Below are 576,716 nucleotides of genomic sequence, written 5' to 3' on the forward strand. Positions count from 1 at the left end.
CGTGGGTTTCTCGTGTGTGCCTTCCACTGGTGTGAGCCTTTGCTTTAGCAGGGGCTCCTTTTAGGAGTGGTACGTGCGGGTGCACACGTGCTAGTGTTTTCAAATGCAGGGCCATCCCCCTGTTACCTTGCACTCATTTGTGTAGGGTCACTTAGTTTCCTCTCCTGCCGACTTCCAGTCTGATCCGTTCTCTCTGATATGCTGGGTGGTTCTTAGGGCCTTGTTTCCCTGTGACCTGCCCTCAAAACGTAACTAAGGCGTTACTGCACTTGCCGTGGTCACTGTAAACCTTACCGATGTGTGCATGTTCAGTATGTGCCTTCAGATAGCTTCCAATGTTAGCACAAGGAGCCCTTTAGAACGGGGAGTTCTGCAGGACTCTTAGAGGGGTTCTAGAGTTTCGGTGGGCTGGATAATCCTCTTGTTGCCTTTGCACCTTTATCTGTAGGGCTGTCGGGTGCTCCCCTCGTTGGTTTCAACTGGGACACTCACTGTGACACGGAGGGTAGTACGTAGCTCTGTGTATCGCTGTGTTTGGCACCAGAAAAATACGTGGCTAATGTGCGGCCTTGCGTATTTCAGTCGGGACAGGCTATGGAGGTCCCTCACGTCGTGCTCTTGTTTGCTTTGCTCTTCCAGATGGCTTCTCAGTTTTCAGCGCAGTGTGCCCCCTTCAAGAGTGCGTCACGGCGCTAAGAAGTTAAAGCTTCCGTGTTTCTATCCCATAGCGATTAACTGCTAGGGTCTGAAGGAGCAAGGTGGGGGGGAGGGGTGGGGTCGGTCGGTGTGTCCGCCTCTGGTCGTGCAATGGGTCTATTTAGCATGCTGATGTAAAGGGTCCAATTGCCTAGGGGGCCTCGCAATCCATACAACTGTCCTGCACAGCTGTGAGGTGTTGTCCACCCTTTTTGCTGTCAGTGCCCCCGTTCTGATGTTATTAATACATGGCTTGTGGTTGTTTTGTGGAGGCAGCGGGTTGATGAGTGTACAGCCGCCAGGGAGGATGTGTAGGTGTTACACTATTCATGTCTGCACACGTTGGCCCGGTGTGTCCCTCCCCAGTTCCCAGATTACCGTGTCTACGACTCTGCAGCGATCCCGTGGATGTTGTGTACTCTCGAGGTGAGACCAGCAGAGGTTGCTTCGGCTCCCGATGTCCTGTGTAAGCAGGATATCTGTATTCTTGATCAGCTAGCCCCTGTTGCTCCGAGCGTGGTCGAGGTGCCAAGGAGTCCAGAGTGTCTCTAGGTTCCCGTGATGTCCCACGTTCCTCGTTGCTTCAGCCGGGTGGTGGATCTGCGTGATGATCTCACCGCTTCTGCTCGGCTCGCTGCCTCGAGGATGGCTTTACCCGTGATGGGCAGTTGCAACGCCCTGGTTTCTGGAGCAAGGTTTCAGGTTGCGTTGACTGTACTCCGCCTGGGCATTCACACCGGCCTCCAGTGGGAGGGGCCTGCGAGGTCGCAGAGTACACACTCTGGTGGGCACCCAGGACGCACGCCAAAGTTTCGCTATAACTCAGAATTCACCGGACCAATTTTTATGATTTTTTTTTAAGATGCGCATGGACGGCATCCTCATCCTCCTCCATTTGCAATTTCGCCAGAAACCGGGTGATTTTCTGCTAGCGTTACGCCCCGGACGCAGGCATGCTAGTGGAGCTAACATGTAAGGCTGCATCCAGCTACGTGCGCAACAGCACCCCCCCCCAGTATACTAGAATTTTTAAAAAATGTGTATATCGTTATAAAATAAACCTTTACAAATACATTTTATTCCGTAAAATTTCCATGAAATAAATGTTAAAATACAAAACATGATATTCCTTACCAATCAATACAACTTAAAACGAAAAGACTTGTTCAGTAAAACAATTTTCAAAGTACAAATTATCATCAACAAATATAATCTACATTCAATCCCATTTCAAGGCATTTTACAATATAATCATAATTATCTCATAATCAATGATATCTCTGCTTCAATCTTTTTTTAGCAATTGTACCAATGCAAACATTAGGGCTTTTTGATTACCTAGCATCATCCTGTTCCATAATGAATCCAGGAGATCCTCATCATCTATATTAATAAATCACATCAACAAAGATACTCTTCGTATTTGGACATGTGGACATACCAAAACCAAATGTTTGAGAGTTTCTAAGGATTTGCTACAATTTGGGAACCTACAATTCATATCCTTGTCCTCACCATTTTCTTTTCCCCAATGCCTAGTTCTTTCCAACGTATGGAATTGGTTCAATTTGAATCGCATATAAAACATTCGAGTGACATCACATGGGAATATAGTTAAATAAGAACCACCACCATCTCTTTCTCACGCCAAGTCAACAACATTTCAAAGTCCTGCTACTACCACCTTAAAACTCTTAGATGCATTTTTCCATACCTCTCCTTCCCCAACAGACTCTCCGCGGTCCAATCAATTGTTATATCAAGACTGTACTACGCTAACCACCTCTACCTCGGAATCCACGCATACCAACTGACTAAACTTCAAAGAGCACAAAACGCAGCAGCCAAACTGCTACTAGCGCTTGGCCCGAGAGACCACATCTCCCCAGCCCTCAAAACTCTGCACCGGCTTCCAGTTGCCCGAAGGGTGACATTCAAAACCTTATGCATTTCTCACCGAGCACTGCATAAAACCGGACCTCAATATCTTCAAGACAAACTAAAACCCTATCACCCTGCACGTACTCTAAGATCAAGTTCAGCCGGCCTCCTAGTCATACCAAAAACAAACTCAGTCAGGTTAGGCGGATCGTCCTCCTCAGCCTTAGCTCCCACACTGTGGAACGCACTCCCAACCACAACCGACTCACTGAAGACCTCATGTCTTTCCACAAATTACTGAAAACTCGGCACTTCCCCTAAAACCGACCCCAAACTCAAACTAACTCAAACTTGATAACAGCATCAAACTGACTTTGCCAAATGCTAGATAATAAATAGCAATGTTGCATTATGATCCGAGCGAGACATCGAAAACTAATAACCTCTACTGGTTGGCCAAAAAGGACAAACAAATCAGAAAGAAAAGAAAAAAAAGAGGAAACAAAAAAAGTAAGGGTCAAACAACAAAGTGAGTGGAACGGATGAAGTCGGTGAAGTGGATGAAGCGCGTAGAGCAGATGAGTGCGCAGAGCAGATGAATGCTTAGAGCGGATGAATGCTTAGGTTGTGGTGCGGATATAGATTGCGGTGCGGATATAGGGTGTGAGTGGATAATAGAGTGGAGCAGATGTAGGATGTTGAGCAGATGTAGGGTGTTGAGTGGATTTAGGGTATTAAGCATATGTAAAGTGCGGTGGTGTGGAGCCGATGTGGGGTGTTGAGCAGACGTAGGATATGGTGGGGGTGCAGAGCGGGTGTAGAGTGCAGTTGTAGGGTGTTAGTGGACCCTACAACTGTGGAGCGGATGTAGGATGTTGAGCAGATTTAGGGTGTTGAGTGGATGTAGAGCTTGATGGTGCTGAGCAGATGTAGGGTGTCGAGCGGACTTAGGGTATTGACCAGATGTAAGATGCGGTGGTGCTGAGCCGATGTGGGGTGTTAAGCGGAAGTAGGGTATGGTGCGGAGCGGCTGTAGATTGAGGAGCGAGGAACGGGTGTAGAATGCGGAGCGAGGAGCGGGTGTAGAATGCAGAGCGGGTGTAGAGTGCAGAGCAAACTGATGATGTATTTAGATGGAACAGGTGAAGTGGTTGGTAGAAACGGAGGATGGACCTGGAAGAACTGGTGATGTTTATGGACGATATGGGTAAAGTATGAGGAAGGAACTGGTGAAGTATGTGGACAAAATGGGCCAAATATACTGAATAGGACGATTGAAGTATGTCGATGAAACGGGTGAAGTGGATGGATAAAATGAAAAATATGGTTGGAACGAAGGAAGTATGAGTTGAAAGGATGAACTGAGTGGAGCAGATGCAATGGGTGAAACGGATGAACCGGACGGAACGGATGATATATATAGATCGAAAAGATGAAGTATGTAGATGGATCGCGTGAAGCATGTGGATGGAACGGGTGAAGCATGTGGATGGAACGCGTGAAGCATGTGGACGGAACGGGTGAACAGATGGAAAATGGGTGAAGTGGGTGGAACGGGTGAAATGGTAGAACGGATGAAGTAGATGGATGAACATGTGAAGAAGGTGGAACCGGTGAAGTGGCTGGAACGTGTGAAATGGGTGGAACCAATTAAGTGGACGAAACGTGTGAGGATGACGTATGTGGATGGATGATGCAGGGTGAAAGGTTAACATAGGGCAGAACGAATGAAAGCAGCAGTGCACAAAATGGTTGGAGCGCATAAATTGGTTGAAGTGCTTGGAACAGACTGGAGTGCTTGGAACGGACTGGAGTGCATTGAAAGAAGTGGAGTGCATTGAACGGATGTGAATGCACGGAACAGTCGCCAGTGCATGGACCAGACTGAAGTACATTAAACCGGTAGGAGTGCATGGAACGGATTGAAACGCATAGAATGGCGTGACGTACATGTAATGGTTTGGAGGGCATTGAACTTTCGAAAGAGCATTGAAACGAACGGTTTTGGGTGCTCGACACAGTCGTAATCCATGGAACAGTCAGAATACATGGAACGGATGGAGTACATGGAACTATTGGAATGGGCTCGTCTCAAGCACCTAAGGTAAACCACCATATTCACATCTCCACGCTTACTCTCTTCTTTACACCACCACTCAAATAGAACACAGCGATACTATGACACCATTCGGTATAGCTGTTCTCATACCATCATTTGCCTCTTACTCCCCATCACCCTAACTAAACACTGCTGGTACACACCCCCTCCAGCCTAGGCGTTTCTCTTCAGGCCTAACACAGCCAAATCGAGCCAACGTCACTAGATGTTATAAGTAGGACGCACAACGCCCGTAGCCTCAGTTGTAGTTTTTTCCCCAGAATGTGCAGCACTAAACCACTGCCAGTATGACCACAGAAAGCCTTGCGGAAAAGTACGCTGCAATCGCATAAGAAATTCTGTAGCGGGGCAGGTAGGGAGGGAGCGATATAGAATACATCCTCGGACCATCCCATCGAAAGAACGTTACCAGGTAAGAGAGTAACTTGTTCTTTGAAGGGATTGGGTCCTCCGACCTATTCCAGATCTAGGACAGACTTCCAAAGCAGTACCAATGTATGGAGGAGGGAAAAGGAATTTAGAATATAGAAATTTAGAATGCCCAATCAAATTGCAGAGTAAAGGACCGCCTTGTCAAAGGCCAGATCCTGCCCATGGATAGAATCTAGGGAGTAGTGTCGTACAAAAGTATGGACCGAAGCCCATGTGGCTGCTTCACAGATGTTACGAATAGGAACACCCCTCTGCAGGGTAGTAGAGGCAGCCATACCCCTAGTAGAATGGGCCTGTAAGCCTACCGGAGGGTCCTTACTCGCCAAGCGGTAACATTCAGAAATTGCCAAGATAATTCATCTAGACAAAGTCTGCTTAGTAACAGCTTGTCCTAAACGCCTTCCAGCGTAACCAATAAAGAGCTGATCGTCCACTCTGACCCGGGACATGCATGAAATGTAGAAACTTAAAGCTCTCCTAGGATCCAACCTATGGAGCCTCTCCTCTTCCTTACCAGAATGTGGAGGAGGATAAAATGCCGGAAGATTAACCTTCTGGCTTAAATGAAATTCCGACAACACCTTAGGAAGAAAGGAAGGACGAACTCTAAGGACAACCCTGTCCTTATGAAACACAGTGAAGGGTGGCTTAACTGAAAGCGCCTGCAACTCACTCATTCTGCGAGCGGAAGTGACCGCAACTAAAAGTTTTAAGGGTTAACAGCCTCAAAGGACAAGAATGTAAAGGCTCAAACGGAGCACCCATAAGGAATTTCAGTACAAGGTTCAAATCCCAACCAGGCACCTGGAAAGGTGACGGCGGAAACACATTAGTGAGACCTTTGAGAAACTGGGAAATTAAAGGAATTTTGAAATAGGAACACTCCTCAGACAAGCGCTTAAATATAGACTGCGCCGCCAGGTAACCTTTAACAGTACCCACTTGCAGGCCCCTGTGGGCCAACAAAAGCAAAAAAGACAGAACCACAGGAATGTCACATGAAAAAGGATCCACATTCTTAACCCTGCACCAGTCGCAGAACTTTCTCCAACGGCAACAGTACAGGGACATTGTTGCCGGCCGTCTGGCCGAAAGCAACACCTCCATCACGTCTTCAAGGAACTCCCAATCCTTATACCTCAACCTTTCAGAAGCCAAGCGTGAAGGTTGAGGGATCTGACCTCTGGATGGAGAACCTGACCCCCCCCCCCTCCCATGAGAGCAGATCGTCTCGGTAGGGAAGACGACGTGGAGGGCAGATGGACAAGTCAAGAAGGTCCGGGTACCACGTCTTCCGGGCCCAAGCCTGAACAATGAGGATCATCCGGGAACCAAACCCCCGTAACCTCCGCAGCACTTGTGGGATGACGGGGACTGGAGGAAACGCATACAGCAGTGGGAAGGACAACCTCCACCACAAAGGGGTCTTCTAAGGCTCCTTTTGGAGGAAATTCCCGCAAGCACAATCTTTCGCACTTTCCGTTGACACTAGAGGTGAAGAGATCCACTTGAGGGGTCCCCCAACGGCTGAAGATCTCCATGAGAATCTCCTGAGCCAGCTCCTACTCGTGCAAGATCGCGCTGTGCCTGCTCAAGAGCGTCCGCCGTCTTGTTTTCACCCCACTGCCAGATGAACCACCGAGATCAAAACTTCCTGCTGGATGGCCCAGAACCAGAGCTGCATCGCCTCCCTGCACAGAGGAAGTGACCCTGCCCCCCCTTTTTGTTGAGGTAGTGCATGGCCACTGTGTTGTCTGTCAGAATCAGGACATTCTTCCCTCGCACAGTCAGCAGAAGAGCCTTCAGGGCAAGCCTGATGGCCCTCAGCTCCAAAAGATTGATATGGAGTCTGGACTCTGATGGAGACCAACGACCGCTGACTGTCCACTCATTAGCATGCGCTCCCCATCCCGTGAGGGATGCATCCGTCATGATCGTTACCTCTGGCCAGGGTAACCAAAATGGAGCCCCCTTCATCAGATTGCCTTCGACGGCCCACCACAGAAGGTCCTGGGTGACCGAGGGCGGCACCTGAACGGGATCCGACGTCGTGCCGGAGGCCTGTGACCACTGTATCTTGAGGGCCCATTGCAGAGATCTCATCCACAACTTGGCCTCTGGCACCAGAAGAATGCAGGATGCCATGAGGCCGAGCAACCTCAAGAACTCGAACGCCGGGAGACTCTGGGCATGTTGAAACTTGTGCACCATCTGCTGAATGTGATGAGCCCTCACCTGGGGAGGAAAACACTGCCCCAGGGATGTGTCGGGCACTGCTCCAATGTACTGGAGCCGCTGGGTTGGCATCAAATGGGACTTCTTTAAGTTAAGGGAGAAGCCCTGCTTGTGAAGGGAGTGGCAGGTGACGGACAGATGATCCAGGACTTGCTCGGGAGAGCGCGCCCTGATCAACCAATCGTCCAGGTAGGGGTAGACGTGAATCCCCCCTTTCCTGAGATACGCTGCCACCACCACCACCATGAGTTTGGTGAAGACCCTCAGGGCGGAGATCATTCCGACGGCAGGACCCGAAACTGAAAGTGCGAGTCTCCAACCGCGAATCTCAGGTACTTCTTGTGCTTGGGATGGATCGGCACATGAAAGTAAGCGTCCTTGAGGTTGAGAGACACCAACCAGTCCTGAAGTTGAAGGGCCTGGAGGACTTGAGAAAGAGTAAACATCTTGAACTTGTCCTTCCTGAGGAGCTTGTTCAAACCACGCAAGTCCATGATGGGTCTCAAGCCACCGTCTTTCTTTGAAATAAAAAAATAAGGGGAATACCATCCCTTGTTCCTCTCCGCTACAGGCACCAGTTCTATGGCGCCTTTCTCCAGCAGGGACTGAATTTCCTGCGCAAGGAGCGGATCCGGAAACTTCAAAGAGAGATTCCCAGGTGGATTGTCGTGAGGCCTCTGCCTGAAAGGAAGACAGTAGCCGTGGGCTATGATCTCCATAACCCACACATCTGAAGTAATGGCACACCACTCTACAAGATGCTGCGCCAGCCTTCCACCAACCGGCGAACCATGGGACATGGCCTCATGACTGAGCTGAATGGCTGCGGCAGTGCCTGAGGGCAAAGAGGCAACTGCCCGAGCGGCCTTGGCACCTAGAGTACCCCGTTTTCCACCTCTGGCACTCCTACTGTGGCCCCTTTGACTTGCAGCTCCTCTCGATTTACTAAAGGATGAGTAATATCGAAAGGAACCTTCCCTCCATTGCTGTCCCCTAGGACAAAAAGGCGGAGGTTGGCGAACTGCAGCGCTCAATGACTTTGCTGCAGCTTTTGAAGTCTGCAACCTCTCAAGGCTCTCGTCAGCCTTGCTGCCAAAAAGATGTTCACTATCAAAGGGCATGTTGAGGGCCGGGCTTGCACATCAGGAGCAAACCCCGACTTCCACAACCACGCAAACCTGCGTATTACGGTGCTCGCTGCCATGGACCGGCTGACACAATCCGCCATGTCCAGACCCGACTGAACAGACTCACACATAGCATCCTTGCCATCCTGTACAATAGCAAGAAAACCATCCTGTTCCTCCCCTTTCGGGAGTATGTTCAGCCGCCAATGAAATACAGTTCCACAGAGTGTGCGTGACACGTGCCAAGGCACAAACGGAGTTGGCTGCCTGTAAAGTCATACCCCCTGAAGAAAACACTTTCTTCGCCCAGCCATCAAAACGCTTGTCGTCCCTATCAGGAGGGATGGTAGGGTATGACGCCTGCTTTGCTGGGGCCGTAGCCGCCTGCACCTCCAAACTCTCCTGAGTGGGGTGCGTGGTCAAGTAACAGGGGTCGCTACTGGCTGGGCGGTATTTTCGTGGCAAAGACTTGCTCACTGCCGGGAGACTCTCCGGGGCAGTCCAAGCCGCCGCCACCCTTCTTTGCAAAGCCATATGGAAACGCAGTATCGGGTCAGTTGGAGGACCTTGGTCGAGGATGTCCGTTAGGTCATCCTGCAAAAAAATCCACAGGTGGCGCAGACCACCCCAAGTATTCCGTGACCATCGACATAAGGTGCCTGTACGAGGACTCGGCATGGGTGCCAGGCTCAGGCCTACAGAACTACACCTCGGGAGAGGTGTCCAGATCACTGGTGTCGTGCAGCGACTGACGCAGGTCTTCAATCTGGCTATGACCAGACAAAATGTCATCAGGCACCATACCTTCCTCAGATCCCTCAACCCCCTCAGAAATATAATCCAGAGGTTGGAAGGAGGGCACAGAAAAAGGGACAAAGACATTTTTTGCCTTGGCCAGAGCCTTTCTGGGGCGATCCACCGTGCCACGGGGTACCTCCGACAAAGCAGCCTCGAAAGGCGTCAAGGGCGTCGACGGAATCGGCGTCGACAACTTCGATGGCATCGACACAGTCCTTGAGGGCGGAGCCCCAAGCGTGTCCTTCGACAGCCTGGGCGCCGATGGCGTCGACGGCTTCCTCGGAGGCGGACCCTCGAGAGAGTCCCTCGACGATCTTGGCGCCGTAGGCGTCGATGTCTTCCTCAAAGACTTCATAGGCTCCGAGGGTCTCGAGGGCGTTGAGGACCGGGACCTGGAACAGGCATGCCTAGAGCAACCAGCCTTGTCCGACTGGGACCTCGAAGGCACCCGGTGGTCGCGACGATCGCTCGAGCGCGAAGGCGTATGAGAGGCGTCTCTAGCACGGGACAAGCAACCCGCCGACGGGCGAAGTCCTCAGATGAGGACGGGGAAGGCGACCGGTGACGGCGCTTCCTTGAGTGCCTCGAGGAGGCAGAGGAATGGCGAGGCCGACTCCTGGACAGAGACCCCCGGACTCACAATGACGATGCAGGGAGTCGCCCCTCGAATCGTCCGTCGAAAGTCCAGTGGATCGCGACTTCCGGGGCTTGGCCACCTTACCCACCGACAGCTTCTTCTTACACTCCGGCAAGGCCTTTGATGTAAGCAACTGGCAGTCGACACAGTCATCCGTATCGTGGCCCTCCCCGAGGCACCAGAGGCAAGCGTTGTGTGTGTCCGTCAACGACATCTTGGACTCGCAAACCCGACACTTCTTAAAACCCGACCGCTGGGTGGAAGAAGCCTAAGACATCATTGTTAATACACAAACGAACAGGTTCGAAGAACCGAAAGAACAGGATTCAGTAGAACTGAGGCGCGCCGAGATCTCCGAAGCGAACACATTTGCGGAAAAAACGGAACTGAGGCTACGGGCGTCGTGCGCCCTACTTATAACATCCGGTGACATCAGCTCAATGGAGGCCCTCGAGGACAGCATATCGACGTCATCGACGCAGACGTCGAAAATGTTCCAAAGCAACACAGCTGTGGTGATTACTGTCAGATATGGAATACGTCTGAGGACCCAATCCCCTCGAAACATATTTATGTCAAACAAACACATATCTAAAGCATACAAAAGGATTGATTCCACTTTCAGACACAAATTCTAATAACGGGACCAGCGAGAATCTGCAATATATTCGAAATATTATCCTCATTTGACTAAGTAGAGGTCTTGCTTTTTCTTGAAGGTGATCTGGCCAAAGTTTCATAGACGAGTCATTACTTAGATGATACCCAAGCTATATGATTTCTGTTGACGCTCCAGTGCAATTTACCTGACAATACTTTTGGTATCTGGACTGGTACATTAGAATCTCTGCAAGATTGTTTCATATATCGCAACACTATTGATCATTGCATCTAATTCACCCATGAAAGCTTGACTTCAGATATACACTTCCTGGATGTCTCCATTCATGTGCATGAAGAAAGATATCAGACCAGCATATTTAGAAAAGAGACGGACCGTAACAACTTGCTCCATCGACTTAGCTTTCATCAACCGTGCTCGATTAAAAATCTGCCATGAAGTCAGATGATGAGGGTAAAAGGAATAGTGAACAATCCAGTAACCTATGAAAAAGAAATTGAGAACATGGGGAAGAGATTTGAGGCACGCAGGTACAAGCCGGTGGAAATATCAGCAGACAAGGAACCATTAGAGACAACCCCAGACAGAAGAATTGGTGCTACTACTAAATCACCTATGGTTTTTGTCTCATGTTATTCGATACAAAGCAACCGAATCGTCGGTGATAAAGAAGAACTGGTGCACCCTAACTACGATTCTAGAGTAGAACATCTCTTTAAGGACATCCCCATATTTACATACAAAAGGAGCCCAAATCTGAGGGATATGCTCGTCAAAACCTGACCACCTACACGGACACTAACAACTTCTAGGGAAGGAACTTTCCCATGTCTATACTGCAGAAACTGCAGCCTTATAACGAAAGGTGACAGTATTTATCATCCTCGTACAGGGGAAAATATACAGCTGAAAGGTTATGCTACCTGCAACACACCGAATATCATATCCCATCAAGTGCCCTTGCGGCATATATTACGTTGGCCAGTCCAAAAGGCTGGGTAAATTGTGCTGGAGCAAACACAGGTTGTGTATTCGCACTAACAATCTGAATTCTGCTGTTGCCAGACATTGGAATGCTTTAATAGACATTAGCACCCGGCACGCGCGGCGCAACAGGAATACTGCGTGGTGATTGGCTCATTTGCGAGCCATACCACACGGTATTCCCTTTTACGCCGTGCGTGCCGGCTACTCTGTTCCCGGCGAGGGGCGTGGCAGCCCCTCAGCCAATGAGGAGGCTCAAAACGGGGCAATCACCGCTCCGAGCCTCCCCATGGCTGGAGGCTTCCTTCGTCCCCCGCCGGGGACTCAATGTAAGAATTAAATTTTTTTCCTCCCACCTCCCACCCCACCCGACTTACCTTCTATCCTGCGATCTGTGGCGGGGGGCGATGGAAACCTCCAGCCGTGTGGAGCCCCGCTCCGAGTCTCCACACGTCTGGAGGCTTCCATCGCCCCCCGCCTGAGACAACAGTACTTTTTTTTTTCTTCCCCGTCCCCCTCCCCGTCGGCCTCCCAACCCCACTTAGCTTCTTTTTTCTTCTGGTCTTGGGAGCGAACACGCTGGGAACATTTATGTTCCCAGCGCGTCCGCTCCCGAAGGCCGCCATGGAAAGGGAATACGGATTATGTTTTCCCTTTCCCGGCGGCCATTTTTTTTTAATTTTTATTTTTTTAATTTTTTTTCTGTTTCGAAACAAGCGAAACAGAAAAAAAAATGCCATTAGCACCCCAGTCTAACGGGCTGGGGTGCTAATGGCAATAAGACCCGAGGCGGCGGTGGCATTACCTGGGGCGGTATTGGCCCGCCGCCTTGGGTCCTATTGCCACAATATAAGCCAGATACGGATCCAAGTTCTGGAAGTAATTAGACAATATAATGCACATGAAGACCTGGGCAGGCGCCTCAATCAACAAGAGACATATTGGATTGAACAGTTGGACTCCCTAAAACCAGGTGGGTTCAACGAAGAAATCAACTACATATGCTTCCTTTAAGTGACTCAATACCTCTCCAAGTAGCTATGGTTACGAGAAAAGGGACCAGAGACATCATGAAGAGATGTAATGCTGTATTTTTTACATGCGCAAACCACACACAATTAATACACGTGACATTGGGGACCTGATACATAGTTGGACAGTTACTTAATGCTGCTTTTAATAACTCTGTGATTTATTATACAAACTCACAGTAGGGACCTACTGAATTCAAGAAGGTCCCATGAACATTTATTTGTTTGTTTATTACCACTCCTCTATTATTTTTCTTTTACATGCACATGAGCTTAATACCGAGGTATTGTCCACATAGCATGTGCCTGCACCTCCCATGACACGTCCTATAGATAGAGGTCGAAAATAGGTTGTAAACATGGACACCCTATTTGGTTTTACAATTCATGGACATATATTAATTTTATAGGAAGTCACGTAAATTCACGTGCAGAATGTCTGCCACAATTGAGCCCTTCTGGGCACTGTGGGACACTACTTCTGCATGCAGTACATATGTTAGCATCTAGGTGCTCAGCATCTTTATTGTTGAGAACAGAACACAGATGAGTTAATACTGCGCATGCGCAATAGTATAGCCCTCCAATACGAAATAAGTCAATCATTTACTTTTCATTTCTCATAAACACAACAATTAACAGGTTCTTGTACATATATCTATTTGCAGTCATGCGCTCGTTGCTTAGATACCACAACAAACAAGTAAATTAGCACTCAGTTGGTTCAACGCCGGCTCCTTAGAGCAGCATGCACTGAACCAGTTAGAGGAATAATTCAGGCAAACAGGCACCATTGCTATACGTGCGTGCACTAACGTAGCAATAGGGATACATTCTACATGTAAGGTGAGCAAATAAGTGACACCAGCCATAACGCATTTTGTGTTTTACAGAGCCTGAACCTTAGCTCATACAAGACCCCACATGCCTCGCAGGTAGGCACCAGTTTGGTACATGAATTCACAAAGATGATTGGAGGTACGCATACATAACGCACGTTATTTCTGATAAACCTCAGGTGCATGACGCTCCAAGGATGAGGCACTAAGGTCACACATAGTGACAAACAATTCAGGTACCGCCTTTAATACTACTATCTAGAACGATTGAGAATGAACATTCAGAGGTTAGAATTACATGATAATGATGTGCTTATTTTGTCCTGTTTTATTTTTTATCTTTGTTTATCTACGTTTTGGTTTTCGGCACTTATTCTTCATAACACCTTCATGATCGATGGACTAATGGTACATGCAACTGTTTTGTATCATTATATGCATTGTGATCCAATTACGCATGGAAACTGATTGTTAAATGGTTGGTGACTTTCCTTATATTACTATGATTACAAATATGAACATGTGGATGATGATTTTGATGATTGTTAAATAGTGCCTTAAAGCCCTGACGATGGACTCAGTCCGAAATGCATTGGCATTCTACATTTTGGCACTGAACAGTCAGGCACACTTCATGCCTCATTAATTAAAGTTAAGAATGTGGATTTACCACAATACAGATTGAATTGTGACTTCATTTATCTATGATTATCTAACTATTGACTTGAATCTACAAGCAACTCCGGAAGGAGAGCAGGGAGTGAACACACTCAGAAGCAGATTTAGGTCGGTTTTCTTTCTCTGGTTCACCATTGTGGGTCCTCACTGTTGCTGTTGTCTACACCAGCTCTTTGTGGGACCTCTCGTGAAGGTTTTCCAACTTTGTGGACACCATTTTCTTCAAAAAACCATTCCTGGGATTCTGGTTGCAGACCTCGATACAGCAACCTGCAATACAACCAAAACTCAACCCTGAAACCACAACCGACCTCTGCACCCATGATTTCCGAACTTCCTTTACCTCTTTCAGATGCCGGATGAAGATTCTGGGCGTCTTATTTCCATCCGGTCACGCTTTCACATCTTCCATACTTGGGGACTGTAGCTGCAAACCTCCCAGCACCCTCTTACAGCGACTTCTACTGAATCTCACACATGGCTCCCCACTATGAAATCTTAAGAGTGAAAGCCCTCTGGTCTCTAAACCTGGGTCGGATCTCCTCTGATGGGTTCCTCCATTGGCACCAGCCTGATGGTTGCCTCTTTTGTAGTTCCCCCTGGATTTTAGTAATGTGTACTACCTTTTATCTGTAGCCACGAGCTGCCTGCAGACTTTGTCTCACTCATGCCTATGGACATTTTATTCGAAACTTACTAAACTGTCCTTAAATAATTAATACACTTACTTGCAAACCTGACTTGAATCTTGTGGTTTAGGATTTTCTTGGGTAAATGTACTGTTTTCATATATCTCCTTTCTATTTTTAAAGTACTTACCTGCGTTTGAAGATATTTCTTGATAGCCAACATAAAGAGTTAATTTTCATGAATACACTGGGTGACTCTGCACTAATGATGAAGGTGAACTTCAGTGCCAAGCCTCTATACCATGCAAAGAGCAAAGCTAGATTTCTTTCATAGCTATCGCTTTGAGAGCTAAGATTATCACAAGGGAAAGGTTTAAGTTACTTACCTGCAACTCTTGTTCTCTAGCATGGGTCCGATATGGATTCACATGCTCATGAATATTCCCCGTCAGGCTGGGACTCCATCGTTTGAAAACAATTTCTCCTCTAAACCAATCACTGTCCTCTGGGTCATACTGCACCCATCCAATGACATTCCTCTCCCTAAACTCCACTCCTGGTGGCCAGCTTCAGATTTTGTAAGCACTTAAAGTGGCAGTATGAACCAAGAAGAGCCACAGAGGGGAAGGAGGGAGGGTTTGCATGTGAATCCACGCAGACCCATGCTGGAGCATACACAAAATTGCAAATGTCCGTAGACAGGTGCACACCCTCCAACCATTTTCAATACAATTTGCATATTCAAACGCCACTCAATCCCTTCCAATGAATAACTTGCTTAAAAAAGGTTTGATTTCTAGACAAAGGACCTTGTTTTTGTTAAATTTCTTTTTATTTTGTTTGTAAACTGATTATCATGAAAATATATCTACAATATACAATAAGATTTATTAATTGTCCATGCTTAAAAACCAACTATATATAGCATACATATATCACACCAACCAGTGAACGCATATCACACTTCATTAATCCCATCTACTTTCATCCCCATTCATACCCAAAACCTTTTATACTTGTGCAAAAAAAGCAATGTGATCTATTCTAAAAACAGTATATCTATATTGTAGATATTTCACTGCTGGATATTTGTTTGTTTTCGAATAAAGTCCATCAACCTCAATCCTAGACGTGGAATATGTAATCAAGCTTGTTTACAACATATAATAATTGCCACACATTTCTTTCTATAGACCCATGCAGAAGAACAAGAGTTACAGGTAAGGAAGTTAAACCTTCTGCAGCATGGTGTTTGGCATGGATTCACAAGCTCATGAATAAAGATTACACAGCAGTACAAATATACAACCACAGGAGATGGCAAGACTCAACAGAAGCAACAACATTTACCCCTGTAACAGACTAAACTGAACAGGTTGTGTAGCACTGTTTGGCCGACCCGGGACTCCTCCCAGGAATCCCTGTACACGCAGTAAAATCTCATGAAGGTGTGCGTGGACCTCCACGTAGCAGCTCTGCAGAAATCGAGCAGGGACAAACCAGAGAGAAACATCATTGTTGCAGCAATGGCTCTGGTAGAGTGGGCTCTTGGCCGGCAAGAGGTTGGTTAGCCAAGCGATGACCGTGCATGATGCAGCCAGAGAGCCACTTGGAGATGGAAGCCTTGGACACAGCCTTTCCGTGATTCACAGGTCCAAAGTTGACGAACAACTGAGAAGTCTTCCGAAAACTCTTCGTGCATGCCACGTAAAACTTACGGCACAAGCAACGTCCAGCAAATGCAAGGTCCTTTCCGCTGGCGATGACTGAATCAGGAGGAAGACTGGCAACACAAAAGGCTTGTTGAGGTGGAACTCCAGTGTCACCTTAGGCATGGAGGTGGGGTGTGTATGCAGTACCCCCCTAGAAGCAGGGAAGGACAAGTACGGCAGTTTTTAGAACAGCGGCTGGATCTTCCTGACCCGCCTGGCTGAAGCGACTGCCACGAGAAACTTGTTCTTCCACGAGAGAAACTTGAGCAGGGCCTGATGCATCGGCTTAAAGGAAGGCCCTATGAGCTTAGCCAAGACCACATTAAGTTCCCAAGCCGGGCAGGAGCCTTCACTGGAGGCAAAGTCCTGAAGAGGCCCTTGAGGAACTCCTTGACAAGCCTGTTCGACCACAGCGAAGGCCTACCAGGAGTCCTGGTGTAACGGGAAATGACAGCCAAATGAACTTTGATGGATGCGTGAGCCAAACCAGCCTTGGCCAAGGAACACAGGTATGGTAGGAGCTGTAACGCACAGATGATCATCTTCTAAACCCAGCACCACACAGAGAAACGCTTCCACTTATGGCCGTAGCAAGTCAACATTGAAGAGGCTCTGGCCTTGGCCAGGATGTCCTTACATTCCGCAGGTAAAGAGTAACGTCCAAATTCTAGAGCTGCAGGAGCCAAACCCTGAGGTTCAGCCAGGTTGCGAAGTAGAATCACCCCTCCCTCTGGCAAGATCATGCTGTATTGGCAGTTGAAGGACGGGCCGTTGACAAGACGCAGCAGGTCTGGGTACTATATTTGTTGCGGCCACGCCAGAGCGATATGTATCATCTTGTAGTGACATAGTCTGAGTGCATTGATCACTCATAGGAGACATGGGAGAGGAAGGAAAGCAAACAGGAAAAGTCCCTCCCACGAGAACGAGAAAGCATCCCCTGTGCTCCTCGGCTGCGGGAACCTGCTGGCGAACCTCTGGCACTTGGAGTTCCCTGCCGTTTCGAAGAGGCCGATCTGCGGTTGACCCCATTCATGGAATAGAAGATCCATCTGGTCCTGGCAAAGTTTCTGCTTGTGGCAAGAATGTAGCTCCCAGCTGAGCGGTTTGCAATGGTGTTCTTGGTGCCGGCCAGATGAAACCGGAGAAACATGTCTTGACGAATGGCCCAGTGCCCCAGATCCTGGGCCTCCCTGGAGAGCGCGTCCTGCCGTGTTCCCGGATGTAGAACATGGTGGTGGTGTTGTCCATGAAGATCCTCACCACCTTGCCCCCCCAGTGATGGCAAGAAAAACTTGAGGGCCCAGAAGACGGCCAGGAGCTCCAGGACGTTGATGTGAAGTGCCTTTTCTTCTGGCAGCCAGAGGCCTCTGGCGTGCATCTGTCCAGTGTGAGCTCTCCAATCTTCCAGAGAAGCATCCGTGGTGACGGTCTCCTCGTAAGGAGGGACTTGGAATGGGGCCCCATGCGTGAGATTAGAGCGCATACCCCACCAATGTATTGCTCGTCGGAACTTCTCGTTGAGGGCGATCTTGTCCATCCGTTGCAGCCACCTTGCACCCAGAAGCTCATGGAGAGGCATTATCTGTAGTCTGCAAAGGAGGGCGAGGTTGATGCAGGAGAACATCATGCCCAACAGCGACTTGGCGGCTCACACAGTAGCCGACCACACCGACGACAGGTCCTGCACCTTACCTAGGATGGCTATGACCCTAGATGCCAGTCATTGGGTTGAGTCGGACTACCAGAAACAGAGTTCTGCGATGGATCCAAGTAGGACTTTGCATAATTTACGGAGAAGCCCAGATCTGTCAGATGCACAGTCCTTGCTGTGTGCTGGCTTGCCAGAGCACGGGAGCAGAATCGAACTAGCCAGTCATGCAGGTAAGGGTAGACGCGGATGCCTTCCAGACGAAGATGCACCGCCACCGGAGCCAAACACTTTGTGAAGACCTTCAGAGCAGATTTCAGGCTGAAGGGGCATGCCTTGAACCGATAGTGTCACCCCTGTACCACGAACGCAGGAGCTTGCAGTGCTTCCGATGGATGGGGATGTGGAAGTAGGCGTCCTCCAGATCCAGAGACGCCAGGAAGTCGCCTTCCTCCAATTGGCTGAGCACGTGCTGCAACTTGACCATCCTGAACTACTGGGACTTCAAATACTTGTTGAGGCGTCGCAGGTCCAGGATCGGTCTCCACCCTCCCGTTTTCTTTTGGATCAGAAAGTATCTGGAGTACACTCCGGAGCCCCAGAGGTGCTGGGGAACAGGTTTGATCACTCCTTTTTTTAATATGGCAGGGAAATCCTGCAGCAGCTGTGCCACGTGCTGCTCTTGACGAGCCACAGGGGGAATACAAGGACACCTGCGTTGGAACTCCAAGGTGTGCACCTGTCCAAGAGCGCCCAGCACCCATCTCTCAGTGATGGTCTTCCACACGCTGATGAACCTCGCCAGTCAGCCTCCCACTGGGTTGCACAAGTGGGGGCCCAGAGTCCACAGCTGGTTCAGGCCTGTTTCGGTGTCAGGCTCTGCCTTGTGGGCAGCACCAACATTGGTCTTCTGCTGTTGTATGCCTGTGAGTGGCCTCTGTACACCTCGTGCGCCGTGGAGCAGGAGGGCTGCCGATAAGCGGTGGTGTAGCCCTTAGGAGGATCTGCTGGGCTTTCCCCTTGAGGAATGAAAGGACTACCAATGTTGCTGCAGGGTACCCAGCGAACGCGCCGTCTCTGTGTCAGTCTTGATTTGAAGCTACGCCTTGCCAAACAGGTTTTCCCTGTCGAATGGCATGTCCAACACCTTAGACTGAAAGTCCGGCTTGAATTTGGTGGCTTTGATCCATCCCTGTTGACGAAGAGACACTCCATTTCCCATTTGACAGAATCCAGTGTCTGCGAAGTCCACCACCACTGTGGTGGCGTGGTCGGAGGCCCCTTGCCCTTTTGAAACAGGTTGAGAGCTTTTGCCTTCTTGTCGTCAGGAAGGAAATCCAATATAGACCTCAGCTTGTACCATAGTTCCCCGTCGTAGCAGGCTAAAATGGCCAGGGCATTTGCAGTTTTAATGGTGCCGATAGCCGTATATATAATCCTTTCTCCCATAGCTTCCAGCTTCTTCCCTTCTGGGTCCGGGGGCACCAGCCGCAGACGACTGGTTTGCCCTTGCCGCGGCGGAGACTGTTAGGGAGAATTCTCCTTCTAGGGCTAATTTCCCTCACCTAGTGAGTCCCCTAGCAGCTTTGCTGGATTTCAGGAGTTTATTTTTTCCACCTGGTAAGAGTGTACATCTTTTTCCACTCTTACATGTGTTTTGACCTATGTTTTTTACTCATTGTGTGATTTTGGGCACTGGAGCACACCACTCCAGGTGCCCCTGTTCTTGTGCAGGTTACACAGCACCTTTAGTGTAGTAGCCCAGGGTTGTCTTTTAGACTTCCCTCTGACTCCATTTCGCTGGGGCGGACTACTGTCCCCCAGAGAAAGGTAAAGTTGCCATTTACTTTACATAGTCATTTTTACCACAGACCCAGTACACCCCATCTTACATGGAGTACTGGAAAGGGCTAATCGGTACCCCTTTTCTGTCTGTACCTCCCTGAGTATTGTTTTGCTCTTTTAATATTTAGACTTGGCTGGTGGCAGTGGTATCTACCCTAACTTTTCTACCGTGATTATATTAGATAAACGTGGTACTGTTCATGGCTATTATATTAGCCTCGAACATAAACACGTTTGACCAAATCATCTTTCTTTTGGCTCCGGTTGGGTTTATTCGCCATTTCTTTTTGTTAAAGTCCTTCTTGTGTTTTACTTTGCACGGCAAACTAGGTTCGCCTTCTTTGTTCACCATCTTTTTGGTGGGCTTCTGCAGAGAAGCCCTCCTCAAGGCGCCTGGGTGTCTAGGTGGGCTGAATGTGAGGGAGGGGTGTAGTCACCCCCTGCACACGGTATCCTAAGAAACCCAAGTCGCACTTTGCCACTATTGGCTGAGGTGGTTGTCCCAGCTGGACAACCCCCCTGCTGTGTGATTGACAGCCAGGCTGTGTGAATGGGGGTTTTGCGCATAAAAGGCAGGTCTCTTGGGCTAGAAGTCAGAGTTGCCTCTGGAACTACAAGGAACCGAAGAGAAGCGGAGAGAACGACGGCTGCTGAAACTACCCCGTCCTGGTGAAGCCCTGCTGCAGTCCTGAGCCATCTACCCTTCGACGACTAAGAGGAGATCCAGTCCGGAGTCTTCTTCCCTTGAGCCTGGTGGGGATAGCCAGCTCATCTTCAGCCAGAGATCTCCGCCGTGGTCGAAATCGCTGCACACTGCTGTAGTGGTCCGGATAGCCACCTGCTGAGCCTCTCCTGTTTTTAAGGAGCACACCTTTTCGTTGTTGCTGCTGCCGGCTTCATCCCTGTGTGGTGCAGACCCCATTCAGACGTCGTCCTTCACAATGAAGCTCCAGGACTCGTGGGTCTGCAGGAAACCAACAGGAACAACTGCCAGGGCTCCAGCTGCATCGTGGAAATAAGGTACTGTGCTCTACTTGAGGAAACTGGGTGAACCCCTTTTCTTCATCTCCAAGGCTCGTCCTTGTCTTCCCTCCTTCTTATAACTTTTGCTTCCGAACACTGACAATATTCAAGTACTCTTGGGCTATACGGAATCATGAACTGTCTAACGGTGTGATCTTCGGCACAGGCCTCCGGTGTCATCTAAACCTGGCTCCGACCCTTTGACTTTTGAACTCCTGTTTCTGAGTGTTTCTCGATACTGTCTACCTAACCTAAATATTGCCTGTGATTTTTGCCTCCAACTCCCTCTGGGTATCTCAGGTGCTAAGTGTGTTTTTGCCCCAATAGCATTTCATGTCACGGATACGCATTTATTTAGTAGACTGAACTGTCAAAAAGTGATTGCAACCGTATCCGCGGTATTGTGTTTTGTTCATAACACCGGCTCATTCAACCACAGGGTACTTACCTTGAGACTTACTGTACACAAAGTGAATTGGTTAGTTGTAGTATATTTAACGTGTGGTTTTGTTTACAGTTTAATAGAGGTGTTGTGTTTATAACTGATGGTTTAAAAATAAATGTACTTCTATTTTTTACCTGAAACCTTCAGTCAGTGTTTGCTTGAGTCACAGTAATTGTGGTCCCTTTGTGTAATCTCTGCTACTGCTCATATACTCTTGAGATAAGCCTGGCTGCTCTGCTACTGCTACCACTATAACTTAGTAGTACAGGCTTGTACCAAAGGTAAAACTTGTACTGCCACCTGTAGTCTTAATTGTGTGTAGTGGTCCCTAAGGGCACTGGACAGGATTCTACCTAACAGAGAACACGGAATCTGGTGAAGGATGGGACCGAAGGCCCTTGGGGGCTAAGCCTGGGACTGTATTTTTTTTTTCCCTCAAGCCTGTCCCGCTTTGGTTGGGCGGTGGTCAGATTCTTCAGCAGCGCTAGTCCTTCATCCCAGATATCGTCCAACAAGGGTACAGACATGATGGTCTTCCTCCTGGACGTGCAATGTTGATAAAGGAACCCTTCCATTTTCATCTCCTCAGGCATCAGCTGAACAAGCTTGGAGACCCTGGATATCATAGAATGGAAGGAACTGACATCATCCGGAAGAGAGGCCCTGTGTGGGTCATCCACACCTGCTGGTTCTCCATCTGCTGCCACAAAATCATCAGCCTCATCAGTGTCCGTCGCTGTGTCTGTGTTTGTGGCATGATCACCCGTTGGGGTTAGTTCCCGTGGTGGGGGCGGCAGAGGAGGTGCTAGTGGTGGTGTTGGCTGGTGCCTTGGAGCAGCAGTGGCTTCCGGGAAGTGGCATTGGAGGACTTTTCGTTGGAGCAGGGGCTGGTGTAGATGCCAATCTCTGCTGGATTTCTGATACTAGCGTGGTCAGAATGTTCAACGACACATCCATAGGCTGGGGCATTGGAGAGGTGAGAAACGAAGGCTCCGTGGCAGGAACGCCTCATCTGGAGATACAGATGATGGAGTTCACTTCGCGGTGAATCACCTTTCGATAAGTGTCCCTGTCCTCCTTTGTGGTCTGAATAGTAGCCCTCGACTAGGTCCTCATACCCCTCAGAGCTAGCATAATCGTACACCGTTACACTTCGCTCAGCTTCTTGTTCTGCACCCCTGCTAGGGGCTGCATAAACCTCACTTCTACTATACTGAGGCTGCTGTCCCCTTTTCAGGGCCACCCACGGAGTAGTCGTTGCTGCAACTGTAGGCATCACATTCGTGGTCTGCCCCCCTCCCCCATCATAATAGTGGTTGTTGACGAGGCCGTCAACGGAGTCGTCGACGGGATGGTAACAATAGTCATCAGTGTGGACGTTGCCTTTGATAAAGATGTTGAAGGTACCTTCTTGGCTGTTCGAGACACTGATGCCGTCGCTGAGGGACGCAGTAAAGGGCTGACCTTGGATCTCTCCTTTGTCTTGTCCGTCAATGGCAAGCAGAGCCTTGAATGGGTCAAAGACTTTCTCTTAGAGGGAGCGCCCCCCACCGGCAGGATCCCTGTGGATGTTGCCGGTGATGGCGACCTTGCCCTTCCCGCCTCGGGACCCGCAGCAGCAGTGTACACAGTGGGATCTGATGCGAGTGGCTTCACCCTCTTTTCTCCTCAACCTCTTCTTTGAGGGAGTTTGCTCGTGGGACCAGCTGGTCCTTGAAGAAGCATGACCATGCCCAGAGGCTGAGTCAGAGGCCTTACCCGATTTTAGCCATGCCGCCAGCCTGCTGTAGCAATCCTCCTTGGTCTTTTTCAAAAAACCACGGCAGACCTCGCATCCGTCTTCATCGTGGTCCGGGTGCAGACAATATAGGCATTTATGGTGACGATCTTCAACGAATACATCGAGTAGTCCACATTTTTGGCCATGTTAGAAAGGTGCAAAGTAGGCATGCCCGGGCCTTGTCGAAACTTCGATGAAAGATCCGATCTAGGTTATCTCCGCCGACAGCGGCTCCTTGATGCAAGTAATCGAATTTCGGTCGAACGATTAAGCAAAAAAATCGGACAAATGTCAAAATTCTATCGAAAATACAAAAATAGCTTGGATAGAAAAAAAAAAAAAAGGATTCTCAACACTGAAACATGCAGTAAAAATCTGAAGCCACCAAGGGTGGAGCTTAGGGAGGGGCCGTCTTTGGATGGGAGCAGCATGACCCAGAGGACAGTGGTAGGTAGGTTTAGAGGAGAAATACAGTTTTCAAGTGAAAGTTAAACTGTTTTTTCCTTTACCAAGGATTCCCTTGCTGACCGGGACTATTCATGAGCATGTGAATCCATGCCAGACCGCATGCTGGAGAATTGATAGCTTTCTCAAGCCCTCACTAGAAGTCTTGTAGAAAATCCCCTAACAGATGCTGCACAGCAGCACTGGGAATGGTGTACGAGGGTTAATATACACACCAAAAACATTCTATACTAATTGAAAAGATTGTTCAGGCTCGGCACCCGCCCACTTGCAGATCCAGAGGATGGGGGCTCGACCTGCCAATCTTGGGTTCTTGCCCTATAAAGGCAGAGTGCTTGACCAGCAGTAACCATAGCAGCCGGGCAGTGAACCTGCAGCAATAGTAGAGGCCACGTGCGGCAACTACACTGGGTATCCCCATCACAGCACCGCAGGAAGAGAGTCCTACCCAGCCAAGGTATGTTGCTTCAACAGGTGGAGGCGGTGGGGAAAGCGGAGGTCCACTGGTAGAGACGAAAGGATAATCTTGAATCCGTAAAGACAGCATGCACCCAGTATGCAGCCACACAGAATACTGACAGCGTCAGACGCCAGCAGAGGTCATTAATACTCCACATCATAATCATGCTCCTAAAGAGGCCACCGTCCAAACCCTTACCAGCGCAGTCCGCCCACTTTTCATGCTCAAACAGGAGCCTTCCGTTGCGCAGTGGTCGACTTCTCCGCTTTCTCCACATATGCGTTAATTAGGAGGGACAAGAGTGCAGGTTTGGCGACGGTACGGTACTGATCTGAAACAGGCTGGGCCCTGTGCCTATACAGCCAACAGAGGCCGCCCCTCCCCCTCCCCCCCGAACCAAGAGCAAAAGAAGCCGTGACCCTAAACCGAGAACAACACGCATGCACGGCCCTATACTGGTTATCTTGAGTGATTACATAACATGACATTCATTCTACAGGACCTGAATGACCCACTTGAGCTGAAGCCATTTTTTGTCATTCATATGTTGGCTCGGGTTTTTCTCACTGTAAGAAGTGTCAAATGCATGCAAAAGGGAGCTTGGAAACCCAGAGATTTTACATCTATGACGGGACACCGAGTGAAGGAAACACAGTTACTTGCTACCCTCTAGTGGCGGCATCGATATCGAGAGGTTTGAGATGAAATAATTGATTCCCCCCAGAAGAAGAAAAACACGAATGGTTGGTTACCTGTAGGTTACCCATGACAATGAGGATTATACTTTTGAACCTCTGATCATGGATCGAGTTGTGCATTACATTTTTTGGTAGAATGAAAAATCAACTAACAGCAGTGTATTCTGTGTCCATACTTGTAAATCTTCTTAAATCATTGCACTAAGTATCGTGAGGATTACTATTAGTTCCAAGACCAACAGATGCCAGCTAGCTAGCAAATAGAGCAGCAGATGCAGCACCGGCAGTGGTAGCGGCTGGGCACAGAACCTCCGGCAGTAGAGGCTGACAGCTGAATCTTCAGCGGCAGGAGCTACATTCAGACGCGCAACCGCGGGAGGGGGAGACGGGTAGAATTTTAAAGGCAGCAGCAGATTTGACATCTGGACACTGCAAAAGCAGAGGCCGCAAGCTGACCTTGCCCAATGAGGGGCTTTGAGATTAACCTGTACCAGTAGAGGTCATGTACTGTCCAAACCCAATTCTTGCATCAACAGCACATCCATCAGCACAAGCCGGGCGCTGAACATGCACTACCGCAGGTCTCACGCAGACTATACACCTGCCTGGGGACACATGTTCAGGAAGGAGCTCAAGACCCTCCTCTTCAAAGAACAGATCCTCCATTAACACCTAGGTTCATTTGATCCTCCACTGTTTCCTCAGTTCTATGTCATATTTCCGCATTTTAAAGTCCGAACACAAAAAACTGATTTTTTTCCAGCCGTTTTTGTGTCTGCTTTAAAACGCGGAAATAGGGCATCCCCTTACCCTTCGCAAGGTGAGCCCTTCACCACCCCCACTAGTTTTCTAAATGAGGAAGGCCGGGGGTTTAAACCCCAAAATCACCTCTTTTCCCCACCCACCACCCCCTTACCAGCATAACACACACTGACCAATCACGCACGCCCGCACACACACATTCACTTACCCGACACTCACGTGCCGGTCAGGCCCTGCGCGCACTCGGCTGCGGCAGGGGCGTGACAGACTGTGCGGTCTTTCTAATTCGATTTAAAAAAAATATTTTTAAAAAAAAGGTCTTTTGGCACAACACCGTTTCCTTTCCTGGTTACCAATTGCCCTACCTCCCCTGTTATTAGATCCCACATTTTCTGTTTCTCTGCTCTTCCCACTGTGATTTGAAAGCGCCCTGTTGCTTCCCGAAGCTAGGCCCGTGCTCATAAAACACCCTAATAATAACTGGTAGGACCTGCATCAGCACAGCAGAAAATACTGTTTTTGCTCAACTAAAAGTAGCCCACAGTGCTCAATAAACCTTACAGAGTTCAACGGACTCAAATATGAAGTAGTAAAGAGGTGTGATGATTACACACGCACACTTAACCTAAACCAGTGCTGCTCTTAGACGCCTGGGTAGCAGATGTTACTCAAATCAGGCCACACATCTCACTCAAAGCGAAAACGACCAGCTCAGTGAACATGAGGCTACTTTATCTACAAAGATTTATTCCAGGGAGAGGCGCCACAGGAAACGAACAAACTATTTCAAAGTGCTTTCCAACCAAGGTCTAGCCTTGCCATCTGCTTTCTGCTTTCAGAAAATCGTCTGCTTTTTAGCATCAGATGCATGCCAGGCAGGGAAAACACATTTCTTTTCAAACTATCGTTGGTTGCCTTAGTTTCAAGGTCCTAATGAAAGAACGAGTGAATGGTAGTCCAAACTCGTACAGCCAATTCCCTATACACAATCATTTCATCACAGCAAAGGGATGAAGGGAACTACTCTACTTATATTTTGATTTCTTATATACAATAAGTTATAGCTTTTCTAGAACGGAATGAAAACCGTCTTATTATTGAAAAAATAAAATGGAGGTTTACTCAGTCCAGATTACTCCTCCTCATCACTGCTCTTAGACCAAATTCAGAGCTATTGAGTGTTACTAGTGTGTGCATACAAAGAGACAAGTCATTCCAGCGCATCCAGCTACAGAGCCAGCGTGTCCTTGATAAGCCGCCTCATGGTGGTGGTAACAGAAGTGCCCAGAGAATCAGTAATCTGGTAAGAAATTTTGTACAGATAAGGCTGGACGTCCTTCAGGCCTGTGTCGAAAACATTGTCCACCTCAGACTGAGTGGGCATCTTGGGAAGGTACTCGTGCCTGTTCATCACCTCCACTACGTTAATGATCTTTTCGCCAAGCTTTTCCCCCACCTTTTCACGGCATATCTGGCGCTCCTGCTCATTGGCCAGGCTGACCACATTGACCTTAATTGTCCACACTTCCCAAGGGATGCACTCGTCGGAGAAGGGCCAGCGCGACTTCTTCTTCTGGTAGAACTCGAGGGAAATCTGACCCATGCCATCACTTCCAGAATTCCGCAGGGCATCCTAGGAAAGAAGAAAGTTTAATTTAAAAAAAAAAAATAATTGGCCTTTTTGCAATATACATTAAACCATTAGGGCTCATTCCGCAGTTACATTCAACCCATCCGATATCACACCGCTAGCCTGTTATTCTGGCCTAGAATATTCTGTAGACCTCAATCATTACCCTTTCCGATGCTTCACTATGGATTACAGTGCAAGAACAAGTAAGACCAAACTCTACCAACTGCTCTTTAATCCAGATACTATTTTTCTCAGCCCTTAATAAGCAGACTTAGCTGGTTTTCAGGGAATAGACAGCCCCCTCTTGGCCTTGTGAGAGTTGTGTATCCACGAACAATGCATGCCGCAATTAAACACTTTTAGACAAAATGTAAATCAAAGTTTCGTTCACACCACATAACCTTTTGCAGCTGATCCAGTTCATTGCCCTGCACTCCCCTTAAAGCTGAAGGCCGATTGCATTCTTATATTAAATGGCTTCTATCAGAAACTTTGCTTTATAGAGTTTTCACAACTGTGTTGTTGTGCAGTTTATTCAACTCTAGCCCTCAATAAAGTGATCTTACAGCCCTAACAGAGGACTGCTGTTACACACTGTTCCTAGAAGGCCACTAGTGTATACACCACCCGGCTGCTTTGTGGCAGAACTCACAAAAGGTCCACTCTATTCTGAAGGATCTCTACAGCAGTACTTGTGGGGGTGAGCAGTGTGATCTGCGACAAGGTCACATCAGAGGCCAGAGGAAGGAGTTTGAGAGACCCTGGGGTACAGAGACCACATCCAATGCTCGAGATGGTACAAAACGATTGGAAATTGAGGGGACCTGGGAGCTATTTAGATCCTGCTTGTAGCCTAAAAGAGCCTGGTTAGCTTCATAGCAACAGCTATCAGGAGCTACTTTTGGCTTACAAGGCCAATTGATGCCAAACAAACACACCTATGTGAATTTAACTCTGTGCATTTGGGACAATCTATAAATAAACTTTTGGAAATTTAAAGCCTAAGAGGTAATAAATAATGGATACAATTTATGTTTCCGTCTTATATGGAAGTTAGATTTGCGGAACACTATATACTAGCTCCTTGTTCCCCAGTGGAAGCTCCTGATGGATACCTATCCTGAATGTGGCAAAACCATACAATCTTTTGGGTCAATACCAGTACTGATCACTGGTTAATGCTGGATACCAGGAGCTGCTTTTACCTCGTGCTTATGTAATCTGAACTTCGAGTCCTGTACAATGAGGATCCCCCATACCTAGCCTCCTTTTTCTTTCAAATGGAAGACTGAACATACAGATACCAACCAAGGTCCATAAAATGGATATGCCTACAGGAAGAGAGAATAAGTTGGAAGAGGCCTGCTTCTTAGCCAATGTTCAGAGACTCCACGAGCAGCAGGACCACATTTATGGAAAACAGCATGAGAAAAGCAAACACACCTGGTACCTTGGAGGTGTGAAAGCACCTGGTACCTTGGAGGTGCGAGAGCTGGTCCCCAATGGGCGGGTGGACGCTTGTAGTCTTTACAATAAATATACAGAACATACAGAGCAAATGTTGAAGCAACTGTGTGCTGCACTGCCACTCCCAAGTCTAGCAAACAGGAAGACGACACTATCTGACTCCAGCGGGGAGGAAGGCCTCTTTCTTGGTATGTGGAGGCCCACAGCAGATGGTTTCACATGGGGAAACTACAGAGTAGAGGTGGCCAAACAGCAAAGAGAGAGAGAGAAGAGTAGAGTGGTGGGAGAGGTCCGAATGGAGTGAGGGAGGTGAAAGATCTAGTGCGGAAGTGAAACATCTAAATAGAAAGAAGAGATTTTTACTGGGAGAAGGAGAAGTGAAACAGAGACGGAAGAGCAGAAACAGCTAAAGATAGTGCAAAATGAAAGGATGGAAGGATGAGTTTGAGGAAGGAGAAAAGGTGGAGGAAGAGAAAATAGAGGTCGGGAAAGGAGGAGACCGAGAAAAACCAAAATAAATTAAAGGGGGGGAACCACAAAGAGGAGAGGACAGAGGGAGAAGAAAGACTGTCAAAAAGTGCACCAACATCCAATAAGAGAGGTCAAGATTAGAAGGAGAGCGTGTGTTGGCCCTGGATAGCAACGCCCCACACATTCCCTGCAGTAGTCGCCAGACATGCACCCTGAGAGCATGGTTACAGTTTAGGATTGCACAACAATTATTTAGGTTATTGGAATTGCTGCTTGCTTAGAGTAATTTCCTGGGTTATTTGCTATTTGCTGAGCGGGTGCCTCATGGAATCAGCCCACAAGATTTGACCTGCCACTAATCACTGGCAGTTATAATTCACCTCTTTGCTAACAAGACATGGCATGCTGTGTGCAGTGGAGACCTGTTATGCGTTCTGTTGGGGGAGTGGCTTTTTTGCCTGGCTAGTGGCATTCAACTTGCCATTTTCATCACTCATAAAATCATACAATATATGTAATAGGCTTCATTTATTCAGCACAACTTTAATGAATGGAAAAAGACAAAGGGCCACATTCTAAGTTTACCGGTATCCGTAGGTACCGTTTCCAGCAGATTCTGACTGTCGGAATGACGGTGTAAATCCCCATTCATGGAGTCGAATGACGGTGTAAATCCCCATTCATGGAGTCGCATAAGACTCCATGAGGGGATTTGCCGTCATTACCGTAATAGGGCTTTTTTGTCGATAGGGCGCCTTACTAACCCACGTGCCCAACCAGCAAACGCCTAGTCAGTTGATGCGGGTTAAGTGCCGGTATCCACGAATGCCAGCACTTTTTTACCAGACGGGCCGACTCAGAATTATGCCCAATGTACCAAAGGACTGAAATAAATGTCCACAAATAGTGTTCCCGTGCAATATGCACTGCCAACATAAGAAGGGTGTGCTTTCCAGGATTAACCGGGTTAATTGACGATCTAATACATTGTGGGACCCATTTCATGCTTGGCAACTTTAAATCATGGAGACTTTATTCTGCACTAGATTTTTATGTGAAAGAATAACATGGCAGGTAAGCAACAGAAGCACAGATAGATATTTATTGTGGCTAAGTGGGAATTGAAGATTAGGATCCAGATATTCAGGTTTCAAACACAGCAATGTGTCACTTTTAAGCACGTGCTCTTCCTTTCCTCGCCATGCCCATCTTTTTGATTTAACATGCCACTTTACTCTAGCGATCAATTTATGCCTATGTATTCTCCTCTTTGAAAACTGAAAGGTAACAATTTCAGGCAAGTGGGGAAACTGGAATTAGAACCAGTGGGTAATGTTATTTAATAGCGCTTTTATCCAAAGAGGTTTACAAAGAACATGTTTACATACATAAGACGTGACATCACACAACCCTTTACCCTCTCCTGCCCCAAAGATATCACAAGAAAGAGCAGTGAATGAATCACAATCCTGATTATCCATTAAAGGCTTTTAAACAATATTTATCAATCCAACTACGGATTGAGAACAGGTTTAATAATACAACTCCCAAAAGTAAAGTCATAACAACTTAACAGATCTGTAGATTGGTTAAATCCCGGGGCTGCAAGCAGTCAACAGTGGTTACAAATTGCAAAAAATGCATAGGGATTGCTGCTCTGAATGATGCCATGACTATAATCCGGGCCTTTCTGATTCCAGAGCCCATAATGTTGCCACTGTAACACACCTCTTCCACACCAGTCGTGTTGGTGTAATATGCTGCTGTATACTGGTGAAAACTTTCCACGCACTCTCCAATTTAAAAGAGAATGGAAAACTAGAAAGATTAAGTAATTTGGCCAGGATCAAACCGTTTTGGTCAAATGGCGCAGCAAGGAACGAAGCTATGACCATCTGGTTCCAAATTTGGAAACTTCTTCCTTTATGAACCCCTCAAGTCCTTGGATTTATGTCTACGACACTTACAGATTTGGCAGATAAGGAAATTGCTGTACGGAGAGGTATGTATCTAAAAAAAAAAAAAAAAAAAAAAAAAAAAAAAAAAATCAATTCTAAACGACTGGAGAGGACAGGATTACAATCCATACTATTGTGTTCTGAAAGCTGAAGTTTAGAAAAAGGCTGCATCCTTTCACTCTTAGCCTCTCTTTTTGGTTTAATGAAGCGCTTTGTACTGGTGTTCATTTAATTTCTAATCACTCCCATAATTGGCAAAACAGAAGCACAGGCGAAAAGAGTAATTTGCTCAAGAAAATACAGTTTTAGTCAAGTGGGAAAGCAGAGGTTAGACGCAAGACCTGCCATACAAAGCTGTTAGTTTATCCACTTTTCTTAAATGCTCTTTTTAGTGTGATTTTATTACAGAACAAGGGCAAAGCTCTCAACACGAGGCAAACCTACCACCTTCATGAGCAAGCAAATATTACATTGTTTGGGGTTTCCCTGGACAGCCACTGTAGTTTGGGCAGTATAGTTGCATAGACAGCATTATAAACGGACAACATAGATCGCAGTGATGCCCGCACCCCCAAATGGGGACACAAAAACAAATGATCTCCCTTGGAAGAAACAGAGATAAGCGTTACATTGCTACTAAACCATAGTCCCCAGAACATTTCAAACCCCATATTTCCATACCTCAAACGCAGCCCTTCTGCCCATAAAACCAGTAAAACCATGCAGCACCCATTCTAACTTGTATCAATCAAGAACACCGCCTACCGCTCAAATTACTTCTCAACTTGCTCTTCCACCATGACAACCTTCTCACGTATCAACTTTAATAACTTTTCAGCCTGTTCCGAGTCCCAGAAAATATAGTGACCTTCAGACCGGTGAAGTTGAGCAACCCAGCCTTTGCACCCCAGGCAAGGAAAACTTTCTTAAGCATAGTTAACTTCTTCCTCCTCCTCCTCCTTTCTGTCCCCAGCGCAAGGGCTGGAAAAATATGAATTCAGTGTTCCAGATATTTAAGATCGCCCTTCGTTGCTGCAGCAGTCAGGATTCTCTCCTAGTCTCACACATCTGACAATCTCACAATAAGTGTCGAACCCTTTGGGGAGTCTGAAGGCCTCACGAGGGGACGCCTTTGATTCTGTAACACTTGTTAACGTAGATAGGATCTACTTCTAACTCAACAGCTCTGGGAGCCAAGTTGACACAAATGCGATTGGGTCATCTCCTTCCACACCTGCAGGAATCCCAATAATTCTCATTTGCTTTGTCCGCACCACGTTTTCCAAGTACTCCAACCTGGCTTCCATCATTTTGTTCCCCTTAATTGAACCCTGCATCTCTTTCCTCAGTTGTTGCCCCACTGGAGTTAGCCGAGCACACTGCTGGTCCAGATGTTCTTTGTTCGAGGGTGGCAGTTTTGGAGTCCAATTGTGCCACCTTTTCGCTCATTTTGTCAAACGTATTCTCCAGTCTAAACACTGACCTTTCGAAGCGCTGCAGGGCAGCTAAGACAGGGTCTCGAGATGGGGACGTGAGTTGGTCTGGTTTGGCTGTTTATCCTGTTGTGCAAAAAAGTCTGTTTCCGCCACTGTATCCGTTTTCCTGGTCTTTCCGGTTGCCATTCCCCCCCTCCTGATAAGCCCACAATTTGGAACACCTAGTTGTCAGAGTAGAGAGGGACACCAAATTATCGTAGAGCGAGCCATTGCCAGGCCCCAGTGCGACGTCTACCACCCTGTACTACTGAGTTCAGACCACAAGAAATTGGGGTTAAATGTGCCATTAATGTTCACCACATCTGCCAAGAAATATAAGAACTGGCAGTGACTCAGAGCACTCACTGAATTCCTGTCCCTCTAAAGATAAACTGGCAAATGATATAATGACAGGGCAGTAGAGTCTTGAAGTATTCACTTACGGCTTTAGAATACTTGTGGTTAAAAGGATTGCCCACAACAAATATGGCCGCTGCCATGGCAGCTTCAGATGCGCACAAGTGTCTGGGATTTTGCCATCACCAGAAAATGGCTGACCGCCACAAGTCAGCGGCTCTGGAACATCATCCACAGGGCACCCAGTCTCCCCTCATCACCCAGGCCTGTGATCTTCATAAAGGTAAGCTGGGGAGGGGCATTCGAACGCAAAGTATTTGCTGTCCTCCACCAATCACTTGTTGCTGCTGCAGGTGCTCACTCGCTCAAGTACTCCAGCACGGAGTGCTGCGCCCAGCACACACAGATCAATGGCCCCGGTACGGACGGCTGCCACCTGAGTCCAGGACCAGCACAGCATCCCCCCCCCCCCATCTCTGCTAGTTCTAAGTTCCGAACCGCAGGCAGAAACCAGCGTTTCCAGCCCCCTTGACAGAGAACTCAACGGGAATGCGCCTGCATTGCTGTCATCTTGGCCACACACCCTTTTTGATTTCAATCTTCTTCCTTTGCCATCCACTCTGTCCTTATCTCAGTCACTCCTTTGATAATTGGCACCTTCAACTTCCGCTCTCTCTTTATTCCTATCAGCAGTTAGGTGGTGTTTGGTTTGAGGGGGCATGTGCCTGTAGGGGTTTAGGTAGAAGGCAGTGCAGGTTCAGTACGTATATAAGATGGAGATGTGATTTGAAGTGGCGGGTGGAGGCTTGTATTTGTGGATGGGACTGGGGTGTGTGTGGCTGGATGGTGGTGTGAAAACTATTTGGAGAATGGGGTGAATGGAGAGTGAGGTACTGGATTGTGAAGGGCGAGTGAAATGCTGCAATGGGTATGTGGGGTGGATAGTTGGGTAGTATGAAGAGATATGCCAGTTGAAATGAGGATATAGGGTGAGAATATGCCTGCAAATGCATTCTATAGCTGTGAAAGAGTTGGGGACCTGAGGAATAGAATGGGTGAGCTGCCCGATTTGTAATGATCGTTAATCCTGCATGAGAAATGTTAAGATCAGTTTTCAGAACCAGCCTTACGGGAGGGTTCTGAGAGGACACTTTAGTTGAAGACCAGGGTAATTGACACTTCGCTCTAGCCAAACTCTATCAAAGTAAGTGTGGCCTGAGTGGGAAGGCAGACTTCACGAGCTACGGGGTGGTGTAAATAGTACAGTTAACCACACAGAGCACTCAAATAAATCGAGCAACACATTTGTACAAAAATATACTAATTTATTAGATCACACACACAATTGATGATGTCAAAGTGGGTTCTATGTTTATTTTTAGACACCCATTTGTATGAAATTTTTGCACTTTTTGTCAAATTGAATTGTACCAAAATGGGGGGTTCCCCACATTCCCCTCTAGCCCACTCCCAAACCCCACACCCACACATATAAATATATACGCACAGGTGTATGTGATAAATGCACTTACAAAGTGCCTGGTGGTGATCAAAAGACACATTACGGTTAACGTGAGATCACCTACACTTAACACTAGAAACAGAAAAAAAAATAATGCAATACAATATTTAAGTAATATTGTAATATTACCTGAGCGGGGGTGGGGGGGCATTACCGGGCACGGTAATGCCCCCCCCCCGACCCCCACACCCTCTGGTTCAGGAAATATTGCTATTAGTATCGGGTACGTCGTACGGGGATACTAATGGTGTTTTTTTTATTCAATGTTATTACGTTTTTATACATACAAGTCACAAAAAGAGTGCAAACAAGAAAGCACAAAACAGAGTTGGAGATATTTCCAATTGTCACTGAAACGTGAATCCCTCATATTCTAACAACTTCGAACTGTAGATCTACAAAAATGACTTTTCCCCCCCATCTCCCACCCTCACACCCTCAAGATGGAGCAATCTTCATAAGAGTCATGTGTGCATTAGCCTTGAAATAGTCACGTTTTGAACCTCATGGGACTCCCTTAATAGAGAAATCTCTTTTTACAATCCTTCGTAGTCTTTCCAGTTTCATTTTATACAACATCCTCCAGTATACAGGCCAGCCCAGCTCTGCACAAACGGCGGGATATTCCCCCCGTCACCACTTCCACTCATTAGTTTAGTACTCCCGGCATGTATTTGTCCACAAAATCCATCCGTAGCACGTCACATTGCGTACATCCCCCATGTAGAGACGAAGTTATTTTTTCCATAATGCATATATTTGAGGCAGCATTGACCCATTCACTCTTACTCGGCACCGTCTTGGATTGCCACTTCATCACCAACAGGGCACATGCAGCTAAGAATAACTATGGGACCAGGCCTTTGATCATTCTTCATTCATCCTCGCATTTCTCAAAACCAAACAAAATGAGATAGGAGTCCGAAATTCTGTGGACACCGTCGAGGTCTTTAATCCACCCCAGGACCTTGTCCCAATACACCCTAATCTGGGGACACCCCCACCACATATGCCAGTAATCCGCAATCCCACCACATTCACACCAACATCGTGGGCTAGTTGACTGGAACATCTTAAAGAGCCTATGGGGATCATACTGCCACCGATGCAATAATTTGATAGCGTGCAGTTTATATTGGCTCGATATCGATGTTTGGGAGGCAGCTTTGCATATTCTCCACCACATACCTGGTTCAATGTGTCGCCAAGATCTCTCTCCCATCTACCTTTTAGTGGCTCAGTGGTCCCTTTCCCTGCTCCTATCAATTCCTTGTACATGGCGGATAGATCCCTTATTTCCGTTCTAGAGTTTAATAACATTTCAAAGGGGGTAAGGTCTCTCTTGAGCTTATCCTTCCACTCTGCTCTCGACAAAATGCCCTTAATCTGCAGAAATTGAAAGGTAGATAAATTGCCCATTCCCAGAGCCTCCACCAACTCCGGGAGTGTAATGAAGGAGTCACCTTTCAATAGTTGACCCACCCTCTCCAGTCCCGCCTCATACCATAATTGAAATCGCGCTACATTGGGGATGTATTCTCCAATACCTGGGGACCGTAGGTGGCTCAATGGAGACGGCCGTGAGGAGACCTTCTGCATACCTTTACTCTCCTTTCAAATCTCCCAAATGGTTCCGAATATCGGGTGATTTTTCAGTCTATTTAAGAGTTTATTCCTTGGCACCCACAACCACTCTGAAACTGTTGCTGGGGATAAATTATGGTTTTCCATGGCAATCCATTGGAGTTCCTTGTGATTATGTAAGTGGGGAATTAAAACTCGTAATTGAGCAGCTTCATAGTATTTCCTAAGGTCCGGGAGACCTACTCCTCCCTTATCCTTAGGCAATGTCAGGGTGTTGTATGCAACACTAGCCTTTTTCCACTGCCAAAGGAATCTAACGATAGCCTTCTTGACTTCATTGAAGAAGCTTCCTGGCATCTTCATATGGAGCATTTGAAAGGGATACAGAAATCGGGGAAGACGAACCATTTTGATTGCATCGAGTCGCCCTAACCAGGATATCGTCAATTTATCCCACTTGGTAAGATCTGCATGGAACCTCTGGAGAAGAGGGGGGTAAGTTGGCTTCATATAGATCATTTAGATCCCTTGTGATTTGTATGCCCAAATATTTCAATTTACAATGTTCAATCATCAGACCCAGTGGGGCAAATTTGACTTCATTGATCTGTATGGCATCTTGCAAAGGGAACAAAATGGACTTGGCCTCATTTACCTTAAAGCCAGAGAATTCGCCATAGTCCTCAATGAGGTCAAGGGCTCTGGGGATTGATGTTATCGAGTTGGCCAAATGAAGGAGTACGTCGTTGGCATACAGTGCCACCTTGTATTCAACCCCACCCAACCGCAATCCTTTTACCTGGGGGTCTTCTCTCCGTTTTTGGGCAAGGGGTTCCAATGAGAGAGCAAAGAGAATAGCCGAGAGAGGGCATCCCTGTCTAGTACCCCGTCCTAGCTGGAACCCCCTCGAGTATTCTCCATTTTCAAATAAAGATGCTTTGGGAGATGTATACACCACCTGTATTCTCCTCCTAAACTTTGGGCCTATTCCCACCTTTCACAGAACCGCCATTAACAAGCCCCATTCAACCCTTCCGAAACTCTTCTCTGCGTCGAATGAAAGCAGGACACGGTCGCTGGTCAAGGTACGGGATGCATTGATAAGACGTAAAGTCTTTTGCATTGTGTCGGCACCTTGTCTTCCCAGTATAAAGCCCACTTGGTCATCATGGTTGAGATGGGGCATGAGTGTCTCTAACCTGGAGGCCAGGACTAGAGTGTACATTTTGGCATCTATATTAAGCAGAGATATGGGATGATATGAACCGCACTGTTTGGGATCTCTTCCCTCCTTGGGAATCACCGTGACAAGGGCCCTAACAAAGGAATCTGGGGTCTTCCCTGAGTCTAGAATTTCATTAAAGAGTTCGGCCATGAAGGGCAAGAGAGGGGCGCTGAAGGATTTATAGAATCCGGCAGTATAGCCGTCCTCGACCCGGGATTTGCCTAAAGCCAACCTTTTAACTGCATTCAGGACTTCCCATTCCGTTATGGGCGACTCCAAGAACTGTGAGTCCGATGATATCTTTGGTATATTAACACGGGCCAGATAACTTTCAGTGCCGGTAGGTCCGAGTCCACCTCCGAGCTGTAGAGATTCTCATAGAAGGTGGCGAAAGCCTCCGGAATGGTCGGGGGAGTTGTGACCGGGGAGTCCGCTTCCTCCACTATTTCCAACACTTTTAATTCTGCCCTTTGTCCCCCAAGTCTGGCAGCCAACAATGCATCTGCTTGGTCTCCTTTTTCATAACATTTCTACTTCAGGAGTCGCAGATTTCGCACCATTTGGTCATGTGCCAATAGGCGGAGTACCTCTTGTTTCTTTTTCGCGTCATTAATTTTATTAAGGTTTACTCTATCTTCCCTCCTAGCCTCCTCATCCAGTTGACAAATCTCCTTTCCAGGTCTATTTTCAATTAGCTTTCTTTCCCTTTTTTTGCAGGACCCTTCTCTCATCAGGACGCCTCTCCATGTTGCCTTACCTGCTTCCCACACTATCTGCTTTGGAATCTCCCCGGTATTGGTCACCTTAAAGTATTCGCTAATCTCAGTCTCCATCTCTGCCTTAAAGACAGGGTCCTTCCAGAGCGCCTCGTTACATCTCCACTTACCCTCTGTGACAGGTAAGGTTTCCCACTGGGAGTCTGCAACAACGATATCGTGATCAGACCATGTGACCGGGACAATCTCAGATCCCCTTGTAACATCATAAAGTTCTTTGGAAAGGTCTATCAGTAACCCCGCTCATCCGGATGCATCCCCCCCTCCACACATCCCTCATGCCATACAGATCCATCATAGCTGCAAATTCATTGCGTTCACTCCCGGCTCGATTTCCAATATCAGGGTTGCGAGGCTTCCAGGCCATGGTAGGGTCGGCCCACAGAATGAAATTTCCTCCCAGAATAGGATCCGTAGCCTCAAGCATGATTTAAGGATCGTTTTGGCAAGAAATCGGACCTGGCCCGAGTTGGGGGAATATATTGCGGCGATTGTTACATTAACTTTCCCAATAGATCCCATCACCAAGAGAGCCCGGCCTTCTACATCTGACCATGTTTTGGCAACCGTAAACTCTAATCCTTTCCTAATGAGTATCCCAACACCCCCTCTCCTCAGCGGCCCAGAACCCCAGAACTATTTTCCTGTACGTCTCCCAAAGATTTGTCGTTCTTCCCATTTCACATATTTAGTCTCCTGCAAGAGGAGAATGTCAATCTTTGCCCTACAATATTCTCTGCCTAGGATCTCTTAGTTGGCGAGTTGAGACCCCCTTAAGCGAGTCCCTCCCCTGTGAGTCAGTAATCATCACCATTGTGTAGCATTGTAAGAGAAGGCCTTTCAACCGCGACCAGCATGTCGTCAGCTCATTGTGCATCACATCACATCTCACCTTCTGAACCATTGAGGATGTTGCTTTCATCCTTTCACCCTCCCCAACCTCTTCCCCCACACCCTCTCCCTTTTCCCAATTGATGGCATCCGATCTAGCCCAGTTGAAGATACCGGCTCTTCATCAGACCACCAGTGGAGACCATTACTTCACTGTCCCATACAAAAAAAAAAAACACAATGTCAAGTGAGCCCCCATTGTCTCCCCCCCAACCCACACATCAATCTCAAAACAAAACCAACTGGACTGATCAGTTGGTCAAGCATCGCACTTTGCAATAGGATAACCAGGAATCTACTGAGTTTGACCAGGATTAGTCCCCGTCAGGAGAGATATTGCCTCTTCAGAACTTTCTCGAGCCTTTCACCCGCTTTTTCCTGCGGCCATGGATGCACCATTCCCTTCCATCTTGTCTCTGTACCTCTCGGTCTCCCCTTTCCCCTTGCGGTTCAGTGAGCTCAGAAGTACATGCTCCGATTTCTTTTTCAGATCTCAGCCGTATTTTTGTTCCTCCGTGTTCAAAGGACAGAGAGAAACCGTAGCCCCATCTGTACTGGATGTCACATTCTTTCAGCCATTTCATGAAGGGGGCCGCACATCTGCCTCAGAGACAGCGTCAAAGAAGATAAGTCCTGATAGATCGTTATCTGCGCGCCTCCAAGAGTAATCGGGCCACTGCTCCTTGCCTTTTCCAGCAACTTGGCCTTGTGCTGGTAATTATGAAAACGGGCAAGGACCGATCTCGGACCTCCAGGCGGTCCTCCCGCTCTATGGATCCGTTAGGTTTTGGGTTCATCAATCTCATCGTTAGCGACCAGGAGCTCAATGCTATCACTGAACTTTTTTCTGAGGTCACCCTCCGTTTCCCCATCTTGTTCCGGGATACCAAAGAAGCGCAGGTTATTCCACCTTTCCCTGTTTTCCAAATCATCCATCTTGAGCTTGATGTCCTCCTCCCTCTGCTCCAAATCAGCTATCCTGTGCTCAAGTTGTACCTCAAGGGTGTCTATCGATGCTTGGTTCTCCACTCCGCCAAGCCTCTCTGTAATGTTATCTATGCGCTGTGTAATTTTGTCTATCTTTCCGCCTATGCTGGCCCCCATATTCTTGATTTCACTTGAGAGCCACAATGTCTCTTTTTGTGGCGGCTGATTCAGTTTCTTTTGTTTCCATTGTTACCATGTAAGGGTTGTCAATACGGGGAGGTACTGGGGAGAAGGCGAAGTTGGCTAGCTTTTGCTTTATGCTCATGTAGTCCTTAGTGGAATCTGCTGTGACTTATAGAAACTTTAGGTAATGCCAAGAGGACGGGGGGAGCTAATAGTACCCAGGGGGCCACCACAGTGGGAATCCAGCGCCTCACATGATTCAGGGTATTGCGAAACGGATGGTTTCAGAATGGTTCCAGGAATCCACCTGCACCCATATAATGTACTGGTCACACTGTTTTTTCGGGATTCAAATCACCTCGCCCCTTTGTTCTAATCTGAGGATACAGAGGTCATGTAGGATGTGTGATGCTGTCCGAAACCTGGAATATTGACCTCAGTGAGCCAGTCCTATAGAGGATCACCTCCTTCGGTCTCCCAGTTGCTCGGAGCATCAGTAACAAGCCCAGTATGCTCAGGCAGCGGGCAATCTCTTCCTCCAGGCTACTCCTCGGCTGTCAAGCATTCAGGTCCTCCAGAAGTGCGGCCATCAGAGAGAGGCAGAGGATGGCACCCCTTATCTGCGCAATCTACTAATCTCCCGCAAAGTCCAGAAATCAAGTGACAAATGTAAACTCTGTTTCCCAGTTCAGTTGTTCTTAGGCCTTGGTAAAATGTTTCTGTGGGAGCTATTTTATTGTGAGGGGGCTGTGGGACATTGTATGTGCAGAGTGTACAAAATACGGATGCAGTGCCTTGGGTTTATTGCACAGCGATTCTAATATTGTAGATTTCTGGCGAGGCGTTTCACTCTAATACAACGTGGAAAGCTGCTAGTTATCGCCCTTCACCCACCTGCAACGAGAGCGTGGCACACCTTCTTCTTCTCACTTCAAAACAATCTTTTCTGGGCCTTTAAAAGGCACTCGCGCAGGTCCGGAGGCGCCGCACATTATTTGAATATGTTGTCTTCAGTCTGCTTCATGGTCCGGGCGTGCCCTCCTGTTAATGTAACCTTGGGCTTTTTTTTTTACATGGATAGCCCAGGCATGGCCTGTGTCACTTTAGGGGGCTCCGGCAGTGCACTTTCCTGCCCTGGTGTTCCCCTCTCTCTCGCCGCGTGTTTCGCTGGATCGGGCTGCTCCCTCTATGCGCCCAGTGGCAGTCCGTGGAGCTCTCACGCACAGATAGGGCTGTCGTGGTTCAGACTGTGCCTCAGAGTTTCAGGGACGTTGTTGGCGGGGCCGGAACGCACGGGTTGTAGAAGCGGTCTAGCATTGAACTAGGGTGCCCGCCAGGGTGCCTCGGTTCTGCTCATAGCCGAGTTCATTGACTGTCATTCGTCTAAGGGTCCGCTTTGCCAGGGGGCCGCTCCCTGGGCAGACGGAGCCCACTCAAAGGCAGGTCCGCTCAGTGGATGGCGGAGAGTGAGGGTTTCCTCTAGGGTGTGGGGGGAGCTGGCGCCAAGGGGTATCAGCCCTCCAGGTGAATGCGGCAGGGCACAGAGACGCCGTCGCTTATTCCTTCACCTCTCCGGTTCAGGGAAGCAGGAGAGCAGGGCCTATCTTGCCTTCAATACTGCATGTGTGTGTCCACCGCCTGCAAGGTATCGCCACTGCAGTGGGGGACTTCTCGTCGATATGGGGGCTGGAGCTCTCTAGGGCATAACGAACAGGGCTCTGCTTGTACTGCGTATTAGGCCCTCATATGGCAAGTAGGGAGTTTCTCGGTGAGGCCTTGCCCGATTATTTCACCTGCTAGTGGGGGCCACCCAAACACCACGTTCCGTCTTTCTGTCAGGTGCGGGGGGCCCTCAGCGGGGGCTCAAACCACTATCCGGGACCACAGAACGGAGCTCATACGGAGAGCACGTTCATCCGGGTGCCCCCTGGTGGCCAGTCTCCAATGGTGGGTTTTTTTAAGCTGAAAAAGGATCCGTAAGCCGTTTCTCAACTCAAAAATACATAAAAAGATGGCCACCATGTTTAAGTGGATAAGGGGCTACACGTAGCCTTTTCGCGCCAGGAACATTCATTTCCGGCGCTGGCGTGGGACATGGAAGTGGAAGGTAAGTGGAGCGGGGATGGGAGGGGGCAAAATGTGTGGAAAAGAAGGGAGAGGTGGGGGATGGGGACGTGCGGGTGCACTTACCTCATTATCCAGCGGGGGGCGGGGTGGAGATGGTGGCCTCCAGCTCTGAGGAGGCTCAGGCTTTATTGTGTGGTAAAGCCCTCATTCTGAGCTTCCTCATTGGCTGGGAGGCCAAGACCACGCCCCGCCAGGTACAAATAAACCATATACTCTGCCGATAAAATATAATGATCCGATATGCTTAAGAAGTCCTTCCCTACCAGGTAAGGCAGCATAGTACCTTCAATGGGTCAATGTTCCAGGTCGGTACCTGAATAGGGAGCAGAACATCTAAAAAGTCCCCTATGAAAAAGCTTTTGCAAGGCAAAAAGGCGAGTTCCATTCAAGGTAAAAAGCACCAAGGGATTGTGCAGGCGAGTAGGATTAAGGGCTACTCTCTCAATCCCAACACACTAGGGGTTACCCTGGTAGCGGGACCTTGGCCAGAACACCAAAGATCAAGGCAAGGCAAGGGAGAGTTAGGGAGTGAAATTCGCCAATCTCTATGGCGGGAGGGGAGCGAGGAATCAGTTATGCAAGCTCTTGCCCTAAACTCAGATCTTCTAAGCAGGAACCCACATGGAATCCATAATCGCCAGGACCATATCCTTCCGACATTGATCTGGTTGCAGGGGACACAGGTGCAGAGTCTGAAGGCAGTGTCGGATTGGTTCCAGCTAGACAGAGGTTCTACACTCCGATGGGATGGTTCCACAGTTCTGCCAGAAGGACAACCCAGGCACCTCAGGACAGCAGCCAGCACAGGTACCGTGACAAGAGGAGAACTCCAGGATATGGCACAGACAGGTCACAGCAAAGTTCAACCCAATCAGGGGGTGGAAGGCGAGACGTAGCAGCGAAGAAGACAGTTCCAGAACAGCGCCTCTTCATGAAGAATAACAGCCAGAGAGAGAGGGATGTTCTTAGGCCACACAACGATATGACGAGTCCGAAGCTCTGGCAACCGATGCACTGGGAAGGCCTTGTGTGAAGCTGGACAGCCATGGGATGGTTCTGAGACACTTCCAATTACTGTGTCACAAGAAGGGGTGTGTGTGCGTCTCTGTGTCTCCCCCCCACCCCAGAAGTGACCTGGGACTTTCTAGCCCCAGTCCACATGCCTGGTGCCCGAAAGTCTACTGCAGGGGCAGATGTGAAACCACTGCTGGCTGTTTGAATGATGCAGATCCTTTCCATTGATGGGCTTGGACTTGCTCTCAGCTCCAGTTTTGGATAAGAGGAGGACTTCTGCAGTCATTCTTCAGATCTCCATTGGAGCCAAGAATCCTTTGAAGAACAGCAACCTGTTGATGACCAGAGCATGACTTCTGCAGTGGATCAGCATCCCCTCCAGTGATGCCTAGGGAAGCCCTGCTCCTCTGCCTGATCTCAGAAGACCTGGGTTGGTTGCATGCCCCAAGATCCTTCTTAAGTGTCCCTGTACTTTCCGGTGGACGGACCAATTCACTCGTGGGCTACTTCGCCAACATTGTTGCTGTTCTGCATTCAAGACTGGAACTTCAGCGGTCACCAGCTTGCGCCATAAGTCGCCTCCTGCTGAATTTCCAGCCTTCGAGCATTTAGGAAACCGGTCCTGGATCTGCTTCTTCAACCGTGACTGGAAGGATGCCTCTCATCACCTGAAAATGGTGATCATCGCTGAAACTCGCCTTCCTCCATCCTGTGAAGTGTACTGAAGAGGTCTGCATCGCAAAAGTCTGAATTTCTTCATCTACTGGGCTTGCATCGTGCAGTTGCCCGGAACAGAAGAGCACTCGAACCTGCAACCCTCGCCACCACTCACCTGAACAAAGGACGGAAGATTGTGCTCCCATCGACCCCCAGACGATCCATCGTGACAACTGGGAAAATCGTAGTCAGGGAGGTAAGTAAATATATCTTGCCTGTCCCTGCCCCCATCCTCCATCAGTTAACATTGTCTGCAAAGCCATTGGTCTCCCAACTCCCTCTTATTTACCTCTGGTCATCGAACCTGGGTCAAGTATCCTGCCCCAGGGTCCGCTTTGGGTCTGGAGGAGAGGAGAATTTACTGGTCTTCTGACAAATTGTTGCTGAACTTTGAAATAGTTTGGAACCGTTTTGAATCACAACCACATGCCCATTGCCTTCATGTAGAGAATGCTTTTCGGAGAGAAAGCTTGTATTGGAACATGTGATTGGTCACTAGGCCCCATATATTTTAGGGCTGGACTTCTGAAGCAAAGGGAATTGCGCTATGACTGATACTAATAATTTTACCTACATCAGAGTACTTACCCGTTTCACCTGGTTAGTTATTTAGTTATGTATTGCAAGTGATCCTACTGGTGAATTTATAGATTTGTGTTATATGATTTTGTGTGATATTGCTACATGCTAGTTCCATTTCTTAGTGTGTTCCAAAGGCCTAAATAAATGACTCTTTTTTAATAACTGACTGTCTAAGCTGAATTATTGTGTGTTATTCTGTGTGGACTCATCGGGGTCCCTGACCATGCTCACATTCTCCTGAGACTAAGCCTTGACTGCTTTTCCACACTACCTGGATGGGGTGTCGGCTAGATTCTCAGAGTCCCCCTGTTCACATAGCTAGCGTGGCCTCCTAAAATCTGCCCACAGGGATGATTTTAGAAATCCATCTCAACACCACAAGCCCAAGAGTGAAAGCACTAACGCGGGCCTTCTTGGATCGTTCCAACAGAGGCATAGGATCACTTGGACATGACTTTGGAAATGCTGGTTATCTTCAGCCGCAGTCTTCCAGATCTTCATTATGGTGCTTCTCTTCTTCAGGTTCTTGCCTCAAGCGGACCATCAGGGGGAAAGGCTGCAGGGCTCTTCTTTGTGTCCCAAATCCGGGCTGGAAGTTTCCCTAGCCCACCAATGGTAAGGATCTGCACCATTCTAACTGACATGGGCTGTCCAATATTGGACAGCCTTGCCCCCACACCTGCCAGCAAGAGATATCCCGCAGGAATGTGGATCGGGACAAGACCATCTCATTTCCCCATATCTGGCTAGACTACACACACTCTCTGGAAACGCCAAACTGGAGCCCGTGAAAGTGCATGCCTTAGATGGCATTTGAAGACCTAAAAAGACAGGAAATAGACTGAGGAACAAAATGGCCAAAGGACAGGGTGAAAACGACATAGCACAACCATTTTGAATACATGGGGCTGAAAAGACATTATGCAGTAAAAAATGCATCCTGGAGATCAAAAAGGTAACAATAATGTTACTATCAAGAAGAAAAAAAGAGGGGAGCATAGTACCCCTGCAGAACTGTAAGGCGACGTGTACTACATTAAAACCATACAGGAATCTCACACAGAGGATAGAGTCAATCTGCACCAGTAACCATATGGATTGCCCAGGGCACCCAAAATAAGTGAGCTGAGCATTTGAAATGAAGCAAAATAACTTTACTTACCACCAAACGTTAGTACAGGGTTCAGCCATAGCAAATAGCAGAGGGTTACATTTTTTGCAGGGCAGTGTCACTTGCAATGGAAAGAGAGATGGCCCCTTTCTTTCCACAGTCACTGGGACGGAAGGATAGGTTGTGTCGTGCATTCACCATTTACAATTATACCTTTAATCAGAGGGGTATAAGAGAGCCCATATAAATATTTTATTACAGTAATTGTTATCTGTTTCAGAAGATAACTGTGGTTCGAAACAGTGAACATTCTTTTTGGCCTGAATTCACTTTGATGTTTTTGTGATTGTAATGGGCGGACAAAGCAATTACCCACAACCAGCGCTTAATTTGTAAAAAAATAAACGCCCGAGCTCAAAGTTCTTTCAACACCCCTTTGACACAGTGGGGCGGGCAGCTTCCTACCTACGGCTGCCAGCACACATGGCTGCTCCACACAGCGTCAACATACTTGGGGTAAAAGCTGCAACTCCCACCAGCTCATTGAGCATGATGGATGCATTGTCTGGCATCTGTAAATTGAGCATCTGCCCCAATCAACCATGCTAGTTGTGTCTTGAAATAAGAGAAATGTTTTACTTCAAACACATCATCATTAACATTTTGCTCCAATTCTGTCAGTGGAAAGTCGAACATTTTGACCATCTTCCCACTGAAAAACAGAGCAAATGAGATTTCTTCCCATTTTAAAATTATGAACAAATGCAGGCACAATCATTACTAAACTGGTGAACTTGCCAGTGTCAAAAACTGCAGCAAGATCTTCTTGTATAGGTTGGCGTTCATAAAAAGCGCTCCTCTTTGGCAGTACGTGGCCCCCACAAATTAAGCACTGCCAGCAAAGCTTCAGTTTGCAAAAGCACTAGTAAGGTAACCAGGTTTTTGTATACTTTACAAGTTGTTTAGACCACTGACGTTAAAGAAAATCTTCTGCCAAGCAATGATCTGTTCTCCTGATCTTTCATGACGCAGATGTTATTAGAGCCACCCTTAACATTAAATCGGCCTCCCCTGAAGATCAGATTCTGCTCAGCCTCCTCAAAACTATTATCCCGCTTTGCACCCTTTGTCTCCAATGTGGTTAACTTGTCCTTTGGTAATAACTCACATTCCTGTTCCACTTAAACAGGTTCCACATGATATTAACCAATAAAAAAATAACGAAAGCTTTTATAACAAATTTAAAATAACTAAACTATTCCCTTTTTTCATCTATTTGGGGGGTTCCCCCGTTTCCCAGCTTTATTACCCCACTCCAACACCGCCCCCACATACACTTAACAAAAAATAGACATTTATTTTTTGTTATAAAAGTAATTTGTTAATTCGGTAATATCACTGTATACCCTTAAGCATGCTTTGATGATCTCCCTTCTTAAAAAGCCTAAATCTTCATCCTTCTACTTCAAATTTTCATCCCATTTCTCCGCTTTCCTATCATATGAAGCTTCTGGGAGCTCTGGTTACCCCTCTTCTTTGTTCCTTTCTTGAAGATTCTGATTTCCTGGACCCCTAGTTCGGCGTTCAACCGGGCCTGGGAACTGAATCTGTCCTGGTGTCTGTGATGCTGGAAATGCATCGGAGGGACAGGGCCTCCGTATCCTTGTCCTTTACTGCTTTTTATCGTGTGTTCTGTCGTGTTTTCCGCGCAGGAGTTCATGTGGGATTCCTGGCGGTGCAGCTCTCTCCTTTTGGTTTGGTGAACAGACCCATGGGATACCCTTATGGCAACCATGGGTAGGGGTGCAACCCTGTGCCCCTAGTGTATGTTTTTGGGCACCTGTGTGTGACCCACAGAGCAGGGTATGGGCTGGTGGCAGCTCTGTGCTGAATTGACTGGTGCCCTGAGCGTCCTCCATTTTGGGATGCCCAGGCCCTGTCATTGGAATCGGTAGATTCCTGATGGAGACAAAATGGCCCCCATGGCCTCTTGTCTTCCATCTCCTGTTACCTTGATCTTCCCCGAAGTCCCGGAAAGCCCTGACTCTGTCCCTTCCCCCTGACTGACTGTTGGGTGGAAGTTCCATATATGGTAGTGTGGGGGGGAAGTGCTGACCAGACTGGCTGGAGCCTTCTCAACGACCGTATGTTGTGGGTACGCCTGTGGGTGGGACCTGGGTGAATGGAGTGTGTGACGAATACACATTCTATGTGATGGGTTTCTAGTATCTGGTGGTTGACGCAATGACTGAGACAGCCCTGCCCGAAACCGGTTTGAATTCAGTAGAGTGTTGAATGGCTCGGTACTTGTCACAATACACATAACTTGTTGTGAGTGTCTGGAGAGAAGTGAATGGCCTGAATGCACCGTGTGCCTGATTAGCTGCCTGCCTGCATGAATGCCCCAAGTCATGATTGGATGCTTGAGTGTGACCCAGCGGAATGAATGGGAGATCAACAGTATATCTGGGGACCTCTCACTGCTAGGAATCGTGTTCAGAAGCTGAAGTCCACTACGACGAGTAACTGAAGTTTGACCATAAAGCCCTGCTGGGCGAGAAGAATTACTGTTGCTCGCCTTCACAATCTTCACGGACTGACCCAGAGAGGACCTGGTAAGACACCCCCTCTTCCCGAGCTACGAGGGACCACCGTGATTCTTGCCAAAGCTCCCTGGTAGACAGACCTTCGACAGGCTGCCGACCCGATATGGGTACTGCTGCGGAACTCCAACGAGGAGAAGCGCCCAGGCTGTTGTCCGCCGCTGTCGACGACCACCGTCGCCGACTGGAGCCACCGTGCTCCCGTTTTGCCTAAGAACTTTCAAATCCAAGGACGCTCTCGTCCGCATCGTCACCGCTGTATCCTGCTGGAGAAGGCCTGACCGTCGACACGCCGAGGAGCATCCACCGGTGGGTTTCCCACCACTCAACGACCACAGAGACGCCGACGACTTGACGCCCTTGCTGGGCCACAGTTCTTCCAACTTTTTGCGGTCCAGAACTATCGACTCCGAGGTGCCCTGCATGCCTCTTGCTGGCAGGATGTTTGCGCTTCCCCAGCCAACAAGCACCGCTCGGAACGACACAGCCACTTCACTGTCGTAGCTCGACCCGTTCTCCATCGGACGTTCGACGACCCGTGACTCCTGCCTTAAAGGGAGGGCACTCAAGAAGGTGTGTCGATTACCCGACGAGGAACGCTACAATGCCAGGTACTTTGGGGTTGCAGAACTATTGGGAAGTCTAGTGTGAACAATATATGGACTGGGCTTGTATCTTTATCCAACAAGTTGCCCAGGTGGGGGGGGGATCTCCACACAGAACTGTGTTTAATGGTAGTGACCAGTATTCTATCAGTTGTTCAACCATCTTACTTTCCTTCCTCTCTCTCTACTGTTGGTTTCCTTTATTTGATCTGTGTGTCATTCTGACCGTATGCACTTTAATGAGATCTAATAACGTTTGTGGTACCACTTTAGAACTGTAAATATTTACCATTGTTGATTTTCCGAGTACAAAGTGAGTTATCGTGATGCTGTAAATAACTTTGAATATTAATTATATAAAGACTGTTTTAACCGATCCAGTGCGCGGACATTCCTTTATGGGTGCTTGGGGACTACACTGTACTTAAGAACCAGCCCGCATCACCCCCTGAGAAGCTAGGCCTTGATTGCTCGACCACAGCTACCAAATAGAGAATCTTGGCAGGGGAAGTACAGACACCCCCCCCACCAGTGCGGTCCTTTACAGTATCAGCAGTGGACGATCTGGCTCAGATAGTGGATCAGGGTGGTACTGGTGCCTTGATCCTACTTGATCTCTCTGTCGCTTTCGACACTGTGGACCATGGCATCCTCCTCGAGAGGCTGTCCATGGCAGGTATCTCCGGCTCAGTCCTGGAATGGTTTCGGTCCATCCTCTCTGAAGGTTCTCAATCTCTTTTCATCACATCTCCTAGGCCATTATTTCGTATTCTTGTTCCACGCTTCAAGTACTCTCGGGTGGGTGGCTGCTCTTTCATTGTGGCCGCTGCCCAGTTATGGAACTCTTCCCCCTCTGCCCCTCCATGGCTGACCATCTAGCCTCTCGGAGGTCTCTGAAGACTTTACTTTTCTCAGCCGGAGCCCTTTTTGATGCTTTTTTTCCCCCTTTCCGTCCCCATCTCCCCTCCCCCTTTACAACTCACCTCCACAGTGCCACGATGCCCTAGCTGGTGTAGGCCGCGCTATAGAAGTACTTATAACATAACAATGCTCTAGGAGAACTTTGGTTTTTAGATGTTCTGCACTGCTGCAAAGATAGTCCTCGAACCTGGTTATGATACATCTTTTTTTACATAGTGGAACTCGAACCTTGTTATCGTATAGAAACTATCCAGAATGAGCTCAAATGATCAACATCGTAGCAGTGAAGGAATTAGCTTCACAGAAAGAACCAATGTATTTAACCCACACATGACAGTGTGGGTGCAAAGTGCGGATGCCGTAATTAAACGAACCACAAATCACAGATAAGTAACATGTGTACGTTCTAAGTGGATCATAGGCAAATAATCAAGGCCGTAATCAGGCCAGTATATTAATGGAGTTGTTAATGTTAAGTTCCATATTACAAGCTGTGTTAGAGCAGAGAATATAGGTTGATAAGGCAGCATGGAGAAACAAAGTATTGATCTTGAAAACTGCAAACTCCTTGTTTACACACCCACAGAACTCAAAATATCTCCTAGCAATAAATCAATATTTAGGTCAACGTTGGGGGCTTTGGTGTGGGGGCCAGTATAGTTGTGGCAACAGCCTACTGATTCTCGTCTGAATAAGCTTTGTGTGTTTTAAGAATGCTAGCTGTAAAATCTCAATTCATGATATTTTGTAAAACATGTGTAGCCATGTCTACATATGTGTTTTTAATCATCACCTTGTGTAATGTGGACTCTGGCAAAGGCCGTTTTCTGGTGCAGGCAGATTTTTTACAGTGTGTGGTCGTTTTTAGAACTCGCCCTCGGCTTCTGGCCAAGATGCGCACAGAAGGAGAAGTTGCACTCATAGAAAAATAACAGCTGCAAGTAAACAGCTCCTTTAACTCCTAACCCCACACGGAGGTGGATGAGTACCAGTGAAGGGGGTCACTATTGACCTCCCATCAATGCAATGCATTACGCATAAGGGCGGCTGGAATCAATAAATGCCTGGATCTGAAAGAATGTACTTCTGGAAACAGACATGAGCAGCACCTGTTAAAGGTTATACAGGCTTCAAATCACTTTTTGGCTCTGGAGGAAGACTCCGTAAGTTAATTAAAATTAAAGAAAAAGGTGCCTTCGTGCTCCAAAAAATGAAACATATGATGCAAGAGAAATGCATAGGAAATTCATTGCGCTTCCCCATTTCATCGGTGGTTCATTGTGTCCCCTGCCACACAAAGGCGGTCAGACAACTGCTATTGTGTAGTCCTTACAACAAATTCGGATATGGAGTCCGCCGGTAGGGGCTAATATACCGTGTTAATCGGTAGTCAGCGCAGCAGAGTGCATACTGGGGCATGGAGTACCAAGTGGGAATTTGTACCGTGTGTTGCCAAATGCTCCGATTACAGTACTTGCCTAATGAGGCCCCTGCCTCTGACACAGGACCTTCTTCTATTTCTTTTATTGCCTATAACTCCTCCACTTAACCCACAGCATCCAGTTTATCATATCCAAGTCGAAGCATGGGACCTTCCCCGCAGGGAGGGAGAGAAGGGTCGTCAGTACTGTGACAAGGAAGAGTAGGACTAGGAGTAATGAAGATTACCGGTAAGTAATCAGAGCATTACCTCCACGTCCACTCTTCCTCGTCCCTGTACTTACCTCATGAGGCATACCATAGCAGCAACGGTGAGAGGTCCCAATGAGACACAGCAAAGTGCAGAACAAAAACACACCATTAAGAACTCCAAACTCACATCCCAACAGACAAAATCCCAACCCCGAAGGAACCATCCCCAGAGAGTGAGACATTGAAAAAGGGTGCCGAAAATGCTCTGATCCGCCTAGGTGGCCGCCCCACAAATCTCCTGCAGAGAAAACCCCCTAGCAAGAGCAACCGTGCATGGGCAGGCACAGACCGGCCAGAAAAACCACAGAAGCCATGGAGACAACAACACGGAGCCAACGGCTAATGGAAAACCACATAGGCCTTCCGATACCAAGCCACCCTTTCCCGCGACTGTGGGACCCGAAAGCGCAGGGACAACCAGATCCTGAAAGGTGCGAAACCGAGACACAACCCTAGGCAGTAACCTTGGAGCACACCCCAAAACCAGAGAGTCTAGGAGAACCAGAAGAAAAAAGGGCGGGTGGGGCAACACAGCCCCCAATAACCCCCAGCCTACGGGCAGATGTGATAGCAATCAGTAAACAGCCTGCAGAGTAAGGAGCTCGATGACCAATCACACAGGGGTGCCAAAGGAGGCCCCGAAGGAACCTCAAGACCAAAAGGAGATCCCAAGGGGAAGGCCCCTACAAGTACAAGGACAGGAAGAAGAGAGACCCCGAAACAACCCCCCCCACCTGAAAAAAACCCTGAAGTACAACAGGCCCCAGAGAATGGCACACAATCTCACCAAGCGGACGAACGACGGACCTCCTCTGGACCCCACAACCCCTGGGCCGATAGGACGCCCAACGTGGCCCTTCCCCCTCTGCTGGCGCCTGGAGAAAGAGGGGTCAAAGGAGGACAGACCAGGGACAGCCCCGCCTGGAGATATGGAACCTGCAAGCACCACAGGAACGAGGCCCACAGAGCTTGAGACACCAGGATCAAGGCCTCGTAAGCCAGAGAAGCCAGGAGCCAGTGGGAAAGTAGGTAAGACACCAGAGGATGCAGATTAAGACGAGCCCACAGAACCAGAAAGAAGACGCCATGGGCCCCTCAAACATGATCCACAGGTGAGCTGTACCACACCGCCTCCAGAGAACCCTGCCCAGAACAGACCGCAGTCGCTGGACCCTCCCCAGGACAGAAAAATCCACCCCATCCATGAGCAAATCTGAGCCCCGACAAAAACCAGATCCTGAGAGGGCTCCACAAGAGACAAACGCCAGCACACCAGAAAACCCCCAGTCCCGCAATGCCTTGTAAACCAGCCAGAGACGAATCAGGATCGACTGCCGCAGGGCCACTTCGACCAACCAGGCATCCATGTAGGAAAACTGAAGGTCCATCAGGCTAAGAGGCGCCACCAGCGGGGGAACACTCTGGGGGCCGAGCACAAGTGTCTTGAACCTAAGAATCCAAGAACCACTGGGCCCATATCGGAAAAACACTGCAAGCAAATCACCTAAAAGTTTTGAACCGTCAAAAGGAAGGTAAAGGGCAGCCGCTCACCGAGACCCATCCGTTTTTCAATCCTGCAGATGCACATGCCTGCGGGCCGACACACCAAGGCCGAGCCACGCACTCCATCAAATGCCAGCAGATCGGACAAAAAGGGCAACCTGCCGCAGCATGTCAGCCAGCAGCGGGGCACAGTCAGAGCCACCGTCAATAACCACCTGAACCACTCAGCACGTCCTCCGCAGTGTAGGAGCCATAGGAGCCATAGAAATTCACCCCGAGGGCCAGAGGTGCACCAGTATGAACCTACTTTAGGCTGCAATCCACCCTACGGTCCACTGGGTCCCGGAGAGCCACCTCCCCGGCCGACTCAAAGGAGCGACCCACCATACTAGCGATGACATCATAGATATTAAAGTACCAAAAAAGGAGTGGAACTCTGACCCCGGAGGGGGAACAGAGTAGGACGGAAGGGAGCAACATGCAACACAGTATTCCAGGGCTGCAGCCATGCCTGTAGACAGCCAATCGAGTTGAAAATAGATATCCGATGGGAAAAGGAGAAGTGTGCTCTAATTTCACAAAAACAGGTTTGGAATGGTGAAAATGGTTGCAAAATGTAGAGGAGCTGTGAACAGCGAAAAACAAAGCAGCGGAACACCAGCACCTGACCGTGTCCGCTCACTTCGACAACTGCACCCCCCTTTCCATGTCCTTCACAGACAAGGAACATATAGCCGACATTTTCTCCCACCTCTTGCGAAGTTCAGGAGAGGAGGAAGATGAGGAAGAGGACAATGGCAAGGATCCTGAGCTGAGCAGTTCGCTGGCCCATGGCGCAAGCAGCACTAAACACAGCAAAAACAGAAATGCCAGCAACACATGTACGTCCATTACACTCCAGGAGAGAATAATCACCCAATTCCCCCGGCAATGGGCCGCCAGTGCCGATATTCAACTCCAGAGCCACCCGAGCACTAAACAACAACCCCCCCACCCCTTCCCCTGGAAGAGGGGCCAACCCGCCCTTGGAAGGCACAAACACCAGCTGTAGTCCACCGGGTCCTGCAGCGTTCCGGAGAGCATGGGTCGTCACTTCTTCATACATAAGGAAAAAGGACAGGGCATGGTGCCCTAGTGCAGCAGAGGGCTCACCCAAGGTGTGCAGTAACAAACCGGCACGCCATTAGCTGATTTTAAAATATTTACTTGCACCTCAATCATCCATTTTACTTTCACATGCTTGAGAGGTGGCCTGAACCCTGCATGTTGTAGCTGGGGGACCCACGTGCCACCGTTGAGCTACCGGGATCCCCTCATAAACATCAACTGCAGGCCAGGAGAAAACCCACCAACAGGGGAAACAAACAATCCAACCCCATGGGAACAGACCATTACATTCAGCGTTCTCCTCAAGACACGGAGAAACAGGAACAGGAAAACTCCCCTCCGCCCTGGAGGAGGAGCCCCCGCACCCGGAAGGGTCACCAAACAGTCGTAATGCCGCAACAAACGTAATGCTGAGTCCCGCGGGTCTTATCAGAATGAAAAAGGTGTGCAAATATTCCCCAATCAGCCCCCACCGGGGCATACATGGGTCTAACAACCCTCACCCCCCATTTCCTTACCGCAGGACCCGGGCATCAATGCCTCCATGTTGGCTTTGGGTCAGGCAAAAAACTGGGAGAGGATTCCTGCTCAACCGGGACCCACGCCCCACAGGGGGACCGGGAGCACGCCGCACCTGGAGGAAACCGAGGCCCCGCCACACAGCCCCACCAGGGGGACAGTAACTGTAGCTCCCCAGAGTCCCGAGCCGGGAACAGACCAACCTGCCGGAGGCAGGAAAAATTTAATTGGATGCTGTGGGTTAAGGGGAGGAGTTACAGGCAATAAAAGAAATAGAAGAAGGTCCTCAGTCGGAGGCAGGGGCCCCATGAGGTAAGTACTGGGACGAGGAAGAGTGGACGTGGAGGTAATGCACTAAGTAACATACCTGGGAAGCCTAGTCCCGGAGCTCGAGATCGGGTTTAGAAGTAAGAGTAATGAACTCCCTATTTTTTAGGGTGTAAAAAAAAAAATAAAAAAATAAAAAAAGATACATATATATATGTATATACACACATTTATTTCAAATGAGAACGGCATCAGAAGACACTGTTCAGGCGAGCAGCACTCCACATACAAAAGTGTTCCAAATGGCAAGTAGTAATCACGGACAGCCAGCAGCAAACACTGCAACGCCGGTTGTACGTTATAAAACAACCTTTATTTTTCATTTGCAGCAGTTTAAAAAGTCCATTAAATTCTCCCAGTGAGAGTTTTCTTGCCAGACGGCAGCCTGATGCATTTCGCCACTACCCAGTGGCTTGTTCACAGTCACTCATCACCCACAGGAAGTTCTTTTTTATAAAAAAAAAAAAAAACACACCTCAGTGAAAAACATAGAAAAGGTGACTTACAGAATCAACATGATGGCCGTTAGCCATTTTGGCTTGGGCTACTAGTTTCCTTTACTAATAACGTGGAGTAACTCCCAATTTAACCTGTTTAGTTTGTATTACACAGACAAAACCTGTCTTTTAAACCGGAGCAATGCAAACACAATTTGTAGCCTTTAAAAGTTAAAGTTATTAAACTAAACAATTACATATGACTCGGTCCGTGATCAAAAAGGCGGTGCCTAATCGTGCGTACTACAATATTGTTGGCATAGTGTTATGGACATATTTTTTTTTTTTAAAAAAGGAGTTTGACATATTACTCCAATTTGGAGACCAAGAATATGTTCACCAAGTCACTTATAATGAATGAATTCATCATCATTAATGCCTTTTAAGAAAGAATGTTTGCCTAATGCATAGGCATGGAACGATCTCTACCCTTAGCCATAGCAGAAATAATGTAATGCATTAAAGTCTGCAAAAGATGTTTGCAGACCAAGATCTTCATTATATTCATGTATCACCATAACAATGGAGATGTTTGTGATTCGAATTAGTATCTCAGTTAGTAAGCAGTGTTGTAAAAATATAAAGTGCATAGTGCATATCTAATGTATTCAGGGATATTTCAATATACATTGATATTTTTATGTGCAAAAAATGCATTCCTATGATAGGGATAGTATAACCTTAAAAAGAACAATATTGTCATAGTATAAAGTGCATAGTGCAAACTACTGACGTTCTCTAAACTGCTTTGATACATTAAACATTTTTGCATATATATATATATGATCCATTACTCACCGTAATCGTATTTCTGATGCTTGTATCTGCTTAGATTCACATGCTGTGCATAGGCCGACATCTAGTGGAAGCTGCGGAGTATTACAGTTTGTTTTTCGAAACTCGAAAATGGGCGTCGACACAGGGCGTGCCAGTAATACTATCCCTAGTGTGACGTCCACTGTACCAAAGATCCCTCACTCGTCTAGGATCCTCAGATTGTATTTTTTCTGACATGAGGTAGCATGAGGAGTAGCGCGAGTACAGATAATCCAAGCAGATAGATAGAAAGGTAAGACTACAAGCAACCATGCGCCTTCTCTCAGAGGGGAGGAAGGGTGGGTCGCATGTGAATTTAAGCAGATACAAGCATCAGAAACACGATTACGGTGAGTAATGTATCCCTTCTGAGGCTTGTGGAATCTGCTTAGATCACATGCTGTGCATAGATTAGCGAGCAGTCCCTGAAGAAGGAGGTGGGATGTGAGAAGGGTCATGAGCAAATAAGTGTCTTAGAACCGCTTGTCCCACTTGTGTATCTGCCTTGGAATGGGTGTCAATGCAGTAATGCTGAGTAAAAGTGTGAATAGAGCTCTAAGTAGCTGCTTTGCAAATGGTGTCAAGGGGTACATTTGCAATGAAAGCCAGAGTGGCCCCAATGCCTCTAGTAGAGTGGGCTCTTGGCGTGAAAGGCAGAGTTCTTTCAGAGAGTGAGTAACACAGCTGGATACAGTTAATAATCCACTTCGAGATGGCACCTTTAGAGACGCGATCCCCCTTTCTGCCTGTAGCTATGGAGGCAAACAGTTGATCTGTTTTTCTTAGCGGTCTGGTTATATTTACATAGTAGAGGACCGCCCTACGCACATCTAGGATGTGTAGTTTCACCTCAGCCGAGCTTTGAGGGTCCTGAAAGAAAGCCGGAAGCTCGATGGACTGGTTTACATGGAATTTTGATATAAACTTAGGTGAGAACCTAGGGTGTGTGCGTAAAACCAGTTTGTCTTTATGGACAGTAAAGAAGGGATCCTGCACTGACAGAGCCTGAATTTCACTGACCCTTCTTATAGAAGTAATAGCTACTAAGAAGGCCGTTTTATAAGTCAGGTGTTTGAGACTGCTTTTATGCATGGGCTCGAAAGGGGGTCCCATGAGCTTGGCTAGCACCACATTAAGGTCCCACCCTGGTGGTGGGTTTGAAATAGGAGGGTGAAGTCTCTTTACTCCTTCCATGAAGGCTTTAACTACTGGTACTTTCCACCACGAGACCTTGCTATGGGAAGTGGTGTATGCCGACAGGGCTGCCAGGTGTACTTTCAGTGAGTTAAAAACCAATCCTGCATCTAGCAGGTGGAGCATGTATGTAACAATAGTGGAAGGAGTGCAATCAACAGGGTTGATTTGTCTACTATGGCACCAGATAACGAACCTCTTCCACTTGTCAAAGTAACAGTACCTTGTGTTTGGTTTCCTAGATTCCTTTAGGATGTCCATACACCTCTATGGCAAATTGAAATGTCCAAACTCTATGACCTCATGAGCCATGCTGCCAGGTTCATTGAGTTGGGTTGCTGGTGTACTGTTTGACCTTGGTGCTGGGACAGTAGGTTGTACCAGGCTGGAAGTTTGATGGGCTCGCACACCGCCATCCTGCGTAGGTGTGGGAACCACGATTGTCTTGCCCACATGGGAGCAACTAGGATGACCGTCATCGACTCTCTGCTCATCTTGTTCACCACTTTCCTGATGAGAGGAGTTGGTGGAAAAGCATACGCAAACATCCCTGACCAGTTCATCCACAGGGCGTTCCCCTGGGAGTCTGGTTGGGGGAACCTGGATGCAAATCCTGGGTATTGTCTGTTTTCGCTTGTGGCGAATAAGTCTATAGTGGGGAAACCCCACTGAGAGAAGATATCTTCTACGACCTCTCTGTTTAGAACCCATTTGTGTTCCTCTGGGAGGGAGTCTCTGCTCAGAGCATCCGCTAGGGAATTGAGCTCCCCTGGAACATGTTGTGATGACAGGAAGATGTTCCGTCTGAGTGCCCATATCCAGATTTTCTGGGCAAGCTTGGACAGATTTGGCGAACGAGTCCCTCCTTGCTTGTTCAGGTAGAACATGGCTGTTGTGCTGTCCGTCCGGATTTGCACTGATAGGTTTAGTAGGTGGGGCTCGAACGCTTGAAGCGCTCTGAATACTGCCAGAAGCTCTAGCAGGTTGATGTGGTTCTTGGCCACTGAGGGAGACCAGAGACCCTGAGCTGTGTGGTGGAGATGGTGAGCTCCCCACCCTGTCAGACATGCATTGGTAGTGACTACTGCCTGTACTTCGGGATCGTAAAAGGGTTTCCCTGTGCGAGATTCTCTCTTGTCCACCAGTGAAGGCTTTGTACTAGTGTTGGCGAAACTACCACTAGATCGTCCCACTGACCACTTACCTGAGACCACTGTTTCGCCAACCAGTCCTGCATGCGACGCATGCGCAGGCGCGCGTGGGGGACCAGGTAAATACATGACGCCATCATGCCCAGTAAACGCATTGCTTTGCGTACCGTTATTTGGTGACCGGACTGATAATGCGGAATTTGCAGTAGTATATTCCGAATTCTTTCCTCTGAAGGAAAGGTCAACCCCTCTTGAGTATCTAGGATTGCTCCTAGGAACTGTTTGGAGGTGCTTGGCACCAGGCTTGACTTTTTCTCGTTGATTGAGAAGCCTAACTCGTGGAGGAGGTCTATAGTCCTTTGAATGTTTGTCCTGCAAATTACTGGGGTTTCCCCCGTTATGAGCCAGTCGTCCAGATAAGGGTACACCGGGATTGCCTCCCTGCGTAGGTGTGCAGCCGCCACCACCAGTACCTTGGTGAATACCCTTGGTGCTGAAGCTATCCCGAAGGGCAGTACCTTGAATTGGTAGTGTCGACTGTCCACCTTAAAGCGCAAGTACCTTCTGTGCGCTGGGAACATGGAAATATGAAAATAAGCATCTTTCATATCCAAGGTTGCCATGTAATCCCCCTTTTTTAGAAGGGGGATTACCTCTTGTAGCGTAGTCATACAAAACTTTTGGGGCTTGACATACTTGTTGGCAGGCCGTAAGTCCAATACTGGGCGCATTGTCAAATCTTTCTTTGGCACAAGGAAGTAAGTTGAATAAATACCCTTGTTTACCTGGTGTCCCGGGACGAGTTCTATCGCGTCCTTTTCTAGCAGAATGGCGATCTCCTCGAGGAGAATCTTCTGAAGTTCTAAAGAGTGTACTCTTTGTCGTGGAGGATGGTTCCGGGGACGCTGCAGTAGTTCTATACAGTACCCTGTGGATACTGTTGACAGCACCCATCTGTCTGATGTGATCCCTTCCCAAGCCTGGGTGAAGTTGGAAATGCGTCCCCCCTACTGGGGTTGCGTGAAAAGGGACCCTGAACTGAGCGTCACTGCTTCGGTTGAGGCGTGCCGCCTCCCTTGCTGGGGCTGCCTCTGTCTTTACCACGACCTCTCCTATTACCCCTGCCGTAACCCTGGGTAGACTGTTGGCTGTTGTTCCACTGTGTACCCTGCCCCTGGGAATAGTTAGATCCTCTCTGGGAATTTTGGCCGCGTGGGCGACAAAAATTACTATTCCCTCTCTGGTTAGGGGTTTTATTGGGTAACTGGCCAAGGGACTTGAGTGTCTCATATTCGTCCTTGGCATTCTTCAGTGCGTCTTCGACCGCCTTACCAAACAACAGATCGACTTCCACCGGTTTGTCCAAAAATGATGCCTGGGTTTCTGCCTTAAAACCAGACTGCCGTAACCACGCATGTCTCTTGATAACAGTGCCTTCTGCTATCAATCTGCCTGCGTTGTCCGCGGTGTCAAAGGTTGCTTTCAAAATGCAACCAGACACGGCTCTGCCCTCTGCGGAAATCCGAGCTAACTGGCCCTTTAAAGGTTCAGAAGCAGAGGCTATGAGTGCCGCGACTTCTTCCCACTGATGGCAGTTGTAGCTGGCCAACAGGGTAGTGGAGTTTGCAATCCTTGCTTGATAGGTGGACGTTGAGGCTACTTTCCTGCCGAAACCATATAGTTTTTTGCTCTCCTTGTCGGGAGGAGCTTCGGACGATGACAAGGGTGTTCCAGCCCTCTTACGAGTGTTAGTGACAACTAGGGAGTCTGGCTTCAGATGTCCTCTTATATATATAGAGAGGGTCAGACTGGGCTGCCCTGAAAAGTTTTTCAACCCTGGGATTGACTGCTCTGGTGAGGTTCGGGTTCACCAGGGACGGGTCTATTCTTCGCTGAATGGACTTAAGGATAGGGATGGTCTGGGAAACAGGCCTCCTTTCTCCCACTAACTCCTCTGCGAAGTCCCTCTCCTCCTGGACACCGTGGGTGTCAATATGGAAATGTTCTGCTGCACGTGCGAGAACCTCGTTTAGGAGGGGTTGGTTATCGACAGGGGAGTCGGTAACCGGGGCTTCGTTTTCTACCGGGGAATTTACTCTGTAGGTTTCAGGGTCTTCCCCTTCCTGGTCCTCATCATCCCCATAGTAGCCCGTCCCGGTTTGCTCTTCTACCATGCCAAATTCTTGGTCCTCACCAAAGGAAGCCTCTCCTTGATACCGTGAGTATGGTGTTGAGTATGGTTGTACCTCGAAGGGGTCTGTAGACCACATCGATGTTTCAAACCGGGGCTTCTTACTCGGGGGGATAGATCATTAGAGCCTGAGGGTGTCGCCCCTTGTGGATCATACGAAAGGAAATGTTCTGGATTTTTATCGTAAAAATCAGCCAAAGAAGACATCCTTGACATGACCCTATCTATGTCTTCACTCGACCATTTTTTGGAACTGGGAATGACTCTCTCAGCAAGTCTCGGGGATTTATCTTGAGTAGATTTGCTGGTTTTAGACATATCAGCAGACCTGGTTTTGTCTGTCTGTTTAGGGGGAGTGGTGTGTTTCACAGGTGTGGAAGAGTGCAAAGGCTGCTTCTTCTGCTGTTTTCCCCCCTCCCCGTGAGTGGAAAAATGTTTTCCCTGTCCTTTTGTGGCTCCGGAGGTTTTCGACGCCTGGCGTCGAGGATCGGGGGTAGGGTCCCTGTCTTTCGAGCGTGGGGCCTCGCTGATCTTGACTGCGTGCTCCGACTCCTGGAGCGCGGCCTGGGGGTGGAAGTCGTCTTCGTCCTCCGACGATCGAACTTCTGTTAGCCTAGGTAGCGAGGCACTCTTGGCAAGAGTGGATGATTGCCTGGAGTCATGCGGCGATCTCGATCGAGAACGCCCAGAGGACACCGAATCGGACCGGTCTGTTTGTGCCTCTTTCCGAGAACTCGACGTCGTCGAGTCTCGGTTGGACTTCGTGTGTTTAGTGTGTGTGGTGTGTGACGCGCTTGTGTCGCCAGGGGTCTTCCCCATAGCCGCCCTGCCGGACGAACTTCCGAGGTCGGGGACTTGCGCTCGGCTGTCTTTCGACGCCGTAATGCCCTTGCTGTCCGAAAGTACGGCGTCGCTGCCGGCGCTGAAGGCGCCCTCCGCTGCCATGGCCGCCTGCCTGGCGTGGTGGGCCCAACGCTTCGTCGAACGGTCCTTAAGTGTCTTAGGTTTAAACCTACTACACGCTCTGCCGTTTGCTTCGGGGTGGTCCCTCGGCAAGCAGAGATTGCACGTGGCGTGCCTGTCGACCCAAGGGTATTTGCGATTGCACTTGGGGCAGAATTGAAAAGGGGTACCCTCCATACGCACCTTGAGGCAGCGGGCTAAGTGTAGGAAATGTATAAGGTGTACCTATAGACCAAGAGTGTAGAGTATGTACAACCCCCCACTCTCCCTACTTGCAGGGCCGAGGCCAGAGGCCTTCCAAGGCCCGGGCGGAGGCCAGAGGCCTTCTGAGGCCCAAATCCGTCGTGCAGCAGCCGACGGTCGATTTCTTCTCCAGCCGGCGTCGAGTGTCGAAGTTCAACGTTGGGATGGGGAAGGATGTAAATAAATTAATATTTTAGCAAAAGTATGGCTAAGGCCAGGGGACTCCGCAAAATGCTTCCGACCAGTATGGCGGAAAAAACAATCTGAGGATCCTAGACGCGTGAGGGATCTTGGGTACAGTGGACATCACACTAGGGATAGTATTACTGGCACGCCCTGTGTCGACGCCCATTTTTGAGTTTCGAAAAACAAACTGTAATACTCTGCAGCTTCCACTAGATGTCGGCCTATGCACAGCATGTGATCTAAGCAGATTCCACAAGCCTCAGAAATTATATATATATATATTTTCCATTCCCAATAGTATTCAATTAAGTAGAAATATATTTAATTCTCAAACGTCGGTTTTTTGTAAGCCATATGTCTTTGCACCTCATGCAAATGAAAATAAGCCTTTCAGCTTAAAGTTCCTCTTCAGATCAGATGGTAATAATATTGGAGCTACTTCTGTGATGCTGCTCGGCTGGTACCACTGATCCAAACATACCCACAGGGCTGTGCGGGTGGAAACTGGGAGCAGCACCCTCTGAATCAGTTAGTCCCTACTTTTCTTTTTAAAAAACAATTTTTATTATTTTTAAACAACCAAGTTAGTTCCTACTTTTATTCCCCATTTATTTTTGGAGCACTTGTGTACTTTTGGGGAATAAAAGTGGCTGGTACACAGCTTATTTGTAGGGCTGCCAATTCCTATGGAAACATTCGGTACCAGCCCAACTCTCAGGGTGCCAATTTGTCGCTGCCGTTTTGCCACTATAAAAACGCTGCAAAAAGTCCAGGGAAACGACCGCCACAAGTTCGCTTCATGCGAGTTGTATCAGATCCAAACTTACTTGATGATGAAGGTAAAATCACCTGTGCTAAGAAACACAAAATTAATTCTGCGACATGGCCTTTTCACTGCATTGGCACAGCGTGACGCAAGTACAGCATTTCAACTCACAAAGTCAGATATGCACCACACACAAACCCTGCACATACAAATTTGCAGAGCTGTGTGTAGTGCTAACATAGGCAGTGCTGTGGTCTCAGACCATGCTTATGTCAAACTAGCTGTAGAGAGATCAACGGGGCCGGGGGACTGGGAGGAAGCAGACAATGGAGATTTAAAACACTTATTATCGGATCCTGATTTTGTTAAAGGAATAAGGCGCTCAAAAATGTTATTGTCCCAAGCATTCGGGCATGTGGTTTTAAGCAAACTGTGATCGATCGTAAAAACATTTCCTATGCACCGTTTTCCTCACTTTTACACATCTTGTACCAATCTTATCCATTGCTGCATCGCCCCAAGTTCAAGTGGGCGATGAAGATGATTATCTCCCTCCCCTCCCCTCCCCCCTCCACCCCATTCTCACACTTTTACCCCTTCCGTTTCCCTCCTCCTGCTCCTCACCCCTCCCTCTCCGTTCTACTGCACTACTCTCCCTCTTCCCTTCAGTTTAATTGCTCAACTTACTGTTTTGTTGGACTGACTCATAATTGTAAATTGCTTCTACTGTTATAATGTTATATGTATCAAGTTTTTAAAATGTACAGCGTTTTGGAGTAAAGCGCTATATAAACAAAATAAATACAAAATACAAAAGTGCCCTTGCAGCACCAACTCATATCACCCGCCCCTGAAGTGGACATCACTAGATGCGTACGCCCTTTGTCACAATGCGAATGCACGTCTCGTGTCAACATTCTCTATCCTCAATAAGTATAAACAGACGGCTTCTCATCAGACGACAACATCAGAGTTGCTTTTTCAATCGTTTCACTGTCTTTTTTTGTATAGCCTGTGACTTGTTTCTGCTCTGTTCAGCTATCTTCAATGCACGGAGCCCCTGCAAACAGATACTTATACTAGCATTATTATTGACTTCAATTTTGGCGTATAATGGCAACAATACAGCCCTACCAGTACGAGCCGGAGTATTCAAAGGCGGAATTAATTGACAGAGAAAGATGCAGAAATGATGGGGCATCGGACGACAGTTGGGAAGACGAATCACTGGATCCTGAGCCTAGTGTCATGGAAGACATTTACACCTGGTATACCGGCAATCGGTGCAAGGTCATGCCAACCGAGGAGGAGAACTGCTGCTGCCGAGAAAACTCTAGATGCTTGGCCTACATAATCGAAGAAGACATCACTGCTATGCGTTACTGAGCTGCATGACTTCAAGGCAGCCTGCCTCACAAGGTCTGTGTTGAGGATTAGGATGGTGCTTATGCACAAACTTCGCGCAACAGTTCGCCCTTGCAATCCAGTAACGAGTACGTGTACTTTAAATGCGATGTCATTTTGACCACTGAGGCCACTAACATTTCATGTTTGTCTCCTATATTGTCGTAACTTTGATCTATCACTGCCAAATGAATGTAGTCTGCCTATTGAATACATTTCTCGCGCTTCTGGGGAAATCAGAGTTCATTTTATGTGTCCTTTCACGTTCAACTAAGAAACAATATTTATCTGTGCCCCAAACGTTATGGATTGCATGGGTGTTCACTTTTGTAATCTGTGTACAATTCAAAGCCCAAGTTTATTGATCCATGAAGTAACTTTTGTACGGGCAACTATGCCATAGGATACAGGGTGCATTTTCAAGTAAGGTCTTTACACTTATCAGGTTAATTTAAATACAGTATGTATGCTTCTCTTCCACAGGTAGTACAGGCTGGTGGGCTACCATTCATTTACATGGTGGCTTAATGGTAGTCTTGCATTCCGCGTTCGACGAGTAATACCCGCCTGTGTCGTTGGAGCCATTCACGTCAAATTCCCCAGTAACAGCGGACAGTACAGGGGATTTTCCCACACTGTGCTGCAACCCGAAGTATACAATTTGTAGTATATTTGTGCCATGAATATCAGCAACAAAATAAAATACAAATGAGCTTTTATGAATAGTTGTTTCAATTTTTCAGTTAATCAAGGACACACTCCCTTGCCTATAACGGACATGAAAGAATGGTTGGTACCCTTTAACGCTCACCTCCTCCGCAACAACCCATCCCCTCTCTATTATAACCCACTCCAGTACTGGGTGGGTGCAAACTGCCAAGGTGCCAAACACCATGTACACTTCTAAGGTATCTTCCGCACAGGGGCTATTGTTCACATGGCCTCCCCAGACCCAGTGTCTCCAGGCTCCCCTCTTGCAGACCCCGCTTGAAACATGTCACACATTCACATATACACCCACTTTTCTAATCCTTTATAAACCCCTTGATATTTTGCTGGAGAACATCTCTGAGCACTGGAAGGCAACTTTTATCGTGCTAGCTGTTCTCCTGCTACTAGCTCCCCTGCTTGCTGAATCTAATTGTTTGTTATTCAAGGTAAGGGTAGGTCACCTATTAACCTCTCTATATTCATCCATTTCGGATCTCAAATTTTCTATCTATTTTGACCGAATGTTCCCAGTAGTGTAATGTTCATTCACCTCCAATGACTTTACAATTGTCTAATGTTTCAAGTGTTTTGATCTCAATATATAGCACATTTCATCAATGTCCATTGTAATAGAAAGTAATCTTTCTTGGACCATGTCTATAAGCAGGTTTCCTTTTGATGCATGAAAGTACATTCAACGGAGTAGTAACACGTTACGATTTGTGTTATATCAATCAATTCTGTATGAAAGCTATCCCAGTGTATATTCGACTACGCTACACAGGTTTTGCTACTTTGACCAAAACAAACATTGCATAGAAAGCTGTGATATAATTCCATCAATCTCATGCATACAGTACCATTGTTTTGTAATTTCTTTTTTTTATACAGGTCTTATAGATTTTTCAAGAATGCCTGCCAAGTATGGTTCTCAGTTGCCCTTCTAGGAGCCATGTCAAAAGTCAAGGCACAGTTCTGCATACATTTCCGCAGAACATTGATCTAATGAGAAGATGGGTTAGATATTGTGGTCTTGCGGTGGACGAGATTAAAGGTAGAGCACAGAATGTCTTGAAGGACGCGAGGCCCAATCGATTCCACATCTGCAGCATGCAGTTTACAGACGATATGTACAATCAATCGAAGTACACAAAAAAGCATTGAAACCAGAATTTTCCGTAAATTGCTTCCAAATGCAATTCCAACTCTATTGATGCACACGCTGCCTCAGGTGAGTTGCGGATGATGAATTAGCTGTAGGCGGTGTGGTACTGAAAAGGTAACTTCATGAACGGATTGGTGCTTTCTGTGTAAATGTGTCTTACTAAAGTTTGCATATTTACCAGATTGTATTACATTTTATATTAACTATACTACCGTTTACTATACATCTGTCCCTGGTTTATGGAGCCTCAAATGAAGTAATTATGACCACAGAAAACAATGCCATAGTGCCCTTCAAAAGAAGCATAGAGTTTTCGTAATCGGTTGCTTGACATGTCCACTTTTTTAGGAGAGCGTACTGATGGAAGCACAGACCCTCGCAAGTGACAAAACCACCGACACATCCATTATACCAATAGTCAGCCCTACAGACATGCAGAAGTTCATATGGTCGACATTTGGATCTTCCCACATATCTAATGCAAATCTATTTTCCCTTGTACCACTTTATGACAATACACTGAAAATGAAGGAGCAAGATTTTGCATCCATTTCTTTTCCGGAGTCAACAACAATTTCAAGCGCCTATTAGGTAATTTTATTTCACTTTTCCTTTAAGAGAATGTATTATGCTTGGAATTCCGAATAATATGAAAATGTTTATGTATCCTTTCGGTTGTTTACACTAGGTGGCATTTATAGGTTTCTCTTTATATGTACCATTATCTGCATCCCATTGACTCAGTTCCATTTCGCTGTTTTCATCCGTACTAAAACAAGTACTGTGTTACAGGGGGATGCTCATACTTGGACTACAATTACATCGTCCTTTGCAGCTGGACCAAAGTATAAGGTATGCATACTTACAGTTTCCATGAATGAAAGAAAGTAAATCTTACATAGGATACTATTAGACAGTGACATGCATATAAGCGTGCAGTGTTTCAAACTTTTCTGATTTCAGTTCTAACGTTACACTTCCTCCCTAATGCAGAATACATTGCAAAATGTTTGAGGGCAACAATACAATCAGTAGGTTTTGCACAGTGATCTCTGATCAAGTACACTTGCCATCTCAGATGGCTATCGGGTGAAATTTGAAATGGATATCTTGACTAAATGACATACACTGTTTGCAAGGGTATGTGTGCAAGCACAGTGTGCGATGAAAGATATAGCATTTGTAATACATTTTTGTGTTGTTGTCATTTTTTTAATTCAATCAGTTTGGTTCTGTTTGTAGATATTTTATATTTAAAGTGCCATCTGCTATACATTGAACATGTTTTTACAACACATCTCCTAGAGACACAGAAGGAAAAGAAGTATAAAGACACAGACAACAAATGAAACCAAAGACGTTGCTTGCCAAAAAGATTTTACCATGGAGCAACTACTATTTGAGGCGCAGCGTGGTCCAGTCAATAAGCAGACTTGTGATGCTTATGCCCAATGGCCTGAAACTGAATTGAATGTGACCCGCGAAGCCAGCAAAGTGTCCTTGAACCATTGCTACCATGTGACAACTCGACAAGATGAAACTGAATATAATGAAGATGCATTGGAATTCCTTGCAGACCACTTGACACAATCTACACCCGCAAGAAAAATTACACCCAATAAACATTTCGGTGTTGACTGTTTCTCCAATTCGTGTGCAAATAACACAAGCTGAACTAACAGACTGAAGCTTCAACACAATTGACCGAGGAACTAGCCAAAGATCTCGACTACAGTTTGGACGATTTGTCCACCAGAGTTGAGTCACAAACCACATTCAAGCAGGACGATTGGCTAATAAAGGAGCACAAATACATTGTATTCGGTAGCTGCCTGGTAGAGATTATACTGATGCTGAAATGTGTCCATCCATTGAGGGGGAAAATATGCGGGGATCCATTGGTGAATGTGTCTCGTGTATTGCAAGGCACTAACCTGAAAATACAAGCCAGCTGTGTCCAACACCATGATACATTTTCATGGTCCACTCAACCGATGCTGGGCAAGGAAATCCAGATTGCCAGCTGGAAATCTACTATGTTCAGCAGCTTTACTTTTCAGTGGCTCGATTTATGGGGGTTCACTTCCTTGCTAAAACCCAGTACTACAAATATCAAAAGGGAATTCTTATTCCTTGCTATTAGTCAAGCCTGGAAAATTGATCAGATCCCAATTGAAAGCACATTCTCCGGCAAACGGTTCATGCTAGCTGGCGACGGACAGTGTCACAGCCCTGGATTTTCAGCAAAGTACTGCACATACTACTTTCAAGACATGGAAAGTAAAATAATTATGAGTTTAGAGATTGTGCAGGTGTCCCAATGTATATCCTCTGTGGCCACGAAGAAATATGGTTTCATCAAATCTCTCGAACATCTTCAATCGAGGGGAATGCAAATAGACATCATAGCCACCGACAGACATATTTCATACGGGTCTGTGCCGTTGATGGCCTATGGTGGGTAAGATTTTCATAGCAATGATCAATCGCCTGACCTGTGTCAACCCCATAACTAACAGAACGGATTGCTTTAGCTGTGTATTATTTTGCCAAACCCCCTTGGCGAGTGGGCACCTTTTTACACACTCATAGTATTTTGGCCTTTTGATGTGTGTGATTTTTTGGGATTCTCCAGAGCTCGGCATAGGTCACCATAGCATCCAAATTGTCTTTTCAAATGTATCCTCTTTGTCAACTTTTTGGCAAGAAGTGCCTGTTCTAGGATGCCATACAGTGTAACTCTGGGTTTTGCTTTTCATGAGCCCCTCCCTGTGTCCTTCCCTTGTGTTCCCTCTGCCCCCTCCACCACCCTTCCTCTTCTCTCCTCAACCTACCTACTATATGGTGCTGTCTGTCTATCCTATCATTTTTAAATGCTTCTCCGTCGACTATTCTGCTCTCCTCGCTAAATCAGGTAGGAAGAAGTTTAAAAAAGGACATCCTGTTCTCCAATCCTGGCCTCCCTATCGCCGATACCTATACCAGTGCTTCCTCCAGGCTAACCCCCACCGACACCCTTTTTGTCGTTCCCTCGCCAGAACTATGAAATCTACATATGGTATCTGTGCTCTCTCCTTTCTCTTTTTCTCCCATTATTGGTGGCACCCGGCGGGAGGCCCTCTTGCCCTAACTGCCCCCTCCTGCTTTCGCTCCGCACTCCCCCCACCCCAACTGGATTTGCACAATCTCAAGGTCTCTCTGTAGCTCTTTTGCACACGTGGATCAGCTGGGCTCATCTACGCAGTGTGATGTTCAGGGCAAGGGAGCAATGCATCTATATAACTAAACTAAACAACAGAAACTGAAAATACATAAATAATGGCACACATACAATCTTGCATGAATAGGGGAACCAGTAACATGGGATAATATATTGGCATTCTAACCTCTAGCCTTTGGAATATATTTGATATCACAAACTCTGTACCTAGGTGCACACCTTAAAGGTTTGATCTGCCATCTGCCCTGCTTGGGTCCTCGGGTCCTCAGGATATAGGTAGATGTGTGTTGCTTTTTGGGAGAATATATTACTACAAAGGATTAGGGCTCGCGTAGAGGTGGCAATGGGGAGGCAGTGGTGTGGGCTGGCTGAGCGAGGTGCTGGGGGAGAGCTGCATTTGTACAGAGAGATGGATTTTCGGGCCTAGTAGAAAGATGTCATTCAGGCTATTTTAAAATGGTTTCCGAATGCTGGGCAAGAAACTAGTGTAAGTTATTTGCAATGGGGTGTGGTGTAACAGAATGTCGCGGGGGTTGGCTACGCCTCCCCACACTTGGTTATTACATATGTTATGTTTAGAGAGGGACTTGTATTATCTTCTTTACTTACCTTCAGTGTAACTGTTGTTCGAAAAGAACTAAATCACTAGCACTATTGATAGGTAAAAAAGTATTCATGATCGCGCTGCATTGGTGGATGCCAGCAAACAATTTGTTTATTTTTCGGGCATACTTCAAATGCCACGTTGGTCTGCCGGGCTCATCGCTCCCATGGAGTGAAGGTCACTTTGTGTGATGTTGCTTGTGGGGAGTTCACACCCAAGTGTCTTGTACGATATGTTTTAGCTTTTGTGGCTTTCCTTCACAAAAACGAAAGCTACCAGGCATACACTCTCTAAAGAGGGTTCAATTGTTATTTGACCTTGGACGAAAGGGAGGAATCGCTATGGCTTGAAGGACAGAAGGTATCGAATACCCGCGGAAATGATAACATTCACTATTTTGAAACTGGACATTGCAACATTTACTTTCAATCTATGCAAACCGTTGTTCTGAGCGGGCACTCTGCGTTACGCCAAGAGAATGATAGAACTACCAAATATAATGTAAGTTGAACTATTCAATTTTTTTTTGCAATTCGAAACAGCATTTGGGCTGTATGCATATGGAACAATTCAACGATGTGCGAATATGCCATTTGACGAAGAAACTGTACACAACAATTTATTCCGTAGATTAAATTCATACCGTAACATAGTTAAAAAAACAATTGCTTAACTCGCGGGCTGTTTATAAGTCTAATCATTTATATTTGTGTACAGTTTAAAAGATGAATGAGTAAGGGTTTCATTTTCTGACCGGTATTGTTATGGGTTGTTAGTTGGGGCATATTGTGACGAATATTCATCAACGACCCACAAACACAACCTCTATGCTAGTGATATGTAAACCACTTCGTCCCATGACATCAGGGTGTGCTATCAACGTTGTATTATTGGATGTGCCGGGTGCAGAACATTTTCCAAGCGCACTTGGTTCGCTTGGTGAAATTTAATGTTGCCAGTTCCGTTACATTTTTTAAAAAGGTAGTAGCAGGTGCCCCTCTCTAGAAAGAACGTGGCATGATAACCTGTTATGTGTTTTTTCACACTGAGTTTCCGCAGCCATCGCCTTTTGCTCAATGTACCTTTCACAGATGGGAAATATCCATTTGTATATCAGTCCAGCACCAAAATGCTATGGCAATTCCCTTCTGAATAAGAGTACCTACCGCAACCCCATACATGTGTTTCAGCCTTGCTGGGCCTCACAAGTTTGTTGCAAATATTCCGTTATAATGCAGTCTAGCTGTTGTTCCATTTTTCCGTCAACTTCTGCATCCCATTGGGAGCTATACATACTCCACAGCACTAACCTCTCAAGCAGATCGTAGTCTCAATCTCTCTCCGTTGTTTTCTGTGTGTTTCCATTGTTTGTGGGTTGTGTTCGTTATTAGGTTTCATCCGGTGCAGAATTACAGGGTAAATGGATACATTTGAATGAAGAACGGCTACTAAAATATATTTTTATTATGATTTCTACACAGCTATATTTTACCGTTCTTTGAATGCCATAGTTTTGGACTCCCCGTCTTTCGTCTGGCCCCTCTAAAATCCATCTACCACTCCTCTATCCGTACTCTGTCTCCTCGGTCCTCGCAATTCTATTTCCACCTCACTCTCTCAGCTTGGCTGGCTCCCCTTCCTCTCACAACTAAAATTTAAATTCCTCTGTCTAGTCTTCAAATCCCTCCATGAACTCGCCCCCCCATCTCTCTTCTCTCCTCTCATTCTACACTCCCTCCCCCTATCTCCGCTCGGCTGACCTCTTCTAACTCACTGTACCCCTGTGCACATGTGCCTCCTCACGCTTCCGTTCCTTTCAGCTCTTGGCACCCCTACATTGGAACTCCTTACCTCTCTCTATCCGCTCCATCCCCACCTACTCATCCTTCCGCACCTCTTTGAAAGCCCTTCTCCTCCACTCCCCTCCCTGAGTTCTTCCCTACCTTCTCCCCTCTGCAACTCCCCTGTCCTATCTCCTTTCCCTCCCTTCCCCTTGCACCCATTGATCTTAAATCAGTTATTTGTAACCATCCCTACCTACCTCCTATCCCTTTCCCTTCTCTCTCCCCCGCCACCTAAGTAAATCGTTCTACATATTGCTTCACTGGTTTGCTTCATGATTTTATATATGCTTCTTTCTTTATTGTACCTTGTTGTTATACTGTAAAGCGCTTTGGATTAAAGCGCTATTTAAACCTAATAAACATGAACATACCGACTGATGGTTTCTTCAGCCAGCAGTGGCAGATACGCCTAAACGGATGGATTTCCATTATGCTGATGTGGGCCGATCGCCTGCGACAGATATGCCCTTTAGGGGGTACCAGTGACAAGGAGTAACCTTTCATCATTTACGGTCTAGCAAGAAGCGGATGCCGAAGCCTTGCGATTCAGGGTGCATCGAATGCGCATCTTCTCCCAAAAGGAACACTGTGTGCGTCATGATAAAGTTTTGATGCTGTAACCCAAGGACATTTAAAAAATTGGTTGTTAATCGAAATCAGCAGATTTCTCAGAGTGTTTTTTGTGAAAGAAAATCACATTATAAATTGCAGAGTATTGATGTTTCCTTTAAAAATAGTGTTTTCTATTCTGATTTGGGACGCGCTGTGCTGTGAGACGATGTGTGTGTTGATATTCCGGGTTCTGCGTCAACTGACGTTAAGACGTAGGTGATGAATGGGCGCGTTTGGCTACGCTGGCCACCAACGTCATGAAAATAGGTGGAGAATATCGATAGGAATAGTGATGTCAGATTCAGGGGCGGGTGATGTGATTTAGTGCCGGGAGGACACTTGAATTTAGGGTGATGCAGCAACAGATCAGATTGGCACAAGGTGGCCACGCCCCGCTCGTTGATTTCACATGTGTAGAAGTGAGGAAAACTAAGGTAAGGTGGATATGAAATGTTTTTACGATCGATCACAGTTTGCTTAAAACCACATGCCCGAACGCTCGGGACAATAACATTTCTGAACGCACTATTCCTTTAAGCATATTGAATGTGAAATGTCGCTGTTTTTTTTTGCAGGAAAATTTGGGATCTTTTGAAAATGTATCTGTTGTCTGGGATGCTTTAAAAGCATGGTTATGAGGGAGAATCATTAGCTTTGCATCTTAGAAGAAGAAACAGAGGGTGCAGAGCTTGTTAAACTGGAGAGTGCATAGTAACTATCTGAAGAACGATACAATCGCTCTACTTCTGCAGCCAACATATCCACTATGCGGAGTGCTAAATGCTCTCTTGATGGCGAACGGCACTCTAAGGCAGAAAGGGATTTGTTCTACACTACGCAGGCTTTTTGGAAGAGGCGAGAAATCTGGTACGTTGTTGGCTAGCCGGTTAAAAGTTAAGGAGGAGAGGCAAGTACTTTTTATTGCGAGTGAAGGTGGAACTTTTTTGCAAAGAAATTAGGATATTTGTGACGTTTTTATGTGTTTTTGCGCTTTGTTGTATAGTGATGACGGGCACATCATGGAGTTGGATGCGTCCGGCTACTTGAGCCAGGTCGATATGTCTAATTTGGATGATTATGATAGATTTTGCCTTGATGCGAAATGAACTCCTCAAGATGTTGCGGGCTCTATGAGGTTATGTCTGCTGTGAAATGTCCAGGGCCAGTTGGATGCCCGATTGAATTCTACAAAGCCTTCAGTCCCACTATTGCCTCTTTTTTTAACACAGTATGCGGAAATGATAATCGTACTCTCTCTTGGATTTCATGGCAAAGGGGGGGCATTTGGACACGTCTATGATAGCCAGTCCAAGCTGGATGTTGAGTTTTTGTGGTTTAAGTATAAGCTGTGGTTATCGGAAACCCATCATCTGGTTTTGAGAAATCTTTCACCCCCCAATGCTACCTTGCATGGCTCACCTATGATTCTACATTTAGCTAAAAGTATGCCGCTTTCTGACACCTTGCTCTATAAACTTCTTTCGCTGGTAGTGCTCACAGAAGCGTCTCAACAACGATGTCTGATACTGAATGGAATCGTAAATGTGCAGGCCACAGTAGGTTCAAGATTGATTTAGAGTTGCAGTATACTCCGAGGATCTCTCATATTTACTGGTCCCCATGGAAAATGTGGCCTACTGTTGATGACTGGCTGCATGACTTGTCGATTCTCTCTGGCAGAGAGAAAATGTCCTTTCAAATTAAAAAGACGCTACATAGATACTCTTCTGTTTGGAGTGCTTTTAATTAACTATACATCTAACTAATTGTCTCCCATTCACCCCTCCTTTTTTCCCCTCTCCTCTTTCTCCCCCTTTTCATATATGGCAACTAATTTGATCTTACCAATATGTATTTATTGTGCTCTTCTATAGTTGCTGGTTGTTAGTGTCATTGATGTCTTTTTTTTTTAATTATGAAATCAATAAAAAGAATTTCCAAATACATTGCCAGATAATTCAAATAAAAAAAGATAAATTTAAGGGATAGCCAGCTCGGCTGATGCAATTATATTTCATGTTGTAATGTATAGGTAACTTGTTATGAAATGTTAAACTATAGTATATTGGATACATACAGCCATTTGGCAATGCAGTCACAGAGAACCCACAGAGCTACAAGGCAATACCAATGACACTTAAATTTCTTTTTTATTGTGGTTTTATATACAGGCGCCAGATTGCATGAGTGCTTCAAGGTGCCCAAGTCACCCTGTTGCATCCGGGATGTAAAGCATGTATCTTTAATTAGGGTTGGAAAGAAAATACTTTCAAGGGAAAAGAGTGCATTTCCAGAATTGCTAAGGAGACAAAGGGTGGAGAGGAGAGTAGGTGGGCAGAGAGAGGAACGACGAAGGAAGGGTAGGACTGAAATGAAAGTAAGTGCAGTTTTCTGAAGACGTAAAAGTGCTATGGGGTCGGAAAGAACAGTTCAGTTAAGGGTTATGGTGGAAAATGTAGGAGAGAAGAAGTGGCCTGACAAGTGTTCACTAAGGTGCAGGCAGTTTAGGTACCTGGGGTGTCTAACTGCTTATATAGTTGAAAAAGGATGTGATAAAGGAGGAAGTGGAGTCGTTCAGGTTAGGTAGTTGAAGCAGGTGGTGTGATAGGTTTGTAATTAAAGTGAGGCAGTCTTAGTGTGGCAGTCTTTGGATAGTTCTTTTTATAAAGTGTTGAATTTGGGTTCTTGCTAAATGTAATCTGGTAGTTTGTTCCATGGGGTGGGGGGCAATGGAAGAGAAGATTTGTCTTCATGTTTTTACACCGAAAATTGAGAGGTGCTAATTTAGTCTTATTTGATGGCCGTGTGAGATGGCAAGATTAAGAAATGATTGGTCGTAGGAGGAGCTAGAAGAGTGCATGGTCTTGTGGGTAATGTTTAGGATTTTGAGTTCTATTTTAGTTTTGATGGGTAAGGAGTTGAGTGTTTTTAGAGTTGGAGTGATATGGCCATAAAGCTTGAGGTTTAGTATACATTTTGCAGTTTGATTTTGGATAATTTGGAGCGATTGTAGGTTTTCTGAGGAACAACCCATAGAGAGAGTATTGCAGTATAGTTTGGAGAGTATTAGGGCATTGGTGCTGATCTTTTGTTTCCTGGGGATGTGTAGGAGGTAGCATGTTTTTTGGTAAGGTCTTTTATATGTAGTTTAAGGGATAGGTTAAGGTCCATTGGGAATCCCAGGTTCTGTGCTTTTGAATTAGGTGAAGGGAGCAGCAGACCATATAAAAAAGGCAGCATGCAAATGTGTTGGGTGCCCACGACAATGGCCTCTGTGGTGCTAGGGTTGAGGCAGAAGTTGTTCTGGGGCAGTCATTTTCGTATGGCATTGGTTGATGTAGCTATTGGATTGGATGTTTGGGGTAATGGAGAAGTTAAGGTGTGTGTCGTCTGCGTATCCTTGAAACGTGGGTTCTAATTGTTCTATAATGTATGTTGCATGCTCGATCTAGTCATTGAATAGCCAAGGGGATAAGATGCATCCTGAGACACTCCTCGAGTAACTACCCTAGGGTTTAATAGAACAATCTGTGACTTTTACTGTGTGGTGTGGTTTAGTTTTAGCTCTCTAAAACTGCCAAAAACATGTAGTATTCAGCAGTTAGACAGGGTGCAAGTCAAAACAGAGACTTCAATAACCAATCACAGCAGCCCACATTACACTCTTTGTTGTACAAGTGTTTATCGAACAGAGATGTGCATTGGACACAACAACACTTTTTAAAATTTCAGGGGATTGTCCATTGAAAAGAATTGTGTCTAAAGGTGCCTGAATTATCCTCTCATGGGCTACTATGTGTGTACGTTCCTGTATTCTCTTGGAAACAGGATGCTGGTTTCTTATCAAGAATTTCAAAGGGGGTTGCTTGGTTCCTTTTAGATCTTCAGATTACAGTACTGATTGGTGTACTCAATGATAGAACGCCTCCTTTTTCCGATCAATAGCCATTTGGTAGCATCGGAATTCATTTTACTGCTAATGAATCATTGGAAAGCTTTATTTTCCATGAAGGTTGCTCAGCTTTCCTGCCATGATGCTTTAAAAAGGCCAGTTTACAACCAGGTAATATGTTTGCATTTTTGGTGTGTGGGGGTTTTAGGTTCTGGATATCAAAGAGGCCAAGATTTACAGCACTCCCTCGGACTCAAGATAGAGGATGTTCAGAAAGACCTCTGGATTTGTTTAGGTTCTGGGGAAATGTAGTAGTAGATTCAATAGCATAGATGGCTGCACTCACCTGGGTATATGATAGTTGTATATTGGCACACAAGGCTGCACTGTGTATAGGATTCCACTGGAATCCTACTGTAAATGTCCCTTTCCAGTCCGCCATTCGTATTGTCTCTAGTTCAAGTTCTACCACACCATTTCCACCATCTGGTTAATTTTCCATTGTAGAAATTCTATTTTAAAATACTGTAGGATTGCTGTGGCTACTGTTTGTACCTATATATTTGTTTGCTGAAATACCATGTTCTCAATAAAAACAGAAAAAGATAACAGTGCCTGAGCGATTCGGTGATTCAGTGAACCGTTCCATTTCATTAATTTTAAAGTTTTTTTATACTGCGCACAGGTGCCACCTGCGTGCTCTCTCGGGGCTCTGGCGGCTCTCTGATAAGACAAGGAAGGGGGAGGGTAAGGTTAGTGGGAGTAGTGGGAAAAGAGTAAGGGTGCTGTGATGCGCTGTTGGAAGCTTAAATTCTGATACACCGTTATCTGAATCTGGGAGCGAGATTCAGAGGTGGCTGTCATGTGGTGTGCAAGGTTGTGTGTGCTATGTCTTGTGGTTGAAGTGTTGTGAAGTATGTGCGGTTTGCTGTGTTGAGGAATTCTGGTGGTCTTTAGTGCATTATGGGTGCATGCAGAGGGTTGAGTGTTAGTATTAGTTCATCAAAATGCAAGAGATGGCTAAGCAACACAGTTCATCCAGATATGAGAAGTGGCTAAGCAACACAGTTCATCTAGATGTGACATAGGGCTAACTAACGTAGTTCAACTAGATGTGACAAATGGGTAACTAACACAGTTCACCTGTATGTTAGAGATGGGTAAGGAGCACGGTTTACCTGGATGTGGGCAGTGGCTAACATAGGTCCCATAGATGTGACAAATGGCTAACTAACATAGTTCACCTGGATGTGACACATGGCTAACAGTTCACTTGGATGTTAGAGATGGCTAAGGAGCACGTTTACCTGGACGTGGGTAGTGGCTAACTAACACAGTTCCCCTAGATGTGACAAATGGCTAACTAACACAGTTCGCCTAGGTGTGACAGGTGGCTCAGTCGCGCCGTTCACCTGGATGTGAGGAGTGCCAAAGCAACACAATTTGACTGGGTGTGGGAAACTAACACAGTTAGTTACTATGGTTGCTATATGACAGAGTACATGCAGCACAATAAGGTCTTAGGTTGGTAGGGGAATAAGAGGGTGGGTGAGTTTAGTGGGGTGCAGTGATGGCTGTGGCCCCTGACCGCAACACCCTTAACTTGCCTTGTCGCTGCTGGTTGACAGCTGCAGGCTTCCTGCTTCCCCGGCTAACACCCTCTGGAGCTGCTTCTGCAGGAGCTGCCCTTTGCCTCGGGGGCTGCAACAGGCAGTGGGGCTGCCCTACCGGGTTCACATGAGAGGGCATAGCACCCAATCAGGGGTGGGGGAGGGGTGGAAGGCGGGCAAGTACAGAGAAGGGGAATGGAAGGAAAACTGCCGCGATGCAGTAAGGTCAACTTACTGCTCCATTACATTAATGTAATTGCAAAAGGTGTTTTGTATAGTGCACCGCTGTCACTTGTACAGCATTGCAGTGGTTGATTGCATCCACTGCTCTAAAGGCCTCAAATGGCAGAGTGGGGGCTTGGCTGGAGGGCTGCAGCATATATTATTGTGGTAGTACACAGTCTGGACATGAGGAAAGCGCATTATGTAGAGTGTAGACATATGGTTGGTGTGGGATTGGGGAAATGGAGCGGTCCATAGGGTGTGGTAGAATAAAGAATGCAACTCAAGTACTGTGGGGCACTTAAATAAACAAAGGATTGTGTGTTAAGGCATGTGGTGGATGTACCTGGGCGCACTTTAACAAATCAGCACATTTATGCCTGGAAATTGACATTTTCTGCATGTAACTGTATGTATGGCATTACTTGATCTTTTGCTTGTGCCTGGGATAACAATGGCTATAGCTGATCACAATGGGCTTCAGATAAAGCAACACCCATTGACCTTGTCAATGCTTTTCCCCCAAGTCTTTAAAGTTTTTTGGGTCACTTTTATTCGTAGCAGTAGGCAGTGAAATCGCTTCTCAATCAGGTGGTAATTTGGCCAACAACTTTCAAACCCTTGTGGTCAAAACAAATCTGACTTAGAATATAGTTTTCCTGAGTTGCAAGCAGACTCAGTATGAGAGCCCCCCAAACCCATGAGAATAAATCCCTTTGATGCTCACCTTGAAGTCCCCCACCGCCTTTCTCAGTGCTCTGTCCAGCTCTTCAGAGGAGACACGCACGTAGGTGAACTCGATGAAGTCACAGTCGGTGTCCTGCATGCCGACGGTGCCGATGGAGTAAGTTCCTTCCTTCTTGTAATGGAACTTGCCAGTGCTGCGGTGCAGGAGAATGGTATGTAGCACTGCTAGCATGGCCTCCTCGATCTGTCGGCCTTCCACAGACACCTCCAACACCTCAGACCTGCAGTTCATCCTGAGGGATTACCAAGTGAGCTGCTTCTGAAAGGAAACATTAGCAGAGTTTCAGAATCAGAGCAGAAGCAACAGAAGCTTCCTCACAAAGCTAGCTATCCGACCAGAAGGTACGACATTAAAGTGGAGCACCAGAATCACAGACACAAATTGTCACCAGTTAAGCGTTCCAGGGTGCTGGTCGCCAGGTTCCTGGCTTTCTGTGTTAGAAGTAGACCGTATCATAAGAGCAGACTACCATGCCTGTAGCCAGGAGTATATATGTTTGGTGGGGCACGGCGCAGAGCAACATAAAAAGGTGTGATATACAGCTCAACGGGTATAAAACCAAGGTTTCATTGTAAAACACATTTTTTACTAGAAAGTGACACTGGTATAAAAATGCTGCTCGCAAAGCCAATACTTATTTACCGCTGCTATACCAATAACATATTCCACTGCAACAGAAAATACAGTTAGGTGTCCATCAGGTACTTTTCATTAAGTAACGCCCATAATACTCCAAGCACCAGAAAATGATGTCCATCAGAATTCCTTTGCCAGAGAATGTAACAAGGGTAATGTCTGTACATCAGAGTTATTGTGTGCAAGAACAACACAGGCGACACAGCTTTCTGGTACTGGATTTATATGTGAATATCTTATATGCATATCTAATTTATTCTCTTTTTATTGGCATTTAAACTCATACATTGATACATGTGCATATTCAAGCGTAAGTTTATTGCATACTCCACTTACATTTAGGGCCATCAGCTTACATAAGAACAAAATAAACATAACTAAACAACAAAACCAGTAACAGAAACTTCCATGTGTATAAGTAGGGTAGCATCAATACAAGAAACCAGTCTGGGTCAGAATATCATCTGCGGACTGCACAGATACCCAAGGACCATAGTGTTCATGTTCTGACTCTGGACAGGGGCATTGTGAAGCCAACCAGATGCAGGGGCAAGAGAGAGACCCGTTAACAGAATAACATCATAAGAAACGGCATGCTGTTCAAGGCGGCTTGTCATCCGATGGATGGAACATGTCCCAGATCAATAGTTTCCAGGAATCAAAGGATGTCCCGGTGGTTATATCAGGGGTTCTCGCTGTCTTGTACCACACCATGGTCTCAGCCTCAGCCCAAGCCTCAAAATCCCTATACCATCGTGAATACAGCGGTCCCCCCTTGGATTTCCAGGCCATGGCTATACACCGTTTACCCAAAATGCAGGCCATGCCCATAAACTTTATCACGTTTGTGTTTACTATTTCTAAGGTATGCACCCAGCAGGCATTGCCTTGGGTTCCAGTTGAACCTGGCAATCCCAGCTGTTCTGCATGCTTGTTCAATGCAAGACCTGAAGCCCTGCACCTTTATGCAGCCCCAAAACATATGGATGAGGTCTGCACCCATACCACCACATCAGGGACATGCTGACTGCTTGCTCACACTAAATTTGGCCACCCTACTGGGTGTCATATGTACGATACAGCACATTCATTTGAACCAACCTAAAGTGGGGATTCCTAGACACCTCCCGGGAGAAGCCCAATATGCGTTCCCATTCTCTCTCTCATGTCCACACCTAAGTCGGCCTCCCAGCATTTCTTTAATCTGGAGTTGGGTCTATTGGCCAAGCCCATTTATAGCCTAGACAAAGGCCGCCATCCATCCTCCAATGAGAACATCGGTGTCAATATCGGAGTTGCCTCCGGTTCGTCAGGCCACCCAGGCCATTCCCTTCTAGCCACCCCCGCTATCCTCATGCATCGCAGGAATTGGCCTTTGGGCAACCCGGTTTGTTCAGTTATAGTGGCCAGCTCTTTAAATTTACCGCTTTCGTACATGCCCCCCCTCCCCCATGTAGAGACACCCCAACCCTCCAAGCGTCATGTCACCTCCAGGTCTTCCACATTTCTGCACACATCCGCCACTATTGGGACCTCAGGTGAGTACGGGGAGTTAATCTTCAGTATTCTCCGCGTGCAAAGCCACACCTTTCTACCCGGTCTAACTAGAGCGGACGTGGTATTCAGACAGCCCAGAGGCAACCACAGCACTTCAAGGTGGGCAGAAGCCACCATCTTTTGTAGTAATTGCGATTCAGATGTGCCCTCATCCGATAGCCACTTCATGACAAAACTAAGTTGCGCCACCAGATCACGCGGAAGGAGGAGACATTAATGTAGTGATGGACAATGATAAAAGTATACAAATCTAGGCAAAATAATCATTTTCGTAGTCGCCACCTTTCCATCAGTGACAAAGGGAGTTTAGCCCAAAACGTCATTGACTTCTTCACGCCTTTCAAAACCCCAGCTGTGTTGCGTGTGTGCATACCTTCAGGCGTGTGCATGATATTAACCCTGAAAGATTCCACTTGCCACATAAAGCCCCCACCTCCAGTAAATCCACAACCGCCATCCCTCAAAGCCCCGCCAATGGGAATACACAAGATTTTTCTCTGCTGAAAGATATGCCAGACAATGTAGCAAAGTTATTTAGTACCTCCAGAATTGAAGGCAAGTTGTGTTGTGGCTCCCCTATGTATAATAAAACATCGTCTGCATACAATGATATTAGGTGTTCAGTGTCACCAACCCTTATACCTGCCTCTAGGAACTACTGTTGCAGGTACACCGCTACAGGCTCAAGTGCCAGTACATACAGCATGGGGGACAGTGGACAACCCAGTCGCGTTCTCCTCAATATATCCCACGCCACTGACACCTGTCTCCCAGATTTAACCGGGAATGAATATAGGATCTTCACCCTGCGCATGAACTGCTCCCTGAACCCAAATTCTTGCAACACTGCGAACAGCCATTCCGAATATAGTGACTCAAAAGCTTTAATCGCGTCTAATGATACCGCTGCACACTGCTTGGAGCTCTCGGTAGTCTGTGCAATGATGTGTTGTAGGCGGCGTAAGTTCAAGGACGTGCTTCGACCGGGATCAATCCAGTCTGGTCGCCATGTATCAGTTTCACTATCACTCTGGGCCGCTCCCTTTTGCAGAGCCATGACAAGACAATAACCTACCCGGTCTGTCCCCCTCTGCATGTGCTCTAGTAGTGCTGACAGTGTGATCAAATTTGGCTAATCGCCCCCACGCCTCGAGGCAGCAATGCCTGACTTCAGCCAACCTCTCTTTGCTCATCTGCTGGCCCGCCTCCCGGGTCTCTAAGTCCTGGATCTCCTCTTCTAATTTTTCCAGCTCTGCCTTCAGTGTTTTGCGGATGCCCCCAGTGCTAGCTATATCCTCCCCTCTTACCACCACTTTCATAGTTTCCCCACACAGCGCCCCACTCCTGCACACTGCCCACATTGTGCTCCAAAAACTCCCCCAGCGTTTTCTGAAGTTTTTCCCTGAAGATTTGATCAGTCAGGGCGTCCACTGGCATACGCCACAATGGGATGGGGGGTCCTTATGTTCCATGTTACCAATAAAAGGGAGTGATCAGATATTGTTTGACCTAGATATTGTGCATCACTTATATCAGCCATTTGTGTCCGCCCAACAAAGATGTAATCTATCCTGGTGAACAGTGTGTGGGGCGTTGAATAAAAGGATTAACCCCCACCCCCGGATTCAGTTCCCTCCAGACATCTACCAAGTCTCGATTGGTCAGGGTCACATTGAGAGCCCCAGCTGCTGGTGACACACCCCTCTCAGATGGGGAGGTCCGGTCCAGCAAGGGATCCCTGGTGCAATTAAATGGCCACCCCATATGAAAACGTACAACAAGAGGGGTTTGTCCTGACTGGGGAAGTCTAAGCTGACTACAATATATTTTTTGCAGTATAAGTTTAAAGACAGTATCCTATCTTTGGGTGTCGCAATTTATATAGTTACCAAAGATAGCAGTACATGAAAAACAACAGTAATCATCCACATGTACAAGATCATTAGTTTATGCAAGACAAGCTTTTATTAAGTGGCTTGTCCTTATTTCTTTAAACATTTTATGAAAAACTTGTAAATATCATACAAAACAGGGGGGGGTTTGCACATATTTCACCCCCAATAGACAATAAAGTGTAAAACAATAAAGATGCAAGGCATGAAACAGAAAGTAAAGTCAGTTCATACAAGCATGTGCTGTATATTGACATTAATCCAAAATATGACAGTAGTATGAAGGCATCATGTTGCCACTAATACATTCTGCTTTTATATTATTCTGATTGTAACATAGCCAGGCTAAAGGGTGACCAAAAAATGGTATTTGATCGACGTCTCTGAAATAGATCTTAACTAAGATTCAAGGGGGATCCCTGCCCACCAGGGTGGTGGGGGGGTCCCAGGACGTTTCGGCTTTGATGGGTCACAGCCTTCTTCATGGAGCCACGGAGTGGAGTACCCTGTCTTTCTCTTTCTTCCAAATTATTTTCATAATAAATCCAGATCGATATTTATTTCCGGATTGTGTGAACAGGGATTGGATATTTTCCAAAGTTTTTTCCTGTGGTTTCACTTTGTGCTCTCTAATCGTTGTGGTGGTCTTGCCGGTTACACCTTTGCATTTGGTAACTTCCTGCGTGTCCCATCTGTAGGGCTGGAATCCTTCCTGACAGGCTATGTGGATGCTTTATCCGGGTCCTGGAGTCTGCGTAGCATCCAGTCCTCTTCGTGTTCTGGTTTAGAGTACAGCTTAAACGCTCGGTTTCCTCTCTCCACGGGTTGCTTCCAAAATGACGAATGATCGATCTGGATTTATTATGAAAATAATTTGGAAGAAAGAGAAAGACAGGGTACTCCACTCCGTGGCTCCATGAAGAAGGCTGTGACCCATCAAAGCCGAAACGTCCTGGGACCCCCCCCACCACCCTGGTGGGCAGGGATCCCCCTTGAATCTTAGTTAAGATCTATTTCAGAGACGTCGATCCAATACCATTTTTTGGTCACCCTTTAGCCTGGCTATGTTACAATCAGAATAATATAAAAGCAGAATGTATTAGTGGCAACATGATGCCTTCATACTACTGTCATATTTTGGATTAATGTCAATATACAGCACATGCTTGTATGAACTGACTTTACTTTCTGTTTCATGCCTTGCATCTTTTTAGTTTTACACTTTATTGTCTATTGGGGGTGAAATATGTGCAAACCCCCCCCCCTGTTTTGTATGATATTTACAAGTTTTTCATAAAATGTTTAAAGAAATAAGGACAAGCCACTTAATAAAAGCTTGTCTTGCATAAACTAATGATCTTGTACATGTGGATGATTACTGTTGTTTTTCATGTACTGCTATCTTTGGTAACTATATAAATTGCGACACCCAAAGATAGGATACTGTCTTTAAACTTATACTGCAAAAAATATATTGTAGTCAGCTTAGACTTCCCCAGTCAGGACAAACCCCTCTTGTTGTACGCATTTGTTTCCAGCCCTCAGTCCTGAATCTGGTTTGGGCTTTCCCTCCAGTATACACCCCATATGAAAACAACACTCACTGTGATGGGCAACCCAGGCACAGATTGCATGAACATGGGACAGGATGCCATGATTTGGGAAATAGGAGTGGACTATACACACTTCAACATAATCTATGTAACCCCTCAGGATAAGATACCTCCCCTCCCAGTCCTCATCTACCTCTTTTAGCCAGAATGGTACAGAGTCACTTATCCACGTGAACACCCCTCTAGCATATTTGGAGTATGCCACCCCGTATCCCTGCCCACCCCATCGTTATTTGACACATTCCAACGCCTCTGCTGTCAAGTGGGTCTCTTGCAGCAAGACAATGGCCACCTTCCTCCGATTTAAGGAGGATTTCACCCTGTTGCTGTGTAGATACGTCCCCAACCCCCACACATTCCAGGTCAGCACCTTAATAGAGGTCATTTTGCAGATGATTACAGTTCAGTCTGTGGGCCAATTCAAACCACCCACTCCAGTTCCCCATAATGGATCTCAAACTCCCAGTCCCCCGCCACCCACCCAGCCAGTAATTACTTGTATGTGACAAATGTACCCAAGACCTCAAAAATAGCATACTAACCCAAATACGTGGCAAACGCGAAACTAGTAACACAATAAACCAAACAGTAGTAATTCGCCCAGCTATTGCACAGAGTGTGCAATGCTCAGATGTACCCGAACCATTAGGGCCCATCCGGGCCACCATGTATCGAGTGATGGAGGCTAGCAACAGGCCAGCCCCCCCTTAAGCGTAGGACGTTCCAACAAGACCATTGGTGGGCGATCAAACGTTGCCCCCATCACAAATAGGAATAATGTTCAGACAATTATTTGGGTTTTCATACCAAACACTGCACTACCAGCAACTTAGCAATGGTTACATCAAGTGCGCTGTTCTATAGCACAAACAGCAGAACATAGTCACATAGTCACAAACCTCACATCCCAACCTTCCTTTGCAACCCTGAACAGCAAATAACATAATATGGGATGCATAGTTATTACGACCTCCAACCCCACCCAGCCAGCCAGCTTCCCTGCTGACGCACCCTGGTTAAGGATTAGGCTCATCTCCATCAGCCAAATTGTTGTGTTCCAGCCACATGCTAGCAGCCGCAGGAGTTTCAAGGAAGTGCACCGTGCCTTTGTAAATAATCGTGAGTCTGGGTGGGTATATGAGCATATATTTAATATTGAGATGTCGAAGTCTCGCCTTGATCGGCACAAATTAGTTCCTGGCCCTTTGGACCGCCGGTGTGTAATCTGGGTAGATGGCAACTTTGGAGTTCTCTCTCTGGATCTCACCACCCTCTCTGGAATATTTCAAAATCACCTCCCTGTCGCGGAAGTCAATATTTTTGCGATGTCATCCCTAGGGTGAGAGCCCGGAGGCGGCCATTTCTGTAGTGAGCAATGGGCACACTCAATCGTGAAACCCTGTGACAGGATCCCAGCCCCCATTTCCTGTATTAGTAGGTTCTCCAAGTACTGGGTGGTTTCCGGGCCCTGCAGGCCCTCCGGCAGCCCGAGCAAACGTACATTGTTCCTTTCAAACCCTCCCCTCAGCATCTTCCATCCATAGCTCCAAAGCGTTGTTCCTCCTCTCAAGCTCCTCTGTGGAGTCTCTCGTGTCTTTAAGCTCCCTTTCTGCCATCGTGACCCTTTCGGCCAGTTGTAGCACGTCCTTTCGCGGCAGCTGGACATCCACTTTTAACTTCATCGATTTTCGTCTCCAAGGAGGATCTCAGTGCGGCTACCGCAGCCAGGACCAAATCCTCCCGAGAGGCTGCACCCGCCACATCTGCCTCCTTCTGTGTTCCTGCTGCATTCTGTGAGGGTTCACGTGTCTTACCAGAACCAGTGAAGGAGTCCATAATCGTATTTTTACCTTTGGTCTGGGCCATAGTCTCAAACGTGGCCATCAATGACAGCCTCAGATACCACAGTGATCCAGGTGTATCGCCCACCGCAGTAGTAGCTAGAGAGGCAACAAGACAGGGAGGCGCCCGGCACAGGCCCAGCCCCTGTAGGAGTTGTGATGAGTGCACCCACTGAATCAATGTTTTAGCGCAATTGCAAGTGGCCACCAACCGCCAGCCTTGCCCAGGCTCCTTCAGCACTGACTCAGTTCTTTGGCTGGCTTGCCAACTGAATTGTGTACCTCCACCCTATCCCACCATTTATTCCCAAACCAGAGAGACCTCACTATACGTTCCAGTGGGGCAATGATCAGGCAATCACTGTCAGTGGTCTGTCTCACAGCGCACCTTCACTGCCACTGGGTCTTCTCCTTGCAGGAACCAGGGTGCTAGTAGTTGCGTGCGCCCGACTCGCATTGCCCCAGTCACCAGTGACAGCCAGAAGGGCAATGAAGCCTGCACAGCCGATCCAGTCCTTCTGTTTCCCAGCTCCAGCAGAAATCTACACCTCTAGCCTTTTTTATTCCCTCAGGCGTGTGCACTTCAGAGCCTCTTGATACTGGGGGGTGGAGCATGTAGGGGGGGGCGGGGTCCTCGCCCAACACCAGGAAGACAAAACACCACAGCTTCTGGGGATCCACCATACAGCCTCTGAGTGGCAGCTCACCACCTCCACGTTCCAATAGTTCTGCTCCTCCACCCCACCTCACCTCACCTCACCTCCAGCGTAGCCAGCAATTGTCCATCAAATGTCACGGGACCAGCAGAGGCCCAAGCAATCAGACTGGGGTATGGTTGACTGCTGCCTGGCCCCCAAGGACACAAGGACACAAAAGTGCTCCAGCAGCTCTAATCCTGTCATGTAGGTAGTGGGAGTACCAGTACAGGAGGAGGAACACAAGCCCAGTAGCGGTCACGTACTTAATCCAGTCACCCGGCTCTTACCGTCGTCTTGCGTGCATCAGCGTTGCAGGCCAGCCATCCGTGGGAGCTGGTTGATTCACGACCACTCACGGGCCATTTCGGTGCACTGAACGCACGCAGAATAACCAGTTTCTGCTCCGGGCCGCCTTCGAGACGGGAGCCTGCCCATGTATTTTTGCCTACTTCTGGGCTCAGTCCGATTTCTGCGTCCCTCGCAGCTGCCAGGTGTCGCCTTCGCCCGGGAGTCTACAGAGTTCTCTTCCCAACCACACACGCAGGGCTGTTCCCGGACACCAGCACTCTGTGCACTATATGCGGGCACTCTGACTCCGGGTGCCCGTTGGGCTGCAATTTGGTGTTCTCTGGCAGCGGAGGCACTGAAAACACACACGGTGCACCGGGCGTGCTAGGGAGCAAGGATGAGGCTCCTCCCCTTCTCCTCTCCCTCATTGCATTGCGGCTTCGGCCGCCATCTTTCTACTCACAGGGCAGAGTTCTACGGCACTCGTTCCGACATGTAGCCACTCCGATTTTGTTTGGGGCAACGCTTCCCAACAGCGCACCAGTTCCCTGCCTGCAGATGTCCTTGAGTACTGTTACCAATCTCTCAAAGCGCCATAAAACAGATCTAATTAGGATCCCGACGGGAGCTTCACAAGATCAAAGCCTCACACCATGGGCTCAGGCCACGCCCCCTTACATGCATATCTAAAATGAACGTGCACATACTGTACACACCATGTGACAGAATGTCTGCCCATCAAATAGAGTACCACAAAATGCATGACTATCAGTTACTTTGCTACATTTTCCCAGAGTCACCATCTGTCCCACAGAAGGTATAGCGATCAGTCACTTGGCCATAGAATGGCGATCTGCTACCCTACTCCCTAATGCCTGACTGACTGACTGACCATCATACTTGCCAACTGTTAGGCAGAATCCTGTGCAGTGCCCTTAGGGACCACTACACACGATTAAGACTACAGGTGGCAATACAAGGTTTACCTTTGGTACAAGCCCGTACTACTAAGTCAGAGTGGTAGCAGTGGCGGAGCAGCCAGGCTTATCTCAAGAGTATATGAGCAGTAGCAGAGATTACACAAAGGAACCACAATTACTGTGACTCAAGCAAACACTGACTCAAGGTTTCAGGTAGAAAAATATAAGTACATTTATTTTTAAACCATTTGTTATAAACAAGACAATTCTATTAAACTCAAATAAAAACCACATGTTAAATATACCACAACTAACCAATTCACGTTGTACAGTAAGTCTCAAGGTAAGTACCCTGTGTTTGAATGAACCGGTGTTACGAACAAAACACGTTACCGCGAATAAGATTGCGATCACTTTTTGACAGTTCGGTCTACTGAACAAACATGTATCCGTGACATGAAATGCTACCGGGGCAAAAACACACTTAGCACCTGAGATACCCAGAGGGATTTGGAGGCAAAAATCACAGACAATATTTTGGTTAGGCAGGCAGAATCAAGAAACATTCAGAGACAGGAGTTCAAAAGTCAAAGGGCCCAAGCCAGGGTCGAAAGACACCAGGGCCAGTTGCCGAAGATCACACGGTCAGTCAGTTCACGATTCGACGTAGCCAAAAAGTACTTTGATATTGTCAATGTTTGGAAGCAAAAGTTATAAGAAGGAGGGAAGACAAGGTCAAGCCTTGGAAATGAAGAAAATGGGATTCACCCAGTTTCCTCAACAGAACACAGTACCTTGTTCCAATGGTGCAGCTGGTGCCCTGGCAGTTGTTCCTGTTTGTTTCCCGCAGACCCACGATTCCTGGAGCTTTGTCGTGAAGGAGGAAGTCTGAAGGGGGTCTGCACCACACAGGGATGAGGCCGGCAGCAGCGACAAGGAATAAAAGGTGCGCTCCTTAAAAACAGGAGAGGCTCTTCAGGTGGCTATCCGGACCACTACAGCAGTGTGCAGCGATTTCGACCACGGAAGAGGATCCTCTGGCTGTAGAATAGGAGCTGTTTATCCCCACCAAGCTCAAGGGAAGAAGACTCTGGACTGGATCTTCTCTGAGTCGTTGAAGGGCAGATAGCTCAGGACTGCAGCAGGGCTTTACAGTGATGGGATAGTTGCAGCAGCCGCCGTTCTCTCCGCTTCTCTTTGGTTCCTTGTAGTTCCAGTGGCGACTCTCTGACTTCTAGCCCAAGAGACCTGCCTTTTATGCGAAAGACCCCCATTCACACAGCTTGGCTGTCAATCACCCAGCAGGGGGGTGTGTCCAGCCCGGACAACTACCCTGGCCAATCATGATAAAGGGCGACTTGGGTTTCCTAGGATACCCTGTGCAGGGGGTGACTACACCCCTCCCTCACATTCAGCCTACCTAGAGACCCAGGCGCCCGGTGGAGGGCTTCTGAACAGAAAGCCCACCAAAAGACAGTGCACAAAGAAGGCGAACCTAGTTTGCCGCGCCAAGTAAAACACAAGAAGGTCTTTAACAAAAAGAAATGGCGAATAAACCAAACCGGAGCCAAAAGAAAGACGATTTGGTCAAGCGGGTTTATGTTCGAGGCTAATATAATAGCCAAGAACAGTACCACGTTTATCGAATATAAATCGCAGTAGAAAAGTTAGGATAGATACCACTGCCACCTGCCAAGTCTAAATGTTAAAAGAGCGAAACAATGCTCTAGGAGGTACAGATAAAAAGGGATACGAGTTAACCCTTTCCAGTACTCCATGGAAGATGGGGTGTACTGGATCTGTGGTAGATTGACCAAGTAAAGTTAATGGTAACTTTACCCTTTTCTGGGGGACAGTAGTCGCCTCCGAAATGAAGTCGAGGGAAGTCTCAAAGACAACCCTGTGCCACGGCACTGAAGGTGCTGTGCGACGCACAAAAAGAAGGGGGCTACTGAAGTGGTGTACTTCAGAGTCCACAATCATAAAAACAGGTAGAAACACATAGCAAAACATAGGGAAGAGTGGGGGAAAAGTTCTCACTCTTACCAAGTGGAAAAAATAAACTCTAGAGATCCAGCAAAGCTACTGGGGGAATCACTAGGTCAGGGAAATTAGCCATAAATGAGAATTCTCCCTAACAATCGCCCCCACAGACTAAGGGACAAGAGGATTTAATCCACTCCTGGATGGATCTCATACCTCTAGTCGGTTACAAACATCCTAGAGAGACCATCAGCATTTTGGTGGTGACTTCCTGCTCTGTGCTCAATGGAAAAATCAAATCCTTGTAGGCAGATTGACCATCTGAGTAACTTTGGGGTTTCCCCTTTCATTTGCATCAGCCATCTCAAGGGTTGGTGGTCAGTCTGAATAGTGAAGGTAGATCCATACAAGTATGGTCTAAACCTCTTCAGTGCCCACACAATAGCAAAACATTCTCTTTCTATGGTTGCCCACCTTGTCTCAGGACCCTTTAACTTCCTGCTGATGAAACAAATGGGGTGTTCCCTACCTTTCTCATCCAGTTGACTAAGGAATGCACCTATACCTACATTAGAAGCATCAGTTTGTACAATGATGGGTTGGTGATAGCCAGGAGCTCTTAGGACTGGAGCTTGACAAAGGGCTTTCTTTAGGCCTTCAAAGGCTTGATTGCACTCCTCATTCCACCTGACCTTTTTAGGAAATTTGGGAGAGGAGATGACATTCAAGGGAGAAGCTATGGTTCCATAGTTCTCTATGAAGTTCCTATAATACCGCGTGAGACCTAGGAAGGCTCTCACTTGGGTTTGAGTAGTAGGGGTGGCCCAGTTTTCTGCAGCTTGTACTTTGCTAGGCAGTGGCCTCATTTCACCTCCTCCTACCTCATGTCCAAGGTAGACCACTGAAATCTGACCAATTTGACATTTGCTTGCCTTTATGGTCAGATGGGCCTGTTCAAGAGCCTGCAATACATAACCTAGGTGTTCAACATGTTCTTTCCATGTAGGGCTGAACACTGCAATGGCATCCAAGTATGCCATGCAGAAGTCCTCCATCCCATTCAGAACTTGATTGACCATCCTCTGAAATGTAGCAGGTGCATTCTTTAATCCAAAAAGGCATTACCTTGAATTGGTAGAGGCCAGCTGGGGTGGAGAATGCAGTTTTCTCCTTGGCATGGTCCGTCAGGGCTATTTGCCAATAGCATGACGTTAGGTCAAATGTGCTGAGGTACTTGGCTGCACCAAGTTTGTCCACCAGCTCATCTGTCCTAGGCAAAGGATGGGCATCAGTCATAGTGACTGCATTTAGAGCTCTATAGTCCACGCAGAATCTCAACTCCTTGGATCCTGCCTTTGGTACAAGCACAACTCGGCTAGACCATGGGCTAGTAGAGGGTTCTATTACCCCGAGTTCAAGCATCTTGTTGACCTCATTCCTTATGTGGGGTCTGACATTATGTACCCCCTGCTTTTGACAGGAAAACAGTCACCAGTGTGTATGTCATGCTGGCCCCACGGGTTCAAGCCTGGTGAAGGTGAGAACAGGGAGGCAAACTGATTCAACAGTAACTTGCACTCATCCTGCTGGTCAGATGTGAGACTGGAAGAGAGATTAACTCCTTCCACTTGCTCATCTAAAGGTAAGCCTCTGAGGAGGTCAGGTAGAGGTTCACTCTCCCCCCCTCCTGCTGAGCTGAAGCTAGAAGCAAAGCTACTATGCCAGGTCTGGGGACATAAGCCTTTAAACGGTTGGTGTGAAAGACTCTGGGAGCCTCCTTAGGATTGCCTAAGTCCGCCAGATAGTTAGTTCACCTCTCCAGTTTACCCACAACCTTGAAGGGTCCTATCCATTATTCCTGCAAGGCCCTCTGCCTTGTGGGGACCATAACAAGAACAAGCTGGTCTTGAGTAAAAACAACCATGTTAGCCTTCTGGTCATGCCAATGTTTGACCAGAGCTTGACCAGCCTTCAAGTTATCACTTGCCTCTGCCATCATGTGTGACATTCTCCTCCGGAGACCTATCACATAGTCAGTCACTCTGACTGGCTTGGGGGAAGGAGCACTCTCCAACCCCTCCTTAATCAGGGCCAATGGATCTCTGGCTGGATGGCCATAGAGAAGTTTGAAGGGACTGAATCCTACTCCCTCCAGAGGGACTTCTCTATTTGCAAAGAGAAGGCATGGCAGTAGAAGGTCCCACTTTCTTCTAAGGGGTTCTTCTAAAGCACCTATCATGCTCTTCATAGTTCTGTTAAACCTCTCTACCAACCCATTGGTTTGAGGGTGGTAGGCAGTTGAGAACTTTTAAGTGTCTCCACAGGTTTTCCACATGGTTTGCATGTAGTGGGACATAAAATGTGATCCCCCGTCAGATATCGCCTCCTTAGGAAAACCTACTCTGGTAAAAACACCAAGTAGGGCCTTAGCTACAGCCGGAGCCGTAACAGTCCTCATAGGTATGGCTTCTGGAAATCCAGTGGCATGGTCCACTACATCCAGGATAAACCTGTTGCCCAAAGTTGTGGGAGGGTCAAGAGGACCAACAATGTCAATCCCACCCCTCTCAAAAGGAATTCCCACCACTGGGAGAGGCACTAAGGGTGCCACATTCTTGGATCCACTCTTGCCAGAGGTTTGGCAAGTGTGGCAGCTTCTGCAAACTTGTCTACTTCTGTACCCATCTTAGGCCAGTAGAAGTGCAGAGATAGCCATTCTTTGGTCTTCTTAAAACTTAAGTGACCAGCCAAAGGTACCTCGTGGGCTAACTGCAGAAACTGGAGTTGGTTCACTAGAAGTACTACAAGTCTTCTGTAGTCTCCAGGGGTTGACTCAGTTGGTTCACTGTAGAAGAGGCCATCTTCCCAGTGAAACCTATACTTCCCAGGCTCAGTCCCATTGAGCTGAGAAGCTGCCTGATGGAGAAGACCTTCCAAGGTAGGACACTCTCTTTGTCCCTTACTGAAATCTCTGTTGGGTCCACCTTCTGCCAGTAAAGACTGCAGCTCAGGATGGTCAACAGGGTCAAGATCTCCTACCAAGGTAAGATCTTCTTCTAGATCTGATTCCTCAGTATCTAGTTTGACCATACAGGGTTGAACCTCACACTCCGCCTCAGCTGGTGTGGGAGTCACAGGTGTGACTTCGGACAGTCTTGGAGATGTCCTTCTGGGCACAGGAGTGCTTGCTGGTTTCTTGCTGGCAGACTTAGGTTTCCCTGTTGTCTTTTCTTGTCCTGCAATGGCAGTAAATCCTGTGGACTTGGGGTGATAGCTTCCTCTATCATGTCCCCAGGAGAGCCTCTTAAGGTTCTCTCCCTTGCAGACCTTGTGAGCTCCTGCTTCCTTCTGCTGGGGGGCCCTGGGGTGCTGGACACAACACCAAGAGCTTTAAGGTCATTACCCAACAGGACCCTCCCAGGTACATTATTTTGCACACTTACAGGTATTCTGACAGTTATGTCATTACACTGGATGAGAGCTGGTAACTGGGGAACCATTTGCACAGGGCCTCGAGCTAATTTGGTTAAGTGTTTGGGTGCCTTAGCAACATCCTCCACTTTGAAAAAACATTAATCAACCACAGTTATGCTGGCTCCAGTGTCTCGGATGGCAGGGGTCTCCTGACCATTCACAAGAACACTATCTTTATAATACTCTTTAGTATTATCTGGGATCGAGTTATAGACATCTAAGTTCTTTTGTTCCCAAATACCCAAGGACACTAAAGAAACACTAGCTGAGACTCTCATGGGCTCATCAGCTAGTAGCTGAAAGTTTCCACTGGTCATAGGTACTTCATCCACATGGGAGAAGGCCAAGGAGACAGTGTTGATCCCTGAAGATTTACCCTTACACTTGGGATCTCCTTTCACATGACCAGGCAACCCACAAACAAAGCATTTTCCAAATGCTCTCTGGAATGGGGGTTTGCCCGGGCCTCCATCTGGTGTGGAACCAGGTGGTACACTAGCCCGATTCGGTTTACCTTGTGGCTTACCCTGGTTATGTTTGGGGCCCTCTTTTGGATTGGAATTATTGGAATTCTCTTTGTTGTCTTTCTTTGGCTGCTTCCCCTCATCCTTCTTCTGAGTAGCCCCAGAATCCTTGCGAGTGGCCCTGTTGGCAACCCACAAGTCAGCAGCCTTAGCTAGCTTCTTAGGATCTATCTCCTTTGAATCAGCCAAGTGCCGTCTAAGCTCAGGAGAGCAGACATCAAAAATAGACTCCAACATTACAAGATTCCTCAAACCTTCATAAGTGTTCAGTTTATAACCCTTAAGCCAACCATCTAAGTTTTTCAAACATTCACACGCCCAGGTAGCCCAACGGGTCCCATCATGCTTTTTGAGGGTTTTAAACCTCTTAAGATCCCGGGAAGGGGTCTTCCCAAACCTAGCTATTAATGCTAGTTTCACACATTCATAATCCTGTTCATCCTCCTCCCCCAACTCCGTTACAGCATCACTTGCAACAGGGGGAGGCCTAGAGAATACCTTGAATCCCATGATTGTACTCAAACATTGCTAACCAATCCAAAATATCAAGTTTAGTCTCATACATACCAATAATTTCCTTTGACATACGGGGTCTCTCAGGGCTTGAAGACCTAGAGGACTCTGGGAGAGAAGCATTTTCTAGAGACAGTTTCTTCATTTCTAGTTCATGATTCAGCTCCATTTCTCTGAGCCTTAACTCTTGATGTTTCATGGCAGTTTGTGCATCAATACGTTTCACTTCTAATTCAAGTCTCATTTTCTCCAGTGCAATAAACTCAGGAGTAAGTGTAGGACCTGTGGGGGTCCCTATGGACAGAGGTTGTGCATTCTGAGCAGGCATGGGAGTTGTAGGGTTTCCTAGCAAGGACTCATCTACTTCTTCACAATTAACACTCTCAGAATCAGAAACATAAAAAAATCCACATTTGCTGGAGTGGTAGGTCCTTCTGACCCACTCTCCAGGTTTTTTCCCATTAACTTTGCAACCAGTTCAGATTTCTTTCCTTTACCAGAGATATTCTTATCCCTACACATGTTTCTCAGAACCTCAGCAGTATAGAGTAAAAGACTCTCTTCAGTGTAGTTTTCCATATTTGACATGATTCCTTAGTTAAATAGAATTAGTGGTGTTAGCATTGTGGTTAGTTGAACCCAAGCAATAGCAGCACTCTAAGCGTAATCACTCTACTTCCAAATCCTCACTGCTGTACACCAGTGTTAGGCAGAATCCTGTGCAGTGCCCTTAGGGACCACTCCACACGATTAAGACTACAGGTGGCAATACAAGTTTTACCTTTGGTACAAGCCCGTACTACTAAGTCAGAGTGGTAGCAGTGGCGGAGCAGCCAGGCTTATCTCAAGAGTATATGAGCAGAGATTACACAAAGGGACCACAATTACTGTGACTCAAGCAAACACTGACTCAAGGTTTCAGGTAGAAAAATATAAGTACATTTATTTTTAAACCATTCGTTATAAAGACGACACTTCTATTAAACTCAAATAAAAACCACACGTTAAATATACTACAACTAACCAATTCACTTCGTACAGTTAAGTCTTGAGGTAAGTACCCTGTGTTTGAATGAACCGGTGTTACGAACAAAACACGTTACCGCGAATACGATTGCGATCACTTTTTGACAATTCAGTCTACTAAACAAACGCGTATCCGTGACATGACATGCTACCGGGGCAAACACACACTTAGCACCTGAGATACCCAGAAGGAGTTGGAGGCAAAAATCACAGGCAATATTTTGGTTAGGCAGGCAGAATCAAGAAACAATCAGAGACAGGAGTTCAAAAGTCAAAGGGCCCGAGCCAGGGTCGAAAGACACCGGGGCCAATTGCCAAAGATCACATGGTCAGTCAGTTCACGATTCGACATAGCCAAAAAGTACTTCGATATTGTCAATGTTCGGAAGCAAAAGTTATAAGAAGGAGGGAAGACAAGGTCAAGCCTTGGAAATGAAGAAAAAGGGATTCACCCAGTTTCCTCAACAGAACACAGTACCTTGTTCCAATGGTGCAGCTGGTGCCTTGGCAGTTGTTCCTGTTCGTTTCCCGCAGACCCACAATTCCTGGAGCTTCGTCGTGAAGGAGAACGTCTGAAGGGGGTCTGCACCACACAGGGATGAGGCCGGCAGCAGCGACAAGGAATAAAAGGTGTGCTCCTTAAAAACAAGAGAGGCTCTTCAGGTGGCTATCTGGACCACTACAGCAGTGTGCAGCGATTTAAACCACGGAAGAGGATCCTCTGGCTGTAGAAGATGAGCTGGTTATCCCCACCAAGCTCAAGGGAAGAAGACTCCGGACTGGATCTTCTCTGAGTCGTTGAAGGGCAGATAGCTCAGGGCTTCACCGGGACGGGGTAGTTGCAGCAGCCGTCGTTCTCTCTGCTTCTCTTTGGTTCCTTGTAGTTCCAGTGGAGACTCTCTGACTTCTAGCCCAAGAGACCTGCCTTTTATGCGAAAAAACCCCATTCACACATCCTGGCTGCCAATCACCCAAAAGGGGGGTTGTCCAGCCCGGACAACTACCCTGGCCAATCATGACAAAGTGCGACTTGGGTTTCCCAGGATACCCTGTGCAGGGGGTGACTACACCCCTCCCTCACATTCAGCCCACCTAGAGATCCAGGTGCCTGGTGGAGGGCTTCTGAACAGAAAGCCCGCCAAAAGACGGTGAACAAAGAAGGCGCACCTAGTTTGCCGCGCAAAGTAAAACCCAAGAAGGACTTTAACAAAAAGAAATGGCGAATAAAACCAACAGGAGCCAAAAGAAAGACGATTTGGTCAAGCGGGTTTATGTGCGAAGCTAATATAAGGAACAAGTTACTTACCTGTAACTGTTGTTCTCCAGCATGGGTCTGGCATGGATTCACATGGTCATGAATATTCCCCGTCGTCAGGCTGGGAATCCTCGGTAAAGAAAAAATCAGTATCAGTTTCGTTTCTGATCTGTCTTTCGTAGTAGTAACCAATCACTGATCTCTGCGTCATACTGACCACAGCCAATGACTGCCCTCTCCCTAAGCCTCGCCTCTGGCAGCCATCTTCAGATTTGGTAGCACGTGAAGTGGCAGTATGACCAAGTGAAGAGCCGCAGAGGGGTAGGCGGGAGGGTTCGCATGTGAATCCATGCCAGACCCATGCTGGAGAACAACAGTTACAGGTAAGTAACTTGTTCCTTCTCCAGCATGGGGTGTGGCATAGATTCACATGCTCATGAATGAATACATAGCAGTACACACATGCACAACCACGGGAGGTGGCAAAGGCTCAACATTAAGCATTACATCAAACTCAACATTAAGCAATTCTTACCTCCTCACCAGGCTCACCTTAGGCGAACAGGTTGCGCAGCACTGCTTGGCCGACCCTGGACTCCTCCCTGGAATCCCGATCAACGCAGTAGAATTTCGTGAAGGTGTGCGTCGACCTCCACGTAGCAGCCCTACAGATGTCCAGCAAGGGCACACCAGATAGGAACGCCGTGGTAGCTGCGATCGCTCTGGTGGAATGGGCTCTCGGACGGCCAGGCAGCGGTCGGTTTGCCAACCGATGACAGTACATGATACAGCCGGAGAGCCATCTGGAAATGGAGGCCTTCGAGAGAGCCTTCCCCTGATTGACAGGTCTAAAGTTCACAAAAAGTTGTGACGTCTTCCGAAAACACTTCGTGCGGTCCACGTAGAATTTCAGCGCTCTAGCCACATCCAGCGAGTGCAAAGTCCTTTCGGCCGGCGACAAAGGCGACGGGAAGAAAACAGGCAACAACAAGGGTTCGTTGAGGTGGAAGTCCGACGGCACCTTGGGCATGAAGGAGGGGTGCGTCCTGAGCACTATCCTCGTGTCATGAAAAGTCAAGTACGGGGGCTTGCAGGAAAGGGCCTGGATCTCTCCCACTCTTCGTGCGGAGGTGATGGCCACAAGAAACGCTGTTTTCCACGACAAGAACTTCAACGGAGCCGAGTGCAGAGGCTCGAACGGAGGCCCCATAAGCTTGGTCAGCAACACGTTGAGCTCCCACGCCGGGGCCGGAGCCTTCACCGGCGGGAACGATCTGAACAGTCCCTTCATGAATTCTTTCACCAGACGATGAGACCACAAAGACATCCGCCCCGTGGTTCTGGTGTATCGGGAGATCGCAGCAAGATGAATCTTGATGGACGCGTGCGCCAGTCCAGCCTTGGCCAGCGTCAGAAGGTACGGCAGTACCTGGAGAGCCGTAATCCGTAGAGGGTTAATCTTCTGTGCGTGGCACCAGACAGAGAACCTCTTCCATTTGTGTCCATAGCATTTAAGAGTTGAGGACGCCTTGGCCTTTGCAAGAACCTCTCTGCAGTCGGCCGGTATGTCGTAGCCTCCAAACTCTAACGCTGCAGGAGCCAGGCCTGCAAGTTCAGCGACTTCGGGTCGTGATGGAGGATGGCGCCTCCTTCCCTGGAGAGAAGATCCGCGTCCACTGGCAGCTTGATTGACGGGGACGCTGACAAGTCCAGAAGGTCCGGGAACCATATCTGCCTCGGCCACGCAGGTGCGACGAGGATCATCCTGCACCGTGACCTCTTAAGCTGGTTGATGAGCCGGATCAGCAACGGCAATGGAGGGAACGCGTATAGAAACAGGCCCTCCCAGGGGAACGAGAAAGCATCGCCCATGCTCCTCGGCTGGGGAAACCTGCTGGCGAACCTCCGGCACTTGGAGTTCGTCGCCGTCGCGAACAGATCGATCTGGGGTGTGCCCCACCGTCAGAAGAGGCGGTCCACTAGATCCTGTCGTAGTTCCCACTCGTGGCACGAGCGCAGCTCTCTGCTGAGCGAGTCGGCGATGGTGTTTTTTTTCCCTGCCAGATGAAACGGCACCAGAAACATCCCCTGGGCGACGGCCCAATGCCACAGATCCTGCACCTCCTTGGACAGGGCTGGGGATCTGGTACCGCCCTGCTTCCTGATGTAGAACATGGTGGTGGTGTTGTCGGTGAAGATCCTCACCACCTTGCCCTTGAGGGACGGAAGAAAGGACCTGAGGGCCCAAAACACTGCACGGAGCTCCAGGACGTTGATATGGAGGGACTTCTCCGTCGGAAGCCAAAGGCCTCTCGCGTGCAGATTTTCGGTGTGCGCTCCCCAGCCTTCCAGGGAGGCATCCGTGGTCACTGTCTCCTGGTGGTCGGGGGTCTGGAAGTCCATGCCCGCCGTCAGATGCGCGCGGGTGCCCCACCACCGGATCGCTGATCGGAAACTCTCGTCGAGTGTGATCCTCTCCTCGAAGCTGCCCGTCGTCTGGATCCAGCGCGCGTCCAGGAACTCCTGCAATGGGCGCATCCAGAGCCTGCACAGGCAGATGAGATAAATGCAAGAAGACATCATTCCGAGGAGGGACTTGATGGACCTCACCCTGGCCGCGTCCGCAACCAGCATCCGCTGCACCTTGCCCGAGATGGCCCTCGTCCTTTCCTCCGACGGAGAGGCCAGAAGCGACACTGTGTCGAGCTTCGCTCCCAGAAACAGTGCGTCTTGCACGGGCACCAGGTGGGACTTGGCGTAGTTTATGGAGAATCCCAGGTCCGTGAGTAGTTGGACGGTCCTTGCCGTGTGCTCCACGGCGAGCTCCTTCGTCTTTGCTCGGATGAGCCAGTCGTCCAGGTAGGGGTAGACGTGGATCCCCTCTCGGCGCAACTGCGCCGCCACCGGTGCAAGGCACTTGGTGAACACCCTGGGTGCCGACCTCAATCCGAAGGGAAGGGCTCTGAACTGGTAGGGACGCCCTTGGACCACGAACCTGAGAAACTTTTGTGTCCCTTTAGGATGGGGATATGGAAGTAGGCATCCTCCAAATCCAACGACGACAGGAAATCGCCCTCCTCCAGTTGACCCAGGACGTGCTGGAGGGTGACCATCCGGAACTTCTGTGCCTTGATGAATTTGTTCAGTCGTCGTAGGTCCAGGGTGGGACGCCATCCTCCCGTCTTCTTCTTCACGAGGAAGTATCTTGAGTAAACTCCGGAGCCCCGAAGCCTCTTTGGGACGAGCTCGATGGCGCCCTTCTTGAGCATCGCCTTTACCTCCAAGAGAAGTTGAGGGACGTGATGTTCTTTCCTGGCCACGGGGGGGACGCGCGGGCACCTCTTTAGAAACTGGAGCGTATGACCCTGAGCTAGGGCGTCCAGCACCCAACGGTCGGTGGAGATGGACTCCCACACGCTGACGAAGCTCGCCAGCCGGCCTCCCACCGGGGTGCTTCGGTGGGGGCCCGACCCCACGGCCGTTTCAGTCCTGCTTCGACGAGGCTTTGCTGCCTTGTCCTCCTTGGCGACGACGGCGGGGACCGCCTGACTTGCCTCGTCCCCTGTAAGCTTCCTGTGACGACGAACGGGCCGCTTGACGGTAGGTGGAAAATCCGCCGCTGGAACCTTTGGAGGCACCCTGTTTGCCTCCGCCGCTCCGAAAGGGCGGCCGCCGTTGCTGGAGAACCCCAAGAGCCCGGGCCGTCTCCGTGTCCGCCTTGATGGCTTGAAGGGAATCGTCCACTGTTTTCCCAAACAGGTTGTTTCCGTCGAACGGCAGGTCCAAGACTCTGGTCTGCACGTCCTGACGGAAGTCAGTAGCCTTGAGCCATCCACGCCGCCTAAGGCACACGCCGTTGCCCAAATGGCGAAATCCAGTGTCAGCGATGTCCGTCGCAATCGTAATGGCGTGGTCCGATGCCACCTCTCCTTCCTGCAAGATCTCTAGGGCTTCCGCCCTCTTGTCGTCTGGTAGGAAGTCCAGCAGGGGGGCCAGTTTGTACCACAACTCCCTTCCGTAGCGGGCTACGATAGCCAAGGCGTTGGCCGCCTTAATCGTCGTCGCTGCCGACGAGATGACTCTGCGTCCCATCGTGTCTAATTTCTTTCCCTCGCCGTCCGGCGGGGAGGTTGACGTAGAGGCCACGCCCCACCCCCCCGCTTTCTTCCTGGCCGCCGCGGAGACGACCGAGTCCGGGGTCGGCTGTGCCCGAAGGCACAAGGGGGCTGCGTCCGGGACCCAGTACTTCTTCTCATACCGATCCCTTCTAGCCGGCGTCGTGGATGGGTTCTTGAGGAGGGCGAGGCCCTCATCCCAAATATCGTCTAGTAGAGGTACAGCGAGGACCGTCTTCCTCTTGGTCTCGCGCCGTTCATAAAGGAAACCTTCCTTCTTCTTCTCTTCCGGGCAGAGCTGGAAAAGCTCGGATGCCCTGGCGATCATGGAGTGAAACGATCCAATCTCGTCGGGCGGGGAAGCCCGGGTGGGAGGTGACAACGGGAGATCCTCGTCGTTAACCTCGTCGTCTGTACCCGTCGCGGCCGTGTCAGTCCCCGTATCATCCCCACGTGTCGTGGACGGGGAGGAGGGCTGAGCAGGGCGCGATGGCTGAAAAGGAGGTGGAGGATGAATCCTCCTTCTCTTAGGGGGAGGGCTCCCAGAAGGGCCTGGCTCCGGGTCCCCCCTCGGGAGCGGTTCCTCCGTTGGTGGTAAGGCAGTCTCGTCCTTATCTCCGAGCATAAGGACTGTATAGCCAACAAAATGGCCGCCGAGTTGTCTTGCGGCACTGGTTGAGGGAGTTCCGACGGGCGATCAGGAGCCCCATCAGCACCCTCGACGCCCTCGTCGTCTTCCACGTCGGGGTCCCTCCCGACAGGATGGCCTTCTTCCACGCCAGAGCCGTGGCCTAAGACTTCGATCAGCTCCTCCTCAGAGGTTGAGGCCGAGTCCACGACGACCTCCTGCCCCCCCTTTTTCTTCTCCGTCGGAGGTTTCACGGGGGTCCTGTCGATGGGCATGAAAGAGGACTCCCTCCGCGGTGGCAGGGAGATTCTGGGCCCCGGGGTCGCCACCACTGGTGTAGCCTTCACAGGCTGAGCCAGGGCCGCCGCGACTGTCTCGATAGAGGCCTTGGCCGGATGGATCAAGGCTTTCACCACCTTAGGTGCGCTCACCGCCTTCTCCTTGGGGGGAGGGTCACCACCTCGCTCCCCCTCCGATGGGGCCTTAGGGCACGACCGGGGTCTCTCCAGGAGCTTTGCCAGGTGCTCGGCCTTCCTCTTACCCGAGCCAGAGCGTTGGCTCGTGGTTGATGGCGCCGGGGAGGATGCGCCCTGCCTGGCGCCCGTAGAGCCCGACCGTTCGGCGCTCCCGGTGCCAGCGACTCGCGGTGCTTGGCCTTCTGTTGGACCCCCGTCGCCGGGGCGCCCTCAAAGGTCTTAGAAGACCGCTCGGACTTCTTCTTCTTCTCGCCTGACGGGCTCTTTCCTTCCAGCCAGTTGGTGAGACGTTGATGGCGGTCCTTCATAGTCCGCTCCGACATATTGCCGCAATACGCACAGTCCTTCTCCACGTGCGTCTTGTCCTCATGTAGGCAGTAAAGGCAAAGGGAGTTTTCGTCCTCCTTAAAGACATTCTGAAGCTGGCATCCAGGGCAGAACCTGAACAGCTTTCCGGGCGTCGAGCTTCCCTTCTCTTGGGCCATGTCCGAGATGGGCCTGAGAAACTTCTGCAGTCCTCCAAAAGCGTGGCTCGACGAAATCTTCACCCTTGAGGGGCGTAGACGAATCCGACACGGGTCCCCGTTGATCGGATGAAGGAACGGTGGAGCTTCAGGCTCTTTTGACGGAAAAAAGAGAAATTTTTCTGAGAAAAAACGCAAAAAAAAGCACTAACGCTCGAGAGCAATAGCACGAGGATCCCAACACTTGAACGTGTGGTAAAAATCTGAAGATGGCTGCCAGAGGCGTGGCTTAGGGAGAGGGCAGTCATTGGCTGTGGTCAGTATGACGCAGAGATCAGTGATTGGTTACTACTACGAAAGACAGATCAGAAACGAAACTGATACTGATTTTTTCTTTACCGAGGATTCCCAGCCTGACGACGGGGAATATTCATGAGCATGTGAATTCATGCCAGACCCCATGCTGGAGAATAGCCAAGAACAGTACCACGTTTATCTAATATAATCGTGGTAGAAAAGTTAGGGTAGATACCACTGCCACCAGCCAAGTCTAAATGTTAAAAGAGCGCAACAATGCTCTAGGAGGTACAGATAAAAAGGGATACAGGTTAACCCTTTCCAGTACTCCATGGAAGATGGGGGTGTACTGAATCTGTGGTAGATTGACTAAGTAAAGTTAATGGTAACTTACCCTTTTCTGGGGGACAGCAGTCGCCTCAGAAATGGAGTCGGGGGAAGTCTCAAAGACAACCCTGTGCCACAGCACTGAAGGTGCTGTGCGACACACAAAAAGAAGGACTTCAGAGTCCACAATCATAAAACCAGGTAGAAACACATAGCAAAACATAGGGAAGAGTGGGGAAAAGTTCTCACTCTTACCAAGTGGAAAAAATAAACTCCAGAGATCCAGCAAAGCTGCTGGGGGACTCACTAGGTGAGGGAAATTAGCCATAAATGAGAATTCTCCCTAACACCAACCAATTCATGCAGCATAAAAGGCTTACCGATTAGTTATTCTGCTTCCAAATACCTGGCCTTCATTTAATATGCACATATCACAGTCTTATATAGGACTTAATATCACTCCCTCTTCTAAGTGCTGTAGTATGAGTAGGTGTTATTCTTAACCAATGTAACAGCACACAAACGGACCTTGGAAGGATGAAAGCCCGAGATTGTCCTGCCAGAATTTGGGCTGGTGACCTACAAGCTGAACACAGATTTCTGAGGCAAGCCCTTAACTCACTGAGCTATCCTACCCACCAGTTACTATGCACATACATCTTCTCAATCAGTTATTGCAATATAGAAGACCTGTTGACCATTTATTGTGCTTGCCTTGTAGGTATTGTCTCATCATAGGCATATCCATGAATTACTGTGTGCATAATGCCTGTCCACCCGTGACTGCAAATTGACTAAAATGCCGTCAGTTACAGTGTCCCACGTGCCTATCAGTGCTGTGCATGTAATGTTTGCTCACCTGTTACTCTGCACGCAATGCTACCCAATGTATTACTCTGTCCCAGAATCACTGCTCACCAGTTAGTTCCGATGGGAAGTCTATACATCATGCTTTCCATCTGTTACAGTGCCACAGAATGTTTGCGCATCAGTGTCCGTGAACGTAATGCTCACTCTCATATGTAGCAAACAATGCCTTTGAGTAAATAAGGTTGTTGACAAGGTGAGTAAACAACAATAATATGGGCAGTCAATGAGGAACGGCATACATGTGTATCACACGTGAAAGCACAGTCTCGCTCAATGGACGTAAAGCAGACTCTTGCGAGTGCAATCCCATCGCGTGGGAGGCTACCAAAACATAGCAGTGAAACCCACCGAGTGGGATTTCCCACATTGAAGAACAGGATAATTCACTGGATTCGAGTAACTAACAATAGAGCGGTGCTACTTATGGGTTTCATCTCAAACCTCACAGTACAGGGCCACACACTGGGTATTACTCTGATTGAGGGAGTACTCAAATATTAGATGTGAGTCACAAGTTTGGCAGTACAGACTCCTTCAAGGAAAATCTCATAATGTAAGAAACAGTTACACCCAGTGAATATCCATCACCCGCCTCCACAGTTTCTCTCTCTTTGGGCCTCCACAGTTTCTCTCTCTTTGGGCGCTTCCAGCCACTAGGCACAGTGTCCTGTATAAAGTATTGTTCATACTTAAAAGGCACCTTGGGTACAAGACTCGCCCATCAGAGCATAGTTTCCACCCATTGAACGCAGGGGCTCTGGGGCCGGGCAACCCCCGGCAGAATGAAGTCGGGGCTGAGGACCCCACCAACGGGCCGCAGAGAAGAGACGCAGTATGGATAGCCCTTTGTTCCATCCATACTGTGTCTCTCTCTGACGGCCCGGGTGAAAGCCGGGTAAAAAACGATGTTTAAAAATTGAGAAACAGATGCAAAGCAAAAGCCTCTTCCTTTGCATCTGTCCCTCAATTTCTAAAAAGCGTTTTGGGTTGGGTATACTTCTATACCCGGGTGCACGGATGTAGAGGTACACCCAACCCAAAGCGATTTTTAGAAATGAAGGCACAGATGCAATGCAAGCCTGTCCCTCAATTTCTAAAAATCGTTTTGGTTTGGGTGTATTTGTACATCTGTGTACCCCTCTTCACAAGAGGGGTGTACAGATGTAGAGGTACACCCAACCCAAAACGATTTTTAGAAATTGAGGCTGGGAGCGTATTTAAATCATTTGGTGCAAGTCTGTCACTTGGAGAATGGTCTAAATCATTACGCTGGATTTTCACGCCTTTAAGCACAGTTTCACTGACTGTGCAGGACACTCACACCTTGGAGAACCGTCTCACCTTGTGAATCTCACAACTGGGTCCACTGTATTAATCATTGGGAACATCTGTGGTTGGATATTATTTGCAAAGTCTTAGGATTCTTGATGAGAGCAATGCAATTTGCCTTATAGCCCATAAATTAGAGCTCTAGTAGATGGATCATTTTAATCAGACTATTTTGCGGCATGCCATCACATATTTTTGTGGTACTCGGACATATCTTCTAGCCAGAAATTGCCCTGACGAAGGACCAGATAGGTCCGAAATGCATTGGCCATTTTCTGTCTGCTTCAACGAAATTTAAGATATTCTGTTCACATTAAACTGATGTCTGATATACCACGAACCTGATGTGTGAATTTACGTTTACTGATGTTTATGAACATTTTGCTGAATTATTCACTACTAAGTTGCGACTATCTTCAGCATATAACTTGATCACGTGTTGCGCCCCGTGCCATTAGAAACACAGTAGTCCTGCTGAGTAAGGCGCGCACTGCCCCAGTGAATCAAATATTAGGAGTCCAGCTGAGAAAGTCAGATAGTAACACACGAATAGTATGGCAACATCGCAGCTGTGGAGTGACAGCAATGTCATGTTATAAGTATAGCAGACTTTCTGAGGAGATTACAGTGCTGTTTCAGTAAAAGAATAACTGCCGCAATGAGGTGCATTGATTACTTTTCCATTCAAAGTAATGACGCACCGGTAAGTGCTGCCACTCTCCCAGTAATTGCATCACAGATCTGCTAAAACAGTAACAGTAGTTTTCTCCAAGAACTTCAATTAGGGGTCGCCAGAGGTAACAGCTGCTAACTCTCCCACTTACGCTCCGATCTCTGGTCACACAGGACATGCCAGTGGCCAATGAAATGGCTCATTAACTAAAGCTGTGAAAAAGTGATTTATTTGCGCCCAACGTACTTTGCTTTGTGAAACACCTACTGGCCTGAAATCAATCACTGTGGTTTTGAAACTCTAAATACTTTATTTAACAAATACTAATGCGTGCACTACTACCACAAGAACCTCAGACAGGTCCAATGAAATCAGTATCCCTTGACATAAGGAATGTGAACATTTTGCACATTAGTACTTGGGCGGGATTTTAGGAATCATTAAGTGTGTAAGGAGCTATCTACGTGTGCCTATTTATGTAAAACCCTTAAGATTTTCCTCTTCTCCTCTGCCTTTTCTCTGCCTCTACCCCCCCACCTTCTACTCCTGCTCAGCTAGCTGACAGGTTGCCTGGATCACATCAGAACCCTACAGGTCCCAGGCACCCACACCAGTCCCTGCACTTGCCTCCAGGCCCACGCACCACTTGCTACACTATGCACTTCTCCAATGAGATTACCCTCTGCACTTAACCTAGCCTTCCTGGACTCAGCGCACTTATCCCTTACTCCATCACTCGCACTTCCTGTCTGCGCAATTAATCAAGCACTTACACAAACTTCACACAACCCAGTAAGTTCGTTGCCCGTCTCCCCATTTGTCTCCCCTTGCCTCCCCTGCATTGTAAACCAGTATTACTTATGTTAGCGGCACACCTTAAACTGCCCTACGAACTTAACCATTCCCCCTCCCCTGATCCATTCCCCTTATGTCAATGTCCACTTGTGTACATTCTAGCACGAAATGTTCCCTAGAATGACTGTTGAGTTGTTACATGCCTCCACCTCTCCCCCCCTACCCTCAAGTCACGCACTAGCAGCCTGTCACTTTGTTATTCATGTACCCCCTCTGTCCAGCCCCCCCTCTATCCACTCCCCCACTACCTGTTAACGCACTTGGATTAGCAGAAATGTCATCAGGCTTATTATTATAGTATATCATTCGGAATTCTCCAAGGCCTTATGAATGATTGTATCCCATGCGCCCCTCCCCCACCCGTCTTGCAGCACTTTGAAGCACTCGTTTTGTGTCCAAGCGCTTTATAATTAAACAATACAATGTGTTTGTGTGACATTTCTTTCTTTGCAAACTGTGGAAAACATTTAAAGCTCTGTATTCAGTGAGTTTAAGAGCCTGCTGTTAGTAACTTTTCATCCTATAGTCTGTCACATGTTTTCCACCAAGACTGACTTGGGCTTTGCATCCTGTTGAAGTTTAGAAACAAAGGACCACCAAGTTGAATCACAGTACGGCGTATTACTTAAATTTAAAAAAAGAAAATGTTGGCATGCGCCAAACAGAAAACAATACAATCAATCGTACGCCCTTTACCCAATGCTTTTCTTTACAGACATCATTTATATTGTCAGGTTGGTTTGCTGCATTGCAAAATCAGCTTTATTAAATACAGACAACTGGATCTGCTATTGACAAGACTGCAAAGTAGAAATCCTTCTAGGTGGGTGTATAACTAAATATGATATGGAAGGAAAGGTGGTCTTCTGGCTCCACTGGAGCCTGTCCAACCCTTGTTTTAAAAGTCCTACTGCTGGTGGGCCTAGTGATACAAGGCTATGCCTTGGAAAATACATATGATGGGGCATGTGAGGCTGTATCTTACATATGACTATACCTGGCATTCCTGGCTTTACATGGCTTACAATGGCAGCACTTCAGCATCTGAGGCTGTATCATAAGTAGAAGTTTAACGTGGTACACAATTGAACAATTTAGCTAAATGAAGCTGCACTCAGCACATTATTTCTGTGTGTGGCCATGTGAAGCAGTGGGCATGTAGCAGCTATATCTGGGAGGGCTAACTGACTTTTCCCTTAATGCAATTGGCTGTAACAGTTTGCATGGGCATATGTTATGGGTATTTGTAGCGCGAACTGAAAATATAAACCCCAACAGTAACCCTAAAACAGCAAAGTTTTCAATGCTTATCTGACTTGGAGATAGTTTGCCATGTCTCTAAGACCCACGGGCAGCCAATTTCACAATCTACTGGCAGCATACGAGAATGCCCCTCCGTCCACACGAATCTGGCGAACCTTTGGGACAACCCCAAGTTGGCTTTTCCGGAGCGCAACCGCCTAACAGGAACATAGCAGGGGAATTTATCCTGCAGATTATCTGGTCCCTGCTTGAAAAAGGCACGATGTACCAGGCATAAAGCCTTAAATTGAATCCTCTGTGCCAACGCAAGCCAATGAAGCGCCTGAAGCACAGGAATTATGTGGACTCGGTATACAAGCAATGTTTCGAATATATAGTTTCGAATGCCAAAGTTTGGAAAAAATGCATCAAAAAATGCATTGAAAAAATGCTTTTTTTGTAGGTAAAGTTTTTTTTTAAACTAAAATCGGCGTTGAGGGGTAACAAAAACAGGGGTTGGGGGGACCACCCATTAAAAAAATAAAAAGAAAAAAATGCATTTTTCGAAACTTTGCCATTCGAAACAATCACTAGGAACCTGTGGACTGCATAAGGGGAGGCAGTAGCCACCAGAGCAGCCAAGTTTCGCAGTAATTGTAGACGATGCACCAGCCCGAGAGGTTGAGCCAAATATAGCGCATTACAATAATCGATCCTGCTGGTAATCACAGAGGACACTACAGGAGGCCGGCAGAAAAGGCAGAACTCTGCGCAGAACCCTGAGAACAAAGTGACTGGTCTTACAGACCACACTAACCTGAGATGCCATTGAGAGGTCCGATGAGAGAAGGACCCTTAGATTCCCAACCACCTTCACCGTAATGGGACAGTCACCCAAAGTTGAAGGCCAAAAAACATCAGACCATACCAGCAGAGGTCAGAGAAGAACCCACCACCAAGATTTCACACTTGTCCCCCTTCAGCTTCAGCCAATTCACACTCATCCAATTTCCCACTGCCGACAGACATTAACTGAATTTTAGGGCCATCATGCCCTGATCCTAACGGACCAGTATCTGTGTGTCGTCGGCATTGAAATAACAACGTAAACCCTAAGAACGGATGAGGCGAATTAGCGGCTGAATATAGATGTTAAAAACCATAGGGGACAAGGCCGACCACTGAGGAACACCACACAATAGAACCCAAGAAGGCGAGAGAAAAGGAGGCAGAGATATAGATTGGCCCCTATCAGCGAGGAAAGCCGCAAACCAACCCAGGACGGGCCCTAGAGGCCAGCCGTCTGTAGGCGGGATAGCAGGACGGCGTGGTTGACTGTGTCGAAAGCTGCTGACAGATCTAATAAAATCAGGGCTCCCACTCCGCCCTGATCAGAGTTCATGGTAAGATCATCAACCACAGACACTAAGACACTCTCGGTGCCTCGCCCCGGGCGGAATCCCGACTGAAAGGGGTAAAAAAAAAAAAAAAAGAAAACTCCAAAAAGGAGGAAAGAAGGGGGGCTCTTAGAGAGTCCAATAGCTTCATAGAAAAGGGAAGCAAAGAAATAGGACGGAAATTGGCTAGCACAGTCATATCCAGTGAGGTTTTTTTTTTAAAGAAGCGGGATCACCATGGCCTGCTTCAATTCAGGTGGCACCTAGCCGGACTGACAGGAGGAATTTACAGCCTCCACTACCCAGGGGATCATATCCGGCAGAATCTTTTCCAAAATGGCCAGCGGAATAGGGTCAGATGGAGCGGCTGACTTCAGGCACTCTGCTGCCTGGGAGACTTCAATGGCCGAAAAATGCATATTCTTGAGCCAATCCACTTGGAGCTGCAGCAGAGAAGTGACCCTGGATTAGGTTTCCATTTTTACCTGGTATTCCCTTCCGAGCTTTTCCTGGTCTTTGCACTTTAAAGTGTGGTAATGTATACCCCACACACTAGTCCTGGTTACTGAATGCCTTATTGTACCAGATGCTAACGAAGACTGTCCTGAAGAAAGGGGCCATATCAACACCTGTTGCACTGAAACCGTTAGACAGTGGTTGCTACATTGAGGAGGCCAAAATAAGCCTACCTAAGCTCTGAGAGACCTTTTTACTCACCACACTTCCCGTTTAGAAAAAGTACTCACAGAGAATGTGGAGTTGTGTTTTGTGTTCTTTGTTTTCCCAATTGGTGTGGTCACTCTCTTTGACACACCATCTTTTGATTGGGTTTTTCTTCTTCGTTTTTTACCTAAGTAACCCTAGGGAAACACAGTTAGTCTATGGGCTATTAAAATATTATGTACCCACAATAGTACTGCTGACAATACGCATAGGTGTTCCTTTTAACACTTTTTCTATACATGGATGATTGTGGCCTAGGATGGACAGGGTTGAAATATTAACCTAGAGTTTTAACATCTCTTGAAAATAGTACGAGACCATAGGTGATAAGTGTTTTTCACTTTCTTATCCTGTCCCTATTTGATTAAGCGGCCTACCAGCACACTCTAGTACTAGGAAAGGGGTAGGCAGTCGTAGTAAGAAAATTGCTCTATCCTTCAGTCTTTTCCTACAACCTTGTCCTCCAAAAGCCACTAGTAGACTGTGAAAACTCTTGTGCTGCAGATAAATTACACACAGTTGTTTTTTGCCCCCGTTTCGTGCTCTGGTCTACAGCTTTACGGCACATCACACTGCCGCTTTTGCACACAATTACCACGGCTCACTGTCTTACATTGTAAACTCTTTCCTCTTCTGTCCAGTTCCCAGCAGCGCGTCTCTCTGCAGCATGTGCATCTCCATGGCAACGCATTGACGCTGTTCCAATGGCGCTGCAGGCTGCTTAACTGCTCTCTCTCACACAGTGTTTCCCTGACATCCAGACCTGGCACCTCCGCTATGAAGGGCTTCACGACCACCTATGCGAAGTCCCTTGGGTTCGACATCAACAGATGCCTTTCCTTCAAGGAGCACATAGCAAGGAAGGCACAAATGGCTTGGTACCAACTTTCCTTTCTACAGAAAATAAATCTAGTTTTATATAGCGCTACAAGCCCGCAGGCATCTGAGCGCTGAGATAGCAGATGATATTATCCCATAGCGTGGTACTCAATTTATCGACCTCGGAAGGATGAAAGGTTGAGTTGTCCCTGCCGGGATTTGAACCTGCATCAGCAGGCTGCACACAGATGTCAGGAACGTGCACTCAGCTCGTTGTGCTATCTGACCGTCTAAACAACCTTTTGACATGCACACTTTTCAAAACTATGTTCAAAGCACATTGTCCTGGTCACACCAACTATTACAAGGTTTCCGCTTCTGTTCTACAAACAAAAAAAACAAAAAATAAATCCTTGTTTATCCGGGCCACAGAAGGGTTGCACATTAATCTCATACTCTTGCCTTCAACTCGCACTCCTTGACATCCCCCCTCCATTTTAATCAAATCTTAGCCATCACCATGTCTCCCATTCCTGTTCCCTCTCTTGGTTTCCCTTACCAATTCATTTATCCGAGACTACATTTCTCTCCCCTCCCTATCCCTTCTTTTCAGTCTCTCAGATTCTCCTCTACATCTGTCTCCCCCTCATTCCTTTGTCTCCCTTGCCCTCCCTTTTGCACAATGTTCTTGGTGTCCTTACTCCATTGTCTCCACTTCCCTCTGCCTCTACTCTCTTGCAATGTACACTGTGCATCTTCTGTACATTTTGTTATTTGAGTTAGCTATTAATCTACCTCTGCGTGTCCTATTATTTTTATTTGTTTTAGCTGATTACAATCAATATTTCAAATTATTTCATTATCACTACAATATAATAGTTAACATAAAATACAAAATCAAGATCAAGATATTACATTTTGCCATTTAACACTTGAGCAGAGTACTTAAAACAATTGAAAAGACAATTAAAAGATGAAAGATAAAACCCTTGAACTTAAGTCTGAGATGATACATAAACATCTTTATCAAAAAAGAACAGAGAAAAATAAAATCTCACCTCTAGCGTGTGTGCATAATAGATATAATACATGCTCTCCAAAACTGAAGGCGGGCACTTTATCATTTCCATTTTATATAAACGGATAGTATAAGAAGTCACATTCCTCAAGACTTTAAACATCACATATGATAATGCAAATTTGACAAGGATATTCATAGATTTTACACTTTGATTCAGTCAATGGCTGGTGTACTTGACGATTCAGAGACTGCTGTACTGCTGCCAATCAACTCCCTACAATGTTAGACTAACAGCTGCTATGTTAATCATTATATAGTGAGAGTAGAATATGACTTCCCACAATATATCTGACGTAATAATGCAGTAATCAGATAAGAACAGGTAGAAATACTTTTCCGTTCCTGAAGTAAAGCAGGACATTCAGAGATCAAATGTTTGATAGTTTCACATTGATCCATTTTCAAGCAAAACCTTATATATTTTAAATTACATTGATTTGTTTACGTCTGGCAAGGACATCTTTCGTCTTCCACAGATCAAGCCAAAATCTCAAACTGGTTTCTCAAATCAGAAGCTGGAAATGTCTTTATACAGGGTTCTGATTTATTAAAAGTTTTTTATCGAGAAGTGGTGCGTCTTTAAACATTTTTCTCTCGTCACTATCCAGTCATGCAACCAAAGTTTTGTCTTTGCTCTTTCTGGATTACTAAGGGGTATGGATTCAGGGATTCCTAAATTCCATGGTTGCATGTATTTTCTCTCTCCAACTTCGCATTTGGGAGGAGATATGATATGATAAGGCATTTATAATGCACCTATACACAAGTGTATCAAGGCGGGACGAGGCAAGAGAGGGGGAACAGAGGGAAGACAGGCAACGATCTTACTAGGCCAGGTGTCATTCAGATCACGCAAGTGCAAGGGAAGGGGGAAAGGGAAAAGTGCAGGGAGTGAGGGGGAGGGGAAAGTGCAGTACATGGGATAATAAAATAACAAGATGAATACAAAAAAAACAGTCAGCTGGTGGCAAGTGCAGACATAAGTGCTGGTGGGGGGTCAGGTGGGGGGCTTACTGTAGGGATACAGAAAACAGTCCCCGGGTGCAGGGGTTGCCAGGGAGGCAGTGCAGGTGTGCAATAGGCAGGGTGGGGCCTGAGAGCAGAAGGGTGGCCAGGTAACCAGTGCAGTCTCAGTATCAGCCAGGAATTCAGCAGGGGAGAGGGGGACAGAAAGCAGAAGCAAAGAGGAAGGTTTTAAGGTGCTTCCGGAACCGGAGATGGTTATCCTCAAGTTTCAGGGAGGCGTGGAGGCTGTTCCAGATGGGAGGCCCCAGCTGAAGAGAGAGATCTACCACCAACTTGTTGCTTGGAGAAGCGACTGACCCCGAGGGAGTTGGAGGTGGATGAGCGAAGAGCTCGAGAAGGAAGATATTTAGGAAGAGAGTTGAAGGTATTGAGGCCCCAGAAGGTCTTGTGGATGATGCAGAGGGTTTTGAACTTAATCCTCACAGCCACTGGGAGCCAGTGCAGAGATTTCAGTCCTGGAGAGATACGATCCCTGGGCTTGAGGCCAATGACAAGTCTCGCACATAATTTGACATGGTGCTCATGAGGGAGTTAAGAAAGATATTTCCTATATGAGGATAAAAGTTTCCACATATAAATGGCGTACAATGAAGCAATTCCCAACTCATGCCTAATATTACACATCGGAGTGGAATTTGGTAGTTTTAAGACTGTCCTCCAAAAGAGGCCCTCCATTCTGAAACAAAATATTTCAGGGCTAAGGGTTCGTGTTTCAGCACCATAAACCAGAACCGGCGTGACCTTCTGCTTAAAGAAGGTAATTACAGGTTTTAATGTAAAATTTTCCATATTTTGCTTGAAGAATTTTGGCTTGAGCGGTAGCAGTTTTACGTTTGGTCCGGAGATCTTGTACATAAGGCAAATCATAAGCATGGTTGCTAATGAATAGCCCAAGATATTTATACTCATTAACAGTTTCCAGTGGTCTCTGGTGTAATGACCATTTAGGTTTGTAAAGAGTCCTATACCGTTTAGGACTATCTATCATGATCTTGCTTTTGGTCTGATTGATGGTCAAAAGATTTGTGTTTACATATTGACCCAGTTGGGTCAGGAGCGCTTGCAAACCCCTGGGTGTTCAAGCAAGAAGCACAAGATCAGCAGCATAAAACAGTCAGGGGATGCATTGCCCCCCCCCCCCCAACTTCGGAGGATCAGAAATAACCTCGCCCAATCAGCCTCATATCTGCAATAAAGAAGCTTAATAAGGAGGATGAAAGGTTGCATCCTTGCTTAAGTCCTCTAGGCGTTGCAATGGAAGCAAGCCGATAGATTACCGTCGGGAGATAGCCGTATCTGTATATAAGTGTTAGAATGAAATTGTTTGATGCAATATATCAAGTGGCAGGGACATGGCGCTCCATGAAGGCATTTATCCCTGGCTTGAAATTACATCCATGCAGATAAAAATCAAAAGTAGCCTGCTCTAAACTTGTGTGTAAACTGTACACAGGAAAATAATAATGCTGTCGTAGTTACAAGATTTTCATGCATAAAAATGCCTCGTAGGCACCTTATCTGGAGGGCTGATCGGCCTATTGCCTTGATTGATGCAGACTGCAAAATCTGCTCTGCCTTAATTCTGTCACACCTTAAAGATTGGGAAAAAAGATGCCATCCGCTAAGCCCATTTCAGACAGGCTTTCTTAAAGCCCACTCTACTTATATCAATGGCATTGTGGTCAAATGTATTCAGGATGTGGCTTTGAGTAGGGACAAGGTCATACTTTTATGGCCTCAGTTGAACTCTCAGCAGCTTTTGATTGTGTCGATCGCCAAAAGTTGTGGCTTAAGCTTGCATTATGGGTCTACCAAGGGGCTTACAGAGCTTGCTGGAAGGGGTCTATAAAAATGCTGGTAGAAAAGTCCGCCTTAGTCAGAAGGGAGATATGTGAACTATCGTTCAGACGTATAGTGGGGTGAGACAGGGGTGCGTTTTGGCCCCTTGGGTCTTTAACCAGTATGTGTCTGACACAGCTAACACCTGTATAAAGAGGGATTGCTAGCTCCAAGAGTGGCCCGCAGTAAAGTCGTCTAGCTAGCCTATGCGAAAGACTTCCTGTTGTTTGACTCTTCTTATAAGCGCCTTTTGCAAATACAAGAACTCGAGACATTCGTGGAACTTGGAGGGGTTGAAGGTGGGCATTTCTAGCAGCCTTGCCTATTTAGGTTATCATGTTGGTGCGTATAGGGGTACCAGAGGGCAGCTTGATGTGCTTTCTAATAAAGCAAAACTATTGGAAAATCAGATCCTAAAAATCAATCGTAAATATGTGAGATTCTCCATAAAACCAGCTCTCCTTTTCTTTGAAGGGAAATAAGCTCCAAAATTGATTTATGGTTTGGAACTGTATGGAGCAAATTGTGTCTAAATTGAATGTAATTGAGGGTGGAATTTGAAGACGGATCCTCGGCCTACCGAACGCGGTACCCCTGACTGCAATCTGATATGAATTGGGATATACCTCTTTAGTGGCACGTGTGCATTGGAGGAGGCTTCCGCTATATGCAAAAATTAAGGCTCCATCAGTAAACACCCTATATGAGTTAGTAGGAAGCAACATTGATGTCTCAGTTTTTTAAATTAAATTCTGTAACTCTTGTGAAAAGATTCTCCAAAGTATTGATTCTGACCTGGGGAAAACTAACTACTAACCCGATGAAAATTAAAAAGAAGTTGCTGGACTACGATTGGTCTGTTACTGTAGAAAGTATTCACTCGTAAATCGATGAGCCACTTATCACACGAATATAAGAAAAGAGGCTCCACCTCCAAGATTCTCACTATGTTCCCTAATAGAATGTTTCTGGCTTTTTTGTTAAGATTACGTTGGAATATTCTCCCCACTCTGGATATTATGTTGAGAAGAAATCAAATCAAGGTGGAGGATTTGCCTATGTAGATTTTGTCATCTAGTACCTGAAATGGCTAAACATCTTATCCTTCATTGTACTCAAATAAATAGCTTACGAGACTCTTGTTTAGGCTTATTGAAGTATCTGTACTTTGGCCAATCTACTGACTGTTTGGCAACATTGTTCATTTGTGAAAAACACGCGAGAAGGATTGGCTCTTTCTGGATTTATTTGGAGTCTTCATTTAGATCATCCCAGATAACTTTGGGGAACTTGCTTGCTGTAAATTGCATTTATCATTTATCTGACTGCTTGTTTGCTTTTGTTTTAACATATGCTCAAGTTTTAATGATGTAAATCTGCTGGTAATTCTTTAGGAATTGTATTCACTCTGCGAGTGTTTTGTTGATGTCTTTTTGCTTTGTTTATTATTACTTTATTTATTGTGAATTATTATTGGGAATTTTCTGTTAAGATTTTTCTTTTTGTAAAGGTTTTGTAAAGGTTTAATAAACCTGGATACAATAAAAAAAAATAAAAAAAAGAAAGGTTGGTTATTTTGACGTTTGTGCATCTTGATGGAATGAAGAACGTGAAGGTTTACTGTGGTGCCCAGACCGGAAACAAACCCTGTTTGATTGGGATCCGAATAATCCATGGTGATGAGCCAAGAATGAGTCTCTGAGGATGAGCCTGGCAAAAATCTTGCCATGCACATCCAACAGAGCTATAGGTCTATAGTTCTCCGGGGCTGAGCGATTTCCTTTTTTGTAAATATAAAACGATAATGGATTTCCTCCAAGATGCAGGTATCTGATGGGACTGAATGGTTTGAAGAAATATGAGAATTTTAGCCCACGTATTAGGATGAGATTTTATCATATAATTTGATGCTCCCGGTCCAGACGGACTGCGAGCTCGAGGTTAGCTAAGTTTCATGATAAAATGAAGAATATCCTCTATGTCAAAGCTTATAGAGACAGAACCAGTCCAAGAGGATTCATCAGAATAGCAAGATGGCAGGATACTGGCATATAGAGTTTTATAATAGATGATCCAAACCTCTTCCTGCACAGCATTGATTTGTGCTTGCAACTGCGACCGCCCCAGATGCATTATTTAGGAGACAGCATATTAGGGCAGAGTTTTTGGATGCTATAGCATTAATCATATGTTCAGTATCTTGTTGGTACATCACTGCCCTTCTTGATTTGATCCAATTTCTATACTCGCATATAAGGGTTTTAAGTTTTTGTTCTCTCAATGATAGTGAGCATGACTGTAATGCTCATCGATCAGCTCGATATTTAGATTTTCTGGCTACAAGATCAGGATCATACACGTGAGATTTGGAATTATATGACTTAGCATAGCACAAGAAGGTGTTTTAAAGATCTGCAGAATAGGGACATACAAATTATTGCATATGTTCATGTCTGGATATAATGCATGTGCTGGATACATATAATGCATGTTCCGGATATGTAAGAAGCCGATTGAGATCTTCCAATAGACTAGGAAGGTTCCCTCTAATTATTTTTCTCTATGTGCGGAACTTGTTTGCTGTTGTGCGCACATTATTTTCCACGTGCGCTACTGACTAATGAGGTAAGCCACTTTGTGAGCATGCATATTTAGTGAACTACTGTTGCAGAAGAGAGTTTGGAAAGGAATTTCCTCTTCCCAGCCACTGCAATTCTTGATAAATCTTAAAACACTTTTTCCAAACACAGACTAAAATGGAATATGTCATATGTGATTAAACAGAAAACTCATCAACTGGTCGAAGACTGCAACATCTGCCACAGTACCTTGCAAACATTTTATGCCACTGGAAAATCACTCATGTCTACTACAAAACACAAGTATCGCTTGTCATAAACTGATATGGCTGTCAGGAAATTCAGACAATACACATTTGCAGATGGTTAATGCCAATTAAAGGCAATGGGCCTCATTACGCGGTAGGTGGTAAGGGATTACTGGCACCAGTAAAGTCACTGGTGCAGGTAATCCCTTACCACCCTATTCCGAGGTCCCTTAGCGGGTCCCTTCCTCAATGCCTGGTTTTACCAGGCGTTATGGATGGGACCCTTTAAGGGACTTCATAGCTAATAACGGTACTGCAAATTGCAGTACCGTTATTAGCTCCATCCCCATTCCCATTGAGCCCTATGGGGGCTTGAATGGGAATGGGGAATGGTTCCCGGGATGGGGACTTACCGGGTCCTCCAAGGTTGGAATGACTCGGTAAGTCCCTATTTCGGGTACCCGTACCCGGAATGCGGTAAGGGGGTAGCCATGGTGCTATTAGCCATGCTAGCCATGCTAATAGCACCATGGCTACCTCCTACCGCGTAATGAGGCCCAATGTGTCAGAAAACATGCTGATAGGAGTTCAAGTGCCACTTTAATGAAGCAATTCAAGTGCCAGGAGAACATGCTTCTAATAATTTGTGGAAGGGTGATAATTGCATCAGAATAACTGCACCTCAGAATATGATGATCAAATATGTCTATGCCTCTGCTTACTAACCACATTACATTGTCCCTTGGGGAGTGATAATGCCAGCTTTACAGCTAAGAGACACCATCCACCTTTACTCCCTAAAAAATAAAAAAGTGCTCAACAAAAACGAGAAACAATGAACGTTTTGTTGCTTCAACCCATAAAGCTCCACTGAAATGTTTACGAATTAGTGACCAGTAGAGCAGTGGCATAGGAAGGAACTCAACATTAATGCCTGATCGCAACAGGAATTTTAAGGGGAAGAACATCTTTTAATAAGCAGCATTAATTCATCAGATACACAACTGATTGAGTGCCTTCTTCAGTAACTATGAATCCCTCATCTGAAATTCTTTGTCATCAGTTAAATAAGATGCAGGGGGATGATAGAGACGATACACACAGAAAACATGGTTATCTTGAAAAGCCCTCAGCAGCTGAGCATCGAAAGAAAAAGAAGGTGCTGTTGTCTAGACGTGTACTGGAATTTCCTATCCTTTATCAAACAAAAAACACATTTCCTTCAGTGTACTGCTAAAACGTCTGACTTGGTTTTTTAAATTTGCTGCTTTGTTTATCACCTGCAAGAAGTGATGACCTGTGCTCTTCCACCCATACCCTTCCCCGGCCCCTGTGCTAGCCTCAAATACTAGTTGATCGAGCACTGTAAAAAGAGAGGGATTGTAGCATTAAACACGGACTGGGATATTTGCAGACCCACAATACTTTGCAAGCAAGGCATATTTAATGCCTCAACATATTATGTGTATTTTAAGAATGTCATGACACTGCTTGTACACAATTCTTTTGCAGTGCATACAAGATTGTTTGCAACATACCCCACCCTTATATCATTGTGCAGAATTACACAGTGCTCAGTGAAACCTTTTTTGCACAGCAGCGAGTTACCATATGATCTGTGAAGGTCTATGCCCAAAGGAACTCGGAAACAAGATAGATTGTGTGAAAAGCATTATCCTGTCTGAATATCCGGTGCCCTGATACTATGGACGAGTAATCCCAGGCATAATCCATACCCATTATCCCTTGTAGGCAAAGTAAATGATATTACAATGTTGCTCTCCACTTATAGGGTAATGTTAGTAATGCTAAAGTAGGAGATGCTGAATATCACAATCGTCTTCTCAAAATCCTTACAGGGCAAATTAATATTTTAGTTTTATAATGCGTTAACTTGCAAGGGGGCTGCACATGTGCGTGACAATGTACAAAGAAGAGGAATTATGGGATAAGGTTGCACATCCAGGTAGCCTCGTTACTTACAGTCCGTATACAATATTTTAGCTGGTAGTTCGATTGTATCGTGTGGGTGACGCTTTTGTTAAGGCACAATCAGTAACAGAAATTCTGGCACGTGAACTATATTCATATTACAACAAACATAAAACAAGTGGATGTAGGTACATGTCTGCTAACCTTTCGCAGAGCAAACAGAGGAAGAGTTAAGTTTGTCCAGTAATATCTTAATGTGTTCTGGCGCAGAAGTTAGAGTCAAAAGGGAAAAGTGTGGTAGAATCAAGCTTAGGAGTCATGGGCGGGGAGGGAACATTATTTGGTTAATATGTGCAGACATATCTTGGTTAAATGCTTCTGTTCATGCAGCCAGTTTTCCATATTAGTTTTTAACCTCTTATTTGTGTATTTTGTTGTTAGGGATTTTAGGTGTTTACGGTCACCCTTGCATAGTAGTGTAATGCAAATTAATAGAATATCAAGTCTATTTGCTTATTTTAAGAGAAAGCAAATTTCAATGAATTGCTGTGGCTTGTGCCTTATTAAATATTTTAAAATAGGTCAGAATGGTCTGTGTGCGCTGCTAAAAGTCTTTTGAGCGGCACCCAGAAGTAGGCCGGGCAAGCGCACATGCGCACAGTTTAGAGGGAACACCGACTAGGAGTCATGTACATCTGTTATTGGCATTAGAGATGGTGGGATTAGATGCTAGCGAAGTCGTAGGAGTGAAACGTATGTTATTCCAATGCCATGTCAATCACAGAAGGTTATGATCACTAGAAGACTGCAGGATAATGTGAAAATTATCAGAGAGAGCAAACAGAGTCCTATCCATATAGATGTAATCCATTAGCGCTGTTTGACTGCCTCTGTGCCAAGTCGAGGCAGAAGATAGATCACCTGCTATAGAACCATTAGCTTTGAGAAGCAAGCGCTCCTCCATTAGGTCATTCCAACGGATAGCTGCAGAAGTAAGGCTAGCAGAAGAATGTTGAATGCACCTGATATTTAAGTCTCCTTCTAAGATAGTGTGATCAATAGTGGTATCCATGGTAATGAGATCTAAAAGAATGTCCAGAAAATTGAAGTAATGGATGGAAACATGGTTCCAGTATGTATTGGTCAATGTGATATTGCGGCAAAGAGTTTAATTTTGACCAGCTGTAGAAACATGTTGGGAGAAGCCCAAGGAGAGATAGAAAAAGCCGACTTGGAATTCACAGCCACCAATAGTCCAGCCATGGGCCGGCCTCTGATGTGGAGTTTAGTAGGGATTAGGGCAAGAAGATGGTTCTCCCAAACAGGAGGAGAAGTCAACCATACTTCTTGAAGCACAATGAAATCAAAGCTCAAGAGAGGATTGGCTTTGTCAGAAGTAAGATGTTTATAGCCCCTTGTGTTCCAGGATGCAAGGGAGCATGAGAGCCTGGTGAACGGAACAGGTTAATTATTGTCTCTAGATTGCCACAGATCAGAGATTGATTGCACTTGCGAGCACAAGTTCAAAGATTCTTGTCTACATGTCAAGGTAAATGGTCTCCCATCATAAATGGAGAAAAATGTAAGCAGTATTTCTAGATTACAGTTTAAGGTAGGTATATCTATTTTGGAATATAACGGAGTGCTGGGCATGTCTGTGGAAGATTCTTTGATAAGAAGAAATCCAAGATCAAACAATTGAGATCTGGCTTGCCCTATCATATTCATGACCATGCCAGACCTTATCCAGATCCTGACTGGGAGATCATAGTCGTTGGTAAATACAGGTCTTCCAGTGAAGGAATATCGCCTAAAATGTTCAGAACACTGGTTCTATTCAAAATCGTATGTTGGAAATGGATGGCTGCTACACTGCAAAGTGAGATGGTGCAAAAGAGAACATTTGTTTTTTAAATTACTGTTTCGCTCAGGACCCTTTTTGTCTTTATTAATGGGTTTAGCTGCAAGATTAGGTTTAAGTGGTCTTGTATTATCACTTTTTACACCATATTGTTGATATCCCTCTGATGTTGAGGGATTAGAGAGATTCAGAGATAAGTTGATAGTAGGGTTTTGGCTTGTTCCAACTAGTGTGGGTAGGTTTATGGTAACAGATTTTTCACGGTGTTGTTGTCCCTCAGTTGTTGAGGGATGAGAAAGAAAAGGAATGGTGCTTTGTTGTTCGCTTAATTCAAATCAAAGAGTCTAAAGGCTCATAGTCGAAATCTTGAGTATTAGAGTTTGAAGGGAAAACGGATGTATTTTTTTGCTGATGAATCTTGATGTATTTCTTGGTGACCGCAGCACTTGCCAAATTAAACCTTTAATTTCAAATTTCGTAAAAATTTACGAGAGCCAAGGTTCTTAATATGTGCTTGTTGATTCATGTTTTTAGTTTTTTTATTGATAGAGGATTTTCGGGCCGAATTGCCAACTCTTTTAAACATATCGTAATTTGTTTTGGTAATAGCAGTCAGGAGATTGTGATGCTACAACAATCGGGGTAAGAGTTTGCGTTTGAGGAGATTGTGCAATGTTATTATTATTAAGTAACCTCTTCTTTTTCTTAATGCAAAGTCTATCGAAGCGACAAGGTGATTGATTTGTTCATTATTGGACAGGGAGTATCGTGGATATTGTCTAGACGCTTTACTGGGGTCAATATTTTGGGTGTATAAGGGTGCTTATGAATATTTTGTTCATCCGCCTGAGTCCGGTTAGAAGAGTCACCATTGTTTTTACGGACGAGAAGCTGAAGCAGAACAGTCTGCTCATTCAGCTTCATATCCAATGTTTCATATAACTTAGTAAGCAAAAACAACGCAAGATATGAGTCAACTCCCACCGAGATGGGACCTGCAACATGGTCACCAATATGAGCGCGAGAGAGGTTTTTTTCCCGCCTCGGATGATGGAGGGATCAACAGGGTCCCGCTGTTCCTACGCAACGATTTGGCCAGGGGAGCGGTTAGAGCAGTGTGCAAGAGTCTCATCCAATAAGGGTCCACATAACACATTAGGAATGTTAGAGATGCACATTACTGGAATCAAGTAGCATTAGTGAATGACGGTGCGCGTCATCTGATAGCACTCCATTCCTCCATTCCTAGCGGCTAGAACAAAACCAGCGTCAACCAATGAGTCAGGAGGAGTAAATAGGTTGACATTGTCCTTGTTACTCAAGTCGCATTCATCAACTACAATGGGAGGTGTAGCTCGTTTGTCATTGGATGTTTTGTTAAGGTTGCAGGGCGTATTTTCTACAGAGCAGTACTTCCTTATATCTGATGAAAAAGAAATTGTACACAGAGGTGGGGGTCACTTTAAGACTACGTGTCAAGCTGATAGTATGTGAAGTTAATTTAGGAGTGTGTTGTACATCAGCAACACGTGTCAGCAACAGGTGGCATATCGGTAACCAGACAGTATAGACCAGGCATGCTGATTTAACGTAAATGTGCCAACAATCAAAAAGTCAGTCAGCTAGGTATTCACAAAAGGATCAAAGTCAAACACAAGTTATGAAGAGATCACTTTACCATATTCCAGTCAGACAGCAAACATATGCCTTATGAACACACTTGCTGAATGCTGCGCGTGCCCTCCGGATTTAAAGGATGCTGGGAAGGGGGCGTGGCCAGATGCAGTTAATACCGAGAACAAGGAAAACCAGAGTAATATTACTCTTTTTTCATAAGCAAAATGATGTTGAGCTTCAGTATAGAAGTATAGTCCTTATATAAGTCTTCAAAGACAGACCATAACACAGCACAAGTAATACAAATATGGGTAGCGGGAGAGGCAGCAGGACCGACAGCAAGACAGACAGCACACTTATGAACACACTTGCTGAATAAGCGCACACAAATGCGCGTGCCCTCCGGATTTAAAGGATGCTGGGAAGGGGCGTGGCCAGATGAAGTTAATGGACTGAATGCCTATGTAGCTGGGAGCACACCTCAAATTGCGCTATTGGTTAAACAAATGTTTTAAGATCAGTAGTGGGGTGCAGGGGAGAAACCAACCCTGATACTGGGTGGTCGACAATAGTAAAGAACAACAGATGTCCACAGTCTTGTGGAACACTCCCTTCCCTTGCACACACTATATATGTTGAATAAACAACCACATTTTTATAAGATCATTAAATAAAATCAAGTAATATTCACCACCTGTTGCTTATGTGATATTTTTTATAAATATGTATAATAACAGTAATTGTTATACAGAAATTCATCAAAACCAGTGTGTGTGCAAACAATTTAAACAATAATTGAAAATATCCTTCTCACATAAACTGTCCAAAGGTTATCTAGACATATTTCAAAGGCTAGAAACAATTCTCATCCTTGTATAGTTTATGTCCAATATCCAGTGTTTAGGTGACAAGTATTAGCTCAACGCGTTTCGGGAATTCTTTCCCTTCTTCAGGAGCTGCTAATTCCTTCCTGTTGTGTTTCTTTCATCTCTATAATTAAACCAAAAATGATATCTCAGTTACTTAAATCATTCTATACTCTCAAATCATACATTTGTCTTTCATGGGTCTTATTGAGGCTGATAATCACCTGGATGATGCTCCATGGATTGGTATCTTTGTTCAAATAGTTAAAGCGCTGTTCCATGATCTATGGTCAAATTCTGCAGTCATCTTCCTTTGGCATTAGCCTATGGGCATGACAATACATCATTTGTCTTCGTAAGAGGAGGTAAATTATGGCATAAATAAGCTATTTACAAATAAAAAGGTCGTATTCAGAGGAAAGCGTGCCAAACTCTAATTTATACCTAGCAGTCCTGATCAAGGAGCCTCTCTTGGAAACAGAAAAACTGCATTTTAGGCGATGCTTGAAGCTCTGTTCTTTTCCTCTTCTCTGAAAAAGGTTACTGGGTCACAGCCCTCTGCAATGTCCTGAACGTTGACAGATGAGATCCGTTCTTCCTGCGCAGGGTACCTGCTGCTTGTGCGTCCTGTGCACCTTCTCATCCAGATCGTCGCTGAAATGTTTAGCCCCCTGAAAGGGTAGATGTAACACTAAATGCTTTTGAGCACAGTCCATGGCCCAGTCCCAGACATGCACCTGCTTTCTGGCTATTATGGTGGTACTCTTTGTTAAAGCAGCTGATCATACGCTATTGTATGATAAATTAGACATGACCTTAGCCTGCAGTTACATTTTTTCCAATGACTACTACAGTCCTTACCTGAATTTATCACCTGTACAAGATCCTGGAAGTCGTCTAAGAGTACCCGAGTGGTATAACAACCATACATATTGCTCCTTATTGCCCGATGTGTACTTGTGCAATTTTTACCGGGGCAGCATCGGCCTGCTTGTTTCAGGATCGTTAACTGTCACCTCCTCTGGGGCAGGTTTAGGTCTACTTGATCGAAAATATTTGACTTTTTCCAATTTGACCTATTCTTTTTTGTCCGAAAATGCAGGGGGAATCCCCCCTCCACCCCCCACCCCCCACCCCCACCTTAACCTATTCCCTTACCCCTCCTCATATATTTATTTTATTTTATTTGAACAAATAAACGAGAAGTCGCTCAGATTGAAAAGGTAAAATGTTTTTCGATCAAGTATGCATTAGCCTGGGGCTATGGCCAGCAACCCGCCATAGCCGCATGATGAGTAGGAGCCATTTTTGTTGCCAAATTTTGAACTGCGGCGCAGTAAGGCTATCAACCTTATTAGGCTCTGGCTTGTGAAATTGCATTTTATTGAACCTATTGGAAAACGCCACCTCCATAGCATCAGTATCCAAGTATTTCCCTGTAAGTCGCTCCCTGTGCCTTTAGAGGCCGACTCAGTGGTCAAGGATGAAGATGAGGAAGAAATCCACTCACACACTTTCTTAACTGTAGGCTTAGATTTCTTGTTTTCTGCAAGACACCTTCTTAGCAGAGATTTTGTATGTTTCACTGCCTTTCTTCTCTTCTAAGGAGGGTAAAAGATGAAGACAAAGAGCTCCCTGTGCTTCCTCTTCTCAGGATGTTTCCCATAACTTTCTTAGTAAGGCAGTGTTTTACAGGCACCTGAGAGGACACAACATCCAGATAACGCTTGCCCCGACCCTTTTCAGTGGGAGCACTGCATGCCCTGCCCACCCCCAGGGGCAATCCACCCAGGAATTTTAGTCCAGAAAGGATCCATAGACCCCCTGATATATGATATGATAGGTTATTTATAACGCGCTTAATACCCAGAGGTTTCTAAGCGCGGACCCAGGGATCAAAACTGTGGTGCTCTGTGTTATCTTGCTTCCAAGGCGAGCAGGTTGCCCCCGACCTATCCTCCCGAGACAAGGCGAGTATCCTCCCCTGCCCCCATAGGTTCTGGCCCAGCAACACACAACTTCATTCTGTCCGAATAGACAGAAAACAAGATAGGACATGTGGGGTTCTCTGCAGCATATTTTATACCTAGTTGGAGGCAGGGCCAAGATGAACGAAAGATGCTAAAGCAGAAGAATTGGGAGAAGCGTCCAGGAAGACAGGAATTTTTCTGATAATTAGGTACTGGAATGGGGAAGAGTGGTATGGGGTAATGGACTGTATTGATTATTACATTTTGGAAGTAGGGCATAAATGAATATGAGAAACATTGAATGGGCGCTTTCATAAACCTAGGAAGAATAAGGGTATCACTTGAGATCAAGTGCCACCAGAGGGCAGCACACAATGCTGGCGTCTTCCTACATGCTAGGTATGAGTAGCCATCTAAGTGACACTCTGTATGAAAGACTTCTTAGGTCCTTTGTCAGAGCGTGGGAGTTGAGCAGAGCACTCATCGGCATACCCGTCTTTAGCTGCTACAGAGTATAGTCACCCACCTTGGAATTAATTAATTCACCCACCAAGCCTCCTATCCATCCATTCATTTCAATGGGTTCTCACCTGCACAAAACAAAATTCTCCTTTTTCGCCTAAGCTGGGGAATTAAAAGGTTGAGAGGTATGTCATATGTGTGCCAAGAACTTCATATCTTGGAATGCAAGTAAAGACATTTTAAGACCTGTGTGCAATTAGAATTATTAAAGCTGGGCCCTGCTACAAGTGTGATGTCCACTGGTGGCTGCATCAACATAGGTCATAATTGAAAACACACTCCCCTCTTTATTTTCATCGTGTGCCACACACTTCACCACCAAGGGCAAGTCCCTAATGTGAGAAGCCTAATGCTTGGTTTTATGGGCGATTGCTGATCATACAGGCAGTGCTGGAATTAGGTTGGATTGTCCCAGATCCAGCAACAACAACAAGAAACAAAAAATTAAAATGAAGAGTAAAACAAAGGTATTCTCGGATCTGCTAAAATCTCCTGTCCTAGCTGCCAGTGAGCACTGTGTGGTGATAGCGATGGGGAAAAAGACACCAGAGACAATTAAGTGTCAACATGGCACACCGGAGGCAAGTATCAACGTGGCTCCCCATGATTTACTGACATAGTAACAGTCTGCATTGACCCATCTCTAATGTAAACATTCTAACAAACACCATACATGGCGCAGACGGGCCCACCTGAGATTACCACACACGTCCCCTCCTTACTTTCACCCCGACTATAAACACAAACAAAGAAGAAACAACAGGAAGGGACAAACAGAGGAAAGAAACAGGGAAAGAGGAAAACGCAGGAAAGAGAATGAACAACATTGATACCCCCAAAACAAAACCCAAAGCCATACACAACACAGCTGCCACTCACCCACAAACGTAATCATCCAACTTTTTAGGAACAAGCCTGATCCTACCCAAAGATATGTGCTGCCTAACTGGTCGGAATCACAACAGAGCTTGAACCCACTTCAGCAGAGAACGCTGAACCACCAACCACAACACCAGAAACACCATCCACCTGTACACCACCCATGGGGAATGCCTCAAAACTCAATACACCGTCACCCCAGTGATCAGGAAAACCATCATCTGTCCACCACGCACCTGACACATCCTGCAACACAATCCTCCATTTACTCCAGAAAGTACCATCAGACAACCTGACATAATCTTGACCAATCTCTACAACCTTCTTCGGTGGTAGAAACACAGGTAACCCCTTCCTCACAAACCGAGGACTCCCGACTCTAACCACATCCAACATGCAAACACCACTTTCACCACATCCCTTGTGGAGCCTATCAGCAGTGACCTTCTGCCTCTCCCTCGCCAACATCACCACCTGTCCCAAATCTACCTTACCCTGGGCAATACCACCCAGCCAAACAGGCCAGAGTCTACCAGCAGGATGTCCACCCCGCATGAGCTCAAAAGGGGAACAACCCGTCAAACTGCTGGTAGTGTCCCTGTGCGCTGCCATTAAAACAAACCTCCAATCCAGCCCATTTGCCAAAGACAACTGAACTGCCTCCTTTACAAATTTGTTGGCACATTCCACTAACCCACTGGCGCTGGGATTGTACAACGCAGTTCTGTGATGCACTCCTTTCCCTCAAAAAGTTTGCAATTTCCCCTTGAAACAAACTGAACCCCATTATCGGTGACCATGCTATCCGTCACACCTGCTCTGTCAAAAATCTCCTTCAAAAATCCTACCACCTTCTTCGTAGTCACAGTCCGCACTGGGGCCAATTCCATACACCTAGAGGTGTAGTCAATCAAAACAAGGATGCATTTGTCACCCTCACCCAAAACTTCAAAAGCTCTCATAATATCCAGAGCTACCTTGCGCCAAACACTATCCAGAACAGGTACAGGATGCACTGGCAGCGCCCAACCACCTGGCTTTTTGTCACTAACTCTGCACAGAATGCAATATGCAATCTCTCCCTGCCCGTTCAGCATCATCATCCATAGTGGGCCACCAATAAGACTTTCTCAATCTTCTTTTAGTCAAAGTCCACCCAAGATGCCCCTCAAGGGCCAAAGCTACAAGAGTCCCCCGCACACTGGCGGGAGGAACCAATGTGTCACCCCTTGCTATACCCCAATGTCCATCGGCAAGTTCACTGGCAACCAGAGCATACCTATTGCTCACTCCCTAATCACTGTTCGCAGACCACCCCTCCTTAGCGATGACAGATCCACATCTTTCTCAACCTTTTCCCACTACGCTTTCCTGTCTATAGCCAGAATCATGCACGCCACTTCTGCCCGACCATCCCCAACCTCACCTACCATGCTGTCATCAACTCCAGCATGCAAAGGCAGGCGAGATAGGCAATACGCCACTGCATTCTGCTGATCTGGAACAAGCTACACCACAAAATTGTATTCCCGCAGTCCCACCATCCAACGCGCTATTCTGGGTGAGACAGGGGCCTGGTAGTCAGAACATGCACCAAAGGCTTGTGGTCTGTCCTGACAACATAAGGTAGACCCCACAGCAATGTCCGAAAGTGCTTCGACGCACAGCATGTGGCTAATGCCTCCCTCTCAATCCCCGAGTATCTGGTTTCCAGATCACCCAATACTCTGGAGGAGAAATGGACCTCTACTTGTCCTGACCCCATTGTGCCAACATGGCACCCAGGCCAATCAGACTTACATCCCCAGTCAGCATCGTCCTAGCTCTCGCATCAAAAGTCACCAATGAAGGTGCCTCCTCAACACATTTCCTCATTTTCAAACTCCGTCTGACACTCTGTAGTCCAAGCACCACATGCTTCTTCAGCAAACCCCTCATGTTAAATGTTTTCTTTGCATGGTTGGTGATAAACTTTACATAATACTCTGCCATCCCCAAAAATGATTGCAGCTGTTCCTTGGACACGGGAACAGGCATTTCCTTAAGCACATTCACCAACCCCTCTCTGGGCCTGATGCCCTTCTCATCAATAGTGTGTCCCAGATAACTGACACTACAAACCTTTGACACTTTGACATCTTCCCTGTTCACCCCTTCTCAAGCAGCACTCTCAACACTGCATGCACCCTTTGATCATGCTCGTCCTCACTCCTCCCCCAAACAAAATGTCATCTTGGAAACAATTCACCCCTACCAATCCACCAAACAACTCCTGCATCAAACGTTGAAAGACAGCAGCTGTAGATGCCAACCCAAACTGCATCCCACGGAACATGTAAGCCCCAAAAGGCACGACAAAAGATGTTAAATGGCACAATGACTCGTGTAGCTCGATTTACTGATAAGCTGAAGACAAAATCAAAAGTCAAAAACCATGACGCCTTCCCCATCGTGGTCAACAGCTCATTGATTTTGGGAAGGGGATGCCGGTCCACCCAGATGTTGGCATTAAAGTCGCAGAGGTCTAGACACATCCTTAGACTGCCTTTCTGTTTCCTTGCCAAAACCACCAGCGATAGCCATTCCGGTGCTTCGATGGCCACTATTACAACTTTCTCTTGCAGCCTGGCCTACTCCAACTTACGGCCCCTGACGAGCTAGCACAGGAACATTCAGAACTATCTTATGGACAAAGTCCTTCAGCTTCCCCAACTTGTCACAGAACACATCAGGATGTGATTCTTTGAGACCGTCACCCAATATATGCCTTTCTGTGTCCGTGCACAAAATGGGAACACTCCTTCCAGGGCAAATCTGAATTTCCAACGCTGCTGCTCATCCCACCCCAGGGCACTGGCTCCTTTGTGCGTAACAAAGCTTGACTCTAGTGCACCTGCCCTTGAACTCAATATCGGCCCATTCGTACCCCAAGACTTTGATGGCAGCTTTTCCATAGGCACTTGGATTTATATCGGGAGGTGAAAGTGCCTCCACAGATTTCTTGAAGGTGTGCTCATATAGTTCTAGAGAGTCAGGTGCAATTTTCTCTCCATTTATGGACCCCCCCAAACATTTTGCTCGGCTTGCCTAACCTGACTTTTCCAGTGGAGCACAGCCTTCAGCTGCGCGCTCCTTTGGGCTTTTGCCTTGTCAGGTTTCTGCCTTTTGGGGATGGCGATACTATAATTATTTGGTATATTTAATTTTTACTACAATTCAGGCTGGTTGCCCTTGACTCCTATTGTTTCAGAGGGAGAGTTCCCCACACCATCATTGTGCTGGGGAGGCTGGGAGTTGATTGGACGTGAAGATTCCGCAAGCTGATTGGAGGTGGAGGCTGCTAGGGAAAAGAAAGGGAATTCTAAACTGCCTTGCACTGTCCTCACCTTAACAGGAAGGTCCCGTTTTATGATTCTCTCCCCCCCCCCCCCCCCCCCCCCCCCCCCCCCCCCCCCCCGAGTTAGGCCCATTTTGAACCCTAGTTATTGAACCCAGGTTGGATAAGACAAAGTGCTCTGCATCCATTCCAGGTCGATCACCTGAAGTTCACACCGAACTACAGAAGGAGCCAAGTATCCTGAAATGAGAGCTGAGAAAAGGCTACTGTCCCACCACAGACCATCATCCCACCACACAGCCGCTGAGAAGGATTGGGGTTGGTTAACCGCGGTGGAAAGGTCTGCCACAGAAATGACCGCATGAGAAATGTAAGATATACATAAATGTTCATACATTTCTCATGCGGACATTCCTCTTAAAACAACCCCAAAACTTAACCCCGGCCTACACCCCCACCCTCCTACTTACCTTTCAACTTGACGCGCTGTGTCCCTCCAATGCTGGTTCCCTTTCACTTCCTTTATTTTTTTTTTTATTTTCGGGCAGTTGCAACCCCTGTTCACTATATTGTATTGTATGGTGAGCGTGGTGTTGCCTTGGACACCCCGCAGCCTTTTCTTTTATTTTTATTTTTTTAAAACTTACCCCACCAAAATATACATACCACAAAAGGTTAAAAAACGTTTTACCTTTTCGTGGTGTATTTTAGGTCTTTCAGTGGGGTAGGTAAAATGGATTCAGTAATTTCATCCGATTCCGCTGAGAGCCAGAGCGGTGTATACTGTAGGGATTGACCCTACAAGCGACCACGCCTTTTCAACGCACCACTGTGCTTTTGAGCACAAGGCTCCTCACTTCGTAGGGCTGGACTGCTTAAGTTAGGATCGACTCTGTAAAGAGCTGCCTAATGCTATATTTGTGTTAACTTACCTTTCTGTTGCAGGTTGTGCTTGCGTTTCCCCTTTACAGCATCAGGCAAAATGTAATTGTATATGTGGTAAATAGTGAAAGGCGTGTGTGTTAAGTGTTTGATATTACTTTGGTGTATTCGTGTTTAAGTATGAAGGCCTGTAATAAATGTATATGTATTTTTTATATACACTGGTCGAAGAGTATTCTGGGGAGTTTTACTGTGTGTGCTCATTGTGGGCTTCCGATAACTCTCACCCTCTCCTGAGACTTAGCCCACCAGGTCAGAGTTTAGAAATCCATTTTAACAAATTAGTGTACAGCGGTGGGATGTGATTGGAGGTACCCAGTGTTGCGCACTGGTGAAATACCCAGGTTACACTTAAATGCAAACCAAGGTCACTGTATTTCTTGCTCAACTGTAAGCCACCTGCCTCACCTATATCATGGAAGCAATTGCGAATGTAACTAAGTGCTTCAAAGTCTGAGACGCTAAGGAAGAACAGTGCGGAGAGAGTTTAGAAATCCATCTTAACATAGGGCCACCATGGCATAAGGCGACCCCACATCCACCATCATTTAAATATCAGCACCGTTGACCTTTACCATGCCCCATGGCCCATTCTTCTTTCCCCCTGCCCATTAAGTATAACTCTCTCTTCCAATGGCGGGCTCCTTGTACTCAAGATCCTCCACCATGTGCACACTCCCTTTTTGCATGCAGGAACCTTCCTTGTTCGTTCTGCATTGCCTCGCAAATGCCCCTTCAAGTCGCAGAAGGACACTCCTTGGCATCTGTAGTGTGACTGTTCCATCTGCACTGGTTACATTCCCCCCTTATTTCGCTAATACTGGCGTTCATGCCTGCTTGCCCTTATGCTCTGAACGTATTGACCCTCCTACCCCCTGGCAGGATACACGGCCTGTCAAGTGTCCCTACTCCACTGCTCGGTGCCCCCATCCTGGAGGGCGATTGCTCGATTGTACCTGGCAGACTCTTCTATCGCTGTGGCACGCTCTAAAGCCTTCTCTAAAAGCGGGTCCTTTTCAATCCAGAGTCGCTCCCTTATTTTAGCAATACATGTCTCCATCATTATGCGGTTCTTTATGTACTCATCTGAGCTTCCAGTGAAATGACATGTAGCGATAACTGTCCTCAGGACAGTAACGTAACTGTCCATAGAGTCCTCCACGTCTTGCGCCCTTGAATAAAAATTATGTTCCAGCACTACAAGTTGCTTGCCAAAACGCTTTGCAAGTTTAAGGGCAGTCTCATACGTACTGATGACGTTCTCACCACCGTCTGCCCCGGCTTACACCATGACATCATTGCCTGGCTAATGCCTGAAAATGCATAGGCCCTCCCTCCCCAGGCAGTTTAACAGTGCTGCCTCTTTCTGATCATCACTTTAATTAGCCCCACTAGCCGCCCCAAGTACACTTTAAAGAAATCCAGCGACAAATTATTAGGATATGGGTGGCTCACCTGGGGTTGACAGAAAGCTCAGAGGTGCCCTGGCTTGGGTACTAGTCCAACATGAAACACCAACACGAAACGTCAGGCACACTGGACTACAACGATTACAGTACCCCGTTGAACCTGCTGATGGCAGCATGGCAATGCCAAACAGAACCAGAAAGTGGCAAGCTAAACAGCGTTGAGATGACGCTCGAGTCACTCTCCTGAAACTCCTCTCACTTCGGATGTTGGCACAACGGGGCTCAGCCAAATCTTGGTGTAGCCTCCGATGCTGCGACCACTAAAGCAGGTCCCGCAGACCAGAGAACCTGCTTTGCCTGCTCCAGGAAGCGGTGTGCAGCCCTCTGCTGCCGCCAGCCCAGGCCATGTATAGCTCAATCGACAGACCGCCAGCTGCTGCCCTTGCTGGATCCGTCGCCTTAGAGTGCCGCAGAACCTTGTCTCCAATAATGTGGTGATGGTGAATAAAAGACAACGGAGCTAAGTAAGTGTCAATGTGGCTCCCCACAGTTTACTGACATAGTAAACCAAGGACTTGCAGGGGGCACCCAGCCGACATCAAGGGACAGGGTCACCCTGTCATCCGTGGTCTCACGGATTTAGACCACAGTCGTGGTCACATGACTGGACCATGGCCTGGGGGCACCCAGGCCACCACAGCAGGAGTTGCTCAGCAGGGGCACAGGCACACTGTTGCAGAGTTGCCCGGCAGGGGGCTCTGGCACACTGTTGCAGAGTTGCCCAGCAGGGGGCTCTGCTAGATATGGGTAGTATCAGGCACAGCGTTGCCCAGCAGGTGCACTGTCCTGTTGGAGGGCCCTGCAGGGCAGGCCCTCTGCCTGCTACACAGCGCTGGCATCGCGCTGCAAAGAACACCACAACAGGCAGGAGTCAGTTGGTCTGTACTGGTGAGCGGGAAACCGCTCATCCCTTTTATTGATCTGGTCACATTTTCACTGACAAGTGACATGGGCACGAGCCCTGAGAGATACCATGCTCCCAGGAGGGGTGACACACCACACTCCCCCTTTTCCAAAAATGAACAAACAAATTACAAGCATCATTGCACATCAAACAAATTAAATCACAAACAGCAACACTTGCGATTACACACATAAAACATACGTTTAGCATGTAAACATATTTGAGGGCGACAGTCGGAGTTAGTGGCACGTTGATGGTTTCACCACATTGTACAAAGTCCCTTTATTGACCTGGGTGACTGGAACTTGGAACCACTGAAAGACACCTTTGTTAGCTCCTGGCAACATTTAAGGCATGCCGACAATGTGCAGGAGTACGGCTTCACATAACATTTCAACTGGGACCACCTTGAGCACATACATGACATGCAGGAGCACAGCATTAGAAATGCATGCTACGGAGTCCACTTTAAGCACTTGCGGAGCTGCGGGTAACCAGCTCATCTTGCACAAGTATCAGTACAGGACACTCAAACACTACAGTTTAGGGGCCGGCAAAGCCGCACCTGGGGGCACCAGGGGCCACATTGGCCTAGTCCATGGATGGTGGGGGCAGGCAGCAGAGCCGGCCTTAGGGGGGGGTGAGCCGGACGATTGCCTGGGGCGCCACGCCCCCCAGGGAGCCTTTTGCCCCTGCCACGCCAGCTCGGGGAGTCTTTCAAGGGCTCCCCGAGTTGGCGTTGTGGGACAAGGCGCAGCAGGCGGCCTTTTACTGTAAAAGGTGCCCGCGATGGCGGGCTCATTCAATGGGAATGGGGTGCTAACGGGCACCTATTTAACCTCCTCGCCAGAGCGAGGGGGTTTAACAATAAATAAATAAATAAATAAATAAATAAAAAGTTGCCCATCCTGGCCCTGCCCCCTGTTAACCGGGGGAGCGCCAGTTCGCCCAGGGCGCTGCTGCCCTTAAGGCCGGCCCTGGCAGGCAGCACTACTTGTGGTAGGGTGCTGGCCACTCATTTCACTCCCCCTTCCAGGCAGCGGCTGTTGGCACAAAAGGCGCATAAGCACTCATGGGAGCTGCAACCCTCGTTTGCCATTCCCCTTCCGTAGCGGGGGCATCCTAACGCCATTCACCTCCCCCCACTGCACGCCCACCACCCAACCCACCAGTAGCCCCGGTATTGTGTAGGCCGGCACCTCCCCCCAGCCGCCCCTCCCCGGTCCCGCCCCCCACCCTCTCTCCCGTGCCGGCCTACCCTCCTTCACATTCCCTGTGCACTCAATAATAGGCGGAGACAAGTTGTACAATTGGAAATGTTAATGCCACGGCAGCTTTATTTTGCATAAAGTCTTGGAGTTATCTTACATGTGATCCGTAATTCACCACACCACAGGTTCTTCTACTCCGTGTGAGGTTACCTAGGGTCGCCCCCCACCCCCTCCCCGTCGGCGTCGTGCAGTCGCCTCTGGGGTACCCCGGCCCTGTCTATCTTCTCTCTACCCCGTGTTCATCTGTCGTTGATTGCCGCTTGCCCCCATCCATATTGTTTGTTTCTCCTCTTAACTTTGGTCCATTGACCCAAACTGCAGCTCTGCCCGCCCCCTCCCCTCTCTGCGTCCCCCAGTTCCCCTTCTATCTAACGCAGGCCGCACCTTGGCGCCTGGCAAGTTCCTATACAGACACCACCGACAGTGTCCCCACATCACATACATACACCGGGCCGGCCCCGCCCTCCGGTGCCGACCCACCACCACTTTCTCCCTGCCTAAAAAGTCATCGTCCTGCGATGTCCATATGTACTAGTGTCCCATACTACTGAGACTCACAGTCCCAACTTCTTCTCTAACACAGCCTCTACTCGAGACCCTCATCCCCCAATTCCTTCCCCCCGGGGGGCTTCCCCTTGTATACCTTTGTTGTATTTTGAGCTTTGTTCTTTTGATCCCCCCCCGGCCCTCTCTTTTGGGTTCGGAATAGTTTCCAAGACCCCTATCTCCCTCCCCTTTTCCCAGGGCCTCCCCTGAGTCTAGTACTCCTGGGGCGCCGTAAGGTCTAATCTGTTGGCTGTGCATTCCCCTATGGGCCTGACAGCGCTTTGCTACAGGGATCGCAATGTAACTCCGCCGGGCGACCTGAAAAGGAAGCAGATTCATTACAACACATTTCTTCATAAAGGGAGGGCGGGTGGGAAAATACTTCTGGTGCTACACGTGGGAGGGGGGCAGGAAGCCGGAGGAAGAGATCGTTCCTACGACGATCCTACCCTTTTGTAGGGTCTTCCCCCCCGGCTTCCTGTCCCCCCCCCAAACAATCCCCGGTACCCCCAGCCACTTCCGGGGCGGCCCCCTCCCCCTCGGCCCCCCCCCTCCCTGCCTTCGTGAATTGGCCCCTCCCCCCCTCGCCCCCGTGGGCCACCAGGAAGCTGAGGCTCGGGGGGGGGGGGGGGGGGGGGGGCAGGTCTCTGGCCCGGCAGCCCCCACTAAGGGGCGGCGCCTGCCATGCCGCGTCCCGCGGCGCATTCGCCCGCCGTAGCGGGGGCATCCTAACGCCATTCACCTCCCCCCACTGCACGCCCACCACCCAACCCACCAGTAGCCCCGGTATTGTGTAGGCCGGCACCTCCCCCCAGCCGCCCCTCCCCGGTCCCGCCCCCCACCCTCTCTCCCGTGCCGGCCTACCCTCCTTCACATTCCCTGTGCACTCAATAATAGGCGGAGACAAGTTGTACAATTGGAAATGTTAATGCCACGGCAGCTTTATTTTGCATAAAGTCTTGGAGTTATCTTACATGTGATCCGTAATTCACCACACCACAGGTTCTTCTACTCCGTGTGAGGTTACCTAGGGTCGCCCCCCACCCCCTCCCCGTCGGCGTCGTGCAGTCGCCTCTGGGGTACCCCGGCCCTGTCTATCTTCTCTCTACCCCGTGTTCATCTGTCGTTGATTGCCGCTTGCCCCCATCCATATTGTTTGTTTCTCCTCTTAACTTTGGTCCATTGACCCAAACTGCAGCTCTGCCCGCCCCCTCCCCTCTCTGCGTCCCCCAGTTCCCCTTCTATCTAACGCAGGCCGCACCTTGGCGCCTGGCAAGTTCCTATACAGACACCACCGACAGTGTCCCCACATCACATACATACACCGGGCCGGCCCCGCCCTCCGGTGCCGACCCACCACCACTTTCTCCCTGCCTAAAAAGTCATCGTCCTGCGATGTCCATATGTACTAGTGTCCCATACTACTGAGACTCACAGTCCCAACTTCTTCTCTAACACAGCCTCTACTCGAGACCCTCATCCCCCAATTCCTTCCCCCCGGGGGGCTTCCCCTTGTATACCTTTGTTGTATTTTGAGCTTTGTTCTTTTGATCCCCCCCCGGCCCTCTCTTTTGGGTTCGGAATAGTTTCCAAGACCCCTATCTCCCTCCCCTTTTCCCAGGGCCTCCCCTGAGTCTAGTACTCCTGGGGCGCCGTAAGGTATGGCCCACTTACCCCTTTGTCGTGCAGTTCAATCCTCCACCATAAACCTGCATCGTGACCCATGCCATTACTGTGCCAACTGATAAGGACTGTCCTAGCAAGAAGGAGTACTCCACGCTACCCCGCCTCCACACCCCCTTCTCTCGCGCTTCTCGTGGGGACCTGTGCCCCATTCCAATAAAGTAACCAGACTGGGGCGGAGGCCCGTCCTATTGAAGCAACAACCTTGCACGTTTAAAATATATTTGGCCATGTCCACTTGCACCAAGAATTCAGCAAAACGTTGCTACATCCAAACCCATGCATGGGAGCTATCCCATCCACCTTCCACCATGTGTTCCGCTCATAATTCCCACTATGCAATTTTGTAGTTCCCCAAAATTACGCTCCACTACCATGGACCCAGATGCCATTACTGTCTGCTATGTCGTTTACTCGCGACTATTCGACATGTAAAACACCCCTCCGTATCCCGAACAATCGGCGCCCGCAGCCACGTGTTTGCTCGAGCAGCGTTTTTCCGCCCTTCTCTCGCTGCGAACAACCAATCTATAACGCAGCGTCCCTCCCCCAGCGTTCCAAAAACTCCTAAAATGTGGCATCAATTTACCCAGTGACCGACCGACCTCATTTGCTGCGACCTCGTGTCAAGCCCCCACCTCGCCTGCCCCCCGCAAATTAACCTGCCCATAGCCCAAAACCTCCCTCTCTAAGCCATTTACCTCCTTTTATGCAAACTCCCAAAGTTGCCACTCCTGCTCACTCGAACGGGCACCCTCCTTCACGGGAACCACTTGAACCGGACCTCTTCCTTCACCAGCCCGAACCAGCAACACCACAGGAAGGCAGGCAGCGACGACGACGGTTTCTTCTCTACTTCTGGTGCTACACGTGGGAGGGGGGCAGGAAGCCGGAGGAAGAGATCGTTCCTACGACGATCCTACCCTTTTGTAGGGTCTTCCCCCCCGGCTTCCTGTCCCCCCCCCAAACAATCCCCGGTACCCCCAGCCACTTCCGGGGCGGCCCCCTCCCCCTCGGCCCCCCCCCTCCCTGCCTTCGTGAATTGGCCCCTCCCCCCCTCGCCCCCGTGGGCCACCAGGAAGCTGAGGCTCGGGGGGGGGGGGGGGGCAGGTCTCTGGCCCGGCAGCCCCCACTAAGGGGCGGCGCCTGCCATGCCGCGTCCCGCGGCGCATTCGCCCGCCGTTTCCTCTTGACAGTCACCGCCATTTGGGCCCAGATCTTTCATGGGGCCCATAAAGTTAATTTTGCAGGAGCTGCCTGCTCTTTTCCTTTTCCTAGTTACCGTAATTTCCCTTTCGAAGCATCCCTTGCAGAGTGCACACACAGCCAGCACCTTCATGAGCTCCGTTTATGAAGCGCGTGTTATTGACCCCCTGCAGCCACTGGGGTTGGGCCTGCATGTTGTTAAATGAGCACGGGGAGACACACAACTTTGTTTCTTCCCCCAGGGAGGAGTTCTTCTTCAATCATTTAAGCTGCAGTGACGTGGGATGCTCTTTTTTTTGCTCCACCAGCTCCGACACCAGAGAGCAGTTCTTCAAACACACGCGGCTAGTTGTTGTCAGATTGTGTTAGGGCTCATTGTTGGGCCTTCCCACATCGTTATGAGATGGAGATGATAGAGATGAAGACAATGATGAAAGAAAATTGCAGGATGAACCTTATTTAGGTGATAGTGAGGCTTCAGAAGAAGAGGACAACAGGATGCAATATGAAGAAACTGATGGCACTCCCCGGAATGTGGGACGACCACAAAAAAGTCGAATGAAACCTCACAGACTTATTGAAGAGATGGAGTGAAAAATAAAAGACCAGGACCTTTAATGTTAAAAAGGGGGGAGATGTTAGGGCTCATTGTTGGGCCTTCCCACATTGTTATGTGGGTTGTTCACAGTTGCGGTTATTTCCGCATGTACGGGATGACGTTGGGCGAGGGAGGGGGTAGGGGGATGTTTTGACAGTTACTGCCTAAGTTCAATAAAGACAGTTGAACGGCTCCACTGGCTCCCGCTTCTATATTGCAGATGACGGTTTGAAGGTCCGTGTAAAACTTCACAGTTGTGCAAATATTTTCTTTCTTTCATCTTGTGACCTTTGAAACCTCCACGGAGTAGATCAGAGACTCACCACCTCCATGGACCGGATCGGCTCCAACGCCCACCAGGGGTTCGCTGTTACAGCACCTCCTCCTCTTTCCTGCCATCATTTTTTTTCTCCCTCTGCTCAGACACGGAGTGCTTTTAAAAAAAAAAAAAAAAAAAAAAAAAAAAAAAAAACTGCTGATGCGGCCCCAGAATGCCGCTTCTCTTCCTCCACACATCTCCTTTCGCCCAGCAGGGCATACCCATCACAAGCCACAGCGGGAGACTGCAGACGCGGCACTGCACCCTGCAGGAACGGACCACTCATCGCCATTGTTGTGACTGGACTTGCAGTCACGCAGGCCAGTCGGACCACGTTGGCCTGAACAGGTACGGGTTGGTGCACAAGCTCACAGGGCAGCCCGAGGACTTGTTAGGGGCACCCAGCTGACATCCAGGGATAGGGGTCACCCAGTCCTCCACGGAATTACACCACAGTCGTGGTCACACGACTGGACCATGGCCTGGGGGAACCCAGGCCACCACAGCAGGAGGTGCCCAGCAGGGGGCACAGGCACACCATTGCAGAGTTGCCCAGCGGGGGACTCTGCTAGATGTGGTGAGTATCAGGGACAGCGTTGCCCAGCAGGGGCACTGTCCTGTTGGACAGCCCTGCAGGGCAGGATCGCTGCCTGCTGTGCAGCGCCAGCATCACGCTGCAAAGAACGACAGCAGACGGGAGTCAGTTGGTCTGGACTGGTGAGCGGGAAACCACTCATCCCTTTTATTGATCTGGTCACATGGTCACTGACATGTGACATCGCATGAACCCTGGGAGAAAGCATGCTCCCAGGAGGGGGTGACACACCACAAGTCCTAGCAAAACCCCGATGTCAGAAAGAAGTATTTAAATACAGCTTTTTATAAAATGAGTGCGCTTTTTACACTTATGAGGCAACATTATAGAAATCGATCCACTAGTGGGTTACTTTGCAGGTGTTTATGATTACTCTTCTGAGAGCTCCCCTCTCGCTACCCTTCTCTAAAAGGATGACTTTAAAGACCTTCCTGGGGTCATCTGATGATCATTGAACTACACTAGAAGTAATTCCCACATCATCAGACGTCATCATGCTGTTAAAGTCATCAGCAAATATCTCAAGAATGGTGGGCGATGAGCTTAGGATAACTTAATGAATATGCTAACATCATCCATATTTTAGAAAACTCTTTGTTTCTGATGCTTTAAGCAGGACTTCCTGATCACTTCAAGAGATTGCACATTTGTCCGTGATGATTTGGGGATTATTCTGGGATGACCTGCTGAATACTTCAAGAGCATTGCCACGAAACATGTTTGTTCTTGATGATTTGGGGATGACTTACTGATTACTTCAGAACATCAGAGTTTGTAGGATGATATGCGGACCAATACAGATTGTTATTCCACTTTTACTTAGTTGCACTTATGCTGAATGACCCCCCACTGTGTCAAGGATAAAGCTTGAGACTATGTTGGGCCAAAGTGGAAGCCAGAGGCCTAAACATAGCATGCACCCCCTGTGTCAGATTCATTTGCCCTCCAAGTCAAAAGCAGGCACCCAATACCCTCAGACCTCCCAATGTGGCATGGGTAAAGCTTGAGACTATGTTGGGCCAAAGTGGAAGAAGGGGGCCTAAACATAGCATGCACCCGCCTGGGTGAGAAACCTTTGCCATCCCAGTCAAAAGTAGGAACCCAGTACCCTCACAATCAATACATTTCCATGCTGACTTGTTAGGTAGGAATTGGTGTAGTCCCACTGTGTGAGACTACACAACACATATCTGCTCGGTATTAGGTAACCCACATTTTGGTATAGGTCTGCACTACACAGGCTGGTAGTGTGACGGAGTAGCCAGGCCCATCTCAAGAGGGATAATTGTGAGCTGTAGAGTTGTACAAATGAAATCTGTAAATACAAGTAGCCAAGTAACACTTACACTCAAGGTTTCAGTTAGAACTAGTTATTTATTTAATTAACATCAATTTTTAAATAAGCGTTCTTGAGAAAGGCAATTAATGAAACAATGTAAATATACTTTTAAATTACTTTTCAGAATCAGAGCAAGTTAGTCGATAATCTTTGGCTATGCTTCTTACGCAATTCCTACACCCTGGGGTGACTTCAATCACAAGGACAATAATGAAATTTATCACACTAGTTATACTCGCAGATTCTGCGGTTGCAGAAAGGAAAGGTTTAAGGAAGGAAAAAGGTTAAACAGGTTCTCAGTATAGGTGAGGACAACTAAATCTTACAAAGAAATCTAGACATGCCTTTCCCAGCAGTAGTAGTCTAAAACAAGTTACCACCTATGAGGGACGAACAATATCAAAGTCAATGGACTAGAAGGGTCTGAAGGGAGCTAGAACAGCCAAAGTCAATTTGAAATAGTATATGGAGCTGAGGCACTTAGAATCATAAATCTTGCACAAAGTTAGAGAGTTTGTTAGAAAATCACTTGTAGGACCACAAGCCTGTGAAAACAAGGAGTTGGAATCAATTATAAAAGTAAGCCACTGTAATTCCCAACTGAGAAAAGCACGGCTACAAGACAGTGAAGTACGTACCCCAAGTCTAAACAGTACCTCTAGTTTGAAGACGAGTGGTCCAGCTGGTTTCTGTTCTGCTACGGCGATGCAGACCCAGTGTTCCTTGGCCTCAGCCATTGGGACAAGAGTGATGCCATCTGTAGGGCTCCTGCAGCGGTACTTGGGAGGTCGTCGGCAGCTACGGGCTCTTTGTTCAGCAGCACTTTGCGGTTTCTGCGCTTTGTAAACAGCACCGTTGTGGATCTCGTATACCGGTTGGGCTTCCTTCACTCCTTGGGTCCTGCACTCTGGTGAGGAGACTCGAGCTCTACTCGTCCTGCTTCTGGAGGGTCCTTAGGAGACTCCTGGAGCTTCTAGTTGGATTTCAGACGTTTCACTCGACTAAGGGATTACTGAACCACTCGGATTTTGCAGCAATTAAGAAGTACAGCCAGACAGGGAAGATGGTCCAATGGAGTTGGTCTCTGGGTTAGTTGGTCCCACTAACCCAAGGGGAGAAGTCATCCATTACCGAGATTCACTGTCGAATTGAAAAGAGTTTCAGTTGAGCAGCAGGGCTTCACTGGCAATTCAAAGGTCCAGTAGGATGTAGGAAGCTTCGTAGGTGTTTTTTTCATCCAGTGTTTCTCTCTCGCAGTGGTCGACTCTGCCTCTAGTCCCAAAACCCTCGCCTTTTAAGCAGGTTTCTCCCATTCATGCACAGCCCAGGCTGTCAATCACACAGCAGGGTGGCTGTCCTGAAAGGACAACCAGCTAGCCAATCGGGATTGGTTGCATTCAGGCATTCCTAGAGACAAAGGGAGTTTCGGGACCCTCCCTCACATCCTGTCCTTCCAGACTCACTATAGCCAGAGGAGGGCTTCAGTGCTGAAGCCCGCCAAAGGCAAGACAAACAAAGGGCTCCAATCTGTTTCGATGCACAGAGTAAAACCCAAGGGAGACCACACAAACAGAAAAAGGCAAAAAAAGAAGACAGGGGCCATTTTAATAAAATGGTCGCCCATGGGTGCTATACTGCAGTTAAGGGTTCAGCCTGCGGTAGAAAAGCACAATGGTAGGAAACATGAAACCACTGGCAGCCATTTAAAGTAGGGAGGGTCACATAAAAATGTTATATGAGAATGGAGGATACGGGGCTAGTAGGTAATGCCTCAGCACTCCACATACGATGGTGTGTGCTGGACCCACAAAGAGAAAAAGTAAAGTCAATTTTACTTTACTATTCTTGGGACCAGTAGTTCCCATAAGAAAAGGTATTTTAAACCGTATGAGAAATCTAAATGATTTCTCAGTGACGTCGAACTGAAGGTGCGGTGTGTCGCCATACAAAAGTAGTTGCTTATGGAGTTTGTCAGACTCCCAAAACAGTTATAACACAATCCAATTCAGGTCAAAACACATGAGGGAGGGGGAAAAGGTCTCACTCACTCCAGGGTTATAAAGTCCAGCAAAAGAGCTGGGGGTCTCTAAGGTTGGAGGGAATTAGCACAGAAATTTAGAATTCTCCCTAACATGACTGCACCAACATATGCCAGTATTCACATGTACTCCTTCACACAGTATTCATGTTTGCTTTGCGCAAAATCCAATTATCAACAACCATAACCAAAAGTATCTCCAGGATAAAAATAACAAAAGAAAAACACATAGGATCCGAAAAAGAAAGAAGCAGTAAACAAATGGAACCACAAAGTCTCAACTACCCACAACCTACCAAATACAAGCAACAACAAACCACAAATGGCAAAGACTAAACCCAAAAGACCAGGAAAAACACCAATCGAAAGAGGACTCCCACTAAGGAACACAACCCACACATCATGCCTCGCCACAAGAAAGAGACAGAAGCCAGAAAAGACAACAGAAATAATAAGAAGTCCCAAACCACTCGGGAAGGCACCAACCAGCATGATCCCACAATCCCAAAAAACTCGACAAACATCGGAGTTGGCCCAAGGAGATCTACAAATAACAGAACAAAGACAGACTGCAATGCTCGCTACCTGCCCACATACAACGTGGTAAACAAAAATGGCACACCAACAATGAACCGACAGCCAACAAGCGCCGCGAATACAGACCCAACAACTAATAAACCATGCCAACCCGGTCTCCACCTTGGACAATACCCCAACCAGAACAAGAAACAAATGGGAATCCATCACACTCAACACTCCTTCTAATTGCTGTGGCTGGGGATAAGGTCAGAGCACCTGGAGACTTAAATTGGCATCGATCCATGGTGTGAGCATGGTGCGAGGAGCAGCTGGTACTGTGCCGATGACGAGTGCTGCGTAGCACTGGAGGCCCAACGGTTTCTACATGCATCCTGACTGAATCAGCTTGGCGGACGGAGTTGGGGGAGGTGCCTGGAACCTGTCCCTCAGTGAGTACGCTGCAACAGAAAAAAAAGAAAAATCGGTGGCTACCTACAAATTGCCCTGCGGGTGACGGCTTGGACCTGTGGCGTATAGTGGACACATGCGGACATGCCCGCAGGCTCCCCGACGAGAGACGAGTAGCGAGGGCCGCGTTGCTGCCGGCCCAGAGTTACCAGCCATGATGTTGCTGGGAGGCACAGAGTACCACAGAGGGCTCGTATGGTGCTGCACCCCTGTTGAGAAGCTACTAGCGACCCGGAATCAACCATCAAACATCTGAGTCGCATGGGCTCCTGGCTGTGTCCGGGGACACAGGAGAGGTGTCAGGAGTGGATGCAGCGGGGGCGCGCAGACTAACATGATCACACTCTGGCAAGGCGGCTGGAGTATCAGAGGTGCTGTTAATTGTGCAGACTGTGCCTCGGATGTATATTGCTGCCCGCTGCGGTCGGCTGCACAACTATGGGTAAATACTATGCATTGCGCTTGGGCATTGGACTCGGGGTGCTGGCCTGAGAGGTGCGGCGGCACATTTACAATCATCGACAAGTTGGGCCTTGAATCCTGCTACAAACCCTACTTCAAATGGTGTGATACTCGTCAGCTGGACCCGCAAAGTACCCTACTTCACACTGTGAGATACTTGTCAGCTAGACTCACTGATGCCTACCACTCGCGAACGCACATGCCGCCACCCATGATCCACTGGACACTGCGAGGCCATATACAGAACAGCTTGAGGCTGCCGCTGAATCGTCTCTCCTGCTGTATTGTTACCTGGACATTGGGGGTGCGCGCCCGCTGTCTCGAGGTCAGGACCTGGGATGAGGTTGTGGCCTTGCCTCCCTCCCAACCGCGGAGACCTGCTGTCTTGCTGCACTGTGCGGCGGGGGCCATGGAGTGGAGGCGAGTTGGGCCCCTGTGAGCCATTGTCCTTTACATCGCACCCCTGAATCTGGCATACATACAACACTATATAGGTTTTAATGCATTTTGAGATTTACATTTGGAGCCATACCAGTTGTACCACTGTGAATATACAACCACTTGTGTATGCTATGTAGAATTGTGGTTCGATTTATGTGTACATAATTATTTAATGTATTCTCTTTATTTAATGTGTTTAGTTTGTCCAAACTTTTAATGATATGTGAGATGTCCTCTAATTGTATATATATCTATACTTGCAGATATTTTTGCTCCTGAAGAAGGGGATAGTCCCCGAAACGCGTAGAGCTTGAAGCTGCAGTTCAAAATTGGGAGCTTATTTCTTTGTCTGGTTTGATTTGTTTTTCATGCTGGCCATATTGGAAGTCAGTTGATAGCTTTTTTCTGTACTTTTATGAAGATATTTTGTTACCTATGTTCTAAATTGACAATTCTTTCTATATATAAAAGTGCAAATGTTATGAAATTTGACTGATTTATTTCAGCTTGTAAGGTGTGCAGGGGACGGGAGTGTCTTTAAGTTTAGACACTTTTTGTTTTATGTTTAACACATGCTCCAGTGTCAGGGCGTGTATTCCTCCCCAGCACCCAGAATTGTAATAAAATCTCTCTAAATAGTTATTTAGTTTTTGAGTAATTAGGTGTGCTCTGATAGATACTTCTTTTTGTAATTTGGTAGTTGCCCTTTATGTGTGACACTGATCATTGGTAGCACCCACTATATTATGTCATTTTCGAAAATCAATGAGATTACTGATAAACATGCCACTACTTTGGCATTTACTAACGAGGAAGCCAAGCAGATCTTGGCTCAAATTGGTCAAACTGAAAAACTTACAGACACACAGGACAGTCCGGATCGTTTGATTTCTAGATTAGAACGCGTCATTAGACGTGAGATTTCTCAGAAGCTTCATGCTTCAACTTTGGTTGAATATCATAAATCTCAACGAATTCCTAGAGGCCTCAGAGTATATCTGAGGCCAACTTTATGTAAGGAGAACAAGGAGTTCATTATTAAATGGGACCAGATATTGAATAAATGTTCATTGGACCTCATCCTCTTGACCATACAGGAACTCGCTAATTCCTTAGATTCTATTCAGAAAGAAATTACTGATCTGACTAATCAACTTTTAAAGTTGAAGACTGAACAAGACCTTAAGTGCATTTTGGAGGATATCAATCTGAAGCTCGCTTCATACAAACAAGATATTGAACAGCGTAAATTGCGTAAATTTAGGAGAGACACTTTTGACTATTACAACGATATTGTATACTCGTGGCAGGAATTTTATGCTCAAAGAAATAGGAGTAGGTTTCCTAAACCACCATCTAAATCATCAGGCTCAGATAACACTAGTGAGGGGAGTATTGGTGACCCCATACCAGGTAGAAGCTTGCCAACTCGTATTCTGGCTGACAGTGCAGATTCAGGCGAACCTGCTTTAACTGTACCGATATTGCCACGTTCTCCGCAGAGGGTTCCTTTTTTAGAAAAAAGACCCGACGTGGGAACAAGGTCCAAAAAGAAAACCAAGTGAGAGAATCCATAGTAGTGAATATTTCAAGTAAAACTCTCACGTTAATCAGTTGGATATTTTGAATAAGGGACTGTCATTTGTTCCAGCAAGTAATTCTAGTCTGTTTGAAGAAAAAATTAATTTACATCTGTTGTTGCGGAAAATCAAACTGAAATTGTTTTTCTCTAAGCAAACTTTTGACAGAACAGTTGATGAAATGGAGGATGTTTTGGAAATTAAACCTAAGAGTACGTTTGACCCTCCTATAGAAAATCCAGTGATCAATATGTTTAAATTCAAGGTGGAAAATGATTTGAAGAAAATTAAATTCAATTCAAAAACTCCAGTTAATCTTAAAGAGTCTCAACTTAAAGATATTGAGGCCTTGGCTAAAGATTTAGATCTAACGATAAAACCAGCAGATAAGGGTGGGGCAGTAGTAGTCATGGACTCTGCTTTCTATCACACCCAATGTCAAATGATGCTTAATGACAATTCCACGTATCTGCGATTGGATCGTGATCCTACTATACAGATTAAATCAGTGATTGAAGCCTGTGTGAACAGAGCTTTGGATAATGAATGGATCTCGATTAAAACAAGGTCTTTTCTCCTCAATAAACATCCAATCATACCAGTACTATATGGTCTTCCAAAGATACACAAAAGCACAACGCATCCTCCCTTGAGACCCATAGTAGCAGGAACAGACAGTATTTTAGATCCACTGTCTAAATATGTTGATAAGATCTTACAACCCTTGGTGAAGTTGATACCTACCTACTTAAGGGATACAACTGATTTTTTATTGAACATAAATGAAATTGTTTGTCTATCCTCAGAATGTATTTTGTTTTCTATGGATGTATGTAGCCTGTACACCTCGATTCCCCACCAGGAGGGAATTGAGGCAGTAGAGTGGTTACTATTACAGTCTGTGAATGTAGAATGTGATCCACAGTTGGTGATTGAGTTGATTACGATTATTTTACACAACAGTTACTTTAGGTACCAAGACTCATATTTTGCACACATTTCTGGAACATCAATGGGGTCAGCGATGGCCCCTGCATATGCTAATATCTACATGTACTGGTTTGAAAAACAATTTGTACTAGACAATGTTGAATGGTCCAGTAAGATAATTGTTTGGAAAAGGTACATCGATGACATTTTTGGTGTGTGGTGTGGCTCCAAAGGTGAACTCAAAGTGTTTCTTGAGTATTTAAATACTGTTCATTCACGGATAAAATTTACTTTGGAAATTGGTGACCCCAAGTTACACTTTTTGGACGTTCAGTTAGAAATTGTTAATAATCAGGTCAAAAAATCACTCTTTCATAAACCAACTGATGTTAATAATTTATTGCATTTTGCGAGTTTTCATCCAAAGCCAATGATTGCTAGTCTGCCATATAGTCAGATATTGCGAATTAAGAGAATTGTTATGGATACTGATGAATTTAAAGTTGAATGTGAGTCGCTCTCTAAAAAATTCTCTGAAAGAGGGTATCCAGTACAACTTTTGAATGAGGCCCAGAACAGAGCGCTCCCGATTACAAGGGAGCAATTGCTTACACCTAAGGTGAAGAAGGAGTCTGATTCAATTTTGCATATTTCCAAATTCTCTCGACAAAGTTGGCATGTTAAAAGAATCATACATAAACACTGGTCGATTCTCCATCATGATCCTATACTTCTGGGATTGTTTCCATCTCCACCAATGATGGTGTACAGAAGAGGTAGGAACCTGAGAGATAGGGTTGTGAGAGCCGAAAGAGGCCCGAAGGAAATTCAGATGACATTGGTGATTAAAAAAAAGGGAACATTTCCTTGTTTGTCGTGTAGTCATTGTAACAATGTGGCTAAAGGAGAATACATTCTTCACCCGCAGACGGGCAAAAAAATCACTCTTAGAGATTTTGCCACATGTAGATCCACAGGGGTGATTTACAGCATTAAGTGCCCTTGTGGATTAATGTATATTGGACAGACAGCCAGATCCGCACGTGAAAGATGGACTGAACATAAATCTCAAATACGGTGTAAAAATGAGAAATCTTCAGTTGCTAGGCATTTTAATATGTCTAGACATACTATTGCACAATTGAGGTTTAATGTTTTGGAAGTGGTGAAGAAACCACCCAGAGGAGGTGACTTTTTGAGAATATTAGCTCAGAGAGAGATGTTTTGGATTGACCTCTTGGGGACTTTATCTCCAAGAGGGCTCAATGAAGAGTTCTCTTTGAATTGTTTTGTGTAGGTGTCGAGGTATGGTTGGTGAATGGTTTAAGTCGTTCATAATGCATAAATTCATATGTGTTTGAGGTCACATGGAGTGATTTGTGTTTTCCGGGTGTTACATACTGGTTGTTCCATTAGAGGTGTATGGAAGAGTAGTTATTGGATTTGTGTAATGAGTACATAACTAGGTTACTTGGTTATCTCTGAATTTGCCGCGTAGTTCATAATGCATAAATTGATATGAGTTTGAGGTCACATGGAGGGATTTGTGTTTTCCGGGTGTTACATACTGGTTGTTCCATTAGAGGTGTATGGAATAGTAGTTATTGGGTTTGGGTAATTAGTACATAACTAGTTTACTTGGTTATTTCTGAACTTGCTGCGTAGTTAGGTATGGTTGATGGACAGCAATTGTTTTAAGGCACTTATTTATTATTTTTTTATTTTTTCAAAAATGCAGTCTTTCTTCTATGTCTATCTCCTTTTTAACTACACACACATTTATCTTTGGTGTCTTTTTTATTTTGTTTGATTTACTCACTCAGTACCTGTGTGCTTAGTTAGCATTAGCTGTGTATTTGGCAGGTTGCAGGGAGTTTTGTGCATTCTTTTAGTATTCAGTGCCGGCGGGTCACGTGACTTTATCATGTGACTACCAGGAAACAGTATAAAATGAGCCAGGAAGTGTGTTGTGGGTTGGGATCTGTTACGTGTAAATTGGAGAGGAGCCGTTGAATCTGAGGTGAAGAGGTGCGCTTCTGGAAGTAAGTTTAAGCTGTGTGGATGTGTTTATATTTATTTATGTTTGTATTGGAAAGGTGGTGTTAGTTTGTAAATGGTATATTTTGTGTTTGTTTTTTAGTTGCATTATACATATCTATAATCAGCAGGATGCTTTACATTGGATGCGGAGTACTGGAAGTCCTGAATTTGGATTGGATTGGCTATTGATTTGCCTTAGGTAAATAATATATGTTGGAAGAGTTGCACATTTTAAATTTTGGGTTTTCTTTGAGGATTTGGGCTTTTTAACTTTCTGTGTTAAGTTGATGTGTTGGCACAAAGATGAGGTGGTGGCACAAGGTTGTGGATTTTGGTGATCGTTGAGCTGCACAGATTCGTTGCCAATGAGTAATAGGTGTTTTTTGAACTAGTTGTTTAGTCATTAAGGTTTGGTGATTTAATTATGTGTAATTGGAGCTGATAGATATACTTTGGTATTCCAGAGTTCGGCAATCACATTTCACTTGTTGAGGACGACAGGAGTATTCGCAGGGATCCTGGTTATGTGTACGTCGTGCACAGACAGATGCACAGACAGAGACTCTATTTTCTTTGACAACATTCCCACTGTGAGGTACATACGAATAAGTGTTTTAGGTTTTAATGCATTTTGAGATTTACATTTGGAGCCATACCAGTTGTACCACTGTGAATATACAACCACTTGTGTATGCTATGTAGAATTGTGGTTCGATTTATGTGTACATAATTATTTAATGTATTCTCTTTATTTAATGTGTTTAGTTTGTCCAAACTTTTAATGATATGTGAGATGTCCTCTAATTGTATATATATCTATACTTGCAGATATTTTTGCTCCTGAAGAAGGGGATAGTCCCCGAAACGCGTAGAGCTTGAAGCTGCAGTTCAAAATTGGGAGCTTATTTCTTTGTCTGGTTTGATTTGTTTTTCATGCTAGCCATATTGGAAGTCAGTTGATAGCTTTTTTCTGTACTTTTATGAAGATATTTTGTTACCTATGTTCTAAATTGACAATTCTTTCTATATATAAAAGTGCAAATGTTATGAAATTTGACTGATTTATTTCAGCTTGTAAGGTGTGCAGGGGACGAGAGTGTCTTTAAGTTTAGACACTTTTTGTTTTATACATACAACACTGGGCATAGGGGTATACTAGTGAACCTCCTGGGCAGTTGTAAATTGTGCGGGCATTGGAGTGCCACAAAGTCCTTGTACAAAACACCAGACCCTCTTCCAAAGTTGGGCTTAACGACACCTTAACCCTTGCATAATCCTCTGGAGTCTGCAGAGATCAGGCGGACAGACATTTCTAATGAGAGTGCTGAGGTGGCGCTGGTGTCTTTTCTAAATCTTAAGGATTGTAGAGTGTAGGTGCTCTGGGGTGACTGCGGGCCTGGCCCTTGGGCTGATCCTTATTGCGACGAGCTGGTGAAAGCGCTGGGGGTGTGCGGGGGGGCACGTCTTGGGGAGCCTGTGTTGGACTGATAATACTAGGCTGATGTCTAGATGAAGATCGAGGAAACACCCTGAGATTCTGGATGCTTGCCTGGCAGAGAGACACTTTATACAGTGGTGTCAAGTCACCTTATTGAGCCTAGAGAAACATCTGCCTCTGGCAGGTGCGACTTATGGACTGAGCCCATAAGACCTCTTTTCCGCTACTGTGGTGTCAAAAACGCAGTTAGGTGGATCTGCTACTGGTTGATAACTGGTGTGTTGTCCCTCCGAGCTAGGATCCTACAGTAGGATAACTGGAGCCCTGTTGTCATTTTATTTTTTTTTTTTTAAATAGGGTGCCCCACAGGTACTCTGTGGGGAGGCAGTATGACGAAGGGCTCAGGAGCCAAGAAACAGGGACTCCTATACCAATACCCCTGCTAAAACCCCAGGACCTACAGAGCCGCCAGCCGATGAACAGCCTTCGGCTTCCAACACCACCAGAGAGGACCACCTTCTTGCAGCGATGCAGAATGGCTTCATGGCAGTGAACATGAAACTGGATGACATTGTTTCGACCATAGGATCTTAGAAGTCCAAACTGGATAAGGAGGGTGCCCGTATCACGGAGGCGTAGACGAGGATTAGCGAGAAGGAAGATACAGCTGCTAAACACGACCGTGATATAGCGCACTTGCAGCAGATGGTCAGCAAGATCCGCAATAAATGTGACAACCTCTAATCACGTTCCCGACGAAATAACATCCGTATCATTGGGATTCCGGAAGCAGCCTATAAAGGTCCGATGGAACAGTTAGTTGCGAATCTGTTGAGAACAATGTTTGATACATCTGAATTCTCACAACACTTCCTGGTGCAGAGGGTGCACCGCGTTCGGTCTGGCTCCTGTCCCCAGGCCTGGCGCTCCTCCCTGTACCACCCTTGCTAAGCCCCTAAACTACAGAGACAGGGAACTAATTCTGCACATGGCCAGGGAAAAAGGGGCTCTGCGGTATGAATCCTCAGATATCCACATATATTCTGAATTCTCCGCCAATGTACAGGCTAAGCGCAAGTTGTACGACGCAGTTAAAAAGTTACTGCGCATGAGGCAGGTCCAATATGCGCTACTATACCCGGCAAAATTGCGCATACAGCATGGTGGGTGGGCACATTTCTTTGAAAATCCGACAGAAGCAACAGCCTTCATCGAATCCTCCATTCCCATACCGCTCCTGAAAGAGGGACAGAGGTGGCAGAGGCAGTCCCTCCACATTCAATAATGAGCCCGATATGGACAACGACTGATTTTCACATATGGTACTATGTCATTCCCCAAAATTAACTATGGGTACACAAATTCCGCTAACTGGGGCGGGCTGCTGTAGGGTGGCCATCTGAAAAGTACAGTTCACTGCCCATGGTGCTCCCAAGGGGATATCCAATTGTGTTCTATTGTTTTATGTGTTCCATCTTCGAGTTGGGGGTGATGATGAGGGTAGGTGGGAGGGAAAGTGTCTTGGGGCTGATGACACACAAGTAAGGCATAGATTTACGGGTTTCACGAGTTTTGCTTTGATGTTGTTAAATATAGTGTTGGAAAACACTGCAGACTGCTCCTGGACTACAGGTTACAATCTTGTCCTAGGTTTTGTCCATCTATACTTGGGCCCGAATTTGTCACAAGACATAACAGAACATTGCATTCATGTCATGGAATATCCGAGGGCTCAATCACCCTATTAAGTCACGAAAGGTGGTGGCGTACATGAACCGCCAAGCCCCAAGGGTGGTGATGCTACAAGAGACGCACGCCCTGGGGGTCCTTACCGAAGGGTTTGCTACAGCGTGGGGGCCTCAGTGAGGCTACACCAATTATTAATCGCAATCCCGTCGGGTCATGACGTTGATACAGCACTCTATCCCTTTTCAAGAAACTAAACACTGCACAGATCCACTAGGCAGATGTGTTATTTTATGGGGTGAATTGGTAGGTATCACCACAACCTTAGTGGACACGTAGGGCCCAAATGTTGATGACCCCGAGTTCTGTGGTCAGGTGCTAGACGGCATATTAAGGGGTGCCCACACACACATTATTTGGAGAGGGGACTTCCATCTAATATCATACTGTGTGTTGGGCAGATCCACAACAGGAATTAATCAATGCAGGCCGCACAGTTTTGAACATAATGCAACACCTTGATCTTATAGACCAGGGGTGAACAACTGATTTTGACAGAGGGCCGAAAGTACCTTACATGAGGGCTATAGTGGGCCGAAAAGTAAAAGTGGGCGGGGCAGTAGGCGGGACATGTCAGGAGGCTTTTTCAACGCCCAATTTGTATTAAATACATGGAAAAAGAATATGTTTTTGAGGGGTAACGATTTTTATTGCATTTCAAACTTACAATTTGTACTACACATTTTCCATTGTTAACATTTATTTCGATTTAGTTATTGTATATCGTCTGTTTAATTAAATTATATATATTTTATTGAGCCTTGATTGGACATTCCGTTATTTTGGACTGCTATAGTTTGCTGTTTGGGTTGCCCAAGAGGAGTATGGCCTTCGTTGAGTCAGGTTTCCTCAAAAAAGCAAAAGATGTACATCTCCTAACTGTGCCTGTTTTAGCTTTGTTATTGAGTTCACTCTTGGAGTGCAACACTATGCCCCATGGCTCCCACCCCCAACCAAACACTATGCCCCATGGCCACCTCACCCCCAACCAAACACTATGCCCCATGGACCCCTCACCCCCAACCAAACACTATGCCCCCTGTCCCTCACCCCAAGCAAACACTATGCCCCCTGTCCCTCACCCCCAACCAAACACTATGCCCCATGGCTCCCACCCCCAACCAAACACTATGCCCCATGGCTCCCACCCCCAACCAAACACTATGCCCCATGGCCCCCTCACCCCCAACCAAACACTATGCCCCATGGCTCCCACCCCCAACCAAACACTATGCCCCCTGTCCCTCACCCCCAAGCAGACACTATGCCCCATGGCCCCCTCACCCCCAACCAAACACTATGCCCCATGGCCCCCACCCCCAACCAAACACTATGCCCCATGGCCCCCACCCCCAACCAAACACTATGCCCCATGGCTCCCTCACCCCCAAACACTATGCCCCATGGCCCCCTCACCCCCAACCAAACGCTATGCCCCATGGCTCCCACCCCCAACCAAACGCTATGCCCCATGGCTCCCACCCCCAACCAAACACTATGCCCCCTGTCCCTCACCCCCAAGCAGACACTATGGCCCATGGCCCCCCTCACCCCCAACCAAACACTATGCCCCATGGCCCCCTCACCCCCAACCAAACTCTATGCCCCATGGCTCCCACCCCCAACCAAACACTATGCCCCCTGTCCCTCACCCCCCCCAAGCAAACACTATGCCCCCTGTCCCTCACCCCCAACCAAACACTATGCCCCATGGCCCCCTCACCCCCAACCAAACACTATGCCCCATGGCTCCCACCCCCAACCAAACACTATGCCCCATGGCTCCCACCCCCAACCAAATACTATGCCCCCTGTCCCTCACCCCCAACCAAACACTATGCCCCATGGCCCCCTCACACCCAACCAAACACTATGCCCCATGGCCCCCTCACGCCCAACCAAACACTGTGCCCCATGGCTCCCACCCCCAACCAAACACTGTGCCCCCTGTCCCTCACCCCCAACCACACACTATGCCCCATGTCCCCCTCACCCACAACCAAACACTATGCCCCAAACACACTCAGGCATGCACCCATACAGACCCGAACCCCCCAAATCAGCACACTCTCAAACATGCACCCATACAGACCCAAACCCCCCCAACTCAGCACACAAACTCTGAAGCATGTACCCATAAATGCATCTCAACATACACAACACAAACATACAAAAACAAACATTCACACACACCCGAACTCCCCAGCCCCCCCAACTCAGCACACACACTCTCAAGCATTCACCATGTACCCATAAAGACCCGAACCCCCCAACTCAGCACACACACTCTCAAACATGCAGCCATACAGACCCAAACCCCCAACTCAGCACACAAACTCTGAAGCATGCACCAATACATGCATCTCAACATACACAACACGAACATTCAAAAACAAACATTCATGCACATCCGACACCCCCACCCCCATCTCAACATACAACACAAACACTCAAAAACAAACATTCATACACATCCCCCCACCCCCCATCTCAACATACAACACAAACACTCAAAAACAAACCGACACGACACGCTCCCCCACTCCCCATCTCAACATACACAACACAAACACTCAAAAACAAACATTCATACACATCAGACACACCCCCCACACCCTCCATCTCAACATACAGCAGAACAGACCCGACACACAAACACAAACACACAGACCACTTACCGGAGACGTGCAGGAAGGCAGGTAAGCTGGAACGCTGGTGAGGTAAGTGGAATCATACTACGGCTGGCGTGGCAAGCAAGGCTGAAATGCCTTCCGGCATCAAGCCTTACGGGCCACGCCAGCCGTAGTGCTGGCACTCCATTGGTGCAGCACACACGCATTACGTGGCTCGTAGGAGTGACGTGATGCGTGTGTGTGCTGAGCCAATGACGGCCAGTGTTTTGTCCGGCCCTGAAGACAACAAAGACTTTCCTAATGGAGGGAGGCTGATGCTGCTTGCTGGCCGCCCTCCATTAGGAAAAAGTCTTTGTGCCTCGCAGGCTGGAAAAAATAGCATGGCGGGCCACAACTGGCCCGCGGGCCGTATGTTGTGCACCCATGTTATAGACGTATGGAGAGGCTGCAACCCTGATATACAAGATTACACATACTATTCATCAGTCCACTAGGCCGATTCAAGAATTGATTATTGGCCGATTCCTGCTGTACAGATGACACAGGTAAATATAGTATGATTCTCCCTCGCACAGTTTCCGACCACTCCCCTATCACTAAGGCGTTGATGTGGGATGGACATGCCACTCCCCGTCCCCCATGGCGCATGCCCCCCGCATGCCCGTCAGACTCGGTCTTTCTGAAGACGCTTCCTAGTGGAGTGGTAGAGTTTTCCCAAAGAAATGACAGAACGGTACAGCATCACAGCACGGTCTGGGAGCCCTTGAAGGTGTGGGTCAGGGGGAAGATGATCTCAATTTCTTCGGATGCTTTGAAGGACACTAGACGGGAGCTGGGAAGAGAAGAAACAGACCTCAAGAAGCTAGAGGACGAATATGGCAACACACAAGATTGTGCATTGTTGGGTTGTATTAAGGGTAATCTCTTGAAGTTCAGGGAAAAGGCGGATAGGGAGGTCCATTTGTTGTATTATCCTATTCGAGTGCGCAGATACGGAGAGGCCGATACTGGTCCGACTTCTTGCTAATGCGGTTAGATCTGTGAAAGGGGTGAAGCTTATTACAGGGATAAAGGGATCCACTGGACTCACTCTTACTACCCCAAAGGTGATTAATGTGAATTCCATAGGTTCTATGAATCTCTCTATTCAAGATACGATGGCTGTTCGGTTACACAGCTGGACAGCTATTTAGACAAGATACTGCTTTCAGTATTGCCATTAGCGGTGCGACTGACAAATCAGCCAATGACCCCCGAGGAGATCACTGATGCCATTATGTCACTTCCGTCGGCCAACGCACCTGGCCCGGACGGTCTGGGCATTGAATTATACAAGGAGCTTCATATATCCCTTGTTCCTAACCTGCTACGTGCGTGGGAGGAATTGCCTCGGCTTGGCCGACTTCTCCAATCCCTTTCTGAAGCAGTGATTACAGTGCTGCTAAAGACGAACAGACCCGCCGCTGATCATACAGGCCGTTATCCCTGATCAATTCTGACACAAAAATGTTTACTAAATATCTGTCCTCACGGCTCCTCCCATACATGTCGAAGATGGTTAATCCGGATCAATCAGGATTTATCCCCGGACATTCTACTTCGTTTAATCTGCGAAGACTATTCAGTATTATTTCACATCTTAGCCCGCAAGTACAAGCGGTTGCTGCCTCATTGGATGCCAAGAAAGCTTTTGATTCAGTCTCCTGGCAGTTTCTGTTCTCGGTGCTGCGTCAGATGGGATTGGTGGATTCTGTCATTCAATATGGCCGCTTACTATATGTATTCCCGGCTGCCAGGGATCGCACTGGGGTGTCACACTCTCCCACATTTTTGTTGGGGCGCGGCACGAGGCAGGGCTGTCTGCTGTCCCCTTTACTATTTGCGCTCACTGTAGAGCCTCTCGCGTGCATAATGCGTCTCAAACACATTCACTGCGGTCTGTATATAGTTGGCTCGCCACAAATAATCTCTTTATGCCGACGATATGTTGCTGTACATACGAAATCTAGCTTTAAATCTGGCCCTGATACCGGAGGAGGTGCAGAAGTTCTCCACCTACTCAGGATATTGTATCAACCAATGTAACTCTTAGCTATTTCCGATGAACAATATTCCTACCGCCCGCCTGATCTGGCTGGATTCAGATGGCTCCCGGACAAATTTAAATATCTAGGCATAGCGGTTTCACGCACTCATCGCTCCCTAATGGCCAAAAATCATGAGAAGTATCTCCAAACGTTGGCGGACAAGCTGAGTCTCTGGGCCAGACTTCCCATCACTTTGTACGGCAGGATCTCCTTATAAAAAATGTTAGCGGTGCCCAAATTGCTATATTACTTCACTAATATTCCGGTATGGCCTGGCAGCGTGTTTTTTGATAGACTACGATCCCTCCATGGCAATCGCCTTTACATGGGGCACGGAAACCCCACAGATGAGATGGGAGTGTATGACCAGGCCATTTGAATAGGGTGGCTAGCAGGCCCCAGTCTTCAAACAAAACTATGAGGTCTCACAAGCACAATTTGCCGGTTACTGGTATTCACCACAAGAACGGCCGATGTAAGCAGCCCTGGAGTGGTATAGCATTTGCGCTTCGAGTTTGAGCACTATTGTCCTTGCTAACCAACACGCGGATACATGCTCATTCGACCCTGTCCGCACAACTGTGAACGCTTGGGCCAGAATAGTCAAGAGGCTTGGGGCATCTTCCCCCTACTTCGGTTCAATCCCACTCTGGAATTGCCTGGGACTCTCACCAACATACGACAAGGACATAGAGAGGGTGGGACCCCGAAGGGAACACTGACACTACATGATCTTTTTCCTGATGGTTCCTTTGTCACTCACACAGACTTCTCAGAAAAACTGGGTAATAATCCAAATAAATCACTACAATATTAGAGGATGAGAGCAGCCACCAGAAGGTGCTGGCCGTCGTTCCCGGCCGAACCCAATGAATGTCAAATACTAGGGACTGTGGTTACTGACGGAAATCCTAGAGGGTTCGTACCTAGGTTGTATAGGAAATGTCAAGGTGCTCAGACTCTTGCTCATAGTGCCAAGGAAAAGTGGGAGAAAGATGAATAAGTCGGTGGATGATGTTCAGTAGCTCCGCTGGCGTTGCTTAACAAAGGAAGTATCTCTTAACGCTAGACACAGGCTGATACAATTCAAAATACTAAACAGGTTGCATTATACCCTGCAAAAAAATCGCTAGGTTCGCACCCATGGCTTAAAAGCGGTTGTGTAATATGTGGCAGTGACGTGGCCGATCACATGTTCTGGAGCTGCCCCTGGGTAGCTCAGTTCTGGCAGCAAACTGTTTAGATGACTTTATAGATGTCTCTCACACGCTTTCACCCCTCAAATACTTGTTCAGTGAGATTGGCATGGTATCGGTTAAAAAGCGCGGTCTCTTCAATCTGGTTTGTTTGATTGCCAAAAAGTGTATACTGTATCATTGGAAATCGAAGGTTGCCGCGGATATTCAAATGTGGATTAAGAGAGATGATCTATGTTAATGAGAGGGAGGAGGGCTATGTTTCCCTGGTGACACCAAGTTGCAGGCCTAAGGACATTTGGGAACCTTTCCGTGACGACCAGCGAAAGCAGAGATCAACTCAGTAAATGTGTTGCGACTTAATGTTAAAAACAATGTATGTTAAGCTTAATAATTTCTGATTATATGTCTACAATTGTGCTCAAAGTTGATGGCAACCTACTGTTGTGTAAAGGTGTTTTGGAGGATGTATGTCTTGTACTAAACGTTTTTTTTAAAAACACATCGAAACAAACGAAATACTCGACCAATCACAAGTTGGCTTCAGACTGATGAGAGGAACAGAATCACCACTTCTATCGATATGGGACGACCTGAAAATAAACGCAGACGACACCCAATCGGCCCTCCTATTGGACATTTCAGCAGCCTTTGACACAATCAGCCACGCAACACTAATAAAAAGATTGATGGAACGTGGCATGCAGGAATCCGCACTAAAGTGGATTACCTTATTCCTAGTGAACCGAACCGAAAGAACCTACCTACCACAGTTCACCTCAACCACCAAAAGTATATCCTGCAGAGTCCAACAGGGTTCCAGCCTCTCCCCTCCACATGTGCCCACTGATGAAAATTATTCGATCCTATGGACTTAGCGCCTACAACTACACAGACGACAACTGATTGTTTCACAAACAGAACACAAGAACAAAATAACAACCCTCAACAATTGCCTCACAGACATATACAACTGGATGACAACGAAAAACCTCAAACAGAACCCAGGAAAAACAGAAATAATGCTCTCACCCGCAGGTTTCGACAGAGGGAACCCACAATTGGACTGGCCAATCAGCATGGGAACGCACCAGAGACTACGAATGTAGTAAACAACCTAGGAATACTCATGGACAACAGACTACCACACGAACCGCAAATCAACGCAATCACCAAAAAATACTTCTTCCTCCTACAACTACTCAGATCCCTGATACTCACAAGAATTACCTACGCAAACAGCCTCTACCTAGGAATGCCAGAAAGACTCACCAAGAAACCCCAAAGGGTGTAAAATACAGCAGCCAGGGTCCTACTAAGACTAAACAGAAGAGACCACATCACTCCAGTACTGAAAACCCTACACTGGTTACCAGTAAAAAAGCACATCAAATTCAAAGCACTCTGCATCGACCACAAAGCATTGCACAGACATGGAGTGGAATTCCTCCAAGACAAGATTAGCCGGTATCGCCCAGGAAGGGAACTAAGGTACAGCAACGGCCTACAAATAAAAGCAAAACACAACGAAAAAAGGAAATTTGTCGGAACAGCGTTCTCACACCTAATTGCTAACACCTGGAACAACATGCCCAAAGTAATTGGAACCACAGAAGACCACATCACCTTGAGGAAACTGCTCAAAACCTGGCTATTCAGCAGACAATGACAACCTACAAGGGCCACCAGCAACAACAACTCAGCAGACAAACAACTAGAGAGGAGACGAGAGGGCCAAAGAACCACAAATAAAAACCTGGCTAGATACCGTCAAGCGGCATCCAAAGGGCCGCTCCAGAGAGACCACAATGAACTGACCGACTTTACTAACACTCTTCCCTTCCTGCACTTCCTACATAACTGACGCCTCTACACCAGATTTTGGACAAGCCACACAAACATACAGAAAACCATTACTATGCCGACATCCAGAGTGAACCACCCACATAGCCCAATACCATCTAAAATGCAACAACACATCAGGCAACCTTCCAGCTACGACCACCTGTGACTCTGAATCCCTTATGGGCACTATCTAAACAGTGCACACAACCAACCCATCATAACCACACATCACTAACACCAACATAAAACACTACCACACACCCAAGGCACGGAATCTTACCCATACGGTTACAATGAGTGAGGCAGCTCACAAGTGACCACATGCAAAACACTCACAGACGCCAGTTCCTCCTGGTTCTGAACCTATCCTCTCACCCTTTTCCCCACTAACCACCCCACCACGCTTTTTTGCAGAGCCACGCGAGGGCCTGGAGACTGCCCCTAGGTGGTAGCGGTGCGGTACAAATCAACTGAACAACTTAATGCAAGTAATGATACTATATACCCATCATGGATCTGCCTCACACTCCCGTTGGCTTTGCCTTTAAAAATGTCTGGTCTGAAAAAGAAAATCTGTCCAAACTGGCTGCACAGTGCAGGCGAGTCTAGATGCATAATAATGCTTATCATGTATGCTTTATCCTTGATGCCCAATAATAAAAGCCACGACTCACTAAGAAATGGCTTGACTGGCTGCCCTAAATGCCAGTCTAGATACATAATAACACTCATCATGCTTGCTTTGTCATAGAATCCCAGAAAAAAAACAACATTTTAAAAAAAAAGAATATATATCTCATGCCACAGCAAAGAATGGCTAGACTGGGTGCCCCAAAAACGCCAGTGCAGCCACATATCCTTTCTAAAAAATAAAATTAAAAAAAATGTATTTTGTACTGGCATCTATGATGGATACCCATTAAAAAGTGCATTGTGATTGGGATTCTAAGATGGCCACCGAGGGGATAGCAGAGTGATCGTGGTGCTCTCACCCCCCCCCCCCCCGGGCGAAAGACAATAAAGATAGATTAAAAGAGCCTTCCTCAGGCGAGCATGTATCAATGTAGGCTCTGGTGGTGGAGTGCAACAGCCCGGATCGCTGGGGGACTTTGGCAGAGGCAGCTGTGCGTCCTTCGTCTCTGCAGTGTCTGAGATGTGGGGGCACTCCGCCCGTGGCCAGTGCAGGCCAAACTGAGAGGCACGCTCACAGACCGCGAGCAAGAAGAACCACTCGGGGAGGCTGCGAGTTGGGGTGGCGGAAAGCAGCCGCTGTCAGACAGCGGAGGAGCCCGTCAGAAAGGAGCTGCCTGCAATATTGGAGGCCCACCGGGGCTGAATTCGTGGAGCAGTGGCTCCCCTGCTGACGAGAACCAGCAGGAAGATCGAGGAGGGACCGAGCCGCCCCCGTGCCGGCGAAGCAGCATCTCATCGGAGAGATCAGGAGGATCCGGAGGGGCCATACCAGTAGCCCACCGCTTAGAGCTGCGCAGCATAGAAGAGCACACGGAGCGTCCAAGAGGCTTGGGAGGGGCTGCACAGCGAAGAGGCAGAAAGGCGGCAACCCTGAGGGGCTCAACTCCCCCTTAGGGGAGAACCATCACAGGTCAGCATGCACCCTGGCCCAAGGAAGGGGTGCAAGCAGGCAGAGGCTGGCCAGTGCAGGCAGTGAACCGCAGGAAGTGATCACCAGCTTTGAGCAGAGTGACGTTGAGGAGTGGGAGTGCCCAAGCTTTGAAGCCAGCACTTTGCAGAGAAGACCAGGAAAGGATCGATGGTGTTATAGCCAGGGCAGCTGGAGGCCTATTTGAGGTAAATTTTGGAACTGCATATAGTGCCTCAGCCAGCACACCCCCATCCAGAAGCACAGCAAGGGAGACAAGGGAGCAAGAGGCGCACCACACCTAGGAGACAGTGACCGGTGGAGCCCTAGCCTCCCTGGGCCAATCCTGAGTCCGAACAGAGGGCTAAAGAGTCCATCTACATCCGTGGTGGACAAGGAAGAATAAGGGAGAGGCCATTTGGTCGGGCTCAGGGTAGAGCGATCCTGGCACCAAGGCCAGGAGGAGGGTTATTTGGGTTATTTGAAACTCGAAGAGGACAAACAGTGGCTCAACTGTGCACAGTTAGAGGAGAGTTCCAACTCCCCCGCACAGTCAAGGACAGACCCACAAAGCGACAGAGGGAGGAGGTTCCTACCAGGGACCCCAGAGGTCTCCTTTGCTACCCCTTTAGTCTCCATGGCTACCCCTAACAAAATAAAAATATAAACCATGGGCTGTGACCAGAGCCACGTGGCTCTTTATTTGTGGAGTGCTACCTTTCTTGTTCAGGCCTCTAAAAAAAACAGGGGATCCCGAAAGTGCAACACTTTGAGCAGTGACCCTATATAAGAAAGAATAGGAATAACAAATAATTTGTATTTTTAGAATTCTATACAGTAATTGCTAGACTCATTCAAAGTTTATTTCAGGCACACTTAAAGGGGCGAGTCACTGATTAGTCTGTTCTTAAACACCCCAACTCAGCCTTTCATCCTTCTGAGGTCGATAGTGCCAACACAGGTTGGGTGATATTGTATGTATGTATGTATGTATGTATTTATTTTTTGTATAGCGCCGATAGCCCGTGGGCATCAGGGCGCTTAGGCAAACAACGAAAAACAAAACAATAGGAACGTCTGCGCTAAGCCATGAGGTGGTCATAATCCCCCGTATCCCAGTTCATCATCTGAAAAGATGAGTCTTCAACCCTTTTCTAAAAACAGTAAGGTTGGTAATGGTTCTGAGTGTTTCTGGAACACTGTTCCACAAGCTGGGGGCCTGCACCAAAAAGGAACTGCCCAGCCCAGATTTCAATTTAAACTTGGGGACGATGAACAGACATTTACCCTTTGAACGAAGATTCCTACTGGGGGTATGAAGCACTAAGCCCTTTTTCAGATACTCAGGAGCAGAGCCGTACAGGCATTTATGCACCAGGCAGAGAGCTTTGAATTTAATACGCTCCTCCACTCTGAGCAAATGCAAGGCTATTCTCTCTGCAGTAACATGATCTCTTTTCTTCATATTTTTTACCAGCCTAACTGCGTTGTTCTGAAGCACCTGACAACTAGAAACATCCTTAGAGGAGGCCCCTAATAACAGGGCATTGCCATAGTCAAGCCTTGATAGTATAATGGCCCTTGCTACGGTGGCCATATTACCCTCATTAAGAAACGGCCTAATGGCTTTCATGAGCCTTAAGTAATATGCCATATTTTTTTGTAGGTAGCTAGTCTGGGCATGAGAATCCACCTGTGAGTTGACCATTATTCCCAGGGTCTTCACATTCTGGACCACCTGGATAGTGGCATTCTTGATTTTAAACGATTTATACTCAGCCCCCAAGTTCGCTAGCTGATGACTTGATCCAAACAGCAGCAGCTCGGTTTTAGAGTCGTTCAGACACATCCAGTTTGTCTGCATCCAATCGTCGATTATCTTATAAACCCTGGCTATTATTTCACTGTCTGAATCATAGTGGCTGCCACCCAGTTCCAGAATGAGTTGGGTGTCGTCTGCGTAATTAGTAAACGACACCCCTGCATTCACCAGTAGACTGCACAATGTGCGCATGTATATGTTAAACAACATGGGGGACAGACTGGCCCCTTGTGGGACTCCGAATAAGCAGACTTGGCTCTGGGGGCACCCAGGCCGGGGCTGCAACAATGGCTGTGATCGCACGGCAGAATAATAACAGTGGGACGGTGTTGCCCAGCAGGGGCACCGTCCGGATGCAGGGCCACGCTGTTAGGCCCTCTGCATAATGCGCGTCTCCCACATGGTGGAGACAATGAGGACGCAAGAGTCAGTTCTTGATCGACTGATGAGCCGGAACTGTCTCGTCCCTTTTATTAGGTAGGTCACATGGTTACCACCAGTGCTTTAAGTGGGCCGGGGCCCACCGCAACATTGGCGGGACACATTATCCCGCCGCGGCCGTAACGGCAGATGCGTCGGCCATGAAGGCTGACAGAAGTAGCAGCCAGCCACAGCGGCTGGTTGCCACTACTGTCAGTCATAATAACTGCCTCCGTTTCCCCAGGTCGCCTCTCACTTTGTGCTTCATGACATCAGACCAGGTCATGTGTGTAGGCAGCCCTGCACCTGTTCATTTATTTATTTTTTTCTCTGCCGGGCCCCGGATCGATGCATGGGGCTCTGGGGGGCTGCGCAGTCGTTGCCCGGCATAGGCGGATGCCGCTTCCTCTTTCTTCTGCCTGTCCTTCGGGAGACCGCCGCCAACAGCTGCCCGGGCCACCGCACACCTGCAGTGTTCCTTCTTCCGGAGCTTTGTTTGCTCTCTGGAACGAACACACGATGACCCTGCTGCACGCACCTCCCTGCTTCCTCTCCGGAGACCGCGGGGAATCGCCAGCTGGCGTGAGCACTCCACTCTCACCACGGTGTGCCTGAGATCTTCCAGGCCACGCCCCTTCTGTTTGGGGCTGCCACAGGCCTCAGTGAACCTTTATTTCACTGCCTCAGGCCCAGGTGTTCATAGGCCACGTTCCCTCTTCACAGGGCCGCTGCAGGCCTCAGTGCTCCTTTGTCCCCTCATTTCACAGCCACTGCCACCTCTTTTCCTCGCAGGCACGAAGCATCCCGCACTTAAAGCACAGGCCCTGGACCACCTGCAGCTCCTGCGGACGATGCCGCTTCTTAGGCAACAAAATGAAAAGTAAAAAAAAAAAATAACAGGGGCCACCAGCTCGCACAAACATGTGCACAGGTCCAGACCACCCCTCACCGCCAATGTGGCGGCCTGCCCATTGGCTCACCTGGCATACAATAACTGCGAGCACGCAGAGGACGGACCGCAGGGGGCGCTCTGCAGATTCCGGATCACCTGACTAAGACACCGTGGCTGGGGGCACCCAACAAACGCTGCTCTTGGGGCACCCAGGCTGCGGCCACAATAATGGCCATGATCATACGGCAGAACAATAACAGTGGGACGGTGTTGCCCAGCAGGGGCAGAGTCGGATGCAGGATCACGCTGGTATGCCCTCTGCATACTGCGCGGCTCCCAAATGGTGCAGACAACGAGGACGCACGAGTCAGTTCTTGATCAACTGACGAGGCGGAACTGGCTTGTCCCTTTTATTAGGTAGGTCACATGGTTACCACCAGTGCTTTAAGTGGGCCGGGGCCTGCTGGGACAGGGCCCCGGCAGTCTCCAAAAAGTGAAGCTGAGGAGTCCCCTGGTCCCACCGCAACATTGGCGGGACACATTATCCCGCCGCGGCTGCAGCCGCGATGGCAGATGGGTCCGCCATGAAGGCATTCAAGCTGACAGAAATAGCAGCCAGCCACAGCAACGCTATGACTGGCTGCTACTTCCGTCAGTCATAATAACTGCCTCCCCCCAAGCCGCGGAGGCGTCTTTAAAACTAGGTAAACCTGGGGATTCCTCGACATATTTCGAGGTTTATAAAAGATGGCTTGAATTATGTACTTTTCAAGCCATCTTTTATAAACCCAGAAATGTTTTAAAAGATGGCCTGAAAAATACGCAAACCGTAAGGTATCCACACAAATATATATTAATGTGTGCATACCTTACGGTTTGCGTACTTTTGTAGGCCACGCCCCTCGCACAAGCCCCCCCACCCCCCGGATTTCTTACCCCACTTAAAGCCCTGGTTACCACCAAGTGACCATGATGGCACCAGTCCTGGGAGTACCATGCTCCCAGGAGGGGTGACATGCAACAGGTAGTTGGTGTACACAAAAGCCTCTCTGCGGGAGTGCTTATGACGTAACACATTGTATTTGGCCCCCCTCTGTAACCCTTCTAAATGTGATTCCTGGTGACGCCACTGCTGCACTGCAGTTACTGCGTCTGCGAGCCTTCCAGAGCCAGAACCGTACCGTAAATGAGCTTTGGAGCAGCTACTGTGTCTACTATACCAACAACAGGCTGTCCTGTGTAATTTCAAAACCAGATAAATACGCATATGAAATTCACTACAAGAGAAGGATCGCATTCACTCACCTGATGCTGCCTGGAATCAGGATATGAGCGTTTCGTAAATAGTGTCTAGTTCAGACCCAGAAACGTACCATAGCAAAGCTCCGCCTCCATTTCATCACGTGGGCTGCTCTGCATCACGTGGATTTCAACGTTCATTCGTCATCTTTTTTGCAGGCGCGTGAAAGCAAGGCTTGATGATGGGTAGCGACTAGTTCCCATCCGAGAAACGGACCATAGCAATGGCCCGCCCACTCTTCTTCAGCTGACGTGACCTGACTTCCTACGTCATTATTGTGATTTTTCCGGAGCAATGAAGTGGTGCTGGAGTAGTTTCAGCGAGCGGTGACCGAGAATTGTAAGGCTGTGCCTGCCGGTAAAAGTGGGCATTTTCTTCAGGATACAGGGAACATTTTTGTAAAACCCTCGATCGTCCCTCGTCATTTTTCTGAGGAGAACCGGGAAGGCACTCGTGTGCGCTCGGCTGGCTGATAATACAATTTGCATTTTTTTCGGGATACCGTGAACGTTCCATGAACGTTCCTGCAAGACAGCAGGTTGAGACGGGGAGAGGAAATTCACATTTACTTTAAAAATCATGTTCAGCTTGGGTCTGGAGGGAGGGACAGGGACACAGTGGTGTGGGTCTGGATGGATGGATATTGTCACAGTGGTGTGGGTTTGGAGGAAGCGATGGGGCACATGGGTGTGGGTCTGGAGGGATGGGGACATTGTTGTGGGTTTGAAAGGAGGCATAGGAAGACACATTGGTGTGGGTCTAGAGGGAGGCATAGGACACATTGGTGTGGGTCTGGAGGGAGAGATGGGTGCTCATTGGTCGGGGGAGGGATGAGGCATCTGGCTGTGTGGGGGGAGGATGGGCCATCATGGTATGGGTCTTGAGGAAGGGATTGGGTCTGAGTGAGAGATGGAGCACTCGGAAGGGGGCATCTGGGTGTGAATGGAGGGATGGGGTATGTATGTCTAGAGAAAAGGATGTTGGTTTATGGGAGCAGGTTGTCGAAGGGATGGAGTAATCAGGTGTGGGTATAGAGAGAGGGCGGATGGTGCCATCTGAGTGTGAGTCTGGAGGTAGAGGTGAAGCATATGTATGTGGCTCCGAGAGGTGGAGCTTCTTGGTGTAGGTATGGAGGGACGGATGTTGGTGTCTTTGTGTGGGTTCGGAGGGATGGATGGTGGCATGTGGGTCGGGAGGGAGGTGGCATTTGAATCTGCAACATGTGTTTGGAAGGAGAAATGGGGCATTTGAGTGTGAATTGGGACATGTAGGGCTGGGGTATCTGCTTGTGAGTGGGGACATGAAGGATCATTAACAGCGGAGGAGAACTGAGGGCCAGACGTGCACACCCACAGCCTGGGGCACCTCTCGCAGAGCGGTCTGCGGTGCATGGGCAACCAGGCACCGCGGAGCAGAGATTCCCTTCTACCGTAGGGGGGGTTCACGACCCAGCAGATGGCTGGGGACGCCTGGCAGGGTTGGGTTAACCTGCTGGGGATGTCCCCAACCACGCATTCGAAAGGGAGACCTGCTCTCCCCCTTTCCTCACCGAGCTGGCTGGTGCGCTGGAAACTCCTCTCTCTGACTCGCCAGAAGGTGGCCATTGCTGGGCGCACCCCAGTCAGCAGGGAAGCCCTGAGTGGCAGCAGCCGAGAGATGAGGGAAACCTAACTGCACTCGAGGGGCGCCCCCCCAGGCAGACGGGGGTCCGGCATGCCAGGCCTGAGCCATGGCGCAGCAGGCTTACTTGACGGGGACGTTGAGGTTCCAGCCACCCACATCTGTGGGCGAGCGATGGCCAGGTCCGCTGGCGCAGCGGGTGACCTTCCCTCGTGCCCAGGTACCTGGAGCTTGGCCCTATGTGGCCAGGCTAGGCTTTGAAGACTCTAGCGGTCCCACCCGACCTCCTGCCTGTGCTGTCTCTGGCCCGCCTCGCCATCTGTCCCTAGCCTCCCCCCACACCCCTCAAAGGGGAGCAGAGAGGTTCAGGGAAGGATGAGTAGATTGGGCTGGGTGGGCCGGTGGCAGAGCGGCCTGCCTCCATCCCCCTGGGGAGCGCTGTGCTGCTAAAGCGGCGGGCAGGTTTCCCAAGCTGAGCACCTGGATTTTTAAATTTGTTTTTAAAATTATTATTATTTTTTTTTTAAACCAAAATGGTCTCAGCCGAGCTAGAGAGGGCGCTGGGCTGTCTCGCCACAGATCGCGCTACCTCCCTCCGCCTAACCTAACCTACACTGGCAGGGCCAGGCTGATGTCTGGAACAAAATAAAAGTTGCTTGTGACTCTTGACGGTGGACCATTCGGCTCGCGTGTCGAAGAACGCACCTAGCTGTGAGAATTAGTGTGAATTGCAAGACACATTGATCAACACTTCGAACGCACCATGCGGCCAAAGGTTCCTCCCAGGGCTACGCCTGTCTGAGGGTTGCTTGTACATCAATCGCCCCAGGGTTCCCTCCCAGGGGCGTGGCTGGGGCTGTCGCAGGGACCCTGTTTCCTTCGTCCCCCTAAGGTCTGGCTCCGCTCAGCACCGTTGCAGGATCCCTGGATTTGGCGCGCAAGCTCATTGCCGGCGCGTCCAGGCCTCCCCAGTTTCCCCGCATCGTGCAGGTTTCGGGGGGCTGGGTGGCCGGCGCACCCTGGATGTGGTGGCGATGGTAGCAGGCCTTAAAAAAGCCTGTCACACCTTCACCCTACCCCGGGGCACCTGGCCATGCTGTGTGTGGCTGTCTGTGATGCCGCGTGGCTGCCGGCGCAGGATGGCCATGGAGCGCAGGCCTCACGACCATGTGGGCTTCGGCTGCAGATCGGGAGAGCCACACTCTTCTGCGCCAGAGGCACAGGGCTGGGGCAACCCCCCCCGTACGGGCCTGCGGCCGGCTTCCCCGAGCTTTGTGCTCCCCCCCCCCTCCGACTACGGCCTCAGATTAGAAGTGGCGACCCGCTGAATGTAAGCATATTACTAAACGGAGGAAAAGAAACTAACCAGGATTCCCTCAGTAACGGCCAGTGAAGAGGGAAGAGCCCAGCGCTGAATCCCCGTTCAGCGGCAGGCATGGGAAATGTGGTGTACAGAAGACTGACTCCCCGGCATCTCTCATGGGGGTCAAGTCGTTATGATCGAGTCTCACTCCGCGAACGCTGTTAGGCCGGTAGCAGCCTCTGGCACACCGGGATCAGGTTTTCTTGGAGTCAGGTTGCTTGGGAATGCCTCCCAAATCATGTGGTAAACTCCATCTAAGGCTAAATACGGGCGTGAGAAGGATGTTTAACAAGTACCGTAAGGGAACGTTGAAAAGAACTTTGAAGAGAGAGTTCAAGAGGGCATGAAACCATTGAGAGGTAAACTGGTGGGGCCCGTGCAGTCCTCCCCAGGATTCAGCACGGCAGGCAGGGCAATCTGATTGACACCTGGCCTAGTAGGATCGTTGTCTGTCTTCCCTCTGTTCCCCCTCCCTTGCCTCGTCGCGCCTCGAAACACTTGTGTGCAGAGGCACGTTATAAATATCATATCGTACTACGGCCCCTTAGGCACAGGTCCTACCTGCACCACCAGACACGAACACTTGCAGCTTCATTGGATGTGGTGTAAGCACCACACACACTCTACGACAACATGACAGCATCTTCCCGATCACTATATCAAATTACGCCCCATTTCGTCAATCACCATCAGTCGCATTTAGCTGTGATCTAAATGCATCTGCCTGAAACTGAGATGAAAATATCCCCCTGCTCACCTGACGCCTCACTGGTACTGCCGAGTTCCTTCCAGCACCACAACAACTGTCATCATCAGGCTGTACAATTGGAAGCAGAGGTAGCGTGTGTGCATCTGGACTCTACTAAACAGCGTTTTGTCAGTTGTACATGCAGGTTCCGGCAGGCACACATCGGGGTTACACTTATCCTCTTAAAACACTGCTCTCGCTGTCCCTACCTTACCGGGAGTGGAGGGCGGTGTTATATAATATTTGGTATCCCACACCGATCCGTTATCCCCTGTTCTTCGACTGTGTTCGACTCATTTCTGCTTGGCTGTATTAAGCCTTAGCACCACCTCTGTGAGCCTGAGCACCGGCCCCTCTTCCGAACTGTCACAGACAAAAGCAGAAGAGGAGCTCGGGGAAAGAACACCAACATTTCGGAGATTCCCCGAGACCCGGAGAGAATAGTGTCTGGGGAGGAGCAGGAAAAAGATGGCGAGCACCAGTAACGGTCGCGGTGGACGGGAAAGAGGCACGTCGGAAGGAGTGTGAGGAAATAAACGCTTTGACTCTGGAAGTGGGCAGACCCAGGCAGGGCGGAGCGGTGTCTGGGAGGAGGGAGCTGGGATTAAGGAAATAGAGCAGACTCTCTAGGAGTGTGCAGGGGGAGAGTGTGCTCGGAGGAAGTGGTAAGAATGGGAAAGGGGGGTGGGAAGGCTGAAAGTAAGGGAGGGGTGGAGGAAGGGGAGAAAAGGGGGAGGACACTGACTGTGAAGTCTACATCTGTGGAGGGGGGGAAGCGGGGAAATGAGGGGCAGCATCGCAGCAGGTCTCCACAAAAGAATGATGGTGGGGGGACGGTTAAGGATATCTCGGGGTTAGGGACCCAGGAAAAGTGTATTTTGGAGGGGCTGGGGGCCTCAGGAAGCGGTGTGCCTGGGGAGGAGCAGATGCAGTATGACAGTGTGTGGAAGGTGGTGTTGAAGCCAGATAGTCGTGGGAAAACGTTTCAGGGGGAGAATCCGATGGTGATTGCTGGGTGGTTGAAAGATGCTGTGGGGAATGTCACTCGGGTGCAAGTGGTGTCTGGGGATCGGTTGTTGGTGGAGGGGATGGGTGCTGATAGTAAGGCTAAAATACTGGAGGTGGGTTGTCTGGTTAGGCGCGCAGTGCGAGTGTCAGAGTGGTGTGTTGTGTAAGGGGGTGTTGTAAGGGGTACTGTTGACTGTGAATATGTCTGAGGTGGAGGAGCAGCTGGCAGAGGTGGGGGTAGTGGAGGCGTGGAGGCTGGGGAGGAGAGATACACATGGGAATGTGGTGTCTACAACTGTGGCAGTGAGGTTTGCGAGAGCGGAGGGTCCGGAGGTGGTGAATTTGGGATATCAGAGGTTTCGTGTGAAAGCTTATGTAGCATTGCCTTTGAGATGTTATAAGTGTCAGCAGTTTGGACATGTGGCAAGAGTATTTAGGAATGAGAGGCACTGTGGGAGGTGTGGTGGAGATCATGATATTAAAGAATGTAAGGTGGAAACTCCGGAGAAGTGTGTGAATTGTGGGGAGGGGCACTCTACTTCGTTTAGGGGGTGTGAGAGTCAAAGAGTGGCAAGAGAGGTGGTGCAGGTGAGGGCTGCGGAAGGTTTATGTTATGCGGAGGCTGTGGCTAAGGTGAAACCGGTTCGAGTAGTGAGTGAAATGTGTAGGAGAGAGCCGGTGGTGGATGAGGCTGCGGGAAGGAAGGGAGTGGTGAGAGAGGTGAAAGGCGTAGAAATGGTGGTTGTCCCGAAAACTGAGTTTATGTGTTTTATAATAAATGTGCTGGAGCTGGTTCAGGGGAATTCGTCAGTCAGTGTGTCGAATCTTACAAAAGGAGTGGTGGAAGTAGGGAGGAGGTTTTTGAATGTTGTAGATGTGTCGGAAGAAGATGTGTTCAAGAAGGTTACTAACGTGCAGAAACAGAGTGGGGCGTCGGCCTGAGCATTTTGCAGTGGAATGCGAGGAGCTTGTTGAGGAATGGGCAGGAGTTGAAAGCGGTGTTGTGTGGGGAATTGAATGTTGATGTGGTTTGTATTCAGGAAACGTGGTTAAGGGGTGATCTGAGGTTTGTTATTCCGGGTTTTGAGTTGTTTTGTAAGGATAGGACGGAAGGGAGAGGAGGGGGGTGTATCTGAGGCAGTTCGGAAGGGGTTGGTTGCAAGGGAGATTGTGGTAGATGGAGCAGTGGAGGTTATCGGGGCGGGGATTCGGGTAGGAGGATCAGAAGTCTTAGTGTTGAATTATTATAATCCGTGTGAGGTGGTGGAGGTGGATGTGCTGTCTGAAGTGATAAGGGGACATGTAGGACCTTGTGTTTTATGTGGTGATTTCAACAGTGCCAATACGTTGTGGGGCAGTGATCGGACGGATGCAAATGGGGAACTGTTGGAGGGTATGGCGGAGGATTTGAGTCTGTTTTTGCTGAATGATGGTTCGGGCACACGATTGGATGTGAGGACTGGGAAGTTGTCGTGTTTGGATCTGACCTGGGTGTCTGCTGCGATTGCGGGTGAATGTGACTGGATGGTGCGTGAGGATGGGGATATAGGGAGTGATCACTCTGGCATTTTAGTGACTGTGAGGGGTGAGGTAGGGGTCAGGTCCCGGATGCTTGGAAGTCGGTTGAATTTTAGGAAGGCTGATTGGGAGTTGTATAAGAAATTGTGTCAGGAATTGATTGTTTCTAGGGATAGGGATGGGGGGGGGTGGATGAATGGAATGAGCATTTGGTGCAAGGAATGAGAGCGGCGTCGGTAGCAGCAGTTCCGGAGGTAGAGAAGGGGAAAAGGGGGAAGGTTGAGGTTCCTTGGTGGTCGGTGGAATGTTCACGGGCTGTGGCAGCGCGTAAGAAGGTGAGGGCCAGGGCGGTGGGAACGGGAATGTTGGAGGATTTGTTGGCATACAAGAAGGCGAAGGCGGTGGTGCAGAGGGTGATTAGGGAAAGAAAGCATGGATATTGGAGGAGCTATTGTGGATCTCTGGGGAGTAATTCTGATGTGGGTGAGGTTTGGAAGCAGTTCAAGCGGATGTCCGGGTTAATGAAGTCGCAGGGTGGCATGTCTGTGTTGTTGAAAGGGGTGGAGGTGGTCAGTGAAGATGGGGAGAAGGCGAATTTGTTGGGGGAACATTTTGCGGGATTGCACAGTTCAGAGATCTTCCCGGAGGCAGTGAGACTAAGTATGGGAGTGGTTGAGGAGGAAATGTGGGAGTTGTTGGCGAATGTTGGGCCTTGGGAAGAGCAGTATGAGGCTCTGGTTTCTATGGCAGAGTTGGATAGGGCGATTCGGAAGGGGAAGTGGTCAAGTCCAGGGGTGGATGGAGTCATGTATGTATTTTTGGAGAAGTTGTCGGTGGAATGTAAATTGGAGGTGTTAGCATTGTTCAATGAGATCTGGAAGAGTGGAGTTTTACCGAGATTATGGAAGAGAGCGATTGTGGTAGCAATTTTGAAAAGTGGCAAGGTCCCGACGGAGTGTAAGTCATATAGGCCGATTGCGCTGACTGTGGTGATGTGTAAGGTTATGGAACGGATGATAGTTGAGCGCTTGGGGTTCTATTTGGAGTCGAATGGGTGTCTGAGCGATTTTTCAGAGTGGGTTCAGGAAGAATCGGTCAGTGGCAGATCAGTTAGTGAGGTTGGTGACTGGAGTGGAGGAGGCTTTGTGTGATGGGGAGATGCTGGGGGCGTTCCTTTTGGATTTGGAGAAGGCGTATGATATGGTGTGGAAGAATGGGTTGCTGGTGAGACTGTTGGAGATGGGTGTGAAGGGGAGGATGTTTCGGTGGATTAAGGCGTTTTTGGCTGAGAGGACCTTTCAGGTGAGAGTGAGGGGGGTGTTGTCTGAGGTTTGGAAGATGGAGAATGGGACACCGCAGGGGAGTGTGATTAGTGCGATGCTGTTTAATGTGATGGTGGACGGTTGATTCGAGCTTTGGAGGGTTTCGGGTGTCAGGTGGATTTCTTTGCAGATGATGGTGTATGGGTAAGAGGGCGAAGTTTTTTGTTGATGCAGAATCGGTTGCAAGCTGCGATAGTGCGTATGGAGGAGTGGTGTGGGAAATGGGGCTTTTCGATGTCTGTGGATAAAAGCGTGAGTATGGTTTTCTCAAGGAGAAGAGTGCAGCAAGGGTTGGACTTGGTTTTGAAAGGTGAAAAGCGTGGAAGAGTTTCGGTATTTGGGGGTGATTTTGGATAGGAAGTTAAACTGGAATTTGCAGGTGAATGGAATGGTGGATAAGAGCAAACGAAGGTTGAATTTGTTGCGGGTGGTGACTGAGAAAGAGTCGGGTGCTCAACAGAAGTGTCTACGAATGTTGTATAAGGGGTTAATTTTGAGTGTGATGGATTTCGGATGTCAAGTGTCAGTGGGTTTCACAGCAAGTCAGAAGTTGCGGTTGGACAGGGTTCAGGCAAGGGCTTTGAGGGTGTGTTCGGGTGTGAAGAGGTCCTCTCCAGCAAATGCAGTTCATGTGCTTGTGGGGGAGATGCCGTTGGGGTTGAGGAGAGATGCGTTGAATATGAGATGGTGGGTGAAGTGCAGTGCGAAGAGTGTGGCTCATCCGGTGCGTGAATGTTTGAAGTATAATTGGAGGTTTGATTATTATAGAGACCGATGGAGGAGGAAAGGGGGCACTTTTGGGTTTCACATGTGGGATAAGGGAGTGCAGTGGGGTGTGGGCGATTTGATGACTGTAACAGATACGGATTTGGAGAGATGGCCGAGGTGGATGATGGGGTCTCCAAAGGTGTGTTTGGAGTTAGCGAATGTGGTGTGGAAGAAAAGGGGATTGCGGAGCGAGATCAAAGCTTTGGGCCAGGCGTATGTGGCAGGAAAGGAAGGATGCAAGATGTTTACAGATGGTTCGAAGGATCCTGTGTCTGGGAGAGTGGGTATGGCGTATTATCTGGAAAGCACTGGGGAGTATAAAGTGGGACGATTGACGAATGATGTGTCAATTTGTACGGCTGAGTTGGTGGCGATTGCGTTGGCGATCGATAGGGTGTGCGAGTTGGGGTTGGATAAGGTGGTGATATTTTCAGATTCATTGAGTGGGTTGCAGGCGATTATGGCGGGGGATCGTGATAGGAAGGACATGATCATGGACATCAGGAGGAAGATTGATCTGTGCGTACAAGGGGGAATGGATTTGCAGTTGGCGTGGGTCCCCAGTCACAGTGGTATTTTGGGTAATGAGTTAGTGGATCTGGCAGCGGGTCAGGGTATGAGAAGGGGAGCGGTTGATGTGAGATTACCTTTGAGTGTGGATGAGGTGAAGGCGGTGGTGGTGAGACGGGTCATAGATAAGTGGCAGGAGAGGTGGGTGTGTGGGGTGAAGGGCAGGTGGATGTTTGGTGTTCGTGGGAAAGTGTCGGTGAAGGTGGATGAGGGGAGTCTGGAATGGAGGAGGGGGGAGGAGGTGATGCTGAATCGGTTGAGGATAGGACATGCGGGACTGAATGATTGTCTGTCTGTTTCAAGTGGGGAAACGTGAGTCGAGAGATTGTGCGGTGTGTGGTGTGCCTGAGACTGTGGGACATTTTCTGCTTGGGTGTGAGAGACATGTTGAGGAGAGAGAATTGATGAGGGTTCGATTGTCTGCGCTGGGTGTGGCTGAGCTGAGTGGGAAGACTTTGCTGGGAGGTGAAGGGGAGAGAGGCAGGAGGAGGAATAGTGTGATGTTGGATTTTGTGAGGCAAACGGGGCGGTGGGAGGAGTTGTGAGTTTATGTAAGCTAAGTATTGATTGGTGGGTCTGGTGCACATCATCCTTTAGGATGGGGAAGCGCCTGCGTGGGTCCGCCCATGCATCCGATAATTAAGAAGAAGAAAAAAAAAAGCAGAAGAGTACCAAGCTGCTGCCTTTGAGGAAGCCGTTGATGTAAAGCTTTCTCTCAGAATAATCTAGACCCACAACGAAACGAAGCTCGGCCTTTCATAAACTTTAACTTGTCATTAAAATACGAGGCTTCGACTGATGAGGCCATTAATGACTCGTTACAGTTCATGAAATGTTGAGCTGCGCTCCGTTGTGGTAATAACAAGACAGTTACACAGTGCTTACGTCCTGCTGCTTTCCCCTCAAATACAGTGCCCGCATGTCCATATGATCTCATTCGCGCCCACAAACTGCCCACCCCTGCCTCAATCTACTTTTTTGGTAACATTACTAGTGGCATATGGCATGTTAACACACAAAAAAGTTTAACTGCAGAATCATTACAGGTGCAGGGAACTCATCTATTAGAGCTCTGTTCAGGCGCTCTGGGGCAAAATACATACAAACCTAATTTGCATATGGATTGCACCAACAGAAATTACTTCACAGAAAAACACATAGCAAGGAGCATCATCAGTCTTTGATACTTGGAGGCACATTGGAAGTGACTTTAGAATAAGTTGTCATAAGTAAGCCAGGTGGCAAAAAAAGTTGTGGTGCAAAATTCCTAAATTGCACTGTTATATATAGAGCAACTGTATAGTCAGGCTTTTTTTAAAATAACAGCATGATGAATTAACACATACTCTTTGAAGTGAATCACTTACAGAGCTGCAGATAGGACACACTGCCTCATCACGAGTTTGGCGTTAACCCTTAAATACAGTGGTAATGCTATTGCCGACGCATTTAAGGGTCCGCCAAATCACGGGTTTGGCAGGAATTACCCCCAGCTGTGAGCTGGGGTAAATCCACTGCAATTTTGATGATTTTCTGTGCTATTACCGCTCGCTAATACCGCCGATGGTCGTAGCGGTGAAAATTCCCCATTAGGCCCAATGGGGAATTATCGTTCCGACAAACACGTGATCCGGCGCTAATAGCGCCGGGGGGTTTGGCGGTAACGCTAATAGCCCAAGCGGTATACCGCCCAACCCGTGATGAGGCCTCCAGTCTGATTACATGATCTGCCCAGGATCACACACTTTGGTTAAATCGTGATACCGGGATGTGGACAATTTAAGCAACTGAGCACATCTTCACAGGTTTAGTTTATATAGATATTTATTAAGGTTTCCCTTTGCATTTCATGTGCTGAAATAATACTGTATTTATAGCAGTGCCTTGGACGGAAAGCACATTATATAAGAAAGTAACCTTTCATTATTAACTTTACACTATACATCATTATAGAAATATGTTGAGCAATAAGAGGATGGCTTTAGTTTTATTCTCCCCATCCTGCATGCAAAGTCACAATAGCATCATGCAGATTAATATGAGCCTAACATATCCTCCTTGGGTAAAACCATAGTCATTAATTCATAAAGCCTGCAGCATTATGCAACCTTCTCCCTGCTGATCACATCTCCCATGCACATTTCTAAAGGGACAAACATCTCTGCTAATAGTCCCCACCCCCTCCCATCAGTGCCTAATGGCTCACATTGAAATGCTCTGTTGACACAGAGCAACTTCAGAGCCCCTCTGCTTCTGCCCGGAGCTCCTTGGGACATTGTCCTGGCAGAGGTTTCGGAAAGGGTAAGGTGTCCTGCTGCCAGGACAATGACCGTGCTGAGCAGGAATTGCTCAGCACACATTGTCACCTTTCCCGTTGGGCACCTCATTGAGGTGCCGAAAGGGAGAGGTGGCCCATTGACAAAAGTCCTGGTAAGGCTCTCAAAAGAGCCTGTGTGGGGTATATAGTGTGCCCCTCCCGACCCCTACCCCGCTTGGTACACCACTGTGTCCAGGTGTTCTCCAGCAGGTCAAAATAAGAAGCTTTACAGTCCCTAGTGCCACATCTGAGTTTATGACCCACCCTTGTGCATTTCACCCATCCTCCTGATTGAGGGGCTTTAACACCACATAAGACTTCCTCCATTAGGTTTTACGCTTTTTTTGTCAAAATGTTATATTCAAGAAAGAGCGTGTACAGTAATTTCAACAAAGTGATGCATCCTCGTCATATGCCGCCACAGATGCCTTACATAAATCAAGAAATGCAACCTTTCAAATACAATTTTACATCAAAGAAGCAAAAATAGAAACAACCACAAAGAGCAATACACAAGGAAAGTCAGTGGGTATAAGGTGTGTCTGTGACAGACAGCAACGGGAACATCCACAAGATGGAGCACACTGATACAACAAGCATTAGCAAAGCAAACAGTTTGGGCTTCTGTTTAGGCATGGCAAAGGCACTTGCCAGGCACAGTGCTATTGGTATTAACTGCCCATTGATAGTTGCAGGTGCAAAATGGTACAAGTACCTGGGCATCTAAGCAGTGCCCGGCAAGTGCCTAATATTATACACAAGCCAAAACTGTCGGCATTGCCAATGCTTGTGCTTAACAGGACTTCAATTAAATAAACACAGAGTGCTTATAAATCAACAGGCTGAATGCAGACCTGGCTTCGGCATTTTTATTACACCAGTAGCATGTTTACAGCACCAGTTAAGTTTGCAAGCTGTGTGCCAAACATCTACAAGCTGTGTGGCTATCCTCATATGTCGACACCTAAAGGTATTCTATCAAAGAGGCTGATACCTTAAAAGTATGTACTGGAACAAGGAGGAGGAACATGGAGGTAATGTGCCTGAGAGATATGTGTAGAAATGAGCATTCCTACACAAAAAGTTGACTTCTTTAAATAAAGCATGTTATTGTTAACAAGATACTGTATTATTCTTCATAAAGCATCTATGCTGCTATCACGCCCGGCTGGTGTGCATAGTGTAGTTCTCTCCACAAGCAGGAGAGCCCCATGGGAGCAACCTATCTGCCTGCCGCTCCGTGCTTTTCTGTGCAGCGCCCTGCTAAACCCCCACACTCCTCCCTGCACCACGAGTGACGTCCCTTGTGGCGTGTGACTGAGCGATGCGGGCAACACAGAGCGTGGCACTACAGTATGCTGTGCAGAAACATTGACACAGTAGGCATAAATGTTGCGCTTCTCACCCCTTACAGCATCTGCAGGCAAGAAGCCCTCAATTCCGAACACAAGTGGGATACTGCTTTGGTGCTGCAGGCATGCATTATGTTGCCTCCCTTTTACAATGGACTGGAATCACAGATCCTGAGTCAGGAGATAAGTGAGATGTGCTGCTGCAAAGTGCCACTCTTCTCTCCTGCATGTCCTTTGGTCTCACGTCCTTAGTTCAGAAAAGGTGCATGAGTGGAGTACTGTACTGATGTATTCCTCTTTTGTGCAGCTCAATACAGAAGCCCTACAAGATTATTTGTCAGTGAGTAGGATTGATACAACCTTCCCTTTAAAGCCCCACTGCCACAAGCTTGTTAAAGCATATTAGCTGCTTCTAGTGCATTTCTTGGTGTAGTCCCCTGGTTTAGCAAAGTCTGCCATACCAGGTGATACTCTTAGAAAATGGAACAGTTCCTGTTTCATCAACCTCACAGCTGTGGAATCTGTCAATGTTTTCAACGCTGTGAGGCCTCATTAGAATATGTTTCACCATGAAAATATTTGAAATAAATAAAATAAAAATGGTACCTACTCCTGCTCACATGCAGATCACGGTAGCAAGTGTATTAATCCTCTCCACAGCAATATTAGCAGTCTAGCTCATGTATAGGCTGTATATATCATACATTTGTCAAGAAGGAGATGCATACAGTAGGCACAGACAGTATGTAAAAACAGATTAATTTGCATTCATATTAATACCGTTCAAGGGCGCCCCAGTGATTGGTGGTGTTCCAGAGGTGGGGATTATACTTATAACGTGTGTATCCCTTCCATGTTGATTTTCAGGATGCCACATTGGGTGCTGGAATGGTAAGTGTTTGTCTTTGTATCTCTCTACCTGTCTCTCTCACGTAATCTTTGACAAAACACCCTCCATTAACTAAATGTACTCTTGCCATTTTAATAATACACTTTGACCATTAGCCTCATATAATTTCAAGGTCTTTGATGGACCCTGAAAGTATAAAAGGCTAATTCTAGAGGTGATCCTCAGATCTCTGTGGTGGCGACTCAACCGACAGAACAACCTTACTGGCTCAACAGATGGCTATAGTTGCCTATGGTCCACAAACGCAGTCCATGATCGGTAAAACTTGACCATGATTGCCGATGTTTGGCAATGGGTGGCTATGATTGGGGATGGTGGGCCATGGTTGGCAATGATTAACTTGGGGATAGGCAACCGTGGTTGGTTTGAAAGTAAGCAAGGGCCGATTGTGTTTGGCAATGGTCGCCTGTTGTCTGATCCTAAAAAACGCTTGCTAATATGAATAATGCAAAATGCAAAACCTTTTAACTGCAGATAACCAAGACAAAAGACAGTTCAGCCAAACAAAAGCCAGACTCTATATCTGCCTTCGCCAACCCTTATCTCCTAGTCATCATTTACGGCATTCATTTTGGCTCACATGCAGAGGGGAACTAAACCACCACCGCGTGCAGCCAAAACTTAGATATTCAACTATTAATCAGTACTCACATAATTCTACTAAAATAAAAAGTCAAATAAAAAATGAATCAAATAGGAGATAAAAAGCCTGGGTTGTTAATGTCTCTATTACACTGAGATATACTTGTATTTACTTGAATTTCCCATTCCCAGTTAGATTGCACAAAGGGTTAATATGCCTGATCTGATTTGTCTGTTACATGCACTGCACATACCTACCTTTCTAAACAACAGAAAAGCTGTGGCCCCTGCAGCCCACCCCCGAAAAACTGAAAAATATATCACGATTTGCTCCTCATAAAAACAAATGTCTCTTCTTCTGGGTGCTCCAGCATGGGAGCAGGGCTTTTTTCATTTAACGAGGGCGTTGCTGCTACACCAGAATGGGACAGCCTTTGAAAAACTGCTCATGATGGTGTAGCCACGGTGCACTATTTAAGTGATAAGCTCTCCGCTCCAACACAGCAGCTTGGAGCTTTTCATTTAAATAGGATGTTGCTGGTACACCAGCAAGGGGCAGCTTTTTAAAGGCATCCCTGAGCGGGTGTGGCAGCGGTGCCCTATCACTCACCAGCTTACAGCTGCCCTTCTGCCTCATGGGGTAGGGCTTGCTGAGGTGGCATGTTGCAAGGTTCTTGCCTGTACTTCAGGAATCAGAAGACACTGCTCTAGTATTTGTGTGAGTGAGTGGGGGCTGTGCATGGGGGATTCAACCGCTTCACTCGTGTACTGAAGAGGGACACATTGAAACAATCAGCGAGGGATACTAGCATTCTCAGAGTCCCAAAAATGAGTCTGTTTGGGCTGTAGCTGAAGACTGTGACGGGAGGCAGACCTATTTCTCAGCTGTCAAACCCTCAGAGGAAGCCACTCCCCAGGGTTATGATCAAGCTCAGTGAGACAACTTGCCAACTAACTGTCAACTCACCCTAGTTTTGGCAGAGCCTACGTTTTCTGTGATTTCCCAGATACAATTCCGTTTCACACTTTCTCTTCAACATAAAAAACATACAGTAGTCACTCAGTGGCCAATTAAAGCTTGCACCCTATGGCTGTTTACCCGCTGTGAGAAACCTGAAGGTGTCTCCCTGAATGAACCCTGTGGATCTGTCATTCAGGTGGCTAGGACACAGCCATTGCTATTGGATACAGTTCCTGGGGGTGGACTAGTGAGGGAGGATCACCTGGATGGGGTGTCCTCAGGGAGTGGGAGTGGGACACTGACGAATGAGATGCGGTGTCCCCCTTCCTTCAACACCTTTTCCCCATCCTCTTCTGTAGGACATTCAAAAACACTGCCACCCCCCTTTCCGGCACAAACACTTTGGCTCAACATGAAAGACAATGGACTAACACCAGAGTCGTTTACCTGACTTGTCCCAATACCAGGGACAGGCAAAATCAGGCAATTGATCACAGACACCTGACTGCCCTTTCCCTTCCCCACAGGGATAAAAGGCAAAGCAAGAGGACACAGTACGAGCAAGGCAGACCGCACGATGAGCCAGCTATCCCGACCATGCAGTTCAAGAAGAGGAGAAAGGCGGCAAACACTGAGAGGCTGTCGAGGAGAGACACGACCTTGCCCTTCTCGACAAAATCCAGCAAAACCTCTGCAGAAGGAAATGTACAACCGAGGACAATAGCCCAAGTGTCCCACAGCAGATGTACACGGAGCGTATCGACCCTTATAAGCTGGAACAAGGGCGACTCCTGCTACTATGGTACAGGCCTTGATTCCAGTTGCGAGGAAAACCAAGTGGTTCATCACAGCCGGTGAGTTGAAGGGGAACCGTTAAGAACCAGGCTGTGGGGAATGAAAGTCGCAAAGTGGCAAAGTAAAAGAAGTTCAAAGAACTGTAAAATTGTAAAGGGGAGACCAGCTGCAGAAGGGGATCGGCACCACGTGGGTGCTGCTTCGAGAAACTCTGATGGATCCCTGTCTGAGTGAAACTACAGATACCAGAAGGCCATAGGAGAGCCGCCGAGATAGCTCAAAATGGTCATAAATGAGGTCAAGCAAAATCCCCATACAGTCGAAAGCCTTTAACCTAAGAACTATAAGAAAGCAAAGGAAGTGAATCCTGCAAACATTGGAAGTAAATGTGAATGTGAATTTAGCAAGAGTGAACCCAGAAGAGGGATGCTGACGAAGAGGGGGCAAAGTCTAAATTCCAAAGAAACAGTGCTTTGACAAACGTGAACCCGATAGAAACTGTTTTAGGATTGAAGCCCCGAAGAGGGTGGTCCCGGTGTGGAAGTCATCACCCAAGACCCACTGAAAGAGGACTGCATATTTGATTTGTGGAAAGCGATTGAGACCTGAAAAGGAACTTTGTGTTTGTTTGTTATTTTGCTCACATTCGAAGGCAAGAGTCTTTTTGAAGGTAAAAGAGACTTGGCCATCGAGGTTCCTGATAAGCTAAAACAGATCTGTCGTCTCATGCTGAGAGAGCTCGAGACTTTGCTGTGCTCCAAGATCCCACTTTTCCCCCTGTGCTCAAAACGTGGGGAAGAAAGACCCATGCTACCATATTCTGACATATTATTTGTGAACACTTCTTTCTTTTCTTGTAAACTATCCCACACCCTTTTTGTATTAGTTGTAAGGTTTGGCAATAGGTTTCTAGCATAGGCTATTTTTCATTTGACACAACGCCCCTAGGACTGCCTTATTTTCAGTTGATGGTTGCCGGTTGCTCCTATCGTAGATTTAGGTTTAGATTAGGTGTTTTTCCAATCTGCATACAGTTTAATAAACACCCTTGAATTGTGATAACTTGTGTCTGTCTTTACTGTTGCCACCATGAGTTCCTTACACTGCCCTCCCCCTTTTTCCATCTGCCCCCTCATCTACAGAACTTCCTGACAAGAGTTTATATCTGCCAACTCTATATGTGCCACCCCACGTAGGTAATATTGCTATGGGTCTACAGGAGGCCCAATTAGTGGGGACTTTCCTGGGCTTCGGGATTAGCGTAATCATGACTTCACCATAGAAGGAGGGAGGGAGCCTTGCTGTAAAGCTTCTTGCCAGACTTTCAACAAGTGCTGGGACACTTTAGGACCAAATTCATAAAAAAATACAGCTATTAGACCATCAAATACCAGGACTTTTGCCGTGATTGGGGCATTTAGGAGTATAGGGTGCTCTGATTTAACTTGCACATTGGTATATCACATAAGTTTGCTTTGAGTTCCATAGGGAATTGTGTATTCTTCCTAAGAGAACAGTGTCTTGCAATAAGTGTGAAACATATTCACTATGTCACTCAGATCTGACATGAGTGTCCCTTCATCGTTCAATATGGTCGCTATGTTTGTATTTGCCCATTCAAAATGCAAAATAAAAGTGGTGATGGCTGGAAGGTTTAGAATTAATCTTAAACTCTGGCATTGCTCTGGGCAACCCCCCAGGCCATTGTTCTTCACCTGCCAAGCCATTACAAAAGGGGAAAGACCATATGCAAATCAGGCTTGGTCCCACCCCAAAAGTGGCAATCCAGCACACACTACTAGGTAACATCCCTTCTGCACGAGACCACAAGCATCCCCAAACATGTTTTGGCCTTGTTGGGCCTCATCAGTGAGGAGTAGCTTGTGTCTCTCAGCCCAGCAGTCATGGGACCCATACCCGGCCAACTCGGGGTGACTACAGAAAAACAAAAGAGGTGATGGCTCTTTCAGAACACAACAGTAAGGCTAGGAAGTGGCAGGTCTTCCATCCTCTCCATATTTCAGGTCTGTATCTGGGCAAAAACTAATTTCAACTCCTGATCTGCCAATCATCAGAATTGGTCCAGTTTAACTTTCATGGATGGAAGCAGGATGTTATTTCTGGACCTGATCTATTTCAATCTCAAGTTGTCTGATCTCTACCTCGAGTTCCGTCAAACTCCTCCTTATGGCCTTATGGACTCCATTCTCTATGCCTATGCAGCACATAAACCTTGAATGCCTCCCAGATAGACATTCAGGGAGACCAAGTCGATATTAGTTTAAAAAAAGGTGTTAATGACCACGTTAATGTCACTTTTAAATGATACATTCGACAGTGCATGAAATTTAAAATGCGAGAGAAGTTGCTCAATTAAATTCTCCTCAAGAAAAAATGTGAAAAATAAAGTGTGGTGTTCTGATAGAGTCCTAAGGAGCAGAGTACACTCGCGAGACCTATGTAACAGTCCCGTCCCGATTAAGTTACATAGTGTGACTGCATATCATGGACTGAAGAGTAATATGAATATTTGCCATCACTTGGATGGCGTGTCCTCCACAGGTCTAAAAGCTCAAAATCATCCATGCCCTTGTGAATTTCCTGTGCAGACAATGAAAGAGCTCTAAGCACCTCTCTAGGTATCTCGGGAGGTGCTTAAAATGGTGCTGAAATATAAACTGGGTATGAAGATGTTTAACACATTTACTGCTGTTTTTGCTCCCTATGGTCCTGTGAGGTGGAGAAGGAGGAGCATTTAACCCTAACACAAGCGCAGAGCGCGGTGCGCAGGTGAAGTTGAGGCACAAGTGATTATTGATGGGGTACTGCCAGCCTTTGCAGTCTGTTTTTGCAGCCTATATTCATGTGAGGTGGAGTTGGAGGAGCATTTAACCCTAACACTAGCGCAGAGCTTGGCGCAGAGGTGAAGTGGAGGGACAAGTGGTTATTGGTGGTTCGTGGTGGAGCAGCATGGAGGAGGTTACTTCACCAAAATCTTCAAGTAAGTTATCGGCTGACCTTCGTTGGTAACCCGGGTTTCCTCACCCCTCTGCACTTTGGTACTTCCGCATGATAGTGAACTCAGAGTGTTGAAAACCTGCAAACACGAAAGCGGGAAAGTGAAAGCTGGACTGTTGTAAAACTGTACGTGAATATATTTGCACTCCCCTCCACTTTTGCCTGCTACTCTAAGTCCAGCCAACTGATTGGCTATTTACATATTCCGGTAATTGGATAAGGAGGAGTGTGCCAAGCTAGAATCACTCCCGAGAGCCGTGCTACTGGTTGACTATTGATTTGCCATTGAAATCTATCACTCTCCAATGCCGCTGACTGTTTCAAGTTTTGTGTTTATGAGAGGGGGATCAGTGAGGTGAGAGACAGACTAAGGCTGCTCCTTGAGCCGTCGGGCATTCCCTGTCCCCCCTCCTCTTTGTCTCTGGAGGTTTTTCCTGAGGACTGGCTGCCGGTGGCCATCTGTGACCATGGGTGTTGTGGCTGCCTGTGGACCCAAACAGTCCTTACTAAGTTATCAATCCAGGGCGGCGGGTGGTTGTATTTGTCCTGTGGATCGTTGTGGTCCTTGTGGCCAGTGGCCCATTACCATTTGTTTCTTATGCATTGGTACATGCCGGAAGGTATTGCTGTATAGTCACCATTTAGACATTGACGTTTTAGCTGTCTGTCATTTACTCTTTTTAACCAATTTTATAACTGCTCAATTTTACTGTTCTTGGGTGCATTTCCAGTACAAACATTGGAAAGTGGTAAAGCATACCTAAATTAAGAACTTGTATTAAATGCTTCAGGTATTTCGAGCTATGGAGTAGCTCATAAGGATTTCTGTTAAGTGAAGGGGGCGAGGAAGAAATAACTGACTCTGGTAACACAAGTCAATGACATGAGAAACAAACAAAGTGCTCATATTTCATGGACACTCCCATCCCTTGCACACCTATGATTACTGAAACAAATTTTCAGTCAACATGTAAGAGAGTATGTGTCTTTATTCACAATTTTAAAATCAGAGTGAGTGACGTTACTTGATAAGAAGGCAATCTTTGACAATATTTGTAGTTTATCGTATGAAAAAGGTTTACTGAGAATGTCTAAACTTTAGACATATATTTATATAGTAGAGTACTCAAGTGTGTATTACATAAAATCACTGAATACATTAACAATTTCTTGCATTGTTTTGTATAACATTCATTCCATCAATACCAACATTCTTTAAGACTATTTTATACAAATAATAAACATAATAAACATAATAAAAAGAAGCTTGATGCATTTCGAGAGCGAACTCTTCTTCAGGAGCAAGATTATCTTTTGTCTTCAATTTTCGTATTAACATCTCATTTCTATGACGCAAATTACAAAGATTCACATGTTAATCTTGATTATCTATTGCTAATTGTTAATTAGCTATTGTTAGTGTTAATTTGACATCATGGGTACTGCACCTTAAGTGGTTCATCTTGGGTATCGCTGGCACAATTTTGCAATATGAATGTTAGAGGTAACCTGTGGAACACACATTTTTATGGCACATTACTGACAGAGTCTCTTACTCATGTATGTTATATAAATCAATTTGGTTACAGAAAGTTTATTACCTTATTGGTTTCCTTAGATTTGTTAAGGGTGACATTCCTATTCAGTGTACATCCACTGTCTTTGGGTATTTAAGAGACTTCAATTGATTGTTTGAGGTACGTGCGGTTACCTATAATACAGGCTTTATGATGTAGATTTATCCAGGCCAAATTAAAGTCTGAGTTAAGTACTTACCGACATACCGTGATGTCTTGGTGGTAAGTTGTTGGATGGACAAATGGAAATCTCTTATTCTGATTCAGATGAGTTGAATCCTGTTGGCAAGACGAATGCATGATGAGTAATGAATGCGTTCTGGTTTCTTAACATTTTCTTCTCTACAGATCATTTACAATCTGTGTATTTACAACAAATCTATACTCACCCTCTAGGGATTGGGCGAGGAACTTTGGTGAAAAGAAAAGCGAGGGATAATGGGAGACCAGGGGCACTGGCAAAAAGTGAAAAAACAAAACAAATGAAAATATCCCAGTAGCTTGCCAATGTTAAGCCCCATCTTTTGCAACGCTCCCTCGATTTGTATTTGGAAGACATGGCCAGAAAATAGTGAATCGCATCACCGTTACTGGAAAAGCCACATGGGATGCTATTTCAGGTTCAGGAGGGAATCCCAAAGTTAGCACCACTGAAAAAAATGGTCGTATTGAGGGGATGGGGGATTTAGGGGGCCCAGTGGTTCAGGCAATGGCTCTACAGGAGCAGGTGCTTGGGGTGCGTATGCCTCAGGATACTCTGCACCCTGGTACAAAGGCAGAAAAGGAAGTAGAAGGGGAGGGGGTGCGCTAGGGATGGGAGAGCGGGTGGTGAGGAGGGTAGTAATGGATAAATTGGTGAGTAGCCATATGGGTGGGAGCCCGGAGAGGGAACCGAGTCAGGATCCAAATTCCTCCTCCGGGAGGTCAGGGGGGGAGGATAAGCTCTGGCTGGAATCACTTCTAGATGTAAAGCTCAAGCCCCTTCAGACCATCCTGGAGTCATTGCAGATGTTTAAGTCTGGGGTTAATCAGAGTTCTAACAAAAAGAGTGGCAGAAATAAGTATGGTTGGGGTTGGGGCAAAGCCAAATGGTAAGATACTATCGGGGCGGGGGGTGGAGGGGCGTGAGTGGGTACTGTACTGGCCCGGTCACTGATGTTGGCGGGCTGGTGATGACAGAAAAGGATAAGGAAGTAACCACACAGTTAAGCTCAGTAACTGTTAATTCTAATTTTTACGGGGACTAGGAGGTCCGACTTAAGCTTTAGGACTTTGATAGGGGACACTGGGGCTGACGTGCATAAAGGTGTGCCAGAGAAGAGCATTTTGAATTTGCCGCCTGCAGCAGCCCATCTTGTGGGGATTATCATGGGTGCACCAGGACTTCCATAGTGTGGATTTGAATCAACTATTTCACTAATGAATAAAACGACCCATTGGATCAACACCAACCTGATTGGACCGAGCATTGACTCAAGCCTTACATTTATGGCAAGAAGGGTAGGCCAAAAACCCAAATGTATGGAGGGGGACCGCATAGTGGTTTCCTTCTCAGATGCAACAATGGTTAGTTATTTGGTCAACTCTACTTTATCCAGAGGCCTAAAACCAAACAGCTACAGTCTCCATAGTAGGGTGGTCTCTCTGGATTTTTTCTACGGTTGTACAGGAAGGGTGGCTGCTACAGGGAACGGCTTGAGCGAATGTGTTAGGAGGAGGGAAGCACTGAGTGACCCCATGCACGGGGGCCTTTGTATCCACCTCTTGGCCACAGATTCCCCTTGGGTTGGAGTTCCAACCCTAAATCAGAAAGATTGACCCCACAGAAGGGAGGGGCGCATACTTTTGGGGTTGAGCTAGCTAATCGGTATCAGGCCCTAACCTCCTGTGAAGATCTGGTCTGACGTACGTGTGACCGGCCCTACCCCAGTCGACCGGGAGATTTGTAAGGGGAGCGGAGGCCCACGGGTCCTGAGATTGTGGCAGAACAAATGTTATCTAAAGCAGCCCATATGGTGGCTAGCTTGTTATCCTGGAATATAGCCGGGGCCAAGGGGGAATTCAAAGGGGAAGCCACTGTGGAGTTAAAAAAAAACACGTCATTCTCCTGTAACCTGGGTCTTGGAGACCCCACAATTAGATGGCTACACATCGTAGGTGATGGCAGCGGAAAAAAATGCTAGAGGAAGAGGTTATGGGGTTCTGGCCATTTTGATTAAGGCCTCCCTAACCTGTAGGGAAAGGGTAGTGGAGACTAACATGGACTACCTACAGGTGCTCTGTTTTTCACCCTCCACGGGGGACCCGTTAATAATTTTGAACCTCTATAACAGCCCCCATAAGGCTGAGGCCAAGGTCAAGGTGTTTATTGATGAGTTATTTCTAAACAGGAGGAATCTGAGGTAGTTGAACTGTTCACGAAGCTACAGGGGGCTTTGGCCAAGGGCTTTACGATACATTGTAAACAGAATGTGAAGCCACATAAAAGAGAGTGGTCTGATGAGGCATGTACCAATGCCAAGAAAGCACTCCTAAGGGCCTTGAAAGTACTGATTGGCATGAAGGGGAGATTGCTCAGGCCAGTGTGCACTATCGTGGGGAGTTAAAGAGAAGAAAAACTGAAATTGAAGAGGAAGCTTGGGAGGGCTTCTTGGATGCCTCAAGGCGCAATGACTAGAAAGCGTTTTGGGAATTTGTGAAAGGGTGCCCTTCCACTGTTAAAATGGAGAGGTCTAGCGGTACCATGTGGAAGAAGCAGCATGGGTGGGGTATTTCAGCAATCTGTTTGATGGTGGGGTTCAAGCGGAAAGCTTTGTGAGAAGATATCCTCCACTACAGTTTAGGCTAAAGGATGTGTCTCAGGCCATCACTCAACAGGCTCGTTATCGAGCACCGGGCCCTGATGCGATCAACTCAGACCTTTTTCAGGATCATTTGGATATTTGGGCCCCTTTCTTGACCAAGGTGTTCAATGCTTGCATGGATACAGGCTCATATCCACCCTCATGGAAATCGGCTATTATTTTTCCCATCTTTAAGAAAGGGGACCCAGCGAGTCCTATGTCCTACAAACCCATCTTGTTACTTGACACACCTTTTAAAATCTTCAGAAGGGTTCTGCTGGGGTATATTGAGTCCTGGTTATCGGAGAGGGTGGTCCATGCGGAATTCTGTGCAGACCAATGGGCCCTGGCACCAATGACCTTCTGGATTTGGCTATGGGCGAATGAATACTCTACCTTATGCCACTCCATCATTAGGTCTTTAATGGTTTATTTTAAAGTGTTTTTATTGGCATGTCTCAACATGGCATCGAATCTTTAGTACATTTTATCGCCTTATCCAGTCTTACAATTCAGTTTCAAAACAGAACAAAAACAAAGTGCAAATAACAAACCAAACAACAACCAACTATGGTGGCCGCCTTTCACATTTTGACTTATCAGTTGGCGTCATCAGAGATATTTGGGTTGGGGTAATTGTAAAAACTAGCGGTTCCTTGCATCATGGTGCCTAGGCTGACATTTTTCTCTTGCCCAACATTCTCAGGTAGATTCTGGTGAGGCTCAATTGTTCAAGGGGGTTTATAATCCGAGGTATGAAGCATGTCCCACACCAGTGACTTCCATGCCTCAAATGGTACACTGTTCTCCTCGTCTGATCTGGACACCCCCCGCCCCTCATGCCTTGGTCTCAACTTCAGTCCATCACTTCAGTTCTCTGTGCCATGCTTCATATTGTGGGCCTCGTGTTTGTTTCCATGCCATCGCTATAGTTCTCTTGGCCAGTATACTTGCCATGTCAATCAGTTCCACCACATGTTTTATTTTGGCCAGCCTGGAGTATTCTTTGGGGGACCACTCATATCGTGTGATGCCTGTCTTTCTGCAGGCTGATTCCACTTTAGCCCAAAGGGATTGGGTTTTGTGCATTCCCAGAAAATGTGGAAGGTCCCTGCTCTTTCCACTCCACACCAGGGACATTGGGAGTTTGCCTGCTTGTTAACGTTGCCCATCCTGTTTGGGCTCATCTAAGTACGATATAGTACATTTAGTTGTATCTGCCGGAACCTGGTGTTCCTGGAGACTTCCTGAGGAAACGCCAATGCCCTTTCCCATTCCTTCTCAGAGATGTCCATCCCCAGACCTTTCACCCATCTCGCCTTCAAGTCAGGCCCCCTGGGGTTGGGCGTGTCGACCAGTTGGCTGTAAATTCTGGATACCGGTTTCCAGCCATCCCCCAGGTTGTACAACAGTGTAACCAATGGGCACACTGCCGGTTCCTCTGGCCACGCCTCCCATTTTCCCTTAGCCACCTGTCTAGCCCTTTGGTACCACAGGAATTGTCCCGCTGGTAGTCCTTCTTTGTCTACCAGTGAGTCAAAGTCTCTAAACATGCCTTCATCATATAGATCTACCCATGTGTATACGCCTCATCTTTCCCAGTGTCTTGCAGTCACCAGGTCAGTACCCATTTTGCATACATCAGCAGCCATCTGGATTTCTGGGGAATAAGGGTGCTTTGATCATAGTTGAGTTTTGGTTCTGTTCCATATTCGTCTCCTCAGGCTAATCAGCATGGGGGGCCGCCAGGCTGCTCAAGGGACCCAGATCAGTTATTTCAGGTACGCTGGGGCCACAGACTGTCTTAGCAAACTGGTTTCAGCGGTTATGTCATCAGAGAGCCACTGGGCGACAAAGCTCAGTTGTGCCGACAAATAGTATTTCTCTAAGTGAGGTAGTTGTACGCCTCCTTCTTTGTAGGGTAGGGTTAGTGTGGTTAGGGACAGCTTGTGTCTCGTGCCGCTCCACAAGAATTTGCAGATCAGCATATCAAGTAGGCAGAAGAAGGAGGCTTTAATGTAATAGCATATGTTTTGAAAGTGATATAGGAATCTTGGAAGAATAATCATTTTTACAATAGACGCTCTGCCTACCATTGATAATGGTAATTACGACCAAAACTTAATAGATTTACGCAGTCCCTTGGCCACCGCTGTGGTGTTGTTTTCATGCATCTGTTCCAGTGTGTGTCGTATATTGACCCCCAAGTACCTGAATGAATACAGTTGCCAATGAATACCCACATCTGGTAACTCCTCTCTGCATTTACCCCTCATGCCCGCCAGCGGGAACAAACAAGATGTTTTCTTGCTAAAGCATATTCCTGATACCGCCGCATAATTCTCCAGTACCTCTAGCATAGTTCGGACGTCTAGGGCTGGGTCCCTCACATACAGGAGGATGACGTCTGCATATAGCAAGATAACCTGGTACGCTCCCCCGACCCAGATCCTTGCATCGAAAAATTGCTTCCTGAAGTATATCGCTATCGGTTTGAGCCCCCAAATGTATAGCATGGGTGACAGTGGGCATCTACATATGTCCCATGTTGGAGACACCACCCTGTCTCATTTAACGCTCGCTTTAGGCGTGGTGTACAGGACCCTTACCCATCTGATGAATTTTTCCCCGAACCCAAACTCCTCAGGACCACTCCCAGTAAATAGAATAAAATGCCTTAATTGCATCCATTGACAGTATCGCATAGGGTTCTGCTTCCGTGGCAGTTTGGTCCATTATGTACTGTAGTCTGCGGAGGTTCGCCGTTGTGTTGCGGTCCGACACAAAGCAGTTCTGATCATGATGCACCAGTTTGCACACCACTCTGGACAGTCGTTTTGCCAGTATGGTGGTCAATATTTTAACATCATAGTTAAGTATTGCCAATGGGCAATACTAATCACATTCATCCATCGGCTTCCTGGGCTTGGGTATTGGGACCACTAATGTTTCCCTCATACTGGTAGGCAGCACTCCAAGCTCGTATGCTTTTTTAAACACTTTGTGGAGTGCTAGTGTGAGGGCTGATTCATACGTTTTATAAAATTCAGGAGGCAGCCCATCGCTACCCGGGCTTTTGCCTGTGGCCAGAGATTTGATTGCTTCGTTTATATCCTCCATAGATATGTCTTCCTCCAGGGTTTCTCATTGTGCACAGTCTCGTTTGGGCAGCCCTATTTCTTCCAGTGTGTCTTGTATGTCAGCTTGGGGTACTTGAGTGTAATGTGTGTATAAGTTTGTGTAAAATGATTTGAAGGTGTGTTGTGTCCGGTGTGTTGTGTCCGGTGCACAGTGCCCTCATCTTTCAGTGCAGTTGTTAGGTGTTTGGGATGCTCCTTTTTGCACAGCCATGACAATAATCGACCCAGTTTGTCCCCCTCCTCATGACCCTTTGTGGTTCTTGTTATATAATCAAACTTTGCTAGCCTCTCCCACGCTTCCTTGCACTCATTCCTCATTTAGCCCAGCTTTCCTTCCTCCTCACTTTTCCCGGTGGTGCCTGCCTCCATCTGTCAGATTTCCTCCTCTAATCTTTCCAGTTCGACCCGCAAGCTTTTTCTGAAACCCCGTACCCCCGCTATGGCCTCACCCCGAATCACTACTTTCAGTACTTCCCATACCATGTCCCAATGTTCCACACTACCCACATTCTCCTCTATATATCCCACCAGCTTGTTCCGAAGGTCCTCCCTGAAGGCCTGGTCAGTTAGCGCTTCCACTGGCATGCGCCATATTGGGATAAGGGGTCTGTGGCCCCTTAATGACCATTCGATCATGAGGGGTGAGTGATCCGAGATTGATCTTCCTAGGTACCGTGCCATTTCTATTTGTGCGAATTGGGTCCTATCTACAAATATGTCATCAATCCTGGTGTGCAGCCCGTGAGGCGATGAGAAGTAAGAGTATCCTCTTTCCTCCGGGTGGAGCTCATGCCATACATCCGCTACGTCTAAATGGTCTAAAGCTGCGCTCAAGGCTACTGAGGCTGCTGGTTTTCGGTTCGTGGGGGAAAGAGATCTGCCCAGTTCGGGGTCTCTCACACAGTTAAAGTCTCTGCCCCAAACGAAGAGGCCATCCCTGTGCTGCGCTAGTTTGGCACACATCATCTCCAGGTACGGTGGGATATTGTTATTCGGGATGTAGGAGTTGATGCATATTTCGGTTTGTTCTATCGAGCCCCATAGTATCAGATATCTGCCATCCGCATCCGCCTCTACCTTGGCCAGTCTAAAAGGTACCCGTTGGTCAACCCACGTGTACACTCTTCTCGCGTGTTTTGAATACGCTGCTCCGCACCCCTGCCCGCCCCAGTATTCATTCAGTTTGGACATTGATTCAGGTGTCAGGTGACTTTCCTGCAGCAGGGCAGTGGAGATCTTTTTTCCTATTCAGGTAGGATTTAACTCGATTCCTGCGTAGATAGTTGCCCATTCCCCGTACATTCCAAGTTAGAACCTTGATTTGTGTTGCCATGGCTTTACAGTACTTTCTCTTCGAATTCCTCCCTTCTCCCTGTGTTTCTGCCCAGTCTTGCACCCCTTCATATTCAAAGGACTATTCAGCCCAACCCTCACTGCTTCAGGAGACCGTGTAACAGGCGTTTCAAGTGTAACCGCAACCACAACAGGTGATTGAACTAACAATAACAACAAATAAGTGCGCCCAGCTGCTGTCTGGATCCGGCAGCGCTCAGGTGCTCCCTCGTCCTCCGGTGCCATCCGAGCCGTCGGGTGTAGGTGGTGTGCTAGCAACAGGCCTGCACTGGTCTTTCCGTGGGTCGGGTCTTGTGCTCAGGTCCTACGGCCGAGCTACCCGCCCGCTCATTTTCTAGCACATGTCAGTGTCATCACATGTTTAGTGCATTCATTGACTTACCCCAGTCTTCAGTCTTCATCACTTAGCGTCAACTCTCAGCATTCCCCCCTGTTCAGTGCTTTCATGTGACTGGTTCCTCGCCATCAGCCAAGTTGTTGTGTTCTAGCCACATATTGGCCGCTGCTGGTGTCTTCAAGAACACTGCCCTTCCCTTGTAGAGCACCTTCAGGCAGGAGGGGTACAAAGGAGCTCCTTGGTCATTGTACTGCAAGTGTGTAGTCAGGGTAGATGGCGATCTTAGAGTTATCTCTTGTTATCTCCCCGCCTTCTCTGGAGTACTTAAGTATGACCTCTCTATCCTGGAAGTTTAAGATTATCACAATCATTGGGCATTTGTGTGATACCGGTGGTGGCTTCCTTTGCAGGGATCTATGGGCTCTCTCCACCACAAATCCTTTGTTAGTCGACCAGCACCCACCTCTTGCTGCAGCAGGGTTTCTACGAATCCAGTTGGGTTTGAGCCTTCCCTCCCTTCAGGTATACCCAGTAGCTGAATATTCTTGCGGCGGGCCCGCACTTCAGCTTCCTCTGATCTCGCTTCTAGTGTTGCAACTTTCTTCTCCAACTCCAGCACCCTCACTTTCAGGTCCACTGTGGTTTTCGGCTGTTTCTTGGAGTCCCACCTCTGCTGTGGTCACTCTCTCTGCCAAGTTGTGCGCATCTTGCCTTATCAGTAGCATGTCAGATTTGACCTCCTCAATTTTCATATCAATGAATGACCTGAGTGCAGCTATAGCTTGTAGTACTTGCATACCTGCAGTGCCGTTCTCGGGGGCTTGCGGATCATTGCTTGCTGCTATTGTGGTTGGTGGCGGGGACTTTTGTTTGGCTGCCGTGAAGGAATCCATAATTGTCGATTTGGTCTTCTCTTTGGCAGGGGACATGTTTGTGCTTTGCGAACAAGGATGATTGTCTACCCTGCGTCTTCCTTCCGAGTCGGGCTGCAATGTCACTAAGCCAAGCACTGGTGATGCAAGGCAAGGCAAGTCAGGTTATCACTGTTCAGTTTGGGGATGTCCGATCCTTTTAATAACCAGTTAAGCAGTCAGATCCCGCACTGCCAGCCTTGTTTCAGTGGCGTTGCCTTGTTGCTTCTATTACAGGTTCCTGCACCTGCCTATCACCTTGCACGCAATCAGGTCTTCTTCCTAGGCGCTAGATTCTCAGTGGGAGGTCATTGATGTCCGATAAGCAACTCAAATTGTCAGGTGGTACATGAAGTGTAGAGTTGTGGGTTGCGGCGCAGGTCCCTCATAGCCCGGATCCAGCACATGCCCCCTTGCAATTTTTCAACCTCAGGCAATGTTCGCTGTTGTTTCTTGCCCATCTAGCGGTGGATGGACCTAGGCAGCCCGCTCTGTTATCTAGGTATATCCGAATTCAGAGTGTAGGCCACTCTACCCTGGATTGTCTTTCAGACTCTGCAGGTGTATTTGTACTGTGGCCTTTGATCCTCTATCCTTAGTAGGGGTATCGTGGGTGGCGGTTATGCACAAGAAGGCAGCATGTGTACAGGATGGATACCGTTCTCAGATTCCGAGTAGGGAATCATTGTGCCTCCCTGTTGGGCATTTTTCGTTCTGGGCCGATGTACCCCTCCACGGAGCACCTTCCGTGTACACCCGCGGGTGTGCGTCTTTGTGGGCTGCCTCACTGTGTTGCTGGGTGTCTTCGGTTGCTTTTTTTGGGGTCTGCTTTGACTCCGGGAGCGGTTAGGGCTGCTGCTTTCTTTCGACAGTTGCCCCTTTGATCGGACCTCGTAGGGATCAGGCTTCGGTACCGCCTCGCCACGACTCGAGACCCCTCCGTTTCAGTCCCTCAGCGTCGCTGTAATCACTGGCGTCTCTATGTTCAGGCACCACTCACGGTGTCCGTTGGAATCACGGTCTTTCAGTACCTTGGTTACAGGATCCTTCTACTGTCCTCCGTGCTGGAGTGCACACCTCTCTCTCCTCACAGGTGCCCCGTCCGAGTCACGGTCGCCATTTTGTGTGCAACGGGGGTGCTTCTTGTAACACTTCGAATTATGTGTTTTCAGCTTTGATTCTCTACGGGATTTCTGGCAGGGTCTGGGGACTCACCTCACCTTCCGCCAGGGTCGTGTTTCGGGTGATTACTCGGTCTGATTTCGTGATGACGGGATCGTTATGCGGATCTAGGGCGGGAGCTCTGCAGTTCAGCTCCCTCACACCATGAGCCTATGCCACGCCACCTCTTTGGTCTTTAATGGTAAAGGATAATTGGGGGAAAATCCTGTGACTCTACTATATTGATCAAGCTTTGTCCCACAGAAACATCCGGGTAATTTCACCCACAGATAGCCGAATGAGATCCTATAAAAGCAGCCTTGGAGAAGCATTCAAGATGAAAAGGGATTTTATGGAGTTTGCAACCAATTCAGACAAAGCACACGCAGTGATCTGCCGGGTGAAGGAGATCCAGCCCTATTTAATTTGGGGTTCTACTAAGAGAGATCGCTGGCTGATCACCTGAGCTAGATTTGATTGTCTGCAGCTGAGGGGAACCACAGCTAAATGGAGTGGGTACCCTGATGTGGCAGGCAGCCCAGCGTGTGGTGCTGCGAGAGAGGACCTGGTTCATCTTTTATTGTTCTGCCATGCCTATAAAAGTATCAGACGGTCAACCCTACTGCCGGTCCTTAGGTCAGCTAACATCCGCACCTATAGGCCGGCAGTTCTGTTTCTTTTGATAGCAGATTCTGTCCTGACCGCTTGGGCACTGCTATCATTTTTTAAAAGAGCCATGTTTCAAAGAAAGGGTCTGTTAACCCAAATTTTCAGAAAAGAATAGCCACCTACTGGAAACTTTGAAGGAGTATTGGCTTTAATGAACTGGAGTAGTTTGTGGTTCTCTTTCCCTCCTCAGCTATTCTTAAGAATGTTTATAATCTATGAATTTTAAAGTATGCACCATATTCGATTGGATTGGATTCTATGAATTGTTTGCACTCTGTGTTATCATTATTCACTTTTACAGAGAGTTGTGATTTGATTGGTATTTTTAATCTGGAATATTGTATTTTATAAGCAAGAGTGGGCGTTAATTTTATTTTATTATGTATTGTGTTTTTTTTTTACTTTGTATGTTTTTGATGGATTATTTGATCCGAATAAACATATTGACTGACTGGCATATACAAAGCAGGAGATAATGAAAGGTAGGGTAATCAATATTCGGGTCATATCTATTGACAATGGTCAAGCTAGTGTGGGCAAGTGTGCCTGTAACTATCACATGACGGCCCTCTAGATCTTGCTCATGACTATGTAATTTGAATCTAAGGGATTTATGAATTAAGGTGAGGACTCCACGTGAATTAGAAGAAAAGGGTGTAAAAATCTGGAGGAGCCCTAGAGCTTAGCAGAGGACTTGGTGTCCTGGCCTGAGAGCTGTGTTTATTGTAGCAGGATTGTTTTCGCCACGTGCCGTTCACAGTAGGATTGTACCCTGTGAGCCTTTATAGGCTTATTTAGACCCTTAACATTCCAGCTTAATAACATACACACATCCGGGACGGGGGAACGGGGTATCTCGTTAGAGGTGGTTTAGTGACGGTCATGATGTGATGTTAGTTGCACTAAAGAGGCTGCATGTTGTGGATAACCCGGTGCTGTGATATGAACTCATTTTAAGTTTTGCCTTGCTCTCCGGGAGCCGAGCCATTCCCTCCCCAACCCCATTTCCAGACCACAACACGCAGTGATAATACCAACCCATGCCATCCAACAAACCCAAACATCAAACCTTGAGCAACTGCCCAAGGGCAAGGTCGAGTCGCTCATTCATTCGCCCCCACTTGGATGGGGGGGACAAGCTCCAGAATCGTCAATTGTGGACAAAAATTGACTTAGGTGTTATATCCTGAAGCATATGCTGGGGAGCATACCCCATTAGGCAAAGGTGCAATGAAAGAGAAGAGTTAAACCGTTATATTGTGTGGGCATCGGGGACACTGTTTATTCAACTTACATCATTCAATTATAACCTTCTGTCGAGGTGTCGAGGGCGCATTCCCATATTCTACTCCGTGAAAAACCTAAGGGTGCTTCACTGCCCAGTCCCGGGGGTCCCTTACTCAGCTGGCCAGGGAAGGGCCATCACTATTGGATCCTGACCCTGGGGTCGGACGAGCGAGGGAGGATCCCCTGGGTAAGGAGTCCTCAGGCAGTGGGGAAGAGACACCCGAAGGCGAGACATGGTATCCCCCATTTCCTGACAGCTATCTACCCAATATTCCCTCTTCATTTATGGGATACTACAACTCCCACAAATCCCATTCTCTCTCTGACAACCTGACTACTGAGACACGGAAGAAGAAGACTGGGATTAGGAAGATCACCACTAGTAAGATGCAATGGCCCTGTCCCACTAATGAGGCCAGGCAGGGTGAGGCCCTCGGTCACAATTACACACACCTGAAACCCATTGACGGACAGAGTATAAGAGGTGGAGCAAAGAAGCACACAGAGAACGAGGATGGGTATGAGAAGGAACAGCTGAGCAAGGGCTGTTGGGAACCAGGCTGAGGAGAGCTGAAGGCTTAGGGGCTAGCAGACTGCAGAGGAGAGCAAGCGGAAGCCAGGTGAGGGAGCCGTGTCTCCAAGAAGCTGAAAGGGTTCCAAGAGGAAAGCCAAAAAGCTAGAGGAATCCTTTCTTTGAGGTGCCTAAAGGTTACTAGTTTCCCCAGAATAATGAGAGTGTCTAGGATGGTCTGAGGGCAGGAGGGAGAGACCCTGACCTCGGACGTGAGAGCAGTGAAGGACCTGTTAAAAACAATCACAGCCGGTGAGTTCTTGGAAGAAGGGAGAGCCCGGTTTCTGAATACGTGAATGATAACAAAGTTGCAAGCAAGGTTATGCGTATGACGGCAGATGCATGGAGAGAAAGACTTAATTGTTTAGAAGTACAAAGTAACAAAGTGGTCCTGCAGAACGAACCGCATTATCGAAAAACTCTGTGAACTGTGAAAGAATCTTAAACTACTATAACCTCGATGCATTGTGTCGAAGTGGTCATGCATAGGCCTGAGTAAATCTATGCAGTTTTGAAAGTCTTTGACGTGAAAGTGAACCGAAAACCAAGAAGGTTGCGGAAGGGAACCCTTTGGAGTGAAATACGAATTGAAAGAAGGTAAAGCCCAGAGAGGTCCGAACTCGGGTGAGGGAAGCCTGAGGGGCCTGTTATAAAACTGTTGTGAATCGTTGTCTAAAGTAAAGAAAGGTCCAGACTGGGGTAGAGGAACCTGAGGGGCCTATGGTGAAAGAGTCACCCTGAAATATCCTTATACCAGAACTGTGTTACATTGAGCTGTTGGTGAATCAGGCAAGGGAAGCCTGAGAGAACTGTGTTGTGCTGAGCTGAAACTGAATTTGGCGAGGGAAGCCAGAAAGACTTGTTTGAACTATTTCCACTGTACAAACTGGCCTCTCGAAAGGAACTCAGTGTCAAACTACCAACTGCACCTCCTCAGACGTATTCCTCCTTTCCTCTTCTTACCCCAGAAGCTCACTCTGGCGCTCTCTAGGCTGGACTACTACAACAGCCTCTTTCTAAATCTGCCTGCTTCTACTCTCCGCCCTCTGCAACTCATCCAGAACAGGACTGCAAGACTTGTCCTTGGCCTAAAGCCCAGGGATCCTATCTCTCCAGCATGGGATTGTATCTCTCCAGCACTGAAATCTCTGCATTGGCTCCCAGTGGCTGCAAGGATTAAGTTCAAGACTATCTGCATTGTCCACAAGGCCTTCTCGGGCCTGGGTCATCAATACCTCCAACACTCTTTGTAAATACCTTCCTTCTCGAGTTCTTCGCTCCTCTAAGTCTAACAACCTCAGGTCAGTCGCTTCTCCAAGCAACGAGTTGGTGGTAGATCTCTTTCTTCAGCTGGGGGCTCCCCCTGGAACAGCCTCCCTGCCTCTCTGAAACTGAAGGAGAACCATCTCCGGTTCTGGAAGCACCTCAAGACCTACCTCTTTGCTTCTGCCTTCTCTCTTCCTCTCCCCCTGCTGATTTCCTGTCTGATGCTGTACTGGTCACCTGGCTACCCTCTGATTTCGGGCCCAGGTCCCTACCCACCCAGTTGCACACCCTCACTGCTTCCCGGCAACCCTTGCTCTTGGGTCTGTATCTGTAAGCCTACAGTCCCCCTACCTGCACTTTTGGACACCTGCTGTCTGCGCTTAACCTTGCACTTGCCACCTGCTAGCCGCACTTCTTGTTATTGTTTTGATCCCATGTACAGCACTGCCCCCTCGCTTTTCCCCTGGCACTTTCCCCATTCCCCCTCCCCTGTACTTGCGCAATTTCAATGTCACTTGGCCTAGTAAGATCGCTGTCTCTGTCCTCCCTCTGTTCCCCCTTCCTTGCCTCGTCGCACCTTGAAACGCTTGTGTATAGGCGTGTTACAAATGCCATATCATATCAGTGGCTTGAACTTGGGGAGGGGAGTTGTGAACCAACTCCACTGCCATTCTGACTTTCTTTTGGTACACTCTTTTGTTTTGGTACAATTCCGTTAATGGCAATCTGCTGTGCTCAGGCCTGCCACAGGTGCACACAATCGGCACAGTTGGAGGCAATGGAGTCTGGCCCAGCACAAAAGGCGCACACCCACACACCACACCCCTTCCAAGACAAAAATGATTCCACTAGCAGTTGCGATACAGGAGCTGGAGGACATGCCTGCACTGCTACTCTTTGAGCAGGCAGTACACCAGGCATTACAGAGGAGACGCAGGAGGAGGGTGAGACTGGCCCAGCAAATACCACCAGGGCAGGCAGTGGCTCCCTGCAGGCAGCCACCAATCCCTCGCATAAGGGCCAGTCCATTAGACTTAACCCCAGCACAGAGCCACGCCCTGTACCGCCTGGACAGGGACACCATCACCACCATCGTGGATCTCCTTCATGATGACCTGGTCAGCCTGATCAACATCCGCACCGCCATCCCCCTGTGCTGAAGGTACTGTCAGTGGTCCACTTCCTGGCCACAGGCACCTACCAGCACACAGTGGAGCAGGTGCATGGCATCTTGCAGCCATGTTTTTCCGGTGTGCTGAACCAGGTGCTGGATGCACTCCTAAAGCACGCAAGTGCCTACAGATCCCTACCACGGACTGCACAGGAGGTGGATGACACCAAAATTGCATTTCATGCACTGTCAGGCATGCCTAAAGTCATTGGTGCCCCCGACTGCACCCATGTGGAGTTGGTATTCCGGCTCGCAGTGGAGGAGGTGTACCGCAATCGGAAGCAATACCACTCCATCAATATCCAGATGGTGTGTAATGCAAGCAAGATGATAACACATTGCTGTGCCAGATACCCAGGATCCACACATGATGCAATGGTGCTGCGGAACTCCACGCTCCGCCGCTATATGGAATGACATGCTGCACAACGTGACTGGCTGTTGGGTAAGTCTGACCACAGGGCCATGGGGTTCATTTTGGGGGGGAGGGAGGGGTGGAATCACATGCATATGCAACCTGTCTGCTTCCCGGGCCATGGGGGTCATTTGGGTGTTCGGGCAATGTCCATGGTGGCAAACATTGTGACCCAAATCATCCCAACCTGATGCATGACACTGACAATGGATGCAGACGTACCATGGCCGCACATCAATGTACAAATGCCAGACTCCAATTCAGGGCCCACCCATGCACATGTTCACTGGACATCATCAGACCGCACCCACAGGTACCACAATGCACCATTCGGCAGTCACAAAGCTGAATCCACATTAGCGCATGAAAGCATATCACAGGTCATGCATCCAAGACTGCGCAATGTAGAATGCCACTCAGGGAATCCACTGTCAGTGCCCCCACCCCAACAGGAATATTGCATAACACCATGGCATTACGTGTAGATGAGGGCAAACTCAAGAATCCCATGTTACAAGGATGCTGAAAATAGATTGCATTAAGTAGTGAACATCACCAACATGAGTGCGATTGGTGCGGGAACAATCCACAAAACATAAATACCAGCATGTCAGTTCACACACTGCATCATGAAAGGGACGTATCCCTACACTGGTGGACCATACCACCATCCACATCGTGCCATGGTTACATGGGTGAAGGTGTTGAGGGACATGTGCATGGCTTCATCAATAATTTGAAAGCATGATAGTCAAACCCACATGTAACATGTTTGGACATCAGCAAGATGCATCATACAGTGCTCAAAATGCATTTGGTTTCATTCCCTGCCACGCACCCCTCACATGTGAGTACATCATGGACCTTCACACTTCATCTGGGTGAGTGGTGTATCTCATGTCAAGGTCCATAAGTTGTGTATGTCACCCATGCCCCCCACCATGGCTTGCCGATTAGTACACAGGCTTGATAATTGCGCAGATGTGATGGCAATAGCTGTCATTGGAAATGTAATGCATATGAACAATGTACAGGCAGTGCACACATGGAATGGCATAAATACTCACAATCACACTTAATTTTGCTCCCATGCAGGTGATGCTGGCTATCCCCTGAAGCCGTGGCTCCTCACCCCTGTCAGGCATCCACTGAACCAATCGTGCACATGCATGCACTCGTCTGGTGATAGAGCAGACTTTTGGCCTGTTGAAGGCACGGTTTCGCTGCCTCAGCAGGTCGGGTGAGGCACTCATTTATGAGCCCGAGAAGGTGGGCAAGATTGTATTGGTATGTGCCATGCTCACAACATGTGCATCCTGTGCAACGTACCTCTGCCACCTGACATGGACCAGACACCACCGGGTAAAGATGATGATGATGAAGAAGATGCTGCACATCGGCCACGTCACGATGCGCGTGAGGGACATAATGTACGCCAATCATTGATAGCACAATACTTTTGAGACACTGGGTCACAGAAGGTGCCAGTAATGTGTAACACTGGGCACTGGGATTGGGGGACTCTGGGCACTGGTCACTGTTGAACAATAAATTGACAAACACTCAATAAGCAATGTCTACTCAGGCAATTCTTTTCACACAACAGGTGTATTCATGAAATGGTACAGTGTACATGAATTAACCCTCAACCCACATGACGTTACAGACTACCCACCCCCGTCCCCCAAAACCCCCCACACACACACTCACCCCAACATACCCCACACACCCCCACACACCCACGCACCCCACCCCCCAAAGCCCCACACATCCACGCCCCCACCCAACAACAACCCCACACACCCATGCCCCCACCCCCCAACACCCCCACACACTCACGCCCCCTCAGCCCAAATTGAATTCAACAGGACTGCCACATAACATGTCCCAGTGTCCCTGGCTAATTTCGCCCCATTTTGGAGGGTGGGGTTTGTAACTCCGGACGGTGCATACTACGAAGGGACCTGCGCACAGAGCTTGTCTGCGTCGTGCTTGCAAGTGTTGTGCTCGAGGATGGTGGTTGTGGGTCGGCCGGGGCAGGATGTTGTTGTGCCATGTTGCCAACCATATGGTCGACAGACTGTGTCAAGGCTAAGATGCCCTCATGTACCCGCCTCGCCACATGGTTCACTACACAGATGATTGCCTGTGTGTTCTCCTTGTTAGCCCTGCGTGAGGCCTCTCCTTTGGCCAAGTGCTCTTTGACCATGTCATGCATGGCTTGCTGTCTCGCCTCCATGCGGCTCAGCCGCCCCTCGATGTCCTGTATGCATATGCTTCCAGATGGTTGTACGGGAGGTTGTACGGGAGGTGGTGATATACTCAATCACAGGGCTGAAGCCCTGTTCAGCCATCTCCTCCTCAGTGCTGTGGGCACCAGCCACAATTTCAGGGGAGCACTGTGGTGTGTCCTGCATGCTTGGGGTGTGTTGGCCATCCCCCAACATGCTAGGCCCTGCAGTGTTTTCATCTTCAGGCCCATCGTCCTCCTCAGCGCTATGTTGTGCTGAGGCTGCCACCTCGCCCACAGAACTTGTGGCCGTTGAATGCGTACCCTCGACATCACTGGCCACTGTGGTTGGTTCATCGTCAGCAAGTGGTGTCTGCTGGGGGGCCAGTTTCCTCATTGGTGCGACATTTCTGGCCGCTGCATCTTTTTGCAAGTGTGCCTTGATGGCACTAATGTATCCGCCATGGTGCTGCTGGGTGACTGTTGCAGGTGGCTGCTCCTCCTGGTCTTGGGGGTGTGCACTCTGTTGGGAACTGGTGTGTGATTTTGGTGTGCCTGTCTTATATGTTGCAGGCCTAGAAGTTGATGGCCTGTTGGCGTCATCCTCACCCCTGCCCATGCGTGCAGGTGTCTTTCCTGTTGATGTGGCGTGTTTGGCGTCGCTGTCTGGATTCGTGCCTGTGGGGGATGGAGAGGCAGGTCATCAGTCATGGTAGAACTTACATCCTGCATGCATCGATGTTGGTACAATTTGGGTCATGTGCATCGTTGTGTGCATATTTTAGGGGCACACATGGTGCTTGCAGGATTGGGGGGGAATGTATTGGCATCCTTCTGGTGCTGCCATGATGTCCATGGTGTCTGTTGGGTGGCCTACAGGTGTGTCGTGGCTTGAGTGCTGTAGCCATGGCTCAGGGGCTGTGTGCCATGTGCTGTTTGGTTGTGTATCAAGTGTGTATTCGGTACTGGAGAGGCATGCAGCATGCATTTGTATGGAACGGTGGTGATGCCAGCATCTCAACAGGGATATGTGTGTGTGTGTGTGTGCATGCATATGTTGTTTGTGTGTGCAATTGTGTGATCATTTTGTTTGTGGCTTTCGGTTTGCTTGTGTGTTTTTGTGGCCGGGATGTGGTGTTTGGTTTAGGGATGTGATTGGGTGGGGCTGAGGGGCCATGGATTTGCTCTCATCTACTTCCCATTTGGAGTACAACTTTGAACTTGTGATATTAGGTATGTGTGGTGACTTCTGTATTGCGCAAAGGGTCACTCACCGTCATCATCCAATGATGGGAGTCCCGTCTCCGCATGGCCAACTCCATCGATTGCCTCCATATCCATGACGGAGCTACACGTCTCCTCCCACCATGCCAACTTCATGGGTGAAGCAGGTCCACCACCAGTTGCCTGCCCTTGGCTGCGATTGGCGGACAGGATGTTTCTCACTCACAGCCGCAGGTCATCCCATCTCTTGCAACAGTCCCTCACACTGCGTGGGGTTGTCCCCACGGCAGATACCTTCCTGGCCACCTCCTCCCATATATATTATTTTCTTATTTGCGCTGCACGGCGCCGGTCAGCACAAAACACAACATTGGCATGCTAGACGAGTGTAACAGCGAGTACGGTAAGTTCATCATCGCTGAACCTGGGTTTTCGCTGGCGAGGGGTACCTTTTCTGGTTGCCTTTGACATGTTCTGGCTGGCAGGGTAGTGTGTTTTCTGAAACAGGCCCTGTCTGCAGTGGATGGCAATGGATTGTGTTTTCAAATATGGCTGCCAGCGCATTTCCCGTTCCGACGCGATGACGTTACTTCCGGTGGCTGTATTACTGGTGCCGGTGTCAACAGTGCCGCTCTTAGCAGATCCAGCAATGCCGTTGGCAGTCTCTGCGCATTCAATGATGTCGCTATCGGGGGCAGTAAGGTCCTCACAGGCATGGCAGTGCTTCCGTTACCAGCATGCCGGTACGCGCGTGCACTCGTAATCAACCGTTGATTACGGGGGCAGTGCAACACGGATACGCTCATACCGGCATGCCAGTAAATGCTGTTTCTTACTGCCAACTTGTAATGAGGCCCATAGACATTTCTTATTTTCACTGACATTGACTATGTCATTTTTCCTTTGATGGTCGAGACTACTCCCATTATAGATATAGGGCCAGTTAGGAAGTCTCCAACCCTATTCAGAACCTATAAAGGTGCTAACACTTGTATCTTTGTGTCTGTGTCTAACCCTTGGTACCATGCCTGCCTCACAACTTCCAGAACCTTTTCAACTCAGGGGCTCTGGTATTTTCAAAGGGTTGGAGGGAGTCCAGATAAGAGTGTTATTCCTTTTGGGCCGGTAAACAAGTGTGTTTTATTGTTTTGAATGATAAGAAGATTGGACGGGTGCAACATTGCATATTCCAAGCCTTTTTCCCACAATTTGAGCTTTACAGAGGTGAATGATGGTCAGGCCTTTTGGATAGATGATGTAAAGTCTGGCTAAAAGGCGATTCTAGCCTCTCTGTAGTTTAGTTTGCCTAATTAGCGGGCTCGCCATAGAATCCAATGTCGATGTCAGTCTGACAGTCATTGGGCAGGCATTTTGACCAGGCGGAGGGGTCACGGAGCACTTCCCTAATGAACGTCTCCATAAAGGTTTCCATGTGTCTCACGGGAATAGATTTGGGTATGTTGACCACTCGTACATTATAAATTCTTGGCTTGGATCCCATTCACCTCCTGTTGCAGTACTCTTATGACGTGGCTCACCTCTGAACTGCTGTCTTTAGAGGATTCCTACTCGATGCTCTACCTCAGATATACGTCTGCTTTACTTCTCAATCCTTTGTTGAATTTGCTGTTAACTGGGTCAAGCCCAATTTCATTTGGGTAAGGATGATGGACAATTCGGACTGGTACCCTTCCTGTGCATTAGCCAGAGCCTCAGGCATCAAGGATTCCAAGGCCACCACTGACCCATTGTATTCTACTGCTGAAGTCATCTTGGAGGTGTGAGCCTTCTGTCTGGGTGCAGCAGTGAGGTCTTTATTTGAAAAGGACAATTTAGATTGTCTCTTGTTGCCCATGGCCATGTGAAAGACTAGGCCCGGTGGCTCCAATGATCTACATAGTGTTAAGCTCTGTTAAGCTCTTCTGATGTGCTACCCTTAGGCCAGGAGCATTTTAAATGCGACCACTCATGCACAGCAATCCAAGCCACTTCGCATATAGGGGTGAGATGTTGGGGCTAACTTGTTGAGAGCAGGGGCTGGTAGCAGTTCTGGCAGTGGTATGGCAACCCAACTGGAGGTTGATTGCTCAGAAGGGATTGTGACGAATCACGAGATTCAGTCACTTCTCCGAAGGGGGGAGCCTTTCCCTGGGAGGATAGGGAGGTGAGCCTGCAACACGATACCCTGACTAGGGGTAGAGGCCAGCAGGACTTCACCGGGAGAGACTCCCCTCTTGGGGACAAGGACTCCCATTCTGCCAAGGAACTTCCTGAGTTACTCACTCTGGGACCATCAACAGCTTCAAGGCTCAAGAAGGGCCAAGAAGATCAAGCCACTGTTGTTATTGTGACCTAAGGTTTATGAATCAACCTTAAGAAATAAATGGTATTGGTACTGTGAAGAGGAAGAATGAGCGAGTGATGCTGATCATTCAGTGGAAAGAGAAGGAGGACTACAATAATCTGCTAGGAAGGGCCCAGCCAAGTGACATAAACAGAGATGAAGGACTCCTATTGGAAAGTCATTGGCGGGAAGGAGAAACACAGGAGATTCAACCCTGCATTGCAGTCACAGCTGATCGAATCCAGGAGGTCCTGTGTCCCGTGAAGGTAAGCAGCTGGAGTGCGAGGGATGCACTGGGAGAGCTGGGAGCAGGAGAAGCAAGGGGAAGGAAACCCCAACCAAGAGAGCCAGTCGTGAGAGGTGGTGTGATCCTAGAAGGGTGGACTGTGCAGTCTGCTAACTGCACAGAGGTTGCTGGTACTTGGGCACCGCAGAGCAGATGCCAAGAAACCGAAAGAGTCAAAGAGAACAGGGAAGCCGTCCTGACCAGAAAAAGAGGAGTTCCCATCCCACAAGCAAGTCTGGTGACGTCAAACCCCTGAAGAGCAAGTAACTGGGACAGTGGGAGACCTGGGAGGGATTTAGAAGATGGCGAGCACCAGAATCATACTTGTTCCCGTCAATGTTGATTTGAGTAGACCAAGTGTGGATCATTACTGGCACAATCATGCTTATGCCAGTAATAGCGAGGTGAGAAGGTCAAGTGTGCAATATTACTGGTACAGTCCCACCCATCACAGTAATAAAAGAACTGGAAATTAAAGTTGAATGATTACTGGACCAAGCATACTCGTCTCAGTAAAGTTAAAGGAGAAGAATTGAGTAAGAATCATCATTGGCATAATCATACTCGTACCAGTGACAGCGGGAAGTATAAACCAAGTAATTACATGTGTTGGAAGAAACAGACTTTGTAATAAGAGTGTGTGGTAAAATACTGAGAAGGTGAACAAGCGTGTTATTGGCTGGCGCTGCCAGGCAAGGAATTGGGCATTTTATCCCAGGGCGTAAAGAATATATTGAATGAAGAGGAAGAGGAAAGGCATTTCAGGAAAGAAAAGCCCAGTGCTAAAGTCAGGGTTAAAATCAAAGTTTATGAACCGATCAAAGTAGTGTCTAGAAACTACTTAAAGATTAAGTATTGAAGTGACGTTTACTTAGAGCATAGTACAGGAGAAGGGAGTTAGTTTGTTAGGTAGTCATAACACCTAGCTTAGGGCTAGTAAGGAGTTATGTTATTTTCCTTTTAATTTAAGAATTAATCATTAAAATGCCTGAATTAAGTCTCCCTCCTTCTTTTGACTCACCACAGGATCCTCAAAGTAAACCGAACATAGATTCACCTGCAAGTTTAAAAGCATATGGAGCATAACTGTTAGATACCATCCACCTTTCTTCTCTCCTGAATCTCACCTGCACGACCATGTGTCCCCAGAGGAACCTCTTGATGGATCTAGACTTGACTCGAAATGAGGGGAGTGGGGTAGTACTATTGAGGTTAACCACAATGTCGATTGTAGCCACCCTCAGCTCACCAGCCACTTGTAGGGGAGAGGCGGGCCACCAGGCAAGGCCATGTGGTTCCCATGCTGATGCACAAGGGCTTCAGTACAAACCCAAAGCCCTAAGCAGGTAATAGAGTCCCAGTCTACCTGTAAGGCTCCAACTCAGCAGGGCATCTATGGAGCTGGTCAAGGGAATAAAATGTGATTTGGAGCAGTTCATTTGCAGGCTGAAATAGTCCCCAGATCTTGCCATCACCTGCGTAATTTGGGCTAGGTTAGGAGAGGAGTTGTTCACTTATGGTAAGATATCACCTGTATAAAATTAAATGATTTCTTTGTGGCCTACTAGCGTCAATCCCCTGTGTGAGGTAAAGAAGAGCAGACAGAGGTGGGATCCCTGCTTGGTACTGATCGCAATGGGAAACGTGCACAAGAATGCCCAGAACCAAATACCCTTTCGCTAAGGCAGGAGTAGAAAATTAACATGCAATCTGAGAAGTAACCCTCAGCCCCACATTTTACCCATGACGGTGAGCATGTACCCTCAAGACACGGAATCAAATGCTGCCTCTGAGTCAACAAATGCAGCAACCACTGCATGATGAGTTTGAGTGAGGATGTAGAACAGAAAGGGAAAATTCCTGGTGCTGGATCTGCCATGTATAAACCCTTACTTGATCTTTGTGTGCACGAATGGCAGCATATTTCAGCAGCCTGCCCATAAGAATATTGGGAGAGACGTTAGCATCTACATTGATCATCGATCAGGGTCCCTAAGGACTACATGCCTAGGGGGGAGGTCACAGTTGGACTTTATTAGCAGTGCGAGTATCATCTCACTCAAGCCATCAGGAAGTACACAAAACTGATTCCCCTCCCCCACAACCACAGGAGGTACAGAGATAGCAGGGGGTGCACTTCTTAGAGACCTCCATCCTGTTAATCTTGGTTCTTGGAAGGATGTCATTGCAGAGTGAAAGGAGTATTCAGCGCTTTATGACATGGCAAACTGAGAGACTTCCAGGGTATACTGTATGAGATAATAATATCACCAGATACCAAATCACTGTCAGCGTATAGCTCTCTATGAAAGGACTTGAACACCCTGTTGATCTCTTTATCAGCTATATGGGCAGCATACTCTGCATGTTGTGAATATCCATGATAGGAGAACCCTTGGTCTTCATGAAGAAGCCATGCCAGAGTCCTACCTTGATTTGAACCTCACAAACTCTCCTTGCCAAACCAGGTTAACAAAGGAATTTGACCCTTTTGATCTGCCACAGACCAGATATACTCCAGCTTTGGTTGTAGAGAATGTACGAGAGCAGGGTCTCTGTTCTGGCATGCTCATTATCAAGGGACCATAAAGAGGACACGTCATGCTTGACCATTTTGATAATCCTTCCTTCAACACCACTGTATAATACCCATTGTGTACTCCTTAAATGTTTCCTAGAGTGTAACTAGTGTGACAACGCCAATAATTGGGCCTTATCAAAAGGTGGTCAGGAACCACTCTACCAGCCCTTTCCTTTCCTCTCTTGTTCCTTCAGTTGATCCCCTTCTCATTCCGTTTCATACAGCTCTTTTCAACTCTTCACTCTCAAATGCCGTATTTCTTTCTTCCTTTAATCATCTATCTTAGTTATCCTCAAAAATCCTTCCTTGCACCCTTCCTCTCCAGCTAACTTCTGTCCTATTTCTCGTCTGCCTTTTCTCTCTAAACAGAGCGCATAGTTTACTCCCAGATCTCTCCTCATATCATTTCTAATGCACTTATCTCCCCTCATCAATCAGGCTTACGACCTCTGCATTCCATGGAAACAGCTCTTCTTGCTGTCTCCAACTCTCTCCTTACTTTGTGTTACTCTAAGTTCTCTTTTTGTCTTGTCCTCCTTGATCTCCCTGCTGCTTTCAACACTGTGGAACTCTCGTATTCTTCTGTACTCTCACCACAATCTTGGTTTCCGTGGTTCTGTATTACAATGGTTTGCTTATTATCTTTCAGCAGGTACCTTCTCTGTTTCCTGCCTCACCAATTCTCCCGTTCCTTTCCACTTACTTATGGTGTTCCGTCCTAGGCCCTTTTCTTTTCTCCTTATATAGGAGTCCTCTAGATTTCATTATTTCCTCCTTTGGAGTCTCCCACCTCTCAAATCCCCCTTTCCTTTGCTTCAGACCTACAGTTCAATCTCTCCGCCTGTCTTCTTGCCATCCAATCTTGGATGGCATCCCATTATCGTCCTCTGAATCCTTCTAAAATCGAGGTTATCGTCTTCCCTGCTTCAACCACCCCCTGCACTCTTTTCCTCTTCTACCCCACTTCTATTGCTCCATCTTTTGTAATTTTTGACTCTCATCTATCTTTTTCCCCACACATTTCTCCCATATCTTGCTCCTGCCATTATCAAATGTACAACATCTGCAGGTCTTGCCCTTTTCTCACAACTCATGCTACTAAGCTCCTGCTTTCTTCTGTGGTATTCTCTGGACTTTTCTTTTGCTCATCTATTCTCCTCGGTCTTCCTGCATCAAACTTGCCCCTCTTTGCTCAATATTTAATACTTCTATACATCTTCTCTTCTCTCTTTCTTCCCGGGACTACATTCGTCCAACTTTTCCGTCACTAAACTGGGTCTTCTTCAACTTGTGCCTACTATATTATTTCCTCTGCATACTTTTCAAATGCCTCAATGATCTTGCGACTCCTTATCTTCTTTAATCTCACTCTATGTTCCTATTCGCACACTTAGATCTTCGTCTCAATTTCTACTGTCAAATCCTTGCCCCCCATGTGCGCCCTCCAGATTCTGTTCCTTTTCCTTACTTGCTCCAATGTTTTGGAATGCTCTTCTCTCTCTCTCCGTTCTATCTCTACCTTTCCTGAGTTTAAAGTTTGACTTAAGCAGTAACTTCTTTGATCCTGATTACCTTTCCCAGACTGCATGCATTTATCATGTATTGTACCGTTTTGGCTGCTTGCGCAGCGCTTCGGTGTAAAGCACTTTAAAAATCTAATAAAGGCAGACTACCAGGGGGCGTGTGAGAAAATGGCCGCATGGCCACATAACTGCCGCCCCCCAAGGTGAGGAAAGAGATGATGCAGAGCACTTTTCACCCACATATATGAGCGCGGTGGAGTCGAATAGATGGCATTATGGAGAGAACACGAGGGGCTCGTAATTAGCGAGTGGCAAGAAAAACACAAGGAGTGAGCCGAGGCGGAGAGACCCACAGGAAGAAGGAGAGCAGAAACAGCTCGGACTCTGACGCGGCCGCAGCAGAGCAGGAGGCCTAGTGAGAAGTGCTGGGGCGGCAAAGGCGGCAACGCAGAGGATAGCCGGGTGTGCGCACGGGGCACCGAAACATAGAGGACGTGCCAGCTCCTGTCTTCAGAAGGACGTGCTGATGGGAGACAAGCCGACAAGAGGACAGCGTGGTGGGGAAGCGGTCATCCAGGAGTAGACGGCAGTGCAGCGACCGCAACGCAGAAGAAGTAACAGGGCGGCCAAAGATGGTGCGACCTGTCTCTACTAGTGGAAGGAGGCCCCCCGCAGCGGAGCAGAGAGACGGGGAGGCAGGAGGAGCCCGGGACGAAAGCAGGACAGAGAAGTAGGAACCCGCCCGAGGCGTAATAATGACCAAGTTACGACAAGACCCCGCCCCCCTCCACGCGGCCCCACTGACGGGGTTGAGGGCTATGGGGCCCACTCGAGGTGGGAGGACAACAGAATACTACAAAGACCCCAACGCTCTAAAGGGCTATAACAACCACGTAGGGGGGTTAGAAAGGCAACATAAGAATGGCGCGAACCCTGCACGAGGCCTCCTACCAGGAGTGGAACGAAGCCCGTGCCCCTCGGGTGTCCTGGGCATCAGAGACATGCAGGAGAAATGTAGGCACCGCAGTGAAGAGCGTAGTAGCCCATTAGATAGGGCGAGCCACTGGTAGTGTGGCGGGGCAAGTCGTAAAAGTAAAGGAGAAGAGCCACCCCATGGCGAGGCGGCCTAGAAGGTGCCAGCAAGACTTGAGCAGAAGGCAGAAGACAGAAGGCATCGGCCCCCCACTCATGCACTAAGATCCTGGATAAAATAACCAGCAACAAGATACGCAGGTGAGGACCACAGGAGCCAGGATAGGCTAATAAGATAAACAGAGCGGGGCAGAAACAGTGGGACTACGCAGGAAAAAGTTGCCCTTAAATATACTTCCCAACAGAAAAGCGCAAAGGTGAAGTAGTCATTCAGAGCCCTGATTCCCCACCTACGAATGGACAAAGAGAAACAGTGGGTGGGTATAGAGAACCATCTATTCAGACTGGTCACACTGGGAGAGTGGCTTTGGGCGCCGGCGAAGGCAGCCCATGGAAGGATAACAACACACAGGATTCTAGGCCTGCTTTGGAAGTTATGGAGGGCTAAGAAGGAAATGGTGGGGGTCACCACATGGCTGTCACCACTGAGACACATATGGGCCCCCCTATACGGGACCGCATCCCGTGCCACGAGCGGTTCCAGGATTGGTTCTAGGCAGGTTTGGAAAGAATAGGACAGGTCCGAAAGAAAGATGAATTTATAGGCCTGGGAGAACTGGAGGAGGCCCTGGGGGGGTGGATCGACACATTTAGGGGGAGATGGGAACGAGATATGGGAACGGAACTGGAAGCAGACCAGTGGAGGAGGTTATGTGTGAGTGCACACCGCACCTCAGTGGCCTGCCAATATAAATTGCATGGGCTCAAGTTTTTATATAGGTGGCAGTGGGACCCAGGTAGGATATCAAAGATGTACCTAGGGGAAGACCACCACTGCTGGAGGAAATGTGGGCAAAGGGCAGATTACTGGCACATGTGGTGGGCGTGTGTGAAGGTACAGAAGTACTGGAAGGAGATTCTGGGGTGGATAAAGGACCCGGAGGAGGTGGATAGAAACCCGAATCCTCTATTGGTGCTGTTTGGGACGGAGACAGTGGAAGGGGACTGGGTAAAACTTTCACACATGCCCCACTACCTGCTGCTAGCTGCTAAGGCTTGCCTAGCGGGGGGTTGGAAGAGAGAGAGGCTTCTGAACGAAAGACAGTGGGCCATGAAAGCCCTGCACTTGTACAGAATGGAGCAGCTGACCAGACAAATGCACGACCTGACCCCATTAATAGAAATGGAGTGGGCGGCCTTCCTAGAGAAGTATGACCCAGAAAGGCCACAGGTGTACGCTGGGGAGAGGGCCCCTGGAGATTGTCAACGAATCAAGGGGGAGTGAATGAACAAGGTACAACGAATACACACGATCGGGAGAGAAGTGGGAGGTCCGACTTGGACTGGATGCAAGGGGGAGTGGGAATGGACAGTATTGGTGAACCACCACCTAGATCCTGAGGTGGAGATGTAGCTTCCATAAGTGAGCATGGAAGAAAGACTTTAAATAGACTTTGAAACAATTGGCTAAAGGAGTTTGCAACACAGGCCCCAGCGGAATTAAAGACGTGGCCTCCTAGGACCGTCCAAGACTCAAGGAGGGAGTGCTAGGGGGAGGGAGGCATGGGTAGAGAGGAGGGGGGAGTAAGTGGTTACTGTTGAGGGAGGGGGTGAATAGAAAAACTGTATGGTGAAAGTGCTTCATGTATGTGAAACATCAGTGATGTATGCTCTATTTGCGCGAATTTGCTAATAAAACATATTTGCAAAAAGAAAAACGAATAAAATACAAATACCATGGTGATCGCCAGAGCCAGTCCTACCCCTGAGGTGGATGGTGGCAGCAGAGAAGGACCCAATTCCTTCACCTCCTTCTTGTGCCCACTTGTTTCTCTGCAGAGCCATGTTTCAAGCTGTCCCTCTGCATGCATATGCTCGCCATTCTTCTCGTTCCATTTCAGATGCAGAGTCCACAATAAGAGAAGAACAGCCAGTGAACATAGAGACATGTGGAGAAAAGGCAGGAAGATCAGAAGTGATTACCTACAATTCCAATCTTCCAGTGCCACTGAGACCTGATCACTGCAGTGGAGTGGCGAGAGATAGAGAAACACCGGCTCCCACCCTGCAGAGATGCAGAACAGAAGCACAGCTTGGCCTTGCAGTGGCGTGAGCTTGTCCCGAACCACTAGACCACCAAGGACTTGTAAGGGCAAAGGTCCCCAGACTTAATGGTAGGTTCCCTGAAAACTAACCTTGCACTCCATCTTCCAGCACGGCCAAATCTCCCGGTGGCAAGTCCATGCAGAGAATGTCGGCGGGCTAAGACCCGTCTTAAAGCCTTTTCTCTCAGACACGCCTGGGAGGGGAAGGAAGCAATAGGATTTGTATAGGGACAGATGACCAGTCCTTAGCAAGGCAGGGATCTATAAGGAGGGGTCAGGAAATGGGAAGTGTTGTTGAATCGGGTGAGGTCAGAGGAGGAAGTGGATGGCGACCAAAAGGTCAGCAGAAGAAAGGCGGGAGCGGAAGGTTGCGGAGGAGGGTTTTGGAGTAGGTGAGGCATTGATTTAGGAGTGTTAGTGGCTCTCTATTGTCAATATGAATTTGTGTGAGATAAGTGGGTCGAAAAGACAGTAAAAGATGTGACTGTGAGAAGACTGATGTAGCTCGGGGCTCCAAGAGACCTGCATACTAGGAGCTACATGCTTGTCCCCTAAGGAACCCTAGAAATGAAGACATAGACACCAGGGTTAATAAATGTACTTTATTAAGTGTTGTGTGTGTGTTTCCTTTTTTCTGTGCCTGTATGTGTTTTGGGTTAAACCATCCAGCCACCATGTGGCTGGATGGAATGTGCAGAAAAAATAAAGAAAGGCAAGAACAATGAAACATAACTCCCCAGCCCAAAAATGGACTGGGCAAGAGAGAAAAGAATCCAGTGAAGAAAAGAAAATGATAATTGAAAAAAAAAGGAGCACAAAAAGAAACTAACCCCCTGAGGGGCCGCTTCCTCAAGCAGTCCCCCAAGGCACAGAGACCGTGAAACACTGGATGTCACAAGAGGGAGCCCTCAAGAAGTGAGTTAGCTGCTTGGCAGGGGTAGCTCAGCAACCCCATGGACATTGTGGGTGTCAGCCCACCCGGGGCCAGACCGGGACAGGCCTAGAAATGACAATGGGCCCGGCGGCATGCGCGGGGCCGCCCGGGCCAAAGAGGTGCAGCCCAGTCTGTTCTGAGTGAGGGGGCAGCCCAAAAGCAGACTGCCCAGCCATGCCCCGTGGCCGGTGAGGTGTGCCCCTACTAAAAGTCCTCCTGGGCTGCATATGCCAGGCGTGACCTGGGAGGGGAAGAGTGGCGAGTCCGCTCCACCCGGAGAGCGGAGAAGTGAAGAAAGTCCCAGGCTGGCTCAATGGCCAGCCCGGATGAAGAGCGAGTCAGAAAAGTCCCAGTCTGCTCCGTCGTGTAGCCTGGGTGAAGAAAAGTCCTGGTCTGCCACGACGCATCAGCCCGGGTGAAGACCACTGATGGAATAGCAGGGAGGTGAGTAGGAGGTAGGGAAATGAGACAGAGAAGCTCAGTGGTTCCTATGTCTGTTGGGTCTGATGGTGAACAGTGTTCTGCCAGTGTCAATGGCCAGATTGAGGATGCGCTACACCCAGATACATCTTCGACTCCCTAATCAAGGTGCTTTCCATTTCGACCTGACTCCAGCAGGATTGTCTGTGGTCGGCCGATCAGGGGAGCCTCTGAATAGGCACTGCGTTCCAGGATCTTCTTCACCAGTTTACCATCACAACAGACTCTTCCCTATCAGGGTGGGGAGCAACCTTGGGAGATCTCTAAATCCACGACAAGTGGAACGAGGATGACTCTCAGGAACAAATACATTTCCTGAAATTGAAGGTGCCCTTCCTATCCTTGCAGGCATTCTTGCCAGTGACAGAGATCTCCAATATCCTTATACTGATGGACAATGTGACAATGATGTTCTACATCAACAAGCAGGGAGGCACCAGGTCGGGGGAACTATGTGCTCTGGCTGTGCACTTATGGGAGTGGGCACGTGTCAGGAACTCACAGGTAGTAGGGGGAAGCATGCAGCGCCAGATGGCCATAGGCACTATGAGACAAATGCATAATAGACAAAGGTTAAAACCTCTTTATTTCAGGACATTGCTTTGTGTCCCATGTAGGCAAAGGGCATGGCAGAGGCAAACTAGCCTCTCAGCCCTTAGAAACACTAAAAGAAGCAAAGGGACTTCCCTTCCCAGCAGCCTTGCCTGCCCAAGAGCCTCTGGGAAGCAGCAGGACAACGCCCGGCTGAACGCGCATGCGCACCGCAAGCACAGGGAACTGCGCTTTTGCTATAGAATCCAGGAGAGAGAAGACGTGTCTCGGCGGGCTCCTGCAGGCAGCCATCAGTGGGGCCACACCCCGCCTGCGAACACTGCCGGCCCGCTTACAACTTCAGATAAGTGCCGTTCTAGCATTGGGTTACATTTTGGCAACTCGAACACCTGTTGTGTGCAGAGCACCTTTGGGGAGATTGCATGCAGCATTCCATGGCAACATCTGAATCGGAGCACCGGCACTGTTAATTCCTGGAGCCGCATAGCTTCCGAAGTCTGTAGTGATACTAAGCAAGTCGGAGCTCTGGCACTGTTAACTCCTGACGCCGCGTAGCTCCGAAGCCCGTAGTGAAACTAACCAAGTCAGAGCACTGGCACTGTTAACCCTTGGTACCCTTTAACTTCTGAAGTCCCCAGTGCAACTAATGCAATGCTGGGCTCCGGCGGCATTAACCTTTTATGTCGCATGATTAAAACAGCCGGGGATGAGGTTGTGAAACCTAAGGCAATTGAAACATGATTCTTTGATGCACGCTCATTCATATTTTGATTTCTTGTAGCGGAGTACCGTAGTTTGCACAGCATGGCTAGAACATTGGTCAATTAAGACAGAGTCACCTGCTGCACGACAGAAGCGAAGTGCTTTCATTTCGTTTGGTTCCTTGAAATGCTTTGTGTTTGTATTACATATGGTTGTGTTCCAACAGGGGAATGCTTGATGTAGGGTGGTTAATGGGTGTGTCAGTAATACTCACTAGGGTCAATCGCAAGTAAGGACAATAGTAGAGTCAATGAGTCAGAATTGCACACTACTGCGGGAGGTCAAGTTGAGGTAAAGCTTGCCCAGGTTCAAAAACCAAGTATATGTATGCATAAGAAGGAGTGAATGGGCGGAGTCTTCAGTAGCTTCAAGGAACCCCAGGAGGGGCTCCTTGAAGCTACTGAAGTTTGAATCATCTCAAACCTTCCCTACCCCTCCCATTCCCTTTTCCTACCCTTCTACCCGGTTTCCCTAATTCCCCCTTCCTATCCAAACCAGTGGACCCTAACCCTCTTTCCCCGGAGGGTCAAGAAAACCTGTGTTGTTAACACTCCAGGCCCCAAGACCCAACAGGGAGGTAGGTGTACGTGCTACCTCCACGCAAGACCACAATCGTGACAGCACGGATTAACAACATACTGCTACAAGCAGCTCATCTAGCAGGAACAGCCAACGTTCCAGCAGACGAGCTAAGCAGGAGATCAATTGCCAATATCAAATTGGAGTTGAGCAAGCAGGTCCTATGGGAGATCTTTACCTCCAGAGGTCTTACCCCGGTGGATCTATTCACGATGAAACTGAACAAGTGTCTTCATTATGCCTCATGTCAGGAGAAAGGGAAACATTCCCTGGGAAATGCATTGCCATTCTCACAGAACAACCACTTTGCATATGCATTTCCCCCTATTGGCCGCACAGGCATTGGATCTCAGAGCTACTACTTATGGCAAGTGAACCACCTCTCCTTCTCTTCTTCATTCCGGACCTGCTTCACCAGCAACGGGGATGTAATAGACGCTTGCCCATGATCACTTACTTTGGTGCTCTCACACCTGAAACCTTGATTTATGCTCACTTGAGATTATTGGATGACAACCTTGAGGTAATTGGGACATCCCAGAAGCTTTATATGTGATCCCAACACAAAGGAAAATACTTTCCTTTTTTACCATTGGATGCTGGGAAAGTTAAGGGATCGTCTACAGGCATCCATAGATGACATCCTTTCCTTCTTCACAAGTATTGTTCATTCTGGGACTAGTCTCATCAGAGATACAAATAGGTGTCCACAAGCTTGTGGAACACTTCCATCCCCTGCACACCTAATGTTATTGTGATCCAATCAACATTTCAAACCTGCTGGCTAATTACTTATGGATGCCTGTTACCGACATAGCACTTCTTAACCGGACCTATATTATACGATCTGTAAGAAAATAATCTATCTAGGTTTTAAGTCTACCACAATCAGACCCTCATGCACTGCATCCCAGGGAATAGAGCTATGCCTTTACGGGGCATTGGCCCGCACGGCCACAAGCAACTTCAATACACATAGCCTAAACACACATCACCCTCAGAGGCGTAGACAGGGTAGGGCTTGAGCAGTGTTACTGTTACTGCGGTGGGTCCAACTACATTAGATTCAAACCCCACTTGTTAGACAATCCTGGCTATGCCTCTGATCACCCTTGGCTCAAGTGGCTTTTTCAAGTAGAATACAGCTGAGTCCCACACAAAACTTGGTCCAGCCATCTCACTTAGCTTGACTTGTAGTGACTCTCATGACTCTCATGACTCCTGTGACTTGTTCGATACTTTCATAGCACCGGCCCATCTACTGATAATCAAATGTTGCTGGTAGGGACCTTGCCACTCTCAACCTAAGCTACCGTTGTAATGGCTATAACACACGCATTTTACTACTCCTCATCACTTCTCAATCATCAGACTATGGTCTTCCAACGGCATACCTCACAACACCTCTAGGCCATACTAATGGCAGCAAGTGCTATACAACTACCATATAACATAACATGTACTATCTGGTGCCGCCTTTATTTCATGGGCTGATGTTGAACAAAAGGCCACTTAAATTGGCATTTTATTGGGGTATGGGTGTACATCATCATTCTACACTGTGACGCCTGCTGGAAGTATCCCATCCTTTTTTTCTAGGGATACCATATATAAGAGCTGACATAGCATTGTAATATTTGGTATTCCTTTCATTTTGTGGGTTAGCATTTAACAAAGCACTACTTGAACTATCCCTTGTATTTGGGAGGGGAGTACAACATAAGCATACACTGTGACTGCTTCTTGAAGCCATACCATCCTTTTTTGAAGGGGATAACAAATATAATAGCTAATATAGTGTTGTTATATTTGGTATCCCCTTAATTTTGAGGGTTAACATTTAACAAAGCACTGCCTGAACTATCCCTTGCATCTGGATGATGAGTACATTGTTTGTCTACACTATGACACCTTCTTTAAGAACTGCCATCCTTTTTTTCAAAGGGAATCCAAATATAACAGCTGATATAGCCTTGTAATATTTGGTATCCCCTTGTATTTGAGGGTTAGCATTTAACAAAACACTGCTTAAACTATCCCTTGTATTATGGAGGGGAGTACATCACAAGTCTACACTGTGTCTCCTTCTGGACATCATCCCATCCTTTTTTCCTGGGGATATCAAATATAACAGCTGATGTAGCGTTGTAATATTTGGTATCCCCTTCATTTGAGGCCTATTGTGTTATATAATATCACTTGATTTGACACTGAATTAGGAAGGGGAGTAGAGTATGTGTTTGTATTATATTGTCCTTCTTGGAGTCCTCCCATCCATTTGTGTTGGGATACCAAGTACAATAGCTGATATAGTATTGGAATATTTGGTATCCCCTTGATTTTGAAGGTTAACATTTAACAACACACTGCTTGAACTATCTCTTGTTTCATGGAGGGGAGTACATCATAAGTCTACACTGTGACTCTTTCTGGAAGCCATCCCATCCTTTTTTTCAAGGGGATACGAAATATAACAGCTGATATAGCCTTGTAGTATTTGGTATCCCCTTGTTTTCGAGGGTTATCATTTCACAAAACACTGCTTGAACTATCCCTTGTATTGCTGAGTGGAGTACATCATAGGTGTACACTGTACCTCCTTCTGGATGTCATCCCATCCTATTTTTCTAGGGATGCCAAATATAACAGCTGATATTGTATTGTTCTATTTGGTATCCCCTTGATTTTGAGGGGTAACATTTAACAAAGCACTGCTTGAACTATCCCTTGCATCTGGAAGGTGAGTACATTGTTTGTCTACACTATGACTCCTTCTGGAAGCCATCCCATCCTTTTTTTCAAGGGAATACCAAATATAACAGCTGATATAGTGTTGTGATATTTGGTATCCTCTTGATGTTGAGGGGTAACATTTAACAAAGCACTGCTTGAACTTTCCCTTGCATCTGGATGATGAGTACAGTGTTTGTCTACAATATGACTCGGTGATCACAGCCGCCATGAACGACTCCTGTCAATCTGGACTGGTCCCACTGGAACTAAAAGCTGATAGGGTCATTCCTCTTCTGGAAAAATCCTCACTGGACCCTTCTGTTCTATCTAACTTTTGTCCTATTTCTCTTCTTCCCTTTCTCACAAAACTTCTTGAATCCTTGGCATCCCCTTTGCTCTCTTCATTTCTAGAATCCTCTCATCTTTTGGACCCTGTTCAATCTGGTTTTAGGCCTGGCAGGGGCACGGAGAGTGTTTTGGTTTCCGTCCAGGACGACATGACCAGGCTAGTGTGCTCAGGTGGCGCGGGTGCCCTGATTTTATTAGATCTGTCAGCTGCATTCGACACTGTCGTCCATCCCATTCTGTTGTTCCGCCTTGCCCATATGGGTATATCTGGGCAAGTATTGGCCGGGTTCACATCATTTCTGGCGGACCGCACCCAAACCCTTGCCATGCCTCTGTTTCTTTCCGCCCCACGCCACCTCACCTGTGGGGTGCTACAGGGTTCTTCCTTGTCCCCGATTCTATTCAATATTTACATCTGGGCACTTGTGGTTCTTCTCTGCTCCTTTGGCGTCAGATGCTATTCCTATGCTGACGACACTCAGATCCTGATTCATTGAGATGTTGATAGGACCGAGGTGTTGTCATGTTTACGAGAGTGTCTGGTGGCCATGGGGGTATCGATGAACCGCAACTGGCTTAAATTGAACGGAGACAAGACTCCTGATCCCTCACTTTGGGTGTCTTCCTTTTGGCCTGTTTCTCTTGGCCCTCTTCCGGGACCAGTGGTGAAAGTGAAAAACCTGAGCGTGGTGCTCTCTGCTACCCTGTCCATGGATGATCAAGTGACGGCTGTCTGCCAGTCAGGGCACTTTCATCTCAAATTGTTTAAGAAAGTGCTGCCCATGATTCCTGCCTCTATTCGTCCTCCCGTGGTAGCAGCCATGGTATTATCCTGGTTGGATTATTGTAACTCCCTTTATTTGGCACGGCCTAAAGGGTTGCTACAGCGGCTCCAGCGCCTTCAGATTCTTGCGGCTCGTGTGGCCACTGGCACACCCTATGGAGCTCACATTTCCCCTGTTCTTCGATCTCTCCATTGGCTCACAGTGGCGCAGCACATCGATTTTAAAGCACTATGTATTGTTCACCGGGCACTTCATGATAATGGGACAGAATTTCTTAGAGCTAAGTTTATTTGCTACTGCCCCATGCTCTGCCTACGATCAGCCTCGGCTGATCGATTATGCATACTCCCCTTCCGCCTTTTGCTGCTTGGAGCCTGCGCTTTTTCTATAGCAACTGCCTGGTCTGGAATGAACTTCCGATAGCTATTAAAAACAATTCCAACCATTTGGCTTTCAGGAAGCCGTTAAGACGTTGTTGTTTTAAGTGGAGCTCCCGTTCTGGCTTCCTCACCCTCTAGCGCCAAGATACCTTTGGGTGACCGTGCGCTGTAAAAGTTCCTATAACATAACATAACATAATATAACATAACATAACATAACATAACATAACATAACATAACATAACATATGACTCCTTCTTTAAGAACTCCCATTCTTTTTCTCTGGGGATACCAAATATAATAGCTGATTTAGTGCTGTAATATTTGGTATCCCCTTCTTTTTGAAGGTTGACATTTAACAAAGCACTGCTTGAACTATCCCTTGTATTGGGGATGGAAGTACATCATAAGTCTACACTGTGACTCTTTCTGGAAGCCATTCCATCCTTTTCTTCAAGGGGATACCAAATATAACAGCTCGTATAGCCTGGTAATATTTGGTATCCCCTTGTTTTTGAGGGTTAGCATTTAACAAAACACTGCTTAAACTATCCGTTGTATTATGGAGGGGGGAGTACATCACAAGTCTACACTGTGACTCCTTCTGGACATCATCCCATCCTTTTTTCTGGGGATATCAAATATAACAGCTGATATAGCGTTGTAATATTTGGTATCCCCTTCATTTTGAGGTCTGTTGTGTTATATAATATCACTTGATTTGACACTGAATTAGGAAGGGGAGTAGAGTATGTGTTTGTATTATATTGTCCTTCTTGGAGTCCTCCCATCCATTTGTGTTGGGATACCAAGTACAATAGCTGATATAGTGTTGGAATATTTGGTATCCCCTTGATTTTGAAGGTTAACATTTAACAAAACACTGCTTGAACTAGCCCTTGAATTTGGCAGGGGAGTACATCATTTGTGTGTACTGTAACTCCGGGCCAGCCCAAGGGGTGCTTGGGGCACCCAACTCACAATTAATGTGGCAGGGATCCCCCTGATGGCTGTGGTCACACGACAAGACTGCACCTGCCGTGTGCTCCCGGACAAGCAGCTGCTCTGCGATCACACAGAGGGCCAGTAGCCTGGAGGCACGGAGGTTACACATGCTGGTCTGGGGGCATCCAGACCGCACCCAGACTAGCAGGGCCGCAGGCCTGTGATCCCACGGGGTAGGCCTGCAGGCCCAACATAATGGGACACGGAGACAGAGTGCCATTCATTTAGTCTGCCGCCGTTGCATTGCACATACGTGCAGAGGCTCCTTCTTTTTCCAGTCAGTCATGAGGTTGTCTTGACACATCTTTAAAGGGGCAATACATGTTCTTAAAATTGGAAACACACCAAATACTCCCACTGTGCTGTATTTTTCAAAACTGAGCATCAGAGAACTCACACTGTGTAGCTCTCAGAGAGACAACACTCAAACCTAACGGAACTCACACTGAACAGCATCTAGAGGCAGCATGCACACTGAGTAGCACTCACAAGCAGCACTACAATGGGAATCACTCACATTAAGCAACACTGACAGACAATACACCCAATGGGCTGTACTCTCACCACTTAGCAGCAGAGCACTCACACTGAGTAGCTATCAGAGAGACAGAACTCACACTGAGCAGCACCCAGAGACAACACTCCCACCAAACAGCACACCCAATTAGCAGCAATAAAACTGAACAGATCTCACTTGGAGAAATCGCTCCCACTGAAGAGCACTACAAAGGGAAGCTTGCACCGCAACACAAAGCATCAACTGCACTGACATTGGCCGGCATTCACAAAGGGCAAGGGTCAGACAACTTTAGGAGCAGCACTCAGTAAATACTCACGCAGATACACACCAAAGGTGGGAGAGGGCAGGGAAGTACTAAGACACAGAGCAGCACAAATCAGTCCCTCTGAGATGGGACTCTGAAGGAACATCACTCGGAAAAAGCAGCACTCACCCAAGCGCTATGCTCGCACTGAGAAGCACTCAGCCCCTGGATCCTCCTCTCAGGCGTAACAGGAGCTTCTGCAGCCCAATGCTTACTGGAAAGAGACACCCCCCCATCTTTTTTTCCCAAAACAAAGAGCTTTATTGTCCACATGCAGATTTTGAAAACAAAGCGCTTTATTGTCCACATGCGTATTTTGAAAACCAAGCTTCATTGTCCACATGCAGGTTTTGGAAAGTAGTGGGTGCGGTTGGTGTTTTCCAGTGGAAAAAAAGGCAAATACAAGACTTATGAAGCATTTCACCAACTAGGTTTTATTAAAATATGGACCTTCCACAGCATTCCACACTGCAGTGTGTTTAGGAGACTTGCCTTGGGATTTCATGAAGTCTTATAAACACCCTGCAGTGTGACATGCTTCATAAGGCTCCATTGCATTAATATAAAAGCTTGTATATACACGCATTTGGAGGCTCATTTGGAAAGAAATCAGTGCGCAAACTAATTTTTACAATGTGAGCCTGCCAATGCTTGCATATACAAGCTTTTCACACTGCAGCATGTTTATAAGGCTTGCCTCGTGTTTTCATGAAGTCTTATAAACAAACTGCAGTGCGAAATGCTTCTTAAGGCTCCATTGCATTAATATAAAAGATTGTATAAAAAAGCTTGTACATGCTCAAAGTATTTTTACAATGTGAGCCTGCCAATGCTAGCATATACAAGCTTTTATATTAACGCAATGAAGCCTGTTTTAAATAGTGTACCAGAGCAGGTCTTGCGCAACCTGACCAGGGTTCATGCCCGTTAGCCCCGCCCCTCCTTCCACAGCCCGCCCCTCCAAAGAGGTACAGTTGCCCCAATATATTCTTTCCATTTCCAGCACTGAAAGTAGTACAAATGGGTATTTCAAAATAAAAGAAATAAAACTTGAAAAAAACCAAGACGCTATTAGTAGTAGATGGCTGCACACCCAAGAGTGAGCGTGTAATTGGCGTGACTAATGTTCTGTGAAAAACAATGACAACAAGGAGGTGACTTTATTACATATTTTCTTGCACTGTGCGTAAGTCTTGATAGTATATTTGTAAAACTCAGAGGAGATGGTTTAGTTTCACACTACTTTGCTGGTAGTTGTAATCTTCCATTCAGGATGGGGAAAATAAAGCCTCAATCATACAATTTGTACTCAAAATGTTGCTATGACGATATAGAATATACATATATTGCCAGCCTGGTTTATTGTGTGATTTATCTACGTTTTATGTAAACCCTGTAAAATGAAATATTATTTCTATGTGTTTTATACTTTTTACAAGCCTGTGAGGTGCCTGCCATGATGACTGCACTGCTAGGCCACACCCTCTTCAGTGAACCAATCTATTAGGTCAATTTCCCTAAGGAAGTAGTATTACAGAGCATTTTTTCAATTTCCAGGTGTATTTTGTGTACCCAAATCCATCACTGTTGGAAGCTGTGATTATTTAAGCTACAAATAACCATATAACCCACTTAGTTCATTCAACTCAATGCAGTTCAGCTGACCGATCAAGTTGCTCATCGGGAGTTTAGAGGCTTCTCAAAACTACATTAACAAATTAAGGTCATACTGCCGGTGTTATGTAACATCTGGTACTCCATACCGAGGCTCGGAACTCTCCTACTTTGGTCTGCGATCTACGAAGACAGGGGATATTGGATTGGTATGGGATACCAAATATTACATAACAGCGGCACCACGCCGACAGACCTGTCACCCTGACTGTATTTGGATTCTATGTCAAGACTCGGAGGCTCAGATTATGCTCAAACGTCTCTTTACTCACTCGAACAGCAACAATGAAAAACAACAATCATGAAAATCCCAACAAAACCCAACATATTTGTAGTATGTTTTTCATAGGTTGTAATAAACATGTGACTTCATTCTCCAATCACGATCCCTTCTCCTCTATAACATGCTCTGAGTCCATAGTCCTTCCTCTTTCTTTGCTGCTCGAGCAGCCGAGATAAGTGGCATTTATTACCTTTATGAATATAATGATTAAATGACAGTGTTTATGTTTATATTATGATTTAGGCAACGCGCAAGCATAGCAGATCGCTTAGGCAGCAGCACGTGGGTTTAATTGGTGGAACATATCCACGGGGAAAGACGCGACAGGACTTTTCGGATTTGCCTCGCTAGGAGGCACTGTTGTCACCGAAGTGCACGTGGGAGATCCCTTTCAACATTCCAAGGCCATTAAGTCATCAGAGGCATAATTTCCTACGTCGTGTGATTGCTTCAGCTGCAGGGAAGCAGCAGCCCAGTTCTATAAACTGCGGGCGCCACCTGGTGTTGAGAACAGGTACCGCATGCAAGGAAAGCATTGGTTTGAAGCTTGCAACTCTGGTGAACCCAGGTAAAACCTAGACCCCTCATTTTTTCTGCCTGCTGGGGAGGAGGTATTAAGAGAGTGTGCAGATCTCATTGACGGGGCTCAGTCCCAGGCAAAACTGCTATTTGACACCGAGACTCTCCAAGCTACAATATATATATACATTCTGATGGGGGCAGCCCAAGTAAACTGCATTAAGATCCTTTAAGGAAATACTAATATGAGTGACTACTTAGACGATTCTGAAGGCCCTCACATCAGTGGGCTGCGTATGAGTGAGGCAGTCCCGAGAATGGAGAGTGCCGAGAGGCCCCGTGGAGAGAGGGGCATTTTGCGAAGCCTGGCAGCTTTGTTGCAAGGCAAGGCACACAGGAAGAAAGGGGGAAGCAAACCTAAAACCCGCAGGGACTGGAGCGCCCAGACCCCCCCCCGGGTTCACCCCGCAGATCCAGCGCAGGGAAAAGAAAGGCGAGATCTCGCGAAAGGCGAATCATTAGCTCAAGCAAGTTGGATGACGACTATTGCAAGAGCAGTTCTAGATCTGAGGGATCCACCTCATCAGAATCTCAAACCTCCCCAGAAGAGGATGAAAGTCAACCTAAGAGTAAGAAAGGCAGGAGGGAAGAGGAAGATCCTCTCAGAGACGAGTTTGATCCTGACGACCTTGTTCATCCTAGGTCCAATGAATGGGACCCTTCGGAAAAGAGTGCGGAGTACATCAGAAGGCGCTTGAGGGAGCCACTGAGCAAGAAGTCAAGATCTAAATTGAAGGCAGAGTGTCCGAGACCGAGGGTTCCGGACGGGGTACGGAGACCTCTGAAATTGATGATAGAATCCTTAAGTTCCTGGGCAGGTATGGCAGGGACGTAAAGAGGGGCATCGATAGGTCTTGTAGGTCCTGCCAGGATAAGTTGCTGGACATGCTAGGGCCAATTACGAGGATCTGGCAGCTGTCGGGGGAGGAGGCGAAGGCCAAGAAAGAGCCCATGGACCCGGACATTGTAGCTGGCTGGGCTCAGAGGACCCTCTGTCTGCTAGGTAATGCGAATATGGCGTTACCCACGGAGAGGAGACGGTCCATCATAATGAAGCTGGATTCCAGGCTAGGGGAGATGGCGACATCTGAGCAGGAAATGGCAGCAAAGGGAAGCTGTTTGGGGACCTGTTCATCAAGGACATGGCGAAATTCGCCAGTACATACGTCTCAATGGATAGGGCCCAATCTTCTCTCAAGAAAATATTCGGCTGGAAGGTTTTCGACAGGGCTGGAGGACGAAAGGGCCGCTCGTCCAGCCGTGGCCAGTATAGAGGCCCCTATAGAGACAGAGCCTCTTGGAAACAGGAAGATCGGAGATCCAACCCCTTCTTCCCATCCAGGGGAAGAGGCAGGGGTAGAGGTTGGAGGAACAATGGCAGGCAACAGCACCAGAAAAATTCAGGTGAGAGATGTACAATACACAAACAGGTTGGATGTGAGTATTCCTCCAGTAGGCGGGAGAATGCAGTTGCATGTAGGAAAATGGGAGGAGTTGTCCTCAGATGCATGGATGAAGCAAACTGTGCGGGGTTTTCAGTTGGATTTTTGGCAAGAGACATATCAAGAAGTGTTGCCGCGACAGATAAAGTTCAGCAAAGAAGACGAGGAACTTCTAGACAAGGAGGTAGAATTACTCAAGGTAAAGAACGCAATAGGTCCAGCCTCAAAAGGTCCGGGAGGTTTCGTAAGCAATCTGTTTTTAGTGAAAAGGAAAAGCCAGGTAAGGCCAGTGATAAACCTCAGGGGTCTGAATTACTTCCTAGTGTACAGGCACTTCAAGATGGAAGGGATTCATCTTTTAAGAGATGTTCTCCAGCAGGGAGATTGGTTGGCAAGGATAGATTTCAGAGATGCACACTTAACGATTCCAATCCAAACAGAGCAGACAAAACTTTTGCAGTTTTGATGGAAAGGACAGAAGTGGGAGTTCAAATGCCTTCCGTTTGGGTTGGCTTCCTTCAGCGCCATGGTGTTTAACCAAGCTATTGAGACCCGTGGTAGCATACCAGAGAGAGCAAGGGATCAGGCTGATCATTTACCTGGATGATATCTGACTAATGTGTCAGGACAGCGTAGTTCTAGTACAACAGGTTCAGGTAGCTACGAGTTTGCTTCAGCAGCTGGGATTTCTGATAAACTGGGAGAAGTCAGAATTAGAGCCAGCGCAGGAGATGGAATTTCTGGGGTTCAGCTTAGAGACGACCCAGGGCGTTCTCAAGCTTCTGTTCGACAAAGTGAACTCAGTGAAGAAAGAGATCAAGAGCATGATGACGAAAAAAGAGGTTTCATTGAGGGAAATAGTGAGACTAGTAGGATGTCTGTCATCATCAATCCAGGCAATATTCCCAGGGCCTCTGCATTACAGAGCGTTGCTGAGGCTGAAGATAGATCATCTCAGGAGAGGTCTATCTTATGAGCAGAAAGTGAGGGTATCGCAGGAAGCGAGACTGGAACTGGAATAGTGGTACTACCACATGGAAGCATGGAATGGCAGGGCAAAATTTGGCTCATCCCCGGACCTGGTGATAGAGTCCGACGATAGCCGATGGGGATGGGGTGCCAGATGTGGAGACCAAGCAACAGGAGGGAGGTGGTCGAGCGAAGAGCTGGGTCTCCACATCAATTGCCTGGAACTTCTGGCGAGCTCTTTCGCAGTCCAGTGTTGGACCCAGGAAGGAATGAAAGCTGCCATTCTGTTGAATATGGACATCTTTTCGGTGGTCAGATATATAAATCGACTGGGCGGAACGAGATCGAAGAGGCTGGCGGAGATGGCCAAAGAGTTTTGGCAGATATGCCTCCAGAAGGGAATAAGCGTGAGAGCGGAACATCTGCCTGGGGATCTCAATCTGGTAGCAGATTGGAACTTGAGATACCTGAGGGACTCCAGCGATTGGCAGCTGGACGACTCAGTATTTCAGGAGATAATGAGTCGCAGGGGTCCGTGCCAGACAGATCTGTTTGCCTCCAGAATGAAAAGGAAGATCTCTGGGTTTTACAGTTGGAGACCGGGTACGGAAGCGACAGCGACAGATGCATTTCTCTAGGCCTGGGGACCAGCAAGAGAATATGCGTTCCCTCCGTTCGCCATGATAGCGCGCACAGTGGCGCAAGTCAGGAGACAACAAGCCACAGTGATTTTGATAACACCAGACTGGGGAGGTCAGGCTTGGTTCCTGGATCTTCTGGAGTTGTCTTACGAAGCTCCAATTCAGTTACCAGACAGAGAGGATATATTGTTGAATCCAGCAGGAGAGATTCATCCATTGGTCAGGTCAGGGAACTTGAGTCTCATAGCTTGGGTCGATTTCCGGGAAAATTGGTCTAAGCCAGGACTTTCAGGCACAGCTCGAGAATTTATTAGGGAATCATGGGCACCGGCTACAGGGAAGGCCTATAGAGTGGCATGGAATAGATGGAGTGATTGGTGTCTGGAGAGAAAGGTTGATCCTATACGTACAAATGTAGTGCACATAGTGAATTTCTTGGCGGCGCAGGCGAAGTATTACAGGACCAATCAATAATTATAGATCAGCGATTTCAGCAGGTCATGTGTACATTGAGAATAAGCCGGTAGGCGAACACCCCCTGGTATGTAGACTTCTGAAAGGCATCAGATGCATGAGACCACCTTCACCTAGATATTCTCATTTATGGGATGTGAGTATAGTGTTGAAGATGTTTGAGGCTTGGCCAGACAATGAGTTCTTGTCTAGGAAAGCGTTGTGGGCTAAGTTAACTACCCTATTGTGTCTGATTTCTTGTAAGGGAGTATCCTATGTGAAAGCTTTAGAAGTAAATAGGAAATCCTTTTCACCTTAAGGGGTAGTATTTTATATAGAGAGGAGAACAAAGACAAACATGAAATCAGTTGAGTACATGGCTTTTCTGGGGAAACCTAAATTATGTCCAGTTAGATGTTTGAAAGTGTACGAAGAAAGAGCAAATAGGGTGAGACCTGTGGGAGAGTATCAATTGCTGATAGCTATTAGGAAACCTTTTAGAGCAGTAGCATCAACCACTTTGTCTAGATGGGTCAGATGGTGCATGGCTGAAGCAGGCATAGACGTAAGTCAGTTTGGGGAACATTCCACACGAGGTGCTATGTTATCATCTGCTTTTATGGCAGGAGCCCGTCTTGAAGATATTCTGAAGGCGGCAGACTGGTCTAATGAAAAGACATTCAAGAATTTTTATTTTAGACCAGTGGAGCAAGTAGCGTCGTTGGTGGTAGGTAAGCTTTAAACGAGCATAATCTGAGCCTCTGAGTCTTGAGATAGAATACAGATTTTCCACACATTCGTTACAGAAAGTCATGATTCTATTAAAGACTCGGAGGCAAAAGATTATTCCACCCAATTTCAATCGCTGCTATACAAGTGGATAATGTGAGATTTGAAAAATAATGCAAGCTTGTATTTGGTATGATAATGTTATTGTTATGCGATTGCCCACCAGTTCATAACGAGATTGGTAATAGTTTATATTTGTTTCAGGGACGGAGCAGAAAACGACGCCTTGAGAAGAATAACAGGGAAAGTTAAGTCGTCTACTGGTTGGGGCGCAAGTTTGAATTAGTTCAGTGAAAGAAAGAGGAAGGACTATGGACTCAGAGCATGTTATAGAGGAGAAGGGATCGTGATTCGGGAATGAAGTCGCGTGTTTATTACAACCTATGAAAAACGAACTACAAATATATTGTGTTTTGTTGGGATTTGTAGTTTTTTATTGTTTTTCATGATTTTTGATTTTCATTGTTGCTGCTCGAGTGAGTAAATAGAAGTTTGAGCATAATCTTTCGCCTCCGAGTCTTTAATAGAATCATGAATTTCTGTAACGAATGTGTGGAAAATCTGTACCGATCCGCACTGTCTGCAAAACAGTACGCCTCCCAGCTTGAATATAAAAAGAAAAAGAGGACAGAAGGTAACATGTAAAACCACTGAGCTCTAACTATGCACTAGAGTTACAACCTAGCTCGTTGAACAATAGGGGGGCCATGTTGCTAGTCAGAATAACTTTCAGCTTTTTCCACATTGGAATTTGGTAATGGAATTGGAAACTGTTGTAGTTTGTTCTACTCCCAATTTCAGGCATAGCAGAGCACCCGAAACGCATAAGTCGCCACACAGTAAACTGTTTTTCATTCTGTAGAAATAGTTTTAAACGGCACAATCCATTTGTGTTTCAGATGCATTTTAAAATAACTGCCAAACCGATCTTCAGATTTGCACAGCTACAGTTTTGTTAAAACGAGCACACATAGAAGGCACGTCTAGCAAGAGGTAATTCTTTACAACAAATATCTGTTTTTAGTGACTATTGTGGCTACTAATGCCAATTCTGGACAGTTGCTGCAAACATGTTTGCTGGCATGGCACAATTAAGGCAGCAGCCTAGGGGCTATACCCTCATCTTTGAACATATCTGTCTATTGAAAGCCCCCATAACCTGGAAGTGTCTTCATGGTTACCGTCTTATTCCTACTATAGGACTGGCAGTTATTGGCCATTCAGGGCTATAAGGCTCTTAGGGGCTCCTCTTGATTCCATACATGTCAATCCTCCCGATTTAGGCGGGACACTCCCGATTTTTCAGTTAAAACTAACGCTATATTTTTACTGTCTCCCACCTGATATCTTTATAACCCCAATGCAATCCTATGGGAACATTACATTCTCCCGATTTCTATTGTGAAATCTTCCTCTCAGGGGCTCCAAAATGCTGGCATGTCTGTGATTCTTACATTGCTGACTTGCAGCCAGCAAAATTCCCTCCTCCTTCCTGCTCCTTAGTGCTGTGAGGTGGCCTTGCTGTGGCTTGAAGCGCTACACAGAACACCCACATTAGCTACTTTCAATCTAGGGCCAGCCAGACATATTCACTCTATTAACTCTCCCATCACACCCCCTTGCCTTTTGTGACCAACAACGTTCACCTTTTGCACGTCCTACGTTTGGATTAGGCATACATGCCAACCCACCAGATTTTGGTGGGAGACTCCTGACCTTTCAATTAAAAATATTGCTCTTTTTTACTTTTTCCCACGTAAAATTATTCTAACACCAATGCAAGCCTATGGGAACATTTATTTTTCCTGCTTTATGTGTTGGAATCTCGCTCCCAGGTGCTCCAGAATGTTGGCATGTATGATTGAGCCAGCTTATGAGTTGGCTTGGCAGCCCCAGAATCATTATTTGGGAATTTACACGTGGTAGAATAAATGGACGTGGCTGGTATTTTAACCCTTGATAGCCAGGATTGCCCGAGAACATTCTCAAGCCCCTCATGCTCCCAACACAACTCAATCTCTATCTTACAATACTTCAACACTGCCTTGGAGTCTCATTGCTTATATCTGCTCAACACATACCCCTCTGTGTTTCCTCTCCAAAGAAGGTCATCCCTAGATAAGGGGCTAACACACGTCCATGCTAATACGAGCATTTAGCCCTGCCTAACTCCCCCCCCCCCTGCAAACTAATTTCCTGCTTTCCTTCCCTCTTACTTCACCCTTGCATGCTATTCTTCACAGCAGCAGACTACTGTATGGTGAATCCGGAAGGGGGCACAATATGCCCCGGAAAAGGATTCATCACTTTGAAACTACTACAGTGCTGATTTTGCACAGTTCAAAAGCATAGTAACATAAAGAAACAAAAAGCGCCTGGTCAGTGTTTTTGCCAGAATTCACAGCACTACATCTTAATCACATCTTTCCTCTTGTCCACCCTAACATACCCACCCATTGGTTTTCATATCTGCAAAATAGCCTGGAGACCATGCAAATGGCAGCAGTGCATGGTACAAATCCTAATACCATACCATTACATAACAGTTTCATCATGGTAAAACACTCACGCACGGGAGTAATGATTTACACGTGTTGATGTCTATGCATCACATAGCTTGCTTAAATGCTGCACATCTCACTTAGACCATCCTCGGGTCATTTAGGCATATTGTTTACTGTGCAAACTCTTTACACTGCCAGAAAGTGGGCATTTTATGATGTTGCTTCACGACAGCAATCAGTCTGCTGGCTTAAGAGGGGAAAGTCATAAACCATTGTCTGGACCATTGTCTGGATTACCCACTGTTTAAAATAAAGACTAATACACACATGGACATAACAGTCCTTATCTATACAGACCAGCTACCTGAAACCATATGATGAATAATACCTAACTCAAAGCTTACGGACATTATACTATTGGAATCAGGTTGATTGTTTCTCCTCTTCCCCTCCCTCTATGCTTATTTCATGTTTTCAACACACATTTATCTATACACGTCCAACTACTGATGCTGACACATCTGGCATTTGGCTTGGCAAAACCAGTTCTATCCCCTGACAAAAGGAGTGCTTCTCACAAACTATTCTGGTGAAAGCCTACAAGGCCAAACCCCACACCAACTACCATGCATCGTCTGGTCTTGATATTGCCCTCACAGTAAAGCCTTTGTTGTAAGCCAAGCTTTACATTCCTGAAATGTTCTTGTATGCTTACTGATAACTTATCACAGTTAAGAAACACACATCCCTACCACCACAACTGTATTACTTCCCCATATCCTATGCATGTTTACCATTCTGTATTTATTAGTCTGCTGGCTAACCACCATTTCCTATATCCACCCAACCCCCTATCAGTGTCTGCAAGGAGCTGGCCAATCATTCTACAGTCTCTACCTCTCTGTCCCCTCCCAGGCCCAATGCACAGCCCTGGCTTCTCATTTCATCTCTGAAACCCAGGACATACTGTCCACCCTCTCGTCCTCTCCTCCTCCCTCTACTCTCTCCTCTACCTCTGGCCCCGCTGTGGCCACCTCTCCTCCCTCTTTCTCTTCCTTTCCTCTGTTCTCCCCTGACGAGGTTTCTAGACAAGTCCAATCTATGAAAGTCTCATCAAAACAGGATCCAGGGGGCAGATAGCATATATATGCCCTTACGTTCTCCTGTCGCCATAGGAAATGAATGAATTTGTATGGTTTCCAAGCATGGACCCGTGGAGCGAACCTGTGTTGCTCCGGTGAGCGCTTTGCCCCTGAGCTATCCTCCTGATCTGAAGTTCACAGAGCAGCTACACTTGCCTTGCCAATGGTGTTGGAGGCGGGGCATAGGTATTTGTTCTGAGCTCCCCCTGGACATCTAGGTTTGGTTGACTGCAATTTTCTTTACAAGAACCCTAACTATGCGGTATTACACATTTTACCCTAATTGTAAAGACTACTGCTTTTCAAGCCACTTTCATTCCATTTGTTTCCTATGGTCGAGACATAGGTATGCTTTTAAAACCTCCCATTAGTAACCTATGAAAAGGGGTTACTTATCTATGGCACTGCTCAACATGTTCTAGCATTTTATAGGATAGGGCATGGACTTCGACCCTGTATATTATGCAGCATGTAATTTATATTAATAACCTTCCCCTCGCTTTAGAATACATTAACAGTCTTGTGGCTTGAAATTGATTATTACTAAAGTGGTGTGTAACCCATCTTGGATTATCAAACTGTTGATTCCATATGTATGTCTAGTACTTTACTTAGTTTGTAGAGGCTAGATCTCAATTAAAGTATGTTCTTGAAAACATTGCTTATTTTATGTACATCTGTGTTGACATTCAAACACTTGTCAGTCTTAGGTGCTGTTAATTGTACTTTACACCAAACCCCTGAACTCCTTAGACGGGGCTTCACTGCTCAGCCTCTTTTCCAAATGAGAGTTAGGTTCAGACTTTAGTGTCAAACCTTTGCACTTGCCCCAAGTTGGCTTCTCAGAACCCTACACCAGTTTTAGTTCTGAAAAAAACTCTTAACAATGGCCACTTGTTTACGCTTGGTAGGAATAAGGTTGGCCACTCACATATATCACTATGACAACATTCCATTTTGCTGTCAGAGCTGAACTTGGACATGAAAGAGCTAAGGAATATTATATGAATATATTATCCTGTCCTTTAGAAGCGGCATGATTCAAAATGTAGCATTTAAAAATAAGAGAGCAGGCAAACTCATAGCTTGAGCTGTTAGACTCTGAAGAAACAGATCTACAGTGACATTGTCGAGCAAATTGCTTAATTTACAGCATTATAAAGGCACAGATATGTATAAATATGATATTGAGGTAGAACAAGAAATTGATGCTCTGATGAGTATTGAACTTGACATTGCAGTAAAGAGATTAATAATGAAGGTCTGTCTGATAGACCTGGTTCCCAAGAAACCCTTGATGCTTTGCAGGGTGAGAGGTGACTTAGGTGTGTGTTACACTGAAAGCGTAGAAAGGGGGAATTTGGATGCAGATTGATTTTCCTTTGCTTTATATACATATATCACGCTTTAATCTTTCATCACACGATTCCCCTTATGCCATTCGTGTGCATATGATCCCTATGAGTCCTTATAACCTTTCCTTTTTCGCTGTGTATGGGCTCTATAGCAATGACTGAGTGATTAGTGTAAAGCATGTTTCCCTGTTCTCACTTCTACTCGTTTCTGGAGTATTTGCATTGTTTAATCGCAACATAAAAGCTTCTGAGTCAGCGCCCGTGTAGAGGAAACACTGCTGGCGTCACCTGATGTGGACTGCTGTAGCCTGAGAACCTGTACAAGAAATGATGGAAATGCATAGTCACGGGTAAGGTAGGAAATGGCGATGCTCAACACTTTTCCGGTGGAAGCTTTTCAGAACGAACCAGGACATGCAACCAACAAGGTAAAGACATCTGCGTCGACGACGGACTAGCCGGTCCCACAGCATGAACAGATCAGGGGAAGGAGGCCTCTTTTCTCCCTGAGACTGAACATTGTTTTTCGTTTTTCGAAGGATCCTCTGTAGTTTCGGTTGTGTGACATGGGCCTGACCTAGAAAGGTGGAGGTGTGGTGGGTGGGTCAGGTTGTTGTGGGATGGTTCCGGGAGGATAAGTATATAGATCTTTTGATAACCTTGCAAGACATTAAAGCTGTTTCTATCTCTGCTACTTCCCGAGAATGATTTTGTGTGCCCTCTGTTTCTCTGACAATGGGCCTCATGACACGGTAGGTGGTAAGGGATTACCAGCACCGGTAAGGTCACCAGTGCCGGTAATCCCTTACCGCCCTATTCCAAGGTCCCTTAGCGGGTCCCTCCCTCAACGCCTGGTTTTACCAGGCGTTATGGATGGGACCCGTTAAGGGACTTCAGAGCTAATAACGGTACCGCAAATTGCGGTACCGTTATTAGCTCCATCCCCATTCCCATTGAGCCCTATGGGGGCTCGAATGGGAATGGGGAATGGTTCCCGGAATGGGGATTTATCGGGTCCTCCAAGGTTGGAATGACCCGGTAAGTCCCTATTTCGGGATCCCGGACCCGGAATGCGGTAAGGAGGTAGCTACCTACTACCGCGTAATGAAGCCCAATGTCTTTCTGAACCAGAAATGCCCATAACTAACATTTTGCTTCATTCAGAAACAGACCTTGAGATCTCAGCAGTATCATGACCTCGGTAAAACATGCCATGTGTTTAACGTTAGAATTGGTGTAAATCAATATCTGTCACTGATGTATCGTGTGCTGGAAGTCCCAGGCTAGTGAAGAGAGACCATTACTCAATCTTGTACATTTGTATACCTTTGTGTGTGGAGAACGTGGTAATGTACCTGAAGTCAAGGCGGATTGGCACCACGTGATACCTATCTTTAAGATTGAGTTTGGAAAATAATGTTGCCCTCTGCAGGTCTGCCCCATTGCCATCTCTTGTAGGGGTGGTGTGTCTGTCCCGCTTCATGTCCTTATTCATGAAGCATGTCCACACCGTTCTGAACAGAGTCTCACTGCATGCACGAATGAGTAGACCTAGGAGGATGGGCCTGAGATCTTTTCTATAATGTCCTTCTTTCGCAGTTTAGCAAGCGCCATTTCCACGTTTTAGTGGAGGTTCAATGGCACCAGCAGAGGTTGTAAGGTAACAGGCGGAATAGTTACATCAATATACAGGTGCACCTGTTAGCTTCTCAGGCACCCCACCCCTTAATAGTGACACGTGGACCTAGGTTAGTGCCACAACGGCTGCTCTATACACCTTATAGTCAAAATGGCCAAATCTGAGAGTCTCCGCCGAGTTGCATCATAGTATAATCTCTTTTCCAGCCATGCTCATGTCGAACCGGGCTCTCACCTGTTTCAGACTTTCATGAATGACCCCCCCAGAAGCAATGGTGTTGTACCTCTCAAGGAGTATTTGCTTACCTTCATTCTCGCAAGATGCAGTCTCTAAGAAAGGTTTGTGCAGTGGGCCTTTGGCAACATGTTAATTGAGGGACATGTATCAACAAGCGCTGGCATCTCCTTGCATTTTACGGCGACACTGCATCTCAGCTTTCTATGCTTGTGTGAACATTTGTACAGAACAGTGCATATCAAAAACACCTCTTCTGTCTGCCACTTCCACATCTTGATCACCACCATCTACAGCTGTTGCATGCTGCCCCGAGTAATGCTGGGCTTAGCTGAGGTAGTTCCTGGGCAGGATAGATGCTAACCCCATATCAAAGACTCTCATCACGAAAGAAGCAATTCTGATGAAATTTCCACTTCTCTGCAAATTACTGTGAAAATTGCGAGGACCTCCTATCAAACTGCATATTGAGAGCAGGGTCCGGCCTGTTCCCCAACACCATAGGAGAGTGGGATTCCACTTGCAAGAGGCAGTCTCCAAAGAGCTCAATCAGCTGCTCCACAGCAGCATTATTGAACCGCCAACAGGCTCGACCCCCTGGGTCTCACCTCTGGTGGTCGTGCCCAAAGAAGGGGGACGCTTGAGACTTTCTGTGGACAAGAGGATGGCCAACACTGCCATCCAAAGGGAATGACACCCGGGACCCAGAATAGAGGAGATGATTGTCCAGCTCAACAAGGCTGTAATCTAATGTTCTCTAAACTAGACCTCAATCATGGGTACCACCAGTTAGAACTACACCTGGAGTCGAGGGGCATCACCACCATCGCCACCCATGATGGTCTGTTTCAATATAGATGCCTCAACTTTGGCATCTCATCGGCTGCTGGAGTTTTTCAGGAGGCTGTCAGACAAATCATCAGACCAGTGAGGGGAGCCCTGAACTATGGTGATTATATCCTTGTCTTCAGCAAATCCAGAGAGGAGCATGACACCACACTTCTGGCAACATGCACTGCGGTCCAAGAGGGAGGCAGGACTTACTCTCAACATTGATAAATGCCAGTTTAGCAAGACAAAGGGGGTCATTATGAGTTTGGAGGCAGCCATGGTGCTATTAGCACCATGGCTGCCTCCAAAGTCGCGTCCGGGTTCTCTGAATGGGGACTTACCGGGTCATTCCAACCTAGGGCTCTATGGGAATGGGGAAGGCGCTAATTATGCCGTAATTAGCTCCGAGGTCCCTTAGCGGGTTGGATTTTAACGCCTGCAAGAAGCAGGCGTTAAATCCTCCTACCCGCAAAGGGACCTCGTAGTACGGCGGTAAGGGTTAAAGTTCACCGTTGCCATTAACGGTGACCGTTAACCCTTACCGCCGTCCGTGTAATGAGGCCCAGTAAGTGGTTAATGGCACCGGCATCCTTACCGGTGCCGTTAACCCCTTACCACCGCACACGTAATGAGACCCTAAGTAAAAAGTCTTCAGACACATCTTTTCTGCAGATGGAATGACACCAGACCCAGTCAAGGTCAGCACCATTTCAAACCTCCGAGAACTGGCGCAAGTAGTGGACGTTAGATCATTCCTGGGAATGGCGGGCTACTGTGCTCGCTACATCCCCCACTATGCGTCCATCACAGAACCATTAAGACGCCTGCTGCAGAAAGACACTCTATTCACCTGGTCATCGGAATGTCAAGAGGCTTTCAACACCATCAAAACAGCCATGGCGGAAGCCCATCGTCTGGTCTACTTCGACCCCAACTGGCACACAGACACTATCGTAGACGGATGCCCTGTTGGGCTAGGAGCGATTCTGGCACAGACTAGCGGCCCTGATGTGCACCCCAGGCACATTGGGCCTCATTACAAGTAGGGCTGTAAGGGTTAACGGTCACCGGTAACGAGACTGGTGCATTAAACCCTTACCGCCCTACTACGAGATCCCTTTGCGGGTCCTTCCTTCTCCTTCGTTAAGGAGGAACCCGCAAAGGGACTTTAGAGCTAATAACGGTACCGTAATTTACGGTATCGTTATTAGCGCCTTCCCCATTCCCATTGAGTCCTATGGGGGCTCAAATGGGAATGGGGAAGGGCCCTGGTGAATGGGGAATTACCGGTCCCACCAACCTTGGAATGGACCGGTAATTGCTCCATTCACCAGGGCGGAATCGGAACGTGTTTGGAGGCAGCCATGCCGCAAATAGCAGCGTGGTTACCCTCAAACTCGGAATGAGGCCCATTGTGGCATATGCGAGCAGAGCCCTACCACCCCCACCCCCGAATCAGCATATTCACAAGAAGAAAAAAGAGAGGATGGCGGCTGTCTGGTCCTATGAACATTTTCATAATTTTGTCATAGGGAAGAAATTCACGCTAGTCACAGACCATCAGGTCCTGCTGTCCCTGTTCGGGAACCCACGCACCAAGATGCCTCCCAGGATTGAGCGATGGGGCACCAGACTACAAGAATGTGACTTTGATATCATCCACAGACCCAGAGGTGACAACCCAGCAGATTACCTGTCACACAGGAAACAACAAGTGGAAGGATGATTGACGTGCAGTATTAAACCCCCCCAGGGGTGTGCAGAGAAGAGATGGACGGACTTGCGAGTATACACACGGAACTGGCTGTGAAGGACCATGCAGTCCTACTGAGAGGATTGCGGTTGGTCATTCCCACGACGCTGAGAGCAGAGGTCATTCGGATGGCACACGAGGTCCACAGGGGTGCCGACAACACAAAACGACAGCTGCGGTGCCATGTGTGGTGTCCCTTCTTCGACGCAATGGTCGACAGATGGGTGAAGAACTGCCTAACATGCCAATGCACGGCGAAGGCCGAAGACCCAGTCCCACTCCAGCCAACGCACATCCCAGACAAGCTTTGGGACAGAGTAGCGGGTGACTTATATGGACCTATGGAATTTGGAGCAAACCTCCTACTATTCATTGATGAGCATTCAATGTTCTCCATTGTCAAGAAGGTGGCATCCACAGCACTTGCTCACATAGCAGCAACATTCAATGAAGTACTGAGCGAACGGGGCATCCCGAGGACAATCAAATCTGACAATGGTCCCGCATTCAGTGGCCACGAGTTTGCGTCCTTCGCGACACACGTGGGGTTCACCCATCAGAAGATCACGCCTAGGTGGCAACAAGCCAATGGAATGGCCCAACGGTTTATGGCCTCCATAAAGAAAACAATGCAGAGAACTTGCATCGAAGGCGCTGTCCCCCATCAGGCGCCATGTTGACTTCTCCAACATTACCGGAATACTTCTCATGAAGCCACCAACAGGGCACTCGCTGAGCTAATGATGAAATACGCGGTCCACACCTGGATCGTGAGACATACAGCGACACAGCAAGAGGGAGACCCTGATGTCATAAGACGGGACACAGGGAGGAAGGAGAAGATGCGAGAGGACACAGACCATAGGAGAAGGGCAATGCCCAAGGACTTTCACACGGGGGATGAAGTCCTGGTACAGCAGGCCATCACCAAGAAGACTGACGCCCGGTTTGCGCAGAACCCGCTTAGTATAGTAGCCATCAAAGGCACCATGGTAACGGCTGAGAATGCAGACAAAGAAGTTACCAGGGACAGTTCCCAATTTAAACACTTCATTAAGAGAGAGAATGAAATGCCTGCACCCCCCGACCCTGATCCCGAACCACAAGAGACCAGAGATGACCTGTGGGTTCCCTCAGGAGAAGTCCGCCATTGAGTGGCAGAACCAACAATGAAAACAGGACTGCCCACGGGCGGCGGGAGGAGTGACCGGCCCCATCGCACCATCAGGAGACCTCCTCGCCTAGTTGAAGAATGCTGAGGTGCATGTCAGGACATTTGTCCGGGGGTGATGTTACCAGACGCTGCCCCCTTAAGAGACAAGCAGAGGGAGACCACGTGGGAGGATGACGTGGGGTGTGGGAGGACCGGGGGGAGCGAGAGAGTTAGTATGCAGTTGTAATCCGAATAAAGCAGACGTTCCAATCCACTCCGGTGTCGCGTCCTTCTTCCATTAGGCCATCCGGCCTAACAGTGTCCCCATTTTATCATCTTTATTGAGCAGGGTGCACGTGAATGATACCTGGCACAACCTGGAATGGTTGGCCTCAGAGATTCGGTTGGTTGGTCCTTGCCGTGCTAGTTTAGTAGATAGTCTCTGGCCTTAGGAGCAAGTCCCACTCTTTCCCCCAGGGCCCTGCCACATGCTCAGGCCCTAGCCCTGCCCCAGCAGAGCAGGGGTTGAGCATAGGGGGAGCAGCTGCTGCATTTCATGGATTATTTGAATGTTGTGCACAGTGTACTCAGTAGTGAAACATTTACAATTGTCAGCCACAATCTCAAAGAGAACAGGAGGGGAAAAAACACCATGGCCCCATGGGGTACGTTTTTGTTAATAAATAAAATACAATGATTTCACCTGTCCCTGTGTCTTGCATGCATAGACATGGTGCCAAGGTACAGGATTAAATACACGTCTTGCAGGGAAGTATTTATGTTCTGTCACCGCAGGATGTTGGATGTTCATTTTACAATGTTTCGCAATGAGCTGCACAGTCATGTTAATAGGTCTTTGCCACGTGGCACCCAGCACTATACAATGAGAGCCTCTGCTTCCAAAACAAACACAACTAAAGACCATGAATAACTGCATACTCCCAACTCAAGGCACAAGAAGGAGGTTTGTCTGTTGAAAGGTCGATTAAGACCTTCATTTGCTGATTTACAAATGTTATGCACTTTAGACATAGGACCAAGATACTTGCATGTGCCAAACAAGGAGCGCATGTAGATGACTATCACACAGGCTCTGCTGGGTTGTGTGTAGCTCTGAAAGTATTCCAGCTATTTCGTAGGTTGCAGCGATCTAAAGGTGTGCCATGTTAGGGGTGATGTGAATGTAAGAATCAGGATTGGTTTATTATATTTGATTGCATTCTGGCATAATCTGTTTTGCATTTATCATATGTACAGGCATGTAAAACAGGTTGCAATACAAACACCATGACTTACAGTACTTGATTTGAGAGATGTAGGTCGTTTACATTTTGGTCGAAACCCAACTATTCGAATTTTTTTGATCTACTTTTTTTTAGGAAAGTGGAAGGAGACCACCTGCAATGCCACGCTACCCCTTTCCGCCCCAATTCCCACCTCACCAACATTGCTTACATCAAACCTTTGATCTACATGGTTGGGGAACGATTCAGCCAGACAAATTCGAGCAGTTGGAATTCGACCAATTATTGGTCAAGCAGTAGACCAACTTTCGATTTCAGAGCTCTGTTTCAATATAGCTTTAGGAAATGTGCGTGCGCATGAAGTAGATATTAGATGAGAAAAGTGATTCGATTTTCTGCATTACTACCTTTAGCAGGCTTTACAATTTTTATTTTCAGCAGTTACTTTGCATGAATTGTACTGGTGTTTGGCAGAAGAGAAAACATGCGTATGCTTGAATTCTGGCATGACAGACCTTTCAGTCGATAAAAGGAATAGCATTTAGTTGGATGATATTAACAAGTATTGTTTAAAATGCTGTAAGGTGTGAAGAGTCAGGAATGAGTTTCCGACACATAGGACATTGTAGTTTTGGCTACAAACATTTATTAAATGATAAAGGGGTTGAAAATGCCCTGCTTTCCCTATACTATGAGGAGCTTCCCTACCTCAACCAAAACTAATGGGTCTGACCTTTGTCAAGAGGGCCAAAGCAAACACATATCTCGTGTCTGAAATCATATCCTGGCCCTCACATTGAAAACAAACTGTAAGATGCAAAAGATATTGGGCCTCACTACGAGTCCGGCGGTAGCCGTTCCGGAAAAACCGGCAGGTTGCCGCCAGACCCGTAATACCATTCCGCCTCCATGATTGCCGGAATCAACGGGGCATTACAACCCCGGTGACCCGGTAGTTCTGGAGGCAGAATTCTGTAAATCCCCATTCCGATGATGGGGATGGGGACCATGGCAACACCGGTTCCATCTATGACAGAGCCAGTATTTCCATGTCCGCATGCAGGCAGGTGGTGTTACTCCCGCCAGGTCAGACCTGGCAGGATTGACACCTCCTGGCTGCAGGACTCAGAATCAGCTGGTCCGGAAACAACAGTGGTCGTGGATTTACCGCCACTGTTGTTTCCGGACCGGCTGACTTGTAATGATGCCCATTGTCTCTGAGTTTCAAAAGTGCACAAATGTCCAAATCCAACACAACGGGAAAAATCCAACCAAAAAGATCCAAGTGGGCAATGTTCACAGTTCCAGGGGATGACTCCCTTCCCCAGAGACCTTTTCTTCCAAAACTAAAAGTTCAAACAAAGAATAACCAAGTTACTTGTAACTCAAGAGGACAACACCTTCCTCTTGATGTGTTCACAGTTCCTGAGTAAATGGCTCCCTTCCCCATGTTTCTTTTCACATTGAAGACAATTCAAACCCCTAATGGTACATGTCTTTCTTGTGATTCTCTTGTCGCTGTCTTACACTCTGGTTGCTGTTTCCAGACTCGCAGGTCAACTGCTATAGTTCTCTGCCAGGCTCTTCTCCGCTTTCATGACAATTCACATTCTTAAGGGCATGGCTCTTCCTTGAGATTCTATTCTTACTTGACTTTGCCTGGTATACTCTCTTAACAGGTCCTGATGCACACTCTTTCCCTTTCTTGCAAATACTTGGCGTTTCCTGGTATACTCTCCTGCCAGGATTTGTATGCAATTTCTTTCAAACACTTGACTTTGCCTGGTATAATCTCCTGCCAGGACTTTTATGCAGTCTCTTTCAAACATTCAGCCTCGCCAACACTTGGTTTATTTTGTTACCAAGTCCCAACATGTAATGTCTCTCTGGTTTCCACTCTTGGTCTCTGCCAAGTTCGTACTGAGGGTCCCAGACCCCAGTTCCACTGTCTAGGGCTTTTGTTCTGCTGCCAGACAGTGCTTCAGCAATCCCAACCCTTTCCCTGGGCCCACCGGTTCCCTCTTTGTGCCTTTGCGGCATTCTGGACTCCAAGTCAGATGTTCCTCCGGCTCTCACGTTACTTTCTGCCCTTGCTGGCATATCCAGTAGGCGTTCGGGATTTGGCCGGCCTTTCAGTCTCTGCAGCGGTCCAGAAGCATGACTTGTTTACTCATGCTTATTTCCAGTCTCCACAGAGCCTCCTCGAGTGCCTCGCTCCCAGACTGGCCCTCTTTATCTGGTCTTCCAAGATGGCACCAGTACTTCGCTCTGCCCTGAGCTGGAGATCTCCATGCGTCTCTTCCCGGCATGGTTTTGAACCATGTTGGACAAATTGAATTTCACCAGCGACTAGATTGCTGACCCTGGTTCGCATTAGGGATAATCCTCATTGCTCCTTCCGCGTGTCAGTTGTTGTCATGCTGTTCCATATGGGATATTGGGGAAACTGAGGTTGGATCTTGAAAGGATTAATCATCATCTTTCCCACCTTCTTCCTTGTCTCAGTTGCTGATACACTATTCTTTGGATGAAATTGGGGAACACTTGAAGTAGATTTGGCAGGTGGTTCAGCGAGAGTGTTACAATATGCCATCAAGGCATGATGAAGGTATGGAACATACCTGAAAGGTAATGGTGTTATGTGATTTCGTCTGATGATGTCATGTCTTCCCCCCCGAGGGTGTCCTTCCCTCATGTGGTCCTGCCTCATGTAGCCGCCCCCAAGGTCAGGATCAGGTAGCGGCTGCCGTCCCCTGGCCACATGGAAAGAGGCTGTCCCAGGAGAAGAAGTGATGATGCCATCAGATTCATCACAAATCTTACCAGTTAAGTCCATTTCACTGTAAACACCCTGTCTTGGATTTTGCATTTACTGTTTTGCTTCACAATATTTTAATCTATTGAAGCAACTCAAAACAACAAATCCCCGACTATAGTTAGTGGACAAATGAAAACCTGCTACTGGGTCATGGTGTCCCAGATAGTCATCTGGTAAACTTAAATGTTGGGAAGCTAATGTTATTCACTCTTATGTATTGAATGTATAAACCCCAATACAATAGCCCTTCCAACGATACTAGCAATTCCCGGCGTAACATATGCTGTTCTAGCATGTCTTAAAGGTCAATATAGGTCTGTAATTCATAGGATCACTTCTGTCCCTTTTCCTAATTATCAGAATTACCACTGATTGCTTCGAGGAAGTGGGTGTAGGTCGCTGTGACTTATTAATGGTCATTGACAAGGCTAAACGTATCAGATGGAATGAGAGGTATGCGTGGTATAAGAACAGTATCTAATTTTCATCCATCACACAGGCCTCTATGATGTCTTTGTACACCTGTAATTGCCAACCTTGTTCCATTGCAGAGTCCCTGTGATGCATAAGATTGCATAGTAGTATAATTACAGCACCTACTTTCAGTTTAAGCTCGTGAGGAGGAATTTGTCCTATAGCGTTTCCCTCTATAGAGACTGAATCGTTGAGCCAGTAATTAACTGTTAATTGACACTGGAACCACTGTGCCCTGTGTGAAGAGAAGTGGGGGTGGAAAGAAGTCACTTTAAAATGTTTGCGATAGTGGAAGGTGAAAGTGACCACTGTGAGAAACCTGAAGGTACTCTCATTCACATTTACTCCCCAGGGATCTTCTGTTCAGGTGGCCAAGGAACAGCCATCGCTTTTGGATTCTGACCCGGGGTGGGGGACAAGCGAGGGAGGATCACCTGAGTGGAGGGTCTTTAGGGATTGGAGAGAGGGTACCTGAAGGCGAGACATGGTATCCCCCCTTTCCTGGTATTGACCTACCCTCACCTCTAGTTTTCCTTTAAGTACTGAGGAGAAGAAGAAGAAGCAACTAGGAGTAGTGCAGAGATCATATTATATATGAACACCACTCTGGTACTGGGACAGAAACAAGTGATCTGGAGGCATGTAGTAATAAAGATCAGCCATGTCACACTAATAGGCTTAAGCAGGGTCAGGCAATTGAGTACACCTCATTTTACCTGCAGCCTGTTAGTAGTAGAGAACAGTATAAAAGGTGAAATCAGAAGCACACGAGAGAAGCAGTCGCAGAAGGGACAGAGAACCGAGGAGTTGCTATGCTGAGAAGCGAGAAGCCGAAATGCTGAGACGCTGACTAAGATCCCAAGAGTCTTGCCGATGTCACTGTGCAGGACTGGGAACCCTTGTGAGGGAAGCGTACATGCGGCACTGTCAGGGAGCAGAGGCGGAGCCAAGCACAAAGTCTGGCGTGTGCTGAGTGGAGCACCCTGCGAACTGGCGAGTTGGTTTTCCCGCTTGAGGAGATGCCACTGAACGGAGCTGCAGAGACCTGGTAAGTGTTGGGAGACATTAGGAACGCCAGAGCACTCCAACGGACCATGGAAATGGTAACGGTACACAGAAGAAATGCAAAATAGCAGTTAATGACTACCGAACTAAAATGAAAGGTGTTATTCAAAACATGCACAAGTTAAAACTGCATTTATTGAATACCGAACCAAATGAAAGGTGCTGCACAACTTAAAACTGCAGCTACTGAATACCAAACTAAGTGAAAGGTGTTATTTAACACACCCACAACTTAAAACTGCTTTTATTGTATGCTGAACCAAATGAAAGGAGCTGCTCTACTTAAAACTGCATTTATTGAATACCGAACTAAATGAAATGTGCTATTCAAGTCGGCACCGCTTAAAACTACATTTATTGAAAACCGAATCAAATGAAAGGTGTTATCCTGACATAAACAACGTAACATTACATTTGCGGAATATTGGGTAACATGAACGTCATGATTTGAGTGAAACCAAGTGAATGCTGCAGTTATGACGAATTGATATATTTGGTTGAGAACATTTTCCCACTAGATTTTGTTGTAGTTGTGAGGACCAGCATAGGTTTTGGCACAGGCAGACTTTCGATTTGGACTTGTAGACACAGACTTTCCTTAGATTTATTTTGGCAGAGAAAATGCCACCATAGATAGGGTTAGTTAGGCGTTACACCGTCCTGATCATTAATAACATTTTGTTTGGAAATATATATCTGTTGTCTGTGCCATCTCTCTCACACCATGTAGAACCATGATCATTCTGTTTGTTGAAATGGTAGCTGTTGTTGAAGTGGGTGCATATTGCCATTTGGAGAGCAGAGGACAACCTAACTCTGATAAATTGCATCAGCTGCTTAAGCGTTTTATATACATATGCATAATAACCTACTGAACCTAGATGTACAAATTATAACACAAACAGTGTAGGTCATGTCAAGCACATAAACCTAACTCAAACGCTGAAGAACACAACGTTCAATGTTTTCTAACCGGAACCCTACAGGAATGAATGTGTGCGACACCTTTCTAAAAGAGGATAATAAACCCTCAACAAGTGATAACTAAATATAGATGTATAAATAGTCTATAGCAAAAAAACTAAAACCCGCAAACAGTTTTTTGAGAAATTAATTCACATACCAATTCTCATTCATCTACTCTCTACATTCTATGGGGATGATCCTCTTTATCATGCCACACCGGACGAGAATTGTATACAGCAGAGTATTGCTATTAAAATGACAAAGGAATTAAATGCTATGGGAAAATCTTTATCAATATGTGACATAGCCCAATGCTGTGACGACTGGTTTCTGCACATTTCTACTTTATTGCATTCATCAGGACAAAGATGGTTACATTAAAAGCTGGTCTACCTCATTGGATGCAGTGTCTATGGACTCTTCAAGGAAAAGCAAGAAACCAATCATAATAAAAAAGTATACATTTATTTTATTTTCCATTTTATATTTATTTACCTGGCCCAGAGAGAGGCACAAATATACTAACTACACCTACAGTCTGAGTATGACATTTGCTATTTCTTTTTTAATACCTTTTACCCAAGACTTCTCACTAGTTGTAGGAGCTATTCTCTGGAACAAATTGCAGATATATCTTATCATTTTATTGCTATTCATCAATGTATAATCATATCTCGCTCAAGTATCCAATACTCCATGTAAATTAGTTCTTATATTCCACAAAACTAATCTCTGAGGATATTAACAAATGTATGGACTCAGATACTGCTGCAGTCTCATCGACTAAATAACAGGATTTAGCAAATGCTGCTAGCAGTTTGAGAATTCATCACCATCATCATCATAATTTGTCCTTTGTATAGCACCTTTCACCATTGGTATGGTTTCAACAAAGAATAACAAAAAGTGAGAACGTGAGTGTAGAATTACACCTAATGTATTAATAGCACATGGGGCTATTCTTCGCTGTGATACCTTCATCCTTGGTCTCTACTTCTGCGGACCGACCTGTAAAGGTGACTGCCCACTAAGGGCACTGCAACTTTCCATCAGACAAATAAAGAAATGTGGGGGCATGCCGACATTACAGTAGGTGCCATCTTAAGATGTGATAGTGTGCACGTTATATCTTGAGTCCCAGGCATCATGTTACTAGGATATTACAAAGCTGGAACACTTCATATTTATTGAAGTAACTAAAAAAGTCATCCTAATATTACTTTCAAAGTATTCCTGCTATATAGACCCCTGCATGGTATGCTGGATTTCTTGACACACTTACTGACTTGATACCCCCCAGTCTCAAACCTAACGCAAGAACGCTCCTTCTGGGGGTTAACCGTGGCTTCACGGACAACCTAGATGCCTCATCCTCAATGGTGAAGACAATGTAACTTGAGCTAGGTTTCTACCAGCACATTGTCTAACCCACTCATAATAAAGTGAGGATTTTGGATTGGGCCTTATCACAGAACATCATTATTGGTGACGTGTGGAATGATCAACGCCCATGGTCCGATCACCATCTCCTGAATTGGAACATGTCCATTCCACCGCTCACCAAAACTGTGCATGAAAAGCACTGTGTCTCTTAGAGAAACCACTGTAAACGCATGCCATCCATCATGTCACCATTCATCTCTCCCACCATTTCCAATCTCCCTAATCTTCACTCTGCCAAACAACTGGCAACTGCTTATCGAACAACACTAGAGGCCGCTATTGAAAGCGTGGCTCCGGTTAAATCTTACCTTCTGGAAAAGCTGCCAGATAAAAAGTCGTACCCAGTGGATATTCACAATCTCAAGAAAAGTAAAAAATAATACATTAAAGCAATGGGAAAAAACCATATCCACAGAGGACAACATCATTTATTATCAGGCTGTCAAGGCACACAAAACAGCCATCACATTAGCTAAAAAACACTACCTTGATCAAAGTATCCTAGGGGCTGTCTCCCATTCCAAAGAGCTGTTTAGAGTGCTCAGAGAGCTCGAGGATCACTGCCCTCTTCCATCACAGATTATTAAAGTCACCGGATGGTGTAATACCATCCAAGAGGCATTATTGGAAAAATGGAAGAAATCCAAACTATATTATTGTTGAAAGTGCAGAGTCAACTTAGGACATACCTCAGTAGACTCCACCACTAATATGACCTGTCCTGAATTCAACTTTCACTCTATATCTGAGCATGATCTCACAGACATTCTTAGTAAATTAAAGCCAACCAACTGCAAAGGGGACATCTGCCTTGCCATTACAGTGAAACCCTGCTCCTCGCAACTTGTTCCCCTTATAACAAAGTTTGTGAATGCCTGCTTTGTGAAAACTACGTCCCTAATGATATCGAACAAGCCTGGATCTCTATCCTACTGAAAAACCTTTCCTGGACACAAATGTGCCAGGGAACTACCGGCCCATCACCTATATCACTACCTGCTGAATATACTTGACAAGATGTCCTCCTTACAAACCGAGGAATTCATGTCTGAGCATGACATCTTGGGCCAGAAACAACCTGGTTTTAGACGTACTCACAGCACAGAGTCAACTCTTCTTGAGTGAAACACTAACATATTCAAGTCTTTGGAAGGTGGGCATACCATCGTGCTAGTGCTACTGGATCTCTCCCCTGCATTCGATCAGGTCGATCATGACATATTGGCAGAGAAACTACATAGCACAGGGAATTTTTTCGCAGCAGCTACTGAATGGCTGAAGTCCTTTCTAGTGTATAGTAGAGCAAGGGATTGCTTTAAGGATGCCCTGGCGGAGGACTTCAGGGTCACCTGTGGGGTGCCGCAGGGCCTGTGCGTGTCGCCCACTCTTTTTAACATCTTTTTGCTCCCCCTGTTCGAATAACTAGATAGGGCAAGGCATCTTATATGCAAATTGTGCGGACGACAGGCAGTGTCTTGTTCCCCTCATGGGGATCACACTAATGACTCCAACACTTTGAGCCTTACATACAAACCTTTTTAGACATGGATGCAAGCGAACAAGCTCGCACTTAACAATTCAAAAACAGAGCTTATAGTTTTAGGTACTGCCTCTTCGTTGCACAAACTTGTTCCAGAGTACCAATTGTTTATGGTTGCAGACTGCAGCGTTCTTACTGTGCCCAGGGTTAAAATGCTGGGGGTAGAATTAGATCAAGAACTGTCCATGAAATGACAAGTTAATAGCCTTGTCTCCAGTACCTGCTACTATCTGAAACTGTTGGCTCAGTTACATGCTTTTCTTACTTCAATGAACTGTATCACCATCGCACGTGTGATCATAGGAGCAAAATTATATTACTGCTTTAGCCTTCTGCTTGGCATCTCTAAACACGAACTTACTCGCTCAAAACAACGATGTGCGTGTTGTTGATGGCCTACGAAGAACAGATCATGTTACTGTGGCCAGGAGAGCCCTACAATGGCTACCTGTTTACAGCAGGATCACCTTTCATGTACAATTTATTACGGACAGATGCCTAAATGGACAAGCACCCATGTATCTGACCAATTGCCTCACGCTGCTGCCAGCCCGCAAAGCATTGAGGTGAACAATACTGCCTTCTGGAAATACTTAGGACTCGCTTCTCCTATGTGGCCAAGAGATCATTCCCCCAAGCAGCCCCTTGGATCTGGAATGCTCTTCCACTGGACTTGAGAGCATGTCCCTTGCTTGCTGTCTTTAAATGCAGGCTGAAAACCACTATATTGCCCTAGTTTCCTTTGACACCACCCCCTGCATTGTCCTTCTCCTTGTTTTCTGTTGTTATGTCCTTTCCCAGAACCTCCACTCCTCAGGACCAATGTTTTGTGCTTTACAAATAAATAAAATAAATAAAAAAATCTATGTAATAAGCTCACAAGGCTGTCATATTGCTGAAGGTGTTAGCATCAGTGCGCATATGGTGGATCTCAAATTCACTCACATAAAAGCTGGACAAACTGGGCGCAACTGTGATCCCCATGGCCATTCCACATATTTGGACATAGAACTGTCATTGATGCATGAAGACTTTTTAAAAAAAAATCAAAGTGTTTTACAGTTTACAAGAAACTTTTTCACTTAAATTAGAACAAATAAATAAAATAATAAAACCAAGTATGCACAAAGTTACATCAACTTGATCAACATTTGTAATGCAGTTAACCAAGAGACTACGATATGTATTAGTCATTAGCCATGCAATAAATCCAATATTTCCCTCCAAGCTGCTTCACCCTCGGACATTCTGCTCTTCAAACCCTGGAGAATGTTTTTCTATGAGTGTTGTCAAAGCTATTATGAAGGCTTGATTAGAGGTAAGCCTTACCCATAGGTTTCAAGCCCAGGGTGGTTGAATGTAAAAAGCCCCCAAATGACAAATTATCTGGTCCAGAAAGAAGGGGCACTCTAATACAATATGGAACAATGATTCAAATGAGACTAAGCCGCACATCTGGCACCCACACATATATCTGGGTATACCCAGATTCAGCTCCATGGTTTCCATAGTAGGTAGGCGTTAAGGCAACATTTAAGGTAGAGATAACAATGGAAGGGAACTTCTGCAAGTAGGATCTCAACTTGCGTGATGGTGTAAACAGATCATGATTGTCTTTGAACAATACCAATCTGTTTAGATCATTGTCGTCGTTGATTCAGTCCCAAACGATGATCGTCCTCTTTTTTTACATATTCGCTGTCTGAGGAATCAAGTGAGATCATGCTGCAAAATTCACCCATCTCTTGTGGAACCTAAGCAGGAATGAAGAGTGGGCCAATCTGCTCTTTAGGTGATCTTTCATATAAGAGCAAAGGGAATTTCCATCGGCCGCCATCATTTTTGAGTGCATGGACAAGCATCTTTTTATGTATTGGGCCCACCAAGATGTGCGGCCCAATTCCAGCCTAATGGCACTTATGGGTTTAGACTTTGGGAGGGCTAAGACAGCATACCTTCCCTTCCAGGCTGTCTAAAAAGGTTCTGTCGAGAAAAGGAATCAATTCACAACCATACAATGGGCCTCATTACGAGTGTGCCGGTCTGGAAACTGTTGTTTCCGTGATGGCGGCGACGCCGTTACCGCATCCGCAAGGATGCGAAAATAAGGGGTGATTATGGGTTCTCAGTCGCGCACACCAGACGTTCGCGGAAACGCTGTCACCGCCATCACAGAAACACCCATGGGCACGGATGTACCGTGAAACATGGTCGCGGTACACCCATATCCGCCTCCTCCCTCACGGATATGGAAATACCGGACCCGGAAAGACTGTGATAGCGAAAACCGGAAGGAGAGCGGCAGCCATTATTTAAACCACAATCCACTGCCATCCTCTGCAACCACAGGGCCTAGCTCCAATGGGACTTGTAACACAGCACAAGGAAGACGGCATTGCGCATCCCAGCCACCCGCCAGTGGAAGTTCTGCAGCACTACCTTCTCCCCAATCGGAGAGGACCCTGTTACTCTCTTATCCTTTTACCTCATATAATTAAAAACATATATATATACTGCCATGTGGTCTTTCCCCTTCACATACATTTCACCATCAACACACACACACACTCCTCAATACACTCAAACCGCTTCCCCTTATTTTTTTCTCCCACAAACGTGAACCTACATCTATGCACTCTCCCGAGTTCCTACATCAATGGGTCCCATCAACAGCCTGCACAATCAGGGAGCATCGCCCTCTCCAAAGAGCAGGCAGAAATTCAGGCAACACGGCTCGTGTAAACCTCTCCAGTTTGTGCACAGGGGACTGGTCACTGCAGGTGGGGGCGGCCCCTCTGGATGTGCGGCCAGGAATCCTCTGTCATTGTGGAGGGTCTGGGATCAGGTCTGTGTCACCAAATTTGTAAGGCAAATGCTCCAGACAACCAGACAATAATAAAACACTCCTTTAGGAAAAGAGGCTCTATTCACTGCTTTGCAAGGAAAACAAGATTTATTTTTTATACAAACAGGTAAAAAGGTATCAGAAGGTCCCGTAGAACCAAACTGATATGGAGCTCTCCATTAGTTCAAAGTAAGTACAAGATTTTTAAGGAAAGAAATTATCACTCATGATGTGAAACAATATGCAGTGTTATTCCCCCACCCTCATTCGCTACCACCTATATACATATTACCACTCCCTTATAGTCCCTTGACCGATTGACCACATCCCAATCTATCCCTACCCTCTGACATGTGGTTCCCCTATTCCTTCACCCTGGTTTCCAGCTACTGGATTGGCGAGTTAACTGCAATGTTAGCCGCCCCATCGGCCTAGTCACATGGTGTGTACCTGGTCATTAGCATGAGCTCAGTGGACAACTCTGAGGTCAAATTGGCCCTTTGAAATAATAGTGCACTCCTCTAGATATCACTCACGCAGGTGCCCCAGCATGCCTCCCCAGCTCCGGAGCTCTGGACTAGATTTATTGGCATCACCCTGTTAAGATGGATTTCTGAACTCCGTCCTGGAGGGGCAGAGGTTCAGAAGGCCAGCCTAGTTTCTTGGAACAGGATAACCTCTCGACAAGCCAGACCAATCAAGGTAGCGATCGCGGCGGTCAAGACTAGGTCTCAAGAGGGGTGAGGGTGACTGAAAGCCCGCAATGAGCACACAAAGCAAGGACACTTACCAATTACTCCAAGCAGGTGTTATATTAAAAATATAGACACATTTATTACAAGGCCTTTGTAACATTGACCGTAGCAAGAAATCACAACAAAACTCAAGTAAACCAACCCATCACAATCAAATACAATATATATACAAGTACCAACAAGTCTAACGAGTTAGACGCACGAAATGTGTAGACCACCTAGATGGGGAGGAAAACAGGCAGTGCGAATAATAGTTAGACCCAGTCGGCCTTCAGAGGCACCTAACTAGAAGGAAGTCCGAGCCCTACGAAGAGCCAGACCAATCAAGGTAGCGATCGCGGCGGTCAAGACTAGGTCTCAAGAGGGGTGAGGGTGACTGAAAGCCCGCAATGAGCACACAAAGCAAGGACACTTACCAATTACTCCAAGCAGGTGTTATATTAAAAATATAGACACATTTATTACAAGGCCTTTGTAACATTGACCGTAGCAAGAAATCACAATAAAACTCAAGCAAACCAACCCATCACAATCAAATACAATATATATACAAGTACCAACAAGTCTAACGAGTTAGACGCACGAAATGTGTAGACCACCTAGATGGGGAGGAAAACAGGCAGTGCGAATAATAGTTAGACCCAGTCGGCCTTCAGAGGCACCTAACTAGAAGGAAGTCCGAGCCCTACGAAGAGTGGAGCCTTGTGCTCAAAAGTACCTGCACACGCTGGTGCCAACGGGCAAAGGGGAGTCTCTTCGAGGGAATCAGGCAGTTCAGTTCGATGAACAAATGAAGATGAACAGAGCTCTGCGACTCAAGCGCAGCCTCCACTGTGGGAAGAAGCAGAGCGCAAGTACGGAAAAAGGCGTGCTGTTAGACACAGCGAGGAAAAGCTATGGGCTACTGCAGGAGGGCGACCAGTTCCTAGCGATGCTACTCACCAGTCCCCGATGCAGGCAGACCCAGGCTTCTCCGAATCAGGTTCAGTGCTGGCAGGTCCAGATACGAGCAGGGGACGTCTCGGCGTCGTGTAGATTCTGCAGCAGCAGAAGTAGAGTTGAGGATGTCCCAAACGCAGTGAACCCGCACAGTTTGTCACCTCAGCAGGGCGACGGAGCGGCCGTGTGTATTTCAGCCCAATGTACACTGTTCACTTCAGACCTGGGAATGCCAAGTGTACGAATCGTGTGAGAGTGGCAGGGACTTGTCATACAACACAACCTGACGGCGGTTACAGAGCAAGACTCCTGGGTAAACTGGTCAGTACACTGGATGGCCCAGAGACACTTCCGAAGGCTTACGTGCAGGAGATGGTGAAGATGCCGAGAATAGTTGTTCCCACTATTCCAAGGGGTCAAAGTACCAGTACAGGCCTTCTCGTTCGATCAGAGGTAGAAAGGGTTTCACAAAGCGACAGCAGTGCAGAGGAGCAGTCCTTCAGCGGGTCACCAGCAATTCCTCGATTCAGCCTCGTAGTTGCAGGATACTTGGCTCCTGTATTCCTTCGTTCGTGAGAACTCAGGAGATCGACATGGTAGTGGTGTTTCCAGCCTCCTCTTATCCACGGTTCCCTTCGCTCCAAAACGGAGGGGACCCAATAGGAGATCTGCTCACAAAACACTCACACCATACGTGGACCTATCACGGACCATGGTGGTTCCAGGCATTCACGACACACTAGACTCTCTGGCACCCAGGATGTGTATTGGGACCAGACATCCCAGCCCACATCCTGGAGGCACACACAAGGCCTGTAGAAGCCCGCGAAAGCATCTGTGTTTCGCGGGAAAGTACATGCCCAAATAAGGAAGGCCCCGGGTTGGCTCGACCTGGGGAAGGTGAAGGGGGCAAGACGGTCAGCGGACATGACAAAGAGCCTCGTGGTCTGGCCATTTTGGGAGCCAGGCCACCATTTTGGGCTAAGCGCAAGAAACGCGCTTAAACGCCAAAAGGAGCTCAAAAACACAAAGAAATGATCGCTGCCACCAGTCCCATCCGTGATTCACTTGCACCGTTCATTAACAATCCAAAGAGAGTATCTAGGGCCTGTAGAAGACTAGAGAGCCAAGAGAGCAGTAACTTAGCTTACAGTGCCCTCTTGTGCCATGTTGCGCTAAAGCTGCAACATGATAAAAGAACTACGGAAAACAGCGTTTCCCGGTACTGACTGTCTTAAGGGCATGTCATTTTCCCCGTAAGAATGGAGCGAAAGCCCAGAGGAGTGCGGCAGAAGGCTGCACTTCTCTGGCAAAGTCTAGATCATGGTGAAAACAACAGCAAAAAGTTTAGGGGTTGCCACATGGAAGGAAAATTACCCACAATTAAGAAATCTTTCCTAACGCACCTCTTGCTCCTCGTATCACAAATCACAGGATGTTCTGCTCCTCACTCCCCCTTTATCGGTTGCCCACTTGCGGTAAACACTTTCTTGCTCTCTCGAGGACCACATTAATTGGCCCAATTCTGATGGATTTATGTACTCTATTTTCAAGCCGCCTGGCAGTTCAAATAGGACACCAATTGCCTAAGGGGCGCTAGTACCCTAAATCTAAACCGAGCATGTTGGCATCTTCGAACCTCTAACTTGGCTCCCATGGATTTGTTCTTTGGGATGGGCACAGCCCTACCCTTGCTCTGCCGTTCACATTCCATTCTTGTTCCACAGGCGTACAGCTTGATACAATTAAAAAATGGCGCTATTCTCAACTTCCCTCCTGGGGCTTAGGAAAGGGGACATTATTTAAACTCTTCATTATGCCACACTGCTACACCTCCAATAGGGAATACAAAATGCTGGGCCTCACTTCCAATATGGCGATGCTTCATATTTCCTGCATCCCACGTTACACATTATATTTCACTACTGCTACACAATGTCACCCGTGCCCTATACCTGGACCTACCTAAGCGTCTAAAAGAAACGTTGGGAATAGATTTGGTGCTGCCAACTGCGCTCCCAACTACCTTCCATCTTCAATTTCTTGTGAGCTAATAGATTTGCCTTAGCCTGGTTTGGCCGTGTATGGGAGCTGTACATGCATCGCAACATTATACAGTCACATTTGGAACCATTATCCCAGTTTGTGTATTTCTTTCTCACACAATATGCAATCTTAATATCTTTTATTGGGCTAACTGAAAATACTATGCAGAGATGGAACAATGAATTAGCTTTCGAGTCCCATAGTGAAATGATTGGTAAAAAGAAACCCGTGGGACAGTGCATTCTCAAAATAAAGGATAAAAAAGGTAATTTTAAAATTCATTGGTTGAAAGAACAGTATGCATCAAATTCATGTCTGGAATCACTGTCTTATCCAAAAGACCATAAAAACAGCTGGAAGCAGAGAACACACCTAACTGTGAAAACAGTCTACACGTCTAGTTGAGAGCTGAATTTTAAGAAAACAAATCTTTTTCACATGAATGTAATATGTTTTCAAAGTTAGGGACAGACAGTCTCAGAGTGGGCGCCAGTAATTTTCTAAAATTACAGATGTTATTTCCCACATTTCCTGTGGAAACTTGCATATTAAGAAAACAAATATTGTTCACATGCCACTGTTTACTGTAGTATTGTTTGAAAGTTAGGCATAGGCAGTTTTAAGGTGGGCCCCACTAATTCCCTAAATACTACGGGTATTTTTTAAATACAGTGCTCTAAGTGCATACAGGTGCGACATGTTGCCTGCCCTCAAATCCATGCAGGTGCAATTCCTAGCATACATTCAAAGGTCTTCAGGGTCGGACTGGGAGAAGAAATAGGCCCGGTCACCCAAAAAAAAGTGGCCCACACCTCGCCTCAAAAAAGTGGCCCACCCCTCGCCTCACGACCCTTGACCTCTTATGACATCACCGGATGTGATGTCATTTGACCCCACCCCAAAGTGACATCCCGGGAAGCGATGAAACACGACCTATCACCCCTTGACAAAACAGGAAGTGGCATCAAATAGCATTGCGCCTAAGTACACTAAATTACTGTGAATCCAAGCAGACGTCCAAGGCCAAATGATAATGTTATTGTATAGCACTTACTCTTAAGCTCTTTTTTATAGAACAGATATGCATACGATATCATCCAACTTGTGTTGGTACTCATTTATCAACCTAAGAAGGATGAAAGGCTTTTTGGAGAAAAAAAAATATTAGAAAAAAAAAGTGGCAATTTTTTTTCTTCCAAACCGAGCCAGGCATGGCCAGAAACCACCCCCCACTCCCCAGGGACGATTTCGGCCCAGCCACGGGCCGAAAGGCCGAGCTCCAATCCGACCCTGAAGGTCTTCCGAGTTAGGAATGCTGGATGCCCCCAAGGCTTCTCTGAGCACCATACCCTGGATAGTCTGATGGAGTCGGGCAGTAGTGGCACAGGGAAGAGAAAGAGTGAGAGGGTTGGAACAGGGTCCCGATAACAGATAGTAGAGTGAAGACAGTAGTGCGAGGGGTTTAGCAGCTGCTGACCTGTGCGTGTGTGTGAAGGGAGGAGGCTGGGTTTCAGGTCGCGGGCGGGGGGAAGAGCCTGGTTTTAAGAGTCTTCCTGAAGGAGAGGTGGCCCTCTATGAGGTGGAGGGTGAGGGGAAGAGAGTTCCAGAGGGTGGGCACCAGGATGGAGAAGGAGGAGCTTCCTAGTCTGGAGAAGTTGAAAGGAGAGACCACCAGTAGGTGTGCAGAACCTGATCTTAGGATTCAGTTAGAGCAGTAGCTTGTATGTCTGTTTTGGAGGAATCTAGGGGCTTTCTTGTGTAGGGCACAATGGGTAATGCACATGACTTTGACAGAGGCCCGGCAGCTGATGGGCAGCCAGTGCAGCACCCTGAGGGCAAGGGGGATGTGCTCTCTGGGGGCAGAGTGCAAGAAGGAGCCTTGCTGTGGAGTTTTGGGTCCTCTGGAGCTTTCTGAGTTGAAAGACAGGAGCAGCTAGATAGAGGGAATTGGCATAGTCTAGGCGGGATAGGATGATGGCCATGATTGCTGAGATTCTATGCGGGTAGGAGAGATAGTCAAAGATATGTTTAAGCATGCAAAGGTGGAAGTGGCAAGATCTGGAGACAGCATCAATGTGGCGGATAGGGTAAGATCTGAGCTGAGGGTGCAAGCCAGGTTTTTGACTGAGGATTATGTAGCGGGTGGGGGGTCCTAAGGAGGGCAGCCATGGGATGGGTTGGGGAAGGAGAGCGGTTTTGCCAAAGATTAGGATTTCAGTTTCGCCAGGGTTAAGGAGGAAGTTGTTGTTCATCATCCAGTGGTCCATGTCTGTGCAGCAGGATGCCACAGGGGTGCCGACAACACAAAACGACAGTTGCGGTGCCATGTGTGGTGTCCCTTCTTAGACGCAATGGTAGACAGATGGGTGAAGAACTGCCTAACATGCCAATGCACGGCGAAGGCCGAAGACCCAGTCCCACTCCAGCCAACGCACATCCCAGACAAGCTTTGGGACACAGTACTGGGTGACTTTTATGGACCCATGGAATTTGGAGCAAACCTCCTACTATTCATTGATGAGCATTCAATATTCTCCATTGTCAAGAAGGTGGCATCCACAGCACTTGCTCACATAGCGGCAACATTCAATGAAGTACTGAGCGAACGGGGCATCCCGAGGACAGTCAAATCTGACAATGGTCCCCCATTCAGTGGCCACGAGTTTGCATCCTTCGCGACACACATGGGGTTCACCCATCAGAAGATCACGCCTAGGTGGTAACAAGCCAATGGAATGGCCCAACGGTTTATGGCCTCCATAAAGAAAACAATGCAGAGAACTTGCATCGAAGGCACTGTCCCCCATCAGGCGCCATGTCGACTTCTCCAACATTACCGGAATACTTCTCATGAAGCCACCAACAGGGCACTCGCTGAGCTAATGATGAAATACGGGGTCCACACCCGGATCGTGAGACATATAGCGACACAGCAAGAGGGAGACCCTGTTGTCATAAGACGGGACACAGTGAGGAAGGAGAAGATGCGAGAGGACACAGACCATAGGAGAAGGGCAATGCCCAAGGACTTCCACACGGGCGATGAAGTCCTGGTACAGCAGGCCATCACTAAGAAGACTGACGCCCGATTTGCGCAGAAGCCGCTCAGTATAGTAGCCATCAAAGGCACCATGGCAACGGCTGAGAATACAGACAAGGAAGTTACCAGGAACAGTTCCCAATTTAAACACTTCATTAAGAGAGAGAATGAAAGGCCTGCACCCCCGACCCTGATCCCGAACCACAAGAGACCAGAGATGACCTGTGGGTTCCCTCAGGAGAAGTCTGCCACTGAGTGGCAGAACCAACAGTGAAAACAGGACTGCCCACGGGCGGCGGGAGGAGTGAACGGCCCCATCGCACCATCAGGAGACCTCCTCGCCTAGTTGAAGAATGCTGAGGTGCATGTCAGGACATTTGTCCGGGGGTGATGTTACCAGACGCTGTAGGTCTTTTACTTTTTGGTCTAATCCTAACTGTTCGAATTTTTTTTATTTACTTTTTTATGGAAAGTGGAAGGAGACCACCTGCAATGCCACGCTACCCCTTTCCGCCCCAATCCCCACCTCACCAACATTGCTTACATCAAACCTTTGATCTACATGGTTGGGGAACGATTCAGCCAGAAAAATTCGAGCAGTTGGAATTCGACCAATTATTGGTCGAGCAGTAGACCAACTTTCGATTTCAGAGCTCTGTTTCAATATAGCTTTAGGAAATGTGCGTGCGCCTGAAGTAGATATTAGATGAGAAAAGTGATTCGATTTTCTGCATTACTACCTTTAGCAGGCTTTACAATTTTTATTTTCAGCAGTTACTTTGCATGAATTGTACTGGTGTACGGCAGAAGAGAAAACATGCGTATGCTTGAATTCTGGCATGACAGACCTTTCAGTCGATAAAAGGAATAGCATTTAGTTGGATGATATTAACAAGTATTGTTTAAAATGCTGTAAGGTGTGAAGAGTCAGGAATGAGTTACAGACACATAGGACTCAAGTTTTGGCTACAAACATTTATTAAATGAAAAAGGGGTTGAAAATGCCTTTCTTTCCCTATTCTATGAGGAGCTTCCCTACTTCAACCAAAACGAATGGGTCTGACCTTTGTCAAGAGGGCCAAAGCAAAAACATGTCTTGTGTCTGAAGTCATATCCTGGCCCTCACATTAAAAACGAATTGTAAGGTGCAAAAGATATTGGGCCTCACTACGAGTCCGGCGTTAGCCATGCCGGAAAAAACGGCAGGTTGCCGCCGGACCCGTAATACCATTCTGCCTCCGTGATTGCCGGAATCAACGGGGCACTACAATCCCGGTGACCCGGTAGTTCTGGAGGCAGAATTCTGTAAATCTCCATTCCGATGATGGGGATGTGGACCATGGAAACACCGGTTCCATCTATGACAGAGCTGGTGTTTCCATGTCCGCATGCAGGCAGGTGATGTTATGCCCGCCAGGTCAGACCTGGCGGGAGTGACACCTCCTGGCTGCAGAACTCAGAATCAGCTGGTCCAGAAACAACGGTGGTGGCGGATTTACCGCCAACGTTGTTTCTGGACCGGATGACTTGTAATGAGGCCCATTGTCTCTGAGTTTCAAAAGTGCACAAATGTTCAAATCCAACACAACGGGAAAAATCCAACCAAAAAGATCCAAGTGGGAAATGTTCACAGTTCCAGGGGATGACTCCCTTCCCCAGAGACCTTTTCTTCCAAAACGAAAAGTTCAAACAAAGACTAACCAAGTTACTTGCAACTCAAGAGGACAACACCGTCCTCTTGATGTGTTCACAGCTTCTGAGTAAATGGCTCCCTTCCCCATGTTTCTTTTCACATTGAAGACAGTTCAAACCCCTAACTGTACATGTCTTTCTTGTGATTCTCTTGTCGCTGTCTTACACTCTGGTTGCTGTTTCCAGACTCGCAGGTCACCTGCTATAGTTCTCTGCCAGGCTCTTCTCCGCTTTCATGACAATTCACATTCTTAAGGGCATGGCTCTTCCTTGAGATTCTATTCTTACTATCATTCATCACACATACTTGACTTTGCCTGGTAAACTCTCTTAACAGGTCCTGATGCACACTCTTTCCCTTTCTTGCAAATACTTGGCTTTTCCTGGTATAGTCTCCTGCCAGGATTTGCATGGAATTTCTTTCAAACACTTGACTTTGCCTGGTATAATCTCCTGCCAGGACTTTTATGCAGTCTCTTTCAAACATTCGGCCTCACCAACACTTGGTATATTTTGTTACCAAGTCCTAACATGTATTGTCTCTCTGGTTTCCACTCTTGGTCTCTGCCAAGTTCGTACTGAGGGTCCCAGACCCCCGTTCCACTGTCTAGGGATTTTGTTCTGCTGCCAAACAGTGCTTCAGCAATCCCAACCCTCTCCCTGGGCCCACCGGTTCCCTCTTTGTGCCTTTGAGGCATTCCGGACTCCAAGTCGGATGTTTCTCCGGCTCTCACGTTACTTTCTGCCCTTGCCGGCATCTCCAGTAGGCGTTCGGTCTTTGGCCGGCTTTTCAGTCTCTGCAGCAGTCCAGAAGCATGACTTGTTTCCTCATGCTTATTTCCGGTCTCCACAGAGCCTCCTCGAGTGCCTCGCTCCCAGACTGGCCCTCTTGATCTGGACTTCCATGATGGCACCAGTACTTCGCTCTGCCCTGAGCTGGAGATCTCCATGCGCCTCTTCCTGGCATGGTTTTGAACCACGTCGGACAAATTGAATTTTACCAGCGACTAGATTGCTGACCCTGGTTCGCATTAGGAATAATCCTCATTGCTCCTTCCTCGTGCCAGTTGTTGTCATGCTGTTCCTTATGGGATATTGGGGAAACTGAGGTTGGATCTTGTTAGGATTAATCATCATCTTTCCCACCTTCTTCATCGTCTCAGTTGCTGATACACTATTCTTTGGATGAAATCGGAGAACACTTGAAGTAGATTTGGCAGGTGGTTCAGAGAGAGTGTTACAATGCGCCATCAAGGCATGATGAAGGTATGGAACATACCTGAAAGGTAATGGTGTTATGTGATTTCGTCCGATGATGTCATGTCTTCCCCCTGACGGTGTCCTTCCCTCATGTGGTCCTGCCTCATGTAGCCGCCCCCAGGGTCAGGATCATGGAAAGAGGCTGTCCCAGGAGAAGACGTGATGATGCCATCAGATTCATCACAAAATTTACCAGTTAAGTCCATTTCACTGGAAACACCCTGTCTTGGATTTTGAATTTACTGCTTTGCTTCACAATATTTTAATCTATTGAAGCAACTGAAACCAACAAATCGCCGACTATAGTTAGTGGCCAAATGAAAACCGCTACTGGGTCATGGTGTCCCAGATAGTCATCTGGTAAACTTAAATGTTGGAAAGCTACTGTTATTCACTCTTATGTATTGAATGTATTAGCCCCAATGCAATAGCCCTTCCAACGATACTAGCTGTTCCCAGAGTAACATGTGCTGTTCTAGCATGTCTTAAAGGTCAATATAGGTCCATAATTCATAGGGTCACTTCTGTCCCCTTTCCTAAATATCAGAATTACCACTGATCGCTTCGAGGAAGTGGGTGTAGGTCGCTGTGACTTTTTAATGGTCATTGACAAGGCTAAACGTATCAGATGGAATGAGAGGTATGCGTGGTAAAAAAACAGTATCTAATTTTCATTGATCACACAGGCCTCTATGATGTCTTTGTACACCTGTAATTGCCAACCTTGTTCCATTGCAGAGTCCCTGTGATGCATAAGATTGCATAGTAGTATAATTACAGCACCTACTTTCAGTTTTAGCTTGTGAGGAGGAATTTGTCCTATAGCGTTTCCCTCTATAGAGACTGAATCGTTGAGCCAGTAATTAACTGTTAATTGACACTGGAACCACTGTGCCCTGTGTGAAGAGAAGTGGGGGTGGAAAGAAGTCACTTTAAAATGTTTGCGATAGTGGAAGGTGAAAGTGACCACTGTGAGAAACCTGAAGGTACTCTCACTCACATTTACTCCCCAGGGATCTTATGTTCAGGTGGCCAAGGAACAGCCATTGCTTTTGGATTCCGACCCGGGGGGGACAAGCGAGGGAGGATCACCTGAGTGGAGAGTCCTTGGGGATTGGAGAGAGGGTGCCTGAAGGCGAGGCATGGTATCCCCCCTTTCCTGGTATTGACCTACCCTCACCTCTAGTTTTCCTTTAAGTACTGAGGAGAAGAAGAAGAAGCAACTAGGAGTAGTGCAGAGATCCTATTATAAACACCAATCTGGCACTGGGACAAAAACGAGTGATCTGGAGGCATGTAGTAATAAGGATCAGCCATGTCACACTAATAGGCTTAAGCAGGGTCAGGCAATTGAGTATACCTCATTTTACTTGCAGCCTGTTAGTAGTAGAGAACAGTATAAACGGTGAAATCAGAAGCACATGAAGAAGCAGTCGCAGAAGGGACAGAGAACTGAGGAGTTGCTGTGCTGAGAAGCGAGAAGCCGAAATGCTTAGACGCCGACTAAGATCCCAAGAGTCTGTCAGGGAGCAGAGGCGGAGCCAAGCACAAAGTCTGGCGTGTGCTGAGTGGAGCACCCTGCAAACTGGCGAGTTGGTTTTCCCGCTTGGGGAGATGCCACTGAACGGATCTACATAGACTCGGTTAGTGTTGGGAGATATTAGGAACGCCAGAGCACTCCAAAGGACCATGGAAATGGTAACGGTACACAGAAGAAATGCAAAATAGCACTTAATGACTACCGAACTAAAATGAAAGGTGTTATTCAAAACATGCACAACTTAAAACTGCATTTATTGAATACCGAACCAAATGAAGGTGCTGCACAACTTAAAACTGCAGCTACTGAATACCAAACTAAGTGAAAGGTGTTATTTAACACACACACAACTTAAAACTGCTTTTATTGTATGCTGAACCAAATGAAAGGAGCTGCTCTACTTAAAACTGCATTTATTGAATACCGAACTAAACTAAATGTGCTATTCAAGTCGGCACAGCTTAAAACTACATTTATTGAAAACCGAATGAAATGAAAGGTGTTATCCTGACAAATACAACGCAACATTACATTTGCGGAATATTGGGCAACATGAACGTCATGATTTGAGTGAAACCAAGTGAATGCTGCAGTTATGACGAATTGATATATTTGGTTGAGAACATTTTCCCACTAGATTTTGTTGTAGTTGTGAGGACCAGCATAGGTTTTGGCACAGGCAGACTTTCGATTTGGACTTGTAGACACAGACTTTCCTTATATTTATTTCGGCAGAGAAAATCCCACCATAGATAGGGTTAGTTAGGTGTTACACCGTCCTGATCATTAATAACATTTTGTTTGGAAATATATATCTGTTGTCTGTGTCATCTCATTCACACCATGTAGAACCATGATCATTCTGTTTGTTGAAATGGTAGCTGTTGTTGAAGTGGGTGCACATTGCCATTTGGAGAGCAGAGCACAACCTAACTCTGATAAATTGCATCAGCTACTTAAGCGTTTTATATATATATGCATAATAACCTACTGAATCTAGATGTACAAATTATAACACAAACAGTGTAGGTCACGTCAAGCACATAAACCTAACTCAAACGCTGAAGAACACAACGTTCAATGTTTTCTAACGGTAACCCTACAGGAATGAATGTGTGCGACACCTTTCTAAAAGAGGATAATAAACCCTCAACAAGTGATAACTAAATATAGATGTATAAATAGTCTATAGCAAAAAAACGAAAACCCGCAAACAGTTTTTTGAGAAATTATTTCACATACCAATTCTCATTCATCTACTCTCTACATTCTATGGGGATGATCCTCTTTATCATGCCACACCGGACGAGAATTGTATACAGCAGAGTATTGCTATTAAAATGACAAAGGAATTAAATGCTATGGGAAAAGCTTTATCAATATGTTACATAGCCCAATGCTGCGACAACTGGTTTCTGCACATTTCTAATTTATTGCATTCATCAGAACAAAGATGGTTACATTAAAAGCTGGTCTACCTCATTGGATGCAGTGTCTATGGACTCTTCAAGGAAAAGCAAGAAACCAATCATAATAAAAAATGTATACATTTATTTTATTTTCCATTTTATATTTATTTACCTGGCCCAGAGAGAGGCACAAATATACTAACTACACCTACAGTCTCAGTATGACATTTGCTATTTCTTTTTTAATACCTTTTACCCAAGACTTCTCACTAGTTGTAGGAGCTATTCTCTGGAACAAATTGCAGATATATCTTATCATTTTATTGCTATTCATCAATGTATAATCATATCTCGCTCAAGTATCCAATACTCCATGAAAATGAGTTCTTATATTCCACAAAACTAATCTCTGAGGATATTAACAAATGTATGGACTCAGATGCTGCTGCAGTCTCATCAACTAAATAACAGGATTTAACAGATGCTGCTAGCAGTTTGAGAATTCATCATCATCATCATTTGTTCTTTGTATAGCACCTTTCACCATTGGTATGGTTTCAACAAAGAATAACAAAAAGTGAGAACGTGAGTGTAGAAGTACACCTAATAATGTATTAATAGCACATGGGGCTATTCTTCGCTGTGATACCTTCATCCTTGGTGTCTACTTGTGCGGACGACCTGTAAAGATGACTGCACACTAATGGCACTGCCATCTTTCCATCAGACAAATAAAGAAATGTGGGGGAATGCCGACATTACAGTAGGTGCCATCTTAAGATGGGATAGTGTGCACGTTATATCTTGAGTCCCAGGCATCATGTTACTAGGATATTACAAAGCTGGAACACTTCCTATTTATTGAAGTAACTAAAAAAGTCACCCTAATATAACTTTCAAATTATTCCTGCTATATAGACCCCTGCATGGTATGCTGGATTTCTTGACACACTTACTGACTTGATACCCCCCAGTCTCAAACCTAGCGCAAGAACGCTCCTTCTGGGGGTTAACCGTGGCTTCACGGACAACCTAGATGCCTCATCCTCAATGGTGAAGACAATGTAACTTGAGCTAGGATTCTACCAGCTCATTGTCTAACCCACTCATAATAAAGTGAGGATTTTGGATTGGGCCTTATCACAGAACATCATTATTGGTGACATGTGAAATGATCAACGCCCATGGTCCGATCACCATCTCCTGAATTGGAACATGTCCATTCCACCCCTCACCAAAACTGTGCAGAAAAGCACTGTGGGGGTCATTACGACCTTGGCGTTAAGTGTTTAACGGCGCCGTAAAAGGTGTCGGCGCCGTTAAACCCTTAACGCCTGATTACGAGGTCACTTTGCGGGACCCGACCTTAACGGCTGGTTTTACCAGCCGTTAAAGTAGGGTGCCGCAAAGGGACCTTGGTGCTAATTACAGTACCGCAAATTGCGGTACCGTATTTAGCGCCTTCCCCAGTCCCATAGAGCCCTATGGGGCGAAAATGGGAATGGGGTAGGGCCATGGTGAAATGGGGAAATACCGCCCCGCCAACCTTGGAAAGGGGCGGTATTTCCCCATTCCACCATGGCGGACTCGTTACAACACCGGCACCAACCATGGTGCTAATAGTGCCATGGTTTAGCTCCGGGGTTGTACTGAGGGCCAGTGTCTCTTAGAGAAACCACTGTAAGCTCATGCCATCCATCATGTCACCATTCATCTCCCCCACCATTTGCAATCTCCCTAATCTTCACTCTGCCAAACAACTGGCAACTGCTTATCGAACAACACTAGAGGCCGCTATTGAAAGTGTGGCTCCGGTTAAATCTTACCTTCTGAAAAAGCTGCCAGATAAAAAGTCGTACCCAGTGGATATTCACAATCTCAAGAAAAGTAAAAATAATACATTAATGCAATGGGAAAAAACCATATCCACAGAGGACAACATCATTTATTATCAGGCTGTCAAGGCACACAAAACAGCCATCACATTAGCTAAAAAACACTACTTTGATCAAAGTATCATAGGGGCTGCCTCCCATTCCAAAGAGATGTTTAGAGTCCTCAGAGAGCTCGAGGATCACTGCCCTCTTCCATCACAGATTATTAAAGTCACCAGATGGTGCAATACCATCCAAGAGGCATTATTGGAAAAATGGAAGAAATCCAATCTATATTATTGTTGAAAGTGGGGGAGTCAACATAGGACATACCTCAGTAGACTCCACCACTAATATGACCTGTCCTGAATTCAACTTTCACTCTATATCTGAGCATGATCTCACAGACATTCTTAGCAAATTAAAGCCAGCCAACTGCAAAGGGGACATCTGCCTTGCCATTACAGCGAAACCCTGCTCCTCGCAACTTGTTCCCCTTATAACAAAGTTTGTGAACGCCTGCTTTGCGAAAACTACGTCCCTAATGATATCGAACAAGCCTGGATCTCTCTCCTACTGAAAAACGTTTCCTGGACACAAATGTGCCAGGGAACTACCGGCCCATCACCTATGTCACTACCTGCTGAATATACTTGACAAGATGTCCTCCTTACAAACCGAGGAATTCCTGTCTGAGCATGACATCTTGGGCCAGAAACAACCTGGTTTTAGACATACTCACAGCACGGAGTCAACTCTTCTTGAGTGAAACACTAACATATTCAAGTCTTTGGAAGGTGGGCATACCATCCTGCTAGTGCTACTGGATCTCTCCCCCGCTTTCGATCAGGTCGATCATGACATATTGGCAGAGAAATACGTAGCACAGGGAATTTTTTCGCAGCAGCTACTGAATGGCTGAAGTCCTTTCTGGTGTATCGTAGAGCAAGGGATTGCTTTAAGGATGCCCTGGCGGAGGACTTCAGGGTCACCTGTGGGGTGCCGCAGGGCCTGTGCGTGTCGCCCACTCTTTTTAACATCTTTTTGCTCCCCTGTTCGAATAACTAGATAGGGCAAGGCATTTTATATGCGAATTATGCGGACCACAGGCAGTGTCTTGTTCCCATCATGGGGATCACACTAATGACTCCAACACTTTGAGCCTTACATACAAACTCTTTCAGACATGGATGCAAGCGAACAAGCTTGCACTTAACAATTCAAAAACAGAGTTTATAGTTTTAGGTACTGCCTCTTCGTTGCATAAACTTGTTCCAGAGTACCAATCGTTTATGGTTGCAGACTGCAGCATTCTTACTGTGCCCAGGGTTAAAATGCTGGGGGTAGAATTAGATCAAGAACTGTCCATGAAATGACAAGTTAATAGCCTTGTCTCCAGTACCTGCTACTATCTGAAACTGTTAGCTCAGTTACATGCTTTTCTTACTTCAATGAACTGTATCACCATCGCACGTGTGATCATAGGAGCAAAATTATATTACTGCTTTAGCCTTCTGCTTGGCATCTCTAAACACGAACTTACTCGCTCAAAACAGCGATGTGCGTGCTGTTGACGGCCTACGAAGAACAGATCATGTTACTGAGGCCAGGAGAGCCCTACAATGGCTCCCTGTTTACAGCAGGATCACCTTTCATGTACAATGTGTTACTCACAGATGCCTAAATGGACAAGCACCCATGTATCTGACCAATTGCCTCACGCTGCTGCCAGCCCGCAAAGCATTGAGGTGAACAATACTGCCTTCTGGAAATACTTAGGACTCGCTTCTCCTATGTGGCCAAGAGATCATTCCCCCAAGCAGCCCCTTGGATCTGGAATGCTCTTCCACTGGACTTGAGAGCATGTCCCTTGCTTGCTGTCTTTAAATGCAGGCTGAAAACCACTATATTGCCCTAGTTTCCTTTGACACCACCCCCTGCATTGTCCTTCTCCTTGTTTTCTGTTGTTATGTCCTGTCCCAGAACCTCCACTCCTCAGGACCAATGTTTTGTGCTTTACAAATAAATAAAATAAATAAACAAATCTATGTAATAAGCTCACAAGGCTGTCATATTGCTGAAGGTGTTAGCATCAGTGCGCATATGGTGGATCTCAAATTCACTCACATAAAAGCTGGACAAACTGGGCGCAACTGTGATCCCCATGGCCGTTCCACATATTTGGACATAGAACTGTCATTGATGCATGAAGACTTTTTTTTTTAATTCAAAGTGTTTTACAGTTTACAAGAAACTTTTTCACTTAAATTAGAACAAATAATAAAACCAAGTATACACAAAGTTACATCAACTTGATCAACATTTGTAATGCAGTTAACCAAGAGACTACGATATGTATTAGTCATTAGCCATGCAATTAATCCAATATTTCCCTCCAAGCTGCTTCACCCTCGGACATTCTGCTCTTCAAACCCTGGAGAATATTTTTCTATGAGTGTTGTCAAAGCTATTATGAAGGCTTGATTAGCGGTAAGCATAAGCCTTACCCATAGGTTTTTAGTCAAGCCCAGGGTGGTTGAATATAAAAAGCCCCCCAAATGACAAATGATCTGGTCCAGAAAGAAGGGGCACTCTAATACCATATGGAACAATGATTTAAATGAGACTAAGCCGCACATCTGGCACCCACACACATATCTGGGTATACCCAGATTCAGCTCCATGGCCTCCAAAGTAGGTAGGCGTTAAGGCAACATTTAAGGTAGAGATAACAATGGAAGGGAACTTCTGCAAGTAGGATCTCAACTTGCGTGATGGTGTAAACAGATCGTGATTGTCTTTGAACAATACCAATCTGTTTAGATCATTGTGGTCATTGATTCTATCCCAAACGATGCTCGTCCTCTTTTTTTACATATTCGCGGTCTGAGGAATCAAGTGAGATCATGCTGGCAAAATTCACCCATTTCTTGTAGAACCTAAGCAGGAATGAAGAGTGGGGCAATCTGCTCTTAAGTAGATTTTCATATAAGAGCAAAGGGAATTTCCATCGGCCGCCATCATTTTTTAGTGCAAGGACAAGCATCTTTTTATGTATTGGGCCCACCAAGATGTGCGGCCCAATTCCAGCCTAATGGCACTTATGGGTGTAGACTTTGGGAGGGCTAAAAAGGTTCTGTCGAGAAAAGGAATCAATTCACAACCATACAATGGGCCTCATTACAAGTGTGCTGGTCTGGAAACTGTTGTTTCCGTGATGGCGGCGACGCCGTTATCGCGTCCGCAAGGATGCGAAAACAAGGGGTGATTATGGGTTCTCAGTCGCGCGTACCAGTCGTTCGCGGAAACGCTGTCACCGCCATCACGGAAACACCCATGGGAACGGATGTACCGTGAAACATCGCCGCGGTACACCCATATCCGCCACCGCCCTCAGGGATATGGAAATACCACACCCGGAAACACTGTGATAGCGTAAACCGGAAGGAGAGCGGCGGCCATTATTTAAACCACAATCCACTGCCATCCTCTGCAACCACAGGGCCTAGCTCCAATGGGACTTGCAACACAGCACAAGGAAGATGGCATCGCGCATCCCAGCCACCCGACAGTGGAAGTTCTGCAGCACTACCTTCTCCCCAATCGGAGAGGACCCTGTTACTCTCTTATCCTTTTACCTCATATCATTAAAAACATATATATACTGCCATGTGGTCTTTCCCCTCCACATACATTTGACCATCAACACACACACACACACACTCCTCAATACTCTCACACCGCTTCCCCTTATTTTTTTCTCCCGTAAACGTGAACCTACAACTAAGCACTCTCCTGAGTTCCTACATCAATGGGTCCCATCAACAGCCTGCACAATCAGGGAGCATCGCCCACTCCAAAGAGCAGGCAGAAATTCAGGTAATACGGCTTGTGTAAACCTCTCCAGTTTGTGCACAGGGGACTGGTCACTGCAGGTGGGGGCCGCCCCTCTGGATGTGCGGCCAGGAATCCTCTGTCATTGTGGAGGGTCTGGGATCAGGTCTGTGTCACCAAATTTGTAAGGCAAATGCTCCAGACAACCAGACAATAATAAAACACTCCTTTGGGAAAAAAAGGCTCTATTCACTGCTTTGCAAGGAATACAAGATTTTTTTTTTATACAAACAGGTAAAAAGGTATCAGAAGGTCCCGTAGAACCAAACTGATTTGCAGCTCTCCATTAGTTCAAAGCAAGTACAGGATTTTTAAGGAAAGAAATTATCACTCATGATGTGAAGGAATATGCAGTGTTATTCCCCCACCCTCATTCGCTACCACCTATATACATATTACCACTCCCCTATAGTCCCTTGATCGATTGACCACATCCCAATCTATCCCTACCCTCTGACATGTGGTTCCCCTATTCCGTCACCCTGGTTTCCAGCTACTGGATTGGCGAGTTAACTGCAATGTTCGCCGCCCCATCGGCCTAGTCACATGGTGTGTACCTGGTTATTAGCATGAGCTCAGTGGACAACTCTGAGGTCAAATTGGCCCTTTGAAATATTAGTGCACTCCTCTTCATATCACTCACGCAGGTGCCCCAGCCATGCCTCCCCAGCTCCGGAGCTCTGGACTATAGATTTGTTGGCATCACCTATTGATCCTCGTATGACAAATCACAGGATGTTCTGCTCCTCACTCCCCCTTTATCGGTTGCTCACTTGGGTTAGACCTTCTTGCTCTCTCGAGGACCACATTAATTAGCCCAATTCTGATGGATTTATGTACTCTATTTTCAAGCCGCCTGGCAGTTCAAATAGGATGCCCATTGCCTAAGGGGCGCTAGTACCCTAAATCTAAACCAAGCATGTTGGCATCTTGGAACCTCTAACTTGGCTCCCATGGATTTGTTCTTTGGGATGGGCGCAGCCCTACCCTTGCTCTGCCGTTCACATTCCATTCTTGTTCCACAGGCGTACAGCTTGATACAATTAAACAATGGCGCTATTCTCAACTTCCCTCCTGGGGCTTAGGAAAGGGGACATTATTCAAACTCTTCATTATGCCACACTGCTACACCTCCAAAAGGGAATACAAAATGCTGGGCCTCACTTCCAATATGGCGATGCTTCATATTTCCTGCATCCCACGTTACACATTATATTTCACTACTGCTACACAATGTCACCCGTGCCCTATACCTGGACCTACCTAAGCGTCTAAAAGAAACGTTGGGAATAGATTTGGTGCTGCCAACTGCGCTCCCTACTGCCCTGCATCTTCAATTTCTTGTGAGCTAATAGATTTGCCTTAGCCTGGTGTGGTCGTGTATGGGAGCTGTACATGCATCGCAACATTATACAGTCACATTTGGAACCATTATCCCAGTTTGTGTATTTCTTTCTCACACAATATGCAAGTCTTAATATCTTTTATTGGGCTAACTGAAAATACTATGCAGAGATGGAACAATGAATTAGCTTTCGAGTCCCATAGTGAAATGATTGGTAAAAAGAAACCCGTGGGACAGTGCATTCTCAAAATAAAGGATAAAAAAGGTAATTTTAAAATTCATTGGTTGAAAGAACAGTTTGCATCAAATTCATGTCTGGAATCACTGTCTTATCCAAAAGACCATAAAAACAGCTGGAAGCAGAGAACACACCTAACTGTGAAAACAGTCTACACGTCTAGTTGAGAGCTGAATTTTAAGAAAACAAATCTTTTTCACATGAATGTAATATGTTTTCAAAGTTAGGGACAGACAGTCTCAGAGTGGGCGCCAGTAATTTTCTAAAATTACAGATGTTATTTCCCACATTTCCTGTGGAAACTTGCATATTAAGAAAACAAATATTGTTCACATGCTACTGTTTACTGTAGTATTGTTTGAAAGTTAGGCATACGCAGTTTTAAGGTGGGCCCCACTAATTCCCTAAATACTACGGGTATTTTTTAAATACAGTGCTTTAAGTGCATACAGGTGCGATATGTTGCCTGCCCTCAAATCCATGCAGGTGCAATTCCTAGCATACATTCAAAGGTCTTCAGGGTCGGACTGGGAGAAGAAATAGGCCCGGTCACCCAAAAAAAAGTGGCCCACACCTCGCCTCAAAAAAGTGGCCCACCCCTCGCCTCACGACCCTTGACCTCTTATGACATCACCGGATGTGATGTCATTTGACCCCACCCCAAAGTAACATCCCGGGAAGAGATGAAACACGACCTATCACCCCTTGACAAAACAGGAAGTGGCATCAAATAGCATTGCGCCTAAGTACACTAAATTACTGTGAATCCAAGCAGACGTCCAAGGCCAAATGATAATGTTATTGTATAGCACTTACTCTTAAGCTCTTTTTTATAGAACAGATATGCATACGATATCATGCAACTTGTGTTGGTACTCATTTATCAACCTAAGAAGGATAAAAGGCTTTTTGGAGAAAAAAAAATATTAGAAAAAAAAAGTGGCATTTTTTTTCTTCCAAACCGAGCCAGGCATGGCCAGAAACTACCCCCCACACCCCAGGGACGATTTCGGCCCAGCCACGGGCCGAAAGGCCGAGCTCCAATCCGACCCTGAAGGTCTTCCGAGTTAGGGATGCTGGATGCCCCCAAGGCTTCTCTGAGCACCATAACCTGGATAGTCTGATGGAGTCGGGCAGTAGTGGCACAGGGAAGAGAAAGCGTGAGAGGGTTGGAACAGGGTCCCGATGACAGATAGTAGAGTGAAGACAGTAGTGCGAGGGGTTTAGCAGCTGCTGGCCTGTGCGTGTGTGTGAAGGGAGGAGGCTGGGTTTCAGGTCGCGGGCGGGGGGAAGAGCCTGGTTTTAAGAGTCTTCCTGAAGGAGAGGTGGCCCTCTATGAGGTGGAGGGTGAGGGGAAGAGAGTTCCAGAGGGTGGGCACCAGGTTGCAGAAGGAGAAGCTTCCTAGTATGAAGAAGTTGAAAGGAGAGACCACCAGGAGGTGTGCAGAACCTGATCTTAGGATTCAGTTAGAGCAGTAGCTTGTATGTTTGTTTTGGAGGAATCTAGGGGCTTTCTTGTGTAGGGCACAATGGGTAATGCACATGACTTTGACAGAGGCCCGGCAGCTGATGGGCAGCCAGTGCAGCACCCTGAGGGCAAGGGGGATGTGCTCTCTGGGGGCAGAGTGCAAGAAGGAGCCTTGCTGTGGAGTTTTGGATCCTCTGGAGCTTTCTGAGCTGAAAGACAGGAGCAGCTAGATAGAGGGAATTGACATAGTCTAGGCGGGATAGGATGATGGCCATGATTGCTGAGATTCTATGCGGGTAGGAGAGATAGGGAAAGATCTGTTTAAGCATGCAAAGGTGGAAGTGGCAAGATCTGGAGACAGCATCAATGTGGCGGATAGGGTAAGATCTGAGCTGAGGGTGCAAGCTAGGTTTTTGACTAAGGATGATGTAGCGGGTGGGGGGTCCTAAGGAGGATGGCCATGGGATGGGTTGGGGAAGGAGAGCGGTTTTGCCAAAGATTAGGATTTCAGTTTCGCCAGGATTAAGGAGGAAGTTGTTGTTCATCATCCAGTGGTCTATGTCTGTGCAGCAGGATGCAATATCTGGGTGGGGTGAAGATGGGGAGTTAGGGATATTGAGAATTATCTGTGTGTCGCTGGCATAGGTGTAACAGGTGAGGTTGTGGGAGTGGATGCGTCCGGAGTAGGTAAAGGTTGAAAAGGAGAGGGGAGAGGGAAGCTCCCTAAGGTACTCCATGAGGGACAGGCCGGGATGCAAATAAGAAAGGTTGGAGAATGTTATTTTGGGAGTGGTCGGAGAGGAAAGAGGAGATCCATCTAAGGTCAGAATCCCTGATGCCTAGGGAGAAGAGTCTGTTAGTGAGAGTAGTGTTGTTGATCATGTTGAAAGCTGCTTAGAGGTCCAGGAGGATGAGTGCAACAAGACTTGAAGTTGATTTTTGCTTGCAGTGTGAGGCAGTAAAGGTCGATGAGGGCTGGGGTGATGTGATTGTATCCACATAGACCCTTAATGAGACGTGCAGCTGCGTTTAGGCCACTTCTCAGGGGCACAATGGAGGACGATGGGAGGCCTTTGAGTGGGGCATTGCCTCCATTCAGGTGGGATATGAATGGTGCTTGAACAGTGGATCTACAGCTGTCTGGAAGGAGGAAGGGCTTTATTTTCCACAGGAGGGAGAGCTGATACCAAGCTGTCTGAGTTGTCTTAGGTATGTGTGTCTTGAAGGAGTGCTGTGTGTTGACGGGGACCATGAGGGACTTGGCGCAAGAGATGAGCTGGGTGTGAGGCCTAAGGATTCATGGTTGAGAGCCAGGTCCGTATGTTTGGGTGTTTAGCATTGTTGGTGAGGAGTACAAATTTGGTCTTGATGAGGCTGACTTTCAAATATGCAGTGAGCAGCCAAGACTGGGTTTTGAGCCTGCGGATGTCATTGATGGAGTCGATCCTGAGGGATAGCTGTGTGTCATCATTGTATTGGTGGATGTAGATGTTGTGTGTGGCTAGGACTACTTTTCCTATCTGCTTTCTACAGATACCCTGGTATACTCTCAAGCCAGATATCTGTCCACAATGTCAGCAGTCTCTGGATATAATAAACAGATTTCCTGGTATACTTCCCTGCCAGGAATTCCTTTCCGAGGTCTGTAGACTTCTCCTGGCAGGTATCTTCTGCCCAAATAAATACTGCCCGATGTACTTCTTTCACCAGGGCTTCCTTTAAAAATGTTCCCAATATGTTTCGGTATAGCACAGTTGTATTCCTTCACTGTCTATACTCTTTAGGCTTCAGGTACTAGTTGTTCCAAATGCCCCCACATTGACATCTCATATGTGGAGACTTGTTCAAGTTCACTCCTTTTAATTCTTCCATAGTGTTCATTGGCTTTTGGTGATACTTGCTCCACCATTCCCTACATTGATATCTCATATATGGAGACTTGTTCAAGCCTTGACTTTCAAATCTTTCATTAACATTCATTGGCTTGTGACAATACTTGCTCCAATCTTCCCCATATTGACATCTCATTCATGACGATTTGTGCAAATTCTGTCTTTGTTTTCTATTTGGTCGGTATTCAATGAAGTTCTTAATGGTTCTCATGCCTGTCGTTATGCCTCTGGGTTCCCAACAGCTCTGGGCCATCTCACTGGTGTCTGGCAGTTCTTCCAACCTGTGGCACATTGTTTCCGGTGAAGCTTTCACCTTGTGATGGCATTCTCCACTCTGCAGACCCTCTCTTAGCTTCTCTGCTGTGTCTGCGTGCATCTGCAGGTAAGTCTACTGCTTTTCGTGTTGCCCGTGCTGCTGGCAGCTCTGCTGTGGTTGCTGGTGGCCCATCGGTCTTCTCCAGGTGCCTTCAGGATATTCTTTGGCCTTGCACCACGCCGGTAATCACTGCCTGCAAGCGGCAGCTTGAGAACACCTGTTCTCATCAGCACAGACCACTCCCATACCTCTGACTTCTCCCGTGATTCTGCTTTTTTACGTTCGCCTTTCCTTTGCATTACAGATGTCGGCACCATTTTTAAACGTCCCGCATAGTGGGATTGCACTATAATCACAAGTCTGCATGTTTAACTTAGTGTTTCTGTTGATCCACATTGACTCCTGCTTCCTCTTCCTTATCTCAGTACTTGATACTTTGTGGGAGTCCATAGGTTTTATAGGATTTTTGTTTGGGATTTTTATTTAAAACAAAACCATCAGAGACAGGAAGTTATATGTGTGGGTTATGGACATATGAGGTTTGAATGTTATCCTGCCTAAAATGTCTATTAAGAAGAGGTTTTAGAGTTTTACAACTAGAGAGATTTTTATAATGACAGCATGCCATCAGGAATTTAGGAATTATAGGGTCTTCTTCACATGGAATGGAAGACTACTGCGTCTCTTCTGATGGGGTTACCACCTCCCCCCGACAGCAATCTCCTCCCATGTGATCCTCCCTCATAATACCACCCCCAGAGACAGGATCAGGAAGCGACTGCCGTCCCCTGGCAACATGGGAGCACATCTCAGGCTGGGGATCAGTGAGGACTCCACAAGATTCATCACAGCGGTTTGAGCGCTCACCTCACTGAACCAATATTTTGACATAGTTTTTTTCTTTTCTTGCTTAGTCAAAGTAGAGAAGGGTATCTTTCAGTAGTCAGAAAAACACAACATTGTAGCAGAGAATGTTGTAAAAGGGATGAAGAAGAGATGATGAAGAAGTAAAGAGTATTTTGGATGGCATAATGTTTTTTGTTAATGTGTTGTCTTTTGTGTAAGAGTGGGAAGTATATGGAAGTATAATTAGAAGGGAATAGCTAAGTGAGGTGATCGTGGTGCCAGCTAACAAGTTGTGGGATTGTGTGGAAACTTAGGAAATTGGGAAGGAGAAAAAAGGGGGTCTTTGGGTTGAAATGTTATACCGTGGGTTTGGCTTCCGTGCTCAGATTGTTGATTCTTGGAATAAAATTGTTAGAATTGGACTTGGTTGGAGTATGGAGACTCCAATGAATCTCTTGTGTCAGGTACTTCCTGGGTATAAGTTAAGGATTTAGAAATATCATCCATAATGTCTGCAGGAAACTAAGGGTAAAATGCTTCATTCTTGGCCTGATGAGTGGACCTACAATAAGAGAATGATGGAAAACCTGTATACCTTCTTAGTTACTAGGCATGAGGGTATAAAGTTAGAGAATTGTTTAAATATTTTAGAATTGTGGAAGATGCATGAGAAGGGCGGAAAGGCCCACAATGTTAAAACTGGGGAGGAAGGCCGGAGAAAGGAGGTTGCAGGGATTCCTTCTGCACAGCCCTCTTATGGGTGCTATACTTTGTCGACCCTTAGAAGGGTATACCAATCCTGAGTTTGAATCCCCATTTTCTACAGCGACCAATCCAGTGATTACGAGGCTGACATGGGCAACGCCTCCTTAGGCTACAGTTTCTGAAAGATGGGATACTGAGGGAAGTTGAAGGGTAACTGATTCAATGGTCAGGACTGCAGAGAGATTCATAACAGAAGGCGAAAAAGAGAATAACTCCCATGGAGTTATAACTCTCAGCTAGGTTGCAGAGAGGTTAAGGGTGGAGGAGCGAGAGAGAGTGCGACCATCGACTAAAAGGTTAGGTGAAGGGCTAAGAATGGGTGAATAAGGAAAAACTGTGCCTTCTACCACTTGGATATAGTATAGGTTGCGAATGGCAGTGGAAAACCAAGAGTAGAAAAATGTAGAAGAAGTGTTGAGACTAGCAGAGGAAGAGGTAGTGCTGTTGCGGCAACAGAGAAGTGAAGAGTAGGAAGAAGTGAATAGGCAGGCAAAGGATGTAGAAGGGAAGTGGAGGCATTGATAAGTCCCTTTTAGGCTTCATAGGTCATTTATTAATGAGGTCAGCGTGGACCTCAAAGAGGAAAGTGTTGCGTTGGGTACAGAAATTAAGCAAGGAGAATGGGATCCAGTGTGCTACGGTAGTGCCGAGTATGCTTCCATGCCCATAGAATGTCCAGGGGATGTGATAGCAGGGGCAGAGAATGAGGAGGATAAATGAGAATTGGATGTTTAGCTGGGAGAGCAGGGTGCAGTAGCCCCACCTCTCGCTCCAGCATCGGCGGCTACGGAAATCACACCATGGGGTGTTAGGACACGCTCAGGTGCTCATATGGCCATAGTGGGAAGCAAGGGAAATACGGGGGAGAGCCCCAGTAAAGTGAGCGTAACTCAATTTCCATTGCTCCAGAAGGGACAGGGGAAGGTATATTTTGTCCTATGGTCACACATGGACCAGAATAACTTGATGGAGACACTCCCTTTGCTCACTGTAGGGTCAGGGAAGTGGATTTATGCATTGAAAAAACAGACTGCTGGTGTCATGTTGGCCAAATGGGACATGAAAAGCGTATTCACGGCTTTAATGGGGGAATGGTTAGATGAGCTTTTGAGGCTATCAAGGTATCCGGGAGTTCAGTTGGATACGAACACCCATGATGGAGCACCCTTCAATAATTACAGGGCACAGGTATGGGGAGCGCTGTAGGCTATGTTATGTTATGAGTGACTTTCCCAGGTTAGTCGGCTACCAAAGCTGAATTGGAGAACATGTGCCTCAGGAAGATGAGGGTTTTTGAGAAGGCAGCTTCTCCTGGCCCTTTGAAAAAGTTGAAGAAGTCTTCCGACCCTATCAAGCCTCGTGAAGCCGATTAAGAGCCCACAAACGTTGTTGCTGACGTGCAAGAAACCTTCTAAGTTCCTTTGAGAAGCTCTGGAAAGTCTCGAGATATGCTGAAGGTTAAGCCTCACACCTCTACCCTTTTGACAGAACTCACATTGAGTTCCTCGACATCGAGACCATTGATGTCGTGACCATCAAGGTCAAAGCCATTGATGTCTTTCACGGACGTGTTGAAGGTTTTTAAACCTCTGCCTCGAACAGACTTTTTCAAGTTATTGGCCCTCATTAGGAGTGAGCCGGTCCAGAAATAATATGCTGTAACAATGTTACCGGCACCTTTTCCAGACCGGCTCACTCTGAGTCTGTCTGTAAGGGCTATGAACTACCGGCTGGCCTGACCTGCCAGTAGTACAGGCCCATGCCGGCAGATAATTCACTGAAGCACTGGCACCTTTAACAACGATGCCAGTGTTTGAGTGTTCCCATTTCCGTGGAGTCCTATGGCAACTTACTGTTCTGCCACTGTCTGTAATATCTTGGTATTACCGGGATATCAGGCGGCAGAAATGGTAAGCCGAGGTTGCTGGTAGGGTGCTGGTACTTCCGGCGGACTACCCGCAACCTCGTAATGTATGTCTTCAATTTTATTTTTGATCAGGACACTCCTCCTTTTGGCCTGGAATTTGGAACTCCGAATGTTCCTGAGGCCTCGATATATGAGGAGATTTGCCTGGTTGAGTAAGCTGGGCTTTGCACCAAATGTCCAGCCGCAACAGGCTCACATGGCTTCGCAGGATTGGAGGGGGTGGCCCTTTTGCTATTTCTCATCGGTTGGAAGGAAAAGAGGTCACAGCACACAAACGGGCCAAAGGAGATTTCCTTGTGGTGGACGAGGACAAGGTGGTAAATCCACACAAGCAGCTGCAACCCCCTTGACATCTGCAACCTCCAACGCTACGCCAAAACCTCTCTGAGACCTTGCTCCACAGGATGATGGTGGGGGGCAGGCTGACTCAGCATCTGGAAGAAAAGAGCAAGGCATTACTTCTGATTGTCCACTAGGGAGTCAGTCCTTCAAGAATCCAGATCTGCTACTTTTGCAGGAGTTTTGCATACTGCTGGAGAAGGGCGCTTAGAGCCAGTGCCTGTAGTGGAGAGGAACCAAGGATGGAACTCCCCTTCTTAATATCCAAGGAGGACGGAGTACTGCGACCCAATCTTGGACTTGAGACACTTGAATAAATTCCTCAGGAAGGACAAGTTCAAGATGGTCACTCTTTCTCAGATCTTCCAGGCCCTCCAGCTCCAGGATTGGATGGTACCATTGGACGTTCACGGTTCTTACTTTTATGTGCCTATTCATCACAAGTAAAGGAAGTATCTGAGGTTCGCCATTGGCAATTCTCATTTTCAAATTCGTGTTCTGCCATTCGGGATCACCTCTGCCTCCAAGGGTTTTCACCAAGTAGATGGTGGTTGTTGGGGTAGTTGATACACATTTCAATGGGAAGAGGGGTTTTAGTTGTGCATGCCATATTGGTGAATGGGGTGGTGACGATGTTGGTGTGATGTTGCGATTTAGTATGTATTAAGTGTAGTTAATGCGAATGGGACGAGTGTTACTATTAGTGTTACTTTGTGTATAGTTGATACATTTTAGATTCGCACATGCATAGCATCATAATGACAAGTCTGCTGATACAATATGAACACAATCCAGTTGTGTGGCGTGCCACATAGCGCCTAAAGATGGGAAGAAAGGAGCTTCATATGCGCACGTAAGAAAAGAGATTTGCGGATGGGGAAGCCACTGTGAGGAGACACAGAAGTCTTGAACATAAATGCACAGACATACATACACAGGGGTTTTCAGGGAAATGTGTTTGGGACAGTTGGGGAATAAAGGGAACATGGCGAATACACAACTCTGTACACTTCAGGTCCCCTCGTGGTTGGGGTTTGTGTAGGCCACAGAAACCTGGGGTGGCGAGATATACTCTGTGTGATTTGGGAAGCTGGTTGAGCGAGTTTGAGAGCTAGGGGAAGGCAGCTAACTGCTTTCGGGCAGCTGCAATAACATGAACATGGTCAGTTGTGGCCAGGCAAGGGTTTCACAACAGTGCTATTGTGAAGTGGAAATGTAAATACATGGTAGTCTGCTATTCAGTATCCATGGAAGTCCGGCCACCTGGTAGGGACATTTTGGGCCAGGTAATAAACCCAGTGCAAAAGGTGCTTAAAGGTAGAGTGGACACTTGATTTATGGGTTTCTGGGTTTCGATCAGGTTCTCAGGAATGACCAGGATGTAGCTAGAGGCTATCCATGCTGAAATGGTAGTCGTTAGAGATTAGCGTGAAATAAGGAAACCAGCAAGTCTGGGTGGATAAGATGCTTATTGTCAGCTCAACGGGTACTTGTTTGTTTCTCTACCTCCTCATATTGTTGAGGTATTCTTGGTTAAGCCAGGTGTATCATGACCAGAGTTAGAGGTCTCCCACCAGCTAGAACCTGTAATAAGTTAGTATTGTTCTGCATGAATATGTAACCATGTGATTGTGTCATTACCTAGTATAGAAAGATTCCAAAAAGGGGTGTGCTGCGAATATTAGATAATGCAAATGTACGTTGAAACGGGATGGATGTTCAATGAATGTATCCAATGAGAGCATGGGAACTGAGGGGGATTAGATTTCTTTGTATAGGGATGACCAATCATGTTTGGGGTGATGACTTTGTAATGAAATGAGTGTTGTAACTGTTGCAAAATGTATATAATGTGAAACATTTGTTTTGCTCGAGGAGAATCGGTTTAGTTCGGTCTCTAAATAGTCGTCTAGACCTTCCCGGCGTTTCAATAAAAACCTTGCTTTAAGGACAAAGGTGCACTTAAGAGGTGGGCCTACTTTTGGTGAGATCGGAGGTCTACCCCCACATTTGGTGACCCTGATGTGATATCCAGGCTTTCTGAGAGGCTGGGGGTTTCCTGTCTGCACAAATCGTCTGTAGCGCTTCTCTGAGGGACCAGTCTTTCGTGCATGTTAAATGGGGGAGGTCTACAGGCCCCATACTGGTTAAAGGCATATCTGATGTCCGAAGGTGTGGTGCCAGTGTCCAGCTGTGCATGGCGAATTGAAGGAGCCCCACTTCGGTGCACTTCATAGACCATTTTACACAAGTGCACTTTGACAGGAAAAGCAAATCATTGATTTGAAGTAAGGGTAAAATAGGCGTTTATCCCTAAAAGAGATGTATAAAGACAGTTCCCCACTACTATTCACAGACTGTCAGCAGAAATTCGGCATAGGGAAAAGGGAGCATTACAGATATGTGCAAAAAGGCACTGGATAACTCACCCAACGGTGAAAAGGGCGGGCACACGATCACCGTCAGGTCTAGAGCTAACGCTGCAGGAGGTTAGACAACAAAAGGTGTCACCAGACTCTACAAACTCCTCTCCAACGCCCAAACGACAGACCGCCTTCCATACCAAGAGAACTGTGAAAGAGATTTGCAAGAGTCATTAACGGAGGAACACTGGAGCAAAATATGGTCACGAGCACAACGTACCTCTAGATGCACCACGATTAAAGAATCTGCTTATAAACTGTGCCTCAGATGGTACATGCCCCCATACCGCTTACATAAGATCACTAAGACGTATTCGCCAAGCTGCTGGAGGAACTGTGGAGAGAGAGGAGACCTATTCCACATGTGGTGGACATGCCCCAAAGCAGTGGCCTACTGGAAGGAAATACTGGGCCATATAAAAGACATCTCCGGCGTCGAACTCCCGATGTCCCCGAAAACAATCCTTTTAGGTGTCCCTGTAGAAGGCAAATATGCAATGTCAGGGGCGATTGCCACCTTCATCACCCACCTGTTATCAGCGGCAAGAATGACTCTAGCGCAGAATTGGAAAAATGAAGCAGGCCCTATAACAGCATGGTGGGTCAAGGTTTGGGGAGTGATGGCCATGGAGAAAATATGCACACTCATGCTGGAAAATGCCTAAAGTTCTTGACGGTCTGGACCCCATTCCATGAGTGGGTGAGCGACAGAGAAGCCCAATACTTCAAACCTCATCTTCATAAGAACACACATGTTATATAAGCTCCATCAATAGTAGGCCGAAATAAACCCAAATCAAATCTTATGCATGGATCTTGCACCTGTTGAACTCCGTATCTTGAAGTTACGGTTAAAGCGGGGAGGGGGAGGGTGAGGAGAGGTGGGTGGAGGGAAGTGGGTTAAGGAGCTGAAAAATGGAAACACTCGAAGGCAAAGAGACTCATTTTGAAAAGTATGAACATGAGAGAGGTGCTGAACAGTAACAGAAAAATAATCTATTAATACTGTACCGTTTTGTTGTACCCGTATGCCTTCGATCCAAAATAAAGTGTTTTAAAAAAGAAAATAGGCGTTTATGTGTGGAGTCAGATGAGGCCAGGTCGGTTGAAAGGGTGAGTGTTTTTGATGAGTGAATGAACTGTCTGTGTTTTAAATCTTTTTTTACAAATATTTTTACCTAGTCTGTTATTTTACAAGAAGAGGTGAGGTGGTATCTTAATATTATGTCCTTTGTGGAGTGTGTCTTGATACTCTTTAGTTTGCTTGTCTGGTTGGCTGGAGCCCAAGAGTGAGGTGGCATCTTTATTGTAAGCCCACCCATAGTTACATTTCTAGAGTATACCTATGGCACTCTTCATTTGGTTTGTCTGTGCGGTGTGAGGGATCAGAAATGAGATGCAGACATAAGACATCTTTATTGAAATAGAAAGGGTTGGATAGGGTTGGATAAAGGATTATCTGTCCATATCCAAAGGAGAGTTTCCCTACCTAGGAAACTAAAACTAAAGATCAGTCTGTGGGGGTCATTACGACCCAGGCGCTAATTGCGCCAACTTTACCACCATGGTGTAAACTACGTTTACACCATGGTGGATGGTGGATTTACCGCCCCATTCCAAGGTGAGTGGGGCGGTAAATCCCCATTTCCCATTTTCCCTTCCCCATTCCCATTTTTGCCCCATAGGGCATAATGGGAGTGGGGAAGGCGCTAATTACACCACCGTAAATTACGGTGGCGTAATTAGCATCATGGCAGGTTAGCGCCATGGATTTTAACGGCTGCTAAAAGCAGCCGTTAAAATCAGAATAGGCGTTAAGGGTTAACGACGGCGTTAACCCTTAACGCCTGGGTCGTAATGAGGCCCTGTGTCTCGTCATCAAAATTATATACACTGTTGAGCGTTAGAGCCCTTTTTGGTAACAAGCATGCAGTTGATGAGGGACAGAATAACTCTGAGACCAAATAAACGAACCAACTCAGGAATATGGCAAAGTATTCTGTTTTAATATCAATTATCTAAAACAGAGAGTTACAACAGATATCAACAGACGTTCGATCATGCTCTCAGGGCAAATCAGTGACATCATACTATATGGCTGTTAAGATGGATTTCTGAACTCTGACCTGATGGGTAGAGGTTCAGAAGGTTAGCCTAGTTTCTTGAAACAGGGTAACCTTCTGGACAAGCCAGACTAATCAAGGTAGCATTGGCGGCGGCCAATACTAGGTCTCAAGAGGGGTGAGGGTGACTGAAAGACCTCAATGAGCACACAGACTAAAGGACACTACAAAACACTCCCAGTCAGGTGTATATATATTAAACATACATATACATTTATTCAAGGCATTTTAAATCAAACACATAGAAATTCTCAACAGTAATACATCAAACCGATACAACACTGCTATAAAACATATATGCAATGCCAAGTGGCCCAAAGGGCAAAAAGCACAGAATCGGTCCACAACCTAAAAGGGAAGGAAGCAAGCAGTACAAATAGTGTTTAGGCGATTCTTTATTAAATTAACCCCAACTGAGAGGCAGCCCAGTCCCTACGAAGAGAGGAGCCAAGCGCTCAATGTACTTTCGAATGCTGGTGCACGTGATAATGCAGAAGGGCGAAAACGGGGTCTGTAGCAGCTCAGGAAGGTGGGTGAGGCAATGAAGAATAAGTTCCTACTATTTGTGGAGGGTCTCCCCAAGAGGGCAGAACAGGTTCCAGGAGTTGGGAAAGGGATGGTAGCACAGGCTACCTGTGGAAAGGTGAGTGCCCTGAGGGGACACTTGTGCGTAAAAGTGGCTGGATGCACTAAGGGCCACCGGTAAGGGTTGCAAGTATTCACAGACCCCCGGCGCACTCCGGACCAAACTTCGTCAGACAAGTACATTTTGGTTGCAGGTACAAATGCGGCAGCTGTGCGGCTTTCAGCAGCATTGATTTCCTGGTGGGACATTGGCAATTTCTGTACTACAGATGAAGGGATAGAGCAAGTTTCACTGCAGCAGGCTTCAGCGCACAGAGGGGAACAGCAGCAAAGCACCTGCGAAGTTTGTCACCACGGCTGGGCGACACGGTAACCGTGCGTACTCCAGTTCGGGGGCTCTCGTTATTCCAGTCCTGGGAATGCCAAGTGTATGAAATTCAGTGTGAGAGTGCCATGAACACAGAGCTTGCGATGTACCAAGTTTCAAGGGTCTCCTCGAAACAGCTGCAGTTTCAGAGCCAAGGTCCCGCACAAGCTGGTCAGCCCACTGGTTGACCCAGGGACACTTCTAAAGATGCTTACTTGCGGGTTTACATGAAGGTGCTGGGAATAGTTGGTCCCACTATTCAAATGAGTCGAAGCGCCTTTGCAGATCGTCTGGTTCGATCAGATGCAGAGGGGTCCAGCAGGACAACAGCGGGCTCAGGTTGGCAAACATTCCAGTGGGTCACCAGCAGTTCCTCGACTCGGCTTCTTAGTTTCAGGATACTTGGATCCTATCCTACGTTCAGTGAGAACTCAAGAGATCGACCTTGTGTGGGTCTTTGGGGCCTTCTCTTATCCAGAATCTCTGTCACACCAAAACAAAGAGGACCCATGGGAGATCTGCTTACATACAGGCACACCAGACATGGACCAATCACAGACCACTGTGGTCCCAGTCATTCACAGCACACCAGACTCTCTGGCATCCAGGATGTGTATTGGAACTAGACAGTCCAGCCCACAGGCACACACACAAGGCATGCAGATGCCCACAAAAGCTTGGTGTTTCGTGGGAGAGTGCATGCCCTCTCGGCTCGACCTGGGGAAGTTGAAAGGGCAAGATTGCCAAAGGACAGGACAAAGAACCTCGTGGCATGGCCATTTTGGAGCCAGGCCACCTTTCTGTGCCAACCGCAGTACATGCAGTTTGCATGGCCAGAAAGGGTTAAAAATAAGCGTAAAGGTAAACTGTCACCAGCCCTGTCGAAGACACATCTGCACTTCTCCTAAAAAATCCTTTGAGGGAGTCTAGGGTTTTTGGGAACAAAAGGAAGACTCAAGCGCATGGTACTGTAAGGAACATTGTGCACTTGTAACATGTTGCAGAAAAGTTGCAACATTGGAAAGGACTAAGGGAAACAAAGTCTCCCAGTACTGACTGTCTTTAAGGGCATGTCAGTTTCCCCATAACAAAGTGAGCAAAAGCCCAGTGGAGTGAAGCTGACAGCTGTGCTTCACTGGCAAAAGTCAGACTATGGTGTTTAAACAGCAGCAACAAGTTGGGGGGTACACAACTGGATGGAAAATTACATATAAATGGGAAACTTTCACAACAATGGCAACTGAGAAAAACCTACAGAGGATTGTGATATGAGTAAGGGGAACATCTAAGTATACATTGTATAAGGGATCGGGTTGTGATTGGGGCTCTACTGTCAGGTGGACAACCTGTGCCTTCCTCTAGTGAAAGTCATCTTCAACACTTTTAAGAACAAAACTTATCATTGGCTCTCAAACTATAAGGCTCTTTGTTATATGGCCGTCTACAATTGGTTGGCACGTTCGTGCCATGTCTGGAACATTCGGTTCCCTGGCAGCATGTAAGCTCATACCCAGGTGCTCGGGGGCGGACATGACTTTACCTCCCCATCCAATTAGCCCAATGTCTCTCATCACCCCTTCCTTCTGCCATGCCGATTGTCTTTGAACTGTGCCTTGCAGTGTATTCTCATCTCTGGCAATATAAGGGAGTATAGGCACGCACTTACCTTAGTTCTGGAACTGCATGGCCATCTCTATTTTCATCCTTGGCTCACGTGACAGGAGAGCATGATTTGGTCCATTTTGCAGTAATTAAATGTCTTTAAACAAATAGACGTGGCACAAATGGTGTTCTTTCTTGCGCCTTAATAGAGAATGATCCAGCTTCTCACATTTTACTGCCTTGGGAAAAGATAACCGGCCTTGGCTTGCTCCAACTTTGACACCAGGCCAGACAGCTTCACCGACCAAGTCTGCGGTCTCCGCTAATTTCTTGCCACGACACAGCTCTCGACCTTTCTTTCTCTGTGGGTTTGAGTTTACTAATATATGACACGGATGTTCAGTTTCTATACAATGGTGGCTTTGCCTGCAGTCTATTTACTACGTATAGCTAGCTTCTATGATCACTTCATCTACTTGCGTTGCTGCATCTGTACAATTATTGAACAATATGTTTCTCTTTAGTGCTTCACACACACATGCAATCTTCTTTCTGCATATGGAAGTGTACTTGACTTTTAACTTCATCATCAGTTTTAATATGATCCATACATTCTCTTTAGCTGACCTTCTTAGTGCGTCACTTCTTGTCCCTCGTGACATAACTAACTCCTCTTTTGCTCTTTCTCATATTCCTTTGGGGAGTTCCTCTCTTAGATTGTCATCTCTTCGGGCATACATCTGGTAGTGGTTTTCTCAGCGGATACCTTCTCTGAAACACTCGCTGTGGTATGATCATAAGTACTGATGTTAATCATGGTGCAGTCTCAGATTCTCAACATACCGGAATGAGAGGGTTGGGACTTCCTGCAGAGGCATTCAGCTGCTCCTGTATACTCCCCCCTCTGGTCGATCCTTCAACCACTCCATTGTTTTGCACATCTTAATACCTTCTTCTGAAAAAGTGCTTCTTCAAGGTCCAGATCTTCATTACTCCTTTCAAGGATCTGGCTGATTTGATATGTTCATCCGCACTCCAGGTCGTGTAACTGCACTGTCCTTTTGGGTTACAATAGACCCATTGTTTTACGCACTTCTTGTGATTCTTTGGATACAGGAACTTTGTTCCCTCAGGTGCTGCGATATTGGCCTCTATGTATTTTCTGATTTCTTCATTAGTCAGCTCATTGGGTCCAAACCCTGATTCGACATCGATCATAATCTTCATTCCTACAGCCTCCTTCGCTGTCTTCTTACACTGATTATCCCGATCACACAAAATCCAAACATCACCATCACTAACACTGCTCCAAAAAGCTTGAAAATGTTTGCCATCCATTACCGAATCCATGAGAATGCGGACGCAAACAAGCTGTCATCGGCAGTAATCTCTCTCTCGTCTTCTATCTTGGTATGCAAGTTTGTCAACAACGTTATGGCCTCTGTCAAGGTCCCATTCTCATCATCATGAGAAGGTGTGAGCGTGCAACAATATGGCCTGATTTTGGTGCAAACTCCTCCTTCCGTTATTGTGATCATGTCAAGGACATATCTGTTTTTCAGGGTCAACAGTCGTATAACCCTCAGCTCTTCTTTAATAGCATTGAATCCTTTTTTTGGTGGTGTAGATCATCTGCAGAAGCTCCCATCTGGTAATCTGTAACCATTTAGCATTGGCCATCGTCTGGATTCCAGGCATGAAGATAGTCATGAAGATTGAAGCAGTCTTGCTGAACAGTCTATGTTCATATGGAATAGCCTCATATGCGTCTACTGATTTAGCTGAAAAGTAGTTTTCTCGTCTGGTTTGATTTAGGAATTGAAGCGATCTTCTCCTTTTTAAATGGGCATCTGCTTTTGGAAATTCACCAATGTTCAGGTCACTCTGGGGAATCACTAATGCCGGAACATGAATAAGCACCAGGGAACATGTTCCTCCCCAAACCTTGGCCAGCTTCATGTAGGCTCTAGGCCCACAAGCCCAGTATCGATCCATCAGGACAGCTGTCCCTGCTCCCATTCTGGAAACCTCAACTGTAGTTTTGCAGCCTATGTTATCCCGCACATGCTTCTTTCCTTCTCTTCGGAAGCAGTGTCACATTCGCCAGTGGAATCACAACCATTGGACCTGATTCATCTTGTACCCATGACAGGAGTTTGGCATGCTTGTCCCATGACTTAAAACAACCATCATTTACTCTTTGTAATTCTTGTACTTATTATGGCTTTAATAGATGAGCCGCACAGGACATCCTTCTTTCCATCCTTTCTTGGATTTTACTCATCCATAAACTAAGACTTAGGTCTTTTCCCAGCATCCATGTGATCCAGCTATTACTGTTCTGTCAGGACAGTCAATTTTCTTCATCTCTTCTATGACCACTTCATCCTGTCCTGCCATGGGATATGTGAGAATCTTGCTCTTCCATGCAGGTTCCTTTTCCATCTGTGTTGTCTTGATATAATCATCTTGGAATGGGAATGATTCTTTCAATCTCCACCGCAAAAAGTGTCCCAATTTTCCTGGAACTGTTCTCGAGTCATACATACGGCAAGGTGAACAAGACATCTGGCATCACGGTATCTGGAACTTCTCTATAAATGAAAGTTTGGGTGGAATTCATGCCGTAGTGTATGAGAGCGCAGATTTAACAACTCTCTTTAGACATTCTCTCTCCCACACTTTTCATGTGTTGATACCACATGTTGTGACCCAAATATGCTGCATTGTGTAGGTATGTATTTATCCCCTCATTATCATCCTCTACGCTTTTCTTTCATCTCCCTAGCAGAAGGGTTGCAACACATGGAAAAAGCTCTAAAGCAGCTCTACTAAAGGGAGACATCACAAATGATTTTGTTTCATCGGTAATTGGTAAAGCAACAGCAGTTCCCATAGAGGAGGAAACTATAAAAGTTTCTGCCTCTGCAGAACTGCTAGTGTAATAGTGGCTGTGAAACGTGAGAAATAAAAAAATAAAGAGTGTGGTCATGCAGGAATACATAATACACCCAAACGTTTCACCACATTTTGTTCATCCTCTTAGGGCCGCATCAATTTCTATATTTCTCATGTCAATGTTCTTTACCAAACCAGTTTATACTTGCAGTTACAATACTTGTTCAATAATTGCAATTAACAGCCTTCTAATCACTGCCCCATCTTTAGGATCTTGTAAAAAAAGATGAATATCAACGTCTCTTCTAACAAGAGCAGGATAAGCTTGGAATATAAACTCAAAAACAGCAAGCAGAAGCCTATACACATCGCTGTCTTTGAGGACCATAGGGGTTGATTATTTAAAACAAATATGTACCAAGAAATGAGACCAGATATTGAGTATGTTTCCAATTCTTAATTAGGAACTGTCGTTTAGGCATAACTTTGATACGTCAGTACATTTCTAAAGTTACATTTTTCAAGATCCCTAAGGTTCTCAGAAAGAGTATCTATAAGGATTGTCTAGGTGAACCTTAGTACAAATGCAAAATCTGCTTTTATTAGCTGATTGTCTTTTCGTCCTCCTTCCTTATCATCGATCTGGTCTGTACAGGCTGAAATTCATCTTCTTGTCTTGCTTCTGGATTGGCAATGGTAGGAGGGTCGTTCTCACCTTTGTAGATGTAGAAGCCAAGATCGCCTTCCTTGAAACTTAACAGCTGAGTGAGTTATATTTTCAACCCAAAAGGAGCCATGGAAACGTGGCTCATGCCACTTTCTGGTAAAATTCTTTAGGAGGACCGAATCTCCAACAAATAACTTGAGTGCTGCTAAAAGTCCAATTGAACCGGCTGCTGGATTGTCTTCATCTGTGTTCTGAGACCTACCCCATGTTGATCTGAAATGAGAAAAATGCTAGACGTCATACATGTCAAATAGTAATTTAATTCATCACCTAAAATTTTAGCTGTACTCTGGGCATCCCTTCTACTTTGAGATGGAGGAGTAAGTGGTGTTCTCATTCAGTGTCCTGTCAGTTGCTCGTGGGGGGTGAGGTGATGATCCGAACCAGGCTGATTCCGTAGGGCATATAAAGCTAAGGGCAGGCAATACAGCCATCCCTTCTTCAGAGTTAACTTTATTTTGGCAATCCTTTCTTTAAGGAGGATGTTGAGTCTCTCACATATCCTGTTCGCTTGCGGGTGAAGAGCAGAAGAAAACTTGTGTTTAATATTTAATTCGAGCCCTAGCGGTTCAAACACCTCATTGACAAAATGTGGCCCATTATCGGATCTCAGCACTTCACACACACCTAATCTTGGAAAGACTTCTCATACTAGAAACTTTGCTGCGCAAGTGGCATCAGGGTATGTACATGGACCCGCCTCAGTCTACCTAGAAAAGGGACACACCACCACTATCTGATACCTGTATCCATTACATACTTGCAGCATATCAACATAATCAATATGTAAATGCTGAAATGGACCATTCGGTCAAGATATTACCCCTCTAATCGTTCTTAGTGTATGCCCAGCAGTACATTTCTGACATGGAATTCATTATAAAAAATGCAACATGCGCTAACAAATTTGGATTGAACCAGTCTTCCGCAATCGGTGCAGCAAGACTCTCTCTAGTCACATGCGCGGGGTAATGCAGCTGTTCATGCGTGACCTTTAACAAAGCTACTAGCATCACCAGCTTCCCAGTGCTATCTTTTCACCACGATGCTTCAGTGGGGGATAAAGATATACCCCCTTCACTTCCATAATTCCTACTCTTCCTGCGCTTACTTCCTTGAATCACAATTAATTGAGTCAATGGCCCTCATTACAAGTCAGGCGGTGGACCATGGTGCTATTAGCACCATGGTCCATGCCGGATTCCGCCATGGTGGATGGCGGAATTACCGCCCCATTCCAAGGTGAGTGGGGCGGTAATTCCCCATTCACCATTTGCCCTTCCCCATTCCCATTTTTGCCCCATAGGGCATAATGGGGATGGGGAAGGCACTAATTACGGCACCGTAAATTCTGGTGCCGTAATTAGCACCAAGGTCGCTTAGCGCCTTGGACTTTAACGCCTGCAAAAAGCAGGCGTTAAAGTGTGAATCAGGCGTTAAGGGTTAACGGCGCCAACGGCACCGTTAAACCCTTAACGCCTGACTTGTAATGAGGGCCAATGACAATTTATTCAACCATATCATGGTCATGTTCCTCCTCAAACCTTGACCAGCTTCATGTAGGCTCAAGGCCCACAAGCCCAATATCGATCCATCAGGACAGCTGTCCCTGCTCCCATTCTGGAAACCTCAACTGTAGTTTTGCAGCCTATGTTATCCCGCACATGCTTCCTTCCTTCTCTTCGGAAGCAGTGTCACATTCGCCAGTGGAATCACAACCATTGGACCTGATTCATCTTGTACCCATGACAGGAGTTTGGCATGCTTGTCCCATGACTTAAAACATCCATCATTTACTCTTTGTAATTCTTGTACGTATTATGGCTTTAATAGATGAGCCGCACAGGACATCCTTCTTCCCATCCTTTCTTGGATTTGACTCATCCATAAACTAAGACTTAGGTCTTTTCCCAGCATCCATGTGATCCAGCTATTTCTGTTCTGTCAGGACAGTCCATTTTCTTCATCTCTTCTATGACCACTTCATCCTGTCCTGCCATGGGATATGTGAGAATCTTGCTCTTCCATGCAGGTTCCTTTTCCATCTGTGTTGTCTTGATATAATCATCTTGGATTGATTAATGCAGCTGTTCACGCGTGACCTTTAACAAAGCTACTAGCATCACCAGCTTCCCAGTGCTATCTTTTCACCACGATGCTTCAGTGGGGGATAAAGATATACCCCCTTCACTTCCATAATTCCTACTCTTCCTGCGCTTACTTCCTTGAATCACAATTAATTGAGTCAATGGCCCTCATTACAAGTCAGGCGGTGGACCATGGTGCTATTAGCACCATGGTCCATGCCGGATTCCGCCATGGTTTTACGGTGGCCGTAAATTACGGCTGCTGTAAATTACGGCCACTGTCAAATAACGGAACCGCAAATATCGTCATCGCACAATAACGGGAAGGAGCGCGGCGGCCATCTTTAAAAACACAATCCATTGCCATCCTCACCAGGCAGCACCCTTGGGAGCATTTTGAACCCTGGAAAAGGCCATCACACCCTGCAGGAATGCCAAAAGCCCCAAAGAAGACAGCAGACCGGCTCCGCAAGCAGCGATTCAGCCCTGGTGAATGGCCTTGGTAAACACCCTTGAGGAGCACGCCGACATCGTGTTCAGCGGGGACATGCGTAGAGGGCCGGTGCTCCGGAAAAAGAACACCTGGGCATTAGTGGCCCAGAGGGTGAGCGCAGTCAGCACCACCCCCCCACACCCCCAGGGACTGCCTCAAGCGGTGGGATGACCTGCAGTTGAGGGTGACTGTGACACCTGCGTATATATCACACACATGAATAGAAAGTAGTGCTGTTGCATCCCCAAAAGGCAATAAACCCCAAATGACTGAATATGTGAATGTAGCCATTATTGTAATTTGCGTCTCAAATAATCACTCATGCTGTCCCTCTCTTCTACCCCCACAGGCACTGAGCATGACAGCGAGGAGCCCGAGACAAGCTGTCCCACCTCCAGGGGCAAAGGCAGGGTCCGCCGCATACCAGCCAGGAAGTACACACCCACACCAGCTCCTTCAAGGCCCATGGAGGGTGCACCACCCCCATCCCTCCCTGCATCGGCGCCAGGTACATTGTCCACCCCAAGGTCCGCGGAGTCCAGCATCGCTGGGGAGGTGGCAGCCACAGCCCCCCTGGAAACCGTGGACAGCCCCTTGTCCATCTGTGGAGCATCAGAGGAGGACTCATACCCCACCGTCCTCACCCCAGAGCCCAGCAATTACCCACAGGTGTCGTGCAGCGACTCAGGGGAGCCTGACACACCTGGCCGATGTGCACATGGAGAAGCACAGGAAGCTGCCAATCCCGTGCCCAGTCCCCCAGTTGAAGCCCTGTCAGGGCATGTAAGACCAATCCCCTGCAGGGGTGACACCCCGTCAACTGATGCACAGCGTGCAGCACAGCTCACTGCTCTCATCACTGAGGTGATGCAAGACAATCGCCAGGGCAGGGTGGAGTGGCTTGAGGAACTAAGGGCAATGTGTCAGGTGGTGACGGACAATACAAACCGCCTTTGCGAAGTCCTCGGACGCATTGCTGATGCCCTTGAGGCTGCGCGTCCTACTCACTGGCTCAGCAAGAGGACACCCCCTCAACCAGTCGCTCAACCCCGGCAAGCCCACTGCGACGTTCACTACGTTCACAGCGCCGCTGGAACATGCCAGCCCCGGGAGCACGGAGTAGTTTGCATAGCTGCCACATGTGGCCTTGATGGACACCATGGGACTACTGTTGGGGAGTTGGGGGGAGGGGGGTGGGGTGGTGGAGGGTATGTTGGGGAGTTGGGGGGGAGGTGGTTGGGGGGTGAGGGTGTGTTGGGGAGTTGGGAGGGAGGGGGTGAGGGAGTGTTGGGGAGTTGGGGGGAAGGGGGGTGGGCTGGTGGAGGGTATGTTTTAAACTTATGCACTTTAAATTTCAATATATTGTTTGTGTTGCAAAGTTAAACCTGTGTGGACATTCATCATTGAGCATGCGTATTATGATATCTGACAGTGCATGGCGTACAAGTATCCCCACACACAGTGCCCTATGTCCCCTTGTCATGTCACCCTCTGCTGACTTGTGTTTCGGCTTTAATGTCCAATCAATGTTTGCCACACGACATGTCCCTCCTAAGCACCGGCACCATGATGCTGTCCTGCCCCTTCCTCCTCCTCCTACTCTTCATCATCATCTGGTGTTAGCAGTCCCATGTCAGGGGACAGGGCCACGTTCCAAGGGATGCACATTTTTTGCAGCATTACACATGTCATGGCGGTCTTCGACACCTTCACATTGCAGTAGATGGGTGCCCCACCCGACCAGTTTACTCAACTCACTTGTGCCTTCTACAAGCCAAGTGCCTGCTTCATAACCACACGTGCACGGGTATGGGCAGTATTGAAGGCCTCCTCGGGCCTGTTCTTTGGGTTTCTGACTGGGGTCCTGAGCCACAGTGTCAAGGGACAGCCACCATCAACTGCATGTGTAGGCAATGAAGGTAAGTGTTTGGACTGTCATGGTGGAGAACTGAACTAGTCTTACATGGCAGCAGGTCATTTATGCCCATACGCACATGTCCATGGATGCATTTACCCCTTTCCTGGCCCCGCTATGTGTCCTGTGCAATGGAATGATGTAGGGGGTAGCGTCTTCGAGATGATCTATGAACTATTGCACGCACATCTTGTAGTACAAGCATCGTTTATGCATGCAGCAGCCTTGGGGTTAGATCCATGAAGTGCTGTGTACTGTGAGAATCCGTAGTTGAGTGTGTTGGCTGTCGTCAGTGGCATGTTCATCATACTGCACAGATCCGTAATATGGTGACTTCCAGCACTTCTATGGGTGTGCTGAACCGGTGATGCGGTGTGGTATCCCTGCTGGCCTCAGTTCGATCCGCTCCCAGGGATGACTCTCCAGTGTGGTGATATGCTGGAAGCAGCCACATAATGCATATGCATTGTGTCTTCCTATATGCCCTTACGGTGTGTGAGGACCGCCGATGAGTGGTGCATGTGTTGTGGGATGTGGCCTTGTCACATGTTGGTCATGTAGTGTTAGGTGTGTGCCTTACTTCATCAATGTGGGATTCTGTACTCATATGCTGTTACACTGGCTCTGTGGCACAGTGTTTGGTGGGGCGCACATCGTGCACTGGCGTCAACATTTCAACCCGGTTTGAGTATGCAGGCACTCACCTTATGACACCAATGCACTGGCATGGCACAGTCAGACAACTCACCAAGAAGCCAGGCACGTTGTCCTGCTTGTCGCCCCATGTTGAGGGGTAGCGTGGAGTTCAGCTGGGCCATTGGGTCATGAGTTGATCCTGGATGTCAGACCCTCCCATGTGTGATGATCCTGCTTGGTTGCATACCGTCTGCACGTTGGTGGAGTGGTATTGCTTGCGGTTGCGATACGCCACCTCCATGCCATGCGGGTCCGCCAACTCCACGTGGGTGCAGTCAAGGGTACCTATGCAATTTGACATGCCTGCGAATGCATGGGATGCAACTTATGTGTCATATATCACATGGGTAGTCCATGGTAGGGATTTGTAGTCCCTTGTGTGCTTGAGGAGGTGATCCAGCACTTGGTTCTGTGTCCGTGAAATGTATGGTTGTGATATGCCATGCATGGGGCCCACTGTCTGCTGGTAGGTGCCTGTGGCATGGAAGTGGGGCACAGACACCACCTTCAGTTGAGGGGGGTAGTGGTGCGTATTTCTGATGCTCGCTATCACGTCATTTCTCAGGTCAACTATGGTGATGTTGGTGTCACAGTGAAGCTGGTACAGGGTGTGGATCTGCTCAGGGGTTAGCTTGAGGGACCGGACCCGATGCGTGGGATTGGGGGCTGTCGGGGTGGTGACGGTGGCTGCACTGGTGCTGCATGCTGGGCCTGTCTCACCCTTCTTGTCCTCCTGTGTCTCCTCTGTGGTGGGGCCTGGTGTTGTTGGTGTTGTTATTGTAGTTGTGGCCTTACAAGCAGGGCATCCTGCTTCATGTACTGCTATTGGTATCATCTTGGTGTGGGAGGGGGTGTTGTGTGTGGGTGTGATCCTTTTCTGCTGTGGCAGACTCCATTGCCTACACCTGTGCTGATTGTGTGCACCTGTGGCTCTGGGAACCACTGCTCAGGGTTCTTTACACCTTCACTGAGATGCCTGTATGTACTCCATGCAGGTAAGGTACTTTACGGCCTTAAGGAGGCCGTTATTTACACGTGTACGTTACTTGTGATCAGCTCCGGTTTACGCCATGCCGCTAATATCGGCATGGTGTGTCACGCGCGCGACCCAAAACCGCTATTTACTGCATCGTACTTTAGGGTACCGTAAATAGCGGTCTAGATGGTCAGAATAGCCCGTAGCGGTAAGCGATGCCGGTAATCCTTTACCGGCATCATTTTCCCCTTACCTCCAACCTCAGAATGACCCCCAATGTCTGATCTTGGGCAATACCTTCTCTTGTCTGTGTACTATAAGGTGGAAGATAACCTGTCCCCCCTCTTGGGAATTGGCCATTCTGTACATTCCCTTGACTTCCATATACGCGCGCAAGGTGCACTGTCGTCCGGCAAGCCCAACATACTGGGGCTACTTATCTAATAAGTCCCCCTTGGTTAAATCCTCCATGTGTGTTCTGATTCTCATTCTGGGGATTCTGAAATCCTCCTTGATTGTTGTGGAATCCACCCCTTCCTCCCCGATAGCCCACACATCTGCCCGGGGCATGTATCCATATCTACCTTGATCCATTGGGCGCTGATTGTTCGCGTTTGCAACGCGCCTGTTGTTTGCTGCATTCCCAACCCTTCTCCGCACGTCAATACCACCCCTTCTATAGCGTATTTTGGCAATCTTTTCTAGACAAGTTTGGCTTCCTCCATTTTCCTAGCCTGCATGCGCTCCCCCTTCTTGCCTCAAGGATGGACTCTCTGTCCCCGTCTGACATCTCTTGTCCCCAAGACATATTGCTACCGTCCCCTTCACCTTGTTCTACGTCCAGTCTGCTTAAGGACAACACTCTATGCTCAAGACGGAACAGATTTTCTTCTTCACTTTCTATCTGGAAGGCTAGGGATTGATCCCTTCTTTCTCAACTGCCATGGTTACTACCTCCTTTTAATTCTTGATAGGCCTTATCGATCTTGTCTCCAATACTTCCTATATCAACATTTTCTTCCTCTGCTACTAATTTGGATACCCCTGGCGTTGCTTCCTTTATTGGAAGGAACTCTTCTATTCTATCCCATTGTATTGGTAAACTCGGCTTTACTGGCTCCCTTCGAATAAGGCTGGACTCAAAATCCTGCTGCCTACTTCTTCATTCTAGCTCTTCATCTAACTCCCTCTGTTTTCTCACTTCTCTTCTAACTCTATCTTCCTCTTTTTTTTGTTCTTCCCATCTTACTCCTGCCCTCCTTTTCTCTTCTTCTCTTTGCCTCTGTATCCTTCTGTTCCTCAATCTTTGTGATTCTTCTTCCTCCTCTCTTTCCCTTTCCAAGCGATTTCTTTCTTCTATCACTCTCTGTCTATTATACTTTCTTTGCTCTTCTGCCCATTCTTCCCTTTTCTCTTGCTTCTCTTGATACATCTGCTCTTGTCGCTCTATGCTCTTTCTTTTATGTTCCTCTTCCTTCAATCTCTGCTCCCATTCTTTATCCCTTCTATCTTGTTCGTTCTTATCTTCCCTTTCCCTAACTTCCTCAATGCTTTTCCCATCTAGCTTGAGTAATATTTGTCCTCCCATCCATTCGTTCTGCACGAGCATTACCTTGTCAGCTTTCTCCTTTTCTCCTTTCCATCTATTGATCTTGCTTTCTATTTCCGTTGACACATTCGACCATTTACTTTTTTATTCTCTGTCTTGTAGAGTCTTAAAAATCTCTTCTCTTATTCCCCTCTGGACTATCGTAACTGCTATAAGCGGGCAGTTCGTATATCGGATTACTGTGCTCTGACGTAGCTTTTAGTTCCTTTAAAGGATACAACCCTACATCTTCCACACCAGTGCCTTTCGCTTCAGGCGAAGTAAGGGGGTTCAACACCTTCCTTCCTACATTGGCTAAGCATCCACTCTTCAGGTGGCGGATCCTCTATGTCTTCCTGGTACATTTCTATAAAATAGCGAACCTTTTCTCCAATTTCATCCCCGTGTACGCAGCGTCCAAATATGTGGTCATGTGTTACAATACCGCTTTTGACAGCGATCCCCCTTGTGGCGATTTCGTGAACATCTTATCTGCCGTGCCTTGCACCTATTCTGCACTATACTGTTTGAATTTGGGCATGTGCTTTGGCAGTGTCTTGCATAAGTGCATAAGAGGAGTATCTCCCATGATGACAAGTCTCAATTGACTGTCGATACTTACCAGATTTATTAAATATCCTTCAAATCACTTCTCTTCTAATACTTAAAAAATAACAAATATGAACACGCACCATCAATCGCCGCTCAAGCCTCTAGTCTCTCAATTAGCTATCTCTACTTTTGGATTGGTATCAACCTCTTCACTAAGGTATTTACTTATAGCTTCTCCATTATTTCTTCAATGATTTCACAACTTCTACTGCCACTTCAATATTTCTACTTAGCAGACAAACAAGACAAACTAGTTGACTTTACATGTTTACATAAATCACTGTGGTCACACTTTTTTCTTCTCCCTTGCCTTTTACTTAAACCTGTTACATGTTCTATTTTTCTCCCTACTCCGACTGGAGTTTGAGATGTCTCCTTCTGAAGCCCATTTGAACCAGTTTTCTCTAGGTGGTCGCTCTCTACACAATATTTCCTGTTACTTAACACAATCCCGTCCCCTTAATTTGCCATTCCCCTCAGTCTACTCACCATTAGTTCATCAATTGACTCAAGGCCTTCGGTATAGTCTCCTCCCCCAACCGACCACTTCGCTTTCGGTCCGAAGAGCGTCCATGGAAACCGAGCAGGGATTTCGTCAGAGGGGACCTGCCCACCGTCTCGACTTCTACTTCCAAGTTTTCTATTTGGGCGCTCTCCACAGGAAACCCAGCGGCCTTTCAGCTAGATGGCGGAGGATGTCCGATTGTTTGAAATTCTGGAGCTGAACTGGTTTGGCCCAAAACCATCCGCAGTGCTACCACGTGAGCGTTAGAGCCCTTTTTGGTAACACGCGTGCAGTGGGTGGGGGACAGAATTACTCTGACACCAAATAATTGAACCAAATCAGGAAGATGGCAAAGTATTTTGTTTTAATATCAATTATCTAAAACAGGGAGTTACAATGGACATCAACAGACATTCGATCACACTCTCAGCACAAATCCCCTAAAAATACATTTATACACTAAAAATTCATTGTAAGTGATGTCATACTACATGGAAACTAAGAAAAACCTATGTGGGATTGTGATAGGACTAAGGGGAACATCTAAGTATACTTTCTATACAGGGTTAGGTTTTGATTGGGTCTCTACTGTCAGCTAGACAACCTCTGCCCTCCTCTAATGCGAGTCATCTTCAACAATATTAAGAACACAGCTTATCATTGGCACACAAACTATAAGGCTCTTTGTTATATGACATCATTTTACCTCCCCATCCAATTAGCCCAACATCTCTCATCAACCCCTGCCTTCTGCCATGATGATTGTCTTTGAACTTGGCCTTGCAGTGTATTCTCATCTCTGGGAATATGAGGTAGTATGGGCACGCACTTATCTTAGTTCTGTAACTGCATGCCCACCTCTATTTTCATCCTTGGCTCACGGGACATTTTGAGATAAAGTCTAAGGGCCTCATTACACGGAAGGCGGTAATGGTTAACGGCCACCGTTAATGGTAACGGTGGCCGTTAACCATTACCGCCTTACTACGAGGTCTGTTAGCGGGTTGGTGTTTTAACGCCTGCTTTTTGCAGGCGTTAAAAACCAACCCGCTAAGGGACCTCGGAGCTAATTACGGCACCGCAAAATTGCGGTGCCGTAATTAGCGCCTTCCCCATTCCCATAGAGCCCTATGGGGCAGAAATGGGAATGGGGAAGGGCAATGGCGGAAGGGGGATTTACCGCCCCACCAACCTTGGAATGGGGCGGTAAATCCCCTTTCCGCCAAGGCGGTGCCGGTATTTTACCGGCATGAGCCATGGCGCTAATAGCGCCATGGCTCACCGCCTTCCGTGTAATGAGGCCCTAAATGTCTTTAAACAAATAGACTTGGCACGCATGGTGTTCTTTCTTGCACTTTAATAGAGAATGATCCAGCTTCTCACGTTTTACTGCCATGAGAATAGATAACCGGCCTTGGCTTGCTCCAACTTTTACACAAGGCCAGACAGCTTCACTGTCCAAGTCTGCAGCCTCTGCTAATTTCTTGCTGTGACACAGCTCTCAATCCTTCTTTCTCTGTGGGTTTGAGTTTACTAATATATGACGCCAATGCCCAGTTTCTATACAATGGCGGCTCCGCCTGCAGTCTATTTACTACGCATAGCTAGCATCTATGATCACTTCATCTACTCGCGTTGCTGCATCTGTACAATTATTGAACGATTTGTTTCTCTTCAGTGCGTCTCAAGCACACACACACATATGCAATCGTCTTTCAGCATATGGAAGTTTACTCGACTCTTAACTTCATCATCAGTTTTGATATGATCCATACATTCTGTTTAGCTGACCTTCTTAGTGCGTCACTTCTCGTCCCTCATGATGTCACTAACTGCTCTTTCGCTCTTTCTCATATTCCTTTGGGGTGTGCCTCTCTTAGATTGTCATTTTCCATTCCAGCAGTGCAGGTGAGCAGGAAAGTTCCTTTGGCCCCTTTGGACCGCCATTTAAAAAAAAAAAAAAGCCCACTCCAGTTATGACCCCCCCAGCCCCCTCTTGCAGCCTGATTGCAACCGTGTTGTTCCCCTCCTGATCCCGCCTCCCGCACCTCCCCCCGGCCCTGATTGGATGTCTGTGCCCATGCCTGTAGCCCTAACCCCGGCACCTCGCCTTGCATGCCATTTCCATTCCGGCAGTGCAGGTGAGCAGGAAAGTTCCTTTGGCCCCTTTAGACCGCCATTAAAAAAAAACAAAACACTCTGATTGTGACCCCCAGCCCCCTGTTGCAGCCTGATTGGAACCATATTGTTCCCCTCCTGATACCGCCTCCCCCCGGCCCTGATTGGATGTCTGTGCCCATGCCTGTAGCCCTAACCCCGGCACCTCGCCTTGCATGCCATTTTCATTCCGGCAGTGCAGGTGAGCAGGAAAGTTCCTTTGGCCCCTTTAGACCGCCATTAAAAAAAAAAACACTCTGATTGTGACCCCCAGCCCCCTTTTGCAGCCTGATTGGAACCATATTGTTCCCCTCCTGATACCGCCTCCCCCCGGCCCTGATTGGATGTCTGTGCCCATGCCTGTAGCCCTAACCCCGGCACCTTGCCTTGCATGCCATTCCGGCAGTGCAGGTGAGCAGGAAAGTTCCTTTGGCCCCCTTAGACCGCCATTAAAAAAAAAATAAAAAAACACTCTGATTGTGACCCCCCAGCCCCCTGTTGCAGCCTGATTGGAACCATATTGTTCCCCTCCTGATACCGCCTCCCCCCGGCCCTGATTGGATGTCTGCGCCCATGCTTGTAGCCCTAACTCCGGCACCTCGCCTTGCACGCCATTTCCATTCCGGCAGTGCAGGTGAGCAGGAAAGTTCCTTTGGCCCTTTTAGACCACCATTTAAAAAAGAAAATGCCCACTCTGATTGTGACCCCCAGCACCCTGTTGCTGCCTGATTGCAACTGTGTTGTTCCCCTCCTCATCCCGCCTCCCCCCGGCCCTGATTGTATGTCTGTGCCCATGCCTGTAGCCCTAACCCCGGCACCTCGCCTTGCATGCCATTTCCATTCCGGCAGTGCAGGTGAGCAGGAAAGTTCCTTTGGCCCCTTTAGACCGCCATTTAAAAAAAAAAATGCCCACTCTGATTGTGACCCCCAGACCCCTGTTGCAGCCTGATTGAAACCGTGTTGTTCCCCTCCTCATCCCGCCTCCCGCACCTCCCCCTGGCCCTGATTGGATGTCTGTGCCCATGCCTGTAGCCCTCTGCCCAGCACCTCGCCTTGCACGCCATTTACATTCCGGCAGTGCAGGTGAGCAGGAAAGTTCCTTTGGCCCCTTTAGACCGCCATTTAAAAAAAAAAAAGAAATGCCCACTCTGATTGTGACCCCCAGACCACTGTTGCAGCCTGATTGCAACCGTGTTGTTCCTCTCCTCATCCTGCCTCCCGCGCCTCCGCCCAGCCCTGATTGGCCAAATCACTCCTTATCCTGGACCGGATCAGGGCAGCCCTCTGTCCGGCAGCCCCTGCAGCCCCTGCAGCTAAGGGCTTCAAGGCAAAGGGCGGCTTCTACATTGACGGCTCCAAGATGTGTCTGCAGGTGTCTGCAGGGGACGCAAAGGAAGCCAGAACCAACAGACACCAACAAAACTGTAAGTGTGGCATGGGTGGGGGGCAGAGCAATCACTCTACTCCAGAAAGCCCTCGCCACTCTACCTTGCCTCTACTGCCATAGAATTACAACTTGCATACTTAAAGAGATTAGTGACCACCAACCTAAATACATTCTTGGCTGGACTATAAATGTTGCACCGCATTACGGACTAACATACTGTTATGAAATGTTGTGTTACTTGGCAGTTATATAGCGCTTTGTATATCATTGGTAGGACCGCAAAGCCAATGTTAACGAGTGCCAATGTTAACTAACCTATAAAGAACATTCAAGACTAGCCTATTTCACCTGATACAGGTGCAATAATTGATAGCATGTGCCACACTTAAGTGGAATTCTTAGCCTTAGCCTGTGTTGAATCTAGAGAGAAACATGAATGTTAGCATGTGCCACACTTAGACAAAATTCTTAGCCTTAGCCTGCGTCACATCTAGATAGAAATGTGAATGTTAGCATGTGCCACACTTAGACGAAATTCTTAGCCTTAGCTTGCGTCACGTGTAGACAGGATTATGAATGTTAGCATGTGCCAGACCTAGACGGAATTCTTTGCCTTAGCCTGCGTCACATCTAGATAGAAATGTGAATGTTAGCATGTGCCACACTTAGACAAAATTCTTAGCCTTAGCTTGCGTCACATGTAGACAGGATTATGAATGTTAGCATGTGCCAGACTTCTGGAATTCTTAGCCTTAGCTTGCATCACATCCAGACAGGATTATGATTGTTAGCATGTGCCACACTTAGACGGAATTCTTAGCCTCAGCTTGCATCACATCTAGATAGAAATGTGAATGTTAGCATGTGCCACACTTAGACGAAATTCTTTGCCTTAGCCTGCGTAACATCTAGATAGAAATGTGAATGTTAGCATGTGCCACACTTAGACGGAATTCTTAGCCTCAGCTTGCATCACATCTAGATAGAAATGTGAATGTTAGCATGTGCCACACTTAGACGAAATTCTTTGCCTTAGCCTGCGTCACATCTAGATAGAAATGTGAATGTTAGCATGTGCCACACTTAGACGGAATTCTTAGCCTTAGCCTACATCACATCTAGATAGAAATGTGAATGTTGGCATGTGCCACACTTAGATGTAATTCTTAGCCTTAGCTTGCATCCTATCCAGACAGGAGTATGAATGTTAGCATGTGCCAAACTTAGATGGAATTCTTATCCTTAGCTTGGATCACATCTAGATAGAAATGTGAATGTTGGCATGTGCCACACTAAGACGAAATTCTTAGCCTTAGCTTCCATCACATCTAGATAGAAATGTGAATGTTGGCATGTGCCACTCTTAGACGGAATTCTTTGCCTTGGCCTGCGTTGCATCTAGACAGGATTGTGAATGTTGGCATGTGCTGCACTTGGATGGAGTTTTTAACCTTGGCCTCCATTGCATCTATACAAAACATGAATGTTAGAACACTTAAATGAAACTGTGAATGATGACAAGTGCAACACAAGTGCAACACTAGAATGGAATCGTGATCACTGGCCTGTCTCCCATCTAGACAGAATATTGAAAGTTAGCAAGCGTCACACTCCGACGTAATAGTGAATGATAGTAGGCATCACACCTGGACATAATTGCAAGGACAGCAACGTCAACTTACCAATCCACTAACAATTTCATCCCTCTGCATACTCCTCTCTCTCAAACTCTAGCCAAGCACAACCACGAGCCTAAAACGCAGCAAACCGCACAAACTTTACTACACTGCAACAACAAAGCAAACCACACATAGACTTGCACAACAGCACACAACGACTATCGACCGTATAACACCCCAAGCCCAGCCAACGGACCCACCGGGCTGAGGCTACCAACAGCGCATCACTGCTAACAAGCACTTTTCCAGCTCATTCCCACTAACCCACCCCCCCCCTCTCCCTCTTTCAGAGCTGCTAGAGCGCCAGGGGACCATTCCGGTGGTGATAGTGTGCGGTACAAATATCCTTTAACATTAACATTAACATCTCTTCGGGCATACATCTGGTATGGTTTTCTCAGTGGATACCTTCTCTCAAACACTTGCTGTGGTATGGTCATATGTACTGGTGTTAAGCATGGTGCAGTCTCAGATTTCCAACATACCAGAAGAAGAGGGGTGGGACGTCCTGCAGAGGCATTCAGCTGCTCCTCTATACTGTCCTTGTGCCCAAAACATTAATCAGACCCTCACACTAAAGATGATCAACTAAAAGTGTAAGGAAAGTGTATCGGGTGTAAGTTTGGGAAAAAGTGTTCAAAAACAAATAAATAAGTCCAATAAAGTAATCCTTGGATCCAGAGGGAGAATTCCCTTCCCCTGGATGTTTCAGGTAGGATGGCAAAAAGTGTCTCTTGAATATAATGACTCTTTGAAGACGGTAGCAAAAGATTCACTTTCAAATAATCATTTCTCAAGGATGGCAAAAGTGTCTCTTTCAAATAATCATTTCTCAAAGATGGCAACAGTGTCTCTTTCAAGTAGTTGCTTCCTAAGGATACTGATAGTAGTTTTTTAAGGATAGTGACAGTATCAATTTCTCTTTCGAAACAATAACTTCTTATGGCGATCCTCCTCGTATACTCCCCTGCCAGGAACCCTTTAGTAGAATTCTTAAATCCCCTGGTGTACTCTCCTGCCAGGTATCGTTTCACTATATGAACTTCGTTATTTTATTTATACTTGCTTGGTGCTTGAACCGCCAGGACTTCTTTTCTTATCCGTTTTCTACAGATCCCCTGGTATACTCTCCTGCCAGGTATCTGTCCAAAATGTCAACAGTCTCTAGATATAATAAACAGATTTCCTGGTATGCTTCCCTGCCAGGACTTCCTTTCCGCAGTCTGTAGACCCTTTGGTATACTCTCCTGCCAAGTATCTTCTCCCCAAATGCTTACTACCTGATGTACTTTTTTCAAAGCGTTTTCAATATCTTTCAGTATAGCACAGTTGTATTCCTTCACTGTCTATACTCTCTTTACTTGAGGTACTACTTGTTCCAACTTGCCCCACATTGACATCTCATATATCGAGACTTGTTCAAATTCACCCCTCTAACTTGTTCAATAGTGTTCATTGGCTTTTAATACTTGCTCCAACATTACTCACATTGATATCTTATATAAGGAGACTTGTTCAAGCCTGCTGTGGTTGCTAGTGGGCCAGTGGTCCTCTTTAGGTGCTTGCAGGATAGTCTGTGGCCTCGCACCACACCGGTAAGCACTGCCTGCAAGCGGCAGCTTGAGAACTCCTTTTCTCACCAGCATGGACCGCTCCCATGCGTCTGCCTTCTCCCGTGACTCTGCTGCCTTCCGTTTGCCTTCTCTCTGCGTTACAGATGCTGGCACCATTTTTAAATTTCTTTCAAAGTGGCATTTCACTATAACCACTAGTCTGCATGATTAGCTTAGTGGTTCTGTGGATCCACATTGACTCCTCCTTCCTCTTCCTTGTCTCAGTACTTAAAGCTTTATGGGAGTTGGAGTCCACAGGTTTTATAGGATTTCTAAGGTGATTTTGTTTGGGATTTGTATTTAACAAAAAACTATTAGAGACAGGGACCAGGGCGCTAATAACCGGCCTGCTATTTGCGGGCCCATAATTAGCACCTTCCCCATTCCCATTGAGCCCTATGGGGGCTCAAATGGGAGTGGGGAATGGTCTACAGAATGGGGACTTACCGGGTCCTCCAAGGTCGGAATGACCCGGTAAGTCCCCATTCTGCCAGACCGGACCCAGACCAGGTTTGGAGGCAGCCATGGCGCTAATAGCGCCATGGCTACTTCCAAACTCAGAATGAGGCCCAATGATCTCCAGCAAGGAACTCTGGGGTTTTCCGACCCGCGGCTCCTGTCCCTTGGTCGGTCGTTCTGCCCCAGTAGCTTTGCCTTCATCCTGAAGACTTGCTTGTTCTCTTGTTCTGCCTTGCTCGAGTGTGTCTTTGGGTGCTGCCTTTTATTCGTGTGAGGAGAGCTAATTGGTATCAGGTGTTTGCATTTAGCATCAAGTGCCTGACTTTGCCCGACCCGATTAACGGGACATGTCCAGTACGATGTGTGCTAGTGAATGTTGTTACTCCCAGTCACCCTCTTCCTCAGGCCAGTATTGTGTAAAAAGGGGGGAAGTTGGAACCTTGGAGCATCCTAAAACATAGGATGGGTTGGATAAACAAAATGGGGAATACCACATCTCACCATCAGTTGCCTCACCCCCACTCCTCGAAACCCCTCACCCAGGTGATCCTCCCGCACTGGTCCACCTCAGGCCACCTAAGTGAGAGATCCCCAAGGATTAGTGGGTGAGACACCCTCTGGTTTCTCACTATGTGCATATGAGGTGTTATACTGTCTAGAATGTCTAGTGAAGGGAGGCAAGAGGCTGGCTAAGCCCTTTCCTCCATGCACCAGCAAACTGCTTGTTTCCTGCCTGGGGCCACAGGGCAGCCCGGAAGTGTCTGAGGGGCAAGACCCTGACATCGACAAACTGAAAAACGAAGGACACGCAAACGCAATCTCAGCCGGTGAGTTCAAAGAAAGGGAGAGCATGGTTTGTGATACACGCAATTGTAAAAGCTACAGTTTTGCACACAAGGTTACGTGTTAAATGATAAAAGACATTGGGCCTCATTACGATTTTGGCGGTAGCCATGCCGCTATTGGCAGCATGGCTGCTGCCAAAATCGGGTCCGGGTCCCCAGAATGGGGAATTACCGGGCCATTCCGAGTTCGGAGGGCCCGGTAATTCCTCCCTCCAGGAACCCGGGCCCAGACCTTCCCCATTCCCATTTCAGCCCCCATAGGGCTGAATGGGAATGGGGGAGGGAGCAAACAACGGGCCGATTACGAGCAGCCCGTTGTTTGCTCCCTCTTCCCCTCGCGGGACCCGGTAAACACGCCTGGTTTGACCAGGCGTTACTTACCGGGTCCCACGAGGGGACCTTGTAATGCGGCAGAACGGGTTTAAGGGGTCCGCATCCTTTAGCGGGTCCCGCTAACCCATTCCGCCTCACTTGTGATGAGGCCCATTGGGCCTCTTTACGAGTTTGGAGGTAGCCATGCCATTTTTGGCGGCATGGCTACCTCCAAACTCGGGTCCGGGTCCCGCAAAAGGAGACTTACCGGGCCATACCGACCTTGGAGTGCTCGGTAATTCCCTTTCGCAGGACCCAGACCCAGTACATCCCCATTTCATTTGAGCCCCCATAGGGCTCAATGGGAATGGGGAGGATGCTAACAACGGGCCCGTTAATGACGGACCAGTTGTTAGCATCCTGGTCTGCTAGCAGATCCCACTCTACACGTCTGGTCTGACCAGGCGTACAGAACGGGGCCCGCTGCAGACCTCGTAGTAAGGCAGCCCGAATGAACGGTGCCGGTCCCTTACCGGCATCGTTCATTCCGCATCCGCCTTCCTCATATTTAACCGGCGAGGAAGCAGACGAGAAACAAAGTAATGGGGAGGTGCCATGTGAGAAAGCACATTATTAACGCTTCTTGAAAGATAATGAAACATGAGGGCAAGTTTAGGCTGCTGACACAGACTATTTCCTTTGTTTGACTGAGTGACTTAGACCATTTTATTTGACTTTGATCGTCTAGACTACTCCCATTATAGAAATAGGGCCAGCTAGGAAGTCTCCAACCCCAGTCAAACTTGGCAAAGGTGTTGATACTTGTACCTTTTGTGTCTGTGTCCTTACTTGTGATACCATGCCTGCTTCACAGTAGGAACGAGGGATCCAAGTTAGAGAATCGTTTAAATATTTTAGAATTGTGGAGGATGCATGAGAAGGGCGGAAAGGCCCACAATGTTACATTTGTGGATGAAGGGCTGAAAAAAGGATGGTGCTGGGATTCCTTCTGTGCCGCCCCCATATGTGTGCTGTCCTTTGTTGCCCGCCGAAGGGTATACTTATCTTAAGGTTGAACCCCCATTTTCTACAGCGGCCACTCCAGTGGTTATGAGACAGGCATCGGTAATGACTCCTCCGGCTACGGTTTCTGAAAGATTTGATACCGAGGGAAGCGCAAGGGTAACTCCTTCAATGGTCAGGACTGCAGAGAGATTGATAACGGAAGGCAAAAAAGAGATTGGGCCTCATTACACGGACGGCGGTGGACCAAGGTGCTATTAGCACCTTGGTCCATGCCGGTAAAATACCGGCACCGCCTTGGAGGAAAGGGGAATTACCGCCCTATTCCAAGGTTGGTGGGGCGGTAAGTCCCCCATCCCCCATTGCCCTTCCCCATTCCCATTTTTGCCCCATAGGGCATAATGGGAATGGGGAAGGTGCTAATTACGGCACTGCAAATTGCGGTACCGTAATTAGCTCCCTGGTCCCTTTGCGGGTTGCTTTTTAACGCCTGCAAAAAGCAGGCATTAAAGTCTCCAACCCGCAAAGGGACCTCATAGTAAGGCGGTAAGGGTTAACGGTCACCGGTACCATTAACGGTGACCGTTAACCCTTACCGCCGTCAGTGTAATGAGGCCCAATAACTCCCCTGACTGCTAGGTTAGCAGAGAGGTTAAGGATGGAGGAGCGAGAGAGAGTGTGACTATTGACTGAAAGGTTAGGTGAAGGGCTGAGAATGGGTAAAAAAGGGAAAACCAGGCCTTCCACCACTAGTATAGAGTATAGGTTGCGAATGGCAGTGGAAAATCAAGGGTGGAAATCTTTGGAAGAAGCATTGCGACTAGCAGAGGAAGAGATAGTGCTGTTGTGGCAAAAGAGAAGTAAAGAGCGGGAAGAAGTGAATAGGCAGGCAAAGGATGTAGAAGAAGCAAAGTGGAGTAATGGACAAGTCCGCTTTAGGCTTGATAGGTCAGTTATTAAAGAGGTCAGCGTGGAACTCGAAGAGGAAAGTGTTGCATTGAATACAGGACTTGAGCAAAGAGAGTGGGATCTGCATACTCCAGTAGTGCCGAGTATGCTTCGATGCCCACAGAAAGGCCAGGGGATGTGATTGAAGGGGCAGAGAAAGAGGCAGATGAATGATAATCAGATGTTTAACAGGGAGAACAGGGTGCAGTAGCCCCACCTCCCGCTCCAGCAGTGGTGGCTACAGAAATCCCACCATGAGGTCTTGACACGCTGAGCTGCTCTTATGGCCGTAGTGAGAAGCAAGGGAAAGACTGGGGGAGAGCACCAGTAAAAGTGAGTGTAACTCAATTTCCGTTGCCCCAGAAGGGATGGGAGGAGGCATATTGTGTCCTGTGGTCACATATGGACCAGAATAACTTGATGAAGACACTCCCTTCGCTCACTTCAGTGGCACAGAAGTGGATTTATGCATTGGAAAAACAGACTGCCGGTGTCATGTTGGCCATAGGGGACATGAAAAGTGAATTCACGTCTCTAATGGGTTAACGGTCAGATGAGTTTTGGAGGCGATCTAGATATCCAGGAGTGCAGTTGGATACAAGCACCCATGACGGAGCACCCTTCAATAATTACAGGTCACAGGTACAGGGAGCCCTGCAGTTATGTATCCAGATATGCCAGATATAAATTCAATTCTGGCCAAAACGATGAAATTAGATGACGATCCTGCTGCACATATCCAGTTAATTCAGGAGATGTGGAGAGCAGAGAAGGGAGAAGCATGTTAAAAAGGGACTTTCCAAAGAGACCCAGCATGATCTGGATAAGGTGGTGGGAATGGAGGCCAAGGGTTGGACAGAAAATCAGGCGCACGTTGTGCATTTTTGTAAGAGGAAGCAAGAAAAGGAAAAGGAGAGTACTGAACAGGTGCAAAAAGCATAAGCCAAGCTTGTTCAGAAAAAAACTAGCTAAGATCTGTTTAGAAGGAGCAGTTATTACCAGTTCCACGGAGGGACAGCAAGGACAATAGGGATAACAGGGACACGTTGAACCAGGTATGGCACAGGGTAGGATGGATGAGTATGCTCCCGATCAAAGGCAAATGAGAGGGTTTCCGAGGGTTAGGGGAGGATTTCCACAAGGAGATGGGTTATTTGGTGGGTTCGGAAGTATGAGGCCACGGTAGGTAACCGGAGGTAACTATGGAGTGTTGTACGAGATTCACTGTTGGTCATGTAGGAGATTGGGACATGCGGCATGAGATTGTCAGAGTAGGTCATAGTATTTTAACGTAGGTGCCCAGTAAATGCAACCCCTGACCATGCCATATGCTCCAGGTTCTGACCAATCACTGCAGGTGCGGGTTGAACAGAACCTGGCACCTGGGGCCACACAGACCTATACATTTCAGCCAACCGTGCCAGTGTAGACATAGGAGAAGAATCCTTTACCCCAAGGAACGGTCACTCACTTTACTGGAGTAGGGGCCTCATCACGAGTGGGCAGTACCCCGGCGGTAAATCCGCTGCTATTAATCCACATTTTTTCCAGAGTCCATAGGACTCTATGGGACATTTTCAGCATAATGACCGGTAATTGTGCCAAAAATAGGGAGAAAGTAGGCAGATTTACCTCAAGCTCAGAGCTGGAATTAAAGCTGCCGATTTTTTGCCCAACTCATAGTTGGGCAGAGCAGCAATGCAGCAGTAATAGCATTACCGCTGCATTTTTACTGCTTCGCCCAACTTGTGATGAGGCCCCAAGTGTTTTTTGAGGGAATCCGTTACCGCTCACAAGCGCTAACATGTATCCAGATTAGGACAGCCCACAGGGATCTCTGATGTGTCCAGTCCTGTCTGTTACTGCCGATCTGGAAGAAGAACCCTAGATATGTGTAAAGGCAGGTGATCGAACATCTTCATCATGGTTGATATAGGGGTGACAACATTTTGCATCAAGGAAGGTGAGTTCCCCTTGTCAGGCAAAATGATGGACACACAGGGATTCCCTGCGGCTTTCCTGTTGGTTCCTTACACCAAGGATCTACGTTTTAAGGTATGTACACAAAATGTATCTGCTCCCTTGTTGTACTGTGCAGATACCTCAGCAAATCTCTTGGGCAGAGATCTCCTAAGCAAACTTTACATGACAATCACCTTCACAGAGGAAAGTATAGTATGTTTGACGAGAGATGCAGCACTTTTGCATGCATTTTATAATGACAACGCGATAAGGGGCGTTGCCTGTACATTCAGCTTTGTTCCTTTATGGAGTGATGGTTGTGTTTTAAGTTGTGTTCCTAGGATCGGAGATCGGACATGGCGATACCAATTTAATTGCCTGCTGAGTCACAGGAGATAACGCCAGGCACCATCGCCATGATTCTTCTGGTTGCAGTGGTTATTAAGAAGGACAGGGTGGTTCTCTCAGGCATTGATGAGGAAGGCCGAGAGTGGCGCACAGTCTTGTGCATCGATCCAACCTTATTGCTAGGGGACATGTCTGACGAACAATTGTTCGAGGATGCTAAAGACACAGGAAAGATGGTTTTTGAGATTGGGGTGCCTTGCCAGGTAGCAATAGAGCAAAGGGAAGTTGCAGAGACCATGTTTATCATTAAAACTACATCACCATATTGGAAGGAGGAATTGGAGAAGGTGCCGGACCATTTATGGACCAGCGATCCTCATGATGTGGGGCTGCTAAAGAGTGTTGGAGCAATTCAGAATAAATCAAGAATGGGTGCGATATTGCCACGTGTTAGACAGTACCCTCGAGAGAGGCTAACAAGGGGATTTATAAGACCATTATGGTGTTGTTGAAGCAAGGCATAACCCAACTTTCTGTGTCTCCATGCAACACGACCATCTATCCTTTGAAGAAAGCAAAGGGATCCAGTTGGAGGATGGTCCCGGGATTGTTGAGGCACAGTTGGGTCAACCCAATTCACTGTGATTGATTTAAAAAATGCATTTTATTGGTCCCCTTACACCATGATCCCCAGTACCTTACTGCAGTGATGATATCATGGGCAAAGATTTGAGCACACAAGGTTGCTCCAAGGGTACTGTGAATCTTTGGGTGTTTTCAACAGGGTGGTTCAGTTGAATTTATGGAATTTACATGTGTCCAGTATAGTGATCCAGTACGTCGATAACTTACTAGTCTGCAACATGTTAGGGGAGCAGTGTCGTGATTCAATAACACTCCTCACCCTGCTTGCGGAGAAGGTGTATAAAGTGGATAAAGAAAAATGGTAGTACTGCTAGACAACGGTAGTTTTTTTGGGGAAAGTAATATTGTCCACAGGATGAAAGGTAATGCCTGAGAGAGCCACTGCAGTTCAGAATACACCCCAGCCAGATGCCGTGAAACAAATGCAGCATTGTTTGGGACACTGTAGGTATTTTAGATCATGGATCTTTGACTACTCTAGTTAAACAAAGTCCTTACTGGGAGTGCAGAAGGTGAAAGGTCCTATTGAATGGTTTTACGAGATGGTGACTTGTTTTCGGGAGCTCAAGACACTGATCAGCAATGCTCCAGTCTTGGTGACCTGGATTATCAAAAGCCATTCCATTTATTTTCACATTTAGATGGGCAGCTGATGACAGTGGTCCTGGCCCAAAAAACATCACTAGGCCACAAACGCATAGCTTACTACAGCGGGCTCCTAGACCCAGTTATGCGAGACCAGTTTCTGTGTGAACAAGCTCTAGTGCCAGCGGCATTTGTGATAAAAAAAAAAATCTTTGACCATTACGATGGGTTTCTCAGTGACATTGTAGGTGGAGCATGGGGTTTTGCAATTTTGTAAAAGTCTAAATCGACTGTGACCACACAGAGAGTCTCCGGGTATGAAGTTATTCTATCAAATGTTTCCATACATCCAGTAAGGTGTCACCTAGTCAATCCTGCGACATTTGTAGTCAAACCAGTGAAACCAGATGATATTGTTCACGACTGTGTGACTTATGAGGGAGAAGAGGAAGAGAGAACAAATGTTAAGGAGGATGCCTTGGAGGGATGTGAGGTATTCTTTGTTGACGGTTCTGCAACAATTAATTAAGAGACTGGTGAGAGGCATACAGGTGTGGGCGTTGTGGGCCTTGTGGATGGGGAATACCAGGTCGGGATGAAGACATGGTTGACTTCCCATTACTTAGAACTAGTGCCACTCATAGAGGTGCTGGAAATTAGTAAAGGGATGGCAGTCACTGTTTTTTCTGACTCTGCATCCGTAACCTCCACGGTACATTCAGGATTGTCAAGATGGTGGAGAAAAGGGTTTAGGAGATCTGACAGGCCCCTGTCCAGCATGCCGCACTGTTATCTAGACTAATCAAAGCGATAACAGTGTCCACAGAGGTAGGAATAGTTAAATGTACTGTGCATACTAACTGTATTGACTCAATAGCACTTGCAAACGAGATTGGGCTACATGGGTACTCGGGCTGAGTTAGAAATTGCTCCAGGATTGATGTGGATTCCAGATATTGTCTCAAGTCCTCCAAAAAATTGGGTTGATTGTATGGAACAGCGGGTAGATTGCAGAAATTGTGGGGCGGGACGAGTTGGGTTTGTTCGGGAGAAGTGCATGCCCAAAGTGGGACTAGTGTGAGATCTTTTTAGGGTCTTATTTCTTCAAGAAGACAGTTTGAAAGAACAAGGGATTGGTTTATTAGTTAACGTATTAACTAAAGGCGGAATGTTGGGGGTGGTCGATTAAGGTTTCAATAGGAAATAGGGGTATATGCCCTATAACATCTGCCAAATGTCAGCCCATTACTAATACCCCTTTTCTTTTAAAGATTTTAGATCATGTTGCATACTTACAGATATTGAAATATGTGGACAATCATAAGATTTTAAATAAGTGGCAGTCAGATTTTAGGCAAGGACACAGTAATGGAACCCGCATTACTTGACCTGAAATCCAGACTATTAAAAATCATGGACAAGGGACAGACCACACTACTTATGGTGCTTGACCTGTTCATGTCCTTTGATCTGGTGAATCACACTCTTTTAATCACTAGACTCAAGGAGGTGGCCGCTTTCTCAGATAAGGCTGCATGCTGGATTGAATCCTTCCTGAGCAACAGACGTTGCAGTGGCCCTCATTACGACCCTGGCGGAAAGTGACTGACCTGACCGCCATAGCGTAAATAGCGTTTCCGCCATTGCACGACGGAGCAAAGTGCGGCTAATTCCGACCCATCGGGCACGAGCACTACGCCATGGCGGAAGTGCAAAGTCTGCGACGGCGAAAATGACCCCAAAACGCCCCTCACCGCCGTCGTACGGCGCCCTAGGTGCAATTCCGCCACCCATCTTAGCGGTCACCGTAATGAGCGGCAAACGGAAAGTACGGTGACCGTAAATATACGGAAACGGAAGTAAAAACATGGGCCCGGAACGGGAAACAGCACGCCGTACACCTATAAAATCAGAATTCCCACACAACCATTAAAAATACTACCCTGAGACACATCCCAACCCGTCATCCACCCTAGTGAAAGCAATAGAAATGGGAAAAGTAGCGAAAAAAGCGTGCGACCGCAAGCGCCAGGTCCACTTCTCCCGTGAGGAACTCACCGTGCTTACAGAGACCCTCCAGGAGAATGCTGCCGTCGTCTTCTCCACGCAAATGACCAGGACGGCACTTGCGAACAAGAAGGCCATATGGGCCCTGGTGGCACAGCGGGTAAGTGCGGTGGGGACCGCACCCCGCAACCCACAGCAATGCAGAAAGCGACGGGACGACCTGCGGATACGCGTACGGAGCATACTATCCGCCAACCGCAACATTGCCACAGCTACCGGGGGAGGATCGGAATCACCCATCAAGTTGACCCCCTGGGAAGAAATCTGTGCCTCCACCATTGGAATGGAGAGCATAGAGGGAGTCGGAGGGATGGAGAAAGGAGTGCAGACATCCGAAGAATCCGGTAGGTGGGCCAACTAAAACAATGCCAAATCCACAATGTCCAATCATGTGAAGTACCATGTGTCCACATAGTGCAACAGTAACACATGTCCAGGAGAACGTCCACATACATTGGCCTGATAGCGCACTTTAAAACTCACATTAAATACATAAATAATTAAAAATCCTAAAAACACCCTCTACACGTGCAGCAGGCACACCCTAACTGCAGGCTGCAAAACAACTGCATCCTCATTCCACACAAAAATGAAACCACCTCCAAGGCCCCGACCCAAATCACCCTCAGGTACCACCCCAATGCATGTGATACATTGCCATTCCAATTTCAACAGACCCATTAATAACGCTCGCCCTCCTTTACTCCACCACAGGGTCCGAATCAAACAACGAGCTCCAGGACACCCCTACCAGCATACCTGCAAAGAGGGCCAAGACCAACGGCCAAAGACCCTCCACCTCAGCTGCACGCATCAAGACACGGCAGCAGCACAAATCAAGTGGCAGCACACAGGAGGGAACATCAACAGGCACCCCAGCAGCCAGCATGCCCACAACAGCACCACCACAGGTCCCCCCAATGGATGCCACAGAAGGCACTGCCTCTAGTGGCAGCAGCACCATAGGTGACACTCCATTAATGGCAGCATGCTCCGACACAGAAGACGGGGATGTCGAAGTAAGATCCATCCATGACCTGTCTCAATCCCCCTGTTTGTTTCATCCCGTACACCATGAGGATACCACGCAGGGGCACCCACAAGACGACGACTGGCCATCCCCCACAAGCCCTGTGGCAAGGCAACATGAGGTGACCAGCCCCTCTGTGACACCACCGCAAATGGCCATGGCACAGCAGAGGCAACAGTCCCTCGACCAGGTCATCGTGCAACAGCAGCAACTGGCCACGCTCCTCAAGGACCATGCTGATGAATGTGGGGGTACCAAGGCAGCCATAGAAACATCAACTGAGACACTTAGGGCAGAAATGGAGAGAAGCACCGAGAGCCTGAGAGTACAAATGGAGAGAAGCACCGAGAGCCTGAGGGGGGAACTGCATGCGACGTCCAAAGACGTATGTGCTGAACTTGCCGCTGTGCGCCGTGTGCTCACTGAGCTCTCACAAACCCTTAGGGACATGCATGGACGTGAGCAGGCAGAGACATCATCCGTTGCAAGTTCCGTCCAGGGCAGCCCCCAACGTAGATCTGGGAGGAACCTGCGCTCCACAGGCAGGGGTGCCCCTGATACCCGGAGAGGGGGCTTGCAATAGCGTCTGCCCACTGACAATGAGCATCTTCGGACACTGGTGTTCGGGGGGGAGGTAGGAGGGTGGAGGGGGTGTGTTGGGCTCACTTGGGTGGCGGGTCGATGGGGTGTGTAACATAATTTCACATATGCTATAAACAATGCACGATCATCCAATGAGATGTGTGGACATTGATCTTTGTGTACGAGGCCTTCATAGGCGTACAGTCCATATTGTGCATGTTCCTGACACACACAGTGCCACAAGTCCCGTGTCCATGTATCAGCCACCAGGCGTGAGTGCTAGAAGCATGAATCAATGAGAATCTGACGAATGTCACGGCCCTCCTGTGCCTCGCAGACTCCTTGAGGTGCTGCCACATCCCCACCCTCATCATGACCATCTTCAGGTGCTTGCAGTTCTGCGTCAGGGGGCATGGGCACATTTCTACGTACGCACATGTTGTGTAGCATGACACATGCCATGACCATCTTTGCAACCTTCTCATGGCGGAAACGAGTCTTCAGTAGGCCGAATGCCTGTTCTATGACTACACGGGTACGTGAGTGGGCATGGTTGTAGTCCTCCTCATGCTGGTTCTGTGGGTTCCGGAGTGGTGTAAGGAGCCATCTCTTCAGTGGATACCCGGCATCACCTGTATGTGGAGAATAAAGGATGTTTGTGGAATGACATTGCTACGTACGCACCCCCCCCCTTCCTGCCAGGTCATTGCCGCATCACATACCCCACATTATCATGCATGAAATGAGACTCACCGAGTAGCCAGGATCTGTTCCCTGCGTGTCGCTCCATGTAGCGTGGTATAGTAGAGTTCCTCAAGACCATAGAATCATGGGTTGATCCAGGAAATCGGGCACAACAATGTGTAAAGATCCTGTTGGAGTCACACACCATTTGTACATTAAGGGAATGAAATTGTTTTCGGTTGCGGTACTGGGCCTCCATGGCATGTGGGACGACCAGTTCCACATGGGTGCAGTCGATGGCACCAATGCAACCCGGTATGCCGCCAAGTGCATGGAATCCCACTTTTGTGTTCGTAATTTCCTGCTCCGAGCGTGGTAGAGAGATGTAGTCGTCTGCGTGCTTCAGGAGGGCATCGAGCACTTGCAATAGTGTCCGTGAGAACACTGGCTGTGAAATGCCATGCAACTGTCCGACTGTGTGCTGGTAGGTGCCTGTGGCCAGGAAGTGGAGTACAGACACCACCTTCAGTAGGGGTGGGATGGCGGTTGGGCTATCTATCATGCAGACAAGGTCAGCCTGTGTCATGTCCACAATGGCGGTTATAGTGTCCCGGTCCAAACGGTAGAGGGTGTGGATCTGCTCAGCAGTGAGGTTGAACGGATGTGCTCGGAGGCGTGGGATAGCGGGCTGCCTGCGTGGTGGTAGTGGCTGTGCTGGCGGGCCTTGCTGGCCCTGCCTTGCCCTCCTCCTCCTCCTGCGTCTCCTCTGTGCGGCCGGTTGTTGTAGTAGTTGGCGTTCGTCTTCTTCTTGAAGTTGTAGTACTTGCAGTGCTATCAGGTCCCCCAGGGCCAACATCGCTAGTCCTGCCGGTAGCATTTTGGAGTGGGTGTAGTTGTGGGAGGGGGTTGGGTGTGCAATTTATGTGTTTTCAAGCTGTATTGCCTCCACCTGTGGTGATTCATTCCACCTGTGCAAGCTGCAATCCCCTTTGGGCGAGCACGTCCCGCACACAACGCTGCAATTCGACGCATGGCATCTTGCCATTACAATCATGTATTTCATCCCGATGGCAGTGAGATATTGGTTCATATGTTCATTCTGCTATGGTCCCATTGCTTCACATACTATCTTTGCAGTCGCGTACAAACTTGTGAAGGGTCAGTGGAATGTAGTACTCGATTAACGGTGGACCCTCATGCAGCACTGTACCACGGTTCACCGACGGGCGGGGCGTCCCATTTGTGAGTGAAGCCAGTTTGCATTTTCACACATTGCCGCACTACATAGATGTATTTGTGAATTCAAGCGGTCACAGATGCCTTTTCGACGTGATGTTGCAAATGAGGAATTCGAAGGACAGCGCTTTTGGTTTTCAACTAGCGGCGGGGAGACGCCCACAGGTCTGACTGCAGATGTAAAGTTCTATTGTTTAATGTCCTTGGGAGAGGGGCCATGGCGAGAATGCAATGATTGATATGAATAGTATGGGATGCGCAATAGCGTAGTGGACGATAAGGCAGGACGTTCCCAAATACATGTTACTTCACAACACTAGAATTCCGGCCTGGAGCACAGTGGATTTTGCAGACTGCATTACGCACAGACTCAATGGAAATTTCACATGTTATGTGAGTATATAATCAGGCGTTTTCATTCCGGGATGAGGGAATGATGTATGGATGCATGGACAGATGATTTGATGGAGAGTTTGCCATGTACAGGGCTTTTTGGAATCTATCCCCTTCCCCTGCGCTATGTGATGCAGGGCTGCCATAGTGGGACCATCGTCTTTCTGCCCTTGTTGAACCCTCCCTGTCTCGACGCGCCTTCAGACACTTGTGTCTATGCACGTTCCTAATCCCATCTTATGGATTCTGTCTTAACAGACGCATGCACACAAACACTCGTTTGTAATGGTGTTTTCACCTCGATTTTTATAGTTGTGATTCGCAAGTGATTTTTGGGTGGGAATAATCCTTTTGAGTGGGCTAGCATGCATATGGCTGTAGATTTAGTGTGATCATTGAAGTGAGTAATACAAATGAAGTTCTGATGGCCATACTATTCTTTTTCATTTCATTTGGGTGACAGGTATCTCCTCCCCTTTTGCCGCTGCCATCTGTATGCCACTCCTGCAGATGGCTTTTACTCCCGACACCTGCTGCTTCGTGTTAATCAGTGGAGCACCATTACGATCTTATGGGACGATCGCCAATGGGCCACATGCCCTTACGCAGTACTAGTGGCTAGGAGCAACATATCGTCCTTTCAGCTGGACTAGTGCCTACCTAATGGGACGGCCCTGCAGTTCTAGGCGCTTCCATGTTGCCTTTTTGAACGTGAATGTAGCCCCTGTGTACCATGATGGAACAGGGCGTCACACAAGCAGGAGCTGGTCATTTATTGCGGATGCAGCCCACAATACTGGAATGTATTTTGGAGTTCATGACCTAATGGCTGTATGGGCTTGGTGATTTTGTGGTGCATTAAATTTCTATTCTGATATTAACCGTGTAGCGTTATTCTTTGCAAGTAATGTAGCATATTCCTATTGGTGGAGCGGTGTATTGTGAGGAGATCTGCATTGGGTTCCGGCTTCTGAGTATAGTTGCGTGGTACTGTACTGGCCGCGTTTGCCTACGAAGCCCAGTGAGGTCAGGGATAGGGGCTGCCATTATGACTGTTTTAATGATGTCATGCTCAGGGGCGGGGAATTAGCTTTTGTGTAACAGATGCCGGTCAGCCAGGTGGATTGGTGGAATGATGTGATTATCAGACTATGGCTGGTCACAGGTGCCTGTGTTTGCGTGCGTTTCTTGGAGGGAGACTGAGGTCATGTCCATTGGAATAGCTTCTGTATTCGTGCCATCTGTGCCCTGCAGCTCCCATTGGCCCCTCTTGAGATGAGCCTGGCTGCTCTGTCACTCTGCCAACTTGTGTGGTACATGCTTATGCTGGTGGTTGGTTTGTTTACTGGCAGGAGTACAGGGCTGGTGCAGTCTTACTCAGGATACTGCTTTGAATGTTGCCTTACACTGGTGTCAGTCGATGGGGGGGCCTGTTTTTGTTTGTCTCATTTTTCTGCTCATGTTGCTGTACTTGGACCTTCACATGCCTGTGCTGCATCAGTGCGGCAATGGTGCCATGGCAGATATGGATGCCCACTCACATGGCACTTGGAGCCCCTGGATTCATTTGTTCGTTGGCATGCATGGGTGACTTGTACATTTCACTGGTTGCATTGTGTGACTTCATTGCACCTACGAGGAGTTGTGCAATGTGGCCAGGGAGTGGTGTACAGGCACTCAGTAGGGCCGTTTACGGTTGATTCGCGATGCCGTACTTCTCATGGTACTTTCCGCCATGCTTGATGGCGTTAGGTACATGTCCGCTAGGGTCAGAATTCGCGTACCGTTGCGCCATGGTGGTAATTACGGTTTGGCATTGCGCGCGTGCGCGTACTTGGTGCAGTTAGCGTTGGCGTTCACTACGGTGTCGCTAATGGCATCGTACTTTACGGTGACGGGTCATAATCGCACCGAGCGCTATTCGATGGCGGTATTGCATTTCCGCCATCGTTTTTCGATTTCCGCCAGGGTCGTAATGAGGGCCAGTGTCTGTAGTGAGGTGGCGGAGGCTCTTCCAGCACCACTGCACTTTGGGGTTCTCCAGGGGGCATGCCGGTCATCTGCTCTCTATAATAACTCTTTGTTTCCCCTCTTCGATTTATTGGAGGAGCAAGGTACTGGATTTACCAACTATGCGGATGATACGCAGTGTATCACCCCACTTTCTAGTAATTACGAGGCAGATGTTAAACATCAATAAAATATATGATTTGATTCAAGTGTGGATGGTTGAGAATGGCTTAGCGCTTAATAAGGAAAAAACGGAATTGATGGGGATAGGTACCGAAAAGAGAGTGGCCCTCATTACGACCCTGGCGGAGAGGGGTTTACGCCAGCGTAATGCATGGCGTACCTCTCCGCCTTACTACGACTTTCCGTAGCGCCATGGTGATTTTTACGCCCGGGCGGAAAAATCCATGGCGCTACGGGACCTCTTGTTAATTACGCCACCCTAATCTACGGTGGCGTAATTAACGCCTTCCCCACTCCCATTATACCCTATGGGGCAAAAATGGGAATGGGGAAGGGTAAATGGGGATTGGGGACTAACCGCCCCGCCAAGGTCGGAATGGGGCGGTAAGTCCGCCAACCCCCATGGCGGAGTTGGCAGCTCTGCGCCATGGTCCATGGTGCAAATTGCACCATGGACCTCCGCCAGGGTCGTAATGAGGGCCAGTGTTAGAACTGGGACCTGATTACTTGTCCTTTTGGTTAGCAGGCTGTGAAATTGAAACTAAGAACAAAGTTAAACCACTTGGTACTTTTTAGATCAAAATCTGAATATGCATGCCCAAGTGAGCAGCCGGGTCTCTTCCACAGCCTACTATATTAAGTTGCTAGCCCAACTTCGCCCTTATATTTCCTGAGTCAACTGCGAGACTGTGAGTAGAGCAATTATCTGTTCTAAAATTGACTATTGTAGTAGCCTCTTAGTAGGGCTCAATAAATCAGAATGTGCGAGGTTGCAAATCATACACAGAATAGCACTATTATGGTCATCACTGGTCTCAGTAGGAGAGACCATGTTTCAAATGCTAGACGCGACCTACACTGGCTCCCTATAGAGGCTAAGATTGAATTCCTCCACCTGCTGATTACACATAAATGCATGGTGGGCTCAAGTCCACTATATATGGAGGACGCCTTGCTCAACAAATCTAACATGAGGAATCTTTGATCAAATAATATTAATCATCTTAACATCCCTAATTGCACTCTTACTCAGACTACCAAATGCACATTCTTTGTGGCAGCTGCCAGGGCCTGGAATGCTATTCCTCCTAACCTTAGACAACTGAGCTCCACAGCCTTGTTTAGGAAAAAGCTGAAGACTCTTTTGTTCCACAGGTTGCCTGGCTGTTTCTGCTTATTTTATGTTTGTCTTTGTCTGCATGTTGCGCTTTTAAGCCTCTGTGTACCCAGGTGTGCATTAGAAATATATTAAAGTAAAGTTTACGTTGCATGAGCCATATTGGTGATTGGGGTGGCAGCGATGTTGCGATTTAGCATGTATCCAGTGTAGTTAATGAGAATGGGATGAGTGTTAATACTAGTGTTGCTTTGTGAATTTTATTTAGTTTTATGTATTCTTATGACTATGGTAATAGCTTATGTTTGTGTGTCCATAGCATAGTAATTTAGGAGTAACACAGTGCACAAATGCCCTGAGATACAAGAGAAAATGGGGGGCATAGTGATCCACACCCCCCTAGGAGTTTGTCTAAGACTGATGCATGGTCGCCCACTAGGGGCAGGCCAAAGGCAGATTTGTAGCATGGGCTCACAATATGGCACCCAAACAGGGACTTCAACCCCGGACCCTCAGATAGAACCTGATAGTATGGAGAGGCCTGGTTTGTTATCATTATGGAATCATTACTCATTGTTATGGAATCATTACCCACTATTACCCATTTAGGGATCCAGTTATCCATCATTGTATCCTGTTTAGTTATCCATCATACATTCTGATTAGTACATGAAGTAGCATCATTAGACTATCCACATTATTCTGCCACATATATGTAGCCATTTGTATTTGCTTATAGAATGAGGCCTGTTATATTTGAAGTGTCATGTAGAGACACGTTACACATGTAGAGATATTTTGCTATGTATTATGTATGCATTGTAGAGACACACATTGAGTGTGCACTTAGAATATGCATTGAGCTTTGAGTATAGTGCTTGGTATGAATGAATGTGTTAGGCACTACATTCGACAATAGAAAGAATGAGGCCTATGGCAGTATAAAGCCATTCTGAATGGAGACACAGAGAAGCACCGCGTAGCGCGAAGATTGTTATGAGTTACAATGTACAAGTATTCATAAACATTTGCTTGGCAGGCAGAGATAACATGAACCTTGTCCAAGTGGAGATGGGTGCTGGCCTTATCAGCATGGCTGGCTGTGCTTCGCAGACAGAGAAAAGGTGGGGGCAGCGCCATGGAGAGAGGGAGAGCTTTGCAGGAAGAGACATGCACGAGAAGGATAGAGGGATTTGAATGGATTTGAATGGAGAAATATGAATAGATGGTAAGGTGGTGTACCGCAGGCAGACAGAAGATAGATATGGGATAGATATGATGGCAAATGTCACATTGACAAAGAACACACAGTGATTGGCCAGAACATGCAGTGATTGCAAAGTATAGTACATGCAACACAGACATTTAGGCACTGCTCATGTTTAGAAATGCTGACAGGGAGAAAGAGAGGTATTTTGGCTTAGACAAACAAGTGTAACCATAGGGATTTGTATACGTCATTGAACAGTATGACCAGAGGTGACGCGATTGGAGTTTTTAGATGTAAATGGAGTTGACTTGGAGGGAGACGTCTGGTTGGCATGAGATCGAGTGGCGAATGAAAGGAAGGTGGCATTGAGAGAGAGACGTTTGGTGTGGGATTGATGCAGCCTTGGCAGACCAGCTTGGGAGAGATCAATGAGCTTGGCAGAGGCTTGAGGCAGTTCGAGTGACCAGACTTGGCAAAGGGAGATGGAGAGGGGAGAGATGGGACACATTTGAGATGAGATCAAGGGAAGCTTGCACATGCAAATGGGAAGTATGGTTTATGGACTAAACCGATTGATTAGGGCAGACACTCAGACAGAGCTTTGGGTTTGGAGAAGGGGAAATCAGACAGGGATTGTCTTAGAGAGAGAGAGTGAGGAATGGTGTGGATTGGAGAGGAATGCTGAATGCTAACACTTGCCATATGTATATTGCATTAGACATGATAGATCCAGCTAATCACAGGCTTGCATTAGAAGCCTGTAAGGCCTACAGTCATTACACTGCATGGTAGATTTGCACCAAAAGTATAAAAGGTGCAAATTCGAGATTTGCATTATAGTATTGTTTGCATCATGCCATGATGTGCATGAATGAATGTATTCTATTGTTATTATTGAAACTGACTTGTGTGTTTTCATTTTGTGTCCATTGTGCATTTTATTTCATTTTGTGTCTATTCTTATGGTTATGGTAATAGCTTATGTGTGTGTGTTCATAGCATAGTAACCTAGGAGTAACACAGTGCACAAAGGCACTGAGATACAAGAGAAAAGGGGGGCATAGTGATCCACACCCCCCTAGGAGTTTGTCTAAGACTGATGCATGGTCGCCCACTAGAGGCAGGCCAAAGGCATATTTTCAGCACAGTCTCACAGGATGAGTGTTAATACTAGAGTTACTTTGTGTATAGTTGATACATTTTAGATTCACTTGCACCTAGCAACATAATGACAAGTCTGCTGATACAATATGAACACAATGTAGTTGTGTGGCATGCCATGTAGTGCCTTAAGATAGGAAGTAAGGAACTTAGTATGCGCACGTGAGAACAGAGATTCATGGATGGAGAAGCCACCTTGAGGGGAAACGGTAGTCTTGTACATACATGCACAGACATACATAAACTGGGGTTTTCAGGGAAATGTATTTGGGACGGTTGGGGGACAGAGGGAACATGGTTAGTATATTAATCTGGGGGTTGCGCATGCCACAGAAACCTGGGGTGGTGATATAAACTCTGTGTGAACTAGGAAGCTGCTTGATCAAGTACGAAGGCAGGGGAAAGGCAGCTAATTGCATTTGGGCAGCTGCGATAACATCAAAATGGTCAGTTTTGGCCAGGCAAGGGTTTTTATGATTTAGTGGAGAGGAGATGTAACCTTTTGAAGTACACGGGTGTCTGTTATTCAGTGTCCCGGGAAGTCCAGCCACCTTGTAGGGTCAGTTTGGGGCCAGGTAATAAACACGTTGCAGGAGGTGCTTGAAGGGCAGAGTGGACAAATAGTTTATGGGTTTCAATCAGGTTCTCAGGATATGGCCTGTAGTTATTAGGGATTAGCGTGAAATGAGGACACCAGCAAGTCTGGGCGATTAAGATGCCTATTATCAGTTCAAAGAGAACTTGTTTGTTTCTCTCCCTCCTCATATTGTTACGGTATCCTTGGTAAAGCCATGTACATCACGACTGTGGCTAGAGGTCCCCGACCAGATGGAACCTGTAATAAGTTAGGACTGTTATGCGTGAATATGCAACCATGTGATGTCATGACCTACTATGGAAAGATCCCAAAAAGGGGTGTGTTGTAAATATTAGATAATGCAAATATATGTCAAAAGGGGATGGTGGTTAAATTAATGTATATCCAATGAGAGCGTGGGAACTGAGGGGGATTAGAGTTCTTTGTATAGGGTTGACCAATCATGTTTGGGGGATGACTTTGTAATGAATTATGTGGGAGTGTGGTAACTGTTGCAAAATGTATATAATGTGAAACATTTGTGTGGTGTAATGAGAATCTGGTTAGTTTAGCCTCTAAAAAGTTGTCTAACTCCTCCTGACCGATTGCACAATAAACTTGCTTTATGGACAAACGTGTTCTCGCTTCTTAAGAGATAGGCCTATTTTTGGTGAGGAGATCGGAGGTTCAACCCACATGGGGGTCCCCTCCTCAGCAAATCTGAGGAGGGCACAGATTCACACACCTACCCCCTACCTGGACCATTGGCTGATCAAGGCCCGTTCTCACGAAAAGGTCCTGGAACATCTCAACATTACCTGCCACTTTCTCCACAAACTGGGCTTCTCCTTCAGTTTCAAGAAATCCCACATGATGCCGTCTCAAAAGCTTCAATTCATTAGAGCTGTCCTGGATGCTTCTGTCACGACCGCTGGGCACTGGCGGCTGTGGAAGAGGTGGAAGCTGAGCCGCCATGAGATTGTGCCGTCATGTTTTTTTCCCTTATGGCACCAGTGTTCTAGTCTTTCTCAACATGGCCGCCGCCTACGTGCATTTACTTCCCCACGCTAGGCGGCTCGGTTGCAACTTCGGATTTCCCTCTGTTGCTCTCGCTCCTCCATTGTTTTCTCCTTGGCGGTGCTACGCCCGCGCTGTCCTATTATTTCCTGCCTGGCTCCTTTCTCCCTGGTCTCGCCTCTCTCTTCCTGCTTCCCCAGTTTCCTTCCCCTGTTGGTTTCCGGACTGTCCCGGTATTTTCTCTCCTATCATTCCCGCGAGGTCCTTCCCCCTTCCCTTGCTGTTTTAGCCATTGCTTCATCTCAGCCTACGGAGCTTGCCTTCTGATTGTTTTCCCTCATACTCACTTCGCTTTGGATCGTCAGAGTTGCTTCACCGAGTTGTCCTGTTTCCGGTTCAGCTTGCTCCAGTACTCCGGAGGGGTTTTTACGCCGTTGGCTTTTCCACTCACTCCGTTGTTTAGTCCATCGCGGAGGGGGGTCACTGTGCCTCCTGTTAGGAGCCGTGGTGGCTTCCTTTCGAGGCCGACCTTACCTCTTAAAGAAGAAAAGACTTCCCGCTCTGCACGTCAGAAGAAAGAATTTAAATTACTCTTCGAGTTCAGGTGAGGAGGAAAGGGAACCGGGAGACGACCTGAATTCTACTGATGAGGAGGACATTACCGATCTGCCTGATAAAGTGGTGAGTCCGCCAGCCCAGGTTGATAGCTTCCTCAGGGAAAGCCTTGCCACAGGAGGTGAGGGCTCAACATATTCGGCAGATGGTCATGAAGTTTCAAAATGCCCAATGTCTACCTGCCTTCAACTTTTTAGGGTTGCTCAGTCTCAGGACAACCTGCATTTTTCTGGTGCCAGAAGCCCATCTGAGACAGAGTTCTCTTCAGCAGGCCTTCAGATCCCAGTGGGCACAGTTCTCTGGCAGAATGACGGGTCTACTTCAGGTCCCCAACAAGGTCGTGCAGGCTCTCCTGTGGTGGGCCTGTGAAGAGAACATGTGGAAAGGGGAACCCTTTTGGCAACTTTGGCAAGAGATAGCCTTAGTTACATACACCTCCCTCACAGGTTGTGGGGCTCATGCCAACAATCGGAAAATCAGCAGTCACTGGTCTCCATCGGAATCCAAACTACACATCAACCTTTTGGAGCTGAGGGCAATCCGACTAGTGCTGAGGGCCTTTCTGCTCTCTGTACAGGAAATGAATGTCCTGATAATGAAAGACAACACAGTGGCCATGCATTACCTCAACAGGAGAATAGGTGTAGGGTCACTAGCACTGTGCAGAGAGGCAATGCAGCTCTGGTTTTGGGCCCTGCAAGAAAGAATCTCTCTTTCGTCCGTTCATCTAGCTGAAGAGGAGAACACGACGGTGGACGCTCTGAGCAAGGAGAGCACAGTCTCCCATGAATGAGAGCTAGCTCAGGAAGTCCTTCGAGAAATTGTCACCCTTTGGGAACCCCTCCAGTGGATCTGTTCATGCCCAGTGTCAACAGGAAGTGCGACCTGTTCTGCTCCAGGGAACTTCTTGATAGAGGAGCTCTGGGAGACGCGTTCATAGAAGACTGGGAATTTCTACTCCTGTACTATTTTCCTCCAGGCCATCATTTTTTATGTCATCAGGAGTTTGCAGAAGTTACGGATGCCCATGATCCTCATTGCCTCAAATTTGGCAAGGAGAACATTGTACCGGATCGTCTGGTCTTGCTGATCTGTCCTCCAAAGGTTTTTCAGCTTGTGCAGAGCGAAGAATATTGACCCTTTCTCTAGTGACACACCGGTGGGGCTGTTATTCTTGCTTCATTTAACTCATCAGGGTTTGCAGGTTGTGACTTCAATAGGTATCTTGACAGCATTGTCTATTTTTAAGCGCTCGCCAGAGCAAGGATCATATTTTAAGGTCCCTATCATCATCCTGTTTCTAAAAGGGATAACTAATGTTTCCCCCTCTCCCATTATTGTACCAATCAGGGATCTAAATCTGTGATCCAACGTTTACCACCTTTTACAAAGAAAAGGTTGTGTTGAGGGTCCGTCCTTCTTTTCTACTGAAGGTGGTCTCTTCATTTGTCACAGAGGATTATGCTGCCTAGTTTTTTTTGCCTCCACATCCTTCCAAAGAGAAGGAGAGACTTAATTGCCAAGATCCAAAAATGGCATTGAGTTTGTACATCAATAGGCTAGTAAAACTCAGACAGGACGATTAGCTTTTTGTGGGATATGCTGGTCACAACCTGGGTCAAGCTGTAACCAAGCAAACTTTATCCCGTTGGATTATTTGATGCATTTCTGAATGATATAACTTGGTGGGCAAAGATATCCCTGCCGGCTTACAAGCTCATTCTACCAGAGGTGTGGCTACTTCTTTGGCTTTGCAATGGTGGGTAAAAGTGCAGGACATCTGTAGTGCTGCAACTTCGTCTTTTCGTCATGCCTTCACAAGGCATTATTGCCTGGATTATGCGTCGGGTCAGGAGGTGCAGTTTGGGAATGCTGTTTTGTAGAGAATTCATTAAAAGTAAGTTCTCTGTTCCCTCCTCCTGCCACATATACGGATATGGGAGTCTATCAAAGAAGATGAATACGTGGGTGGACACAATCCATTGGAAGAAAAAATTACTTTCCCCTGGTAATGATCACTTGACGGGATGTTCCTCCCAGATATTCCTCATCGCTCTCCCAGCCTACCCCTTTACCTTTGGGAGGATTTCTATGTTTCACATCTTCCTCTCTTCCAATGTCTGGCCATCTTGTGGCCTTAGGGACATCTGCGCATCTGAGAGGGAAGAACTGAGGCAAAGTGCGTGCTATAAATACCAACGGCGACGTCATACTTGCGAGAGGACAGAGAACGACGAGAGACATGAGATCGATGATGCACAGTACCCTCTGCTGTGAAAAAAAGAATTCTAAAGCAGCTGTTGGTGGATGGGAATATATCAAAGATGAGGAATACGTGGGAACAACATCCATTTGAAAGAACATTACCAGGGGTAAGTCATTTGATCTTCTTCTGTGTTGGGTCTTTCGTGTGCAGTGTGAGACAGAGGGTGTCTAGAAGGCCGTGGAGAGCTTCCTTCATTGGTTTGGTGGCCTTGTTACCTTGGCGGTTGAAAGATGTTGGCATGCGTGAGGGACATAGTGGTAACCAGGTCGGTGAAGTCTCAGTTGAAGGTGTTGTTTGGTTTGGATGGTCTGTAAATGAGATGGAAGGTGACTGTGTCTATTGGGGAGAGTGGGACGTGGCAGGAGAGTTCTTCAATGGAGCCAATGTTGTTGATGTCGTGGCAGTAGGTGTCAGCAAGGTCTTGGTGATAAAGATGATGTCAAGGTCCTGTGTAGTGATGAGGTTGGTGATGTCTGCTGCTAGGATGATAGCTGAGCGGACATTGGCAAGCATCAGCATCCGTGTTGTGGATAGTGAAGGAGTGCTGATAGGTTTGAGGCTGATGTGGGTGAGGTTGCTGCATTGCAGAGTCCATGCCTTAGAGGAGGGGCATTGTTGTTGACATTGGTGTTGCCTGGTGATGGTGGGGATGGCCTGTGGGGATGGAGGGAGAGACCACATTTCGGCGTGTGCTTACCTGTTGTCTGAGCAGGGATTTTGGCCTTGGGTCCTCTCGTTATGCACAGGTCCAAGCAGGAATGATCCTTTTCTTTGTCTGCCCTTCACTTCAGATGCTCTGGTGAGAGTAGGTGGGACTTAGGCCACATGACCTAGATCCATCTGCACCTGCTGTAAGGAAGGCATGGTATAAAACAGTGAAGACAGACACAAGTGATCAAAGTTCAAGAGTGTTTATTGAACTTCAGTGGGTTGGTTGAATGCCTATCTAAACCTAAATCTAAAGATGGGGGCAAGCCATGACCATCAAATAAAAATAACACAGTCCTATTCAAGTCTGTGAAAATAAAAGGGCTATACTAATAAACCTATTGCCAATCCTTACTTGTAAATACAAAATGGTGTGAGATGATGGTGTATGTAAAAAGGAAGTGAAATAATATGTCAGGATAGTTGAACATTTGGCTTCAATTACCCACGTTCTCAGCACGGGCAAGGCAGCACGTTCGAGTTTCGCACACACTCCTGCTCCTCTGCCACAAGGATACAGTCCAAAGCAAAGGTATCGGTGCCTTTTGCCAAAACTTCTTTTCCAATAACAGTCTCTTAGTGCAGGGGGCCTGTCACAGCAAATAAGCACCAAAGTTCCTTTCTTATCAGGGCTTTCCCGGGTTTGAAATTCACAGGAGCTGGCAGCAATTAGCTTCTGCTTCTAGCATCGTAGAGCCTGGTTAGCTTGAAACCAACAGCTACCAGGAGCTACTTTTGGCTCCTACCGCCAACTGGTGCCTTCCAAACATGTAAATGTGACATTACCTTTGTGTATGTGATAATGCTAATACAAATGAATTAGAAGAAATCTGATACACATTTAAACACAATGGTTCATACAAAATAGATAGAAAGTTAAAAGAGCATCTCTGGTAGCTCCTGATTTCCCTGCAGTAGCTCCTGTCTACTGAGGGATGCCAACACTCAGGAGTCAGTTTTAGCTCCTTCTCATTGAATCTGAATTTTGAACCCTGGCTTTCACATGTCCAAGTTCTCGTTTTCAGTATTCATCATGGGTCCCTCTCCTTCAGGCTTGGACCCCGTTTTGCCACAATGTTCACAACTGGTGTCCCTCATTCGGGCTCAGACCATTTGGTCTCCCTCGTTCGGGCTCAGACCATGCAATCTCACTTTCTATGTTTTCCCATTGATATCAAACAGCAAAGACATTCGAATGTGCGATGGGTTTCGCTTAACCGTTGTTCTTACTTTTGTTTCTGCCACCTCTTGTCTGGATACCATTACAGAGACCTTTGATTGAGCACCCACACAGCGCTGTATCACTCTGTCACTGGTATTGTGTCTTTCCTTCTCATAGTTCAAACATTCATCAGCAATTTAGCTTTAGTAACAAACGTCTTTCATCACACGCATTTAACAATGTTTGTTCCTGCGCTCATTATACAATGTTGCTGCTTGCAATCTTGACTTCAACAGAGACCGGTCTTGCATCGGCCTCCCCAACTCACCTGCGGTGTTGAACTCTCTGGCGCTACTTTGTTCTTGGAGCCAAGGATTATACCACGGCGGCTGCTGCTCCTCCCCAACTTGGTCAGCTACGCAAGACGGCCTCTGCTATCTCCTACACCCAATGCAGGATTCTTTAGCCTGGTTTCCTGGCCTCACGTTTTCTGATCTACAAGGTTTTTTGAAAGTTATGGTTTCTTGTCCGAAAGGCAAAGGGTATTTCCCTACTTGCGAACCCTTCTTGGCTTGCCGTCTTTCTCCCCTCGTTCAGCTGCCTTCTCGAAACTGCTACTTCTTCGAGCGCTTTTCCTCGCTCAGAGTGTGCTCTCATGCTCCACCTTTTATCCGTGTGGGGAAGTTTAATGGAAGTCAGGTGTGAGTGATTGTCAGTAATTGCCTGACTTCACCTGACCATAGTAGTGGGACATGTCAGGTACATTGCTCGGGTGTGAGGCTGTTTTCTCCCAGAGCGGGCTGTCCATGTGGAAGTGTTTGTGAAGGGAAAGAGGGGGGGTGGTATAGTTCCCACATATCCGACCCGGTAGGATGGGTTAAAGGTGTTAGAGGGGGAGGGATACCGTGTCTCGTCATCCAGTGTTTCACTCCCACTCCCCAAAGAACCCTCACCCAGGTAATCCATCCACACTGGTCCACCCCAGGTTCTGGATCCAAAGGCAATGGCCGTTCGATGGCCACCTGAGAGAGAGATCCCCGGGCACTAGCAGGTGAGACATTTTGTGGTTTCTTACACTGATCACCATGGGTATTTGGAGTGAACTTGGGATCTTATGATTTCTAATGTGTGCACCTAGGTACTATGTTGATGAGCACTTTGATAACTTTTAATTTTTGTAACACACATACATACTTAAACCCAACACTTCCCCATCCCGACCCCTTCCACACTGCCAACCCTCAACCTGTAGTGACAAATCCCATCTCCCACCAACTTGGAACTTAGATTATACCCGGGTCTATTGGTCATGGGCACAAGATGAGACCAACTAATATGAAGCTCACGCAGTGGCAGGGGGGGGGGCACAGCGGATTTGGTGACAATAATCTTATTCATAAATGGACTGAAGCGTTACTTTCCTACACCATAAAATACACAAAGTAAAGAATATATCCCATGGCTAGTTGACTGACCCTCTCAGGGTCTTATTTAGATCAGCAAGGGGATCCCAGAAGCTGATTTATAGCCCATAAGGTCAATGCACAGAAAAGAACATTGTCATACGTGTTCCTATACGTATACTACAGGTAATACAAAATATATCAAAGCACAACGCTCTAATGCTCCAGTACACCAACCACCCTCACATAATTCCTCCTGGATCTCGCTTTCAGGTTTTCATTCTTCACTTTGACCCCTCTGAGGTCCTTTTACAAATTACGGATAAGATGACTCCCCTGACTTGCATTGTCCTCAAGGATACTGATCCAATGTTCCGTCTGCAAGATGTGTCCATTTTTCTTTTCAATTCTTTGCAGCATCATATCTATCTTAAATACTAAGTTATTTAGCGTACAGTTAACTAATTCCATTCCAGCTTTCATCTAAGATAGGGTAATGGAAAGGTCAGGAGAGGAATCCACAGGCACAACCCCCCGATACCACCAGCGACACAGGCAGTACGTTTTCGGCTGGGGAGCAATGGCTGCCGCTGCCATTTTAGAGCAGTAGGAGGATCTACTCTTGGACAAAGATGTGAAATTCAATTGGCCCAGTCTCTTATTTCCCTTACCCATGTGAATTTAATGGGGTGAGAAAACCCCCACAATGTTTATCCAAGGCTGAATAAGGAGACGTGCAGACCACACTTTTGTGGATCCCTCTGGGCTCACTTAACACTTCAAGGGTGCAGTATCGGCAGAAGGCAATGTACAATGCACACGTACTGTGACAATATTCTGTTGCATTATATTGTAGTAGTAATTTATATAGAGCCTTTTCCCATGTGTATGTCCTCAACTCGCTTTGTGGTAGGAACGCCCTCAGGGACAGAAGACCAGGTATGGGAAAGTTCTAAGAGGAAGCTTAAAATGCGTGTGTGCATTTGGCCAAGATTAGGACTTTGGAGGGCTGGCTAGGCTCCAGGAAGCAACCCAAAAGGTCAAGCAAATGGGTGGGTACTGAGGGAGGTCACGACAGAGCGCTAGTACTGGAGTATCGATATGTACCCAGCTAGACCGAATTTGTCATTGGTTGTCGCTGTATTCTAATGACAGGTGTTGAGGCAAGTCTGGTGTTTCAGTACAAAGCGGTTATTTGACCAGCTAGACCGAATTTGTCATATTCGTAGCTGCATTCTAGAGTGCGTAGATAGATGGATGTGCCTGCGCCAGATGTCCACCGAAGAGGTGCATTTATACATACCTTAAGCACAGATGGAGCTTATCTTTGATTTTGCTGTGTCAACCGATCTTCTGTGAGGAAGAAAAAGCCAGCTACCTTCGTAGACATTTCTTGGTACTATGGACTGGCTTCCCTTAAGTCTACCAAGTGCAATAGACTGGTTGTCCTAGAACATCTTCTAGGTGGGACAGACAGGCTCCCACAGAAACTAGGCTAATGGGATTCTCTGAGCGCAATAGACTGTTTACCTTCATCGTCTTACAACATACCTTCCACGTGCTACAAACGCTAACCAAAGCAATCTAATAAGCCAAAGGAAAGCTGCATGTAACCACTGTGCATTACAATTGCTAACTTAAGCAATTATAAGTGCAATGTAGGGTTACCAACATATATCTTTCGAGCATCATAGGAGGGCTAAAAATTTTAAGTAAGATTGTTCTAAGTGTACCACATGTGTTAATCTGCCTGTGCTTTCTTCTAGTTACAATGCCATGCTACTCGCATATCTAGGTACCACCCCATGGCTGTGCTTAAAAGTCTTGTAAGCGGGCTAATAACAAACTCTCAGGTCCAGTACAAAGGCCCCGGAGCAGTGGCAAGCTGTCTTGACAGATCTTTTAGCACAGAAGGCGCACTCCTAATACATTTTCTTGGGGCAATTAACAGTCTGTCCTCAAAGGGCTTTAGGCGCGATGGGCTGGTTCTTCCTATGATCTTCAGAGTGCTGGCGACAGGATATCATTCTAAACATCTGTGTGAATGGACACGCCAATGAAGAGTGCAACACTCTTCCCACTCCCAACCATCCATCTAAGTGCAATTCAGTTTCCACCCCCACCATCTATCCAAGAACAACTCACTTCCTACTCCTAGAAACCATCCAAGTGCAACACATTTCCTACCCCCAAAAAACCATCTAAGTGCAAAGCATTTCCTACCCCCAAAGTCCAGTTAAGAGCAGCCCATTTTCTACCCCCAAACTCCATCTAAATCAACTTTGTCATAGCAATGCGAAGGCACTAAGATCTTATGTTGGCACAGCAATGGAAAGACACTCAGTTACAACTTTGGCACAGCAATAGAAAATTACCCAGACTCTGCCTCGGCACAGCAATGGAAAGACACCCAGATTCGACCTGGCACAGCAATGGAAAGACACCCAGATTCAACTTGGGCACAGTAATGGAAAAACACCCAGGCTCAGCCCCTGGCACAGCAATGAAAAGAAACCCAGATTCAACTTGGCACAGCAATGGAAAGGCAGTCAGACTCAACTCGGGCACAGCAATGGAAAGAAACCCAGATTCAACCTGGCACAGCAATGGAAAACACCTAGACTCAGCCCCGGCACAGCAATGGATAGACACCCAGACACGGTCTTGGGTAGCTGACACAGTTAGGCTAAACGCAGAATATGGCTACTTGACACAATTGGGCTAAAAGCAGAATATGGCTACCTCGCACAGATAGGCTAAAAGCAGAATATGGCTATCTGACACAGTTAGGCTAAAAGCAGAAACTGGCTATATGGCACAATTAGGCTAAAAGCAGAAACTGGCTACCTGACACAATTAGGCTAAAAGTAGAACATGGCTACCTGAAAAATGCATGTGAGCATGGAATATTAGGTCATACAAAGCAGAGGGGTTTTACTGGAGTACAATAATGGCTGTACTCCCTACGAAAATGGAGATAGTTTATGACATCAGGGGCACCACAGCCCCCACTGAATCTTTTCAGATGGCACAAATCTTCCTCCTCACCCTGTGACTAACCCCTCTCCTCCCATCAGGTGCAGGGGCCTTCTTTGGTCGCTAGTTTACCCAGAGTTCTGATCGCTCCTCATTATCTCCAGTAGCTCGCTGCGAAGCCGTTGTATGTCTGGACCTGTATCCGAGATGAGGCGCTGCTCCCCTCCAGGCCCAGAGCCTCTCTGAGGACCTTGGCTACAGCTGCGCCCTTTGAGCCCCGTCCATTCCAGGTTTTGGCATGCTTTCGAGCGGCAATAACAACTTATGAGAGACTCAGGGTGAATTAGAACACTGGGATTATACACTGACTGGAGCCACTATTAACAGAAACAAAGGATCCCAATGCCACTATGCTGTTTCTTTAGGTCTCAAAGTACACCATAACTCAATTACCATCACTATGATCAAATGCACAGAATACTTCTTCTAAGAACCAACCCATACATTAAATAGGCAAATATTTTATTAAATACACAGTTTAAAAACACATAAAAAACAATCACCTATCATGAATACAAACAATCAATAAAGTGACATGTGCTGTACAACAATAATACACTATGTGCTGTGACCAATAACCAATCACAAGAGAACCATAGTAGGTACAAAACTACCCACTTAATCATGTTAATCACTGCTAGTAATTCCCTTTTGATTACAAATGTACTCTACTAGCTAACTCTACTAGCTAAATGCACTCAACAATTAGCGAAAACCTATACATTAGTCTTGAGAAAACGCAATACATTACTACTTCACGCTGCTTATTTTCACAGTGGTTTTGACCCAACATGTTTCGTTCTTTTTATTATTAATCAACAATCAAAGAACTTCTTCAGGGGAGACAATGTTAAAAACAAGTTCTCAACACTCATTGAGTTGATGCTGCGTGTTCAGTCTTAAACATTCATTTGCTGGTTTCTCAATTCATATTCCGTACTTGAGTCTAAAGAAACAGGGCCTCATTACGACCCAGGCGGTAAGTTACCGCCTGGGCCGTGACTTTACCACCATGGCGTAAACTACGTTTACGCCATGGTGGTAGGCGGACTTACCGCCCCATTCTGAGGTCGGCGGGGCGGTAAGTCCCCAATCCCCATTTACCCTTCCCCATTCCCATTTTTGCCCCATAGGGCATAATGGGAGTGGGGAAGGTGTTAATTACGCCACCGTAAATTACGGTGGCGTAATTAACTCCATGGTCCCTTAGCGCCATGGATTTTAACACCTGTGTTAAAAGCTCCATGGCGCTAAGGGACCTCGTACTCAGGCGGTAAGGGTCGGCACTGTTTACGGCGCCGTAAACCCCTTACCGCCTGAGTTGTAATGAGGCCCCCAGTATAAGCAGCCAAAATTAGTGCTGTCAATTTTAATCATGTCACATACTATAAGTAAATGAATAACTTACAGAGGACTTACTGCTGTCAGGTTCATAAACGTGGACAAGCGGCTGGTTAAATTGCCTTATTATCAGGCTGCCAAAATGCTAGAAATCAGGGTGAGAGATCCGTAGACAGCTGTCTAGTTTTGAAGCAATTTTATTTTGCCTCCAAAACGATTTTGCACAGATGAATACAATTAAATATTTACATGACTTTCGATTAGCACGAAAGTATAAGGACAGACGTGTTTAACACGGGAAATACAGGTAAGTATCGACCTCTATTTTTGTCGAGGTACAATTTACAAAGTGATGCACGAGTATACAATACAGGTAAGTGGTGACATAGGATGTTTACAGGGTGTGACCCAGGACTGTAGTTGGTCCGGGGGTACTAAGCAAGATGGTGTACACAACACTATCTATAAACAAATAAACACAGGGGTTGTGCCACAAAACATTGACACTGAAGTGTTTCGGCCAAGCAGGGCTGGGTAAGAGCCTGAGGTAGTGACGGCCTTCATCAGGATGATCGCTGGTAGTGGTGCTGTCCGCAAAGGTAATCTGTGGGGGAAGGGTAGCTGTCGGGATCTCAGGGAGTCAATTCTCAATTCAAAAATGTATGAATAATGGCTGATTGGTGCCTAAAATACACTAGTAGTGTATTTAATGGAACAGCTTACCGTCTGCTGTGGTTGCAGCGGGGACTCTGTGCAAGAAGTCCTATTTGGAGTGCTGGACTTGTCAAAGGTTTGCATGGAAAGACTCGGACAAATCAGGTCAAGTCGGCCAGTAAGTAAGGCCTGGAGCCTCTAGGAGCTGTGAAAGAGAAGGTTAACAAACCGTTATCTTCACCCTGGAAGTAGACCGTGTGTATTGTGCAAGGTCTCAGGCACATCCTGCGTGGGATTGTGCGGGTGTGGTACATAAGTGACCAAGAATTAAGACACCAGTGGTGGGGGTGTCTGCCAGGTGTGGTGACATGGTCATAGCCTTATGTTAATGGGCTATCCTGTGTCATGCGCCTCATACAGCAAGGATCAGGCATGAGTGTAGTGTGAACTATAGGCTGGTGAGAGCAGCTGACTATAGTGCAAGCGGCAATGCAGTATTTTAAATGTCTGCTCAGTGCTAAGTGAATCAGCGGGTTGGAGGTGGCGGCTAACCGCTGAAATACAGTGTCCATATCTGGTGTGCTGGAGACCAGCAGGGTTGTTCAGTGCTGCCGTGGTGTTGGCCCATAAAAAAGCCAGTTTTAACTGTGACAGTGCACATAAATCATCTAAGCAAAATCAGCAAGGCTATACAAAGTGCGGCCATAATGCAAGTCTGGAAGGTGCCGTTTTCCAAAACGACCAGTTAAACTAAGGCAGTGAGCGTTCATACGGACATGGCAGGTGTGTCTGAGGTCCGTAAATAGTGCAACGTTTATGCTAGCGAGTCAGAATGCCTGTTAAATAGTTTTAAATGCCAGTGAGGTTGGTAGGGAAAGCAGGAGGTACCCTGACCTAGCAACACAATTGAGATTGGGTGAGAAAATGAAAGCGCAACTTACCGATACAAATTAGTTGCAGCTGCACTCCTCGCGGCAATGGTTGCTAGAGAGGAATGACAATGCTATAGTTAAAAACCCTCCCCCTGCAGGAAGACCAGCCAATGGGGTGCCGGATTAGTGCTAGGGTGAGCGTGTATTTCTTGCAATTGGTGAGAAATTTAGACCAATGGCTAATGAGCATAGTATACGTGAAAAAAGGTGCGTATGTTGCTCATGGGTTGTTAGGGAGAATTCTCCTTCAAGGGCTAATTTCCCTCACCTAGTGATTCCCCCAGCAGCTTTGCTGGATTTCTGGAGTTTATTTTTTCCACCTGGTAAGAGTGTACATCCTTTTTCCACTCTTACATGTGTTTTGGCCTATGTGTTTTACTCATTGTGTGATCTTGGGCACTGGAGCACACCACCTCCAGGTGCCCCTGTTCTTGTATGGGTTACACAGCACCTGCAGTGTAGTAACCCAGGGTTGTCTTTAAGACTTCCCTCCGAATCCATTTCACTGGGGCTGACTACTGTCCCCCAGAGAAAGGTAAAGTTGCCATTTACTTTACATAGTCACTTTTACCACAGAGCCAGTACACCCCATCTTACATGGAGTACTGGAAAGGGCTAATCTGTACCCCTTTTCTGTCTGTACCTCCCTGAGCATTGTTTCGCTCTTTTGACATTTAGACTTGGCTGGTGGCAGTGATATCTGCCCTAACTTTTCTACCGCGATTATGTAAGATAAACGTGGTACTGTTCTTGGCTATTATATTAGCCTTGAACATAAACCTGCTTGACCAAATCATCTTTCTTTTGGCTCCGGTTGGGTTTATTCGCCATTTCTCTTTGTTAAAGTCCTTCTTGTATTTTACTTTGCGCGGCAAACTAGGTTCGCCTTCTTTGTTCACTGTCTTTTGGTGGGCTTCTGCAGAGAAGCCCTCCTCTTGGCGCCTGGGTGTCTAGGTAGACTGAATGTGAGTAAGGGGTTTAGTCACCCCCTGCACAGGGTATCCTAGGAAACCCAAGACGCACTTTGCCATGATTGGCTGAGGTGGTTGTCCAGGCTGGACAACCCCCCCTGCTGCGTGATTGACAGCCAGGCTGTGTGAATGGGGGTTTTGCGCATAAAAGGCAGGTCTCTTGGGCTAGAAGTCAGAGTCGCCACTGGAACTACAAGGAACCGAAGAGAAGCAGAGAGAACGGCAGCTGCTGCAACTACCCCATCCCGGTGAAGCCCTGCTGCAGTCCTGAGCTCTCTACTCTTCAACGACTAAGAGAAGATCCAGTCCGGAGTCTTCTTCCCGTGAGCCTGGTGGGGATAACCAGCTCATCTTCTTCAGCCAGAGGTCGCCGTCGTGGTCGAAATCGCTGCACACTGCTGTAGTGGTCCGGATAGCCACCTGACAAGCCTCTCCTGTTTTTAAGGAGCACACATTTTATTCGTTGTCGCTGCTGCCGGCCTCATCCCTGTGTGGTGCAGACCCCCTTCAGACGCCCTCCTTCACAACGAAGCTCCAGGAATCGTGGGCGGGAAACCAACAGGAACAACTGCCAGGCCACCAGCTGCACCATTGGAATAAGGTACTGTGTTCTGCTTGAGGAAACTGGGTGAATCCCTTTTCTTCATCTTCAAGGCTTGCCCTTGTCTTCCCTCCTTCTTATAACTTTTGCTTCCGAACATTGACAATATCAAAGTACTCTTGGCTACGTTTAATTGTGAACTGTCTAATGGTGTGATCTTCGGCAACAGGCCTCCGGTGTCACTTGAACTTGGCTCCGGCCCTTTGACTTTTGAACTCCTGTTTCTGAGTGTTTCTCGATTCTATCTGCCTAACCAAAATATTGCCTGTGATTTTTGCATCCAACTCCCTCTGGGTATCTCAGGTGCTAAGTGTGTTTTTGCCTCGGTAGCATTTCATGTCACGGATATGCGTTTATTTAGTAGACCGAACTGTCAAAAAGTGATTGCAACCGTATCTGCGGTATTGTGTTTTGTTCAAAACACTGGTTCATTCAAACACAGGCTACTTACCTTGAGACATACTGTACAAAGTGAATTGGTTAGTTGTAGTGTATTTAACGTGTGGTTTTATTTAAAGTTTAATAGAAGTGTTGTGTTTATAACTGATGGTTTAAAAATAAATGTACTTATAATTTTTTGACCTGAAACCTTGAGTCAGTGTTTGCTTGAGTCACAGTAATTCTGGTCGTTTTGTGTAATCTCTGCTACTGCTGATATACTCTTGAGATAAGCCTGGCTGCTCCGCTACTGCTACCACTCCGACATAGTAGTACAAGCTTGTACCAAAGGTAAACTTGTATTGCCACCTGTGGTCTTAATTGTGTGTAGTGCTCCCTCAGGGCACTGCACAGAATTCTGCCTAACACTGGTGTACAGCGGTAAGGATTTGGAAGTAGAGTGATTACACTTAGAGTGCTGCTATTGCTTGGGTTCAAATAACCACAAGGCTAACACCACTAATTCTATTTAACCGAGAAACCATGTCAAATATGGAAAGCTACACTGAAGAAAGTCTTTTACTCTATACTGCTGAGGTTCTTATAACCATGTGTAGGGATAAGAATATCTCTGGTAAAGGAAAGAAATCTGAACTGGTTGCAAAGTTAATGGGAAAAAGTCTGGAGAGTGGACAGAAGGGCCTACCCCTCCAGCAAATTTGGATTTTGATGTTTCTGATTCTGAGAGTGTTAATTTAGAAGAAGTAGATGAGTCCTTGTTATGAAACCCTATAACTCCTTTTCCTGCTCAGAATGCACAACCTCTGTCCACAGGGACCCCCACAGGTCCTACACTTACTCCTGAATTTATTGCACTTGAGAAAATGACACTTGAATTGGAAGTGAAACGTATTGATGCACAAACTGCCATGAAACATCAAGAGTTAAGGGTCAGAGAAATGGAGCTGAATCATGAACTAGAAATGAAGAAACTATCTCTAGAAAATGCTTCTCTCCCAGAGTCTTCTAGGTCTTCTAGCCCTAAGAGACCCCGTATGCCAAAGGAAATGATTGGTATGTATGAGACTAAACTTGATGTTTTGGATTGGTTAGCAATGTTTGAGTACAACCATGGGATTCAAGGTATCTCAGGGAATCAGTTGATTCCTTGGCTTTTCTCTAGGTTTCCCCCTGTTGCAAGTGATGTTGTAATGGTGCTGAGGGAGGAGGATAAGCAGGATTATGAGTGTGTGAAACTAGCATTAATAGCTAGGTTTGGGAAGACTCCTTCCCGGTATCTTAAGAGGTTTAGAACCCTCAAAAAGCATGATGGTACCCCTTGGGCTACCTGGGTGTGTGAATGTTTGAAGAACTTAGATGGTTGGGTTAAGGGTTACAAAGTGAACACTTATGAAGGTTTGAGGAATCTTGTAATGTTGGAGTCTATTTTTGATGTCTGCTCCCCTGAGCTTAGACAGCACTTGGCTGATTCAAAGGAGATAGATCCTAAGAAGTTAGCTAAGGCTGCCGACTTGTGGGTTGCCAGCAGGGCTACTCATAAGGATTCTGGGGCTACTCAGAAGAAGGATGAGGGGAAGCAGCCAAAGAAAGACAACAAGGAGAATTCCAATAATTCAATCCAAAAGAGGGCCCCAAACATAACCAGGGTAAGTCACAAGGTAAACCGAATCAGGCTAGTGTACCACCTGGTTCCACACCAGATGGAGGTCAGGGCAAGCCCCCATTCCAGAGAGCATTTGGGAAGTGATTTGTTTGTGGGTTGCCTGGGCATGTGAAAGGAGATCCCAAGTGTAAGGGTAAACCTTCAGGGATCAACACTGTCTCCTTAGCCTTCTCCCAGGTGGATGAAGTACCTATGACCAGTGGAAACTTTCAGCTACTAGCTGATGAGCCCATGAGAGTTGTTAGGGAGAATTCTGTGTTAGGGCTAATTTCCCAAAACTAGTGAGTCCCCCAGCAGCTTTGCTGGATTTTTGGGATTTATTTTTTTCTCCTGCTAAGAGTGAGACTCTTTTTCTCCCACTCTTAAGACATGATTTGAGGTGTTCCTTTGACTTTGTATGTGTTTTATGGGCTATGGGGTCCTTTACCCAATAGGGCTTCATGTGTTTTTGGTATGTGGGTTACACAGCACCCTCCGTGCAGTAACCCAGGGGTATCGTAGCGACCCCCAAACATAGACTCCATACCCTGGGACTGACTATTGTCTCCCAGGGCATGTAAAGTCACCATTGGCTTTACTAGTCTTAAATTGTGAACAGAACCAGTACAAACCATCATATTGTGGACGTACTGGTCGGGGCAATTCGATTGCCCCGGGGTCTGTTGTTCAAGGGGGCACTGTCCAGTCCCCCCGACCGAGTTTTGGCTGGTGGCAGTAGATACTACTTTTTATATTCATTCGACCGCGAATATATTCCTATGGGATTTTCCCATTGTTCGAGGCTACCACTTTTTAATATAGCCTCGAACATACTGCCGGTTTATTAAATTAATATAAATTCACCGGTTGGTATTTTTTGCTGAAACTCGGTTCCAAAATGGCGTTTGTGTTCGCTTCTGTGACTCCAACCCAAGTCGATCCCTTTGTTCCACTTTTTGGCGGGCTTCTCCACAGTAGCCTCCAAAAGTGGTGCCACTCTGTCTGGGTACCACAGGGGGTGTGGGAGGGGGTTTAGGCACCCTGGACTGAGTTGCCTTGGCAACTCAAGTCGCACTCTGGTGTGATTGGCCCAGTGGTGAGCCGCCCGGCTCACCACTTAGCATGTTTGAGTGACAGCTAGGACTAATGAATGAGGGTTTTCTGCATAAAAGCAGGGCTTTGGGGACTGGGACTTCAGACGTCGCCACAGGACCAAAGAATCCGAAGAGGGAGAGCTGAGCCGACCTGCAACAACGACACCACCGGTGGAGCCCTGCTGAACCGTCTCACCACTTTTCCCGACGACAGAGGAGATCTTCAATCCGAAGAGTCTTCTTCCTTTGACTGGTGGGGATAACCAGTTTGCCCGCCTTTTCGCCTTCCCGGATCATCTCGTGGCCGCTTTGCATGTGCCAAGCACCCCGGCAACCGGGATACCACGTTTTCTCCACTACCGCAAATAAAAGGGTAGTACCTTTTAACCGGAGAACTCCGCGGCTGGTTTCTTCCCTGGCAGTGCAACGACCTTCAGCCTTCCTCCACGTCGAGGTCATCTCTTCCTCTGGACAATGCCGTGACTTGCACCCGCTGCCAGGAACAACTGGCCCCTGCTGGAGGATCCTCTCCACTTTAAAGGTACTGTGTCCGCCTGGCCTCCCTCGCAACGGTCTGTGTGGGGTGACTCTTAAAGCCTCAATTAACCACTTGGGTTGGCCCTAGGCTGGCTAACTGAACTTTTCTAAACTGAACTGATTCCTTTCTGAACTCTCTGCAAGACTCTATAAGCCTTTTAAACTTTGTGATCTTGGGCACAGTGGTGTTCTACTCTCTCCAAGAGGGAGCCTGGCCTCTGAACTTTTTGCTCACAAGTAGACTTTGACTTTCCTGCCTTGCTAAGTGCTTCTGAAGGATTTTGTTTTGTGCTGTTCCTAATTTCTGCCTTTTCCCTCCCTTTTTCTTAAACTTATTGGAGTGCCATCTTTAGTTAAGCGCGCTCACCTCTGTCTGGAAATAAGTGGTGTTAACTAAGACTTCTCTAATAAGGAATAAGGGTTGTACATATGATAATAGTGATTGTGTTTTTGAACTTACTTATAATAATAGTGCTAGAGTATTTCTAAGTGTGTGTTTAAATAAATAATTATATACTTGATACCAATGCTCTGGTCAGTGTTTGCTTGTGCTACTGTATTTTGGTACCTATCTTGTATACTCTATATACTGTCTAACTCTTCTTGAGAGAAGTCTGGCTGCTCAGCCACAGCTACCAGGTAAATCTGGGTGGTACAGATGTCTACCAATTGGGTTTACTGCCAACACCAGTAGTCTTAAGCCTTTTGCAGTGGTCCCTAAGGGAACTGCACAGGTTTCTGCCTAACAGTGGTGTATAGCAGTGGGATTTGTATTGAGTATACATTTTAGTGTGCTTATAGATACCTTAGTGCAACTAACCACAAAGCTTAGCACTAAAAAAGTTATTTTCTAAACCTGTCAACTATGGAAAGTTATAGTCAAGAGTCCCTTGCTACAAAAACTGCTGATTGTTTAGAAGTTCTCTGTAAGCATAAGAATCGCCTGACTAAAGGCAAGAAAATGGAGCTAATAGAAAGGTTGTTAGCAAACCAAAGTGTGGATGGTGGTTCAGAGGAACCTACCAGTCCAGCAAATGTAGATAACAGTCATGATATTGATATTGATGCTAGTATTGATAATCATGAGTCAGAAGCAAAAGAGGAGGGTGAGGATGATGTAGTTGTCCCCCCTAGGCCTCTACCTGCCCTGCCAGCTGTACCTACTGGACCTTTACCAGGTCCCACATTTAGTCCACAATATCTGGAACTAGAGAAAATGAAACTAGAACTGGAGTTTAAGAAACTTAATACTCAAGCAGAACAAAGTCACCAATAACTGAATCAAGAAATAAGGATCAGGGAAATGGAGCTCAAGCATGGGTTAGAGATGAAAAGATTGTCTGTGGAAAATGCTTCTCTCTCCGGATCCTCTAGGAGTTCCAGTCCCAAAAGACCCTGGATGCCTAAGGAGTTGGTGGGTATGTATGAGCCTAAGTTGGATGTGTTGGATTGGTTGAGTTTGTTTGAATATAATCATGGGCTCCAGAACATTACAGGAAATGAGTTATTTTCCTTGTTGTTCTCTAGGCTCCCCCCTGTGGCAACTGATGTGGTAATGGAGTTGGTGGAGGAGGATAGGAAGAATTATGAATGTGTGAAGCTAGCTTTGATAGCTAGATTTGGGAAGACCCCTTCCCAGTACCTTAAGAGGTTTAGGACCTTCAAAAGGAATGATGGTACCCCTTGGGCTACCTGGGTGAGTGAGTGTTTGAAAACTTAGAGGGATGGATTAAGGGTTACAAGGTGAACACTTATGAGAGAATGAGAAATCTTGTAATGTTGGAGTCAATTTATGATGCCTGCTCTCCTGAGCTCAGACAGCACTTGGCTGATTCAAAGGAATTAGATCCTAGAAAACTAGCTAAGGCTGCTGACTTGTGGGTTGCCAACAGGGCTACTCACAAGGATTCAGGGGTCACTCAGAAAAGGGATGAGGGAAAGCAGCCACCAAAAGGGAACCAAAAGATTTCTAATACCTCCCAACCCAAAGAGAGCCCCAAACAACAAAATAACCAGGGTAAGCCCCAGGGTAAACCACAACAGGCTAGTGAACCTTCTGGTCACAAACCAGAAGGAGGTCAGGCCAAGCCACCCTTTCAGAGAGCATTTGGAACATGCTATCTCTGTGGGGCCACTGACCACATCAAAGGAGATCCCAGATGTAAGGGTAAACCTGCAGGGATCAGCACAGTCTCCTTAGCCTTCACTCCTGAGGAGGAAGTCCAATTGGCTAGTGCTCACTTTGAAGTCTTTGCTGAAGAACCTTTAGGTTTTTAAGCAAGTGTAACAGTAGAGTCAATGGGTCTGGTTAGTGATCAGAATAGGAGTGTGTACAACTCCATACCAGAAAACTCTAAAGTTTATTATATGGACAGTGTTCTTGTCAATGGCCAGGATACTCCTGCCAGGTGAGACTCTGGGGCCAGCAGAACAGTAGTGGATGAAAGCTTTTTCAGTCCTGAGGATGTTGCCAAGGCACCCAAAGGTCCCACTAAGATGTCTGGAGGCCCTGTCCAAATGATTCCAATTCTACCAGCCCTCATTCAGTGTAATGACAAGACAGTGTTGATTCCTGTCAGTATTCGGACTGAGGTGCCTGGGAGAGTCCTGTTGGGGAATGATCTAAGAACTCTAGGAGTAGTATCCAGTACCCCCAGGCCTCCCAGTATGGAGACCCAGTACCAAACCAAATTGGCTAGAGAGGCCTTCTTAAGGAACCCCTCTAAGCCTGTGGGAACCTCTACTGAGAACCCCACTACAAGCCCTGGTGTTGGTAAGTTGACCTCTGACCCAGGCAAATTTCAGGCTAAAATGTTAGGGAAATGGGAGCCCCAACCAAGCTCCATCATTGTTCCCCCAGTTTTAGAGTCTGTGACTCCCCCTGCTTCTGAGGAAGAGGTGGATAGACCTACTGGAACCCTAACTAGGCCTAAGAGAACTGGTAATTCTCAGTGCTGGTGGAAAACCAGAAAAGAAAAGTCTAAGGCCAAAAACCTTCAGACTGTTGGACCTTCCACAGAAGACTCCAACCCAATTCCTAGTCTTAAGGGGGAAACTCCTAAAGTAGGTAAAGGTATATCTAAGAGGAAGGAGAAGCATGTACCTTGCTTATCTCCATCCCCTCCAACCAAGAGGCCTAAAACCCAACCTTCTCCCAACAGAGATGTGGTGAGGACCTCTGGAGGCCTCTCTAGATCTAAGGGAATCCTTTATAAGGACCCCTTAAAAAAGCCTAACACAGGTTCAGAAGTTGTACCAACTTCTGAGGGACTGGTCAACCAGATCCCCTATAACTTTAAAAAGACTAATGTTCCTCAAAGGGTTTGTAGGTCATATAGCGTACAAAGGAAAACCTTTGACTCTACCACTGAACATAAGTCAGGGTGTCACCACCAAAATGCTGATGGTCTCTCTAGGATGTATGTCATCGACTAGAGGTATGAGATTCATCCAGGAGTGGATTAAATCCTCCTGTCCCTTAGTCTGGGTGCCTCTCTAGATCTAAGGGAATCCTTTATAGGGACCCCTTAAAAAAGCCTAACACAGGTTCAGAAGTTGTACCAACTTCTGAGGGACTGGTCAACCAGATCCCCTATAACTTTAAAAAGACTAATGTTCCTCAAAGGGTTTGTAGGTCATATAGCGTACAAAGGAAAACCTTTGACTCTACCACTGAACATAAGTCAGGGTGTCACCACCAAAATGCTGATGGTCTCTCTAGTATGTATGTCATCGACTAGAGGTATGAGATTCATCCAGGAGTGGATTAAATCCTCCTGTCCCTTAGTCTGGGGGGGGCGAGTGTTAGTGAGAATTCTCAGTTAAGGCTAATTTACCAAACCTAGTGAGTCCCCCAGCAGCTTTGCTGGATTTTTGGGGTTTATTTTTTTCTCCTGCTAAGAGTGAGACTCTTTTTCTCCCACTCTTAGACATGATTTGAGGTTTTCCTTTGACTTTGTATGTGTTTTATGGGCTATGGGGTCCTTTACCCCATAGGGCTTCATGTGTTTTTGGTATGTGGGTTACACAGCACCCTCCGTGCAGTAACCCAGGGGTGTCGTAGCGACCCCCAAACATAGAATCCATACCCTGGGACTGACTACTGTCTCCCAGGGCATGTAAAGTCACCATTGGCTTTACTAGTCTTAAATTGTGAACAGAACCAGTACAAACCATCATATTGTGGACGTACTGGTCGGGGCAATTCGATTGCCCTTGGGTCTGTTGTTCGAGGGGGCACTGTCTAGTCCCCCCCAACCGAGTTTTGGGTGGTGGCAGTGGATACTACTTTTTATATTCGACCACAAATATATTCCTATGGGTTTTTCCCATTGTTCGAGGCTACCACTTTTTAATATATCCTCGAACATACCGCCGGTTTATTAAATGAATATAATTTCACCGGTTGGTATTTTTTGCCGAAACTCGGTTCCAAAATGGCGTTTGTGTTCGCTTCTGTGACTCCAACCCAAGTCGAGCCCTTTGTTCCACTTTTTGGCGGGCTTCTCCATAGAAACCTCCAAAAGTGGTGCCACTCTGTCTGGGTACCACAGGGGGTGTCGGAGGGGGTTTAGGCACCCTGGACTGAGTTGCCTTGGCAACTCAAGTCGCACTCTGGTGTGATTGGCCCACCACTTAGCATGTTTGAGTGACAGCTAGGACTAATGAATGGGGGTTTTCTGCATAAAAGCAGGGCTTTGGGGACTGGGACTTCAGACGTCGCCACAGGACCAAAGAATCCGAAGAGGGAGAAGCTGAGCCGACCTGCAATGACGACACCACCGGTGGAGCCCTGCTGAACCGTCTCACCACTTTTCCCGACGACAGAGGAGATCTTCAATCCGGAGAGTCTTCTTCCTTTGACTGGTGGGGATAACCAATTTGCCCGCCTTTTCACCTTCCCAGATCATCTCGTGGCCGCCTTGCCTGTGCCAAGCACCCCGGCAACCGGGATACCATGTTTTCTCCACTACCGCAAATAAAATGGTAGTACCTTTTAACCGGAGAACTCTGCGGCTGGTTTCTTCCCTGGCAGTGCAACAACCTTCAGCCTTCCTCGACATCGAGATCATCTCTTCCTCTGGACGATGCCTTGATTTGCACCCGCTGCCAGGAACAACTGCCCCCGCTGGAGGATCCTCTCCACTTTAAAGGTACTTTGTCCGCCTGGCCTCCCTCGCAACGGTCTGTGTGGGGTGACTCTTAAAGCCTCAATTTACCACTTGGGTTGGCCCTAGGCTGGCTAACTGAACTTTTCTAAACTGAACTGATTCCTTTCTGAACTCTCTGCAAGACTCTCCAAGCCTTTTAAACTTTGTGATCTTGGGCACAGTGGTGTTCTACTCTCTACACGAGGGAGCCTGGCCTCTGAACTTTTTGCTCACAAGTAGACTTTGACTTTCCTGCCTTGCTAAGTGCTTCTGAAGGATTGTGTTGTGTGCTGTTCCCAATTTCTGCCTTTTCCCTCCCTTTTTCTTAAACTTATTGGAGTGCCATCTTTAGTTAAGCGCTCACCTCTGTCTGGAAATAAGTGGTGTTAACTAAAACGTGTCCAATAAGGAATAAGAGTTGTACATATGATAATAGTGATTGTGTTTTTGAGCTTACTTATAATAATAGTGCTAGAGTATTTCTAAGTGTGTGTTTAAATAAATAATTATATACTTGATACCAAAGCTCTGGTCAGTGTTTGCTTGTGCTACTGTATTTTGGTACCTATCTTGTATACTCTATATACTGTCTAACTCTTCTTGAGAGAAGTCTGGCTGCTCAGCCACAGCTACCAGGTAAATCTGGGTGGTACAGACTGCTACCAATTGGGTTTCCTGCCAACACCTGTAGTCTTAAGCCTTTTGCAGTGGTCCCTAAGGGAACTGCAGAGGTTTCTGCCTAACAAGAGTTTCAGCTAGTGTTTCTTTAGTGTCCTTGGGTCTTTGGGAACAGCAGAACTTAGATGTCTATAACTCAATCCCAGATAATACTAAAGAGTATTACAACGATAGTGTTCTTGTGAATGGTCAGGAGACCCCTGCCATCAGATACACTGGAGCCAGCATAACTGTGGTTGATGTTTTTTCAAGGTGGAGGATGTTGCAAAGGCACCCAAACACCTAACCAGGTTAGCTGGAGCCCCTGTGCAAATAGTTCCCCAGTTACCAGCTCTCATCCAGTGTAATGACATGACTGTCAGGATACCTGTAAGTGTGCAAAATAACGTACCTGGGAGGGTCCTGCTGGGTAATGACCTTAAAACTCTTGCAGTTGTGTCTAGTACCCCCAGCCCCCCGAGTAGAAGGAAGCAGGAGCTCACAAGGTCTGCAAGGGAGAGAACCTTAAGAGGCTCTCCTGTGGACATGATAGAGGAAGCTATCACCCCAAGTCCACAGGACTTACTTACTGCCATTGCAGGGCAAGACAAAACAAAAGGGAAACCTAAGTCTGCCAGCAAGAAACCAGCAAACACTCCTGTGCCCAGAAGGACATCTCCGAGACTGTCCAAAGTCACACCTGTGACTCCCACACCAGCTGAGGCTGAGTGTGAGGTTCAACCCTGTATGGTCAAACTAGATACTGAGATATCAGATCTAGAAGAGGATCTTACGTTGGTAGGAGATCTTGACCCTGTTGACCATCCTGAGCTTCAGTCTTTACTGGCAGAAGGTGGACCCAACAGGGAAGATTTCAGCAAGGGACAAAGAGAGTGTCCTACCTAGGAAGGTCTTCGTCAACAGGCCACTTCTCAGCTCAATGGGACTGAGCCTGGGAAGTATAGGTTGCACTGGGAAGATGGCCTCTTCTACAGTGAACCAACTGAGTTAACCCCTGGAGACTACAAAAGACTTGTAGTACCTCTAGAGAACCGACTCCAGTTTCTGCAGTTAGCCCATGAGGTACCTTTGGCTGGTCACTTAAGTTTTAAGAAGACCAAAGAAAGGCTATCTCTGCACTTCTACTGGACCAAGATGGGTACAGAAGTAGACAAATTCTGCAGAACCTGCCACACTTGCCAAACCTCTGGCAAGAGTGGGTCCAAGAATGTGGCACCCTTAGTGCCTCTCCCAGTGGTGGGAATTCCTTTTGAGAGGGTGGGGATTGACATTGTTGGTCCTCTTGATCCTCCCACATCTTCAGGCAACAGGTTCATCATGGTTGTAGTGGACCATGCCACTAGATTTCCTGAAGCCATACCTATGAGGACTGTGACGGCTCCAGCTGTGGCTAAGGCCCTACTTGGTATTTTTACCAGAGTAGGTTTTCCTAAGGAGGTGATATCTGACAGGGGATCAAATTCTATGTCCCACTACATGCAAACCATGTGGAAAACCTGTGGAGTTCTCAACTGCCTACCACCCACAAACCAATGGAATGTTAGAGAGGTTTAACAGGACTATGAAAAGCATGATAGGTGCTTTAGAAGAACCCCTTAGAAGATAGTGGGACCTTCTACTGCCATGCCTTCTCTTTGCTTATAGAGAAGTCCCTCAGAAGGGAGTAGGATTCCGTCCCTTTTGAACTTCTCTATGGCCATCCAGTCAGAGGTCCATTGGCCCTGATTAAGGAGGGGTTGGAGAGTGCTCCTTCCCCCAAGCCAGTCAGAGTGACTGACTATGGGATAGGTCTCCGGAGGAGAATGTCACACATGATGGCAGAAGCAAGTGATAACTTGAGGGCTGGTCAAGCTCTAGTCAAGCATTGGCATGACCAGAAGACTAACAGGGTTGAGTTTACTCAAGACCAGCTTGTTCTTGTTATGGTCCCCACAAGGCAGAGGTCCTTGCAGGACAAATGGATAGGACCCTTCAAGGTTGTGGGAAACCCTGGAGAGGTGAACTATCTGGTGGACTTAGGCAATCCTAGGGAGGCTCCCAGAGTCTTTCACATCAACCATTTAAAGGCTTATGTCTCCAGACCTGATATAGGAGCTCTGCTTCTAGCTTCAGCTCAGGAGGAGGAGGAGGGGAGTGAACCTCTGCCTGACCTCCCCAGAGGCTTATCTTTAGATGAGCAAGTGGAATGAGTCAATCTCTCTTCCAGTCTCACATCTGACCAACAGGATGAGTGCAAGTTACTGTTAAATCAGTTTTCCTCCCTGTTCTCACTTTCACCAGGCGTGACCCCTTGGGGCCAGCATGACATACACACTGGTGACTGTTTGTCTGTCAAAAGCAGGGGGTACAGAATGTCAGACCATATCAGATCCCACATAAGGAATGAGGTCAACAAGATGCTGAACTCGGGGTTATAGAGCCCTCTACTAGCCCATGGTCTAGCCCAGTTGTGCTTGTACCAAAAGCAGGATCCAAGGAGTTAAGATTCTGCATGGACTATAGAGCTCTAAATGCAGTCACCACGACTGATGCCCATCCTTTGCCTAGGATAGATGAGCTGGTGGACAAACTTGGTGCAGCCAAATACCTCAGCACATTTGACCTAACGTCAGGCTATTGGCAAATAGCCCTGACAGACCATGCCAAGGAGAAAACTGCATTCTGCACTACAGCTGGCCTCTACCAGTTCAAGGTGATGCCTTTCGGATTAAAGAATGCACCTGCTACATTTCAGAGGGTGGTCAATCAAGTTCTTAATGGGATGGAGGACTTCTGCATGGCATACTTGGATGACATTGCAGTGTTCAGCCATACATGGAAAGAACATATTGAACACCTAGGTTATGTATTGCAGGCTCCGGAACAGGCCCATCTGACCATAAAGGCAAGCAAATGTCAAATTGGTCAGACTTCAGTGGTCTACCTTGGACATGAGGTAGGAGGAGGTGAAATAAGGTCATTGCCTAGCAAAGTACAAGCTGTACATAACTGGGCCACCCCTACTACTCAAACCCAAGTGAGAGCCCTCCTAGGTCTCACTGGGTACTATAGAAACTTCATAGAGAACTATGAGACCATAGCTTCTCCCATGAATGTCATCTACTCTCCCAAATTTCCTAAAAAGGTCAGGTGGAATGAGGAGTGCAATCAAGCCTTTGAAGGTCTAAAGAAAGCCCTTTGTCAAGCTCCAGTCCTAAGAGCTCCTGACTACCACCAACCCTTCATTATACAAACTGATGCTTCTAATGCAGGTATAGTTGCAGTCCTTAGACAACTGGATGAGAAAGGTAGGGAACACCCCATGTGTTTCCTCAGCAGGAAGTTAAAGGATCCTGAAACAAGGTGGGCAACAATAGAAAGAGAATGCCTTGCTATTGTGTGGTCACTGAAGAGGTTTAGACCATACTTGTGTGGATCTACCTTCATCTTTCAGACTAACCACCAACCCTTGAGATGGCTGATGCAAATGAAAGGGGAAAACTCAAAATTACTCAGATGGTCAATCTGCCTGCAAGGATTTGATTTTTCCATTGAGCACAGAGCAGGAAGTCACCACCAAAATGCTGATGGTCTCTCTAGGATGTTTGTAACCGACTAGAGGTATGAGGTCCATCCAGGAGTGGATTAAATCCTCCTGTCCCTTAGTCTGGGGGGTTGAGTGTTATGGAGAATTCTCCTTCAAGGGCTAATTTCCCTCAACTAGTGAGTCCCCCAGCAGCTTTGCTGGATTTCTGGAGTTTATTTTTTCCACCTTGTAAGAGTGTTCATCCTTTTTCTACTCTTACATGTGTTTTGGCCTATGTGTTTTACTCATTGGCCCTCATTAGGAGTCCGGCGGAAAACCATGGTGCTACTAGCACCATGGTCGATGCCGGAGTCTGCCATGGCGGAATGGGGAATTACCACCCCATTCCAAGGTTGGCGGGGTGGTAATTCCCCATGCCACCATGGCCCTTCCCCATTCCCATATTTGCCCCATAGGGCATAATGGGAATGGGGAAGGCGGTAAGTACGGTACTGCAAATTGCGGTACCGTACTTACCTCGAGAGTCCCTTTGCGGGCCCCTACTTTAACAGCTGGTGTAGACCAGCCATTAATGTCGGGTCCCGCAAAGGGACCTCGTAGTAAGGTGTTAAGGGTTTAACGGCGCCGACACCTTTTACGGCGCCGTTAACCCCTTAACGCCAGGGTCCTAATGAGGCCCATTGTATGATCTTGGGGAATGGAGCACACCACTCCAGGTGCCCCTGTTCTAATATGGATTACACAGCACCTTCAGTGTAGTATCCCAGGGTTGTCTTTAAGACTCCTCTCCGACTCCATTTCGCTGGGGCTGACTACTGTCCCCCAGAAAAAGGTAAAGTTGCCATTTACTTTACATAGTCACTTTTACCACAGACCCAGTACACCCCATCTTACATGGAGTACTGGAAAGGGCTAATCTGTACCCCTTTTCTGTCTGTACCTCCCTGAGCATTGTTTCGCTCTTTTAACATTTAGGGCCTCATTACACGGTAGGCGGAGGACCAAGGTGCTGTTAGCACCTTGGTCCATGCCGGTAAAATACCGGCACCGCCTTGGAGGAAAGGGGAATTACCGCCCTATTCCAAGGTTGGCAGGGCGGTAATTCCCCCTTCCCCCATTTTTGCCCCATAGGGCTCTTTGGGAATGGGGAAGGCGCTAATTACGGTGCCGCAAATTTCGGTACCGTAATTAGCACCATGGTCCCTTTGCGCGTTGGTTTTTAACACCTGCTAAACAGCAGGCGTTAAAGTACCAACCCGCAAAGAGACCTCGTAGTAAGGCGGTAAGGGTTTACCGGTACCGGTGCCCTTACCGGTACCGGTAAACCCTTACCGCCGTCCATGTAATGAGGCCCTTAGACTTAGCTGGTGGCAGTGGTATCTACCCTAACTTTTCTACCGCGATTATATCAGATAAACGTGGTACTGTTCTTGGCTATTATATTAGCCTCGGACATAAACCCGCTTGACCAAATCGTCTTTCTTTTGGCTCCGGTTGGGTTTATTCGCCATTTCTTTTTGTTAAAGTCCTTCTTGTGTTTTACTTTGTGCGGCAAACTAGGTTTGCCTTCTTTGTTCACCGTCTTTTGGCGGGCTTCTGCAGAGAAGCCCTCCTCTTGGCGCCTGGGTGTCTAGGTAGACTGAATGTGAGGAAGGGGTGTAGTCACCCCCTGCACAGGTTATCCTAGGAAACCCAAGTCGCACTTTGCCATAATTGGCTGAGGTGGTTGTCCAGGCTGGACAACCCCCCTGCTGCGTGATCGACAGCCAGGGTGTGTGAATGGGGGTTTTGCGCATAAAAGGCAGGTCTCTTGGGCTAGAAGTCAGTTTCGCCACTGGAACTACAAGGAACTGAAGAGAAGCGGAGAGAACGACGGCTGCTGCAAATACCCCATCCCGGTGAAGCCCTGCTGCAGTCCTGAGCTATCTACCCTTCAACGACTAAGAGAAGATCCAGTCCGTAGTCTTCTTCCCGTGAGCCTGGTGGGGATAACCAGCTCATCTTCTTCAGCCAGAGGTTGCTGTTGTGGTCGAAATCGCTGCACACTGCTGTAGTGGTCTGGATAGCCACCTGACGAGCCTCTCCTGTTTTTAAGGAGCACACCTTTTATTCGTTGTCGCTGCTGCCGGGCTCATCCCTGTGTAGTGCAGACCCCCTTCAGACATCCTCCTTCACAATGAAGCTCCAGGAATCGTGGGTCTGCGGGAAACTAAGAGGAACAACTGCCAGGGCACCAGCAGCACCATTGAATAAGGTACTGTGTTCTGCTTGAGGAAACTGGGAGTATCCCTTTTCTTCATCTTCAAGGCTTGCCCTTGTCTTCCCTCCTTCTTATAACTTTTGCTTCCGAACATTGACAATATCAAAGTACTCTTGGCTACGTGGAATCGTGAACTGTCTAAGGGTGTGATCTTCGGCAACAGGCCTCCGGTGTCACTTGAACTTGGCTCCGGCCCTTTGACTTTTGAACTCCTGTTTCTGAGTGTTACTTGATTCTATCTGCCTAACCAAAATATTGCCTGTGATTTTTGCCTCCAACTCCCTCTGGGTATCTCAGGTGCTAAGTGTGTTTTTGCCCCGGTAGCATTTCATGTCACGGATACGCGTTTATTTAGTAGACCGAGCTGTCAAAAAGTGATTGCAACCGTATTCGCAGTATTGTGTTTTGTTCACAACACCGGTTCATTCAAATGCAGGGTACTTACCTTGAGACATACTGTACAAAGTGAATTGGTTAGTTGTAGTGTATTTAACGTGTGGTTTTATTTAAAGTTTAATAGAAGTGTTGTGTTTATAACTGATGGTTTAAAAATAAATGTACTTATAATTTTTTGACCTGAAACCTTGAGTCAGTGTTTGCTTGAGTCACAGTAATTGTGGTCCCTTTGTGTAATCTCTGCTACTGCTCATATACTCTTGAGATAAGCCTGGCTGCTCCGCCACTGCTACCACTCTGACATAGTAGTACAGGCTTGTACCAAAGGTAAACTTGTATGTGGTCTTAATTGTGTGTAGTGCTCCCTAAGGGCACTGCACAAAATTCTGCCTAACATGGGTGTGGAAGAGTACTGCCCCAGGTCTGGATGACGGTGGTGGGTGCTGGGTGGAGTGTCCACCTCACGGGTCAATGGTGGCGTAGCTATAAACATTTGTGTTATAGCTACTAAGCCACTCATTTTATTCATGATGTGTGTTCACTCTGTCATCATGCACCTATTAACACAACTGTAACATTTACATGAGAGCTACCCAGTCACTAATGTGTTTGCTGTTAAATCTGATGTTCAACCTATTTGTGTTTCATGATGGGTGTTCATTCTGGCTTCTAACATAAATTGTAACATTTACACGTGAGCTACCCAGTCACTTTTTGGATTTCTTTGTGCTTGGTTCAAATATGCATTTCCATCCGACGCCAACAGACTGGCCATGCCATCACTAGTTGGTACCAGTTTTCCAACAAACCACCTAGGGTCCACCACTAGTAGCTCTGGTTCTACCCACACCATGCAACTTGCTACTGCGCGATGCCTTTTCACCCTGTGGCACTTACAGCCTTATTTATAGCCACGCCACCATTGACCCGTGAGGTGGACACTCCACCCAGCACCCACCCTGGTTCCTTCCCACCTTGTCCATAGACATACCACTGTCATCCAGACCTGGGGCAATACTCTCCCACACCCATGAGCAACATATGCACGTTTTTTCACGTATAATATGCTCATTAGCCATTGGTCTAAATTTCTCACCAATTGCAAGAGTGGTTTCGCACCCTTGAGCTACACGCTCACCCCAGCACTAATCCGGCACCCCATTTGCTGGACTTCCTGCAGGGGGAGGGTTTTTAACTATAGCATTGTCATTCCTCTCTAACAACTATAGCCGCGAGGAGTGCAGCCGCAACTAATTTGTATCGGTAAGTTGCGCTTTCATTTTTTCACCCAATCTCAATTGTGTTGCAAGGTCAGGGCACCTCCAGCTTTTCCTACCAGCCTCACTGGTATTTCAAACTATTTAACAGACCTTCTGACTCGCTAGCATAAACTTTGCACTGTTTACGGACCTCAGACACGCCTGCCATGTCCGTATGAACGCTTACTGCCTTAGTTTAACTGGTCCTTTGGGAAAATGGCACCTTCCAGACTCGCATTATGGCCGCACTTTGTATAACCTTGCTGATTTCGCTTAGACGATTTATGTGCACTGTCACAGTTAAAACTGGCTTTTTTTATGGGCCAACACCACGGCAGCACTGAACAACCCTGCTGGTCTCCAGCACACCAGATATGGACACTGTATTTCAGCGGTTAGCCGCCACCTCCATCCCGCTGAGTCACTTAGCACTGAGCAGACATTTAAAATACTGCATTGCCGCTTGCACTATAGTCAGCTGCTCTCACCAGCCTATAGTTCACACAACACTCATGCCTGATCCTTGCTGTATGAGGAGCATGACACGGGATAGCCCATTAACATAAGGCTATGACCATGTCACCACTCCTGGCAGACACCCCCACCACTGGTGTCTTAATCCTTGGTCACTTACGTACCACACCCGCACAATCCCACGCAGCATGTGCCTGAGACCTTGCACAATACACACGGTCTACTTCTAGGGTGAAGATAACGGTTTGTTAACCTTCTCTTTCACAGCTCCTAGATGCTCCAGGCCTTACTTACTGGCCAACTTGACCCGATTTGTCAGAGTCTTTCCATGCAACCCTTTGACATGGCATTCCAAGTCCAGCACTCCAAATATGACTTCTTGCACAGCATCCCCGCTGCAACCACAGCAGACAGTAAGCTGTTCCATTAAATACATCACTAGTATATTTTAGGCACCAATCAGCCATTATTCATTAATTTTTTAATTGAGAATTGACTCCCTGAGATCCTGACAGCTATCCTTCCCCCACAGATTACCTTTACGGACGGCACCACTACCAGCGATCATCCTGATGAAGGCCATCACTACCTCGGGCTCTTACCCAGCCCTGCTTGGCCGAAACACTTCAGTGTCGATGTTTTGTGGCACAACCCCTGTTTTTATGTGTTTATAGATAGTGTTGTGTACACCATCTTGCTTAGTACCCCCGGACCAACTACAGTCCTGGGTCGCACCCTGTAAAAATCCTATGTCACCACTTACCTGTTTTGTATACTCGTGCATCACTTTGTAAATTGTACCTCGACAAAAATAGAGGTCGATACTTACCTGTATTTCCCGTGTTAAAAAACGTCTGTCCTTATACTTTCGTGCTAATCGAAAGTCATGTAAATATTCAATTTTATTAATCTGTACAAAATCGTTTTGGAGGCAAAATAAAATAACTTCAAAACTAGACAGCTGTCTACGGATCTCTCACCCTGATTTCTAGCATTTTGCATACAGGTAGCCTCCTGGGCATATCAGGACTCCGCCAGGCGCCCTTTATATACTCTTATTATTAGGCTGCAATCTGGAAGAGTGTGAAATAACAAACAATGAGGAGAACGTGAGTCCATACATTCACATATTTGAAAGCATGTTGATACACGTCTGGTGTTACAGGCACGCTTGCAACCACAATGCTGCATACCAAGCCCACTCCCAATCATATCCACTGATAAGTTAACTCGGGTCTCATACAGTTTCAGGCTACATCTAACTCCTTTAGCATCCCCTCTCCTAAGAGAGAGTAGTCTCACAGATAGTAAAACATTCAATGTTCAGTTGGCCCTTGTCAACTAGATCAAAGCACAGGGTTTGCCTTACGGGCAGACGATCAATATAATCCAACCCACGGGTCAACTGGACTGTAACTGGCAGCCTAAATATGGAATGACGTCACTTTGTTGCAACGAGGAATATGCATGGAACGCTCCACCTATACAGGCAAATGAGCCAAGCTACCTCCATGTGGCAAAACTAAATATCAAATGCACACGTGTACGCACCTTTACGGCACTTTGTTATATCCTGTGCCTCTTCCTTAGTTGCTTTCCGAATGCCAGAACGCTGTCTTTAAAAAGGCGTTCGATATTCAGGTGCCCGTAGGGTGCAGTAACCTGCAATGGAAATCAGAACGTGGGGTTTATTCAAAATTCCGGGAAAAGTACGCGGTATTACTGACCACACCTCCATGTTGACTCATAATATAGACATCTGGTATTCTTACCTTGTTATGGTGGTTCTATGTCATTTCCTCGACACCCGTTTTTTTTTTACTGGTGTTTTTACGAAGTGTTTTTACAGAAAAAACAAATCAAATTTCTTTTAAATTATTTTGGGGGGGTTCCCCACCAACCCCTCCCTCCTCTACCTATTTTTTGTTATTCCGGCCCACTCCCAACCCTTTATATATCTTTCCCCACCCAGCCAAAAAAGTTCAATGAGTTTTTTCACCAAAAACTCTTCGTAAAAACACCAGTTGAAAAAACGGGTGTAGATGAAAGGATGTCATACCTTTATGGTTACTAAAAATCTTTGGCTGACACAGTGTCGGGACTCCCTGCAACCGCATACTCAGTCAGACAGTAACTCTCTGATCAGCGAGACGCGGTGATATAACGCTAGACTTACATCCAGCGTAGACCGCAGTCCCTTTTCCATTTCTGCCTTTGTGACCCTCAACGGCCAACTCGGTGGCCATCTTAGAAGGGTACTGAAACCGGATCCATAAAGGTAAACGCAGCTACAGGCACATGAACCAATTACTCAGTAGGTTAAACGTGTACTCTTTACTACAAAGCCATAATAACGTAAAGTTATACCACCAGTGAGTCGATTGTCAGTCCTGAATAGAGAAAGCATGGTGTCTTTTGTATTCTTACAACTTGTGCCAATCGACCATTTCGTTCAGACCACACTCTACCATGCCACATGGAAACATTATCTGTTGTTCCTTTTTATTCATTCTTTTGTCATTGGCTAATGTACCAAACGGTGAGATCTGTAAAAAGGACGTCCCATCTAATGGCATCACACGAATGTCCCATTGCAACGAAGTGACCAACTAATGGTGCTGTCAGGACCACATTCCTGATACAGCTTCAGCCCCCACTGAATCTTTTCAGATGGCATAAATCCTATGATGTGCAGGGGGCTTCTTTTGTTGCTGGTTGGGGGGGGTCCACACATACCTGCCTACATTTGAAAATCAAAATTCCTGAGATGCCCCGCCCACCGTCACACAAATTCCAACCCATTTTCACATGGCTCCGCCCACATGTCAAAAAGGTAAACTCTGTTGTAATGTGATGTGACATTAGAAATGTGCAGTTCAATGTGAAATATGCATGTTTCATTAAATTGCCTTTTCACAACCACCCAATTTGCGTAGGACAAAAGGCATTCGCTTTCCATAAAATCAACACGTTAAAATGTGCACATGTAAACTCCAAGAACCAACACAAAGGTTTTCCCTGTATTTTACAGTACCGAAATTGGACTTTTCACCCTATTTGTATTTCATCAGGTGATGTAGTGCAGTGGTGAGTTGTCCAGCCTGCAAAGCTGATGGCTGTGGTTCAATGGGGCTGAGTCCACCCTAACCTGGGCAAAAAGAACGAAAGCAAAAGAGTCCATGGCGTCGAAGTCCTGCAAGCACTAAAAAAAAAAAAGAAAAATCAGTGAAAGCTTCCCACCATAAAAATTCCTGAGATTCCAGGGTCTTTCCCGGAGACCCGGAGAAATGGCTAAAATTCCTGAGTCTCTGGGAAAAATTCAGAGGTTGGGCAGGTATGGGTCCACGTGTTCCTCACCTTGGTTCCAGTTGATTGCTGGCCTCCCATGAGCTCGTTAGTTTACCCGGAGCTCTGACCACTTCTCATTGTCTGCAGTAGGTAGCCGCAAGGCCGTTGTAGTGTGGGGACCTGCATCCGAGATGAGGTGCCGCTCTCCTCCAGGCCCAGAGCCTCTCCGAGGACCTCCGCTACAGCCGCGCCCTCCAAGCTCCGTCCGTTCCAGGTTGTGGCATGCTTTCGAGCGGTGTTAGCTCTGAGGTCCTCACCAGCCACAGAATCAGATTGCCTAGTTGATCTGGTGGTTCCCTGCCCCAGCAGGGAGATTTCTCTTGGGCACACTCCACATGGAATTGTATCAGGGATCTTAATGCTTTTAGATTTAAGTGTGGCCTTCGACCTCTTCGACCACACAATTTTACAGCAAGTCTTGGAGAAAACAGCGGGGTGCTCTAAGGCAGCCTTGGCATGGCTAACATCTTTTCTCTCAGACCGTGTAGGCAGAATTCATTGGGAAGAGAAGTTCTCCACTTCCTCTCCTATAAGTGCAGGTGTACCGCAGGGAGCCAGCATCTCTCCTCTCCTATCTTTTCATGAAATATCTATGTGTATTGTTAGAATCCATCGGTGTTCACTTTACCAACTGCGCCGATGATACACAGCTGGTGATAGAATTGGAAGGAGACTATCAAATAGACAAGGAAAAGATTACAACCATATACAGCCTGATGGACAGATGGATGGAAGACAACTGGATGTGTTTGAATAGTAAAAAAAACGAACTCATGATTTTCAGGTCCAGTCAAGCAAGGGGAAAACTTGGTAAAGAGTTTGAAGAATTCACTATCAAAGACTCAAGTATCAAGGTGGTCACCCATGTGAAAACACTTGGGATGTTGCTGGAGGCGTCCCTGGGATCTGAATCCCAAACCAATTATCTCCATAAAAATAACGCATATTATATCAGGCTACTGAGAGCCATACGCCCTTTGCTAACAGAAGAAAACACTGCCACAATTGCCAGGGCCATTATACTGGCTCGTCTTGACTACGGCAACTCATTGCTCTTGGGAGCATCCAAGAAGTGCATAAACAAATGCCAGATAATGGAGAATAACGCAGTCCGGATCATAAAAAAGCTCAATAGAAGAAGCCATGTGACAGAGGCCAGAAGATCCCTCCATTGGCTCAGAGTAGAGGATAGAATCCTTTTTAAATCTATGACCCCGGTTCACAGGTGTTTATATGGAGTGGCTCCATCCTATCTTAGAGCCAAACATACCGATACACCCCTAACAGGGCTCTAAGATCCCAAACACAAGGCAAGTTACAGATACCCTAGGCATTCCGAACGACTGGTGCTGGGAAATCCTTTCCGATTCGTGCTGCTCACCAGTGGAACAACCTCCCAGTCTCGCTGAGAGTAGAGCCAAATTTGCTCACTTTTAGAAAAAACCTTAATACCCATCTCTTTAAATAATGCTCCCTACTATCTTCTGTTCTGCGAACTACAGCTTAACATGACTCTGTCTCTCTGCGCCCTGATGCCTGCGGGCTTTCAACGCATTATAAACATTTAAAAATAAAAATCTGTAGTGCTAATCTGTGCCGCGGCGCGGCCTACCTAGGCCTCGTGGAGCTCCAAGTTTAAGCTGCCATCACCCAGTCGGCTCTCGAGCGCCCCCGAGAAGGTCATTTTCTAAAACATTGTAAATTGCACGGTGGGGACCTATTGCGTTTGCACAGACCCGCCAGGATATTGGGGCATGCAATTATACATATTGCAGAACGAAAAGTACATTTTCCAGCACTACATTTTATTTTCTGCTGCATTTTTGCAGGACGTTGTTATTGACTGGAGGGTGTGAAAGCAGGAGTGTATGAAAGCCAGGGTGCGAAAAAGAAGCAGTGTTTGTGAGGCTGCAATGGGGCCAGGTTGCCATTTATTTATTTATTTTGTCATTTGTAGAGCGCACAAACCCCTGGGCATTGGTTCATCTTTTTGATATGCTGTCTCTAGAAAATTAATAGAAAGGGTGTCAGATGTCCCAGACTTCACAGAACAGTGTTTGTTTTGTTCTATTTCTTTTTTGTTTGATGTTTGAGCCCCTATTATTGACTTTATTGATTGCAATCACTTATAAAGGTGCAACTATTCTTCTTCCTTCTCTGTTCTCGAATCCACTGGCCAACCACGCCCCTAACGTTCACCAGCACTCCTCACCGATTCTCCATGAAAACATACACTTCTAAACCTCTCAACCGGACAGTCATGCGCATGCTCACTAGCACCGCCACACTGCTAGGTCACAACTCGCGCTCCCCAGTCCCTGCCTGCCACACTCCCAACCAGGCTGCCAACTCACACCTCTCCAGTTCCTCTTGCACTCGCCAGGCCTTGCTTCTTTCTCAGTATCTTTTTGCCCCTTTGAACCCCTTTGCCCAAACTCTTTCCCCTCTATACCCACACTTGCCGATATTCTGTGACCAAAAAGATGTAGGATTTTACAAGTTTCAAAAATAATAATTCCCATAACAAAGACATCACAAGAAAATACAAAACATACAAACAGCACAACATGGAAAGATGTTGAAATGTTAAAAATGTATAATTCTGAATGGTAATTTAACACCAAATTGTCGGCAGATGTTGTGTGATGGTGTTACACTCTGCAACTTGCTTTCACTGGTGGTTCACCTAAGGGTTGTCCCTGCAAGAGTGCAGGACAGAGTCAAGTAGCTGTCAGGTCAGTGGATTGGTCTGAGCCCAATCAAAGTAGTCACCTACCAGCCGACTGTACAGACAGACTAATTAATGTGTTGCATGCTGTGTCCTGCAGCCTGCCAGAGTCACATCACATAAATTACTTGCCACTGTAAAAAGCAGTAGGATCCGTCAGTGAAATCTGTAGGCGGTAGAGCTGCTTCAAAAGCAGTAGCCTACTGCCTAAACCTTTAGCGTTGGCAAGTATGTATACCCCGCCTCCTCTGTCCGAGTCTATCGCAAACTTCTCCCACACGTTCTCCCAATCTGCTGCTTGCACCCTCTTTACCCCATACACTCCCTCTTTCCCCCCAATTGCCCTCTCTCTGGCCCACCGCTCCCTCTTTCTAACCCTGTGCTCCCTCTCTCTGGCCCTTTTCTCCCTCTGGCCCAACGCTCCCTCTCTTCCCTATTCTAGTGTGACTTTATTTTTGTAATTAATATATATATCTCGACATAGGTGTTTTAGCAAAAAACTGCTCTTTTTTTTAACAGCTGGTTTTCTTAATGCTAACGATTGTAAAATTGCTATAATCGGGGGCGGGAGGGGTCTGTTTTGAGTGCAAAAAGGGTCCCCACCTGAATTTTCTGTCATTTGCAGTACAAAGTTTGAAAAGGGGTGACAACGGCAAAAAAAATCGCCTTTTCTCAAATTGTGTAAATGCCACCTACCATTTGGCATGGCTGACAGCATTTACAATGGATTCCTATGGAATAGACCTGCTTTCAGTAGGTAAGACACACTGAGGAATCTAATGCATTACTGCCAGCATTAAAATCAGATGCCAGCAGTAATGCTGGCTGATTTGTATCGCAGAGCAGAAGGGGTGGTGGAAGTATTCATTCCGCCCTGTTCCACTCTGTGTCACCTCTCTGACATGCAACCCCAACAAAATCTTGAGGGATGTGCAAAGAATGCTTAACATGTTTATGCATACTTTTTTTTTACATACCAACAGAAGGGCAATTACCTCGGCTGTGCTTCAGTTCAGTGCCGACCCTGCCTCCGAAAGACGGAAAATGCCCTGGCGCATAATAGGTAGTGTTAAAGCAGGTGCAACGCTTGTATGCATGTCCTTTATGCTATTTGTTGCACTTCATGAACTTGGAACATTTTCAGCCGCAGTTTCGAGTCCTATGCCACAAAAGGAAGATGCACTCAGGACACCGCTGACCAGTGGCATCTAGTGATTTTTTTACTTGGAGGAGTGTAAATATTTCCCACAAATATGCCAGAGCGACCGAGCGTAGTGAGGGAGCCCAAACTAATCAAAATGGGTTCTGGGGGATTCTCCCACTCTGAAAGAATTTGAATAATGGTGCATTTTACAGCACACTTAAAGTGAAAAATTGGGTAATAAGCCAAATAATTTGCTGTTGGCTTTGTAGGGTAACTCATGAAAAAATCTAATAGCTGCAAGCCACCAACTGTGCACAGAAGCGTTTCCCAATGCATTTTCATGATGTCTTTGCCCCCAATATATGCCAGTGTTAGAAACGTGTTCATGCTGGCTGTGCCCATACATTATTTCCATGCTGGCTGCACCCATATATGCCAGTATACCCATATAACAATATACTCATGCGGTATCAGGTAATATTATCCCCACCAAAAATATCGCCGTACATATGGTCGTCGGGAACGGCCATAGGCTATATTTTTGGTGGGGATAATTTATGGGGTTAATGGATGGGGGGTTGCGGGGGTGTCCCCCGCTCCCTTTTAAAATATATGGGGGTTGCGGCGGTGTCCCCCGCAGGTTCCATGGGTTAATATCACTGCAAAAATATGGCGAAATTTTTGTATGGCGATATTTTTGCGGCAATATTATCACATGGAACCACTCATGCTTGCTTTGCGTATAATGCCAGTAATGATACTATAAGAAAACATATCCATGCTGGTTCTGCCAACATATGGCAGAATCAACCCATAAGAACATACCCCAGTTCTCTTTGCCATTCAAAATGCCATGCCACAATATGAAAACATGCCCAAACTGGCTGCACCAATTTTCCAACCTAGCCATGTAATATAATACATCCTGCTTGCTTTATCATAGATGCCCAGTAAAAAATGTCATGTCACAGTAAGAAATAGCTATACTTGCTGCACCAAAATCAGTCTAGTCACGCAATAACCCTTGTCATGCTTGCTTTATCAAATATGCCAAGTATAAAATGCCATGCCACAGTAAGAAATGGCGAGACTGGCTGCACCAAAATGCCACTCTAGCCATGTAAAAACACATCATGCTTGCTTTATCAACGATGTACACAAAATGCGCACATACAAATGTGCAGTTCCCTAGCCTGCATGACCAATGGGCCATGCAAAGTTGGGGAAGCAAAACGCCCCTGGCCTTGGATAGTCCATAGGGCATGTGCCCCGGGGAACAAAAACTGTCAACGAGAAACCACCTTTCCTATGACAGTTTAAGCCAGCCTGGGTGCGCCTAATGTTGATACTGGGCTGGTTCGTCGGCTCCTCCATAATGGGCGAGGGTTCTAGCAGTTCAGCGCCCTCGAGCTCATTATGGACGAGCCGCTACTATTGTCCTAGGAAAGAGCTCTGATCTATGAGGTTGTAGGGAAACCTGGCTCGAATCGGAGCTAGTGACACAAACTGCGGTGGCCTGTGAATATGAAAAGCCAGCCTTGTGCTTAATGCACAACAACACACTTGGAGCTGTCAGACGCAGGATGACTTTATGGGTGCAGTCTTCGGCCACAAGATGTCGCCGTGCCACAAGTGAAGCACATCTCTACTGCCATACAAACCGAGAGCATCCCCCCTAATTTCCGGATCCCACATGGATTTTCAAGAATGAATAATCCGATGTTTAATCTATATCGCAAAACAATACATGCAAAGTGGGGTTGAACCGCGGGCAGTTCCTTCTAGCTGCGGGAGTAGTCGCTATTAATTTACACTTCCATGCATTGTTTTTGTAATTACTGTATGTAGTACTACTCGTGTTTTAAAAAAGTGTCGGGATCCAAAGCTTCGGTACGGCAGCAGCCGGTGCCGTATTCGTTTTGGGAGCTACAGTTGCCAGGAATTGGATGGGTTGCTCATGTTGGAGCACTGGAATGAATCCATTTACAGTTTGGAGGTGTTTGATAAGGCGCAGGTGCATACATATCACGAGCTCCAAAGGCTAGCAGGACGTTTGAGAAACACCCGCCCCGTCCCCGTGACTAAGGCTTGGCTTCGGCTGCAGCGACAGACATGCATAACGCTGAGAAGTGGTCAGAACAGCAGTCATGGGAATATCTATTTATTACGCCAGGGGCATCTCCAGCAAGATACGCTGTGCACAGAGCAGTGCGCTGGGCGTGGAATGCAGAGAAGCTTACAGAAAACAGGGCGTGATGAGGTGAGCACGTGTAATGGGGACAATACTAGGCGGCACTTTAGGATTTTAAATCAATAACTGGACCACCAACCCACTTCTTCTAACGTACATTTGTGCAAACAAACGCTCCTTTCTGACTGTTCATGGGGCAGGAAGAGTTGAGTCGGAAGGATGAAAGGCTAAACACGCAGCCGAGGGATTCAAGGTTGCCAGATGCAGACTGGTCCCATGTCAGAGACCAGCGCTTCACGTGTGAGCTATCCACCCATATAATTTTGAAGCCCAGGCATATCTCAGACTCCCACCAACCACACGTCCCAAAATTAGCAATGGTTAAAGGGTAACCTGACAATCGAGTGACCAAGATTAGGGTAACCAGACAGCCCGGTTTTTCCGGCACAGTCCTGCGAAATCACCCTCTGTCCCGGGGTCCTGAGAGTTTTCTGATTTAATAAACCTTGTCCCGAGATTGGATGGGTGGGTGGCTACGTTCTTGGTTTTTGCCAGGAGCCGATTCGGAAATCCCGAAATTGGGGGTCCGACATGACTCTTCCTGTGCATGAAGGCTTTTCATGCCCCCATTTCCTCCCTCTTCCCCTCCCTGGCCGCCAGTGGCAGATTTAAGGCAATGGGCCCCGTGGGCAGCACCTGACACAGGGCCCTAGGTGGGCGAGTCATGGAGGCGGAGCTTTGGGTGGGCAGAGCTAATTGTTGTCACAAGTGCACAATGGCAAACTTTAGCTATTTTTTATTAAGTTGTCTTTATTACAGTTACCTAGGGGTCTGACTAACTGGAAACAGCTGGGTCTCCTCAGCAGGCTTTGCTATCAATGCTAAATATTGTAAACCTCGAGAAAATACACGTCCTGTAGCAGAAAAGTGATGCCATTCTGTTTGCGCGGGCGTTGCTGCAGCCATGCATTGCAAAACTACAGAATTGCATAGTATTAAGCTTTTGCTGCACGGGTTGGAGAGTGATAACCTCGCATCTGTATAAGGGTGTACTAGTATGGAATTGTCGGTCGTAATATTAAAACATCTTCGCATTGCAGCATGTATTTTGAAGGAGATACTCAGATTTGTATGTAACAAAGCCCTAACGCTGTGACGACTAACATGCGAAACTCGCCACAAGAACTGCGTTTTTCTTTTCTCCATCAGCGACCAAATCCCTTTTCATTGCGCACCAACCTTGTTTGGCTTTGTTTATACTGTGAAAGCTGTCACATAAAAGCCTGCCATGTTCCCTCAGGGCTGACAAACAGTGTTAAGATCCACACTGAGCCACAAGGCGATGGCACGTGTGCTCCCTGGCAGCAGTCACTGGGAAAGCGAGCTGAGAACTCGCTGCTTCAAAGCAGGCCTGTCACAGCAGAAAGGGCCCTGTGCTGTGTGGAAGGGGCAGGGCCTAGCAGAGAGGCCCGCTCGCCATTTGTTTGGCTGGCAACCGTTAAATCCGCCTCTGCTGGCCGCTCTCCTCCAATGAGAGTAGTGTGCATGTGAACACTCCCCCCGCCCCTGCAACAGGCCAGTAACATAGAAGTAGGACTACAGTTTTATCAGAGCCCTGTTTGTGTTAACTGTAGGCTTACTTCTATGTCTATGACCTGTCTTGGTTTTAAAAAAAAAATCTGCTCACCCTAACCAAGATGCAAGGGAACGCCTGAGAATTTCTTGACCTCATCACTGATGCTAGGACTACAGGAAGCAAACAACTAATACTCAATGCTTTGCCTGTTGAAGGCCTCAAGATAGGATTGTCCAAAACTAAGAAAGAGATTTTAAAGCAAGTATTCTGGCCACTGGGTTGTAGCACGTCCCCCCATGACCCCTGCACGTTGGACATTTCAGGGGATTGTGGGAGCAGACCTTGAACACCTCCTGTCTCAGTGCTGTTGAAATGCTCTGGATGGCACTCCTCTGGCATGCCGACGACTAACAAACTGCTGTAACATACTGTAACACAAAGCAAAATTGTCGTGCACTTACCTATTGCCAGGCCGAGACGGCGATCCGCACAAGAACACGATTGCCTGCACATTGGTGCTGGTTCCCGCAATGCACACAGAGGTTGCCATGGTGATTGGGGGACACAGAGACACGTCAGCGCGCAGGCCGCTGACTCCCCGAGACACGTGGCTCACGTGACCTGGGCAAGTCACGTGATATGCAAATCAGGAAACTGCCTGTATTTAAGCACTGGCTGCGCACACAGCAGTGCTTCTCAACGTCTCTGCTGCTGCGTTTTGTTCTGGTGCCTTCTTTGTTTTTTGGACTGCTGTTTCCTGGAATTCTGACCCCCTGCTTTTGCCTTTGGATTGCTGTTGGATTTCCCTAAGGATTAGTTGAACTGTTTTGCTGAACTTGGTCTTGTTTCTCTTTTGGATTGCCTTCTGGATACCCTTTAGATTTGGTGGACTGGAACTTTGCTTTTTTCTTGGATTTTGGGTTTGTTTTGAACTGCGCCTGGATTATTGAACTGGCACTTTGCTTTTTTGTTGGATTTGGGAATTTCATGGTGGACAATTCGTCACCTGTTCAGCGTCCTATTGGATGAGCTCCTGTTTGGATCTTGTCGGGTTACATCGTGGTGCAATCACCCTCTGCAAAATAGGTAGGACAGATACTCTTTTAGTGCACTATTTCTAAGGTCTACAAGGTGATATGGTTCTAACACTATATTGTCTTTTCACAGCTGCCCGGGACCGACTCTGCTGTTTACCAGTCACCTTTGGTACCAATGATTGACGAGGTAGTGCAACGGTAATCTCTCTGGCTGGTACTTGGGAACACGGGTATACATTCATCTGGGATTACAACTCACGACACAAATAGCTCCCATTGCTATGTTATGCATCCAGAACAGCATGGTGGATGCACAGACATTATCTGCAGGAACAGCAAGGAGAGGTCAGAAAAAGGTCAAGGAAAGGGATCATTTTTAGAGGAGGAACATGTTAAACATTCGCAGATAGATACAATGTTAACATTTTTTGTACAGTGTGCACCTGCCATCCAGACATCTTCCTGCTCACAACAGCGGATGTTTCCAAATGATCTTGTGCAAATACTACTTGGGTGCTACTGTGTGGAGCATCGGGACAGTTCTAGGATTTGTGAAGCCATGTGTGGCAAAGGACCTGGGGCACTTGCATTGACAGTGATGACACTCGAGGGCACCATGGAATGTTGCATTGCCAGAAGTTGCCATCATTAAGTCAAGAGACAAATACACTTTATGAAGAGCAATTTATGAATGGTTAAATGTATGATGACTATTAATGGAGCAATAGCATGAGCCAGGCTTTTTGGAATAGCATGCAGCGTGAACCGAAACCATTCTGGGGACTTCTGATTTTGCCAGATAAGGCACAGTGAAATAAAGTAATTTCGCATGATCGCACACTTTCATTAAGTGGAGAAGCAGGCATTTGAGTCCAGTATACAATGCAGGCACTCAACTTTATATGTTGACAGCTCTAGTTGGTAAAATGATTCATAGTGATGACTTGAAAAGTGCATAAATCATAATAAACCTGACAGTGTGATTACGTGTCAGTTTAGCCATCTTGACTGTAAGACTACACCTATCATAATGTCAAGCAATATAGGGCTAATAGAAAAGTAATCTAGTTTTTGTAAATGTACTTTCAAGACTTAAAGACACATAACAAGATACCATCTGATAAGGTCACCTGCTTGTCGTCTTTGTTTCCTCTTGTTTGTTATTATATATGATGTCAAGCCAGCAAATTTTTTGTATGTCAGATGAGCACACATAGAAATAAGTGAGACAGTTAAAATATGTGTGTGTGATACATTGTATTGGCTTGAAAGGGGGCACATGTTTGGGTAGCCAATTAGAGCTTTATATGGGCTTGCATTAGAACAAATTCACTTATTTATGTTAAAACCTATTAAGCTCTTGATGGAAACAATGGAACCATCACTTATAAATAGCTTCCAATTTAACTGCTTTGCCATTAGCAAAGGGCATTGGGGGAGGTTTGGAAGGGGATGGGGGGTGTATTGATGGCCCCAGCCCAGAGGGGGAGAGAAGTTGTCTGCAGGGCCTCATTGGGGTGGGGGAGTCTCGGGGCCACACAGGAGGGCGATGGAGAGGCACAAGCGCCTTGCAGTGGGAAGCAGTCTCCAGACTCCACTCTTGAGGCCAGCTGCTATGCAGGGAAAAGCTGCTGCCTGTGGGGTCCTCTTCAAAAGGCTGCAGCTGCTTATTAACTGCTCTAACTAATTGACCCAAAGGGGTTGATTTCAGAGTGGGTAGATGCTAAGTTTTAAGAGGAGGATTCCTCGGCAGTGGCACGACAAGTGTCGTCTTTAGTTCTGATGACATTTCTTCAAGTAATAAGAGAAAGTGCGGTAGTTAAGGGACTGTGACTGGAAGGAAGCCTGTCGTTGCCTGCAAAAGGTGATCTTCATTGGAACTCTCCTTCTTCCCTCCAGTGAAGTGTCCTAAAGAGACCTGCATCATTGGATTCACATTTCTTCACCGACAGGGGTTGTATCTTGCATTGCCCTCCAACCGGAAGAATCCTCACTGTTCTGTCCCCACTGTCCTCCATCAGATAACATTGGGACAAGTCCCTTTGTCTCCTTTCTCCATTCCACTCACCTTTGATCGTCGAACCTGGGTTGGGTATCTTGCCCCTGGATTAGCCTGGGGTCTGGAAAAAAGTAGAGAACTTACCTTTCCTTGGGTAAATTGTTGTAGAACTTTTACATTTTTTGAGACTAATCACCACCACAGGCCTGTATATCCTTTTTACAAGAAGAAGACTTACCTGGGACATTTGAGCGCAAGATCCCATTCATCTTAGGGTTTGGACTTCTAAAGTTAGGATGTCGAACTTGTGACTGATTCCCATTATTTTATCTGTAGTACTAACCTGCTTTGCTGGATACGTTATTTGCTGATGTCTATTTCATGAATCCAATGGTGATTGTATATATTTGTATTATAGAGTATTGTGTGATACTACTACCTGCTGGTTTCATTTTCCAGTGTGCTCTAAAAGCCTTAAATAGATAACTGTACTTGTAGAACCGGAAGTGGCAGACCTCAGGCTCACCCTCTGACAAACTGGCCTGTCGCCTACTCCAAAGACAATACCGACTTTCCATCAGTTGCAAGAAAAAGGCCCACATCCAGGCGCACATCTCTGGTGCTTACAACAACACGGCGGAACTCTTTAAAATCTGCAAAGAACTAGCCAACCCTTCGGCATCCTCCACCTCGCCTCTGCCCTCTCAGACCCTCTGCAATGCATTGGCCACTCACTTCACCGCAAAAACTCAGGACATCCTGAGCACTCTCTCTTCCTTCTCTCCCTCCGGTCCTCCCATCCCCCTGCCACCTATGGTCTCCCATCCTCCCTCTGCCTTTCCCTCCTCCTTCTCTCCTATCACATTCGACAAGGTCACTAGAGTTGTTCGCTCTATGAAGGTCTCCTCCAAACAGGTCTCCCCCTGTTCTTCCAGAACTATTAAGGACAATATCTGCACCCTTGCCCCTGAACTTGCTGATTTCTGCAATCACTCTTTTGCTACTGGGTCATTCCCCTCTTCCCTCAAGTGAAAGCAGCCCACAACTGCTCTGTTCCTAGAGCCGGTGAGTAAAGCCCTGTGTTCAGGTTCACTCTGGAAACCCTGCTGGCAACTGTTACCAGCTCTAAATTAACTTGCGTAAGAGTGGGAGTGAGTAGAAACTGTTAATCATTGTGAAGAATCTTGCTGACAATGGAAATGTATCACGCACACCTTTAGTCAAAGTCGGAGTGCTCGCGTATAAAGAAAAGCTTTTCATTTCACATTGTTAAGCTGTTTGATGTTACCGGAGTGGTTGCGTATCTCCAATTAAAAGGGGGATTTTTTTTTCAGATCACTTGGAACCAGGGACGTCATTTCACCAAAATGCCGGGAGTAGCGGAAGTGACATCACACTGCCCAGGAAGCGATGGCACATAACCTTCAGATGCATCTAACACCCCTGTTTCCAAGCGCTCTCATTTCAGCCAGATATAAGAACCAGGGCACAGAGGGAGGTGAGACTTCTTCACAATCACAGGGTTGGGCAATGTCATGTTCCAGATTTGATGTGGAGCCAATATGTGAAACATACATAATGCAGTCCTTGTAACAGTGTAACCAAAATCCCTAGCACAGGCTACAGCTAGTGTATGAAACATCTATAGATCAATGGATACAGAAATACTGGTCATCTGTGGCATTGATGTATTAAACAAGCTGTAGAGGAGGAGCCAAGTACCTCTACCGAATGTTCTGCCCCTATTCTGCCTATATGTTGGCAACCGGAAAATTGCAACATGTGCAGTACCAGTGAGAATGCCAATACCGCGAAAAGCCCTTGAAACAAGGTATCCATTGAAAAAACCCTATATGTATCCACAAATAAATGGGGATTTTCTGAAGGAAGTTCCGGAAGAAGTGTGAAAATGGATGAAAGAAAGAACTGGTGACATCACATGAAGTTGAGGTGACGCATTCAGAAGAGATATGAATGAAGCAAAGCTATAGACCCTACAGTACCAAATGGCGAAGTAATGAAGTATGTAACTTTTCGCCCCTGAAATGGAAGATTGCAGGTGCGAAGAAGCACCAGAAAAAAATGCAAAACCATTTTACAATTGTATAGAAGCAGTAACGCAAGTAGACAAAGTAATCGTAAGGCTGGCTACGTCGTGAATAGATTGCGGCGATGTGCCAATGTATATACATATGAATGTATAGAATTTGGATGTTCCACAAGGCACTTTAGCAAACTTGGACCCCGTGAATGGAAGCATTGGAAGTGTGGCGCAGCAGGATAATAGCTGACGGTGAAGGAAGATTTGAGAAAGGCTCCCCTGGCCCAGTGTCAAAAGTTGGGGCCACTGAGAGGCTAGCCATGTACTCAAGAAGATATAAAAACGTGAAAAGCAAGCTTCGCTTCCATTTGAGGTGTAATGAAAATCATCGAGGATGCCAAGAATTCTTTATTTAATGTTATTAAAATACAACAAAGAGCTGGAAAACGTGGTCTCCAGTCACGTTCTCGGATGAGAATAGACTTTGGGTCGAGCTACAACGAGACTAGACGATAAGGCCATGCTTCACTCCCTCTTATCCCAGGCGCAGTGAGCCTCTGCAAGGTCAAGTTCAAATGTATTCATTGAGTGGCAGACTGCAGGAGTGATGATGGATGTTGGGCTAATTGGGTGGGGGTGCTTGACCAGACCAAACCCCCCAGCACCTGGAGTCCCAGTTGCGTGCTGCTAGCATCTGGAAACTTCCAGAAGGGTACAAGCGTGCCAACCAATTGTAGAGGGCCACATATTAAGGAGTCCTATAGTTTGAGAAGCCAATAGTATGTTGTATATTTTCATGACACGGAAGATGACTTGCACTTGGGATGGGCTTAGTTGCCCACCTGACCTTGGAGATCGTATCACGTCCCTGCAGCCCATAGAAAGTATATGTAGATGTTCCCCGTTGACCAACCATAATCCTGAGTAGGTTTTTGTATTTGCCACGTATCTTAATGTCACTCATGACGAGTTTTTACTATAAAAGTGTTGTTTTTGTATGAAATGTCTCAGGATAAGTTTGTGCGGCGTCCGTTGATGTCCGTTGTACTCCCTGTTTTAAAGATTTGTTATTAAAGCAGCCTAACCTTTTGCCACCTTCCTGAGTCGGCCTGATTATTGATTTTGAGTAAGATCTGCATCCCCATCCATCTCAGATACTGTTACCTCGTCTTAAATTACCCGCTCTCCAAAATGCTGCATGAGCAAGGCCTGCAAACTAAATAATTGACCAGGATTTAGTATCAACAAAATTCCCTGGTTAAAAATGTATCTATGAGTCAGCTACCACTACGATAGAAAAAACATTGTGCGGGTGTAAACTGAGGCCATCTGTCTCCATGTACATTTATAGTTAAGTTATGTGACAAGCAACCCCATGTTGACCCTCACAACCCAGAGCCGAACATAAAACACCTTAATGTTCTTAGGCTTTGGTACATGACTCTTCAATCTTTTTTAACGGGGTAAGGTGTGAGGAGGGATGGGCGCACTTACCTCAAGATTGGGGCTCAATGCATATACGATTTTCAGAGCTCTATGTGCGAGTTGCATTATTAAATGATCCCCCAGAACCGGCTCATGAATGAAGCTTGCACAAAGCCCTTTCCAAGAAGGAGTTTGAGAGGGGAGAGGTGGGTCACTCCATGACTCTCTCACTTCTGAGACTCTGTGTCCAACACTTATTTTCTTAAACAGGGCTGCACCAGAGCAGGATCCTGCTCGAGTATGCAGCCCCTCTCAGCCATTTACATCACACCTGAATGTGTTCAAGGTGAACAGAGCCCAATCAGTAGCATAGCACAAAAAATGGGTTCCCCCTGTGAGCAATGCTGAGGTTTCCCCACCCTCCAGCTCTTTAACAAAGCACAGGGCACACCACACCCTGGCCAGCCCAGGCCATCGCGTGTGCGCAATGTCCATGATAATTATGCCGCTGCAGGGGCATGCACTACTCCAAGTGAAAGAAGTAAATATGTTTTTTAATAAAAGCTTAAATGTTTCACCCAGCGAAGAAAGAAGCCTGGTCCCAAAATATACCAGCCACTTCCCCCTCCCATTAGAATATTTTTGCATAATGGGTTAAAATTATTCATTACACAGCAAACTTTCTGTGAAAATGTGGGTAGAAGGCCAGACAGTTTTCAATCGGTTTTGTAGGGTATAGAGTAACTCATGGAAAAAAGTACAATAGATGCAAGTCACCAAAAGTGCACAAGCACATTTCCCAGATGCATTATCATGCCGGTCCCTTCAATATATGCCAATAAAAAAAAACAGTTTCAGGCTGGCTGTGCCCATACATTTCCATGCTGGCTCCACCAACATATGCTAGTACTCCCATATAAGAACACATTCATGTTCGCTTTTAGAGGTTTTTTTATAGTATCATTACTGGCACTAGGCACAAAGCTGGCTCTGCCAATATATGCCAGTACTCCTGTGTAAGAAAATACTCCCGTTGGTTTGGCCATTAAAAGTGACGTGTCACAATAAGAGAACATGTCCAAACCGGTTGCATTGTAAGCCCATCTAGACCCATAAGAACATTTATCATCCTTGCTTCATCATAGATGCTCAGTTAATATAAAGCAATGCTACAGTAAGAAATATACAGGCTGCTACACCAAAGCATTAGTCTTGCGAGGTTATAGTAGTTATCATGCTTACTTTATCGAAGATGCCAAGTAATATATGTCATGCCACAGTACGGAATGGCTAGACTGGCTGCACCAAAATGCCAGTCTAGCCAGGTAACGACACACTTGAACTTGAACTTGCCTGAAAATACCAGTAAAACATGCAAAGTCAATAAAGGATGTGATCTCCAATCTCTCAGGGCCTTACACACACATACAGACACACATACCACCCACACCCCCTACCATTTACTCACCCATAAACCTCTCCCATCCGCTTGCACTGCATTCTCCACATAGGAACGCATCAACCCATCCAGAACATTGAAACACTTTATCACATTCATACTCATTCACCCACCAGCCACTCACACATACACCTTCTCTTACATACACTTTCACTGCATTGTCTACACAGGCACACACCCACCCATCCAGAACATTCAAACACACACTATCAGATTTCATCTCATTCATCCACCACTCACTGACCCATAGCACATTCATACATCTCACACATACTTCACATATGCAAAATACACATTACATTTATTTTTTAAAAGCCTTTTGCCTGTTTTTCCAGCGTAGGTCCGTCACTCCAGGTCACTACGGCTCCCCCGTCCTGCTCCCAAACAGAATCCAGGAGGCTAGGCGAGCTTCCTGGTTCCTGTATATGAGCCGCGAGGAAGCCAGCGGAGAAGGGGTTGGAGCTAAATGGGGCATATGACATGTGCCACATGTCACAGTCAGCTCCAGCCCCTACTGAGCACTTTCATCTCACACTGCAAACCTGTGCCCTGCCCTCACCCTAGTGGGTGAAGACTGTGCCAGGGCACCCCCAGACCCAGTGAGGCAGGGCCACCACACTGCAGGGGCTGCAAGGGCCCCTGCTACTCCAGGAGCTCCAGTTAAAAGAAATGTGTTTCTTTTTTTACAGGGGTAGCAAGGGAGATTGCAGTGGTAGCAAGGTAGAACACAGGGGTCACATCTGCAACCCCTGGCTACCCCCAAATGACACCCCTGCTCGAAAACCATAACACTGACTTTAACAAATTGTTACAATAACTTATTGCATCAAAGAGAGGTTGTGCGTGAACAATTGCAGTAAGTGGGAAAGCAATTAACTACGGTTCTTTAAGGTTAAATATCTTCCTTAAAGAGTGGTCGCGTATACCTGAATATGTTTCTCCTTTGAAGATTGAACCTTGACGAGAAAGACAAGGATTACCCAAGCCAAGAGGCAAATCCCTTCTATAGTGAAACCAGCCCTGTTGAAATCTATCCACCTGAATTCTGAGGTTGTTAAAGTTTTAAAGGGTCTAGTATCCTCTGATACAAGTGTGATGTTGTTATCCAAAGCTGGAAGTGTTGCAATACAGCTTCAGGGTAGCTACCAAGAATCTGGGGAAGGGAACTGGGTGCTTGTAAGAAGATTAAGTCAATAATCTGTAATGCTGAGACTGTTGGAGTTGGGAGAGAGGCAGTCTGGAAGAAAGGGCAGTTTATACTGCTGGCAGTAAGAGAGAGAGAAGAGGCAAAGAGGCTGCCCTTTTCTTACAGCATAGAAATGAAGAGTGCCTGGCCTACCTGTGGAGGTTGAAGAGTCTTGTCTTTTAATTGCTTAACAACGATAAAATGCAGAGTTGTAGCAGAAATACCAGAACTGTGGTTGTGTATAATTCTGTCAGTGGATGTTACGTTAAAGGTGGTTGAAGTAGTGTTATACTGTTGAATAAAGGAGTCTGTTCCCATGGTAACAGCAGTAGAATGGTGGTTGTCAAGAGGAAAGAAACACCCTATGAAGAAGCATCCTGACAATTATACCAAAGACACTGCAGAGGTTTTAAATACTTGGAAAATTGCCAAAGAAGAAGTTGTTCATTTATTCTTTGAACTGTGGCAAAACAATCCTGGAACGAGGATATCCAGGATTACCATTGGTGCTGTTTTCTTGGCTGGAATTGGAAGGGGAACTTTTCCACAGAAAGCTGATGAACCAGTGGATTTTTTTTGGTGAACATTGGGTTTCATTTGGAACTTACAAGAATGTGTTTAAGTTTTTACTTTTCATTTGAACATTTGGGGAAAATTGACTTTAAACAATCGTAGGGAAGGGATTTACCCAGGACAGGTGAAGGTCATCCAAATGACTGGTTGTTGGTTATTCACTCACTTATGTTGCATATGATTTACTTTGAATGTTTCTGTTGTTTAGTGTGAGGGGCAGTATTGTTTATGTTTTTAGTGATTCCATAAGCTCTTAGACTAGGTACGGAAACCTCTGATAGAGTAGGTTTAGCGAGGATCTATTCGCACCTTTTTTTTAAAATAAAATGCTCAATTTGGAGAAAAACACAAGCAGTTGTCTGCCTCGCATTACTGACCCTTCTCAATGCACTCTTTGTCTCTTCACCAGTGTTTTTGTAAGCCGAGATCCCAGGTTCCCCACGGATTACCTGTATTACCTGGTGAAGGCTTCTCCTGTGGGGGGACTCCATAGTCTCAGGAGTTGCGAGGCTCTACGAATTTTCCCTTTTCCTGGCGGCACCCCCAGCTGCAGCCATCGTCTAGGTGTGGGTCTCCCCTACTTCATGGCAGTGTGTCCACATTTAATATTGGTGACTAAACACCAGGGATAGTTATCTCTCTTCTGCGCTCCACGCTGTTCTCCTTATGTTTGCGGATCTGGCATGCAGTGTTTTCAGCCACTACCTGTTGTCAGAGATTTCTTTGACCCTCTCCCCATACTTTGCTGCATCAGGGGTTCCAGCTTTCAACAGAAGTTCACTGTTGGAGATCTCTCTGGTTCTTTCCTTGCACTTCGTTGCGTCAGTGGTTACAGCTCTCAACAGCTGTTTGCTGTCAGAGGTTTCTCCGGGTCTCTCCTTGCACTGTGTCACACTGGCGGTTGTATCATTTGACCGTAGACACGTGGCAGAGACCTTTCTGATTCTCTCCACGGTCCGCACGTTCTGTTGTGAAATTGCCATTACTTTTCTGCTTTCTGTGTCCCTGCATTCCAAACTGTTCCTATTCCTCCAAATGTTGCACTACACCGACTACCTTCCTGAACTCTCGAGCTCGAGCTACTGCTGCTTCTTCTACCTCTGTGTCGTTGCGCCTTTCCCCTTTTTAATCTTGGGCCGGTCTCTGTGATGACAAAACCACTAAAACGTTGATGGTGATTCTGTGCATCCTCTTGGGGCCTCTTCGTCCCAGTACCACCCTTAGTTGTTACAGTATTATTGCTCATAGGAGCTCCCCTGCTTGCCCCCTTTTCACTTATGTTGTTCTGTATAATGAGTGCCAATTTATTGGGGAAGACATAAGAAAGACTTGTGGGAACTTCATTACATACGTCTGTTTCCACCACATAAGAAGGATGCCTAAGTTTGGGAAAAGGCGCAAAATCCGTCACAATTCCCAAACCTAATTACCGTATATTTAAAGTATGTGTTGCGGGGCAGTGGGCTGTCTTGAATTAGAAATACAACTATCGCTCATGCACGATTGGATTTACAAAACTCACATTTCTATGAAACCCTACGGCGAATCACCAGGAACATCCTAAAACCAAAGTACATAACTTGTTCAACATTAGGCCTCTGTTCTGTTGTACTTAATCTGTTTGCATGTAATTTCTGCAGTACTTCTCTGCAGCTTCACTTGTATATAGTTGACCTGCCTATTCACTCCAACAAAGAATGTTCTGGTTAGAATGTGGGAGGGAGTTCTGAGTGTTGTTGGATGAATTGAAGAGCAGTAGAAGAGGGAGAAGGGAGCAGAAGCAGAGGGCATGTGGGGGCCTGTTACTCGCTTTATGTACAAATAAGGATGTCTTGTACACTCAACTTATCCAAGTCTCCTTCCACACGGATCTATGTGATCACTGCGATGGCCGAAAATGCCGACTTTTTTTTTTAACCCTTTACACCACATATATATGCGGGGGGAGACCCCCCACAGCCCCCTCCATATTAATATTATACACTTAACCCCCCACATATATATATGGTGTAAGGAAGGGTTAAAAAGAAAAAAGAAAGTCGTCATTTTCGGCCGTCGCAGTTCCCAGGTCGACATTTTTGTACGATTCCCTTCCACACTATAGTGGGGTCGTGCTGGTCAAGCTGAACAGGCCCCCAGGTGTGGCAGTGTTGTGATGAACTCTTGTGGCCAGTGACAGTGCTTTGGGCTGGCAGGACTGATGTCTGAGTAGTGTGGATGCTACTACACTGATATGCGACCTGCTCCCTCATCTGCATGGAGGTTATGCCCTCTCCTGTCTGCGGTGACAGGGTTGTGCAACCTGGACTCTCTCGTCTCTGGCTGATGTGCGGCCCGTGGGGAGAAAGATACTCTGTTATGTTGTCGGTTTGCCGCAAGATCTGGTGAGTGCCCAGGCCGGCAGAAGGCTGTGCTGAGGAGTGAGCTCTCTATTGCAGCATGTGTCATGGTAGGGCAATAGGAAATGACCTGGCTGTGTGTTAATAAAGGAAAAAGGAAAAAGAACCAGACTGCCCCACCCTTTAAACTCTCAAGGGGGAGAACCTATTGGCAACTAGAGTTTATTCAGCTAGCTAATGAGGATCACACTTGTAATCATACAGATAAAACAAAGTTTAAATCAAACGAACTTAGGGCCTCATCACGAGTTGGGCCTTAACGCCGGCGGTATTACCGCCGGAGGTATTAGCCCTACCGCCAAACCCCCCCGGCGCTATTAGCACCGGATCACGGGTTTGGCGGTAATGGAATTCCCCATTCCCCACTGAGCCCATTCGGGAATGCCCCATTCCCCATTGGGCTCAATGGGGAATTTTCGCGCTCTTACCACCGGCGGTATTACCACCGGCGGTAATAGCACGAATTTTCAGCGGATTTCCCCCCAGCTCAGAGCTGGGGAAAAATCTGCCAAAACCCTGATTTGGTGGACCCTTAAATCCAGCGGTAATAGCGCGACCGCCGGATTTAAGGGTTACCGCCAAACTCGGGATGAGGCCAATAGTGTTAAAATTTACACAACAGGACAGCAGGTCACTGTTGTCAACCATTCAGACAAGGGTTTACGTATCATGTCTTAGATGTTGAACCAAAAAATATAGATCAATGTGTAATGAACAATTCTTTTTTTTTAATCAAAACATTTTTATTACATTTTCCCACATACATAAACATTAGACATACCACTGTGCATTGCAGGGGAAGGATGAAACCGAGGGTAAACCATAAGGGGGGGTCAAAACAAAATTGGGGAGGGGCCTCTGCCCCATGGACCATCTAGTCTTTGATGAGGGAACACAGGACACAGTCCCCGTGCGCCAGGCCCGCCAGTCCATGGGCACCTTGCTCTTAACGCTCCCATTGCCAGTGACGCTGCTTCGGGGGCTTAGCCATCGTCTTCTCATCTCTGCCAGATTTTGCTCGCTTTCTGCGGGCATCCCCTTGCTGTGTATACCCTGTGCTCCATTGTTACACAGATGTCCACGTCTGTGATCCATTGATCATATCTACTTTCCGATCCCCATAGCTGCGCAATGTTCCTTCTCAGTATCGCTGTAGCGGTTTGTCTTGATATTGGGCAAAATCTTCCTCGGGGCCAGCCCTTTGAGGGCAAAAATACCCAATTCAGCCCAAAATACAGGTTCTATTGTGCTGAGCAGTGATCTCATGCTAGTGACAAATGACACCCTCAAAGTGTTAGCATATTTATTCTAAGCAGTGAATTTCATATACATTTGGGATTCAAGTTAGAGAATATTACAAAGCATAAAACAAAGAGCAATGCAAAATATAGTGAAACATGGAACTTAGATAAACATAGAGAAACATAGAGAAATATAGAGAAACATAGAGAAACACAGTTTTACGTCCCTTAATCAGCCCTGGGAGACCTGGGTTTTTCATAAGCTAGCTGTAAAACAAGCCCCGCTCATAGAAAAACAAGGCTGGAGGACACCGTGAGAGCCAATTCCGGGCACCTGACTGTACACGAATCAAGTCCACAGGCGATCTCCCCCTGATCCATGTGTGCATGGATATTTTATAATCTCTTGCTGTCAGTCACCATGACGCACAGTTCCAGAACTTTCCCTGTGCAACTGGCTCATGGAAAAAACCCAGCTCTCTCTGAGATGCTCCCTGCTCGCTCCTACCCCCTCCCTTGGTTCCCATCTGCGCTGGCTGAGGAATGTCTTATCAGTACCTTCCCAGAGAAAAGGAAGATTAGCTTGGAGCCAGGGCTACCGTTAGTGAGGCTGAATATTCTACGGGAAGCAGGGATGTATTAACCCCATCTGCAAGCTCTAAAAGGCATGCACTCATAGCTTAGTGTTTATAGCGCTTAAGACTGGCTATCTAAGCGCTATATAGGTGCCATGATGTTCCAAACACTCCAAAAATACCTATTAGCTACATAGCTAGGGGCCCTCCCTGCCTGTCTATCAACAATGCTTAATTTGACCTATTTCATACTAGGCCTGCATATTCCTTGTAGCTCACTACTGCATAATGGAAGTGCTACAACAGACTACTGTCAGCATTTTTAGCACATACTTTGAATACACTATTGGCTTTCAGCGGCTAATGCTGTCATCTAAAGCCCTGATTGGCAAGGTTGCAATTTCGTGTATCACTACATTCCACCCCTATTCAACGTTTGTGCGACAAATGCTGACTAATACCTATCAATATAGTATTTAGTGCAGTGATAAAGACCTTGGGGCTTTGCAAGAGGTTTAAGCAAACTATCTTATAGCGGTTAGTTAGCGTGGCATGCAAGGTAAAACACTACCTAAACAAAAATGTACACAAAGTGAACAGTGACATATACCCTTGCCAAAACCTGGCCTACACAAAAAATACCTACACCAAGTGAACATGGACATTTACTCTAGCCAAAACATGGCCTACACAAAAATACCTAAATCAGTTTTGTATAACTGATTGTCAGTTAAAAAGCAGCATGCAGTTAAAATGTCAAGGCAATCCAGTGTAGTCTAATCTACAATGCACTATTGCATTTATGTATGGTTACCAATTCTAAAACCTGGCAGCCTTTCACCCTAAGGGCCTACCCTCCCCCTGATCCCAGGGCATTCAAGCGTGACTATGGGCTGTGTGACTAGACACTTCCCCCAGGTAGGTGGAACCCAACCAGAAACCATCTAATTTCGTGAACAAGGTGAACCCATGGGCACCAGGTTGTCTAAATAAAAACAATTCTACTAATTTATATCAAAGCATGGCATGTGTTATTCATGCAATCAAAAGCAAGCAATTCAATCCATATGTATGCTGGTAACTGTAGCTCTGCGTGCCAGTGTGTGGAGGATGGTCGCCCCCACCCAGTAAAAAGCCTACACCTGCTGATTTAACAATGTTTGCCATACAATGCATTGTGTGTATTTAGCATTCTTGTTGACCTGCCCTATGGCAGACAAAAATGTCTTCATGTCTAAAATTCTGTCATCTTCAATTGGCTGTCAATACTTGTAGCAGTGCTGGGCATATCAATGGGCCCCACTAGGCCAGAGGTTCTATAGCAGAGCTGGCATCAGAACCCATAGTGGCTAGCTTATTGTGCACAGTTTCTATGTCACAAGCATATAAAGCTCCTGTTACTCCCCGCTGCTCCTGCAATTAATGAATCTAGCTCCCTAGCTACGCGCACTCTAGTGATGGGCCATAGAAATGGACTCCATTTGTAGCAGCTTGGTAGTACTAAGGAAACATTGCCTCATGATAAATCTATGTCTAAGTGTAGCACTGTAATAATGAAGGTGTGCATTACCAGTCTACAATTTACATGTTGTCTTACTACTGGAAAATCTAACAGGTTCACAGTGTCTACCTTCTGTGACTTGGAGAATACCCTTCTTCAAGTGGGATATCTACCATATACAATATTAACTTTAGCCACAAACACCATACTACTATCCGGCAGTGGCTGTTTCATCACACCATGGAAAAAATTCATTTAGTCAAGTTATAGTTCATTAAATCTTGGCGAGAACACTCGCTGCAGTTCTTGGTCAGAAAAACATCACATTAGACAAATTAAACAAATGGTATCCATTCAGTGACAAAAGATGCCTGACAATGTGCCAGGCCAGTACACTAGCAATTCCATGTGGATACTCATTTGTAGCGCTTTTCCAAAGAATTATTCCAAATGTTTACAATCAAAAGGTGACTCTTTGCATTAGTGTGCTGGAGACAGCTGTCCCCACAAAAAACATGAAACTGGTTGGTTTAACAAAAAACCGTGTCACACTCTGTGTCATAAAATCAAACATCAAGTCAGTCATGGTTTCATTTACCTGCCTTAAGCTGGCTGTAAAAGTATCCAGTGTTTCAAAGATTACCATTTCAAATTATAGCTCATACACTTGGCAGCATTACTTCAATTAAGAATCTTAACCTACGCACAGGTGACTTTGATGTGCGCACTCATCTTATCTCAAAATTAATTACACTCCTGCTTGCATAATTCTGCTGCCCCAACAGTTCATAAATCATTCTCCTGCCTACGTGCAATGTAGAATATTTTTTTTTTCAAAAAACAAAACATCTCTGGTTAAAGCCATTCAGTTGGAAGAGTAAAACCATTTGGTTTTTTCAGATTCATCTCAACAGTGCATTTAAAAACCATTTTTCAATGTGTTAGCATTCAATTGCTGTGTCACACAGCTGTATGTGGTGCCTGATGTTACAGTCCACAATTCATTGTCCATAGTCCTTTAAACAAGAAAGGGCAAAACATGTCATTTAAATGTGTAGCATCAAATACTTGATAATTAGCCAAGTCTGCATCGTGCCAGTTCAGCAAAAGTTATTACTCTGTTGGACACTATTCGCAGGTTACAGCATTGAGTGCGGTGCAGGGCACGTTAAAGTTGAAATAGCATGTCGCAGTGGCTCGCTTTCTCTGAGAATGCGTCTGACCCTTCTTTGATCAGTGTCACCCACAAACTGCATATTAATTTCTGATATTATGAAATGTCTTGTCGTGCTTTGCCTAGGCAAAATACAAACAGAAATGTTAGGATTTCATCAAAACTTCAATATCAGCGTTATCCACCCCTTCCCATAATACCACCCCCATCTTCAAAAAGTCTCATCAGGTAACTACACACTTTGTCATTGCTACTGCAATTATTTATCACCTTTCTGCATGTTTCTGGGGGCTTATTTACACTCAACCATACGGGGTGTAACTGCCTAATCACAAACTCATTTGTGCAATGCAATCATAGCTGGTCAATGGTACCTCAGACTGATCTGTGCTTTTACAAAGCCATATAGTAAGTACCCAGGTCGCACAATGCTTTTCTTTTTCACCAAAGCGATCACAAATGCCAGGCGCCAACTTGCTTCCAGTGTCTCATGATCTTGATTCAGTTTGCCCTGCTGGCATCACTCCATTTTTCAAAGGTAAAGTCTTTCAGTCCAATACCGCTTGCAGTTGTACGAGCAGCTTTGTTTATTTATCTTTCTTTTCTTAGCAGTGTCTTTTCAAGCCTCTGGTTTTTTCACTTGTCATTTTTTCAAAGGGCGTTTGCTGTTTTTGAACCACCCCTTTGAGTGCGATAGTCTAAGCCAGTTTCTTTTTGTTGCTTCAACAAATCATTCATTCTTGCACTAAGCCGTGTGGCTTCTGGATCATGGCTAATGTGCAGTGTTCATGTTGTACTTCAAAGCCCCGCTCTGCATGTTGTCTCTTGCAAAACGGCTAAGCACTTTTTGTCAGTTTTGCTTCCATCTGGAATGCCATAATGTCTTTGTCAGTTACTCCATCCCCTGGCAATGTAGCTTGCAGTTTGCCAGATGTGTATTTTCTCTTCTCAAAGCGCCTAGAGGTTTCTTCTCCAGTGTACAGCACTTTACTTCAGTTCACATCACATGGAGCATTGGAATGCAGCTTGCACAGCAATAGCGTTTCACTTCACTTCACATCACATCACATGGGAATGCGGTTTGCACAGTAATGTCTGTTGGAATGGGCAGCTGTCTTTTCTTGGCCCATTCACAGATGCATAGGTAAATGTTCAGATGTGATGTGCCCGTCTGCCATCCTGCATGAAGCCTTTGCTCCGTACCACAGTTTACTGGGCAAATTCTTTACTTTTTGAACAGCTCTCTGTTTTTGCTCCCCCTTCCTCAGGAATGCAGGCATGTTTATCTTTCGTGTGCACCTGGCAGCGCCATGAGCACGCAGCTTATCTCTTTTGCCTATAACTCTTATACTGTGGCGGCTTCACTCGTTTCAGACAATTCATCCAGATTAACTCTTTCTTGTACTGTTTCTGCTTTTGTTTGCCTTCACGCACCTCGCCCAAGACAGCTTCAAGGCACAAGCTCTGCACACACAGCAAGACTCTTGTTTTCAAAAGCGGCACTTTTCTTGTCATTTTTCTACTCCATGTAATTTTGCAAAATGTCAAAGCGTCTTTTTTTTCTTGTAATGTGCGATCTTTCAAGAGAACTCACAACCCATTAAATCTTTGTGCTATCTTATCACACACAGATGTTTCATTCTGTTGTACCATTGCCAAACTATAACCACTCAGTTCAGTGCATTTAAAAATAAAAATGCCAATGTTTAGTGCAGCTCCCTGCACGTTTTTTTTTCTGCAAGAACAACCTACACTCTATTGCTTGTGGGCTGTTTAATGTGTCAACAACATTTTTCCCCATGTATCACAGTCAACAGGACACTATTTCCAAATCATACATCACTTATAAGGCAACAGCACAAATCCATGGCATAGCATGGGGACAGTCAAAAATACTCCAGGGGCAATTTAGAAAAATATAAATTGTTTTTCCCCCCAACCATTGCAAACTGATTCTGCAATTTCAAATCAGTACACAAAAATCGAAAATCCAAATAACATTCACTCACTTTCCTTTTAAGTGAGTCTCTCACCCAATATAAGCATGGCACAGCCTAAAATGCAATATAACCATTTTAGTGTGTTTCCTTTAAACAGAATTTGCCACCATTAGCACATGGAATTTTACAGTTGCCAAAAGAAAGAAAAAACTCTTTAGGCTCTCAGCACAGATGTTACTCATTCTCCTAAGCATGGCTCATTCCCCTTCCTCATTATTCAGGAATGCCAACCCTTCAAAAGCATATATCAAAAAAGACGAACCTTCGCCTCCGAACATTACAGCCCCCACTCGCTAGCACACTGGGGCTGAGTCAATGGTTAAATCACTATTCACAATTTGCATGTCAAATCCCTGCAATTATTTTTTTTTTCCTGCCCTCATGACAGAATAGAGATGAGAACTCCGTCTCATTATGCATTCCAAATTACAACTTTAAACTTGGGAAACCACATGATAAAATTCTTTTTCTAATTGAGCATACATCTTTCTTAACCATTCATCGGAGTGCTTTAAACAAAGCCATTTCCCGCTCGTTTATTGCCTTGTACTCCCTGGCACCAATCCCATGCAATAAGTCAGTCACGACTGATTTACTGAAGGGAGTCTTAACCACACAAGCTATCGGCCACGGCAAACCGACACAACATTGCTGCCTTTTGAAGTCTCAGAGCTGCAGTGAGACCATCAAGGAAATGCGACAGCCTGCTCCCCACTCTACACTGTGTTCTCTCACACCATTTGTCATGTCAGCATGGCACTGCTCTTCACAAATCCCACAAAGCTGCCACCAAATGTCTTGATATTGGGCAAAATCTTCCTCGGGGCCAGCCCTTTGAGGGCAAAAATACCCAATTCAGCCCAAAATACAGGTTCTATTGTGCTGAGCAGTGATCTCATGCTAGTGACAAATGACACCCTCAAAGTGTTAGCATATTTATTCTAAGCAGTGAATTTCATATACATTTGGGATTCAAGTTAGAGAATATTACAAAGCATAAAACAAAGAGCAATGCAAAATATAGTGAAACATGGAACTTAGATAAACATAGAGAAACATAGAGAAATATAGAGAAACATAGAGAAACACAGTCTTACGTCCCTTAATCAGCCCTGGGAGACCTGGGTTTTTCATAAGCTAGCTGTAAAACAAGCCCCGCTCATAGAAAAACAAGGCTGGAGGACACCGTGAGAGCCAATTCCGGGCACCTGACTGTACACGAATCAAGTCCACAGGCGATCTCCCCCTGATCCATGTGTGCATGGATATTTTATAATCTCTTGCTGTCAGTCACCATGACGCACAGTTCCAGAACTTTCCCTGTGCAACTGGCTCATGGAAAAAACCCAGCTCTCTCTGAGATGCTCCCTGCTCGCTCCTACCCCCTCCCTTGGTTCCCATCTGCGCTGGCTGAGGAATGTCTTATCAGTACCTTCCCAGAGAAAAGGAAGATTAGCTTGGAGCCAGGGCTACCGTTAGTGAGGCTGAATATTCTACGGGAAGCAGGGATGTATTAACCCCATCTGCAAGCTCTAAAAGGCATGCACTCATAGCTTAGTGTTTATAGCGCTTAAGACTGGCTATCTAAGCGCTATATAGGTGCCATGATGTTCCAAACACTCCAAAAATACCTATTAGCTACATAGCTAGGGGCCCTCCCTGCCTGTCTATCAACAATGCTTAATTTGACCTATTTCATACTAGGCCTGCATATTCCTTGTAGCTCACTACTGCATAATGGAAGTGCTACAACAGACTACTGTCAGCATTTTTAGCACATACTTTGAATACACTATTGGCTTTCAGCGGCTAATGCTGTCATCTAAAGCCCTGATTGGCAAGGTTGCAATTTCGTGTATCACTACACGGTTGACCAGAGCAGTTTCTCATACTGTGTCAGGTCACATTCATCGGAGATCCCTAACAGGAGTTGCTTTGGTTCCCTTTGAATTGGCTTGCCCAAGACTCTGGACAGTTTGTCACAGCATTTCCGCCATAGTTGCTGTATTTTCCCATATGAAGTTGAAGAAGGTTCCTTCCTTGCGCCTGCATCGTATGCATCGCGGGTCCGAGACCTTGCCCCACCGGAAGAGTGCCACTCTCGGATAGTAAATACGATGTAGGATCTTGAGTTGGACCAGTTGGAGCCTCGATGAAATGGTCGCCTCACGAGGGTACATCAAGGCCTCCATCCAGTCTTCCGATTGTAGAGGGCCAACGTCTCACTCCCACCTGGCCCTCAAGCTGACGAGCTCGGGTGTAGCAAAGGATGTGATTGCGTTATACATGGTTGAAGTGACTTTTCTTTTTATTTGATCCTGGACTAAGTTGCGCTCCAGCGGGGTACATTCTAGCGTGTCGCTGATGATCTGTTGATGGGCGTGCAGTGCGTGTTTCAGTTGCGTATAATGGTATCCTTCCGAGGATGGGAGGGCGAATTCCGAATGCAGTGTTTCAAAGGGGACCAATTTCTCCTCTTTTATTACGTCTCCTACTTTGGTGATGTCACGTTGGGCCCAGGCGTGCCATTTCGGCAGCTTCTGTAACTCGGGGAGAAGCCTGTTGTTCCACAATGGTTGGGGCAGCATCAGTTTCGATTCCCATCCTATATGCCGGTGTGCTTCCGCCCAGATTCGTGTGATGTGCGTTTCCATGGTAGGAGCTGATGTGCGGCCCATGCCACAGTATAGAAGTTCCAGGGGTGTTATGCTGCTGTTGGTGTTAAACCTTCTGATATGTGGCAGGTTCCTTTCCCCATGGAGAATGTCATTCACCACCGCCATCTGGCTGGCCCAGTAGTAAGTTTGCAGCCTGGGCAGCCCGATCCCCCCTCCCAGACAGATCTCTGAAGGGTGGAAAGAGCGATCCACGGGGGCCCTCCACTCCAAAGCAGTTTCCGGAGGATACGGTCTATTTTGAGGAATTCCTGGTACGAGATATGCAGCGGTGCATTTTGCAGAACATACAAGAACTTGGGAAGGGCGATCATTTTGAATAGGGCAGCTCTGCCCATCAGTGTCAGTGGCAGGGAGCTCCAATGGCGAGTGTCCTCAGCGAATCTCGCCACGACTGGTTGTAGATTCAGAGCTGTGTAGTCTGTGAGGTGCTTCGTGATTTTCACCCCTAGGTATTTGAACTGATCAGTAACAATTTGGTAGGGGCAGTCTATGGGGCAAGTGGCAGCTACGCTTTCTATGGGAAATAGGATGGATTTTGACCAGTTCACGTGTAGGATACTGAAGGCTCCATATCTTTTCAGCATTTGGGTAACATTTTGGCAGGAGTTGCGTGGGTCTTTCAAGTAGATAAGCAAGTCATCCGCGTAGAGGGACACTCTATCCTCCCATGTTTTTGACCACCGGAAGCCCTCCCAGAGTGGGGTATTTCGTAAAAGGATGGCCAGTGGTTCGATGGCTAGTGCAAAAATCATGGCCGACAGGGGACAACCTTGCCTCGTTCCTCTGCCCAATCTGAAAGGGTCTGATTGCCAGCCGTTGACCTTAGTTCTGGCTATTGGACATTTGTATAATAGTTGCACCCAGCCGATAAAGTTTGCGCCGCAACCCATGTTCCTCATTATGTCCCAGATGGCCTCCCACCTCACCGAATCAAAAGCTTTTTCAAAGTCTATTGCCAACAAAGCCAGCAGACCCCGTATGCTGCTGGCTTTTTCTAGTGCTGAGTGCAACCTGTAGAGATTCATGTGTTTCGATCTCTCGGGCATGAAGCCGCATTGGTCAGGGTGGACCAGGGAGGGGATGACTTGTTGTAGCCGGTTTGCCAGGATCTTCGCAAGTATTTTGGTTTCGCTGTTTATAAGTGAAATGGGCCTGTAAGAGCTGCAGTGTTCAGGGGGTTTGTCCGGTTTGGGTAGTACTATTATTGTGGCTTCCCTAAGATCTGGGGAAAGGGTGCCCTGTTCTCTTGCATGTTGGAACATTTGCAGTAGGTGTGGAGCAATCACGTTGGTTCCCACTTTCCGCCACAGCTCAATCGGGAAGCCGTTTGGACCTGGGGACTTGCCAGCTTGGAGGCCGGACATGGCATTCGCCACCTCATCCTCCGTTATGTCTCTTTCCAACAATTCTTGTTGTGTTATGCTCAAGGTGGGGAAGTTAATTTCCTCTATGATGGAGGTATTTGCGGGGGTGTTAGGTGACTTATACAGTTCAGCATAGTAATTTGCAAAGCCCCTCGTGATGTCCTGATCTGCCACAAGTGGGATTGTGCCCTCTGTCTGTAGCTGCTGGACATGGCTGCATCCCTGCTCCTTGCGTTCTAGCCATGCTTGCATTTTCCCGGCTTTATCGCCCGTTTCATAAACACTTGCACGCATTGTCGAGTGTGCATGTCTGTCATTATCCAGTGCAGTGTTCTGGAGCTGCTTTTGTGCCAGGAGCAGAGCCCAGTTTGTGTCGGGCGTGTTCTGGGTTATGTGCGCTACCTCTGCTTGTTTCACCTGTTGTTCCGCTTTGTGTACCTTGAGTAGGTATTGTTTCCTCTGTGCGGTCGTCCATGAGATGAGTTTACCCCTCAGTACTGCATTGTAGGCCTCCCATAGTGACACTGGGTCTGATGCGGACTCTGTGTTCAGCTCAAAGTATGTCTGGTTGTCTCTTGGAGCCTGACCACCAGGTCTGGATTGCCCAGGTAGTAATTATTCAGGCACCAGCTGGGCGGGAGAGTCGGCATGGATATTGTGATTTGCATCACCATTGGGGAGTGGTCGGAGATGCCTCTGGGGAGTAGGCATGCTTCATGTGCCCTGTGTAGGTCAGTTGCTGGGAGAAAGAAGTATTCCCTGATATTAGGGTGGAGTTCTCTCCATACGTCACACGGGCCCATGGCGTTCGTGAATGTTGCAAGTTTGGTAGGCACGCTGGGGTTTCTATTTCGAAGGTGTGAGTGATCCCGGGATATGTCCATGACTTCGTTGAAGTCCCTTCCTATTATCATGATGTTAGAGGTGTCTGCTGTAATCAGGGAGGAAATGTCGGCGAGTAGCGGTGACAACAAAGTGGGCGGTGCGTAAATCGCTAGTAGTTTGACAGAGTGCTCCCAGAGTGTGCGAGCCACATATACATATCTTCCTCCAGTGTTCTGGGTTACTGTGCTCAGGTGGAAAGGGAGATTCTTGTGTATCAGTACCATGACCCCCCTTGAGCCCATTGTGAAGCCTGCGTGGACTGCAAGTCTATAATTTGTGCGTCTGAATAGGGAGCATTCTGTGCCTGCAAGGTGTGTTTCGGACAGGAAAGCGACGTCCGGTGCGTGCCTGTTCAGGTATTGCCCCACCAATCGCCGTTTGATTGCATTGCCGAGGCCATTGACATTCCAGGTCATACATTTCTGTCTTCTGGTTGTGTTTGTATTACGTGATGCCATATCTATCCGTGGCTAATGGAGTGTGTGCTGTCGATGACGACGCCAGGTACCCGGCAACCATGTGCCTCCGTGTTATAACCCTCTTATGTGATTTTAGTGTGTTATGTGCTAGACTGGTCCTTCCCCTAACTAAACTTAACAATCCCAACCCCACCCTCCTTATACTTCTCCCAACTAGAAGCATCGGTCGCCCGAGCTTTAACACTACCGGCTGCCAACTGGAAGTGTGTGTGTGTGAGAGGTTCCCGCAACCGCCACATTCAAGTGTGTGTTACCTTAAGATGGGTATTGCGGTATGTCGCATAAGGTGCCATATTACAGTTTGAGCTTACTGTTGAGTACTGGGGCACTGGATAGAGGTTTAGGTGTGGGTCAGCCACCTATGTCTTCCGGTGGGTCTTGTGCTGGAGGCTGATGGGGCTCGCGCTGTTGGGCGAAGACGACCAGTCGCCCTCTATATGCTGTTCAGCCCAGCACCATGCTTCTTTGGGGTCATTAAAGTGGACCGTGGTTCCCTTGTGGTAGATCTTTAATTGCGCGGGAAAGAGCAGCCCATACTTCACTCCCATTGATTGTAGTTGCTTCTTGAGGTGGTCAAAGGATTGTCTTGCCCACTGCACTTCCCTAGTGTAGTCAGGGAAAAAGGCGATCCGGGAACCATTAAAGGTAATCGTGCCCTTGGCGCGCGTATGTTGCAGTAATGCGTCTCGGTATCTGAAGTTTAGAAACTTTGCAATTACTGTGCGCGGGGGAGCCCCAGGTGTTGGTCTGCCGGTGGGCACTCTGTGCGCTCGTTCTATAGAGAAGAACTTGGTGAATGAATCCGGTTCGAACAGGTCAGCGAGCAGCTGCTCCAAAAACAGTTCCATGCAGGCGCCTTCTGCTTTCTCGGGGATACCATGTATTCGCACATTATTGCATCAAGATCTCCCCTCTCCATCTTCAATTCTATCCTCCAGAACCTTGAGCTTGGACGTGACACTCTGGAGTTGTTGTCTCATGTTGTGAATCCCATCTTCTGTGTTCGAGATGCATTGTTCGGCCTCTCCCGTGCGTGCCGTTAGCTTTTGGAGGTCATGTCTGAGGAGGGACAAGTCCATGCTTATTCCGTCCATTTTCTGCTCCATGGACGTGCGGGATTATGTCTTTCATTATGTCATTATGTCTTTGAGGGAGATCATATTGTCTGTCTCCACCTCCTCCGAGGACAACGAGTGGAGGTCAGGAGCTTGTGGAGGAGGAATTGTGTATTGGTCCATGCTGCTTTGCGTGGGCAGTGTTCTAGATCTGTCTTTCCCCATGTTTCTTACTGCGCCTAGTGGGTCTGGATTTTTCACGGAAATCGCCGTGCAGCAACCGGACTGCGGACTAAGCTGTTGCCTCTGTGTTGCTTACTGGCCTTCTCCGGCGTCAGGACTGGTCATGGATTGCCCGCCCAATCCGGCCCCAGTGAGTTCCACCACTTCGGTCCCGGGGGCCATGCGCCGTTGCTTTCTGCGGGGTGGAGGAGCGTGTGATGGACGCCTCACAGCCTGGCGAGTCCGCTTCGCGCCTTTACCCCCTCCCCCGGCGGATTGCTGGCCAGTTGCCCTGGCCGATGCAAGTGGTGGGGCTGCGGGACTGCTACTCACGTCTGCTCTCCAGTGCAGCTCGCCTGTTTCTGAGATGTAGCTTCTTCTCAGGGTGCCCAAGCCCTCGCCACAGGCGGTGCGGTTGTTGATCTTGTGTAGTGCAGCTCTCCTGGAATCCTCGATGCAGGCCTCAGGGCCCCGTGCTCTTGGCGGTGAGTGTGCTGCCGTGCTTAGGGCCTCCCGCAGTCCAGTGCCGCCCAAGCCCCGGTTACCCCCCACCAGCGGAGGAGCGTCAGATTCACAGCTTTCCGGTAGGCTGCAAGGCAGTGCAGCGCACTGTTCTTGGGGGGTGCCGTTGGTGTCCTTTGCCCTGGTGTGCTTGCTGCTGTGCTTTGGAACTCTGTCCCGGCCAGCCCCCGGTGGGCACCTCTATTTCTGCTCGTCGCTGAACCTCCTGGCCTGTGGTTGAGCGAGTGCAGCCGGCTGCTCGCGTTCACTCATCCGCCGGCCCGCTCACTACGATGGCAGGCTCGCACCCCCCTTCCACCGGCGTGGGCCGCGTATCAAGGCTATCAAGGCTATCAAGGCCACCTCGGCTCGGGGTGTCTTCCCCAGCAGAGGTGCACAGGATTTTAGTTCTTCCGACAGGCTGGTCAGTTGTTGCATACAAGTCAGAGCTTCGCCTGCCCTCGATGTCGACAGCGGGCAGGCGGCAAGCTGAGTCCCCCTGCCGTACAGCTCTGCATCTCGGGCACAGAGTTAGCGCTCACCCCCGGCGGCCATCTTGAAGTCAGGCCGGTTGGCGCCCGCTCGGATTTCTTCTCGCCCGTAGCTCCGTGATACAGCCGCGGTTTCAGCTGCTTTCCGGCTCACTTTAGCCCGGGCGGGGGTCCGACACCCGTCCGGAGTCTTTATACCTCTATAGCATGCAGAAATCAGGCAATTTAATCAGGATGTGTTTGGCGGTCGCGGGAGCCCGAGAGACTCATGTCTTTCCCATCGCACTGCTGGCCACGCCCCGAAATAAACAATTCGAAACACATTCTACTGGCTGTGTGTTATACAACAGGTGAGAGCAGGTTGCCACGGCAACCGAAGGGGACGCCGTTCAGTTTCCCGTGTGAGGGATTTTGTTTTACTTGGAGAGTTCACTGCAGTGAAGCTCTGCGACCAGGTACTATCATGAAACCTTTGGGGGTTTTGTGGTGGTAACCCGCATGCAGGTTATTGACATTTTGGTTCATGGACACTAAAGCAGACCCTTTGTCCACCAATACAGGGGAAAATAATCTTTGGGAGGGGAAATGTTTCGTGATAGTTACATAAGTGGTACCATGAGTAGTTTACCTCCCCAATTCCTTGCAAATACAGGGGGACCTTCTGTAAAATTTGAGACATAGAAAGAGAATTTCGAGGACTACGTTCTGGCAATACATGGACCCTCGTACAGCACTGAGATGCGCCGCGCTCTTCTTATGCATTGTCTAGGATATGTAGGTCACAGGATCCTAAAGAGTCTACCACACTTGAAACTCACCATTGGGGATAGTGAGGCTCTAGTAGGGGTCAGACATTGAATGCGTAAAACAGTGTTCCCAAAACATGCCCTTGAATTTTGAAAAGAAAACCAGCATAATGCTAGAGAGGTACTACTTCGGTATACGTGAACAGGGAAACGGTGAATCCATTGAGGATTTTATCACTGGACTTCGAGAGCTAGCTGTGAGGGGTCAGTGATGTGAGACTCATGACTGTATTGAGTTGTTGTAGGATTTGACATTTTATTATCACAAAATTATAACAAAACTCCTAACTAAACCTACTCTGCCAGGGGATTTCCTACCTATTCTAAGATATATGGGGAAACCACTTAGCATTCACAAAACAAACCCTCACACTAAACAACATAAACAATCAAAGCACCAATGGAATTTCCTGGATTAATACCTTACCTTTCCAGGAAAGAATAAATGAAGTTGAAGACAAAAGTATCTCTTAAACTTTGACAGCAACCTCTCAGTTTCAACTTCTGCGTTGTCTTATATATATATATATATATATATATATATATATATATATATTGGGCCTCATTACGAGTTTGGAGGTAGCCATGCCGCTATTGGCGGCATGACTGCCTCCAAACTTGGGTCCGGGTTCCTTGAATGAGGAATTATCGGGCCATTCCAACCTTGGAGGACCCGGTAATTCCTCATTCAATTTACCCATCCCCATTCCCATTTGAGCCCCCATATGGCTCAATGGAAATGGGGAGGGAGCTAACAACGGGCCAGTTAATAACGGGCCCGTTGTTAGCTCCCTGGTCCCCTCGCGGGACCTGCAAAGGACGTCTGGTCTGACCAGACATCCAGAGCGGGTCCCGCGAGGGAACCTCGTAATAGGGCGGAATGGGTTTAACGGCACCGGCACCATTAGCAGCGCGGTTAAACCCATTCCGCCAGGGTCATAATGAGGCCCATAGTCAGGATGCTTTTGCTTAGGATTTGCTCCTCTCTCAGCAACTTCCTTCTGCGACTGAACTATGAGAGCAGGCTCCCTTGCCCCCCAGTTAGTTTCAGCTTCTACAGAGAGATGTGTTCCCCCCCTTTCGGTAAAAACGGCACAGCTGGGCGCCGGAAAAAGAAAATCCCCATTCCCATTTGAGTCCCATTGGACTCCATGGGAATGGGGAGGACGGATGCATCGGCACTGTGTGCATCAGTGCCGGTGCATCTGTGAAGGTCTGCAAGCGGGTGTCTTTCTGCCCGCCCGGTCAGACCTGGAGGGCGGAAAGGCACCCACTTGCAGAGCTCGTCATTTGCTGGTCTGGAAACAACGGTACCGACAAGCTTACCGGTACCGTTGTTTCCAGACCGGCAACCTCGTAATGAGGCCCATTGTCTCACTCGCGGTCCCTTTAAACAATACTTGCAACTCTTTGGGAAAAGTCAGTTTAACTTCAATGAGGCTACCGGTAGCGTTCTCTCTGTTAACAGGGCCCAATCGACCGCTCAGCAACAAAGTAATGCTGATGTTAGGGAAAAGAAAAGCTTTTCATCACACGTCAGTGTTTCACATAAGAGCACATTACTTCTGCGGTTAACGTCTGCTCGCTCAGATGTAAACGCAAATGCAATTAAAAGCTGGCTGCAGTTACAGGCAGGCAATTCTGCTGTTTAGGAGTACAGAGCTTCCTTTTTTGACTCCCAATTACAACAACTGCTGGTTGCTGCGGCTTCCCGATGTTGCTTCTTCTTCTGCAACTACTGCAGGCACTATTGGGATCCACAACCCTCTGCTGCACGGGTGTCTCCGATACGGCCTCATTAAGGGAGTCCCCTACTCTCCAGTTTCCATCGGCTTGCTTCTGCACACGTGCCTTGGGAACAACTGCAACTTTAGCTCTGCATTCACAGCAATGAGGCGCACCTGGAAAGACTGCCTGTTGATTCTAGTCCCTTCCAGTGCTGTCACAGCTATACAGCGTTTGTGAGCACAAGACCAACTTCGCTTTTGGATCCTGGCTGTGCGGGTGGAGAAGCGAGGGTCCTTGGGGATTGGGAAGACGGTATCCACAGGTGAGACATGGTATCCCCCTTTCTATTGTGAGAACCAACTTAACCCTCCCCCGGCCTTTATGGGCTATTGCAAAACATCTCCCCTCGTTTCCCCATATTCAACCCACTGTAGTCCTGGGACGAAAAAGAGGCGACAGCAGCAGTGAACACTAGTAAGGGCTTTTCACCACTCTAGTACTGAGATGAGGAAGAGGACTGTCGAGTGTTGTAAAGGTCAGGCATGTGCCAAGTGGTCCGCTAATTGCGACCAGGCAATTACAATTTGGAACTCCCACTTGCAATCTGTCAACTGGTTGCAGATGTATAAAAAGGGAGGAGCAAAAAACAAGGGAGGGTCCTGGGAGTCCCTCTGCCGGACATTAGTCCCTGTTACGAGAGACTTACCCAGAGTCTTTAGCTCACTATCTTTCACAGAGGAGAAATATCCAAAACATATCAACCTTTGTCCTGCCCTAGGGCAGTCCAGCACCAAAATGCCAGGCAATTCTCCTCTGAACAAGAGTACCAACAGCAACCCCAGACATGTGTTTCGGTCTGGTTGGACCTCATCAGTAGGGTGGGGCTGTGCCTTTCTAAGAATAGTGAGCAAGGGGTCCACGTCTGGATACCCCTACTAACTTAGGTTGAGACCCAAAATTACTTAAATATGCAAAAAACAAGGGGAGACCTGGGAGTACCTTTGCCGGACATTAGTCCCAGTTACGAGAGACATACTCAGAGTCTTTAGCTCACTACCTTAGGAGACCAGCAGCATTTAGACCAGCAGGTAATCCTGTATGCGATGAGGCAGCCGAGGTGGGTCCTGCAGGAGAGCTAGGATACTGCCAGACAACCCCAAGGAACTGTGGAGCCCAGGGCCAGGTGGGCTGCGAAAAGGCCACAGGTGTGGGAGCCTCAATGGTTAGAGGTTCGGAGCCAGAGCTGCAAACACACAAGAAAGAAGCAAGGCAGAGTGAAAACGGAGCTGCAGGCTATAGAAGGAGAGAAACAGAAGTGCAAGCGGGGCTCACGATTGAAGGCACATGTACAGGTGGAGCCAAAAGGGAAAGCACAGCAAGCAGGAAGAGACACCAGGGACCAGTGAGTGAAGAGGGGAAATCACTCAATCCAGGGCGCTTCTGGTGGCTATGGGGAAACCGAAATTAATTCTGAATGAATGAAAAAGCATACACACGATGAAACAAACCCAAAGCCACGAGTTGAGATAAAATTAAGGACAATATAATCTACAAGCAGCAGAGTAAAGGATTTGATTTGATTGGTTATGTGCTTAATACCCAGAAGTTTCTAAGCGCGTACCCGGGGGTCGAACCTGTGTTGCTCTGCATCATCTTGCTTCCAAGGCGAGTGCGTTGCCCCTGAGCTATCTTCCCGAGAGGATCACAGACATTGAATACTGAGTTAAATTAAAGTTTTTGGCAAAGTTATGACCTGATGACAAGTGTATGTAAAACTCAGATACTGCCTATTTAAAGGCAAAGAACGAGTTACTAAAAATACAAAAGACAGCAAGTATGGAAGATTGCGCGAGAGCATGAAAGCAAGGTGGTGATGCCAACAAAACCACTGCAGAGTGAACTTTGCATAAATACAGTGTGGCAAGGCCAGAGACTGGCAAAGAATGTGTGATATATTGTGGCGAAGCCAAGAAGCTGACAAGGGGAAGCCAATTGAGTGTGAACCTTCATACAGGTAGAGATACATGTTAAGGATTTCAATCAGGCGATACACCCTGGTCTCAGCCTAGTATGCAGCGCACAAATGAAATACTTATTTTGTTATGTTTATAGGTTCAATATTCTGAGTGATATACCACTCATATCACACCCCTTCTCAAAATACCCCAGGTCACAATGGACCAGGAATCAGGCTGGTTGGTAAAGGTAATATTTATGTATTTATTTAAACTTCAAATCAAACATGTACTTGTGAATAGGGAGCAGCAATCACCAATGTGGTGACAATAACAAAGAATAAGATATGTAAGGCAGTAAATTCACTTTTAGCAACACAGAATATCAAACACAGAGAAAAGAACACTTTTGGCTTGTTTGGAAGGATAGCACTTAAGTTAGGATTCCCCCCTGCAATATTCCTCAACACACAAATAAGCAATTCTAAACAGATGTGAGTAAGCAGCAGGTATTCAGGAATGAAGATCAGTGTACAGGCTTTGAATACAACCTTCCCTCCCCAAACAAGAGAGAAAAACGGATTTGAAATCTTGGGGCCTCATTCTGAGTGGGGCGGTAAGGGAATACGGGCACCGGTAAGGAGACCGGTGCCGGTAATCCCTTACCGCCCTACTACGAGTTCCCTTAGCGGGTCCCTCTTTTAACGCCTGGTCTGACCAGGCGTTATGGACTGGACCCGCTAAGGGAAATCAGAGCCAATCACGCTACCGCAAATTGCGGTACCGTTATTAGCTACTTCCCCCTTCCCATTGAGCACTATGGGGGCTCAAATGAGAATGGTGAATGGTTTTATCATTGGGGACTTACCGGTCCTGCAAAGGTCGGACTAGACCGGTAACTCCCCATTGAACGGGACCGGTGCCGGTACCGTTATTGGAGGCAGTCATGGCGCAAATAGAGCCATGACTACCTCCAATCTCAGAATGAGGCTCTTACGCTTTTAAAATGACATTCGAAAATGGCTTAGCAAACAATGAAAAGTGGGCAAAAATCCTTAAATCAATACAAATTTCTATGGGAGCAACATTGACAAAATGCTAACAATAATTTTGAGCAAAATGACACACTGAATCTTAATGGAAGTTCGGAAATACTTTAAATTGAAAATCACACTTGTAAAACTTGGCAGAAATGTGGATCCCCGCCTAAAAATGACCAAATGGTTTTTAAGAAAAACGGGTGAAGTACACTGTTTTGCCGTGTGTGTTCTGATGAAGCTACAGGTTTTATGTATAAGTCAGAGTTGAAATGAAGTCTCTAGTTATTACACTGAGGAAGATATGCAAGGTTGAATGAGAGACTTTTTAGAAAAATCGGGCAGTGAAAACAGAAAAGAACTCAGCTTGGACAAGAAAATATTTACTCTAGTTTTACTCTATGACTAGAGCATTCTGGCTAGAATACCAAGGAGGGAAAAAGTAAGCTCTGTAGATGATTCATGACTTCAACACCAAATCCCCAGTGTCCTCTCCTAGCGGAACCAGTCGGATCCCTTGAAGTAGGATGGATGGGTTAAGATTTACACAAGATAAAAATGACTAAAGAAATGGCGCTTAGCAAGATAGATCAAAGACAGGATTGCAATAAGGATTCCAACAATGTGACAAGTTATTAGGGTAAGGATTGGAGGGTTTAGAGATTGGGATTGAACAAAACAAGGTATGCTATGATTTTCTATGCTTCCTATTAATATTTACAGTCCACTTTAATTTAAGATTTTGGACCGTCAAGAGTTCTGGCCATCACACGGATTGGTCTAACCAAGGACAGCAGGGCACATCGGGCGGAACAGGGTCAGATGGGCGGTTCTGATCACCTGGACGCACTGGACTGGACTGCGCTGGTTACTGGTACAGGAGATCTGTGGGATGGTGAGTTTGTAGCAGGCAAGCCTTTATTATTAGCAAGCCAGCTGGATCAAGATGCTTCCCTGGGGTTTTGGGATTTGTTTCAGAATTTTGAGGCCTACCTGAAAAAGGAGTTCAGCAATGCTGAGGCCTTAGCTTGGTAATTAAAATCAGGTATCAGGAACAAGGATGGAGAATTCCGGAACAGGGCGCCACGCAGAAATCAGGATGAAGTCAGGAATCAGTCTGTCTTGTGTGCTGTAAGGTTCCCTTATTTATCGTGCCAAATGACATCACTAAATTATATGGGAGGGGCAGGCTTACAACCCAAACTCATGATGCTATGATTGGGCAAGAGCATGATCTCCGCCTTGCTTTTCGCTGATTGGATGACGGAAAGGGATGTCATGTTTTATGAGATGATCTTTACAATGTCTGGAAACCTCCCATAGCTATTGGGACCAAAATCTAACTTTCCCATAAATACATAATTATGTCGTTATGACCTCTAAAAAAATCAGATGCACATGTTACATACCTCGTGGGTCACATTTCAATTCAAGTCCCAAGTCTGGGAGACCTGGCTTTGCCTTTCCGCTACATTTTGGCAATTTTAACCATGAAAGATTTGGCCTAACATTTCCCAATTTTGTACATAATGATGTGATAATGATAATGATGTGTTATTTATATAGTGCCTTAATCTAAAGCACTTTACACAGCACATATTTACATACAATATCACCCAACCGAAATTGGTACTCATAGATGCGCTTTTACCCCTGGTACATGTGTACAAAATGTCAAGTGCACAAGATCAATACTTTCCCCCCAATTGGTTATTCTTTACAAATTCTGTTCCTTATGTAGTACTGGGTTCAATCACATCTTCAAAGAAAGAGCATAAAATTAAATTTAGAATTATGCACTTTTCACATGTTTTCTCATTCTGGTGGCAAAGTTACATGTCTTGAAGTTCAATTGCAAAATAGGCATTTCAAAACCAAAAGGAAGTCCATTGTCACTTAAGCAGGTTTTTTTTCTTTCTTTCAACTGTAAGCAAGTGTCAACTTCTTTGAAGCAGGGTGGGGTCTCTCTCTCTTGAGAGTGAAGCTTCCTGTCCCTCCCACTGGAAGGGTGAGTGTCTTAGCCTGCTATTGTCCTTGCCTGGGGCAAAGACGAATGTCTAATGTGACTTGAAAGGCACCATTTTATTGGGGATTCCAAGCCTCCAGCCAGCAATTAGCCTTTTCCTGTTCCACCAGTTGAGGCGTCATCCTTTCTCAGGGTCAACACTGACAGGGCAAGTTTTTTTTTCTTTTTTCTTTTAACTATAGTTTGCCGTTCAGCCTGGGTTGAGCTTTGATTTAAAGTTTTAAATCTTAACTTTAAACATATAGAATTAAAACAGTTTATAAATGTGTCTTTCTCACAGTAGTAAATCCTTTCAAATTCTTGAATAATCAAGCCTTTACACAATAATAGACTTTTTTAAAATAGGCGATTTTGCTCTTCATTCAGGAAAAAGCACATTTAACTTATTTCTTTTAAATTCGGTTTCCCTCTGCAGCAAATACCCATTTTAGTCAGCTCTAGTCCTTCCCTTGAGTGCTGGAATGGTTTGCAGCATGGATACATGTATCAGAAATTTGTTTAGAGTCTTCCTCTGGACAGCTGATTCCTGATACTTGTTGCAAAGTTTTAGCCGCGTTTCCCCAAAATGAAAACACAGCCCCTGGTTTGCTTTACAAAGGATACTGTTGCCAGGAGCTGTCATTCAATGAAGCACGGTTCCTCTGAGCCACAATGGATGATCCTGAGCATTTCAGGGCCTTTTTGATCATAGTGGTTTATGAGAAATGTATGTATTTGGGGCAAAACAGCATTTAGAAGTTGAGAAGATGACATTTAAAAGAGGCATTTTGGGGATTTCAGCACAATAATGCTGCTTCTTTTCTTTGCTCCATGTTGACTGTAGCAGAGCACATTGGCATGCTCCTGCAGTGAGGACTCTGTTTTCACCCCACCTGAACTGTGTGTGGCAGGGTGTGCATCCCTTTTCTGGCTGTGACACAAACACAGTTTTTAAAGATTTTGGCGCGCACAGGAGTCAGCGCGGTCATTTTGGGCTGTTTCTTTCACCATTGCAGTAAAGTGATGTACTGAGGCACATTGGAGTGGGTCAACATATCCCACAGAATCCCCAGTCCCCCGACTTCGGCTTGACTTTCAGTCATGGGTAAGTCGGGCAAGTGGGATTTTTCTTTCTTGAAAAAGCAGGTTCAGTCAGATGTAAGTCCTTCTCCCATCAGCGAATGATGCAACACGCTCTCCTCGCCGGCTCTGGTTGGAATGTGGAACGATACCCCCAGCCTTCTCTCAGGTTTTCTTTTCTGGTGTGGAGCGACACTCCGAATTCGCTTGGGTTTCTCCTTCCGGGTTCCTGAGGAGGTTCTCCTTGGTTGTTGGATATATTCAGTGCAAATCTATAAAATAGACCACAAACCTGGTTATGACAATTTTTCCCCCTACTGTCCTCCAATCGGGATTTCAGCAGTGGGATATACATGCATTCAGGAAACATATTTTTATGCTTCAGAGGTATCCCCCACTGGGTTTTCTATGGACTCCTCTATTTGCCGCAAAGTGTGCCTGGGGTGGCAACTCTTTAGCTGATTGATATGAACCCGATTTTCTTTCATCAAGTCACCTTTGGCGATGAGGATTCTGTAGGCGAGGCCTGGGATGGTGACCTCTCCTCCATTTCTGAACTTCCATTTCTTACCGTAGCACTGGGGCTGACTCGAAGGGTTTCTTTAGGATTGGCAGGACCCTGAGATTTACTCTCCAGTTGGGACCGGGCTTGGCAATAACTGGAATCCAAATTAATCTCGAGTCGGTTGAGGATGTGACTGCCCATGTAAAAGGCGGAAGGAACACCTCGCACGACCCAACGGTTATGTATGATGCTTTTATCACCTCTAGAAATTTTGATCATGCAACTGCTAAGCAGAAAATGTTTGGAACGGGGGATATCCATGCACCATACGCATTGATACACTGACTCTACAGCGGGTAGAGTCTGGTCTTTTGGGAGTTTCTTGAATAATACTTGGCTGATGAAGCTTTCTTCGTTTTTCAAGTCTACTCGGGCGAGGACAGACTCCTTCCCGTCATTTATCTGAATCGGAAAGAAGAGCTGTTCGTCCCTTCTTCTGAACGCAAGCTACACTTGGTGCTGGTCTCATCAATTTTGGCAATGGAATTGGGATTTTCTGATTGTGAATTAGTATAGAAATTCAGAGTATTTCCTTCCAGTGTGGAATGCCACTTTCAACTGGAACGAAGGTTGATTTGCAGAAATGGAGAGGAGTTCCCATCACCAGTTTGTTGTCCCACAGCAATGATGGTAACGTCGGGTATTTCATTATTTTGAAGAGGAAACTTGACTTGATCTGGTTTTTGTTTAACAATGAGGCATGTGCCATTTTATCTAACATGGTTGACACTCTGTTTTAATTTGATTGGCCTGTGAGTCTGGGTCCAGAGTACCTTATTCACACAGTCTATTAGGGGGGACAACCTACGGAGAATGTAAGCTTTGACTTACAGTTTTAAATCTTAACTTTAAACATATAGGGCCTCATTACGACTCAGGCGGTAAGGGTTTTACGATGGCGTAAACAGCGTCGACCCTTACCGCCTGAGTACGAGGTCCCTTAGCGCCATGGCGGATTTAACACCTGCTTTTAGCAGGTGTTAAAATCCATGGCGCTAAGGGACCATGGAGTTAATTACGCCACCGTAATTTACGGTGGCGTAATTAACGCCTTCCCCACTCCCATTATGCCCTATGGGGCAAAAATGGGAATGGGGAAGGGTAAATGGGGATTGGGGACTTACCGCCCCGCCAACCTCGGAATGGGGCGGTAAGTCCGCCAACCACCATGGCGTAAACGTAGTTTACGCCATGGTGGTAAAGTCACGGCCCAGGCGGTAACTTACCGCCTGGGTCGTAATGAGGCCCAAAGAATTAAAACAGTTTATAAGTGTGTCTTTCTCACAGTAGCAAATCCTTTCACATTCTTAAATAATCAAGCCTTTACACAATAATAGACTTTTTAAAATAGGCGATTTTGCTCTTCATTCAGGAAAAAACACATTTAACCTATTTCTTTTAAATTCGGGTTTCCTCTGCATCAAATACCCATTTTAGTCAGCTCTAGCCCTTCCCTTGAGTGCTGGAATGGTTTGCAGCACGGCTACATGTATCAGACATTTGTTTCGAGTCTTCCTCTGGACAGCTGATTCCTGATACTTGTTGCAATGTTTTAGCCGCGTTTCCCATGGAAAAATTAAAACACAGTCCCTGGTTTGCTTTTCAAAGGATACTGTTGCCAGGAGCTGTCATTCAATGAGGACCGGTTCCTCTGAGCCACAATGGATGATCCTGAGCATTTCAGGGCCTTTTTGATCATAGTGGTTTATGTGAAATGAATGGATTTGGCAAAAAACAGCACTTTCAAGTTGAAAAGATGACATTTAAAAGAGGCATTTTGGGGTTTTCAGCACAATAATGCTGCTTCTTTCCTTTGCTCCATGTTGCCTGTGGCAGAGCACATTGGCATGTTCCTGCAGTGACGACTCTGTTTTCACCGCACCTGAACTGTGTGTGGCAGGGTGTGCAGCCTTTTTCTGGTGACACAAACGCAGTTTTTAAAGATTTTGGCATGCACAGGAGTCCGCGCAGTAGTTTTGGGCTGTTTATTTCACCATTGCAGTAAAGTGATGTAGTGAGGCACATTGGAGTGGGTCAAAATATCCCACATACAGAAGAACCTGTGTGGTGTAGAGAGCCTAGAGTTCCTGGTTGCATGACCTGTAATGGGTGTACTGTGCGGACTGACAACTGTACCTAGAACAGGGAACCACAATTGTGAAAACCAAAGAAGTTGCTGAAGTGAAGTAAGAAAAAGCAATCTGATTGAACTGTTAAAAAAAACAGAAGGAGTGTAAAGTTGATTTAGAGCTGTTTTTTAACATTGCAAGATTGAGAATAAGTATAAATTGACCGTCTTGAACGTGGGGAAGGGAACCCTGAGGTTTTGTGGAACTGTCTTGAGCTTGGGGAAGAGAACCCCAATGAATTGTGGAACTATCCTGAATTTGAGAAAGGCAAACCCGAGACTTTTTGTATAACTTTTTTTGAACTTGGGGAAGGGAAGCTGAAATGTAAGCTAGAAGCCGCAGGAAGCTCAGGACTTTATTTAGAGAACTATTTTGTTTATTGCTGAAATCCCTACACATTGTTTAGCTTTAGTTTTGAGGGCAATAATAGTTTTTGGACACAGACAGACTTGACCTTTCAGACTCAAACTTTCTTTGGTTTCTTTAGGTAGGGAAATTTCACCTTATTATAGGGCAAGTTAGGCCTTCATCCATCCTGACATTTGAGTTAATAAAAACAATTCTGTTGTCTGTGTCTTGCTTCATGATGCCATACACAAATGGTGTCAGGGTGGGATGCGGCTCAACCGATACAAGGTGGGGGATCCTAACATTTGAAAAGCTAAGTGCCAGAGCATCAGACCCCTCAGTGGGCACAAAGGGTTCTATTGGGTTTTGTATTTATAGCAGTAGGGACAAGATGGATGTACATACAAAATATCGTATCCCAAAAGCCCAAATCACAAAATCACAGAGCCCACTAGCCCGCATTTTGTGATTCAGACTTTTGGGATTTTGGCCGTTTGTCTCCTGCACTGCCTATAATTATTGCGGGGGACACCCCTGAAACCCCTACAGCCCATAATACCAAACTGGAAGTGTAGGGGGCGACCCTCGCAACACCTGCACCCCTGTTCGATATTATGGGCTTAGATCTTATCTACTATGCCGAATGCACACTAAACTAACATTCGGCATTTTAGATACAATCTTTTCATCGGATACCGGGATGAGACTATTCATCCAGGTGAAAGAAGACTGCTACCCATTGATTTGATACTAATTCTACCCCAGAGAGAAAATGGAGCTGCTGGCGGCAGACAGAGAGAAACCAATGAAAATGTAAAGTCGGAGCCGAAAGAGAAAGCACAGCTGCCCGGAGGAGACGCCAGGGACAGGTGAGTGAAGAGAGAAAATCACTCGAGCCGGGGTGCTCCTGGTGGCTCTGGGGAAACTGATATACATTCTGAATGAATGAAAAAGCATATGCACAATGAAACAAACCCAAAGCTGTGGGTTGAGAGAAAATTTCAGGACAATATAATCTGCAAGCGACAGAGTAAAAGAACACAGATATTGAATACCAAACTAAATGAAAGCTTTTGGCAAAGTTATGACCTGATGACAAGTGTATGTGAAACTCAGATACTGCCTATTTGAAAGCAAAAAAACAAGTCACTTAAACCACAGAAGGAAGCAAGTATGGAATATTGCGAGAGAGCATGAATGTAAGGTGGTAAAGCCAGCAATACCTCTGTGGAACAAACTTTGCATAAATGCAGTGTGGCAAGGCCAGAGACTGGCAAAGGATGTGTGATACATTGTGGCAAAACCAAGAGGCTGACAAAGAAAAACCAAGTGAATCTGCACACAACGTACATATACAGAAAGACCTGTGTGGGCTAGAGAGCTTAGGGTTTCTGGTTGAGTGACCGGTAATAGGTGGACCATGTTGTCTGACAACTGCGCCTAGACCAGGGAACCCCAATTGTGAAAACCAAAGAAGTTGCTGAAGTGAAGTAAGAAAAAGCAATATGGTTGAACTGTTAAAAAAACCAGAAAGAGTGTAAAGTTGATTTGGAGCTGTTTTTCAACATTGCAAGATTTATAATAAGTATAGGTTGACTTGGGTAAGGGAACCTTGAGGTTTTGCGAAACTGTCTTGAACTTGGGCAAGGGAGCCTCTAGGTTTTGTGGAACTGTCTTGAACTTGGGGAAGGGAACCCCAAGGATTTTTGGAACATTTTTTGAACTTGGGGAAGGAGAGCTGAAAAGTAAGCTAGGACCTCTAAGAAGTGCAGAACTTTATTTCAAACACTATTTATTTTATTACTGATATCCCTACACATTCTTTAATTTAAGTTGTGAGGGCAAGTATAGATTTTGGACTCAGACAGACTTTTAAGTGAACTTTCCGACTCAGACTTTCCTTAGTTTCTTTAGGTAGGGAAATCCCACCAATGTATAGGGCAAGTTAGGCCTTCATCCATCCTGATTTTGAGTTAATAAAACAATATTGTTTGAACTTTGAATCTGTTGTCTGTATCTTGCTTCATGATGCCTTCACAGTCCACAAAAAAAGAGAATAGCGGTCACAAGACAGGATCCATTAGTCCTTGAAAAGTGTCAGGAGCCACATGCAGGCCAAAAGGCAAGACCTTTAACTGGAATAATCCAAAATGTGTTGAAAAGGCAGTTTTGGGGTTATCTGCTGGATTAACTGGTACTTGCCAACAGCCTTTTGTAAGGTCCATAGTGGACAGAAATTTGGCATCACCTAACCTCTCAATTAGATCATCTGTTTGCGGGATTGGGTAACTATCAAATTAAGATAGTTCAATAACTTTCAGAAAAGCTATACAGAACCTACACAAATTATGTGGTTTAGCTACCCAAAAGATGGGGTAAGACCAAGGTCATTGGGAAGGCTCAATCACATTGGATTCTAACATGGCTTCTATCTCCTCTTGGATGATTTGTTTTCTACTTTCTGGTATTCTGTAGGGTTTCTGGTGTACCACTCTTTCGGGAGGGATGCGGATGTACTGATATACTCTTTTCACTCTACTGGGTTCTGGTCGAAACACATCAGAAAACTGTACCAACAGATCTAATAAATCCTGTTTTTGATTTTGAGGTAATTCATGAGATATTAGTTGATTTTCCTGGTTTCCCTCAGATAGTAGACCAGTATGCATAATAGAAACATCTGTACATGTAGGTTCCTTCTATTCTTTGAGCAGATTAACATGGTTCATGTATGTTTTAATTTTTCTATCAGGTTGTGAGATTTTATAATTATAAGACCCTGGGCCACATTACATGTTTGCCGGTCTGTATAATAGCCCGGTGGCATTGGGAAGTCAGGCGCCAGTAAATTATTACGGGTCCGGCGGCAACCCGCCGGTAGCACCTGCAGGGTACCGCCTGACCCGTAATGAGGCCCTGTGTCTGTTCCAGGATTTCATAAGATCCATGCCACCTAGATAGCATTTTATTATCAGATGACGGAAGGAGGACTAATACCTTTTGCCCAATGGAGAAGGATCGTATTACTGCTTTTTGATTATAGTTTTCCCTCTGCTGTTCTTGGGCTTTTACCATGTTGGAATGTACTATTTTCCTGACAGCTGCCATTTGTTCCTTCAATGTTTTTGCTGTTTGGGATAATGGGATGATAGCTCTTTTCCTTTCCTTCCAGGTTTCTTTTAACATATCTAGCACATCCCTAGCTTCTATTCCATACTACAATTCAAAGGGTGAAACTCCTGTAGATGTCTGAGGAGTTTTCTGAATGGCAAACAGAGCACAAGGTATCATGACGTCCCAGTTTTTCCAATCTATTTCAACCAGCTTCCTCAAATATGTTTCATAGTTTGGTTGAAACTTTCCACCAACCTACCTGTCTGTTTGGGGATAGTACATGGATGTTCGAAGGGTTTTAATTTGGAGAATATCCTTTACATTGGACTTACGTTTACTCATGAAGGTGGGGCCCTGATCGGTGAGAATCTTTTTGGGAAAACCAATTAGAGAGGAAAATGGTAACACATATTTAAAAATGTGTTGACAGGTATTATTCCTTAAAGAAGCCTCTGGGTACCTAGTGGCATAGTCCAGGATTACCAGCAAATATTTTTTACCCAATTGTGAGGTCTCCAAAGGTCCTACTATATCCATTCCAAAACTGGAGAATGGTATATCAATAATAAGTAAAGGTTGTAAGGGCACAGGGGGAGGCATTTGTGTACTGATCTTTTGACACACTTCACAGGTGTTCACATATTTCTTAATATCAGCATAAATCATGGGCTAGTAAAATCAGTAAAAAATGTGGGCTTGTGTTTTATTAATTCCTAAATGTCCACTTGTTAAATGTGTCCTATGTGAAAAGACCTCATTTTAAAGGTCTCAAGAGAAAAAGAACGATTTACAATGCCCAATTTTATATTGATCGGAAAACCAGCATTGTAAAGGTCTTTTTCTCTTGAGACCTTTAAAATGCATTTCTTTTTATATTTGGGGGGTTTAACTCCCCCCCCCACGACTCCCCAAGCCCTCTGTCATATTCACTAGGCTCCCCTCCGTCGGTCTCAAACCTCTCTTTTACTTTTCCTTCTGTTGAAGACTTTCAAATGTGCAAGGATTTTAAGACCTCTGCTTGACCACCTTGATCTTATCTTATCATTTGCTTTTCCCCTTATAACACAAAAGTTCCTTGATTCCTTATAACTTCGCAAACACACAAAAGAAAGTTCAACCAAATCTTCACCAAATGACACTATCTTGCAATGCCTTCTGGTACTTTCAGTTTTTACTCTCAGGCTCCCCTCAGTCGGGCGCACGCCTTGTTTCCCACTTTCTCCATGTATTTCTTGTCTGCGTGATATCACAAATACCTTTGATTGTACCGCTTCTTACGGTATGAACACTTTGATTCTTGGTATTGCGCTGCGTCTTTAAGCATGAACAAGAGTCTTTAATCACTTTCCTCACGGTTGCCGTCTTGCACCAACCTTTGCTTGCCACTTTGTTGCCGTTACAATCTTCCTTTCACACAGACCAGTCTTTCAGGGCATTCACTTCACTCACCTGCTGTGTGAACTCCTTGCGTTTGCTCGCGGCCCTGTTCCTGGAGTCATCGTTTGCAGTTCACAGCTGGTGTCTCAACTGCCCAACTCTGTCGTTGCCCCAGGAGGGTAACTGATAACGTGGAAACACTATGCAAGCTTTCTCTTTCCTTTCAATCAGTCTTTCATCCAAAATCTTCAGGATTCTCGGGAGGTAACAACCTCTCACAGGGAGGTGCAGGGTTTCTCTCCCCCTTGCTTCCGTCCCTCGATGTGTTGTCCTGCTACACCTGGTTTGCGGCTGCCCTGGAAATACTGCTTTATTTCGTGTTTCTCCTTGCTCACAGTGTGTTCCAGTGCTCCACCTTTTATTTGTGTGGGGAGAGTTAATGTGTGTCAGGTGTATGCAATTGCGGTCAATTGCCTGACTTTGCCTGACCATATTAACGGGACATGTTAAGTGTAACGTATGAGTGTTAATCTTTTTCCTCTTAGACCTCCTCTTCCTCGTGACAGTATTTGTGTAGGAAAGGGGGGACTGAGATGTTGGAATAACCTAAAAAATGGGATGGGACCGGGTTATAAAAAGAGAGGGATATCATGTCTCACCATTAGATGCCTCCCCACCACTTCCCGAGAACCCCTCACCCAGGTGATCCTCCCGCACTTGTCTGCCCCAAGGGTCTGGATCCAACAGTGATGGCCTTCCCCTGGCCACCTAAGAAGAGAATCCCCAGGGAGTGGGTAGGGAAAAGCCCTTAGGTTTCACAGGGGTCAGTAATGTGAGACTCAAGACTGTATTGAGTTTTCGTAGGATTTGCCATTTTACTTTACACAAAATGATAACAAAATTCCTTATTAAACATACTCTATCGGGGGATTTGCTAACTATTCTAAGATATATGGGAAAACCTGCTAGCATTCGCAAAACTAACCCTCAGACTAAACAACATAAACATTCAAAGCAACATAAATACAACATAAATAAAAGGTTCCCAAACACCCAGTGTCTTGGATGACTTCTCGTGGTCCTGGGTAGATCCGGCTCCCGCAGGAATGTCTCAAAGTCATTTTCCTCAAAGCAAAAAAAAGGTTGTAACCAAAGTGTTGAAAAGTTCCAAAGAAACACATTTCTTTCACACAAATAAAATCCACTGACAAAAGTCTCTTCTTTGTTTGGTGAAAAGATTCTTCCTTGAGAGTTCCACAAAGAAAATAACAGCACCAATGGAGTTTCTTGGATGACTTCCTTTCTAGGAAAGAATAAATGAAGTTGAAGACAAAAGTCTCTCTAGTACTTTGACAACAGCTTCTCTGCTTTTAAGTTCTGTGGCATCTTATATATATAGTTTGTGAGGATGCTTTCGTTTAGGATGAGCTCCTCTCTCAGCAACTTCCTTCTGCCACAGAACTGTGAGAGCAGGCCCCCTTGCCTGCTTCTACTTCTTCCAGTCTATTGTTTTGATAAAATATTGACAGCCACAGTTCTGCTACTACTACTACAACTTCTGCGATTAGGTAATTTGCTGCTAGAACGGCTACAACTGCAACTTCAAGGATAGGCCATCTCTACAAGACACCTTCTACCGCCACAGGTTGGCAAGGCACTCTTCTTTCTATGCCATAAGAAAGGGCAACCTCTTTGCCTGTCTTGCAGATACCATAACATTGCTTCTAGCTGCTGGACCACTGATTCTTCTTCTAAATAGTCTCTGCCATGCAGATATGAAAACAACATTTGTTAACAAGTACCCAGCTCCCTTCCCCAGCTTTGTATACACCTTTCCTTTAATGGTTACCCAAAAGCTGTTGCGCCACTCTTTCAGCTTTGGAAGAAGAGTCTTGGGTAACGATGAATTCAACAACTTCAGAACACTGGTGTACAGTACTTATGTGCGCAGTATTTACTTTATAGAGTTCACTCTATGGGCTTGGGCAATGTGTGTTCTGGCTTCGACTCCAACTACTTCAATGATTTCTGCTTCAGCCTTTGAAGATGTGGATCTTCCACTGAAAACAAAATTAGGCACGTTCCCACCGTTCAATCAGCTCTAAGCCTCCAAGATATCAGGAAACATTGTCTCACTCGCGGTCCCTTTAAACAATATTTGCAACTCTTTGGGAAAGCTAGTTTAACTTCAATTAGGCTACTGGATGTGTTCTCCGTGTTGACAGGAGCCACGCGACCCCCCGGCATAAAAGTAATGCTGATGTTAGGGTAAAGAAAGACTTTTCATCACACGCCAGCATTTCACATAAGCACGTATTACTTTCCTATTAATAAAAAGACGTCCTACTTTTGTGATTAACTTCTACTCACTCAGATGTAAGCGAAAGTGCAGTTAAAACCTGGCTACAGTTCCCGGTAATACAATTCTGCTGTTTAGGAGTATGGAGCTTCCTTTTTCGACTCCCAATTATGACGGCTGAGTCTTCCAGACTTTGTTTCTTCTTTTGCTACTACTGTGGGCACTGTTAAGATCCACACCACTCTGCTTCATGGGTGTCTCCGATCCGGCCTCATTAAGGGAGAGTCTCCTACTCTCCAGTTTCACTTGGCTTGCTTCTGCACACAGGCCTTGGGAACAACTGCAACATAAGCCCTGCATTCACAGCAATAGGGCGGAGCTGGAAAGACTGCCTGTTGCTTCTAGCCCCTTCTAGTGCTGCCACAGCTATACAGGGTTTGTGAGCCCAAGACCAACTCAGTGTCTGCAGGTAAAATCGCATCCTCTCTACTCCGGCGTCCCTGTCATGGTCACACTTCCTTGTGAACTTCTGGCTGCGTGCTCTACTTTTTCTGCTTCTGCTACTGCTGACCTTCTAGGTCATTCCCCAGCTTCTTTCTACTGCTCCTCCCTGCTGTAGCCTTTTATGCCTCTCAGGTGGGCTAATTAGGTTCATGTACAGGCCCTTATGATCCATTGCCTGATTTTGGACTTCTACGTGGATTCTGGCACTAGTAGTTTATTTTGGAAAATGTCCCTTCCACTTCTCCAGAGTGACAAAAGGCCATAAAAAGGGCAGGGTTACGGAGCAAATTTAGAAGGGGTTTCCCCCAGTCATCCTGGTCTGATTCCACCCCATGTGATCTTCCCGTAGTACACCACCTCCAGGGTCGGGATCAGAGAGCGCATGCCTTCCCCTGGCCACATGAGAAGTATCCGAGATCAGGTTTGTGGGGGGAATCTCATTGGATAATCCACATAGCTAGCAAATGTAAGTTTGGTCATTCATATAATGAGCGACTTCAGGACCAATTTATACTGAAAGTGTGTGAGAGCAAGATAAGAGGGTAAATATGGACTATATCTTACCCCAGCCTGAATGATGTTCTCGATATTGCAAAGAAGATGGAACACATGACGGCATGTGTAAAAGAGCTGGAAAAGAAAGATTTGCTACCTATGAAGAAGGGGGTTGCTGCTGCGATACACGTGTTGACAAATGGAAGGGTGGACAGAAGAAGCAAGGGGTGGCGCAAAGGGGAACTACCACTTAGGATGGTGACAATAAGAATGGAAAGGTGCCTAAAGTGAAGAGGTGCTTACATTGTGGTAGCACATTTCACTTTGCGATTAATGGGGCGTGTCCTGCAGTAAAGGTTATATGTCATAAGTGTGGGAAGAAGGAGTATATTGTCCGCTGCTCTGAGAACATCTCTTGGGCGATGGTGAGGGAAGTTAGTATGGAGCAGGGAGAGGAAGACAGGGAGGGTTCTGAAAACGATGTATGTGTGGGAGTGTGTTGGTCAGTGAGCCAAGTGGGTTCAAGAGCCAAGAGGGGTGAGAAACCACACACAATTTATGTGGTGAGTGGTGTGGGAGTGACCATTCTGGTGGATACAGGTTAGACTATATGATTATTGATAGCAATGTCTAGACTAATAAGTTCAAGAGGGCAAAACGTACTCTCCCTACCATTAAAGTAAATGTATATGGCGGAGTGCACATCGAAATATCGGGAGTGTTTAAAGCCAAGCTGGAATGCAAAGGAAAATGTACAGTTGCTGATGTTTATGTCTCTACGAAGAGTGGAAGCCTGTTAAGGTGGTATGAACAGAGTGAGATGGGGTTTGTGGTAGATTCAAAGGTTTCAGGGCATGTTGCGGTGATGGATGTGCAAGTTAGTAGCATGCCCAGAAGAGCATTTCAAAACTTCAGAGAAAGTGTGGGGTGCTTAAAGGGGTACCACCATCACATCCGCCTTAAAAAAGGGGTCAGACCTGTCATAGCCAAAGTAATGACAGTGTCTATTTACATGAGGGTGGAGGTTTCCAGTGAGATTAAACAACTGGAGAGAGAATGAGTTATTGAGGCTGTAGAGGCGTCGGAGTGGGTTTTGCCCAGGGGCAGACTGGCCTATCAGCCTTTCGGCTATCAGCCAAATCACATTGGACTTGGGTTGGCCCCTGGGCCTGTTTTAGAAGCCAATAGATGGGCTGGATTTTTGTTGGAACTAATTTTTGTTGTAACTTGCAAGTAAAATTGGCGTACCCACTGCCAGCTCGCTGCGCACATGTATTTTTTACAATACGCACTCAGAGTCGGAACGAAAACATCATCAAAGAAAATTAACACTTGGTTACTAAATGTTTACTTTGCTTTGAAGAAAATGCACCAATAGCATGAGATCCAGGGCCAGGCCTTATGCTGCTGCCAGCCATCCGCCAGCGTGGCACCAGGCAGCCCCGCTCGTTCGAACAACAATTCATGTGGGGTTGGGCGGTGGTCGTGCTGATGACTCGTGTTAGAAATGTGTGTTTGCCTGCCTGGGGGGAGGGGCTGGCCCGCGGCTGCCTGCCTGACTCCTGAGCCTCGCCAGCTGAGGGCAGAGCCAGGGTCTTGTTGCTATTATATGATATGATAGGTTATTTATAACGCGCTTAATACCGAGAGGTTTCTAAGCACGGACCCAGGTGTTGTGGGCAGGCCTGTGCTTCGGGCCGCTCCACACACGCACTCGCTCACACGCATCCACACAAGGAGACACAGGACACGCGTGTGTGCCGTATGGCGTCCCGGCGGCAACTGCCCGCACGGACGTTCTTTATTGTCAATGCACATGCGCGGACCAGAACGAGGCTCGCACATGCGTCGTTCATGCTTGCAACATCACATCCCTTTTTTTCTTCAACCAAAAACAATCTAACATCAACAAGGATGAACCATATACCTGGTAAACATAAAGCATGTACCCCAACGTGGGTTGGCCGGCTGCTGTAACCTCGGCTCAGTCTCCCGAGTCCAGGACATAGTCCTTGAGGTGAGCCGGCAGTCGGCGGATTCCTCGCACAGGGTACCGAGGGGTGCTTTTTGAAGTCGAGCTGGGACCATCTGCATGCGGAACGGCCTCCCTCTGGGCGTCCTCCACCTGACCTTTGGGGACCGCTTCGGAGGAGGTGCTTTCGTCCGGTTCACTGGCCCTCGTTGATGTGTCCACCTTTTTGAAAAAGGCCCTGTTGCGGGTGACGGTCCCCCGGTTGCATGCTGCCGTGACCATGGTTCCTTTCACGTGCATGACTGTCCATGGGTGAGGCTCATAAGGCAGTGACAGTTTGCCTTCCGGGTGACGATTCCGCACTAGCACGGAATCACCTACGGCCACTTCCTTGTCTTGGAGACCCCTCCTCTCGCTCTCTCTCTGATTGCGGGCTGCCTGCTCCTCCCTCACTTTTTCATTGTCAATGACCCCGGGTATTCTTCCTTCTATCTCCGGTATCATGCCGCGAGGGCAGCACCCGAATAGCGCTTCAGCAGGGGCTACGCCCGTCGATTGATGCGGCGTGGTCCGATACTCTCGCAGGAATTCCACAACCTTCTTCGGGAGGTCCTCTCCACCGCTTGCGGATATTCCCAGCACCTTGTTTGGCGTGCGCATGAGCCTTTCAGCTTCCCCGTTCGCACGCGGACACAACGGGGATACTCTCCGGTGATGGATGCCCCTCGCTTTGAGATACTGTGTGAACTGGCTGCCCGTGAACGGGGGACCATTGTGTGAGCATAGTATTTCGGGGAAGCCATGGGTCGCAAACATTTTGTCCAAGGCCCTGGTGGTGTACTCGGTGGCGGTGGACTCTACGACCTCCACCTCGGGATATCTGGACCATTGGTCTACCACCGCTAAAAAATACATGCCCCGACCTGTTGATCCAAAATCTGCATGGACGGTTCCCCAGGGCTTTTCGCTCCATTCCATTGAGCTGATCGGTGGAGATTTATCCCTGGGATTCGCCGCCTGGCACAGCAGACACCTTTTTATGAACAGCTCGACCATTCCCTCGAGGTCAGGGAACCACACCTTGGGTCGAAGCTGCGCTTTGGTCTTGGCTACCCCTTGGTGCCCTATGTGAGCTAATTCCAACACACGATCTCAGGGCCTGCGGGATCACAATTTGCCTCCCCCTCAGCAGTAGTCCGTCGTCAGAAATGGATAGTTCATCCCTCACCCTCCAAAGCGCCTGAAGGTCTTTCTGGGCGTCAGCCTGCCGCCTTGAATTGTTCTGAAGCACCTCTCTCCAATCGCCGCTTCTAACCACCGTTTTGATGATGTGGAACACTTCATCCTTGGACGATTCTGTCGCTATGGTGAGTCTGGACAGTGCCACCGGCAATGCACCTTCCACCACATGACAGAGCAGCCCTCGACAGTCAGACACCTCCTTGGTCTTTTCCACACTCTCTGGGTTTGGGTGTCGCGACAGATAGTCCGCTGGATTATTGGTCCCTGGTCTGTACACCAGTCGAACCCCATATTCCATAAGGGCTAGCATCCATCGCTCAATTCTGGGTGGAGGTTTTGATGACACACCCGCCAGGATGGGCAGCAGGGGCTTTTGATCAGTCACGACTACGATCGGCTTGCCCAGGATGTAGAGACGAAAATGGCGACAGCCCCACAGTATGGCCAAGGGCTCTCTTTCTATTTGCGAGTAATGCTTTTCTGTGTCTGTGAGCGCCTTGCTCGCATACGCAATGGGTCGCATGTCCCCTCTCTTGTCCGCTTGCATCAGCACAGCGCCTACACCCACCGGGCTGGCATCAACAACAATCTCGGACTCAGCGGTGGGGTCGAAGTACGCCATGGTGTCTCCGTCAGACAGGGCATTTTTGATGACCTGAAATGCCTCTTGCTCTTTCCTTTCCCACACCCAGACAGCATCGTTCTTGGTCAGCGCTCTGAGGGGTTCCGACAGGGAGGCCAAACCCTTAATGAAGCACCCACAGTAGTTTACCATCCCCAAGAAGCTCCTTATCTCTGTTGGGGACTGGGGTGCTGCGGCCTCCCGAAAGTCCTTGATCTTTGCAGGATCGGACGACAGCCGCTGGCATGAAAGATGAAGCCAAAAAACCCAATTCTGTCTTTGAAAAACTCACATTTTCCACGGTGTAGGGTAAGCCCCAAATCTTCTAGCCTCTTCAGCGTGCACTCCAGTCTCTTCATGTGTTCTGCCTCTGAGTCTGCAAACACCAAAATGTCATTGCTCATATTCAAAACACCTTTTAGTCCTGCCAGCGCCCCCCTGATGGTGTTCTGAAAAACTTCTGCAGCAGATATAATGCCGAAACTCAGGCGCTTAAACTGATAGAGGCCATCATGCGTCGTAAAAGTCGCGATATAACGTGAGTCCGGGTGGAGCTCGAGCTGATGATAGCCCGCCCTCAAATCTAACTTCGAAAAGACTCTCGCCCCTTGCAGTTCTCCTATAATATCATCGAGAGTGGACGTAATGTGTCTCTCCCTTTTGATAGCCGTATTCGGGAGGCACATATCGACGCAAATGCGCACCGCTCCCGGCTGTTTTGGCTTGGGGGCCACCACTATGGGCGAGATCCAGGGCGTCGGGCCTTCCACCCTTTCGATGATGTCCATTCCGACCAGTGAGTTCTTCCTCCACCTGCTCCCGGAGATGGAACGGGATCCTTCGATGTTTGAGAGCCGTGGGCCTGATCGTGTCGTCAATGTGGAGACGCACAGGAGGAGCTCTCAACTTTCCCACTCCTTTGAAAATGCCTGAGAATCTGGCCAGTAGCTGCTCAATGTCTACTTGATAGACCGCAAACGCAAAATGCACAAGGTCCAATGCCTCCGACGCTGCACAGCTAAGCAGGGAGTGGGGGCTCACGTCAGTGACGAAAAATCGTGCTTTTATGGACTTGCCGCCCTTTGAAACAGGCGCCACAAAGACGCCCTTGATGGGGAGTGGTGTGTCGCCACCGAACGTGAAGATCTTTGCCCTCGAGACATCCAACGGTGGTGGTCCCGGGATCGACTGGTAGTGATCAGAGGCCAGCACACATACCGAGGCTCCCGTGTGAATCATCACTTGTGTAGGGACCCCTTGGATGTCCATGATGCATTTGGGCTGCCTCTTTTTCCTTGCCCCTGTGACTATGCTCGTAATGAAGAACACCTCATCCTCCTCTTCTTCCTCCTCTGCCATGTTCAGCCTCTGCATATCCTGTTCAACTGTCGCAATGCTCTTTTGCCCCCTCGACCCGCTGCCAAACAACCTGGCCAGACCCCTTTGAGTAGCCACCGGCACAGGAGCGCGGCACATCCGGGCATAGTGTCCGAGTCCGTTGCATCTGCCACAGGATCTGGATTTGGCAGGACATTCTTCGGAGTGCGGCAAATCGTATCCGCAATACTGACAAATGGGCGCCACTCCATGTGTCGGACTTGCTTCTTGGTGTTTCTGGCTCCACTTACTTTTTGATACGGACTGCCTCCCTACCGCAAACGCCTCTTCTGACCTGCCGGGACACACCGCCGCGTCCATTGTGGCACCCCTTGACTCTGCCAGTTCCACTGTCCAGGATCTGTGTCAGAGTCCACCCTGGCTCCCTTAACACCTGTCTGCGGAGTTTGCCTGAGCCACAGCCTTGGATGACTTGGTTTCTAATCATGGCCTCCTCGTTGTCCCATCTGCACGTCGTGGCCATTTGTCTTAGGCGAGCACAGAATTGATCAAGCGACTCTTCTTCCCGCTGTTTTTCACTATTGAACAGGAACCTCTCATAGTCCACGTTGGACAGCGGAATAAAATGATTCTTTAAGGCAGTCTTGACCGCATCATAGGTGACTACTTGCAGGTTAAGGGACTCATAAATGCGTAGGACGTCCATACCCGCGGAGTACAGTAGAGTTGCCCTTTTTGCGTCATCATTAGTTTCTCCTGTTGCAGTGAAGTACATGTCCAATTTTCTTATCCACAGCAGCCATCTTGGGCCCAATTTTGAGGGTGGACCCGACGTGTCGAATACTTGCATGGGTAACAGCAACCTTGTTGTTTCCTCCTTACCACCACCTGCGCTGTCCCTGCATCTTCGTCACTCTCCGCAATGTTCACAGGTCGCACTGGCACCTCCTTAGGGCTTAGAGGCCGCAAACCTGACTTGTGCGGACAGTCGACGTACCTCAGGCCACTGCGTGGTGTGGATCAACGTGGCCGTGGACCCGTCCAATTACGACTGCTTGAAGGACAGTCGTCTTGGATATCGAGAACAGTCAGGATTCCAAAATTCATTCACTGTAGTTTCTGTGGAGCGTGAGCAGCGCACAAGCACCTTTTCAGGCCGCTACTGCCACGTGTCCTGCGTAGAAACCCTTCTGCTTTGCTTGCGCTGGATTCGGGGAATGCTCCAGTATAACGTTGCTGCAGTGTACATGCAGCGTTATGTCAGCAGAACGCTCCGTTTGCACCCCGCCTCGTCGCCAGATGTTGTGGGCAGGCCCGTGCCTCGGGCCGCCCCGCACACGCACTCGCTCACACGCATCCACACAAGGAGACACAGGACATGCGTGTGTGCCGTACGGCGTCCCGGCGGCAACTGCCCGCACGGACGTTCTTTATTGTCAATGTGCATGCGCGGACCAGACCGAGGCTCGCTCATGCATCGTTCATGCTTGCAACATCACACCAGGGATGGAACCTGTGTTGCTCTGTGTCGTCTTGCTTTCCAGGTGAGTACTTGCCCCTGAGCTATCCTCCCGGGACAGCCATGGGAGAGCAGCTAAAGGTGCTCTTCTCATGCCGTCCCGTGACCGTCCGGTGTGGCCAGCTACATCACACCCCAGCAAACGAGACCAGATTTGGAGGAAGGAAGGAACGTGAGATGAAGGAGGGAGCCAGAGGCCTCAGGCAAAGCACGCACGTAGAGGCCCATTCAAGCTGCCTCCCTGCACCTTGAGCCAAGGAGACAGATTGTGCACCTGGGCTGGCGTGCTTACTGCTACTACTGCTAACTAAGCCAATAAAAGTAAGTAAAATACAAACACAGAATTAAAGGGGGAGTGGAGTCGGGAGAAGAACGAGAAGTGGGAAGTGTTAGTCGAGAAAGGGCAGCGTACTGTGTGCTGTGTTGTGTCCTGCCTGGGGTGAGACTGGGTGAGAGAAGGTGTCAGACGAAAGCTGCCACTATTTTCCAGGTCCCAGCCAAAGCTGGACTACAGAGGCTGCATGCAATTGCTGCCGCACCAGTGGTAGTGACACTGAACCAGAACAGAAGGAATTTGGCAATTCGATTGATGATAATAATGATAGAATTTACAGTATACCATAAGCGTGCTATCAGTGATAGAATAAAACATGCTGTTTATGTGTCTGTGCAGAAACTCTCTTTGTCCCAAGGGACAGACACACTGCTTTCCCTTATACATGATAACATTGCTGTTCTACAGTGTACCATAAGCTCGACCTTGCTCAGTCTCATTTGCCCCACTGAGGGAATGTTGTAAATGTTGTACCCAATTCTGGCTGCTCAGCAATGGCAATGGAGATCCAGGGCCATTTTAAGCACTTTTGGGGCCCTCGGCACGGACATCTTTGGGGCCCCCCTCTTCCAAACCAAAGGAATTAAGTGACCAAGAATATCTACCCCCCCACCCCTGCCACATTCACAAGCCATAGTTTGATATGCTCACTCACAGAATTAAAAATAAGGATGTTTACTCCCTTTATGTCCCCTTACCCTCTTCCTTCTTTCTCTAATCAGAATGATAAACAAGTACCATTTGTAGGCCAACATTATCAGTCTACGAGGAGGTTACTTCTTTTCTAGCATAGATTCAAGAGACCTTTAAATGCAGGACTGTATGTAACCCAGAATAGACAGAGAGCTCACATGTGCTGCCTCACAGAATGCAAACGTGCTCAAGCATGGATAGAGGAGAACAATTAGTAGGAAGGAGAAAGCTACACATATGATAGCATGGATAGTGGATGCAGATTAGAAGCTACCAGGGTGGTGTCTGTATCCAGACAGACAGAGGTTAGAAGTGGGACATGGTTTTCAAATAGTGTTTTCATTAGAGATCAAAGGAACCTATGCCTGTAGTGTGCAATTTATCAATGCTCACTATTATAGTGTAAGCAACACTGTAGCCATTGAAACCATGAATGAGGCTTTTTTGAAGATCATATCCTGAAAAGGAAATCACTCTGCAGGGCTCACAATTTTGAAAGGTTTAGGGACTGGCAATTTTGAGAGACTAGCTAATACAAGATTAAATTAGATGCCCCACATTACACACACTGGTTAAGGGGTGAATCTGGGATTTGTGTCAACTCTGGAATTTCTGTATTTGAACACTTTCATTACCAGTTCTTACCATGAACTGAAATAATCTCATTTTATAAACTGACATGGAAAGTACATCAATCACATTACCAAACATGACAATTTTTAAAAACAAAATATTATAGAAGGGTTCAACACAGAATGATTCTAGCTTCATTCTCTCCAGCATCAAGAGAAGTATATAAGTACCAGCGTACCAATCAGTGTGATTTAACAGATTTAATCTGGGTTGGTCTTTTGTATTTTAAAGCTTTACATAGTTCCAAAACACTGGCTTTTGAAATTGTCATTTATAAACGTGTAGAAAAAACGTTCACTTTTACAAAAATGCAAAGCGTTTTTTTGTGTGTAAAACAAGCAGACTTTAAAATATGCTTGCCCGAGTCCTTCACCATCTGGTCCGCTCCCTTCTGTCTACCACCCCTTCCACTCAAATAGTTTACATAAGAAGAAAGATCAAGTAATGGGCTAAAAGATGCCACCAGCACGCGAGGAGGCAAACTTCACAGAAGACAGCACAGTAATGTACGAGATATTAGATTATTTGACATTTGACCAGGATCACTGCATTGACTGCTGGCAAAGCCAGGATACAAGCATGAATGCTTTGATTCCAAATGTGGACACTTACTCATCTCTTGGAGTAACAGTTTATGCTCATCGTTGGAGATGATTGCCTAGGTTTTACAACACCCCATCTGAACAAACCAATTTATAGACCTTCACCATAAGGATGACAAGTTACTTTTTATAGCAACACCTATCTGATGCAGGTACATTGCTGATAATAGCACCTGTTCTGCTACAAGACCAAGTATATACGAAGGCAGGTTTATAAACTTCAGACATGGGAAATGCTCAGCGAGCCTTACAGGAATGTGCTATTCTAATCTTGGATAGGAACATATATCCCTGCAACGAGAGTTTAACACACTGAGCTAACTTCAGTGTGATACCTATTCATTTTACACTTATTCATCTCTTGGACTAACATCCCTGGAGGTGATTGCCAAGGTTTTACAACACCCCATCTGAACAAACCAATTTCTAGACCTTCATCATCAGGATGACATATTCCTTTTTATAGCAACACCTATCTGGTGCAGGTACAATGCTGATAATAGCACCTGTTGGGCTGCAAGGCCAAGTACATACGCAGGCAGGTTTATAAACTTCAAACATAGGAAAGACTCAGCCAGCTTTACAGGAATGTGCTATTCTAATCTTGCATAGGAACACATATCTCTGCAATGAGTGCTTGACACACTGAGCTAACTTCTGAACCATTGTGGCACTCAATTTACCAATATGCGTTTCAAATGTGGCTATTACACATGATCAACATAATTCCCACAGGAAGGAAAGAATGCTACAGGAGTTGTGCTGCAAGGAACACACAAACTATATATACCACAGTGAACACAGAAAGCATTACATGATGAATTGATTGAGGAAGAATCTACTTGCAAAAACAGACAGGCAATAGGTTTAGAGCCTCAGCACCATGCCATAGAATATCCTGAAGTGTGCTATTTAAGTCTGGTGAACAAAGGAATATTAATTCCTTAGATAAGGAAGCTTTGCGAGGCCCCCTCCAAGGTGGGGGCCCTGGGGAGGTGCCCCTTTTGCCCTCCCATAAAAATGTCTCTGTGGAGATCACATAAGCACCAATGAAAATACCCAGCCTAAAACTCCTATCGAGAAACAAGGAACTTGCACAAGCAAGAGGCGACAGGCTTAATGGGAGGGGATAGAGTACAAGGAAAGCCCCCCATTTAATGGTGCACTACTGGACTGAACCCTGGTTACAGCAGGCTCAATAAAACGCCACTATGATCTATGAGCCCTTATCCACAACACTCGTCACGTGACGTGTACTTCTTTGTTATGCAGGTAGGCTTGCTTTTCATTTGGAATGGAATTCTTTTCCTGCTGAATACGATACTTGCCTTTCCCTAAAATAGAACTTCCCATAGCTGTTCTCCTATTTCTGTGCAAGCGAGTGCCAAGTCATTGCTCTGCTTGCAGTAAAGCCGGGTGTACAGCGGGGAAGCCATGCAAGTTTTGCAACATGGAAGGCGTTGTTTTGATTTAACAGTGTAAGTGTTATCTCTGTGTCAGCACAATCATGTGAGCTGCCCCTTCGGTTACTGCGTGTGTGTGTGTGTGTGGCACCAGCAGTCAGCTGCCACTGCATAGGAGACACCGTTTAGGATCACATTCGATTTCTGCCTGCATAAAATTTAGACAGCCCCTGTCGGCGATTTTGAACTACAAGCACTATAATTTTGCGCCTGTTGTTACAGTAATGCAACTGTATGGTGGTGGAAATAGCTTTTCTTTGTTCAAGCGGGGTCATTTGTTTAATGTGTACACAAGTGGGTGGCCATCCCCTCTTCATTTCCTTTCTCTCTTTGAATCATTGTTTTTTTCCCTTATCCTCCATCTCCATTTCTCTTCCTTCTATGAGATTGTAACAACAGAAGAGACACATAGAGATGGAAAGAAAAGTATAGGCTGTCCTGGCCTGGCACAGGCTCTGGGCCAGAGGCTAAACTCACATTGCATCCTCTGCGGCTCCTCAGCCATCTGCGAGTGTGACCCAGCGATGGGCAGGCTGACTGGAGGCTTGGGTGTGTCCAATGTGAACTTATTCAGGAGTATAACACATTTACACCTCTGCCAATTTACCAACAACCAATAACAATATCAATAGTACTACCCAAAATGGCTTGCGTGCTACAGTCACCGATGGTCAGTTCTCATGGACCCTGTGGGGAAAATATCAGGCTGGTGATGAAGTATGCATGGGTGGCTCTCTGCCTTTGTGACACCTCGGCTCCACCCCCGAAAAGCCTGTGGGCTGCCTGGCTTTGGTGGAAAGGGGATAACTTCACTCAACTCCTTCCTTAGCATGCCTGTGGGGCTGGGCCAGATTCAGTCACAGGCAGCCTTGGGACCTCGGATAAAGCTGCTGATGTGGGGGAGCCTGAGGACTGCAAAGTGTCAGCCGCCGCTTCTGACCGAAATGCATCAGTTTAATGAAGTGCCGTTCAGGAGGACTGGGAACACTTGGAACTCTTTAGGAAAGATATATTTAATACGAATCATAGTAGAATTTATTGTTCCGAAATTAAAATGAAAACTGTGTTTTAATATATGGATCCCGTGCTGTATAATATGGACATTCCTGTGCTGCATATATCACCTACACATCTTTTCTTTTTCCGTTTGAACTTCTGGGACATTTTGGTAAAAGCAATCACTTATGTGTGCAGTAATGAATCGGATGTGAGACGTGGATACAAGAGAATTATGTTGATTTCTATAAACTTTAATTAAAGTAAAAAGAGGGTTGGGGAAAGACCTATCTCGCCCTATCACTATGAGGGGTTTCCCTACCTCAACGGAATTAAAGGATGTCCAGGTCAGAATGTCCGTAAGCACAGGAGTTCGCCACACTTTGTCCGAAATCCTAGCCTGACCCTTACATTCTAAACCTATAACAATGTGAAAAGGGATATAGTGTTTCAACTGGTTAAAGGTGGTTCTTGCCACAGTTCCAAAAAACAAGTTCCAAAAGGTTGCACAAAGTAACAACCAAAGCTCCACAATCCCCAGGAGGGGGCTCCCTTGCCCAGAGTTTCCTAGCTTCTGTATAGTTCACAAACACAGTTATGTTCCTCATTATTATACAGTTCTCTACTCCAGGGGGTATGGTTCCCTTCCCCAGGATATCACAGAGTCAAGGGATTTTTCTGTTGCTCCTTGATTTTATAATGTATTCAAGTTTCTCGTCCAAGGGGTGTGGTTTCCTTCCTCTAGAGTTTACACAATCTCAAGAGGTCACTCTTCCTCTTCCAATTCTTACAGTACATTCTCATTACCTGGTGCACTCGCCTGCCAGGCTTTTACAACTTTAACTTTGTATTATCACCTTTCTCTCATGCCTGCTATACTCTCCTGCCAGGGCTTCCTGGACCAAAGGGGAATGAGTCTTCCCTTGTGCTTTTACACTTCACCTATGCCTAGTATATTCCCATGCCAATGTTTCCACAATGTTTACTTTGGGTGCGGGTACCAGACTCGCAATCTCATTGCCTGGTGTACTCTCCTGCCAGGGCTTTCACAACATGCACTTTTTCAGTGCGGGTCCCTGGCTCGCCACACGTTGCCTGGTATACTCACCTGCCAGAATTTCTTTATACAGGTCGCTCAGTGGCAATGCGCTTGTTTTGGAAGCAAGTCGATGCAGCGCAACACAGGTTTGAATCCCGGGTCCATGCTTAGAAATCTCTTCGGTATTATGCATGTTATAAAAAAGAAATTATAATTATAATTTAATGTATGTCCGTATTACTAATTTAATAATAGGGTCTTCAACTCCTCGTCACTGGTTTCCCTTTGTAATACTTTCAGCTTTCCCGTTTCCTTGCCCAGTTTTGCTTTTGCATCACCCCTGCGTGCTGTGAGGTCTACGCTGCAATGCGCCCTAGTGGCCCGCTTCCCTTGGCTGGGCTTACCGGTCTCTTGCGACTGCTTTGGCATTCTTTGCAGTCCTCGGTTGCCTCGCCGGGGAGCTTTGTCTCACTGCTGGTGCCCTGTCTGCTTTTCTGCACTTGCTTTACTGTGGCCTCTTTCTCACAGCCTGTTCAGCTGCAGGCTACCGGGCGACGCTGCTTTTCCCAATCGTCTTGCGATGGCGCTGACATTCATTGGCCTGCTCCCTTCTCCAGCTGTCACTTGCTTCATTTCATGACCCGCTCAGGCAAAGTGGATGTGCTTCCCCTCGATCTCCATCTACTTTGCAGTGCCAAGCTTTTATCTGTCCTGGCACCTTTCAGCATATCCCAATGACTATAGCGCGTCTCTAGTTCACTGCTCTGCATTGCTCCCAGACTCTTCCGTGTCTGGGTATTTACATAAAGCAAATCGGGAAAAGGCATACAGTCACAAAGTCACTGTTAAGTAGGTGGACAGGTTTTATGTCACAATGTGCAATACAGGATGGGGGATTTACACAGTGTTGTAGCCTGTGTGGAAAGAGCAATACCAGGTATTTGCCAGTGCGTCTACTTCCCTCTCATGAGGGTTGTCCCCCCTGTGGTCCTCCCTCAGGCAGCCACCCCTTGGGTCGAGATCAGGTAGTGACTGCCATTCCCTGGCCACATGGGAAGAGAGTTTCCCCGGAGAGGGAGTGTTGACATCACTGGATTCACCACAGAAGGTGAATCCCAACCCTGAGAATGGTTGAGTCAAATCCCAGACAAATGTGTGGCAGACTTCTGGATCTCGTGCAATGATTCATGGCCCCATCAGGAGTGCCGGATCTCCTAACAAATAATGGGTTTACCCGTTGAGTTCCTACCGCATTCAGAGCTCTCTTGGATGATTCATCCAGTTCATCCTAGTTTGTTCAGCCAATCAGAGGTCCAAATCTCCTAAAGGTAGTTGTCCCCCTATATAAGGACCGGCTCACTTCCTGTTCCTTTGTGGGTTTTGCTAGCTTTTGAGAGAAAGGTGTTCTACAGGGCAAGCTCACACTTCAAGGGGGTTTGGTGCATTTTGGTGCTTTTAGGAAGTCCTTTAAGCGATTTGGTCGAGTTGTATCTATTTGTTGTTTGTTTTTTCAATACTTTCTTTCTGTTTGGTGTGTTTTTGAAGCCATTGTTTGGTTCCCCTTTGACTAAGTGTTTGTTCAGTGTGTGAGAGAAGGAAAATGTTTGCCTTTTCCTCTTCAGCCTTTCCCCTTTTTTGTCCCTTTATAAAATGTAAGCATAGCAAGAAATGTTCTTGCATCCCTGTAAAAACAAAAAACAACAAAAATGTACGCTGTTCCCTATAAGACTTTGGGCCTCATCACGAGTTGGGAGGTATCTTGTCGTAATTTCCGTTGAGCGCTATTTATGCTAACGCCACGATGTCTGGTGGAAACAATGCCAGATCATTAGTCGGCGTTCACGCGCACACAGCCATGGGGGTAACGCAAATAGCACCCGGCAGAAAAAGTGTCTCCGGTAAATCCAGTGCAGATTGCGCTACCGCTGAGCCATGGCGCTAATAGCGTCTGCTATTAGCGCCGCGGAAAACGCGTCACCGCCCGAACGGGAAATAAAGTGGCAGCCATCTTGGAAATCCATCCGCCAAAAATCACAGCCCCTGTAAGCCATCAACTCCTCTAAAGCCTGGAAAATGTCACAGGAACGTATCAGGGGCAAATCAGCCTTGGACAGGGTGTGAAAAACCCACATTCACAGATCAGGAGCTTGCTCTACTTGTTGAGGAGGTCATAGGCCATCAAGAAGAGCTGTATGGCCCCCAGCAGCGCAAGATAAGTGCACAGCAGCGAGCACAGATCTGGAGACAAGTGAGTCAGAAAGTGTCAGCGGTGGGCTGTGTGCCCAGGGATGGGGAGGATTGCAGCAAGTGGCTGAATGTCTTGCGGGTCTGTTGCCATGACCCTTGCCCCTGGCCCTCACTGGCAAGTCAGCCTTCCAGTTAGGGCCAGGTCAAAGGCCTTAAAACCTCATCCAAGACACTCTTGGAGTCAGTCCTAGCACCTTTGGCACCAGGCTCATAACCATCATGAAGACCAACATTAGAATGGGACTATTTACTTGGGAGGGTTCAGCCAACATGGAGGCACACACATAGCTCAGTTACTAGGAACTGAGCTATGCGGTGTAGTCTTTTGGGTGTGGCAGGCCTGGGACTACTTTACCTGGACTACTTTGGGTGTGGCAGGCCTGGGACTATTTTACCTGGACTACTTTACCAGAGACTATTTAAATCACACCCAAACAGCAGAACATACTTTGTGTTATTCGGCTGTGGGCAGGGTAACGCTCACCGTGTCCAGTTCTTTAATGCCAGCTTACCTGAAACCAATGACCTGCAGAGAGAGAAAGAACACTACGAAACTTACCTGGAACAGTATCCTGTCTTCAATCCATCGCTGACTTCAGTTCCACTCACCTGAAGGTACGAACTCCATCATCCGGCACTGCATGCATCCTGGAATACCATAACCTGGAAAGAGGAGAAAGAAAGACAGCATTAGTAAGCGTTTAATCACGTTTCCTCCCGAATGAAGAAAGCCACACAATTCTTACCTGGGTAGTCCTCTCCTGGTCAGTATCATTGCTGGAACATTACGGTGCTCGGTGAGGACAATCGCAACCTGCAAGGAGAAAAACGACAAAGGTTAGCAATATAAAAGGTGAAACAGCGAAAGCGCATCACGCATTACTCGCTGGACAGCATCGCGCACACCACGCTTTCGTCTACCGGCCCATGCTCATCTTCAAACTGCATGACACCACCAAAATACCTTTCCATACCTAAAAAGAAAGAAGCAAGACATTATTATTCGAACTAAGAGGAACATAAGAACTGCATATCAAAACTGTAAAGCAGCAAACCTACGGAGTCACAGCAGGCCTGGATTCCTACAGGGGGGCTTGCACCAGTGAAGTAACTTGGTTGCTGCTCGCCCCCCACATCTACGTGCCCCTGCCACGAGGAGCAGGATGGAGAATCCACTGTTTTACAATATTAAGGTGAGGAGAAGGCCCAGTGGGAGGAAGGAGTTGAGGCCAAGGGAGGTGGGATTCTGGTATTGAATCCAGCTCACCTATATTGAAGACCCGACTTTAACCAGAGGCCTTACCAAGGGACCGGGAGAGGGTTCGAGAGTGCAAATCATCCAACCAGGGCTGGGTGGCGTCCCCGTGGATACCAGGTGAGCGTAACATCTGTGTCCATGGTCTCCTGGCCCAGCACAGGAGCGAGAGCATGGGGACTGGAGGAGGGCCAGCACCACACCTCCCGAGATGACACCTTGGGAGGAGCAGATGACCACACTGATAGACATGGGCACAATCAAAGGAGTCAGTGGAGCGGAGGCAGGCACCAGTACCCAGGAGGCTGCAGGTGAGAACACCATGCCCTGAAAACTGCATAATCATGTTCGGCCCACCCCTCCAATCCCAATATGTGTTTGCAATGTGTGTGACGCACCGCAGCCACCCATTAGTGCCCCCTGGTACCACCGTACCCTAGCACCCCCTGGTACCATAAATACCTACACTCTATCAGCCTAAGCCCCAAGGGAAAGACATCCATGGGCATGGCACAGCAATATGATGTGTGCGTGCGTATCAAAGCCCCCGCCGCATGCACAGCGACATGGGAGCTGTGCATTCACAACGGACATCTGAAGATGTCACACCAACATGTCCAAGCAGTGTCCCTCCCCTGTAGCACGTTCCACCAATCACAACATGGGGACTGACTAATATGGAATGGGTAAGCATGATAGAAACTGTGCCCTAACCCACTGTAAGGCATTAAATGCATGATACAAATGTAAGCTTCCCTCAACTCATACAACACCCTATGTACCCCACAGGCCCGCAGAGATCATCGCAGGGAAGAAGCATCTACATCCAGCCGCATGTTCCGACACATCAACCAGCGCCACCACCTCGCAAAAGGACCAGCATGAGAAGGCAAGACGCAGGACACATCCTAGGTCACCCCACCAGAGCCCACTGAGACCGGCGCAACTCACACAAGGCCGCAGGGCGTCACCGCCTCAAACGCCGGAAGCCACTACAGGTATTCAGGATGTGGAGGGAGCCACCAGTGGGTCAAACTCTGATGAGGGCCGCACATCCACTGTGGTACGACACACTGCACTGGTGTCTTCACCCAGCCAGAGTGCCACTCATGAGATGGGCACACCCCAAGGGAGCCTGGAGCAAGTGGCGGAGGAATTCACAATCCCCATGTACCTTTGCGGGTACGTCGTGCCCGCACACCTGAGCCTGATGGTTCCCCTGAAGGCAGCCACTCCAACCGTAGCAGCCCCATCATAGATGCCGCCATGTACCCCAACAGCTCCCCTGCCACCCCGCGCAGAACTGTCAGTCCAATCAACAGCACACCTGACAGACCCATCATCTGGGGAGCTGTTGTAATGGGGCGGCTGATTGTGATAGAGGGTCGACAGCGGAGAATTGAGGCCATGTCAGCTGACCACAACCGCCACATCAAGGCAATAACCGTGCCATATGCATTGCTGCCAAGACCATGGCACGTGATAATGCATGCACTCGTAGAGTGGTGGAGGGCTGTAAAGCGGCCCTGACAGGATTTGGACAGAGAGTACGCGAGCTGCGTGAGGGCCAGTCCGCACATGCTGAGCATATGCGGGAGGTAAACAATCGGCGCCGCCAGCAGCTGCAGTTTTCAGGAGCTATACCATCTACCTCTACAACACCCACAGAGGGATCCCTGGAGGCTTCGCCCAGGCGCCGTTCATCCATCCTAAAAGGACATAGATGGACATAGCACAGTTGTGCCTGGCCCTGGTCACATGGACCCACTGGCACTGTTTTGGGGTGTTCTGAAGGGGCGGGGATTGTGTGCTGGGGTGTTCACCGGGGGAGGGGGGATTCTGTGTTGGGGTGTTCACAGCAGGGAGAGGGGATTGTGTGCTGCGGTGTTCACAGGGGGCAGGGGGGATTGTGTGCTGGGGTGTTCACAGGGGGAGGAGGGATTGTGTGCTGGGGTGTTCACAGGGGGTAGAGGGGATTGGTCAACAAATAAAAATACTGTTCATTATGCATACAGAGCATGGACATTCATGATTGTGTTAAAGTGCTCTTTATTTTCCAAGTGATATGTGTTACATGTACCCATCCAGCAGATCAAAATAATTGTCAATCAAGGCCTGTCTGGCCAACGTCCCCTCCCTCACCCCATCCCTGTGCGCATGTGCCCCAGCTTCAAGCACATTTTTATCATCCCTCCCCTCCCCAGGTGGCTGGCCATTAGCATAGGGGGGCAGTGGCACATGCCTGCAACAGCAAATTTTGTGCAGCATGGCACAGGTAAGTGCGATTTTGTCTACTTTCTCTGGTACTTACATCAATGACCCTCCCATAAGGACTAGGCACCGGCAGCGTGCCTTCAGCAATCCAAATGCCATTTCCACACAGATGCGTGTACGCCCATGGGCAATGTTATATGCCAGCGCAGCTGGAGTGTGTGGATTACGCACAGGGGTCATGAGCCATGTGTACTGCAGGTATCCAGAATCATCTGCAGGGGAAGAGAATGTGGACATTAGGCCAAGGTAGGTTCAGTGGATGTACAAGACTCAGACATCAGTGACATTGGCAGCAGAGTCATGTATGTGTCGAAAAGGTACAAGCAATCTCAGTACAATGTTGTCATACATCCTTCGCCTTCCGGGACATGCATGGGCTGAGGTTTACATGCAGCAGTGTATCAATTAATATGTTAATGCTTATGTGTGTCACACTCATGTAGTGCAAGTACGCTTTTTTTATATATAGTTACTTTCATTGTGATGTGTGCTGTGCAAGGTACAGTATTCAATCAATGGACTACTTACTGCATGCACCACCCTGTGTCTAAATGCCACAGTACTCTGTCCCTTATTTCTGGATGAGGGTACCCTTATATCTGCATGTTCACGCAACATTTTGTTAGGCCTTGTGTTGTGGCATTCGCTATGGCTGGTGTTGCGTTTGTTACTTGGCACAATCATGTACATTTGGCCAGGCATGTGATTGGTTAATCTGGGGTCACTATCTCAGGAATGCTCATTGTCGTGACTCCAACTACTCGTGTTAAGTGGTTTTGTGGATGTGCCTACATTAGGACTCTATTGGCATGACTGTCTGGTGGCCAGGGTGGGATATCTCTTCTGTGTCAGGGTGAGGAGCAGCACTGTGACACACACAATATGCATTAGGTATTTGGTAGTCCACATGTGACTGTGCTTTCACAAGTGTGTGCCATTCAGACTAGGTGTGTTCTGCTGCGGAACATGTGCAAGGGTTTTTGTGCGAGGCACATGCAGGGAAATGGTGCTGTGCTAGTGCTGCCTGTGTCTCCTACTGGCATGCAGGGATTCCTGTGTGTATGCCCCCCCCCAACAGGTTTAATTTGGCATGCATTTCAGACAAGATTTGTACTCACCCAACATCCATGTGTTTTGGGCTCGGTGCCTCTCCATGTAGGCCTGCAAGGTACAGTTGCGCGGGACCATGGAGTCATGGGTGGATCCTGGGTAGCGGGCGCAGCAGTGGGTGAAGGTTAGGTCGGGGTTACACGTCATCTACACGTTCATGGAATGGTAACTCTTACGCGTCCTGTAGGCTGCCTCATGTTCCCGGGGTGCTACTAGTGCTACATGTGTGCAGTCTAGGGCTGCTATGACTTTGGGGACTTGGGCAATGTCATGGAACTGTGCCTTGAGCTTGTTGACCTGTGCCTGTGTGGCTGGCAATGCAATGTGCTCATTGACATGGAGCAGCATTGCATCCAGCACCCGTCCCAGCACGGCACTGAAGGTGGACTGGGCCATACCATGCGTCATGGCAATGGTGTGTTGGAAGCTGCCAGTCCCGAGGTACTGTAGAACGGACACAACCTTCACAAGTGGGGGCACTGCTGTGCTGATGGCTATACGGATACCTATGTCAGCCTGGATTGTGTCCAGCAACTGGGTGATGGTTGTCCTGTCCAGCCTGTACTCGGTCACCAGCTGCCCATCAGTCAGGTCCCAGGGTGTTGGCCTGACCCTGGGGATGGCTGGCCGCCTTGCTGGTGCTGATCTCCTCCTCGTCCTCCTTCTCCTCATCCCCACCGCCCCCTGTGCTCCCAGGGCCCTGGGCTGGTTGGCAGGTCTCTGTAGCTCCAAGCGCAGCAAGTACATGTCAACATCAAGGCTCCCGGCTCCAAATGGCAACATGGTGTTGGGAAGGGTGTGTTGTGCATGGGTGGGTCTTTTGTAGGCCTCTGGTGTGCATTGTTTTCACCTGGGCCCTTATTGCTGTCTCCTCCCTGCTCCTGATGGTGAAATGGTGTTGGGAAGGGTGAGTTGTGCATGGGTGGGTCTTTTGTAGGCCTCTAGTTTGCATTGTTTTCACCCAGGCCGTTATTGCTGTCTCAAATGTTCTTTTGCCTCCAGCATTTGGCCAGGGGTATTTTTGGCGGTTTTACCACCCGTTTTCTGGCGCTAAGAGCGCCAATGCCGGACTTGTGATGGCTCTGTAATAGCGCGTTTGGTTGCACAGCCGTCGCTATTACAGCCGGCTATTACAGCCGGCTGTATTACCGCCAGCTGTAATAGTGCCGGCAGGATTTACAGTCGGGATCCGGCAGAGGAGTATTGGCGGCGCTAATACCGTTTATGCCGGATTTAAGGGGTACGGCCCAACTCGTGATGATGCCCTTTGTTTGTTGTGTACTGTTTTGTATTTTATTGTAGTAGTAGTAATGTATTAGCATTGAGTTGTTTTTAAATTAGGATGGTTTGTTCTCTTATTTGTTCACTTGGGTAACCTGGGGTTGTGCTCTGGTTCTCTGGCTACACACTTTTGAGTTCTCAGATCCAGCAGTATGCACCCAAACCCAGTTCTCTGCCTTGCCATTTGTGGCAGTTGAACTCATTCTTTGGCTGTGTCGCTGGGAGCAAAAGGGAAGAAGGTTGTGGAGAAGGAGGCTGAGCTGCATTTCTAATTCACAGGAGGAGGAGGATTCTCTGATGAAGGATGAGTTTGGGGAGGTACCGTTTGCAGTTTGCAGGCAGCAGTTTGGGGCACATGCCACACAGCAGCGCCGATCCCCTGAGACAATGGGGAAGGATGAAGCATTGAGGAGGCCTCAGGAATGGTAGAGGAAGCAAGGCCATTGGCAGAGACCTCAATGGTGACAAACACAAGGTAGGGTAGGGGGGGGCTTCACGTGGAAGCCCACACACATGCATTGAAGGAGAAGGAAGGTGTGTCCTTCATGTGGGACAAAAGGGTGGCTACAACAAGCACACCAGAGACAGTGTTTTAGCAGGTCCTGGCCAGGTGGGGGTAAAGAGGAGGAAGGGTAAGATTCTCAGGGTTTCCATTGGGGGGAGGAGTCTCAGGTGTACTGGATTGTGGAGGGCTGTTGGAAGAGAGTCATGTGGAGGCAGAAGTGGCAAAGGGAGCTGTGTACTAGGGACGACCCTGATGAGGAACCATGTTCACTGGCGTCACAGGAAGGTATACCCATGCAATGTGTCCGTGGGAGCTGTTAGCAATCACGCAGCCTCCATGGCCCACTCCAGCAGAGGTGAGGAAAACAGTCCTAGTATGTCGAAGTTCTGGGGTGCAGAACAGAAATGACACAGGGTACTCCCTGTCCAAACCTCACCACCCATCCATCCGGCCCAATCATTGTCAGTGGCATCAGGGACTGTGGCCAGCAGCAGGCACCTTTTTCTGGTGCCGCCCCCAAAAGCGATGGGAGACAGTGTGCCGCTAGGACGGAACTTTGGGTAGGAGCCCCTGCACTAAATGATATGGCACAGAGAGAAATACTGCCTTTATTTTGGGCAGTCGGCTAGCTGTCGGAAGCTGGTCCAAATAGTAGTGATGGGCAACCTGAGGTGCTCCACCCCCCTTCCCTGCTATAGGGTGTTGTGTAGGGGGAAAGAGATGGGGCAGACATTGGTGAGGGACTGGCTTCGCAGGGGAACTACTTGAACCCTCACAGAACATGTGGTCTTTGGACGTCCTGGACAACTTTAAAGAATACTCTGTGGGAAAGCTTGAGAACCTTAGTGGGCAACTGCACCCTTTAAAAATCCCAAGGAGCATGGTGGGTGGCTGAACTCTGTTAAGAAACCTGAGAACCTTAAGCAGGTGGTTGTGCCTTGACAAATCATAGGAACTTTAAGAGTTGAGTAGACCATGTGGGAGAACCTGAGAGCCTTAAAGGGTGGCTGCACTGTGAATGTTAAGGGGTGGCTGTACCCTATAGGAAATACTGAGACTCATAGTGCTAGGCTGTACCCTGTGAAAATATCTGAGGACCTTTGGGGTAGCTGTGACCTATGAGAGCGCCAGAGAACCAAAAGGAATAACTGTCCCCTGGCAATGTTCTGAGGAACCTTAGGGTGTAGCTGCACCCTGTCTGAAAACCTGAGAGTCTTGAAGGGGTGGCTGCGCCCTTTCGAAAATCCCTAGAACCTTAAGGGATGGTTGTGGCCTGTGGGAGAACTTGAAAACCTTAATAAGTGCCTGCGTATTGTGGAGGAACCTGAGAACCTTAGTAGGTGGCTGCACCCCGTGAAAGAGCCCAAGCAACTTAGTGGGTGGATGTGCCCTGTCCAAATATCTGAGAACCTCAGTGGGTGCCACATTACCTTACCAGCACCACTGTCAACATAATGGCATGTGAAAAACAACAACTCGTCAGGGCCTCTCAGTCAGTCATTAGTACTGCAGCTGTCCATTTCCCAACCACACACACAACGCAACAACCCCACTCCACGTGTCAGTGTCTGACATGAACTGAGTTACAAATCTTCATCATCAGCCAAGCTGACGTGTTGGTTATGCATAGATGTCATTGCATAGTCTTCCGGAATGAAATATTTGTTCTTTTTTTCAATAAATGCCAATTGTCCAACATGTGACACTGCAAGACTTCTCCTGCGGTTAGAAACAATTACGAAGGCTGCACAAAAAAAAATATACTCTCGGACTGCACACTTGCAGTGGGTAGTCTACAGCAACTCGAGCAAGTCTACTTGCTCTACCAATATTGTAATGGGTCATCATACTTTCCCATGGGTGAAGTGTCAAATAGCTAGGCAGCAAACATTTCTGCAGCTGATGGTCTCGAAGGGGCATAGCGCAGAGCAGACATTAGAGAACTTCTTCCTCTGACATGCTGTCAACAATTCCCCTTCTCAAGCTGTGCTGCGAGTGTTGCAGTAATCTGTGATGGAGTTGCACTGCTGATGGAGCCTCTCCAGTTTGTAAAAGGTAGAGTTCTAATGGGTGGCCACTGAGGTCTTCAGGTTGTGCGGCAGCAATTTGGGGCAAGCTTGCAGTTGGCGCAGTGCATTTTGGCATTGTAAGCCCAGCTGAAATGGCAGCTGATCTTCTGGGTCACAAAGACCATTTATTTGAAAGTCTCACAATTGCTGATATAGCATGTGACCAATGCGTAAAGGCAGCAGGTTCATTTGATCCATTGTCTGCTGCAACAAAACCCACAGGCCAGATACAAGACCTTTGCCATTGTGCATCCACCCCTTCCACCTTCTGGCAGCTACCAACTCCCCTGAGGCTTCTGCCCTGAAGCCCTCTTTGTTATTGGAGGAAGGGAAGCCATCCCAGTGTCGTTTTGATAGCCTTGTAGTCGATAATCTAACCACTGGTCCACATGTCCATGGTGAAATAGACTTTTTGCCCCACTGACTGCTGTAGTGCCTGCCTACTGTAGCCATAATCCCATTGTACAATTCTGGTACAGATTTCAGAGAGAAAAAGCACCACTGGGGTACAGAGGATACAGCTTGGAGTCCTACTCCCAGCACTGATACTGCTGAAGTATGTTCAGGTGTAATTGTGTGACCTATCGGAGGTCTGTTACTTGTCTGATGGTACAATGATGGATCTTTTGACTTCCTCTCTTGACTGTGCATGGTGCTGTGATGCTGCTGCATATGAGACTGCATAGATACAGTAACCAAGTTGGTCCCTGTATTCCCTCAGCACACTGTTTTCTGATATGGTAAGTGGCCAGATGTGGTTCCTGTTTATTCTCTGTGAAGTACTGTCACACTTTCTTTTTTCATAAGAGATTTTATTGATTTTAGAAGAAACATAACAGTAAAAACAAACAGGTCACATCGAACCAGCTGATCAGCAGTAAAAAACAAAAGATAAAAGATAGCGCCTTCAGACATGCGTACTCCCATTATCAACTACTATGTGCATTGCCAGACTCATTCTCCACCCCATCGATTGATCAGCTATCCTCCCCACTGCCCCCAAATTGTGTCCGCTTTCTCAGGGCAACCTCTCGCCGTGTATATACGCTGCTGCATGGATGCACACATATCAACATCCGCCACCCATTGTCCAACTGTGGGGTACTTGGGGGCTCCCCATTTCTGTGTAATGTTCCTCTTTATCAACCCTATCACCCTGGACAGGAGCAACATTTCATATTGATTGTGTGAGTTCTCTCCCAAAATTTCCAGGTCTAGCATCTGTGGATTTAAGAAAAGTTCTGTGCCCACCGCCATGGATAGTTTTCAGCAGCAGCTTGCCCAAAAACTCTGGATCCGTCGACAACTCCAGACAATGTGTATGAAAGAGGCTTCTTCCTCCCCACTCCTAAAGCAATGTGGGCCTTCTGTGCAACCCCATCGAAACAGCAGTACTCTTGGATAGTATACCCTGTGTAAAAATGCTTGTTGCACCAAGCGAAGCCTGGACGATAAGCCACCTCTCTTGGGAACATTAGGACTTCTACCCAATCTTTGGATTCAATGGGTCTCACCTGTACCTCCTTTTTGGCCTTGAGGGTGGAAAGCTCTGGGCTTGAAAAGGCCGTTATCAACTGGTACATGGCGGCGGAGGTGATCTTATTTGTGATACTCCCCAATACAAGGTTCCTTTCAAGGGGGAGTTTGTGGTAGTGCAGGTTGGTTTGTGGGTTGAGTGTGTAGTTCATGCGAAATCTGTAGGTAATGATAATGGTCTTTGTCTGGCAAGTCAACCCCATGCTGCAGCTCCTCAAAGGAGGAGACCACCCCCTCCATGAGGATGTCACCCACTACTTGAATCCTCTTTGACACCCATCCCAACAATATCAGTAGTTTGACCAGTTCAGGTAATAAGTAATTATCCCAGAGAGGTTGAGCCAGGGTTAGTTTATCCCCCCGTCTGATATGTTTATGAGGTGCCCACGACACCTGGATTATGTGTTGTGTCACCACTGAGGAGGAGATTCGCTCCTTCTCCCTATATAAGTAGGTGAGTGGGGAGGTATTTCTCATTCCCCTCCGATATGCAGCATATTGGGATCCCTGCGTAACATATCATTGATCACTGCTATTTGGTTCGCCCAATAATAACACTGCAAATTTGGAAGTCCGATCCCTCCTTCCCAGACTGATCGTTGCAGCGTGGTCATGGCTATCTGTGGCTGTTTCCCACTCCACAGCAGCTCTCGCAAGGCAGAGTCTATTTTCTTAAATTCCAGGTCAGGGATCGGCAGATGAGCATTCTGCATTTCATACAGAAAACACAGCAGTGCCAACATTTTGAACAGTGACGCCCTCCCCTTTGAGGTCAGTGGCAAGACCCTCCAGTGCTGAACATCCCTAAGAAAGTGATTTGGTGTAAGTTGCAGGTCAGGTACAGCCCATGGTTGTTACTGATCCAGATTCCCAGGTAGCAAAAGTTGCTCTTTTCCACATGGTATGGACAGTTCGGTGGAATTGCTAGGTCCACACCATGAACTAGGAACAGAACTGATTTACTCCAGTTCACCAGGAGTCCGCTTATAAGTCTCATAGTCGCGTAGTCTTTGCGACACTATGGGACATGAGTGTAACAGCGTGTCCAGGTATATCAACAGAATATCTGCATAAAGGGAGACTTGGGCATCTCTTATACCTAGGATAATACGTGGAGTGGCTTCTGTTGAGCTCCACATGAGGAGTTCAAGCGCCCTCCCCCTTGTCGTGATCATTAGAGCTTAGGTATGTATTGGGCAAGTGCATGAGTGGTTTGGCATGTGTATGTATTGGAGTGCGTGTCCCCACAAGGAACGCATAAAACCTGAAGACCCAAATTGACGTGACCAACACTACACTTCCCCTAACTCCCCCCACCCGATTCTCCACCGCAACCCAAAGTACCTATCGCCCGAACATTATAGCCCCAACTACAAGGCTTTAAGGAACAAGATAAAATATATCAAGTGAGGACGGGGTAACCCTTCCATTAAATGAGTATCCCTCCCCGCCCTGTCCGCACAGCAGGATTCCGAGGGGAAACATTATGAGGCAGGTGTGATATAGAAGCAATTATTCACCAAATGCACCATCTTCACCCCTTTTCCTGAGCAGAATGAGCGTCTCCAGTTGCCGCTGCCAGGTCGGCCCCCCTATCGGCCTGCAGACGAGGCGAAGGGGTCAGCAGGGATCTTTTCCACTGCGTAGTGTTGAGTTCTCGAACTGTGGGTTGTTGACCGGTGTCCAGGTGTTGTTTGACCCATGCACAGGCCTCACGGGAGTCTGTGAAGTGTAGGGAGACTCCATTATGATATATCCTCAATTGGGCCGGGAACAACAGTCTGTACTTGACTGCAAGGGTTTGCAGCTTTTTTTTTTGTGAGTCGAAGGACTGTCTAGCACGTTGTACTTCCCTTGTATAATCAGGAAAGAATGCTATCTTGGATCCATTGTGGGTGATTGGCCCCATAGCGCGGGTCATTCACAGCAATGCATCACAGTCTCTATAATTTAGCAACCTTGCTATTACTGTACGTGGACTCGCTCCTGGGACTGGTCTCCCAGTAGGAATGCGGTGGGCTTGTTCGATCAAGAAACATGTTGAAAATGTTTTGGGGTCACCAGATCCACCAGCAAGAGGTCTATACTGGGGCCTTCTGCTTTTTCTGGGAGCACCAGTATGCGAATATTATTTCGACGGGAGTGGCCCCCACCTTCGTCGACACGGCCCTCCACTGCCCGGAGTCGTTGCATCACAGTTGTCAGTTGACTTCCCATCCGTGTCACTGTGTCTTTGGTATCCGAAATGCACTTCTCAGCTTTCCCCACATGCGCGGAGAGTTTATGTAGGTCATGTCGTAGCAAGGACACCTGCGAACTAAGGCCATCAATTTTTCACTCCATCGAGGACCGGGAACCTGCGATGGCGGCCTTCACGTCATGTAAGGAGATGGTGTCATTTTCTGGACGGACGCTTTCTTGAGTTTATCTTTGACCATGATGCCCCTCCGTGACTGGGAGGGACCTAGCTGAGTTTTTTGGGCCCAATACCCCACTGGGACCAATTGCACGTATCAACAGCGGCCGCCAGGGTCTCCCACCACCAGCCACCTTCTCACCATCTGTCAAGGTAATTAGAGCTGGGCTAGATGAAAAATGCCCCACATCGATCCATCTGAAGATCCCAGCAGTTCTTGACCCTCCATTGCTTCCTTCCTCCAATGTAGTGCTTCAGTTGTCGAGGGAGACCGCCTTTCACCCGCACCCTGGGTAGGTGCTGCTCCACAAGAACTGTGTTTGTCCGGAGTTTGAAGTGTGATCCACCCCACTGTCACCACAGTCACACCACAGCAAGTTCTTAACCTCTGCACAAGCCCAATCAATGGTACCAGGCCGCCATTATTCTGGGGTATGTCAAGTCCAGTGCCTCCCTGTGCTCCTAGGGGGGCAGTGGGGGTGGCAGGCCTCTCTCAGCAGGCCAAGGCACCAGACTCCCAACCGGATGATTTGCGCAGGATGAACATGTAAAAGAGTTTGCCTTTCTGGGGCCTGGTTACAGAAACTTTGCACCGGTGCAAGTGCAAAGTTGCATGGTATTAGCACTAGGGCAAAGTTTGCCCTATTATTTAAAACACTGGGACATATTGGAAAACGATTGCACCATGACAAGTGCAATTTGGCATGGTGTAGGCATAGGGCAAAAATTACTCTTGGGCAAAAAAGATAGATTTTCACTGCATTATTGCAACAGGGCAAAGTTTGCCCTAGTGCTAATACGGAATGGTATTAGCACTAGGGCAAACTTTGCCCTGGTGAAAAAACGCATCCAAAATGTATCTTTCTTGCACTAGGGCAATTTTTTCCCAGGTGCTTATACAATGTCAAGGTTCATTTGTCATAGTGCAATAGTTTTCTAATATGTCCTAGTGTTTTTAAAAATAGGGCAAACTTTGCCCTAGTGCTAATACCGTGCAACTTTGCCCTTGCACCGGTGCAAAGTTTCTGTAATCTGGCCCCTGTTGCCTTCGACAGCATACCGGGCCTGATTTGTCACTTACTCTTATGGCGGAGACAGGCACAAAGTACAATTTGTTTTTAAATCTACATGAGATTATCACGCAGAAGTCAAACAGACGGATGCCTATGCAGTCCACCTCCATAGAAATCCATTGTAAATGACATTTGTAAAGCATAATTTGCAAGCGGCAGCGTATACGTATGAGTGAAGGCGATTTCACCTAGTTTTACACTTTACTTTTGCACCGTGCATTGCACAAGTTTAAATGTCATGCAGGAGAATCCCACAAGAAAGTAAGTGCTAATGTTGGCAGTCCCCTGCATGCAATTACCGCTGATTGTGAAATGGTCCCTTGTGTGGTTGAGCCATTCAGCTTTTCAGAATTGTTACTTTGCATATTAGGACTGACCCCCAAATGTAATTCCTGAAGCAGTGCACTCATTGTCTATTGGTATTGGGAAAATAAACATTTTTCACAGTAGCACTTTCCATTATGGCGCGCGTGTCTGTTTGTGTGTGTGTGTGCATATGACATGTCTGTTTTGCTTATGTGCAGCGTTTAACAATGTATTGTAAACTGTGCACTTATATACTTTTTTATGTTTGAGAAATTATCTTTTTATGTAGTATGTAGTAAGTGTTGGCAATAGGCAATTGAAGTAAGTGCTTCCCTCTAAACGGGGTTCACCATGCCTCCCACCCCAATAAATCATCCTTGTTTTACCAAAGAGGTTTCAATAAAGATGTATTTACAATGTTCAGATGGATTTAGACTGTCCTTTGGTTCTTTGTTTACCTGTTTTATTAAACACAAACATCTGTTTCTGCTCTTGAAAGAACACAGTTAGGAAACCTCAGAATGGTGGTGAAACCCTACATTTTCGGATGGTAGGAGACTTAGTCTACTGGGGCAGTAAACCAGGCGGAGTGGCCACAAATCCAAGCTTCTGGACTTGACCAGCATGTGTGAACCTGATATGATAGGATGGGTTATTTATAACGCGCCTAATACCCAGAGGTTTCTAAGCGCGGGATTGCTCCGTGTGGTCTTGTTTCCAAGGCAAGCACGTTGCCCCTGAGCTATCCTCCTGAGACTTTACCTAACAGGGCCTCGTTTCTTTAACTTCGCAAATTGAGATCACCTACAAGTGATTTGTTTTGGTGCACTATAAAAAAACAAGAAATCTGGATGCCATATCTAGCACATTAGGGTTTACACAGCATAAGAGGACAGTACGTAGGCGATTGATGCTGCGCTTGGCTTATGATCACTGAAGGTGAGCTTGTGAGGCTGCAGGTTGCATGTGACTATGCAAGACGTATGAGACTTAGCCTGGCATAAGATGGCTCCACTTCAGTATATGAGGCTGCTTATAGAATATTATCACAGTGCCTGGCTTATAAGACAATATTTAATATAATATGACTATACCTGGCACTTGAGGTTTTAACAAATATAAGATGGCAATAACTGGCCATTTGAGGCAGTACTGGCATACGAGTGCTTCTGGCCTATGATGGCTCTCCTGGGTGTGCCCCCAGCATGCCATGACTCCACCCTTCACATATGGAGGCAGCACTATAGTCAACATATGGTTGAAAACTAAAATAGCTTTTTCTCCACTTTAGTACTGTTTCTTATTTTATTAATTTAATTGTACACTTGTAGGATATTTGCTTTAATGTTGTGATGTCAGCTGGGAGAAGTGTCACTTCCTGTGATGTAATTGGGGTCATGGATCTTGCAATGACACTTCCAATGGTTTCAATAGTGGTGTGATGTCACTACCTTTCCCCCTGGCATTTTGGCGAATTGACGTCCATGGTGCCACTCGAAAAAGCTGAACTCAAAGATTACAGGCACCTGCCATTCCTCTTCCTCAGTCTCACGTGATGACGTGTGTCATCCAGTCACTTCAAGAAACAGACACTGACTGGTGTGTCACTGAAGGCGTTTGTTTTGTTCACCCACTCCAAATGACTAAATGTGTTGCACAGCACCGCGTACGCAAAACCAACCAAATCTCACTCTCTGCCAGGGTCCCATTCACTCACTACCTTTCCCTACGCATCTTCCAATAAGTGCATTCCAGTTTACTAGGCCTTCTCTAAATACCCAAAGCCTGCCTGCGGGAGCAACTGCCTGCCTCTCTGGAAGCTGCCCGAGGCGGAAAAGGGAGCTCCAGACACCTCTTCTGTTTTAAGCCATGTGGATGAACTTTAGAGAAACTTTTCCCAAAGTCCATCTTAGGTTCATCCTTGACGATTCGCCCAGAATTCGTGTGCTTCAGAGTTTGTTTCTGGAAAGTTCATCCAAGCTCCATTATATATTTGAATCATAGTCAGCTATTGGGTCAGCAGCCTGTTTCATATATTACAAGTATGCTCATCACTGAGGTTGTGTGGATTATCACTGAGGTTGTGTGGATTATCACCGAGGTTGTGTGGATTATCACTGAGGTTGTGTGGATCATCACTGAGGTTGTGTGGATTATCACTGAGGTTGTGTGGATTATCACTGAGGTTGTGTGGATCATCACTGAGGTTGTGTGGATTATCACTGAGGTTGTGTGGATTATCACTGAGGTTGTGTGGATTATCACTGAGGTTGTGGATTATCACTGAGGTTGTGTGGATCATCACTGAGGTTGTGTGGATTATCACTGAGGTTGTGGATTATCACTGAGGTTGTGGATTATCACTGAGGTTGTGGATTATCACTGAGGTTGTGTGGATCATCACTGAGGTTGTGTGGATCATCACTGAAGTTGTGGATTATCACTGAGGTTGTGGATTATCACTGAGGTTGTGGATTATCACTGAGGTTGTGTGGATCATCACTGAGGTTGTGTGGATCATCACTGAAGTTGTGTGGATCATCACTGAGGTTGTGTGGATCATCACTGAGGTTGTGTGGATTATCACTGAGGTTGTGTGGATTGTAAGCAAGTGAGAATGCAGGTGAGAACACAGTGTCCAACAGCAAGTGCAGTGCGCTTTCATTCTTGCAGGCATTGACTTAAGGTGACTGAATATCTTTGAACCTATTTATTTTTCTCAGCACGCTCTTTTTACAGGGTCTTCCTGGCCGACTGCAAAGGCTTATAGCCAGGCCAGAACGAATGGTGCAATTTGAACCAATGCGGCCTCCTGAATGGTCTGAAAGAGAGGTTTCTCTGAACTCTAGAAGCCCGCCCAGGTCTTGTGGGTGACTTGCTTTTCTGGGAGCGAGAAACGCGTTCTTATCTCAAACTATCCTCTTGACAATGATTTCGGAGTTTCTGAAAATGACTCTCCCTTCATGCCTCCCTTAGATGAAACATTTGGAGCGCTATGAAATCGGGCTGCAACAAAAGGCATGACAGCCGCATGGAAATAAAACTAGCTGCTGTGCACAGCACCATGCTTCTCAGTGAGGCCGACCGGAGTTCATTTATAGTCTTTTGCTGGGGCCCGTGGTGTGGAGTAATGGGATAGGTCATTGACTTGCCTTTGTGGTTAGACACTGTAGGCCATGGATTGGCCTTTGTGTTGTGAAGCCAATGGCCATGGACTGGATGTTGTGGCGTGAAGGCATAGTCCATAGATTGGAATTTCTGGGGAAGAAGCCACAGTTCATGAACTGGGGTCATGTGGTGAGATGGCATAGGCCATTGACTGGGTTTGTGATGAGGATCCTTTGACTAAGGCCCTAGTCTGAGGTGACTATAGGAGCTTGAGTTGGCGCGCCTAAAGGCGAGGGGCCATAGAAGCAGCTTATCTTTGCTCCGCCTGTGGCTGGGCCCCTTTATCTTAGGGCCCTCAGTGGATGCTCTAGGCATGAGCCGGATGCCAGAAGGCCTGAATCGAGTACAAAACCGACTTTGGACAATCAATGTTCTGCGGACATCCTGCACACAAAGTAGCCTCCATGAGCATCCCCTGGGCCTGCCCTGTACTGGGAGTGCCTGGAGTTCTGCTCAGGCGATGACCAATCCTCCACCTCTGGGCAGGGTTTTTTGTGACGTGCACTAAAACCTCACAGCACACAAACGATACATCAGGCGGCCTCCTGCCCAGCATTTAAATCACAGAATTATTCTATTCTATAGATTTGTTGAACGATCAAATTCGGAATCCGACCCCGGTAACAGCAGCCCGCTAACTCTCGCAGGAGGAAACAGCTGTCGGGTGGGTGGGGGTGAGGGGGCTTCTATGGGGAACGGCATGTCCTTGGAGGTTAGACATCCTCGTCTTACACACTCGGCAGTGGTGGTTAGTTACCGAGGATCTCCTCACTTTCTCCTCTCCGTGCCCTGCAGCTGACACCTCCCTCTGCGCCTGCCATTAATTTACTGCGGCCACTTGTCTCTAAATTTATCAGTTGCCGTCCTGGGTGACATTGCGCCTGTCCCTGGGTGTCCAGCGGGCGTGCAGCCAGCCGCCAAAGGCCTCAGTTCTTCAGGCAGGGTCAGTCGTGGCCTCCTCGTTCTCAAGCGGCCTCCTTGTAGGTGCTGCCCTGGTTATGTAACTTGGGGCGAGGAATGCCGACACATAGCGCCGCACTCGTAACTCCAGCCTTCCTCACATCAGGTGACTGGGACAGCCCCTCGGGACAGGCCCACCCACGGTGGCAGCGGGCCAAAAACATTACTCACAGACCCCCGGGCTCTCGACCAGGTGCGGTGTGTCCCGCTCAGCTTTTAAAAGGAGACCAACCACGCGGCTGCTGCCCCGCTCAACCTCTGCGTCTGCCCAGCAGCACTCCCTTCAACACAAGGCCAATGAATGATATGCCCGAAGCAACCTTCAACTGGGGGTCATCCCAAGGGCCTTTGCCCAAAATAATGTTTCACACGGGTCACCCAAGGGTCTCCCTGCCGCACACACCAACCTCCACCCAGCTCGAGGTCGCCAAAAGCGTGGCGTGTCTAGTTTAGAACGCCTCGGAGGCTGCTGCTTCCCAGAACATCTGCCCTGCGTAGATTCAGCGCGTGAACAACCCATGTTCTTAGCCTAACTAGGGGTTGTGGCCTGAAGAGTGCTGGTCGCACATGGCTGTCTGTTCCAAATAAGACCTCACTAGACCCTGCAAACATGCATTTTTGGCTATCCAGCATTGTCTCAGTTGGTCTTATTTGCATCTAGTCTGCACACTTCAAATACATCTCTCGCTGGCTCAGTTTGTACATAAATTGCTTTCTCAGTCAGTATTTAAAAAATGCAGTCAGTGAGTAAGTCGCCCTACTTCTGTTAATAAATGACCCAGGCCTGGTGTAACCAACCCCTGTCCCAATTAGGGCTCGGCTAGAAGGTGGTTGCATGCTCCCTGGGACTATTGTCTAGAAATAAAGACAGACGCACCAAGGTAGTGTGGTAAACGTACTTTATTTAAAATGTAAATGTGTTATGTGTTCACTGTTACACTTAGCAGCAGCGACCAGAATACCCAAAGGGGGTTCCATAGAATGCTGGAAAACAATGGGCAGCCCCCTCCTTTCATATCCCTGTGCATGAGAACGTGTTTCCCTTCTCAGGCCTCCAACGCGCTGCAGCGCCAAAATAAGGGACACGGAGCCGGGGAAATGCAATGTTAACCTTTATGTCACTTTCCTTTTTCTGCCCTAAACCGCAAACTTCCTTCGCGCATGCGTGAACCTCATAACCTGGGCATTTGTCCATTCGTTAGGCCAGTGTATCACCCATTTCTCATTCTTGCCAGCCCCTTTCCTTTCCCTTCTAGTAAGGTGCTGAATGAGACATTTTCTTTTGGTTTGGCGTAACAAGGCCGCAGATTTATTTTCACATATGTACAACCACAGCAAACAGATCTTGAAAATAGTTCCAAAGATGTAGCGACTGCTCCTTGTCCTGCTTCCCCTTTTTTATCCATGTCCATTACAGGCCCAACTCCCCCAAGACCATTGAGTCTGAGAACCGCCTGCCCCTGCAGGTATTTTCGGACTGGGGGAGCGCCGTTTGTTGGAGGGAAGCTGAGCCCCAATTGCTACCGCCAGACACCCCCGCCGTTTAGGCTCCCAGGAGGCACTGTCCAGACTGGGCGAAGCCCCTTCCGGTTTAGCAATGGCTCATTCAGAGTCTTTCTCTTCTCATTGGTCGCCACAACACCGCACTGTCGTCCTGCGACAACGACGTCCAGGCTCTGCCGTAGCTATAGGGTGGGTGGGTGGGAAAACGAAATCCTCTCCTGGTTGACGGGCACCCGGCTGCTGGAAGAGCTGCAAGTGCTCCTGTGCCGGGCGCCCGCTGCATATGAAGCCCTTGCTCCTCCCCTTTCCATTGTTGCCCTTTGCGGGCTTACTGTTGCGCTTGGCGCTCTTTTGGACTCGTGGCGCCCTCTCCCCTGCCCCCGAGGAGGGGAGGGGGGGACGAGAGAGCGGAAGGAGGAAGGCCCCTGCCCCGCTTATCGGGGTGCCTCCTCCATTGTCTTTCTGTATTTCCGTCGTCACCTTCATAACCTGGGCCTTTGTCCATTAGTTAGGCCAGTGTATCACCCATTTCTCATTCCTGCCAGCCCCTTTCCTTTCCCCTCTAGTAAGGTGCTGAATGAGACATTTTCTTTTGGTTTGGCGTAACAAGGCCGCAGATTTATTTTCACATATATACAACCACAGCAAACAGATCTTGAAAATAGTTCCAAAGATGTAGCGACTGCTCCTTGTCCTGCTTCCCCTTTTTTATCCATGTCCATTGCAGGCCCAACTCCCCCAAGACCTTCGAGTCTGAGAACCGCCTGCCCCTGCAGGTATTTGCGGACTGGGGGAGCGCCGTTTGTTGGAGGGAAGCTGAGCCCCAATTGCTACCGCCAGACACCCCCGCCGTTTAGGCTCCCAGGAGGCGCTGTCCAGACTGGGCGAAGCCCCTTCCGGTTTAGCAATGGCTCATTCGGAGTCTTTCTCTTCTCATTGGTCACCACAACACCGCCACGCCAAAGGTGGGTTACCGCCCACCGTGGCTCCCCATTTTCCTATTTTGTAGTTCTAACAGTTCTGAGTACACCTTGCTGCCCAGTGCAACTCCGTCTATCCTCCTTTGACCAGGGATTTCACCTTTGCCGGTTGTGCCTGATCTAGGGATACTTCAGTCCCCTCCATCTTTCCATCATACCTTGACCTGCTCTTGCGCAACCGGCTCCCGGTTCGACCACCGCTTTGAGGCCAAATGCCTCCCCTTTCTTCCAACCATCCCTTGGTAGCCCCAACTCTCTCAACCCTCCGTGCCTGCTATCCCCCTGCCCCTGCAGGTGTTTCTGGGCTGAGAGAGCGCCATTTGTTCGAAGAAGTGGAGCCCTCGTTGCCACCACCAGACGCCCCTGCCGTTTTAGGCCCCCAAGGGGCGCTGGCCCGACTCCGTTTCTTGCATAGTCCAACCATCTCCTTCGTCGATTCCGCTCTCTCAACCCTCCATGCCTGATACCCACCTGCCCCTGCAGGTGTTTTGGACTGAGAGAGCGCAATTTGCTCGAGGAAGCGGAGCCCTCGCTGCCCCCACCAGACGCCCCTGCCGTTTTAGGCTCCCAAGAGGCGCCGGTCCGACTCCGTTCCTTGCCCAACAGTCTCCTTCGTAGACACAACTCTCTGAACCCTCTGTGCCTGATACCACCCTGCCCCTGCAGGTGTTTTTGGGCTGAGAGAGCGCCATTTGTTCGAGGAAGCGGAGCCCTCGTTGCCACCACCGGACTCCCCTGCTGTTTCAGGCGCCCAAGGGGTGCTGGTCCGACTCCGTTCCTTGCCTTGTCCAACCATCTCCTTCGTAGACACGACTCTCTCAACCCTCCGTGCCTGATACCCCCTGCCCTTGCAGGTGTTTTTGGGCTGAGAGAACGCCATTTGTTCGAGGAAGCGGAGCCCACGTTGCCACACCAGACACCCCTGCCTGTATTTGAACAGAAAACAATTTGTTATCCACCCAATGCAGACATGAGGCATACTGTGGACACCTTTTTTGGACTTGTAGGTTGTGTCCCAAAAGCATTGCCTTGTGGATAGGTACCTTCCCCCATACATAAATTCATTCGTCAGCTGAGTGAATAATTAACCACCCTGCCATTTACGGGAAATCTTGGTCGGTGCAATCGCTACCTGTCCGTATGGATCATCTCCCCCAAGTAATGCCTCCTGGAAAACCCTTTCTAATGGCTCCTGAAAACCAACCAGCATATTATCCATCAACATTCCTCAATATCTAAACAACTTCAGGCCATGCTACCGCCTTCTGCCGAATTGCATTCTGGTATTTGTAGTCTCGTTATCCAGAAGTGGGGCTTATTTGTATCCATACAACCTATACTATTAGCCATAATTATATTATCCACCAGCAATGTTTCCGCTAATCTTTCAGTAATTGTGCCTCTTAAAAGAATGTTAAGTCCTGTGGCACGCTATCCTGTCCTAAAGACGTAGAAACCCACTTTAAACAACCATTACTCGGTCCAGATGCATCCTAACATTTTTCTTGGATGTTGCATAAAAGTCCAGACACGCAAGTTCCACACGTTGCTGTGCTATGGCAAATGTACTTAACTATTCACCTCCCGCGGGAGGGACCAGTGACTCACTACGCACAGCAGTGCCCCCCCATGCAACACTACCCGGGGCTGTCCCCCCAAATGCCTTGGACACATGCCCCTCTGCCCCAAGGCAAGGCGATCAACCCAGGAGATATGCACGCACCCATCTCTCAAACCCAACAGTTTTGGGCTGTGTATAAGCCTAAGGGATACGCCTGGCACAATTCCATGGCCATGCACCCTTCTTGCACCTGCTACCATCGATGGCTAGTGAATACCCCAGAAAACAATATTCCATGGCCATGCACTTACACCTGTTACCATCAATGTACAGTAATACCACAGGAAACCATATCCCATGGCCATGCACTTACACCATGTTTGCACCTACTAACATCAATGGTCAGAAAATCCCTATTCGTAGAAAGTATTCCCTATTATTCGTGTGGACGTTACTGGAAAACAACTCTGATTACTTTCGTTTTTTTGGAAAAACCAATCCCATGCATGTGTAATGAAAGAAAATTTCTTCACTGTAAAGCCGCCATTTTTCCATTTCCAAACCCTTTTTTTTTTTAACAATAGAGAGCACCTTAACCAATGCGTAGCAGCTACATGAAAGCTGCATTATTTAGAAATGCTCGTGGCAAATGCCTAAACGCATTTTGGGACATATAGTCTTGCAGGTATACGGGGAACTACACCCCGGCCAGGGGCATGACTGCGTCTGGCATAAATTGAATCTACAGAATAAAAAGCCAATCTGATATCAATCCTGTGCCCAACTACCATTCCCATAATGCACCAAAATGGGCTCGAAACATTAAACGCAAACTCCTAAACACGGCCACTGACCCCCTTTCATTTCTGCCCGCCAGTATTGCAGCAGATCTTTAAAGCTGCGGCCGTACCTAGACCTCACTTGTAAAGGCACAACATTGCCACACCAACCTTAGGGGTTGTCCGTTCCTTATGCAATCACGGCCTCCATGTTTATTTCTCAAGCACCATATGCTGCCCTGTTGCCCTAAGGGACATGGGCTTCTCCTTGCACATATCCGCTGGTTAAAAACTGCGGCCATTATGGAGTTCAATTCATGGCGCAAGCATACATGCGACCCTTGATTCATCATTCCTTAAATCACTTAATCCCACAGTATTACCTCAATTACTGCGCCACAGGGCCATGAACAGTTGTGCGTAGAATTCAAATTAAATACACCTGTTCTGGAACAACGCCTCAAATTATGCACCGACAGGTGTGGCGCCGTGAACAAACCTGCTTGTTCCTCTGAATGCCCATATGCGTTTACTTTCGCTCCCATGAACCATAAAGGGGACGTGCGGCGCCGAGGCCATGAACCAATTTACTCATAATTCCGAACGTCCACTTGTTTAAATTACGCATCAACAACAAAAGGGGACGTCGGCCATCAACAGCCCCATTGGAAAATTGCAGGTTCAAAACAGCCGATCTGTTACTTTTTCGCGCCGAATCGAGGTTCACATTGAATTCTCGCTATTTGTAAAGCAAGTATGAGCGCAAATTAACGCTCCATTTAAACACTCTGCATACAATTGGGAGCATCTGGTATGCCGGAAAACACTGCACCAATTCAAAGTAATTTGTACATTTCTTAAATTATTAAGCGACACGCGGTACTGTGTTCTGAGCGACAAAACAAAAAACATGCCGCCCTTTCTCCCTCCTTGATGTTGCCATGCGTGATAAAATGCCGGCAAACTAATTCTACCAGCAACCCCCACACAATCATGTCACATAGTAGCTGAAATCAACACCAACCGTCGCCTTAAACAGGCTGTGTCATGCGGGCAGAGACCATGCACCAACCTGCGGATCCCATCTCCAGCATCGAGAAAGAAGTACATGAAACCATCTGTAATCTCTTCATCTCTTCGCCTATTGCATCCTATAATGGTTCAAATTTTGAATTCCAAGACCATATGTGCTACCCACTTTGGACATTACCAATTTCAAAACCTGCTGAATGCACAGATACAGCATGTAAGGCATTGATCACATTCACCTGGAGTGCTCGCATTAGTACACAGAGGCGCGGCCACGAACAACTGTGTGAATAAATCGCATGAATTACATTCCGTGCAGACATTTAAGAGTGTCCATATAAATTCCGGCAATCAGTCCGAAATTACAGCCCATTATGCACATTGTATGACCTCCCAGCTCTTAGGGTAAAGACACGCTCAGCACTCATGCCGTTTTGTCCCAGCAACCCGTAAAGAAAAAAGCCCATGCTTCACACCGAGCCTCCATTACAACACTGCACTACACGTGCTCCAACCTCGAAAACAACAGTGCAGCACGGGGCCATTGTGCACCAAAACACAGGCTGGTCAAGTGAAACAGCTTTGCCGCCAAAATAGAACACCAATGCAGTTCATAAGATTGCGAACATGGTCAAGTGAACAAGATGCCTCGCCGCGGTCCTCTTGGACCATTACATTTCCAATGCGGTTGGGCAAGAAAATACTGACATACTGGTAACATGCGGCGTGGGGGTTATGAATCGCCCAATCGCTTAATTGCTGAAGTACACCTCTATGAAGTTCGCATCCCACCATGCAATGAAAACACTTTATGAAAATTAAATCTGCATCCGAGGTGCGCTTTGGCGAACAACAAAGCGCTCTTCTGAGTGGATGCATGGGCCGACCCTTGGTTATACGGACAATGGAGTAGCATGTGGTTCCTGGGTCACGCCAGATATATACATATCACCACCCAACGATTCCTTTTCATTAGGATGAACTGTGGCAGACAAGAAATGCCCCAAATCGGTGTGGCGGCGTACCGAACAAACACCACACAACGGCCACATTTTTAGATACTGTAATGATATACTGCGCATCGATACCACAATCAGCAATGCCCGAGGGCCGGAATGAGGGGCACAGGGCAACCACATAACGTCATATAATGCAGAAAACCAACGCTGAACACGGGAGACTTTCCCCTTGAGGAAACGCATTGCATGCCCCCTGAACAATCCAATAAACAGGGCATGTGTAGCGCCATAATATTACAAAACTACAACCGTACCTCCAAACAATTCACCGCTAGTGCAGCGGAAAAGGAGGCCCGAAATCAGTCAATGTCACTCCAATTAATGTCTTACGTGCTCTCTTAAACTTCAATATAGAGCCAATGCAGTTAAAAGGGAAATACTTCAAAATTGTGTCCTTTCTTTGCAATATTGCCCACTGGCGATCCGTGCCGTTAAACGCAGTCACTGAACAAATACGGCTTTGCAACACTTCCAAGGCGTGCCGCTCCTGGCAGGCTAATGCTATGAATTGTACCTTATTTCACCCTTTGAGCTGGCTGGGAAGTGCGCACCGCCGCCTCTTCGCTCCTTTCCTCCGCACCGAAGTAGACGTTCGCCGTCAGCTGGCCGCGTCTTACGGATACTCACGCGGTGCTCAGCTGTTGCTCCGCTGCCCGGCGCGTCTCTCCCTCGCTGTTCACGACCCGGGGTAGAGACCGCCTCTCTCCTCCGGCTTGCCTTGTCGTGGGGCACTGTGGAAACCGTGCCTTCACCTTCGGTGGCCGCGCCGAGCACCGCTCATTCGCTCCAACTGCTCCGCTGCCCGGCGTCTCTCCTCCTTCAGATCCGTGCACCGCAGCTCGCCCTGCTCTCTTCCGGGTCCCGGCTGCCTAGGCGATCAGCTGACTGGCGTCTCCTCCTTCCCGCACTTCCTTCTCGATCGCCGGCGCCTCAGGATGCGGACCGCTCCTCCCGGTTGGTACTCCTCTCTCCTGCAACTAAGTTCTCCTCAGAACGAAAACACAATAAAACGAAATCCTCTCCTGATTGACGGGTGCCCGGCTGCTGGAAGAGCTGCAAGTGCTCCTGTGCCGGGCACTCGCTGCATATGAAGCCCTTGCTTCTTCCCTTTCCATTGTTGCCCTTCGCAGGCTTACTGTTGCGCTTGGCGCTCTTTTGGACTCTTGCCGCCCTCTCCCCTGCCCCCGAGGGGGGAGAGGGGACGAGAGAGCGGAAGGAGGAAGGCCCCTGCCCGGTTATCGGGGTGCGTCCTCCATTTTCTTTCTGTATTTCCGTCGTCACCTTCATTGTGGTCTCGTCACGGCGGGTTTACTGTGTCCTTGACAGACATGACATCTCCCCCTCTTGGGCGAAACGAAATCCCATTACTCAAAGTTGGCCTCATATTTCCTCAATCCGTCTCACGGGCCGTGTAATGCATCGCCTCTGTCTCGTCGATCTCTCCACGGGCTGCCCATTCTCTGTCACTGCCTCCTCGTCATTCTCAGCCCTTTCTCAGCGATCTTCCTCACCTGTGTTCTCGTCCTCGAACTCCGCTCCTTCTCGGTAGACCCTGAACTGTGACACCTTTCGTGTGATCACCCTGCCCAGGGATCGTGCTGCCACCATAGGTCACTTGATCTGCGTGATTACCAGGTGACTGGGATTAAATCTTGACTCTGATTTCCGTTCTTGCTTTCAACACACAAGAACTTTGTCCCCAGGTTGCAGCATTGACGACTGTGCCCCCCGCTTCTCATCAGCATATATTTTCATCTCAAGCTTTCTGGTTGCATCCTCAGCCTGTAGCTTTGTGAGATCAATTTCGTGGAGCTCTTCTGTGTGGGGCAGTCTCATCTTCACCTTTCTTTGGAACAGTAACTCTGAGGGGCATCTTACTGTTGTCCCATGTGGCGTGTTTCGGTAACCCCGGAGCATGCTGCACACTGCTTGGTTTAGTGATATCGGACTCAGCTCATTTTGTTGCAATGCTTTCATCAAACTCGCCATACATTTCTCGATCATTCCGTTAGCTTGCGGCCACAGCGGCGTGATTTTCCGGTGGCGTGTGCCCATGTGGCTCATGAATCGAGCAAACTCCAGGCTGCTAAATGAATCCCGTTGTCCGACTTCAGCGAGGCGGGAATGCCCCACGCAGAGAATATAATATCAAATTCTGGGATTACGGTGCTGGCTGACGTAGACGAGATCATCTGTACAAGGGGGAACTGTGAGAATTCATCCATTAGCACCATCCAGTACTTTCCCCCACCAAACGGTCAAAAAAGTCAAGCGCAACATGGGTCCATGGAGCTTTTGGCACTTCTAACATTCTGAGTGGTTCCGGATTGCTGGGCTTCAATGTGCACTGACACAGGTGACATTGCTTTACAGTGTTTTCTACCATTGAGTCGATCCCTGGGAACCACATGGTGTCTCTTATCTGCCCGTTTAGTGGCTACCATTCCTCGATGCCCCTAGTGTGCCAGGTCCACTACTTGCTGTCATAGATCTGTAGATATGATGATCTGCCTCCCGCGCATCACAAGGCCTTCAGCCGTGACTAACAACTCATCTTTCACTTGTCTGAAGGCTTGCATTTCATGCTTCCATGTCTCTTGGCTTCCTTGTATGTGTCCGATCTCACTGTTTCTCCATCTTCGCGACGTGATAAGCTCCTTCGCCTTCTGCAGTATCCTGTCTCTCATAGTGTAGTCTCTCACCATGCACGTCATAAGCGTCTTTGGGGGTCCTTGCTGAGTGAGGAAGTTGATGTATTCCTCCGCCATGGATGGGTCACAGTCTTGTTTCACGAGCGGGTTCCGGACATGAAATCTGCTGGTTTGTATTACTTTCCAGGCTTATGGACAATGGTGAAATTGAAGTACTGCACAATCCTAGGAGGCATCTTACTCTGAGAGTTTCCGTAAATCGTGACGAATGCCTGGTGATCAATTACTATTGTGAATGGTTTTTCCAGTAGGAACATCTGAAAATGCTTGCCCGCCCAAACGACGGCCAATCCTCTTTTTCCAGCTGTGAGTACTTTCTCTCGACCTCTGTCAGACATTTGGCGGCATGTGCAACAATTACTCTGGGACTGTTCCTGCCAGGTTTGTGCCATGCCAGGCTGGCTCCCAAACCTACCAGGGTTGCGTCCACTGTCAGTTCGGTACATTTAGCCGGGTCGAAATAGGCCATGCACTGAGCAGAACCAATGTCTCTCTTGATCTGTGCGAATGCCTTTTTGCATGCTTGGTCCCACTGAAACTCGCTCCCTTGCTTGGTGAGTTCTCTCAACGGTGAACTAATGGTAGCAAGGTCCTTCAGGTATCTGCTGTAATAGCTAACCATCCCCAAAAATGACTGTACATCACTCACATCTTGCGGAGGCGAGATGTTTTCAACTGCAGTTACTTTCCCCAGATCGGGACTCATCCCCTCTTTCGAAAACACATGTCCGAAGGATTTGAGATTCTTTTTATGAAATTCGCACTTGTCAGCATTTAACATCAGCCCCGCTTGCGAGAGAGCTGCGCCTGATCATGTTGTTCAAGATTGACTACAAAAAACCAAAATATCGTTGCTGTAGTTGCTGTAGTTGAAACAATTGGTGTCCAGTCATTTGGTCGAAAATAAAAGATCGAATGACCATTTGGTCGAACACCAATCGGTCAAAAAAAAAGGTCGATTTTTAAAATTAATTTATTTATATATATATTTTCGTTTTGCTTGGTAAAAAAAATAAAATAATAAAGAAAAAGGGGGGTTGGGGTGGGAACCCCCCCAATAAAAAAAATAAATAAATAAAAAAATTCGACCATTTTTTTGACCATTTGGCATTCGACCAAATGGCATTCGATCATTTGGTTTTCGACCAAATGACTGGTAACCGAAACAATTCACTCTTTCCTTGGTCCCTTGCTGGTTTACATCTGCGTGGCTTGTGAGTCTGCTCTCGCTTCCGTCCGTGCCATTTGTAGACTAGTGGTGAGGGGAAACAGTTCCCAGAGTAATTACTTCCTGAAGGTGGACGATAAACACCCTCCGATACTCCTTAACCCAATGGTCTCATAATTCGAGATTTATTAAAGTCACAATGAGCCACCAATTTATACAAGCCAGTCGCAGATGCATCCATGGACTCACCAGGCATTTGACAGGCCGTGTTGAAGGTGTACCGTTAGTGGTCTATGTTGCGCTGAGGGTGAAAATATGTACATATCGCCTCCTTCAGCCCCTCATACGTTTTGACTTCATCAGGCAGGAACGTAGGGTTGAGGCCTTCAACGCCATCACCAGCCAGATTGATAAGTAATCTCCTGGCAAACTTGTCTGGAGATTTTTTATCATAGGTAGCCATGTAATTCTCAAATCTTCCTAGCCATCTCTCCCATGTCTGTCCCAGGGCTTGTTGATCACCCATGTCAAAAGGGCCTGCTCGACGAAATGCAGCTGCACTGGGCCCTTCATCATCAGATGCATCACTTTCTCGCCTCTGACTAGCTCTCTCCTCATTCGCCCACATCCTGCTACAATCAGGCACACTCAGTTGTGTATGTTATTGAAAGACTCACAGGTGTTCACCCCTTGCTGTATTTCTCTCTTCTTTTTCTATGAGAGGTGTTGAAATCCCACCTTCGTTGCCAGTTTTCATATCCCTGTGCATGAGAACGTGTGTGTCCCTTCTTAGGCCTCGAACGTGCTGCAGCACCAAAATGAGGGACACAGAGCCCAGGAACTGCAATGTTAACCTTTATTTCACTTTCCTTTTTGTGCCCCACACGGCAGACTTCCTTTGCGCATGTGCGAGCATGCGCAAGCCTTATTGGCTGTATTCGATGTGGCAAGGTTGTCTCGTCACGCCGGTTAACTGTGTCCATGCCGGACACAACACCTCCTACCCTGGAACTTGGCATTGGATTTGCAGAAGGACAGTTGGAGAGCAAGCAATGAAGCACAGACAGGCCACCCCCAATTCAAACCCCTTCGGGGTTGCAACCTTGCGAGGCCTCCCAGGTCTTCACAAATTCTCAAACTGGGCCTCGTATGCCAGTACCGGTCTGGTGTGGAGTATGCCTTGGCGGGGGAGAGGAAGGATGCCTAAGTACGGGCAGCATGACCAGGGAATCCTGGGACCAGACAACATGGCCTGGGAGGTGTGACACAAGTCCTGGGGCCAATGTGGATTCTTGTCCGGCTTCTTGTCCGGAGCGGCCTGCGCAAACCAATTACCTGCTGGGGAAGCAGCCCTCACCAGGGCCAGTTGGGGCGAGCTGTGCCTGATAAAGTCCCTGTCTGCATGCGCAGTGCGGACCAGTTGAATTGGAGAGTGGTGAAGCGCCGGAGCAGAAGTTCCAGGCTGCACCGCCAACGCAGCCCGGGTAAAAAGGTTTGTGCCGGGTGTCCCAAAGGGCCCTAAAGACGCGTCCATGCCACTGCATTAGCGAGGGATGGGGTGATCCTGGCACCGCCCATGTGCATAAGATGCAGAGAAGCACAAGGCAATTAGTCAACACACAAAATGATTCATGTGAGACAGGAATTATGGAAAATAACAGGCCGTACACTGTATTAATTACAACAGAGCATTATAAACGGCAAATCTCTAGGTGCATTCTTTTGGGCACATCAGGGTCAGGAAGAGGGATGCCCTTCCTCGCCAGCATTTCTCATGAAACTAGTTTTTACTCCCAGGTCCATGCAAGTGGGACCTGTCATAGTTATATTTGCAGATCCGTGCAAATGGGACCTGTCATAATTTTATTCCCAGATCTGTGAAAGTGGGACCTGTCATATTTGTGGCTGGCGCCACATCTTAGGGGGTGAGGGCAGACTTCCGCCTGAACTGTGCCGCCACACCTGAGTGGGTCCACGGCTGCTCATGTTCCCCCAAAAGTACTTGTAACTGTACCCTTTTTCTGCTTAAGTGTTGAAAATACCTGCCAAAAAGAACCCCATGCCTTTCATTGATAAATGTACGCCATCATTGTGAACAGCCCGGGGGTGTCTTATGTTATTCCTCCATGTCTGACAAAAGTTAGACCCAGGCTCCCACAAAACCCTGATGCTGCTTTGTTCAGTTTCCTCCTTGCTCTATCTATTGCTTTGTTGGAAAGAGCCCGGCACCATTGCTTTCTGGGTAATATCTCGGACATACAAATCTCTGTGTCGCTCCAACAATGCAATATGCCATTTAGTGATGTGCAGGCATCACAAACCACCTGTTTCTCCCCAGTTTAACTAAATCATTGCCCCCCAAATGTATAACTAAGTATTCTGGGGATTCCCTGAAACCCACTAAGTCAGCTAATTTATTATGGATATCTTCCCAAAGCATACCAGATGTTCCCCACCAGGCAGTGATTGTCTGTTTAAAATATAGTCCTTGTGTGTCCTCCAGCGTTCTTCCTGTTCGCGACACAACAGAGTGCCCTATGATCCAAGCAGACTTGAAAGGGCTGCCGCCACCTGTCAAGAAAATATGCTATATTAGATCAGATCTTGCCTTTTGTATCTTTTATAACACTCAGACGTCCAGCTCCCAACTTGCTTCATTTTCTGTGGACCAAAGCCCCAATCGAGCAGACGTTGTCTCCCCTATGCGGAAGGAATGGGTGCCATACAGTGACAGATCCCACCCTGCTACAGTGATTGACCTATTCATCACTGACTGAAATTGAAACCGGCTGAGGACTCTCCCATTGCTATGGATCAAGAGCTGCCCACCCAAAAACAGGCAGACACTGAGGAAGATCCTTGTGATGCATACCAGGCAATTGTTGTTGTCATCTAGGCCCTTGTCAGAAACCATCTAAACCATGGCTTACCCACCTTTGCTCCATGCGACAAGTACTTCGCTGCAATGCTGGCGTAGCTCCCTTACTGACCCAGATCCGCTGTCTTTTTCTCTTCCTATCACACACTATGTGATGTACTTCTATCAGCGAAATGCTCATGCTATTCTGATCTTCTGCAGTTTCAGTTTACTCATCCTAGGCGTCGGTTTCAATCACTTTCCCGTCTTCTGTCTCCCCCTCTCCTGATTATTCACTTAACTCCATTCTCACTGCCTCTGATTTTTCTTCATATTTATCTTCTAAGGTGGCCACTCTGCGAGCAGCCATTGTCCCTTCCTCTACTGTCTACTGTCTGCTTTTCTTTCCCAATCTCCTTGTCCACCTTGGCTATTTCATCTTTCTCTCAGATGTCTAATTCTGATACTTCTTCCTTACGTGCTCGTGCCCACACTACTGCCTCTCCCTCTGATCATTCCTAAGGTCTATCCATCGCTGGTTTCCTATCTTACTGCTCTCTTTAATATTTTTCTTACTTCAACCTTCCATCCTCATTTAAACACACTTCTATTCTTCCCATTCTAAAGAAATCTTCCCTTGACCCTTCTCTAACCGCTATTTTTTCGACACATTTCCCTTCTTCCCTATCTCTTTAAGGTTCTCCTATGTCTTGTCTATTCCCAGGTTTCTGCTTTTGTCATTGAAAACTCTATTCTTCCTTGTTCTCAGTCTGGCCTTTGTCCTCTCCACGCCACTCCACTGAAACTGCTCTCGTTTCTGTTTGTGATTCCCTGCTTTCTGCTTGTTACTCTAAACACACTTCTCATTTGATTCTATAGGATTTATCGGCGACATTTGAAGCTGTGGATCATACTCTTCTCCTATCTTCTGTAACGCTCACCTGGTATCCAAGGGGACGTCACTCAGCCTGTTCTGACCTCTTACGACCTCAAACCCTTACCTGGAGTCTTCTCGACTTGAGACTCGTATTTTGGAATAGCCCATCATTTCTATGTGGATGATACCCAGATTCTTCCGCCTTTTTCCTCCTGTTCATCTTCTATTCATAATAATACCACATGTGTCTTCTAGCTATTAAATCCTGGACGTCGGATGATTTTTTCCTCTTAAATGCTACTAAAACTGAAGTTCTCTTTTTGCCACGAATACTAATCCTTCTCCTCCTCCCTCTTTTGTCTCATTTCCTCCGTCACAACTACCTATTTCATCTTCTGCTCGTCTCTGCAGTATCAAGGTTTTTATCTTGATACTGATTTATCCTTTTCTCATCGCATCTCTATTACTTCACATGCTTGTCATTATCATCTGTTTAACATTTGCAAATCTCATCCTTTTCGTATGTCTGATGCCACCAAACATTTGATTTCTTCACTTATCTTTTCATAATTATTCTATTGCTCTTTCAGACTTTTTGGACTCCCTGTCTCTCGCTTCGTCCCTTTAAAGTCTATTTTCAATGCTTCTATTTGTCTCCTATACCTTCTTTCCCCTCGTTAATCAATTTCTCTGCAAGTGTTTTCTCTTGGCTAGCTTTCGTTTCACTCTCGTCTCAAATTTGGCTTTCTCTCTCATTTCTTTAAATCTGTCTATGGCCTTCCACCCTCTTATCTTTCCTCTCTTCTCTCTTTTTAATTGCCTGCACATGTTCTTCATTCTCAGACTCAATTTCTATGATCAGTTCCTCGCCCCCCCCTTTGTCCAATAACAATTTCACTCTTTTACTTTGCTAGCTCCTTCTCACTGGAATGCTCTTCCACTATCTCTTCGTTCTATTACCTCTTACTCTCTATTTCGTACTACTCTTAAGACCTATCTTTTTCACTTAGAACGACAACCATGAATACCTTTTTGTAATTTTTAACCCTGCATTTGATTGTACTGTTAATTGTGTTCTCTGTTCAGCACTTTGGTGAAAAGCACTATATAAGTCACAAATAAATACAAATATAAAAGAAAATTGTGAAGGCACGCCCCTGCATGCTTACACCAGAAGAAATACAACCTGCTAGGGAAAAAGGCCCAATATACCGCTTGCAAGGATAGCAAGTATTTACTTCTGCAAAATATAAATGCATCAGCAAAGAACTCTGCTGCCGCCGAACATTCTGGCAAGGTCGGGATGGGCAGCAAGGTAAAAGGTGGCCTTGCATTATCAATGTCGTCATTACATACAGTAAAAACCTGCAAGGCTGGTTGGAGTGACCCTATACATGGGCGGCCTACTCTACAGGGGTACTAGGTCATTGGTCCCAGCCTTCCTGTCCATCTCTGTCCATGTGGGTGCTGCTAGGTGATACAACAGGGCCTAACAAGCAATTGCTTATTTCGAAAACAATGCTATTCTATCACTGTAATGGCGCACCTGGCAGACACAGAGATGGGCCCAGGGGGAGAGCCAAGGTCATACCAACTTGCATAATTCACCCACTCCTAGATGCGCCAGTAGCCTCCAAGGTCCTCCACCCTCGTTTTGAGCTATAATTTCTTCCCTCCCTTGCAACTTGCAGCACAAATCACATGACCCAAATGTGAAGGCAAGATGGCCTTGCTTTGTGATCTTTTTGATCGATTGGGGGGTCTTATAGCTTTGGTTGGTGGTTTGGGCCTGACTGGCACCGTGGTATGAGGGGGTTTTAGGATGAAACCACAGGAGGGCTGTAGTTTTGATGTAGAGGTGGTGTTGGGGCTAATGGCCATGCTATCTGTCTCGTGGGATGGTAACTGCCAAGAGGCGCTCTCCCCTTCTCGTGGCCTTGCAGAGCACATTTGTCCTGGGGCATGAAGGTCTGCAGCCTTTCAGGCAACGAAAGGCTTGTAACTCTCTGAAGCTCACTCATGGTGTGAATTATGTCAGTGCCATTAATGCAAGCCGAATACTAACACATTTGGTTCTTTCACTGCGCTTGGGCCTATGTTCCAAAATGGCTTCCATTAACTAAGATGGCGTTTACAATTGCCTCAACTATGTAGCCCCAAATGCATGCACTGCGCAATTGATGACTCTCCTATGTGCATGCCCCCGATTGCCCTGCTCTCTTGAAGTGTGGTTTAGTGTTTGTTTCTCATTTGGAATTGCCTAGGGGTGTGAGAAGACCCTCTCTCCTTCCCAACAATTGATAAGCTTTGCTTTCTCCTGCTGATCTGTTTTAGACTTCCTCAACATTATTGCCATGCTTGCCTTACCCATGCGATATCCACCATGGCTGAACCGTCCTCAGCTGTTGTACTTCTGGCTATAAGATTACTCACTCTGAATGCCCCAAAGCGTGCCAACAAAAACACTGCTTTAAATAACTTTATCTCATAAGTACAGATGCATATATCATCCAGTGCAGCCCTACAGATAAGGCGTGTATCAGCCACTTTTACACCCTATAAATTGGAAAATACTCCCACAAAATACAAATAGGGAGTAACAATACTCCCAACAAAAAATAGGAAAAAAGACATGTTGAAAGAATATTGCCCCCCTGCTTTCTCTCTCACAGCTCCATGGATATGTTTGGTCCAGTATTGCATGTAGTACCACAGGAAGAAACGAATATTTTAACTGACTGATTAGAAGAAGTAAACATGTATCTGAATAACTGGGTGCAAAGAAATAAATATTACAAAAATATTTCCGTTTTTCAGTTAAAACAATTTTACTTGTTTAAAAAATACTCTTATTGGGAATTTGGAGTTGCATTTTTACTCCCTAAAAAATAATTGTACTCCCATCTTTAAAAAATAGGGTCAAATGCTCCCACTTTCAAATCTTAGCAATAGCACTGATCCAGTGTGCCCATCACTACCAGAAGTTTCTTAAAATTCAATAGGTGTCTCACATCTCTATTGTCACCTTCCATCCTAGCTCACCCTTTCAAAGCTATTTCACCAATGCACTGTGTGTCAGGTCCAAGCCCTCTGTTATTTTCACAAACTATGCTACTGCTGAAAGGTGTGATACCACCCAAGATTTATTTTTATTCTGCAGGAAAACCCATGCACAAATGTATTATCATCCTTTTCCTTTATCTCTTTGGTGTTTTCCACCTTTGTTATTTCTTTTAATGTAATGAGGCACTTACTGCATTGCTTCACTGTTCTTGAAGCCAAAGCGCTACTTGTCAGATCCAGTAATACGCCTTTGGGTGCCTTGGATTCCTTCCAATTAAGACCACCACGTGTGGCACCCATCACTGGTGTGCGTTGTATTGTATTGTATTGTATTGTATTTATTTGTAATGCGCACCTATCCCGAAGGTAGCCAGGCGCAAAGGCAGCAAGAGGGTTGCAAAGCTTCGTTACATACGTGTGGCGAGGTCCAGCTAGGGTTACATTGCCGGAAATATCACGCCAAGTAGGAGGGTAGAACATGTACAATAAAGGCAGTACTATAAACATATTTACAATTAATGCGTAGGGGACGAACATAACATGTGCATTAGGGCAATACTATAAACAAATTTACATTCAGTGAGGCGCCACATGGTAGTGGCACATCTGGGTCTCTAAGAGTCATTGTGAATCGAGAGATTTGAGCCAGTGGATGGTCCTAGCTCTGAACTGGTGGTAGGGTAGGTCCTCCCTGCATGACGGAGGGAGGGAGTTCCAGTATTGTGCTGCTTTTACTGGAAAGCTGTTTCCTCCAGATGTAGTACGTTTAAACCTGGGCACCAGAAGAAGGTTGGAATTGGCCGTTCTCGCGGGGCGGGAGAGGGTGGGTCTGGTAAATCTGGCGATGAGGTATTGGGGGGCTGCTTGGTGGAGGCATTTATGAATCAAAGACACTGATTTAAGAAATATCTTGTCCTTGGTGGATAGCCAATTAGCAGTTCTTCTGGAATCTGAGATATGGGCTTTCTTCGGGATGCTAAGGGCCGCTCTGAGGGCATTGTTCTGGAGTATTTGGATTTTGTTAGAGATATATTTGTTGCAGCCTACATATAAGGCATTGCAATAGTCCAACTTGGACAGGATCAGCGCCCTGGCCAAGGTGGTGCAGTTGGTGGGGGAGAGAAAGGGTTTGGCTGCCCTGATAAGTTTGCAAGTGTAAGAGGTGGCGGAGGCCATTGCGTTCACTTGTTTGTTGAAGGTAAGGGTGGAATCTAGATAGAATCCGAGGGTTTTAATCTCCTTAGCTACCATGATTTTGTTGTTGTCAATTATGAATGAGGAGTATTTGTGGCCCAGTTTGTTAAGGTGGTGTGTGGAGCCTAGAATGAGAAGTTCCGTCTTGTCATCATTCAGGCATAGTCCGTGTGAGGCCATCCATGCCTGGATGATGAGGTACACTTTATTAATGAAGGCCAAATCCTTGTCATAATCCCCCGACAACGGGATGAGGATCTGGGTATCATCGGCGTAGTTAGTGTAGGTGATACCCAGATCATCTAGATCATCAAAAAGGGGCTTCGTAAAAATGTTATAAAGTGTAGGGGAGACGCACGATCCTTGCGGTACACCGCACGTGATCGAGATAGGGTCGGCTGCTGCTGTTAATGAGAAGACTCTCATTGTACGGTTATTAAGGAAGGATTGGATCCAGTTAGTTGCATCTTGAGAGAAGTGGGCAGCTATTTGTAGGTGGTTGCACAAGATCTCATGGTCGACCAGATCGAAGGCCGATCTGTTGGTGTGTGGTTCTCTCTTTCTTTGCCTCCGTCGATCAGCATGGTATGTTCCGTAATCACTTGTGATCCTCCAAAATTCTCCAAACTTCCTCTGGTACTGCTGTCATCTGCTGGTCTGCATCCGGTCTGAATAGCGTGAAGGTTTCCCACTGTAAATGGGATAAAGCATCAGTGATGTCATTTTCCTTGGCAGCAATATGTTTTGCTTTTACCTCAATATTGTATTTTAGCGCCATTTTTGTCATTGCCCTTAGCACCTCCAAAACAAATTGGCATGATGTGGATCTCCTGTTGATTTTGTGTCCACAACCATATTGTCTGACTACACAGTCAACTCTTTATCTCTTAGTTCTTTGCCCCACAGGCATATGGCAATCCCGGTGGGAAAGAGTTCCAGTAATGTGATATTTTTGGTCCAACCGTTGTCCTGCCATGCCTGAGGCCGGGGGCCCGTGCACCACTTTCGCCCCAAAATTGCCCCAACACCTGTACTGCTGCTGCATCAGTAAATAATGATCTCCAGTCTTCTTGGTTTAATGGCGTGCGCCATCTGACTGAACCATTGAGATGACTTAAACATTCTTCCCACATTGCAAGGTCTTTGACAAGAAAACGCTGCTTTGTCACCCCTTTTGTCTTTAATTCAGTCCTTCTTGAAAGAGTTTGCCCTTGTGGCACTCCCCTGGCCGTGAAATTAAGCTTACCTGCCAGTGACTGCACCTCTTTCACTGTTGCCTTCTCCTTTCTTGCCAATGCAGCAATTAAGAAGTAAGTCTTCTACCTTTTCTTTAGGGATATTCAGCATTCACCTTTTTTCAAATGTATATACCCAGGTATGAAATTATGTGGGAAGGGTCGGCCGTTTCCTCATGCACCAGAGGGATGCCCCATTTTTCAGTTATTTCTTTAAAGTTCGCCAATGCCCATCTGCATACATCAGACCCTTCTGGGCCTGTGAATAAGAAATCATCCAAGTAATGGACGGCCTCTGCCTCTGGCTCTGGATTTCTGGACTGCCCATTGAAGAAAACAGCTCAGCTTTTCAAGGAAGGCGCATGATCTGGCACAGCCCATTGGTAAGCACTTGTCAAAATTAAATTTGTTTTCAAATTGAAAACATGCAAGGCGATAGCTTCTGTGCTCCGGTAGCAGCCTGAAAGCAGATTGAATGTCTGCTTAGCTCATAAACCTCCTTTCCCAGCCTTTTTAACTACCTGAATTGCTTCTTGAAAGCTGGTGCGAGACGCTGCCGCTTCAGTGTCCGGGATGACATTATTCACTGACTTTCCTGGGGAGTAAGATAAATGATGAATCATCCTGTATTCTCCTTTCTGTTTTTTGGGAACCAAGCCTAGCGGTGTTAAGATGTACTCAGCGAACGGTAACGCCTCCCATGGGCCACTAACCATGTCCCAAACTATTTCCTTCTGTATTTTTTCCCTCACTGTGTCAGGATTATGCCTTATCGGGTTAAGGTTATTGGGGATGGCCTATGAGCTGCTGCCTTTAAAGGGTATGAAAAACCCATGTGTAAAACCTTGCATAAGAAAATTGCTGATCACTTTATCTGAACACACGTGCAGCCATTTTAACAGTGCCTGCAATTTGATTGGTCATTTGCCCAGCACCCCTTGAAACTTAGGGATTTTTGGTTTCAGTTGCTTTAGGTAAACTCTTGTGCATTTGGTGCTGCTCTGTTCTCCTCCACATTTGCCACACTGATGCCTGTACCTGCACTCATTTCCCCAATTACACTAACCCTTCTCAAACATCCAACATATTGTTGTATTCCCACTCTACGGTGCATCATGCGCTGTGGGCGAGAACTGTGGTGTGTTGCGACTATATGTTTTTTAACCCCAAGATTGTCTCCTATGAAAAGGCTACCGCCCTTTGTTTTGTTGATAGTTGTCATTGGACCTGTATGGGTTGTGATAGTAGGGTTTCCCAGCTTGTTGCCCGGACGTGTGTGCAGGTGCCTGTGTCGTTTTCCCCTTGAAACCTTAAAAATATACAGATTTGCTTCTCCCTTATCCCATGCTAGAACTGGGTAACTGTCCATGAACATCCTAAATTCACTGTCGTATATGAGGCAAGCATGCCCTACAGATGTTTTGTAGACTTCAAGCACAGTGTTTTCGTATGATATTAATGCAAACTGTGAGAAACCTGAGGGTATTCTCCCAAGGAGACCTCGGGAACACCTTATTCAGGTGGCTTGGGAAGGGCTGACATTCTCAGACCCCAACCCTAGGAGGAGATGAACAAGAGAGGATCACCTGGATGGGGTTGTGCTCATGGTTATACCCCAGGTGAGATACGGCATGGCACACGCCAGGGAGAAGGAGAGGAGAGCGAACTCCCTAACACCTTCATAGGATATAATAACTCTGCCTCGTTTCCGCCCATTAAAACTCTCCTGCCCAGATCCAACAAACCCTCCGTACATAACCAATCCTTTAAGGTCCTAAACCCAGTTGCAACCAAAAGGTATATATCCCAGAATCCCTGTTTCCCCCGTCTCCACTCAAATACGCCCCATCCTTTGGCTCCACGTCCCTCTGATAATTCATTCTTGAACACCCAGTACACCCTGACAAAACACTACCATTCCCATAACCCCCTCTGTTAATTTCACGATCCTGATTATTTCCGTTTTCTTCACAAACCCTACCAATCCCGTCCCTCTGATCGCTTTTCGAACTCCCAGACAAATGTCACCAACAGCTACAGTTCCCTCAAACCCTCCTGCTCATTTCAAAAATTCTACAAAACCAACCCTTCCGAGATCACCAAAAGCCCTAATACGAGCGTTATAATTCTATGTAACACCTCTTTCCCTTCGGTTACATGTCTATTAATCGATTTGTTTTCATCAAAAATATGTTCCAACAAAACTTTTTCACTGAAAAGTTTTCCATCGAATCAGTATTAGTATAATTAAAAATGAACATTCATCAAAACTGCTTCATCTAAATGAATAGCTGGTTTGATGAAGCAAAGTACAGTGTGAGGAAAGGGCCCTATCCAAGAACATCATGTGAAGTGACAGTTGATAACGACGTGAGTGCAGAAAGCGGGGCAGTTTCAAAGATTTCGAAATAAAACAGGTTAGTTAAAATTCATAGTACTAGTGAAATGGAGCCGTTTATTAAATTAATAGATGTAGCATATAAGGAAATGAAAACAAACATATACCTTAAGGTAAAACATATTTCTCTATCATTCTCCAGTGCATCAAAATGACCAAATTGATTGAATTTGTGGTTTCAAAAAGGGGAAAAAAGCAACTAGTACATAAAGGATATACATACAACAGGGAAAAAGAGATGAACGAAAGAATGTACATGAAATGTTCCTGATTATTTCATAAACAAATGTAAAGGCAGGGCTGTAGTGCATGGAGACAATGTAATTCACAACGTGGAACACAACCACTTACCAGATAGTGCAAAAATTCTGATTAAAAAAACCATAGCACAACTGAAACAAACAGCAAAAGAAAATGAGGACGAACCAAGTGAATCTGTAATTCAATTTGTATGCTCAAAGCTCCCATTCCATGTTGCTGGCCAGATGCCTGTCATGATGCCTACTTCCAAGGAGCCAGGTTTGACCCAGCAACCCCAGAGGCAGACATCATTTCCCCCAGGGAAGTGCCAGCGGGCCCAAGCTGGGGCCCTTTGGACACAGTCCTGGCGCCTTAGGCGCCAGGCTCATGTTGGACCCCTGTCCTGGCACCTTAGGCGCTAGGCTCATAAAGCTAGACATGTATTCAAGTGTTTTACGGTGCACTTACCTGATGCAGACCATCCAGGCCCTCTTGAGGCTTGAATGGAACTACTTTACCTGTGGAGCTACTTTCCCCTGGGTGTGGTCGGGGAAGGATACATACCTGATCGGTGGAAGGATACATAACTGGAACTTCTTCCAAAGCTATTTAAACCACGCCCGATCAGCAACTCACGCTTCGCGTTGTTCTGCTCCTCGCAGCTGGACGCTCACCGTGTCAGCTCCTGCATCTGGACTTCAGCCACGCCTGTCAGCATCCTGGGTCGCCTGCAAAGGGAGATAAGAGAGAATTGGAGAGAAGGAAGACCTTACCAGCTAAAGCTGCATCACGGAGACTTCACACCGACGATCCTGAAAGGGAAGACATCATTTTAAAAGCATTTCGCTTCGATCGCTGCAGCGCTGCATTTCACTCACCTATCCTGGGCACCTCCATCTTCAGCAGCGATCATCCGGATCCGCAGCCACTTCCCAGAGCCTAGAGAGAAAAAGACAAGAACACAAGGTGAGAGAAGGAAGGGAATAGGAAAACCTCAGTTTCCTTCTAAGACTTACCTGTTGGGTCATTCCCATTTCATTTCGGGTCCTGCCGCTTCCTGGCATTCCGGACCCCGGCCCCTATGGGGAAAAAAGACAAAGACATTGAATGAGCGAATGCAAAGACATTACCCGAACGCTCATCCAGAACTTACCTGTCATTTACTGGAACTGCACGTTTCACTTCGGGTCGGTGCCATATCTCCGGCATTCTGAACCCCGGCCCCTAAGGGGAAAAATACATAAGCGTTAGCGCTTGCTGCAATAAGACAATGAACATTATTATTAAGCTTGAACTTTGGAACTTGCTACAGAACTCTTACAGCGCCTCACCTGAATAGTCAAGCGTATTTGAACTCCCATCAAACCTCAATCCAGTGAAGTAACTGGGTTTCAACGCGCCCCTGCATCAGAAGCAGGATGGAGAACTCATCCTTCCAGTGCCTAAGGGGAATATTCCTGCGAGCCAGTGAGTCCATCTTCAGAGTCCTGCGCTTCACCATAGAAGAAGCATCAGCACTCGAAGCCAGACCTGCGCCTCCCTGGGAATCAGGTGAGCGTGACAATGCCTCAGATGAAAAAATTGCAAAGGCAAACATGGAAACAAAGACAAGTTCAAACTACATTTCTGAAAACACCTGAAAACTTCCAAGACATCGAATTACCACCAGAAATGACAGTACTGGAAAAAAATGAAAAAGTCTTATTATTAAATAAAGAAATAAACGACCAAAGATTATTGATGTTTGGAATCTCTAAAAATATGAAATACTTAAAAAACTCGCAAATATGGCATGTTGATGCAACCTTCAAAGTTTGTCCTAAGCCCTTTTCACACTTTTACAGTATAAATGCAATAATTGAAGACTCACTAATCCCGTTAATATATGTATATGCAAAACAAATCAGAAGGACAATATAAACACATTTTTAGATTCCTTTGTGAGAACATTACCTCCAAATCACCAGAAATCATTGTTCTTGATTACGAAATACAGCAAATTAAACCAATTAATGACATTTTTCTATTATGCAAAATCCAGGGATGTTTATTTCCTTTTACACAATCAATTTGGCAAAAATTGCAACACATTGGGATGCACATTATTGATTTAGAATTCCAGCACAACATAAAATTACTGTTTTCATTAGCCTTTGTCCCGATAAATCATGTTGAAGAATATTACGAACATTTAACCGAATCTGAATTTTATAAAGTCAATGAACAATACATATAATCACTGCTCAATTATTTTGATAAAACTTGGATAGGACAGATAACTAGAAGCGGATCAAGGAGGAGAGCAAGATTTGATAAGAAATTATGAAATTGTTATCAATCATTGCTGAAAGCACATGCAAAAACAAACAATAAAATACAAGGATGGCACTATGGACTACGTCAATCTTTCAAAACAAATAATCCAAGCTTATGGTCATTTCTTAAACATTTAAAATTAGAACAAGCAAACCAAGAAATGCAAATAGCACAAGTGATATCAAAAGAAAAAACACAGAAAGCAAGAAAGATTAAAACAATGCGTTATGGAATTAGAAAAAGTGGACGAATTGAACTATTTAAACGGTATTGCATTCAATATAAATAGTTGAGTACTGTACAGCACTAAGTAAACAAGGAACTATTCCCCCATATTTGAGTAAGTTCCCCTCTGCAATTTTACGACAATTCCTAAGACTGCGCTTCAATTTATTCCCTACAAAGGAGATTCTAGAGTAAGGAACGCTAAGAAGCAAGAGACTATGGCTGCAGGCTGTTCGGCCATGAACTAGAATCGTTACCCCCACCTGATTATGAATTCTCAAGCAGTGGACGACACTCGATTCAATTTACTGTGAAATTTCTTTGTTGACAATTAATCTTTAACCAAAGACGACATTTGGCAACTTCTCTTGCAAGGGACCAGGCTGTCACTAACATTTGCTCTGCATGAACTGGTGTCAATCATATTTGCAAAGATGTAGGAGAAAGAGAAAGACTAAATCGTTCTCATCTTGGTCAAAATGAGAAGAAAAAGAAAGATTAACTTTTAAGGCCTTTTTCTCTTTACAGAAACTTAATAAAATTAAGTTCTAACCTATATTTCTGCTAGAAGGATTTTATTCTTTATTCTCTGTTATTCGTTCCTTTTTGCCTTTGTCTCCTCCCAAATTCTTTTTATTTTTCTACATTACTTTCATTCCTCTAAAGTCTTTATTCTTTTTTCATTTTTCTTCTGTTCTGGGCTGTTTTTTTCTATCATCTGTGCTGATTGGTAATGTACCATGTAACATCTAAAAGGTTTCTATGGAAACTAATGCTAATTAAAAAAAATGTTTTAAATGATCCAAAAAATAACTTACCACTGCCTCAGGATACCAAGAATCATGTACGAAATCCACAATCCACAAATCCAAACACATTCACAGGAAAAAGCAAGAAAAAGAATCTAAAAACAAAAACATCCACAGGAAAAAACAAGAAAAAAGAACCCAAAAAACAGCAAGCATCCGACCAGAAAGCAGCAACACGTAAATCCAGGAATTTTTTTTTGCCAAAATCCACGAACGAATCAGCAAAGTAGGAACGAAAACGAAAGTCCAAGAAGAAGAAAAAAGCCATAGAATACTGGAAAAAAGACTATTCCAGCATCCACGGACAAAAAAAAAATCCCAGAAATCAGCAACCACAGAAAAAATATCAATTCTAAAAAAAATAAGAAGAACAACCAAAACAGGAAATCCAAAGGAAACGTCCTATCCGGAAAGTGCAAGATCCAAAATAGCAGCGACGTATTAACGTCAACGGAAACGTGTTGAAAAAAAGGATCACACAGTGACACCAAGTGGCAAAAAATGATATCTACACAAATAATTTTCAATTAATTATTAAAGGTTAATATAAGGAAATAATAAGAAATCATAAGTTATATGACAAAAAAGTTATAAATAATACATTTACACTTTATGTTATATTTGAAAGTTTGAAATTCAATGAAATAAAATGCAATGAATATTCTTTTCGATGAAAAAACACTCCAATAAACAAATTTAGATGAAACAACTGTCTATGAAACTTTTTTTGACCCTGTAGGATACCTGGAAACTTTACCACCCTCTTTTTCCAACTCAAACACGTATTCACACCATGAAAACCAAAAGACTAACCCTAGGGTTGTCCCAAAACCAGCATCAGACAAAGACAGGCAGTTAACCTGAATCACACACACCTGACGGCCCTTTCCTTTTCCCACAGGGATAAAGGGTGGAGCAAGAGAGCATGGTATGAGCAAGGCAAACCGCACGACGAGACAGCTATCCAGACCCGGCAGTTCAAGCGGAGGAGACAGGCGGCAAATATCGAGAGGCTGATGAGGAGAGACACAACCTTGTGCTTTTCAACGAAACCCTGCAAACCGTCCGCTGAAGGAATTGTAAGGCCGAGGACAAGTGTGCTGCAGCAGATGTCAACGGTACACGGATCATATTGATGCTGATAAACTGGAGCGAGGGCAACTCCTGCTTCCATGGTACCGGCCTTGACTGCAGGAAAAAAGAAAGTCAAGTGGTTGAGCCAGTGAGTCGAGGGGAGAGCCGATAAGAACTAGGCTGTGGTGAATGAAAATTGCATAATTGCAAAGTGAAAGAGGTTCAAAAGAACTGTAACATTGTAAAGGGGAGACCAGCTGCTAAAGGGGACTGTTACCACGTGGGTGCTGCTCCGAGAAACTGTGGTCAATCCCTATTTGAGTGAAACTACAGATACCAGAAGGCCGTAAGAGAGCTGCCAAGATAGGTCAAAGTGGTCATACAGGAAGTCAAGCAAAATCCCTATACAGTCGAAAGCCATTGACCTAAGAACTATATCGAAAGCAAGGGAAGTGAATCCCGCCGTATGAGAAAGCAAGGGAAGCGAATCCCCTGAACATTGAAAGTAAATGTTAATGTGAAGTTTGCAAGAGTGAACCCGGAAGAGGGATGCTGATGAGAGGGGGGTGAGTCTAAAGTCCCAAGAAACAGTGGGCCTCATTACGACCCAGGCGGTAAGGGGTTTACGGCAGCGTTAACAGCGCCGACCCTTACCGCCTGAGTACGAGGTCCCTTAGTGCCATGGCGCTTTTAACACCTGCTTTTAGCAGGTGTTAAAATCCATGGCGCTAAGGGACCATGGAGTTAATTACGCCACCGTAATTTACGGTGGCGTAATTAACGCCTTCCCCACTCCCATTATGCCCTATGGGGCAAAAATGGGAATGGGGAAGGGTAAATGGGGATTGGGGACTTACCGCCCCGCCAAGGTCGGAATGGGGCGGTAAGTCCGCCAACCACCGTGGCGTAAACGTAGTTTACGCCATGGTGGTAAAGTCACGGCCCAGGCGGTAACTTACCGCCTGGGTCGTAATGAGGCCCAGTGTGTTGACAAGAGTGAACCCGTCTGAGGGATGTCCACTTGAACTGTTTAAAAAGACGTTAAAATTAATGAATGCTGTAAAAGCCAAAGTGAACCCGGTGGAGGGAGGCTGAAAGCAAATGGGGGTCTGCACCCAGAAGGGGGGGACCCAAGGGTGAATCTATCACCTGAGAAAAGCCATAATGAACCCAGTGGAGGGAGGCTGAAAGCAAGGAGGGGTCTGCGCCCGGAAGAGGGGAACCCAAGCGTTTATACATCATCCAAAAAAGCCATAGTGAACCCGGCACAGTGATGCAGAAAGCAGAGAGGGGTCTACGCCCCGAAGAGGGAGACACAGGGGTGAATCCATCACCAAAGAAATACGCAGAATAGAACTATGTGTTTGTTAGTTGTTTTGTTGTAAAACTATCATGCCCTCGGAATCAGAAAACTCTACCACCGAAGGCCTTGATAACGATAGGAACGGTTTGAGGATCTAAGCCCAGAAGAAGGAGATCTAGGGGGTGAAAAGCTATCACCCAACATCATGAGAAACAAGGGTCAACGCCTTGGAGAGGGTGACCCAGGGGTGAAGAATCCTCACCCTAAGTAAAACCAGGAAACAAACTTTTATTTTGTTGAAGGAACTTCTGTTTTGTTATTTGAATACGTCAGACCCTCGAAGGCAAGAGACTTGCCCATCGAGGCTCCTGATAAACTGGTACAGAACTGTCGACTCATGCTAAGGAAGCCCAAGTGTGTGCTGTGCTCCAAGATCCCACCTTACCCCGTGCTAAAAAACATGGGGAAGGGAGAGCCAAACTAACGCATCCTGGCATATTATTTGTGAACACTTCTTTCTTTTCTTCAGAACTTTCCCACACCGTTTTTGTATTAGTTATAAGGTTTGGCAATAGGTTTCTTAATATAAGCCCTTTTTATTTGACACAACGCCACTAGGACTGCCTTATTTTCATTTGATGGTGGACGCTTGCTCCCATCTTAGGTTTAGGTTTAGAGTAGGCATTTTTACAACCTACATACAGTTTAGTGTACATCCTTGAACTGTGATCACTTGTGTGGTATCTAGAGTATCTATCGAAAATGAATTAATCGAATTAATATCCATAGAATTTTATTCATTTAAAATACTTTCCATCGAAAAGCATATTCATTGAATGAATTTCAATGCAGTTTGATGGATTTTAGGCAAGGGTTAGGGTTAGGGCAAGGGTTAGCATTAGGGCAGGGGTTAGGGTTAGGGTAAGAGTTAGAATTGGGGTTAGGATTAGGGTTAGGGCAAGGGTTTGGGAAAGGGTTAGAATTAGGGGTAGGGTTAGTTCTAGGGCAAGGATTAGGGTAAGGGGTAGGGCAAGGGTTGGAATTAGGGTTAGGGCAAGGGTTAGGGTAAGGGTTAGCATTAGAGTTAGGGCAAGGGTTAGAATTAGGGTTAGGACAAGGGTTAGGGTAAGGGTTAGGGCAAGGGTTAGGGGGTGCCCTTGGATTTAGGGGGGACCCCCCAATAAACAATAAATACAACAACTTACATGGAGCTGCCAGTGCTGAAATACATTAAAGATTTCAGCAATGGACAAGGGTTACATTTTGAAAATGGGGGTTGGTGTGGGTGGTTACAGGGGGAGTACACCTGGGAGTTGAGGGGAGTTGAGCGGTGTATGGGGGTGAGACCCCCCAAATCAAAATAAATACTGTAAGTTACAAGGAGCTGTGCAGTGTTAAAAATATAGATTTTTGCACTGGACAGCTCCCTGTAACGTTATGTTCCATCGAATTTCTATGCAAATAAATGTAAAGTGTTTATGTAACAAAACCCTATTTGATGAAAGGGTTTCGATGCATTTACACTTCACACTTTATGTATAGGAATGTGATGGAACAGTTTTCGATGGAAAAAAATCGGTGGTACTTACCTTCAATGGAAAATCTTCGTTGGAAACACCATAAACCCATTTGTGTCTTTCTTTACTATTGCCTCAATGAGTTCCTTACATAAACCCTCCTTGAAGAATTATGGTTGCCAAAAGGTGGAAGGCTGTTAAACAATTTTGAAAGGTACGCTCCACTGAAACTGTTTTTTCATCCTCTTTTTGTCATCTTTGGAAATATCCAAACCTCGCTTCTAAAATACATTCTAATGTATTCTAATAGGGAATAGATCTCAATAAATTATTTACTCTAAATCTTCTTTTTAACTTTCTTCTCAATGTGCCAGAGTTCTTTTGAATCTTCTATGTGGCTCTCTACATGCTGACCTTCTCCCATACTTTGGCTTCAAAGCTCCTTTAACTATCTTTTTCTTTTGTAAACAAGTTTTGTTCTTTCTTGTACCCTTATGCTTAAGCCATGTTTTAAGGTGCTCTTTCTTGTCGTTGGCGCTGCTCTCTGTATCATCTGTATCAGTAGTTCTCCCTTTCTTTATCTTCTTTCTTTTTCCCATTTTATTAAACATTCTTTCAATCTTTCTCCTTTTTTTAATCCTTTTTTCTGAGTACTCAAAGCTTTCTTAATAGATTTTTACAATTACCCCCCCTAACATCAGTACCTGTGTTGTTTCTGTTCTCTTCATGTTTCCTACCGGTAGCACCATCCACTGCTGTCCCGGAAGGGCCCACCCGGGGTCTTCTCCTCTGTAGCGTGCTTTCTTTCTTGGCGGGCGTCCTCCACAATGTCTCAATTACTGAATCATTTGTTCAGATTAGCTGGGATACTCGCTCCCGTCCCCCGACCCATCATCACAACATAATTTCCTTCCGACCCACTCCCGACAGAACTTGTAATTTCTCTCCTGTTCCTGCTCCCGATGGCTCACTCTTCAGGGCACACAGAACATTGCTGCATGGTTAATGAGGCCGACCCTCACTGCTGCGCCGAGGAAGCAAAGGTCAGAGGCGATCTTCTGTGCTGGGAGTTTAATTTATTTTTACTTTTATCGTGTTTTGAACACCTTTTAACACAGGGTTTTCCTGTGGGAAGAAACCCAAAGTTTCAGCCCAAATATCTCAAAAGTGGTTGCTTCGATTTTCGCTATTTTTGCCATGTGCCTAGATTTTATCAGGAATTGGTGCACTGAAAAGAAAATGTGAAAATCGAGTATTCTAATTTTGAGTGGTATGTGTATATCGTGCATGCCAAGTATGAAGATGCATTTTTCATACAAACTGTGCGAAGAATGTATGAGTTTCACAGTTCATACATTATGCCATTGCATCTTCTGAAAACACGTGAAAAAACAGGGCTTAGTTTCATGTCATTTTCAGATGTAATTGCGTGCACCCCCTACATGTGCACCTGCAACATAAACTCCTATGAAACACATTCCTATGGCACATGCTCCTATAACACACCCTCATGAGACATGCTCCTGCAATACATGCTCCTATGACACATGCTCCTATGATACGCCCTCCTAAGACACCCTCCTACAATATGTGCTCCTATTACACATGGTCCTTCGACCCGCGATCCTACCTCACATGCTGCTATGACACATGCTTCTACGAAGAGTACACCTATGGCATGTGCACAAACGACAAATGCTCCTACGACAAGGGCTCCTGCAACATTCGCTCCAAGAACATGCACTCCTACAACAGACCCTCTTACCACACATGGCTACAACATGTGCTCCTACAAAACACACTATTAGGAAAGACATTCTTACGACAAGCTCCTACAACCATGCTCCTACAAATTATGGTATGACATACTCCTGCGATGCATGCTTCTATGACACATGCTCCTACGACACACTGTTACAATGCACACTCTTACTATGCACGCTTCTACGACCCACGTTCCCATGACACACACTCCTATGACACATGCTCCTATGACACAAGCTTCCATGGAACACATTCCTATGGCACACGCTCCTATGACACACTCTCATGAGATATTCTCCTGTGACATATGCTCCTACAACATGTGCTCCTGCATGACGTGCTCCTACGACAAGTGATTCTACAACAAGCAGTCCTACAACACACGCTCCTAAGACACATGCTCCTACAACAAGTACACCTATGACATGCACTCCTACAACACAAGCGCCTTCAACAGGAGCTTCTACAACACGAGCTCCTACGATACGAGCTTCTATGACACATGCTCCCATGACACACTCTCACAAGACATACTCCTGTGATGTGTGCTCTTACAACATGTGCTCTTACTACATGTGCTCATATGACACGCCTCCTATAACACTCTACTACAACACCCACTCTGATGACGTGCGCTCCAACAACAAGCGGTCCTACGTCACACCCTCCAATGAGACACACTCTTACGAGACAAGTGAACTTACGACATGTGCACCTATGACCAACGCTCCTATGACAAGTGCTCCTACAACACACTCTCTTACCACAAACTAATACAACACGTGCTTCTACTACACACACTCTTATGAGACACACTCTTAAACCAAACCCCTAGTACACAAGCTCCTATGACCCACACTCCTACTACATATGATACAACATGTGCTCCTACGACACACGTTCTTACAACACCCTCTTACCACACACTTTTATGATATGCGCTCCTATGACAGATGGTCCTACAATACACTGTTACAATACACACTCCCACAACAAGTGCTCCTACAACATGCACTGATATGACATGCATTCCTATGAAATACACTTCTATGACATATGCTCTTTTGATACGTGCTCTTAGGAGACATGCTGCATATATTTTTTGTGCATGCCCATAATAAATGTGCATCTTTTATGTGAAATGTTCTCAAAACGTATACAACACGTGCCCCTACAACACATCCTCCTACCACACACTCCTACGACACATGCTCCTATGACATGTGGTCCTACAACGAGTGCTCCTTTCTTACATGCTCCTACAACACACTCTTCTTCAACACATGCTCTTACGAGACATGCTCCTTTGACAAGTGAATCTAGTACATGTGCACCTATGATATGTCCACCTACGACAAGCGCTCCTACAACAAGTGCTCCTGTGACATGAGCTCCTACAACACGTGCTTCTACAACATATCCTCTTACCACACATTCTTACACATGTGCTCCTATAACACACACACTTATGACACACACTCATATGAAAGCTCTTAGTACACAAGCTCCTATGACCCACGCTCCTACAACATATGCTGTGGCATGTGCTCCTATGACACACGCTCCTACAACACTCTCTTACCACAAACTCCTACAACATGGGACACATGCCCCTACAACAAAACACAGTTACAACACACACTCCCACAACAAGTGCTCCTATAACACGCACTGCTACAACATTTGCTCCTATGACACACACTCTGATGACACATAATCTTTGGAGGAATGCTGTATGTATATTTGTTGCATGACCAAAATGAATATGTATCTTTCATGCAAACTGCTCAGAACGAATGAGTTTCACAGTTCATCAATTATGTCATTGCATCTTCTGAAAACTCATATGAAAGTCAGGGCTAACTTTGTTGTCAGCTTTCTAAATAAATCAAAGTGCACAAGCTGCACAAAATGGCATGGGAGTTTTACAGGTCATACGTTACACTACTTCTACAGCACATGCTCCAACGACACACCCCCTTACCACACACTCCCATGACACACACTTCTACGACACACACTCTACGACAAATTTTTAGCACACAAGCTCGGACAACACAGTGTCCTATGACATATGCCACTACATATGCTCCTATAACACATGCTCCTACAACGTCCTCTTACCACACATTCCCATGGCATGCACACCTACGACACACTATTACAACACACACTCCTACAACAAGTGCGCCAACCACTCCCGCTGCTACAAAATGCACTCTTATGAAATGCGCTGCTTTGACACACGCTCATAGGAGACGTGCTCTATCTATATTTGGTGCATGCCCAGAATGAAGGTTCGTACCAACTGTGCTGAAAACGTATGTGATTCACAGTTCATACATTGCAGCATTGCATCTTCTGAAAATGCACATGAAAATCAGGCCTAAATTTGATGTCAGTTTTCAGGTGTAATCAATGTGCACAAACTGTACAAAGACGCCTAGGATTTTCCCAGTTCGTACTTCACGCAATTGTAATCTCTTGAAAACTCACATCAAAGGGAGGGCTGACTTTCATGTCAGTTTTCAGATTCAAATTGCACAATGTACAAACTGCAAACCTCATACACCTCTTTGTACAGTTTATGCACATTAATTAAAGTATGAACTGTACAAGTTATGTACGCCTCTTGAACATATTGAAAATGCACATCAAAGTTAGAATACATGTACAAATTGTATCTATAATGTACACAGACATGTATGTACATTATGCATGCTGAGAATGAATCGGCTGCTTGTATGCAACATGTACACAGACATAATAATAATAATAATTTGGCACTTATATAGTGTAACAAACCCTCAGGTATCTGAGCGCTGCTTATTATTACCCACGGTGTGTGGTGCTCATTGGGATTCGAACCTGCATTAGCAGGCTCTGCACGGATGTCAAAGCTGTCAAAGCGAGTGCTCTACTTGTTGTGCCACTTGACCGGCTATGTAGAGTATGTATATTATAAATGCTCAGAATGAATGTGCAAACTATATCCAAAATCTACACAGAATGTTAAGTGTGTACATTACGCATCTTCAGAATAAATAATGTACAACTTGTATAGAAAATGTACACAGATATGTCGAATATTTACATTACGCCTGCTCACAATGAATATACAAATTATATTTAAAATGTATATGTATGGTATGTACGTTAGTCACGTTTGGAATGAATATACTGCTTCTATACAAAAATAATACAGACATGTACACTATGTACATTACACAAACTCAGAATAAATGTACAGCTTCTATGCAAAATGTACACAGACATGTTAAGTATGTACATTGCACAGGATCAAAATAATTGTACAGCTTCTATACAATATGTACCTTGATGAATCAAAGGATTCAGTCACATCTCCCAAGTGGGGATCCTTTCCCTGTAAGGCTAGGGAGGTGAGCCCGCTACGCAATACCCTCCCTAGTAGTAGAGGTATCCAGGACCTCAGCGGGAGAGACTGCCACCCCCTTGGGGACAAGGACTCCTGTTTCAAAGAGCAGCTCCCTAAGTTACTCACCCACACCCCACCTCCAACAACTTCCATCCCAAAAAGTCATGAAGAACCAACTAATGTATGTTACTGTGGTGCAGAAACATTAGATTCATGCGAGAAAGGAAATTAGTACGATACTTGGAAGAAGAAGACTGTCTGGGTCCAGCAGAGTACTCAGGCAACAGAAAGAAGGACTTGGACGCTCAGCCAGGGAAGGCCCAGCTAAGCGTTATAAAAGTAGGAGAAATCCTGTCAGAGGAGGAAGCCCGGGAGATTCGAATCAGCTGTGTGTGGAACACTGAACCAGACCGGCATGCACAGTTTGTAAACAAGGAAACGAGCTGGCGAGTGGAGACAATGTAAGGAAAGCATGCAGGCAGAAGAGCTGAGGGAAGGAAACCTCAGACTGCTTATCGAGTCATAAGTGGTGGCATGACCAAGAGTCATGGACTGTTCAGTCCAAGAATGAAGCCAATACCACAGACCCATTCCTGACACAGAGTGGATGCAGAGAACGAGAGAGAGAAGTCAAGAGGCAAGAACCCAACCTGACGAACAGAAAGAAGCATCCCGCCCTGATCGCATGCCTAGTGATGATAATCACAAGTCAGAGAGGTTACGGGAAAGGCGGGAGACCAGGGAGGGATAATGAACATAAAAAGCATAATTATCATACTCATCACAGTGAGGAATGTACTCTAATGTTCCCTAAGGAAAGTGGGAAGTTATATGGGTACATTAATAAGAAAAAAAGAACAGTGGAGAATGAAGAGAATCATTACTGGTACCCTCATATTCATCCCAGTAATACTAAAGAGGCAGAACGAAGTGAGAATCATTACTGGTACCCTCATACTTGTCCTAGTAAAACCAAAGAGGAGGAAAGAAGTGAGACCCATTACTGACACCCACATACTCATCCCAGTAATAACAAAGAGGAAGAAAGAAGTGAGAATCATTACCTGTACAGTCATACTCATTCCAGCTGTTGGCTTTGTGGAGAGGTCTGTTGCTATGCTTGCAAACGTAACAGAGCCTTGCCACAGTCTGATGGGGTATGGTGCTCATTCATTTTGGTGAATGTCAGTTGTTTGACATACGATACAGAGAGAACTCACCTATTACACCAGTAGCATTGACTGGCTGTGGCATGGGAATCAAGGCCCATCCTTCTGTTCTACAGGGCCCCATATGCCACATTACAAAAAGAGGTGAAATGAGTAGGAGTGTCCTCAAATGTGTCAGTTACTGTGCTCAACCACATCATGCATGAGTGTGCGTTGAATTAACACATATGCCCCAAAGACAGTTGCTACTCCCTCAAAGTGCACTAATACGTTTGTAAGAAATTCAAATTGTCATGTCAGCTACTGCACTCAACCATGTCGTGCTGTAGCGCATGTTCAGTCATCCAGCACAGCACAAAGATGTTCCACAAATTGTATTAATAAAATTAACAAGAACTTGTGAGGCTCCTATCAGCTATTGTGCGCAACCAAGCCATGCGTGAGTGCATGTTCAAGCAGCAAGTATCCCCCAACGACATTCACCTTTGCCTCAAAGTGTGCTAATAAATTTGCCAACAACTTCAAAGGCTGTTTGTGTCAGCTACTGCACTCAACCAAGTGGTGCGTGAGATCACATTAACCAGCGTACCCCAAAGACGTTTTGCCCATCCATGGAAGTGAGCTAATGAATTCAAGCAGAAAAAAGTCTGGTGTCACCTAACATTGTTCAATTAAGTCATGACTGAGATCACATTCAGTCAAACATGTACCCAAAAGGTGTTTGCCCTTTAATCGCAGTGTGCTAACAAATGTCACATGAAATTCAAATGTGTGTGTCAGCTATTGTGCTTAACCATGTCGTGGCTGAGTGCATATTCAATCAATGAGCATATCCCAAAAACAGTTGCCCTTCTCTCAAAGTGTGCTAATAAATTTGATGAAAATACTCATGAGTGTTAGCTAGTGCAGCCAGCCAGGTTTTGTGTGAGCAAGCGCTCAATCAACTAGCATGCCTCAAAATGCTTGTTTTTCCAACAAAGCGTCCTAATATGTTTGACAGGAAAGTAAAATGCTTGAGTCAGCTATCACACTCAGTCAAGTGGTGCGTGAGCATGCAAAATGTCTCAAAGGTGTTTGCTGGTCTCTGTATTTCTGGTCATGTTTATTAGGACACTTTCAAACACTTGTGTGTCAGCTACTGCGCACATTTAAGTAGTGCCTGAGCATGCGTTCAGTCAATAGCACCCCATAAAGCCTTTTGCCCTTGCCTCCAATATATGCTAATACATTTGGCAACAATTTAATTTTTCCAGTGTTTTTCTGTTTATCTGGTGTGGGGGGAGCGTTAAATTTCTTAACCTGTTGTCAGATGATTTATAATAATTGAACATTTTTCTCTACCATGAAGAGTTTCCTGTATACCTTATCTTTTGATCAATTGAATGTAAAGTTTTATAATGAAAAGTTGATTTATTTCAACATCAATAAAAAAAAATAAAAAAAAAAATTCTCATATCAGCTACTATGTACAACCAAGATGTGCATATTCAATGCACCAGGGTGCCCCAAAACACTTGTGACTTTTCCTCAAAGTGTGCTAATACATTTGACAAGACAGTCAAACACTTGAATAAGCTATGGCTGTTTGCCCTTCCTTCAGAGTGAGCTCATACATTTGACACACATTTCAAATGCGTCTGTCAACTATTGCAATCAAGCAAGTTGTGCATGAGCATGTGTGCAATAAACCAGCGTGGCTTAATAATATGTGTCGACTCCTCAAATTGTGGTAATGAATTTGACAAGACATTCAAATACCTTTGTGTGTCAGTTACTGGCCTCTTTTCATACATGAGTGGGCGTACAATCAATAAGCACACCCAAAATACATTTCCAGTGCTTGGAAGTGTGCTAATACATTTGATCAGAAATTCAAACACTTGTGCCAGCTATTGCACTCAGCCTAGTCAAGCATGAGTGTGCTTTCAATCAACCAATACACCCCAAAGACGTTTGCCCTTTCCTCAAAGTGAGCCAAAACATTTGGCGAGAGATTCAAAAACGAATGGCAGCTATTGTACTTAACCAAATGGTGTGTGAATGCACATTTAATCAACCAGTATGCCTCAAAAATGCCCATTCTTCAAAGTGTTCTAATAAATTTGACAAGAAATTCAAATGCTCATAGGTGTCAGCTACGGTGCTTAACAAAGTTGTCTATGAGCATGCATGGAAACCAGCACGCATTCGTTCGGTTTGCTCTTCCCTCAAATTATGCATAAACATTTTACAAGAAATTCAAATGCTCGTGTCAGCTACTGGACTTAACCAAGTCATGTGTGAATGTGTTCAATCAACCAGCACAGCCCAAAGACATTTGCCCTTCCCTTGACCTTGAAATGCACTAGTTAATTTGACAAGAAATTAAAATACTTAGGCCAGATATAGCACTCAATCAAGCAAATAATCCTCCTCTGTCCAAGCAGGTGGTGCACTACATCACACCTGCAGTCCCCCAGCCACGAATGCTACTTCTCGAGCGATCAGCAAGCAAGAGCCTGCAAAAAACTATTTAATCAGCATGGTACCTAAGAACATTTACTTCCCTTAAAGTGTGCTAATACATTTTAAAGGAATGTTTAAGTGCTCATGTCAGTTATTGCAACCATGTTTTGCATGCATGCAAGGTAAATCAAGCCATCCCAAAACAAAATATGCGAGCAAGTTACCATAGCAAGGCTTGCCTAGTCTCCTTTTTGCAACAAAATACATATGAACTTTTAAATATTTTTGCAAAAATAAAAAAGGATATTCTGTTCAGCAATGCGTAAAAGCACCGCTAAAATCAAAACATTAATGTCTTGCCTGGGTAAAATGCTCCAGCTATCAAATAAACAGATGGAGAAATCACTCTCCTTCTCTAAAGGATTCCTAGTGGCTGCTGAAAAGCTCCAGAATCAAGTTCCTTTTTACAGATGGACGAATCTGACTGCCCAAATCTTTAAAAAAAGTGATGCTGTGGTGTGCCTGTGGGAATTGGCCGCCTGATCACTGCCACCATTGTGGTGACATACTGTCGAATCATTCCCTGACCATGGTTGTATGCAGACACAGTTCTACTGGAATGGCTTGACGTCCACCTGGGGCATCTCCAGTTCACACTGCTCTCACAGAGGTTTTCATAGCGGAAATGATTTCAAATCACCATTGCCAACAAAAATGAGACACTACAAGAAGCAGCAGACAAGCTGAGTTACCTAACTAAACCCTTCCTGGAAAGGACTACAATCTGGCCAGATGACGTGAGCACAATCCTCAATGGTTTTACTCTGTTTGAAATCATTTTAATTCTGCAAATAGCTACAGACTGCATAACACGCTTTGTCATCAACCCAGGGACAGGCATTCTCAACTTCTTGTTGGGAAAGAGCACTGGCCTTTCACCTTTGATTTACATAATTGCAGCTGGTGTAATCCTGGTTCTCCTCATCGTTCTCTCCAGAGACTGAAAGTAACTAACATGGGACTTCTACAATCATCAGTGGTGAACAGACAGACTTGCAAGGAGAGCAGCAAGTCAACTAACATGTGGGCTACATCTTCAAAAGCTTTGGAATATTACTTCCTGCTGGACCAACAAGAACAAGCTGCTGTGAGTGTAGAGTGAACATTCGTCATTGCAATTCGGTTTGTCACCATGCATCTGGTCTACTTGTCCTTTGCTCAGTCCAGTAGTTGTACAATTCCTCCTGTGTGTCTCCTACAGACCACAAGACCAGGAGTGCCTGTTGCTTGTTGCAGATCATGGGGTGGAAATGCTGCAAAGAACACACCAGTGCACAAGATGGGGCACAGGCCAAAGAAGATATATACTTTGACATGGAACTGGTCCTTCATCCCACCCACATTAGGGAATGCTTGGTGATGAGCTATTACAGATGTCCTCATCATTGGGTTAGTACCAAATGGTATTCAATGTATAGCCACGTTTATAAAAAAGCAGACTGTGTATGGAACTGTACCTGAATTTATTTATAAAAGCATACTGTGCATGGAACTGTGCCTGACATTTTACCAGGAACAACTCCACCATTAGAAACAATGAGCTTCATTACAGCATTTTGGTGGATTTACTGCCGAAATACTGCCAAACTGATTTATCATTACCACCACTTTGTCACACAGATTTAGCACAGGATTTCAAGTGGTGGTAGGTAGTGCAAGCCCCCATTATTTGGAGTCCATAGGACTCCGTGGGGATTTCGGCTGCATTAATGCCACTTGTAATGCTGCTTATTTTCCAGATATTTGGTGGTAAGGCGGTAGAATTCTCCAGTGTGAGTGTAGTACAGGCCATGTACTACAGTACAGACCGTGTTTGTGACAGTGGTTGCATGCGCACATGCTTAGGTGGAATTGGGGAATGATTCTCAAGTTTTTCTGCTAACATGGAGAAGAATTAAATGCAAATGTATCCTTTTTTTTTTTTTTAAATATTTTTTATTTTCAAAATAGAACAAAACAAACCAAACTTGCAGCATTATACAACACAACCGTAAACATCAGTTAATCACATGTTACTGCACTTCAAACCCCCCCCCCCAAGAGCTTATCAACCTTACAGTTCTGTGTAAACTTGGTGTGGCTGGGCGTCGTTTCCTTCCAAAGCAGCAGGGTCCACTTCTGTGCCAAACAGTCCAGTAATTAACATCCTCCAAGCCGCTAGGTTGCCCACATGTTCTTCCCCGCAATTGCTACACGCTTCCTGCCATACCACTGTTTCAGCCTCCGCCCACTTCTGCAGGTCCCGCCACCATATCTCTATTCTTGGCCCATGGCATTGCTTCCAACTCATGGCTATCCTTCTCTTAGCAAGTACATACGCCAGGTCTCTCAGTTTCCCGAGATGTTTGGTGTTCCGTGGTCTGGGGAACCCTCCCAGGAGGCAGGCCCAGGCCGTGTCAATGCGTAGCAGGACCCCCTTATCTGCTAATTTCTGTGCCACTTCCCCCCAAAAGCCTTCAATCACTGGGCAGGACGAGAACATATGTGTCATGTCTGCGTCTTCTTCATCGCATTTCGGGCATGCTTGTCTACCTGCGTTCGCAAACTTGGCTATTTTCTTCGGGGTCATATATGCTCTATGCGTAATGTATAGCTGTATTAGCTGCAATCTAGCATTCCTGGACACTTTCTTATGGTATCCCATGGCCCGTTCCCACATCCCATCAGTCAGCTGCGCCCCCACCTCCGCTTCCCAGTCCAGCCTCAAATCCATCAAGTCCTTCCCCACCCGGGTCATCACCACCTCATATAATCTAGAGATCTCATGTCCGCCCTCTGATATATCATATATCGTTCCGATCAGTGCGTCCGGATCTTCCGCCAGCACCGTCTCCGGCCAAGTCTTACGGATGATCTGTACCAACCTTAGGTACGTAACATATTGGCCCCCGTGCAGCCCTGTTTCTTCTCCCAGGTCTTCAAATTCCCTAATGGCCCCATCCTGCCATATGTCTCCCAATGTGGCCAGCCCAACCGATTCCCAGTATGTCCTGATTATTTTCCTAAGCTGGCTGTCCCCCATAGTTAAGGCGACCAGTGGCACCTGTGGGGAACACGGGCACGGGCTCTCTATCAATTGGCACGCTCTGCACCAAATTCTCCACCCAGCAGCAACATACTTGGACGTCCATTCAAGTCTGATCTAGGGACCCAGACGATCTCTTTTAGGTAAAACGGGGCGCAGTCCCGCCCAACCAGCCTAGACTCAGGAGTTTCCTCATCAGAGAGCCATTTAGTCACGTATTGCAATTGGCTGGCCACATAATAGGCCTCAAAGTTCGGCAGCTTGATGCCTCCCCTATCGTGGAAATTTTGCAGTTTCCATAGGGCCACCCTGTTGCGGATGCCGTGCCACAGGAAGTCCCTGCATACACTGTCAAGTTTGACAAAGAACTTCCTGGGTATCAGGTATGGTATGTTACTGAAAAAGTGCAATAGCCTAGGCAGGACCACCATTTTAAGCATCGCCCCCTGGCCCATCATTGCCAGCGGCAGCTTCTCCCAAAACTGCATAGTCTCGCGGATTTTCTTCACAGCCACCTCGGTATTGTGCAAGTGTTCTTCCTTCACAGTATGATATACATCAATTCCGAGGTAGCGGAAAGACTCAACTGCCCAAGGCACGGGATACACCGGCAATCGTTCCAGAGGGACTCCTGCGAAGCTCCCCAGTGGAAACATGCTCGATTTACCGGGATTAACCGCTATGCCGGACAGTTCCGCATACTTTTCCATGACCTCTAAAATGTACTGGAGGTTTTCCTCCGGATACTTCAGGTAAAATAACAGATCATCAGCATATAGGGATATTAAATGGTTCTCTCCTCCCACCTCGATGCCAACCAAGTCATATTGTTGTCTGAGGTATACCGCTAGGGGCTCTAGGGCCAATATGTACAACATTGGAGACCAGGGGCATCCCTGTCTGGTGCCTCTACTGAGTCGCCACCTCTTGGATATCACTGATCCCGTGCGCAACCTGGCCAGTGGTTCGCTGTACAGCAGTTTCGCCCACCCCACGTAGCCAGGCCCAAACCCGTACCCCTCCAGGGCCGCCAGCAACCACGGCCACCTCACTGAATCAAATGCCTTAACTGCATCTAGGGACACTACCACCATCTCTTCATCACTTCTATTCCCCTCTTCAATCACCCGGTGGAGTCGCCTGTGATTATGAGTTATACTTCTATTGGGGACATAGCCTGTCTGATCCGGGTGTATCAGTTTACTGATGACCCTTCGTAGCCTATTGGCCAGGAACGCCGTCAGGATCTTGCTGTCCTGGTTCAGCATCGACAGCGGCCTATACGAGCCACAGCATTGTCTCGGTTTGTTAGGCTTGGGGAGCGGCACTATCAGCGCTTCTCTGAGCGTTTCCGGTAACCGACCCTTCTCGAAAGATTCGTTGAACATCTCTAGCATCGGGGGGAGTATCTCTGCCCTATACACTTTATAAAACTCACTCGGGAGTCCGTCTGTGCCCGGGGTCTTGCAGGTGGGCAATCGTTTCACTACCTCCTCTAGTTCCTCCAGTGTAATAGGTGTGTCCAGCTCCTCCCTCTCTTCATCACTAATCCTGGGTAGTTCTATGTCTTCCAATGTGTTTCTGATCTCTGCCTGATTTCCTCCCCCTTTGTCCTCATACAGTGCTCTATAATAATCAAAGAAGGCTTCATTAACTCCTTCTTGGGTGTCTACCTCCTCCCCGTCCTCTCTAGCTATCATCCTGATCGGGGGCCTGGGGGTTTCTCTCCTATATAGCCAAGCCAGAAGGCGGCCAGTTTTGTCTCCACCCGCATGCTGCCTCTCAACATATTTTCTGTAGTTAAGGTTACAGAGCCTCTCCCAAAGCTCCGAACACCGCTGCTGCAGCTCGAGTACTAAATCTGCATCCCCTCCTGCCCTGCTGCATTCGCGCTCCAGTTGTCTCTCCGCCTTCTCTAGCTCTGTCAGAACCCCACCCTGCAGGCCCCTTGACTTGGAAATGGCGTCACCCTGCAACAGAACCTTGAATGCCTCCCAAAGTGTACCAGCCGAATCTACACTGCCTGTGTTCACCTCAAAGTACCGCTTAATCGCTTCCCTGATGTCCTCCCTGAAGACCGAGTCCCTAAGCGCCTCCGCACGGAGGTGCCATGTAGGTATCCGCGCACGAGGGCGGCCATACTGCCAGGTCAACACCAAGGGCGAGTGGTCCGACAGGACCCTCGCTCTATATTCAATTTGAGTGGTCGCCATCACCACCTCTGACGTGGCAAAGAAGTAATCCAATCTCGTGTGTAAGTGCTGTGGGGCAGAGTAGTGAGAATACTGCGAGGCATTAGGGTGTTTCAGTCTCCAAACATCCGCCAGCCCAAAGTCGCCCAGCAATGTCAGTAATACTCTGGCCGCCGGGGTGGGCCGATCAATCTTACCGTCGGACCTGTCCGCCCTTGGGTCGAGAACACAGTTAAAGTCCCCTCCCCAAATAATCGCTCCTCCCACACACGTGCCCAGACGAGTGCATAGGGTTCTGAAGTATGCAGCAGCATTCTGGTTGGGAGCATATGTGTTAATAATGCAAACCTCTCTGTTCTCTACCAGGGCTCTGAGCATGACCAGCCTGCCCTCCGTGTCCACCACCTCCCGTGTGACTCTGAGCGGAACGTGCGGTGCCACCCAGATTAGCACTCCCCTGGCATAGGCAGAGTACGGGGAGCCCACCACCGTCCCACTCCACTTTTTCCCCACCAGTTCCAACTTGTGTCGGGTCAGGTGTGTTTCTTGCAGCAGTGCAATGTCAATCCTCTGTCTTTTGAGGTACAACATGACTTTGTTCCTTTTTAAATAACTATTAAGTCCCCTGACATTCCAGGTGACAATCTTAAGGTCTCCCATGGCAAGTACGTATCTTCCTGCCTCCCATGTAGCGGTTCCCAACTGCCCACGTGACACAGATGGCGTCCCGGTCCAGTAGCTCCTCATATAAGCTCAAACTCCCTTTAACTATACACACAACAAAACCCCTACTTCCCTCCCCTCCCCCCTCCCGTACCTTCCCCAACATCACACACCCCAACTGCTGCCCAGATCCAGCCTCAGAGCTCAGGCACCCCCACATCTAGCTCCGCAAGCACCGGTCGGTGCACGGAGCCCAGTAGGGTGAGGTCACCCTAGTGGCCACCCACCTAAAACTATAGTGGGGTAAAGAGTATCGCCCTGTAAGGCTCCCGGTCAAATAAACATTAATCACAGTGTCCTTGACAAATAGTGCAATCATCTGACCTTCTTTACCGAAGGTGTCGCACCGACTATATTCAAGTCCCACGAACCACGCCATCTTGCGACGCCATTTTACGCCTCCCGTATCTCTTCCGAGCCCTTTCTAGGCCGAACTTCTGATTCCTGGGGGCATCCTTGCGCATCGAGCCATCCCATGGCATCCTCCGGGGTCTCAAAAAACAAAGTTTTATGTGCATGAATGACCTTCAATTTTGCAGGATAAAGTAACATGTATTTGTGGCCCGCTTCTCTCAGCCTCCGCTTTACAGACCCAAAATTCATGCGACTACGCTGTACAATCAAGGTATAATCTGGGTAAGCCGTGATGTTTGCCGCTCCTCTCGTGATCATCCCTCCTTTACGGAAGTATTCCAGTATCCTCTCCCGGTCGCGGTAGTTGAGAATTTTGGCGATCATAGGCCTAGGCGGGTTCCCCGGAGGCGGCCTCCTCGTTAGGGCTCTATGTGCCCTTTCTACTGCAAATCCTTGAGATAGGGCCCCTCCAGGTATCTCCTGTAAGAACATGGATTCGATGAAATCCGTAGGGTCACGGCCCTCCATCCCCTCCGGTAGGCCCACGATGTGGATGTTGTTGCGACGGGCTCGTCCCTCTGCCTCCTCCGCTCTGCTCTCCAGGTTGCCCACCCTTTGTGTCAGGGCGTGCAGATCGGCCTTATGGGTGGCACAATCTGCAGTATTCGGGCCAACTTCTTTTTCAAGGGACTCCGTGCGCTCCACCAGGGCCCTGACATCCTGTCGTAGCAAATTAACGTCCTCTTGGACCTCTCCAACCTTGAGGTCCAGCGCCGTTTTTAGTTCAGTGACGGCCAGTTCCAGCTTTGATTCCCAGGCCGCTCTCAGATCCGCAATCGCCGCCAGGATTTCTTGGTTGGTGCACAAAGGCATCGCGCTACTCGCAGCCAGCGCATCCTTACTTTTGGTAGTGTCCTGGCTCGGGGACGTCCTAGTGAAGTCGTCTAAGGTGGGCTGTTTCACCTTCGGTCGCACTGGCCTGCTCGACATGACTCAGGGAATCAACCAGCTGCTCAAGTAGCAAGTGTGCGTACAGTGCACCTTCACAGCTGGGCCACCGTGCAGCTCGCTTCTATTCCTGTCCCGGACTCTGGTCGGCCATTTTGAGTCGCCCTTTGTTCCCGGCGTCTTTTAACTCATCGTCACCGATCTCCGTCGCCGTTAATCCTGTGCCTTCCAGAAGTTCACAGGGCGTGGCCAACACCTTCACACACCAGCATGTGTATCGTTGGTGGTCAGTGGTCCGTCGTACCGCACACATTTGCACGGATCGTTGTAGGATCTCGGGAGCTCCTCCAGAACGCGTCCTCCTACATGGCTCTCGTAGCCACGCCCCCCTGTATCCTTTTAATACAGACGCCTATTGCGCTCGCTTCATCCACATCCACATCCACCCCCCTTCGCTATCAATGATGGTTCGCACCTGTGGGCGTGCGCTCGCAAGGGGGCTGGGAGGATGGGAACACTCAAGGTGCCGAATACCATGTATACCAGAAAGAGTTATTTCTCATGGGCACACTTATCCACATGGCCACCCCAGACCCGGTGTCTCCAGACTCCCCTTTGAAGACCCCCTCCCTGCAATCAACATATGTCTGTGTCCTTTGACTGTGTTCTGAGCCTATTGCGCTCGCCTCATCCACACACCCCCCTCCGTTATTAATGGCTGTTCGCACCTGTGAGCGTGCGCTCGCAAAGGGCTGCACTGGCGGGATTGAGGATGTAAAACATTGTCATAGAAGCCTAGTGGGTATGAACGAACACGTCAGACATTCACATACACACCCACTTCTGTAATCCTTTATAAACAATGTGGGGGTTGACAAGAAAACATCTGAGAGATCGACAACAGATATCGCCAGCTCTCCACTTTTTACCTAGCTTGCTGACTTGGCTCATCTGTTCTTTCAAGTAACAGTTAGTCAACTTTTACTATTGGTTTCTGTAGTGTCAACGTTCTCTGCTAGGCCACTTTCTATTGCTTTATATTCAGTGTACACCCTATTCTCATTTTACTTTATTCAAAAAGTCTACACCATAATGAACAGTCCTACACATTTCCATCTCTTTAATTAGCACATAACATTACAGAGTATTGTTTCCAAATGTAATCTTTTGTAGTGCATGTTTTCAATGCATGTTGGCTTTAGGTGCCATTTTATATAAAGTACATTTCTTTTTATTATCAAAGCAATATAATGTTGGATTTACTCACTGATACTTTTTTAATAGTAATATTTATTTATATTTCTTTAACAGATCTTAGGGACAATCCAACAATGCCTTCTTGTATCGTTTTGGGTTGCACTAATAACAGCCATGCCAAACGTCAGAGTACAGTCCTGCGTGTATTTCCAAAGGATTTAAATTTAATAAGAAAATGGCTCTTGAGCTGCGGATTTCCAGTGTATGAAATTGAAAGCAGGGACGAGGATGTGTTGGATGACATGAGGGGCAATCGATTCTGCGTCTGCAACATGCACTTCTCAGATGATATGTACGAACAATCACAAAACACTAAAAAGCATCACCCCAGACTCCTCCCAACATTTCTTCCCAATGCAGTTCCAACTGAATTTCAGCACACGCTGACCCAGGTGAGCAGTGGACAGTGAATTTCTAAATGTATTTTATCATTTTCAAAATTTGCCTGCATAATATGTCTTATAAATGACCACTCAATATATTGAAATAGTCTGTGAACAGGTAACATAATGAACGGTTTTCAGTTTTTGGGGAATATTTCCATTGATAGTTTATGACACAAGTTTCTTTTGTGACATAATGTTTGTTTGTTTGTTTTATTACTTGTATTGCGCACCAGACCCGTAGGTATTGGGGCGCATTTCATAAAATCACTCACAGCTTAGTTACAGAGGAAAAGTACAAATACTTATATACGCACAAGCACAATATATACATACAGGATATATACATACGTGTGAATCAGGCTATGGGGTGACAACAGGCAACAGGAAACAGTCCGTAATGTGGCCAGCAACTAGCCTATTTACAGGAAGGTGGGCCATTAGTCTGGGGAGTCATGGGCCGACCTAGTAGTCAGCGTCTTTGAGCCAATTTATTATGCTCCGATGGAAGTTATTATATGAGTAATCAACTCTTAGTGGGGAAGGTAGCGAGTTCCACAATTGGGCTGCCTTCACCTGGAAGCTGCTGCATCCAACTCTAGAAAGCTTGAATCTAGGGACCAAGAGACATTTCGTATTGGATAGTCTGGCTGTTCTTGTCACAGGTTTTGTATTTATTCTGTTTGACAGGTAATGAGGTGCTGCATTGTTCAAGCATTTGTGTGTAAGGGAGGCAACTTTTAGTTCAATTTTATCATGTGTGGAAAGCCAGTTGTTAGCTCTTCTCGTCTCGGAGATGTGTTCTCCCCTAGCAATGTCTAGTGCAGCTCTAAGAGCATTGTTTTGCAGGAGTTGGATTTTCTAAATGGTTTGTTTACTAGCCCCTATGTACAAAGCGTTACAGTAATCGAGCTTTGATAAAATAAGTGCTCTTGGGAGGGTGATACAACTAGTGTTAGACAGGGAGGCTTTGCCTGCTCTAATCAGTTTGCAGGTATATGCCGTGGACGAGGCCAAGGCATTAACCTGTTTGTTGAAGGAGAGAGTGAAATCCAAGTAAAATCCAAGGGTTTTTACCTCCTTAGCCACTGTAATAATATTATGGTCTATGTTAAGGCCGAATATTTGGGACTCCGTTTTTTGAGGGTCAATGGCGTACGCAGGATGATGATCTCTGTCTTATCATCATTCAGGTATAGCCCATGGGTGGCCATCCATGCCTGAATGATGAGATATACCCTGTTCACCAAGGCCAAATCCTTGTCATAATCACCAGTAAGATGTACGAGGATCTGTGTATCAGCCGCATAATTAGTGTAGGTGATACCCAGATGATCCAGATCATCGAAAAGGGGCTTGGTGAAGATGTTGTATAGGGTAGGTGAGATACAGGATCCCTGGGGCACTCTGCAGGTGATGGGGATAGGGTCAGCTGCTGCCATGGGTGAGAAGACTCTCATAGTCTGATTACTTAGAAAGGATTGTATCCATGCTATGGCTTCTGTTGAGAAGTCAGCTGCCAAATCCAGGTGACTGCATAAGACCCGATGATCGACCAGATCAAAAGCAGCCGATGAGTCCACGAGTAGGAGGAGGGCTGAATCCCCTTTATCCCTAAGTTTGTCGATCTGGGCTTTCAGGACGATTAACGCTGTTTCGGTCCCATGATGGGGCCGAAAGCCTGATTGCCTTACTCCTAATAATTAATTAGATTCCAGGTGATTTTGAATTTGGGAGTAAGCCATTTTATGAATGATTTTTAGGACAAATGGCACAGTAGTAAAAGGTCGGTAGTTGGTGGGTATCAACAGGTCTAGAGTCTGTTTTTTCAGTAATGGGAGCACCCATGATTTCTTAATGTTAGATGGGTTGGTATTGGACGCAAATGAAGCGTTGATGAGTTTAGTGAGAAAGGAGGCCAGGTCTCTGGCTGCATCCTTAATGAATTGAGCATGTCATTGGTCACCCTGACAATCCAAAAGTTTGAGGGACAGTATAATCTTTTCAGTTTCAATTGTGCTAACTGTAGAGAACCTAAAGCGGGTAGGTTTAGTGGTGTTATTAGATGGGGTATTTCTAATGGGCGTGGTGCTAGTTAATGAGGCTCTTTTCTTGGCAATTTTCACTTGCAGAGTCGTAACTTTATTGGCTAGAGCCTGCTGTATGTTCGAGCACAAGAGTTTATCCTTTGTGCAGTTGTCTGTCACCGGGATAGGAGCTTCTAACTCTTTGAGGATGACAAAGAGTTCCTTCATACTTGATTTGGCTTGGGATATTCTCGCGTTATAAGTTTCACGTTTGCCTAGGAGTATTTCATTTTTGTATAAGGCAGTGATGGTGCTGAGATTAGTCTTGTTTGTTGCAGATGGCTGTGATCTCCAGGATATCTTGCATTGCCTTTTTTTGGTGCATAAAGTTTTTAAATATGGTGTGTACCAAGAGTTAAGATGGGCCTTGGGTTTGCTTTGTCTTGATTTGAGTGGTGCTATTGAATCTAGGGATGTGGTTATGATATGATTATATTCCTTGACCAGTGCACCGAGTCCCAAATTTTCAGGGATTGCATTGAGTGTGGGGAGGATAAGAGGGAGTAAGTTGCCGCGGGTAATATTCTTTTTATTCCGGATGGGAATAGGTGGAGCTGGCGATGCAGGTAAGGCGATGGGTTTTTCAGTGGCTAAGGTAAAGGTTATAAGGCAGTGGTCCGTCCAGATCTGGGGGGAGATGGAGGAGATTGAGGCAGTGCAATTATGGTCTGCTACCCAGTCCAGTGTTCTTCCTTTATTATGTGAAGGGTGAAGCACTCTTTGGGTAAAGCCTTGTTCTGTTAGGATATTTGCCACCCTTTAAGCATGAGAGTATTTCGGGTCATTATAGCCTAAGTTTAGAACGTCTAGTAGTAGGACTTGAGATTAGTTTTTTAAGTTATTGGATACTGTAATTGATATGTCATCCTCAAATGCTCGGATGGGGCCTGAAGGTCTATATATGAGATGGATAATGAGAGTCTGTGAGCTGTTTATGTTGAGCTTGGCTGTCAAATTCTCACATGATTTAATATCTGGGTAAGGCCTGATAGGTAGATTATCTCTGGCTATGAGTGCGATACCTCCCCCACGATTATCCGCTCTTTAGATAGTATATCCATTGGGAATAGCTAATGAGAGAGCTGGTCCTGCGGCGGCTTGAAGCCATGATACAGTAATCGCTAGGAAGTCCAGGTTTTCTGAAAGGATGATATCTGCTGTCTCGGTTACATGGGCGACCAGAGATCTCGCATTTATTAGAGCGCCCTTGAGGCTAGAGTTAGCTGAGGTTGACAGTGGAGGGCCTGTAATAGTTTGGGTCTTAGAGGTAGAATGATTCGAGGCAGTAGGTGTGATTCAACAATTTATTTTGGTGATAGGCAAGTCGGGTTTAGAGTTAGATCTTCTATTGGTGGTAGCAAGTGTTCTGGCTAACGGTTCATAGAGTTTGGTAAGTCTTGAACAGAGTCTTCTATTTCTATCAGGCGTGGTACAAGGTTGGGCATTCTGTACGAGTTCTTGTGTAATAGGTTTTATTGGCCATTGTATACTAGGAGGTAAGGCCATAGTGATATTTTGGTTGATGTGATACTGGAGATCTGTCAATATTAGCACCAACGAGCAATAGCTGTCGAGATAAAGAGGAAGGGTAGTGACCTCCTTAGTATGTGCATGTTTAGGTACTGTTTACAAGGGGGCCAGTTTTGCGCACAGAGGCAGGAATTGTGACTTAATTACTGGTGACAGGGTAGGAGAAAGTGAGGCATAAAATGGGTTAGTCTAGATATAATGAGCTCAAGGGGACCGCAACTATAGATCGCCTAAAATAAACAAACTTCAACCAGGATGGGATTAATAAAATGTATACAATCTACAATTAAGTATGCATTAATGTAGGATTTTGGGACAGTAATCATTAAGGGCATGTGGTATACCAGTGAGTAGTACAACATATCATATACAGTCACATAAGAGATGGAATCAAACAATGCTGCAAGGTCAGTGTGCTACCATTAAGCACTTGGCTACATACTGATAGTCACCTAAAGAGCCAATAGGCAGTGTATCCAATCAAGGTCAGGCAGCTAGAATACCATTGGGCCATGCAACTCGACACGTAGGATGTACCAAATATAGTTAAAGATTGCAGCTCAGACAATAGCATACAGAGTACAATTTGGGTAGGGCAGGTATAGGAAATGGGGCATACAAGATGTAATTAGGCATACTGCCATATTAATGGAAAGCAATTAAGCAGCTGGACTAGGTCGGAAGGTGGCCGGAGAGCAATTAGCCAGAACAATAAGTCAAGTAGGGGACATATACAATGCAGTTAATCATGGCCTCCAGTTCCAAGAACGACTTTACAAATGCAGTTCGGCCGTTCACCATGTGATGTGTGCCACACAATACAGATGAATACTTCAGTGCAATCAGTTAGAAAAGGCAGCGCAGGTTATGCTTGGGATGGCATGTGGGGTACAAACAATAGTGATCAGTAGATCTCGCATGACTCGCCAGTGTGGGCCCGTAAAGGTGGATGGTGTCCTTACCGCCTTGTGTGCGAGCGTCAGTAGCCACTTGAAGGCTGTGTCGGCAGATTCGTGGTAAGTAGATCAGCAGCAGCGGGAGAGGCAACTTAAAAGAAGGATAAGATTGCAGAGTGACATGGCCAGGTTGCCAGTCATCTTTGTTTGCGGGCCTTCGTGCCGGCTCACAATGTACTGTGGTTTGTACATTTTGGACTTTAGATTACTTTGCGTATCCCTACTTTAGAGGTACTCCAATAGGTCAGTCCAATCGGAGCCTTTCCAAACACACACTCACATTGCTTCCTTTAAACATAGGTCATTATTTTAAAAAAATACCATGTCTGTCTTTACGTAGACCACACTGATGGAATTACAGACTGGTACCATGGAGGAAACCACAGACACGTCCAGCATCCTAATGGTGAGGCCAAGCAACTTGCACACAAACTTTTTTTAATCGTTTTTGTTGTGGTCTGAATTATAATACTAATTATATGATGTCCATTTTCTATTGAACAATGGTATGAATATATACATTGATTAAAGGACTGTAATGCTACATCGACCACTATTCCAGAGTCAACAGCAACCTCAATCACCTTTCAAGAAATGTTCCTTCAGATGCATCTATACAAAATATGTAGTTGAACTTAAAACATATTGATTATTGTTATGTACAATATTAGCTTTTGATACAAACAGGCTTGTATGCTACCTTGTCAATATCAATCATCTTTTACATGCAATTCTGTTGTTGTTGATGTTACATCTTTATTATTACAATTACTGTTGTATAGGCGGAGGCTTGAACATCAACAATGTACTATTCTTCTACTGTAACTGGTCTGGAGGATGAGGCATGAGAGGTGAAACTGTATTGATTTATACTAATAGTTATTGATTAAGAATATCTTTTTTACATGTTAGATAACATATTTTTTTGATAATTTGTAATACTGTCAGCCAATTGCATGGCATTATATTAATAACCTTGATGTATACATCCCAGAAACACATGCAACAATGTAAGTAAACCTTGAGAAAAATGTACTTTGTTACTGAATAACATCGACCCTTTCACTATATGAATGATGTATGTTTTTGTTTATAGACTTTTAGCTGCCGTGAGAAACCTGAAGGTGTCTCACTCACTAGTCCCTGGAGATCTATTAACCAGTGCGGGAGGATCACCTGGATGGGGGGTCTTTGGGGAGTGGCAGTGGGACACCGAAAGGTGAGATGCGGTATCCTCTTCCTTATGACATCTTTTCCCCATCCTGCCAAATAGGATGTTTAGAAACTCTACCCCCATTTTCGTATTTTCCTACATGAACACGTTCTCACACTGTGACAACGGACTAATACCAGAGTCATTTACCTGACATGTACCAATACAAGGGTCAGGCAGAGTCAGGCAATTGCCGACAACTACACACCTGACTGCCCTTTCCCTTCCCCATAGGGATAAAAGGCGGAGCATGGGAGCACACTTTGAGCAAGGCTGAATGCACAACGAAGCAGCTATTCCAGGACAGCATTTCAAATGGAGGAGAAAGGCGGCAAGACCTGAAAGGACATCAAGGAGGGCATTGCTCTTGCCCTTCTCAAGCCAGACCCGTGAAGCCTCCAACAAAGAAAACATAAGAACGGGAATCACAGCTGGCCAATGGTGTGATGGATGTCAGCGGTACATGGAACCCTCCCTCCCTGATAGCCAGGGCGGGAAGACACGGTTGCCATTGAGGTACCGTCCTTGACTTCAGCGGCCAAGGAAATGCCAACGAGTTCAGCACAGCCGGTGAGTCAGAAGATCCTGATAGTGGAACAGACTGTGTGAGGCTCATGGTTGCAGTGGCATCATTAAGAAGATTAATAGACAGAGGTCTTTTTGTGAACAAACTTGGTACCAGAGATAGAGTGGTCCGGGACAACATGTGTGCTCCTTTAATTGAAGGTCTCTAGCCAGTACCCCTCTCCTGAAACTACAAGTACCAAGAGGCCATAGGGAAGGGCGGTGTGAAGTGTCAAGGTGGTCATACAAGGGTCGAGCCAAACCCCTTGTAGAATCGAAAGTCCTTGACACATTGCAGAATTGCAGAAGGTTTTGACTATTGTAAAATTGTGAACCCGACTGAGGGAATTGTGAAACAGGCGTTTGTTCCCGGCTGAGGGGAATGTAGAGCGAACTGTGAGTTTGTAAAAACCTGCTCTTGCCATAGGCTAATATAGTGACTGAGCACGATGAGCTCGCCCTTCGGAAGTCTCTGTTTAAATTGGCAAGTGCTCTGGGAGGTTGACCGCTGAGAGAAGGATCGGAGCCTGGATATGGGGATCCCGGGGTGAAAGGTAATCCCCCGACTTGAAGATTTATTGAAGGAACTTTTGTTTTTGTTGATTTAACATATCAGGCCCTCTGAAGCAAGAGACATTGCATGAGAAGAGACTTGGGCACAGAAGGCCCCGATATAGAGAAAAGGAACTGTAAGCTCATGCTAGAGAAGCCCAGGATTGTGCTGGGCTCAAGAGTCCAGCCTTGTCCAGTGCTAGAAAACATGGGGAAGGGAGACCCCGGCCATAACATCCTGACTTATCATTTTCTGAACACTTCTTTCTTTTCCTGTGAACATTATCCCCCCACTTTTTTGTAATATAGGGCTAAGGATTGGCAATACGATTTCTTAGTATAGGCCCCTTTATTTGACTAGACTCCATTAGGACTGTATTATTATTATTGTATGGTCGTAGCCTGCTCTCATCTTAAACTTAGGTTTAGATTAGGCATTTATCCCACCCATTTTATAGTTTAATAAACAGCCTTGGACTGTGATCACTTGTGTCTGTCTTGCTTTGATACCATGCTTCCCTTACACTGCTTACTGAAAAAATGTTATCAGGGGAAAAAAATAACATTACACCGCATTAAAGGGACACAATTTAATTAATATGTTTGGCAGGGTGATCTCTCACTAACTCCCTGCAACATCTCTGAAGGTTATCATGTACAGTTTTGAATGACGTCTTTTTAAAATGTTACATGTACACAGTGTTCTGCTTTATGTCAATACTAATTTAAACATTTGAATCAGACAATTAACCATATATTTTACATAGTTTAACTGATATTGTAAGGTCAACAATCATTAAAGTTTCCCAAGATTTACTTTGTGAGATGAAAGATTTTAACATTAAATTGTTTAACAATTTAATCAATGTTCATTGAATTTGTAATATACAAGGAATGGACTACTGAAGCGGTTGAAATTGAAAAGACACATGGACAAGAGGTATACATAAGATATTGTAAAATATCAGTTATCATCCATTTTAACTGTGATTTAATATTTAATGTTTTAATGGTTTCCATAGTGACATTTTGTTATATTTGTATATTTGTTGATTCTTTAAGTAGAAGAGCAAAGTTCTAGGTTTATACAATTTCAAAATTTTGTTTTTTAGCTTGGTCTGGTGGTCGGCAAATCCAATTTGACTGTTTTAAGGAAAAGCTGGAAAACAAGGGTGAAAATAAGTGGTTTATCAGTTATTTCATTGATATTACATGTTCATGTTGTAATTCATATATTCTGTATGTGTGCTATAAATTAACCATGTTTTTATTCTTTTCGATTAGAGGCCTAGGAAGAAGAGTATAAAGACTCAGCCAACTACACAAACAAATGATGTCGCTTGCCAAACCGTTGTCACATGGTAGCAGCTACATTTTGAGGCTCAGCATGGTCCTGGCAAGATTCAGTGTTGTGATGCAGATGTCCAGTGGCTGGAATTTGAATTGGATGTCAGCAGTGACCCATGGAAAGTAACCCTGGATCATTGTTACAACACACAACGTCACCAAGAAGAAACAGATAACACAGACGGTGTTTCAGAATTGCTTGCAGAAAAGCTCACACAATCCACACCCTCTAAAAAAATGCTATCTAAGAAACAGAAAATGTTACCTATTTCTCCAATACATTTTGACAAATCGGAAATATCACACACAGAAATAACCGAAGCATCTTCGAAACTGATTGACGATTGTGCTTGTGATGTGGACTTCACTCTTCCTAGTGTTGAGGACTTAGCCACCACCATGGAATCACAAACCACTGTACTTCTGGACTATTGGCCATTAAAGGAACAAAAATCCATTGTGTTCGATTGCTGCCTGATAGAGATTATGAAAATGATTAAATGTGATCATAAATTGCATAGGGGGATTTGTGGGGAGCCATTGGTGAAGTTTACTCGTGCAGTCAAAGGCCCTCATTACAACTCAGGCGGTGGACCATGGTGCTATTAGCACCATAGTCCATGCCGGATTCCGCCATGGTGGATGGCGGAATTACCGCCCCATTCCAAGGTGAGTGGGGCGGTAATTCCCCATTCACCATTTGCCCTTCCCCATTCCCATTTTTGCCCCATAGGGCATAATGGGGATGGGAAGGCGCTAATTACGGCACCATAAATTATGGTGCCGTAATTAGCACCAAGGTCGCTTAGCGCCTTGGACTTTAATGCCTGCAAAAAGCAGGCGTTAAAGTGTGAATCAGTCGTTAAGGGTTAACGGCGCCGTTAAACCCTTAACGCCTGACTTGTAATGAGGGCCAAAGACACCAACCTGAAGATCAAGGGAAGCTGTGTACACCACCATAACTAATTTTCATGGCCTGCTCAACCTATACTTGGAAAAGTGCCTGCTGGAAATGTACTTGTTAATCTGCTTTGTTGTATAGTGGATCAACGTACAGTACAATTTTATGTTTTTCTAACTTTGTGTGACTCGAGTTCCTTTAAAAACAGTACTACAAATATCAGAGGGATTTCTTGTTCGCCACTTTAACCAGACATGAACACTTGAACAGTTGTCAATGGACAATGCTCTAGCTGGCAAAAGGCTCTGGCTTGCTGGTGATGGACAGTGTGACAGTCAAGGATTTTCTGCTAAATACCCCACTTACTGCTTCAAAGACATGGGAACCAAAAAAATAGTGAGTTCAGTCATCATACAATTACCTGAATGTACATCGCCTGTTGCCATGGAAAAAAATGGTTTAATTAAATCCATTCAACTTCTGCAATACAGAGAATGCACATAGAGCTGATAGCCCCTTACAGGCACGTTTCAATAGACAAGGCCACGCAAGAGCAGTTCCCAGACATAAAGCATCAATATGATGTACGGCACATCGCAAAATCAATTTTCGAAAAGAATTACAGCTGTGCTAAAAAAAGGCCACAGAAACTATTTTAAGTTGGTCACAGTTTATCAGCAACTATCTTTGGTGGAGCTGAAAAACTTGTAATGGTTCTGTAGATATTCTACTTGAAAAATGGCGTTCATTGATGCACCATTGTTCTAACATACACTCTTGGACAGAAAACCAGCATTTCCATGAATAGGCACATGGACCATTGAGCAAGGAACGTAAGAAAAGGTGGATGGTTCCAGGCTCCCCTCCTCACATAGTACTTGAGAAGATTGTGCAGGGCAACACACTTTTAAGAGACATGAGGGGGCTCTCTAAGTTCTACCACACTTGAGATTTGGAGGTGCTCCATTATATGTGCCTAAAGTACAGGCCTAAAAGGTTGCATTTTAGCATAGACGGTATGGAGCCAGGACAAGACTGGCTGAATTTGCACACGACAAGAACGTTGGAAGGCAACAAGTAAACATTGCAGCAATTTTAGGGATGCCTCGTTACAATAAGGAGTTTACCAAAGAAGCAAACAGTGGGTGGCAAAGCCAATCTTCGAGCAGATGGATTTTGAATTTGTGAACGATCTGACATTGAATGTACTGGCCATGCAAAAACATGAAATATCTCCAGATTGTGTTTCCAGGGTCCAGTCTATACCACAGAACTTTGCAAAAGAGGTTTGCCCTCCCAAACCTGAACTTGTTGAAAGGTTGACTTCAAGATGCAAATGATGTGTGGCTCTCTTCACAATGTTTAACAAGCTTTGTACAGTGTTTGGAAACTGTTTTCACTGTAAAATAAATGGAATAGTATGTCACTTGAGATGCAATCATTAAACCATTTATTTTTTAATTGCTGTGTGTGAAGTAATGCCACTAGATAGGCCTTAAAATCTCTGTTTTTCTTTGATTTTTGTATTTATTACCATCAATATAATTGATTTATATTAGGACAATAAATGTCAGTCTGATTATTTCAAGTATATGACTCAAATTAAATCAAATGTAGAAGGGACTAGTGAGCTTAAAACCAACAGTAACCAGGAGCTACTTTTGGCTCCTCCAGGCCAACTAATGTAATGCTGTAAAATAGCTCTTTGTTCCATAGTGGTAATTCCTGGTGACAGGTTACTGCTGGATACCCAAGCACTGCTTGTAATTCCAGTTTATCCAATCCTAATTTCAAGCCCTAGCTGAAGAATCTAAGAAGGACATTGGAGAGGCAGACATACAGAAACTCAATGTCTCCAGGCTGGACTACTGCAATAGCCTCTTCCTCAATCTGCCTAAATCCTCTCTTTGCCCCCTTCAACTAATCCAGAATGGGACTGCAAGACTTGTACTTGGCCTCAGGCCCAGGGACCACATTTCTCAAGCTCAAAAATATCTCCACTAACTCCCAGCGGCTGTGAGGATCTAGTTCAAGACCCTCTGCATCATCCACAAGGCTTTCTGGGGCCAGGGACCACACAACATCTGACTCCTTCCCTAATACCTCTTTCTTAGAGACCTTCAATCATATAGATGCAATTCATTGCAGATCAGACGCTATTTCAAGAAGATAGTCTGGGGTAGGTCTCTTTCCTTGGCATGAGCATCCCTTTATAATGGCCCCCTGCCCCTCTCAGGCTTCTGCCTGATCTCCCTAAATCCCAGAATATTCTCAAGACCCACATTTTCTCTTCTTCATTCCCCTGGCCTTACTTATGCCCCCCAATTTCACATTGACTGGCTGCGTGGTCCCTTCTGAGCTCCACAGGGCACCATGCCATCAACACCCAGTATACCCCAGCACCCTGTCTTCCTGCCCCTCCCCACAACCTACACTTGCCCTTCCAGGCCCATTTCCCCTGACAGGCCTAGTGGGGTGTGCATCCCTATCGAGCCTGGTCCACCCCTGTCCTTGCGCTTTGCATGTGGTCCTCACTTCCTGCTTCCCCTGGCACTAGCCCACCTGACCTCCCATTAGCACTTGCCTAGCCCCATTGGACCTCTTCTTCCCCTTCTCCTCCCCCTCCCCCTGCACTTGTATACCACCTCTTGACCCACACCAGCATTTTCCCTTCTGTCCTGACCTACACCTCCCTCCTCCCCACTCCCCCCGCACTTCTTGTTACTGCTCTTGCATGATTCGAATGACACAAGGGCTAGTAGGACCGTTATTGGTTTTTCCTTCCCTGCCTCCCTTTTGTCTTGTGACACCTTGAAAAACAGTTTTTTGTATAAATAAATAAAGACTAACCTTGCTGGAAAGTAGGAATCATGATAAATGGCTGCACACAGCAATAGACGAAAGGTTTGTGTGCCACAGTGTTAGCCAACATTGAAATAATGAGCAAAGGAATATCTCTTGCCATTGTGCACTATGAACACGCGCCTGTGGCCTTTGCACATTTACATCTTACTGTGGAGGCCCACATGTGAAGGAAGACCAGGCATGCATGCATCAATGCAGAAATTAATATGACTGCTGGAATAGATATATACAGAAGCCAGTAAGCCTTTCAAAACTGCACTAATTTTAGTGATGTAAACTTTTTTTATTTTTATTGTTGCTCATTGCACGTTTGCACTGGCTGCAACAGTCCACCCAGCCTGGTGTAACATTGACCCTTCTGCCATTCCTTCCCTGTCCGTCCGTGCCATCTCTATATATGAACCCACCACTTTTGTATTCAAATTCTGTTTATTTCTGAAAAGGAGTGGCCAACTTTGGGCCAACAAAAATGGTCCCACACTATTTTGTTTTCTTTTTTCACCATTTCCCTATTGAAGTGTAGGGAAATCCGAGCCTGTCAGCACCTCGCCTCGGGTCATCTTTGAAAGAATATGTAATCTTGTGGGACCATGTGCATTGATAACGTTCAAACGGAAGTAAATATTTTCATATGTAGAATACCTGAAATATTTTGTTGTTTTTCACTGCACAGCTTGCCATTAATATTGTTCAATGTTGTGGCTTGTGTTCTCAAAACGAAACTCCCTCTGACACGTTGTGAACGCTGGATGAAGAGTCGCATTGTTATGTGTCCTTGAATCCACCGCTCTAACAATTTGAAGGCCAAAATGTGTTTAATATCCACAAAGAAGTGATAAGATTCACTATATTGAAAGCTTACATAGGAATGTTACGTTTCTATTACTGAGATCTGTTTTTCAAAGTGGTTGGTCATCTGTCACATTGGGAGGATGGAAACACAACACACAATGTAAGCAAAGTTTTAACTAATATTTATGCAAGTGAAAATGGCAAGTGTGCTGTATGCTACTGACTTCAATTAATAGCTAACATTAACATGTACTGCGTATATACAATTATGAATTGGGTGCTGAAATATATATTTGCATTCTCGATTTTCCATTGTTATATTATACCGATGTGCTCCTGTCATGGGTACAGTTTACCGGTCAACGGCTTTTTTAACTGCAATTGACCAATAATCATCAACAGCCATCAATGATAACCATTATCAGGGATGACTGCCAGACACTAATCAGTCCTTTTGCGGTTGCAGTTATAAAGAGCAACATGGCAGCCTATAGGTTCTGAAAAGTTGCGGACGTGAAAGTGTTGCATTTCAAATGTAAGCCACTCATTTCTTCTCTGTAATGGAACGCCATGGGCATCGATCAGAAATCAGCGATGGAAGTTAAAAACTTTATGTGTAGAATGCAAAGACTGGGATTAATTGATCGATGGACGGAATGAGCATTATAAGATCCTCGTAAATGAGAACCATGTTATGTTTGATAGCTATAACCTCTATTGGAAAAAGTAATCCATGTTTTCGTGGGCTTAATTACCTCTTTTCATGCGTTATGTCAAAATTAAAAGTACGTGTTATGCTCCTGAGTATTGCTGTTTTCTTCAAAATAAACTGTTTTTTATCATGTTTGTGAAAAGAAACAAAAGTTTTGCGTCTGTTTGTGTATACTGTTTGCTCGCATCTCTTGACTCTAACTCTCAAGCTGTTCTCATTCTACTTGATCTGGCCTCTGCATTTGATACAGTCAACCACTCCATCCTCATAAAATGGCTCCACGATACCCTTGGTATCTCAGAGCAGGCACTGGACTGGCTGACCTGCTTCCTCACTGACCGTTCCTCCCAAGTTATCCTGGGCTCTTTCTCTTCTCTCCCCTCTATCTCCACCTGTGGCGTTCCCCGGGGCTCAAACCTTTCTCCCTTGCTCTTTAACATCTATCTTGCTCCACTTCCACACCTAATTTCCACTTTCGGCCATCACTTCCAGTGTTATGCAGATGACACACAACTCTTCTTCAAACTTCCCTCTTATCCTCTCCTTACCTCCTCCATCATTCCTGACTTCCTATCTGCCACCCAGTCCTGGTGTGCCTCCAATGATCTCTGCCTCAACGCCAGCAAGACTTAGATCCTTCCCATTGGGACTCCTGCTTCCTCTTTCTTCCCTTCACTCTGGCCACCCTCTATGGGCTCCCCCCCTTCTCCTTTATCTGAAGCCAGAAACCTGGGAGACATCTTCGACTCCTCTCTTTCCTTCCTCCCTCCCATCCAAAACCTTGCCAAGAAGGCCCACTTTCAACTCCACCTCCTCAAAGGAATCCTTCCTTTCCAGAAGCTCAATGTCTCTAGAGCTCAAGTACTCTCTAGGCTGGACTACTGTAACAGCCTCTTCCTTAATCTACCCTGTTCTTCTTCCTTTCTATGTCTCCTCCAGCTTATTCAGAATAGGGGCGTGAGACTTATCCTTGGCATCAAGCCCAGGGACCGCATCTCTCCAGCCCTAAAATCTCTCCACTGGCTCCCGGTTGCTGCAAAGATCAAATTCAAATCCCTCTGCATCATCCATAAAGCTGTCTGGGGTGGGGGACCACGCTATCTAAAAATGGCTCTCACTAAATACTCTCCCTCCATATCCGGAGTCAAATCTCTGCGTGTCAGCCCTTCTCTAAACAGTGAGCTGGTGGCCTTTCCTCAGCTGGCTCCCACCTCTGGAACAGCCTCCCCCTTCCTCTCTGTCTTGAGCCGGATCGCCTCAAATTCTGGAAACTCCTCAAGACATTCCCTTTCACCTCCTCCTTTCCCCTCTCCCTCCCTTGCTAAACCCCACTGTCGTCGTGATTGGTGACCAGGGCCCTTATGTGTCCCTCTGGGTCCTGGCCTTCACCCCCTCAATCGCCTTCAGTCTCCGCCCACCTCCCAGCACTTGCCTTTGGGCACCCACTGGCTTGTGCTTCTCACAGGCCTGCACTTATTGTATTGAAAGTTGACCATTCTTACCAAGTGATCTCTGTTAAGATGGATTTTTGAACTCTGACCTGGTGGGCAGAGGTTCAGGAGGCTAGCCTAGTTTCTTGGAACAGGGTAACCTCCTGGACAAGCCAGACCAATCACGGTAGCATTAGCGGTAGTCAGGACTAGGTCTCAGGAAGCGTGAGGGTGATTGAAAGCCCACAATGAGCACACACAGCAAACGATACCACAGATTACTCTCAGTCAGGTGTATATTAAAAATATATATATATTGATAATCCAATGACTATTCTGGTCCCCTTTAGGTGGATATTAATTGGTACACCCACATACACTTTTTAACTTTTTACTCTTTTTTGTGTTGTGCATTTTTGTACTATTGTATTTTATCTTGTATCTGTTGTTTATGGAAAATCTGTTTCTGAATAAACATATTGATTGATTTAAAAATATATATATATACATTTATTAAAGGCTTTTTAAGTAAAACACAAAGTAATTTTTCAGCAGTAATAAGAAAATCAACACAATACTAATCTAGCAAACATATATACAGTAACCAATGGCCTAAAGGAATAGTACACAGCATTGATCCACAACCTGTAAAGAAAGGGGTCACACAGTGCAAATATCATTTAGGCAGTCCTTCACAATTGAAACCAGTCTTGTCCCTAAGCTGGCACACCCGATTGTGCGGTTAAGTTAAAACAGGGTCTCTTCAAGGGGCTGTAGCAACTCAGGAAGGTGGGTGGGGCAGTGAAGAAAAGGTTCCCACTATTCGAGAAGGGTCTCCCCAAGAGGGCAGAACAGGATCCAAGAGTTGAAAATAGCTCAATAGCTCAATAGCTTAAAGATTGGACATTTAGCTACTTATACAGCTTATTTTAGCCTTGTCCCAATATCAGATTAATCAAAGACCCTCTTTCCATTTGTTGTAGAGACATACCACATGCAGTGAGGAACCTTCAGCACAATTCACAACCTGATGAAGGCCGTTAGATTGGAGCTACCCAAAATGCAATAGGCCAAAACACTATTGGGGCCGATTCATGGAACAAATGTGCGCCGAAAATCTCAGCGCAAGCTGGAGCACGTGCACACTGTGCGCCAGCCGCATGCGCCACATGTGCGCCGAATTCTATGAATTACCCCCTATTTTGTCAACTCTTGTTTGTCTTTGTATGCCAATGTGGAAGATAACATCCCTTGTTTAAGTCTTTATTGTTTCACTATAACCCTTTTTGAAAAGACAAGGCTGTATATGAAAAAAATCACCAGATGATTGAAAAATGTACCTATGATAGCAACTGCTTGTTTCTTTGTTTTGAATGTGGAAGGTTCACAATATATGTTTTACCGGTATGTCATGCCAATTAACTTATTTGCAAAAATACATTAAAAATGACATTTTATGTTTGAAATAGACTGCTGAATGGTCAGTGTGTTTTTTACTACGGTTCTGTTCGGGATCGTCCTGACCAATTGTTTATATATATTTTAGGCACTGGCCACTGTCCTGGGCCAAACGCGGTAAACAGGGTTTGGACCACTGAAAAGGGTTGGAAACACATGAAAAGCAACACCTGCCACCAGCTCTGTCCAAGGCACACTTGTACATTCACCAAAAACTCTTTCGACAGTGTCTAGGGCCTTAAAAATGAAAAAGGGACCCCAGCGCACTGCACTGTAAGGTACTTTGTGCACTGATAAAATGTTACTAAAGCATAGCAACAAAGTGAAAGACTAAGGGAAACAAGGGGTCATTACGACCCTGGCGGTAGGGGGTTAACGGGGCCGGTAGAGCTGCTTGCCCCGTTAACCCCCTACCGTTAACCCCCTACCGCCTCATTACGAGGTCTCCTCGCGCGACCCGCCAAGGATGCCTGGTTTTGCCAGGCGTCCTTAGCGGGTCCCGCGAGCAGCCCAGGATGCAACCAACGGGCCCTCATTAACGGGCCCGTTGTTTGCATCCTCCCCATTCCCATTGAGCCCTATGGGGGCTCGAATGGGAATGGGGATGTACAGGGTCTGGGTTACTGGAATGGGGAAATACCGGGCCCTCCAAGGTCGGAATGGCCCGGTATTTCCCCATTCCAGGAACCCGTACCCGCTACCCGGAATGGGGGTAGCCATGCCGCAAATAGCGACATGGCTACCTCCAGGGAAGTAATGACCCCCAAAGTACTGACTGTCTTAAAGGCATGTCAGTTTCCCCCATAGTGAAAAGGTTGAATTTAAAAAAGTCGAATGTCAAAATCTCTAAAAAAAATCTCGAAAAAAAAAGTCGCATTTTTTTTAATGACGTTTTTTATTCGAAATGGGGGAGTTCCCCCCTGACCCCCCCCCTTTTTTTTTTGTTTCACCCATTTTTTTTATTCCCGGACCCCAAAATAAATATATAATTAAAAAAGAGGGAATTCGACTTTTTTTTTTCGAGATTTATTTTTCGAGATTATTGTCATTCGACTTTTTTTTCGAGATTTTGACTGGATACCAGTTTCCCCATAACAAAATGAGTAAAAGCCCAGCAGAGTACAGCAGAAGGCTGGGCTCCATTGGCAAAAATCAGGCTAGGATGTTCAGACAACAGCAAAATGTTGAGTGGTACACAACTGGAGGGACAATAACCCATACATGGAAATCTTTCCTAAAAATCTCTGCCAGGCACTTAATAGCGGCTTGCAAATTACCCCCTAGCACTTCCCTTAGTGGAACTCCTAGCACTTACCCCCTCCCTTATCCCTTCTCTCTCTCTCTGCACTTACATGTTCTGAATGCTAACAAGGCCTAGTAGGACCACCTCCTTCTTTCTCTTCATTTTTATATAATTTGCCTTGTGTTCCCGTGTTGCCTCCCCACTGCCCTGTGGGCACGTTGAAACACAATTTAGTTGATGCATAAGCACCTTAAAAAATGCGCAATAAATAAATAAATAAAATATGAATGTTTATGTTCCTGTTTCTGCGTTAGAAAACGTTATGACATTGGTGATAAAAGGGTACGTTTGGCTATGCTGCCCACTAACGTCATTAAAATAGGTGGAGCTCACAGTGAGTGTAGTGATGGCAGCTTGAGGGGCGGGTGATCTGAATTAGTGCCACAAAGGCATTTGAACTTAGGGCGATGGATCAACGGATAGGATGAGCACAAGATGAAGGTACCCCACGTGTCGTTTTCGCATGTGTTAAAGTGAGAAAAACTCTTCTCCGCCAGACTTCCATACTGCTTGACACTGAAGTGTTCACACATCCATATCTCTTTCCTCTGTGCAGGTTCTAAGATAAATGTTTAACATTTACAACCAGTTTTCACCACCTATCAGATCTCCATCTGCCCCGTGCCCTCAATTCTGCCCCTGACATACTAAGGCGTTGTGAGGAATTCAACCATCTGCACGGAGAGTGAGCGCTCGCCCAGGCTTTATTTTGATAATGAAAATGAATGATGGGAGATCAACCTCTGAAAATGTGTGGGGCCAATCCGCACACATTTTCTCTGCTCACAGCATGAAAAGCATAGTCATGTGTACTCTGCGAGGACCCAGCCTACAGGCGCCGTCCTCCCCTGTCATGTTCAGCTGGAATGTGACAGCCACTTGTACATCAAAGCATCTCAAGAAGGGGGAAGTCACACCTTCCTACGGCCATGGGAAGCCTATTCAAAATATCAAATGCTCCATGGATCTGCTTTCCTGTTGTTTAGTTCGGCTGGTGGCAATGCAAACTAATGAGAGATAATTGAGGCAAGCCTGAAGAAGAGGCTTGGTTGCCGAACAGACAACAGGAAGGTGGGGCTAACACCCCTTTGGTATGCAATATGTCAACTTGAAGCTAGTTCCCACCCCTCTGTATGGAAGGCATTGAATGGCATATCTCTGACCATTAGTTAACACAGGTGTCCCTGCAGAGTAGACTCCTTTCAGAGGTACGAAGGATGTGATTCTGGGGAGACAGGAAGTCTGCTCCTATCACAAACTTCAAGGTAGACCTGCTCTTTGATCAAGAGTAACAGAGGGCTCAGTTAACCAGAGAGACACTTTGATCTAGAACAGACAGGAAGATGGGTGGGACTTATGTTGTCACCCCATACCTTTCCTGTTGAAGTGCACTCTGGTCCTCACTGTATGCATAACAGTAGATTGTTGGTGGGGACCCAGTATTGGTTCATTAAGGTGGGCTTAGCCAGCAACAATCACTGGGGCCCATTGGGCTATAAAAGAGGGCTGAACCCCTCATTTAGCAGATCATCCGATGACTTTGAAAGGAGTAAGAAGAAGGACTCATTTGGACCCAGGCTGAAGGTACAGTCTACCTTACATCTTCCGCCAGTGAAGGAAGCCAGAAGTTTCAAGAGGAAGCAAGACCCCTCCCTTAAACATCTCCCAGGGAACAGAGGGAGATACCAGATTCAAAGGACATGGCCAGCAGCTCCAGAACCGGTACCCAGCCAGCACACAGCGTGCCCTGTAGGTACTGACAGCAAGGTTCATAGGTGGTAAGTGTCAGAGAGTATATGAATTAAGGACATGCCACTGGCTGCAAGCACTCTCCTAAGCTTTGGGCCGTCTGCCTTGAAAGGACGACACGACCCTGAGAAGAAGCTAGGATGAGTGCCCCCACAAGCATCAACCAGCATCCATCTTTTAAGGACATTTTTGAGACAGTCGAGACAACCGCAGCCGGCTGCACCACTGACTGTTGTCACGCTGCAGTCAGAGCCGTCCGAGACGCTTCGACCAGATCCACCAACCAGCACAGATACAACGATTCTTGGCCCTGAGCCATTGTGTAGGCCAGCCTGCAGCCGTCCATCCAGCCTGGCTTGGCAAACTGCCTGCCGCCTAATACCCGCAGCTGTCTCCTGCCTTGAACTTTGTCTCAGGAGCTTCGAAGCACTCTGGAACCACCTTGACACTTTGGAGCATCAAGAACCTATTCAGCACCATGTACATTGTGGTTCTGCCCCCCTGGTCCTTCTCCAAAGGACCCTAGAGACAGTTACGACCCTTTGCCCCTTGGTGCTGAAACCAAATAACCTTGAACAGTAAGACTGATTACTTTAGCAACTACCCTCCTGCCAGTATCCAGAGTGCATCCCTTTCCTTTGTAAAACTGTCTATCGCATGTGTTCCTTTACATAGTGGGTTGTATTTTGTAGTGTGCTAGAACTTTCTGTTGTAGTAATAATAAAGTAGATATTTGTATACAACCTTGACTGGACAGTCCCTTTTATCATTGGGTGATAATTGTATTTTTGCTGTGTTGCAACTAACCAACGATCAACGACCTTGCAGAGATAAGCCTGCTGTTCTGTCCACGTTATCAACATTGGACAAAGAGATTTGTAATTGACTTGTGTTTCAATCTGTTCGGATCCCTTCTGGTGTACTAGAGATGTGGTGCTGATTGATGGTTTAGAAACCGATATTCATCCCTGGACCACTGGTAACCCCGAAGTTGATTCGTCACAGGCTTGCCCCTTCAGATGCGCCCCAATACGGAACAAGTGCATTCCAAACTGAGATGAGTCCGGCCCACCAGCTCCCAGGCATTTTCACATAACTTTTAGCACCTGCCTCTTCCGGATGGCTGAAACATTTTTACGCACAAAGTACCTGCCATTGTCCTTCTTCTGTCACAATCCTGAGAAATGTCTCAACGTCAGGCAAACCCACCACTCCTCCCCTAATCACCCCAGCGCCCCCAAGATACAAGTGCCCTCTGGTCTGTCTCCCTCCTCCTGACCCTCACGCGCACCCTCTCTTTGCAACACTCAACATCCCCAGTCCGAAAGCCCAGCCAAAATGCACTACCTGCTAGTTCCCACATTCTGAGGGCCCTGAAAAAAAATACACTTTAAACATTGACCTGAACATTGTACATTCCCAAGCAAACAAACACACCTTTTCTGCATGTACTAAAAACTCCTGCAGTATTCCACCCAAAATCAGTTTGTGTCCAATGTTTGCTCTTCACTATGACTGGCCCAATCTTCCCCAATCCTCCTACTTATTTTGCGGGCCGTTTGGCTCATAGCCCCTGAAGCTCTTTCCTGAAAGCGAAATCCCCTCATCTTCTCTGCAATGGTCACTGGGGACAAATCCCTGTAAGTGATTGACAAAATGTATCGCATCGTATTCTCCCTACACAATCCCCAAACTTGATGCCCCAATACCACCGTCGCTCTTGTCCCGCATTCTGGGAATTCGGACCATGTTGCTCGGCACACGTGGATGGCATCAGGGAACTTTCAATCAATTCCAGTAGTTGCAGTTTCCCAGATCCCACGCTTCTCAAGGCACCTTCGCCAGCCAAAGGCCTGCAGCAGGAGCGAGGCCATGGAATCTCGTCCACTGTGAATGAGACAACACGTCAGCAATGCAGTTACTTGCACCCGGAATAGGCTTTGTCTGAAAAATAATGTTCTATTTCAAACACAAACACACCGCCCTCCTCAATGACTTCAGCAGCCAATGTTCCCTACTGGTCTGTCTACTTATCTTGGCAACCACTAACACCGGAAACATTCCACAAAGGTGACGTTATGTCACTGCTCCTGTCATTCATCCAGTCATTGCTCTGTGCATCACTTTCTTTTAAATAAATCCCCAGTCCAGCCGACCCGGCAACGTCAGAAAATATTCCACCGACCAGAGCATGAGATCCACTGGGATCCACACAGACACAGCATTCTAAGCCAAAAAAGTGCTCCAAAGCTTGAGGTCTTCCTTATGCACATAGTCACCTTGATCCTGTGATGTGGTATTTTACCTTCTGGGACTGTCAATGCCAACTGCTTACAAAACTCTCTAACCCTTAACCACCACTCTATATGCAAAGTTATGGTATCCCATGAGCTGCTGCATCTCCTGAATGTGACAAGTTTGCTACCTGTTACCTCCCCGATCTATCCTCTTAATTGCTCCTGCCTGTCAACTGGCAGCCATTACCGCTGCAAGACATTCCATCTTCTCAGGGTCCAGGGGCACATGGAAGTCACCTTCTAGCCTCTGAAAAAGCCTCTAGCAGCCTGCACTGTGCTTCTGCCAAATCATTGAAGCAGTGTACAATATGCCCCAAGCCCGCCCATTTCATAAATAGCCACTGTAGAAATGTACTAAAGCCTTGAAAGAATGCACACACCACGGAGCACCCCAGGGGCAAGCCATTGTCTGCGTAATACTGTCCTTCAAATTGTATTCACAATAACTGAAAATAATCTGGGTATAATCTTTCTAGATGGAGGGTGGACTAGATGTGACAGTTGCCAATTTCCGCCCCTGTCCGTACTCAGGCACCAGCTTGAACGCCTTGTCTACATTAGAATACATCACCGCGCACACTCATAGATGAGTGTAATCATGGGCCGACTACACCTCCCGGGCAAGAAAGATAATGAATCATCAAAATGCGCCCTTTATTTTCTTTGGAACAATCCCCATGGGCGACACCATCAAATCCAGAATGGAAATCCCCTGGAATGGGCAAGCCAACCCTACACAACTTCCTTCCTCAACTTTACCTCTACAAGCCCCCCATGATCTTTCAGTGACTTCAAGTTGTCCGCCCACCTACCAACTCTCGGGCGACTAGAGGGAATCCCAAAAATGTCCTTGATAGATCTGCCAACAGTTTAGCAGCCCTTCCACTTAAGTGTGTCAGTGTGTTTTCCCCAGCCACTACCTTCCAGCGACAGCTCACCTGAGCCGGTTGCCTCCCCCTTGCCCATAGCACTGGAGCACTGGGTGCTGCCTTCTGAATATTGTGCATTTGTGTTCATAGCAGCAAGCCGCTCTTGTGTATGGTCCTCTGTTATACACCCAACACGTTGATCTGACTCCGGCATCAACGTGTACCTGTCGACCTACCCCCTTTTGAGTGGGTCATTGTTGAAACAAAGTTTACTGGGTCGGCAAGCCAGTGACCGTATGAATGCAACAATAATTCTAGCTCGCCCCATGTTACTGACTGATCATTGCCCAGCCTAGATGTGAACTCTTGGTTGTATTCAACCATGCAAAGACACGAAAAATCTGAAAAGCCAATGGTCAATTTTCTATTGTCATCAGTACCCTATACCATCTGCCAGTTATCTCTTCTCTTCTTCGGAGCCCTCCTTGCACCTCTTCTCCCTGTGCAACTGCTGGAAAATGTCCATGAACTCCCGCGCCCCATATCTTTTCTTTCTTGGCCTTTAACAAATTCAAACCTAGTGGCTTCACCGTCCCCAAATATAGCCGTTTTGTATTTATTATTACCATGGTATTTATTGAGCGTGGACCTAGCTTCGAGAAGCAACAAAGCGCTTTACAGAGGTATACAACAATGCAGATACATAAGGGAGCACTTTACAGAGGTATACAACAGTACAGATACATAACAGGGCGCTTTTCAGAGGCAACAACAGCACAGATATACAGTGGTGGGTAGGTTACAGAGGGGCACAGAGGAGGGGTACAGCTGTACCAGGTAGTGGGGAGTAGAGGAGCAGGCATCATCTAGCGAGTCAGGTGGTGTGAGGGGCAACGTGATGGCCTAGGTGTTGAGGAGGAGAGACTCCTTGAAGAGAGGGGTCTTGGTTTCATGTCTTTCAATGGCATCTTCTCCTCCATTCCTCCCATCCTTCCATGCATGGCCACCTCTGCCCCACCTGCATCCTTCCCCGCCTTCACCTTATCTGTCTGTCTCAATCAACACATTATCTCTACCTGTGTGGACCTTCAGTGACCCTACGGCCCTGCCAACACTCACCCTTCCCTGGTATTTCGATCCCTTGCCGGAACCACACGACCCCCCCCCCAAAAAAAGTAAACCTATCCATACTCAGATACCTTGCAATAAAGCATCTGAGACTACGATTAACAATGACCACATTAGCGTTACTACGAAAGGAACACATAACCTTAAGGGAGGCTTCATCACCGTTAGATCCTTGATTTCCCATGCCTCTGAAATTGCAGATATCATTATCTGTAACCAACAGATTTCCTAGCAGAGACTGAAACATGGTTACATAAAGCGGCTGGTCCAGCCCTAATGCTCGCCATTCCCTCTAACTTCACCATCTTTAGAAAGGACAGAGAAACCTCCAAAGGAGGCGGCATACCTTTCATCTGCAGAGCTGACCTCACTATCAAGGAAGTAGATCATATGTCTATGCCTTCAGCAGAACTACTCTCCCTCAATCTAGGTATCTCCGCTTCACGCACTATCACTGTGCACCTTATCTATAGACCTCCAGGCCCACTAGGCTCTTTTGAAGAAGATATAACCACCCTTCTTGACACCAATACTAAACCAGGGACACATATCATCCTACTTGGTGACTTTAACCCAGGATACAATGATCCTAAAGATCCTAATGCCTCAATCCTAGCCAACACAATACTAGAAGCAGGCCTCACTATCCGAAACAACGGCACCACACATGTCAAAGGTTGTTCTCTGGACTGGGTGACAGATATCAACTGCACCTCCATCATAACAGATATTGAACCATGTGTTTTGACCGATCATCATCTGATCCTGCTGACTATCTCAGACTTATCTCAATCCAAAACATCCAAACCACTGGCACCTCCAGCCCTTACATGTTGCAAAAAAAACATAACAGTCACAAATATCCTCCCTCTGATGCAACCCATCACTAATCACTGCAATATTATCACCAACCCTAATGATTTGGTTGACCTATACAATAACACTATCAACTCAACCATAGACGTCATTGTGCCACTGAAACTAAAGTAAATCCAAACCTCTTGCCAATCTTAACTCTTGGCTCACCCCAAGCCTAAATTCCCTATGTAAAGAAAAAAGACAAGCAGAAGCCCGCTGGAAAAAAACCCTAGCCCTCATAACAAAAATCTCCTCACCACCCTCACCAATACCTACAAGAAACAAATCATTCAGGCAAAAAAAGAGACCTTCAACGACAGAATTAAAAAAGCTAATTCTAACACTAGGGAATTCTTCACCATCTTAACAGAATTAGAATCCCCTGTTACACCTATAGACTCTTGCACCAAAGACAAAATATGGTGTACTAATATCCAAAATGCCTTATGCAATAAAATCACCATTCTGCAAGACAAAATCTCTGCAAAAAGATCCTCCCTCCACAACATTGCGCTCTCCACTCAAGAAGCCATCCTACAGGAACTTGCAGTCAATCAAACTAAACCACTTAACCAATTTTACTTTAGAGCTATCTCCATAATAGAAGCTAAAAATATCATTACATCTCTTAAACCCTCTCGTTGTCTTGGCGACACCTGTCCAGCGCCCATTATCAAAGTGGCTTCTCAAGAAATAGCTCCATTCGTCACCTCCTTCATCAACTCCTCATTCAAATCTTGCTCTGTGCCTACTAACCTTAAAGACGCCTGGATACTACCCCTCCTAAAGAAACCTAACCTAGACCCTAACATCCCAACAAACTATAGACCTATAACGACAGTGCCATTCTTCCTCAGAATCCTATAAAAGCTGCCTACTTGCAGATCCAATCCTACCTGGAGATCAACAACCTATTGGGCACTAGACAATCTGTATTTAGACCGAGACATGGAACCGAGTTGGCCCTCCTAGATTTTAAGAACCAACTAGATGAGCGCAAAGACAAAGGAGACACATCCATCCTTCTACTACTAGATCTATCAGCCGCATTCGACTTGGTAGATCACAAAGTACTTTGTAATCATCTTAAATCAGCTGCCAACTTCTCTACCAAGGCCACGGCTTGGATAAATTAATTCTTGGATAATAGGACTATAAGAGTCTTTTCACCCATCTCAGCCACTGACCCAGTGCCCATCACCTGTGGTGTCCCTCAGGGATCATGCGTCTCCCCCACTTTGTATAATATTTTTACAAAGCCCCTCTTTGATATCCTGGACAAACTGGGCGTCTCATATACTAATTATGCAGACAACACCCAGATCCTTATCCCTATCCAAGGAGATTACGATAAAGACACTATTCTCATAAATAAAATCTACCAAATCATTCAAACCTGGATGGCCACTGACGGTCTATGTCTTAACGATGATAAAACAGAGCTCTTAATCATTGGATCCTCCAACAAACTAAACAAACTCTCACACCTTTACAAATCCATCACTATTGATGGCATCAAAATCAATGTAGCCAAGGAAGTCAAAACGTTGAGATTTTACCTAGACTCAGCTCCAACCTTAACAAGCAAGTTAATGCTACAGCTTCAGCAACCAGCTACACCTGCAAGTTAATCCACGCATGTAAACCATTTTTGTCGACGAACAGCTGCATCACCATCGCTCGAGCCCTTATCCTATTAAAATTAGACAATTGTAACACACTCTATCTTGGCACTAGCAAACACAACACCTATAAACTCCAAACCTTCAAAACAATGCCCTCAGAACAGCATTAGGCATCCCCAAAGGCCTACACATATCTGACCGTAGAAGAACTGCTAACTGGCTGTCTATCAATGACCGTATCAAACTCAAAACCTTGAACATCACAGACAACTGTCTTAACAACAAAGCACCTGCATACCTGACAGAGAAATTCACCAGGTACACATCTGATCGCCCTATCAGAAAGGCCCAAACCAATAGCCTCAGAATTCCTAACTATAAATTGAAAAGAACTGGAGGCTCAGGTTTCCCAGTACTGGCTGCAAACCTATGGAACTCTTTTCCTGATCCACTTAGAGCCATTCCCTCCTCTCACATGTTCAAAACCAATGTTAAACTTTGGTTACATACCAACGACTGTTGACACTTATCCTTTGAAAGACCGGACTCCTGACACCTCTTCCTTCTCCCAATGCCCTCCTTTAATCTCCTTTCCGACATTGTCAACTGTAAATTTATACTAATATTCCTGTCTGCAACCTGTAAAAATATGTATGTAACTGTGATATAAGAATTGTAAGATATTTCATGTAATGATTACCTGTAACTGTAATATAAGAAATGTAAGATATGTATGCATCTGTAATTGAAGATTTTCACAAGCGCCCAGTAGCCTAATGGCCCGGTGCGCTCTATAAATAAACAAACAATACAATAAATAAACAAACAATACAATACAATCCTGCTTCCAACTTCTCAGCTCTCCCTTCGTTCTCCCCCGCACTCTTCACCTTTCCCAATGAGACTTTTTTACTGAAGCATCCCACTCTGACAGCAAGCTTTTTCTTCATTGCACAGTTTCTTGCCCTTTTTTTGCTCCTGTCCCCAACACCTTTCCCAAACCATGACCATTCCTCCCCACTAACCATGTATCCCCCCTCACCTCACAACCCTTCCCATATCCCATTTTACCAGCTGTCTTGGGGCTGCTCTTATAGGGATTCTCTGGCCCAGCCTTGTGTGTTTGTACTCTACAGAATGCCCCACGGCAGATAGTTCCTGTATTGAGTCCTCGGTTGAAGTTCCAGTAAAGATGACGAAGTAAGCACCGTCCTTTTCTTTTTCATGTGCTGGATATAAGTCTGTGATTTTAGGGTTGGCTGCAGAGACCTCTCCCAATTTCACTGTGTGCAGGGGACAAGCACGCGTCGCACGGTTTGTGTTCTTTGCTGGGATGTCGGCAAGCGCCCTATCCAAACCTTCTTCACACTTAATTCAAAAACCTCGTCGACTGATGTAATTGACATAGTTCATTTGTTATGGTGCCGGGCAGGAAAAAAGCCACGCGTTTAAGTGGGCGTACAAAAACACTAGGAGCACGTCGCTTCAGTATGAGACGTGGAACGATCACAAGTATAGAAACAATAACATTTTAAAAATGATTAAAAGCTAACTAGGCAAGCTTCCAGAACCAAGGCAGAAATGCAAAGTACTTCTTTTGCAGCCAAGTCTGCTCCCATGGGGCCCTCATGTACTCCTCATGTTCCTCTCTGCAGGCATTCTACCATTCCCTCTTTTCGCTTCTCATTGCTGGCGTCTGCGATAGGAACAAATCCGACCTAGTCCCACCCACCGCCATTCACAACCCCATAACCCACTCATAAGTCTTGGGCGTGTACTTGGGAGCTCTTTTCTATCACTGAAGCTGAACACTTCATCTTCATCCTCTGAGGGCTCTGTGACGTCGCTGCAAGCAGCCAGCTCCCACAACACGTGGAGAGGGACATGGGGCTAAGGGAAGGGGAGGAGTGGGAGAGGGGTAACTCAGTTGGTTAGCAGTTGGAGTTTGATGAATAAAGGTGTGTTTGATTCCTCCTCCTGTGTCTGCCTCCTTGTTGTATGAATGCATGAGTGATGCCTAGACCTCGTCAGGTCCAATTTGACACTGGCGACGAAGAAACCGTTTGCACCGACACAGTGCCGTGTCCCCTCCTCGCAGGGGTGCGAGTCGTGGAGGAACCGAGAAGAAAGGACCAGGCAGCCAAGGCTCGTCGGCCCCGCCCCCATCTCTCGCAAGGCATGTGAGGAGTCCCAGGCAGTTAAGGCCCACGCGCACTGTCTCCGCCTACCATAAGGGAGGATGAGGCTGTCAGCGGAGCAGAGGTCCGTTTTCCCATTTGGCCCAGCCCCCCATCCCTCACGAGACGTATGAGTAGTCCCGGGCAGCTGAGGCCCACGTGCACTGCCACTGCTTATCGGAACAGGCACTCAGCAAGAGCTCAGCAGGCCCTGCGTGCCCCTGCTGGCCACATCAAAAGCAGTGAAAGGCTGCAGGAAGCAAAATCCTGCACCAGAGTCCATCTGGAATGACAGCAGTACAGAATCGAGCACAAACCTGGTGTTCACGTGTGCGCTGACTTTCTGCCACTCATGGAGAGCTGCAGAGGGCACACATGCGTAAAGCTGAACACGTACAATTCAACGCCACGTGTTCCTGGACAGCGTCATTTCAGAAGCCTGATGTCGCAGTGCATCTACACACGTTGAAGTTCAGTCAGGTCATTTGACCCAGAGTCCTTCGACCCCAAAAGACTCAAAGTGAAATGTGCTGGAACCCCAAGCAGTTATAAGGCAAAACTACTGAAATACAAGTGAGGTGTTCCTCATATCTTGTTTTTAACCCACCTACCAATCTTTAAAAGACATCACTGGGCAAAATGTCAGGAGACAAAACTCTCACTGTACCCCTGACCCCAGCACCAATTTTCTCTTCAAGGATTCAGGACAGTCCTATCACGCAACTGCCCACACATTTTAATCTGTCTGAATCCAGCAGTCTAGGGCCTCGATGGACGAGATGGGTAAGGGATTTTGAAGTATGCATCAAAGCCATAGGACCCTTGGATGAAGAAAAAAAGCACAGCCTCCTTACATTGTCCATAGGCCCCAACGTCAGAGTCATTGTAGATTAGTTCCCTACGAGTACAACAGACACATACGCCAGTCTCAAAACAGCCCTGATGGACTATTTTACTCCACACACAAATGTGGACTACGAGAGCCATATTTTCCACACAACCAAACATATCAAAGGGGAATCAATGGACACATTTGTCATGCGCCTGAGGCTAAAACTGAAGCATTGTGATTTCAGCAACTACCCCAATGATGATGTGATCGCAAATCATAGCTGGATGTGAATGTGCAGACTTCAGAAAAAGGCTGCTACAAAAGCCTTGCACCCTAGAAGAAATCCTGCACCTCGTACGATCGGATGTAGCATCCCAAGTCGAGGGATTAAGTGACATTAAAATCTCTCATGGAAAACTCGAGAGCATTAACCATCTGGAAATGACACACACAACCACAGGAAATGGTGAACCATTCTGCTATAGGTGCAGCTATGAATTCCCGCATGAGGGCACATTCCCCGTCATCGGCCAACAGTGCTCAGCTTGCAGAGGTGACAACCATTTCTAAAGAGGTATGCCACATATACCACAGCCAACTAAGAGGAGAAGGAAGCGGTGGAAGGACACCACAAGGCAGGGAGAGACAAATGCCAAGTCCCCCCCAGAACATTAAGTCAATCATACAAGCCACCTGAGTGAAGACCCAGAGAAGAAAGGGAGGAAAAGAGACCACAAGATAGGACCTTGGTAGAAAGGGGAGTGAACAAATCAACATCGTCAAGGAGCAGGAGAAGACCCAGAAGGTACGTGCGGTACCTTGTTGAACAATCACAGACTGACAGTAGGTCTAGCATATCGTCTGAAGAAGACAGCAGGAGGAAAGATAGGCAGTGGGAGGAGCCTAAAAAGAGAGGGAATATATACGCATTAGGTAATCAGACAGCAAAAGAGCATAGCCCATTCCTGCTCACCCAGATAAACAAAATGGTGGCCGAATTTTTAGTAGACACTGGAGCGACTGTAAACGTCATAAGTGAAGAAGTGTATGACAGCCTGCCACATTCCCCACGACTTCAACCAGCGGAAATCCATATCTACCCCTACGGGTCAAAAACACCACTATCATGCAAGGGATATTTCATGGTGTCATGCAGCTACAAGGGACAGACAAATAAGATTCCAATGCACGTCCTAGAAGCAGCCACAGACAGCTTCAAAGCTGCCACTGACATGGGCCTCATACATTTACTGTACGGGCTCAAGACCCACACATACCTTGACCTGGCCGCCAAAATAGAACAATTATTCTGTTCCCTGTTCAAAGGCTTACGAAAGCTCAATAGGTGGCAGATTGAACTCCAAATTGACCCCCAAGTGCTTCCCATAGTAGACACACTACAGAGGGCTACAGAAACAAGTGGAAGAAGAGCTCTTAAAATTACTCGAAGCAGACATCATGGAGCCAGTGGAAGGACCCACCCTGTGGTTGTCACCCATCGTCCCCGTACCACAGAAGGACTCCATGGATATCCGCATATGTGTGGACATACGATGACCAAACAAAGCCATACTACGTGGATGTCACCAAGCCCCTCAAATCACTGACATGGTGCACTTACTCAACGGTGCCACTGTTTTTCAAAGCTAGACCTCAAAAAGGGGTATCACCAGCTGGAGCTAAACAAGGGATCACGCTTCAGCACCAATTTTGTCACTCACCTAGGACTCTATAGGTACAAACGCCCCCATTTTGCGGTTTCCTCAGTTGCAGAAATATTTCAGGCAGAAATACATGTCATAAATGACATACCCAACTGCCTGAACTACAGTGATATTTTAGTTTTTGGACAAGACCAAGAACACCATGACAACACACTCACCTGAGTGTGCATGGCTTTGGAGGAGGCACAGCTCACTCTCAACAAAGAGAAATGCGAGTTTAGGAAACAAATCCTCAGTCTCTTTGGACACTTATTTTCATCTCAGTGAATGACCCCGGATCCAGAAAAGGTAACAGCCCTGACCGACGCAGAACCGCCAAGAACGTCTCAGACCTGCAATCATTTCTCAGGCTTGCCAGCTACTGCACTTGCTACATTAAGGACTTTGCTTCAGTAAACCACCCTCTTAGGGCGCTTGCGAAACAACACGCAAACTTCAAGTGGACGGAGTGCCAGCAAGCGTTCCAAACAATCAAGCAAAGAATATTGGACGCCAAGAACATGGCCTAGTTCAACTCAAAGAGAGAAACAGAACTAATTATCGATGTCAGCCTGGTGGGCCTGTGCGCCATTCGAACACAAATCGACTCAAAGGACAACCGCACAAGGCATGTTGTCTCATATGCCAGCCGGAGCCTCTCAAAGACCGAGCAAGGCTACTCGTAGGCAGTAAAAGAAGGACTTGCATTGGTGTGGGAAGTGTGAGCACTTCCACCTCTTCTGAAATGGAAAACCTTCACTGTGGTCACTGACCATCCAGCGCTACTCTATATACATGGAAATCCTCAAGCAAAAATGCCCCCTAGAATCGCCAGATGGGCCATGAGACTACAAGACTAGAGCTTCAATATTATCCATCGTCCAGGGAAGGACAATAATCCTGCATACTTCCTATCGCATCATCCCTGCAAGGAATCACAGCTCACCCACTCTATTGCGGATCAATACTTTCACTACATAGTGCATGAGAACACTCTGAGTGGTTTAAGCCTGCCCCAGATTGCACAAGAAACTGAAAATTATCAAGGCCTGCAAGTCATCCTCAGATGTATAGAAACGGGTCGTTGGAAACGGGCCAAACTAACGCAGAAAAGCACATCTGAAGAAGCACGGCATGACATCAGCTGCCTGGTAGCTCTTAAGGATGAACTGGCTAAGACGGAAGGCAGGCTTCTTCTAAAGGGAACAAAAATACTAATCCCACGAACTCTGCGAAGGAAAGTTCTGGAACTAGCGCACGAGGGAAATAGAGGCATTGGGCCCGATTCATGGAAGTGTTTTATAATGGCGCAATCCCATAGGAAAATGTTCTATGAATCAGGCCCATTGTGTCCACAAAAAGAATGCTAAGGCAGAAAGTGTGGTTCCCTCATCTAGACTCCCAAGTGGAAGACTTGCTCAAACTATGTCCCACATGTGCTGTCATCAATCCCCACACATGACCAGAGCCACAACGCATGATAGACCTCCCAGAAAAGGCCTGGGATGAAATTGCAGTAGATTCCTTTGGACTACTAGAAGGGGGTGAATACATAATAGTGGCCGTTGATGAATGCTCTCGTTTCCCTGATCTACAGCTAGTGCCATCCACCTTAGCATTCCACATCATACCAACACTCAACAGGATGTTTGCCACTTATGGTATACTGAGAGTTGAGAAATCTGGGAACAGACCCCCCCTTCACAGGACAAGCCCTTAGAGTGTTTGCTGAGTACATGGGTTTTGTGCACAGAAGGATCACATTGCTATGGCCACAAGCCAATGGCACAGTGGAACGCTTTATAAGCAACATCAAGAGGAATGTGCAAATTGCACGGTTGACAGGGGAACATGTAGAGAATATCTTATACTAATTATTATGAGACTACTGCAATACACCTCATAACACAACAGCAATGACTCCATTGGAGGTAATGTTCAGCAGGAACATACGGACGAGAATATCCCATGCCACTAGCTCAGAAGAGTGATACAAAGGTAATGCAGAAATGCGGGAACAGGACACGAGGTGCAAGGAAAACATAAAGAGCCAAGCGGATAAGAACAAGAGAGCAAGAGACAATGATCTGGAAGCGGGAGATGTCGTAATTGTGCGCCAAACGCAAACCAGGCAAAATGTGGCTGTCTTTCACAAGGAACCCTTGACCGTGGTACATTTAAAGGGATCTCTCGTCTCCACAGAAGGGGAAAGGAGGAGCATAACAAGAAATTCTTCACACTTTTCTTTTTTTTTTATTTTATTGTTTGGCTGTATAAAACAACCTTTCAACAATTACAAAAAATGGATAAAACCATATCAAAAACATATTACAATTCAATTAATCAATATATAACACATTTTTAAATTTTGCACCTGACACCCAATATATAAAACATTTTTGTAGCAGCAGCATTTGTTTTTTTTTTTGTTTTTTCCCCTTTCTTTCTTTCCCTTCTATCACCATTATCTCATGACAGCATTCACAATCACCTTGGATATACTTCATTTAAAAAGGCCGTTGTTGCTAATCTAATTGACATTCTCTTTGTACCAAAAATCAATAGCCATAATTCTTCCATATTAGTTACAGCTTGCGTTGCAAAGCAATTAAAATAGTATTTACAACGTATGACATATAATGCAGGACAGTAGACAATAACATGTTTCAGCGTTTCTACGTTTGCAGGATCCATACAAAAACGGCAGATGTTCTCGCTGGCGTCAATTAGTTTTCGCCTAAATAAAATATCCCTTGTGTGCCACAAGTTTAGACGAAAACGAATATAGTCATCTCTGAATTTTGGAGATGGGTATTTTAAAATGTATGGTTCCGCAACTCTAAATTTTTTATGGCCAAACTGGGCAGTGTTCCAATCTTTAGAATGGGAACATTTTTCCAAGGTATATATCCAGTCTTGCCGATATAATTTAGTTTTAGCCTGCGTTGGATTATGAATTAGAATATCTACGGATATGTCCGCATCTGAAAGAATATTTATAGCTGTGTTTAGCCAGCATTTTGGGTATTGATGATCTGAGTACAATAAATATTTACCCAAGATACCGGATATGTCTAGACATTGTAATGACAGAATACATTTTCTCAACAAGGCTATCAATTTCCATGCAATAGTACTGTATAGCGATAGCAGACCTAATTCAAAACGAATCATTGCAATGGGGACACAGGTAGGCAAATTAAAAATTGAGCGCCAATATTTTCCTTCTAATCGATCCCACACTAGACGGGGCAGCATCGATGCAGCTTCAGAGCCATACGAGATAATGGGTTTTACTTTCATGGAATAAAATGATATTATATGATTGCATGTAAACTTTCCAAATTTATATAAAATGGCCTTAGATTGGGAAATTAGGGTTTGCAATTTCAATTCAAGTTCTTTTTTAAACACCTTATCATTGTTGCCCTGGGTGATCATAATGCCCAGGTATTTATATGTTGAGGTTAGAAGAATCGACTCCTTTTTTATGTTCCACTTGTATTGGAAGTGTTTTGTCATTTTACGATTTTGGCACATCATAATTTGAGTTTTCGTTAAGTTTACAGTCATAGCATTTTCTGCAGTATACTCTGATAATCCATTAATCAAACGTTGCAAACCTGCAGGAGTTTTTGATAATAGAACAAGATCGTCTGCATAAAGAATCCATGGTATCTGTTCTTGGTCTAATTTAGGAGCATCAGAGTTAACATTCTGAAACTTTTCACCCATATCAAGGATGAATAAGTTAAACAATGTAGCTGCCAAGATGCATCCCTGTTTTAGTCCTCGATATGTTAAAATGGGGCGGGTTAGTATCCCGTCACGAGTAAGACGAATATGAACTGATGTATTTTCATGGAAGATAGAAATTATCTTAACCAAAGAATAGGGGCAGCCCAATAGTAGCAATTTTTGCAGCATTAGATTGCGATCTATAGAGTCGAAAGCTTCCTTGAAGTCTACAAAGGCAATAAATAGCGATTGTTTTTGCTGACAACAAAGTGCCTTGATTGCAGTCAAGGAGACGATATTTATAGCCGTTCCCTTACCAGCTACAAATCCTGTTTGAAACCTGTCTCTCATATTTGATAAATTGATCCATTGTTGGAGATCTCTTAGAATCAATGAGGCAAAGATTTTCCCAGGAGCATCTAACAGGGCAATTGGCCTATAGTTTGCAGGGTTTTGTCTATTGCCTTTTTTATAAATGGGTACAATCAGTGAAGTACACCATGATTTGGGGATCTTTTGGTTAATTACAACTTGAGAGAAGATTTCAAACAGGATGGGGGCCCATAGGTCCGGAAATTCTTTTAGCATGGCATTAGAGAGGCCATCGGGGCCTGGAGCACGGGATCTACTTGCTTTATGGATAAGATTAAGAATATCGTCTATTGTAAAATCTATTGAGAAGGATCCCTCAAGTTTTACAGGAGGTACGCAATTAGTAGAAGGGGGAAGAGCATAAAGATCAGAAAAATGGGAGATCCATTTGGTAGAAGCAACGTCATTAGTCTGCATCTGACATTGAGTGGTGTTATATGTATCTGATATTAATGTCCAACATCCTGCAGTGTTTTTGGTCAACATTTTGACTAACATTGCCTCACCATCTTTCTGGTATAATAAAGAACGATAAGTTCTTCTCCAGTTCCTATGTTTAGTTTTAATTGCTTTAAGAGCAGCTAAGCGCTGATCTACTGGTAGAGATTTAATCGCTTTCTTATTTTTTCGGAATAGAGCTTTCGCTTTCTGCATATCTTGGTTATAAGAGTGTGCTGCAACCGAAGAACTTGTTATCTTAGTAGAGCTGGCAAATTGATACATTAGTTTTGTATAATCAATATCAGAATTACAATGGTTTGGCGAGGTTTCGCTTGATGTTTTAAGAGAATCTGTGAATTGTAATAGTTTCGTACTGGTCCATCGTAAGCGATTTCGACCAAGATTCGCTTCAATAGTTCCTTCCATTGTTATAGGAGTCATAGGTGGAGCAGTGTTTTGAACAGTGCAGTTTAGTGGCCAGTGAAGATGTAACATATTGTGGTCACTGGCGGAAGATGGCAGAACCTGAAACCCTTTTAGGAGATAGAACAAGGAGCGGCTGACATAAATGAAATCAATAATAGCCACAGAGCTTCCCCTTTTCCATGTCGGATGGGGAGGAGAATCCTCAGGGAATGATCCGTTTACCATGAACATGTCTTTCGATTGTATAAACGCATTCCAGCTTCTTACTCGATCGTCAGATAGCACTTTGCTATTATTTAGACAATGGAGATTTAAATCTCCCGCTAATATTATGTGCATTTGTTTCTTGTATTGATGTATTTTTTCCCATAAGCGTTCAAGGGAGCGCAAATAGGAATCAGTGGAAAGAGCAACTGGATTCCAATATGTATTAATCAAAGAGTATTGACAATCGTCAATAGATAGTTGTGCTAGCTGGAGATACGGAGTCAAGAATTCATGTGAAATAACACTCATGGATGGAGATGTTTTCAGCATGATTAACAGGCCAGACATTGGTCGACCTTTACTAGCAGAAATAGCAGGATTTAAGATGGGAAAATATCCATCCCATGATGGGCAGTTAGTTAGCCATGTTTCCTGTAGTAATATAAAGTTGTACTCTCTTAGTTTAATGACAGCATCGGAGAAAAGATGTTTGAAGCCTCTAGTATTCCAGCTTAACAATGAAAGATGCTTACTAGGGGGGTCGCTATGCTTGGGAGGTAGAACACCGACATTCACACTGTTGTTTACGTTGTGAACCACTCGAGTTCACTTTAGTGGAGGTAACCAATGTTAGTTGTGCATCGTTATATGGGACTGTGATAGCAGAGCTTCTTTGATGGTCAATCGTAAGCTCAAAACCCAGATCCCACAAGGCTGCGCGAGCGGCCCAAAGAGTGTTTAGAACCACTCTTGAGCGGAGCCAGATTCGCACTAAGGACAGATCGTTATTATTTAAGAATTCAACTTGTTCAATATCAGCAGAATTGATATCCTCCAATGCGTATATATCACCAAAAATAGCTAAAAGGCTAGCACGATTCAAATCATATGAGTGATACGGCAAAGGTCTACATTTAATAATTATTGAGTGAAGATTTTGTTTCACAACGGGTTTTTTCAGTCTATTTAGGGTACTATCTGGATTCGAGGTGAGTGTCGCATGAGGACTTACGTGTTTAGTAGGGGCAGATGGAGTTTGTTTTGAAGATGAGGCAGCAAATACAGATTGGTTTAGACTCGGAGTAGTAATAGATGAAGGTAATTTCTGCCCGCCTTCGTCGTACTTAGTGCCATTATCAGAGGACTGGTGGAATTTTAGCATGTATTGTTCAATGGCTGAAGCTATAATACGATCTAAGGATGGTGGCATGGAAGATAAATTACATTGATCCGTTTTATTCGCATCTGCCAAGGAGGGAAAAGAGAGTGACTGTGGTACTGATTTTATTGTAGAGGGTAATCTAAATTGAGATAACGTATTGGCTCCACTTTGGGGATGAGCACTATCTTTGATATTAGATCCACCAATAATATTAGATACAGCCGAAGTAGGTTTAAGGCTTTTAGCTTCTAAATAAAGGTCTATTTCTTTGCGCAGCTCTGATCGTTTTAAACACAACTCAGTATCAAATAAATCTTTCACTTTTGCAGCACTGATTGATGTTGGGTGAGTATCAATTATCGCAGACTTATTGTCAATCAAAGCCACAATATTATTTAGGGGTGAATGCTCAGCTGGAGGTTGTGTATTTACAGGTTCTTTTAAGCTTTTCTCTGCAGCGATTTTTGCATATTTATCTCGTACTGCTTTAGCAGCTATGGTCATTTTATTTTTGGCAGGTGGTTTTAGCCCTTTCAAAAAAGATTTGGCGATCGAGGAGGGAATGTGCTGCTTTGGTTGATTTTTTGTTTTCTTTTTTAAGGGGCTTGTATGAGTCCGTTTGGCCGAGACAGCACCCGAGAAAATTGTGAACAGTTCTTTAGAGGGTTGTGATTCATTCGCTGATGGTGGGAGCAACACAGTATTAGATAATGGACATGTAGGAGCACACTTCTCAGTAGGGGAATGAAGTTCCCGAATAATATGTGGAAATGTAGGGAGGGAAAATTGAACAGATGTGGTCGTATTTGTCATGGACAGTTTTGGTTTTTCTGATGAATTATGGGAAAAATCATTAGTTGCTTCCTGCTGTAATAATACATCAGAAGTTAACTTTGATTTTTTAGGAGAGAAGGGGGCAGTGTCATTATATGATTTCACCTGTTGTAAACGTAGTTGTGATTGCCATCTAATTAATTTAATAAGTTGCTTATCTTGGGTTTTAAGTTTTTCATCCAAGGTCTCACACAGTTTAAACAATGATGATATAGCCAGATTCATAGCGTGCAAGGTGGTTTCAATTAGTACTGTAGAAGACAGACATGCAGTAGAGGGAAGGGGTAAAGAAGGCAAGGGCATGGAAGGAGAAAGAGGGGATTTCGGCATGGTGTCAGACCGTCTGGGAGTAGGTGCTAAATATGAGGATACAGACATATGTTTCTCATCATCAGAGTATATGTGGGAGATTTCTGGTAATTCGTAGTTTACATCAAGCATCACATTAGCATCGACAAAGGATGAATTAGGACAGTGGTTAAGTTCATCTTGAACCTTTATCAACTCATCAGCCAATACTATAACCGTAGGGTTAAAAGGTGTGCCACACATGGAAGGAATACAAGAAGCGGCTGGAGTTAATAGACCATTTGGCCCAGATGTAACTAAAGGCTTGCTAATGGGCATAAATTTATCATTCAGCGGTAGCTGTGTGCTCACTTCTTTTGCGGCCTGTGGATCTTTGTTGCTTAGTGATTTTCCCAGATCAGTATAGGGATCTGTCAAAGGAGCTGGTTGTATCAGAACTTCACTATCTTTCAGCATAGTTATATCGGAAATAGAGCGCTTGGGTTTAGGCTGCATTATAGACGATGGAATATCAGACATAGCACAATTATCAGGTAAATCACTGCTACAGGGCCTTTTGTCTTTGCCCATAATGGCAAGCATCTCCTGTATATCACGAGACGCTACTGTTGCTTTAGATCTCGCAATTTTAGGAACTCGGGAAGCTGAAGTCACTTGTGGCCGCGGTGTACTGCCCATTATTGTTCTTTTCTGAGAAGCTAAAGGAGGGGAAGAGGATGGAGCTGCCGCCAGCTTGTTTGATCTAAGATAATAAAAGCGTCGGCGCATTTAATACGCCACCCAGAGAAGCACTTGAATTACTATTTCAAATGAAATGAAAAAATTTTTTTTTTTTTTTTTTCCTCTTTCTTCACGAAGCAATGATATTCATCCAAATAGTTTGAGGCAGTTATTCAGTTTCCAGGGAAGGGAACGCCCGAGAGCTTGTGGAGCTGCCAGAGTCCGACTCTCCACCCCAAACCCTGTGAACTTGTCAAATGAGTGGAAGTGTGGCTAGCAGTTGGAAGCTTTGATTCAGACCACTCACCGCCGAACAGCAGAACAGCGACTCCAGCCCTTACAGCCTCCAGGGCTTAACGCCACAAGGGTGGATATGCCGGCAGTAAATGCTGGGATCCAGTCACGTGATCGCGCACGTGTGCGCGATAGGCCCCGCCTCCACCAGGAAGCAGGGGAGCAGCAAGAGCTCGGCTCGCAGTGCTGCTGGGCTCGGAATGGGCTGCAATAAAAAAAAAAGATGCTTCGTTCGTGAAGCGCACCTCCAGATAGACAGAAACACACGCCACTCGGGCGGATATGCCGGCAGTAAATGCTGGGATCCAGTCACGTGATCGCGCACGTGTGCGCGATAGGCCCCGCCTCCTCCAGGAAGCAGGGGAGCAGCAAGAGCTCGGCTCGCAGTGCTGCTGGGCTCGGAATGGGCTGCAATCAAAAAAAAAGATGCTTCGTTCGTGAAGCGCACCTCCAGATAGACAGAAACACACGCCACTCGGGCGGATATGCCGGCAGTAAATGCTGGGATCCAGTCACGTGATCGCGCACGTGTGCGCGATAGGCCCCGCCTCCTCCAGGAAGCAGGGGAGCAGCAAGAGCTCGGCTCGCAGTGCTGCTGGGCTCGGAATGGGCTGCAATCAAAAAAAAAGATGCTTCGTTCGTGAAGCGCACCTCCTTCACACTTCAAAAGAATGCCGGGATCATGCCTCACAGATCGTGAAGCCCACGGGTGGGACCCATCGTACGAGGGTGATGGTAAAGACTTGTGTGAAGAGCAGGTGCATTCACCTCAGAGAGAAGGTGAGAACACCCCAATGCCGTGAGCGACAGCTCAGCCACAGAGGGCTAGAAATAGACCTCAGAGACTCATAGAAGAAATGAACTAAGGTGCATCTTTGTGCTAACTACCGGATGTGGGGGGGGGGGGTGACGTTGCTGGAAGCAGCCAGCTCCCACATCAGGTGGGGAGGGACATGGGGCTAAGGGAAGAGGAGGGGCGGGAGAGGGGGAGTTCAGTGGGTTAGCAGTTGGAGTTTGAGGAATAAAGGTGTGTTTGATTCCTCCTCCTGTGTCCGCCTCCTCATTTTATGAATGCATGAGTGAGGCCGTGTGGGTGAATGCCTGGACCTCGTCAGGTCCAATTCGACAGGCTCCTGCAGCAATTCCAAAGCACCTGCCCCCACATCACTCTTCTGGACCACTTTTTTACAGTGACCCTCAGACCTCTGTATTACCCCCTCTTTTGTCCTCTGGCCGACCTTCCAAGGGAGGTCACAGGGATTCTCCCTCAGCCACCCATGTGATTTATTTTCATTAAGGACATCATCATGCGGGGCCTACTTTGCCTTCAGCTTCAATACGAGAAACAGACCACTGCGGTGGCCACAGCCGCCATCCTTGCTGACGGCACAACTGATCCCTCCATGATCTTCAATGTATCCTTTCTCCTCCGGTGCACCCTGTCCTCAACCACCAATATATCCTTCCCATTTCTCCCTGAAACCTCCCTTACTACCTCAGCAGCCAGAGCCTTCTTCAAGCAGTCATTACCCATGAACATTTAAGATCCTCTTCTGACCTTACCTTTCTTTTCTCACTCAGGGGGCTTGTCCCTTGACTGCAATCCCCAATCTCTAACCGGTCCACGTCCCACTGCATGACACTCCTAGCACCACCACAGATAACCTATATCCCCAACTTTGTTCTGGGCCTCCCTGACTATCAGGCGTGCCTCCTCCTTTACCAGTCCAGTCTCCCTCTCCTCAGGCAATGTCCTAACAGCCTGCACAGCAATGGCTGCTGCAATCTCCTCTCCGGAGGGAGCTGCTCTATGTCTCGCTATCTCCTCTCCCTTGCTAGAGGAAAAAGGCTAGACCAATCATGTGTGGCTCGTCTGTGGGTGGGGCAGCAGCCTCCTGCTCACCAATCTGTGGTGCCAGCACCCAATGCTACTGCATCCTCCAGGTACCTCCCTCCCAACTGCCCCCAAGGGCAGAAGTAACTCTCTGCCCGCAGAGCCCTCTTTGTGACATTTACATGGTAATAGCAAGTGTGGGTGAGGCCAGGTCTCTATAGCTGAAAGTGACAGTGCTGTCCTTGGAGTCAGGTCTCAGTTGTGTAGCTGGCCCTTGCCTTGCAGGTCGAGGAAATTGTATTTTGTATTTTTTTTTATTTGGGAGCAGTGTGCTGTGAACAGAAACACGTACAAAAGATGAAAACAGATATCACAGCGGTCCTGAAGCCAGGTGCCGCGCAATGGAATTTCAGTATGAGCGAGAAAACGGTTGTGGGGGAAGCAGGGGTAAGACATATACCTGGGGGAAATATACAAGGGGAGACCGGTGTTAAAGGGGGAGTGGGGGGCAGCCAGCAGAAGAAGGGTGCATTTATTTTCAAAGCATAGGTAATGACGTTTATGATTTTCTGGGTTTCAAAAATATGAATTATCATAATGATGACATCACAGGGAATGAAATTGCATGACATTTTTGTCAGATACAATCCTTCTGATCCAGCCAGGATAAAATGGTTACCCATACCTCCTTGTATTGCAGCAATAATAAAAGGTTTATTCAGCTCTACCCTTAAAATACAATAAAGTGCATATAAAAATAAACTTTATAATATATCCTATACATACGTGTTCACTAACCAAATCTCAAGTGCATTGCTTCATCAACAAAATGCACCACGTCGTAATTGAGCTGCAAAATATGAACTGTCAAAATTGTGTGTATGGCTTCCCGTCTCGTTTTGATTCCAAGTCTGTAAAAATACGGTCTGATAAAAATGTTCCTTGAATTCGAATATTTGGTGCAGAAAGTCCAGCAAATCATTGATTCCTTCAATGTCACAGTCACATATATTACTGGACATAGGGCTGGTCCAACACCAGGTTTCATCACCTGTTTGAAGGACATTTAGGTGCATAAGGGTTAAAAGAGACAATATAGAGTTCACACAATCTTCAGAAACTATCGTTACCCATAATTGTAAAGAGCTGAGGCTATTTGTGTAAGCCCAGTTGTTTACCCGCGAATCTGCTGCTCCTGCGATCTTAATTTTTCTCATAAAATTAAGCGTTGTGTCTTTGTCTGGCAGATTCTTTGGGTTGGGTGGATCCTACCTAACACAAAGTTGAAATCTAGTTTCACCATGGAGATTGACTTAAAGTCCCGCCTTTACTCGTCAATAATTGCATTTCTGATGTTCTGCTTTATAAACCCAGCGGCCGGTTTTTGGGCCAGATATCCAAGATGGTCTGTGGCAACAAGGGATGCTAAAGGAGGGGATACCTAACTCCGACCTAATGGCCCGTACTGGGGTACAGCTAGGAAGACCTAAGATTGTTCTTAGCATGATCGGTTCTGGATCATGCCCAGAGGGTCATTTCCCGAAAATCAATATGCTTCAGTCCCATAGAGAGCAACAGAAGATATTTTGGCATGAAAAACTTCAATGCATTTACTAAGAACCGAAGCACCAAATTTGCTATAAAATTTTAAATGACTTTGAATCCTCAGAATTAACATATTCCTAATCCTCAATTTATATACTAATCAAGAACCATTCCAACGAGAAAGTAATACCTATATATGTGTAATGTTTAACTTCCTCTACTGTGTTACCATCCGGAGACCATTTAAATAAGCACTTTTTTCTTGCCAAATGGCAGGACTTTGGTTTCCCCAGATTCAGTTCTAAAGGACTCAAAATAAGCCCTAACAGGGTCAAGTCTTCTTTGGAAACCTATTGGAGTCAAGTCATCCAATTGGTATCATCTGCACACAGCATATATATGTGTAACACAGAGAGAGGGGGCAGCATGTTGATGATCAACCAGGCAGGACTCAAAGTATAAATAATAAAGTGCCCAGTGGGCAGCCCTATCTAACTGCCCTACTGGACATAAAGGGGACAGAGGTCATGATCCCACACCTCACCACCAAAGGTATGTTCTTACCGACCAACTGAATGAATTTATGGAGGCCCTCAGGAACTCCAACCTGTCCAGTTTAAACCATAGGATGTTAATGTCCACAAGATCAAAAGCTTGCTTTGGGTCTAAAAAGGCTACATAAAGATTAATCCCACAAGCCCTGTTATATTTGTCTACCAAAGCAGCTAATAGCAGACAACGGTCAATAGGCAAACTGGTCAAAAACTGGCCTTATAATGTGGGATATGTTTATCTGATCCTTTAATCTGCTATCAATCTAATTTGTGAACAGCTTTCCTCAGATATCACGCAAGGCTATTGGCTATAACAACACAGGTCTAAAACATCGCTTTTTAAAAAGAATCGGACAATGATACTGTGCATCCAGAATTCTGATAAGCTGACTGAATGACGGTTCTAAAAACCTGTTCCAAGACACCAGCCCACCACAATCTTGACAGGTTAGATTCAGCTCATGATGTGATATGATAGGTTATTTATAACGCGCTTAACACCCAGAGGTTTCCAAGAGCGGACCCGGCGATCGAACCTGTGTTGCTCGGTGTCGTCTTGCTTCCAAGGCGAGCACATTGCTGCTGAGCTATCCTCCCGAGATATATTATCCTGGCCACTTGCTTCTCCTCTTCTTAAAGACCTACGATTTTCCTAAATTTCAGCCAGCGTGAAAATGGTTGCCCATACATCCCTGTATTTCAAAAGCTATCCAGGAACTACACTTTCAAATAGACGAACATCTTGTTAATACACATAACTGAAACATAAAGTATGCATTGAAACTTGGAAGTAGATTGAAAAACAAGATGACGGCTACTAGTCAAGGGAGGGAAGAACATTGTGGAAGGAATGTGTCAGTTGATATGTAATTCCTGTAGCAACTTCTTTCATCTGCCACAACTCGGAATTTTAAATACGTACTCCACAGACCATTCAAAGTGGAGCTTGGGCAGAAATGTAACCGCTTTTGAGTTATCCTAGTATATACCTTAAAAACGGTAGGATCTACTACTTAAAACGTGTTGGCTGTAGGACTACTTGAGCAATAGCGGACGGCCTAAATCTGTCAGGTTGGCAAGTATGTGAAGCCTTGGGGGAGTCCGTGCAGGTGCGCCTGTGGGACCAGTCCAGCCCAGTTCGCTTATTTGCATGTCCCCCATTGGGTATTATTTCTTGAATTTACGGCTTTGCTGTTCAGCAGGGTTGTTGTTTGGTCTGGAAAAGATCAGGGGCTAAGCTAATGTCAAGACTGGCGGGGCTCGGGGCTAGCTATAGCCTTTTGGTTGTAGCCCCTGAGCTTTTATCTGGTGCTACCCGGGGCTATAGCCCCCTGAACTCCCCCTCCCTCCCCCCACCGCCATCCTAGCAACGCCTCTGCCTGAGTGTCCAGATGGATCCCCCATAGCTTACTTCTCGGGCCTCTACTTCGATGCCCTCAGGGGCCTTGATTTGAGTCCAGTTCCCTGTGCACCACTTGCGTGAACACTGGCGTAAGAGGCAGTAACCAAAGCCCTCTCCCGCCTTTTCGAAGGATTGGAATCAGCTCCTTGTTGGGACGGACGTCCCTAGCTGGAACAAGCAAACCCAGTGTGAGTCCCTGGAGCGTCGGTGCAGGCCTGGCATGGTAGCAGAGGCTGGATTGTATCACGGGCCCCAAACAAAGGCCTTGAAAAGTGTCGATGCAATGGGAACTCTGAGAGGCAGCAGTGTGAAGCGAGGCCTTCTGTTCACGGTGAATAAGGATTTCCTAAACCCACACACTGAAAAACGGCCGCATTCAGGCCTGGAAAAAACAGACGAGGGTTCCATTTCTGCTGTGACGTCACGTTCTCTTTGACTATTGTACAGTTTAGGAAATTAATGATCAATACTGCACAGAAAGCCCATTGTTTGCCGGCCGCTGCGATGCGGCTTGTTGATTCTCAGAGGCTGAATGCTTCTGTTGTTCGCTACTTGCTTCCTTGCGGATTAATTAACATTTTTTTTTTTGCATGGGCCAGTTATTCTGGTTGCTAAATAAAATAAGAAAGCCGACATCTCTCTCTCTCAAAGTCAAGTCCTCCTCGCAATAAAGAGGACATGATTGGAGAGATATCTAAGGGCAGCAGCCTGGGTCTCCTCTCCTTGAACAAGGTGGAGTCTCCCAGAGTTTCACACTGACCCCACATCTACCCTGCAATTGTTACATTTGTCGCATAACAACTCATGTTGGATCAGAAGCCCCCAAAATTTCACCAGATGAGAGCACAGGCAACAGCTGTTTGCACTATGGGATGAAGCAGGTGCTTTTGAGGGCAGGCTCCAGGAAGGCAATATTTCAAACTTGGTTGATCAGTAATAATTAATACACTTAACAATGAGACATCTCTGCAGGACCGAATAAAAGGTCTTACTGCCCAACTCAATGGTACACACGGCTAAGTGAACACACCAGGATTTGAACCTGTGGCCTTCAGATCTCTAGAGGACGCATTAATCCACTGAGCATCTTCATAGAGTTGCACCCCTCCTGGGAGTACCACCCCCGCACTGCCCACACCGTGAACAGCCAGAACCTCATTGGAAGGCTAGACTGATCCGTGGAGTGTGAATGTGGGAGGGGCACCACTGCAATCCCTTCGACTTTGAAGTGTGTGGATGAGCCCCTGAAACGGGTGTGGTGGGGTGGAGGAAGGGCGGTACTATGCAATTTAAACAGGTGCAAAGCAGATTTGGACTTCCTTCAGGAAGCGGAACCTCAAGGTCCTCATACGGATTAGATCTAAATAAGAGATCATTAATGCACTTTCCTAACGGTTATGAGTCTAAATGAAGAGCTGTTGCTATCTTGATTAGGAGTGGTTTAGGACACTCTTTGGGGCAGTGAACAGGGATGGTGAGTAGAGCTTTGCTCTGGTACAGTTGTTGGTACAATACTGATTGTACGACTGGCTGTGTCTAAGCTCCTAAAACTGCGGCCAGGATTTTTTTTTTTTGGAGGGGTTATCTGCTTCCTTTGGTTAAACTGAAATGTTCAAATATGATTTCGGGGTGGAGTTCTCAGCAGCAGTACAATGCACATTTGAGGGGAGGGTCGCACTGCCACGATGGAACTTCATCTTCCCCGACCAAAATGTTACACTATTTTAACTCACATGATGCATGGCAAATTGATCATCCCACAGACAGGCAGTACTCGTTTCATTTGACAGACAGGCAGTACTGGTTTCATTCGCTGGTCCATGATTCGTTCTCAAGGGTGGATTACATTGGAATTTGGTTAATTATGTGTCGGGTCACAGATTGATGAGGTAGCAATTTCGGACCATGCATGCATCTAGTGATATGTTGAGATCAGGAAGGGAGATGTAGACGGTCTTTCGAGTGGCCGATTCATGAGCATATCCTTGAGGAGATTAAACAATTTTTTACAAGAGAATAAGGGATTTACGTGTGGACAAGTGGTTTATGACACCTAAAAGGCTAGTTATAGGGGATAATTAATTAGCTATGTGACTACCACAAGAAGGTCAAAGGTCAACCGGTTCAGGGAAGGGGCGAAGTCTCACTGTGAGGGACACGGCTAGTATGATAAGGGCAGAAGATGTTAGCAGAATTCCTTGATTTCTTCACAGACTGAAAAGCCGGGTTTTCTATACACAACAACCTTACTGGGAACAGGGATACAGGGCTGGAAAACTGCTGGCCCAGGAGCTGTCCAAGTTGTGGTGCAAGCACAATATTGATGCGTTCTACACAATGGATGGGAGCCTGGTGCCTGCGTTTTTGAAGGGATACCTCTTCCGTTCCTCGGTGATGTGGACAGGGGCCCTTGAGGGGCCTTATCAATTGGAAGTAGTCATCTGTACGGCGATGGGTAGTACGGAAATTGGGAAATCCTCGACCATGATGGATATAGTACAGAGTTTTACAGACATTATGTGCACCGCCTGGCCCCATTCATGACAAAACAGTTTATCAATCGTGTTAAAGGTGGTAGATTTTCGGAATCCGTTTGAGAGCAAGATATTACACTGATATTGAAACCTGGGAAGGAGTGCACCCTCTGCGGCCATTATAGGCACATTTCATAATTGAATGGTGGAGAAGTGGAGCAGAAGTGGTCTGCTGATGGTGCTGAGGAGCCGGTCATAGGAGTCTGTTTACAGTTTCGATGGTGCATTGGTGGCAGTGCTTTCTGGAGGAAGAAGCATGTTACCTTATGAGACCCTCACTCTAGCTCAGAGCGCGGTATGGAGAAGTGCTGCAGAATTGGTCTGCTGTGGTGCTGCGAAGCCTGTCTGAGGAGTCTGTTTACAGTTTCTATGGTGCACTGAAGGCAGCGCTTTCTGGAGGAAGAAGCCTGTTATCTTATCAAAACCTCACTCTAATGGAGAGCGTGGTGTGGAGAAGTGATGCAGAAGTGGTCTGCTGTGGGGTGGTAGGGCCTGTCTGAGGAGTCTGTTTACATTTTCTATGGTGCACTGAAGGCGGCGCTTTCTGGATGAAGAAGCGTGTTACCTCATAAAAACCTTACTCTAACGCAGAGCGTGGTGTGGAGAAGTGGGGCAGAAGTGGTCTGCTGTGATCCGCTGGGGACCGGTGGTGACTGGTGTTATTGAGGAACTTAATAACACACTTAATGAAAGTAAGTGCCTCGTGCGGTTTACAAATCTGTTCTTATGCTTGCAGACTCCAGACTGTTTTTAGTTGACAAGAAATATGTTCAATATTTGTTGATATTATGATGATCAAGAATTAAGTGTGATGTGGTAACACTTAAGGATATTGAGTTAAAAAAATGAAAGATTATGTTTTTGTAAAATTGTCTTTTATAAAATTCTATCAATTACCCCTCAGAGATAGGTGAAACTTGTTTGAAATGCATACACTTATAAACACTGCTTGGTGTTACAAAGGACTTTGAGTCTGCAATTTGAATGGTCTACAAAGTCTTTGCATTTTTATTTATTTATTTCAATATATAGTTTATGAGCGAATTTATTAGCAATCAAAGCTTATTAGCAGAGTTTTCTCCACAGGGGTGCATTTGGGTCACCTACTGGCAACAGTGGGCTTATTTGTTGTATATTCTCTCAGGCAGATGTGTCTGCAACTGATCCCATAGACAACAATTCATTGCTGAACCTCTGCCTTAGCCTACAAAAGAGGCCATTAACGAACCTCCAGGCAACCCGATTGTGGCAATGGAGAGTGTACTGAGAAATATCTCTTGAACCCACCTCAATCCTCCTTGAACTTGTCAGAATCTTTGAATGATGATGTAATGCATTCAGAATCTTTTATATAGTGCTGCAAACAAAGCGCTCTACCCGCTGTGCTATCCAGACAGGCAACAATCTATATAAGGAACAACACATAATAAAGAGTGGACCACTGAGCTTGGTAGATTGTGTTCTGGCACCTGGGCTCCCCACAGAAGAGCTTGATATCAGCTCGACAAATGTAAATGGTGGCGATGAAAAAGTTTTGGCGCAGGAAGCAATCATAACCATACCGGACACTGGCGCGCCTGACGACCAAAGTTAATCTGTTACTGATGATCATTGCGATGACGAGAACTGTCAGCAAACCACTAATAAAACAAACAGAAATAGTTTTACTAAACGAAAAAGGAAGCGTGCTAACTTGAAAAAACAGAAAAACAATGACAGCTGGGAATACCCAGGGGAAAAAGATCTGTGACAGCAACACAATCATTAGCAGCCAACTCAAGTGGATTGGAATGTAAAGAAACTTTGGGCTGCTATGGACTGGCTCCCAGCGCCCAAGTAAATCTAGAAGCAAAACATGAGACGAACAAGCAATCGAGTTCCTTGGACGCTTGGTAATTAAATAAAAATAAGCAGACAACTGCTTGTATTGTGAATAACAATACTATGGGCCAATCCTGTTCAATTTGATCTCAAGAATATTCCAATGATGATGTTAAATGTTAAATGTAAAAGGTATTTGTACCGTGCACCGTCACCAACGGAATTGGTTCCCAGGCGCTCTGGCGGATCTGTAAACATTAAGGTGGGATGGGTTAGTAAGGTGAAGAGGGAGCAGGATAGTGAGAGGAGTGGTGTTCTGTTGGCAGCTTCAACTCGGTATACACCGGGTGCTGAGCTCTGGTGCGGGTATTGGATCGGTGTCAGTCCGCGTGTGCTGTTGCTCCGGCTTATGTGTTGTTGCAGTGTTGTGAAGTACGTGCGGCTTGTTGTGCGAGAGATGGTTGTGTGAGTTTTTTGAGTGAGATAGGTATGCAGAGATTGAGCTTATATTGGTTAGTAAGTTACCTGACCTTTAGTGTGCTAACATTCACAATTTTGTCTAATTGTCACACTTCACAATCCCATCTAGATGCGGCGCAGGCCAGCGTTCAGAAATCTATCTGTATGATAAAGGAAATACTGAGCAAGCAGGGGACAGATTGCTAACAAACTTCACCAAACCCCCAGACACCCTTCATTTTTGGTGTCAGAAATGCGCGAGAGACATAAATGCACTCCAAAAAAAATTACAATTATTTATCATTGATCCCTATGATACCTTTAGTAGCCCATTCTTGAATCGAGGGAACATCTTGCAGCTCTCGTACAGTCATGCACAATTACAGACGATCTCCACTGGTGATTTATCGCTAGCGGACATTCCAAACACTACAACTGAAATTAACTGGGCTCTTGTACACTTCTCATCTCCTATTATAGATGAACTTATCATGACCTACACATAAGACTTTTTGACTACTGCAAGGAAGGCATGGTATCCAACAGAAAGACAGACACAAATAATCACAGTTCCAGGGTGTTTATTGAACTTCAATGGTGTCTGAAAAATGCCTATCTAATTCTAAATCTAAAGATGGGAGAAAGCGACGGACATCAAATAATAATGATGCAGTCCTAGTCGAGTCTTTCAAAATAAAAGGGCCTATATAATAATAAACCTATTGCCAATCCTTACTTCTAAATACAAATAGTGTGGGAAACAATGTTATGCAAACGAAAAGTGTTCAAGAAATGATACCCTTCCCCACGTTTTCAGCATGGAACAAGGCAGCCCACTCGAGCTTAGCAAACTCTCTGGCTTCTCTAGTGCGAGGATGCAGTTCAAAACCTCAACATCAGGGCATTCTGTGCCAAAGTCTCTTTGCGATTGAAAGTCTCTTATTTCAGAGGGCCTGATGCAACACGACAAATATTAAAGTTATTTTCTTCTAAGGATTTCACATATACAACTTCTCGGGTGATATACTGTCCACCCCGGTACCCCTCTGCCGGGCTCAGACCCACTTTAACGCAATCTATTCAATTGTTCTCCCTCTGCCGGGTTTAGACCGCATTAACCTTCTTTTCTGAACTTTCTCCAGTTCATCAAAGTCGAACACTTTTGACTGTGCGCAGGATTTTGCTTGACCCGTCGCAGGACCACTTCGATTCACAGTTACTCGTTCTCTTCTTGATATAATCTTTTTCTCAGTTTCACTTTTGCCACTTTTCAGCTGGATACCTTACAGAGACCTTTGATTGAGCACTCACGCAGTGCCAGACTATTCTGTCATAGATATTGTATCTTGCTTTTAAAGTTCAATCACTGATCAGCAGTTCAACTTTACTTCCGCCTCTTATCACACTCATTTTAACAATGCTCGTTCCAGCACTCGCCATACAATGTTGCTGCTTGCAACCTTGGCTTCAACACAGACTAGTCTCGTATTGGTCTCCCCAACTCATCGGCTGTGTTGATTTCACTGACGCTGCCTTGTTCTTGGAGCCAAGGTCAGTACCACGGAGGCTGCTGCTTCTTACTGCCTTGATTATTGTTGCGGGAGGGACCCAGTTATCTCTGACACACAATGCAGGATTCGTCAGCCTTGTTTCCTGGTCTTATGCTTTCTATTCTCGAGGCTCTTGGAAAGTAACGGTTCCTTGTTGAAAAGGGCAAGGGAACTTCCCTCCTTGAGATCCCATTCTGTTTTGCCACCTTTCTTCTGTCATTCAGCTGTCGTCTCGAAACTGCTGTTTCCTCGTGTACTTTACCTCACTCTGAGTGTGCTCTCGTGCTCCGCCTTTTATCCGTGTGGGGAAGCTTAATGGAAGCCAGGTGTGTGTGATGGTCAGTAATTGCCTGACCTTGCCTGACCATTGTATTGGGACACATCAGGTATACTGCTCGGGTGTTAATCTGTTTTCTCTTATAGCGAACTGTCAGTGTGAAAGTGTTGTGTTGTAAAAGGGGGAGGGGGGCAAAGTTCCCACATATCCTACCTGGTAGGATGGGGTAAAGATGTTACAGGGAAGGGGATACTGCATGTCACCATCCGGTGACCCACTCACACTCCCAGAAGACCCCTCAGCCAGGTGATCCTCCAGCACTGGTCCACCCTCAGGAACTGGATCCAAAAGCGATGGGCGTGTCCTGGCCACCTGGATGACAGATCCCTAGGGACTAGTGGGTGAGACACCTTCTGGTTTCTCACATGCCCTTCCCCTATGCGATGGAGCTGCATCTGTTTCACAGGGAAACCGGGAAAGGAAATCGACGTTCCCCTGGTCTTTACCTTTTTGGTGCTCCACAGTGAAACAGTAGGGTTGCAGGTCTAGGAACCATCACATGACTCGAGGGGTAGAGTGCTTTTGATGGCTTATCTGCACTAAGGGAGAATGATCTGTGATGAGTGTGAATTTCCTTCCTAGGAGATAGTATCTTAGATGGGTGATGGCCCATTTGATGGCAAGGGCCTCTAATTCTAATAAAGAGTCATTTTATCACGTGGGATGAGGTTTCGATTAGTGAATAGGATAGGGTGTTCTAATCCATCACAAACCTGTGACAAAACTGCTCCTAACCCTGTAAGAGAGGCATCAGTTTGTAGCACAAACTCTTTAGAAAGATCTACTACCTTTAGGATCGGGTTCTGGCACAGGGTTTGTTTTAAGCTGTTGTAACATACATTGTCCTCATCAGTTCAATGAAAATTCTGGGGTTCGGCATTCTTTAACTTGTCTGTCTACCTAGCTGTTCTGTCCAAGAAATTAGGAATAAACCTACGATAATAACCGATTAATCCTTAGAATGCTCCGAGGTCTCTCTTGGTCTTGGGCTTGGGGGTATCTAGGACGGCTTTCACTTTTTCTCATTGAGGCTGGACACTGCCATTCTCTACAAACAAGCCAAGGCATTTCACGGCTGATTGAGCCAGATTACATTTGGATGGATTGGCAGTTAAACTGGCTTCTCTGAGGGCTCTCATAATAGTAAATAGATGGAAAAGATGGTCTTCCCAAGTCTTACTATAAATGACTATGTTGTCAACATAAGCCCCACAGAAATCGGAGTAGGGCTATAATATCCTGCCCATAAGATGTTGGAAAGTGGTGGGGGTCTGTGTAAGCCAAAAGGGAGGACTTTGAACTGGAATAGTCCCAGGGGCGTTGAGAAAGCTGTCTTTCCCCTATCAGGTCCATGTACTGGGACCTGCCAGTACCCTGTGGTTAAGTCTAGGGTTGATAGGAAGGTGGCATTTCCGAGTTAATCAACCAATTCGTCAATGCACGGCATAGGTTAGGCATTGAAGTCGGAAATGGCGTTGACCTGTCGGAAGTCTATACAAAACCTTCAGGAATTATCAGGTTTTGCGACCAACACCATAGGGGACGACCATGAACTTGAAGGGGGTTTGATAATATTTGCCCTTAGAATTTGGTTCACTCCCTCAACCCCTATCTGTCTACGGGCTTCCAGGAGACATGGTTTCAAATGGACCACTTTTCCCTTTGGAGTTCTGATACAATGATAGGTGCCGTGCACTCTCCCTGGTTTCTCGCAGAATACATCGGAGAATGTTGTGACAAAATCTGTTGAGTCTTCTTGTTGTTGACTAGACAGCTCTTGGGGAATTAATTCAAAATTATCTATTTCCTCCGGTACCAAATAAGACAGTATCGAGGCAGTGGCTGCGGAAAGATTTTCTTTCCACTCTTTTAAGAGTTTTAGGTGGTAGAGGTGGGTGTTTTGTTACCTGTCAGTTGAGCTATTTTATATGGTAACGGTCCCTGTTTGCTCTAGTACTTCATATGGCCCATGCCACTTTAAGACACATTTATTTTATTTTCAGAGATAGGTAAGGACTAATACCTTTTGTCCTATCGAAAAAGATTTTAAGTTTACCTTATTGTCGTAGGTGGACTTTTGTTGTGCTTGGGAGTTTTTTCCATGTCAGTATAGACTAGACTAGATTTGGAACAAGTTTCATATGCTCTAGCAATCGGGTAGCTGTTTGTGAGGGGGGAATAGGTGCCTCTTCTCTTTCTTAGCAGGTCTCCTGGAGCATGTCTAGGACATCTCTTGGTTCTCTACCATAAAGCAGTTCAAAAGGAGAGAATCCGGTGGACGCCTAAGGGGTCTTTCTTACTGCAAATAGGGCCCAGGGAATAATGCGATCCCAGTCTTTCCTGTCATTGTCTACCAACTTTCTTAGGATCATCTTAAGTGCTTTGTTAAATCTTCCTATCAATCTGGGGTTGGTAAACTGAGGTTCTTAAGGTGAAAATATGGAGCAATTCCTTGACTTCACCCATGAGTTTGCTCATAAAATTGGATGCCTGACCTTGCCTGACCATTGTATTGGTACACGCCAGGTACACTGCCAGGTTATTAGTATATTTTCTCTCATAGCGGGCTGTCCATGTGAAAGTGCTTGTGTTGTAAAAGGGTTTGGTAGAGTTCCTAAATATCCTACCTGGTAGGGTCGGGTAAAGATCTTACAGTGAAGTGTATACTGCATCTCACCATCCGGTGTCCTACTACCAGAAGACCCCTCCCCCAGGTGATCCTCCTGCACTGTCCACCTCCAGGAACTGGATCCAAAAGAGATTGCTGTATCCTAGCCACGTGGATGACAGATCCCTGGGGACCAGTGGGTGAGACACCTTCTGGTTTCTCACATTACAGGATATGAACTGACAATAAGTGTGGACAATGTTTGTTCCACAGCTCAGCGAAAACTAAACAAGGAGAGAGCATTGGACAAAAACTGCCATTGCAGATTTTGATGAGCTTGCGCGAACAGTTGTTAGGGGGCTTACATTACATGTTACTATCTCGGATGGTAAGGAATACAGCCTGCGGGGACTAGTGGGCTTGAATACGCTTTGTGACCTCTGCCTACTCACTGTGACTCTTTAAGATGTACTTCTTGGAATAATAGAGGTTTTAACTCTTTTACGTATAACATAATATGACAGTCATTTTTTCTAAATGTGGATCTTTTTTTTATTGCAGGAACCATGGATGACTAGTATATATTCTCTTGATGGCTATTGTGTCATACAGAGGCTGGCCAGACGTAATATGCTTGGCAGAACTAATGGTGGCCTTATTATTGTTGCAAAGAATTATTTAACTTAGTTGAATTCTTACCTACACAACAAGATCAATATGTTTTATCTGCCATTTTAACTACAGATTTTTAATGCAGGCAAGAATCCATATTGATAATGAATGTATACAATTCCCCAGGTAATATAGCAACGGACTCCATTATACTTTCTGTAGAATTTATCTTGAAGGAATGGTTAGTGGTGCACCCTAAGTGTCCTTTCATTAAAGTTGGAGACCTGAATTTTCAATGAGTTGTTTATAATTGTAATGAAAAACATCTATTATCCTGTAATGACATTATTATAAATGTGCACAGAGTTGAAGCTGTTGGGGTGGTCAGGAAAGGTCCCACTGAGGAAGAGTGGTTCATGTTGTGCGTGCCATATTAGTGACGGGGTGGGTCCAGCAAGGTTGGCATGATGTTGCATTTTTATATGTATCCAGTGTAGTTAGTGTGAATGGGATGCATTACTTTAAGTGTTACTTATGTTTAAGTTGATACATTTTAGATTTGCACCCGCACAGCAAGATAAATGTCAAAATCGCCAATGAAATACAAACACAATCTAGATAAGGAGTGCCACAAAGTGCCTTGAAGCTGGGCGATGAGTTTCATAATGTGCATGCGAGGAAGGGGACTTGTCACGAAAAAACCCATTGTGAAGAAGACACAATGATTATTAAACATGCCTGCACTGATATACCCACATAGGGAATTTACAAATCTAAACACAGTGTGCTCTTTTTATAAATTGGTTAGACTCTGCAGTCAGGGGTTTGCAAGGTGAATTTTAAGTGACTGGGAAAAACTGGCTCTACAGGGTTGGAGGCTGAAGGAGTGGTAATGATTAACAGCAACATTAAGCGGATGTTCAAGTCAATAAGCCGTAACAGGGATTTTCTGACCTGGCAGTATCGTGGAAGACAGATGTAATCTTTTTAAGTTCATGGGAGTTTGTTAGTCATTGTTCAGGGGGATATAGCCATTTGCTTTGAACAACAATTAACTTGGGGTGAAGTGACGCTCGAGGCCAGAGTGACCGACACGTCTCAGGTTTTGATTGTTTTCTTGGATGTGAACAGAGGCCATGTGTTTTGAATTGGTAGTCATTAGATTAGAATGTTCCAATAACGCCAGCAAGTCAGGGTGGGTGAGATGGTTATCAGCAGTTCAAAAGGAACCTGTTTATTCTTCCCCTCTTCGTATTGTTTGAAGCAAGCTTGCAAACTATGTGCAACTACTTCCAGGGTTAAGGAGGTCTTAGGCCAGCTGAGACATGTAATCAATTATGTTTGTATGTGAGTGTGTAACTGTATGATGATGTCATGACCTGCCATGGACAAATCCTGAAAATGGGTGTGTTTTACACATGAGCTGAAGATGGAAGTTAAGATAACTGCAACCAATGAGAATGGGGGAATTGGAGAAATATTGGATTTATAGGTCTTGACAAATCACATTTGGGGGGTGGATTGCAATAAAATATATGGGAGTGTTTTAACTGTTGCAAAAATGTATATAATAGGCCAATTTGTGTGGTTCGGAGGGATTCCAGTTAGTTTAACTCTACAGCGTCATCTAGCTCCTCGCAGCTGATTGTACAATAAACGTGCTTTACGTACAAATGTGCACACACATAAGTGATGGGCCTGCTTTGGGTTAAGGTAATTAGAGGTCCAACCACACAAAGCTATTGAGGCTAATGACGATGAGCTGATGGAAAAGGATGACGCTTGGCTTAGCCTTATTGTAAATTACAATTTAATACAATAAATCAAAACTGTTAATCCTCATATGTCACCACTGTACACTTGGTCTAATGGAAGTTCATTTACGTGGATTAACTTTGTCCTGATGCCGGATGATGTATTTGAATCTATAAGGGATTTCTCACTGAATCCCACTGATTTGAGTGATCATGTGGTGATGAAGTGTGTGTTAGACTATGAAAAAAGGAGGAATAACGTGATCCTTACTGGATCTTATAGCATCAACTCAATAGGTAATATCATTAAATTGACAGAACGTAATGTTACGGTTTTTAATTATTTTATTCTGCACATGCTTTTTATATGAGGCTTTACCTAGTTTTGATGATGAAGATGAGTATAATGAAATTATATTCTGTGTTTGAAACAACTGTGTTTGAAAAAACTACGAAAAAAAGTATAATTGCAAATCGAATTTACATGGGAAAATCTATGATGTCATTATTGTACAACAAAAACAACTTAGTGAGGATAGCAGAGCATTTAGGAAATTAATTCTTCCTTTTATAAATAAAGTGCTATATCTAATTGCTGCTACTGCTCAATGGAAGATCATGTTTAATGCTTTGAGATGCACTGATTCACATACATTCTTGAATATATATATATATAAGAAACATTTAGGAAGTTCCTCTGATAAATTGTAAATAAATCCTTTTGCTGAATATATTTGGTTGGAATGTGTATCCTAGTTGTATTATAGAGAGATACCAGGAAATGGACTGTGGGGACAATCATTTAGGGTATAGTGTTAAGAATATTGAGATCTATATTGCTAAACTTAAACCATCTCGAGTGCCTGGCCCAAATGGGATACCTAATATATTGTTAAAAAAGGACCCTAAGAGATGTGCTATTATTATCTGTAAAATCGTTAAGCAAATTAAAGACACTGGCTTGATCACTGATATCTGGAAGAACTCAATATTGATTCCGATCCATAAGAAAGGCGACCAGGATCTGGCTTCTAATTATTGTCTTTTAGTGATTATAGACTCTAGTCTATTGCTAAAATATTTTCCCCTCCTCCTCTAGAAAACTTGAACAACTGGATTGATGAATGTAAAATCCTAAAAAAACAGCAATCCAGTTTTGGGAAGGGTGTCGGCATATTATTGAATCTATAGACCCTGACTTAATTTATTTGTAATAGGCTGAAAACTATGGGAAATTTATTAAATCTGTGTTTCATAGACTATGCGGGTGCATTCGATGCGGTCAACCGCTGTACTCTCTGGAGTAAACTGGACAGATGGGGTCTTCATCCATTAACAATGTATTATATAGACTGCGTATGCGCAACGCCCTCATGAGGACGTGAGCTATCTTGCTCCCGAGCAGCCGCCGGCCTCCTGCTGTAACAGGTGTTTCAGGGTGGAAAGTCTCACGCATCTACGGTGGAACATAGCAGCAGCAATCTGATACCTTCCCAACACAAATCGGTGCCGGGAAGCCTGTAGGGTGCCAAGCAACTTTGCCTGAGGGACGGCGGGCACCCTCTTGGCCATGCAGCCGTGCACAGAGGACTGGTTTTATTTCTGAAACGTCAGGGCCATGGTGGACCAACGGTGGACCACAGCACCCTCTTGGCCGTGCAGCCGTGGACAGAGGACTGGTTTTTTTTCTGAAACGTCAGGGCCACGGTGGACCAGCGTCAATCAGGTGGTGCTTAGGAGGGAAGAGGATGCCTGTGGGCTCACGAAAGGCGAGCAGTGGAGAGGGCGAGATCCATTGGCCCCGGCATGCTCACTGGAGCCAACGGCTATATCCTGCCTCTTCCCCGGTGGACAAGTGACGATCGGCAGCCCCTCCTGGCTGGCAGCAACTGGGACCACTGTCCGCTCCGGCTCCACCAGAAATTTGACCCTCATGGAAGACTGTTGGGCCGGGCCCACCGGTGTGACGCACGACAGCCTGGATCCATTCCCTCTGCTTGCTAGAAGACGCAGCCACATCTCTTTGCGCATCGCTATGCCTCGTTGGATTGGGGGCGATCACAACAGGGGACTTGCCGGTATGTGGGCTGGATCTGGTGCGGACCAGAGAGGTGCCTACCCTCCCCACCTGAAGTGCCCTGAGCAGGGGGGGTGTCGCGGCCGGGCGCACGGCTACCAGAGGGCGGCGGCTGGAGCCCTGCCATATACCCAAACCCCTGGAAGGGCAGCAGGCAAAAGGTGAGGGGGAGAGGGGACATTGAATGGACATCATCTGAAGGAGTTGGGGAGGACAATAATTGCCAGACTCCTGAACTTCCGAGATAGGACCATACTTCAGATGTCCCGGGCCACCGTCCCCATCACCTACAACGGCTACTGCATCAGATTTTATCCTGACTATACCAGGGAGGTTCAAAAGGCTCGCCAATCCTTTGACTCAGTAAAAAAAAAAAGTGACACTCTTTGTCTATAGAATATGCACTGTTCTTTCCAGCACAGCTTAAGGTGCACCATGAGGGGGTTAACCATCTGTTCTAATCGCCGAAAGAGACATGGGAATGGCTGGAAACGCAGATTTTTAATGGATCTGCATGTTCGTACGCTGCCGGGAGGAAGGGTGGCTCCCCAAGATCTCAGGAAGGGTTTCACTTTATGCCGACAACCTGCTCATTTATATGAGCAATCCAAGGACCCCTATCTGGCAGTATCGAATATCCTAATGGGATACCAGGAATTCTGTGGCCTCAAGGTGAATAAACAGAAAACTGTACTCTTTCCCCTTCAGGGTGGGGTATCATCCTCCGGAGTTTCCTATGGGGAGGGAAGCAACCATGCATAGCCCTCAAAACCCTACTGTGCTCTTTCTGGGAAGGGGGGATTGATCTACCCTGCATCTGTACTTGCTACTGGGCTACACAGCTGGCAGTGGTGAATGACTAGCATCACAGAGACCCGGGGCACCCACACATAGCAGGAGAGATTAGGAATATGGGCACAAACCCACTCCTTCGAGTGTTGTATGGGATGGAAAAGGAGATGCCGGATATGCCCAGGATGACAAAGCATGTCCATCAAACCTGGATAGAGATTCATCATCACATTGGTTGGGGCGGGAGACCAACAATGGACCAGCCCCTATGGAACAATATGCACATAGCTGAAGTCCTAAAAATGGGGGACTTTACAAGGTGGGAAGTGTTGGGGATACGAACCCTCGCTGATGGTGTACAAGATGGGCACCTCTTGAAATTCGGGGCCATGCAGGAAAGTTTGCGCTACCTACTGGGGAATACTATAGACACCTACAATGAACACATGCCATTCGTGCCCAGTTCCCCGTGTTGGCTGAGATCCCAAAGTGCTCCCCCTTGGAAGCAAACTTTCTTCATGCTAGAATCCCCACTAAGGTTATATCTACACTCTACCAAGTAGAGTACTTACCACTTTCGGGGCCCAGGAACTATCCCAGTTCTGTGAGAAATGGGAGAGGGTGGTGGGCCTGCTGGAATCGAAAGAATGGGTAGAGGCAGTAATGCTCCCATGTGGTATAGGTATAGAGGCCATATTCAGCTTAATACAGTGTAAAATATTGCATCCAGCCTACCACTTCTGTGCAGCGATGGCAAGGTGGGGGGTAGTGGATAATGGAGTCTTCCTGAGATGCCGAAAGTTACAAGGAACCTTCTACCATAAGGTGTGGGACTGCAATATAATACAGGACTTCTGGCAGAGATGCATTCACAGGATCTCTAGTGTTTTGGGGTCCCCAGTTCCACAGGTCCCGAGGTTAGTAATACTGGGAAGTGGAGTATACCAAATATGAAAAGGCATTTCTCTCTGTGACGTTGGGACTGGGGAAGAGACTTACGGCTGCTACGTGGGGATCTTCAGACAGACTGAGGTTTGGGTGCTGGGTCAATGAAATGGACTGATGTGCATCCTTAGAGAAACGCATTTACAATGCCAGGGGTTGCCCTGGGAAGTTTCAGAAGGTATGGGGGAAATGGAAAGGAACAGTGTGAATATTCGGCCCAGAAATGCCCTATGGTGCTGAATCCACTGTGCCCTGGGTACGCGGTGACCTTGGAGACTCATCATCCCCCCTTACCCTGAGCTATGCACATATGTATTTTCATTTCTTACTACTGTCTTACAAATGGGGATATACTGTACCTTGGCAAGGCGACCTTGTTTTGTTTATGTTTGTTTATGTTTGTTTATGTTTGTTTGTTGTGTTTGTTTATTTTGGTTCATGCTGTAAACCAAAAAACAGATTTATAAAAAAAAACAATGTATTATATAATATCACTGTACTCAGGAACTTCTTCTGTACAGCATAGGCTTTATCAGCAGAGCCTTCTGAGTAGCCATGTTGAGACCAATTTTGGACTGAAGCAGGGCTGCACTCTGGCCCTAGTTTTATAAAACCTGTATGTAGCTGATCTTGACGAAGAATTACAGAAGTGTAATAATGTTCCTATTTGAGCGGGACAACAACACATTGCGTGGTTGTCCTACGCTGATGAGACTGTTATTCTGGATCAGACACCCATCGGACTCCATCGCAGTTTAATAGCTTTACAAACATTTTCTGATGATGACAATCTCTGCATTAATCACAAAAAACAAAAATCATGATTATCAAAGCTGGTAAGAAATGTGGTCATGGCTTTGATTGGAAAATTAATAACGAATCGAATGAGGTGGTTAGTAGATATACATCCTTGGGTGTTAACATTTTTGATTCATTTGGCACCCTACAACTGGCCAAAGAAGTGGCATGTAATGTTCGAAGGACATTTAATGCTATTAAATGTTTTGTATCCCACAAAGGTGGATATTCTGCTGAGCGTCTGAATACAATGTACAATACCAGCATAGTGCCTTTTTCCCTTTCTGGCCTGGAGGTGTCCCTTAATAAGGAGATCTCCTGACTTCATAAACCTGAGGGCAAACTATGCTGTATGGCCTTTGGTTTACCTAATTCTACTCCTGTAGAAGCTATCTGCTGCATACGGGGATACCTCTTTGAAAACGCAAAAGACTAGTGCCACTTTTTTTCTGAAGTTGCTTGTAGGGAAAGAAAATTAAGCTTCTTTGTATTCGAATTTCTGCAATATACTAAATAAAGACAATCCAGCAGGTATATTAAAATCTGGGATTGTTGAAAATAAGAACCATTTTGATGACATTGGATATACAATTGAGTTTCTGATTGATATTGGCATTGCATTTAAGAGGATCAAAGAGAAAGCTTACAGATGGGATAAAGATAATAGTATATTGATACTGGATATATATACATATATATATATATTAGACAAAGCTGTTCAATCAATGTCCCTTTTAGCTATATTGTAAAGCTAGGCTGATCTAAGGTGAAATGATTCATAATAATATTATAGCTTGAACAGTTGCCAACAGTCTCACGTATAAGGATCATGACAACAGATTGTGTCATGTTTACAAAATTGAAGTAGAGACCTCTCGCCACCTCTTAACTGGCTGCTGTTAATTGATTGGACTGTATAAGAAAGGATATGATATTTTTTTCCATGATTTTAATAATCTGTTTTCTGAACAATGGTGGGCAGTTATTTATCAAACTGATGTTTGCAACTTTTTGCATCTGGCAGAAAGTGAATAAGATAATTGAATCAACTGGTTAGAAGGCTTGTTTCATGCGATTGTGATCATGTACTATATAAATTAACTGTGTTGTTTGTACATGTATATGTATTGATTGTATTTTTCTAAGGTTTATTAACCAAAACACTTTCATAAAAAAATACAAAAAATAAAAAGAATGTTGTCATGAAGACCTTTGTGTGACATTTTGCCTGCCAGTGAACTGAGTATTGGGCACCCTGGCCGACAAGTCGGAAACTGGTTTCATGCTGACTAAACGCACCAAACCCAACACCAGGACCTTGAGATTGAGAAATGTGATAATTGCCCACACCATAACCTGCAGCGGCAGTGAGTGTTGATGCACAGACAGCCTTTGGCATTGTGAGATAGGAATTAGTCAACCTAACCTTTTGTGGTAGGAGCAATGCTATCAACATGTGTCACTTGCCTAGATGCCTTTATACAGTGTAAGAAGTGGAGCAGTGACCCCGGCAGGGCACATAGCAGGCAGGAAGGGAGCACTGTGCAACACATTTTTCAAGGGTTGCAGCCATGCTGATTGACAGCCAATTGAGTTGAAACAGATTTCAGTTTAACTGTAAGTGCCATTGTGTAGTAAAGTGAAGTGTGCTTTAACTTCACAAAGAGTAGTTCCGGAATGGTCAAAATGATTGCAAAAAGTAGTGGAACTGTTAACAATAAAAAATACTGTTCCCGCTCACTTTGACCACTGGCTTTATATTATGCAGGCCATACCACTACCTTTCTTGGAAAATGACGAGGCTAAGGAGTGTGTGTGTATGGGCACCTTAATTTATTAATCTTTTATAACGTGCTAATACTGCAGACCAGTCTCTAAGAACAGTACTTGGTTTCGAACCTGTGTTGTTCTGCAAGACAAGCGTGGTGCCCCAGAGCTATCTGTGTGGGGAGAAGTCCTTGGATAGGGGTTTGAAATACCACTGAGCCTTCATTCTTAGGGGTTCAGATACTGTCTATCGGGAGATGATTCATACCTCCCCCAGCTGGTTACCACTGTAGAAGGGAACTTGTATCCCATGTCCTCCTTGTTTCTTGGTGTCCAAGGACATGGTGCTAACGGAGCCTCATGCTTTTATGTTGGTGTGCTAAATGGCCAGAGTATTCAAGGGTTGCCTAGAGTGGATGATCGAGAACATCTGCCTTAATGTGGAGGCCTCTCTTTGGAGGAATCCTGCATTGACATACAAGAATGTCAAATTCCATTGGCAAAGCTGGATCAAAACCAGGATTCTGAGAGTGTGTGATGTTTGAAAGGAGGGGTCAGGGTGAAATGGAATGAATGCTAATAGCGTTGCAGGACATTTGTAATCACCAGTGATCCCTGTAAATACCAGATTTTAATGAGTAGCCAAGCAATCAATGCCGTTCGGTGGACGTTTGGTGAACCACTCCATTGTCTAAAACCGATGTTCTGTGCACATTAATTGGTTGCAGAAGAAAATACCAGAATTGTCAGCAATAATGTGAAAAGCAACGTTAAGGGTTGCTTTTGGAGCAGGAAGCTAGGGCATTGTGGCAGTCGTCTCCATTCAGGACATTGCATATCTGCATATCTCCACAATGGCTAGGTCCCAACACTCATGAAGTAACCAGTAGTTCTTGTATGTTCTACATGGCATTGACCAATGCAAACTAAGCAGCTCAATCAAACCGGCAGAAATGAGAGAGGAATTCAAAACACCGACATCCTCAATTCTGAATTACAGCAGAGTGATGAGTCAAATGGTTGACAAGTATTGTACATTCAAATGAAAGTGGGTATTTAGCTTCACGCCAGACTCCAGTCTCTAAGAGCGGAACCAGGTATCAAACCCTTGTTGCTCAACATTGTCTTGTTCCCAAGATGAGCGTGTTGCCCCTGAGCTATGCTCTTGGCCCACCAGGATGGTGTTATAAGTAATGCAGGCCACGTGAGCGTCTCTTCACCATCAACAAGAACAGAAAAAAGGACCCTACAACATGCTAAACAGCAATGTGGAAACTGAAGTAAATTTAACAGAACGCAGGCTGGTTACCTGGGCAACTGCAATAAACAAAGTTGATGGGAAGGGAATTTATGGGCAACCGCTATAAGGTAGACGCATAGAAGGGCGTACAAGCTAGCATTTGAACGAAGCTCACAGAGCGTGTTTAAGTCAAAATGCATTAACATAACATAGGAGATTGCATACAAACACTCTGATTCATGGAACTTGTGCGCCGAAAAATGGGGATTTGTGCGCTATTCTGCCCGCAAATCCCTGTTTATCGAACAGGGATTTGTGGGCAGAATGGCGCACAAATCCTCGTTTTTCGGTGCACAAATTCCATGAATCAACCCCAAAATGTTCAAAAAAGAAAAACAGAGACTGAATACATTCATATGGAAACATGCCAACAATTACAGTTAATCCATCAGAAATATTTTTTTGCCAAATCCTGGGGAACCAACTATTCCATGGTCAGAGTGCAAGAAATAGTGGAAAAAACATTTTGAAGACAGTGGAACATGAAAGCATATCGGAAAAAACGAATCCTTGTTACTGCATGTCCTTGGTCCAAATGGACAACACAAACATTGGGATTTGCCACCCCTTTAAGCATCCGATGTGCCGGTGGTTGACATGAAAAAACTTTGAGATAACTGGATTTGCACTAGGCTCCATAGACAAACATAGATATTAATAGATACCATTTTTACTCTAGAGCAGAGAAAGAAGAGGTAGGGGCAGCCCTACGGATAAGGGGGGTATCAGCCACTTTTACTCCCTAAATATGGTCAAGTACTCCCAAGAAATTAAAATAGGGAGTAAAAATACCCCCAACAAAAAATGGGAAACAGGCACATAAAGTGCCTGCCCCTTTGCTTTCAGACACACATCTCCATGGATATGTTTGGACAAGTAATACACGTAGTACACGTAGTGCCACAGGAAGAAACTACTATTCTTACTGCCTGATCTGAAGAGGTAAACCTGTATTTTTTTTAATGTGCATGAATAACTAGGTGCAAAGAGGTATTTATTTTTAACTCGCTTATAAAATACTCCCATTGGGTATGGGACTTACTTATTTTACTCCCTAAAAAATGATTTTACTCCCAACTTAAAAAAAATAGGGAGTAAAATACTATGGGCCTCATCATGAGTTTGGCGGTAACACCTAAATGCGGTGGTAATGCTATTACTGGCTCATTTAACGGTCCGCCAAATCACAGGCTTTTCCGAATTTACCTCCATCTCTGAGCTGGGGACAATTCCGCTGCGATTTTGCTGATTTTCGGTGCAATTACCACCAGCGGTAATACCACCGGGGGGTAATAGCGCTGAACATTCCCCATTGGGCCTAATGGGGAATGGGAAATTCCTGAATGGGCCCAATGGAGAATGGGGACTTACTGTTTCATCAAACCCGTGTTCCGGCGCTAATAACGTCAGGGGTTTGGCGGTAGGGCTAATAGCACCCAACTCGTAATGAGGCCCTATATCTGGAGCACTGGGTACGGGGATAACTACTGAAGGGCTCATAAGAGACCAGTTAATAATACAGATTTATAGATAGAGGGAGGGGTCATTATCACAGGAAAGAAAATGTCAGTTACAAGTGCAATAGACTAGAATAGAGATTTCGGTTGTGGTAAAACAGGCAATTTTGTGAATTCCAGATTTGATCGCTACTTAATCAAAAATGCTCAAATTGTGGCATCGGGGCATTTTGCAGCTGTATGCCGTCACCAAAAAAAGGTGTGAACATGTGTAAGAGGGCGGTAGCTCAGTTGAGGAGTGAGTGATGGTGGTGGTGAAGAATGTTACATTAACGCCAGAGCTTCAATGTCCACGTTGCATTGTTCAAATTAACAACTGTAAGGTAGCAATCATGGTAGATAGCTGCTCACCATACATGATAATCACTGCCAAGAAATGGAAGGCGTTACAAGAACAAAAGCACATTTACGTATGTCAGACATAAGGAACCCTGGAGGGTTTGAGGGCATGCAGGTCAACATCCTTGGATGGTTTCGAGCACTGGTTCCAGGAGAGGATGGTTGCAATAAAAACTCACATAGAAGAAACATGGGGTTGGAGAGATCAAGCAGCCTTAAAAATAAAACCTGACGTGTGCATAGCACCATGTATTAAGTATACAAGAAAATGAGCCATCAGAACAAAGAAAGTTCCCAGAAGCTTTAATTTAAAAATGGGATGCTTAACAGAATATGCACATAAGAAATATGGAATAAAATGGAAATATTTGTCTAGCTACTATCTGGAGAGCAATGGCTTAGTCAAAAGATTTAACAATGCAGTAGTGGAAATGATTAAACAGACAAGGATAAACAATATGGAGATGAGTAAAGCTTTAGAATATACAATGTGGAATATTAGATAATCTCCCAACAGAGCTATGGAAGTATCCCGTTTTGTCTCATGATGAGCAACAATCCGAACACTAACCTTAATTTGGCATGGGTTCATTGTATGTTGGAAGGTGGGGAAGCTTCACCTATAGAAGATAAGAGGCAAATAACTGCAGCATGATCAAGTAAAAGGAGAGACTCCTTGGCTAAAAGAGTGCTCTAAACTGGCTGATTGGGTGAAGATAAAGAATGGATGTTATGTAAGCAAAAGGGTGTCTACATTTTCTTGACCCATGAGACTGAGGGGGTTGTTTTTGAATGACTTGAGGATGAAGGATGGTTCGATATGGAATTTTAATAGAGTAGGCAAAGGGGAGAAGGAAGGTGGGAGTAGGTTGACGAGGCCCAATTTAGGGGAAGAGCACGATAAAGGTGGCAAAGCTAGATGTAATATATGGATGTGGGATGATGAAGTAGGATCTTCCCAAGAGGAAGAGGTAGTGGGAAGAACTTCTAAAGAGGATGGGGAAATGCTAACCAAGGGAGACAAGAGGTAGCTAACTTAGAACAAGTAGATTGGGTGATGCGAGATCATGAAAGCCACGGTGGACCCACAGCCATGGGTCATTGGTAATGGACTTGGTGCAACGAGAATCTTATACACTGTGAAGGCATCATGAAGTAAGACACAGACAACAGATTCACTTTTCTACAGATTGATTTATTTCTCTTAAATGTCAGGATGGAGTAAAGCCAAGCTTGCCTTTTGCTAAGGTGGGATTTCCCTACCTAAAGAAACTAAGGATAGTCATTGTCGTTAAGTTCAACTCAAAAGTCTGTCCGTGTCCAAAACCTATACTTGACCTCACAACTAAAGATATACAATGTGTAGGGATGTCAGCACCCAAAACAAAACATTTTTCCAACATAAAGTTCTGAGCTTCTTCCAGGTCCTGGCTTGCTCCTCAAATTTCCCTTCCCATGATTAAAACATTTCCACAAAAAGGCCTTGGAGTTCCCGTGCCCAAGTTCAACACAGTTCAAAAAAGTTCTCAGGGTTCCCTTCCCCAAGTTCAATACATTTCTAAAAAGGCTCTAGGTTTCTCTTCCTCAAGGTCAATACCATTCAGAAACTCTCTGGGTTCCTTTCCCCGACAATGCAGCTTTTCCAACTTCAAAACCACAGTTACTTTAATTCTTTCAGCTTTCAATAATGTTTCCAAATCAACTTTATAACCTTTCAGGCTTTTCAACAGTTAACGTAGATTGCTCTTTTTTTCAATCACTTCAGCACTTATTATTCAGTGCAGTTTCTATATCTTGGTTTTCCTTGGCTTTTTCCAAGTAATGGTTAATCGGTCTAGGCGCAGTTGGCGGCCCACACGGGCCACCTATCACAGGTCACGCAACCGATAACCCTTGGCACATAACTGGAGCTTGATCAAGTAAAAGGAGAGTCTCCCTGGCTAAAAGAGTGCTCTAAGCTGGTTGATTGCGTGAAGATAAAGAATGGATGTTATGTAAGCAAAAGGGTGTCTACGTTTTCTTGACCCATGAGAATGAGGGGGTTGTTTTTGAATGACCTGAGGGTGAAGGATAGTTCGATATGGAATTTTAATAGAGTAGGCAAAGGGGAGAAGGAAGGTAGGAGTAGGTTGAAGAGGCCCAATTTAGGGGAAGAGCACGATAAAGGTGGCAAAGCTAGATGTAATATATGGATGTGGGAGGATGAAGTAGGATGTTCCGAAGAGGAAGAGGTAGTGGGAAGAACTTCTAAAGAGGATGTGGAAGTGCCAACCAAGGGAGACAAGAGGTACGTGACTTAGAACAAGTAGATTGGGTGATGCGAGATGATAAAAGCCACGGTGGACCCACAGCCATGGGTCATTGGTGATGGACTTGGTGCAACGAGAATCTTGTACACTGTGAAGGCATCATGAAGTAAGACACAGACAACAGATTCACTTTTCTACAGATTGATTTATTTCTCTTAAATGTCAGGATGGAGTAAAGCAAGCTTGCCTTATGCTAAGGTGTGATTTTCCTACCTAAAGAAACTAAGGATCGTCTTTGTCGTAAAGTTCAACTCAAAAGCCTGTCTGTGTCCAAAACCTATACTTGACCTCACAACTAAAGATATACAATGTGTAGGGATGTCAGCACCCAAAACAAAACATTTTTCCAACATAAAGTTCTGAGCTTCTTCCAGCTCCTGGCTTGCTCCTCAAATTTCCCTTCCCATGATTCAAACAGTTCCACAAAAAGGCCTTGGAGTTCCCGTGCCCAAGTTCAACACAGTTCAAAAAAGTTCTCAGGGTTCCCTTCCCCAAGTTCAATACATTTCTAAAAAGGCTCCAGGTTTCTCTTCCTCAAGGTCAATACCATTCAGAAACTCTAGGGGTTCCTTTCCCCGACAATGCAGCTTTTCCAACTTCAAAACCACAGTTACTTTAATTCTTTCAGCTTTCAATAATGTTTCCAAATCAACTTTATAACCTTTCAGGCTTTTCAACAGTTAACGTAGATTGCTCTTTTTTTCAATCACTTCAGCACTTATTATTCAGTGCAGTTTCTATATCTTGGTTTTCCTTGGCTTTTTCCAAGTAATGGTTAATCGGTCTAGGCGCAGTTGGCGGCCCACACGGTCCACCTATCACAGGTCACGCAACCGATAACCCTTGGCACAAAACTGGAGCTTGATCAAGTAAAAGGAGCGTCTCCCTGGCTAAAAGAGTGCTCTAAGCTGGTTGATTGCGTGAAGATAAAGAATGGATGTTATGTAAGCAAAAGGGTGTCTACGTTTTCTTGACCCATGAGAATGAGGGGGTTGTTTTTGAATGACCTGAGGGTGAAGGATAGTTCGATATGAGTAGGCAATGGGGAGAAGGAAGGTAGGAGTAGGTTGAAGAGGCCCAATTTAGGGGAAGAGCACGATAAAGGTGGCAAAGCTAGATGTAATATATGGATGTGGGAGGATGAAGTAGGATCTTCCCAAGAGGAAGAGGTAGTGGGAAGAACTTCTAAAGAGGATGTGGAAGTGCCAACCAAGGGAGACAAGAAGTACGTGACTTAGAACAAGTAGATTGGGTGATGCGAGATGATAAAAGCCACGGTGGACCCACAGCCATGGGTCATTGGTGATGGACCTGGTGCAACGAGAATCTTATACACTGTGAAGGCATCATGAAGTAAGACATAGACAACAGATTCACTTTTCTACAGATTGATTTATTTCTCTTAAATGTCAGGATGGAGTAAAGCCAAGCTTGCCTTATGCTAAGGTGTGTTGAGCAACTGGGTTATTGGACAGTCAGCCTTCAGGGACTTAGTGGCTGTCTGACTACCATTTAGTAATAAACGGTACAGTACTCTGCACCATCTTCAGTTATGGATTTAGTGGCAAGTCGAGGTCATTTGGCTGCTTAATGTGTAAAGGATGACCCAAGTCGACCCCAAACTGTATTGGAATTGAGTCGTAGAGATGTGCAGTGACTAATCCGAATGAATGTACATCCAAAATTGTTAGCTTGTGTCTGTGGAGAGCTTTCATGATGATCACAGCACCCCTGCCTGTGTGCGGGGTCAACGTGGGTAGTACATAGATACTTATTAAGGGCAAGGCAGAGATAATAAAGTAGTATGTCATTTCGGAGATTTGTAACCTAATTTGAGTTTTCAACCAAGGGTTGGTTGGGCATTTATAACTGAGCATGTAAGGTTACCTTTTAGGGCTGGGGTTTACGGCTGACTGTGAGTTTGCCACCCAGGCTTGAGGCATACAGCTGATTGTGAATTATTTATTTTAATAATTTTTATTGTTCAAGAAATTAATAATGATACAAGTATTAGCAAGTTACAGACTTAGTGTCGAACAGTTAGCTAACAAGTAAGCAAGAATATGAACTTTTGCAAGACATTCACTAGTTGAGTTAACTAATTATACCAAGGTAAACAAGAATAGAATAGAAATTGTAGATATTGCTAATTGAACATGAATTATTATAAAACAAGTCTGTAAAGAGTGAATAATATGGAGAAAAAATAGAAATATGGGGAAACGTACAGGGAGACAAACAGGAGACATACAAGAAACAGATGGGAGAAGGGTGAGGGCGGAGAATGGGTATAATACATTATGCCATAAAACTGATCTTTCCATGTTTGTGATAATATAAAACCGATATTTGTATATAAATATAGACATCTGGTCAGTAAGATGAATATGAGAATATATGTTCATGAGCTATGAGCAGTTGCATTAAAACAGTTAAGATAACAGGTGAAATAGTACCATTTAGCATTGTATTTAGGAATTGTATTTTGATTGTTAGCCATGCACATTTCCAATGTATGAGTTTGACAGAAAGCTTTCCACAATGCTTTAGCAGAGAGCAATCGAAAGTCTTTCCAGTTAGCTGTGATGCATTTTAAGGCTATACATATAAATAGATCATATAATCTGGTAGAGTCTGGTGGAATGTATGTTGTAATGGCCAAACTTCCTAAAAATATATTCACAGAAGAAAACGGAACATCAACAGAGAAGATACGTTTTATGAACTTCCAGATATCATGCGAAAATTTGACAATATATGAGCATTCAAAGAACATATGCATATATGTAGCAGGAGATAAGCTACATGACCAACATTTAGCATCATAATTCGGGTTAGCCTTAGCTAATTTAGCCGGAGTAATGAAAGCTCTATGAATGAAGAAGTAGTAGTGTTGTGTAATGTTTGCTGAGACCGATAATTGTTTAGTTTTAGAAAACAGATGGAGCCATATCTGATCTTCAAACCTATATCTTAAGTCAAATTTCCTACTTCAGACGAATTGGGCATATTTGAAATGTTGAGGTGAGCACATTATATATTTTTGAGGCTCTAACTTCACCAGTCAAGGTTAACTGTAGTAGTCTGAGGGCGTCTGGAGAAAGAATCTCGTGGGAAAAGTGACCAAGAGCATTAAGACAGGAGTTGATTAATTTATTGTAAAACTGAAAGTCAGTCTTGGGTATGTCAAATAAGGTAGAGAATTGATGGAAGGAGAGAATAGAAGGACCATCTATAATGTGTTGAATGAATCTAATTCCTTTTTTGATCCATGCTTTGCGATTTAGGATCTTTTTATGGATTACTATGTTCTTATTATGCCATAGTAAAGGGGAAACGTACTTATTGGGAGTTTTAGTATGGGGGAAGAGAAAGGTTTGTAGGGCTAAAACGGAAGCTTTAATAGAATCCAAGATGTTCTTTGAGGTATGGTTAAATATATATATAGTCAGTAATATTGTGTGGATGAACCGTGTGTTTGTCTAATGCACATCATGTAGGGGTATCGGCGAATTCGGGATCTGTAAACCATTGGCGAGACTGTTTTATGAGAAATGCCGAGTGATACAGTTTAAAGTCAGGGAATCTAACACCTCCCATTTCATAAGGAGCGTTAAGCTTAGTAAGTGCTATTCTCTTGCTTTTTCCTGTTCCCCAAAGAAAATTTAATAATATGGAATATATAGATTTGAAAAAGGAAAGGGATAGTGGAACGGGGAGAAGCTGAAGATAATATAGTACAATAGGGGTTAGCATCATTTTAATTGTGTCCAAACGCCCCCACCAGGAGAAGTAAAGGGGGGACCACCTGGATGTAAGGTCTTTAAGAGTGTCCATTAATGTTTTAGTGTTGATCTTGATGGTTTCTTGAATTCTAGAGGCAAAACGAAGTCCTAAATATTTTATGGAACCACTACACCATTTGAGACCAAAAAAGTCGATGTCGTGCTTGAGGCAGTAGGGATTTAAGGGCATCATTTCTGATTTGTGTCTGTTTAGTTTATATCCTGATACATGACCAAACTGAGATAGTGCATCTTAGAGGTTAGGAATGTGAAGTCTGGGGTTTTTGATTAAGATAAGAATATCATCAGCATATGCAGAAATTTTAGTAATTGAGGCACCCGCTTGAATTCCCGGGATATTCTTGTTGGATCTTATTAGTTCTAGTAATGGTTCAAGTGAAAGAATATATAATAATGGAGAGACGGGACAGCCCTGCTGTGTTCCTCTGAGCAAGGGAAAGAATGAGGATGTTTGTCCATTTAAATAGATAGCGGATTTGGGGGCTGAATAGAGGAGTTTGACTAATGGTATACATTTTTCACTGCAACCGTGCCAGCGTAGGGTTTGAAACATAAAGTTCCAATCTACACGATCAAAAGCTTTCTCAGCGTCTAAAGCAATGGCAGCATAGCCTTGATTATCTTTTTTGTCTTTAGATGCTAGGTTAATGGCAATAAGTAGAAGTCTAGCATTAGAGGATATATTACGTCCCTTTACATAGCCAGTTTGATCCGCTTTAACCAGATTTCGGAGTGAGGATTCAATTCTGTTAGCTAGTATTTTAGCAAAAATGTTGCTTTCTATGTTGATTAGGGAAATGGGTCGATAGGTACTGGGGAGGGAAGGGTCTTTGTCAGGTTTAGGGAAAATTATAAGTAAAGATGGATGTAAAGTAGAGTGAGGATTCAATTCTGTTAGCTAGTATTTTAGCAAAAATGTTGCTTTCTATGTTGATTAGGGAAATCGGTCGATAGTTACTGGGGAGGGAAGGGTCTTTGTCGGGTTTAGGGAACATTATAAGTAAAGCTTCTGAGAACGAGCCAGATGAAGATTTTTGTAATATAAAGTAAGAAAAAAGTGTTTTGAGTTTTGGAATTAATACTTGGGATAGATTGGTGTAAAATTCAGTGGATAGCCCATCTGGGCCAAGTGCTTTGCCTTTACCAAGGCTGTGAATAGCTTTATTGATCTCTAAGGAGGTACTCTCATTGTCAAGGTGAGAAAGATCTAAATTGGGGTAAGAAGTGCGGCTAATATTATTAAGAAAGGAATCAATATTGTCTTTTGGAATAGAGCATTGTGGAGTATAGAGATCAGCATAAAATGTCCTAAAGCATTCAAGTATTTCATCAGAGTGGTGATGAGATATGCCTTGACTGTCTTTGATATGAGATATTTGCACTTTTTCGTTTTTGGTTTTTAGATAAGAGGCAAGCATTTTGCCTGCTTTATTTGAAGTTTGATATATCTTTGTTTTGTATTTAAGTATGGTACCTGCTGAGAGTTCTGTGATTTCCTTATTGATTTCAAAGCGTAGTTTTAAGACTTGTCGTAAATTAGATGAGTTAGTGTCAACATAGTAGCGATGTTCAGCAAGGGTAAGTTTAGAGTAAAGGTCATCTGGGTGTTTTTCCTAAATTTTTTGTTTATACCGGAGAGCGCCATTAAGTGACCTCTTAAAGCAGCTTTGAATGCCTCCCAGTTATTAACAACAGAGGTATCACAGTCTTGATTGTTAGTAAAATATTGTTGGATAAACGCTTTACCGGACTGATTAAACTGTGGATCATTTAAGAGGAAGTTATTAAGTTTCCATCTAGTAGCAGTTTTGTTCGCTTCTGCTAGGCAAAAGGACGTAATAACTGGTGCGTGATCTGATACAATAATATTAGAGATTTTAGAATCTATAATGGATCCAGAGAGGGTTTTGATTGTCAAGATATAGTCAAGGCGTGATAATGTATTATGTGGGGGAGAATGGAAGGTGTAGTCTAATTGTGTGGGATGAGATAGTCTCCATGTATCAATTAACCCCGTTTCCGATAGGCAATTAACAAAGGATTTGTGAGTTTTATTGGATTTGAACATGCAGCTGGATTTTCGGTCTAAAAAGGGTCAAGGACCTGATTGACATCTCCGCACATAATCAAATTGGTAAAGTTATTTTTAAGTATCATTTGTTTGATTGCATTCCAAAAGGAGGGGTCTGGTAGTGTGGGCCCATAGATGTTTAGAATTGAAACTTGTGTAGAGTCAATTAAAATATTAACCCATACCCATCTTCTATTGGTGTCAGCATCTTGGTCAAGAATTTTGAAGGGTTGTTTTTTACTTATTAATATAGCAACTTCATTTTTCTTGGATATAGCGGGACTGGAAATAACTTCCTTAACCCAGAGAGACTTGAGTTTCATTGATTCATTGTTGGATAAGTGAGTTTCTTGTAGGCAGGCAACCGTAGGCTTAAATTTGTTCAGGTGAGCTATAACTTTGCATCTTTTTATGGGATTTTTACATCCCTTGATGTTACATGTTATGTACTTAAAGATCATTTAGTCAGAAACATATTGGTAGACATGCAACTTATAACTGTAGAACAATAAAAGAAACAGATCTTTAGTTTAAATCATATATACCCAAAAAGAAATACAGGAGGATAGACCATTGAAGATAAGGGAGGGGAGAAAGGGGTCTAATCATATAATGGGAGGACTCAGACAATGAAATACTAGTGTTTTTAGAGATCAGACAGGACATAGGAGAAGGATCAGGGTGGAAAGATAAACCAGGGATAGGTACCGCCAACTGGGTCGCCAAAAAGAGCAGAGCGACCAACAGTGGAAGAGGGACATCACAAGAGCGTCCGCCTCAATCTGTTAAAGTGATTGGATAGTGATTGCATTAGGTAATTAATAGAATTGAAATGAAAGAAAATAAACAAAAACAATTTATATATGTTATAAGGTAATTGTTTCAAGTAGTAGATGGTGTTGAGGTAATTGCCGGAGGGGAGGTGTCCATGCCGTCACTTTGTATGGATTGTATGAAGGATCTCAAATCCGCTGGATCATCAAATACAGCTGTGCTACCTTCATGCCTTACCTTGAAGGAGCATGGGTGGTATAAACCCTAGCGAATATTTAGTTGCTCTACAGCAGGACGAAAGGCCAGAAATACTTTTCTTCTTTGAGCAGTGGATCTGGCCACATCCTGTGAAATGAATAGCTTGCTACCATGCCAGATGAGTGATTTGCGCTCCCTTGCTCTGGAGATAATAAGTTGAAGTTGAGAGTATTCCAGTAGGTAGACTATGAGAGTTCTGGGCAGTGAACGAGATGTAGAAGAGACTGTGGTTTGACCAATTCTGTGAGCCCGTTGTATGTTAAATGTTGTTTCCAAAGGCAAATGTAGAAAGGCTGGTAGGAATTTTTGCAGGAACAAAATGGGGTCAGATCCCTCCCTCCCTTCTGGTAAGCCTGAAATGCATAGGTTATTGCGCCAGCTGCGATTTTCCAAGTCTTTGTTGTGCTTTTGGAGACCTTTAATAGTTTTTTCTAATTGTGCAACTCTACGGGATACATCTTCAAGAATTTCTACTCTTTTCTCCACTTCCTCCACTCTGTTGTTGACAACCAGCCACCTTTCATCTAATTGCTGTAGCTTAGTGTTTGTAGTTTCAATGAAGGGTTTAAGTGCCCTAATTTCCGCAAGAATTGACTTGATAGCAGGATCAGAGATGCCAAGTGGAGGTGGTGAGTCACGTTTTGGTATTTTAAGATTTATTGGGGAGGAGGTGGCTTCTTTTGCAGATGATGCATTTTTTTGATTTGCTTTATTAGCAGCCATAATTGATGCATATTAATTGAGATATGTAGTTGGGGCATTAACTAGGGCTAGTATTGAGAGTAGATGTCGGAACAATATTCAGCTTATATTCAATTGTGTGACTCATTGTCATTTGTTTGAATATCTTCTTATATTGGTAGGATTTGGCAATACCACTTTAGAACTATATTCTATAGTGTCTCATAGTATGCAATTATTACATCCATATTATTCAAACTGTCTTACTCTTAAATAAAGAGACCAAAATGGAAGGACAGAGAACAACAAGGCGTATACTATGGACGCTAATAGTTTGAAGAGATCCTATAGGAATTGTTGATACCGTGATGGAATCCAGAAGCTGTTCTCTAGTACAGTATCAAACAAGGCGAGGAGGAGGCAGATATAGGTGTAGAATTTTAAGAAGAGCAGTTGATGTTGTCTATGAGGGGGCGAGGAGTTTGGGGGTCAATAAACCAAGCAGTTTGATTAGCAGATAAAGTGACAAGTTTTTGAATAAATCAAAAGGAAAGAGGTATCTAGGCGAGAAATATTACATATTAATTATTTGGTGCCGAGATCTTTGTTTTCAAAAGAATATTTCTCTTTTTGTCTTACACTATAACACATGTTTAGCTGTGAAAATAGTTGTTATCTATGGTTCTTTGCTTCCCCTCTTTTCTTTACTTTTTCTCTGAAGCTCTTATTTCTCTCTCCCCTTCCTTCCCCCCTCCTCCTCCTCCTTTCACCTCTTTCTCTTTTCTTCTCTTATTCTTTCTCTTCCTCTATGTGTCACTCTTGTATGTATTCCTTTTTTTCTTTTTTCTCTCACATCTCTGTGCTGTTTGTTGAGTATTAATGAATCATATTCTCAACCTTTCTTCTTTCTTTTCTTATTTTTTTTCCCTCTTTTTTTCCCCCTAGATGGCGTTATAAGGACGCTGGTGCTCGTGAAAAAAAAGAAAGGCCCAAGCCGGCACGTCACGTATGATGCGACGCAGCACCTCTCCACATGAGGGGCGGCGCGCTTCAGATTGTATTCTGGAACCTTTCCTCGGAGCGTGACGCGTTCACCGAGGGAGCTCCTCACATCGCCGGAATGCTGCAGAAACTTCAGCAACTCATTCGGAGTTGCAACGATGGCAGAGGCAGTGAAAAGAAGGTAAGTAAAAATTAAAATAATATAGCTAATGCACTGTTAGCATAGTTTATGAGGCGGATCAGGACTCTTAGGCGGCCATCCTCTTCGGCGCGTAGCCACGCCCCATCTGCTTGTGAATGTTTACTGCTCAGTACTCGGGCACAGGGCTGGCGTTGAAGGGGGTACTGCTGAGTGCTGGTTTAGTAGCTCGGCTGTTAAGGTCTCTGGCAGATATTGGATCGTGTAATGTAATTTGTCATTTGTATAGTGCCTTTTCCCATTGGTATGGCCTCAAAGCACTGTAGGTGAACGCCCTCGGGCGACTGAAGTCCAAGGTATGCAAAATTTGTCAGAGAAGTTTAGAATGTGTGTGTGCATTTTGCCAATATGAAATTGTGTGGAGATGGCCAAGCCCCTTTTTAGCTACCCATGTCGAGCAGGCATGTAGATGGGTGCTGTGAGGTAGTTAGGAGTGTGTGCGAGTGCGGGAGACTCATTACGTGTCCAGCTAGACCACATTTTTGTCATGGGACTTAGTTTAGCTGTATTGACATGGCAGAGGCTTTGTACATTGTGTCTTGGGGTGGTGTATGGTAGCAGGTGCGTGCGGGTGGGTGGCCGTGCAGGTGGGTGGCCGTGACTGTGGCTAATAGCCATCAACATGGAGTGCGATGGGTACTCCATCTAGATAGATAGATAGAGTCCCAGCTGGTTCGTTGTTCTCGCTGATGTGGCGTGGAACCATGTTCTGGGGTCTGCTGCAGTTTATCCTCTACCTTGATCTGGAGAGATCTTGAGGGGAAACACTACTACCACGACCTAATTGCCATGTGGGTGAACCCAAAGTGAGGCATGGGTTCTTCAGGTTACAGGTGGGAAGAGGGATTCTATGTGATTTTGTCGAGATTTTCTTTTGCCGAAGTAGGTTTCATCTCTTTTTTTTATGAGTGATTTTGCTGACACAATAAGTTACGGGGGGCACTCACCCATTCCCCTACATTTATTATTAACCTAAACCCGCCCTCCACATATATTTTCAGCAAAATCTATTGGAAAAAACTTAATGAAATCTACTTTGATGAAAAATGCTGTGGCAAAACCTCTGATTCCCGGAAAAGCCAGGTCTTGAGAACCTTCCGGAAGACAAGTTGATCCTTTACGTGGCGAATGCTAAGTGGAATTGAGTTCCAGATTGTGGGAGCTTGGACGGAGAAGGAGGATCTCCCTATTCTAGTGGATTTGAAGGGAGGGATTACAAGGAGGAGTATAGACCCTGATCTCACATTTCTATTGGGTTGGTCAGGGGTACGTTTGTGTTGAAGACATTCAGGGCCTGACTTGTGGAGGGAGACGTCAGGACGTGGGCGGAGTGCAATGGTAGCATAGTGCTGATGGTTCAGTTTCTTTCTATGACGATGTTGTAAAAGTGGTCTGAGAGGGCACCACAGAGTGCTTGGGAGATGGGGGGGATGCAGAGAGGGGTCTTGAATTCTGAGATGATCTCGTGGAGTTCCCTACTGTAGTGGCAGGCGTTAGGGATTCGGTTCCAGTAGAAGGTTTTTTGTTTTTTCCGGATCTCTGCCCTGTAGGACTTGATCTGCCTGGTGTAGGTGACTCTATTCTGAGGGGAGGGGTTGTC

General features: G+C 46.4%; 1 protein-coding gene and 1 pseudogene across 5 annotated transcripts; one reads left to right on the forward strand and one right to left on the reverse strand.

Annotated features, from left to right (window-relative positions):
• Positions 1-26,276: 26,276 nt before the first annotated feature.
• Positions 26,277-363,218, reverse strand: ATG101 (autophagy related 101). 5 transcript variants are annotated; one of them, XM_069653888.1, is made up of 5 exons: positions 363,138-363,218; positions 362,630-362,740; positions 188,035-188,114; positions 78,865-79,143; positions 26,277-27,182 (listed from the first exon to the last, which is right to left on the reverse strand). In XM_069653888.1, the coding sequence occupies exons 4-5, from the start codon at positions 79,114-79,116 to the stop codon at positions 26,778-26,780; spliced, it is 657 nt and encodes a 218-aa protein (XP_069509989.1). In that variant the 5' UTR covers positions 79,117-79,143; positions 188,035-188,114; positions 362,630-362,740; positions 363,138-363,218; the 3' UTR covers positions 26,277-26,777. The 5 variants fall into 5 exon arrangements, with proteins under 5 accessions (XP_069509989.1, XP_069509991.1, XP_069509992.1 ...); XM_069653890.1 differs by lacking the exon at positions 188,035-188,114 and having other exon boundaries at positions 363,138-363,217; XM_069653891.1 differs by lacking the exons at positions 188,035-188,114; positions 362,630-362,740; positions 363,138-363,218 and adding an exon at positions 167,480-167,628.
• On the forward strand, positions 169,687-169,834 carry LOC138448140 (5.8S ribosomal RNA; annotated as a pseudogene).
• Positions 363,219-576,716: the final 213,498 nt, after the last annotated feature.

The sequence above is a fragment of the Ambystoma mexicanum genome, chromosome 3q (assembly GCF_040938575.1).
Source record: "Ambystoma mexicanum isolate Mex_15411 chromosome 3q, UKY_AmexF1_1, whole genome shotgun sequence".
Classification (NCBI taxonomy): Eukaryota; Metazoa; Chordata; class Amphibia; order Caudata; family Ambystomatidae; genus Ambystoma; species Ambystoma mexicanum.

Bases quoted from the DNA above. Each gene is read 5' to 3' on its own strand.
- ATG101 (XM_069653888.1), bottom strand. From the start codon at position 79,116: ATGAACTGCAGGTCTGAGGTGTTGGAGGTGTCTGTGGAAGGCCGACAG. The intron at 27,183-78,864 runs GTGAGCATCAAA...CTTCTTTCCTAG, and splicing joins AGGCGGTGGGGGACTTCAAG to GATGCCCTGCGGAATTCTGG.